The 488,256-nt window shown below is 51.2% G+C and overlaps 185 protein-coding genes and 2 non-coding genes across 187 annotated transcripts; 92 read left to right on the top strand and 95 right to left on the bottom strand.

The window, feature by feature from the left end:
- Window positions 1-884: 884 nt before the first annotated feature.
- BDV14DRAFT_170332 (uncharacterized protein) lies at window positions 885-2,248 on the top strand. Its single transcript, XM_073768185.1, has 2 exons — window positions 885-2,105; window positions 2,160-2,248. The coding sequence occupies exon 1, from the start codon at window positions 929-931 to the stop codon at window positions 2,039-2,041; it is 1,113 nt and encodes a 370-aa protein (XP_073630209.1). The 5' UTR covers window positions 885-928; the 3' UTR covers window positions 2,042-2,105; window positions 2,160-2,248.
- A 575-nt stretch (window positions 2,249-2,823) lies between these two features.
- Window positions 2,824-10,685, bottom strand: BDV14DRAFT_198347 (type I polyketide synthase; the record flags this gene model as incomplete). Its single annotated transcript, XM_073772917.1, has 8 exons — window positions 2,824-2,990; window positions 3,089-8,314; window positions 8,373-8,978; window positions 9,036-9,399; window positions 9,486-9,848; window positions 9,959-10,227; window positions 10,300-10,441; window positions 10,515-10,685. The coding sequence occupies 8 exons, from the start codon at window positions 10,683-10,685 to the stop codon at window positions 2,824-2,826; spliced, it is 7,308 nt and encodes a 2,435-aa protein (XP_073630208.1).
- A 1,084-nt stretch (window positions 10,686-11,769) lies between these two features.
- On the bottom strand, window positions 11,770-12,891 carry BDV14DRAFT_198346 (uncharacterized protein; the record flags this gene model as incomplete). The annotated part of the gene is made up of 2 exons (XM_073772916.1): window positions 11,770-11,902; window positions 12,032-12,891. The coding sequence occupies 2 exons, from the start codon at window positions 12,889-12,891 to the stop codon at window positions 11,770-11,772; spliced, it is 993 nt and encodes a 330-aa protein (XP_073630207.1).
- Window positions 12,892-13,531: 640 nt separating this feature from the next.
- On the bottom strand, window positions 13,532-14,918 carry BDV14DRAFT_198345 (uncharacterized protein; the record flags this gene model as incomplete). The annotated part of the gene is made up of 5 exons (XM_073772915.1): window positions 13,532-13,726; window positions 13,869-14,006; window positions 14,082-14,451; window positions 14,507-14,639; window positions 14,696-14,918. The coding sequence occupies 5 exons, from the start codon at window positions 14,916-14,918 to the stop codon at window positions 13,532-13,534; spliced, it is 1,059 nt and encodes a 352-aa protein (XP_073630206.1).
- Window positions 14,919-15,979: 1,061 nt separating this feature from the next.
- Window positions 15,980-38,527, top strand: BDV14DRAFT_198344 (uncharacterized protein; the record flags this gene model as incomplete). The annotated part of the gene is made up of 7 exons (XM_073772914.1): window positions 15,980-21,922; window positions 21,985-26,625; window positions 26,680-31,329; window positions 31,395-34,727; window positions 34,786-37,935; window positions 38,015-38,221; window positions 38,348-38,527. 7 exons carry the CDS (start codon window positions 15,980-15,982, stop codon window positions 38,525-38,527), a joined length of 22,104 nt encoding a protein of 7,367 aa, XP_073630205.1.
- Window positions 38,528-39,003: 476 nt separating this feature from the next.
- BDV14DRAFT_33027 (P-loop containing nucleoside triphosphate hydrolase protein) lies at window positions 39,004-44,493 on the bottom strand (the record flags this gene model as incomplete). Its single annotated transcript, XM_073776557.1, has 13 exons — window positions 39,004-39,544; window positions 39,641-40,099; window positions 40,198-40,822; window positions 40,883-40,947; window positions 41,024-41,074; window positions 41,131-41,202; window positions 41,270-41,393; window positions 41,462-41,827; window positions 41,879-42,041; window positions 42,098-42,831; window positions 42,886-43,119; window positions 43,179-43,458; window positions 43,511-44,493. Coding segments are annotated over 13 exons (4,382 nt in total), but the record flags the coding sequence as incomplete, so codon positions are not given.
- Window positions 44,494-45,262: 769 nt separating this feature from the next.
- On the bottom strand, window positions 45,263-46,252 carry BDV14DRAFT_198342 (uncharacterized protein; the record flags this gene model as incomplete). The annotated part of the gene is made up of 1 exon (XM_073772913.1): window positions 45,263-46,252. One exon carries the CDS (start codon window positions 46,250-46,252, stop codon window positions 45,263-45,265), a length of 990 nt encoding a protein of 329 aa, XP_073630203.1.
- Window positions 46,253-48,287: 2,035 nt separating this feature from the next.
- BDV14DRAFT_170258 (uncharacterized protein) lies at window positions 48,288-49,745 on the bottom strand. The gene is made up of 2 exons (XM_073768184.1): window positions 49,025-49,745; window positions 48,288-48,951 (listed from the first exon to the last, which is right to left on the bottom strand). Exons 1-2 carry the CDS (start codon window positions 49,335-49,337, stop codon window positions 48,521-48,523), a joined length of 744 nt encoding a protein of 247 aa, XP_073630202.1. The 5' UTR covers window positions 49,338-49,745; the 3' UTR covers window positions 48,288-48,520.
- A 667-nt stretch (window positions 49,746-50,412) lies between these two features.
- BDV14DRAFT_207686 (FAD-binding oxidoreductase) lies at window positions 50,413-52,202 on the bottom strand (the record flags this gene model as incomplete). The annotated part of the gene is made up of 4 exons (XM_073775193.1): window positions 50,413-50,717; window positions 50,817-51,353; window positions 51,412-51,564; window positions 51,632-52,202. 4 exons carry the CDS (start codon window positions 52,200-52,202, stop codon window positions 50,413-50,415), a joined length of 1,566 nt encoding a protein of 521 aa, XP_073630201.1.
- A 358-nt stretch (window positions 52,203-52,560) lies between these two features.
- Window positions 52,561-53,396, top strand: BDV14DRAFT_198339 (terpene cyclase spyD; the record flags this gene model as incomplete). The annotated part of the gene is made up of 2 exons (XM_073772912.1): window positions 52,561-53,114; window positions 53,177-53,396. The coding sequence occupies 2 exons, from the start codon at window positions 52,561-52,563 to the stop codon at window positions 53,394-53,396; spliced, it is 774 nt and encodes a 257-aa protein (XP_073630200.1).
- Window positions 53,397-53,548: 152 nt separating this feature from the next.
- On the bottom strand, window positions 53,549-54,458 carry BDV14DRAFT_198338 (cupin domain-containing protein; the record flags this gene model as incomplete). Its single annotated transcript, XM_073772911.1, has 2 exons — window positions 53,549-53,848; window positions 53,934-54,458. 2 exons carry the CDS (start codon window positions 54,456-54,458, stop codon window positions 53,549-53,551), a joined length of 825 nt encoding a protein of 274 aa, XP_073630199.1.
- Window positions 54,459-55,062: 604 nt separating this feature from the next.
- BDV14DRAFT_207684 (uncharacterized protein) lies at window positions 55,063-56,169 on the top strand. The gene is made up of 3 exons (XM_073775192.1): window positions 55,063-55,681; window positions 55,743-55,973; window positions 56,036-56,169. The coding sequence occupies exons 1-3, from the start codon at window positions 55,092-55,094 to the stop codon at window positions 56,145-56,147; spliced, it is 933 nt and encodes a 310-aa protein (XP_073630198.1). The 5' UTR covers window positions 55,063-55,091; the 3' UTR covers window positions 56,148-56,169.
- Window positions 56,170-56,331: 162 nt separating this feature from the next.
- BDV14DRAFT_198336 (wax synthase family protein) lies at window positions 56,332-57,458 on the bottom strand (the record flags this gene model as incomplete). Its single annotated transcript, XM_073772910.1, has 2 exons — window positions 56,332-56,527; window positions 56,599-57,458. The coding sequence occupies 2 exons, from the start codon at window positions 57,456-57,458 to the stop codon at window positions 56,332-56,334; spliced, it is 1,056 nt and encodes a 351-aa protein (XP_073630197.1).
- A 320-nt stretch (window positions 57,459-57,778) lies between these two features.
- BDV14DRAFT_207681 (cytochrome P450) lies at window positions 57,779-59,745 on the top strand (the record flags this gene model as incomplete). Its single annotated transcript, XM_073775191.1, has 8 exons — window positions 57,779-57,807; window positions 57,846-57,947; window positions 58,013-58,315; window positions 58,385-58,425; window positions 58,485-58,693; window positions 58,754-59,074; window positions 59,206-59,465; window positions 59,586-59,745. The coding sequence occupies 8 exons, from the start codon at window positions 57,779-57,781 to the stop codon at window positions 59,743-59,745; spliced, it is 1,425 nt and encodes a 474-aa protein (XP_073630196.1).
- A 117-nt stretch (window positions 59,746-59,862) lies between these two features.
- Window positions 59,863-61,877, bottom strand: BDV14DRAFT_170257 (cytochrome P450). Its single transcript, XM_073768183.1, has one exon. The coding sequence runs from the start codon at window positions 61,616-61,618 to the stop codon at window positions 60,311-60,313; it is 1,308 nt and encodes a 435-aa protein (XP_073630195.1). The 5' UTR covers window positions 61,619-61,877; the 3' UTR covers window positions 59,863-60,310.
- A 296-nt stretch (window positions 61,878-62,173) lies between these two features.
- BDV14DRAFT_170254 (amidohydrolase family protein) lies at window positions 62,174-63,694 on the bottom strand. The gene is made up of 2 exons (XM_073768182.1): window positions 63,418-63,694; window positions 62,174-63,340 (listed from the first exon to the last, which is right to left on the bottom strand). The coding sequence occupies exons 1-2, from the start codon at window positions 63,467-63,469 to the stop codon at window positions 62,883-62,885; spliced, it is 510 nt and encodes a 169-aa protein (XP_073630194.1). The 5' UTR covers window positions 63,470-63,694; the 3' UTR covers window positions 62,174-62,882.
- A 2,417-nt stretch (window positions 63,695-66,111) lies between these two features.
- On the bottom strand, window positions 66,112-68,120 carry BDV14DRAFT_207678 (GMC family oxidoreductase; the record flags this gene model as incomplete). The annotated part of the gene is made up of 2 exons (XM_073775190.1): window positions 66,112-67,667; window positions 67,730-68,120. The coding sequence occupies 2 exons, from the start codon at window positions 68,118-68,120 to the stop codon at window positions 66,112-66,114; spliced, it is 1,947 nt and encodes a 648-aa protein (XP_073630193.1).
- A 5,862-nt stretch (window positions 68,121-73,982) lies between these two features.
- Window positions 73,983-77,902, bottom strand: BDV14DRAFT_170250 (condensin subunit YCG1). The gene is made up of 2 exons (XM_073768181.1): window positions 75,501-77,902; window positions 73,983-75,450 (listed from the first exon to the last, which is right to left on the bottom strand). The coding sequence occupies exons 1-2, from the start codon at window positions 77,565-77,567 to the stop codon at window positions 74,170-74,172; spliced, it is 3,348 nt and encodes a 1,115-aa protein (XP_073630192.1). The 5' UTR covers window positions 77,568-77,902; the 3' UTR covers window positions 73,983-74,169.
- A 1-nt stretch (window position 77,903) lies between these two features.
- Window positions 77,904-79,464, top strand: BDV14DRAFT_170249 (cysteine synthase A). Its single transcript, XM_073768180.1, has 2 exons — window positions 77,904-78,239; window positions 78,299-79,464. Exons 1-2 carry the CDS (start codon window positions 78,125-78,127, stop codon window positions 79,294-79,296), a joined length of 1,113 nt encoding a protein of 370 aa, XP_073630191.1. The 5' UTR covers window positions 77,904-78,124; the 3' UTR covers window positions 79,297-79,464.
- BDV14DRAFT_198327 (putative sulfite oxidase) lies at window positions 79,374-80,713 on the bottom strand (the record flags this gene model as incomplete). The annotated part of the gene is made up of 4 exons (XM_073772909.1): window positions 79,374-79,976; window positions 80,049-80,511; window positions 80,587-80,651; window positions 80,702-80,713. The coding sequence occupies 4 exons, from the start codon at window positions 80,711-80,713 to the stop codon at window positions 79,374-79,376; spliced, it is 1,143 nt and encodes a 380-aa protein (XP_073630190.1).
- A 297-nt stretch (window positions 80,714-81,010) lies between these two features.
- BDV14DRAFT_207677 (general substrate transporter) lies at window positions 81,011-83,107 on the bottom strand (the record flags this gene model as incomplete). Its single annotated transcript, XM_073775189.1, has 8 exons — window positions 81,011-81,346; window positions 81,410-81,700; window positions 81,773-82,046; window positions 82,130-82,347; window positions 82,422-82,492; window positions 82,568-82,683; window positions 82,742-82,861; window positions 82,998-83,107. 8 exons carry the CDS (start codon window positions 83,105-83,107, stop codon window positions 81,011-81,013), a joined length of 1,536 nt encoding a protein of 511 aa, XP_073630189.1.
- Window positions 83,108-83,980: 873 nt separating this feature from the next.
- BDV14DRAFT_198325 (FAD dependent oxidoreductase-domain-containing protein) lies at window positions 83,981-85,881 on the top strand (the record flags this gene model as incomplete). Its single annotated transcript, XM_073772908.1, has 7 exons — window positions 83,981-84,095; window positions 84,154-84,407; window positions 84,467-84,493; window positions 84,603-84,856; window positions 84,889-85,174; window positions 85,228-85,612; window positions 85,679-85,881. The coding sequence occupies 7 exons, from the start codon at window positions 83,981-83,983 to the stop codon at window positions 85,879-85,881; spliced, it is 1,524 nt and encodes a 507-aa protein (XP_073630188.1).
- Window positions 85,882-86,367: 486 nt separating this feature from the next.
- Window positions 86,368-87,450, bottom strand: BDV14DRAFT_170245 (translocation channel protein TIM22). The gene is made up of 3 exons (XM_073768179.1): window positions 87,202-87,450; window positions 87,049-87,144; window positions 86,368-86,977 (listed from the first exon to the last, which is right to left on the bottom strand). The coding sequence occupies exons 1-3, from the start codon at window positions 87,310-87,312 to the stop codon at window positions 86,639-86,641; spliced, it is 546 nt and encodes a 181-aa protein (XP_073630187.1). The 5' UTR covers window positions 87,313-87,450; the 3' UTR covers window positions 86,368-86,638.
- Window positions 87,451-87,810: 360 nt separating this feature from the next.
- Window positions 87,811-90,331, bottom strand: BDV14DRAFT_170242 (DUF4048 domain-containing protein). The gene is made up of 2 exons (XM_073768178.1): window positions 88,600-90,331; window positions 87,811-88,515 (listed from the first exon to the last, which is right to left on the bottom strand). Exons 1-2 carry the CDS (start codon window positions 90,072-90,074, stop codon window positions 88,314-88,316), a joined length of 1,677 nt encoding a protein of 558 aa, XP_073630186.1. The 5' UTR covers window positions 90,075-90,331; the 3' UTR covers window positions 87,811-88,313.
- A 770-nt stretch (window positions 90,332-91,101) lies between these two features.
- BDV14DRAFT_207673 (uncharacterized protein) lies at window positions 91,102-95,631 on the bottom strand (the record flags this gene model as incomplete). Its single annotated transcript, XM_073775188.1, has 6 exons — window positions 93,759-95,631; window positions 93,149-93,236; window positions 93,000-93,067; window positions 92,768-92,935; window positions 91,427-92,667; window positions 91,102-91,369 (listed from the first exon to the last, which is right to left on the bottom strand). The coding sequence occupies exons 1-6, from the start codon at window positions 95,478-95,480 to the stop codon at window positions 91,102-91,104; spliced, it is 3,555 nt and encodes a 1,184-aa protein (XP_073630185.1). The 5' UTR covers window positions 95,481-95,631.
- Window positions 95,632-96,387: 756 nt separating this feature from the next.
- On the top strand, window positions 96,388-98,018 carry BDV14DRAFT_170234 (dTDP-4-dehydrorhamnose reductase family protein). Its single transcript, XM_073768177.1, has 5 exons — window positions 96,388-96,610; window positions 96,673-96,692; window positions 96,761-97,472; window positions 97,547-97,907; window positions 97,972-98,018. Exons 1-4 carry the CDS (start codon window positions 96,429-96,431, stop codon window positions 97,575-97,577), a joined length of 945 nt encoding a protein of 314 aa, XP_073630184.1. The 5' UTR covers window positions 96,388-96,428; the 3' UTR covers window positions 97,578-97,907; window positions 97,972-98,018.
- A 653-nt stretch (window positions 98,019-98,671) lies between these two features.
- BDV14DRAFT_32851 (uncharacterized protein) lies at window positions 98,672-101,483 on the top strand. Its single transcript, XM_073776556.1, has one exon. It carries the CDS (start codon window positions 98,830-98,832, stop codon window positions 101,377-101,379), a length of 2,550 nt encoding a protein of 849 aa, XP_073630183.1. The 5' UTR covers window positions 98,672-98,829; the 3' UTR covers window positions 101,380-101,483.
- A 305-nt stretch (window positions 101,484-101,788) lies between these two features.
- BDV14DRAFT_207671 (aromatic alcohol reductase) lies at window positions 101,789-103,010 on the bottom strand. The gene is made up of 2 exons (XM_073775187.1): window positions 102,892-103,010; window positions 101,789-102,823 (listed from the first exon to the last, which is right to left on the bottom strand). Exons 1-2 carry the CDS (start codon window positions 102,961-102,963, stop codon window positions 101,852-101,854), a joined length of 1,044 nt encoding a protein of 347 aa, XP_073630182.1. The 5' UTR covers window positions 102,964-103,010; the 3' UTR covers window positions 101,789-101,851.
- A 1,175-nt stretch (window positions 103,011-104,185) lies between these two features.
- BDV14DRAFT_170229 (potassium ion transporter) lies at window positions 104,186-107,780 on the bottom strand. The gene has a single exon (XM_073768176.1). It carries the CDS (start codon window positions 107,103-107,105, stop codon window positions 104,640-104,642), a length of 2,466 nt encoding a protein of 821 aa, XP_073630181.1. The 5' UTR covers window positions 107,106-107,780; the 3' UTR covers window positions 104,186-104,639.
- Window positions 107,781-108,657: 877 nt separating this feature from the next.
- BDV14DRAFT_170226 (alpha/beta fold hydrolase) lies at window positions 108,658-110,115 on the bottom strand. Its single transcript, XM_073768175.1, has 2 exons — window positions 109,915-110,115; window positions 108,658-109,853 (listed from the first exon to the last, which is right to left on the bottom strand). The coding sequence occupies exons 1-2, from the start codon at window positions 110,077-110,079 to the stop codon at window positions 109,017-109,019; spliced, it is 1,002 nt and encodes a 333-aa protein (XP_073630180.1). The 5' UTR covers window positions 110,080-110,115; the 3' UTR covers window positions 108,658-109,016.
- Window positions 110,116-110,182: 67 nt separating this feature from the next.
- On the top strand, window positions 110,183-111,733 carry BDV14DRAFT_32821 (glutathione S-transferase family protein). Its single transcript, XM_073776555.1, has 2 exons — window positions 110,183-110,677; window positions 110,736-111,733. Exons 1-2 carry the CDS (start codon window positions 110,573-110,575, stop codon window positions 111,663-111,665), a joined length of 1,035 nt encoding a protein of 344 aa, XP_073630179.1. The 5' UTR covers window positions 110,183-110,572; the 3' UTR covers window positions 111,666-111,733.
- A 286-nt stretch (window positions 111,734-112,019) lies between these two features.
- On the top strand, window positions 112,020-113,306 carry BDV14DRAFT_32801 (D-isomer specific 2-hydroxyacid dehydrogenase). The gene has a single exon (XM_073776554.1). It carries the CDS (start codon window positions 112,136-112,138, stop codon window positions 113,144-113,146), a length of 1,011 nt encoding a protein of 336 aa, XP_073630178.1. The 5' UTR covers window positions 112,020-112,135; the 3' UTR covers window positions 113,147-113,306.
- Window positions 113,307-113,625: 319 nt separating this feature from the next.
- On the bottom strand, window positions 113,626-116,189 carry BDV14DRAFT_170220 (Alpha/beta hydrolase family-domain-containing protein). Its single transcript, XM_073768174.1, has 3 exons — window positions 115,807-116,189; window positions 115,616-115,754; window positions 113,626-115,544 (listed from the first exon to the last, which is right to left on the bottom strand). Exons 1-3 carry the CDS (start codon window positions 116,053-116,055, stop codon window positions 113,962-113,964), a joined length of 1,971 nt encoding a protein of 656 aa, XP_073630177.1. The 5' UTR covers window positions 116,056-116,189; the 3' UTR covers window positions 113,626-113,961.
- BDV14DRAFT_170218 (carbon-nitrogen hydrolase family protein) lies at window positions 116,190-117,551 on the top strand. Its single transcript, XM_073768173.1, has 4 exons — window positions 116,190-116,239; window positions 116,289-116,377; window positions 116,429-116,862; window positions 116,915-117,551. Exons 1-4 carry the CDS (start codon window positions 116,195-116,197, stop codon window positions 117,253-117,255), a joined length of 909 nt encoding a protein of 302 aa, XP_073630176.1. The 5' UTR covers window positions 116,190-116,194; the 3' UTR covers window positions 117,256-117,551.
- Window positions 117,552-120,278: 2,727 nt separating this feature from the next.
- BDV14DRAFT_188539 (vacuolar ATP synthase catalytic subunit A) lies at window positions 120,279-125,606 on the bottom strand (the record flags this gene model as incomplete). The annotated part of the gene is made up of 12 exons (XM_073771082.1): window positions 120,279-120,447; window positions 120,496-120,580; window positions 120,631-120,898; window positions 120,947-121,588; window positions 121,637-122,378; window positions 122,455-122,549; window positions 122,640-122,709; window positions 123,280-123,332; window positions 123,383-124,279; window positions 124,333-125,000; window positions 125,071-125,155; window positions 125,244-125,606. 12 exons carry the CDS (start codon window positions 125,604-125,606, stop codon window positions 120,279-120,281), a joined length of 4,137 nt encoding a protein of 1,378 aa, XP_073630175.1.
- Window positions 125,607-126,425: 819 nt separating this feature from the next.
- BDV14DRAFT_198309 (oxygenase MpaB family protein) lies at window positions 126,426-127,952 on the top strand (the record flags this gene model as incomplete). The annotated part of the gene is made up of 4 exons (XM_073772907.1): window positions 126,426-126,782; window positions 126,830-126,858; window positions 126,908-127,634; window positions 127,686-127,952. The coding sequence occupies 4 exons, from the start codon at window positions 126,426-126,428 to the stop codon at window positions 127,950-127,952; spliced, it is 1,380 nt and encodes a 459-aa protein (XP_073630174.1).
- A 248-nt stretch (window positions 127,953-128,200) lies between these two features.
- On the top strand, window positions 128,201-130,033 carry BDV14DRAFT_170206 (Auxin Efflux Carrier superfamily). Its single transcript, XM_073768172.1, has 4 exons — window positions 128,201-128,570; window positions 128,631-129,522; window positions 129,600-129,780; window positions 129,856-130,033. The coding sequence occupies exons 1-4, from the start codon at window positions 128,342-128,344 to the stop codon at window positions 129,943-129,945; spliced, it is 1,392 nt and encodes a 463-aa protein (XP_073630173.1). The 5' UTR covers window positions 128,201-128,341; the 3' UTR covers window positions 129,946-130,033.
- A 2,546-nt stretch (window positions 130,034-132,579) lies between these two features.
- BDV14DRAFT_198307 (WD domain protein) lies at window positions 132,580-134,650 on the top strand (the record flags this gene model as incomplete). Its single annotated transcript, XM_073772906.1, has 6 exons — window positions 132,580-133,169; window positions 133,219-133,313; window positions 133,362-133,765; window positions 133,816-134,296; window positions 134,343-134,490; window positions 134,539-134,650. 6 exons carry the CDS (start codon window positions 132,580-132,582, stop codon window positions 134,648-134,650), a joined length of 1,830 nt encoding a protein of 609 aa, XP_073630172.1.
- Window positions 134,651-135,357: 707 nt separating this feature from the next.
- BDV14DRAFT_170200 (ATP-dependent RNA helicase eIF4A) lies at window positions 135,358-137,213 on the bottom strand. Its single transcript, XM_073768171.1, has 4 exons — window positions 137,125-137,213; window positions 136,818-137,072; window positions 135,875-136,768; window positions 135,358-135,815 (listed from the first exon to the last, which is right to left on the bottom strand). The coding sequence occupies exons 1-4, from the start codon at window positions 137,153-137,155 to the stop codon at window positions 135,796-135,798; spliced, it is 1,200 nt and encodes a 399-aa protein (XP_073630171.1). The 5' UTR covers window positions 137,156-137,213; the 3' UTR covers window positions 135,358-135,795.
- Window positions 137,214-137,335: 122 nt separating this feature from the next.
- BDV14DRAFT_170199 (SF3a splicing factor complex subunit PRP9) lies at window positions 137,336-139,316 on the top strand. The gene is made up of 3 exons (XM_073768170.1): window positions 137,336-137,454; window positions 137,514-138,910; window positions 138,964-139,316. The coding sequence occupies exons 1-3, from the start codon at window positions 137,365-137,367 to the stop codon at window positions 138,986-138,988; spliced, it is 1,512 nt and encodes a 503-aa protein (XP_073630170.1). The 5' UTR covers window positions 137,336-137,364; the 3' UTR covers window positions 138,989-139,316.
- Window positions 139,299-142,644, top strand: BDV14DRAFT_170197 (ATP dependent DNA ligase domain protein). The gene is made up of 2 exons (XM_073768169.1): window positions 139,299-140,563; window positions 140,612-142,644. Exons 1-2 carry the CDS (start codon window positions 139,413-139,415, stop codon window positions 142,503-142,505), a joined length of 3,045 nt encoding a protein of 1,014 aa, XP_073630169.1. The 5' UTR covers window positions 139,299-139,412; the 3' UTR covers window positions 142,506-142,644.
- A 7-nt stretch (window positions 142,645-142,651) lies between these two features.
- BDV14DRAFT_170194 (anaphase promoting complex subunit CDC23) lies at window positions 142,652-145,121 on the bottom strand. Its single transcript, XM_073768168.1, has 4 exons — window positions 144,933-145,121; window positions 144,162-144,876; window positions 143,929-144,112; window positions 142,652-143,880 (listed from the first exon to the last, which is right to left on the bottom strand). Exons 1-4 carry the CDS (start codon window positions 145,034-145,036, stop codon window positions 142,850-142,852), a joined length of 2,034 nt encoding a protein of 677 aa, XP_073630168.1. The 5' UTR covers window positions 145,037-145,121; the 3' UTR covers window positions 142,652-142,849.
- A 162-nt stretch (window positions 145,122-145,283) lies between these two features.
- erg20 (bifunctional (2E,6E)-farnesyl diphosphate synthase/dimethylallyltranstransferase) lies at window positions 145,284-146,857 on the top strand. Its single transcript, XM_073776551.1, has 2 exons — window positions 145,284-145,580; window positions 145,640-146,857. Exons 1-2 carry the CDS (start codon window positions 145,458-145,460, stop codon window positions 146,561-146,563), a joined length of 1,047 nt encoding a protein of 348 aa, XP_073630167.1. The 5' UTR covers window positions 145,284-145,457; the 3' UTR covers window positions 146,564-146,857.
- BDV14DRAFT_32640 (arylsulfotransferase family protein) lies at window positions 146,858-149,260 on the top strand. The gene is made up of 2 exons (XM_073776552.1): window positions 146,858-147,526; window positions 147,576-149,260. Exons 1-2 carry the CDS (start codon window positions 147,152-147,154, stop codon window positions 149,229-149,231), a joined length of 2,031 nt encoding a protein of 676 aa, XP_073630166.1. The 5' UTR covers window positions 146,858-147,151; the 3' UTR covers window positions 149,232-149,260.
- A 786-nt stretch (window positions 149,261-150,046) lies between these two features.
- Window positions 150,047-152,938, top strand: BDV14DRAFT_170189 (glycogen synthase). Its single transcript, XM_073768167.1, has 4 exons — window positions 150,047-150,830; window positions 150,876-152,238; window positions 152,288-152,483; window positions 152,535-152,938. Exons 1-4 carry the CDS (start codon window positions 150,375-150,377, stop codon window positions 152,659-152,661), a joined length of 2,142 nt encoding a protein of 713 aa, XP_073630165.1. The 5' UTR covers window positions 150,047-150,374; the 3' UTR covers window positions 152,662-152,938.
- A 684-nt stretch (window positions 152,939-153,622) lies between these two features.
- BDV14DRAFT_188528 (NMT1/THI5 family protein) lies at window positions 153,623-154,841 on the top strand (the record flags this gene model as incomplete). The annotated part of the gene is made up of 4 exons (XM_073771081.1): window positions 153,623-153,657; window positions 153,745-153,916; window positions 153,975-154,124; window positions 154,173-154,841. 4 exons carry the CDS (start codon window positions 153,623-153,625, stop codon window positions 154,839-154,841), a joined length of 1,026 nt encoding a protein of 341 aa, XP_073630164.1.
- A 1,356-nt stretch (window positions 154,842-156,197) lies between these two features.
- BDV14DRAFT_198298 (uncharacterized protein) lies at window positions 156,198-156,740 on the bottom strand (the record flags this gene model as incomplete). The annotated part of the gene is made up of 3 exons (XM_073772905.1): window positions 156,198-156,366; window positions 156,431-156,550; window positions 156,613-156,740. 3 exons carry the CDS (start codon window positions 156,738-156,740, stop codon window positions 156,198-156,200), a joined length of 417 nt encoding a protein of 138 aa, XP_073630163.1.
- Window positions 156,741-157,036: 296 nt separating this feature from the next.
- BDV14DRAFT_207661 (SDR family NAD(P)-dependent oxidoreductase) lies at window positions 157,037-158,325 on the top strand. Its single transcript, XM_073775186.1, has 4 exons — window positions 157,037-157,123; window positions 157,189-157,440; window positions 157,497-157,776; window positions 157,878-158,325. The coding sequence occupies exons 1-4, from the start codon at window positions 157,076-157,078 to the stop codon at window positions 158,135-158,137; spliced, it is 840 nt and encodes a 279-aa protein (XP_073630162.1). The 5' UTR covers window positions 157,037-157,075; the 3' UTR covers window positions 158,138-158,325.
- Window positions 158,326-158,759: 434 nt separating this feature from the next.
- Window positions 158,760-159,572, bottom strand: BDV14DRAFT_198296 (uncharacterized protein; the record flags this gene model as incomplete). Its single annotated transcript, XM_073772904.1, has 2 exons — window positions 158,760-158,886; window positions 159,076-159,572. 2 exons carry the CDS (start codon window positions 159,570-159,572, stop codon window positions 158,760-158,762), a joined length of 624 nt encoding a protein of 207 aa, XP_073630161.1.
- A 5,008-nt stretch (window positions 159,573-164,580) lies between these two features.
- On the top strand, window positions 164,581-168,925 carry BDV14DRAFT_170184 (uncharacterized protein). The gene has a single exon (XM_073768166.1). It carries the CDS (start codon window positions 164,662-164,664, stop codon window positions 168,535-168,537), a length of 3,876 nt encoding a protein of 1,291 aa, XP_073630160.1. The 5' UTR covers window positions 164,581-164,661; the 3' UTR covers window positions 168,538-168,925.
- Window positions 168,926-169,634: 709 nt separating this feature from the next.
- BDV14DRAFT_207657 (uncharacterized protein) lies at window positions 169,635-171,775 on the bottom strand. Its single transcript, XM_073775185.1, has 3 exons — window positions 171,384-171,775; window positions 171,147-171,331; window positions 169,635-171,080 (listed from the first exon to the last, which is right to left on the bottom strand). Exons 1-3 carry the CDS (start codon window positions 171,431-171,433, stop codon window positions 169,921-169,923), a joined length of 1,395 nt encoding a protein of 464 aa, XP_073630159.1. The 5' UTR covers window positions 171,434-171,775; the 3' UTR covers window positions 169,635-169,920.
- A 191-nt stretch (window positions 171,776-171,966) lies between these two features.
- BDV14DRAFT_198293 (general substrate transporter) lies at window positions 171,967-173,845 on the top strand (the record flags this gene model as incomplete). Its single annotated transcript, XM_073772903.1, has 6 exons — window positions 171,967-172,053; window positions 172,121-172,145; window positions 172,211-172,591; window positions 172,640-172,961; window positions 173,010-173,375; window positions 173,443-173,845. The coding sequence occupies 6 exons, from the start codon at window positions 171,967-171,969 to the stop codon at window positions 173,843-173,845; spliced, it is 1,584 nt and encodes a 527-aa protein (XP_073630158.1).
- A 201-nt stretch (window positions 173,846-174,046) lies between these two features.
- Window positions 174,047-175,330, bottom strand: BDV14DRAFT_198292 (fungal specific transcription factor domain-containing protein; the record flags this gene model as incomplete). Its single annotated transcript, XM_073772902.1, has 1 exon — window positions 174,047-175,330. One exon carries the CDS (start codon window positions 175,328-175,330, stop codon window positions 174,047-174,049), a length of 1,284 nt encoding a protein of 427 aa, XP_073630157.1.
- Window positions 175,299-175,585, top strand: BDV14DRAFT_170179 (uncharacterized protein). The gene has a single exon (XM_073768165.1). The coding sequence runs from the start codon at window positions 175,337-175,339 to the stop codon at window positions 175,529-175,531; it is 195 nt and encodes a 64-aa protein (XP_073630156.1). The 5' UTR covers window positions 175,299-175,336; the 3' UTR covers window positions 175,532-175,585.
- A 1,631-nt stretch (window positions 175,586-177,216) lies between these two features.
- On the top strand, window positions 177,217-178,230 carry BDV14DRAFT_198291 (uncharacterized protein; the record flags this gene model as incomplete). Its single annotated transcript, XM_073772901.1, has 1 exon — window positions 177,217-178,230. One exon carries the CDS (start codon window positions 177,217-177,219, stop codon window positions 178,228-178,230), a length of 1,014 nt encoding a protein of 337 aa, XP_073630155.1.
- Window positions 178,231-178,991: 761 nt separating this feature from the next.
- BDV14DRAFT_198290 (glycoside hydrolase family 27 protein) lies at window positions 178,992-180,197 on the top strand (the record flags this gene model as incomplete). Its single annotated transcript, XM_073772900.1, has 2 exons — window positions 178,992-179,490; window positions 179,563-180,197. 2 exons carry the CDS (start codon window positions 178,992-178,994, stop codon window positions 180,195-180,197), a joined length of 1,134 nt encoding a protein of 377 aa, XP_073630154.1.
- Window positions 180,198-180,416: 219 nt separating this feature from the next.
- BDV14DRAFT_198289 (uncharacterized protein) lies at window positions 180,417-181,263 on the bottom strand (the record flags this gene model as incomplete). Its single annotated transcript, XM_073772899.1, has 4 exons — window positions 180,417-180,542; window positions 180,598-180,696; window positions 180,761-180,860; window positions 180,944-181,263. 4 exons carry the CDS (start codon window positions 181,261-181,263, stop codon window positions 180,417-180,419), a joined length of 645 nt encoding a protein of 214 aa, XP_073630153.1.
- Window positions 181,264-181,553: 290 nt separating this feature from the next.
- Window positions 181,554-182,822, top strand: BDV14DRAFT_198288 (uncharacterized protein; the record flags this gene model as incomplete). The annotated part of the gene is made up of 2 exons (XM_073772898.1): window positions 181,554-181,562; window positions 181,620-182,822. The coding sequence occupies 2 exons, from the start codon at window positions 181,554-181,556 to the stop codon at window positions 182,820-182,822; spliced, it is 1,212 nt and encodes a 403-aa protein (XP_073630152.1).
- A 45-nt stretch (window positions 182,823-182,867) lies between these two features.
- BDV14DRAFT_170177 (glycoside hydrolase family 88 protein) lies at window positions 182,868-184,628 on the bottom strand. Its single transcript, XM_073768164.1, has one exon. It carries the CDS (start codon window positions 184,586-184,588, stop codon window positions 183,104-183,106), a length of 1,485 nt encoding a protein of 494 aa, XP_073630151.1. The 5' UTR covers window positions 184,589-184,628; the 3' UTR covers window positions 182,868-183,103.
- Window positions 184,629-184,844: 216 nt separating this feature from the next.
- BDV14DRAFT_198286 (putative MFS transporter) lies at window positions 184,845-186,901 on the top strand (the record flags this gene model as incomplete). The annotated part of the gene is made up of 11 exons (XM_073772897.1): window positions 184,845-185,042; window positions 185,089-185,191; window positions 185,247-185,337; window positions 185,390-185,417; window positions 185,465-185,520; window positions 185,568-185,665; window positions 185,713-185,732; window positions 185,798-186,282; window positions 186,347-186,566; window positions 186,618-186,824; window positions 186,890-186,901. 11 exons carry the CDS (start codon window positions 184,845-184,847, stop codon window positions 186,899-186,901), a joined length of 1,518 nt encoding a protein of 505 aa, XP_073630150.1.
- Window positions 186,902-187,092: 191 nt separating this feature from the next.
- On the bottom strand, window positions 187,093-189,621 carry BDV14DRAFT_207649 (putative C6 transcription factor; the record flags this gene model as incomplete). Its single annotated transcript, XM_073775184.1, has 4 exons — window positions 187,093-187,565; window positions 187,596-188,092; window positions 188,142-188,743; window positions 188,803-189,621. 4 exons carry the CDS (start codon window positions 189,619-189,621, stop codon window positions 187,093-187,095), a joined length of 2,391 nt encoding a protein of 796 aa, XP_073630149.1.
- Window positions 189,622-190,418: 797 nt separating this feature from the next.
- On the bottom strand, window positions 190,419-190,515 carry BDV14DRAFT_t51. Its single transcript has one exon. It is a non-coding gene; the product is annotated as a tRNA-Val (tRNA).
- A 956-nt stretch (window positions 190,516-191,471) lies between these two features.
- BDV14DRAFT_198284 (putative GPI anchored protein) lies at window positions 191,472-192,775 on the top strand (the record flags this gene model as incomplete). Its single annotated transcript, XM_073772896.1, has 3 exons — window positions 191,472-192,029; window positions 192,090-192,388; window positions 192,475-192,775. The coding sequence occupies 3 exons, from the start codon at window positions 191,472-191,474 to the stop codon at window positions 192,773-192,775; spliced, it is 1,158 nt and encodes a 385-aa protein (XP_073630148.1).
- A 229-nt stretch (window positions 192,776-193,004) lies between these two features.
- Window positions 193,005-193,754, bottom strand: BDV14DRAFT_198283 (GNAT family N-acetyltransferase; the record flags this gene model as incomplete). Its single annotated transcript, XM_073772895.1, has 1 exon — window positions 193,005-193,754. One exon carries the CDS (start codon window positions 193,752-193,754, stop codon window positions 193,005-193,007), a length of 750 nt encoding a protein of 249 aa, XP_073630147.1.
- A 4,416-nt stretch (window positions 193,755-198,170) lies between these two features.
- Window positions 198,171-199,756, top strand: BDV14DRAFT_170171 (arabinan endo-1,5-alpha-L-arabinosidase). Its single transcript, XM_073768163.1, has 3 exons — window positions 198,171-198,536; window positions 198,935-199,417; window positions 199,490-199,756. Exons 1-3 carry the CDS (start codon window positions 198,267-198,269, stop codon window positions 199,712-199,714), a joined length of 978 nt encoding a protein of 325 aa, XP_073630146.1. The 5' UTR covers window positions 198,171-198,266; the 3' UTR covers window positions 199,715-199,756.
- A 2,965-nt stretch (window positions 199,757-202,721) lies between these two features.
- Window positions 202,722-203,304, top strand: BDV14DRAFT_198281 (uncharacterized protein; the record flags this gene model as incomplete). The annotated part of the gene is made up of 2 exons (XM_073772894.1): window positions 202,722-202,917; window positions 202,991-203,304. The coding sequence occupies 2 exons, from the start codon at window positions 202,722-202,724 to the stop codon at window positions 203,302-203,304; spliced, it is 510 nt and encodes a 169-aa protein (XP_073630145.1).
- A 512-nt stretch (window positions 203,305-203,816) lies between these two features.
- On the bottom strand, window positions 203,817-206,125 carry BDV14DRAFT_170169 (putative cytochrome P450). Its single transcript, XM_073768162.1, has one exon. The coding sequence runs from the start codon at window positions 205,498-205,500 to the stop codon at window positions 204,100-204,102; it is 1,401 nt and encodes a 466-aa protein (XP_073630144.1). The 5' UTR covers window positions 205,501-206,125; the 3' UTR covers window positions 203,817-204,099.
- Window positions 206,126-206,190: 65 nt separating this feature from the next.
- On the bottom strand, window positions 206,191-207,751 carry BDV14DRAFT_188517 (uncharacterized protein; the record flags this gene model as incomplete). The annotated part of the gene is made up of 3 exons (XM_073771080.1): window positions 206,191-206,588; window positions 206,713-207,454; window positions 207,524-207,751. 3 exons carry the CDS (start codon window positions 207,749-207,751, stop codon window positions 206,191-206,193), a joined length of 1,368 nt encoding a protein of 455 aa, XP_073630143.1.
- Window positions 207,752-209,098: 1,347 nt separating this feature from the next.
- Window positions 209,099-212,026, bottom strand: BDV14DRAFT_170166 (anaphase promoting complex subunit CDC16). The gene is made up of 2 exons (XM_073768161.1): window positions 211,539-212,026; window positions 209,099-211,483 (listed from the first exon to the last, which is right to left on the bottom strand). The coding sequence occupies exons 1-2, from the start codon at window positions 211,633-211,635 to the stop codon at window positions 209,280-209,282; spliced, it is 2,301 nt and encodes a 766-aa protein (XP_073630142.1). The 5' UTR covers window positions 211,636-212,026; the 3' UTR covers window positions 209,099-209,279.
- A 132-nt stretch (window positions 212,027-212,158) lies between these two features.
- On the top strand, window positions 212,159-213,197 carry BDV14DRAFT_32477 (Saf4/Yju2 family protein). Its single transcript, XM_073776550.1, has 2 exons — window positions 212,159-212,239; window positions 212,312-213,197. The coding sequence occupies exons 1-2, from the start codon at window positions 212,220-212,222 to the stop codon at window positions 213,105-213,107; spliced, it is 816 nt and encodes a 271-aa protein (XP_073630141.1). The 5' UTR covers window positions 212,159-212,219; the 3' UTR covers window positions 213,108-213,197.
- Window positions 213,198-213,456: 259 nt separating this feature from the next.
- BDV14DRAFT_198276 (histone acetyltransferase TRA1) lies at window positions 213,457-225,324 on the bottom strand (the record flags this gene model as incomplete). The annotated part of the gene is made up of 5 exons (XM_073772893.1): window positions 213,457-214,143; window positions 214,192-217,022; window positions 217,086-224,943; window positions 225,025-225,182; window positions 225,273-225,324. The coding sequence occupies 5 exons, from the start codon at window positions 225,322-225,324 to the stop codon at window positions 213,457-213,459; spliced, it is 11,586 nt and encodes a 3,861-aa protein (XP_073630140.1).
- A 1,230-nt stretch (window positions 225,325-226,554) lies between these two features.
- On the bottom strand, window positions 226,555-228,885 carry BDV14DRAFT_198275 (protein phosphatase 2A regulatory subunit RTS1; the record flags this gene model as incomplete). The annotated part of the gene is made up of 8 exons (XM_073772892.1): window positions 226,555-226,906; window positions 226,954-227,081; window positions 227,137-227,307; window positions 227,358-227,711; window positions 227,761-228,360; window positions 228,446-228,507; window positions 228,571-228,778; window positions 228,862-228,885. The coding sequence occupies 8 exons, from the start codon at window positions 228,883-228,885 to the stop codon at window positions 226,555-226,557; spliced, it is 1,899 nt and encodes a 632-aa protein (XP_073630139.1).
- Window positions 228,886-231,231: 2,346 nt separating this feature from the next.
- Window positions 231,232-234,885, bottom strand: BDV14DRAFT_198274 (tryptophan dimethylallyltransferase-domain-containing protein; the record flags this gene model as incomplete). The annotated part of the gene is made up of 6 exons (XM_073772891.1): window positions 231,232-231,743; window positions 231,971-232,031; window positions 232,446-232,545; window positions 232,615-232,759; window positions 233,478-234,597; window positions 234,646-234,885. The coding sequence occupies 6 exons, from the start codon at window positions 234,883-234,885 to the stop codon at window positions 231,232-231,234; spliced, it is 2,178 nt and encodes a 725-aa protein (XP_073630138.1).
- Window positions 234,886-235,558: 673 nt separating this feature from the next.
- BDV14DRAFT_170149 (uncharacterized protein) lies at window positions 235,559-237,022 on the top strand. Its single transcript, XM_073768160.1, has 2 exons — window positions 235,559-236,141; window positions 236,203-237,022. The coding sequence occupies exons 1-2, from the start codon at window positions 235,859-235,861 to the stop codon at window positions 236,715-236,717; spliced, it is 798 nt and encodes a 265-aa protein (XP_073630137.1). The 5' UTR covers window positions 235,559-235,858; the 3' UTR covers window positions 236,718-237,022.
- BDV14DRAFT_207643 (GMC family oxidoreductase) lies at window positions 237,002-239,212 on the bottom strand (the record flags this gene model as incomplete). Its single annotated transcript, XM_073775183.1, has 6 exons — window positions 237,002-237,908; window positions 237,960-238,409; window positions 238,471-238,597; window positions 238,650-238,734; window positions 238,783-238,984; window positions 239,029-239,212. The coding sequence occupies 6 exons, from the start codon at window positions 239,210-239,212 to the stop codon at window positions 237,091-237,093; spliced, it is 1,866 nt and encodes a 621-aa protein (XP_073630136.1). The 3' UTR covers window positions 237,002-237,090.
- An 886-nt stretch (window positions 239,213-240,098) lies between these two features.
- On the top strand, window positions 240,099-242,392 carry BDV14DRAFT_32372 (transcription factor TFIIIC subunit TFC1). The gene is made up of 2 exons (XM_073776549.1): window positions 240,099-240,807; window positions 240,855-242,392. The coding sequence occupies exons 1-2, from the start codon at window positions 240,558-240,560 to the stop codon at window positions 242,297-242,299; spliced, it is 1,695 nt and encodes a 564-aa protein (XP_073630135.1). The 5' UTR covers window positions 240,099-240,557; the 3' UTR covers window positions 242,300-242,392.
- A 38-nt stretch (window positions 242,393-242,430) lies between these two features.
- On the bottom strand, window positions 242,431-244,386 carry BDV14DRAFT_170143 (uncharacterized protein). The gene is made up of 2 exons (XM_073768159.1): window positions 244,005-244,386; window positions 242,431-243,936 (listed from the first exon to the last, which is right to left on the bottom strand). Exons 1-2 carry the CDS (start codon window positions 244,117-244,119, stop codon window positions 242,915-242,917), a joined length of 1,137 nt encoding a protein of 378 aa, XP_073630134.1. The 5' UTR covers window positions 244,120-244,386; the 3' UTR covers window positions 242,431-242,914.
- Window positions 244,387-245,424: 1,038 nt separating this feature from the next.
- On the bottom strand, window positions 245,425-247,027 carry BDV14DRAFT_170140 (ribokinase). Its single transcript, XM_073768158.1, has one exon. The coding sequence runs from the start codon at window positions 246,942-246,944 to the stop codon at window positions 245,817-245,819; it is 1,128 nt and encodes a 375-aa protein (XP_073630133.1). The 5' UTR covers window positions 246,945-247,027; the 3' UTR covers window positions 245,425-245,816.
- A 224-nt stretch (window positions 247,028-247,251) lies between these two features.
- Window positions 247,252-249,878, bottom strand: BDV14DRAFT_32351 (MCM DNA helicase complex subunit MCM5). The gene is made up of 3 exons (XM_073776548.1): window positions 249,675-249,878; window positions 249,498-249,624; window positions 247,252-249,451 (listed from the first exon to the last, which is right to left on the bottom strand). The coding sequence occupies exons 1-3, from the start codon at window positions 249,809-249,811 to the stop codon at window positions 247,559-247,561; spliced, it is 2,157 nt and encodes a 718-aa protein (XP_073630132.1). The 5' UTR covers window positions 249,812-249,878; the 3' UTR covers window positions 247,252-247,558.
- A 194-nt stretch (window positions 249,879-250,072) lies between these two features.
- Window positions 250,073-253,749, top strand: BDV14DRAFT_170136 (vacuolar protein sorting-associated protein 54). Its single transcript, XM_073768157.1, has 3 exons — window positions 250,073-250,509; window positions 250,559-253,328; window positions 253,379-253,749. Exons 1-3 carry the CDS (start codon window positions 250,293-250,295, stop codon window positions 253,569-253,571), a joined length of 3,180 nt encoding a protein of 1,059 aa, XP_073630131.1. The 5' UTR covers window positions 250,073-250,292; the 3' UTR covers window positions 253,572-253,749.
- Window positions 253,750-253,762: 13 nt separating this feature from the next.
- BDV14DRAFT_170134 (uncharacterized protein) lies at window positions 253,763-254,389 on the bottom strand. Its single transcript, XM_073768156.1, has 2 exons — window positions 254,155-254,389; window positions 253,763-254,087 (listed from the first exon to the last, which is right to left on the bottom strand). Exons 1-2 carry the CDS (start codon window positions 254,245-254,247, stop codon window positions 253,917-253,919), a joined length of 264 nt encoding a protein of 87 aa, XP_073630130.1. The 5' UTR covers window positions 254,248-254,389; the 3' UTR covers window positions 253,763-253,916.
- A 437-nt stretch (window positions 254,390-254,826) lies between these two features.
- BDV14DRAFT_198265 (uncharacterized protein) lies at window positions 254,827-256,161 on the bottom strand (the record flags this gene model as incomplete). The annotated part of the gene is made up of 1 exon (XM_073772890.1): window positions 254,827-256,161. One exon carries the CDS (start codon window positions 256,159-256,161, stop codon window positions 254,827-254,829), a length of 1,335 nt encoding a protein of 444 aa, XP_073630129.1.
- A 1,602-nt stretch (window positions 256,162-257,763) lies between these two features.
- On the top strand, window positions 257,764-258,147 carry BDV14DRAFT_198264 (uncharacterized protein; the record flags this gene model as incomplete). Its single annotated transcript, XM_073772889.1, has 2 exons — window positions 257,764-257,966; window positions 258,135-258,147. 2 exons carry the CDS (start codon window positions 257,764-257,766, stop codon window positions 258,145-258,147), a joined length of 216 nt encoding a protein of 71 aa, XP_073630128.1.
- Window positions 258,148-260,737: 2,590 nt separating this feature from the next.
- On the top strand, window positions 260,738-261,551 carry BDV14DRAFT_32337 (uncharacterized protein). Its single transcript, XM_073776547.1, has 3 exons — window positions 260,738-260,961; window positions 261,023-261,267; window positions 261,332-261,551. Exons 1-3 carry the CDS (start codon window positions 260,803-260,805, stop codon window positions 261,348-261,350), a joined length of 423 nt encoding a protein of 140 aa, XP_073630127.1. The 5' UTR covers window positions 260,738-260,802; the 3' UTR covers window positions 261,351-261,551.
- Window positions 261,552-261,729: 178 nt separating this feature from the next.
- On the top strand, window positions 261,730-263,306 carry BDV14DRAFT_170128 (putative phosphatidylserine decarboxylase). Its single transcript, XM_073768155.1, has 5 exons — window positions 261,730-261,841; window positions 261,898-261,939; window positions 262,004-262,139; window positions 262,205-262,763; window positions 262,866-263,306. Exons 1-5 carry the CDS (start codon window positions 261,782-261,784, stop codon window positions 263,074-263,076), a joined length of 1,008 nt encoding a protein of 335 aa, XP_073630126.1. The 5' UTR covers window positions 261,730-261,781; the 3' UTR covers window positions 263,077-263,306.
- Window positions 263,307-263,492: 186 nt separating this feature from the next.
- On the top strand, window positions 263,493-264,276 carry BDV14DRAFT_198261 (peroxiredoxin-like family protein; the record flags this gene model as incomplete). Its single annotated transcript, XM_073772888.1, has 2 exons — window positions 263,493-263,700; window positions 263,789-264,276. 2 exons carry the CDS (start codon window positions 263,493-263,495, stop codon window positions 264,274-264,276), a joined length of 696 nt encoding a protein of 231 aa, XP_073630125.1.
- Window positions 264,277-264,508: 232 nt separating this feature from the next.
- BDV14DRAFT_198260 (uncharacterized protein) lies at window positions 264,509-265,166 on the bottom strand (the record flags this gene model as incomplete). The annotated part of the gene is made up of 3 exons (XM_073772887.1): window positions 264,509-264,687; window positions 264,765-264,927; window positions 265,005-265,166. 3 exons carry the CDS (start codon window positions 265,164-265,166, stop codon window positions 264,509-264,511), a joined length of 504 nt encoding a protein of 167 aa, XP_073630124.1.
- Window positions 265,167-266,080: 914 nt separating this feature from the next.
- BDV14DRAFT_198259 (uncharacterized protein) lies at window positions 266,081-266,829 on the bottom strand (the record flags this gene model as incomplete). Its single annotated transcript, XM_073772886.1, has 3 exons — window positions 266,081-266,173; window positions 266,243-266,611; window positions 266,671-266,829. 3 exons carry the CDS (start codon window positions 266,827-266,829, stop codon window positions 266,081-266,083), a joined length of 621 nt encoding a protein of 206 aa, XP_073630123.1.
- Window positions 266,830-267,364: 535 nt separating this feature from the next.
- BDV14DRAFT_207641 (FMN-dependent alpha-hydroxy acid dehydrogenase) lies at window positions 267,365-269,117 on the top strand. Its single transcript, XM_073775182.1, has 3 exons — window positions 267,365-267,640; window positions 267,695-268,837; window positions 268,890-269,117. The coding sequence occupies exons 1-3, from the start codon at window positions 267,439-267,441 to the stop codon at window positions 269,042-269,044; spliced, it is 1,500 nt and encodes a 499-aa protein (XP_073630122.1). The 5' UTR covers window positions 267,365-267,438; the 3' UTR covers window positions 269,045-269,117.
- Window positions 269,118-269,190: 73 nt separating this feature from the next.
- Window positions 269,191-269,898, bottom strand: BDV14DRAFT_188505 (P-loop containing nucleoside triphosphate hydrolase protein; the record flags this gene model as incomplete). Its single annotated transcript, XM_073771079.1, has 1 exon — window positions 269,191-269,898. The coding sequence occupies one exon, from the start codon at window positions 269,896-269,898 to the stop codon at window positions 269,191-269,193; it is 708 nt and encodes a 235-aa protein (XP_073630121.1).
- A 1,129-nt stretch (window positions 269,899-271,027) lies between these two features.
- On the top strand, window positions 271,028-272,110 carry BDV14DRAFT_198256 (uncharacterized protein; the record flags this gene model as incomplete). The annotated part of the gene is made up of 2 exons (XM_073772885.1): window positions 271,028-271,117; window positions 271,166-272,110. 2 exons carry the CDS (start codon window positions 271,028-271,030, stop codon window positions 272,108-272,110), a joined length of 1,035 nt encoding a protein of 344 aa, XP_073630120.1.
- A 145-nt stretch (window positions 272,111-272,255) lies between these two features.
- On the bottom strand, window positions 272,256-273,593 carry BDV14DRAFT_198255 (acyltransferase family protein; the record flags this gene model as incomplete). Its single annotated transcript, XM_073772884.1, has 1 exon — window positions 272,256-273,593. One exon carries the CDS (start codon window positions 273,591-273,593, stop codon window positions 272,256-272,258), a length of 1,338 nt encoding a protein of 445 aa, XP_073630119.1.
- A 535-nt stretch (window positions 273,594-274,128) lies between these two features.
- Window positions 274,129-276,409, top strand: BDV14DRAFT_198254 (glycosyl transferase family group 2-domain-containing protein; the record flags this gene model as incomplete). The annotated part of the gene is made up of 6 exons (XM_073772883.1): window positions 274,129-274,255; window positions 274,328-274,539; window positions 274,627-274,941; window positions 274,995-275,410; window positions 275,475-275,619; window positions 276,173-276,409. 6 exons carry the CDS (start codon window positions 274,129-274,131, stop codon window positions 276,407-276,409), a joined length of 1,452 nt encoding a protein of 483 aa, XP_073630118.1.
- A 1,283-nt stretch (window positions 276,410-277,692) lies between these two features.
- On the bottom strand, window positions 277,693-278,649 carry tpcM (methyltransferase tpcM; the record flags this gene model as incomplete). The annotated part of the gene is made up of 1 exon (XM_073772882.1): window positions 277,693-278,649. One exon carries the CDS (start codon window positions 278,647-278,649, stop codon window positions 277,693-277,695), a length of 957 nt encoding a protein of 318 aa, XP_073630117.1.
- Window positions 278,650-279,222: 573 nt separating this feature from the next.
- On the top strand, window positions 279,223-279,320 carry BDV14DRAFT_t52. Its single transcript has one exon. It is a non-coding gene; the product is annotated as a tRNA-Thr (tRNA).
- Window positions 279,321-279,637: 317 nt separating this feature from the next.
- On the bottom strand, window positions 279,638-280,670 carry BDV14DRAFT_170125 (methyltransferase family protein). The gene has a single exon (XM_073768154.1). It carries the CDS (start codon window positions 280,627-280,629, stop codon window positions 279,874-279,876), a length of 756 nt encoding a protein of 251 aa, XP_073630116.1. The 5' UTR covers window positions 280,630-280,670; the 3' UTR covers window positions 279,638-279,873.
- A 3,364-nt stretch (window positions 280,671-284,034) lies between these two features.
- Window positions 284,035-285,270, top strand: BDV14DRAFT_32308 (aldo/keto reductase family protein). The gene is made up of 2 exons (XM_073776546.1): window positions 284,035-284,422; window positions 284,479-285,270. Exons 1-2 carry the CDS (start codon window positions 284,132-284,134, stop codon window positions 285,193-285,195), a joined length of 1,008 nt encoding a protein of 335 aa, XP_073630115.1. The 5' UTR covers window positions 284,035-284,131; the 3' UTR covers window positions 285,196-285,270.
- Window positions 285,271-286,115: 845 nt separating this feature from the next.
- On the bottom strand, window positions 286,116-287,804 carry BDV14DRAFT_198249 (uncharacterized protein; the record flags this gene model as incomplete). The annotated part of the gene is made up of 3 exons (XM_073772881.1): window positions 286,116-287,073; window positions 287,134-287,440; window positions 287,498-287,804. The coding sequence occupies 3 exons, from the start codon at window positions 287,802-287,804 to the stop codon at window positions 286,116-286,118; spliced, it is 1,572 nt and encodes a 523-aa protein (XP_073630114.1).
- Window positions 287,805-290,070: 2,266 nt separating this feature from the next.
- Window positions 290,071-291,263, bottom strand: BDV14DRAFT_170121 (uncharacterized protein). The gene is made up of 2 exons (XM_073768153.1): window positions 290,657-291,263; window positions 290,071-290,603 (listed from the first exon to the last, which is right to left on the bottom strand). The coding sequence occupies exons 1-2, from the start codon at window positions 291,084-291,086 to the stop codon at window positions 290,377-290,379; spliced, it is 657 nt and encodes a 218-aa protein (XP_073630113.1). The 5' UTR covers window positions 291,087-291,263; the 3' UTR covers window positions 290,071-290,376.
- A 1,232-nt stretch (window positions 291,264-292,495) lies between these two features.
- On the top strand, window positions 292,496-293,482 carry BDV14DRAFT_198246 (uncharacterized protein; the record flags this gene model as incomplete). Its single annotated transcript, XM_073772880.1, has 3 exons — window positions 292,496-292,679; window positions 292,789-292,878; window positions 293,169-293,482. 3 exons carry the CDS (start codon window positions 292,496-292,498, stop codon window positions 293,480-293,482), a joined length of 588 nt encoding a protein of 195 aa, XP_073630112.1.
- A 1,481-nt stretch (window positions 293,483-294,963) lies between these two features.
- Window positions 294,964-296,571, top strand: BDV14DRAFT_198245 (uncharacterized protein; the record flags this gene model as incomplete). The annotated part of the gene is made up of 3 exons (XM_073772879.1): window positions 294,964-295,204; window positions 295,269-295,566; window positions 295,632-296,571. The coding sequence occupies 3 exons, from the start codon at window positions 294,964-294,966 to the stop codon at window positions 296,569-296,571; spliced, it is 1,479 nt and encodes a 492-aa protein (XP_073630111.1).
- Window positions 296,572-296,828: 257 nt separating this feature from the next.
- On the bottom strand, window positions 296,829-297,404 carry BDV14DRAFT_198244 (uncharacterized protein; the record flags this gene model as incomplete). The annotated part of the gene is made up of 1 exon (XM_073772878.1): window positions 296,829-297,404. One exon carries the CDS (start codon window positions 297,402-297,404, stop codon window positions 296,829-296,831), a length of 576 nt encoding a protein of 191 aa, XP_073630110.1.
- Window positions 297,405-297,541: 137 nt separating this feature from the next.
- On the bottom strand, window positions 297,542-298,674 carry BDV14DRAFT_32285 (OBAP family protein). The gene is made up of 2 exons (XM_073776545.1): window positions 297,841-298,674; window positions 297,542-297,774 (listed from the first exon to the last, which is right to left on the bottom strand). Exons 1-2 carry the CDS (start codon window positions 298,493-298,495, stop codon window positions 297,737-297,739), a joined length of 693 nt encoding a protein of 230 aa, XP_073630109.1. The 5' UTR covers window positions 298,496-298,674; the 3' UTR covers window positions 297,542-297,736.
- Window positions 298,675-298,833: 159 nt separating this feature from the next.
- Window positions 298,834-299,406, top strand: BDV14DRAFT_170116 (uncharacterized protein). Its single transcript, XM_073768152.1, has 3 exons — window positions 298,834-299,013; window positions 299,061-299,208; window positions 299,264-299,406. Exons 1-3 carry the CDS (start codon window positions 298,920-298,922, stop codon window positions 299,325-299,327), a joined length of 306 nt encoding a protein of 101 aa, XP_073630108.1. The 5' UTR covers window positions 298,834-298,919; the 3' UTR covers window positions 299,328-299,406.
- Window position 299,407: 1 nt separating this feature from the next.
- Window positions 299,408-300,180, bottom strand: BDV14DRAFT_170115 (uncharacterized protein). The gene has a single exon (XM_073768151.1). It carries the CDS (start codon window positions 300,097-300,099, stop codon window positions 299,527-299,529), a length of 573 nt encoding a protein of 190 aa, XP_073630107.1. The 5' UTR covers window positions 300,100-300,180; the 3' UTR covers window positions 299,408-299,526.
- A 1,128-nt stretch (window positions 300,181-301,308) lies between these two features.
- On the top strand, window positions 301,309-302,458 carry BDV14DRAFT_198240 (Deuterolysin metalloprotease family-domain-containing protein; the record flags this gene model as incomplete). The annotated part of the gene is made up of 3 exons (XM_073772877.1): window positions 301,309-301,534; window positions 301,585-302,388; window positions 302,439-302,458. The coding sequence occupies 3 exons, from the start codon at window positions 301,309-301,311 to the stop codon at window positions 302,456-302,458; spliced, it is 1,050 nt and encodes a 349-aa protein (XP_073630106.1).
- BDV14DRAFT_170114 (aminoglycoside phosphotransferase family protein) lies at window positions 302,361-303,711 on the bottom strand. Its single transcript, XM_073768150.1, has 2 exons — window positions 302,439-303,711; window positions 302,361-302,388 (listed from the first exon to the last, which is right to left on the bottom strand). The coding sequence occupies exon 1, from the start codon at window positions 303,651-303,653 to the stop codon at window positions 302,769-302,771; it is 885 nt and encodes a 294-aa protein (XP_073630105.1). The 5' UTR covers window positions 303,654-303,711; the 3' UTR covers window positions 302,361-302,388; window positions 302,439-302,768.
- A 715-nt stretch (window positions 303,712-304,426) lies between these two features.
- Window positions 304,427-304,984, top strand: BDV14DRAFT_198238 (uncharacterized protein; the record flags this gene model as incomplete). Its single annotated transcript, XM_073772876.1, has 1 exon — window positions 304,427-304,984. The coding sequence occupies one exon, from the start codon at window positions 304,427-304,429 to the stop codon at window positions 304,982-304,984; it is 558 nt and encodes a 185-aa protein (XP_073630104.1).
- Window positions 304,985-305,726: 742 nt separating this feature from the next.
- Window positions 305,727-307,594, top strand: BDV14DRAFT_198237 (GABA permease; the record flags this gene model as incomplete). Its single annotated transcript, XM_073772875.1, has 7 exons — window positions 305,727-305,879; window positions 305,939-306,123; window positions 306,179-306,258; window positions 306,317-306,327; window positions 306,379-306,745; window positions 306,807-307,198; window positions 307,235-307,594. The coding sequence occupies 7 exons, from the start codon at window positions 305,727-305,729 to the stop codon at window positions 307,592-307,594; spliced, it is 1,548 nt and encodes a 515-aa protein (XP_073630103.1).
- Window positions 307,595-307,624: 30 nt separating this feature from the next.
- Window positions 307,625-308,528, bottom strand: BDV14DRAFT_170111 (GNAT family N-acetyltransferase). Its single transcript, XM_073768149.1, has 4 exons — window positions 308,467-308,528; window positions 308,123-308,418; window positions 307,961-308,075; window positions 307,625-307,914 (listed from the first exon to the last, which is right to left on the bottom strand). The coding sequence occupies exons 1-4, from the start codon at window positions 308,495-308,497 to the stop codon at window positions 307,667-307,669; spliced, it is 690 nt and encodes a 229-aa protein (XP_073630102.1). The 5' UTR covers window positions 308,498-308,528; the 3' UTR covers window positions 307,625-307,666.
- Window positions 308,529-309,244: 716 nt separating this feature from the next.
- On the top strand, window positions 309,245-310,115 carry BDV14DRAFT_198235 (uncharacterized protein; the record flags this gene model as incomplete). The annotated part of the gene is made up of 2 exons (XM_073772874.1): window positions 309,245-309,713; window positions 309,796-310,115. The coding sequence occupies 2 exons, from the start codon at window positions 309,245-309,247 to the stop codon at window positions 310,113-310,115; spliced, it is 789 nt and encodes a 262-aa protein (XP_073630101.1).
- A 1,030-nt stretch (window positions 310,116-311,145) lies between these two features.
- Window positions 311,146-312,561, top strand: BDV14DRAFT_198234 (uncharacterized protein; the record flags this gene model as incomplete). The annotated part of the gene is made up of 2 exons (XM_073772873.1): window positions 311,146-311,641; window positions 311,708-312,561. 2 exons carry the CDS (start codon window positions 311,146-311,148, stop codon window positions 312,559-312,561), a joined length of 1,350 nt encoding a protein of 449 aa, XP_073630100.1.
- A 254-nt stretch (window positions 312,562-312,815) lies between these two features.
- Window positions 312,816-315,129, bottom strand: BDV14DRAFT_198233 (nucleobase cation symporter-1 family protein; the record flags this gene model as incomplete). Its single annotated transcript, XM_073772872.1, has 11 exons — window positions 312,816-313,102; window positions 313,172-313,326; window positions 313,416-313,493; window positions 313,559-313,674; window positions 313,755-314,139; window positions 314,203-314,386; window positions 314,445-314,546; window positions 314,595-314,712; window positions 314,764-314,861; window positions 314,911-315,014; window positions 315,086-315,129. 11 exons carry the CDS (start codon window positions 315,127-315,129, stop codon window positions 312,816-312,818), a joined length of 1,671 nt encoding a protein of 556 aa, XP_073630099.1.
- Window positions 315,130-315,648: 519 nt separating this feature from the next.
- BDV14DRAFT_198232 (NADP-dependent oxidoreductase domain-containing protein) lies at window positions 315,649-316,898 on the top strand (the record flags this gene model as incomplete). The annotated part of the gene is made up of 5 exons (XM_073772871.1): window positions 315,649-316,109; window positions 316,184-316,316; window positions 316,371-316,390; window positions 316,458-316,622; window positions 316,700-316,898. 5 exons carry the CDS (start codon window positions 315,649-315,651, stop codon window positions 316,896-316,898), a joined length of 978 nt encoding a protein of 325 aa, XP_073630098.1.
- Window positions 316,899-317,133: 235 nt separating this feature from the next.
- Window positions 317,134-318,353, bottom strand: BDV14DRAFT_170109 (isopenicillin N synthase family dioxygenase). The gene is made up of 2 exons (XM_073768148.1): window positions 318,068-318,353; window positions 317,134-318,009 (listed from the first exon to the last, which is right to left on the bottom strand). The coding sequence occupies exons 1-2, from the start codon at window positions 318,245-318,247 to the stop codon at window positions 317,170-317,172; spliced, it is 1,020 nt and encodes a 339-aa protein (XP_073630097.1). The 5' UTR covers window positions 318,248-318,353; the 3' UTR covers window positions 317,134-317,169.
- A 240-nt stretch (window positions 318,354-318,593) lies between these two features.
- On the top strand, window positions 318,594-321,648 carry BDV14DRAFT_207634 (uncharacterized protein; the record flags this gene model as incomplete). The annotated part of the gene is made up of 2 exons (XM_073775181.1): window positions 318,594-318,642; window positions 318,698-321,648. The coding sequence occupies 2 exons, from the start codon at window positions 318,594-318,596 to the stop codon at window positions 321,646-321,648; spliced, it is 3,000 nt and encodes a 999-aa protein (XP_073630096.1).
- A 115-nt stretch (window positions 321,649-321,763) lies between these two features.
- On the bottom strand, window positions 321,764-323,949 carry BDV14DRAFT_188497 (Zn(II)2Cys6 transcription factor; the record flags this gene model as incomplete). The annotated part of the gene is made up of 6 exons (XM_073771078.1): window positions 321,764-322,014; window positions 322,053-322,130; window positions 322,194-322,256; window positions 322,298-322,449; window positions 322,495-323,734; window positions 323,802-323,949. 6 exons carry the CDS (start codon window positions 323,947-323,949, stop codon window positions 321,764-321,766), a joined length of 1,932 nt encoding a protein of 643 aa, XP_073630095.1.
- A 1,610-nt stretch (window positions 323,950-325,559) lies between these two features.
- Window positions 325,560-329,983, top strand: BDV14DRAFT_188496 (putative wd40 protein; the record flags this gene model as incomplete). Its single annotated transcript, XM_073771077.1, has 5 exons — window positions 325,560-326,535; window positions 326,596-328,229; window positions 328,277-328,733; window positions 328,767-329,552; window positions 329,583-329,983. The coding sequence occupies 5 exons, from the start codon at window positions 325,560-325,562 to the stop codon at window positions 329,981-329,983; spliced, it is 4,254 nt and encodes a 1,417-aa protein (XP_073630094.1).
- A 2,820-nt stretch (window positions 329,984-332,803) lies between these two features.
- bgt2 (GPI-anchored beta-1,3-endoglucanase EglC) lies at window positions 332,804-334,731 on the top strand (the record flags this gene model as incomplete). The annotated part of the gene is made up of 2 exons (XM_073775179.1): window positions 332,804-333,403; window positions 333,454-334,731. Exons 1-2 carry the CDS (start codon window positions 333,206-333,208, stop codon window positions 334,729-334,731), a joined length of 1,476 nt encoding a protein of 491 aa, XP_073630093.1. The 5' UTR covers window positions 332,804-333,205.
- A 735-nt stretch (window positions 334,732-335,466) lies between these two features.
- BDV14DRAFT_32147 (polysaccharide lyase family 26 protein) lies at window positions 335,467-338,678 on the top strand. The gene has a single exon (XM_073776543.1). The coding sequence runs from the start codon at window positions 335,612-335,614 to the stop codon at window positions 338,444-338,446; it is 2,835 nt and encodes a 944-aa protein (XP_073630092.1). The 5' UTR covers window positions 335,467-335,611; the 3' UTR covers window positions 338,447-338,678.
- Window positions 338,679-338,699: 21 nt separating this feature from the next.
- Window positions 338,700-341,378, bottom strand: BDV14DRAFT_207627 (cytochrome P450; the record flags this gene model as incomplete). The annotated part of the gene is made up of 5 exons (XM_073775178.1): window positions 338,700-339,343; window positions 339,394-340,014; window positions 340,068-340,127; window positions 340,177-340,405; window positions 341,370-341,378. 5 exons carry the CDS (start codon window positions 341,376-341,378, stop codon window positions 338,700-338,702), a joined length of 1,563 nt encoding a protein of 520 aa, XP_073630091.1.
- Window positions 341,379-341,974: 596 nt separating this feature from the next.
- On the bottom strand, window positions 341,975-342,756 carry BDV14DRAFT_32135 (uncharacterized protein). The gene has a single exon (XM_073776542.1). The coding sequence runs from the start codon at window positions 342,497-342,499 to the stop codon at window positions 342,023-342,025; it is 477 nt and encodes a 158-aa protein (XP_073630090.1). The 5' UTR covers window positions 342,500-342,756; the 3' UTR covers window positions 341,975-342,022.
- BDV14DRAFT_32134 (uncharacterized protein) lies at window positions 342,757-344,077 on the bottom strand. Its single transcript, XM_073776541.1, has one exon. It carries the CDS (start codon window positions 343,954-343,956, stop codon window positions 343,015-343,017), a length of 942 nt encoding a protein of 313 aa, XP_073630089.1. The 5' UTR covers window positions 343,957-344,077; the 3' UTR covers window positions 342,757-343,014.
- On the bottom strand, window positions 344,078-346,576 carry BDV14DRAFT_32133 (hybrid sensor histidine kinase/response regulator). Its single transcript, XM_073776540.1, has one exon. It carries the CDS (start codon window positions 346,266-346,268, stop codon window positions 344,199-344,201), a length of 2,070 nt encoding a protein of 689 aa, XP_073630088.1. The 5' UTR covers window positions 346,269-346,576; the 3' UTR covers window positions 344,078-344,198.
- A 14-nt stretch (window positions 346,577-346,590) lies between these two features.
- BDV14DRAFT_170093 (uncharacterized protein) lies at window positions 346,591-347,530 on the bottom strand. The gene has a single exon (XM_073768147.1). It carries the CDS (start codon window positions 347,073-347,075, stop codon window positions 346,623-346,625), a length of 453 nt encoding a protein of 150 aa, XP_073630087.1. The 5' UTR covers window positions 347,076-347,530; the 3' UTR covers window positions 346,591-346,622.
- A 2,303-nt stretch (window positions 347,531-349,833) lies between these two features.
- On the top strand, window positions 349,834-350,420 carry BDV14DRAFT_198220 (uncharacterized protein; the record flags this gene model as incomplete). Its single annotated transcript, XM_073772870.1, has 3 exons — window positions 349,834-349,871; window positions 349,927-350,180; window positions 350,329-350,420. 3 exons carry the CDS (start codon window positions 349,834-349,836, stop codon window positions 350,418-350,420), a joined length of 384 nt encoding a protein of 127 aa, XP_073630086.1.
- A 930-nt stretch (window positions 350,421-351,350) lies between these two features.
- On the top strand, window positions 351,351-352,432 carry BDV14DRAFT_198219 (uncharacterized protein; the record flags this gene model as incomplete). Its single annotated transcript, XM_073772869.1, has 2 exons — window positions 351,351-351,506; window positions 351,596-352,432. 2 exons carry the CDS (start codon window positions 351,351-351,353, stop codon window positions 352,430-352,432), a joined length of 993 nt encoding a protein of 330 aa, XP_073630085.1.
- Window positions 352,433-353,950: 1,518 nt separating this feature from the next.
- On the top strand, window positions 353,951-355,470 carry BDV14DRAFT_188492 (Zn(II)2Cys6 transcription factor domain-containing protein; the record flags this gene model as incomplete). Its single annotated transcript, XM_073771076.1, has 2 exons — window positions 353,951-353,985; window positions 354,048-355,470. 2 exons carry the CDS (start codon window positions 353,951-353,953, stop codon window positions 355,468-355,470), a joined length of 1,458 nt encoding a protein of 485 aa, XP_073630084.1.
- Window positions 355,471-355,490: 20 nt separating this feature from the next.
- Window positions 355,491-356,427, bottom strand: BDV14DRAFT_170087 (uncharacterized protein). The gene has a single exon (XM_073768146.1). The coding sequence runs from the start codon at window positions 356,294-356,296 to the stop codon at window positions 355,736-355,738; it is 561 nt and encodes a 186-aa protein (XP_073630083.1). The 5' UTR covers window positions 356,297-356,427; the 3' UTR covers window positions 355,491-355,735.
- Window positions 356,428-357,123: 696 nt separating this feature from the next.
- On the bottom strand, window positions 357,124-358,687 carry BDV14DRAFT_170084 (Pyruvate/Phosphoenolpyruvate kinase-like domain-containing protein). The gene is made up of 3 exons (XM_073768145.1): window positions 358,227-358,687; window positions 358,029-358,179; window positions 357,124-357,981 (listed from the first exon to the last, which is right to left on the bottom strand). Exons 1-3 carry the CDS (start codon window positions 358,386-358,388, stop codon window positions 357,170-357,172), a joined length of 1,125 nt encoding a protein of 374 aa, XP_073630082.1. The 5' UTR covers window positions 358,389-358,687; the 3' UTR covers window positions 357,124-357,169.
- A 311-nt stretch (window positions 358,688-358,998) lies between these two features.
- BDV14DRAFT_170082 (T6SS phospholipase effector Tle1-like catalytic domain-containing protein) lies at window positions 358,999-360,520 on the top strand. Its single transcript, XM_073768144.1, has 3 exons — window positions 358,999-359,060; window positions 359,110-359,286; window positions 359,335-360,520. The coding sequence occupies exons 1-3, from the start codon at window positions 359,027-359,029 to the stop codon at window positions 360,342-360,344; spliced, it is 1,221 nt and encodes a 406-aa protein (XP_073630081.1). The 5' UTR covers window positions 358,999-359,026; the 3' UTR covers window positions 360,345-360,520.
- Window positions 360,521-361,401: 881 nt separating this feature from the next.
- Window positions 361,402-361,844, top strand: BDV14DRAFT_32082 (uncharacterized protein). Its single transcript, XM_073776539.1, has one exon. It carries the CDS (start codon window positions 361,470-361,472, stop codon window positions 361,695-361,697), a length of 228 nt encoding a protein of 75 aa, XP_073630080.1. The 5' UTR covers window positions 361,402-361,469; the 3' UTR covers window positions 361,698-361,844.
- BDV14DRAFT_170079 (DUF3759 domain-containing protein) lies at window positions 361,402-362,467 on the top strand. Its single transcript, XM_073768143.1, has 3 exons — window positions 361,402-361,930; window positions 361,997-362,149; window positions 362,237-362,467. Exons 1-3 carry the CDS (start codon window positions 361,918-361,920, stop codon window positions 362,401-362,403), a joined length of 333 nt encoding a protein of 110 aa, XP_073630079.1. The 5' UTR covers window positions 361,402-361,917; the 3' UTR covers window positions 362,404-362,467.
- Window positions 362,468-362,514: 47 nt separating this feature from the next.
- On the bottom strand, window positions 362,515-363,844 carry BDV14DRAFT_32080 (uncharacterized protein). Its single transcript, XM_073776538.1, has 2 exons — window positions 363,382-363,844; window positions 362,515-363,322 (listed from the first exon to the last, which is right to left on the bottom strand). The coding sequence occupies exons 1-2, from the start codon at window positions 363,659-363,661 to the stop codon at window positions 362,919-362,921; spliced, it is 684 nt and encodes a 227-aa protein (XP_073630078.1). The 5' UTR covers window positions 363,662-363,844; the 3' UTR covers window positions 362,515-362,918.
- A 760-nt stretch (window positions 363,845-364,604) lies between these two features.
- On the bottom strand, window positions 364,605-367,262 carry BDV14DRAFT_207621 (NADP-dependent oxidoreductase domain-containing protein; the record flags this gene model as incomplete). Its single annotated transcript, XM_073775177.1, has 2 exons — window positions 364,605-366,450; window positions 366,500-367,262. The coding sequence occupies 2 exons, from the start codon at window positions 367,260-367,262 to the stop codon at window positions 364,754-364,756; spliced, it is 2,460 nt and encodes an 819-aa protein (XP_073630077.1). The 3' UTR covers window positions 364,605-364,753.
- Window positions 367,263-367,497: 235 nt separating this feature from the next.
- Window positions 367,498-369,148, top strand: BDV14DRAFT_198211 (FMN-dependent dehydrogenase-domain-containing protein; the record flags this gene model as incomplete). The annotated part of the gene is made up of 4 exons (XM_073772868.1): window positions 367,498-367,639; window positions 367,699-368,668; window positions 368,722-368,930; window positions 368,991-369,148. 4 exons carry the CDS (start codon window positions 367,498-367,500, stop codon window positions 369,146-369,148), a joined length of 1,479 nt encoding a protein of 492 aa, XP_073630076.1.
- A 671-nt stretch (window positions 369,149-369,819) lies between these two features.
- On the top strand, window positions 369,820-371,130 carry BDV14DRAFT_207615 (uncharacterized protein). Its single transcript, XM_073775176.1, has one exon. The coding sequence runs from the start codon at window positions 369,859-369,861 to the stop codon at window positions 370,843-370,845; it is 987 nt and encodes a 328-aa protein (XP_073630075.1). The 5' UTR covers window positions 369,820-369,858; the 3' UTR covers window positions 370,846-371,130.
- On the bottom strand, window positions 370,459-372,860 carry BDV14DRAFT_207611 (uncharacterized protein; the record flags this gene model as incomplete). Its single annotated transcript, XM_073775175.1, has 2 exons — window positions 370,459-372,666; window positions 372,711-372,860. 2 exons carry the CDS (start codon window positions 372,858-372,860, stop codon window positions 370,852-370,854), a joined length of 1,965 nt encoding a protein of 654 aa, XP_073630074.1. The 3' UTR covers window positions 370,459-370,851.
- Window positions 372,861-373,098: 238 nt separating this feature from the next.
- Window positions 373,099-374,386, top strand: BDV14DRAFT_32054 (dihydrodipicolinate synthase family protein). The gene is made up of 2 exons (XM_073776536.1): window positions 373,099-373,739; window positions 373,788-374,386. The coding sequence occupies exons 1-2, from the start codon at window positions 373,281-373,283 to the stop codon at window positions 374,307-374,309; spliced, it is 981 nt and encodes a 326-aa protein (XP_073630073.1). The 5' UTR covers window positions 373,099-373,280; the 3' UTR covers window positions 374,310-374,386.
- A 264-nt stretch (window positions 374,387-374,650) lies between these two features.
- On the bottom strand, window positions 374,651-375,829 carry BDV14DRAFT_207609 (sialidase family protein; the record flags this gene model as incomplete). Its single annotated transcript, XM_073775174.1, has 1 exon — window positions 374,651-375,829. One exon carries the CDS (start codon window positions 375,827-375,829, stop codon window positions 374,651-374,653), a length of 1,179 nt encoding a protein of 392 aa, XP_073630072.1.
- Window positions 375,830-376,186: 357 nt separating this feature from the next.
- BDV14DRAFT_207608 (uncharacterized protein) lies at window positions 376,187-379,520 on the top strand (the record flags this gene model as incomplete). The annotated part of the gene is made up of 9 exons (XM_073775173.1): window positions 376,187-376,405; window positions 376,456-377,166; window positions 377,225-377,578; window positions 377,631-377,888; window positions 377,946-377,985; window positions 378,469-378,590; window positions 378,642-378,657; window positions 378,708-378,786; window positions 378,833-379,520. 9 exons carry the CDS (start codon window positions 376,187-376,189, stop codon window positions 379,518-379,520), a joined length of 2,487 nt encoding a protein of 828 aa, XP_073630071.1.
- A 45-nt stretch (window positions 379,521-379,565) lies between these two features.
- Window positions 379,566-381,616, bottom strand: BDV14DRAFT_207606 (cytochrome P450). The gene is made up of 4 exons (XM_073775172.1): window positions 381,057-381,616; window positions 380,464-381,002; window positions 379,811-380,415; window positions 379,566-379,764 (listed from the first exon to the last, which is right to left on the bottom strand). The coding sequence occupies exons 1-4, from the start codon at window positions 381,262-381,264 to the stop codon at window positions 379,596-379,598; spliced, it is 1,521 nt and encodes a 506-aa protein (XP_073630070.1). The 5' UTR covers window positions 381,265-381,616; the 3' UTR covers window positions 379,566-379,595.
- A 349-nt stretch (window positions 381,617-381,965) lies between these two features.
- BDV14DRAFT_170065 (class I SAM-dependent methyltransferase) lies at window positions 381,966-383,077 on the top strand. Its single transcript, XM_073768142.1, has 2 exons — window positions 381,966-382,750; window positions 382,804-383,077. The coding sequence occupies exons 1-2, from the start codon at window positions 382,014-382,016 to the stop codon at window positions 382,835-382,837; spliced, it is 771 nt and encodes a 256-aa protein (XP_073630069.1). The 5' UTR covers window positions 381,966-382,013; the 3' UTR covers window positions 382,838-383,077.
- A 504-nt stretch (window positions 383,078-383,581) lies between these two features.
- On the bottom strand, window positions 383,582-385,338 carry BDV14DRAFT_198202 (major facilitator superfamily domain-containing protein; the record flags this gene model as incomplete). Its single annotated transcript, XM_073772867.1, has 6 exons — window positions 383,582-384,010; window positions 384,064-384,396; window positions 384,442-384,567; window positions 384,616-384,953; window positions 384,999-385,096; window positions 385,142-385,338. 6 exons carry the CDS (start codon window positions 385,336-385,338, stop codon window positions 383,582-383,584), a joined length of 1,521 nt encoding a protein of 506 aa, XP_073630068.1.
- Window positions 385,339-385,631: 293 nt separating this feature from the next.
- BDV14DRAFT_188480 (D-mandelate dehydrogenase-like dehydrogenase) lies at window positions 385,632-386,746 on the bottom strand (the record flags this gene model as incomplete). The annotated part of the gene is made up of 2 exons (XM_073771075.1): window positions 385,632-386,553; window positions 386,601-386,746. The coding sequence occupies 2 exons, from the start codon at window positions 386,744-386,746 to the stop codon at window positions 385,632-385,634; spliced, it is 1,068 nt and encodes a 355-aa protein (XP_073630067.1).
- A 294-nt stretch (window positions 386,747-387,040) lies between these two features.
- On the top strand, window positions 387,041-388,677 carry BDV14DRAFT_170059 (RNA-binding protein). The gene is made up of 5 exons (XM_073768141.1): window positions 387,041-387,153; window positions 387,218-387,434; window positions 387,486-387,830; window positions 387,889-388,311; window positions 388,363-388,677. The coding sequence occupies exons 1-4, from the start codon at window positions 387,105-387,107 to the stop codon at window positions 388,097-388,099; spliced, it is 822 nt and encodes a 273-aa protein (XP_073630066.1). The 5' UTR covers window positions 387,041-387,104; the 3' UTR covers window positions 388,100-388,311; window positions 388,363-388,677.
- On the bottom strand, window positions 388,259-394,757 carry BDV14DRAFT_198199 (type I polyketide synthase; the record flags this gene model as incomplete). The annotated part of the gene is made up of 7 exons (XM_073772866.1): window positions 388,259-388,312; window positions 388,364-392,146; window positions 392,195-392,404; window positions 392,458-393,405; window positions 393,452-394,078; window positions 394,135-394,417; window positions 394,468-394,757. 7 exons carry the CDS (start codon window positions 394,755-394,757, stop codon window positions 388,259-388,261), a joined length of 6,195 nt encoding a protein of 2,064 aa, XP_073630065.1.
- A 1,607-nt stretch (window positions 394,758-396,364) lies between these two features.
- Window positions 396,365-400,524, bottom strand: BDV14DRAFT_207594 (ABC transporter ATP-binding protein; the record flags this gene model as incomplete). The annotated part of the gene is made up of 3 exons (XM_073775171.1): window positions 396,365-396,931; window positions 396,996-400,249; window positions 400,300-400,524. The coding sequence occupies 3 exons, from the start codon at window positions 400,522-400,524 to the stop codon at window positions 396,580-396,582; spliced, it is 3,831 nt and encodes a 1,276-aa protein (XP_073630064.1). The 3' UTR covers window positions 396,365-396,579.
- Window positions 400,525-401,311: 787 nt separating this feature from the next.
- Window positions 401,312-402,736, top strand: BDV14DRAFT_198197 (glycosyltransferase family 1 protein; the record flags this gene model as incomplete). Its single annotated transcript, XM_073772865.1, has 1 exon — window positions 401,312-402,736. The coding sequence occupies one exon, from the start codon at window positions 401,312-401,314 to the stop codon at window positions 402,734-402,736; it is 1,425 nt and encodes a 474-aa protein (XP_073630063.1).
- A 286-nt stretch (window positions 402,737-403,022) lies between these two features.
- On the bottom strand, window positions 403,023-403,771 carry BDV14DRAFT_198196 (uncharacterized protein; the record flags this gene model as incomplete). The annotated part of the gene is made up of 3 exons (XM_073772864.1): window positions 403,023-403,562; window positions 403,616-403,657; window positions 403,718-403,771. 3 exons carry the CDS (start codon window positions 403,769-403,771, stop codon window positions 403,023-403,025), a joined length of 636 nt encoding a protein of 211 aa, XP_073630062.1.
- Window positions 403,772-405,214: 1,443 nt separating this feature from the next.
- BDV14DRAFT_198195 (RTA1 domain-containing protein) lies at window positions 405,215-406,105 on the top strand (the record flags this gene model as incomplete). The annotated part of the gene is made up of 1 exon (XM_073772863.1): window positions 405,215-406,105. The coding sequence occupies one exon, from the start codon at window positions 405,215-405,217 to the stop codon at window positions 406,103-406,105; it is 891 nt and encodes a 296-aa protein (XP_073630061.1).
- Window positions 406,106-406,921: 816 nt separating this feature from the next.
- Window positions 406,922-414,217, top strand: BDV14DRAFT_198194 (type I polyketide synthase; the record flags this gene model as incomplete). Its single annotated transcript, XM_073772862.1, has 5 exons — window positions 406,922-407,045; window positions 407,108-407,937; window positions 407,984-408,094; window positions 408,141-411,011; window positions 411,065-414,217. The coding sequence occupies 5 exons, from the start codon at window positions 406,922-406,924 to the stop codon at window positions 414,215-414,217; spliced, it is 7,089 nt and encodes a 2,362-aa protein (XP_073630060.1).
- Window positions 414,218-414,485: 268 nt separating this feature from the next.
- On the top strand, window positions 414,486-416,108 carry BDV14DRAFT_31962 (MFS transporter). Its single transcript, XM_073776534.1, has 2 exons — window positions 414,486-414,784; window positions 414,833-416,108. Exons 1-2 carry the CDS (start codon window positions 414,512-414,514, stop codon window positions 416,075-416,077), a joined length of 1,518 nt encoding a protein of 505 aa, XP_073630059.1. The 5' UTR covers window positions 414,486-414,511; the 3' UTR covers window positions 416,078-416,108.
- Window positions 416,109-416,282: 174 nt separating this feature from the next.
- BDV14DRAFT_198192 (MFS general substrate transporter) lies at window positions 416,283-418,183 on the bottom strand (the record flags this gene model as incomplete). Its single annotated transcript, XM_073772861.1, has 7 exons — window positions 416,283-416,620; window positions 416,679-416,756; window positions 416,821-417,118; window positions 417,174-417,417; window positions 417,472-417,736; window positions 417,818-417,893; window positions 417,962-418,183. The coding sequence occupies 7 exons, from the start codon at window positions 418,181-418,183 to the stop codon at window positions 416,283-416,285; spliced, it is 1,521 nt and encodes a 506-aa protein (XP_073630058.1).
- Window positions 418,184-418,786: 603 nt separating this feature from the next.
- BDV14DRAFT_198191 (copper/iron-regulated glutamine amidotransferase) lies at window positions 418,787-419,591 on the top strand (the record flags this gene model as incomplete). The annotated part of the gene is made up of 2 exons (XM_073772860.1): window positions 418,787-419,146; window positions 419,235-419,591. 2 exons carry the CDS (start codon window positions 418,787-418,789, stop codon window positions 419,589-419,591), a joined length of 717 nt encoding a protein of 238 aa, XP_073630057.1.
- Window positions 419,592-419,786: 195 nt separating this feature from the next.
- Window positions 419,787-422,324, bottom strand: BDV14DRAFT_198190 (fungal specific transcription factor domain-containing protein; the record flags this gene model as incomplete). The annotated part of the gene is made up of 5 exons (XM_073772859.1): window positions 419,787-420,344; window positions 420,402-420,816; window positions 420,896-421,963; window positions 422,049-422,165; window positions 422,272-422,324. 5 exons carry the CDS (start codon window positions 422,322-422,324, stop codon window positions 419,787-419,789), a joined length of 2,211 nt encoding a protein of 736 aa, XP_073630056.1.
- Window positions 422,325-422,588: 264 nt separating this feature from the next.
- On the bottom strand, window positions 422,589-423,123 carry BDV14DRAFT_198189 (uncharacterized protein; the record flags this gene model as incomplete). The annotated part of the gene is made up of 3 exons (XM_073772858.1): window positions 422,589-422,627; window positions 422,679-422,902; window positions 422,964-423,123. The coding sequence occupies 3 exons, from the start codon at window positions 423,121-423,123 to the stop codon at window positions 422,589-422,591; spliced, it is 423 nt and encodes a 140-aa protein (XP_073630055.1).
- Window positions 423,124-423,675: 552 nt separating this feature from the next.
- Window positions 423,676-425,424, top strand: BDV14DRAFT_188474 (major facilitator superfamily domain-containing protein; the record flags this gene model as incomplete). Its single annotated transcript, XM_073771074.1, has 5 exons — window positions 423,676-423,908; window positions 423,960-424,216; window positions 424,272-424,392; window positions 424,443-424,746; window positions 424,810-425,424. 5 exons carry the CDS (start codon window positions 423,676-423,678, stop codon window positions 425,422-425,424), a joined length of 1,530 nt encoding a protein of 509 aa, XP_073630054.1.
- An 861-nt stretch (window positions 425,425-426,285) lies between these two features.
- BDV14DRAFT_207591 (alpha-hydroxy acid oxidase) lies at window positions 426,286-427,514 on the bottom strand (the record flags this gene model as incomplete). The annotated part of the gene is made up of 3 exons (XM_073775170.1): window positions 426,286-426,438; window positions 426,493-427,376; window positions 427,427-427,514. The coding sequence occupies 3 exons, from the start codon at window positions 427,512-427,514 to the stop codon at window positions 426,286-426,288; spliced, it is 1,125 nt and encodes a 374-aa protein (XP_073630053.1).
- A 425-nt stretch (window positions 427,515-427,939) lies between these two features.
- Window positions 427,940-429,232, top strand: BDV14DRAFT_198186 (MBL fold metallo-hydrolase; the record flags this gene model as incomplete). The annotated part of the gene is made up of 3 exons (XM_073772857.1): window positions 427,940-428,343; window positions 428,410-428,550; window positions 428,602-429,232. The coding sequence occupies 3 exons, from the start codon at window positions 427,940-427,942 to the stop codon at window positions 429,230-429,232; spliced, it is 1,176 nt and encodes a 391-aa protein (XP_073630052.1).
- A 718-nt stretch (window positions 429,233-429,950) lies between these two features.
- Window positions 429,951-431,340, top strand: BDV14DRAFT_188471 (alpha/beta hydrolase; the record flags this gene model as incomplete). The annotated part of the gene is made up of 8 exons (XM_073771073.1): window positions 429,951-430,254; window positions 430,307-430,400; window positions 430,450-430,507; window positions 430,557-430,634; window positions 430,682-430,862; window positions 430,922-431,002; window positions 431,057-431,129; window positions 431,181-431,340. 8 exons carry the CDS (start codon window positions 429,951-429,953, stop codon window positions 431,338-431,340), a joined length of 1,029 nt encoding a protein of 342 aa, XP_073630051.1.
- Window positions 431,180-432,452, bottom strand: BDV14DRAFT_31949 (uncharacterized protein). Its single transcript, XM_073776533.1, has 3 exons — window positions 432,100-432,452; window positions 431,746-432,050; window positions 431,180-431,696 (listed from the first exon to the last, which is right to left on the bottom strand). Exons 1-3 carry the CDS (start codon window positions 432,410-432,412, stop codon window positions 431,475-431,477), a joined length of 840 nt encoding a protein of 279 aa, XP_073630050.1. The 5' UTR covers window positions 432,413-432,452; the 3' UTR covers window positions 431,180-431,474.
- Window positions 432,453-432,833: 381 nt separating this feature from the next.
- Window positions 432,834-433,882, top strand: BDV14DRAFT_198183 (uncharacterized protein; the record flags this gene model as incomplete). The annotated part of the gene is made up of 2 exons (XM_073772856.1): window positions 432,834-433,475; window positions 433,529-433,882. The coding sequence occupies 2 exons, from the start codon at window positions 432,834-432,836 to the stop codon at window positions 433,880-433,882; spliced, it is 996 nt and encodes a 331-aa protein (XP_073630049.1).
- A 967-nt stretch (window positions 433,883-434,849) lies between these two features.
- On the bottom strand, window positions 434,850-435,728 carry BDV14DRAFT_198182 (Chloroperoxidase; the record flags this gene model as incomplete). Its single annotated transcript, XM_073772855.1, has 3 exons — window positions 434,850-434,956; window positions 435,022-435,567; window positions 435,617-435,728. The coding sequence occupies 3 exons, from the start codon at window positions 435,726-435,728 to the stop codon at window positions 434,850-434,852; spliced, it is 765 nt and encodes a 254-aa protein (XP_073630048.1).
- Window positions 435,729-436,177: 449 nt separating this feature from the next.
- On the bottom strand, window positions 436,178-437,332 carry BDV14DRAFT_198181 (Zn(II)2Cys6 transcription factor domain-containing protein; the record flags this gene model as incomplete). The annotated part of the gene is made up of 1 exon (XM_073772854.1): window positions 436,178-437,332. One exon carries the CDS (start codon window positions 437,330-437,332, stop codon window positions 436,178-436,180), a length of 1,155 nt encoding a protein of 384 aa, XP_073630047.1.
- Window positions 437,333-437,505: 173 nt separating this feature from the next.
- BDV14DRAFT_170044 (uncharacterized protein) lies at window positions 437,506-437,809 on the bottom strand. Its single transcript, XM_073768140.1, has one exon. The coding sequence runs from the start codon at window positions 437,741-437,743 to the stop codon at window positions 437,546-437,548; it is 198 nt and encodes a 65-aa protein (XP_073630046.1). The 5' UTR covers window positions 437,744-437,809; the 3' UTR covers window positions 437,506-437,545.
- Window positions 437,784-438,616, top strand: BDV14DRAFT_170043 (flavin reductase family protein; the record flags this gene model as incomplete). The annotated part of the gene is made up of 2 exons (XM_073768139.1): window positions 437,784-437,914; window positions 437,962-438,616. Coding segments are annotated over exons 1-2 (625 nt in total), but the record flags the coding sequence as incomplete, so codon positions are not given.
- Window positions 438,483-440,761, bottom strand: BDV14DRAFT_198179 (Zn(II)2Cys6 transcription factor; the record flags this gene model as incomplete). The annotated part of the gene is made up of 2 exons (XM_073772853.1): window positions 438,483-438,787; window positions 438,841-440,761. 2 exons carry the CDS (start codon window positions 440,759-440,761, stop codon window positions 438,483-438,485), a joined length of 2,226 nt encoding a protein of 741 aa, XP_073630044.1.
- Window positions 440,762-441,269: 508 nt separating this feature from the next.
- BDV14DRAFT_207589 (carbon-nitrogen hydrolase) lies at window positions 441,270-442,478 on the bottom strand (the record flags this gene model as incomplete). The annotated part of the gene is made up of 1 exon (XM_073775169.1): window positions 441,270-442,478. A coding segment is annotated over one exon (1,081 nt), but the record flags the coding sequence as incomplete, so codon positions are not given.
- A 106-nt stretch (window positions 442,479-442,584) lies between these two features.
- On the bottom strand, window positions 442,585-443,878 carry BDV14DRAFT_198177 (P-loop containing nucleoside triphosphate hydrolase protein; the record flags this gene model as incomplete). The annotated part of the gene is made up of 3 exons (XM_073772852.1): window positions 442,585-443,127; window positions 443,178-443,821; window positions 443,872-443,878. The coding sequence occupies 3 exons, from the start codon at window positions 443,876-443,878 to the stop codon at window positions 442,585-442,587; spliced, it is 1,194 nt and encodes a 397-aa protein (XP_073630042.1).
- A 1,084-nt stretch (window positions 443,879-444,962) lies between these two features.
- BDV14DRAFT_198176 (transcription factor domain-containing protein) lies at window positions 444,963-447,460 on the top strand (the record flags this gene model as incomplete). Its single annotated transcript, XM_073772851.1, has 8 exons — window positions 444,963-445,012; window positions 445,060-445,206; window positions 445,254-445,501; window positions 445,547-445,614; window positions 445,671-446,284; window positions 446,337-446,507; window positions 446,567-447,371; window positions 447,404-447,460. 8 exons carry the CDS (start codon window positions 444,963-444,965, stop codon window positions 447,458-447,460), a joined length of 2,160 nt encoding a protein of 719 aa, XP_073630041.1.
- A 100-nt stretch (window positions 447,461-447,560) lies between these two features.
- On the bottom strand, window positions 447,561-448,357 carry BDV14DRAFT_170037 (putative 2-haloalkanoic acid dehalogenase). The gene has a single exon (XM_073768138.1). The coding sequence runs from the start codon at window positions 448,291-448,293 to the stop codon at window positions 447,574-447,576; it is 720 nt and encodes a 239-aa protein (XP_073630040.1). The 5' UTR covers window positions 448,294-448,357; the 3' UTR covers window positions 447,561-447,573.
- Window positions 448,358-448,426: 69 nt separating this feature from the next.
- On the top strand, window positions 448,427-450,259 carry BDV14DRAFT_170036 (NAD(P)/FAD-dependent oxidoreductase). Its single transcript, XM_073768137.1, has 4 exons — window positions 448,427-448,889; window positions 448,939-449,228; window positions 449,281-449,863; window positions 449,912-450,259. The coding sequence occupies exons 1-4, from the start codon at window positions 448,643-448,645 to the stop codon at window positions 450,178-450,180; spliced, it is 1,389 nt and encodes a 462-aa protein (XP_073630039.1). The 5' UTR covers window positions 448,427-448,642; the 3' UTR covers window positions 450,181-450,259.
- A 317-nt stretch (window positions 450,260-450,576) lies between these two features.
- BDV14DRAFT_31904 (amino acid permease/ SLC12A domain-containing protein) lies at window positions 450,577-452,949 on the top strand. The gene is made up of 6 exons (XM_073776531.1): window positions 450,577-450,977; window positions 451,033-451,072; window positions 451,131-451,621; window positions 451,670-452,133; window positions 452,182-452,460; window positions 452,510-452,949. The coding sequence occupies exons 1-6, from the start codon at window positions 450,782-450,784 to the stop codon at window positions 452,672-452,674; spliced, it is 1,635 nt and encodes a 544-aa protein (XP_073630038.1). The 5' UTR covers window positions 450,577-450,781; the 3' UTR covers window positions 452,675-452,949.
- Window positions 452,950-455,278, top strand: BDV14DRAFT_31905 (major facilitator superfamily domain-containing protein). Its single transcript, XM_073776532.1, has 3 exons — window positions 452,950-453,683; window positions 453,739-454,489; window positions 454,536-455,278. Exons 1-3 carry the CDS (start codon window positions 453,224-453,226, stop codon window positions 454,705-454,707), a joined length of 1,383 nt encoding a protein of 460 aa, XP_073630037.1. The 5' UTR covers window positions 452,950-453,223; the 3' UTR covers window positions 454,708-455,278.
- A 530-nt stretch (window positions 455,279-455,808) lies between these two features.
- Window positions 455,809-457,703, top strand: BDV14DRAFT_207585 (siderophore iron transporter mirB; the record flags this gene model as incomplete). Its single annotated transcript, XM_073775168.1, has 4 exons — window positions 455,809-455,978; window positions 456,032-456,302; window positions 456,368-456,710; window positions 456,772-457,703. 4 exons carry the CDS (start codon window positions 455,809-455,811, stop codon window positions 457,701-457,703), a joined length of 1,716 nt encoding a protein of 571 aa, XP_073630036.1.
- A 65-nt stretch (window positions 457,704-457,768) lies between these two features.
- Window positions 457,769-460,133, bottom strand: BDV14DRAFT_207583 (amino acid permease-domain-containing protein; the record flags this gene model as incomplete). The annotated part of the gene is made up of 8 exons (XM_073775167.1): window positions 457,769-458,227; window positions 458,279-458,531; window positions 458,589-458,900; window positions 458,958-459,051; window positions 459,104-459,366; window positions 459,423-459,690; window positions 459,758-459,825; window positions 459,881-460,133. The coding sequence occupies 8 exons, from the start codon at window positions 460,131-460,133 to the stop codon at window positions 458,002-458,004; spliced, it is 1,737 nt and encodes a 578-aa protein (XP_073630035.1). The 3' UTR covers window positions 457,769-458,001.
- A 2,880-nt stretch (window positions 460,134-463,013) lies between these two features.
- On the top strand, window positions 463,014-465,291 carry BDV14DRAFT_198169 (uncharacterized protein; the record flags this gene model as incomplete). Its single annotated transcript, XM_073772850.1, has 5 exons — window positions 463,014-463,092; window positions 463,137-463,420; window positions 463,469-463,708; window positions 463,759-463,896; window positions 463,957-465,291. 5 exons carry the CDS (start codon window positions 463,014-463,016, stop codon window positions 465,289-465,291), a joined length of 2,076 nt encoding a protein of 691 aa, XP_073630034.1.
- A 376-nt stretch (window positions 465,292-465,667) lies between these two features.
- On the top strand, window positions 465,668-466,813 carry BDV14DRAFT_198168 (uncharacterized protein; the record flags this gene model as incomplete). The annotated part of the gene is made up of 3 exons (XM_073772849.1): window positions 465,668-466,095; window positions 466,155-466,268; window positions 466,336-466,813. The coding sequence occupies 3 exons, from the start codon at window positions 465,668-465,670 to the stop codon at window positions 466,811-466,813; spliced, it is 1,020 nt and encodes a 339-aa protein (XP_073630033.1).
- Window positions 466,814-467,390: 577 nt separating this feature from the next.
- BDV14DRAFT_207580 (Alpha/Beta hydrolase protein) lies at window positions 467,391-469,552 on the top strand. Its single transcript, XM_073775166.1, has 4 exons — window positions 467,391-467,687; window positions 467,746-468,876; window positions 468,938-469,019; window positions 469,108-469,552. Exons 1-4 carry the CDS (start codon window positions 467,411-467,413, stop codon window positions 469,319-469,321), a joined length of 1,704 nt encoding a protein of 567 aa, XP_073630032.1. The 5' UTR covers window positions 467,391-467,410; the 3' UTR covers window positions 469,322-469,552.
- Window positions 469,553-469,569: 17 nt separating this feature from the next.
- BDV14DRAFT_207576 (Zn(II)2Cys6 transcription factor) lies at window positions 469,570-472,140 on the top strand (the record flags this gene model as incomplete). The annotated part of the gene is made up of 6 exons (XM_073775165.1): window positions 469,570-469,616; window positions 469,675-470,039; window positions 470,089-470,630; window positions 470,690-470,960; window positions 471,017-471,192; window positions 471,243-472,140. The coding sequence occupies 6 exons, from the start codon at window positions 469,570-469,572 to the stop codon at window positions 471,909-471,911; spliced, it is 2,070 nt and encodes a 689-aa protein (XP_073630031.1). The 3' UTR covers window positions 471,912-472,140.
- Window positions 471,829-473,851, bottom strand: BDV14DRAFT_207574 (flavin-containing monooxygenase; the record flags this gene model as incomplete). The annotated part of the gene is made up of 3 exons (XM_073775164.1): window positions 471,829-473,072; window positions 473,125-473,489; window positions 473,545-473,851. The coding sequence occupies 3 exons, from the start codon at window positions 473,849-473,851 to the stop codon at window positions 471,930-471,932; spliced, it is 1,815 nt and encodes a 604-aa protein (XP_073630030.1). The 3' UTR covers window positions 471,829-471,929.
- A 384-nt stretch (window positions 473,852-474,235) lies between these two features.
- On the top strand, window positions 474,236-474,952 carry BDV14DRAFT_198165 (cupin domain-containing protein; the record flags this gene model as incomplete). Its single annotated transcript, XM_073772848.1, has 3 exons — window positions 474,236-474,577; window positions 474,640-474,705; window positions 474,758-474,952. 3 exons carry the CDS (start codon window positions 474,236-474,238, stop codon window positions 474,950-474,952), a joined length of 603 nt encoding a protein of 200 aa, XP_073630029.1.
- A 527-nt stretch (window positions 474,953-475,479) lies between these two features.
- Window positions 475,480-477,195, top strand: BDV14DRAFT_198164 (amino acid permease/ SLC12A domain-containing protein; the record flags this gene model as incomplete). Its single annotated transcript, XM_073772847.1, has 2 exons — window positions 475,480-475,970; window positions 476,019-477,195. The coding sequence occupies 2 exons, from the start codon at window positions 475,480-475,482 to the stop codon at window positions 477,193-477,195; spliced, it is 1,668 nt and encodes a 555-aa protein (XP_073630028.1).
- A 1,296-nt stretch (window positions 477,196-478,491) lies between these two features.
- Window positions 478,492-481,316, bottom strand: BDV14DRAFT_188458 (Aldehyde/histidinol dehydrogenase; the record flags this gene model as incomplete). The annotated part of the gene is made up of 3 exons (XM_073771072.1): window positions 478,492-479,282; window positions 479,623-481,213; window positions 481,275-481,316. 3 exons carry the CDS (start codon window positions 481,314-481,316, stop codon window positions 478,492-478,494), a joined length of 2,424 nt encoding a protein of 807 aa, XP_073630027.1.
- A 229-nt stretch (window positions 481,317-481,545) lies between these two features.
- On the bottom strand, window positions 481,546-484,384 carry BDV14DRAFT_188457 (FAD-linked oxidoreductase-like protein; the record flags this gene model as incomplete). The annotated part of the gene is made up of 5 exons (XM_073771071.1): window positions 481,546-481,710; window positions 481,765-481,838; window positions 481,890-483,028; window positions 483,094-483,220; window positions 484,249-484,384. 5 exons carry the CDS (start codon window positions 484,382-484,384, stop codon window positions 481,546-481,548), a joined length of 1,641 nt encoding a protein of 546 aa, XP_073630026.1.
- Window positions 484,385-486,096: 1,712 nt separating this feature from the next.
- Window positions 486,097-486,918, top strand: BDV14DRAFT_188456 (uncharacterized protein; the record flags this gene model as incomplete). The annotated part of the gene is made up of 2 exons (XM_073771070.1): window positions 486,097-486,306; window positions 486,364-486,918. 2 exons carry the CDS (start codon window positions 486,097-486,099, stop codon window positions 486,916-486,918), a joined length of 765 nt encoding a protein of 254 aa, XP_073630025.1.
- Window positions 486,919-488,256: the final 1,338 nt, after the last annotated feature.

The following is a 488,256-nucleotide window of genomic DNA, read 5'->3' as shown; positions in this document are numbered from 1 at the left end:
AAGCAGTTATTGTAAACCCAAGTGACTAACACGCGAGACTTACCTCTTCGTAGTCAGGGAGTTCAAGGTGTCCATTTCCCACCTCACGCAGGTACCACAAATACCACTTCTAAACACACTAATTAGCTTTCACAGATAGTGACTGCTTGAATATCGATTAATAAGTGATAATACTCACGTTCGAAGCTAGATTAGCCATGGTTGTTAAGTGGTATGGAGATGAAAGAGATGGGGCGCCTCGAAATATTCATTTGTGGGATTTGGAGTCGCGCGGCTGTCACCTGACCGCCAAGCCAATTACTAAGCGCTTTCGGGTCGCCGGACTAAAATAACGAGTCTATCCGAGCTGGATCCTCGGTAAGTGTTGACCGAGTATGTGGTGTACACAGGTCACGCCACCTTAATAACGTGGCTGCGTGACATATATCCCCTTCACATGACCGCCCAGACTATTAATCAGCAAGTATTTAATCTGTCGTTTTCTGAAATACAAGGTATAACCTACAAGATATAATACATTTTTAAGTCCTTTAGAGATATTTTTTACAAGGTACACTTGATATACATATAAACTCGTACTACATTCTAAGTACTTAATAACTACTTATTAAGTACTTAAGTTTTTTTGTGTATTGGTACTGAAATAGCTCCAGTGGCTTGAAAGGTCATACATAACAAAAAAGGTAAAGTGTCAATCACCTGATTGCCAAGGCCAGGAACGTGGAGCACGACCAAAAAAACGAGGCCCGGTCACCTGTAACCACGGGTAATCAATACCTAGTACAACTAGCCTCGGAAGCCGTAATAAAAGTCATGTGATTGACTAGCGCGGCGCCTCACCTCCAGAACGGTGCCACCGGACCTGTAACCTACCCTCGTCGCCCGCTCTGCTTTCTGTTACTCCCCTGTTCCTTCATCCACTGGCAATATGGCACGAACTACTCATATACTACTGCTACGCCCTGCCCCGGGCTGTCGTCCCGCCGATCTCTTTCACAAAATTTTGCAATTCCGAGCAAAGAAACCTGATCACCGGCATTTCCCTTTTGAAATCGGGAATTCTCGCATCTTAGTAGAGCAAGTCAATGAGAATATGGTAGTCCTTTTAACCAATGGGTTTAGTGAGGCATTGGACCTATATTCCGACCCTCCATTGGAGTGCTACACAGATGAGGACCACATGTCCAACAGCGACGCGGGGAACGACGAGGGCCGTGTGTGGAAAACGACTCGCGTGTATGAAGTCATTGGCAACCATACAAGGCTTGTCCAATTTCGTGGCCGGGATCCATGGACCGGGCTCCCCACCCTGGAGAAGCCAGCAGCGACGCTTGCGGGATTTCTTGAGGAGCATCGCGCTTCTATGTATATTGCTAGAGACAACACTGAGACGAGTGAAAGTGAGAACACACATGACAGTAAAAATAATCGACTCTACCTGAAACCCGCCTACCGCCCTCTAATCTTCCAATGGGCCCTGCAGCTTCTCTCCGGTCTAAGTTTCATCCACTCCAAGGACGTGATCCTCGGTGACCTGCATGTATACACCTGTTGGCTCTCGTCACCGGACTACTCCTCCATCTCGATTCTTGGCTTCCTGGACGCGGTGTATATGGAGCCCATGCATAGCACAAGATACACAAACGAATCCACCTGGGGAACCGAATACAATTTCCCTTTCCACCCGCGGCTAATCCCCGGGAGAGGGACGGGTCCGGGGAGTAGGTGGGATCGGGATGTGGCTACTAAGAAGACAGATTTGTTTCTCTGGGCGGCGCTTGTTTTTGAGCTTATGACTGGGTATTGGCCTGCTAGTGGCCGGGGTTTTGAAGATGTCAAGGATATATTAACGCGCAGGTTGTGGCCGAAGTTGGGTGAGGAGGGGTTAGACAGGATTGTGGAGAAGTGTTGGGATCATGGGTATGAAAATGCAGATGAAGTAAAGAGAGATCTTGTAATGTTTGTGGAGGGGGAAGGATGGGAGGTTAAGGGTGTGGAAGGGGATGAGATCAAGGGCTTGGATGTTGATACGAAAGTATGAGACCACGTGATCTCTAGCTGCCAAGCTACTCCAACCCCCTGAGGATTCGACCCCTCAATAGATATAAGATGCCTTGTTCAGCAGGGTTTTTTGGAGGCATTGGATTTGGGCCTTTTGTTTAAAGGCATCCGCTCCTTAGTAGGCTACGTGCGTGTAGTCGATACAGACGTCATTCTGCCCCTCTCCTTCCCCTGGGCCTGTACGATTCGTTACACTAGGAGCTATCTGTGGTTAGCAAGACGTTGAATAGTCGAGCTAGAGGGCTCATGACCTGTCAGGAACTTGGAGGTCAGCAATCGCCTTGAGAAGCCTCTAATTCTCTATCTAGAAGGCGATCGGTGGAAAGTCAGTGGTGTGGAGAGCACGTGACCGCCAGCTAATGCCTGAGGCTATCTCAACATGAAATAAGGGCGCTTGCACCCATCATACCATGATACTATGCAAATGAACAGATAAATATAAATAGGTACCCCGCGGACCCCCCACATCACACGACAGCAGCCGGTCGACCATGTCGTGCCTTGATAAAAGCCGGAATTCACCCTGTTCTGTTCTGTCGTGTCCTGTCCTGTCCACAGGCACCAGGACTAGCCCGATCTCAGCATATTGTCGTTGGCGTGTTCCAGCCCGGGAACATCTAGTCGGCTCCGCTAGCCCTAAGGTATGGATGAATGTCACGATAGAGAATCGATGGTGGAATTGAATTCCATGACGAATTGGACCTCACGGTTCGAAGACGGGGGCTATGGTTGGCTCCATGGGATGGGGACTGGACTTCCTACCTATACGTCGGCGCTCTTGACTGCAGCGATAAAAATAGCCGACTTGTCCAAGATGTGCGCGGCAAGTTTCGAGATGGGCATCGGGCTCAGCACGTCGAAGATGGATAGCTGGCTTTTGAACTCCTTTAGCACCCAGTTGCGGACGTCCGTGGCTTTTAGGGAGTCGACTGGAGGAGTGAGAAGAGTTTGTTAGTATCATAAGATTCCATAGACAGGCCGCGAGAGAGAGAGAAAGGACCATTGATGAAAGAAGCACTGGACTTACTGCCATAGGCTGTGATGGGCTTCTCGACGTCGATATTCTCTGCATCGGTGGAGATAGCAGCTGCGACGTTCATGCGTAGCGCGTCTTCGACTACGACCCTGGCATCCTCAGCGGAGGCCGCTGCAAGAAGGGCTCTTTCGTAGCTGACTTTTTGAGTGGCCTTGTCTTTGCCCGTTGCAGAGGCTCGGTGTCTACCGACGCAGTGTCTGAACTTGGGATCGAGTGACCATGTGCTGCTTCCTGGCATTTCACCGTCCTGCTGGATACGATCGGAAATACCGACGACGATCTGATGCGGTAGCACCGGGTGATGACCGTGATGGTGACCTGGACCGTCTTCCAGGGGCCCAGTTAATGCGTGACCCCTGAGAGCGGCGCCCAACGCGGCGTGCACCTCATTCATGTGGACTAGCACGGGAGCGAGATGCGGGAATCGTCGAACAAAGGCATCGCTTGATCCAACCGCCGCTGTGTCGGCGTCGGCGACGAGCCCCAGGTTCAGGCTCAGTGCTGGAAGGCCGATGCTCCGTCTGTGGGCGGCGAGAGCGTCCTCGAATGTATTTCCCGCACTGTAGTTCGACTGTCCAGTGTTCCCGATGATGCCAGAGATAGACGAGAGGAGGATAAAGAAGGCCACGTCCTGGCCGAGGATGCGATGGAGGTTCCAGGAGCCCTGGATTTTGGGTGCGGTGGCGGCGGTCCATTTCTCCATCGTCATGTTGTCTAATGGGGCGTCGGCCAGGACCATGGCGCTTTGTATAATACCGGCAATGGACCAACCGTTTTTACGCGCCTGTGATGCGACTTCGTGCACTGCGTCTGGGGACGTAATGTCGCAGCGAAGAACGTCGCAGCGGCAGCCTTTCTGCGCGAGGTCTTGGATGGCTGTTGCGGCGGATGAGGAGATTGTCCCGGACCGGGAAAGGAGGAGGACATGTCGTGCGCCATAATCATTGCATAGCCATGTCGCTATTCGGAGACCCAAAGCTCCGAGGCCGCCAGATATGAGGTATGTAGCGGTAGGATTGAGTTGGATGCGGGGTGGAATGGCGGGCTGGACTGGGATGAGGGACTCTGGTTCAAAAGACAGGGAAATATAGCTCCTGTCAGTCGGCCCAGATTGGATGATCTCATCGAGCTCAGAGACGGAGTATTGCGATGTGATAGATGGTGCTGGTAAAGGAGTAGGATTGCTCTCGAGCAGGTGAAGGATGGCCACCTGGGCACTCTGCATACTGACGCGGTCGACACTGCCTAAGCTAAATGATGAGATATGAACACCATACGGCCCACAGAGGCTATACAGTGCTTTTTCAGCGCGACCCTCGGCCCCAACAGTAATTATCTGCCCTTGGGGTGCTAGACTCGACACAATATGCGGCAAGCTTGTGGTTGCGACAAGGGAGGAGATTACCAGGTCGAGGCCGCCACGAGAGCAAGAGTTGCGCATTGAGTATGAAACAGTGCGCGAGACCCCTGTAAGCACTGTGCAGCGTGTATGCAGATGCACTGGAAGCTTTTCTCCGTGCGGAACAACCACGAAGGTTTCCAGGTCCAGCCACTGAGCGACTAGCAGCAGCGCTGTGCGTAGGGCTGCATCCTGAACATCAATCAGAATACTTTGTGATTCGCTATCCGATGTCATAGAGGGCGTCAGTGGCGACGAATATGCTTCTTTAGTCTCCTTGCACATGCCTCTAGGGAAAAGCTTGACCTCGCTACCCTGTTGCGGGCCCGGTATGGTCAACGCTGCCGACAGGTGTCCGAGAAGGTGATAGGCCACGGCCAGAGGTCCAACCCAGTATGCTGCCTGGCTAGTGGAAACACAGGATGGCAAACGTATGACGGTATTAGCATCCGCTCGGAACCGTGTTTGAAGTTGGCTTTCGCCGAGGCGCACGACAGTATCTCCCGGCTCATACCCGGCGACATAACGCCCGACGTCTGTAACCGTTCCGACAGTGCTGAGGACTTTCCATGTTCCATGCGAGGCGTGAAACGGTGAAGCGGTGCTATGGGCGTGAGGCATTCGGGCAAGGCATGCGTATCCCGTGGTGATTAACATGGTGTCCGCTTCGGCTTCCGTGTCACTGTCACTATCGATCGCATCGGACACTTGCACCCACTGTACGTTCCCCTTGGAATTAATCTGAGGAGATACTGGCTCATGGCAATTGCTCAGCTTGGTCGCGATAGTCACCGGAAGCCTCGAATCAAGGGCAATCTCCGCGTCCATGGACACGTCTGCCAATAACCGGGGTATCAAAAGTCTGCCGCCGTTTTCGATATACTCGGACTCTGGCTGTCCAGTGGCTGAGCTCAACATTGGAATAGTAATCCCCATCACATCAGATACAGCAACCACCGCTCGGCCCGTCTCGCTGCCGTCTGGAGAAAGATCGAGGTGAGTGAGCGCCAGCTGCGGGTACTCGACACGAACAGTTCGAAGGAGTCCTGTAGTCGCGGCATACTTGATTCCATCTGCTGTCGGCGACATTAACCCACCGCTAGTAACCCACAGAACATACTGGGCACTAGACACGAGTTGTCTGAATAGGACCAGATCCGCTGCCCCGACATCATATATCAGAGGCATATCATACTCAACCAGTGAAATCACCAACGCGTTCTGAAGAGAGGAACTGTAATGGTCGCCCCAAGACATGCGCTTCACTGTAAAACCAGCGCCTTCAAAATGTTCGCTTAAGGCGGCGCGCATCTGCGCTTGAGGTGCTGATTGCTGTGCTGCGCTACGCTCAAGCAGAATGACTCCTTCTAGCTTCCATTCACCCGGCGCGGAAAGTAAAGACGCTGACTTTGAGGGTGAAGCAATAGCATGGGAGAATGCCCCGTGCTCTGATGCTTGCAGTAGAGACATGCTGGGAGGCAAGAGCTCTTCGAGAGCCGGCATGTTCGGCGCGCTGGGGTCCCCGTTGCGCAGCATCACCAGGTTTCCTTCACCGGTTAGCAATGTTGGCGCAGAGGAGATCAGCCACTCTGCTGGAACCTGTCTGTCACAAGGAAGAATAACGAGACTGAAGGGGCCTGCGGAGTCCACCTGCTGCCGGAGAGCGGCATCAGACCCCAGAGGAAGGATTGTCAGTGAAGCACCTGTGCCCCTCAAAGAAGCCTCTGCGTCAAGACTAGGAACAAGGACTGTCCATCGTATAGCCCGCTGGCCGGATCTAATGTGTGGCTGTATACTGTCAAGCAAGTCATCGTAGCCTTCCGTCGCGACCAGCAGAATGTTGGCGTCCGCGTACTTGTGCAGGTAGCTATCAAGCCAAGCGACAAGCCACGAACGGCTGCTATCGGTCGAGCTTGAAGGCTTCATGAAATCGACGTCTTCCTTCCAGATGATATTGGCGGACCGCCGCAAACCAACAGAGCTGGTTCCTTCACTTGATGCCGTGCCCGTTTCAATATCACTCATCGCCAGGGATTCAATGACAATTTTAGCCTCGCTCAGGGTGCTGTCAGCGAAGAGCATGTCGGCTACAAGTAACTTGCCAGTGCGATGAACCGACGAGGATCCCTTGAATGAGGATCCAGTGCCGGTGGGCATTTCGAAGGAGACAAATATTCTTTTGGCGGAGACAGGCACGGCAGCTCGGGATAGCAGGCCATCGGCTTGCGCTGCGGCAAAGGCCAATTGGAAGGCTGAGTCCAAGGTAGCAGGGTGCAGGAGGTGGGGGTATTCGTACTGTGCTGGCATGGTGGACTTTGTGTCGGGGATCACCAGGTCACCGACGGCCGTAGCGTTACCGGGCGCAATGCATACCCCCTTGAGTCCTTGAAATGTGGATCCGTACCTCAGCCCGAGAGACTCTAAATAGGAGTAGAAGGATGTAGTGCCAACGGCGTTGGTCGCAAGAGTCTGATCGTGAAGCAATGTATGCCGTTGCCGTGCCCACTCCTCTTCTCGAGCCTTGAATTCAAAGGAATCCTCAAGGGGGCCCTTGTAGACGGCAGCTATTGTGCCCACGACATGTCGCCGGACAGAATCGCCGTCAGTCCCTGAGTAGACGGAAAAGTCAAAAGTGCCATGAATCAAGTCATTGGGTCGTAGAGACAAGAAAACCTCAGTCCCCCAACTATCTTCTGAGAGCACCAGGCCGGTCTCGAAAGTAACATTGGTAAGCTCAATGCCTGAAAGAGATTCCCTGTTCTCGGTAAGACTCAGGGCCGCCTCGAGTGCCATCACCAGATAGCCGGCCGCGGGGAAGAGACAGGCGCCTGCGATGTTATGGTCAGCTAGCCAAGGATTCTCTGTAAGACTTAAAATGTTCCTGAAGCGCGGCTCAAACGGGTTTTCGCTGTTCACGCGCACACCAAGAAGATCTGTTCTTGGCTGAGAGCGTAGGCGCACTGCTCGACTGCTGGCGGTCTCATGCCAGAAACTATTATCATGGTTCCAGGGGTATGACGGTAGACGGGGTAGCATGCTCATAGACAGCCCATCTAAAGGAGTGCGATTTACCCTTCCTAGATCGATTGGATGGCCGGTAGCCCAGAGGAAGCCTGCTGTCTGGAGCGCTGCGCGCCTGGCGTCCTGACCGGCAACAAGGACAGAGCGATACGGTATCTTCTCGGCCAATCGACCATCAATGCCCTTGAGGATTTGTTGAATGGGACCCTGAAGTGTCCGCGATGGCCCAATTTCGATGATGGCGCTGTACCCTGTGTCCGATGCAGTACTCGACCTGGAGGCTCTGACTAGGTTCCTCAATGCACCAGCAAAACGAACCGGCTGCAGCATGTTCTCCATCCAGTATGTCCGATTCAAACCGTCACCATCCACCAGCTCCTCAGTAACCGAGGAATACATGGGCGTTCGTGGACGGCCTGTGTGCTGGGGTAAGTTGCTAAGGGCCTTCTCAACGTCGGCGCCGATAACTGCCATTTGCGGAGAGTGATAGGCCACGCCGGTGCGCAGCATGCGTGCAAACTTGCCGTCTTTGACTAGTGTGTCGTGCAGGATAGTGATACCCTCCTTGGTCCCAGAGAAAGTCACACTGGACGGGCTATTGATGCATGCGATTGTGACTGTTTTTGCGCAGTCTAGGGACGCCAGATACGCCATGGCGTCGGACTCTGATAGACCGGCTGCAAGCATACAGCCCTCGACCCCGGACCGACTGCCAACCTGGCTAGACAGAGCTCCGCGATAGAAGGCAACATACATCGCGTCCTCGTGGGAAATTGCGCCGGCGGCATACGCAGCGGCTATGGGGTATAATCAGTATAGAATCCCAATGAACTTCCAGAGGTCCCTTCTACATACCGATCTCACCGGAGGAGTGCCCAACAACCGCCGCAGGCTCAATACCCCAACTAGCTAGTAGGTCCACCAAGGCAAGCTGCACCGCCGTGCAGACAGGCTGCGCATAATGGGGATTACCAATCGTCTCTGCCGTCGCGTACATGAGTATATGCCGTATATCGCAGCCTCCTCCGCAGGTATCCATGACCTTCTGGCTGCGCCAGATGCTAGCGTCAAAGACTGGATCAGCCAGAAGCTCTCGCGCCATGCCGGGCCTCTGCGCACCCTGTCCCGTGAAAACAAACGCGATCTTGTTCCGCTGGGATACACGCCGCCTGGGGAGGTCCTGATGGCGCTTGAGCGTCTCGACCAGGTCGCTCCACGTGTCGGCTACGACGTAGCTTCGGAAGTCCAGCTTTGAACGTCTAGTCGCTAGCACTGCCGCAAGAGATACCAGCGAGCTCGACTCGCCTTGATCTGGCTTTTGAGCTTGGCCGAGGGCATTGGCAAGGGATGACGCTACCCGCTCTAGACCAGCTTGGTCGTGAGCGGAAAAGACAAATACCTGGGGGTTGGAGTGCGCTTTGTCAAGGGAGGAGGGTAGCATGGCTGAATCCTCGGACAGCCCTGTGCAAGCAAGAGACAACGTCAGTAGACGGGGAAACGGCACTGTCTGGTGCGAACCTTGCAAGCGAAACGACACCAAATAGTGCAAGGCATCCTCAAGTATCGCATGAGCGTTTGCACCACCAAACCCGAAGGAATTGACACTCGCTCGTCTGGGACCGGTCTCGGGCCATGTCATATTCTCTCGCGGCAGGTCCAAGTTCCATTCGGAGAGGCGAAGCGCAGGGTTTACGTTCTTCAATCCCGTCACGGCTGGGATGACGCCTGTCTCCAAGCATAGTACCACCTTGATAAGCCCGGCAAGACCGGCAGCACCTTCCGTATGCCCGACGTTGGTTTTGACGCTGCCCACGTGCAGAGGGCCAAGGGGGCGTCGAGCGGCGCCGATCGTGCTCGCAATTGCTCGCATCTCAATTGGATCCTTGTTACGAGTTAGAATGGGAATCGGCTTGAGGAGACTAGTATGAGGGAGCGCTGGATTTAATATAGGCCGGGGAATCGACCTACTCCTTGTGGTGTGCCCGTGCCATGGGCCTCAAAGTAGCAGGTTTCGGCCATGGCAAGCTTGGCTCGTGCATATGTACTTCGAATGAGGGCAGCCTGGGCGTCTTCACTCGGGATTGTCATGCTGGTGGTCTTCCCATCGTGGTTGGCGCCGGTGCCCCGAACCACAGCGCGGATGACATCGCCGTCCCTGAGGGCATCGCTGAGTCGCTTGACGACCACAGCAGCAATCCCCTCCCCGCGTCCGTAGCCATTCGCCGATTCATCAAAGGTATGGCTGATGCCGTCTGCCCCTATCATTCGCATCGAAGAGTACTGGGCGACTAAATTGGGGTGTAGAATTAGGTTTGTGCCGGTAACCAGGGCCTGTATAGAATGCGTGCATCAGCATTGTCCGCTTTGACTGGCCGAGATACAGAAGATTGGAGGACAGCTTGACTATTCCCGAAAGTATAAGTGGAAGGAGTCATGGATACCTGATCACACTCCCTAGCCCTGATAGCCTGGCATGCAAGATGTAGCCCATACAGGCCGGACGAGCAAGCCGTGTCCAGTGTCAGGCTTGGACCCGTGAGGTCAAAAAACCACGATATCCGATTTGAGAGAATTGCCTTGTTCGTGCCAGTTGCCGCGTGGTCACCCAGCCGATACGGGTCCCCTTCCGCGATCTCCTGGTAATCGGCCGTCATGACGCCGCTGTAGACGCCGGTCTGACTGCGCATGAGCTTCTGCATCGATACCCCAGCTAGATGGGTTGGATTCTGACTGTTAGTCTTTGTGATTTAGGACTACCAGGCTCCAGGTATGTCACACGTACCATTCTCAAACGCCTCGTAAGCAACCTCCAGCCCCAACCGCTGCATCGGGTCCATGGCCGCCGCCTCCCGGGCCGTGACGGAGAAAAAGGGTGCATCAAACCGCGCTACGTCGTCAAGGAAGAAGCCTGATTTTGTCGCGATCTAACGATGGTTATCGCGGTGAGCTAGGTAGGTAAGGTAGGCAATCGCGCATGTGGGGAAGGCTAGGACGTACAGCGCCATGTCTCTCTCTCGAAGGATGATACCAGCTATCCGGGTTGAAGCTGCGATTTGGGATGCGCCCGTGACCCGTTCGTCCTTGTACGATCATCTCCCAGAGATCGTTGGGAGAGGATGCCCCCGCGAAGCGGCAGGCCATTCCGGTGATTGCAACGGCGTCAGTCATTGTGGATGGAGGTAGTAGGGTTGATGGTGAGCTTGGGCTTGGCTTAGCTGTTGGTTACAGTGGTGTAGGGAGGTAGCCAGATATAGCATGCAGTCGCACTTTGCTCTTTGAGGTGGTCTCTCGCTGCTTGGTTTATGATCCAGCTACATAAGGTATTGCAGTGTCGGCACGTATTACCTGGCAAGGGGTCATGAGTAGTACTTGACCCCTTATGGGAACAACATCTAAATCCGCTTCAGACAACAAAGGTACCTACACCCTGCAGATCAAAGTGTCCCCACTCGGCCCGTTAGGTAGCTAGATACCATACCCCAGGTGCCCGGTAGGGTATCCGGGCATCCAACAAATACGTCCCGCCGAACTCCGTCATCGGAACGGCATGGAAACCGGAGAGCCGTTGTCGACAGAGAGACGTTTTCAAGGTAGTCGTGGTAGGCAGGTACTTACCTATGTACCTACGATACCGTACACTACCTAGCCTTATCCCGTCCGGGGAACCGTCCGGAGAGCGAAGTGGACACACTGGGCCTCAACGCAGGGTTGGCCAAATATGCTGCAGGAAGGCGCCAGTGGAAGGAATATCCATAGAGCCGCTCAATCGTTTCATCCGCTAGATCCCACTCTCCGCGAGAAAGAGGGTAGGAGACGGCATTTGGCGGCTTTGCGTGGATTAGGGCTGATGCTTGGTATCTACCGGACAGCGGGCAGGCTCGGCTGGAGCACTCCCAGCCGCCTATAGGCTATAATAGCTATTGAAACATACCTATCACGTTTCTCATACGCGCAGAGTTGTGGTAGAGAATATAACGCTTGCTTACGTAGTTCTCTTCCAGCTGAATCCAATGCTCGCTCCCCGGAGACGTCTGTAGTGTGCACATATGCCGCCCTTTGGTAGATTGCAACCGCAGCGGCCCAGGTCTCGGGACAGCCAGGAAAGTCAAGCCAGAGGGTTATGTAGGCATTATGATTGAGTCGGGGATTGTGAATGTCATAAGTCATCTATTTGTAGTTTATGCAGTGGGAAGCACCACCAGGGCCATATGGCGAGCTCGAGACTGGTTAGCCAGTGCCAGTCAAGTGCTGGCTATACTTGTTGAAGAAGCTGTTCAGCGCGGCTAGATACATTATGCAGATTCCGGCCCAGGTCTCCCTGTAGTTGCTTGAGAACAGACAGCGAAACGCCCCCTCCTGGACGCCCCTGGGCTTCGACGGCGCCCCTGGATAACCGTTCAGTCAGTGGCGCCAAGTGGCGCAATTCGCCCAGCAGGACCTGCACGGATCCTATCAATCTGTTGCGGTCATGTCGCCCGATTGGCCCTGTGGCTGAAGCCACCGCGCTAGCATACCTATCAATCAGGTGGAACCAGATTAGGCTCACGACAACCAGGGTCTGGTAGTCTCCCGCCGCGGCACATGCACAGTCCAGGATCCCCGTGGTTTGATCTAGTATCCTCCGATTGGTGAAGATGACGTCCCCCATTGTCATCTCTGCGCCCTCCCCAAATGGCTCGGCAAGCGAACCGTGAACGCCCCTTGCAGAGCTAGCCCTGCTCGAATCCTGCATCCGCTGTCCGTCCATGCAGCTGGAGGTGTTCCCATTGCCGCAGCACCGGGCCTCGAGCAGGATCCGGGCCGCCTGCGCCAAACAGTTGTGGGACCCCCCGATCGATTCCTCCGCTTCGTTCGCCAGGCGGCGGATGAGCTGCGATGCCGGTGGCGTCGTGGATTGCGCGTGAGCCGAGGCGCCTCGTTCGTGCGTCTGGGATACCGGCTGAGTGTGGAGGGCGAGATCGTTCGGATTCCATACAGAATTCCCACCACCGCCAGCGGAGAAGAAGACCTGATACAACTGGTCCTCTGGAACGCCACCGACTATCGGTGCGCAGAGCGTATCTGGTTCGGGGAGCCAGTCGTTGAGGCCGGTGTCGAAGAACGAGGAGCTAGGGTCGTAGAAGCAGGGGTGGAAGGGGTGTTCGTTTGGCGGAGTGGGCAGGGCTTCGGTGGCATGGGCAGGGGCTTGTCTACCACCGGGGATAGGGCCAGCAGGCCGGCGGCCGTATCGGTTCGACAGTGCATAAGAACAGACGAGGCCCCGTTCCTGGCAGCGGGCGCATTCAGGCCTTGCGGTGCTACACTTGACCTTTGCAATCGCGCAGTGCGTGCAGCTGCTGCGGAATCGTTGTCGGGGAGTTGATTGTTCGGCCATTTCTGCGTCATATGGGACAAGCAGAGTGTTAAAAAGTCCTATCAAATCGCGGTATCTGAGATTATTTTGGTTTGGCCCTCTGCCCTGACGTACAGTCCTGAATGATCAGCGTGAGCGCCGATCGATATTTATGTCTCGGAGACACCCGAGGGCGAGAAGAACAAAGGAACAGCCTAACGCAAGTCGATAAGCATATATCAGGGTATATGAGGATCGCGCCACCTTCCGACGTAGGGACTCGAGGCACAGACGGGACGTGTGCACAAGCGCAGGGGCGCGGGCAATAATCTCAGACGGTGGCACCGACTACCTCAATTAAATCTTAATGACGTTGTATTGGAAAAATCGCCTGCCAGCGTAGACACCAAGCACACTAGATCCTCCAAGCCTTACCACGACGAGTCTTATCTTGCGCGCCTGCAGGCCCAGCGCACGCTCAGCCTCTTGTTTGTCCAGGCCAAGCCGCCATCCCGACGCCGTCTACAGCAGGGCGTCACCCCACTATGATCCTTATCTCCCCCTTGTGATGATTTCCCAAGTAGCAGCTCTCTCGATAAGAAGGTGGAGCTTGTATATTGATCTTGGATATCGAAGTTCAATTCGAAGTGGGATTCACAACAAAAAAAAACCGCGGTGGCATCTAAATAGCATCATTCAGATGCCCAGTAGGCATCAGCAAAGTCGCATAAACTGCAACGAAGAGCGCAGCGGTGGCGAGAAAAGGCAACCCAGCCCACGCGCCCCCTAGCTGCAACCCAACCCGATACACCAGCGGCCAGAGGTGCGCACCAACAAGGGACCCGACAGTATCCACAATGCCCATCACCGCGATCTTCTGCCGGCGTTGACAGTGTTAGAATCGACCGAAGCGATTGGCTGTAACCTCCACCAAGACCGTACAGCAAGATCCCTGTAGCGAGGAGCAAGGGTGATGGCGACAGGGCCATGCAGAGACATCCGATTGCGGAAAGCAATACGCTGCCCCTGGCGAGCGCAAAGGCCTTGGATATCTCTGCGGGGGACCTTCCACCGGAGACGAGAAAGCGGTCTACGGTTGGAAGCAGGACTAGAATGAGCAGATGGGTGGTGCTATCGAGGGACGCGAAATATCCGGACTACATACGCCGGTTAGAAACAATTTTTTTTTTTTTTTTTTTGATTGGATTTGAGTTGGGTGGAGTGGCACGCACCCTTGAAAATGGCCAGTCAAATACCTGGGAGGTGTAGATGGCCAGCAGCCTCATGACACTGACTCCAAGCGAACGAAGAAGCAATCCAAACAGGAGAAGTGCTAGTCGACCCCGCCTCTGGGAAAATAGCATCGCTGCGTGGAGAGTAGTGTCGGTTGACTTCGGCGACTCGTCGGCCTGAGCCGCCAGCTGTGCATCGGTGTTTCGTTGATCTGAGACATCCACAACAAGCCAGAGCGAGGCCGCGATGCAGTTCAGACCAATACTAATAGAACCCCATAGTGTCTTGTCCATCGTCGCAGAGCTGGCAAGATAGCCTAGCACACTCCCAGAGTACGCGGAAGCCTCAAGGAGGAAAAATTGAGACGGCCTGGTCGAGGTTAGGAACAGAAAGCCCAAGCCAGCCGGTCACTCTCTGGACAGACCGTCGTCGAGCAGGCGATGTATTGGCCACAAGAACAAAAAGCAACGATGCACCAACGCTGGGACCGCCTCCAATAAGATACCAAACTGGAGATGAATAGACTAGCTGAATGGGCCAGACCTTCCCGTACCAGCCTGGCCAGGCGTTAGTTCAATATAAATGCTAGGTGCAAGATGGATGGAAAACCTACAGACCAAATCGAACCATAGCTCGCCGAGGAAGATCCCGCAGATAGACAGCAGGAGGACTCGTCTGAGGCTCCATTGCTGCGCCAGCGCCGCGACCGACGTCCCGGCATTGATCAGAAAAAGTACAAGCACCACATGGCGGAATGTGCTTTTGTCACTCGCAGGATCTGGCTTACTCGATCGTCGCAGGAGATGCGTGGTTTGGGTTATTTGGGAATTCGCCATGGAGACATTGGTGCGTGGGCGGAGCGCGGACTGCCCGTGGAAAAATATATAATCATTCACCCCTACCAATACGTTCTCAATTAGCATGGACTCGGTGAACAACGTAAAGAATCCTCACTCCATACAATGATACCTTGTCTTACCGTTGATGAACACAGCAAATACGCATCGAAAGGATCACTATTGCTTTGCTTTTGCCAGGCCGTGAGCAATCATGAAGGGAAAAGATTTGCTGAAAGGCTCTAGTCCCTGAACGGGAGGTGCCCACAGATAAGAGAAAAGTCAGACAATCTGAGCAAGTCTAGCGGAAGGCTCCTGAAAAATACCCTAATTAATGCAAGTGGGTTGTGAGTTTCAAGGCCACTGTGTCCGGAGAGCGAACTCGAAGGATGCCGACCCGACCCGTCCGTCTAGTCGCTGAGATCTAGAGGGTTCGCGGTCTAGAGCCTTGCCCCATAGATACACTCAAACGAATCATCTTCCATGTACAGGCTGTCTCCAAGATAGTCACACCTATGAGCCGGTTTGGGAGAGATGCCAGTAGCAGAGAGACGCGATAGACGACTGCCTTGAGGTGATCTCCAGCTTGAACGAAACAAGACAGTGCTCGAGAATCCGGAGATTCTTGCTGCAGGGTCTGATCCACTTTGCACTCCGAGACAAGAGCAGTATCAATGGGTCCCGGCCGGAGTCGAGTGCTTACTACGATGTCGAAATTGAGCTGTGACAACAATGAACGTAAGGCCCCGTTGCCATCATTCCGACACTGAGGGTTTTGCAGCGGGATGAGACTTTCTCCGTACGGCGAGTAGAGAATTTTTGGGCGACCGGGAAGCGAACATGGAGATGGAGAGAATGGGATCTACTGTCCTGCTGGAGCTGGAGATGGGCTTTGCGGCAATGTCCCTCATGACTGTTGATACAACTGGAGAGTAGCAATTCATATTACAGAAACTGGCAGACACGACCTCTACCTGCGAAAACACTATATGATCTATTCTCAACGATTGCGAAGCTCCCATTCCCCCGATCTCAAGCATCTCGATCACACTATCACCTCAATGGCTCCATTTATCGACACTACACGTCCGAATGACATTGGACCTGACCAGCTCGGGAAGACGAGCATGGTCACCACCAATCACCTAAAGAACCAAGCAGCACCAGACCTAGCTCGCGATACCACCACCACCGAAATCAAACCCTTTCCACCTGACGCCATTCAAGGCCTCCTCGCCAAGTATCCTCGCCTCAATGTCAACGACATCGAGACCATTTACACTTGCACCCCAATGCAGGAGGCGATCTTGCTGAGCCAAGCTCAGGGGATCAATGACTACATTATTCGTGCGTCCATGGCAGTTCATCCACTGAACGGGCATCTTGTAGATGTGCACCGGCTCCAGTTGGCTTGGGCAAGAATCGTTCAGCAGTCTGCCATCTTGCGAACCGTCTTCGTTCCCTCGACAACCGGCAAGCGTCTGTTCCACCAGGTTGTCCTCCAGCATGTACCCACTGGAATCAGAATGGTGGAAATGGATACCCCAGAAGCCTTATTCGAAGAGGCTGCTGACTGGGAGAATGATCGAGTGGCTCTCCACCGGCTGACATTCTGCAAAACTCCCGGCAATCAGGATTACGTTAAGGTGGAGATGCACCATTCCGTGGCAGATGCCCATGCCAGCCTGAAGATATTCCATGAAATCATGCGCCTCTATGACAGTCCTGACGCTGAGCTACGGGGTCCTGCGTTCCGAGAGTTTGTGGAACATCTCCAGGCGACATCCGAGGATCAAAAGATCGGATACTGGAAGGAGTTCTTGGACGATGCGCAGCCGTCACTGTTCCCCCAGCTCCGGGTTGGCGCGCACCCTAGGAGCCCTACCACGAGGCGCAACCGCCAACTGAAACTGGACCGCAAGCGAATTCTGTCGCTGGTTTCCACCTCGAAAGTGAGCTTCTCCACGTTCTTCCACGCCGCTTGGGCTGTGGTACTGCGTGCATACCTCGGAAATGACGATGTTGTATTTGGGTATATATCCTCCGGACGACACAATGTGCCTCTCCCTCAGATCTCCGAGGCTCTGGGCCCGTACATCAGTATGATGATCAATCGGGCGAAGCTGGAAGACTCTACATCCCTCATTGACCTTGCTTCGGAGCTTCGAAAGAACGTCGCGAGTAACCTCGGATACGAACACTGCTCGATTTCGAGGATTCAGCAGGCCATGCAGTCCAAGACCGGTGTGTTCAACACCTTGCTTGATGTGCAACGCCGCCCCAAATTGAACAGAGCCTCTTCTAAACTGTACCTGGATTTGGTTCATGTCCATACTGTGTCTGATTATGATCTGGTCTTGAATATCGAGGACACTGGCACTGAGCTGCTTGCGAGGTTTGATTACATAGCTGGGATTTTGGGAGAAACGGACATCGACAATATAGCAGCCTGCTTCTCGACAGTCGTGGACCAGTTCCTGGAGAATCCTGGGCGACGGATCCACGAGATGGAACTGTCTAATGCCACCCACCGTGCCCGGCTGACGCAGTGGAAGACTAAACCTCTGAGTGTCATTAGAGCCTGCGCCCACAATCTCATCGGAGCTACGGCTGCTCGCCAGCCTGATGCAGAAGCCATCTGCTCCCTCGACATCTCACTCACGTACCAGCAAATGAGTAGCATCAGCGATGGTCTGGCGATGCATTTAATGTCACTAGGGGTTGGACCTGGCAAATTCATTCCAATGTGCATGGATAAATCGCCCTGGACAGTCATCACGATGCTCGCAATCATGAAATCGGGCGCTGCCTTTGTGCCGGTCGACCCAGAAGCTCCGGCCAGTCGAATGGACGATATCCTCGCAGACACGAAGGCGACCGTGATTGTCGCATCGCGCAATACATCACAGTCACTAGGAAATATTACAAGCAGCCAACGTGTCGTCGTTGTGGATGAGACCTTTCTGCACACATTTGAGTCCGCTCCTGATTGTTCCCACCTTCTTTCAGACGTCGATTGCAATGCTGCAGCTTATGTCCTATTTACATCCGGCTCAACGGGCAAGCCCAAGGGTGTGGTTGTTCCCCATGAGGCGCTATGCTGCAGTATGTATTCGCATGGACCCGCCATGGGAATCGAGTCAACCAGCCGTGCGCTCCAATTCTCATCATACACCTTTGATGCTGTCATCGCAGAAACATTGACTATACTCCTGCACGGCGGCGCCATCTGTGTACCATCAGACGAGGATCGTCTTGGTAATATCGCCCGCCCGATCAACGCTCTGCGCATCAATTGGGCAATGTTGACGCCGACATTCGCGCGCCTCCTCGACCCTGATACCATCCCGACGCTGCGTACGCTCGTTTTGATCGGCGAGGCAGTAGATCAAGAGAGTGTGAACAGCTGGATAGGAAAGGTGCGTCTGTACAACGGCTATGGGCCAACAGAGACGTGCGTCGTTTGTGTGGCTTCGTGCTTCTCAGATGATCTCAGCTTGTCGTCCGATATCATAGGCAAGCCTGTCGGCTGCAGAGGATGGGTGGTCGACCGGAATAATCACAACATCCTATGCCCACCCGGTGTGCTCGGCGAGCTCGTCATCGAAGGGCCAAATAATACAGCCGGCTATCTAGGCGACCCTGAAAGATCCGCCAAGTCTTTCATTGAGCCTCCAACCTGGGCTTTGGATTTGTCAAGGCAGTCCTCCCAGCCGCTGTTCAGGTTCTATAAAACGGGTGATCTTGTCCGGCAGCTCAGCGACGGCTCTCTCAGATTTGGCGGACGATGCGACAGCCAGGTGAAGGTAAGAGGACAGCGTATGGAGCCTGGAGAGACCGAACACCATGCCCTAAGCAGTGATCTGGTTGTTCAGATCCTGGTGGATGTACCAAAGTCCGGGAGCCTGAAGGGTCGCCTAGTCGCTGTGATTATGCTGAAGGGGCTTTTCGCGCCGAAAGAACCGATCCCTTTACAACTAATCCTCGAGGATCAATGGGGCGCTGCACTGGAATCACTGGGTCGACTACGCGACAAGCTGCAATCTGTTCTACCCAGCTACATGGTGCCCACCACCTGGATCCCGGTTCAGAATGTCCCGCTGCTCTCGTCTGGGAAGCTGGACAGACGAGGAATCCAGTCATGGTTGTTGAACTTGGACGGCACAACTGTACGAAAACTATGTGATCTGCAGAATATGCGCTCGATGACGACCTCTACGGTGGAAGACGAACTCAGCTCGAACGACACACTGCGACAGCTACGAGCAATATGGAGCGAGGCATTGAATGTCCCTGAGGCTACCATTGGTGGTCAGCGGCCGTTCCTTGCATTGGGCGGCGATTCTATCAGTGCAATGCGAGTGGTGTCGAAAGCGAGAGCCAAAGGGATTCGAATCGCCGTCAAAGATATCTTGCGATATGGAACTCTCGCTGCAATCGCACCGCATATTCAACTGCTTGATGCTTCGGGAGTGACCACCACCACCTGCAGGACGCGAGCGAACGAAGGATCTCGCTTTGCTTTGACGCCAATCCAGGCCCTACATTTGAACGCCGTCCCCAGCGGCACGAATTATTTTAACCAGAGCTTTCTCCTACAGGTAAAATCGCGGACGGAGGCGAACGATATCCGCCGCGCGATCAATTCCCTTGTACGCCAGCATTCGATGCTACGAGCTCGCTACGCTAGGGATTCCGATGGTACGTGGTGGCAGACGATTACAGAAGATGAGGACTGGCGTTTTAAGGTAACACGGTCTGTACCTTCTCTAGAAGCGGCTTTGCCTCTATTCACGGTGAGTCAGAGATCCCTTGATACTAACAAAGGTCCTGTTCTTTCCGTCGATCTGATCGATCTGGACGGCGGCACCCAATTCCTGTACATGGTGGCACACCACCTTGTGATTGACCTGGTGTCCTGGCGCACGTTGTTCGACGACCTAGAAGGTGCACTGCGACCACAAAGCTCCATGTTGCCTTCTCCTCCGTCGTTCCAGGAATGGGCGGTTATGCAGCGAGAACATGCGAGCGGTTTGGACGCCATGTGCTCTCTGCCGTACAGTGTTCCTGCACCTCAATTAGATTACTGGGGTATGGAGACGCAGCCGAATTTGTATGGGGATACAGTTGCCACTACGTTTTCTCTCAACGAGAAGACGACCTCGTATCTTCTTGAAGCAGCCAATCACTTACTGCGCACGGAGCCGGTGGAACTCATAATGGGAATCATTCTACATGCATTCCACTCGAAGTTCTCGGACCGTCCTATCCCGGCACTATTTACGGAGGGTCATGGTAGGCAGGGGTGGTCTGACGACGTCGACGCCTCTCGCACAGTCGGCTGGTTTACGGCGATATACCCCATATGCATTGATTCCGACAGCTGCACCAACGTGATGGAAACTGTCAGGCGAGTGAAGGACGCCAGGCGCAGCATCCCCAGTCAGGGCCTGGAATACTTTACCAGCCGGTATCTGAATGATGCAGGCAAGCAAGAATTTAAGAGCCATGAAGATATGGAGATCCTTTTCAACTACCAAGGGCTTTACCAGCAGCTAGAGCGGCCGGACTCACTTTTTCGAAACGTCTCTAGGAGGAGTCTCGACTTCCCGTCCGATGTCGCTGCAGACGTGCCGAGATTGTCTCTATTCGATATCTTCAGTGGCGTTGAGGAAGGATGCTTTTCGTTTACCTTCACTTGGTCTCCGCGCATGGCGCATCAGACTGGGATTTGTGAGTGGGTGCATGACTGCAAAATACTCCTGGAGCAATTTGGCCAGTCTGCTGCCAGTTCTCCCATGGCAACTCTCAGTGATTACCCTTTGCTGTCACTCACGTATGGCGAGCTTGATGCGACTTTGCGAAACTTCATGCAGCAGTCCAAGCTGGAAAATCTGGCCGATATTGAAGACGTGTACCCTTGTTCACCTAGCCAGGAGGGAATGATTGTCAGCCAGATGCGCCAGCCAGAGCGCAGCCTGTATAATTTTGAGACTACGTGGAAGGTCTCGTCGCTCGGAGAAGCAGCACCAGATCTTGACCGACTTGAGGCTGCTTGCGCTACAGTGATTATGCGACATCAGATTCTACGGACTGTCTTCTGCCAGACTGACCAAGAAGACACTCCGTTTGTACAGATCGTGGTTAAGGACCCTTCAACACTTGGCCTGCCACTGTCGCGCTCAATATCCTCCCCTCAGAACCTGATCATTACACCATCGGCTATCTTGGACAGCAGCCGTTTCCCCTACCATCTAGCCTTGGGAGAATGGGAAGACGGAGTATACTGTAAATTTGTCATCAACCACTGTTTACTCGACGGAAGTTGTCTGGGACTACTCATACAGGATATTTACTCCGCCTACGAGAACATCCAACTGCCCGATGCTCCCCTGTATAGCAGTTTTATTGATCACCTCCTGACCACCCCGTCGGAGTCCGCATATTCCTACTGGGAAACCCACCTCGCCGGGGTTAGTCGATGTCACTTCCCTGCCCTGAATGCGGCAAAGGATACAACACCAACATTCGACAGGGTCGATGTTATGTTCACTGGCGACCAAGTCGACGGCATCCGGATACTTTGTCGGGACCAGGGGGTTACTGTGTCCACGGTCATGAGCGCTGCCTGGGCTATGGTTTTGAAGGCCTATATGGGAAATGAAGCAGAGACTGTTTGCTTCGGGTACATGGCCTCTGGACGCGACGTTCCTGTTGATGGCGTGGATGAATTGTTGGGCCCCCTTCTCAATATGCTTGTTCAGAGGGTGGACCTACCCTCGTCCTTGACTATTGCCAATGTTCTCAGACAGGTGCACGAGAGTGTACTAGCCAGTCTGCCTCACCAGCACTGTTCCCTAGCGAAGATCCACAAATCACTAGGCATGAAAGGCGAGACATTGTTTAACACCTTGGTCAATGTGCAAAGACGAGAGTCAATAGGAGAGGCAAAGCCCGGTCAGCAAATACAGATGGCGATTACGGATTATAATGACCCGGCCGAGGTAGGTGTACTCCACTCCTTATGTCTCAGGTCTTGCCGACTCAGGAACTAATCTTGGTGTAGTTTGACATCATTCTTAATGTGAACGACACTACAGAGGATATCACTGCCAATATTCACTTTTGGACTTCTTGCATTGACCACGGCCATGCGGAAAACATCAGGGCGACACTACTCAGCATACTTGATTCCATGATCCGAGCAACGCGCACATTCATCAGAGATATTGAGTTGGTCGCTGAACACCACCACCAACAGATCATGAAATGGAATCCGGCTATTCCACATACTGTTACAGCATGCCTTCACCATCTCTTCGAAGCCCAGGTTGCTCGGCGTCCAGATGCACCTGCCGTCAGCACCACCGGGTCGGAAGGCAACTGGAGCTATGCTAGCCTAGACGACATGGTGACCAGGCTGGCTGCCCGCCTATCGAATCTAGGTGTTGGTCCGGAAATAGCAGTCCCATTCTGCTTTGATAAGTCTCCATGGGCCGTTGTAGCAATGCTGGCGATCCTCAAGGCCGGGGGTGCCTGCGTGAGCTTGGATCCCACGTATCCTGTTTCACGCCTACGAGATATCATTAGCATGACCAAGGCGACTGTCATCATCTGTCAGGACAGGCATATTGAAAAGTTTGAGGGGGATTTCAATCTGTCCATTGTATCCCTTACACCAAAGCTCTGGACGGCACTCGAATCGCGCACTATCGTCAGCACGCCAGTCAAACCGAACAATGCGGCCTTTGTCAACTTCACCTCCGGAAGTACTGGGGTACCCAAAGCGAGTATCCTCGAGCATAGATCGCTCTGCTCTGCCATGTGGCACCACCACCAGATTGATCAAATGGGGGACGCAACACGAGCGTTACACTTCTCGTCATACACCTTTGACATGAGCTTTGCTGAGATCCTATTCACCCTCTGCTCCGGCGGCTGCCTATGTGTCCCATCTGAAGACGAGCGCATGAACAACCTAGCAGCAACCATCCGCGCCCTCAACGTCAACTGGGCTTACCTCACGCCAACAGTTGCCGGACTTCTGGAGCCTGACGTCGTTCCCAGCCTCAAGACCATTTGTCTTGGTGGAGAACCGGTTCTAGACGGCCTGGTCGCCAAATTGTTGCGCCACGTCAGGCTGATCGCTACCTATGGCCCGTCGGAATGTTCTGTTGCTATATCGCGTTCAGAAGTCAAGGGTTTTGGGAACGGCCAGTTGGGCCCGGCGTCGGGTGCTCTTCTCTGGGTCGTGGACGCAGATAACCACAACAGACTCGTCCCCATTGGATCACCGGGTGAGCTTCTCATTGAGGGTCCGCTTGTTGGCCGTGGGTACATCCTCAAGGAGCATAACGACGCGGCTTTCGTTCAGGACCCGAGCTGGACAGAAACCTTGCGGGTGCCAGAGGATTCACCCTCTGGGTCCGGTCGACGTATGTACAAGACTGGCGATATCGTGCGGTTCCAGAATGACGGTTCCATGGTCATGGTAGGGAGGAAGGACACCCAGGCCAAAATCCACGGGCAAAGAGTGGACCTTGGAGAAGTCGAGCATCATTTGATTGAAGCCAGTGAGACAGTCCATCATGTGGCTTGCCTTGTCCCCAAGAAGGGTCACCTCGCCGGAAGACTGACTGCCATCCTCTCATCGATGGAGCTTGCGGATACGGCGATGGGGGCTGTGGCGAACGACATTCAAGTCCTCGGCGGCAAACATGTAAATGCCCAAGTCCAACGTCTCCGCGCCCACCTTGAAGACGCAGTCCCTGCGTTTATGATTCCTCGCGCCTGGGCCATGACCAAGACAGTTCCAGTTACCCTGAATGGCAAACTCAACCGGCGAGCATTGCTTCAATGGCTGGAGAACGTGGATGAGAGTATTTACGAAGCAATTCTCGCAGCCGAAACCACCAACAAACAATCCTATGAAATGAACGAAATGGAGAGGATACTGGCTTTGGCCTTCTCGCGAGTCCTCAATCTCCCCGAGACCCAGATCGGCCTGAATCAGTCATTTTTCAGCCTCGGTGGTGACTCAATCTCGGCTATCCAAGTGTCTTCTCGTCTTCGTGGCCAGGGTATCCGACTATCGATGCAGCATGTTATGCAGCACCGCACAATTGCTGATATTGCAAAGCATGCCGAGTATATCAAAGCTCTGGTGACTGAGATTCCAGCTGAGTCGCTGGAGACGACATTCCCGCTGACTCCCATCCAACGCTTTCACTTCGCCCACATGACACAAGAACGGAATCACTATAACCAGGGCTTCTTCTTGCGCATCAAAAAGAGTACGGACGGGGATACTCTGCTGCGGGCACTCCAAGCTGTACTCTCTTGGCACTCGATGCTGCGCGCTCGATTTTCGCAGGACGAACAGGGGCAATGGAGCCAATATATCCTCTCGGATGCCGATGCATCGTCTCTACAATTCCAGGTGACGTCGGGAATTGAGTCTCTGGAGGAAGCGCAGGACACACTACAAGCAGCACAAGAGGGTCTAGATTTCAGAAACGGTCCAGTCGTCGGGGCATCGCTACTTCTGCTCAACAACGGTAGCCAGTACCTCCATGTGACAGCGCACCATCTGATTGTTGATCTGGTCTCATGGCGCATTATCCTCGAAGATCTCGAGGAAGTCCTGTGCACTGGAAACATCAAAAGTCACCCAACCATGTCTTTTCAAGCTTGGTCGGGTCTTCAACTTGCATACTCCAGATCTGACAGCGGACATGCTGCTCTCGCGCCTCCCTCTGTACTGCCCTCTGAAACATGCCCTGCGGACTTTGATTACTGGGGAGTTTCTGACGCTCGGTCATACGGGACAACCATTTGGTCCTCCTTCGAGCTTGATCCCAGTGCGACAACAGCTCTTATCGCCAACGCAAATGACGCCCTGGGCACTAAGCCTGTCGATATATTCATGGCCGCGATTCTTACTGCCTTCATAACTACTTTCCCTGGGCGACGGATACCCTCCATCTATACCGAAGGGCATGGGCGCGAGCCCTGGGATGCAGAAATCGATATCTCCAGGACCGTCGGCTGGTTCACGACAATGTACCCCATCACGATACCCAAAGAGTCGAGCAGTTCGGACTTTCTTCACACGCTGCGTCTTGTTAAGGATATGTCCAGGGCCACACCGGCGAACGGCTGGCGATATTTCACATCCCGGTACTTGACAGCGGCCGGCCGCACTGCCTTCGCTGCACATGATAACATGGAAATCCTCTACAACCATCTAGGGCAGTACCAGCAGCTTGAGCGAGATGATGGATACTTCGAGAAAGCAACCCTTCCATACGATCTGCCAGAATTTGGCCCAAGCACTCCGCGGTCCGCCATATTTGAAATTGCGAGCGTCATCGAGAACAACCGCCTGGTATTTCGATTCGGTTACTCTTCCGAGTTAGGACGCCAAAGCAGCATTGCGAACTGGGCCCGTGAATGCCATAGCTGCCTTGCCGATGCTGCGGAGAAGCTGCCGAGTCTCCACGAGCGTCTGCCTACTTTCAGCGACTTCCCACTACTACGAAACCGGCTGTCGTATGGTGATTTGGAAAAGTTATTTCAGGGTCTCAACCTTCCAATATCCGATATCGAGGATATATACCCTTGTTCGCCGATGCAGGAGGGAATTCTGCTGAGCAGGGCCAGGCAAGAAGGCCTCTACGACACGGTGGATACTTGGAAACTCTATCCTCGAGCCAATATCTTACCAGTGGACGTGAAGCAGGTCGAATCCGCCATTTCGCTGGTGATAGTGCGGCACCAGGCTCTTAGAACCGTGTTTCTTCCGTGTGAGGGGGCAACCCCTTACGTCCAAGCGGTGCTGCGTCGAGTCACACCTCCCGTTATATACATCACGGCGAGAACCGCGGATGAGTTCCTCTACACTCGGCCAAGTCCATCTTCTTCGCCCGATGGAATTGACCTTGGATATCGATTCACGATCTGTGCGACAGATGTAGGGGAGGTCTGTTGTCGGTTGGAAATTAACCACGCACTTATCGATGGCCCCTCCATGGAGGTGCTAATGGGGGATCTTCTCAAAGCCTACGAGGGAGCTTTGGCGACTGCCTCACGGCCCCCTCTTTACAGTGACTTTATCTCATACCTGGAGAGTCACCCAGTTGATGCGGCACTCGAGTATTGGACAGAGCGCGTGAAAGACCTTGCTCCATGCAGATTGCCTTCCATTGATGCTGCCGAAGACGAGCCACCAGCATTCATGAGCACCCAGTGTAAACTGGATGTTAATCTTACCAATCGAATGCAGGAATTCTGCCGCCTGCACAGTACGACCACCGCGAGCATCATGAGTGTTGTCTGGAGCTTGGTTCTTCGAGCTTATACTGGAAATGAGACCGTGTGCTTCGGCTATCTATCATCCGGTCGAGCCGTTGCAGTACCGCAGGTGGAATCAGTTATTGGGCCGCTCATTACGATGATGATCTCGAGGGTTGATTTGGACGACAAAACGCCCGTTTTGGAGCTCCTTGGCAACGTTGGAAAGAACTTTGTGGACGGGCTCGCGCATCAGCATTGCCCGCTTTCTCGCATTCAGCATGCGGCAAGCGAAGAGGGACAAAAAGGCCCGTTGTTTAATACAGTTGTCAACGTGCAGAAGCGAGACTTTTCGAAGCAATCGTTGTCCACGAGCGTTGCCGTGGAGATACTTGATGTGCATGATCCTAGTGAAGTATGCTTGCCTACTTCCTTACATACGTACCATGGATACTAATCTTGCCTGCAGTACGACGTTACCCTGAACATTGAGCATAACGAACAGGAAATCAATATATCACTTGTTCATTGGTCAACCTGTCTCTCGACTGCGCATGCACAACTCATGCAAGAGACTATCATCCAGACACTCAGCTCCCTACTGGACAACCCATCAGGCACGGTCCGCGACGTGAACATGTTCAGCGAAGCTCATAAGGCTCGACTACTGGAATGGGCGCCAGTAATGCCACCGGCGACATTGTCATGCGTGCATGACATGGTGGATCGAGCAGTCAAGCTGCATCCCGAGAAAGAAGCACTCTGCACCTCGCACCTGTCAATGACATACCAAGAGCTCAACTGTCTATCCTCCCATCTTGCAGCCCATCTTGCCTTCCTTGGTGTTGGACCTGAAATCATGGTGCCCTTCTGCTTTGATAAGTCACCGTGGGCTGTCGTGACCATGTACGCCATTCTCAAAGCCGGTGGCGCCTGTGTTGTCTTATCCCCCGACTACCCCGATCTTCGACTCGCTAGCATCATTAATTCCACCAAGGCGTCGGTGGCGGTCAGTGATGAGAAATACGCGTCCAGGCTGGGGGGCCTTGTTAGGAAAGTCGTCGCCCTCGATGGTTCCAAGCAAACGGTTGCCAGTATGATTGACTACTTGCAAGCCCTGCCCGGTGCCCCTGTGACCAGTGCCAGCCCGGACAACGTTGCCTTTGTAGCATTCACGTCTGGATCTACCGGCACGCCAAAGGGGATTCTTCTGGAACATCGGTCTATTAGCACCAGTATTCGATCGCAGACTTTATCGCAGCTCATGTCTCGCGATCGCCGGGTCCTTCAATTCTCATCCTATACATTTGACGTTAGTATTGGAGAGATATTTACGACACTGACACACGGCGCCACAGTTTGCATTCCCTCCGAGTACGAAAGGATGAATGAACTTGGGGAATTCATGAGCGGCCAGCGCGTGGACTTTGCCTACCTGACACCGACAGTTGCTGGGCTTCTCAATCCTGACGCAGTCAAGCTAGATACACTGGTTCTTCTCGGCGAGCTGGTCCCGCAAAGCCAGATGCAGCGATGGACACCAGCGACAAAGGTTGTCCCCAGCTACGGACCAGCCGAGTGTTCGATTCTCTGCTCAGGCACCATAGTCGACAGCGCACATCCACCCGATGGGCTCATTGGCAAGCCTGCGGGCTCCCTGCTTTGGGTAGCGGATTCTAAAGACCCCAATAGGCTTGCACCGCTCGGGTGCTCTGGTGAACTTCTCATCGAAGGCCCATTGCTCGCTCGCGGCTATATCAATGCCAAGCAGACCGAGGAAGCGTTCATTGTCGATCCTGAATGGACACGGTCTGTGGGTGTACTCGGTGCTGGTGCAACACGCAGACTTTACCGAACGGGAGACATTGTCCGTTATGGTCTGGATGGATCGTTGGTATACCTTGGTCGGAATGACGCACAGGTCAAAATTCACGGACAGAGGCTTGACCTGGGAGAGATCGAACACCACATATCACGCCGGTGTATGACCAGTGCAGCAGCACTCGTGCCGAAGAAAGGGCACTGGAAAAACGCCTTGGTCGTTGCCTTTCCTCTGGAGAATGGCCATCATCAGTACAGCCAGGAGATGGAAGTAGTCGTCACTGACGCCGCATCGTCTCGCGTGAATCAGTTGCGAGGCGCATTGCAGAGCCATGTTCCAGAGTACATGGTGCCACGGGCTTGGATCCCCGTCACTGGCCTCCCAGTCACATCTAACGGCAAGATGAACCGGCGTGCTATCCAGACATTCATCGAGACCTTGAGCGTCGAGACCTGCGGACATTTGATAACGCTTGGCCGAGCGTCTGACCCCGCGCACCCTCTCAGTGACCTGGAAAAGCAATTTGTCTCTGTTTGGTCCAAGGTCCTGTCCATCTCAGAGGCCACGGTCGACATCACACAGCCATTCTTTCGCCTGGGTGGTGACTCGATTGCTGCAATGCATGCTGCCTCCCAGTTAAGGTCCCTAGGAATCCGCGTTGCAGTCCACGATATCCTCCGCTACCGCTCCATTGATGCACTAGCTGCGCTCGTGGCGCAGCGTCAGGACAGTGACGCGCCTGCTGTCCAGACTTCGCTGCGCTTGAGCGAATCCAACGGAGATGATTTCCCTCTTACCCCGATCCAGGCTTTCCACTTCCAGACCAACCCGGGAGGTGTCAACCACTTCAACCAAAGTTCCCTAGTGAGGCTAAGGCGTGCATTCGATGCGGATGCAGTCCGTGACGCGCTTGTAGCCCTCGTGGATCGCCACCCAATGTTGAGAACTCGATTTTCCATTGATTCGAGCGGGATTTGGAGTCAGGCTATTGTCGGAGAAGCATCCCAGTCCCTGCGGTTTTCAACTTGTACATTCGGCTCTATGGATGCGGCTCGCACGTCCTTTACTCTCGACCAGACCAGCTTGAACATCCAAGAAGGCCCGCTCATGGCTGCAAGTCTCGTTTCAATTGACGGCGGGGCTGGTACGGACCAGATCCTTTACATGGTGATCCATCACCTCGTTGTCGATCTCGTCTCGTGGCAGATCCTGCTACAAGATCTCGAAGAATCCCTCCTACACCGTCCACTTTCGCCTCAGCCTCTGTCCTTCCAGGCCTGGTCGATTGCTCAAGATGACTACGCGAGCCGGAATCTCTACCCAGCGAATGTCCTACATGGAGAACTTCCGCCACTCGTGAAAGACCCGGGATACTGGCAAATGGGCGACACCCCCAACATATACGCTCTTGCCAAGCGGTCTGCATTCACAGTCGACACGGAGACTACAGCAGTCCTATTAGGGCACGCCAATGACGCTCTCCAAACTGAGGGTATCGAGATCCTGACGGCAATCCTGATTTTATCCTTTGGTCAGATCTTCCAGGATCGCGAGTTGCCGGTTGTCTTCTGTGAAGGTCACGGCCGCGAGACCGCGCTCGACTGGGATCTCTCCCAGATTGTTGGGTGGTTTACTACAATATTCCCTCTTTGGGCGTCGAGCGTCGACCGGCATTGCCCTATAGAGCGACAAGTCGTGGAAATTCTGCGGTCGGTCAAGGACTGTCGTCGCAGGCTGCCCGGCAAGGGATGGTCGTACTTTGCCTCGCGTTATCTGCACGAGCAAGGACGATCGGAGTATCAAGGACATGGAAACATGGAAATACTGTTCAACTACCTAGGAAGCACGAGATTAAGCGCTACTCGTGATTCGCTCTTTGAGCCACTCGCTGTTGGTGATGTGTCTCACGTCGATATGCAAGCAACCAGGTCGGCGCTATTCGATATCACTGCCAGCCTGGAAGACGGGCAGTTGCGGTTCCAATTCGAGTACCCCGAGGGAACAGCGAGGGTGTCTCAAGTCGAAACATGGATAAATCAATGCCAGGATCTCGTCATCGCGGCGGCAGACGCTCTATGTCAGTTGCCGTCAACACCAACACTGGCGGACTATCCGCTGCTGGCCATCGATGACTATGTTGCTCTGGACGATCTGATACAGTACTGTGTCTCGCATCTGGGATTATCGAGTGCCAGTGAGATCCAGTCAATTTACCCTTGCGCGCCTATGCAGGAGGGTATCCTGCTCAGCAGATCTCGCTCGGCCGACGTATACAACGTTCAGGCTATTTGGAAGGCGAGCGATCTATCTCGGGCCCAGAGAATTGACGTCCAACATTTGCGAACAGCTTGTGCTCGCGTTATATCGCGTCATGATATGCTGCGCACACATATTGTCGAGTTTCACCACCAACAGTCCGGCTTCCTCCAAGTGGTGCTTGAGTCAGTCACGCCGCCGGTTCAAGTTGTCCAGTTGGCTTCACTCCGCGAACTCGAGAATCAATCGCCAGACAGGATACTTGTGGGCGGAAACCTCCCATATCTGATCACGCTGTGCCAAGTCCCGGAAGGTGATGTGTACCTTCGCCTGGATATCAATCATGCCCTGACGGACGGCACCTCGACTCGACTCCTGGTCCAAGACATTGTCCGAGCCTACCATGACGACCTGCCAGTTATCGGGCCCGGATACAGCGATTTTATATCTCACTTGAGTACAATTCGGAAGGAGGAGGCGCTCGCCTTCTGGACAGAGAGTCTTCAGAACGCTACCCCATGCAACTTCCCCCATCTCGTGCCACATGCATACGTGGAAAAATCCATCTTCAGCGCGATTGAAGTCGATCTGTCACCAAGTTCAAGCCAGGAACTACACGACTTCTGCAAAAAGCACAGCATTACACTGGCAAATTTCATGTCTGTGGTGTGGGGGTTGGTACTGTCGTGCTATGTAGGCACCGACTCTCCCAATGTTACGTTCGGTTACTTGTCCTCCGGCCGAGACGTCCCCATTGCCGATGTGAACAACATCTTCGGCCCTTTGATTACCATGATTGTTCGCAAAGCCGAGCTCCGGCCGGATGTGACGGTGCTGGAAATGCTAGATCGTATGCAGAACGACTTTACTGCGAGTTGGCCCTATCAGCACTGCTCGCTGAGCGATATCCACCACGCACTTGGCTTGAAGGGGAACCCTCTATTCAACACGATTATCAACGTGCAGAGGGTTGCCAGCTTGCACGAACCCGCGAAATATAATATTGCATTTGAGCCGCAAATGGGTCATGACCCTAGTGAGGTAAGAATTTCCCCTTCCCGTTAGGAGGACTGAAAGCCATCCTAATGCCCTTCGCTGCGCGACAGTATGATATTTCCTTCAACGTTGTTGACGGTAAGTCAATATCACTTTCTCTGGGATACTGGGATCGGTGCCTCTCAGAGGCCCAGGCTGCTGTTGTGTCTCGGACGGTACGCGCAGTGATATCTTCAGTCCTCGCGCATCCGGATCAGCCCGTGTCCAGCGTGTCTTTTGTCGAAGACAGAGACTTTGAGATAATGGCACGCTGGAATTCCGCGGTCCCAACCCCTGTCAACCAGTGTATCCAGGATAGCATCGAGACAAATGCTGGGCTTTACCCCGATGCCCCGGCTGTTTGCTCAACCGATCCCGAAGTCCGCCTCACCTATAAGCAATTTAACAACTTTGCGGACAAACTTGCAACTCAGTTGATACTACTGGGAATTGGACCTGAGTCTCTTGTTCCTTTCTGCTTTGACAAATCGCCCTGGACCTCGATCGCTATGGTTGCGATCCTGAAGGCCGGAGGGGCGTGCGTTGCTCTGGATCCAACTCAACCCAGCAAACGGTTGGAAGGTATAATAAGAGACTCCTGTGCGCGTGTCATTCTAGCAGCGCCACAGCACTCTTCTCGCTTCAACACCACCGTTCCTCATGTCTTGTCGGTGGACCAGCACACCCTACAAGAACTCCCGCCACTCGCCGATGAGGCACTAGCACGAGGAAGAGCAAACCCCAACCACCCAGCATTCGTCATCTTTACCTCGGGCAGTACGGGGACCCCCAAGGGTATCGTGGTAGAGCACGGTGCATTTTGCTCCAGCGCCCGGTCCCATGCCCCAATGCTTCGAATGCAGCGAGGCTCACGTGTTCTGCAGTTCGCCTCTCATACGTATGACCTGAGCATCGCTGAGACCTTCACGACGCTCATGGTCGGCGGATGCATCTGTGTGCCCTCAGAGTACGACCGGCTCAACCGCCTTGCCGCCGCGATCAACACAATGCAAGTAGACTGGATGTTCTTGACGCCGACAGTCGCTGCCCTTGTAACGCCAGAGAAGGTACCTACAGTGAGAACGCTTGTCCTCGGTGGCGAGCACGCGACCCAGAACAACTTTGCCTCCTGGGGTGGCCGGCCCGACGTCTGCCTCATAAACAGCTACGGTCCCGCGGAGTGCGCCATCTGGACGAACGCAAATATTGGCGTCGGGGTCGCCGCAGACACATCGAATATCGGGCCCAGAATTGGTTGCTCTTTATGGATTGTTGATGCTGGGGACCATGGCCGCTTGATGCCCGTCGGCGCTCGGGGGGAGCTGCTGATCGGAGGGCCAACGCTGGCACGCGGCTATCTGCACAATCCTACACAAACCGATGCTGCATTTATCCAGCCACCGGCATGGTCAGCCCGTTGGGAGGAGCTCGGTGATGGTCAGAGGTTCTACAAGTCTGGGGACCTAGCACGCTATAATCTGGACGGTACGCTATCCATACAAGGCCGGAAGGACACCCAAATCAAGATACACGGGCATAGAATCGAGCTGGGAGATATTGAAGGCAATCTTGTAGGAGTTTCAACTGTGGAGCACGCTGTTGTGCAATTTCCTAGATCTGGGATACTTGCCCGCCGGCTCGTTGCTGTCATTTCACTCAAAGGGCTGCCAGACCAGGTGGTCCAGCCCGCAGCACTCCAGCTTATTCAAGAGCCCGACCAGAGGCAGACGGCAGTACAGATGCTTGACACCATCCGCTCTGAGCTTGAACAACGGCTCCCCAAGCATATGATACCAACGCTTTGGATTGTCGTCGAACGCCTACCGCTCCTCTCGTCTGGAAAGCTAGACAAGAGAGCCACTCAAGCCTGGTTGAACAGCCTAGATGAAGAGACTTGTGCCCACGTGCAGGCGCTCTCGAACTCTGTCTCCAGGCCAGCCTCGTCGTCTCCGACAACTCCGATTGAATCTATCCTCCATCAGTTGTGGGCAGAGGTACTGAAGTGTCCACCGTCGGATATTCCCATGGATCTCTCCTTCCTGCGACTTGGAGGTGATTCCATATCTGCCATGCACGTTGTCTCGCGGGCAAGGGCAAGGAATATCAATATATTTGTCCAGGACATTCTCCGACTAGGTACAATTCGCAGCCTGGCCCAGCAGGCAAATGCGGCGGGACCGATCACGAAACCAAGCAATCACCAGGCTCGCTTCTCATTGCTTGGGTCGAAGGGCGACCAATTGGACGGTTTCATTGAGGATTGCGTGTCTCGTCTGGATCTACGCGCGTCGCATGATGTTGAAGATATCTTTCCCTGCTCTCCAATGCAGGAGGGTATCCTGATTAGCCAAGCGAGAGCCCATGACAACTACCGAGTTCGCGCGTTGTTCAAAGTCCTGGTCGACTCGAACCAGCCCGTTGATATGGATAGGCTGGCGCACGCATGGGCTCAGGTCGCTGCGCGACATCAAGCAATGCGCTCGGTGCTTCTTCAAGACACTACCGGGGATGCCAACTTCTTTCAGGTTGTGCTGAAGAGGTCCTTTGTGCCGGTGCGCATCGAGAAATGTGACACAGTCGCTCAGTTCCAACAGCTGCCCGACGTGAACGACTACGCAGACCAAGGGCCACCATACAGTGTTTCTCTGTTTAAAGTCACATCAGGCGAGGTATACTGCCAGCTTGTCATCAGTCACGCGCTTGACGACGGCTCTTCAATGCAGGTTTTGACTCGTGATGTTTGTCTCGCTTATGACGATCTGCTGCCTTCTGGACCACCGCCGCTATACAGCAATTTCATCTCATATCTACAGAACCAACCAGCCGAGGCTAACCTTGCCTTTTGGAAGACCTACCTTGACGGCGTTGTGTCAACCCACTTCCCAGTCCTGCGAACCACGCCAACTCCATCGCGCCAGACGCTCATGCTCGACGACAAGATCCAAGGACACGATGCGGACGCCGTGCACAAGCTATGCGAGACGCACGACATCACAGTCGCCGACATAATCAGGACAGTCTGGGCTCTCGTACTGGCGACATACACCGGCACGGAATCGGTGTGCTTTGGCTTCCTGGCCTCGGGCCGTGACGCCCCTGTCGAGGATGTGCACAACATCGTGGGACCACTGATCAACATGCTGGTCTTTCGTGCTGATATTGCACCGTCGATGAAGCTCGTTGACATTCTGCATGGGGCTCACGAGCGCTATGTGCAATCCTTGTCCCATCAACACTGCTCGCTCAAGGACATTTCCCACGGCATCGGTGCAGGACAGACGGCGTTGTTCAATACCCTTGTTAACGTACAGAGGGCCACCTCTGCCTTCTTCGCACATGAGAACGACTCATCCCAGCAGCCAACGATCATCTTGCGGAATGTTGATCTGCATGACCCTACAGAGGTAGTGTACCCACCGCTCCTTCCACTACTTATGGCTTCAGTGACTAAAATGATTATAGTATGACTTGAGTCTAGATGTGATGGAATCAAAAGCTGAGATACACATCATGCTTCATTACTGGACGGACATAATCGAAGCAGAACATGCTACGTCGATATTGAGTTTGATCACGTCCCTCATCAAGCAAATTGCGACAGAGCCCTTGCAATCCGTCCAAGAGCTGCAGCTGTTCGGCCAGACGGATTTGGAATTCATGGATCGATGCAGCCTCGCTACGTCGCCGATCGCCGATCGCTGCATCCACGAGGTGATCCAAGCACAGGTAGCCACAAAGCCAGTCGACTCAATCGCCATCGAGTCAGATGCTGGGTCCCTCACATACCGAGAGCTGGACGATCTGACCAATAATCTGGCGCATTTGCTAGTGGAGAGAGGAGCTGGCCCCGAGGTTATTGTCCCCTGTTGTTTCGAGAAGTCACCCTGGGCCATTGTAGCAATGCTCGCCGTGTTGAAATCCGGCGCTACCTGCGTCGCCATTGATCCGGACTACCCCTCTGAGCGCAAGCGGATGATCGTCGAAGACACTGGCGCTACTTTCGTCCTGACATCCCCGGCCCAGGCAACTTCAATAACAGACATCCAGGTGCCAGCTGTACTTATCAGCCCGGAGTACCTCCACGCCATGGTCTCTCTCGAGCGTCCGGGTCCAAGAACCACTGTCACTCCGAGCAATGCAGCCTTTATCGTCTATACGTCAGGGAGCACAGGCACGCCAAAGGGGGCGGTCCTCGAGCACCGGAATCTCTACGCCGCCTGTCGAGGACTCGAACGGCTGCTGATGACAAGTGAATCGCGGGTGTCCCATTTTGCGTCCTATGCCTTTGACGTTAGTATTGAGGAAACGGTGCTGGCATTGGCACGGGGCGCGTGCGTTTGCATTATCCCGGACAAGGACAGGTTAGGGGACCTTGCCGGGGCGCTGAACAGGCTCAAGGTGAACTGGCTGGATCTGACGCCGACTGTGCTTCGGATGCTTGATGCGGATGATCTGCCGCACTTGAAGACAATAGTCCTGGGTGGTGAGCTTCTACCGGATGACATCGCGGCGAAGTGGCACGACAGAGTGAATCTCTTCAATGCGTATGGCCCGTGTGAATGCACCATTAGTGCTACCGCGACAGACCCCCTCAAACCGGGCGACCGGGGTAGTGTCATCGGCCGGCCATTGGAGTCAAGGCTGTGGATAGTGGATGCGGACAATGATCGAGGTCGGCTGCTCCCCGTCGGTGCTGTGGGAGAATTATGCATCGAGGGCGCCCTCGTCAGTCGCGGATACCTCAACAACCCGGAGAAAACGGACGAATCGTTCATTGACGCGGCACTGTGGCCTGTGGGACAAGATGATGGTCGATCTCCGCGACGTGCCTACAAGACCGGGGACCTCGCACGGTGGAATGCAGACGGCACGATGAGTTACTTAGGGCGCAAGGACAGCCAGGTGAAAATCCATGGCCAACGACTGGAACTGGGCGAGGTTGAGCATCAGGTCCTCGCTTGCGCTGGCCCTCGAATGAAGTCTGCCATTGCAGCTGTACCAAAGCAAGGCTATCTCAGCCAGCGCCTGGTCCTGTTTTTTGTCCCTGACACTGCGCAACAGTCACCTGCAGCACCCTCGCGACAACCCCCGTTGATCCAGGACACAGCGCTCGTGTCAGGCGCTCTCAACGAAGCGGCGCAGACTAGAGACGACCTTAAAGCGCGACTTCCACGTCACATGATACCCAGTCTCTGGCTTCCTGTATTCGCAATCCCGACAATGCCATCGGGCAAGGCCAACCGTCGGCTTCTGCAACAGTGGTTGGAGACCGCCGACCAACAAACATACGCAGGGCTACTGTCCACCACCCACAAACTGACCACGGTCATCTCGCCCGCTACTGTGATGGAAGAGGACCTCCGTAATATATGGAGTGCATTGCTCAGTCAACCCGCCAACAGCATCAGCATGGATCAGAACTTCTTCGCTTCGGGTGGTGACTCCGTGCTCGCCATCAGATTCATCTCCCGCTGCAGGGCGCAGGGGATCGTTGCAAGCTTGCGCGACTTGTTTCATTATGGTACTATCTCTGCGCTCGCACCGCACTGTACGCGAGTCACCCAGGAACCACTGGATGCAACCATCAAGTCATCGCCGCCCAGCTCTCCTCGCGGCCTCGAGCAGACAGCGCAAGAAGCAGGCCTTCTCTCAATTGACCTGTCGACTGTCGAAGACATCTACCCCTGCTCCCCAATGCAGAATAGCATTCTCGCCATACAAAACAAGCAGAAGAACGCATGGTACGCCAGTTGGATCATGGAGTTGCGTGTCTCTGCGTCTCTTGCCCTGGAGGATGTCGCAAGATGCTGGCAGCAAGTGGTCGATCGCCACGCCATACTCCGGACGACATTCCAATTTTCGTCCATCAAACCAGATACGTTCTACCAGGTCGTCCTCAAGAGCTTCAGTGCCCCTGTGAGCTATGTCAGTCAAACAGCCTCCTTGGACCCCTTCAGCCCCTTTAACGCGTCACCGGACATGCCTGACAGCAATACGCCTCCGCACCGATTAGTTCTGGCCGGAGCCTCTTCAGGTGCAGTACTCCTCCAACTCCAATTGAGCCACACTCTATACGACGCTGTCTCCCTCTCCATCCTCTGGAACGACCTCGAGGCAGCCTGCGCAGGGTCTCTCCACGAAGTCCCCGCCGCTCCCAAATACCGCACCTTCATCGACTACCTCAGCGGCATAGACAAAGGAAAAACACTATCCTTCTGGAAGAAGCACCTGGCAAACACACGCCCCTGTCACCTGCGATTCCCCGCGCAGACCGCAACACCAACACCTTCAGCCGGCTCCTTTGTCAGCACCGTGGTCCCATTCACCAAGACGTCCCAAGCTCGCGCCTTCTGCCACGCACACGCAATTACATCTGCGAATCTATTCCAGGCCGCGTGGGCGCTTGCCCTTCGCCACCTCACTGGGTCAGACGACGTTTGCTTTGGGTTCATGCTCTCCGGGCGCGACGCGCCTATCTCCAACGTCGATGACATCTCAGGCCCCTGTGTCAATCTACTGCCGTACAGAGTGAGGCTTGCGCGGGGTGAGACCAGATTTTCATTGTCCACCCTGCTGCACGGTATACAGTCGGACCTAGCCATGGTTCTGATGGTAAGTTTGTCTGCCCCTTTTGTTTGCGGGAAAAGGAAGACACGCATAGACGGCTAACACCACACCTACCCCCGCGCAGAACCAAAACTGCTCGACAGGCGAGATCCAGGACGCGCTCGCGCCGCAAAACTCACACATTGAACATGCGCCCTATGCCCCCAGCCTTTTCAATACATTCCTCAATATGCAGCACGTCGCGAAACAGCCTCCGCACCCCCAGCCGGGAACCCAGCAAGCCCGCCCCGTCGTCAAGTTGACTGAACTCAGCGGATACATGACAGACGAGGTACGTACCATACCATACCGCTCTACCTATCCATCCCACCTTCATCCTCCAGCTCTCCATACTACGGTGCCCACCGCTCTGTTTTGGACGCCTTGACTGACTAACTAACCAACTCTTTGGCTATAGTACGCCGTATCAGTCTATGTCATCGACGACCAGGACGCCGGTGGCGAAATATCAGTCTCGTTCTGCTACTGGACGTCTCTTGTCCCCAATGACGCGGTGGATCTGGTATCTGGTGCGTTGGTACAGGCGCTGGATGCGCTGTTGCAGAGTGGATTGGATGATGACGTGCCGATGTATTAGGTTGATGACTCTTGTGGTTTTGTCTTTTGCCTTCTCTGTTCCGGTTGGGCGTATGCAAGTTAAATAGGCTTGGCTTAGGTGTTTTTAGGTTGCTGTTGATGTGAATGTACCTGGTTTTTAGGTCCGAATATAATGTTTCATTTGGCAATGCAAGATATAGCGATTCTTGGTGCGTTGGGGAACCTGCTGTCTATACCTACCTAGATAATATATATTCACTAGTACTTTCTGAGTGTGGAGTGGTTGTAGGTACGCGGATACTGCTGACCTAGGCCTCAGTACCTACCTACCTAAGTAGGAAACTATCATTATACGATGAGCGATGTATATGCGATCGGAGCTAGTATGTCCCGTCTACGATCGGACGCCGTTAGATCCTGGGGGTACGTACGCCACCTTTCATGAGCTAATGCCCTGAGGCTACTTGCTATCTGTACTTCAAGGAGGGGGAGGGGCGGTGCAAAACATGCCGTGGCCTTTAAATTGCCAGCCAACAGTCTATGGAGCGTCCCAACAATACACAATCGGTAGATCCCATAACCTAACAATAAACAAACTCCCCTTCGTAGATTCATTACACCGCGGCAGCCAAAATTGACTCTCGACATCTGTCCCCTCGATATTCCATCCAAGTTGGATTACAAACTACCTACCATACCTAGCATGACCACCCTACCTACCACATCCGTACCGTCCTATACCGGCAGCGCCTACCTACCTAAGCCCACCCGCTGCCCCAACCCCATCCTGACAAAAGCAGACAGGAAATTGATCTCCAGATCAGGGCATAGTTAACAGCCCTCCGCCGCAGAATGAGCGTAAAGCTTTTCAAACCGTGAGTCTCGACCTAGGAGGTCCGCTGCGGCATCAAACTCAACCAGCGCCCCGCCTTCAAGCACCGCAACGCGGTCATACCAGTGGATGTAGCGCAGGCGATGCAGGACCGAGATCACGGTGTGAGAGGAGAATTCGGTCTCCAGGACAGATTGCATGGTTTGTTCAGTGGTGGGATCGACGCTGTTGATGGGATTGGGAGAGGCTGTTAGCTCGCTGTGCTGGATAAAAGACACATATAGGTGGGTGAGGAAAGCAAGTGGAGGACAGCAAGCATACCTGCTAGTCGCCTCATCTAGAATCAAGACCTTCCCCGGGCGGATCATCGCGCGGGCAAGACAAAGCAGCTGCCGCTGGCCCATCGACCACGATGCGGCGTTCATTTCCATGTCAAGCCCGCCCTCGGCCTCGATGAGTTTCCACAGGCCCAGCCTTTGTAGCGCAGCGGTGACCTGCTCGTCTGGGGCGGTCTCGAAGGGGTCGATGTTAAAGCGGACGGAGCCGGGGACGAGGAATGGATCCTGCGTTACGACGTTGAGGCGGGTGCGGATTGCGAACGCAGGGTGCGACGATAGGTCTATGCTGTCGATTGTCATGGTGCCTTGGCTGAGTGGGATCATGCGTAGCAGGGAAAGTATCAAGCTCGTTTTGCCACTCCCTGAGGACCCGACTATGGCGACCTTGGAGCCTGGGGTGATTTCGAGCGTTATGTCTTTGAGGACGGGGGGTGAGTCCGGGCTGTCAATGCCACGGAGGCAGGGTTGTTAGGCTACTTTCTCCTTGCGCGGGAGATGCGTTGTTTAGGTAGAAACCATAGGCAAGGGAACGGTACTTACCTGTGCGAGGCCACGACGGCATTGAGTTGAATAGCTCCCCGTGCTGGCCATGACGGGGGTAAATCCGGAGATGAAGACGGGTCGTCCTTTTCTTCGGACTCCGTGGTCGCCACATAATTCTTCACGCGAGCCACTGCACCAATGGACGTCTCTGTCATGGTCCAGTACTTGATAAGCTGCATGAGGGTTGTATTAAAAGTCATGACCATAATCAAAGCAACACCCACGTCACCGGCCTCAAATTTATCCCGCAGGAAGACCACAGTCGCGACGACAATAACAGCCATCGAGGCGACAATGAGATCTAGTACAAAGCCGAGACAGTGCTGGATACAGGCGAGCATGTAGACAGGCCGTTGGGAGAAATTCAGCAGCGACGTGCAGGTATCTTTGAATGTAGAATGCCATCCAAAGGCACGAACGGTTGCTGATCCGCTGACTAGTTCTAGGAAATGGGTGTACAGCGGCGCCTTTGCCTCGATATCTAGCAGACGCATCTGACGCGAGGTGCGGAGGTAGAACTTCTGTGTGATGTAGAGAAGGCCTGCGATGAAAGGAATGGCAATTGCGAGGTATCGAGCAAAGACGGCGAGGATGATGACTTTTACAAGGCAGCTGCAGGCGGCTAGTTGGTATAAAGTTAGCATTACCAAGTATGATCATGACCAAGGTATAGCGAGTTTACCGGCAAGCGTGTTGAGACCTTCCAGTGGAAGCGTCATGTCAATGAGATCCATATCCTGGCTGAAGCTGCAGGTTTGGCCAAGATCTTAGTATCGTACAGCATCGCATACGTAAAAGCCCTCCGGCGATATAAAAGGCTTACCGGTTCGTTATGCTGCCAATATCAACCTTATGGAAAAATTGAAATGGTGCACTGTGGACAACACTCAGCAAAGACTATCATGTCTTGGGGTGAAGATTGCGACTGACCGCATCGTAGACTTGAGAAGGTCATCGTGAAGTCGCAGTGCAGACTTCGAGACGATACGGACGAAGACGAGCCTAAAGCATTTACTTCGGTCATCTTTGCAGTCCTTCAAGGACCCTGGAGGAATCAAGTCAAACATACCAGCAAGCAATTACCATGAGGACCATCCCAAACAACCCAAAGAATACGTAGACCCCAAGATACATCCCCGTCCTGGCATTAGGGCTTTTTTCATTCGCTTCTGTCCACCAGTCGATCCATATTGCTAGAAGAAAAAAGGAGAAAGATATATTAGCGTTGCGTTCCATGAAAAACCAAACCGTTGAAACCTACTCGAGAACTCGCGACAGAAGCACCAAAGCAGGGTCATAATAACCGAGAGAGTGGCGCTTGTGCGCCCAGATACAGAGGCGTAATAGCCATAGACCGATAAGTCACCACTCTGGCGGCTAGAGTCAGTCGATTTGCCCTGCTCAACCAAATTAACTGTGTCCGCCGGTTCATCGAGTTGAGTGGATATTGCGCTTTCCGCGTCGGTGTCGCTTGACGTGTTGCTGACAATCGAAGAAGTACTTGCAGGAGCAATTTTCAGACTCTGGATATAATCATTATTGCAGTGCAACGAGCTCAAGTCTCCGGTTGCATCAATTCGGCCATCCGTCATAACAATGACCTGGTCAGCGTACTGCAGAACAGAACCTGTAGCACATTAGGGAGGGTGGTAGCAGCACGAAGGGGAGTGTACCATACCAGAGTGTGTAGCAACGACAACCGTAGTCTGTAATCGGCGAAAGAGACCGTTCTCGCTGAACAGACTCTGTGTGATGGCATTGGTAGCGGCAGCATCAATGCCACTGAACACATCATCCAGCAGTACTACCTTGCATCGTGAATACAGGGCCCGCGCCAGCGCCTACTACTCGTCAGTATGTCTCTCGGTTATGCTGTCCAAAGCTTCTGGCCACGTACAATACGTTGTTTCTGGCCACCGCTCAACGATAGACCATTGCTGCCGACAGCAGTCCGATCACCCCTTGAGAGACAGGCCAGGTCACTCTCCAGTCCGCAGGCGCGTATTACAGTAGCGTACCAGGCTGGGTCGACTGATTGCCGCCCACCAAGGATATTCTGCCTAATGTCGGTACTCTGCAGCCATGGTGTTTGGGAACAGTAAGCAATAGAGTGAGAGTTATGGGTAGCGGACCCCTGTACAATGAGTGTCTCCCCGAGGATGGTCTCGAGCAGTGTGGATTTGCCGCTACCAATAGGACCCACCACCATGGTCACCAGATCATGTTGTATGGTGAGGTTCATATCGCGTAGGACCGGGGATGCATCTGCCTTCCACGCGACGGCAAGGTTGGAGAATGATATGAGGTCTTTAGGGACACTGCGCAGCTCAGATATTTCTCCGAGGCCAAACCCATCGCTGGTCTTTTCCATGGAACTGCGTGTCGACTTCCCATCCTCATCCACTGACTGCCAGTGCTTGCAGTATTCCTGGATCCTGTGAAAGCACCCTAGACACTGGACCACGGATGGTAATGTTTGAATGAACGTCAAGACAGGAGTCGTCACCAAAGAAACCAAGGATAGCGAGGTAAATGCCTGTGCAGCTAAGAGTGACTCATCGTGGCGCACGAGTCCAATGATGATGTACACCACAAAGGTAGCCATTGGGGCGAGATCAGCAGGGGAGTTTGCTATTCATGCGGATGCGTTAGCTGAATCATGCAGGCTGGCGATGGAAAACATACATAGCGCAATAGTCACTATTAGCAGTTTGCGAAACACAGTCGAGGTTGCAATCTCAACATATCTAAGATTTTTGATAATGCAGTACAGCCTCTCAGAAAGCCCTAGCATCTTCACAGCCTTGATATTCTCCAACGTATATGAGGTTAACCGAAGTCTCTCCTCAATGCGCTCAATCCAAAGCCGCTGGTATTTGTTGGTGGCTGCTGAAAGCTTGAAGGTGGCGGTTACAAAAACTGCATCTGTTAGCTCACTAGGTGGGATAATCAGGAGGGGCGCGTAGGCCAGCGCATACGAAGGACAATAACGGCAGGAGTAAGGCACGCGGCGCCAACCTGTCGCTCTAGGAGGTAGATAGCTATGACAATATCAATTAGAGACGCCCAGAGCTCATGGATAAACTTGAATCCATTAACAATTCGTTCCACATCCGTTCCCATGAGCGTAATTGCCGTTGTATCTCCGAGGTCCACGGCGCGGGTATTGACCGTTTGGTGGTGGATCAGTGATATCAAGCCCCCGCGTATGCGGATACTATATCGTGCGGTCTGATAGCCATATAAGCTAGTAAAAACCTTCAGGTCAAGTTAGTGTGTTCTTTGACGATGAGAACGGGGAAGTACTGACAGCCTGGCCAACATAAACCAGAGCGAAAGCCCCAATCAGGGCCTTCCCGGAGTGCATGGACGCTTCTGGGTTTCCAACCCACGTCACAGTTGCATTGATGAGGAATGGCTGGCAGAAGGTGAACCCGGACATGAAAAGTCGCGGGGCCACGGCCGCAAGCAGAGGATAGCTGTAGGCTTTCAGACAGGCGCAAAGCAGCCCATGCCTGGTCGATTGATTTGCGCGCGACCAGGCGTCATAGAGCTGTCGAGCCACGACTTGGCTGCCCAACTTAGGGTCGAGGTCTGGCAGGTCGTGCACAGATATAACCTTTGTATAGCCCTCTCGAAATGTTGCAGTGAGCCAGGCAAATGTGGCACGCTTCCAGAAACCACTAAATGGTTCTGGTGTATTGGGATTCTTGGTCGCGGGCTGGGGGACAAGGTCGGATTCCTTCCCCAGGGATTCAAGGACTGTCGACACCAAAGTCAAGATGAAGCCCAGGGTAAAGGGAATGGCTGGGCGTGTCGCAGTCGGGATGAGCCATTGTGTTCTAACTCTCGCAACGCTCAAGAGCGACCGAGCAGAAAGAAAACACACCAGCAAAGTCGACGGGCGAATTGAGCGAACATGGTGAATATAGGACAGGGCAATTGCGCAAGTCAAAGCGAGCAGCTCAACCACGTCCGACGGTATTGAAATCTCGCTCTGCAAGCCAGTGGTAGAGGAACCTAGCTGTCGGAGGATCACAAAGACTAACTGGCAGATTAGAAGCGCATTCAATACCACCAATTTACAACCCAGTAGGCGCGATCGCTGCACTCGCCGCAACTGGAGTCGTAATTGCCACAGCGCCGCGGGGAATAGGGCAACAAAGATAGCGGACGGCAAACAGGCAAGGAATGCATCTTCAAAGTAGACGGTGAAGTCAAAAGTGCGACAGGCGACGTCGACCCTGGGGCCGAAGACGACGTCGGCGGTTGCTGGACACGCAGTCATCATCTTCCAGGCTGGAAGAACACACGGCCAAGCGAGGGATTCATGAACTTATCTACTCCCAGATGCCGGCCGGACTCCGAAATCGTGCCCTAGATGGTTTGCAGTTAGTGCCAGTCTTATCCCCCGTCTCTAAGTGGCCACAGCAAAGAGTCAGGATGGCATTGAGGCTTCGCATGCAGCCGATGTAACCCCACCATAATGTGTCGGATGATGCCTGAAATCGAGTCGTCGTTGCCTGGACGCATGATGATGAAATTCGAGCCCTTGCTTTTGAAGCCTCAAGGAATATAGCGCAATTAAGAACATCCTGGTGGATTATGATGACGGGACCAGGTAGCGACCGAGTATAGGTAGGTCTCGATGTAATCGCTTCATTCATACCCTAAGAAGCGCTTGCGTGCAAAGCATTTCTTCTTGTTTACCCCCGTGTCCTGTCCAAAAGCGGTGTTTGGCATAGTCTTAGATCGCCTACTCGATACTACTAATTGCTTGGTGATTTCACACTATATGAGCTTTGTTTTTGATACTTTTAGCAGGGCTCGCTGTCCGCTCAGTTGCACTTGAACTGCGATTGCAAACATGATTTTGACTAAAGTAATGGTAGATACATGAGCTCTTTCCGCAAATCCTGATTTATTCAGCTAGATACATAGATGCAGATGCTTGTCAAGTAGATCTAGTCCCAGCCCATAGATACATGGTCCATCCCCGGAATCGCGACTCATCTCCCAGAGATAGGGAGAGAGAGAGAAGTCAAAGGAATGTTCGAGTCCTTTAGTCGATGTTCGCGGAGGCACTTCCACTGCCTGAAGCCGAAGCACTGCCGTTACCAGTAACGCTCGCAGAGCCATGTCCACTGGCCGAAGCAGAGGCGCTGCCATTGCCGTCAACGTTAGCAGAGCCCTCACCCTCCCCAGAAGCAGAAGCACTTCCGTCACCGTTGACATCCGCAGAGCCCTCACCGCTGCCCGAAGCATCAGCACTACCAGCACCATCAACGCTGGCGGAACCCTCGCCGCTACCAGAAGCAGAGGCGCTGCCATCGCCGTTGACGTCGGCAGAGCCCTCGCCACTGCCAGAGGCATCACCGTTACCACTGGCATCACCGCTTCCAGATCCAGACGCGCTGCCGGAACTAGAGTCCTCGTCAGGAGTAGTGGGAGAAACACCAGTGTCGTCGGCGGAGCTGGAGTCAGAACCGGCGTCTCCAGAGCCACCGGCGCCAGCAGAACCACCAGCAGAACCAGATCCTCCAATACCGGCAGAGCCAGATTCCCCGATACCAGCGGAACCGGATCCTCCGATGCTGCCTGAGCCAGATTCCTCGACATCCCCAGAGCCAGAGCCCCCTATACCAGCGGAGCTACCAGCAGAGCCAGAGCCACCAAGTCCAGCAAACCCAGACCCAGAACCGCCCCACCCAAGCCCACCACCAAGATGACCCCATCCACCAAGTCCAGCATGACCAGAGCCAGAGGCACTACCACTGCCTCCCAGACTACCCCATCCACTAAGCCCCCCATGGCCCGAAGCACTACCAGACCCACCAAGGCCCGCGCTGCCCGAGCTTGAGCCCTCGGCGCAGTCCTCGGCGCTGGCACCGGCACTGCCTGATAGTCCGGCGTGGCCAAACAAGCCGCCGTGGCCTGCGAGACCGAGGAGGCCGAAGGTGCGCTTGTCGACCGCCACGGCGTTGACGTTGTTAGGGGTTGGTGCGCTCAGGGCGGCGGCGACGAGGGCGAGGGTTACGGCGGGGATCTTCATTTTTATTGAAATGAGTTGAGTTGTCTTTAGTTGGGTTGAGAAGGGGAGTTGTTGTTTGCTAAGCACAGCTTAGATTTGTGATTTTGATAAGAACGAAGGAGGAAAGTTGATAGATTTGAGGCGATCGCGCAGTGAACGAAGTAAGTAGGCGATTGAGCTGAACAGCTGGAGTTGGAACTGGAACTGGAACTGGAGGAAGTGATCGGATCATGATGGACAGAAGGACCGGGGAAATGTTGCTGGCTTTTATAGACTTGGATTGTCGAGGCCAGGAGATGTCTCTTGCCTTGATGTTTCCTTTTCAGGGCATTGTATAGCAGACTAAGGGAGTTGGTTTCGTTCTGAGACAGTCTAGTTGAACTGGAAATAGATATCATGCATGACCTAGATCGTCAAGTACCTTGTCCCTAAAATCCCACATTTAGAACTGTCTCATTTACAAACAGCCACTATGGGCCCGTGGAGTGATACGAACGAGACATGATGATACGACGATCTCTAGTCGAGGGCAATATGGAGGTGATCTCTACGCTGTTGAGTCAATAAACCATCTCCATCAAAGCCAAAGTCAGGAAAAAACGTACTCCAGTGCTCGGGTCGAGGCACTTGATACCCTACCGGTCGATCTACATAGCTATTGCAATCTTGAGTACCGCTACTTCTGCAATCGAGCGGCGCACGTCGGAGCCGATTGTAGTAGGACGCTTGTGTAAATGGAAGAAAGGAACCTGGAGTCCCAGGGCGAAGGGTAGGACCTCAATAGCTCAGTCCTGGCAAACACTCCACTGTCGGCGATTAATTGAGTACATGGCCATGGCTTATGTGGAACAAACCCAACACCGAGTCAGTGCGTGCCGAGAGTCCGATGAATTGAGAGATCGAAGGTAGTTCATCTCAGATATACAGTCCCCTGACCAGCTCCAATGTCCTACAATTGCTGAATCGAAGCATCTATCTAATTCCTATCCATTAGACATAACAGGTCTGGATTTGTCTATGTAGGTGTTTTCTATGTCAAGTAGTATCTATCGACGCTGCATAACAGGAACATGGTGAGAGAGAATCTATTATTAGCACGAGCGCACCCCAGGCTAAAACAGGGGTTCTTAGGGGTGTTTGTTTCAGTTTGAGGGTTCCCTTTCCCTGGGGGAAGAGCACCTGGGCCATGCCCGGCTACTCCCAGTTCCTGGCCCCTTCTCACGTTCGTCTGTTCGGAACATGCAGAGGCTTCCAGATGTGGAGATCCCGAGTCAAAGTGCTTACTATGATGACTTTCCATCTATCCCCTTCTCTATCGTCTCAGATTGAGACACGACACCACATAGGTCCCTGTTTCCAGTGTCCGGAGGGGGCCCAAAGATGATTAGCTATCGTTTCTCCTACTACTGGCACATATCAAGTATCCTGGTTACAATTTTGCACCTTACTCACCTTCCCGGCAACAAAACCCCAGAAGGCTTGTCCAATGTATCGCGCGCGAGCGCCCTGTTGTAGACTCAAGTAATTACTATAGACAGAATTATTATAGTGTTTTGTAGTGGATGCCAGCAGGGGGGGCTCCCCACTTACAAAGGAAGAGGCTTTGTATTTAATACTACTAAGGACCTTATGCTTATAGTTAACAAGTGGCTGGATAGCCTCTTTTTACAAGGATACTGCCAGATAGGTTAGGTTATCTTATTAATAGTTAAATGGCCTTTCTTAAGGGGTAGACCGGCTTTAAGCAACGATACCATACTTTATCACCTAAGGCCGTCTACTCCGCTGCAACGAAAACCCTGCTCAATTTCCCGAATTGGATAAGTTCATATTAAGCCCGGAGAATATAAACCCGCTTTTGGGCTTTCCGGGGGGGGGGGGGGGGGGGGGGGGGGGGGCATGCGTCGGCTTGCGGGGCCGGTGATTGGGAGGACATTATTAGGGTTTAGTTGGAGATGATTGTGGATAGGTGCAGTGATTGGGATGTGATATGAAAATGGCTTATGCGAAGGTGCCGAAGATTGGACCCACGAGTTGTCTGGTTAGATTTCAGAAGGCTGCTTAGGTTGTGTGTTGTATGCTGACGAGTTGGCAGAGCTATTCCAACTTTTGGAACCACAGTGAACCATATTATGACCATAAGTAACATCTATAGGGTTATATCAGGTATCAAAACTCGCAATGCTAGGGTACATAGTGCATTAAGGAAAAGCAAGTAACAGACACACCACCCAACCGCCAACCGAACCATACCAATCCCAAACAGAAGAAATCCCCTAATAGGTAACCTCATCTACTCGAAATCGGAATCGCCATATCATTCCCAACATTACTTGTAACCTCAACATCCGTCCCGCCCAAACACCAACAAGTCCCCGGCGTCTGCTGCCCCGTCCCCGCAACATTAAAAGTACATCCTACATCCGAGCGATCCTGGAACCAGTTCATCGTATTACACAGCGCCAAACAATCATCAAAGGATGTAAGTACCGTCGACGCAAGCGTGAGTTTACCGTCTCCGCCGAAATCGGCGTCGCAGTGGATGCGGTACCGGATTGAACCGGTTTTTGCTTGTACGATTGTGTTGTTTGCGGAGGGGCAGTTTGAGACTGGGGATTCGGTGTTGTTATCGTTTGAGGAGGAGGTGGTGGATGTGGATGTTGCGTTGTTGGGGAGGTCCGAGTCGTCGAAGTCTGTGTTTGATGCCGCTGATGCTGAATCTGCAATCGAAATAAAACGAATGTTAGCCTCCCATCTTTATTTCCCTTTCAAGAGGCTGGGTAAGTAACATACCATCCCCCCTCGTCAAACCAACCCCCAACCCCGCCGCAAGTCCCACAACAACAACACCAAGCACAGAAACCAAAACCCAAAGCCAAACCATCTTCTTCTTACTCTTCCCCGCCGCGACCTCCGCACCCTGCGCAGCAATATAAGCCTTTTCCATCCTCGGCTCTATTTGAATCGGTGCCTGTGCGCCTCGTATACTCGATGCATACCCGCTTCCGGTGCCGTACGCTGGATAAACTGCTTCGAGGCCTGGTTGTGTGTTGACGGCTTCTTTGTAGGATTCCATCATTGTTATTGTTTGGGTTTGGGTTGTCATTTTGGTGGTTTGGTTCCTAGCGGCTTGAAATTGTGTGGAAGTGTAAGTTCATGCGCATACGCATGCGAGATCGAGATGTGATGTGAAATGTGGAGGAATTCGAGCAAAGGAGAGGAAACGCAGGGGAAAAGTCCGATTAATCTGGGCGATTACAGCAGACAGCGCTAGTTTTGTACGTGGGCGCTTGGAATCCATCGCGAGTCTAGTCCTTGAGGCTGGTATGCGTGATAGGCTACCCTGAGCTTGTGAAACAGGGTTCACTCCAATCTGCTGCCACTATGCCGTCCCCTGCATGGGTGGTGGTTATTGGCCGTAGTGCTCAAGAGATTAAGCGCTGGCCTTTTTTGCGGAACGGCGTCGGATTCAAGGTCAGGTTGAGGCTAGTTGGGGACCGGACCCTCAAGTCACAGCTCTAGGTATTTCTGAGCTAAGGTACTCAAAGAACAATCGCTGTGGAGTGTCGACTGGGTACTGTTCTCTAGTCAATTTCTAGCCAGTCTACTGCACACCAAGCCCTCCAAGCGCCAAACCAACGTCAAGCGCCGCATGTCGTTGGCTGAAATTCAGCAGGCTATTTTTGGCCAGAATTGTGCTTGGCGGCGCTTAGATTAAGGGGATCTTCTTGATCTTGAATTTGGATTTGGGCTGGCTTATTTATGTACTGTTTCTTGGTTTATGCACGTTGTTCTATGTACGTCGCTTGTCGCGAGATGGGTGCAGGTGCCAGTTTACATGTCCTTCCAGTTTAGGACGGCCTTGCCGACCGAGCCGTCGTCGAGTCCGGCCAACGCCTTTTTGAATTCATGCGCCTGGTGCTGTTAGTTCTCGATTCAAGTGCAGGCTAGGCTAGTCGAGTCAGACACACCTCAAAGTATGTTATTAGCTTGTCGATCGGGAATTCAGAACACGCTTCTCGTTAAAGGCTTATATAGATCCTTTCTAATATTCCCATGGTTCAAAAGTTAATGGATAGGTGGTACCCAGATTACGCTACTCAACACATATTTTCTCTGCATCACCCCAGAAAGGACCTTATAGTCCACCCCCGTCTAGGTTTATGCTAACCACCCGGCTCTTACAACGCCTTCGAAACAAAGTAAGCCTCATTTTGCAGCTTCTGCATCACGCCATCGGGATCATACTTCTTCGCGACCGCGTCAATGAAGCTCAGATTTTCTTCCCCAAAAGACTGCAGCGGCTCCTGGGCGGGTCCCGCGTCGTTCACAAAGATATATGGGAGTAGGATTTCCTGGGGTCCGGCGCTGGAGGCCAAATCGGCCAGAAGCGAGTCCACTATGCCTGTCACGAGTGGTAATGATCCAAACTCAGCAGACTGCTTGACTGATTGGTGGGACTGGAACTCGACGAAGATATTGGCCCCTGTCATGGGTGATTGGTGGCCGTCAGTGAAAGGTCCGGGCCCGCTGAAGTAGATATAGAAACGGATGAACGCAACGAGAACAAGCACGGGGTACGTACAGACTTGAGGCGTAGCCTCTAGACCCAAAAGATTACCTCCATTTTGGGACTCGGCCTTGGCCACTAAGTTGGGTATGATGCCCTGAGGCGCGTAGAAGAGGTCCGCGCCTGCGGGCATGGATGCAGCGGCCTCCAGATAGGCGGTATATGTGCTCTGGAGGAAGTCAGGACTGGTGACAGCGAAGGTGAATGTGCCGCTGTAGGAAATCCCTGGGGACGTCTGTCTTTCCGCGCCGAGGGTAAAGAGGACGTTGCTGAGCGAGCCGTTGGTGGGAGGGACAAGGGTCGATGCTACGGGGATATCGAGAAAGGGGTCAAAGGCCGTGGGTGTCGATGATACGTGGCCGAGATAGCTGTAGAAGACGAGAGTATAGTTGGAGTTGATTTGGATCTGGATGTTGCTGTTCACGTCGGCATCTAAGAGGTATGTTGCGTATGCGCTGAGCACGGAGGGAGTGTCGGCGATGGTGTAGGTCTTGATCTCGTAGTAGATATCAGTGGCCGTGTTGGTGGTGAGATCGTATTCTACCACGATACCTGGTCCAGTTAGTCGGTCAAGTGAGAGAGAAGGAGGGTTACGAGATATCAGACTGACCGAAATTGTTGAGACCTCCCTTCAGACCTTTGTACAGATCGGCATTCTCGGATTGAGTTGCGTCGACGATGCGTCCATCGGGGAGCACCACCTGGAATCGAGTGACGCTGTCAATGGCCAGACCGTGGGTGTTGTAGAAGATGCTAAGTCCACCTGGTGTCGTTAGTGAATGTCAAGTCAAGGTTCGTCTACTTCATCCAGAGCTCGTCTTCGCACGCACCACCCAAGAGAAAGCCGCCGACACCGACGACAATCTCACGGCCACCAAGGACGGTGACATGATATGGCTCGAGATACTCGTATACGGCCTGCCAGCGATTACCAGGGCCGACGGTGAGTGTTCGGTGGTCAGCACTAATCGACAAGGCGTTCAGTTTCTCTAGCGCAGTCAACACGCCGTCGCTGCCAACAGAACTGAAGCCTGGGTTGGTATTGTGTCCGCCCGAGCGAATGGCAAACTTGGTCTCCAGAATGCCCAGCACTTTCAGTACGAGTGAGACCTCCTCGGCCGGTTCGGGGGTCACAACGCACGACGCACTCAGGCGGCAGTTCTGCGACCAGACCTCATCGATTAGGGGGTCATAGTAGGGCGAATTCACTGTAAAGGTCGTGTTCTTGGACAAGGCGTAATTCAGGATCTCACAGGTATACCCCGGGTTTCCGATGAGCGGCTCGTCATTTGGAAGAGAAAGACCTAGCGAGGAAAGAGCAGCAGCAGCAGATTGAGACGTTGTTGGTGCAGCCGTTGTGATGGCCAGCAGGGTAGCCAGGATAAAGGTCACCCTGACCATGATGGAACTGATGGATATGATTCTACATATACTTATCATGTAGTTTCTTGCGGGCTGCACAAAACCATTGATCAGCCTCCACTCCAGTCCCGGGCGAACACCATCAATCGAAAAATGTACAACCCTTAGTCCACAGTTATAAAGGACCCATCAAGAAATACTAATAATAGTCATGCGCGAATGCCTGACTGCCGGACGGCCGATGAGGTTCGGCCGAGATGACAATATCGTTCGCTCGTGCTTAGCTGCATCAACCAAATAAGGCAAGTTTTGCGTTGCAATAAATCTCATCATTCTCTGTTGTTGTATCAATCCATTCATACATCCGTTGACTCTTACATTCATCCAATCAGCCACAATGACCATCCTCGCGCTCGAAGCATGGGCAGCCGCCAACCGCGACTACAACAACGACCCTGGGCCACAATGGCACACAAAGGCAATTCCAGATACATTCACAGCGGTATCCGGGCTCCTCTGGTCAATCTCGTACATCCTGATGGCACGGCAAGCCTTCAAAGATCGATCATACGCAATGCCTCTGCACTGCCTGTGTTTAAACATCACCTGGGAAGCCGTATACGGATTCATCTACGGGCCGGGGCTGATCAACCAGGTCGTTTTTGCGCAATGGATGATTGTGGACGTCGTCTTATTCTACGCCATTATTCGATCCGCCCCAGATGCGTGGAGCCAATCGCCCCTGGTGGCGCGTCACCTGCTCGGTATTATCGTCGCTGGATGCGCACTCTGTCTCTGGCTGCATCTGGCGGTCGCTGCGACCTTCATCCCTTTCATCGGTCGCCAGGTCGTGTTTATGACAGCGTGGCCGATGCAGCTTCTCATTAACGTGAGCTCCATCGCGCAGCTCCTGTCAAGGGGGAATACCCGCGGGCATTCGTGGGGGATTTGGTGAGTTGAGTCGGTATCCATGTATTCTCCTGGAAAATAGGCTGACTGGTGGTGATGAACAGGTGGACGAGGATGCTCGGCACCATCGCGGCCGCGTGCTGCTTCTTCTGGCGTGTGCATTACTGGCCCGAGCGGTTTGGATATGCCTGGACCCCTTATGGCCGGTTTCTGCTGCTGGGGAGCATCGCGTTTGACTTACTGTATGCGGTAGTCTATGTCTTTGTTCAGGGACAGGAAGGACGACTAGATTCTCCGGTTAATGACAAGAAAAAAAGTCACTGAGTTGGGGTGGTATCCGTGGTCTCACTCGAGATCGATATGGACGATCGTTGTTGGCAAATAGTTAGTAGATGGTATACAAAATCAAACTCTATAACATGAAATGTTTATTCTGTACCTGACCCTCCTAGCTCCAGCTCTAGCTCGAACTCCTTCTACTCCGACTTCCTCCCCTTCTTCTCGGTCTCCTCACCCCGTCCCGCAGCCAGCTGCCCCCGAAACTTATCTCTCGCTCGCTGCTGCGCCCCTCGATCCGCAAACCGACGCTGGGACCAGGTCTGCTCCATTTTATCACAGGCCGCATCCCAGTCGGTCGTCCACTCAGGGTAGAAGGGCGCGTAACCCAGCAGTCCCCCGATCCAGCGGCCCAGGACAACTCCGAGGAACAGGCCAACCCAGCAGCGAAAAGGCACCCACCATGGCGGCGACAGATATGTGCTTCCAGCATCAAACATCTACAATCATCAAGCAGAGGTTAATCAGTAGCTGTTGTTCTCTTATTTTCTGATTAGGGTAGGATAGGGTAAGGTAAGTACCCACAGCAAGCACCTGCAAAAAATCCAACCTCTCCCCTCGCTGAAAAACATCTTCTTGATATCCGTACCAATTCTCAAAGAACGCCTGGTCCATGACCACAGCCGCCCCTTTACCATTCCCATCCCCACCCGCTGCATCCGTACCAAGATCAGGATCCGTCGCACTAACAAGAAACTCCACCTCGTTCATCTCAGTCCCCGGCGTTCCGTATATAACATGATGCGTATAAGGCGGGACAGCCATCTCGCCATCCGCGGGCGTGCGGTGGGTGGGAACGCCATTGATATCAATGGTGAGATTGCCGCGAAGCACGCGGAAGAATTCCCACTGCGACGGGTGGAAGTGCGTGGGTGGTTTCTTGCCGGAGGCGACGAGCTTCGCGTATATGCCCCGGCTGGGCCGCATCACGCCGTGAAAGAGGAACTGGCGATTTGCGGGGCGTGGAAGCGTGCCGACTGAGATTGCGCCGGAGAATTTGGTCAGTGGGTCTTCGCCTGCTGTGAAAGTGCGGGGGGTACAAGGGGGCATTGTTGCTGTTGGAAATTATGGAGAAGATAGTGGATGTGGCAAAGGGAGAAATTGAAGTAAATTAGGAGGATGAGGAGGTAGGAAGGAGGGCAAGAGAAGAATTTCGACAATGCCTACAGTACTAGTACTATCACTACTCGCCTACGTGCTTTACATACGGTCTACACAATGACAAGGTATATAAGAATAGAATATGGGTATCTAGATAGCAAATCAAGTTGCCTGATAATGATTGGCTGCAGCCTAAGCCCTGGGCCGGGTCCCAGCTCTGATGAGGCGATGATGGCCTTTTAGGGCTGTTGTCGACCGAGGATTAACCTGACCTAACATTGGAAACCCCGTCCCGTTGCTGTCATTACGTGACAATTACAGATATATCTTTACTAGGGGACCAAGACCAAGGTTCCCCTCGTGGGATGTCGTCGGCCGAATGCTGAGTCAATATCCACGGCATTTGTAAGCTCAATGTCAGGTCTTGCCCAATAGGGTCATTCCATTGGACAAAGAAGGGACAAAGCAGCGCAAGTTGGTAGCCTACAGCTGTCTTCTGCTGGCGGATGCTAGTTGTCTTGTTGTTTTCCTCAATCACCAGCACCCTCGCAATATCCTATCCGAGCGCCAACAACCCCCATCATGGTCAACTTCATCCAGCCAAAAGTCGACCCTTTGCCCACAGGAATAGACCTAACGGGCAAAACGGCAGTCATAACGGGCGCGAGCGCAGGCATGGGCCTCGAAGTCGCCAAACAGCTACTACGCCTGCGGGCATCGACAGTAATTCTCGCAGTCCGCAACGTCAGCAAAGGCGAAACATGTGCGCAATCCCTCCGTCGAGACCGCGGGATCCGAATGCACAATCCGCAGGATGTAATCAAGGTCATGGAGGTGGACATGGACCGGTACGATAGCGTACAGCGGTTCGCAAAGAACATTCGCGACTCGGTCCCCGTTGTCGATCTCCTCATCCTCAATGCGGGAATTGGTCTGCTGAAGCTCGAGCGCAGCCCCAGCGATCATGACCGCACGACCCAGGTCAACTACTACTCCAACGTCCTCCTGATCGCCGAGCTCCTACCGCATCTCCAGGCCGGCGCGGAGAAGACCGGCTCGCCGGCGAGGATCAGCTGGATGGGCAGTCGCGCGCATGAGGCCACGACTCTTGAGAAAAAAGCGCCTGTCAAAGCCGACGAGGGCGTGCTGGAGCACATGGATAAGGAGGAAGCGTTTTTTTCCGTTTCAGCGGTACGGCGACTCGAAATTGCTCTGTGTGTTGTTTTTGTATAGCCTGGCGCCGCGTCTGGATCCCAGCAAGGTCGTGATCAATATGATGTGTCCGGGCATGGTGAATACGGCTATGAGCGATGTGCTCCCGTTGCATCTCAGGGTTATTGTCAACATTGTTAAGGCGATTCGCGCCCGGCCGGTGGAGGTTGGTGGATGGGTTATTCTACACAGTGCGCTCGTTGCCGGCCCGGAGAGTCATGGGAGGTTCTTGATTGATAAGGCCATTGCCGAGTAAGTTGTTCTCTGTCTAGCCTTGGAGATGTAAATCACTAACGTATATTGGCTGTCCGTAGCAAAACAGCGTACATCGTCTCGCCGGCGGGCCAGGAGGTCCAGGGAAAACTGTGGGAAGAGACCATTAAGGAAATGAACAAGCTGACAAGCCTTCCTGCTGAGTTTCAGTAGACTTTTTGTATTTGTTTTCCATCGTTATGTACCTTTGCAAGTCCAACTAAATGCAGACTATGAGTATCTACCAGAATGCATCATCTATAATCTTCAACTACACCGTATGACCCTCTTGTTCTGTTCCAGCCGGAGAACTACTCTCCCTACCATTCCCAGCAATCCTCAAACCCTCACGAACCTCTCACAGCAACATATCCCAAGCCATTGTAACAACATTCCCCGGCACCGCTTTGGCCGACAACCGAATGAACTCGACCGCAGCAAACAAGTCGCCCCTCTCATCACGAATCCCCGCCGCCAGCGCCACAGGCACAACCTTCCAATGCACCCTCGTCCAGGGACCAGAAACCCCAACAACCTGCGCAACCTCCCCACCCCTACAGTACCAGCATTCCCCTCAGCGGCTGGACTTGGAGCTCGCCGATCATCAATACCAAGAACCCAGCACACCAAATCCTCACCAACAATCGCAACACCCTGCAGCACAAAGTACCTGATCTCCCCCCCATCCGACAAGGGCCTCCCCAGCGCCCTTGTAACTTGCCACGAGCCCGCAGCATGCACAAGGCCCGAGATAAAGAAACTCATCAGTAGCAGGGTATACCGCCTGAATAGGCGGGCCCAGCGGCCCCTCGATGCCCTGAGATGGGTCCATCCGGGCAACACACCGAGCAGGTATGCACCCGGCGCGCCGAGCAGCCGCCGCAGCTGCTGGTGCCATGTAATTCCCCAGAAGCGCCGGATACTATATGCGTCGCGCAGGCGGCCGAAATTGGATGGCCAGGCTGTTGGGGAGCGCCATGAGGTTGGCCCGACTTGGAGGCCAACACAGAGGGCTGAAAGGGGGAGGATTAGGATCGCAAAGTGGCTGTAGATTTTCGTGGCGCAGCCGAAGACTATCACGATGTATAGGTGGAGGTTGTATGGGATGGGGAGAGAAGATGGCGCAGAAGGTGGACTCGGACCCGGGCTTGGGCTTGAGCTGGATAGGAGGATCATCCGGCAAGTGACCTCTATGACGTGAAGGGCTGCATACATGGCAACAAACTTGAGGAGCTGGGTAGTCACGAATCGTGAGCGGGATGTTGCGGGTAGGGGTTTGGGGAAGCTGGAGACGCGCCAGTTCCAGCCGATGCCGCGGGTGACGGTCAAGAGTTCGAGAGACCAGAGCAGACGTTGTGTAGGCGAGAGCTTGGTGGCATCCTCGCTCTCGGGTTTCTGAGGGTGGGCGGAGGTGATGCGGTGGAAGGAGTCTTCTGGAACGTTTGTATAAAGTCGGTCGAAGTAGCGGGCTAGCAGGTTGCCCATGAGCACGCCCGGTGCTGTCGAGGGGAAGGGGCAGGATGGCGAGAGAAACGGTGGGTGTTTTCAGTACAGAAGCAATATTCAGGCTCGACATGATTGTTGGATTGTTAGACCATACCAGAACTATGCCTAATGGATACAAATATGGCTTTTAAGTGGGCAATCTGGCTCGGTGCAGTGCAGTCGGTCGTTCCAAGTCGGACTGCATTGCTCATTTGGCATTCGGCCGATCGGAGGATCGCAGCAGTTAAATGCAGGTCGACTGGGGACCTCGTGTTCCATCGTAACCAGTTCAATTCTGCTCAATCAATTCATCAGCCACCATGGCTCTGTTGTCTGTGTTGACCGATTGGTCGTGGCAACCGCTCGTTGGCATCTTGCTCATTTGAGGGTCACCATTGCTGTCTACTCTTTTGTCCGTGCTGTCTACCTGATCTTCTACTGCCCGCTGGCCATCTTTCCAGGGTCACCATGGGCTGCCGTGGGTGAATAGTGCGTGCCATCCTCACCACTCGTCGTAGAAGGGCCCCTTTTGCTAACAATAATGCCCATCGCAGCTGGGAAGCGTACTGGAACATCGGAATACGGCCGGGCCACAAAGGGCAGACTCTGTTCAAGCTCGAGCAGATGCACAAGAGGCTGGGACCAGCGCTTCGCATGGGTCCCAATGAGGTGCATATCTACGACCCGGCCTTCTACCATGAACTGTACCGGACAGGGAGCCAGTATTACAAGGACCCGTCGATGCATAAAATCCTGGGAGCGCCGTCAAGCACGCTAGCAGAGAGTGACCCCATCCGACACAAGCAGCGCAAGGCGCCATTGGAGCCGCTCTTCTCCAAGAAAATCGTCCTCAGTCTGTAGCCGATGCTGATGGACCATGTTGAACATTGCTCTCGCCGGTTTGATGAGTTTTACGCCCAGGGCAGGCCCGTCTCGATGGAGTGGGCGTTGAAGTCTCTTGCAATGGGTACGCGTCTTTTCACTTCAGTTCCAACATGAACGATTCTCATTAAGCAAACGAGACAGATATGGTTTCACAATTCGCGTTTGGGCAGTCCCTGGACGCCCTCGCAGATCCCGAATTCAAATCCCTCCCCGTGCGCGTCTTCCTGCAATATCTGCCCAGTCTGCACGTTATCAAGGCCTTCCCCTTTGTGCGATTGCTCAGCTCGCTGCCTCTATTCATTGCCAAGCGGGTTTCACACTCGGTCGAGATGGGCCATGAGCTGGAACAGGTAAACCACCATCCATCCATCCAGACTATATTAAGTATTAACATCTGCATATCTGTATAGTTCGCATCCCGTCGCATAGACGAATACCTCGAAGCCGCAGCCCAAGGAAAAACTCCCTCCTTCCCAACAGTGATGGAACGGCTGCTCATCCCAATCCCAGAAAAGGGCTACGCAGTCCCTAACAAGCAGGGCCTGCGTGATGAAATCCTCACCCTCATTTCCGCTGGAGACGACACGACCGGCATCGCCAACAGCGTCACCCTCTTCAACATCATCCACAACCGCTCCATCCACGACCGTCTCCTCTCCGAGCTCAAGACCGTCATGCCCGAGCCGACCTCTCATGTTCCTTATTCCCAGCTCGAGCAGTTGCCGTATCTGGTTTGTCTTCTTTTCTGTTCTCTTCTCTCCTCTTGAGAACCCTCCCTCCCGAAATAACTGCATGCACACTACAATACATCTCATCATGTAGTATCGTATCATTGACTAACAACTACCCACACCCCCCTCAGACCGCCGTAATAAAAGAAGGCCTTCGCTATTCCTCCCCAGCAGCCTCACGCACCCCACGTCTCGTCCCACCAGGCGGGGTCCGGCTCCCCGATGGGCGATTCATCCCCGGCGGCACGCGCGTCGGCATGGCAATATACCACATCCACTATAACGAGGCGCTCTTCGAGAACCCGCGGCTCTTTGACCCGGACCGCTGGCTCCAGGGCGCCAAGTTCTTTGTGCCGTTTTCGAAAGGCAGTAGGGCTTGTTTAGGGATTAAGTATGTTTCTTCTTTCTTCTTTCTGTCTTATTCTGTTCTGTTTTGTTCTATCCGTATCCGTATCCGTATGCGGGTATCGTGTGTAATACCGTTACTGACAGCCAATCGTTATCTTTTTAGTCTGGCGTACATGGAAATGTACATGGCGATCGCGTACATTGTGCGCCGGTTCGAGCTGGAGTTGGCGGAGACAACGGTGGCGGATATGCAGTGGGATGACATGGTAGTGCCGCAGTTTCATGGCGAGTTCCGGGCCTTTACGAAGAGGCGGATGGAGTAGAGAAGACTGGTAGAGTGCTGTGCATGGCAAAGAATAGGGAACCTGAGGGCCGTGAGGTTGAGGTGTGTTTTCTGGCTAGAATACTGTCTTGAACGGAATATAAATTAGAGAACATTGGATAGATACCGTACCTATCTACCTACACACCTGTCTACCTATAAAGTTATCATACTAGTATACTCCTGCTAAAGGTATAAATAAGTATCACCAGAACAAAGCGTCGGCCATTGGAAACATAACATAATATAGCAGTGTTCAAAACGAACTTTCAACACCAAAATAATATACTACTTTCCACACATAATAATGCTTCAGACTGTTCTGTTGAATCCTCTCTTATAGACCATGTTGCACTGGGGCCGTGGTGTCTCAGTAAAACCTCACTCTGAAGCCAAAACCAACCATGCGCATGGATACGTCTGATATCTGCCCTGCACCTCAAGCAAACAAAGCTACAGAAAAGCCACAGACACAGACACCCCATGAGCCAAACAACACTCGATGGACCGCCGTCACCTGCATCACTATTACTAAGAATACTGCTGTAGGGTCTGAACCAACTACCCTACGGCACCGCAAACCCCTTGAAAACCTCCTCTTCAGCCCTCTCAAACTCGCGACGAATCGTCTCAGCATGAGCGGCAGATCTCGGAACGACAAGACACCGATAAGGCCTAGGGCAGACAAGGAACCCCTCGGTGTATCCGGTGGTAGGATCCGTGTCAATGGGAACAAGCCCCCCCTGCTCATCGCGCGCCTGCTCGAACCGGAATGCCCAGAGGAGCTTTGCGGCGCCAACGAACATGCTGCGCTCGGACAGGTGGATCCCTGGACAAATGCGCCGGCCTGCACCGTAGATGTAGTGGTCGCGCTGACTAGGGATTGGGGAGGCGGCGGAGTCAGAGGCTAGTTTGTGAGCGTGGTGGGCGGCTGCGAATCGCGAAGGATCGAAGCGTTCTGGGTTCGCGTGCGTGGTTTCGTCGTGGTGGAGGCCCCAGACGTTAAGGAAGACGGTCGTTCCCTTGGGCAGGAAGAAGGGGCCCTGCCCATCTCCATCTGCACCTGTATCCACCCAGTCGTCTCTTGTGAGAGCGTGCGGGAAGGCAAGCGGGGTGACGGGGCGCCAGCGCATGGTCTCTTTGACAACCATGTTGATGTAAGGGAGGCGTGGAAAATCAGACCAGGTTGGGGAGCGGTGCGTGCCGCAGACGGCATCTAGTTCGGCCTGTGCTTGCTCTTGAATATCTGGGTTGAGGGCCAGCGCTTGGATCATGACAAGGAGCATCGTCGAGCCCGTGTCAGAGCCGCCTTCCATCAGGACACCCCCGAGAAAGTCGACCTGGTTGTCTGTGAGGCCGAATTTCTCCTGGAGATCAAGAACGTGATCGAGAAATGTGCGGATCTCTGGTTGGGGTTGAGCCTGCGAGGCGTTGCTGTGACGACGACGTGCCTTGATAGCGCGTTGATGGAAGGAGCTATATAGCCGCTTCATGCCGCGGCCTACATCCAGCGAGCGATCAACCCAGTTGCCGAGCCAGCGCTGGGGAATCCACTTCAGCCAGGGGAAGATATCAACAGGGGGCATGGCGCCAGTCTCCATGATCTGGGACCACTTCTCCATGATATCGTACAGCTCCCACATGTGGGAAGTGTCGGACGACGTGGTACGGATGCCAAATAGCAAGCTCATGATAATGCTATTGATAGTGCGCTTGGTGTGCAGCATATGCTTCTCCGGATGCATCAGGAAGTCATGCATCATCTGCGTGTGCTCGGCCTCCACCAGGCGCATGTGGTTTTTTTCACACATGGAGGCCATGAAGTATTGGTTTATTGCCTTGCGGAAGAGACGCCACGTATCATTGTTGTCCATGACTAGGAGATGGTCGCCACGCGTGATCAAGTCTTGTCCGATATGTGAGTGTGGCCGGGAGCTGTATATGGCGCTTCGTTTGTCTAGCAGTTCCTTGACCAGAGTTCGATCCGTGATGACTGCGGCTGTGGCAGGGCCAATGCGGAGGGTATAGAGGCCGCCGTATATTTTTGCCCAATCCGTGAACCTGTTGAATCCAGTTGGCTAAGTAGGTGGGCAGGCAGGTATAGGGAACGAACTTGAGATGTACGCGGGCCTTGGGGATTTGGAAAACATTGCCGATGAAAGGAATGCCAGGGGGCCCTTTGATATCTCATCAGCTGTTTCTCCTTGCTCTTTTTCTTTCATTAGTGTTTAAGTAAAGGAACTAGACAAACCAGGAGGCAAATTGCGCTGTAAGCGCAAACCGTTCGAGGCAGCCCGAACAACCAGCCCTAGCAGCACCAGCAGCAGGAGAAGCCCCGATGCAGTTATATCAACAGACGCCATGATAGCGGGTCAATATCACAGCCTCAAGGAAAGGCTAAGAAGGCGAAAATCTTGAATGAATTACAAGCTAGAATAGACAAAACTCAGCCCAACTTAGTCAGAAGCAGGTCAGCAAATCGGCCGACCGGATGAGCAATCTCGTACGAATGATTAGGCGCCCACCATCAGCCACCACCGACTATTTGCTTTTTCTCCAATAATCATCACAGTCGAGCCCAGTAGTAGTAACAGTAGTAGTCCGTCAGGTCTCGCCCTCCATCCGAAAGCGCGGGAACAATGCTACGGCCGCGTCTCTAGCAATCTCCCTTTCCCTCTCCATCTCCATCTCGGTGCTATTTCCCCGTCCAAAAAAAGCCTCAAGCATTCCAACATACTTGTTGATAGTATTAACAGGCGCATAGGGAAAATCACTCCCGTATAGGACATGACCTTTCCTCGCGAACCCATCCCAATCACCATTCTTACCTATCAACAACGCCAGGTTACCTTCATTCCCCGAAAGAGCCAAATCAAAGTAAAAGCTCCTCGCCTGCTCTAGTATCGTCTCCGGAGGGATATTGCTAAGCTGCGCATCGTGCAGTAGATGAGCCGCGCGCGTCGCAAGAATAGGCAGTGTCCCACCCCCGTGGGAGAGAATGATCTTGACGCGCGGGTTCCTAGTGATGGTCCCTAAGACAATCAAGTCCAGTGCCGCTCTGCATGTCTCGTGCGGGTAATCTATGATTGGCTGTGGGAGGGAGGGGTTGACTAGATCTGGCTTCAAGGTTGGCTTGTCCTAACCTGGAGCATCAAAAACGGTATCGGTCGGGTGGACGAAGACGATTGCTTCTCGGCGATTCAGCTCCTCCCACAGTGGCGAGAAGGCTTCGTGGCCGAGATAGCCGGTCCCACTGTACCAGGTGTAGAGCGTGATGCCGTCTGCGTGGAGAATGTCCAGGGCGTAGGCGATCTCGTCGATTGCGGCGGCGATGTTGTCGCGGGTGAGATGGGGCAGGCTAGCAAAGAAGCCGAAGCGGGTTGGGTGTTGAGTGTGCAGGTTTGCTGCATAGAGGTTAACTTCTCGTGCGAGGGTGGCAGATCCTGTTGGGGAGTCGGATAGAATTGAGGTCCCTGGTGCAGTGAGGGAGAGTATGGCTGTGCGGGTGGAATGCGCGGCCATCAGAGAGAAAGTTGATTCTGGTGTCCACTGAGGAAGACACCAGCCGGATGGATCGCCAGTGGTTGCTCCGTAGGCTGTTTAGGATTATTAGGGTTCTTGGCCTGATTATATGTAGAGCTATATAGGAAGATTAATGGAGACCCAGACTCACCTTCAACATAGGCTGGGGTGATGAAGTGGTGATGCACATCGATACGGTTCATGGCGCAGAGTTTGCTTGCTGGTCTTAATGATCAATACCGGATGGGTGAAGAATGGACGAGGCGTCTGATTTATATCGCTTCTGGACCGAAGTGCATTTCAAGACCGAACTGCTCGGCCGGCAATCCGGATGAGGGCTGTCGGACTCTGTTACACAATGCTCCTTCAGTCGGACACAGTTGGCACATTCTGGCTGTTCGCGACCGCAACGAACCTTTTGACGGCGGCAGACGATGCAACTGAGCGATAACCGGGGCCTTTTAATCTGGCGGGGCTCAAGCGGAGGCATTAGGGAGATCACATCAACAAAGCAACCCGAGTTTTAGCAAACCTAAACAGAGTGGCACAATTCCGAGTCACATCCTCTTATATTGCTGCACGTTACTCTCATGTTACACGCTACACTGCACGAGAAGATGGCATAAGCGTTTCCATTTGGTCTAGTCGTGCAGCTTTGATCTCAGGCAGCCCGTCACCAGCTCCTTGCTCATTGATACTAACACGATTGATGAATCCAGCGCTTTTGCGTCGCCTACAATTCACTCAGCGGGCGTCAACCAGCAAGATATACCCTGTCTGTGACTGCAGCAATACGAGTTTATACGCTATTTTAGCAACTCAGCAAGTATGCAGTGGGTCCGGGCGCTAATGTGCAATCAGTAGGTAGGTGATATGTTTGCTGTCAGATCAGGAGAATCCACCAACTAGAATACGCACAGCCCCCTCGCGTACTCGATTGCATCAACAGCTCTTGAGCTCCCAGCAGAATGAGACGACATTGGCAGGCCCCGAGTGCCTGACCTCGACACGTATGAGCCTGCCAAGATCTAACAGGGGTTCTGAGTCCTGAGTCTATCCCGAATCAGGATTGAAGGGCAAACTAGGTGCCTAGCCTGAGGATCAAGACATAGGGAGGTTACTCCTTATAGTTTTTCAAATCCCAACTATCCAATCTTCTGTTGTTCGCCGAACCCCGAGCGCCCCTCCCACCCCCCCGGGATTCGTTGCGTGCGATTTCGGGGCCAATGACCCAATGTTAGGTACCGTTCTTGTGCCTCGATCTCATGGCGTGGGCGCAGCTCCGATAGCGTGCATGAACCTATGATTTCTAAATCTGGCGGTCCGTTCCTGGCTTAAATTACTGGCATCGCCGCCATATACACCATAGGTTCCAGGATGTGAATGATGCATGGGAAATCCAGGCATAGGGCAGACCGCAGCCAGCGCTTTTAACGAGGGTTGCGTTTTCACGTCTGTCTAAAGCGCGAGGCTGAAAGTGCGAGAATCGCGTGGACGCGTCAGCTTACATCTGAACGGAAGCCAAAGCAAACAATAGGTACCCTTAAGGCGGCCTTGTCTGGCAACTCGCCTGCCGCACTTACAAACAATGACATTAGGGGCGATATGCACCGTCTTCAAATATCTATTTGCATTGGAGAACAGTGGCAGTCCTGTTGGAAGTAACACTATAAGAAAAGTTGTTTGAGATTTTGGCACCATGGCTGGGTACAACTGCGGTTGCAAACACAGAAGGCGCCAGTGGCTGGACAGATGGCGGGATATCTGGTGGGGAGTAAAAAGCAACAGCAGGGGTCAATCGGGTAGTTCCTGAAGAGGCACTTGGTAATAATAACTGACCAGGTTGTTGCTGGATTTCAATAGCGCGGCATGACGGGGGCTTGGACAGGCAGATCACTGGATAATGCAGGAGACCCGTTGCTCGTTGCCGGCCCTAAGTCGATCCCGTACTGGTTTAGCCAAGCATTGACAGGGAGGCCGGGGGCGATAGATTCAAAAACGCTGATATGGATTGTAAATTGGGCGGTCGTTCGTTCTTGGGGTTGCGCAAAAGAAGATGCATCCGGACTCTTATCGGCATGGGTACCATGGACATTTAGCCAGCGCAGGTAGAACGGGCTAATTGAGGGGTTAACACGTGAAATGGTTTCTGTCAGATGAGCATAGTGTAGAAAAGGGAAAGGGTTTTGTTTATATATCATCTGGACCAGCAACCTTGACAAGCCTTGAGAGGGTCAAGAAATGTGAGGGCAACTTGCGATTTTTGTGAGCCCACTTAGAGACGGAGTCAAAATTCTGGAACCGTCAAAGCTGAGAGCGTGCCCATATAGCAAGGGTTGAGCAGATGGGGAAGAAATTTCGGAATTAACTAATGCATGAGTACTATTCTGTACACATGCATAGGGGCTTGCAAAACTATGGCTGTCTCATGGACACGATCTGAGGGTTCTAGCAGCTTGTTCAGGATCCTGCTTCGTGCTCGTCAGCAGCATTAATGTCAGCCCTCCTCATCCCACCATATGCCCCTCTTTATTAAACAGAAATAACCCTTTATCATGGACGAGTTGGTATGGTGTTGTAGTAGGAGAGGTCTCCTTATTTAACCTAGGTACCTTTGGCGTCGAAAGGAAAAATGAGCTAGAGGCACGGAGTACTATCTGTTTATATAGGCATTATCCATTTGTAGAATGCATTATCAATTAAGAATACACAGTAAGAAGTAAAGCCCCCTCAGAACAACGCCAAACACATCTATACAATTAAGATCAAGTCCAAAAGATCATTTCACCCCTATACAAACAACTCCATACTCTCTCACCCCTCAATCAACCAACAAGCCAACAAATCAGTTACTAGCAGCCTTAAGCTCACTCAAAATCTCATCCGCCGCCTTCTCAGCAACCATATAAGTCGACACAGCCGTGAAAGTCCCCGGAATCTTAGGATAAACCGACGCATCAACAACACGCAGACCCTTGACGCCCCTAACACGGAACTTTGAGTCCAGCACAGCCATGGGGTCATCATCGGCACCAATGGGACAAGTACAAGAAGCATGGTGTCCCCATGTGCCGTCCTTGACGTAGTCCTGGATATCTTCCTTGGAGGTTACGTCCGCGCCGGGAAGAACCTCCGTGACGTTGACGGGTTGCCTGTTCAATGCGTCACGCGCAAGTTCCACAGCTTCGTAGAGGGCTTCAAGGTCAGCCTCGTGGTCGCCGACGCCGGTATCGAAGTAGTTGAATGTGATGTTTGGCATGTCGAGCGGGTCAGACGACGAAAGCATGACTGTTCCAGCGCTGTTACGCGGGTGCGCCTTCAGAATAGCCCACGTGAACCAGTTATGCTCGTCCGTGGCATTGATGCTGTAGTCGGGGAAGTAGCCGCGGAAGTTCACAGGCCCACCGAAGCAGAAGATATCGAAGCTGTCGTCCGCGCTGACGGAGGACTTGTAGAACATTGTTGCTGCGAGGCCCGGGGAAGAGTAGATACCTCTGTCGCCGAGGATAGGGGACTCCCAGTCGTCGATGCAGGGGTCTTCCTGGTCGCGGATGGAAAAGGTGCATTTGTCTAAGCAGGAGAAGTCGTTTTCGATCTTGCCCTGCACGGAGATCTCGTAGTGGTCTTGCAGGTTTGTGCCTACACCGGGAAGGTCCTTGATGACTTTGATGTCGAACTGCTTGAGTTCTTCGGCCGGACCGATACCGCTGAGCTTGAGGATCTGGGGGGAGTTGTAGACTCCTCCGGCGACGATGACTTCGCGGGATGCGGTGGCGACACCGGGGGTTCCGGCTTCGGCGGTCTTGGAGAGAGGGCTGGCCTTGTACAGGTGCTTGCCGTCTAGGAACTCGACGCCTGTGGCAACGGGTGTATCCTGGGTCTCGTCGAAGGTTACTTTGGTAACGTGAGTGTTCATGCGGACGTCAAGGGGGTACTTCTTGGAGCCATCGGCGTTTTTGGCGTCCCGCACGGCGATGATGAACTCGCGGGCACCGTTGCGGTGGGCATCGTTGGTTGAGATGGGGATCTGGTAGTAGCCTGGGGATGCATCGCGGTCGTGGGAGTCGGCGTTGGCGTCACCGGCGAGGAGAGTGCCGATGTTCATGAGGTTGTCCGTCAAGTTTCCAAGGGCAAAGGCACCGCCTGTAAGCATGCTGAGCAGCTGGGGATCTTCCAGGACGATGCTGAGGGGGGCAGTCTCGGTCGTCAGCCAACCGTCGTAGCCGTGGCCTTCCTGGCCGGGGAGCAGGTAGTTGTTCTTCTCGAGCTTCTTGAAGTATCCACGCATGTTATCGGGGGACCATGAGTTGTCGCCGGTCAAGGTAGAGATGTATTCAAAGTCGGATTCGTGGGGGTAGACAGCAATTAGGGCGTTGTGGGCAGTGCATCCTCCGAGGGTACCTAAAGGAACGGAAATTAGACTTCTACAGCTTCTTGGGAAGCAATAAAAAAGTTTAACATACCTGTGCGAGGGTAGAGAGTTCCCATCAAACTCGACCCCTCAGGAGGGTCCAGACCAGTGTATAGTTCACCACTGGGAGTCTCATAGGTAGCCTTCCAATCGCGAGCTTGGCGCTCATCATCAGCATAGTGACGAACGAAGAAGTTCCACGAGAGTTTCTCGTCCTCCGAGGATCGAGCCGAGTAAGCAGGGATACTGTAGTTGTAGGTCTGACCCTGGTCATCACCAGCCTCAAGCAGCAGAGTCTTGTGGCCGGCCATAGCGAGGCGTGCAGCCAAGGGACCACCACCAGCACCAGAGCCGACAACAACATACTCGTAGCCGGTGATATTGACAGCCTTGGCAACGCCAGCAGTGGCGGCCAGTAGGCTGAACAGGCGAGGAAGCAACATATTCAAAGGAGTGAACGACTGCTAACGAGTGACGGGTCCATGGTGTCGGATGTCATCGAGGGCTTTATACCTTGGCATTTGCTTCACCGTTTCACCCCTGAAAGACTGAAGACTTGATCGAGGCCGAGGTCGAGCTTGCAAGGCCTGCATACTCTGTACAGACTCTCTCTCCACTCGCGCCACTCGCCACAGTTTTTGGGATCCATTGAAGGGATCCATTGAAGCTGGTATGCCGCGGCTTGGAAGACATACCTGTGGCCATGTGGAGGCGTTCGACCAAGACAGGGCCAATCTAGCCTGTTTGCAGCAGCAGTCACCGAATGATCGTCGATAGTTTAATTGGAAGTTTGCAGGGCCCGCCCGTCAGTGTCAGTGTCATCCCCTGCTGATCTCCCACAGGGCCACAACAGTCCACATCGTGTCTCGGTGATTCGCCCCTTCCGAACCGCTCGTTCGCTAATTAGTTACCAGAATCCCGTGTCTTTCTTGATTTTCATAGTATTGGACTACGCTAACCTTCTTGATTGTTAGTCCATCTTGGGTGTTGCCTGTTTAGGCGGTGCCCTACCTAAGTGGGTATCATAGCGGGAAGAGGACCCAGATTGACCTGAGCTAGTCCCCACGGCCAGGCAATTAATAATAACAGGGCTTCAATCGTGGATCTTTTTAAGGGGAGAGACTTGGCTTGATAATCTTGCGGTCATTTGCAGGTCAGTGAAGGACCGATTGGGTTATCGAACTCATGGCTGTGTGTGAGAACTAAAGAAGGCCCAATGGCCCCAATCCCGAAGGAACACGGAAGGATCAATTGGGCTATCAAGCTCAAAGCCGCGCGTAAGAACTAAACAAGACCCAATCCCAAAAACAGCATCCTAGCCCCAGTATTTCTTCCCAACTTGTCTTCGACCTCGTCCAGCTGCTTGATCAGTTCCGCATGCAGATACCTCAGGGCATCGCGTGCATACTCAAACGATCCTGTGTGTTCCATACCGGCTAAAATGGTCGTCTTAATCTCCGGCTGTAGGTGCGTTCTGCTTCCCAGAGGTCGCTTATAGATTGCTATCAAGAACCGATCCGGGTGCGCCGTGTGATTGAGGAGGTGGATTAGCGGCAAGGAAAGTTTGCCTTCGTCTACGTCTTTGCAGAAGCCCTTCTTGCTGGTATACTGTATTTAATTAGTTTTGTTTCAACAGGGCAAACAGAATAGCACCCTCGTTTTCCGAGGTCAGGTTCAAGTAGTCGTCGCGGGTCTGGTAGTACCGGCCAGTGAGGGTGAGCAATCGGGATAGCGAGATGCTCGATGGCGGGCTTGGGTCCGCCGTACCTGCCTATTTGATACAACGGTGCAACTTTGTTTTTTAGGAAGGAACGATGCATCGTGCCTGCCTCATAAAAGCATCACCAGATTGGAAGGCGCGATGGACGCCGATGCGGACGGGGAAGGAACGACCCATGGATGCTGACCTACCGATGCCTATTGAGCAGTTGGAGAAACAATGGATGGAGGCGCCAGTGCGCAAGACATACTTCAGGTGCCGAATTATCCGTCCTCAGCAATTGACAATTGCGGCACAGTCAAATCTACCTGGTCGATCCTGGGTCATGCCTAACCTTTACCAATTGGAGCGCCAGGGGCCAGTACGGACTGGGGTCCCGTTGCACAACCCATACACTCGATTCTCAACGCTCAACGCTCAGGGATCCCGTGATCTAATGGAGAAATAGGACGACACATAAACCCTGTTTCAATTCACATTACCGTGTTCTTTGACCTCATGCAAGGAATCAAGGAATCAATCAATCAACCAGGATTCCGGGGTTAATTTACCTAGCGATCGGGTCCCCGATGTCGCACATCTTATCTTTACTTATTCCCGGCACGTTGTATACCTCCCGAGCACGGTTTCTGGGCTAGGTAGCTTGGATGGGTTACTAGGAAGCCAGAGCAAGGCAAGCGGCAGTATATGGAAGATAGAACTTAACCAACTCCCGCTATCGCTTGGCCTTCTCTGTGCATTGGACTGTTTGAAATTACAGCAGATCGATTCTTTCCTGGGTCCAGGTTTTAGGGTTTACATCCAGGATTTGACTGTAGTGACTGTAAATAAGACCGTGCTGCAAATGATACAATTCAAGTTCAAGATATATGTACCAAGTAGCTTCGGAGGTAAAAGCAGCCATGTATCCAAAATCAACCTACCACTCACCACCTATGGCAAATCCTAGGATGAACCCAAACGAGGCGGGCAGGCACTGGGTAGCTGGGCTATACAGGGCGCCTCAACAATCTAAACCATGGAGACCAGCTTGGATTGCTATCTGGTCACCTCATCCAATTCAGCGACAGCCCTAACTAAGCAAAGCGAAGCGAAACGAGTTCCTTGTGCCTTTTCACCCGCGCCACCCGAGCATTGCTCTTCTAGAGCCATACCACTACATCCTCCCTCCAATAATTCCCATACAATACACCTGCACACACATGGACCCACCCAATCAAAACCCCAAACACCCATCTAATCACGTATCCCAGTCCGACATGCCTAAAGGTAGGTGGATAAGGCAAGGCAAGAAATGCCGATCTCCAATCTACCGGGCGACACCAAATCGAACCAAATCCATGCAGCTGGGATTGGTACTTCGTTAGATAATGTCGTGACTGGGCCATCTTCCAGGTGTCTCGTCTTTCAGGTAAGTTCTGTCGATTGGACTTCAAACTCCATGGTACATACCCACCTAACTAGGTTGCATATAGGTACCTATCTTCCCCGCGCCCCGCTCACCACCCCTTGCATCATGCATACTGACCGTCATCTTCTGAGTCTTCATAGCCCCTTGCATTGTGTTTAGAATCTAGGATCTGGGTGTCGTGAGGCACGTAGGACATTTGCATCGGTAAGTGCTTACCTGCCTGTCTACCTACGAGGACTACACGAGCCAAGCTAGATAAACATGGGTAGGCATGCTACCCCGGACTCCGACTTAAGACCGACACCGATACAATACAATACCCATTGGACCTAGATCAAGACATAGATATGGTAGGTGCGCATTTCAACCACCGTCCTCCGCGCACCTGTAACATGGACACCGGGGCGGCTTGTTGGCTTACCTGGTATCGCACCGCCGTTCAGACTTAGGGGTTTGTTCTCGTCTAGAATTGTCTGGGACTGGAAGGGCGTAGGCTGAGCCGAGCTGTCCGGGTATTAATGTAGCCAGGTGGCTAGCTGATTGGATTTGTTGATATAGGTAGGACTGTAGATTCTGTGCCCTACTATTATCTTCTTTATTTGATATAACTATTATGGCTCTTATTTATACTTGGTTGTACAATTTGTGGTATTCATTATCTAAGGAGTAGGAATCTCCGAAATGCCTGACTGATTATGAATAGTATTTAACAGCGAAGCAGATAGGCAGTCCTGTTTCAAGACCTTGTGGCTGTATGCATTTGCTTAGGCTTAGGAGAGGCATAAACATTTCCAATTCTCATTGTATACACGGTGACTACTATGTCGTAGATATCGAGGACCAGCATTATATACATATCTGCACCTAGTATAGGGCATCAAGTAGGCACTGGATGTCGCCTACACCAGTAAAACCTCCGCATGTCCTTTCCTATACGAAAGAAATCTACGCGCGGGATAGGAGGGTGTTCGTTTTTTCTAAATTTCTCGCCTTGCATTCGTTGCGTCTCAGCCTGATTCAACATCTTTTCAAAGGCACGCAAATCCATCTTTCTCTCATTAAATGCTGCTAGAACTAGCTTAACCGCGGCAACATTTCCAGTCCTCGCTGCTTTGGACAGAACTGTTTCTGTACCCGTAGTAGCCAGTGGATTTGCCCCCCTAAGCAAGAGTCGTCTCATGGCATCTTCGTCTTCATATTCCGCAGCCTGCAGCAGTGCAGTGGAATGATATCTTTGATTGTCGTCGATACTACATCCATTTTCCAGGAGGAAATCAAGCAGCGCGTCTGGATCCTTCTTGGCTTTTGCAGCGCTGTAGAGGAGTTGCCCCGCGTTATCACCCGCCTGAAGATCAAAGCCCATATCCACAAGCAGTTCCATAAGCGAAATACTCTCGTGTGTTGCCGCGAGATTAAGATATTCTCCTGCGGTTCTATCGTAGAATATTGTGGATGGAAATTCCACACCACGGTCGAGAAGCAGGCGCAGGACCTCCTCACCGCCCTGGAGGGCAAGGTAAAACAGCGGTCTCCGTTCTTGGTAGGAACTTGTCCCTGCCGGTATTGAATCAGTGAATAGCTCTGCGGCCTTGGGGTGGTCAAGGAGAATGCGGAGGGTGTCAACGTTTCCCGAGATAAGGACCTGAGCAAGGAGGCTGCTGTTGGCGAACTCGATAGTTGGATCTGCGTTATGCAAGTGGAGAAGAAAGGAGAAGATGGGCGGGTTGGTGACGGCAGCAAACAATGCTTGAGCGGGAGGATAATTTGGATTCGCCCCGTGGTCAATCAAGGCTTCGAGCGTTTCTTTGTGACCGTTAATAATAGCACGAACAACAAGCGAGTTTTCTTTCTCGATGGTGCTATGGGTGGCGGTGCTGGAAGTTTCCTCCGTTGATACTGACACGATGTTTGCCCCATGGGCAAGGAGGATATTGATTGCGTTGATTTGGTTGCGTTCTATCGCCCACGCCAGAGCATTTTTCGGTATATTCTGGAGATTACGATGAGGGAAGAATATCCGTAAATCGGTGACTTGCAAGTTGGGGTCGTAGTTGTGCTTGGTGAGAAGGTCTGTGAGAAAGGTAGTCTGCCCTGTTATCGCCGCGACGCAAAGGAGAATGGCCTGTTGGTAGGGCTCTGTGGAAGATCTTATATAATCAAAACGTGAGAGGAGAAGGTTAACAACGTCGCTGTGTCCTCTTTTTGCCGCACGGGACAGTTGGAAAAGCGGTTTCTGGCCGTCTGGATAGGATGGGTTGGGCGTTGCTCCATGGTCGAGTAGACAGCGCACGATCTCGATGTTGCCGGAAAAAGATGCCTGGCAGAGCGATGTACCATCATTTTCAACTTCAAGGTTCGGGTCTGCGCCACGAGACAGCAGGAATTGAACGACGTCCAGGTGGCCTTCTCGCGCCGCAAATGCAAGAGGCGTATAGCCGAGCCCGTCTTGCGCATTGATAGGGCTCCCCACGTCTGCTAGGAGACGGACAACTTCCAGATGACCCTTTTCGGCTGCGAGGTGAAGAGCTGTTCGTTTCTCATTGTCTCCTGTGGAGAGGCCCGGAGGCACACCATGTTCCAACAACAGGTTGACAACGGAGATATGTCCATTCTCTGCCGCCATAGAAAGTGGGTGCCCTTCTATCCAATCGTCAATATCCTCTTCATTAATCAGATGGTTCTTCCAGTCATTGTCAGTGGAGCATAGATCAATGCCATGTTCATGTAGCAGCTCTATTATGTGGCTGTTCCCGTGAATTGCGGCCAAAGCAAAAGGTTGCCAGTTCTCTTCTGCGCAGGCGTCTGGTGGCGCGCCTGCTTCCAAAATGAGTCTGCAGGTTGAGACTGACCCAGTAATGGCAGCCCATTCCAGTGTGTATCCGCCGTTTTGCTGAGTGACACTATGCTTGTAAAGAATTGGGTTCAGGCACTCATGCAATGTCTTTGACGTGCGGCACAACGCATTTATATCGTAGGCAAACTCGAATTGAGAAGTGACCAGAAGGATCAGTTCGACTGGGAGGGTGTCCAAGTCCACAGGCATCTTTGTGTTCGTGGAAGGAGGAAGGACTGAATTCGGCTGGAGAAAGAAGTGCAGGTGGGTGGTGACTCATCCGCTTATGGACAGGCCCAGAATTCAAGGTTTACGCCGGACCCATATACTTGAGAGATTACTCCAGAATCAAAATTAGTCGCATAAGGATATAAGAACATCTAAACGAAAACAAAACAATCATCTACAGTCGTAGCCAAGAATCAAATAGATACACTGCAACCCGAACCCTAAATAACCCACACGTCCATAAGCAGCCGAAGACCTTCCAACGCCAAACAAGACAAGCAGAATGTATTAACACGAAAATTACTCCTCCATTGCATCCTCTTCCTTAATAACCGTCATCCGGCTAGTCTCGGTCTCGTCCTCTTCCATGATACTAGGTTCTACCGAGACACCGCGTCGTGAAAACCCGGGCTCAACCGACGGGCGGACACTCCGTGAACGGACACTTGCCATGTCACTTTCGACGCTGCTTTCGCGGCCGCGTGCGCTAGCCGGGCGCATGGGAGCAGCGAGGAGTTTGAGGACGACGTTCTTAACTTTGACGAGGGCGTTGCGGCCTGAAGCGTCGGCCGCCACGCCTTCCTCAATAGTTTGGTCGAGCAGCTCCTTGACCTCTTGCGCGAGTGCAAGGTTCTCCGGGCTTATCTCGCCCGAGGAAGAGGCACCCTGGGAGCTTCGGGTGCTAGAGCGGAATGGATCATCGTTCTCTAGAGATTGTGATGCCGACCGTGATGGGGCTGTTGGAGGTGCAATGTATAGTTTGCTCATGAGCGAGAACAGAAGCTTCCGCTCTTCTTTGGAGCAACGGTTAGTGCCGGCACTAACACCGAGCACCCGCTCAAGGATGTCCTTGACCAGCTCCAAATGAATGAATCCGCAAGCATTGGAGCTTGCGGGCATTCCTGCAAGTACACTTTCACCACCCAGACCAATGACTCTGCGCTCGTCGGTCCACTCTGAGAGCATACCGAGGACACCGGTCATGAGCGCCTTGAGCTCCTTGTCGCCGACAGTCTCGTCAATCTCGCCATCACTGTCTTCTTCCGCTTCGAGCGAGTAGTATTCTTCGGCTGAGTTCAGAATAGTGCGAATGACGGGCACGGTAATTTTACGCATGTGCTGCGTGTTGTCCGGTCGAGAGTGGCAGTAAACGGGGAAAAAGTAGGCCAGAGATTGTCTCAACGCTGGGTTCTCACGAGTGCGAGGATGGAAGAAGGAAACAACAAGGGACTGGAGCAACGTCTCAATGGCGTTCTGGTTGTAATCCTGAATGGCTTGAGGAATATTGGCCGCGGATGGTGTGAAGACACCCGTGAGCATGAGCTTGGAGAGAGCTGTTGCGGCAGCTGTTTGTACTGTGGTGGGTGAGCTTGGCTTGAGTGCTCGAGCAAAGACCTTGAGCAATGGCTTCTGGAAGGCTGGAGGTGTCACGGTTTCCTTGTCTGGCTGGGTAACAGGCGCCAACAGCGCGGGGTGGCTAGTCAGCATATCACATAGGATATGGATGGCGGTGACTTGGAGAGGTTCGTGACCCTTGCTGAAGCAGTGGATAAACAGGGTCATGTTTTCTTCCGCGAGGGTCTAATAAAAGTGTTAGCAGCGCAACCAACCTTATGATACGTAGTACCCACCTTATCGAGCAAGCAGCAGAGACCAAGGCACTCAAGACCTCGCTCACGAATAGGAGCCTCGTGACTGCGAACAGCGGGCACGACCAAGTTGTTCAACATGGTCACCAGGTTGACGTTGGCCTGGAGGTTACCTTCGACGTTCTGCAGCATGCAAAGGGCAATGTGCAGACACTTCATGTTGACAACAATTTCCTTGAGGACCTTTGCCTTGGCCTCCTCCTTGTTGAATGGCTTCTCGTCCTCACTCATTGGTGTTTCAGATCGATGGCGGCTGCTAGCATCATCACTAATCTCGGACTTGGCGGACACAAAGCTGTCTTCCGTAATGATCGTGTCGTGAACTTCTGCAATGGCTTCGAGAACAACACTGCAGAATTCGCTTTCAGCAGCAGCATTTGGTCCACAGACACATCGGAGGGTCTCGACCGTGAGTTTTGTGGACTCTTGCGGTAGTTCGGGAACGGCGAGAGCTTCACGAAGCAAAGTAAACATCTTTCGTCGTCCAACTTCGTCACTGTAATCCAGCGTCATGGCGATGTGCAGCAGTTGCTCGACGATGAATTCAATCTCCACTGTTTCATCATCGTTCACATCAGTAGCGTCTTTGGCGAGCTTCTTGCGCTGCAGGAGCTCAGTCATGTACTTGTGGAGATACATTGCCAAAGCTGTAACGACAGGAATCTTCTCATCGGCAAGGCTGTCGTATTTGCCTTCATTTTCCACCCGGCAAAAGTCGTTGAACGATCGTAGGAGGAACGCCGACTCGGCGGTCATCCCCTCCCAGAAGGCTTCGTCGAATAGAACTGCTTCTCGATAGTCCGGTCGGCCTTCCCAAAAGCTGCGCATAGCTTCGTGTGCAATACCAGACTCCTCACCAGTGTTCACAATGTCGACTCGCTCCAACAGTTCCAGCAGAGCTGAAATGCTGGGCTCCGAGCGTTGTCCAACCCTTTCGGGGTCATCATTTGTTCCCGCACAATCTTCCACCCAGCGGTCGTAAAACAATTTCCCGGTAGCTTTCCTGACGCTTTCATCACGATCACGCAGACCCCATCGGAGCAGCTTTTCTCTCATAGACAAAGACAAGTGTCGGAAATCTCCAAGTGTCGGGAGTAGGCGGGAATACAAAGCTCGTCGAGTAGGCGCGTCGAGATCACGGGCGCGTTCGAGAAGGTAGGGTAGAGTGGATGGAATAAGTGGGAGGTTGAGAAGTAACGTCCGTCGAACTTCGGCACCAGTATCGTTTTGCATAATGTCAATCAATTTCTCCACAAGGGCGGCGTTGGTATCACCATTTTCATCGTCATCTTCTTCGTTACCAGCCAGTCGGGCTAGGCCCATAACGGCTTGCACTCGTACGGATGGCTCTTTGTCGCGAATGCGCTTGAGAAGGCCTTGTCGTAGGGTGTGGTATAATTCATCGTCCACTGTGTCGAGGGAGTTGACCACATGGGCAATGATCTGTGTAGTACGGAAGCGGACAATCTTGTCCTTGGCGGACAAAAGGGGAACTATGAGGGAAACAAGGCTGGTGGTCAGGTGTGCCGTAGGCCTCTCATGTGTGTTCTGGTCATCTTCTTCATCATCATCTGAGCCGAAAATTTCGGCATCCTTCTCCGAGGCATGGGTGAGGAAGTTGCCCAAAAAGCGTAGGATACGGTCACCAACGGGCTCCGTCTTCTTTATCGACAGAATGCGCAACACGCAGCGGCCGACCTCAGTGTTAAATTCTTTCTCGGGTATCGTCTCTTCTCCAGGAATCAATCGCTCTTCAGATGCTTCTCCGCCCTTGCCGTTCTTCTTTGACTGCTGAGGGATTCCACAGCAGGCTTCCTGAAGCTTTCTCAGTCGGACAACAAGTTTGCGATGGCCCGTCGTCGAGCGCTGAGCATCTGCGAAAATCGCGCAGACATCGCGGCGAAGATTGGGGAAGGCCTCCGGTAAAGCCGGTTCTTCCGGAATAGCAAATGAAGGTGTCGCGGAGCCAGCGCGACCGCTTGATGTTGTTTGCGCAGAACCTTTGCGCGTCTTGCTGGTCGATGAACGGGCGGAAACTCGACTCGGCATCTTGATCGAGGGGTAATCGGCGGTAAGGAGGCGTTGTCAGTTATCGATGGGCGAAATTGGATCAAATATCATCCTAGTACTGTTGCATTTGTATCGGCTCGTTATCAATGAGTCGCAGCGCCTGGCGTCAAATTCCGAAGGGAAAGTCGTTTGTCGTGAGTCGCTGGTCGCAATGGTCAAGGGTTGTTATGATCGTTGCTGAGAGTCACGGGGTAAGGATAAACAAACACCCCAAACCGGCATCCCGATAAGGGCTAGGGCTACACGTGATCATAATTTCCCCGGCCTTCTATCCATGTAATCAATCCTTCAGAGTCTATCCTGACGGCTTATATCCTCCAATTACACAATTATGTTACTTCACTGCTATGAGTCCTAGATTCTGGTATTGAAGGGCTGCTGACTCCCGCGCTCAAGCCAATATGACCCGGCTTGAGCTATCACGCCATCGCTCACGTGACGTATACTTACTAATGCCGAAACCGGTCTCCGCCTGGAGATTTGGAGAGAAGGACTGATCTTCCCTAACTCAAGACTCAGTCAAACAGCTTGCCAAAATGTTCAGGCAAAGTGTCCGGCGCTTCGCGACAACTGCCTTGCGCAGCGCGACCGAGAACTCCTACGGGGTCAAGGTCTCTCAAGCCCAAGGCTTCGTCAACGGACTGACGGAAGGTGAGCGGGGAGCAGTCTCATAGCCCAAGAAAGTGTCGCAACTAACACTTCATGCATAGCGATCGGCAACACGCCCCTCATCCGCCTTAAACGCCTCTCCGAACAAACAGGCTGCAACATCCTCGGTAAAGCCGAGTTCCAGAACCCCGGTGGTAGCGTCAAGGACCGCGCCGCTCTATACGTCGTTAAGGATGCGGAGGAGCGAGGCCTGCTGAAGCCCGGCGGCACCGTCGTCGAAGGAACAGCCGGAAACACAGGAATTGGACTCGCGCACGTCTGTCGGTCAAAGGGGTACAAGCTCGTCATTTACATGCCCAACACCCAATCGCAGGGCAAGATTGATCTGCTCCGCTTGCTCGGCGCGGAGGTCTACCCTGTCCCCGCTGTTGCGTTCGACAACCCGCAGAACTACAACCACCAAGCGCGGCGGCACGCCGAGTCGCTCGACAACGCGGTCTGGACGAACCAATTCGATAACGTTGCCAATCGTCAGGCTCACGTTGAGACTACGGGGCCTGAGATCTGGGCGCAGACGGGTGGCAAGATTGATGCGTTTACTTGCTCTACTGGTACGGGTGGTACTCTTGCTGGAACGACGTACTACCTTAAGCATATTAGCAATGGTCGTGTCAAGTCCTTCCTTGCGGATCCCCCGGGCAGTGTTCTTCACAGCTACATCCAGAGCGGCGGTAAGTTGACCGAGCGTTCCGGTAGCAGTATCACAGAGGGTATTGGCCAGGGTCGTATCACGGACAACCTCCAGCCTGATGTTGGTACTCTTGATGGATCATTGAACATCAGCGATGAGAAGTCTATTGAGATGCTCTACCGTTGCCTTGATGAGGAGGGCCTTTACCTTGGTGCTAGCTCTGCTCTGAACGTTGTTGCTGCCAAGGAGGTCGCTGAGAAGCTCGGCAAGGGCAGCACTGTTGTTACTGTTCTCTGTGACGGTGCCTACCGGTACGCCGACAGACTCTTCTCTCAAAAGTGGCTGGAGAGCAAGGGTCTGCGGGGCGCTATCCCCAAGCACTTGGAGAAATACGTTGTTCTTCCATGATTACGGCAACTACTGTATATATAACGCTGTTTTACTATAGATCAATGAGCAATGCTTGACATATTAAGACTCCGCCTTCACTTAACAGTCAAATTCCGTGCCCGCCCATACCCACTATACCCAACACCCCTCAAATTCCACTGCGTATGCTCACTTTGCTCATTCCCACCAGCATCAAAAGCCCGACTCACCACCTCCCTCTCACTCCCCCTCTCAACCTCAACCTCCGCCCTCCAAAGGACCCAACACCACCTCCTCGCTCTCCTCCCCTGCGGCCCACTCTCCCCAATCTGCGCATCAACCCACGTCCCCCCTCCATCCCCCGAAACCTGCACTTTGACAACAGGCCCTTCAGATCCCTGCGGCACCGCATACCCCTTAACAGTCACCTTCCCACGCCCATTAAGCTCAACGCTCTCACCATCCTCCGGCACAGCAACAACAGAGTTAATGGACACCTCGGACATAGCGGGCGTTCTATCCCAGTATTTCTCTGCGGACTCTTTGTCGACTGCGTCCTCGGGGAGAACCTTGTAGTCGCGCCGTTGGTAGTGGTTACTGGATTCTTGGTCTTGGATTGTTATTCTGTCGAGCCATTTTACCCAGCGCGCGCCGGCGATTCCGGGGATGACGACGCGGATGGGGAAGCCGTGGTTTGGCGTTAGGGGAGCGTCGTTCATCTGCTTTCCTTATTGATTTTGCTTCTGGAGATAATTTGAATTGGGATAAGAGTGGGAAGTGGAAGGGCTTACCTCCAACGCAAGAATAACATCCCCCTCCGCATCAACCGCCCTATCCAACTCAACACTGCCCCCAAACCACTTTTCCTCTTGGCACTCAACCTGGTACGAACTGAACGCAACATGCTGTCCCTCCCTCTTACCATCCCCATCAACATCACTCTCACTTACCCCCGCATGCTCAAGAACATCCCTAAGTCTCGGTCCTTTCCATTTACAATTCATAACAGCCGCATCGCCCCAATCGATCCCCTCCACCTCCTTAAGCATAGTGCGCATCGTATGCCTTCTATTCCCGGCGCATTCAAGCGCGCACCAGATTTCGTGTTGCGGGAAGTCATTTGCTAGTTGGGAGATGCTTAACTCGAGTGGGTTTGGGACGAGTCCGTCGATTTTTATGGTGTGTTTAGTGGCATCGAGGTGTGGGATTGGACCGTGGTTGCGGTCGTAGGATTTGTTGGCGGGGGTTTGGAATCTATCTTTGGTGTTAGAGGGGTGTAGCTGCTTGTAGGGTAGGTGATGGCGGGTTGGTGGGTAGGTAAGAGCTTACTGTGAGACGAGCTCCTTTACTGGAGGTTCCCTGTTTAAGGGCTTTTCTGTGGAATACTCTGTGTGCTGGTCATGTTAAAACTGATTCCTTGTATGATGAGCAGAAGATTACTTACTGGTTTGGTCATATTGCTGGTTGATGTGCTTGTAAACGGAGAGATGAATGTTTGAGGTTGGAAATATATCTGGGAGACCTGACGTCATGGCTCGACTATATCAACAACACTTAACACTTAATCAGGCACATCCACGTTACAATCTACATTGGACAAATTTTCTACCACTCAATGTCAAAGAATAATTAGAACAAAATCATTCGAAAGGGATGAAGTAAGAAGCTACGTCTAATCCAGCTCCATACCCTAACCCCAGACATCTGCCCACCGTGGCTTCTACATGTTGCCAATCCAGTGCCATAAGAGTACCTATACCTTAACATCCTCCAGCTCAACCCTGTCTCCCTTATCGCCATCCTCCTCACCAACTTTATCCCGAATCTTTGCAAGATTCCTACCATTCAACCCCGTACACTCATACCCCTTAAACCTCCAAGCCGGCAACCGCGCCTCAAAGAGCTCATCGATATCCTCCAAGCTACGCCCCTTAAGCTCAGGCATAAAGAACCAGACCCAAATTGCACCGACAAATGCACAGCCTCCCCAGATGTAGCCCAGCCGGGCACCGAGGTTTGCGCCAGGCGTGGAGAATAGATATGGTGTTGAATACACGACTGCGAAGCCGATGACGACGTTCCAGGCTGTCTGTTGCAGGCATATCTGTTAGCCGACTGGAATTTTCTAGGGGTAAGTGAATGAGAAACGTACTGATAAAGCCATCGTCTTCTCCCGCAACGTCGCCGTCCCGACTTCTGCCGCTGTGATGTATGCTGCTGGGCCGAGCGTTGCGTGCAAAATCGCAGCATATAAAATGAACGACGCGATCATGCCGTTTGTATCTGAGGTGGAACGGTTGCTCTTTGCCCCGAGGCCGCCAATCAAGCAGAGGAAGAGAGCCTGGCCCCAACATCCATGGAAGGTGAGGTCGCGACGGCCGAAGACGTCGAACAAGTACATTCCAACCAATGCAGTTACAACTGAGACTCCGTTGTTAATGGCCTGGTGAAAATGGTTAGCATTAACTCTGTTCTGCGATATGAGTCTCGAGTTATAGAAGCGAGAAGGACTAACAGCATAAGCAAAAGCTTTATCACCAAGCCCAACCTGCTTATAGAACGTCGGGCCATAGGAGCTGCTAAATGTCACACCCGTCAACTGCTGCAAGCTCATGATGACAAGTGCAATGGAAGTGCGGCGGCGATTAGAAGCGTTGAAAAGGGCCTTCCAGGGTGCTTTTTCCGATCTGTTGTCGGAGTTCTCGAGCGCAATAATTTCTAGCTCGCAGAGGCCTTCATCAACTGCTTTTTTGGGTCTGAATACTCTGAGAGACTTCAGGGCATCAGATCTCCGGTTCTTGGAGATTAGTCAGCGGGGAGAGTCTGCCAATGGGTTAGGGCTTGCTTGGCGTTTACGCTTGAGTGCATGCACTCACTAGGTGTGAAATATAGCCCGGCTAAAATAATAATTGCAGGAATCCCCTGGATGCCTGTTGCTACCATCCACCCAGCGTCGGTGTCCAACTTAGACAAACCCTCATTCACGACGCCAGCAATGAGCGACCCAAACGTGAGGAAGAGTTGTATTGAACCAACACAGAAACCACGGAGAGGCGCAGGGCAGATCTCGGACTCGTAAGTTGGGACGACCTGTGTATTCCCAAGTTAGGTATATAACATGATAGGCAGAGATGTGGCTAGGGTTGTAAACTTGCATTCTCCACCAGACCGACGGCGCCGTAGATGAGCATTCGTCCAACGATGAATTGCGCTGGTGTTTGACTTGTCACTTGGACTTATTTTCATAGCATGTTAGTTCAAATCTTATTCTTCTTCTGAGAATGGTGGAATTATGGCTTGTTGCACTTACTAACTGTTCCAACAACCTGAACGCAGCAAGTAACGGCCATGGACAGTCGATGACCCCATCTCTCAATCATCGGACCGACAATGGCCGCCCCAAGAAACTTTCCAATCAACGGCAGACTAGGTAAATTAGTATCAAGTGGATTGTAGCTCGGTCATATTCGGAGTGGGCTCCTACCTATTCATCATGGAGACCACATGTGTAGGAATCCCATAGTCGTCCTTCTCCTCATTCCAGGTCCCAAATTTCCTCAGAAATGGACCGAATGTCTGGACACCACCAAATGACGCACCATCGCTGTTGAATGGATCTTGTTAGGAATTGGATTGATATTTTGTTGTTCCGTATAGAAGGGGCTGGGTCGGACGTACTAGCCTCCGGAGAGAAGCCCGTTAGCACAAAACATCTCCCAGAATGCACTTGCAACGATTACTTACCAAAGAAGATACTATCCATAGAATAAAGAAGACAAATCAAAACCAACTGGAGAGTACAATCTGCCCATGACTCTTTTGGGGCATAGAGTTTTCCGCCTCCTGCCATCTTACCAGTAAAGCAGGAAATGTCGAGTCACAAAGAATAGAACAAGATGTGCAGAGTAGAGGGGAATGGAACAATTTTTGGAAAAGAGAGTGAAAGATTATTTAAGCGAGCTTCTCGGATGATCCTTTTGCTCCATGGTCACATAACTTACTCCAACATGCCCAGGCAGAGGAGTCTAGTGCCAGTGTCCCCACGGGGTCTTTCCGGGGTTGAACATGCGCTCCCCAGCTTAAGCGAGCCCATTCTCTTCGACTCCAGGGCTCAATGAGCGGATAAACGTTCAATTCATGAGCTATCTCATAATAGAGGTTTCACTGAGTGTTCTGTAGCTTGGACATTCGTTAAGCCCGGGACAAGCGAAGAAGCAGCGATGGTGTCCCCGGAGCCGTAATCTGGCCTGGAGAATAACTCTGCGTCCTCCCTGCACTCTGAAACTAAGACAACAAGCAAAAGCACCTAGAACGCAGCTGCCTTTGCCTTTGATTTTTCATTTATCCGATCGCTTACCAGTGCAAAGTGGCAATGGGCCCCATCTCCAGGGTTGGATAACTTTGGTGAGCAGTGGAGCCAGCCCTAAGGCCCCCGCGTTGGAGTAGCAAAACGTGGAGAAGCGTATTCCACGAAATCTCCTACCAACATCCTTCGAAATCCTTTCAAAACTCAGAAGCCATTTAATTGTATTCTTTGCCGACTTTTGTCGGAAATTGCTCTTCGATTCCCTTTTCCGCAGGGATAAGTCCTCTTCCCTTGTGCTACGGGTTTAGGGCTGCTACCACTAGGGGTTGCTTCGTTTACCCACGAATATCACCAGCCCTCCGTTTTGAACGTGAACATACCTACTCAGCAAGCTCAGGTATAACTCACGTATCAACAATGACCGAATACGAAATCGCGATATACGGCTCAACCTCTGGCGCCGTAGCGGCTGCTATCCAGTCCGCACGGCTTGGCCGAAAGACCATCTTGATTTCTCCGGATGAACATTTTGGTATGTGAATGCACCTCAGTCTGCTAACTTTATGCATCCTATACTGACCATATTACAGGCGGCATCCAAATTGAAGGGCTTGGTTCAACAGATATCGACAATCAAGTTGAGTTTCAGAATAGCCCGGCGGTTGGTGGACTGGCGCTGGAGCTGCATCGGCGGCTAAGCCAACATTATAGGAGAAGCGAGCAACTGGAAGAGGTCATTTCCAAAAGGCTCAAAGTGCCGGAAGTGTGGAAGTTTGAGCCTTCGGTTCTGGAACGGATTATTGCTCAGTGGTTGAGCGAGTTTCCGCAACTTGTGATTTTTAAGGTCTTTCTGATTCCTGCGCTGCGTCTTATATGAATGACTTGGCTGATATGATATGTTAGGCATCACTTGTTGAGGACGTGTCTGCTGTCAGTAGACAGGAAATGTGGTCAACTCACTGCGTTTGACTGACGGGCGGTCCATCAGCGCAGATGTAAGCCGTCTACTAACTCGACGATACTGATCTAACTTCTGCAGTACTTTTTTGAAGCAACCTATGAAGGCGATCTCCTAGCTGCCGCCGGAATATCGACAATAGTCGGCCGCGAACCTTCAAGTCAATACAATGAGAGCCTTGCCGGCGTCAGAGCCAATACGCAGTACACCCAATTCGACGTTCCCGTTGACCCTTACAAAGTAACCGGCGATCATTCCAGTGGCCTTCTCTACGGAATATCAACCGAGCCTTTTGGCGAGGACGGACAAGGGGACAAGCATCTCCAAGCCTATTCGTATCGTCCCCCCCCCCCACAGACGTCGAAAGCAACAAAGTGCCCATCCAGAAACCAGATGGCTACGACGAGTCCCACTATGAACTTCACCGGCGCTACATCCAAGCCGGCGGCACCCTGTATACACCGCGCCTGAAGGGCGTTCCAAACAGGAAGACAGACCTGATTGGATCCGAGGCCGTGCTTGCAACGGATCTACTAGGGATGAACGACGACTGGCCAACTGCAAGTCGCGCTAGGAGAGAGGAGATCCTAGCTGAGACAGCACGGTTTACCAAGGGTCTGATGTGGTTCTTTTCTAATGATGAAAGTGTTCCTGTAAGTCATGACCATCTTTTTCTGCATCTAATCTCGCTCTAATACTCCTCCAGCCCTCCATCCGAGCAGAGTGGTCCAAATTCGGCTACTGTCTCGACGAATTCCCCGACAACGACCACTTCCCCCGCCGATTATACGTGCGCGACGCCCGCCGGATGGTCTCTGACTACATCATCACACAACATACAGCCTCCGAAGACGGCGAAGGCGAAGACCAAGCTCCCTTCCCCGTAGCAATCGCATACTGGCCCACGGATACGCACTGCGCGCGGCGGGTCGTCCGCAACGGCTTAGCGCACAACGAGGGCTTCGTGTTCAAGGAGAAGCATCATCAGTGGAAGCCCTTTGGGATCTCGTATCGTGCGCTTGTGCCAAAGAGGGATGAAGCACGCAATGTGCTTTCTGTTACTTGCCCGAGTTCGAGTCATGTTGGGTATGGTATGTATACAACTCTTCCTTCTAAATCCTTTCTTCCACGGCTTTGCTAACAGTTTATGGTGGTAGGTGCCGTCCGCCTCGAGCACCAGTTCTGGGAACTTGGCCAGGCCTGCGCAAATGCTGTTGATATTGCGCTTGGTGCTGCGGATTCGAAGCCGATAGATGTGCAGGATGTCCCCTATGATGCTCTGAGGGAACGGTTACTGAGCCAGGGTGTGGTTCTTGATGCAGCCCTAGTTGGCAAGCCGGATTTCAGCCTGCTCAAGTAGAGCAGGATGAAGTTCCGCCCGTAAGCGTTTGCAACATGGGTACAGCAGTAAAAGCAGGTCACTTTACCATCAGTACTTCCCTATGTTTAGACAGTTTAGTTTTAGAGTGTATAAAGACTAGAAAGTACATACACGCCCGCTTGATATCCTCACTATTCGGTTCCATTACGAACCATCTGACCGTCCACCAAACACATAGATATCTATCTCTGTATGTGATCTCACTGGGGCCCTGCCAATCCAGATTCATCGATGTGCAGACGAGGTGAGGTAGGTGCCCGCATAGGCGCTCCTTCCTCATCCAGCTCAGCACTCCCCCTGGGTTGCACCTTCCTTTATTGACGTAAGGTTCTGGGGTACTAAACAGGAAGGTACGACCCGTACCCATGTATCCACCCAGAAAAGGAAGGAACGGTCCATCGCTCCCACCCCATGAGCAGGGAGTCCCAGCGGGCGGTTGCCGAAGATGTCTACGTGAAGCAGAAGTTCTTCAGAATTATGTCATCCATGGATATCCCCTTCTTCTATATGTATCAGATATTATACAGAGGAGCAGCGAGTCAATCCGCGGTCCACACCCAAAACTCGATCCCAAACGCCGTGCAAACATGCAGCAAGACAAGACAAGAAAAGACAAGACCCATGTCTATCCCAAACGCCTTTGCAAAGTACAATACATGATCAACCACATTGTAGCGCGCGTACAACCGCACTATCCCCCCTCAACATCCAATCCCCAATCCACCTAAAGCACCATCTAGTCATCACTCTCCGGCATCCTCATATAAGCATCAATAGCCGCACTAAACGCCGCAAACCCCGCGCATCCAAACGCAGCAGCTTGCGGCCCCGCCTTCGCACCAAGAATACCACCAGTGATACATCCCGCCGCCACTGAATTCGTAAGATCGTTCTTTGCCCGGAGCCCCTCAATGCAGCATTCTGTTCCTGAGTACAGCGCACCAACAATACCGAAGTTCTTGGCTGATGACCACGAGCGCGATCCCATGTCTTTGAAGCCCTGGCGGACTTGTTGGCGCCAGGGGAGATCCGCGATTGCTTTGCCTTGGGGTGTGAAGGAGGAGTCGTAGGACATCTATAACCACGAACATTAGGAAGGGTTTTCGGTTTTGTATGAGGAAAGATGAAAGGGAGAATTGCACGTACACTAGCCATGAACAAACCGAAAACACCACCCAGACCGAATCCCATTGTCCCCGAAATAACGGTCTTGATGGGGCATGATTCCATGCCATTTTGCATCTAGCACCATATTAGCGCCCACACCCTCTATCAAATGCTGGGTTCTATAAATCTCACCATCTTAACGGCAGCCTGCTCCTGCTCACTCAACCCCTGCGTACCGTTTCCGAACCCGCCAAATCCAAGAGGCGCGGCCTTAGAGCCGCCGCCTGTTCCGGGGAAGTTCATGGCGAATAAATCGAGGAGTCACCGAAGGAAAAGAGAATACCGCGCTGGGGTATAGAGTAGCGAATACGGAAGAAAACTCGCAATGAATGATATCAGCGCAAGGTCGTTAAATTGTTTAGTTGGTGCCCGTGGCGATCGCGAACCCCGGAGCTGATGCGGAGAGAATTTTTTACGGGGGGTGGGAAGTACCAAAAGGGCAGCCTGTCACGTGCGCCATCTCATAGATCGGGCCTTACGGACCATAGTATCGCCCTAGACCTACGAACTCTGGATTGACACTATGTCACTATGTTGGAGAAAAGACTGTGTAAGTAGTGAGGAGGCCTTGATTCTGGCCTTTTGCGTTTAGGGAGCTGCGAAACTTCCATGGAGCTTATCCTGGTTACTGTGAAAGAAATCCTCTGCAATTACACAGTTGATGTATAAGAGAGCTGTGAAACTAGGTGAAGAGTTAGAATTGATATAGATGACTAACATTGTACGAGATTCAAGAAAGTAGTTGTGGTCATTCCTATACTAAAATACACCAAGTTTAAAGAGTATAGATACACCAAAAGCTTCACCATTTCGGCGAGGGCGAGCTCCAAAAAAGTAAGAAGTCAGAGCTAAAGTGCTCCAAAGAAACGAAGGAAGAAAGAAGTGTAAAGGAATCAACTCGTAAAAGTCTCCCATGAGACAAATCGTAACCCTGCGTAAGCCATACATGTTCTTGTTCTTGTTCTTGGTTCTTGTCATACGCGAAACGAAAACAAACGCAACAGATCGGTTGAAGAGCAGGTATAGATGGAAAGCAAAAGGTATAGAGAGGTAGAGAAAGAGAAAGAGCAGGCCAGTAAGTCGTGCATATTCGTGTCCATATGTACAGCAGATAGGTTCGTATCAGGAGCGAAAGGGAGAAAGAAGGCTCCAGCACCGGACGAAGCGAAGTATAGTAAAAGAAGGCAAAATCGTTTTTTCAGTATTGAGCGTTAGACAGTCGTAGCTTTAGAAGGCTGGGGCGACTAGTCTGCTTTGTTCTCCTTGCCGAGTGCCGGCGAAGCGAGGGGACTCCGGTTTGGAGAGGGAGACAGGCTCCGTTCCCATTCTGCCATAAGATTTGAGGCTGTTCGGCTGAGCTTCGAGGGCGCCGCTTGTGTGAGAGCCGGCCAGGGGATGCCGTCTGTGATGCTGGGATCCGGAATGTCATAGTGCCAGTCGGCGAAGCTGAGAAAGATGTTAGCCTTGTACAAGCAAAGTAAACTAGAAAGAGGGAAAGAGAAAAAGATAACTTCAACCGCAAGCACCTACCTAGTGCTAGTACGAGGACTGCTGGTCTGAGTAACCGGAGACTGGTCCTGTCGTGACTCGATGGTCGACCGGCTCGAAGAAGGCGTGTGCGATTTCTTAGGCTGCGGCGTATCCCAGTCATCCCAGGTTTCGTCCACGTCGAGCTTGGTGGGATCGCCGGTTCTGAGGCTGTTCGGCCCGCTGGGGGTTGTTGGGGTTCTGTGAGCGGATGCGGGCTTCTGCGCCGAAGAATCAATGCCGAATTCACTCCAGAACAACGCGTCTATGTCCGCCGACTTGGATCTATTACCAGATGCTTTTGTTCCCGGACTCTTCCTCCCCGAGGATGAACGTGACGCTGACATCTTGCCCGTTTGCACTGATAGTCGGTCGCGGCTTCGCGAGGTTGAGCTGGAATCGCGAGTGCGAGGATGCATTGTTCGTGATTCCGTTGCATTGATTCCTTCGTCGCCGACGGTGGCTTGCCTGATGTCCTCTATGAACGTCCAGAGGCCTTCTCTCAAATCCGACGCCATCTGCTTCCCGGTGCGCATGAGAAGATCGCGCGAAGGAGGTGGCACTGGCATTGTCTTACGCCACTGGCTGACCATGTCCTCAGTCGGCGTCGCTGACATCCGGGTGGGAATTCGATCGACGGAAGGCATGGTGGCCGATCGTGGAGGCCGGCCTACACGATCACTATCCCCATCGCCAGATCCAGACTCAGAGCCCAGCTTGCTGCTTGCAGAAATTGTGGTGGGAGAAAGCAAGGACAAAGCCCTTGTATGAGACCCTTGGAAAACACGTCTTCCGTTCGCTGAGACCGATGCTCCATTTGCAGCTGCAGCTGCGAGCACGCTCTGGCGTCGTTCAAGCTCCCGGCTAAGTCGAACCTGAGGCGGAATCGCAGGACTGGCACCGCCGCTAAGACTTGGGTCTCTACTATGCGAGCTAGCTGCGCCTGATCCAGGAACACGATCCGGAGATCTAAGAGGCAGCATAGCTTCTGCATGGTGGTTGACCTCAGTGCGCTTCCGTGTCTTCTCCGATGAAGTCCATTGTTTCTTCAGCGAATCCAGCTCTGCTTCCGCCCGAGTCAGCTCCTCACGGAGCTCTAGCACTCTCCGCTCTTGCGATGCTATCGCTGTCAACAGACTCGTTCCATCATCTTGTCCATCGAACGGGGGTGTGGAGATGGTATGGACGGGGGATTGGCGCGCGGAGGAACGGGTCACGGGAGTCATAGCTCCGGACGGGGAGGCCGATGCGGTCTGGTCGAACGCTCCTTGCGGGATATTGATTGGGAAGTTCAGAGTTAGGCGCTTCGTATGACGGGCGGCAGCGTGAGGACGAGGAGGGAGGGAGGAGCGTTTGGAGGGCATCTGCCGGGGCGGTGGTAGCGAGCCATTATTCGAGTCGGTCGAGGCCACGGTTGTGGTTGTTTGGGAAGCTTCCGGTGTGGTTTCCGCCCGGTCCAGCTCCGGAGAGTTTTCCATCGCGGACCACGAGGCACCAGGCCTAGACAGCGAGATGATTGACGAGGAATTAGCGGAGCGATAGCAGCACGGTCATGACATTCGTCGATGGATACCACGGAGTCGAGACAGGTCGAAACGAGGGGCAATGCGAGGGAGATCGAAAGAAGTGAGGGACGACGATAAGAATAGCAGGACGAGAATAGTTGCAAGAAAAGAGCGTGGGCGTGTAGGCGAAGAGCGACAGAAGAAGAAACGAAGAAAGAAATGGAGAATCAGGAGTCGAGAGTCGAGAACAAGTCCAGAGAAGCGTTAAATTAGTGTTGATTAGTATTGGCAGCCACGCGTATCCTTTCCGTTTCAGCCACTTCAGGGGCCGATCGGCAGGGAAAGGCTGAGGCAGCGATATTAGCCTCGTTATTACCGACATTAACAAGGTTAATTAATGCTCAGAAATAGAAACAACGGGAAGTGTTGAGATGGGCTAAACATTTAGTGGTGGGCTTGTGGTAGAGCTGCGACAGCTTGAGCAAAGACCACCAAAACCATACATTGCCTCAACACTATCAAATACCTGTGGATGATCGTTCATTGTTCTGTTACTACCTAACTATATACGTCGCTCAACTCCATCTAAATGTACAAAAATTAAATCGCAGGTCCTATAAACACCACCCCCAAATGTATCTCACAATATAACCGGTAGTCCAAAATGAGCAACGAAGGAAAATGAGGTTGGCCCCTGTCTATCAGAAACAGCGGCTGCTAATCACAGGCTCAAGGTGGAAAAAATTCAGGAGAATAAAATCGCAAAAACCCACCAGAACCCAGTTCTGGGATAGGGGCAAATTAGCAGTACAGAGCATCAAAGTTGAGGTGGCAGGTTGTTGTTTGCCAGCTATTATCGCAGGAATATGCGTGCGATGAACTTCAATCGACGATGCCGGATAGCGAGGGTATTATGTCGTGTAAGCAACGAGCGTAGAAACGTGAAAAAACAATAGGTGGAACGCCGGAGACCGTTTTGTACAGCAAAGAAAATTATGGCCTATACGCCAGGCCATCGGTTGCGGAGGCCTTCAGACCACCGTGTATAGAGAACATCGGAGAGCTGTTTGATATGCTCCATACCGGGAACCGGCTGGCTGGGGAGGTTTGCCAGCTGTGGCTGCGGGTTTGGCTCGACTGCAGGAACTGCAGACTGACGGCGCTTGTGGCTCTTCAAATGTGGGTTGTTCTGCGCGAGAACGAGGCGCGGCCTTTGTGGGGATTCGGGTGGTGGAGCCTGTGGGACAAGTCCTGACAGCTTCGGATCGCTGACCCAAGATCCGTTAGCACATGAAAGACAGGGTAAAATTAAGGGTGCTTCTCACCTCGAGAGCTTGTCGTTCGTGGATCTGAGAATGTGGTATAGTCCCTCTGGGTCAACCATTTCCAAGTCACTAAAGGCCTCGGCAAGTCGTGAAATGGCTTCCCGCTTCTCCTGGTCTGCAGTCGTCCCCAAAACCTCCTGGCAAGCGTGTCCAACAGCCTTGCTGTATGCTCGACGGCCCAATTGAGCTTCTTTGCTGGAGGTTTCCGAGTAAATAGACTTGGGGCTCGCATTCTCGTCAACGATCTGGTATGAAGAAAACGAATCCTCAGCCTGCGCCTGTGCTTTGTCTGATACGCGTCGGAATTGTCGAACAGTCGAAGGGCTGTTGCCGAACGTCAAGTCTACTCCCAATGGCTGCTTGACGCCGCTGGACTGTCGCTTCGGTCGTCGCAAGGACGGGTTGCGGTCTGGTGCTGGGCTACGGCGAACAGCAGTGCCGCTTGCATTTCTCGATGTGATCGGTGGGCTGGAGATGCGCAAGTTCTCAATCATATCCGACTCGTCGTATAGAGGATCGTGGATTATCGAACCGCTGTCGGAGTTATCAGAGTCCTCTCGGATTATCATGGTCGGCGCCTTGACAGTATCGAAGACCCAACCGTCGTCCTCTATGGGTTTGGTAATCGTGCTCCTATGATAACGAAAGTCAGTGGCTGATGGTTCAAGTCGGAAGAGGACCGCATACAAAGACTCCGCATAGTACTTCACATTCCGTGACACCCCACGTCCACCATCCCAATCCTGCTTCCGGTGGATCAGTTCCTGCAAAGCCTCCGTCTTCCCGGCGTTGCGAATGAATTTGTGTCTGAGAAGCTCTTTCGCACTTGGCCGGCGCTCCGGGTCCTTGGTCAGACACTGCGCAATAAAGTCTCGGAAAGCGTTGCTGTAGCCATCACCCTGCAGCCGAGGCGCCGACTCTTTTGGAATCAAGAAAAGGACCTTCATCGGGTGGATGGCAGCATGCGGTGGCTCTCCATTGATCATCTCCATTGCCGTAATACCCAAGGACCAAATATCCGCCTTGTAGTCGTATCCAGCTTGTTGGATAACCTCGGGCGCCATCCAAAACGGGGTTCCGACGAATGTGTTTCGTTGCGATTTAATGTTCGTCAATTGTGCCGCAACTCCGAAATCACCGAGCTTGACCTTTCCGGTGTGCGAAAGCAGAACGTTTGCTGCCTTGACATCGCGATGAATCTTTCCTTCTTGGTGCAGGTAGTCGAGGCCTTGGAGAAGCTCCTTGCAGACGATCGCAACGTGCGCTTCGTTGAAAACGCCGGGTTTGAGCTGTCGAGACGTTAGCCAACCTTTTCCTAGTCCTTCCTCAGTCAATTGTTACCAGGTCCAAACATGATCCACCACCCAGATACTCCATCACAATCCACAGCTTATGCCCTCGAAGAAAGCTAGCGTAGTACTGCGTAACGTAGGGACTCGCGCAAGTCGCCAGGACGGAGATTTCCTGTTGAATCTCCTGGATATCATCCTCGCTCGTCTCGAGATCGATCTATCAGGAAAACAAAAGGTCAATTGAGTTCCCCAAAGCAACCGCATCAACAAGCAACACTCACATGTTTGATCGCAACAATCTCCCCCGTAGACTTATCAATCGCCTTGTACACCGTTCCAAAACTCCCACCTATGCGACAGACCAACAATCAGCAAATCAAATCAATTGACATATGAAATCACTTCAATTGAGATAGAACAGGTAACTCACTCCCCAACTCCTCCATCATCTGATACTGACTCGCCATATCGTCCGCCATCATCCGCGACATATTCCCAGGAACCAAAAAACCCCGAGTCTCAAAGGCAGCCGGAAATCTGCAGCGAGCTATCCGTAGCTCGGGTCGCTTTGTCGCCTAAGTCCGAAGAACCTCAGGGGTGCAGGAATGGAAGAATGGAGATCGAAGGCCAAAGAAGAAAAAAAAACAAGGGGCGACCCGCTCAGCTGCTACCTGATTCCTGCCCAGCATGGACCATAAGAGCCTGTCGCGACGGGAAGCGGAACAGGGCAATGGAACGGAATCAAGTAAACCAGCCTTGGGGATGGAAACAGGTCGGAACTGGAGCTGGAGCTGAGCTGAGTAGATAGCCGGAGTAAAGTAAACTAAACTAAAAAGCAAAGCGATCGGTTGGTTGCTTGAGGGGCGCCCAGTCGGTCGCATCCAATGGGTGAGCCTTGTGATCGGCGTTGGTTCGGAGGGACAACAGCGCCCGTCGTGCATGGCAACGGGCTGTGGCTAATTGTTTCATGTTGCCAGGTTTATTATGTCGTGCCTGAGGCAGGATTTGTATACTTCTAAATTTTATACTTCTAATTTTACTTGCGTTAGAGATTGTACAAAATTCATTGATGGGTATGTGCTGTTTTTATATATACTTGTACGGGTTGAGAATCCCGTTCTATACCTGTTAGTATTGACCATTACGTATACTTGCCGAGGACTTACCGGATCATACAAGCCCTTCAGCTGCTTCATCAGCTTCAGGTTAGTTTCGTTCTGACTGTATCCAATAAACTCCTTCTTCGCAACTCCAAGACCGTGCTCAGCACTGATACTGCCGCTGCGCTTCTGAATCCACTCGTACACCCAAGGCTCAATCGCCTTCTCGACGTCCTTGTTGTACTGGCGGACCGCAATGTTGAGGTGCAGGTTCGAGTCACCCATGTGGCCGTAACCCACAACCGCACGGACAGGGAACGAGTCGTCATCACCAACAAAACCCATCTTCGTCAGGCGTTCCCGGCAGTCATCGACTAGCTGGTACAGCTCGGGAAGAGGGATGGAGACATCGTACTTGTACGTACCGCCGAGGTGGCTGAGGGCCTCGGTAATACCTTCACGCCAGCGCCAGATGCTCTGGAACTGTGTCTCGTCTTGAGCAAGGACACCATCGGCAACAATGCCTTCGCCCATGATGCTCTCCAGGAACTGCTCGAGCTTCTCCATGTCGTGCTCGGAGTTTGATCCACTGGTCTCAACGAGACAGTAGAATGGGTACTCGCCTTCCAAAGGGTACTTGTTGCCGGTGCTGGTGTGCACAAGCTTCTGACTGCGGCCGTCCATGAGCTCGAATGCGGAGAGGATCTCGGAAAGCTGCTTCTTGGCCTCACCGAAGGCCTGGCGGACCTGGTCATAGCTCTCGAGACCGAAGTAGGCAACGTTGACAGCCTTGGGTCGGGGAGGGCAGATAATCGAGACACCAGTGATGATACCAATGGTACCCTCGGAGCCGATAAACAGCTGCTTCAGATCGTAACCAGTGTTGTTCTTGCGCAAAGTCGACAATCCATCCATGATCGTACCATCCGGCAGAACAGCCTCAACACCAAGAACAGTGCCGTGCAGACTACCAAACCGAAGCAAGCGCAAACCACCCGCATTCGTAGCAACATTACCACCAACATGGCAAGACCCCTTCGCACCAAGATCAAGCGGGAAGAGGTGGTTGCGCTCAGCCAGGTAGTTATCCGCCGCCTCGAGAATAACACCGGCATCAACAACAAGAACACCCGACGCCTCGTCAAACGAGCGAATCTTGTTCATTCGCGACGTGTTGATAACAATCTCATCGAACACCGGCACAGAGCCTCCAACCAAACCGGTGTTTCCACCCTGCGGCACAACAGCCAATTTCTTCCCATTGCAGTATTTCAAGATCTCGCTGACTTCCTCCTTCGATTGAGGCTTGAGAACAAGCTTCGTGTGCCCGCGGTACTTGCGCATCCAGTCGCCATTGAAGGGCTCGATATCGTCCGCCGCATCAGTCGTCACACCGTCAATAACAGCTGACTCGGAGCCAAGAAGCTCCTTGAAGAATTTCACATCGTCGGCGGTAATCTCAGCGAAGTTAGGGTCCCGCTTCAGGGAAGGGTAGGCGTCGCTCGTGTACTTGACTTCCTTGGTTGCTCGGAGCGCAGGTGCTTGCGAAAAGCAGCGAGAGGCCGGGACGGCGATCTGGGAGGCGAGAGAGCGCCCGAGGACTCGCGGTTTGGGCACGCGAGCGCGGCGGAGGGCGGCAGAGAAGTTCCTGGCCCCGGACATGGTGCGATTGCGATCGGTGACAATCGGATTGTGGACTCTCGTGCGGCGATACCGTCGGACCTTAAAAGATTCAAGGTTTCGGCGTCGGCTCGGGATACTCGCTTATTCAGCCTCTGGATGCCGCCCGGTATCGGCCTGTACGGGTATCGTACCACAGTATGCAGCATTAACGAATGAGACTGGATTGATTTCAAGCAGTTTTGTAATGGTATGTTTCTGCTTACAGTGAATATCCGCTCAGAGGCGGATATAGATGCTTTTGGAGTAAAACAATATATCTTCACATCCGCTAAATATGGCTTCAGAGATTCAATTCCATGGTAATGCAGCTTGCTTTAGCTGATTCCAAGGACCTGTTACCATAGTCATAGCTCATGACGGCTCTAAGAAGTTGGTCTCCGGCTCATTGGCATCTTTGATTTGATTGTTGTTGGTTTTCCCCGGCCCTTGTTATGATATATATTTGCACCACGGCACAGCAGGTCATTTCACCACGCTCAGAGATAAGCGCTGAAGCCTCCCGATTATTCGAAGGAATTGGTATTATAGCATCTGTATCCACGCTTCGGTTCTGCAGCTACTCCTTGCTTTGTCATCTTGCCAAATATGGACCACTGTAAAGAGTCCAGGGCTGTGATGGTATTGTACTCAGCATGAGCATGCTTAACCTCAAACCTTCCACCATGCGATATTTGCAGTCAGCCGAGCATGAAGAATCTGTGCTCAACGCGATTGAATCGCGATTCGAACTCTTAGTAATATGAAAGCTGAAGCAAGAATAGAAGCAATTCCACCGTGAAACATCATGGCGGACCTGCACCGAGGGGCCCGCGCCTTACGTCATGAGCCTGCCCCGCCGCTTAAGCTCAACAACTTCAGAAGCTTCCATTGAGCTCTAAAGTTTACACCTCTACAACTTTTCTTCAAACTTCCCAATCACAGCAAATAATGGCGACTACAGTGCTTGTAACAGGCGCAACCGGCCTTCTCGGCCGCCAGGTTTTCGAGCGCTTCAAGCGCTCCGGATGCTTGACTGTCGGCCAGGGCTTTTCCCGCGCGAACCCGCCGACAATCATCAAGTCTGATTTGGAAAGGGAGGAGGATATTAAGGGGTTGCTGGATGAGGCTAAGTATGTTGATGATTCTGTTTTTGAGGTTGGTGATTGAGTCATGCTAATGCGCGCTTCTTTAGGCCTCAGATTGTTATTCACTGTACGCTTCGCACTATTGATTGAAGATAGGCCATATCACTTTTGATACGGGATTGACAAATTATTTAGGTGCTGCCAACCGTTTCCCCGATCTGTGCGATAAGAACCCTGAGCAAGCGCGCCGAGTCAATGTCGATGCTACTCGTATACTCGCGGAATTAACAGCAGAACGCAATATCCTGCTTGTGTATATATCGACGGATTATGTCTTCCCTGGAGGCGAAGGAGAGGCGCCGTACGAAGCCGACGCAGAGACGAAGCCCCCGAACCTGTACGGTCAGCTAAAGCTGGACGGTGAGCAGGTTGTGCTGGAAGCTACCAAGAAGAGCGGAATGGGTCTTGTCCTTCGTGTACCAGTGCTCTACGGCACGGCGAACGAGAACTCTGAGAGTGCTGTCAACACTCTGGTTGACTCTGTTTGGAAGGCGCAGGACGAGAACGCAGGCGTGAAGATGGACGACTGGGCGCAGCGGTACCCTACCAACACGGAGGACGTCGCTCGCGTGCTCCGTGACATTGTAATCAAGTATCTCAAGGAGCGCGGCAATATCTTGAAGCTCCCTAAGATTCTTCAGTTCTCTTCAGAAGACAGGATGACCAAGTACGAGATCTGCGAGAAGTTCGCAGAGATTCTAGGCGTGCCTCTGAACGGGATGATCAGCAACAAAGAAGGCAACGACCCGAATGCTTCGGTCCAGCGACCGTACGATACTCATCTCTCGACGAAGGTGCTAAAGGATCTCGGAATCGATGTCCAGACCGTGGGATTCGTCGACTGGTGGTAAGTGCCCAATGCTCATATTAAGATCGACCACTGTGTCGCCGCAACATCGGCAAGGGCTAACGCGAAGACAGGCAAAAACACCTGGAGACGCAGAAGAAATGAGAATGAGGCGACGAGATATGAGCGATGCCTGAATCTGATGCATTAATTGATGGATAGAGAAAATGTAAAAAGCAATTTGCCAAGCATATAGTAGTAGTATTATCGGTGAACCGAGAGAGACAGAAGCACTGGAGAGGACTCTGGAAAAGAGAACCGAGATGAGCGTAGGGCGCACAGCGTATGAGAGGACAGAGATATGGATTTGTGGCCATTGTGTAGCGCCATGGCGACTAGGCAGTCTGGACGGGAATAATCCCAGTCAATACTAACCTGTATTTTTTCAATTCAGACTCAAGAATAAGAAGATACCCAGGTGGCTGGAAGAGTACTCTGTAAACAGTCAGTGCTGATCGGGCTTTACCGCCAGCGCAAATCACCCGACGATCGGACTAACATTAGAACAATCTCTCCTGATCGCCTGTGCGAGTCTGGAGTCTGCCAGATGCATATTCAAATATTGTCGCTGCAGGAACAGCTCACACGGCCTGGTTTCCGTTATTAATTGCATGTCCAAGGCCACGATAGCGCCAGCCTAGACCACCACTGGCCACTGACGAAAGGCCTTGGAAACCTGTTCTCCATTATTCCTGTAACAGGGACTGTCACAATGAGACTCTCACTCTCGAACAGCTGTTCCTACTTCTGGCTCCACGAGAAGCACTAATTTCCCCCTTGCGCAGACTTTCTCAAATCTGAACACAAGAGAGCAGGTGGTCCGCACTGCAGGTCTCAGGGCGCAATCCGATTCCCTCTTAATTCTCCGCTGCCTATACCAATCTACCCTTTTCCCGGGCGCCTCGCTGGGATTGAAATACCCTCCTCGTTCTTGTTTTCCTGTTCTTCCTGGATCCAGCGACTCTTCTTACCAACCTGACCTCTGTTCTGGCTGCAATCAGGCCACTGAGTATGAGAGTCGTTGGAACGCTTGTGAAACATCTCTGCAGGCTTTAGGGGCAAACATCTCCCTCTCACTCCCCATCTGAGGTCGAAGATCCGATTGCCCCTTCTCAATTCTCCCACTCAGGACTTACCGAACTGCGTTCGCATTTGCAGCTGCATAATTGCCGTTGTGTTCTGTTTTGTCCACTAGTGAGTCTCGGCTCTTCCTACGGTTCGCAGACGGACGGACTCCCAACCAACGCCGCATGCGACAGTCACGCGAACCGCTCCTTCGTCGAGTATTCCCTCTATAGCCCTCCCAACCCCCCCCCCGGCGACTTCCAAAAACCATCGTGACAGGATCACAAATACAATGGCCACTGAGACGCAGGACTACACTGGGGTCGCTGGGCAGGTTCCCGCCCCCGCCAAATTCTCGCGGTACCGATCCGTCAGGAAAGCGGCCTCTACCACCAATGCGCACGGCTTGGGGATGTCGCCCTTAAACACTTCGATTCCACCCGTACCTACTCGTCAAAGCGCTTCAGCGACGCAATCGCAAGATGGCGCCGATTGGTATAGCGGTTCCTCTACAACAATCAAGAAGAGCATGTCACGGTACCGTCGCCAAAAACCTCCGACGACGTCCAGCTCCGCCGATGCGCCTCCGCCTCCTCCCCTGCCCATACCCGCCGAACGAAATATCCCTCCAACACAACCTCCGACGGCTGTCTCGGATGAATACCCCCCGCGACGACCCTCAAAGGACACCCACAGGGTGGAGCCAACCCCACGGGGAAGGCTGATGGGTGCGATGCGATTAGATACACGTGCGAAAGGACTGTTTGGCGGAAATACTTCGAGCGACACAGATAACGAGGAACGCGAGAAGGATAGACAAGATGCTATGAATAGTTTGACGGGTGGTTGTACCGAGTCGCCGGCCACGCCAACCAGTCGCCAGAGGCCAGCCACCCGCGGCAGGGCCGCGACAGATCGCGAACTAGTTGATAAACGACGCCAGGTTGACGACGCCTCGAGACGCCATTCGCATAACGAGCCAGTGCGGAGATCATTCAAGGATGCTATGAAGTTTACGCGCACAAAGGACAAGATCAAGAAAGCGTCAGACACTGTGGAGGCTACTGCGCCCGCAATGATTGACGCGCCTGTGTCTGCTGTCAACGCCGGCGAGCGTCAAGTAGTGGTGCAGTACAAGAAACATTCTTTGAAGCTGAGCGTCAGTCCGTCTACGTCAGCTCATGATATACTCGTGTCCGCCTCGCGAAGTATATCCGAAATCAACCCGTCTCGCTTCATTCTCATAGAGTCATTCACCGCTCAAGGTCTGGAGCGACCGATCCGACAGTATGAATGTGTTAGAGATGTCATGAACTCGTGGGCTCATGATGGGGAGAATACGTTGCTCATTGTTCCAGCTCCGAGCGTCGATGCACTAGACTTTCTCTCCGCAAAGACTGTGCCGACTCTTCCGCCCATGGACGCAACATTCCACATATACTATTCTCAGAAACCACGGAAGTGGGACAAGAGATACTTGACAATACGTTCAGATGGTCAAGTGACCCTTTCAAAGAAGGATATGGCTAAAGAGCAGACGAACATCTGTCATCTCTCGGATTTTGATATCTATTCACCAACACCGAGCTTCCTGTCGAGCAGGGTCAAGCCCCCCAAGAAGATCTGCTATACCATCAAAAGCCAGCAGAAGGCGAGCATGTTCCTTACGACAGAAAACTTTATCCATTTTTTTGCTACCAACGACAAGTCAATCGCCGATGGCTGGTATAGAGCCGTCCAAGGCTGGCGCAGCTGGTACTTGATCAACAAGCTTGGGGCGGGTCAGATTGATACCAACGACGAGCGCGAGGTAATTCCACAGGAACAACCCCAGATTCAGCAATTCAAGCCTCTGGTAGCAACAATGGACACCCACTTCGAGCAAGACGAGCCTCTCGTTGCACGGGCGCGAACAAAGCATATGCCTTCGCGAAGGAGATCCCGCGAGCACGGCCCACCGCCATCATCTTTCCCAAAATCTCTCGCCAAAGAATCCGATACCAGCCCAACTCATTCATCCGATGAGTCGCCCTTTGCTGCTACCAGCCTGCTCGGCCGAACCTACACCCTCCGCCACAAAGCCATGAAAGAAAGAGAAGACCGCGAAAAACGCGAAAACGACGTCCTATTCAGCCAAGGACTCGTCGGCTCTGCCATCGCTGCACCCCGTCAACAGTCCGCATCGGGCCCAGAAAGTCGAACGAACAGTCTCACTTCCGCTCAACAGCCCGAACTAGACTCCCTGCTCAAGCGCTCTCAGTCCATCAAACAGGCCCAAGGGCCCAAACCCCTCGTCGACCTCACACCCGTCTACCAAGAACCACCGCAACACACCCGCAAAGGCCGCGGCGTAACAGTCGAAACAGGCGGCCCCCTCATCGACGCCGCAACAGGCATAGAATCACCCGGCGGAATCAACGTGCCCTCCTCAAAAACATGGCGCCGTCCACCAGTCCCATCGATACCAGCAGCTGGAGCAGCAACAGGCGCAACAAGCACACCACCACCCCCCGAACCATCAACATCAACATCTGAAATCCGCACCCGCAACCGCTCAAATACAGCCCGTAGCACTACAGGCCAAGGTCGGTACCGACAGCATAATGCTACGACAACAACACCCTCCTCCCCAACATCCTCGCCAGACTACGATTCCCCGCATGAAGAAGGCTTTGCCCCCAATAGTCTTCTCGCGCGCTCAGGAACAGTAAATCAGAATCCTGCCACTGGTGCACCGATTGGCCATGGTGTTGCGACGGGTGATCGCAATGCCACGAAGCCGATGTTGGATGTTACGCCGAAGAGTCCGTTTGCGGAGGGGAGTTTGTTGAGGGGTTTATAGGAGAAATAGATGGATGAATGGAAAGGTGGATGGGTGGATGGGGTTTACATACCTATTATGAATTTATGATACTTTGTTCTGCTTTTTATTTAGGATAGGTCGTTTGCTGTGATGCTATAGCGTCTGAAATACCATGTGGTTTTTGTTTGAATTCTTTGCTTTTGTCAATCTAGGACTCCTCCGTAAGCATGCTGTCTTTCTATTCCTTGGCTCGCCGTACTGATATATGATTCAAGGACAGGTAATAAATGGGAAGTATGTTCTGATTAATAGAATATAGAAGACGATTGGTTACTCTCGAATCTTGATTGTTGTGCTGGACCTACTGCAAACGAAGAGTCTACAACCTCTATCTCGAAACCATGCGAATCACCAACGAATATCAAATTATATTGAAAAATGAATATATCCTCCAAGCATCCCCAGTACCTAGAAGACGACCAAGCTAGATAAGATGCATAGCAAACGGGACCTAAACCCTGTTCCCAAAATAAGAGTACCCCCGTTCAAGCATCCCCCTCGCAACCCTCGTCCTCTCATCCAGATCCTCCACCAAAAGTCCCAAAACCTCATTCTGCAGTCCATTCCTCTCACCATAATTCCCATCGCCATTCTCAAAAAAGACCCGCGCGTACATCGCCATCGCTAATCCCTTGCGGTCACCACCCTTCAACAATTCACAACCACGAGCCCACCGTTCCTCCGACCCCTCATACTCCACCGTCCACTCACTGTCCTTATCACCAGTAACCCTCTTCCAACTCTCAAACATATCCCTCTGACTCACCGCAAAACTATCCATGTAAACCGGCTTGTTGCGCCACGCACTAACGCTCGGCGCCTGATCATCTTCATCCTCCGGCAACTCCTTGAGGCTCAACAAACCAGCAACAGCTCGCCCACATTGCTCCCAGGTAGAAACATTAATCGTCGTGTTGCCGTCATTATAAAATGTCACCTTCTTATTGGCAAAATCAAATCCGAACCACTCGACGCCATTAACGAGACTGAACTCGTACCAGAAGCCGCAGACTAGCGCGATCCAGGCCAGTCCCTGCCCTTGACCCTGCCCATCCTTAGATACACTCTCGCAAACCTCCTTAAATCCCCCGTGTCCTGGAATCGGAATGTCCCGCGCCATAGACTCATTTGTGACATCCCACCCGTACGCATTCGGCATGACGTAGGGAACCCCCGCGGCGGCTGCAGCGCGAATTAGTTTCCCTTCTGTGTCCGGTGGTGCGGTCACGGCGAGGGTGATTATGAGGAACTGTTGACCGCGCAGAGCGTTCACGAGCGACTGTTCACTGTCGTAGTCGACTTCGACGCTCTTTATGCCCTCGGGGAGCGGGTTGACGCTAGAGGACCGGGTTAGGGCTGTCACGGTGTGTAGTCCTGTTTTGAGAAGTTCTTGGGCGATGGGTTTGCCGATGGAGCCGCCGGCCTGTGGAGGATTTTATGTTAGCAACATGGTTTATGTTTAGAGGAGGGAGAAGTAGGGCTGAGACATACACCGACGATAGCAACGCGCTCAATGCGGTTCATGAAGCCGGCGGGCTGATCTTTGGCGTATTTCGGGGCCATTTTGTAGGGAAGTGGAAACGGATGGTGGTTGTAGTAGCAGGAAAAATATGATTGCTTGATGGCTTGCTTAATGCTTGAACAAACCCATTGACAACCTGAGATACCACCACCCTTATATACCCAATGTCACACCTGGTAATAGGTAAGGTAGTAGAGAAAGCACGACGGGGTATACAAGCCCCAAGCAAGCCAATGCCGGCCGCTATCTCCGACTCCCCACACCCTTACAATTCTACCTAATCGAGACTAAACAAGCTTGCGCACTCCACACCTTACGGTTTTCCCCAAACTGGCTCGCGGCGAGCTTGCATCATAGTAGCGCATTTGTCAGAATCGGTATATCGGTACCCTGAACCCTCGACGTGGTCTGGTTATTGTGGTGGAGCATAAGCCCTAACTTCCCCATCGCGGACTTTATCAAGAGGAGATAAGCGGAGTTAGTACCATTCCCCCAACCATGCCTGTTCATGTGGGACTTGGTCGGCTTCGGGGTTGGCAAGTCCGTGGTCATAGTAGGGAGATATGGACTTTACAGAGTAGATCCAATGGAAGATCTTACTCGGTATGCGTTGAAGGTGCTCGTCCACTTAAGGAGGTACCTACCTGTCTAGGTGTTAACTACCATCCCTAGGCCAGATCTGACAAGTAGAAGGAGTTACCTAGGTCACTATTCTACATGAGTTCTAGTTCGGATTATAACTTGGAAACTATATGGAAGAACCTTCTCAGGAAGCACCAAATAGGAGCCGTGATTATCCAACCCGACGAATATTGCTGGCCCGGCGCGAAGTTGTCATTATGATAAGAAACGCACTCGGACGGGAATTGTGGTCATTTGGAACTTCAATCAACGGGGTTACTCTTATAATGCATGGTTATTAAGCCTACGAGCTTGTCTAGGTTCTATATGGAAGCGGAGGAGCCCTAGGTAGGTGGCCTCGACTGGGGTTCTGAGTACTGCGGGCCTGGTGAGGGGGTGCCAACGTAGGCAGGTAAGTACCTACCTACAGCTGTTGCTCAGTATTTGGTTCAGAAAGAGATCTACTACCTATTAAAATATCATATTGATGTGTAAGCTGTAAGCTGTGGTCTTATTTATGCAAGGGCCTCGGTTAGGTACCATCGTACCTTACTCCCAGTCTCTGCATACCTAAAAACCAAGCACAGCCTTACGGCACCAGGGGGGCAGGGCAAAGGTCCTTGCCCCCCTGGTGCCGGGCAAGATCCATCTAAGACATTTCAAGGGGTAGATGCGGATCCGGAACTCGCCTGCGAGATGGGAATGTTGCAGTGTACCTGTAGGGCTAGGGCTAGGCACCAATATTCTAGAACCCAAGATGCAAGGGGTGAGGTCATGGGTTGATAGTTGTCAGGGGAGGTATGTTTAGGGTAGTATTTGGATTCATTGAATTCAGTGCATGATTGCGTGATTGATTGATTGATTCAATTCAATTCAGTATCTCAACGACAGACATAGACGTCGGGTATCAAGGCCAAAGAAGAGCGAGAGACAAGGTACAAGTGAAGACGAAGTAGAGTAAATGTCAAAATCACAATTAACAGATATCGATCGCTCGAACGCTATCTAAACTCTGAATGAAGCTGAAGTCTATAACAAGGCACCCAATGCAGACCGTATTCGGTAAGTAAAGTAAGAAGGTAAACAGGCGAGACAATCACCGCTGCTGAGACCTCTGCGACCTCAGCGTCGGCTGCCGCCGCATCGGCTCAGCGTTAACACCCGTGTTAAGCTCCGTATTGCGCTCTCTCGCGTCCAGCGCGGAGGTAGCGCCGACGCCTTGCTCAGAAAATGAATTCGACTGCTGTCGACCCAGCGAGCCTATTTGGCTGAGGTTCGATGCGCGACGACGCATCCGTTTCTCGGCATCGAGGACTTCCTTTTGGTGTAGGGATTCAGAGGGGAGGAGGATGGCTCGGTCGAGGGAGTTGGGGAGTCCACGGTGTCGACCGCGGATTTGCATGGCTATGATGACCAGTGTTGAAACGACCTTGAATTGACTGACGAAGGATGTATTCACGCCTGGGTAGCCTAGTGACAGACCGACTGTGCCGTAGGCGGAGACGACTTCGAAGAGAACGGACCAGATCTGGAAGGAGTACTGCGTTGTGTCTTCGAGGCGGCCGCCTTCGACGATCGTGATGATGAAGAGACCCAAGCAGACATACCACAAATCGAATCCCAGCTGACGACGCAAGTGAGTACCGATGTAGCTTGGGGCGGTCTGGGTGTCGTCGTCGACGTCTTCGTCGTTTTCAAAGACGCCAAGACTCTTCTCTTCGTAGACGTTTGTTCGGCGGAGGGAGATGGCGATGGGAAAGACGGAGATGTACATCATGATCATGTAGGAAACCTGCACGGCAGGATGAAGATCGGCGATATTGATCACGGCGAATCCTGCAGTTCGCGTGCAAGATGCTTGGAAAAGGCCGTCGAGGATCTTGATGCCTGTGGACAACGAGGTCACGGTGGGGTCGTTGAGATCCAGAATGATAAAGAAAATCAAATCAATTCCGTTCAACAGAACAAGAATGGCAAACAGCCACCAGGTCGCGTTCCGCGGGAAAAGAAGAGTGAAGCATCGCCGGGGATGATCCAAGAGAAACTTCAACTCCTCCCAAAGCGGTGATTCCTTTGAAACAATCATGGACAGCGTCCAGATAATAAACCTTAGCATGCAAGGAAACGCCGTGTTGCCGATGATGATGAGGAATGTCAGTAACAAAAGAGGAAAGATGGCGGTCTGGAACTGCACCATCGAGTCAGGGACAAGATTGAATCCGACATCGTTGAATGCAGACGCAGCAGTGAAGAACGCCCACCATGGACGTCCCTGGCCAGCTGCCTTGACAACCTCGCCCCAGCGGGTTTCCATGATCCAGGGCAATAGACAAACCACTCCGAGAGCATGGAACAAGACATAGTAGCAGATCAACACAACGGCCAGCGTCTTCAATGCGCGATACTCGATACCTCCAAGCTCATCACGTTGCTCCTCGGTCAGATCGATAAAGTTGGAGTTGCGGCCAACTGTAGCATCCCAACTGAGATACGGCAGGGTAGGACGGTCTCGTTCCACAGTAAGAGATCTGAAGATACCAGCGAAGGTTGGCCTTCTGTTCGACCGACCCAGCGGCGTAATATCGTCTTCGTCCTTGGTCTCACGAACCGTAGGACGCGTATCCAAGCGGGGAAATGTAGAGTTTCGTGTCCTAGACCGCGGTAAGTCCGGCTCGTTAATCGTAATGTGCGGTCCATCCATGTTAGGGGTGTTATCCCCAATATTTCGCGGACTCCGCGGCTCAGACATTCCAGAAGTAGTCTTGGCAAGTTTGTTATCTTCATTCTCCTCCTCTTCCAGAACCTCCGGTGCACCACCGCGGTCGTATTCTCTCGGACTCGGAATACGCAGGGCTCCCTTGTTCTTCCGTTGCTTCTCGAGGAACGCAATGTGGTGTTCCGGGTCAAGCTGCGCAGGAACTCGAAGGCTGCCGAAATCCCGATTGATGGTGTTGTTCAATGGTGTTTGCGTCCCCTCTTTGGCCATAGTGCTACCATTCGAAGTGGGCGAGACGGACTCGGTATCGCTTTCCTCGGGCGACTTGGGCGTACGCGATCCATCGTTGGGCGATTGATTCGCGAAATCGTTGCGCAGGACCACAATTGATCGACCGCCTACCCCCGCTTCTTCCCTATCAAGCGAATGTGAACTCTTTCCCTCACTGATTGTTCGGAGTCGGGATTTGGTACTTCGAAGAGCGCGGGCGTCTCGGACGACATGCTGGAATCGTTTCTCGAACCAGTACAAACGGATAAAGACGAGTGCGGTATTGATGAATATGGGAGTCGTGAGCATCGAGAGAAAGTATAGGATAACCTGCTGATAAGTGTAAAGCTTGTTGAAGTCGACGGTGTTCAAGCCGCTCTGCGTGGCGGCGCCGACGGAAAAGAACAGCGCATCGATATACTTCAACTCATTGCCCGGGTAGATAATGACAGACACAATCAGAGACAAAGCAATGATGTAGGTATAATGGATGAGAATGAAGTTCAAATGCAAGTCCTTCAACCACGGTATGCGGGCCTTGTGCTGCGCCAGCTGGCGCAGGAGAGTGGAAAACATTCCGGGGCGGGCGACGGTAGCACCGTCGTGGCACGAGGAATCGCGGAGGGACGAGGGTTATATATAATTGTATTTCGGTCGGAGAATTTGCGCAAGGAGAGGGGGACGAAACGATGTTCTGTAGCAATCCAGGAATGCTTGCTGATCGGCGCCCACGCGAGACGGACGGAGCTTGCTGGCTGCAATAATGACGGTCGCAGTGCCGATCTCTCAACCGATCGAATCGAAGGCGAGGCAAGGCTTGTGTTAGCCCCTGGTCATGATGGGGGAGCAGCAGCGGAGTATAAGTTCATTGCGGAGGGAGGGCATTGTGTGGGTGTCGAGGGAAGTGAAGAAGAGAGAAAGGAAAGGAGGTGGAAGAGGTAAGGAAGAATTAAAGAACGCAAAGGTGGAGCAGTGGAGAGTGTCAACGGGCCCCAGACTCAGGCAGAAAGAATAAAGATTCAATCGCCATTCAGATTTCAGGTCCGCTGCCAACAATAAATAAAGACTCTGATAAGCAAAAGTACGCGCTCAAATCTTTCAACAGCGCAAGTCAAAAAAAGAAATGCAGGTCGAACAAAAGGGAGACAGGGATGTTGCGCTAAGCAAGTTGTCGCATGCTGCGGCGCCTGCTGATTCGGTGGTTCTGCGATCAGCTCAACATCCATGCGGATCCTGTCAATACTTGACATGCTTATACGGCTTTGCATGCTTATAATGAGCATTATTATCATCCGCTTCCATCGTGAAGTGTCTCAAACTGCATGCGGTCTGGCCAGACTGCCAAGCACAATGCGGCTGTCCACTCTTTTCTTCCCGGATCCGGAGTGGCGGTGCAGGCCCACCTGAGTGGCTGACCTCTATACAGTGTACTCTTAATGTTCTGTAACAAAGACCATCCAGAAAAAGCAATTTCACAGCGTATCGCCTTTTTGCATAATCCCAATAGCCGGCCCCTGTCCCACGCCTCCGAAACAATCAACAAATAGCGGTCTCGCCTTGGCGTCATCCTGCATCGATCATCATCTCGATATGCACTTGCAAAACAAGCAATCAAAGGCCCTGATAAAGCTCGTGAGTGAATCGATTGGCTGCCGACTTCTATCACGGATAGCACATGAATTTGCCGCGGAGGCGCCCGGCTCCTCCGATATTGTTCGGGGGACTCGATGTTGTGAAACGCTCGCCTTGTATCGACTTTTTAGGCTGAGGCCGTTGCACGAAGGTTTGTATTTGGAAGTGATTTGCATTTGACCTGTGTTTGGCATTTGATTTTGATATCAACTCTGTCGTCAGCTTATCGTTCTTCACTTCATTGCTCATCTCAGCTTGGGCTGGTGTGCTTATCCTGGGCAGCCATACGTGGTTCCTGCCGATCGATCTATTGAGATCAAGGATCAAGACTTTATTCTCACCGCAACATCAAACTAAGTGCAGTGCTGATGTCTGCTCAAGGTTATCCAAGGAAGTCAAGGCAGGAGCTCAGACAAATTCCAGGGTCGCTCCTTCCTCAGTCGATACTGATAGACATGTTGATAAAGGGGAAGGCGCGATCCTCGGTTGCTCTTTCCTTGTTTGTTGTAGAAGTAGGGCGCCACAGATATGGCAAGTACGTTACGGTATACAGGATCGGCCCTTCCTTTTTTTGGAGAATGACTTTGAGCGACACATAGATCGAGAGGGCTGAGATAAGACTTGATTTTCAGCCGGGGACTGGACGCTGAGCTGAAGTTGAGTTTTCCATGCGTATGCGGGTTGCCCTATCCGGGAGCGAAATTTGGTGATACAGGGTGACACTCAAGTTACTGAGTTGGCCAGATATATCACCATCTCGACGTAACCATAAGCGATCAGAAAATTCAGCATTGATCCATCTATCCTACCTCGTCTTCGGGGTATACCGTCATCTATCTACAGTCACTACCTATTCTATTTACATCGCTGCACAAGCCCTTCCACAAGCTCATTGAATTCCTGCTCCTTCTCCCACGGCAACATATGCCCACTGCCCTCCCAAACCTTGAATAGGATCCCCTCGCCCAGCTCCTTGTTTAACAGCTGTCCATGATGATACGTCAACATTCGATCGACAGTACCATGCAGAACTGCAATCCTCTCACGTCCAACCGCGTCAGCTAACGCCTTCAACTGCTCAGGCGTCTTATGATGCCATCCACATGCAATAATCTGCATGATGAACCCCATTTTCGAGAACCCCTCGGGATCCTCAAGCTTCTTGAGCCGACCAGCAGCGAACCGGTCGCGTTTGGTCGGGAAGTTCTTCTCAGGATCGTCATATTCATTGTCAGGCTGCACGAGAAAGTCCGCTGGGAACAGGGACCGCGCAAGCCGCTCCAACTCAACATCCATCTTCCGCGGGATAAACATCTCTCCCCGCTCCCTCAAATTCTCCAGAAACGGCGCAGTCCGCTCAATTCTCGGCGCCGTACAGCAAAGCGTCAAGCTCGCCAGACGGTCGGGGATAAGCGAAGCCAGCTCCTGCGAGATCATTCCGCCCATACTGACGCCGATAACGTTGATGTCACGCGTTGGCGAAGCGGAAAGGTCAATCCAGTTTAGGTGTGTGAGAAGGTCGAGTGCGTCTTGTGCCATCTCGGACGTGGAATAGCGGGTTATAGGCTTGTCGGACTTGCCGACGCCACGGTTGTCGAAGACGAGGCAGGAGTACTCGGAGGCGCGGTCGTGACCGAAGAATTTGGTTTGGCGTTTCCAGTCGCCGTGAGCGGCCATTAGGCCCATGATGAACTGAACACGTTATTGTTAAAATGGGGTTGAAATGGGCGTTAGTGGTAGGGTAGGTACGTACGACCATCTTTATCGGCCCCGTGCCGTGAATCTCATAGTACAAGTTGACCGGCCCTCCGCGGCGGCCTTGAGCGACGGGACATGTGCCCGTTGTAGTTGGTGTAAGCTGCCATTCATGTTTGTATGCTGGGTGATTGACAAGCTCAGCGGCAGTGAGGGGAGCCATCTTGTCAATTGGTTGAATATGAAAAAAAGATGATGATGTCAAAGATAACGAAGAAAGATAGTCCAGGCACAGGACAGACGACCAGACCTCGACCGCTCGGCGCTTGCGACAAAGTCGGGATGGGCCGAGGCTGCTGTGGGGCAAATGACGATTGGCCACTCGAGATTAGTCATGCATGACGTAGTTCCTTTTTGTGCACGCCGCTGACTGCATTAGACTGCAGGAGTCGTGATAGCCTCATTCAAATCCTGTATCTGGAGACTACGGGTCTCAGCGCCGAATGTTTCTGAATCCAGCACTAGCGTACATTCGTACCACACAATTGATCGCAACAACATACGAAATGGTCTCTAAGAAAGCATACAGACGGGCCGAGGTGGTGCGCTTCACATGAGGGGAACCATGTGGAGTGGTTCTGATTTATGACCAGACCATGGCCACCATCATTTTTCTTTCCACAATCAACCTTTAGAATCTTCGATCGACAGAAAAAATGGCCTCAGACTCTCAAATCGTCTTCTTCCACTACCCCTTCTCGCCCTTCTCCGCGCGAGTCCTCTACTACCTCACTCTCCGCGGCATCCCTTACGACCAATGCGTGAGTACCCTGCAGCCAGCAACACATCCCAACACACCACCACTAACTAGAATTACAGATCCAACCCAAAATCCTCCCCCGTCCAGACCTCAACCGTCTTGGAATCAAATACCGCCGCATCCCACTCCTCTCTATCGGCCGTGATGTCTACCTCGACTCCGCCTTGATCCTCCGCACGCTCGAGAAAATCAAAGGCGCGAACCCGCCCTTCTCAAGCCAAACAACCCCCGCGCAGCACGGAATCGAGGGCCTCTTATCGAAATTCACCATGGAAACCGGCCTCTTCAGGAACATCGTGCAGATTCTTCTCCCCAGTACACCGCTCATGCACGACGAAGCATTCATGAAAGACCGGATGGACATGATGGGCGGTGGAAGTGGGGGATCAGCGTCTGATTTCGCGAAATTTGTTCTTGCCGGCCGATCTGATGCGATTGTTTCTGTTAAGAACGCGTTTCAGTTCCTGGAGAGTACGCTTTTGGCGGATGAACGCGATTGGCTTGCTGGTACGGAGAAGCCGGGATTAGCGGATATTGAAATGGTCTGGCCTATTCACTGGCTTGTTTCTGTTCCTGGGGCGCTGCCGGAGGAATATATTTCTGCTAGTTTATATCCCAGGGTCTTTTCTTGGGTTGAGAGGTTCCAGAAGGCTATTGAGGAGGCTAAAAAGTCGGCGCGTGAACCGGCGTCGCTTTCTGGGGAGGAGGTTGCGGAGATACTCAAAAAGGCTGTGGCTGATGGATCTGGTGATGTGGTTGATGAGGGGGATCCGCTTGTCAAAGAGAATGGGTGGAAGAAGGGTCAGATGGTACAGGTTTGGCCTAGTGATAGTGGCTCTAGGCATAAGACTGTGGGGAGACTGCTTGGGCTTACCGCGAAGGAGACTACCATTGAGACAGTTGAGGGGGATATCTCTGTTCGTGTGCATGCGCCGAGACAGGCTTTTCAGGTTGCTGAGGTATCGGCGGAGAAGGCGAATCTCAGTTAAGAGCGGACACTGTACATATAATGTTCTGAAAGTGTACTGATATCGATTGACGTTGCATATTGTCTTGCAGGTTCCTTGCTTGGAAGCTTGAATGTCCGTGCTGAAGCACGAAAGCTCTGCGACACTAGACAGGAAACTATAATTGAATTTCTAAGGAGAAGTCTTTTCCTGGACTCGGACCAATGAATAGTTCCTGGCAGCATAGATCATAGGTACAGAGTAGTATACACCTGCAGCTAGAGAACCGCCCTCTTGGCAGCGGGACCGGGGCCTTATCACCCCTACCGATAAGCACTGTCAGTGACGCAAGGACGCAGGGGAATCTCCAGCCTCCGTCAATAATTCTACTTTCCTCCCAACAAACACCACCACCAATACACCCCTCCCCATTTTCTCTCCAATCTCTCACCCTCACCCCCATCCTCACCCATTCCTCAACTCTCCTATATCCGAACCCACCAACCTCAACAATGGCAAGCAACGAAACAACCTCCCCCCCACCAAACCAACACCACATAGTCTGCCTCGAAGAAACCCACTGCCCGATCCCCTCCTCATTCACATTCCCCCACACGTACACCGGCTACACCAGCACAACGCGCTCAGAAACCGAAATAACCCACCGCCTCCGCGACGCCACAATCGCCATAACTACAATCGTCCCCATATCCCCCGCCGTCCTGTCTCAATGCCCAAAGTTGCAAGCCGTGATTATCATGGCGACGGGCGTCGAGTGGGTTGATGTCCCCGCGTATAGGGAAAGGGGTGTAAGGGTTATAAATTGCCCCGGGGCTAATGTGCAGAGTGTTTCTGAGCATGCGATAGCACTGTATTTTGCGTCGAGACGAAAGGTTGTTGAGTTGCATGTTGCTATGGCGAGTAGTGAGGAGTATGTGAAACATCGCACGCTGGCGCATAGGTTCAAGGGGGGTCCACCGCATACGACGTTGCAGGAGATCGTCGCTATAATCGGGTACGGGGCTGTTGGGAAAAAGATTGAGAGTGTTGTTCGGGCTTTGGGAATGCAAGTTCTTGTTGCGGAAAGGAAGGGTGTAATGGGGACTGATGTGCGCGAGGGACGGGTATCATTCGAAATCGCGATCCAGCATGCGACTGTTGTCATGGTCTGCGTGTCAAAGACACCAGATACAATTGGGCTTATTGGCGCGGATGAATTGAAATCTATGCGAAACGACGCACTGGTCATTAATGTCGCGCGCGGCGGGATAGTGCATGAAACTGCGCTCGTCAAAGCGCTGAGGGAGAACAAGATCGCAGGTGCCGCAACGGATGTCTTTGAAGTTGAACCGCCTGTTAAGGGTGACTCTGTGCTGTTGGAAGAGGGGATACCGAATCTCATTCTCTCGCCGCATATAGCGTGGTTTTCGGAATCGACGATACGCAATTTGCAGGATTTACTCGTTGAGGGGGTAGAGGGGTTCGTGGAGGGTGGGGAGGGGTTGGTTAATGTTGTTTGTTAGCCTAATTGATGGGGTTGAGTGTTCGTTTGCGTGGACTGGACTAGACTAAGGATAGAGCTCTAGAAGAGCCCAGCTTCATCAGTAAACGCTACGCAGCCGCTGACTGCATCTTTGCTATAATGCCTGGCTGGGGTTCTGATTTCTAGCTATAGATATGGACCAGGCTACCTACTTCTCTGCTTCCTTGTCATTATTGCTCTCTCTTCCTCGTTTCTTGAGAAGCGTTGCGCGGTCCATACAATATGGCCGGCACCTCTGTACTCCAGTCCATCTCCATGCCACTGGTGATCCAGCTGTGGTGGATCTGAGCCCAGTGTGCTTAGAACATTCCATTAGGTAGTGTGGGAGTCACTGTCGGTTTTGTATATATGTAGGTAGCTGAGATTCGTGGGAAGTGGACTCCATGAAGAGTCAAACGATGGGAAGTATGACATGGCGCCGCAGATTATTTACCATAACTAGCTGAACTTGTAATCAGTGCCTGCGCTCAATTGATGTATTGAATTGAATGTATGTATCCAGTTGCTTAGATATACAACATCTAATGACTTATCTACATCCTATATGTACCTCCCCTTACCGTCACACAATCAGGTCTCTAACATTGCTCAGATTTTTCGTCGAGTCCTCTGTGGTTTTGTACAAGCTCTTCTCGGCTAGCTCTGGACTACCCGTGCTTGTAGCTGCTGTTGCTGCTCTCTCCGAGGTAGACCCTATACTCCCCGTAGCCGAGCCTGAGTGTCTCATGCTTGTCGGGTCCAGGCTCGTAGCTGCTTCCACATTCAGCATTCACCAGGGTATATTCTGAGCTCTCCTCAACAAAATCTTAGCTCATCACGTCCATCCTTGGAACAAAACGTTGCCTTGTTGGATTGAGAGCTTGGCGTGGCTGATCCTGCATATCGGGTTTTTGTTGCTGGCTCCCACCCCGTGATGATTGCTTTCAAGCTATCTTGTACTTGTTCTGAAGACTTAGGGCTTGGATCGTCATCTTCCACGGGTGGCTGGGTGCTTTTCGCAGTGGATTGAGTGCTGGGATCTTCATATGTTGTTCTTGGGATCGTTTCCGTTTCTTCTGCTTCATAGCTTTCTGTGGTTTGTTCCGAGATCTTTGCTATAGGGTTTGGGCTGGTTTGGGCGGATTCCGGGCTGGCTGTGCTTGTGAATGATGCCGTAGTCACCAAGGTAGAGGACTCTGCGCTATCGCCGATTGATTGCGAGCTCTGCCTGCCTGGTTCTAATCCCTGAGTGTCAGTGGCTGGTGGCGAGCTCTGCATGGCTTGTTCCATAGGCGTTGTAATGGAAGGTTTGCTAATTACTGAGTTCGAGGCCTCTGTGTTTGAAACAGAGCGGTATATACCTGGCTCGGAACTGTGTTTGTCTGAACCTGAGCGCACAGCAGTCGGCCTCGAACTTGATGTTGGGCTTGACTTGGCAGTATTTTCTCGTTTTCTGGCTCTGATCGGTTTCCTCGGGGCTATGCCAGCCCCGAACAAAACTTCCTCAACATTTTTCATGGCCTCCTGCCACTGTTCATCAAGCTGAACCTGCTGTTGCTGGGGAACATCCTGCCAAACGGACTTGAAATGCGCCAACCGATCTTCCCGACTCACTACCCTGTGAGAGGTAAACTCTGCGCTCAAGTTTGCCGTCTCCTTAACCATGTCGAGCGGGGCCATATCTCTTGAAGGAAGGGAAGCAACCCTCGCATTCCTCCCCAAAGGCGAGCAATTTTGCCAGAGCATGCCATCTTCAGTCCCTTTTTTCTTGAAATGAGAGTAAAGTCTGTGTCCAAAGATGTGTAGAACGACCGGCGTGAAATATTTCATGCGATGGAAAATTTGCGCTGGCTCGTCGCGATAGAACGGCAAGGCTCCTAGAGGCTTAGAAACACTATAGTCATCTGGGTTTGTGTCATGCTCGAAATTTCCTCGATGTATGCCAGTACGGCGGTCAACGTAGTCGGGGCGCACGTGAAGAAACACTTCGTGCGCCTTTGTGGTGGTGAGAGTCACAGCACTCTCATTATAGTAGGAGGAAAGGGGATACAGTTGGGTTGGAAGATTGCGTAACCCATACTGAGACCATTTCTCAAGCACCCTCTCATCGAATGTTCGCCAAAACGGGTGGCTTTTGAATTCGCTTGCGGCTTCCTCACGGGTTCTCCAGAGGTCGCGTTGAGTTGTCGCGCGTGCTGCATGACGGAGTGTGGCTTGCGTCACGTCAAACATCGGATGAGCTAAGATCAGGCCACTGAATAATTGAGGGTGCGTGAGAGCGAGAAAAGCTACCTGCGACGCGCCCATGCCATGGCCAAACCCAATAATTGGTGAGCGGAATTGGCCAGAGAATTGGTTGACTAGGCTTAGCAGATCCCGGCTATGGTCGAACCAACTGGCTGTAACACAGTGAGATTGCACGTTCTTACTTGTCGAGCAGGAGACAGCAACTAAGAAACAAGAAGCTCACGATCATTGCCCAAGATCGACTCATTCAGTATACCACTTTGGCCCTGCGATGCGACATCTGCAATCCAGATAGACCTGATGTTAATGTTCCTGCTGGCCAGGCTCTCATACAGGTCGTCCCAGAAAGGCTCGTACAGCTCCTGGACGGTATTTAGCGCCTGAAGTCGCGATGTGTTAAACATGATATAATACCTTTGGCTTGCCATTTGCATGCGCGCCGATAAAGGTGACGTCGCTTTCTTTGGGATTTGGGTTGTTCTTGGGGATGTACTGCTTCACGGCGAGTCGAAGGTCATGTTCACGGCCTGGTTGGACGCAACCTAGACGCTCTCGAAAGGGCTGACATGGGACAGTGTGCTCGACGACGTTGTAATGGGAGAGGTGTCTTTTCGAGGCTGTATTGAGATAGCCCGACGATCTAAAGGGCGGTCTTCCCCGCATTGTAAGAAGTGGATAGGAAGAGGAACAGAAAAAGTGTTTACAAAGGAAGAAGTGGATCTGGCCTGTCAGTGTTCTTAGCCGACGCCCTTCCCCACGTTCTTGGCATCTCCCACTTCTTTCCTTTGTCACGTCACTCACCATGTCTCCTTCTCGTCGCGTTGCTGTTATCCAATGGGCGATCAAGGTACGCTATTTTGTCTAGGTCTTTGATTGTCACTGATTATCCCTTCTAGAACCTCGCCGTCGAACAAAACCACGCTACGGCATGCGACTACATCCGCTCAGCAGCCGCCCAAGGCGCCGAGCTAGCAGTCTTACCTGAGTAAGCCTATATATCGTGCTTAAAGCCCAGGCAATACTAATAAGTGCTTAGATATCACCTCTCCGGCTGGGCTCCTGAAGACCCTCTTTTCGCCGTCCAAGCCGAGCAGACAGCCAAATACCTCTCGGCCTACCAGGCCCTCGCCAAAGAGCTAAACCTCTGTCTTGTCCCGGGAACAATCGTTGAAAAGCATCCTCATCCTGATCTCAATTCAAAGGAGAGGGAAGGGGACAAAGATGCATATGTCCTCTATAATACAGCCTACTTCATCTCCAACACTGGCGTCATTCTTGGCCGCTACCGGAAGAAGAACATCTGGCACCCTGAGCGGGCGTACCTCACTTCTTCTGCGGCGGAACCGCATGAGGTCTTTGATACCCCGGTTGGAAAAGTGGGACTGCTGATATGTTGGGATGTTGCTTTTCCGGAAGCCTTCCGCGAGTTGATTGCTGGAGGTGCGGAGATTGTTGTTGTTCCTACTTATTGTATGCTTCCTTTTACCGTCAGTCAGCGTCGCCAGACTAACCAGAACAATAGGGGGCCGCTACGACGCTTCACCTGCAGCGCTCAAGCACAACCCGAACTCAGAGGCTCTCTTCCTCGACACCACACTAACAGCGCGCTGCTTTGAGAACACCTGCGCGGTCATCTTCGCCAACTATGCCGGCACTGACCAGTCTCTAGGCATGTCGCGGGTGGTACTACCCATTGTCGGACCAGTGGCGAAAATGGAAAATGAAGAAGGTGTTCTTGTTGCCGAGATGAACATGGAGCTTGTTCATCTTGCCGAAGAAAATTATAAGGTGCGAATGGATCTGGGGAGAGAGGGGTGGTACTACTCTTATCGCCATTCCACAGGTGCCACTGGAGGGCCGTAGATGAGACTCAAGTAATTGCGAGGCTGAAACTGTACAGTACCAAGAAAATTACATGATCATGATATAAATGAGAGCCACAAGCATCTCTACTATAAATCTATTCAAATAGATCACCCAAATAGAAAGGAGCAAAGTGACTGGGCTCAATTGCATCTTCCTTGTCAATGAGAATTTACGTGACAAAAGAGGAAAGACCATGGTTCATTGCACCGGCCAATCTGGGTATACATTGAGACCCTCGCATCAGGAAGGTACAATTGACTGCGTCACTTCCACCTCACTTGGTTCAACAAGGGCTATGAGTTTTAGGGGTGGTTTACATGCCTGGTATCTTCTTGAAGTAACCATACCATCAATAGACAACTGACCTCTACAAAGGTTTAGGTTTTGCTAATCTTACTTGAAAGTTCTCTACAACAATCATATGCTTTCAACAAGCAGTAGAATCATCTTATTTTCCTCTCACTGCATAATGCAGTATAATTTTCTGATCATTGATACAGCTCTACTATTAATTTACTAAAGAACAGCAAGTAGGCATAACTGTTGGATTCCCAAAGATAAGATAAGAAACTAACTACTGGGGAGTTTGGGATAGCCATGCTTGGGTAAGGTAAGTCCTCACTTGTAACCTTGTACAGCCCCATTCCTCAACACCCTACCCATCAGGCATACATGCCCTATCATCATGCTTCAGCAGTGGTCTCGCTCAGGATCCGCATGTTGTCACAATCACATCATTCCTTTATATCACATAAATCATTGAGCATATCATTATTTGCGTTTCCCATCTGTATGACCAGGTCCCTATTTTGGGTTAGACAATTAAATCAACTGACTATCACTTCCAACTCAAATTGTACTCACTTCTTAATGTCTACTCCCCTGCTTGCTTTGGGGACAGAAGTGGCAGCGGCTTCTGCTGCTCTTGCTTTGGGTCTTGCTTTTGCGCGTTTTCGGCTGGTTACCCTCTCTTGGGTCCTGGCGCGCGGCAGGTCATCTGGAGGAGTGATGAAAGTTAGTATTTAATATAGTAAAGTCAGTTGGGTGCTTGATCAGACTATTCTCACCTTCCTCTGAAATCAGAGGATCAAAGAGGCTATCGAAGGAAAAGTCTCTATCCACTGCCGGGCTTGTGTTTTGAACGACTGTCTGGAGCCGCTGCTGCAGCCCAGTCTCAAGGACAGATTCAGCCAGTAGGACTCTGCCCGGTCCGTATTCCACCTCCTCGTTCAATAAAAAGTCTTGGGAGGCTTTGACAACATCTTGGACAAGAACAAGATTATCTGCGTAAGGGGTAATGGGACTGGCTTGTCAGTTTGCATTCTTGTTTTATGGGGAGTGTTTGGCGTTGTTGCTCGGCTGCTATGGATTATGGTGGTGGTAGAAGCGGACTAGAGACTAAGGGCTGGAGAAAGGGAAGGAAAGAGCATACCAGAATGGACATTGTGTTACTATGTTGCAGATCGGAAGCCAGCTGTTTTATCAGAAGGAAGAGAGTGTGAGAGAGATTGAAGATGCAGTTGCCTTAATTCAGAGGGATGGATCTGGTTGTTCAAGGGAATGGTCTTGACAATAAGCTCAATGGATAGAGGAGGCTTGTCAAGAGAAGAGGAAAAGTAAATCAGTATAGGATCAGGAGGAGAGAGAAAAAGAAGTAAAAGAATTAGGGACAGGAACACATGTAAATCAGAAGAACTAAAGAATACCTATAGTGCCAGACCAAGAGGCTCTGCTCTTATAACCCTAACACAGAGCCCATTGTTCTGGATGGCTCTCAAGTCCCGCAAGTCCACAGCAATACCCATGGTGAACCACGATACTCAAGAACCTTCCTTATCCACGCCATACCCTATAGAACCCCCATCCCTATAACCAGAGACACCAGAAAACCCTTATTGTCTGCAGTCAACTAGGGGTGCGTAAGAAGTGCCCATGTCTCCCATCCTACCTTCTACAAAACACCAAGAACAAGAGGAACAGAATCCGGTCATGAGGAACATCTTAGGTCTCCAAAGTAAAAACCCTCTACCTTAAAGATCTCATCAAAAGCAAATCCCGCCCAGGTCAGACATTTTCTTCTCCTTTCCTGAACAACTTACAACACATCTCCTTCCTTTACCCAGACTTACTTCCAATTTCTGTCCAAATGCAGTCCACATGCACCGGTAAGTATATGGTACCACACCCATAAATAAATATACCTTTACACACCTGCAGGCCAATTGGCTGGCACTAGGTACTTGCTTAGAGAGGGTTATTTGGCCCATTGGCAGGATGGAAATGATGCATGCGAGTTTGTTTGGAATTGGTGGCTGTTCATGTGTGTTCCATGTGGGCCCATGGGGTGTCTTGGGGACTCTGGGGACTTGTGACATGGGTAGCTTGTCAAGTGAGGTCTTTCTGTCTTGGATTCTGGACAAAAGAAGCATGCCTAGGTAGGTACCTAGCTGCCGGTTCAGAGACAAGGATGTTGAAGGCATGATCGTCGCCAAGGCAGGGTCGTGAGCTGAAGCAGAACACAACAAACCAGTATCATTTACAAAAATAGTGATAATAGAGGTAAGATTACTATACATTCCACAAAAAGAAACTTAATACTAATTGTCTTATTCTAAAGTAGCGCAGCGCGAAAAGCATCATCATTACCTAGCGATACAAAAATTCCATCGGAAGATTCTCTCTCAGGCCGAATTATCAAATCTTGATCTTGAACTTCAAATGCGGCCGTAACCGTAACCCTTTGCTCATATAAAGACAGGAGAAAAGCACATATCAGAAAGCATGGGGAGCACCGACACCAGCACCGCACCCGCAAAGCAAACATAAAAAAGGCATATATCCCGTGATTTGCACTGAACAAAAGAAATTGAAGGATGTAGTTGCGAATCTTTCCCACCGAGCTGAACCGGACGGAACCAAACCAAGACGTAAACGAAGACGCGGACGCAAAAACGAGGATTGGGAATCAGAAGCACAACGAAATGGAGCAGAGGTCAATACGCAGTCTAAAGTGTTAGCGATTACTGAACCTGGCTGACAATTTCGCTGGCGCGGCCGAGGCTCTCGACCATTTGTTGGCACTCCTTTCGTCGACGGATGGTGTAGTCGGATTCCTTGAGAAGGTCGTCGAGTTCGGCGTTGCGGTACATGTTCTCGAGCAGCTCGCGCTGCATGCCCTCTTTCGAGAATCTGGGACTGTTAGCACGTACCATTTCTAGTAGAAAAAGGTACACTTACTGCACAAGGGTGTACATGATAGCCTTCGGGACCATGTCGATCATCGTGCGCTTGACAATGTTATAGTAGGATGTGATGAGGAGCTCTGTAAAGACATTAGCATTCAGGGATTACAAATTTGAGTAAGATACTTACTGATAACTTCAACCTCGGTGCTTTCCCGCTCAGACAAGGCAGCGGAAGCCTTGAGGTTGGGCGGAGGAGCCTCCATAGCAGCCATCTTCTTCTTGTTCTTGGAGGCCCAGAAACTGCCAAAGAAACCAGTGCTGCCAGTGTCGGCGGCAGCAGCAGCGGCGGGATCGACGGACGGGCTGTTGGCGCGAGGAGGGAGAGGCTTGCCCGTCTTGGGGTCGACCTGTGTGGGCTTTGAAGCGGCGTGACGCTCGTTGACAATAGCCATAGCCTGTTATGGTTAGTGACTGCTGCGAACAGTTGAGGTGGGTATACTTACGCGGTGGCCGTTGAGAAAGTCGGGATGGGCGGTGTTGATGTAGGTGGACTCCATGGCAATGAGATCACGAACAAGCTTGTTCGTGGGCTCCATGGCCTTCTTGAAGAAGGCAATGACAACAGCGTGGAACTTCTCCTTCAACATGGGGTAGCGGCGGAACAGCTGCTTGTTCAAGAGCTGTCCAAGGATACGGACCAGCTCGTCGTAAACCAATGAGATACACTTCAGACTGGGATCCTCGAGACGTGTAATTTGTTGCTTGACGATAAGTTCGAAAGCTGTTGTTCCGATGAAGAGAGCAGGTGAAGAACCGGACGAGTTGAACAGGATTGTTCGGATGTCGATATCCTTGACTTGGTCGAAGGGGTCGACCGCCTTGACACCGTTGGAATACAGCTCGTGGAACACGAAACTAATACGGGCACCACCAGACAGCTCGATGCTGGAAAGCTCCTGGTTGTTACCCTCGAGCACTGTCCGGTACTCGTTGCTGAACTCTGTGATAATGTTGAGGATGATGTTGGCGCTGTTGCCGAGCATAGAGTCTCCGAGCTGGGCCAATTCGGACGAGTATTTCTGGAGAGATGAGGAGATGCGGGACTTGATATCGGGGAGCGTCTGCTTGATGTGCATCATAAGGATCTAATGAGGTTAGCTTTGCGCTCGCAACGAAGGCAGCGGGTAGTTTACCAAGTTGAGCTTCCTGGCAAGGTAGGGCGTTCCGCAGTAGGAGGCCTTGTTCCGGTAAGCCTTGTGGTTCTCGAAGAAGTTCTTCTCGTTCTCCAAAGCGTAGGAGATAGGTCGCTTGTTTTCAATATCGCGCTGTCCACGGTTGACGACGGGGACGTAACCCAGGCGCAGAGGGATAATCCTGCCAGCAAGAATATCCACCACGTCTGTACCCTCGTCCATCAGATCGACCTTGGATAACACACCGATTGTGCGCTGACCCTCAGGGTCCACCTCCCGCGCAAGCTTCAACCCGTCGGAGTTGGCAAGATCCTGGTTGGCGGCCGTCACGGCGAGAACAATAGCGTTGGGCTTGCTGATGTACTTCAAGACCATGTCGCGAATCTGCTTCTCGATGTCTCGGGGCTGGTCACCCACCGGCACCTTGGTCAAACCGGGCAAATCCACCAGTGTGAGGGTAAGAACGTTCGGGGAGTAGATGCGGAGGTTGATGGGAGCGGCGGAAATACCGGCGTTGCGGCCAACCTTGGTCTCGGTCTCGCGGACGATCTCATCGCGGATCTTGTTGAAGTCGTAGAACTTCTGGCCCGGAATGTGCAGGAACTCGCCATACTCGTCTAGGTTTGCTTCCTTGTCTGTCGTCTCAAGCTTCTCGTCCTGAACACCGTTCGCTTGTGAGGGCTTGTTAATGAGCTGGAGGATAAGCGGTCGTCGAGTAACAATTCCGGAGCCACGGGGGAGGCTTGGTAGGGAGCTCGGTTAGCGACGCGCGGCCTGGAAGAGGTACGATAATTGCGAGCAACGGCGACAGCACTTACAAATCCCGGCCGACGATGTTCTCTAGAACAGAACTCTTTCCACTGGACTGCGAACCGACGACTGCGATCTGGGGCAAATCGATGGGGTTTTGGACCTGGCGGAGTCAACAAGCGGTGTCAGGAGGAGGGGTCGCGGTGACGGAGTTGAAGGGTAGGGATAAGGGATAGAGGCGAGGGGAACATACGCCGACTGTGGAGAAGACATCCTGAAGCTTGTTGACCAGCGAGATCAAGCTGGGGTCATTGACGTTTATCCTGTCGTCGCATCGCAATGGGTCAGCTAAGCTCGGGGTCAAGCACGAGGGGTGACGGTCACGCACGAGTAGCCAGATGTTGGGCTTGCCATGGCTGGCAACGGTAATGTAAGATGTTTCGCTTCAAGCGGATAATAGCAAAGAAGGTAAGGAGATCAAGAGGTGATGAGTAGAGAAAGCGACGGGGACTGTTGCGGTGGAGAGTGAAGAGTAGTAGTGTGGATGGCGAGCGGCCAAGTTTCCAGTCGGAGGTCGAGAACGCAGAAGGACGGAGAGGCAGCAACAAAGCTGTTTGGGCACAGGCGGTGGTGCGTGCTCTTTGGGTCCGGGCGGTGCGCCCAACTCCCGCCACCACGAGACCCAAACAATGAATACTGCTACCTACAATATTAGGTAGATGAAATAAACAAGTTATTACTAGGATATTACGCAGAAGAAGCTGGAATCGTCTAGTAGTATTGACAAACAAAATAACTACAGAAAGCTGCTATGCTACAAGCTCTCAACTGATATAGACTGAAATAACACGCATATTGTTCAAGGTATAATAGCAGTACGTTTCGTGATTTACTCATCCGACACCGAGGCAAACCGCTCCGACATGGTCTGCAGGATCTTCTCGTACTGTTTGGAGTTAGCATTTGGTCCTTGAAAACGCCAAAGACAGCTCTTACCTTGGCGGACACCTCTTCCTGGTTGTCGGGAACCTCGAACTTCATGTTCCGCAGAGCACTCTGAATGTCGGTGGTGGCGTCGCGGACCTTGGGCCAGCCCTGGCCTTGGGCGATCGCCTTCTGTGCCTCATCGTGGTATCCCATGAATGCCTTCATCATGTACTCCGTCTTCCAAAGAGGACAGAACTGGTCGTAGTCACTGTATCCGTTCTGCTGGAGGAAGTCATCCTTGACCATAGCAGCCACGTCCAGCGTAATCTTGTCAGAGTCACCAAGGGCAGCCTTTCCGACCAACTGCACGACCTGGTCAAGATCCTCAGACTTTGTCAGAAGCTCCTGAACCTGCGTACGCAGGCGAGGGAACTCGGGGTGGTGCTTCTCGTAGAAGGTGTCGAGAACCGTTGTGTACTTGCTGTATGAAATTCCTGTGTTGATCGAGGGGAAGTGCTTGCGTTGAGCCAATTTCTTGTCGAGACCCCAGAAGACCTGGACGATAGACATCGTACTGGTAGTGACAGGATCTGAGAAATCACCACCAGGGGGACTGACAGCAGCGACGATACTGACACTACCGTCTCGCTCGGGGCTTCCGAGAGCGGTACTTTTTCCGGCACGCTCGTAGAAGGAGGCAAGCTTGGAACCAAGGTAAGCAGGGAAACCTTGGTCAGCAGGCATCTCTCCGAGACGACCAGAAAGTTCACGAAGAGCCTCAGCCCATCGGGAACTGGAGTCGGCCATCATGGCAACGTTCTTGCCCTGGTCACGGAAGTACTCCGCAATAGTGATACCAGTGTAGATGGAAGCTTCACGAGCAGCGACAGGCATGTTGGAGGTGTTAGCGATCAAACAGGTACGCTTCATGATGGGTTCCTTGCGGCCGCCGATCTCGATTTCGAGCTAGAAGACCCATTAGACTGCGGCCATCACCTTTTGAAGATATTAGAGCATACCTCGGGGAAATCCATCAACACTTCAGCCATCTCGTTGCCACGCTCACCACAACCAACGTAGACAATGACATCACTGTTGGAGAATTTGGAAACACTTTGGGAGATGACAGTCTTACCGCATCCGAAAGCACCAGGAATACAGACGGTACCACCCAAGACACTAGGAAAAAGAGAGTCCAGCACACGCTGACCGACAATGAAGGGTGAATCCGCAGACTTCTTGTCGTTGACCGGTCGTGGCACACGGACAGGCCAGGTGTGCATCAATCCGTGTGTAGACTTGGTGCCGTTGAATTCAATCTCCAGCAGTTGTTCTTCGACCGTGTAGCTGCCAGCCTCCGCTATCCGGGTGATGGTACCCTTTGCGCGGGGAGGGAGAAGGATTTTGTGGTCGCTCAACAAGCTGTTCTCAAAAACAGTACCCCAGATGTCACCGCCTGTAATGTGGTCGCCGACCTTGTACTTGCCGGGCTTGAAGTCCCATTTCTTCTTGCGGTCAAGCGCGTTGACCTTGATACCACGGGGAATGTAGATACTTTCCGACGCGTCGGAGATGGCCCGGAGGGGACGCTGGATACCGTCGTAGATTGTTTCCATCAAACCGGGACCGAGTTCGACGGAGAGGGGCTTTCCAGTTCGCCAGACGGGGTCACCGACCGTCAATCCAGCTATAATACCACATATTAGACCATATATTCTTCACCGAAGCGAGCAGTCATGGAGAGCGATGGACGGTACCTGTTTCCTCGTAGACCTGAACGGTGGCCTTATCGGCTTCGATACGAATGACTTCTCCGACGAGCTGATCGTGACCGACTTGACACTAGAAGCAGGAGATGTCAGCAAAGATATCATTGACGATGATAATCTGCTCCAAACGACAGAGCTCGATGGCCAGGAAGCTCACTCACCAGCTCGTACATAGCACATCCGGTCATGTTCTCCGCCACGACGACGGGACCGGAGATGGAGAAAACAGCACCTTGCTGAGCATCGTCAGAGCTCGAGGAGCCCTTTTTAGAGGGAGCCATGGTGTCAGAGGGCGGAGGGGGGATAGTGGAAGTGGACGAGAAGAGGGGCTGCGGCGAGCTGGTGCTGTCGCTGGAGGAGGACGGAGTGGGCGAGACGGGGAGCGGTGGCAGGTCGGCCGGTCTGGGCGGTGATGACGGGCTGCTGTTCTGCGATTGGGAGGCACTCTCAGCAACACCACGGTTGGCTATCAAATCCAGCAGCGATGGACGGGATTTCAGTCGACGAACGCCCAATCCCAACATATGCTTCTCGAATTAGCCGTGCAGGACGAGACATCTAGGCAAAAGGAGAGTTCCCCGTGGTTTGGGACCGCTTAGCTAGTTAGCCTCAGGCGCTGAGTAAGGTCCGATCTGCTGGTTAGACTCGGCATTGCACATCACCGGACACTGCACAGGCCAGGTCCATTGTCAGCTTATATAGGTACAGATACAGACTCCGTCTTGGGTCCTTATGACAGATACAACTCGTGCGACTTCTGTGGATCACTGTGCTATTTACAGCTCCCGTCACCGGAAGCTTCTACCCGCCAAGCAAGATTCATTGCTTAAAGCAAGACTTACGGCTCGAATTTAACGCCAGATGAATATGCTGCCGGGATTTATATGCATTCAGTTCTATATCAGATTGGCTTTGGAAGTCGATGACTCGTGCTGCAAGCGTCATGCACCCTTCATGGTTTCCCCGCGATAACACCAATCAACAAAGCAAATCGGGATCCCCGCATTTTCATACATCTGCTTGACAATGGGTTCGAAAACTGCTCGGTTATATAGCAGCTCCTTCACATGCCTTGACTATATCCCACTATAGACTTCCTCGATCCGTGGATTGGCACCCGCTTCTCGGCTCTTTGCCCCTCTAGGGATGGGCTCCAACTTCCACAGGGGCCACGTTAGATATGATAGAATCAACCAATATCACGACCAAAACTAGCAGATGATCATATGCTTCATTGTATACTGCAAAATGGTATATTATACGCCCTTCTACCCTTGGGCATTCGACTGCTATTATACCCTTCGGCTCTCTTTGCCACCCACTGCAGCTACAGTCAAGCCAACATGACCCGTCGAGACATACACACTCACTGGGATATTTCTTTCGAATGGACGGAACACCATCGTACAGAGGAGCAACTACGCCCTTTGACTTTTACCTACGATAAGCTAGCCGATGAATGTATTGCTCGGCTCAACCAACTTTCACCTCCAGAGAAGTATCGTCCTAAAGCTGGAGAGCCTGCAACCAAAGCACCAAAGCGTGACCTGTTCGCGCTCCTTGAGAAGCACGCAAAGGATGATCCTAAGCTTAAAGAGCTATGGATGGAGATAAATACAGTCCCTGACTGGGTCGACTGGGGTCAGATCAAGAGAGGACAGGAGGTGTTCTTTCGATATGGAATGGCAATACTCAATGTGGTACGTACTCTCCGACTATTGTAGGCATCAAGGCTAACATGTCCTAGCTAAGCTTTCAAAGCTTATTAGGCGGGATGTAAGCGTTCTTTTACGTGATGTTGAATTGTTCTTGCTGACTTTTACAGGGGCGCCAACCGCATTGTTGAGACTTTGGCCAGGACTGGAGGCTTCTCTGCAGAAGTTGTCCGACGGAGACTTCTAGAGACTCTTCAGCATATCCTTCAAGTTTCACTGTCCTTGGACTCCATCAAGCCCGGAGGTGCGGGCCACCAGTCCTCAGTGAGAGTGAGACTCCTGCACTCCTCCGTCCGGTCCCGGATCCTTCAACTCGCCAAAGAGAAACCTGAATACTATGACGTTGAAACGTTCGGTATCCCGGTCAGCGATCTCGATTGCATCGGGACTATCAACACCTTTTCAACTAGCGTCGTCTGGATCGGGCTTCCTCGACAGGGTATCTATCTGAAGGAGAAGGAGATTGAAGACTACATCGCTCTTTGGAGACTTGTTGCATACTACATGGGCACACCACACGATATCTTTGCAGACTTGACAACCGCCAGAGCGTATATGGAGTCAATACTTGAGTTTGAAGTTGACCCCAAACCGATCGGACAGGTCCTTGCGAAGAACATTGTTATCGGTCTTGAGAATACGGCGCCAAGTTTCGCCTCGAAGGAGTTTATGGAGGCTATGGCCAGGCATCTCAATGGCGATAAGCTCTCCGATCGCCTAGATATTCCAAATCCAAGCCTTTACTACCAGACGCTCATCTACGGCTACTGCTATTTCGTCATGTTGATAGCATACTCGAATCGAGTCTTTCCGCTCCTCGATAAAGCATGGATTGCGGTTTGTCTCCTCATGCATGCGTTTGGTTGACATTGGGCTAATCAAATGCAGGTCCGCCGGAAGATGTACTACAAAATAATCATGGACAAGGAGCATGGCCTTGGAGGCGAAAGCAATTTCGACTTCAAATATGTTCCCTGGTTCACCCGCATGACAAGGTTGGGAACACGAAAGGAGAGGACGGTATCGAAGCCGGGAGTCGAGACACTGGCTCAATTGGGCGTCATCGCTTTTTTTACCTCAGCGGCGACCGTACTTTACGGGACTGTGGCAGGTGTTCGTCTGCTGGGTCAGCAGAAGCTGTTGCGTGCGTGGTAGCGTGCTGTACGGTTTTATTGTAGTCGGATCAAGGACGGTAATGAATTGCAAGCTCGATTTTCAATACAAGGCTCATTTTTGACAGCCGTTAGTAAATGCCAGGAACAAATTCACTTGGCTGAAGTCACTATCTACAGAGTAAGTCCTCCGATCCTGCTCCCGTCTGGCGTGGTGGATCTAGAACCCCGACTACTCCGAGCTACTACTTCCTGCCATCGCCATGATGACGACATCCCCATCAACACGGCCACCAGCATAAATCCTCTCGCGTGCCTCGTTTCCAAAATTAAATCCAATCACAAAACACCTTGAAAATAAATAAATAAAAACTCTAATAATTTTCCGGATCACCTACTTGCAGTGGAGGGATAGCTGGGGAACAGAACACCATGCCATCCAGCCTCCTAACATCCTTCCTCGGCGCCCTGCAAGCCTGCGTCTCCGTTCTTTTAACCCTATCATATGGTGCTGCGGCTCGCAAACTCGGTCTTATCCAGCGGCAGTCTATACATGATGTTTCGAGTTTGGGTGTTAAGGTCCTTCTTCCAGCGCTGATATTGGTACACCTGGGCGAGCAGTTGCAGTTGGGGAATGTGCTGAATTATGTTCCTGTTTTAGGTACCATCTCATCCCTACTTTCAAACTACCTATGGCAAGAATAACTGACGATGGGAACAGTCTGGTCAATCCTATACACACTCTCCTCAATTGGTCTTGCGAGACTTGCGTCCAAGGTGCTCAATTTGCCGGATTGGGTGACGCCGACGTGCGCATTCAACAACACTACTTCCCTGCCTTTGCTCCTCCTACAAAGTCTTGAGAGTGTCGGGAGTCTAAAGATGATCGTCAGAGATGGCGAGAGCGTATCCGAGGCCGTTGCACGCGCACAAAGCTACTTCTTGCTTTGTGGTGTTCTTTCAAAGACAATTGGGTATATCGTTGGACCGAAGATGTTGACTGGCGGCACTGGAAGTCAAGACCAAGAGGATGCAGATGAAGATCACGAGCAAGACCAAAACGGCCACGAACCCTTCTACACAATCGAAGAAGGCGGCGACGAAGAGTCTCCCCTTCTCAACCGCGGGAATCAGAAGAAGTCCAAACACGGCGGCAAAGATATTAGTTCTAAATTCGCGCATTTCGCAAAAACGCTACCGCGCCGTCTTAAAGAAACTATTCTTCCGCCGTACGATAATCCGACTGCGGATATGGCTATCCTGTGTACGCTTATTGGTGGTGTTCTGGGTCTCGTCCCGCCATTGCACAAGGCCTTCTTCAATTCTTATGAAGAGGGAGGGATATTCAATGCTTGGTTGACGACATCTATCAAGAACACAGGGAAATTGTTTACGACGTTGCAGGTTCTTGTTGTGGGTTGTGAGTTGGCAGTTAGTTTTGAGAAGATGCGAGATAACAAGGATGGCGGCAACGATAACGATGAGAATGGTGATGACGCCGATACGATTCGTGGAAGTGGAAGCTACGACAACGGCAGTGAAAGCGAATCGAGTAATCCTGGTGTCAAGGCGATCTTGACGGTGTTTTTGATTAGGCTTGTTGTTTGGCCTGCGTGAGTCCCCTATCATACCCTTTCTACCTCATCATGTGGACCATAAATGAACCCTGCTAACGACATTGCTGCAACAGTCTGAGTATCTCCATAATCTACGGTCTAGCCCGCAAAACATCCCTCCTCCGCTCCGACCCAGTCCTCTGGTTCTCCATGATGCTTATGCCTGCTGGGCCACCTGCTCTTGTGATCCAAGGGTTAGCGGAACTAGCGAAGGCGAGCGAGGCGACGAAGATGACGATTGCGAAGACTCTGACTGTATGTTTCCCGCACCCAATTTTGGAATATGCCTGCTGTTAGTTAGGAGAGGCGCTGACTTGAGTTTGATACTAGATTATGTACATCCTAAGCCCTTGCATATCGTTTACGATTACGGGGGCGTTGAAGGCTTGTCAGAGTATTTTGGATAGCAAGATGGCGTAGATACCCTACGACTGATATTATCAAAATACTTGAAAGTTATACAATTACATTTGGACGAATAGAAGGATTTGATAGAAGATTACTAAAACCCATTCGATTTCTCAACACCGTTCATTTATTATTCATTTCATCGGTCATCTCATCTCATCAAACTTCATCAACTACATCACATCCTAAAAATAACATTCAACAACACCCAGACAGAATAATCTGTACAGGGAATCGGATCATCATAGTACACGTCGTCGGTCTCGTCAACGGAGCATGCCATATCGAGTCGAGTAGACTAGCTTCAGGCTTGCTTCAAATTAGGAGGGGCGATTTACTTCTGCAGAACTATTAGCAACCCTCCCCATCCCATCAAGCAAGGCAAGAAAAGAAATCTAGGGAAGGGGTATACATACTCCACACTCCTTACATTGGCAGTTCTGACCGCAAGAGCAAGAGTTGGGACCAGAGCAGTTGCAGGTGTTTCCCGAGCCACAGCCACAGCCAGCCATGATTGCGTGATATGTGTTTTGAAAGACGGAAGATGTTTTTGTAAGTTGTTGTGGGTAAGATCGAGCTTTGTATCGTGGTTGATGTATAGATTTCCACGGATGGTAGGTAGGGAGGAAGATCTGATTAGAGAGCCCGGGACGGTTTATATGGGCGCGCGAAGGCGATGTGGAGAAAGAGGAGAGATCATTATGAGGTCAAGAGGGGGGGTTGTACCACGGTACGGTATGGGTTTTGTTTTGTGGGAGGTGGATGGGTGATTGGGTGATTGGATGAGCTTCGTTCAAGGTGTCATGCTGGAATTCTATTTGGCTGGGAAGTGGTACTCTGTAGAGACCTGATCTGGATCTTCCTGGAGTCTGGACTTGTCTGTAGGTGTGGTCGAAGGTTTTCGATGGTACTGGAGATAGGTGGTAGGTAGGTGGTTTACCTTACTTACCTCACCGGTTGGGATGCTGTGCCACAATGACGGTATTCGTGTAACTAAGGAATGCTTGTAATAGGCTGCGTTTTGGCCGGTTTGTACAATTCGAAGTCTGGGGTTTTCGTGTAAAAGTACTTTATTCTGTGATGCTTAGAGGCAGCTTTCAGGCTTCCGAGTCGGTTTGTAAGCACAGTAAGCAGCGAGATAGGCGTCTGGCTAAGCACAGTAGTAGATAAAAACTAGAACCTGTGACTGTAAATAAGTCCCCATGATGTGTCGGGCTGATGAATGATGATATTGTAGGGCCAATAGAATCAAAGAATCAAACGAGCGTGATGGCTGATTAGGTCAATGCCTAGTAGCTTGCAAGAACAGCCTCCATGGCGTCAAATGTCCTTGTCAAACATTAGTACCTGACTCGAATTACAGTAACATTAGCTAGCAGCGCTGATATGGCTTCTGCTGCGTTGTTCTAGGTCTGCTTTGTTGTCTGGCACGAGCTGGGAACACATAGTCACTTGGCAGGTCGGAATGAACTAGTCTGTTCAGGCCGGAATAAATACTCGGATTAAGATGTTTAAGTCCACGATAAGGCCGGTTTGAAGCTTGTATTTAGAAGGTAGCGGTGTTTGTCGGTAGAGTGCTGCATTGTTGAGCGACATATTTTGGTACAGGCGGAGAGCGATCTATACGGAGATGAGGTGGAAGGACAGTAGAAATATCGCAAGAGTAATCAGAACATTCATCAAGATAACATAGCAGCTAGTAGAATCCTGCAACATACATGGCTTAGTAGAGATCTGAACTCGTGCTTTCACAAGTTGAGAGAGCGGATGGGCGCCGGAGAAACAGTTCTGACCATCGCCGAATGCTTCAACCTCATCTGTCGGTCTACTTGCCTCATGCTTCCTCCCCTCTCACCTCGCCACTTTTTACTCCTGCTCAACCCGATCTTCTATCTCTCACACTTCATTCAAGGGAAAACCCCTTGATCTCAGCTCGTCGTCCTTTACCTCGCTCCTCCACCGTCTCCTCGTCGCCTTGTGGAGCTTGGCGCCTTCCCCAGTACCTTCGGGCCCGATAAGACCTCAACCACTCCACCCGATCTGAGCTCTCCCCTCCCGCTACTTCACCACGAACCTGTCACCATCCTCCCGGTTTTCCCATCTGCACAACTTCAGACTGCACGTCGAGGTAAGGGTTGAAGGGCTCCTGACCTGGATCGAGCTCAGGGATAGGGTACTGAGCTTCCAACAAGCATCAGGGACCCACCACTGATATACGTCTGCTCTCCTGGTTCTCCGACAGAGCCGGGCGGAAAGGGCAGATAGGAAGTATTCGATCTGGCAGACTTTCCTCCTCCTTACTCGCCCTCCTCCGCGGCCCCCGACCTCTCCGACCTTCCTCTTCTACCCGACCCTACCTTTCGACCGAGCGCCGACTCCTCCGCTAACAGCACCTCGGCTTCACCGCAGCAAGAAATCGTCAGCAACGGCCATCGTTCAGGTGCTTCCGAGCGCTTGACCTCTAACAACCGTCGCCGCCGCCGCAGTTCTTCAACTTCACCTGATTCTTTTACAAACGGACAAGGGGGCCCTGCAGGAGGTCACACGGCGACAAGCGAAGCAAACTATTCAGAACAGAACAATACACACTCCGGTACCCCATCAGAGGGCTATCCTCCTTCCTCCAAGCGCAGGCGCCTGGCAAACATGCGACCAGATGGAATTTCGAGCACAAATAACTTTTCCCAGCTGTCAAAGGGCGGGGCCGCCTCGCCCGCTCAAAAGGCGGCCCTTTCAAGAGCTCTGAACGGCCAGGTCTCATACTCTAGCTCGAATGGAGATGCAAGCATGGAGGGGGTCCAGAGGCCCTCACGAACGTCATCATATTTCAACCATGATCGTGAAGAGGTGACGAGGATACTCATCCAGAGCCTCTATGAGCTTGGTTACAGTGGATCGGCTCAATTACTGAGCAAGGAAAGCGGCTATCAGTTAGAGAGCCCGGCGGTGGCTATATTCAGAAACGCAATACTTGAAGGACGTTGGGACGAGGCGGAACGTATTATGATTCAATCGTTCCAACCACTTGAGCAGGGACACAACGAGGATGAATCAACGAGCACGGAGAAGCTGGCTTTAGTGGATAACGCTGATAAGAGTGAAATGCTCTTCTTCCTTCGACAACAAAAGTTCCTGGAATCATTAGATGCTAGGGATCTTGGGAGTGCGTTGAAGATTCTTCGTAAGGAACTGAGTCCCTTGGATTACGACACTGGACGCTTGCATGCCCTTTCAAGGTCAGAAACTGCACACTCCCCATTGTCGCCAGTATTAACCATCTCCTAGTCTTCTCATGTGCCCTCCGGAACACCTTCATGACCAGGCCGGGTGGGACGGTCCCATCAGATTCTCCAGAGAGCGGTTGCTTTCCGAATTGTCAAGTAGGTTCACCAAACCATCCTTTTCGTACCTGACTAACAATAGAACAGAATCGATCTCCCCTTCGGTAATGATCCCGGATAATCGTCTTGCCACATTACTAGACCACGTCAAGCAAAATCAGATCAACCAGTGTCTTTACCACAACACGGCTGTATCACCATCTCTGTACTCGGATCACATGTGCGACCGAAATGATTTCCCGTCTGGCACGAAACTAGAGCTCACTCAACATTCCGACGAGGTCTGGCACTGTCAATTTTCTCATGATGGCACGAAGCTAGTCACGGCGGGCCGAGACAGCATCGTGATCATCTATGACACGAGTACATTCGCGGTTCTCCACAAGCTGGGCGAGCACGAAGATGGTGTTGCTCATGCCGTTTGGAGCCCGGATGACTCCAAGTTGATCACTTGCTCACAAGACAGTACAGCTCGCATTTGGAGCATGGAGGTATGAGCTTTCCATTTAACTTGCTTTCGAGAGACTGACCACTATGACAGACTGGGAGGTGCCTTTTGACCATTAACCACCACACAGAACCAGTAACTGCGGCTGTCTGGGCCCCTGATGGTGAATCGTTTGTAACGGCGTCTCTTGACAAGAGTTCACAACTTTGCCAGTGGGACATTCGTGGCCGTAAGCTCCATTGGTGGCAGAGCAATTTCCGCGTTCAAGACTGCGCGATCACACCCGATGGGCGACGACTGATTGCCGTCGACGTGGAAAAGAAGATCAGAGTCTTCAACTTTCTCACTCGCGAGGAGGAATATACTCTACCGTTGAAGAGCAAGGCGACTTCCGTCGTTGTGAGCAACGACTCACGCCATATGCTTGTGAACCTAACAGAGTGCCAAATCCAGCTAATCGACATCGAAACGACAGAAGTCATACGCCGCTTTCAAGGCCAAAAACAAAGCAACTTCATCATCCGAAGTACATTTGGAGGAGCTGCGGAGAACTTCATAGTAAGCGGCAGTGAAGGTAAGCGCTCCGAGCCGTTTTGAACAATGTCTGCTAACTGCTCTAGACTCTCGCATCTACATATGGCATAAAGACAACGGGACCCTTGTTGAGACGCTTGAAGGACACTTGCAGGGCTGCGTCAATTCCATCTCGTGGAATCCTGCTGATCCCGGCATGTTTGCCTCTGCAGGTGACGACTGCCTGGTCAAGATGTGAGTTCTAGTACTATAATATGAGAAATTGGCACTAACATATTGTAGATGGACGAGAGAGCGCGATGTACATCCTAGCAGTACGCCTGGACAACGGCGTTCCGTGATCGGGAATGGCTACGCGCGAACAAGCGCCTTGCGATCAACATCAAGCTTCTAAACACCAATTGGTGTCCACACAAATTCATATTTATAACCTCTGCATATACAGCTCTTCTCATCCATCAACGACGCTCTATTCAGTACAAGTCGCAGGCGCCACAATTTTTGGTCTCACAGATTGTCATACCTATCTTTGCATTCGTTCTCGGGCGTTGACGTGGAACCTTCTCCTCTTCCTCCCCTTAGCATTTCCATCCTATGGGTGCTGCGTATCTATACATTTTTTTTTTTTTTTGCTTTATGACATCCATACACAGGATCCCTCTTCCCATCTATCTGTCTATCTATCCATCCCCTTGCTTTTGGTGATCCAGTCCCGGCGGTCCAGGAGTACGTTGGGTGTAGCTACTTATCCATTCTTTGAATGACCTGTTCTGCTTTTTGCTGCCTTGGTTGGGTTCGATTCATTCCGCCCACTCACACTGAACATGACTTTGTGGGTTCTTAGACTTGGTCTTCACGCTAGTTGTTTGTTGATAGGGACTGTTTTTGCGGCCCTGTGATATAACAAATGGATACACAACTATTATATACGCCTGATTCTAGAAGCCACATATCTATATGAGAGGAGTATTAAGAGGAAATACCCGAGCCTACCATATTAAGGATGGAATACTTCGTTCAGTCGAGGCCGAGACTACATATGCTCTGAAACCAGAACAAGGCGAGGAGAAAAAACAAGAGATATGAATTCAATTCAACATGACATCGAACTAACTAGTGTAAATAGCCTAAGACTCCGTGCTTCAAAAATCCGTGGTATGGTTTTTTTGTCCCCAATTCAGGTAAATAAATAGGTGCCCTTGTTTGAGTACATGGGGTGCGTGAGGTATTAACTTCAAGAGCGGAAAGGTCATCAGCTATCCATCATTTGGAGGAGTCTGATCCATTAAGATCCAGGCAACTTACCAGTCTGTTGATTTTCCCATTTCCTCCACTCTTTTTGAGCGCGCCTTGCTCGCCCTGTCTTGCCTGTCCCTAGGTGTGCCTATGTGGGTAAGGCGTGGCGGAGCTCAGCTTAAGCCTGCTGTGTTTACGTTGGAATAATAGAGCGAGGTGCGTTGGATGTTGCGATCGTTATAAGACATTTTCAACGTTGCGAAGAGGTATAGTATGTTTGAGATAAGGAGGTAGATAAGTAGATTAGGAAAGGAGATCGGCAACTGTGCGTTTGTTAGCTGGGTGCCTTGTTGACAGGATGGCATGAGATAGGGGATCTTACCATTCATAGGCATCTCATCAATCTGCGTAGAGTAGTACAGCTCAATATCGCGCAGGATGCGCACGTCATCGCTCGTGACAAAATTAATGGCCACACCCTTGCGGCCGAAACGACCACTTCGTCCGATACGGTGGATGTAGTTTTCACGGTTGGTGGGCAGGTCGTAGTTAATGACGAGGGACACTTGTTGAACATCGATACCACGGGCCCAAACATCGGTGGAGATAAGTACACGCGAGTTACCCTGGCGGAAATCTTGCATAATGCTATCACGTTCCTTTTGAGGCATCTCTCCGTGCATGCTTGATACTGTGAAGTTGGCCTCACGCATCTTGTCGGTGAGCCAGTCGACCTTTCGGCGGGTGTTGCAGAAGATGACGGCTTGTGTGATGGTGAGGGTATCGTAGAGGTCGCAGAGGGTATCGAACTTCCATTCTTCCTTTTCGACGGCGATGAAGTACTGCTTGATACCTTCCAGCGTCAATTCGTCACGCTTGACCAGGACGCGGACGGGGTCTGTCATGAATTTCGTGGTCATGTCGAGCACATCGTAGGGGAGTGTAGCGGAGACGACAACGACCTGCGTAGCCGGGGGAAGGTAGCGGTAGACGTCGTAGATCTGCTCACGGAATCCCCGGTTGAGGAGCTCGTCGGCTTCATCGAGAACCAGCATCTTGATGTGGCGGGTGCGCAAGTGGCGTCTCCGGATCATGTCCGCGACACGGCCAGGTGTTCCTGAGACGACGTGCTGACCATAGTCAAGCTTCCGGATGTCTTCACCGATGTTTGTTCCTCCGATACAAGCATGGCATTGAACGTTCATGTAGTCGCCGAGGGCCATGATGACCGATTGGATTTGGGTCGCAAGTTCGCGGGTGGGAGAGAGGACGAGAGCTAAAAGATTAGCACTAAATCAAGACCGTCGGAATTGCTTCCAGCATACCTTGGGTCTCGCGAACAACGGTATCAATGACTTGCAGAGCACTGATCGAGAACGTCGCTGTTTTACCGGTACCGGATTGCGCTTGAGCGATGGTGTCGCGGCCCTTGCAGATCTGGACGATGGCGCGCGACTGCACTGCTGAAGGCGATTCGTATCCGTAGGCATAGATACCGCGAAGAAGGCTTTCCTTCAAGTGCATATCCTCGAAGGTGGGAGCAACGGTGACCTCCCTGGAGGTGTTAAACTCCATCTTGTCTAGAATTGCTCGTCAGTAGTTGCGGCCTCATTTCGCAGGTAGGAACCATACCATCGGTGCGTCTGTCGATTCCGTCCGCCATCTTGAATTAAGAACAGAATGTATTGAATGGGTTAGGGTGAGAGTTGCGGTCCTAGAGGAGGAAACGTCGAGCCTGCACTGCGACTTTTCGCCGACTGCAGCGACCGCCTGCGTCACGTGCCAGAATCTCGCCGCATTCAAAGACGCGGCAACCTTCTCAAGCCGACATTATTAGTGGAAGGTCAAATTAGACATTATATCACAGACAGGATGGTGCTTGAAGATCAGCGGTTTATTCACGAGGACCTGGAGAGATTGGAGCAAGCTATTGCAGACCGAGTTGCTGAAGAGCCCCGGAACGTGAGTAGCTCTGGAGTTTTTCTTGCCCGTCCGTCACCAACAAATGCCCTTCTATACAGATACGCGAACGACTCGCTCGCGACCATGAGGTAGCCAATTTCCTTAGTCGCATCGACGAACAGTCGAAGAGATTACTCGAGATCTACCAAAACACCGAGGGCGAACGCGAGAAAGAGATTCAGGCCATCTCCACCGGCGACCAGTTCGATGAATTCTACAAACGTCTGGACGAGGTCAAAGACTTCCATAAGCGCTATCCCAATGAACCGGTCGAGAACCTTGAGAGGGCGTACAAGCGCCGACAGCCCGGCGAGGGCGAGCCCACAGGATTAGAGGTCGATACGATGTTCACTGGTGAGGAAGGATACGGACAGTTTCTCGATCTCACACGGCTTCACGATCAGTACCTGAACTTGCCCGGTATTAAACGGATATCATACATACAGTACCTTGATGTATTCGATGCGTTCACCCCACCGCAGATGACTATCAAGCGAAACAACAAGCTCTCAGACACATACTTCCAGTATGTCGGAGAGCTCGCCAACTATCTTGAGGAATTTATCAAGAAGGCCAGGCCTTTGCAGGATCTCAGCATGATCTTTGCGAGTTTCGACGATGACTTTGAGAAACAGTGGTCAGAAAACCAGGTCCCTGGATGGACAGAAGAGGACGCCAACGGTGGCACACAAGGCCCGAAGACGGAAGGATCTGGTGAAGGTACCTGGTGCGCCGATTGCGAGAAGGAGTTCAAGAACGAAAATGTGTACAAGAACCACTTGACGGGAAAGAAGCATATTCGAGCTGCCGAAGCTCGTAAAGCAGCGGGCGAGTCGGGCAAAGCATCGGCGCCGGCTGTGAGCAGTGGGGCAACAGGTACTCAGCGCTTAAAGGAACGAGCGGTTGCAGAGCGCGAACACCGCGTTCGCTCATTAGCCAGAGTACTCATCAACGAGCGTCAAGCAACAAAGATTAATGTCGAGCGGAGACAGGGTATGACAGAGCGCGAGCGTCAAATGGAGCTTGATGCGATGCTCGCGGAGTCCGAAGACGTTGGCGGTGACCGTGGGGCCGAGTCAGACGAGGAAGGGGAAGACAAGGTATACAACCCTCTCAAGCTCCCACTGGCTTGGGACGGCAAGCCCATTCCTTACTGGCTGTACAAGCTGCATGGTCTGGGTGTTGAGTACTCTTGTGAAATCTGCGGTAACTACGTGTACATGGGTCGCCGCGCCTTCGACAAGCATTTCTCTGAGGCGCTGCATATCTTCGGCTTGAAATGCCTCGGTATCACATCAAACACAAACCTCTTCCGCGAAATCACAAAGATCGACGACGCCATCCGGCTGTGGGAGAAATTGGAACAGGATCGCAGAAAGGACAGAGACCTTCATGACAACGTGGTGCAGATGGAGGATGCAGAGGGTAACGTCATGCCTGAGCGGATTTATCTTGAGTACGTCAACCAAAACTCTTCACTATCTTCGTTAATGCTAACAACTACTCTAGTCTCCAGAAGCAAGGTATCCTGTGAAGTGGTAGTGGAGTGGATATTGCCCTGTTTTTCTACACATCGTGACCGAACCCTGGCGTTGGCAGGTATCTTTTCATAGTTTATACCATGGGGTTGTTGAATCAATGGGAAAATTGAGTTTCGCGTACTGACACAGTCACCAGTGCGCCATGTATTCTACCACAGAGGAGGCCTTCAATAATCAGTAGTACTCACTTGCCCCGGGCCCAGACACCGTAGGCACCATCACGTGATATCGTGTTCCATGGACGCGTTTCCTATTTCTTCCGCATGCCCCTCTCGCGTCCTTTCCTCAACTTTCTTTGAACTCTTCGAGGGTTGCCGTGCCCATGTCCTGGCCTATTTATTCCCATGAGTTCCATAGGGAGTTGGAGAAGCATCGCGTTCTGTCTGAGTAAGACACCAGCGATCATTGACGCGATATATGGGGTTCAAATTCACCTTTCTATGTGATCTGCTCTCGTCGCTTGAGAACAATCGCGTCCTCAAAGCGGCAACTGACGCCCGGAAACAAAATCCAGATGTCAAGACTATTACACGATGGTTTGCCCGGCATGGCAAAAAGATTCGCGATCCCGATATAAACCAACTGGCTCTTTTATCATGCATGTTCCCAGAGAAGCGAACCGACCGAGTCTACGGGCTGCAAGATTCAGGTTTAGCTAGGGTCATCGGCCGGTGCCTACTCCTCGGATCGTCTCGTCGTGAGGAGCTGGATAAATGGCGTACAACCGGTGGCGCAGATCTCGGCCAATGCGTGGAGAATGTGATGCGACAAGCAGAGAACGACACCGCCGCTGGTCAAGAGGTCACCGTCGAGGAAATCGACTTCGCATTGACGCAAATCGCCTCGCGAGTTCGATTCTCTGGACCGAAGATTCGAAAGCAACCCTCGGCGATCGATGTAGACCAGACGCTTTCACCTCTGTACCGGCGCCTGAGTAGCAGGGATGCGAAATGGCTGACTCGAATGATACTCAAGACTCACTTTTCTCATACCATACCAGAAGTCCTGACGATGACAAGCTTCCACTTCTTGCTACCACATCTGTTGCTTTTCCAGAACTCCTTTGAAGCTGCGGTGTCTTTGCTGTGCTCCGAGCCCATTACTCATTTTCCGCCCAGGCCTGAGCCAGTATACGCCAAGGACCTGGGTAAGATTGCTTTACATCACATGAAACCGAAAGTCGGAATCAAGATTGGAAGGCCAGAGTACTACAAGGCTCGCAGCACCAAGCATTGCTGTAACATGGTCGAGCAACGAAGAATGAGCGTCGAAAAGAAATATGATGGCGAATATTGCCAGATTCATGTTGATCTTTCGAATCGTTTCAATTCCATCCAGATATTTTCCAAGAGCGGCAAAGACTCCACAACAGATAGGATTGGTGTGCATACAGCCATCGAAGATGCCTTGAGAATAGGTAGCAACGATTGCAAGTTCAAACGCCGCTGCGTTTTGGAGGGCGAGTTGCTAGTCTGGAGTGACAAACGCCAAAAGATCATGCCGTTCCACAAACTACGCAAGTTCGTTTCTCGGTCTGGTCTCCTGATTGGAACAGGAAATGATTCTCCGTTAGTCACTATTAATCGTAGGCTGCGTGGATATACTGACATCCGCAGACCGCAACCTTACGAACACTTGATGATAGTCTTTTTTGACATACTACTCCTTGACGATGATACTTGCTTGCGAAAGCCACATCGAGAGAGGCGACTCCTGCTCAAGGACACAATCCGAATGATTCCAGGCATTTCTGATATCGCCGAACAACGTGTGATTGATTTTTCTCGGACCGATGGTCAATCTAGGCTCGAGGCGCTTTTCTCCAAGGCCATTGCTGAACGCTGGGAAGGCCTGGTTCTGAAAGGAAGCGAGGATCCCTACTTTCCAATTTTGGTTAACTCCGGAGCTAGCTGCGAAGGTCGTTGGATCAAGTTGAAAAAAGATTACATCCCAGGACTGGGTGACACAGTTGACCTTGCAATAGTTGGGGCAGCATACAATGCGCGTGATGCGTCTGAGCTTGGACTCGCGAAGAAGGAAACATGGACGCACTTCTTTGTGGGTTGTCTTGAGAACAAGAACGCTATCCTGCAGTCCAGTGCCGAACCTAGATTTCGCGTCATCGACGTGATTGATCGCTACTGCATGAGCCAGTCAAACATGCAATTACTCAACACATTTGGCAAATTTGGTGCTCGTAGCTCCGATTCCAATGACGAATTCGACATTGAAGACATTCGATCTGGCTTACCAGGAATTGACGTTGTTTTCAAAGACCCGTTTGTCGTTGAGCTGATGGGAGCCGGATTTGAGAAGCCGTCAGGCGTCCGGTACTATACGCTTCGCTTCCCCAGAGTCCTGAAAATTCACTTCGACCGGTCGCTTGAAGATGTTGCTTCTTTCCTGGAGCTGCAGCTTCTAGCAGACTCGGCGGTATCAGTCCCATCCGAGGATATACTAGAAGAAGAAAAGGAATGGGCCAACCGTGTTAGGTCGAGTGCAGCAGTGACAGGCTACCTCCCGGACCAATCGCAAAGCTTCTCTAGCACCGGCAGCGCACCGCCATCTTTCAATGCTATTCCTATTCATGTCGACGATCGCCCGACCTCTTCCAGCTCGTCAGATGCGGCTCACGAAGCTGGTGGAAACATCTTAGCTAGCCTTGGCAATATCGCATCCCCGGCAAATGCTCGAAAACGCAAAGCACCCCCGCCAATGTGGCAACCTTGCATCAAGAGTCTTTCCGGCAGGCCAGAGAAAGGTGCTCGCTTAACGAAAGAGATTGTTGGTCCAGCATTGACGAGACTGGTCTCTGCACCATCTCTGATGGCGATGAGGAGTGGATCGGATAGTGGCCAGGCCAGTGCAGACAATCGTGAAGGTTTCGAGTCTACGCGCAATGGAATTGTTGAATCTGTCATATCGCCCCTTGCTAGCACCCCTGTCTTCATTCACTCGGGCCACGAGCGCCAGTCGCTCCCTGAAATCGATGGCTACGGCAACGTTGTTCGCGAACTTGAAGAATTTATTTCGATATTGAGGCCCCATGATGATAGCCTCGGTTCGAAATCTCTAAATAGCAGCCTGGGTATGGTATTCACAGATGTCACTCAGCGCCCTCTTAACTCAACGATCCTCCATCTCAGCCAGGCGATCTCTCAAACCCTCACAGGTGCCACGACTACCCACCACCCACAAGGCCGGATCTTCATTCTCGACTCCAAGTTCCTCTCCATATCAACAAACTGGAAGCATCCCAAATTCTGCCTCCGCAAGACCTGGGAGAAAATCAGCAAGCATTACTTTTGTGCATGCATAGCGTGGGACGCCGAGGTTGACACACGTTCTGGATCCGAGGAACCTGTGGAGGAAGATCCCAGTACTGAAGCTATTCAGGATCAGGTTAAGAATGAGGATCCCAAACTCAAGCTCAGGATATCATTTGATCGCAGGGAGATTTTGGTTTTAGGGCAGTTCAGCTCGCTTGAGCCTTTGGTTAGGGTTGGATAACTTACGTATCTTACGACTCATGAATCTACGAAGGAACAAAAGGAATCATGATCTTGGTTTAATGCAGAAGCACTTGTTAGACAGTCGTAGACAGTCAGAGTATCAAGGCAAACATGCTGTGAAGTGGTATCATGTTGACATTCGAACCTAAGCTGCGGGATATATAAAAACGAACTAAACTAAGCATCCGCAAAACCCATCAATGGATACACACCAACACCGCGCTAGCCCTGCCTGCAATTCAATGCAATGGAAGATCAGAACGTTGGAAATGCAGAGAAAGAGAGGAATAAGGAAAGCAAAGAGCAAGAAAGAGTGTAACAGATTAAGGGGAGGAAACTGGATCATTCGCCGGACTCTCTTCTCGCGCGTACATCCCTCATCAACGCCTTCGCTTCTTCAACCTCAACTCCATCCTGACAGAGTTCACTTGCAAGTTGGTCCGCTCGCTCGAGGTCACCGTGTCGTAGTGACCACCTTGCAAGCCATAATCTTGCCTTGGAAGTCGTGGCGGTCGGCCCAGTCCCATGCCAAGAATCGTCTTCCTCGCCGTCCGTCTGCCGTCTTCGTGCGCGTCGACGATTCCCGCCTGAGGCTGAAGCATCGTCGTCATTATCGCTATCCGAAATATCAGACTCCTCGTCACCATTCGGTGCTCCGCCGGTTTCTTGTTGCAGTGTGAGTTCCATGTATGCCGCTGCCTCTTCCTCATCGCCTAGGCGCTCGTAGAGACTCGCGATCTGATGCAGTGTTTCGGGGTCGAGGATTTTACGGGATTGAGAGGTTCCGTGTTGAGAGGGGTCCTCGGCGTAGTATGAGCCTGCAACGAGGGCGCGCTTGAGCGCTTTGATGCTCTGCTCGATGCGGCCCATCTTCGCGTAGCAGGAGCCGACAGCTTGCCACATCTTAGGGTCGTAGGGGCGAAGAGCCGCGGCACGTTGGTAGTAGAAGAGAGCGTAGAAGGACATGTCGAGGACTTCATACGCCTGACCGAGACCGTACCAGGCGCGGTAGTCCTTGCGGTTGACGTCGACGGCGCGACGATAGGATTCAATAGCAGCGTGGGTGTTTTTCATCTCGATGTATTCGTGGCCCATTAGTGTCCAGGCGGAGAGGAAGTTGCGGTCTAGGGTTAGGGCGCGGCGGAAGTACATGACTGCTTTTTCGTGCTCGGATTTCAGAGAGTAGTAGTTTCCCACTACGCAGCATGTTTCGGGGCGGAATTTGTCGGTGGCGGTTGCGACCTGGGCGACGAAGGCCAGTTGTGGCCGCGCGCCCATCACGTAGAGAATGTTGGAGTAATGGTCGAGACTGTCGAGGCGATGGGGTGATGTTATTAGGATATCTGTAAAGATGTGGGATGCTTCTTCAAAGTCTGTCCGGGATTAGTAGCGCATAGGAAGACGATTGCGACAGGGCATACCTTTAGAGTGATAGTAGAGTAGGGCTCTTTGGGTCTTGAGGAAGGCGCTCGCAGGAAAGATGGTTTCAAGTTCTGACAAAGCTTGGTAGGTATCCTCAGTAGCTTGATACAGCTCTTGACTGCAATGAACGTGGAATATGAGAGTCATGATATTTTGCGGAAGGTGCTCGACGACTTGTTTCAACTGCACACAGTTAGCGACCCGCAAGGAAAGGAAGGTAGAGGAAACGCACATCTTCAGTACTTGCAAGAAGATCATTCAGCTCTTGCCATGCGCCCCAATGGAATGGATTCAGATGAACGCTCCTTATCAGCCATTTTCTCGCTTCCTCCTCGTTTCTCCCTTTGATGAGGATAACTCCATATAGGTACTCAAGCCAGCCGTGGTTTTGATCCTCGACACCCTTCTCTTGACGTTCCGTGAACCAAGCTTCTAGTCCGCGGGCAAGGTCTGGAAGCTCCCGGTTGACAGTCGCACCTCCGTCAGCCGGGCCAAGCACCATCTCTGTCTCTTCATTCTTTCGTTTTTCGCCAGCAAGATACTTGGCATATAGCGCAAGGAATAATGACTTTTGACTGAGTCGTGGATACGGATTTCTCGTTGCACCGGTCTCTTTGCCCCCTGCATATGAAGATGCCTTCGACTTGCCTTTCTGCGGAGTCAATGAAAGCTTGGGTTTTGGGTTTGGCGACGATGTAGATAAAGAGACCGGAGGTATTGTCGGGGGAAGGAATACCGAAGCGCATCGGTCATATTCACGAGTGTCGAAATAAGCTTTCGCTAGTAGGTATTTGTGAGATTCTTGGGCTTCGAGGGCAGCTTCGGCTGGATCTTGAGTTCGGAGGTAGGGATTCTGCGGCGGAGGTGGATCGGTAATGTCCATCGGCGAGTCGGGATCGGTGTCATAGTTGTCGAGGGGGATAATTGAGTCGAGAATTTCGGCCGCCCTATAGTTACAGTAGGTAAGCGATTGGTGCAGATACCACTGAGGTAGTTTGTTTACCATTTTGCGGACTGGTATAGACACCGCTCGGAGCACTTTATTGCCGCGTCTTCAAGTTGATATTTCAGCTCCTTGATGTTTTCTTCTGTGAGATTGGCGGCCATGATTAAGCGTGGGAGTAGGTCTGATGCCTGTACAGGTCCCCAACGTGTAAGATCGACGAAATAATGCGCAGGTTGCAACAACCTTGCTGTGTTGCAGAGAGGTGCAGCGCGGAGAGACTTGATTTCCTGTTTGGGCGACGCGACAAACAAACAGTGCAAACCGCGGGGCAACGTGCTGGGTGCTGGTCCCGCCCGTACGGCGTAGCGCCCATACTATCTTGGGCCTGCTGTGCTCCTTTTTCCAGTTACTCCGACTCCGCACTCGACGAGACCGCCCCTTTGTTGTTCTGCCTGTGATTTATTCATTGACCATTCCCCCAGTGTTTTCTGCATTGTCTGACTTTTGCTAAATTCCGGGTTACCTCAATTGCCCTGTTTGCGTCTGCTATACCTCGTCTTTTTCTCCGTCGCATACCCCACAATGTCCTCCAAGGCCGAAAGCCGTGCTGCTTTCGAGGCGGTCTTTCCCTCCCTGCGCCAGGCTATGCTTGACCATGCAAAGAAGTACAACCTTCCCGAGAATGCTCTGGAATGGTTCAGCAAGGTACTGTGACACAATTGGCTCTCCGCGACCAGGAAGTACTGACTTTTTCTTTGTGGTAGGCCATTGACACAAACGTTCCTGGCGGCAAGCTCAACCGCGGTCTTTCCGTCCCTGATACTGGTGTTGCTCTTCTGCAGAAGCCATTGACCGATGAACAATACAAGGACTTGGCCACACTTGGGTGGTTGACCGAGTTGCTGCAGGCTTTCTTCCTGGTCAGCGATGACCTTATGGACGGCTCCATCACCCGTCGTGGCCAGCCTTGCTGGTACCGTCACCAGGGTGTTGGGCTCATTGCCATCAACGACGCTTTCCTCCTCGAGTCCGGTATCTATGTCATCCTCAAGAAGCAGTTCCGTTCCCACCCCGCCTACGTCGACCTGATCGAGCTTTTCCATGAGACTACCTGGCAGACTGAGTTGGGCCAGCTGTGCGATTTGATCACGGCGCCCGAGGACAAGGTCGACCTCGACAACTTCTCCATGGAGAAGTACATGTTCATCGTTACCTACAAGACCGCCTACTACAGCTTCTACCTCCCCGTTGCTCTGGCCCTCCACTACCTCCAGCTCGCCACCGACGAGAACCTCAAGCAGGCTCACGACATCCTTATCCCTCTTGGCCAGTACTTCCAGGTCCAGGACGACTACCTGGATGCCTACGGTGACCCCGAGTTTATCGGAAAGATTGGTACCGATATTCAGGACAATAAGTGCTCATGGTTGGTCAACCAGGCCCTTCAGCGCGTTACCCCTGAGCAGCGCGAACTGCTCAACAACGCATATGGCCGCAAAGACAACGAGCAAGAAGCCAAGGTTAAGCAGCTCTACCGCGAGCTGGACCTCGAGACTGTGTACAAGAAGTACGAGGAGAAGATTGTTGGTGAGCTCAAGACGAAGATTGCAGCTGTTAACGAGTCCGAGGGACTGAAGAAGGAGGTCTTCGAAGCCTTCCTCGGCAAGATTTACAAGCGCAGCAAATAGACGGCATGCATTGTGCGACAGAGGATTAGTCGAAACACCGCATAGTATAGATTAGAACGATTGGATGACATGTTTATAATAATTTACAACTACCAAAAAGCATTGACCAACAGCCTCCATTCAGCCAAAAAAGTTCGAGTCAGGTACACAGAGTAGCACAAGACGCTGCACCACGAGTCATTGTGCTCTAGGGTCGGAGTAAAACAGCGATAGGGAACTGTTTCTGAAACCCGAACAACGGTTTACTTTATTCCAAACCGTCAGGTTCGGGGTTCCTATCGTCCAACCGGCGAGAAGCTTAAAGCCCTGACGGCTGGATAGTTGATGGGTCCAGACTTGGTGTAAGGGTCCAGGAGTGGTTTCAAGTTTTAACCCTGTCGATCACATCTCTGCCGGCGTGTCAGCAACGGCCGCTCTAACTAGAAATATCGGCTGTTACGTATACTCCCGTAACAAATATATGAGACTTTGCATCCCGTCCCTCTCCCTTCCTTCCTGTTTCAACTGCACTCCCGAACTCGTTTTATTTCCTCTTCTCGGTCATGGTCAATCCTTGCCTTTCTTCTCATCCAATGCAGCACCTTCATTATGTGGCATCACGTCTTCTTAGCAATTGCTATATTGCTTAACATTACTCATGCGTCGAGGGAGACTGAGCCCGTGGGTGAATGGCCCACCGAGCTCTACAGATCAAGCTCGGTCTTTGGTACGGCCGTCTATGTCGCGAGGAAAAGCATAGTTTGCAAGGATGGCTACACTTTCTTGTCACCGCGCGGAGATGGAGTCGCTGCCCGCGGCCCAACAATCATTGACCAAGATGGCGAACTCATCTGGGCGAGCGAAGACGAGAGATATGGAGCGGCATATAACCTGGACGTTCAGACATACAAGGGCGAGAATTACCTTACCTTCTGGGAGGGGTATGATAAGGCCAGCGGGCACGGCGAAGGCGTACTTCACATGGTATGGTAGTTCTCTCAGCATCAGTATTTCGTGTTACTGACCCGTCCAGCTCGATGAGCAATACATAGAGCGATATGCGATCCAAGGCCCGAACGGCGAGTCCGCAGACCTCCACGAGTTTCGAATCACCAGCGACGATACGGCGCTTTTTACCATATACGATGTTCAGCAGGCTGATCTGCGGCCGGTCCGTGGGCCGGAGAGGGGCTGGATCTGGGACAGTCGGTTTGTGGAAGTCGATATTGAGACGAATGAGGTGCTTTTTGAGTGGCGTGCGTCGGACCACTTCAACATTACGGATGTGACTGTCGACAACCCCGAGAGCTCAGGGTGGACATACGGTCATCCCAAGGACTTCTTCCATATTACCAGTGTCGACAAAGACAAGTTCGGCAACTACCTTATATCGGCCCTTCACAATGACCATCTCACCTACCTCAACGGTCGCACTGGTAGCATCATGTGGAAACTCGGTGGTAACCATACGGATTTCGAAGATCTCTCCAACGGGAGAGCCTCAACATTCGCATGGCCCCATGATGCGCGGTTTACCGAGGACGATGCAATCACATTGTTCGACAATACGACTCCAGACGACAAGGTGAATCGCGGCCTTGTACTCGACGTTGACCAGGACAATATGACTGTTAAACTTCGCCGTGAATATCGCGCGTACGGCCATGATGGAGTCACGCCAGAATCACAACCTCAATCTGATGGCTCTGTCCAGATGTTGGAGAATGGAAACGTCCTTGTCTCTTACGGCCGCAACGGCGCAGCGTGGACCGAGTTTAGCGAGATGGGAGTTGCCATGTGCCACACACAGTTCGGCTCCCTGTCTAGTTTTGGCTCAGGCACTCCAGCCTCCTACCGGGTGAAGAAGCATTCATGGCACGGAGATCCTGACACGACGCCAGCCTTTGAAATTGATGGTCTTGAAGCCTATGTTAGTTGGAATGGTGCAACCGAAGTTGGCAAATGGGTTCTCGAAGGGGCGCAGGTTGCTCTTCCCAACGCCGACCCGCATCTCGATCCAAATGTCCCTGGCCACGAGAGTGCGACTTCAGAAGAAGCGAAATCTGACACATATTTCTCGGCAATAACAACGGTCAAGAAACAAGGGTTTGAAACAAAGATCAGCATTCCGTCTGATATTGAACACCCCTACCTCCGTGTCCGCGCCCTGGACAAGAAGGGGCTGATAATGCGCACTTCGGCAATTCTCCCTTTCCATCCGACCACCGAGGAACCAGAAAGCCCCCCTCCGCCCCCTGAAACAGAGTCTCAAACATCACCAGGCCTCTTCTTTGCAGGTGCCTTTGCGGCATTAGCAATCATTGCCTGTATTTTCTTCGTGCGCCGCTATTGTTGGTCATCCTTTGTCCGAAGCTGTCGACGAATCCGTTTCGGCCGGCGCAGGTTCCTGCCTTTGAATCTTCGGGACGCAGAAAGTAACTGGGAGGAGTATTATGCGAGCGAAGAACAGGAGGTTGGACTACACACAGTAAGCGACACTGAAAGCGATGACAGCGACGACGTCGAGATTTCACAACTGGATAACCCCCGGCTGTCGCCAGCTCTATTGTCACCGAATCCGAATAAATATCCCAGATCACCGAGCTTCCAGAGTGATAATGGGTTGCCGATGTTGATCAGGACACCGAGCACGCGAAGCACTGCGAGTTCAAGAGCAAAGCAGCAATAGAATACACTGGCTCGCTCTGATGATTGACTGAAGGCAGTTGACTGGACAGCGGAATATTTATAAAACTTGATACTGTATATTATTAGACAGATAGCAATAGCAATTACTATATTTATCTGCAGAATATTGGCGGTTGAAGGGAGTTTCCAATCGGCCGTTCTCAATTATCGGAGGAGATAGGCCTGCATATTTGATGAGAGCATTTAACTCCACAGGACAATCATGCCATGACGGACTTTTCTACCCCAAATCTGTAGCCTTGCCATGGCATCTCCGGACTCCAGCAGCTCGTGATCGCCGTCACCGGAAGGAGCGTGATTGGCGAAGACTGACAGGTGGGCCTGGAGAAGTGACGTCATGGGCCCTGGAGCTTTCCCCAGACCGATCGCAGTTGATCCAGAGCGTCATGACCAATGCGTGCCAAACTCAATGGAACGTGAAGAAAACTCTATTAAATACATGATACACTTGAACTACGTTGGATGCAGAAGAAAAGACTTCTGTAGAGAGCTTCATCGGCTGTTATCTTGCTAGCAGGATCACATCCCAACGGCCGACAAGACAGTTGTAGACAACTAGTAACGCCTCCACGAAAAGCGATTAATGTAGGTCGATGATCAACCGGTCGGGTGATCTTACAATTGGACCGTTTGAACAGATCCGAGGAGGGGTCGTCATGCTATTCCTTGGAGGGTATCGTCACTATTGAGCTGGGGCCATACCGTTTGCCAGGGTGCATCAAGCAACCAAGTCCGTGCAACCGCCCTCTCGCCGGATAAGGCCTGCTTCCTCTTTTCTTCTTCTCACTCTCCTCTTTTGCTTCATACTTCTGTTGCTTGTGAATTTGAGGAGGAAAAGGGCAAGCAATAAACATATTTCTCTATCGTCGTTGTCTCACCTCGCCCCTGACCAGGCTTACGGTAGGTTGGTCCCGTCTAGAACCAGCTTGGACTCCCCGCCACCCGGTTTCGACCTTCCCCCACACTCCTGTCCAAGGCACGCCCCAAGCGCTGAGCACCACGGGCCTCCGGACAAAGCGGGTGTCGGTCTTTGCTTCTGACTCCTTTTCTGACTCTTCGCCAGACTTCTGCACTTCATTCCCTCTCATTGCCTCTTATCTCGTCAACTCCCAGCACAACCACCATGGCCGACGAGCAAGACCCCCCCAGGCGCGATGTCCGCAACCACATGCTCTTCGAAATCGCAACGGAAGTCGCCAATCGCGTCGGAGGCATCTACTCCGTACTGAAATCCAAGGCACCCGTCACGACAGCAGAGTATGGCGAGCGGTATACCCTCATCGGGCCGCTCAATCGCAATTCGGCCGCCGTGGAGGTCGAAGAGCTTACTCCATCTAGTCCCGCTATGACAAAGACTATGCAGTCTATGAAGGAGCGCGGGATTGAGATGGTTTACGGTCGCTGGCTTATTGAGGGTGCGCCGCGAGTGCTCCTCATTGATACCGGGACGGGATACAAATACCTGGATGAGTGGAAGGGAGACCTGTGGAATACGGCGGGGATTCCGTCGCCTGCTTCTGATCATGAGACGAATGAGGCTATTGTGTTTGGGTATTTGGTTGCGTGGTTCTTGGGCGAGGTACGTGCGCTCCGGAGCTGGGTTGACCGGTGCTAATTCTGGCAGTACATTGCTCATGAGCGTCGTCGTGCCGTTGTTGCACAATTCCACGAGTGGCTTGCTGGTGTTGCTCTCCCGTTAACAAAGAAACGGCATATGGATTTGACGACTATCTTCACTACCCATGCGACGCTGCTCGGTCGGTACCTCTGTGCTGGATCAGTTGACTTTTACAATAACCTGCAGCACTTTGATGTCGATGCGGAGGCTGGCAAGCGTGGGATTTACCACCGATACTGCATTGAGCGAGCTGCTGCACACTCTGCAGACGTCTTTACTACTGTTTCACACATCACGGCCTTTGAGAGCGAGCACCTTCTCAAGCGGAAACCGGACGGCGTCTTGCCAAACGGGCTGAATGTCAAGAAGTTCTCTGCTGTTCACGAGTTCCAAAACCTGCACTCCCAGTCGAAAGAGAAGATCAATGAGTTTGTCCGAGGTCACTTTTATGGACATAACGACTTTGACTTGGACAATACCCTCTACGTCTTTACATCTGGCCGATACGAATTTCGCAATAAGGGTGTTGACATGTTCATCGAAGGAATGGCTCGTCTGAACCACCGGCTCAAGTCTAGCGGGTCAAAGACGACAATCGTGGCTTTCATTATCATGCCCGCACAAACCTCGTCGCTCACCGTTGAATCGCTCAAGGGTCAAGCAGTCGTCAAGTCGCTCCGCGACACTATTGAAAATATCGAGCAAGGCATTGGAAAGCGCATGTACGAGCGTTGTCTTTCCTGGAAGGAGGGCGACAACATGCCCGACGAGAAGGACTTGATCACCAGTCAAGACCGCGTCCTTCTCCGACGTAGGTTGTTCGCCATGAAACGCCATGGTCTGCCTCCGATCGTCACACATAACATGGCAAGTGATCACGAGGACCCCATCCTCAACCAGATTCGCCGCGTCCAGCTCTTCAACCAGTCCTCAGACCGCGTCAAGATCATATTCCACCCGGAGTTCCTGAACTCGTCGAACCCTGTGCTTCCTTTGGACTACGATGACTTTGTTCGTGGAACTCACCTTGGTGTCTTCCCGTCTTACTATGAGCCCTGGGGATATACACCTGCTGAATGTACTGTCATGGGCGTTCCTAGTATTACGACGAATCTTTCCGGATTCGGATGCTACATGGAGGAGCTTATTGAGAACTCGTCAGACTACGGCATTTACATCGTCGACCGTCGAATGAAGGGCGTCGACGATTCAGTTAACCAGCTGACTGATTTTATGTTCAATTTTGCTTCCAAGAGTCGACGACAGCGCATCAACCAGCGTAACCGCACCGAGCGACTCAGCGACCTGCTGGACTGGAAGCGTATGGGATTGGAATATGTCAAGGCAAGACAATTGGCTCTCCGAAGAGGTATGCAATCTTTTACGACTGGATGACTCACCTGTACTGACCTCTGAAGCCTATCCCTCTTCATTCGAGAACCAGGACGATTACTTCGACATCGGCGGAACGGATCAGAAGATTTCGCGACCGTTGTCAGTGCCTGGTTCTCCGCGCGATCGCTCCGGCATGATGACTCCCGGCGACTTTGCCTCGCTCCAGGAAGTCAAGGAAGGTCTCTCGACAGAAGACTACGTTGCATGGAGACTGCCATCGTACGTTCCATCCAGAAGTTCAGTGACGATCAGTAACTAATCTGCCAATAGAACAACCGAGGAAGACGATCACGATGACCACCTCTTCCCGCTTACCCTGCGAACGAAGAAATCGGACCGAGCGTCTTCACCTCTGGACCGGATAGCCATCAACGGTGGACAGCAGTTGTCGTCGTAGCATACATAAGACCAGCCCTTGCTTTCCTTCCTTCTTACTTGTCTATGTACTTTTGTCAGCATATTGTGTATGGTTTCTCTGTTGATGTTGGTTTGAGTAGCTGGGCTCTAGCCTACACCTTCGTCCCCGTACAGTTGTTTAGTCTCGATTGAGATATACCATTCAATTGCGCTTCCTTCAACCTTTCTTGAGTAGCTATGGTCCGCTCTCGTATTTTCAAAGCTCGTGCGCTTGATCGGCTTCTATTCAGTCGAATAAATTAGTCACGGATTCTGGCACCGGAAGGCCCGCGAAGATCGGACCAGCTCTGGAGCCCTGGACCCGGATTGCACTCGTCCGGCGGGTCTTCTCGCATCGAGGGCCAATGCACCCTGTTGGCAGTCCGAGCTCCATCCCAATCAGATCTCGACTTCAGCCCTGTGTGGTCCCTAAGGTTGAACCCGGTGAGAAGGAGAAAAGATGAAGTCAACAGTGGGGTTGGAAACTCGTGACCGCGGGGTAGCTATTTATTTCTGCCCCTCGTCTTCTCGTTTCTTCTTTCCTACCTATACTTCTCAACTACTCAATTGCTTCAATTGCTCCTACTTTACTTCAATCACCAATCGAACTATCGATCGGTACGGCCATCACGATGTAGCGGTGTCTTCGCTGGAGTTCAAACGAACAAGTCGGTCGGGTCAAGGTATCGTACAGAATCAACAGTCATCGCAGTGCATGACAGGTGTTCGGCGGGCTACTGCTTTTCTCCTTCTGGGGCCAAGTAGCAGCCCGTTCGTTCTGAGATTATACTGTCATAACTTGATCTAGACAATACTAGCGAAAGGACATGCGTTGCATTGACTGCCCCCCTTTACTTTACAAGAAGACAAGGGACGGCTTTCATAGGGAAGCCGTCTCCTATGCTGACTTTCCTCAACAGAGAAATCTTGTCTTTGACTTGACTACGTTTTGAACTGCCAAGATGTCTACTGATAAGATTACTTTCTTGACTAACTGGTACGTTAATCCACATTTGACAAATCGATTCTCCTTGGGAACGATCTGGTCTTGTTTGGTGGTGAGCTCTGTGCTAAGGTGTTGCAGGCACGCGACCCCGTACCACGCCCCCCTTTACCTCGCCCAGGCCAAGGGATACTTCAAGGATGAAGGTCTCAAGGTTGCCTTGCTCGAGCCCAATGACCCCTCCGATGTCACTGAGATCATCGGTAGCGGTAAGGTCGATATGGGCTTTAAGGCTATGATTCATACTCTTGCTGTATGTCAACCACCTTTACTAGTCATCTAGACGCAATAGCAACTAACAAGCTGGAAAGGCCAAAGCTCGCAACTTCCCTGTGACTTCTATTGGCTCCCTCCTTGACGAACCCTTCACTGGTGTCGTCTACCTCAAGGACAGTGGAATCACCGAGGACTTCCGATCCCTCAAGGGCAAGAAGATCGGCTACGTTGGAGAGTTTGGAAAGGTACGCTTCCCCCAATGCTTTATTCAAAGCTAGTATTGACTGGTGCAGATCCAAATCGACGAACTCACCAAATACTACGGCATGACAGCCGACGACTACACCGCCGTCCGCTGCGGCATGAACGTCACAAAGGCCATCATCAACGGCGATATCCACGCCGGAATCGGCCTCGAGAACGTCCAGATGGTCGAGCTCGCCGAATGGCTGGCTTCTCAGAACCGTCCCCGCGACGACGTCCAAATGCTGCGCATCGACCAGCTCGCCGAGCTCGGCTGCTGCTGCTTCTGCTCCATTCTGTACATCGCCAATGACGCCTTCATGGCCGCGAACCCCGATAAGATCAAGAAATTCATGAACGCCGTGAAACGAGCGACTGAGTTCGTTCTTGCTTCCCCCGAAAAGGCGTACGAGGAGTACGTCGATATCAAACCGATCATGGGCACCCCTGTCAACAGGAAGGTCTTCGAGCGGTCGTTCGCTTACTTCTCTCGCGATCTGAAGAATGTTCAGCGCGACTGGAACAAGGTTACCAACTATGGCAAGCGTCTGGGTATCCTTGACGCTGACTTCGCACCTAACTATACCAACAAGTACCTCTCTTGGACTCTTGACGCGGACTCGGCCGATCCTACCGGCGACCAGAAGCGCATGGTTAAGTTGCAGGAGCAGGTTGCTGCGCAGGGTGGATTCCACCGTCTGGAGGTTGCTTCTGCTTAGATGCGGAAGGACCTACATTAGCCGAAGAGATCATATCCTGATCCAAGGCCCAGAATGTGATGTCGATAGCTTATGCTGGTCACTCTTTGCAATGGAACAGACGACAGTGATATTTTTGCTCTCTCTTGCCGTAGATCTATAATCGAGTACCAGTAGAGTATTAGTAGACTTGGACCCGCCTTGAAACTTCGCTTTTGCACAGCCATAAAGTTACTGCCTGGCGACCTTGTCGCTCTCGTTTTTGGATTCTTATGGGTATTTTTCAGCCCCAGGCTCCAGCCAAAACGGACGTTCAGCATCACCTAACACTGATTATCATCCACTGCAATTTGAAAAAGTGGAGAGGCATCAGTCTTTAAAGCATTGATAGACAATAAAAGCTGCAGTACCTTAGAATACCTTTTCCATCACCCTGTGGTTAATGGGAATACTGCTATACAGAGGACCTGGGAATTAACAACGCTACAACAACTACCCAAGAATGGAACTAACATCACCTCCTCGCGCATGCCTACGAGATTTTTGATCAAGAATAATCCTGCTCTTCATGCTCTAGTAGATGCTGCGCAAGCTAGGCTAGTGCCTGAACCTGCGGCTGCTGTCAAGCCTGTCAAAGTGTTTGTTAATGATGATAAAGAAAAAGAAGAAGAAATCATTAATGGTAGGATGGAAAGAATGCTGCAGGAGCTTGCGCAGGACCCCCAGGAGAATCACGAGTGTGAACATCATTAATGGAGATTTATCCTAGGCTCTCACACCTGCAAGGAATACTACTATTATCTGCTCCAATATATCTTCAAGTATTGCCAATGTAGACTTCGTGCTTGCTGGTGGTGCAGAAGGAACAGACTATAAGGCAACCAGAGGCAAGGATTAAATATGGAAATCGAGTTTACTGCTATTAAGTTGAATTATGCTTTTTATTAACAATGTTGGAGTGAAGTTAATTGTCCAGCTAGATAAGATATTACTATTGGTGGGCTTTGGAAAATTAGATTAATATTATTTGCTAGATAGCAAATGCAGCTTGTTCAAGAGTTCTAACTATCCTGGCTCAAGATACACCTCTTTTTTACTAAACCATGGTTACACATAGTATGGAAAAAAACCGCCCTAATAACCTTTTTAACAAGTTTCAATCCTGCTAACATCCTATCTTTAAGCACTATATTAACTACCAGGCCAGAGCTGAGCAAACCCCGCAGTCACACCCAACAAGGCTTCTTTAGCTAATGCATACTATATAAACATAAGACAATGCTAATGCTGGACTACTCTCGCACTCTTCCTCCTTATTGCCTGATAAACCAAGACCTTGTAGGCAATTTGGCAAAACTTAATATTTGCCAGACCATCTTAAATAACTCCTGTCCCCATCCGAAAGCTCGCTTTAAGTAACTTGCAATAAAGAGCTCCCGAGTGTCTTTTTGTATTGTGCGAGGCACCGACGTGGAGGTTAAGGCTTTCCTCGTACCGGCCCATGTCTTCGAGGACGTTACCCATGCCGTAGAGGATCTTGCCGGTTCTATGTCTGGTGATCAGTATGGAGCCGTCAGGGGGTAAAGACTGCAGTTGGGAAATTCGCTCACTTGAAAGACCTGGTGTCATCCACACCCCACGCCGCGGCGTGGATATCCAGAATCTCAACAAGGGTATGCTCAGCCTCCTCAAATCTCCCCTGCATCCAATAAATAAACCCAGGTTTGGCTCTGGCCATCCGAGTATCGTGTCCTCGTAGTCATCAAGTCCCTGGAAAATCTCAATGGAGCACAGAAATGCCCCCGCTGCCTCGTCAAGCATGTTCCTGTTCCCATAGGCAACGCCAATTTCGTTGTACGCGTAGCCGAGCTCGTAGTCCTCGATTCGCTTGCCCTCAGACGACCGGCGCTCGAGCAGCATGTCTAACCATTCTTGCTTGTGATATAGGCTCAAATCGTGTTGGTTTTTATCAACCATAGCAATGCCGAGGAAAGAGTGGCTTTGTCGGATCTGGCGGACAACTTTCTCATCAGCTGTATCCCCGAACCCTTTTCCAATTGTCTTTGTTCAGACCAACAGCGTTGCAAACTCTTATCTTATTGAGGCCAGCGCACCTTGACCAATCCGGACAGGGCAACTTGTGGATGCGGGGTGTATAACAGACTGCCATTTTCTGCCCTATAGATTGGGCCCAGTCCACTAACGATTCCCTTCTTCATACCTCCTCCGATTTCATTCTTTACACTTCTATCACGATGACTATCGCAGGATCCCGACTAGATGGTGTTGCCCTCGTCGTTGGTGTAGCTCTCTCCCTCTCCCTGCCTTCTCCCGGTCCTTGCTAAAGCGCTCAACTAACCACATCCAGTTCGGTCGCGGAATAGGCCAACAAGCCGCCTTCTCGATCGCGGAGGCCGGCGCCCGAGCCATCGTGTTTGCGGACATGAATGAGGAGACCGCCCATGCCTCCGCAGAAGAAAGCAAGCAATATGCCACGAACAAGCAGTTCGAATCCGACGTCTTCGTTGTCAACGTCAAGGACGAGGATAAGGTTGGCGAGATGGTTGATTTCGTCGTGAGCAAGTTTGGCAGGATTGACTATGCCGTCAATGCGGCTGGGGTAAGTCAACTCACTGCGTCTCACTCTACTGCAATAGGTACTAACATGTGAAATAGATAGACAACGGAGTTCACACCCCGATCGCTGAAACAGATTTGGACAACTTTGACAACATCATGAAGATCAATACCCGCGGTATGCTTCTCTGCTGCCGCGCTCAGGCAGCCGCGATGCGCAAGCAGGAGCCCAAGACTTTCACCAGCCGCAACGGGTCTCGCGATATTGGCCGTGGGGCCATTATCAACGTTGCGTCGGCGAACTCCTTTGCCGGGTTACCTGGGAAGGGATCATACACTATTTCTAAGCATGCCTGTATGGGTGTGACGAAGATGACTGGTTCTTCCCCCGAACCCCCTGGTCCTTTTATGTGATTTTGCATTGTATTGCAACGACTTTATACAATCATTTCAGAGCTGACATCCCATCTCCACTAACAGGTCTCGACCACGCCCCCGAGGGCATCCGCTGTAATGCTGTTTGTCCGGTATGGGTACGCACTCCGCTACTCGATGTCGAGCTCCAGAGGAATCCGGAGGTTGGGGCGATGATCTCGGCAATGGTTCCTATTAAGCGTGCGGCGGAGAGTGAAGAGGTTGCTGATACCATTACCTATTTGCTTAGCCCGTCGGCGAGTTATATCAATGGAACCAGCATTATGTTGGACGCTGCGCTTACGACTACGGTACGGCTTTTTTAAGGATGGCGATTTTGTACCGGTTGGATACAATCGCAGCTCGGAAGCATGTAATTAAATCATGCGATATTTTCTAAGGAGGAGACCTGATACGCATTATTTAGTTTAATCGGGCAATCTCTTTGACGACCATGTGCGATGGCTGCTCTGTCGTAGCGAAGATATGAAACCTACAGAGTGGTCACTGTGTGCAAATTCCAGTCTGATGTCTTGGTATCCAGATTGAAGTATAATACCCCTTGTCACTATAGCTCAACCACAAACAGACAAAGTACTTTCCTTTCCTCAATGTGTCTATATCTACGTCTGACACCGACTAATACTCTCGATACTATTGTGATATTCCCCGGCGCCATCATCTTAAGCACATCCACTCTCACACTGTGATTATCACAAGAATACACGTAGATGATCGCAATCAGACAACCATCAACCCTATGGAACGGGCCACAATTTAAGCACCAACCGATGTCACAAATGTTCTGGTAAGCTTCCCATATGTCATTGCCGCTGATACTGCAGTTATCGCCTTCCCAGCAGTTGCCGTTAAAGCAAGTGCCGCTGGACGGAGCAGGTGACGTCAATAAGACCATTATTGTAAGAAACGGAAGGAAAGTAATAATACTTACCCCCCCGTATAGAAGGGGTCATCGTTTCGGTAGAGCGTGTTAACGATGTGGTCGCACCAAGCCAGTAGACCTGGTGTCGTGCACATGCCTGAGATCTTGTAGTCATACGCCCCAGCGACCGCCCTAAACACGTTAATGAGGTGATTTCACCCTGCGCCTAGATATCAATTTTCTGGTGTCGATTGTCGATGTTCCAATGGGTAATGTCCATTTATAGGTATAGCCTGTAACATTGAGGTAATAAGCTTGACGGGCGTCCAAGACCAGGGAGGCGCTGTTGAACCTTCGGGGACCGTTCTGCTGCATCCATACAGTGTACTGCCCTCGACGTTGTAATGAGCGCAGACGCAATCGTCAATCTTGGGATTGACGCTCCGGCCGGTATTTGTGTCAAACTCGCAGTCTGCCGAGTCCCAGATGTAGACGCGGAAGAAGGCGTAGGGAACCAGAATGCCTCCGGTAAAGATGGTCGAATTGGCGCCCGGAGATGCCTTGTAGTCACTGATAGTGCTTCCATCAGGCAAGAACATTGTGCTGACGGTGACTGTATTAGAGGGCGAGCCCAGATTCCCACTACCCACGGCTGCTATTACATGGAGAGAGTAGATGGTTCCAGACTTGAAGCCGCCCATAGTGGAGGTTATCATTGAGCTTGGAACACTTGCAATGACGCATTTCCTCGAGAAGATGTTGTACCCCAGCGCATTTGAGACGGAGTTCCACGATAGCTTAGGAGAGCTGTGCTCCGAGGACAAAACTGAGAGCCGCGAGACGGCACCGGCACTAGCATCGGTTTTCAACGTTTTCATCACTGGGCGAAGTATCATACGGGTTGGACAATACATTATTGGTGATCTGGAGAAACCCAGCGCCGCCTTCGCTAGCCAACTCAACAAACTCACCAACAGCAAATTCTGGCACGTCGTATACAAGGCGCCAAAGCTTTTGCGGGTCCTTCGGAGTCCAACTGTGAGGCGTGTGTGAATTGATGTAGGCGTTGTAGGAAAGCTCGAAGGTTAACAGGGTGTCCAACAACTGCGGCCCTCCCGGGACGGTACCGGTCCCGACACATCTTACCAGATTAGTAGCACTGACCTTTGCCCACTATCATTGCCGGAGAGCTGGAGCCAGTCGTAGCTGACTTAGTGAAGAAAGCCTTGTTTAATCCGGCTATATGGCTCGTTGGGCACCCTGCCACTCCTGTTTGTCCCATCGGGACCTCCACGCCGCCGCCTGATGCCGACGAGCTGGAGAAGCAGTTGGTAGACGCTTCAGATGGTAGAGGTCAGCCTGACCACGTTCGCGCAAAATGTCCTCCAAGATTGACTTGATTTTTCCTTTTGTACGGAGCTGGGTTCCCTCATCTAGACTATTTCTTGCTTTTAGGAGGACAGACGGCACGGAGCACTCAGCCAGCAAGGTCTAGGTCCTTGAGTTCGCCCTGGATCGCCTTTACTCATTCGCCACTTGGTAACCAACCGTTGAGTTTGCGGGTCGGTTACTAGCCCGCTCGACGTCGCCGGCGGAATTGGCCACACCTCAATCGATGCTTTGATAAGGGCGAGGAGAGATCTCCAAAACCATATTGGCCTTGGCCCCGAGCCTGGCGATCCAACCTACCCTGACCCGCCGGAAGTTTTGCGCGTTTTCTTCGTCGAGGTAGCTCCATATTCCTACAGGGGACCGAAATGCAAGTTATCTACTTGTGGGCAGCGCAGCCAACCAGGCAGTTTGCGTTTCGCAGTGAGCCCAGGGATGGGACAGAACAAGTGGTCCGCCGCGGGTATGTTTGCCAGAATATCATAGTACTTGTTAAGCTGAAAGATTTGTTGCCTAGATTTCTATCATATCCGGTGTTCCGAAGCAATCGCAGATTTTTCCCAGCTCGAGTTTATCCGTCGGGTCGAGTCTTGGACCCGAAATACCTGGAGGTTTCGGGGGTTGGCAGCCAGCAGCATTTTTGATGCCAATTACCTTGATTCAGCAGGAGTTGAGCGATTGATCCTGGAATGGAAGGTCCGGCATGGAGAACAGATGAATAAAAAGGACAGATCTGGTGGTGAAACTAATAAGGAACTAGATCCGGATTTTTCTGCTTTGCTCCAAAGAGCAGGTTCGGCGACATGCAAAGCAAAGATGCCCAAAAACAAGGATAGATCTGAATACCACAACTTAATATCCACTCTCGCTCCCTTTGAGAGTGATGGCTCCGGTGACACAAATGAGTGGAATATATTTGATAAGTATCTTAGGGTCACATCAGAAAGCCTGGCGGATCCGCACAATCTCAGTGCAATGATCGAACACTGGGAAACCGATGTGGTAATGTGCCTCTCCCCTTTCATCATCTCTTCACTAACATCAGCTCTATAAACTTGCTTTGGATGGAGATCCGAGTATGGACCTAAAAGCAACGAGGGCACTCAGACGCCTATCGGGCATTCTGATGCCAGTAACTTCTTCTACGGGTCCTTGGGTCCCTAGGGCCTAACAAGTCCCTCTATAGTATAGCAAAGAAGTCCTCCTCGTCAACAACCAATTCACAGAGGAAATTATTATCCCCCTTGCCATGCTGTTGAAAAAGCCTGGCCGCCATGGCCATCATCCATTGATCACCGCGACGGAAGAGGAAAGCCTCGATGAGTCGGGTGGAGGAACACCTTGACCGGATGGGAAATATTCAAGGCATCAAGAGGGGGTTAGTTCCAAAGTGCGTTTCCCGTGAAAGGGTTTAGGACTGAGATACTAGTTTGAGAGGATGGCGCCGAGGAAGTACATGTGCGTTTCTAGAGTTTGAGCAAGTCTATTTTTGAGATAACGGTTAAGATCTTATGCCATGATTTTTTTCCCGCTTTTTCTTTATTTTATTAATTATCCATAGCCATTCATCCCGGAAGTTGGGAATGAAGAGAAATTCCTGCCCTGTTATAAACAATGCTAAGCCTCTTTGCGATAATACCCTCAGGATCAAACTGAGAGTCAGATCTGCAAGTGTGAGGCGGTGCTATTATTCTCTGGAGTAATTCGAGTGGTACGACGGCTAAGTAATCTCCAGAGTTCGTTCGCGAGGGTCGACCGACACTCATCAGCGTTACTGCGGTAGAGAGACTTCAGAACGGATTTGGGGTCGCGAAGCCAAACCGGGTTGCAACCTAGAAGACCATCGAGGAGGCGCTCCACTTCGGATACTTAGGCAAACGTCGACACTAGGGGCAGAGCTTGTCAGCCCCAACGACAGACTGAATGAGGGATCTGGACAAACCCAGCCTGCGTCCGGTCAACGACATTGTCCAAAATAGCGCGTCTAGAAGCTCAACTCTACATTGTATTTCTAGAGTTCTTAGGCAGTCGGTGCATTTCTTCTATGGCGTGCGGTTGATACATTGTAAAAAGTACTCGACCATCAAACTAGAACAGGAAAATACCATGGATAATTGATGGTTTAGAATCTATTATAGCACGAACCGGGCATAGCGTTGACTCGTCATTATCCCATTCAAAACGCCGGATCAGGCTGACGCCAGCGACTGCGCACCCGATGCTCATCAATCGCGTGGCGCTGAAATGCCATTTTATGCAACAAGGTCACTTCGCACCAGTTACACTTGAGCAGCTCTTCCTTTAGATAAATAGCATTAAAGTGGCGCGTGACACAGCCAGCGTCATAAAACATACAACAGCAAACCTTATTAGGTAGCTTCTTATTTGCAAAGTATTAAAAGCAGGCCTCCGGCTGTTGCGAATTTTTCAAGTATTCCTTGGTAGCACGCGACAGCTTCCCCTGTATGGTAAGGGGTCCAACTTCGCATGTGCTGATGCTGTCTTAGACTTGGGATGCATCTTGGGGTTGAGCAATAGGTTTATCCAATGCGGTGGAGGTTGTGGTTTCTTGCCTGGGCTGGCCTTTTAAAGGCCTCCTTCAAGAATATTATAATATTGCATTACCGCATCCGAAGCTGCATCGCGCCAATTCTATTCATCCTCCAACAAGTTGGAGATTAGGTAGGACATTAATTAGTGCAAAAGATGTAGCTGGCGAGGAGGCATCACATCCCTAAAAGGTTCATCCTCTTCCTTCTTAACTGTGGTGCCAGAGAGCTGTGCCTTAATATCCAGGAATGCCTGCTCTTTATTAAAGTTCTCTTGGATCTAATGTTATAAAGCCCTTGACAATTATTTTCGTGTATTTATTACCTTCTTCTTTTATCTCTTGACCCAAGGGAGCAGGCCTGGTTACTAGGTCTTATTATACCAGGCATAAATCTTGTTTAATGTTGAGATAGCCTCAGGCATCAGCTGGCGGTCACGTGCTCTCCGCACCACTGACTTTCCACCGATCGCCTTCTAGATAGAGAATCCAAGGGCTTCTCAGGGCGATCGCTCACCTCCGAGTTCCCGACATTTAACTTCCAGCAGGCTTCTTCTAACTTAGGATGGTCCTCCACCTGCTTCCTCTATTGCTTTATTAAATATCTTGGGTGTTGTAGGTCATGCCAACAATTCTAGCGCGTGACAGCCTGCATCAATTCTACATCCAGGTTAAGGCCACAGATAATCTAAATCATATTTGTGTTAATCTTTAAAGGATGGTAATAGTTAAGGAAAGTCTAGGAGCTAGCGTGCTTTATAATCATGTTGCTCCTTGCTAACCTATTCTAAGGTTAAATGTCAGCAGCTTAAAGGACCCAGAAAGTGGTGGTATGGAAAGAGTTGCTTACCACTCTTGTTAATTACTTTGCTACCCCCGTACTGGAACTGATGAGCATGGAATGCCCCAGGCCACCTGTAGATCTCCCTAAACATGACTAGTAGGCTGGACATGGCGGACTTCAACATGGGTTATGTCCAATAAATAGTTGGGATACCTTTGACCAATTCTGTTTTGCAGAAGACATGCCAATCCGCCTTCTTCTAGTTCAAGGGCACCAGGAGCTGTTGGCAGCCTTTGCTAACAAAACGCTTCTGCAAATGGGCCCTTGATGTCAAGTTATTGTAGAATGCCTTGGCATAGAATAAGACTCCAAATAGTAGCGTATAGGGACATATCACCAAAGAGGGGCCATAGACCACTTCCAGGAGTGTAAATGTAGTCCTGTTGTTAATTAGCCCACATTTCTCAGTTTAGACAGCTCTCCTGGGGGAGGGAGGCCAATGGTTTCCAAAATAGACTCGTGTTAAACAGATCCAGTAGGACTTGGAGATCATGGAATATGGGATAGGGGGAAATAAAAGCAGCGTCCTTACAATTTTGTTAGCCCAATAAACTTTTTACATCCATCTGGCATTAGTTCAACCAAAGGGATTAGAGGCCTGCTACAAGGATCCTTCTGCAGCAAGATTCGTAGGTCCTTGAACTAGTGACTTAATGGTTATGGGAAGTCTTTCGTGACTAGGATACCAGAGGATACAAGCGGCTTTGAGATGGAGGCGTATAAAGAGTGGGTGAGGTATTATGTTCAGGTATGCTTTGTGTATGCCAGCTACTGCAGGGAGCTTGACTGATTGAAAGTAGGCATTATACGACAGGGCACCCAGTTACAAAGACGTTATTGAAGCTGGGAAGGATATTGAGTATTTTTGGTTTGCGCTGCGAGACTGGCGAGGGGGTAATTCAGAGGAGTTCTTTGGTGGTCTTGGAGAGTGGGCTGAAAGAGAATTGCATGAACTATCAAAGATAAAGCAATATTAAGACCATGAATATGAAAGCACCAATAAAGAAGATTGTAGCTGTGTCGGGCACCCGAAGGGGTTAGTAGAGTCAGCGTTGTTTGAGCCGCAGTCCAGTGACTCTTTGAGCCGCCGTGACTCAGACGGGCAGAAACAACAATAAATACTCCTGTTCTTCTTCCTTTTCGCATATTCTCCTCATGCTCATCCATTACTCGACTAGCCGCCATCATGGAGCAGGTTAGGAAGGCTTTCTTCAATCCGCTCGCAACGAGCAAGTCTCAGATTAGAGACATCTTACAAGACCTCCCAGTCGGCTCTGCACACCCATACAGCCCCGAGCGATTACTCCTCTGTCGAACGGCAAACGGTATTACCGAAATCGACATCTCTTCATATCCAGATGACTACTTCTTCAATGCCGTCGATCTCGGGGAGATGGGCGAGACCCTTCTCCGGCGAATGGCTGGCTTCAAGTCGCATCTCGGTGTATTCGACGACTTCCAGATAATGCAAGCACCGGCTTCCACGTTCAAGATCCCCATAGTCTCCGGTCAAATCACGATTTTTGCGGTGTCTGAGAGAACACCCACTTACTACGATCTCTGCTTTGCGGACGCGTCATACAACACATGCTGTTTCAACGCGACATATACCTTCAAGGGAATCAACCATAGTGGCGATATCACCACTGGACAGGACTTTCTGGCTCACGTCACGCTCGACCAAGAGAAGCTAACAGACAAGAAGATATGCGTCTTTATATCCGGCTATGAATATACCCGTATCACGAGGTTCCTTGGAACGCATCCGGCTCTGCTTGTTGCCGACCATGTTGATAAGGTGCTGTATACCATCCCGGTACCCCTGGACGCGGCGACCATTGGAGACTCCACCATCTGTTGCCCGATGGTAATCAAGAAAGATGGAGATTCGTTGATCTGTTCAATACTGCCGACAGCGACCACGGACGTGGATAGGATGTGCTCTGGTCAGACCTTGAAGAGCCCTTCGTTTCCGGAAGCAATTCAGCGCGCCGACTTCACCATCTCTGCGCCTCCGCGCCAGAGTGAAACGCAAGGACTCTTAGGTGCTGATGCGTCTGATTCAATTCAGGAAGCAAGTGCGAGCCTAGGAAGCATGAACAACCCTACCAAGGAGCACGCTGTGATTGCCACCCACTCAGCCAACCTTCCACCTTTCCTCATTGCGGAAAACTCACAAATCATTCGTTTTGGGACTGGCATTGAGTTTCACGAAGATCCCAGCTCGAAAGCTTCCTCATCCACTGTTGTTCTGCCTTGTATATTCGGTTCCCAACTTCAAGGCCCAATCCTGCTGGCAACAGGAACCGTCCCTACCAAAGTACCCTTTGCTGACGAAATCGCCCTCTGCAACTACTACAGCCAACTCAAAAGTGCCGTGGTGATCGTCGACGAGAAAATGACAGACAATGCCCGGAATATCGCAACCGCGTACAGAATCAACGCGCTGTTTATCGTACAACTGAAACCAACGGCTCCGCCTACGAAGACCGAAGAGGTTGTGTCATTGTTGAATGCGGCGAATATCAATGCAGTAACGGCATTGGCAGGACCACAGTCATTGGTTCTGGTTCAGATCGGTGATAATTATTACTTCTACCGAGGCCTCGCGAACCAGGCATACCTCAACACGAATGGTCCGGAGTTCGGTGCGGATGTGACGGCCGTGGTCGAGTCGGTTGGTGTAGAATCCATCCTAGACCCAAGAATCGAGCGGATCGTCACCCTCGGCGAAACGAATTCAGTCCTCCTGCCATCTTCCGGCCAACGAATCCAAATCCAAGATCTTGAGAGGCTGTTTGAAGATCTTTCGGTGGATCAGCTTCGTTGCCTAGAAAAGGATATTTCAGCAGCAGTCCCTCAGCTCCAAGCCCTGATGAACCAGAAGGACTTGCAAGCACTATCCAAGACCCTTGTATCTAAACTGTCACTGAAGATTGACAACGAGGTGGCTCCATTGAGAATTTGCTACATCAATTATCTCAAAGAATACAACAGGACAGACCCGGAATCAGTGAGAAAGAAGGGAAATATGCTTGGGGAACTGAGAAGAACCACCAAGGAGATACAGACTGCTCTGGAGCCGTTGATTTCGAGCCTTTCGAACATAATATCTTCCCAAACAACTTCCAAGCGAACACACGATCTCAAGCGTCTTGTTCGCCAAGCCCAAATTCAGAGTAATGTCGATGCAGTCAAGTCGATGACGTTCGAGACTCTCGCCGGATACCTAGAGAACTATGCGGCAGATATGGGCGTCATGCTATTGAATATCCAGACAGATCCCTATTGCCAGCTTCTGGGAAATTTGAAAGCCAATTCACTCGATGTCAGTCAAGCCTGCAGCCTTGATTCCAGAGTTCTCCATCTTGAAGGATTCGATGCAGGGATCATCATCGAGCAATCGCAGGGCAACCACGAAGGCCCACTCGTCAGCCAGTCTGGACCCTCACACCCAACACTAGCACTTCCGTACTTGAGCCAAGAATCAGGAACCGGGTCGATGCTAGCCTGGGTCTGCTGGGACGAGTTCGTCAACCTCAAGAATCCTTACAGCGTACGATGGATGGAGAAATGTAATGAAGCCCACATTGCTGCGCTACGGATCATGATGCGATCAACACTCAGCCAAGCAGTTTCATCTCGAGAATACAACATGCAACCCGGCAATACCGAAACAGGCCGTCTCATGAGCGCCCTGCTAATGTCAGCCATGTCCAAGCTTGCCGCGATGAGGACATCAACACCAGTTGAGTGCAAGGAGGCGGAAGATACCGTGACGAAACTCATGCGCGGCCTCTTCGGCAATCTGCTTACAATAGCAGGCTCCGGAGTTCGTCCCCTCAGCATGGTCTGGCAGCTCTTCGGCATAAACTCCCAGAACGACCTTCCCAAGACCGACGCTGACTGGATCTGGTACGAGACCGTCGTCGCGCTATACCCGTATACCGGCTGGCCGCGCAAGCAATTCTACGCAAACTTGGAGAAACTGCTCGACAAAGCCATCATCCGCGTCGTAACGACCAACGAAGACATTGCTACGGTGAAATTAAACCGGATACAGGAAATGATCAAGTACTGCAAGCTCCGCAACATCCAGCTTCACCATTCCCGTTCCATCATTACTGTAATCATGCGAATGCTTACCGCTGCCGATAACGATGCCAGCTTGGACATCGCGGCCGTCGCTGCCCGTCTACTCACGCATCTTCCGCGCAAAATCGAGAACCCGAGCTCGGGCTACACAAAAATGTTCAAGTATCTCAAAAGTCTGCAAGCAGGAGGCCAGCGACGTCCTGCGGCTGACCTTGTTTTCGCGAACACGTATACCGCGCGCTCGGCTGTCTTTAGCGAGCTGAAGACCCGGGTGGCCGAAGCGTGTAAGAGCCGTGACTGGGATAAGGTGAAGAGCGCCTGTCGGGCAATCATTGACAAACACGCCCAGCTGGCTTCTTTATGGCGCGTCGGTCCTGGAGCGCTGACCCTTCAAAATCAACAGGTCTACAAAGACCTTTTGACTGCAGACCTGGGCCACGACTCTAACGCTACTAAAGAGCTCTGCAACAAAGTCTTCGCCGACGCAGAGATTAAGCGCGTCCCCTGGCAAGTCGGGAAAGAGGGCGAATTCGACGACGACAGCATCGAGCCTCTTGACGATTACTTCGTCCACGAGATGTTGACGGGTGAAAAGACGATGGGAAAGCCTCTAGTTCAACAGCCCACTGCCAATATCTGGATCGACATGACTCAACCAGTCGAAAAAGCAACATCCGCAGAAGCCTTCGCGCCCTTCAAATCCGTCCTGAGATCAAACTTCGTCACAACAATGCAGAAGGAGCACCTATCCGCCGAGGAAGTCTGTCGGCTTCTGAGCATTGCACCGTCAGCAATGCGTGTTTTCGTCAAGGCTCTCAATCCGGACTTTGTTTGGACGGATCTAGGCGAGAAATTTAGGGACGTGATCCTGGACTTGTTGAATGACCGAGCAAATCGAATGGAGAGTTGCCCGACTGCTAGTTTGTTGGGATTGGGCGATTATAACGACGTGAACATGTTGGAGTGAAGATCGAAGGCGCGACCTTCTATTTTTTTTATGATTACCAAGGCGTCCTGGCGTATGGCTACTGTTTGACGGTAGAGACCGAGCCACTTGATGAATACTTAGAATACCTAAGAGATTGGACACCCGATTGTGGAGAGGCCAACTGGAATCGCCCCGTTGTTCATACTTTACTCGGCAATTATGTATCTGAAAGAAAATACACGCACTAGGGTTGGTCGGTGCCTTTTCCATTCTTGCCTCTTGTATAACTGCAATTACAACAAGGCGAAAGCAAAACAATAAAGTAATTGCCGGTTACAACCTAGGCCTTGACTTTTAGTCCAATGAGTTATGTAAGGTGGCAAGATGGGAGAGTTCTATCTATACATTCAATCGAGAAAAAGATAACCATGATACAGGAAGGTCACAAAGACACTACCTCAGCATTATTATGTGTTGAGATAGCCTCAGGCATCAGCTGGCGGTCACGTGCTCTCCGCACCACTGACTTTCCACCGATCGCCTTCTAGATAGAGAATCCAAGGGCTTCTCACGGCGATCGCTCACCTCCGAGTTCCCGACATTATGCATGATGCAGCAACCAACAGGGAGGTCACTAATCCAAACACACCCGACCTGACATAGCATAAGATCTCCAATAAAAAACACCGAAACCCACACGCAAAAACATATTATACTTACCTACTATCTTACCACATCTGACTAACCACGATTAAAGTAATTTAGTATTAATGGTGAAGATTAATCAAAGTAAGGATTATTACCGTAGGTCACGACAAAACCAGACTGTTTAATTTGCCCCGTATCCCAGTTTGCTGAGGACTTTGTATCTGGCATGAAACACATCACCGAGTTTGACTGGAAATAGAGCCCTCTGCTATACGCAGGCATTCGCTCTTCCTCGATTCTAGTTGCAGGATCAAGAACGGGGAAGTTGAAGGTACTGAGTGTTCTTTGGGGAGACGGTGGCCGTCAAAGAAACCGGCTGAGCCGAAGGAACGGGCTCATTTCAGTGACCTAGCCCTGGACAGCGAGAAGAGTTGAGTATATCCTCTGATCGCTCGAGGACGAACAGAGAATGAGAGATTGGCTGTGCAGTTGTGCAAGAAGTGAGAATAGCCACGTGATCATGTATTGCTCAGCCTCATGAGTTGCGCACTGATTCGAATCACAGTTTAGGATATCGGGATTGTATAAAATAATTTTGTGGAGTTATGGTTAAGTTGTCTTTTGGCCTCAGAGGCGGCTTTACCGAAGGTTGGAAAACGGACCCGGAGAGGATCCCATGGACCCTTGGATTGCTTCAAAAACTTGATTAGACTGGGTGATAACTTTGAACGTACTTAAGTAAAATAGAACTTTAACACTCTGATCATCGCCAGTCTAAGCCAGTCCCAACCTCTCATTCGCCAACCTCCTGACCTCCCTCTGCCCTTCTGTAATCCCTTCCTCGTCGACATCGAACGCCATGAACCCCATAGCTTTCATCCCCTCGTCACTAAGAATATTCTCTTTCTTCGCTCCGTGATCCTCATGGTCTTGCTCCGTCTCGGCAGTAGGTAACATCGTGTTAAAGTCTCGCGGCCTCATGACCTTCTCAAATGCATCGCGCAAATCAACCAATGAATCCAGGTTATACGGTGTCAAGGGGTTACAAGCGTTATAAACGACGCTTGAATCTGTAGTACCGGGGTGGAACCGATCAACTTCGTGCACGAGATCGCAGTGCCAGAAGACGTAGTCGCCTGGTTGCACGGGTGGAATGCCGACGATGCTTCGATCTAGTGCGAGGTGTGGGTGGAGGTCGACTGTGGGCTTGAGCTGGGCGTGCCCGGGTGTTGCGCCGGGGAATGTGGGCTCAGTGTCGTCGTATTCTCCGTCTTCGCTGGTGCCGCCCATGAAGAGCGGGCGGAGCATGATGTATGCGAGGGTGGCTTTCAGGCTGGGCAGGAGACGCAGCGTGCCCTCGCCTGTCCCTGTATGAGAGAGCGATAGCCATCCTTGTAGACTGCGCCAGCAGCTCGCTGTTGAGCCGCCCAAGTTGTATAAATCGCTCTTGGCGTCTAGGCGGTGGTCTGCAACCCAGGCGTCCCAGTCCTCCCATCTGCCTTCGAAGATGGCGGAAAAGTTCTTTCTGTTCTCCTCATCTTCCCACCTCTCCGTTGCACCGCTGTCCAAGTGAGCTGGAAGAGTATACTCCGCCTCTTTGCTGGGATGGCGGATACGGAATCGGTCTGCATAGGTGACTTGACTGGACAGGTCGATAGGAACGGATGGATCGTTGACGCGCCATAATTTAGACACGCAGTTCATTGCTTCAAGAACGGCTGGGTGACTGCGAATCTGGACTTGGGGAGGTGTCCACCACAGACTCCAATTTTGAGGGTTATCTTTAGGGAAGCCGCCGACACTACGGTGGCGGCAAGTGTAGTCTTTTAATTCGGATTCCCAGGCTTCGGCTTGTGACTTTTCGACGACACCGCGGAGGATAACGCACCCGCGCTCGCGGACAAGAGAGGCAAAGGAAGGAGGGAGTTCGCCGCCTGTCACAGTAGAACTGAGGTCAGAAACTCCTCACGAGTCAGGCAGAGCTTTGGCGAGGTGCATACCATTCTTGCGGACATCGTTGAAATCAATTTCGGGGATCATAGCATGTCCATTCTTCTCAATAAACGCAACTTCATTCTCAAGGACTTTTAGGAGCTTCGAGTAGGATTCAATGACCTTGCTCTTGTTCTCAGGCTTGACCAGGCGCTTCTTGATCTCTTTGAAACGGGCATCAAGCAACGGGGCTCTTCAAGGTTATCTAGTCAGCTTGATACCATTTGGGTTATAGACCTACTTACTTGGCCCTAGGCTGCTCGACGAGGATCTGCTGTTGGACGGTCGCAATCATTTTGCGCGTTGATGGCTTTCGAATCGGCTCGCAATGGAATCATGGAGATGACAATGCCTTTATATCGTTTTCCCCAACGTTAATGGTAATGGCACCATCTGGCCTCTGAATAACTTTTTTCGGCAGAACACAAATAATCCGAACTGCGTTCCCCGCGCGAAATTGTCTGGTCAGCCATTCAGGGTTTTTCATGCCGGGGATATGAGACCTTCGCCGCGGGTCAAGTTAGTTGGCCGCGGGCTAATAGAGTAGGGCCGCTACTCCAATTATCCATATTTACGCTTATCATCCAAACAGTGGAGACATGGCTCTCCACATCTTGTCAGATATGCTGGGAATAATGATAGAACATACTTTAGATAATAGGGACCCAGTCCCAGTAGGTTAGATGTTCGTGTCCAACCCCTAGTGTTGCTGATAAGAGTCCAATCCTCCAGATTGTGATATAATCAGAGTCGGTCCGTGGCCATTGGGAGGGTTTCAGGAGGCATTTTTTGGTTTTCTTGTGTCGAGCGGCGCAAGTCGTGGTCATTATGAAGTCGGCATTCGAGAAGGCGCGCAGCCTGGATATTGTCCGGGAGATGACAGTGCCTCTATTCTCGATCAGTCTATATGCATCTGTAAGCGATAGACCTTTCCGAGCCACGATTGTACAGCCGACCTGCAATGCTAACCATGAAATACCAGCTCGGCGGTTTATCATTTGGAATCGGTAGGTGCACTCACGACTCATATCGTAGAGCCACATCCAAACATTCTGACAGAACCCCATTCTAGACAATAACTATTGGTCCGGCCTCCTCGGTATGACCACTTTCAAGAACGACTTTGGCGTTTACGATCCGTCCACAAGCGAGTATATCATCCCGACGAGCTGGCAATCGGCTGGAACTGGCCCGCCCATGGCCGGTATGGCGTTCGGCGCACTGCTCTCTGGATTCGTCGGAAGCCATCTTGGTCGGGTGCCTTGCTTTCAGGCTGCCTCGATTATAGCTTCAGTTGGTATTATCATTCAAGCAACAGCAAAGCACTCGTACTGGCAGATTGTCGCGGGGAGAATCGTGGCGTGTTTGGCGCTGGGATTGCTGGCAAATGTTGTTCCGGCTTATCAGGCTGAATGTGCGCCGCGGAGAATCCGGGGAGGACTCGTCAACTGCTGTGGGTATGATCTCGAACATGTCGATTGGGGGTAGCTAACAGGAACAGATCAATTCAGCCTTCTAACTGGCGCGGTACTGATCAACACGGCAAATTGGGGAGTTTATGAAAGAACTAATCAGTGGGCTTATCGCCTTGCTATTTTGCTGCAGCTTGTAGCACCATTGATATTAGGCATCGGCTCATTCTTCATGCCTGAATCCCCAAGATGGCTCATTGGCCGTGGTCGAGATGCGGAAGCGCTGGAAATTCTGAAACTTCTGAGGCGCGGGACTCCTATGGAGTCGATCGAAGAAGAGACGACGTTGCTTGTTGCGGCGGAAGAGGAAAGCAGAGCTTCTTTGCATAACTCCTGGATTGAGTGTTTCAAGTAAGCATTACATCTCTTCGTGAAAACGTCAAAGACTCATGAGTCCAGAGGAACAAACCTTCGACGAACTCTCATTATCATCGGCGTACAATGCTGGCAACAAGCCCAAGGCAACTCATTTATCCAATCGTACGGCGTTATCTTTCTACAGCAGATTGGTATCCAAGACACATATAAGACGCAGATTCTGCTGAGTCTGAGCCAGGCGCTTGCGTGTGGTTTTGGTTTCTATCTTCCTGATCGATTTGGAAGGCGCCCGGTGATGATTTGCGCAGCTATCATCATGGCAGCGTGCATGTATACCGTGGGTGGTATTACCGGGTATGACCTCGCCGATAATCAAAATGCAATGAAAGGTGCCTTGGCCGCGTTGTTCATATGGCAGGTCTTCCTATCGGTTGGATGGTCCAGTTGGTACGTCAGCCGCTTCAACGACCCTCGTAATAGCACGTTCAGAACTAACCTTTATGATTTTGTTCAGCGTCTGGATTGTCACAGCCGAGGCAGCCACCCTGCTTCTTCGCGAGAAAACCATCATGATTGGAACTTTCGTCGGTTTCTGCGTGTCGATTCTCGTCAGTTTTGTGAATCCGTACATGCAGAATGTCGGGTATGGCGGGCTCGAGGGTCGGATTGGTTTCGTATACGGCTCTTTTAGCGTGGCTACGGCGATCTGGAGTTTCTTTCTCTTACCAGAGACAGGGAAACGCTCTCTCGAGGAGTTGGATGAATTGTTTGAGAGGCGCGTCTCGACGCGTGGTTTTTCGGTTTATCGGACGCAAGATGTCGACAAAGATGTAGTGCATGGTGAGGAGGTAACATTGGAGGGAGGGCAGAGAAAAGTGCCTGCAACATTGGTAAAGAAAGACTCAATTGGAGGGTAGATGGTGCAAGGAGGTTGGAGGAAGAGAGTTGAAACACCGCAAGTGTTCTTTCGGGGCACGTGAGGTAATACAGCAGCCGTAGGAAGTCATGGCACCAAACTTCTCTTTCTCTCTATCTCGAATATACCCATCATCGAATGGAATTTGAATTACTGTCCTGATCCTCGATTAGTTTAAAGCTTTTTCAATCCAAATAGTTGTCTATTCTTCAACCCTCCATCTAGGAAACTCCAGGCAATCCTCGCTCAGCCTCCCCAGAGACCCAACATCTGCCCCGAACAATTCCTCCAGGATCAGGTGCAACCGGCGCAAAGGCAACTCTACAAATTCATGCTTCCCAACTAGCGCCTCCAATCTGTCTCGAAATGTCATGAGAAGGTCCCGACGTGAGACAAAGTCATCGTCAGTTATGGATGCAAGAAGCATCGCGATCAAGCATCCTCCAATCAATGTCAGGCTTCCCTTGTTGTAGCTGAGCCAGAGGCCTGTAACGGGCGTGGTTTCCAAGGCTTCAAGAAGAGGCATCAGATCGCTTTGCACATGATTGGCGATACTGTCGGCTAGGTCACTCTCTAACTCAGGATCGAGGTGCTCTGATCGACGAGCGGCAAAAATGGCGCGATGGATAGATGTTATCAGTCCAAGCATTGCTAACTGGACTGTTATAGTGTACGATGTTTCCGATGTTGATATAAGCGCGTGATACTGTCGTTTCCACGACTCAATCCGCTGGAGCAACGGTCTAGCTCGTTCAATAGCTTCATCTACCAGCATTCGGTCAAAATTCGAGCAAATGCTGTAAAAATTGTCTAGGACGTCGGAAAGGATCACAGAGAGCGCAGTCAAGGCTATGAAGGCATTTGCCCAAGCGAAAGATTCGACAGACAGTCTTCCATCGGGGTCCGAAAAATCGTCTAGTTGAAGCAGCGCCACGTTCCAGCTTTGAGATGTGATATGTGAGGGTCGTCCGAGCCAGTGGGAGATAAATTTGTCGTGAGTGAATATTGCCCACCAGAGGACACGGCGAAGTCTGCGCTCCGAGGGACATAATGTCCATGACAACGGATCAAGATTGAGACCGATGTCCTGCGCGATGCCAACAAGCATGCAACTGAGAGCCCATGTTCCCGGGTGGTTCGGCGCGCGAACCCACCGGGGGCGGATGTGGAGGAAGAGAAGAATCGCCTGGACCACAGCAATATTTGGAGTATGGCTTTCGTGTGTCAGTCGATTGAATATGTCGTCCAGATTCTTCAGTGACGGACGTGGTTCTGTCTGCGATAATGGAGATTTATGAGAAAAGTACGATCCGTGAAGATATACCAGGGCAAGCAGAGATGCGGGAAGACACTTTGCTGCGCGCTTGGCCATAAAAATATCTATAGGATCCAGTATCGGATAAGACGGATGGGTATAGGTATAGTACAAGCGGATAAGCTCCTCTTGATGGTGGAACGAGGAGTCTATTTCCTCTGTCGAGTACATGGTGGCATGGACATCCAAGTGATCATTTGGATATGTGGTAAAGTACGTCGGGGCATTCGAATCAGTGCCGGTACCCATTCTCCAAACGGCCCAACGTGGATTTCCAAAGCGCGAGGACTCATCATAAACAAGATGCCGGAGCAGGTGCGGGTCCTGATCGCTGCTCGAGCCGGAGTAAAGGAACGTTCGATCTGTCGATAATGTTGTGCCAACGAGAATGTCTGAAATAGTTCGTGAGCTTGATTGCTTTGTTGGATCCTGCGCTACCTGTCGCTCTTCAGAAGATGGCTTCGAGGATTTCGGAGTCTCCGTTGGAGTAGACACGACTGCATTGCGCGCGGGCCTACTCCGGGGCGTGGGTTCGCTCAGGAAAGTACACTGTAAGCCGCGATGGCTACAGAGCATGCAAGGTCCATCGCTGCGGATACAAGCGGTTCGCCTGCGGCGACAAGCATCGCAACTATCAGAGTTAGTGTCTGTTAGGTCACACTCGCATTTCAAACTCACGGCTTCTGCGTTCTTGATCGGTATGGTCTCCCCGCTGAAGTCATGCTTCGTGCTATCTAGCCTGCGAACTGTACTTCTTGTGCCAGGTCTCGTTGACTATATTGCTGTCGCAATATCTCGAGCTGCCTGACAGAAGAGCAGCAGATAGACTATGTGATTGAATCGCAATTTGGAGTAGGAGGCTACAAGGAGATAACCAAGTGCTTAGTCAAGCATAAACTCTGATGCCTGGATCCTCAGGCCACTAACAATAGGGCTATTCCCGGTGTTCTCTGAATAGTTTTACTTCGGTGGCTCGCATGCATCATTACGATTGACCTTTGTGGATGAGATTAATTCCATTCACATCAGTCTTCTTCTACCTAAGCGTGTGATCATCAGGATACAAGTACCAGTCCAGGTGTTTGATAAGGCATTGACACACAGTCTAGACACGCTCGCATACAAAAACTGGTTAGCATTTTTAGGGCCATTTCGAAGGTCGTAATAGTGCTCCCTGCCTTAACGCGTCGCATCCTTGATTCTTGATTTCGTCTTTCTAGAAATACAAAAGGTTGGGTATGGCGTTCACGCCGCTCTTTAGATACTTCGCCCTGGCATTGTTGTCGCTTCGTTCCGGAACAATGGTTAATGAGTTTGTATCCTCGATACACCCCGTCTCAGAGCATTGAAAAATGTCCCTGTCTAAGAGTCTCCATTCCATGAGCCGTACAAGAGTGAATATTTTAAGCTTTCACGGTCTTGTCTCGTACCCCACAACACACCCCCGGTACTGGCCCAGACTTATTTCATTGTTCTTTGCGTCATGTAGATATACTCTTTGAACGCTCAGAAGCCGCAATTACTGTATTGATTATGTCTATGGTGGGAGAACAATAGATACCTTGGCTTGGGCTTTCTTTATTACACTTGGGTGAAAAAGGCTTCCTCTCTTGTTGCAAAATAAGCTAGCTATATTTCTTTCAATACATTCCATTCAGTCCCGAGTATATTCATTATTTCCTCTATCGAATAAGCTCTAACAATCCCTTCCAACGTCCTAGGTCTAGATCTCCCTATCAGGAACTTTAGGAAGAGCTGCCTTTGAACGAACAAGGCCTATTGTCTCGTTACAAAGTAGAAACCCTACAGCATTCTCTTTGTAAACTTCACCCTCAAAGCAAAGCTACGAAACCCGTTACTGGGCCTCTATGATACATCGGGACGGTGCAGTATCAGAGAAGCATAAATAGACTCCAGATGTCTCGCCAATTACAACTTCTTCAAACAGAAACAGACAGTCTAACAACTTCTCTGACAAAGTCTACAACACACTCAACAAACCAACATCGACACCGACACCAAACTAAGTTTTACAACTTCTTTTCCACGCTACCAAAATGTCTGGACGTCAAAACTCTTCTTCTCCCAACTCCGGCTCCGGCCAAGAGTCTCGCTCGCAACAGCGAGCCCCACGGCCTCCCCAGCGTCTATACAATGAGGGATTCCTATACTCCTCCAGCTCACGCCCCGGCCGCGGCCACACTCGCCAGGCGAGCAGCAGCTCAGACGACATGCCCGGGCTGCGCTATGAGCGTCCACCCCCGTCAGCAGTCCCACGGACAGACGAGGAGATTCGCGCGGATTTATTCCGCTTAAATGGAATCCCTATCGGCCGGCACTATGCGGCTGAGTCACACCGGACGCCGTCTTTCCAGGCTGCCGGGGCGCGAGGCCAGACTGAGCAAGGCCCGTCTCGGTCCCAGGGGAGGTCCTCGTCTTCACGCTCTTCCTCGAGTACGAGTAGTGGACGGTCTGGATCTAGATCTGGAGGGCCGCAAGCAGAGCATGCTACGCCGTCTAGGAGCGTTCCCTCCGCATCAAGTATCTCCGTGCAGGGCCCCAGTTCGCGGGAGAGGAGTGGTGGTCTTGTGCGCGGAATTGTGAGCCAGAGCCAGCCTCAACGTCGATTTCCTGCCCATGCAAATGGTCTTTTTCCCCGCGAAAGGGGGAGTACAAGTGCTCGTGGCAGCCAGGACCAGGGCCAATTGCAGTCGCAGTCCCAGGCTCAATCTCGTGGTTCAACCCATGCCCAGGATACAGGCCGTCAGAGCAGGGCTGTTTGTGAAGGCTCCCTCAGCGAGACGCGGCGCTCTGACCCTCACGCCCGTCGACAGAGTCGGACTGTTCTTGAAGATGCGCTGAATGACCCGAACCGCCGACGTGTGACGCGCTCGCAATCCCGTCGGGCGCGGCAGGGTCGTGATGACTTGATTCGCAAATTGCAGCAGAGCAGTGGGACTGACCGTAGCAGCCAGTCTGGGTCTGGGGCGAGCCGGGGAAGGGGCAATGATTCTGGGTCAGGCAACAGCGGGTCGGCTTCTGGGCGGGGAGGGATTGGGAGGAGGAGGTAGATAACTACCTTTTAATACCTTATGGTAGTTGAGTGATGAGTTAGTGTGGATGTTGAGAGGTGGATTGGATTGGATGGGACCTAGCATACCAACGCGGGTGTTAACTAACCATAGTCACTCATTTGTCTACTTAGTTGCGCGATAGATTGTTGTGGCTTCTAGTGTCCTACAAATGAATTTGATTATTTTGGTTCTGAACCCTTTCTTTTGACTGTGGTACCTTCAAGTACCGTAAAGTGAGGTTGGCTGAGGGCAAGCAAGGACCCTCACTAAATAGCCAGATCTCCTAGCTCGCATTTTCCGTAACGTAAATCAGCCCAAACTGGCAGCAGCCCTCTTTCCCGTCACCACAGGACGTCACGATTGGAACTCAGTATTTTCAATGGGCATTCAGGCTACTACAGCTTGAGTGCAGCTTGAAATTGAACCCATCTCGAATGCGAGCAGCAGTACGTTCCCAGTAAGACCCTAGGCAGATATCGAAGAGGTCCAAAGGTAGCCGGACCCGGCGTAAGTAGCGGCGATGGCCCCGTAGCTACAGATGATCATCATAGAATTCTATGGTAACCGGTATATCTAGCCTCTCGCAGAAGGTGCGAGATCTTGTAGTACGAACCTGTTCGGTCTCTTCCTCTCACGGGATATCCATGATGGTAATATTACGTTTAGGTCTGCCCCTGGTAGCATTTCCGCTCCAGGCCTTGGGCACCACCACCCCTACAAACACAAATAAAACTACGCGCCTAGCCCAAACACCCCAAATGGGCTGGAGCACCTGGAACGCTTTAAAAGACTCATATAACGAGTCCACAATCCACACCATTGCCGAGCGCCTGAATACCCTGGGCCTAAAAGACGCCGGATATCAGTACCTCCTCCTCGACGAAGGCTGGTCCGACTACAACCGCACAGACGACGGTTTCCTGCAAGCGAACAGGAGTACATTCCCCTCTGGGATATCAGCATTGTCTTCCTACGTCCACAGTAAGGGTCTAAAACTAGGTCTCTACGGCGATAGTGGGGTTCTCACGTGTGGGTTTCGGCCGGGGAGTTTAGGATTCGAAGAGCGAGATGCACTTACCCTTGCAGGTTGGGGAGTCGATTACTGGAAGTATGACAATTGCGGCGGGTACGCGGGGATGACGAGGGCGCCGCAGGAACGATTCGGAGTTATGAAATATGTCCTTGAGAGAGCAGGAAGGGAGATCTTCTATGCGGTTTGCGAGTGGGGTTTCCAGTTTCCTTGGTTATGGGGTGGGAGTATGTGCTACCTTTCTCATTCTCTCCCACCCACTTTTATTGGTTCTTACCGTATGTTGACAAAATGGTAAGGTATCGGCCACTCCTACCGCATGTCAGGCGACATCACAGCAACATTCACAAACGAAACAACCTGCCCATGCAAAACAGCCTACTGCCTGAACACCGGGTACGCGGGGTGTTCCGTGCTCACAATCCTACGCAAAATGCGCGAGATAAGCTCCTTCCAAGAGCCAGGACACTGGCTCGACATGGACATGCTCGAGATTGGCGTCGCAAATATGACGCTGCACATGCAACAGACGCACATGGCGTTTTGGGCGGCGCTGAAGTCGCCGCTGGTTATTGGGGCTGATTTGGGGAGTCTTGGTAAGGAGAGTTTGGGGGTTTTGATGAATAGTGATATTATTGCGGTTAATCAGGATTCTCTTGGGAAGGCTGTGAGGTATGTTGAGGGCGATGGCGGGAGTGTTGAGGTGGAGGTGCAGGTTTGGGTTGGGGAGGTGGAGGGGGGGTATGTGGTTTTGGTTTTTAATGAGAGGAGTTATCCTCGGGATGTTAGTGTTGAGTTCTTGAAGTTGGGGATCGAGATTGGTGATGGCGTGGTGTCTGTCAGGGAGCTGTGGTCTGGGGAGAATTGGGGGAGGAGGGACTCTGTCGAGGTCAACCTTCAGGCTTACCAGACGATTGTTCTTAAATTGACCTGAGGAATATAATGCCTGCCCAGATCAAGCTTAAGGAAACCCTGGTGGTGGAATTTCAAGTGCTGATACAAATAATATCAAACTGTCAAGGCCTTCTACCCTAGTCCAGTGTTCATTAATAGAGCATTACAAAAATATAATACTTTCAAGATTGAGGTGTATCCATTATCAGAATCACTCACTACCTTGCAAATTAGAGTACATACAACCTGCCCAGGTACTTTAACAATACCCCAACTCCGGCTTCGAACAACTACCAGCAATAAACCCCTGCTCAATCCACGGCAAATCTGCCTCATGAACCTGTGCCGCTGGTTCCAAGATGCGGTCTATTATATGAACTACGCCCTATCAACCATTAATATTAGCATTGCTCGGTCTCAATTTGAATTCCGCGACATACCCTCGTAACAGGGATATCACCCTCCACAACGCGCGCCACCTGGTTCAGAACGAGGTCGTCGTCCTGCATTTGTGCGCTGACGAAGAGGTACGTTGCCGTCTGAGAGCATACATGAGCGCCAAAGTTATGTGTAAACTGTGAGTTCAATAAATAAAGAACTTACCTGAAACCGCTGATGTGTACCATTGAATGCGGACATCTTTAACACCGAATTCGGCACGTAGTGGTGGAGGAGAGTATTTCCTAGCCACCATTGACCCTTTCTGCATAATTGGTGAATCATATCAGCGCCAAATTACATACTCCAATAATACACTCGTAATTTTTTAGAAAGTAGCACACGTACGGTGTTTTCTCAAACGTCTCAAAATACTCCCCCGTCGCTTCAAACGCCTCGTTACTCGGCGCAAAGAATGTAAAGTCCCATGTTGGATTCGTGTCAAATGCCTCTTTAAACCCTGCGGGTCCGTCGAGGGCTTCGTGGAGACGACTGAGATCTGGTCTGGAGGCTATGAAGTCGTAGAGGGTCGTGGTGTTTGCTAGTTTTGGTGGTGTATACGTTGCTTCTTCGGGGACGGAGCGGTAGGCGAGGGGGTCTTGAAAAGATGCCGCTGCTGCTGTTGCTGCTAGAGCGAGAATAGTGTTGTGAAGGATACTAGAATTCATAATCTGGAATAGGATCCTGGTTTTTCTCTGCGTTTGATGTTTTGCCTGTTCCTGTGCGGGCTAAGTGGGTACATGTTGTACCTAGGCTAACGGAGCACCTCCGGCATACAGTCCGTCGCGATTAGCTCCAGGAACAAGGAACGTTCTACGGAGCTTGAATAAATACGTAATTGGAGAAGGGAAGAAAATTAGATCCCGGCTTAAATATTGACATAAGAGTTAAGTGGTTTGTTATTGATCAGACAACCATCATCCAGATCAAGGGGCCCGGCAGATTGACTGCAGGCATGATGTCCTTCGTAAGTCTCCAAGCTACCTACAATATCGAGTATTTCCCTTTCTAACTCCAAATCCAGAAGATGTTCCTGAGATCCACCCTCCTGCCCCTCCTCGCCATCCCAGCAATAGCAACAGTATCTGACGTCCCGTCCATAAACCCGCCCATCCCACGCGTAATGGACATGGCTGCAGTAAACACATCAGCGTACTTCAAGCGCCAACCCTCCGACTTTGAACACCCAGGCCTCTGGCACACCCACGATGACCTGGAAACCGCACGCCAGGGTGTCCTATCCGGCACCGAACCATGGGCATCAACATTCACCCGCTTCTCCTTAGACAAATACTCCCAGTCGAACTACACCATGCAAGGTCCACACTCCGTGATATCCCGCGGCTCAATCTCAAACTACACCTCCTTCGCCAACGACGCAAGGGCGGCATGGCAAAATGCCTGGATGTGGTACATCACCAAGAACCACTCCCACTGGGAACGCAGCGCATCCATCCTCGACGCATGGGGCTCAAACCTCACATCCATCCTCGGCACAGACCGGAGCCTCCTAATAGGCTTAGACGGGGATCTCTTCGCCAACGCCGCCGAAATAATGCGGTGGGAGGGAAACTGGACTGAAGCCGGCTCCTCATGGCGCGGCGGCAGCGGATTAAGCATTCAGCTGTACTGGCTTTTTGCAAAACAGAGTGTTCCGCTGGGACAGGCGAACTATGGGATGGTTAGTATCAAGGCGCTGATGAGCTTCGCGGTTTATCTTGATGATGTGCAGTTGTGGAATTATGCCGTTGATGCGTACATTCAGGATAACTGTGCGGGTGTTTTTGGGACGTATCAGAGTGACACGGGACAGTCGATTGAGTCGGGACGGGATCAGGGTCATGCTATGAGTGGATTGGGGTGGGCGGCACTTGCGGGGAGGGTTGGCTCGAGTCAGGGTGTTGATCTTTATGGATTGGGTGATGATCTTCTTCTGAAGGGGGCGGAGTATACGGCGCAATATAACCTGAATCAGAGTGTTGAGTTTGATCCTAGTTGGTTTCGGTGTGAGGCTGTGCTTGTTGGTGGGCCTTGGGGTGCGATTTCGGAGGAGAAGAGGGGGGTAACCAGTGAGAATCCGATGTGGGATATTTTGTATTATGAGTTTGTGAAAAGGAGGGGGGTGGATGCGCCGTGGACGAGTAGGGCGAAAAGGGAGGTTGGTGTTGAGGGGGCTGTTGCTGGGAACGATCAGCCTAGTTGGGGGGACTTGATTTGGGCTTATTGATCGTTTCGAGCGGAAAGGGACTCTTGATCTACTAGCCGAAAGTTGGTTCGCATTGAGAAGATGCTATAATTCTGTATTAGTTGCTCGCTATATAGCTGAATGGCGAGAAGCTGTTGATAGCAATAGTAAACACACCCATGGCTGTGATATTTCTTGTAAGGACAGGTTGTTCTCGGATAATTCCATCCAAAATCAAGGACCTTATCACGGTCTATATTTATTCTGTATATGTTCAATTGTAACCATAGCCTATTGACGGCACAGGCCTGGTTTACACCCAATCAGGCCCTCACTATACCCATCTCCAGCAACATGTTACCAAGCAAAAGAAAGTAATAGTCCGCATAAACCAGCCCATGATCTGCCCACCGTCTCGTTGCAAACTCATAGTTGCACACAGTAGCTGCCTCAAGAATAGTCTCGGGAATCTCCAGACTATCGTGCTGCTTAACTTCACCATTGCTGGTCGAGTTCAGGGAGACTGTCAGCCGTCCAGGCTGGGTCTGTCGTTCAGTCTCGGGGTAGACAGCAAACGCTGTTTCCGTACTGTCGACAGAAAATGTCGCCGTCGATGGCGTCATGAATCTCGAAACTGTTCCTTCCAATATTCTAAGCGCGCTGTCTAGGTAATGTTGAGCTGCCGTTCGATCCGTGTACCTGAGAGCTTTGTATAGCAGGACCAAACCGCAGCAAGCGACCATTCCTGCAGATGTATCTCTCGGACACGATTCGTTCACCGGTGCATCAAAGTCCCAGTACGGAACATAATCCTCTGGTAAGTGTTTCATAAAATAGTCTGCCAGGTCCTTTGCCGTTGCAAGGAACTCAGCCTCCCGCGTCCACTCGTACGTCTGCATGAATCCCAGGATGCCCCATGCCTGTCCACGACTCCAACAGCTCTCATCACTGTGACCTTGATGTGTGAATGTCTTCTTCGGCTCTCCTGTAGCAGGGTCGTAGTTCACAACGTGGAGAGTGCTTTTATCCGCTCGAACATGATGTTTTTGGCTGGTACGCGCATGGGCAATGGCAATATCGTAGAGCGACCTATCCCCCGTCTCGTGAGCGACCCAGAACAGGAGATCCAGGTTGAGCATATTATCGATGATAACAAGGAAGTCAGTCTCTCGGTCTGAAGGTGCGAAAGAGTATCGTATTGTGTAGCATTCGTCCCAAGATCGAATGGACTGCACGCGTGCGTCGAACCGCCGTGCAAGTGAATGCGCCGCAAGGACAAGACTGTTGTATGCCTGCGGATCCCTATAGAGTTCCCAGGCTTTGATTGCCCACGGAGCGATCATAAAGCCTAGGTCATGCGTGTCTTGCCGACCGGCATTTTGATGCAGACTGGCGCTCCACCATTGGCATAGGTGGTGGAGGTGAAGACGGTGCGGGAGAGTCGAAGTAGCATTCCCGGTTTGCCCGTAGAATCTTGGGTGCTTGATTTGACGCTCGTGAACCAGGTACAATGAACCTGGGAAGAATCCGGAGGTCCAAAAGTCGAGGTTCCGGTAGACGTAGCGTTTATCAGTCCCTGTATACTCGGGATACAGAACGGGGGGAGTGGCACCACCGAGGGCTTTGCGGGCAACATTCCAGATCTTGATAACGGTGGACTCGCCATACAGTGTGTTGACAAGTGTGTCGGAGATTACCTGCCTGATATCGGTGTCTGTGTATTGTTCGCCATGAGTCCCTAAGGGCTTTGAAAACAAAGGGCCCCTGGCCGCTACGGGCTCCAGCTCTCGTTCAGCGCTCGGTGGCATGATCGGAATAGCAAAATAGATTGACGAATAAAAAATGGACTGCTTGTAACGGCCCTGAATAATTGATCATATGGTGAAGGGCAATTTTGATATGGAGTCGCCGGGCTAATTACCGGAGCACACGCCGGCGGAATGGCGAGACGACCGGCGGATCTCCAGACATTCTCCCGACTTCTCTAATCGAGTGCGATCAAAAGTCCCCTTAAAACCACAATCTTACTCGGAATAACTGCCAAGAGCGTTTATCAGCAGCAAAATGGCTGATACCACAAACGTCAACAAGGCCGATATGCCCGTGCACCAGGAGCACATCCCCGAAAAGGGTCTGCAGAATGCGGCCGCAGACGACGAGACAGCAGCGTATGCTGTCGGTGATCCAATAACTATTGACAAAGCGACGAACCGAAGACTCTTTCGGAAAATCAACCGTCGAGTTCTTGTGTGCATGCTTGGAGTGAGTCGCTCCTTCCTCGTGACAGACCCGTTGCTAATTCTGGCAGACATATTTCTGCCAGTCTCTTGACAAAGGGACTCTTGGCTTTAGTTCCATTATGGGGATTCAAGAGGATGCCGGTCTTGACGGGGACAAGTACAACTGGCTTGGTGAGCATCTCCGTTGGTGCGTTTGACATGCCTTTCTGGGAGTTAACAGCCCTAGGAACCATTATCTACATCGGCATCCTGGTCGGCGAGTACCCGACGAACTTTCTTCTTCAGAAGTTGCCCATTGCAAAGTACTTGGCTGGAAAGTGTGTATTTCCCTCCTTTCACTAGAACATTGCTGACTGACTGCTGCTACAGTGTCTTCCTTTGGGGCGTCGTTATCATGGTATGTCGGCTCCCAGTATAGTCAACAACAACTTATACCCTTTCTAGTGCACCGCGGCTTCCAAAAATTTTCCAGGATTGATGGTGGTGCGCTTTCTTCTGGGGTATGCCTACCTTATTCTTGACCCAAGATTCCCTCTAACTATTACAGTATTTTTGAGTCCTGCGTACAGCCGACGTTCATCATCATGACTTCGATGTGGTTTACGAGGGAAGAGCAAACACTCCTGACTAGTCTCTGGTACTGCAGTACGTATAATCAAAACTCCCAGTTTGCAACGCAGCTAACAATCCAGTGACTGGTGTCCAGTTGATGGTAATCCCTAACCTAAATACCCTTACCTAATCTCATTGTCGCGATCAATCTAACTGCCGTATTAGATCGGCGGTATCCTCGCCTGGGGAACTAGCCAATACATCGGCCACAATATGAAATCCTGGCAACTGCTTTTCCTGTGCCTCGGTGCCGCGACCTGCGTCTGGGGTGTAGTACTGGGCTGGTTCCTCCCTGATAACCCGATGTCTGCGAAATGCTACACCGAAGCTGATAAGCGACTAATGGTCGAGCGAGTCCGAGCCAACGACACTGGAATTCAAAATAAGGAGTTCAAGAAGAGCCAGTTTATAGAAGCACTCACCGACCCCATGAGTTGGTTGTATGTCCTGCTGCAGCTGACCAGCACGCTTGTCATTGGAGGACTTGGAGTGTTCTCGAATATCATCATTCAGAGCTTCGGGTTTACTACACTGCAGACGCAGTTGCTGAATATTGCACAGGGTGGCGTCACCATAATTGTCATGGTCGGCGGTGCGTGGCTGGCGACGTGGTCGAAGCAGACCATTGCTGTGATGCATTTGTGGACATTGTATGTTTTCTTTCTTTTATCTCTATTCTTTGATAATAAGACGGCTAATGTGCAATTCAAACAGTCCAGCAATAGCAGGAACGGCCGTGATCTATGCCATCCCACCCACACCCTCAACGCGCATCGGCCTCTTGATCGCTTTCTACGCAACGCAATTTGTCCTTGCAGAGGGGAACCTCCTCTTTTCGTTAATCTCACGTAACATTGCAGGACAGACAAAGAAGTCGACAGTACTTGCTATAACATTTATTGCATGGGCAGCTGGAAATGCCACTGCTCCTCAGGTAGGTTGCCCCTGCCATTGTTCTTAGAAAGACAACACTAAGTTTTATCAGATTCTCCAATCCACCGACGCCCCAAGATACACAAAAGGTTTCACAGCGCACTTTTGTCTCTACGCATTATTTAATGCTTTGCTTGTCGCCTTGCGGGTTCTTCTTATTTGGAGAAACAAGCAGAGCGCCAGGGAGAGAGGTGGCGAGGAACGAGACCATGCCAATGCATTCTTGGATTTGACCGATCGGGAGAACGTGGATTTTCAGGTTCGTTTCCATACTTGCTCCCTGTCTATACATTTACTTGTATCTGGTGCTGACATCGATTGTAGTACGTCTACTAAAAGTGCCTTTCGGTGGTGATCATTTGAAATGGATCAGGTTTCCTCGAACTGGCTGCACGAGAGAGAGAACGAAGGAAGAACATGACATAGTGTACTTATCTACTGAGATTGTCATCAATTATTTACAGTGCTTTTGTCGAATTCCAGCTGCCCTATTGTGTTTGTGAGGTTACCTGTGCCACCAAGCCAGGCTATACAGTTCCCGAAGATGCATGCGCCGACCCCGGCGACGCCTGACTCCCATTATTGTGATTGCCAGCCGTACGCAAATATGCCATACTATCCCACCCGCTCACCCATCCAGACGCCGAAGGCAGCCCAATACCAATACCAATACCAACACCATCACTCCCAAGACAAGCATCAAAAGCATTAACGTCAAGACCAAACGGACTAGAAACCTGCTGAAAAGAAGGCGGCAGAGGCGGAAACCCAAATGTCAAAGAGGGGTCCAGCGGCTGGTCTTGAAAGTCTACAAAAGAAGCCTGTTCTGTCTGTGGATTCCCTGCTCCAATGAACGGTTCAGGCGGCACGGTAGTCGGAATGTTAAAATGTGACGAGGCCTGCACTGTTTGAGACGTAGCCCCAGATGTATCTGCATTGTCCCCAGCCGTTTCGGAATAGACCGTCTGCCGAATATCAAGGCTGCATCCAGGATGCTTCCCTGCTGCCGTAGAATTAGAAGAGCAATGACTATCCCTCGCCTGCACAAGCCTCTTCAGAAAAACCGAAGCCAAACTCTCCTCTTTCTTCCTCTCCGACACCCGATCACAATTCCCATCACGCGGCCCAGCCCACCTCCTCGAAATCTCACTCAAGCTCCGAATCAAGGTATCCAACTCACTCGGAATCGCAACCCCATAAAACCTCGAATGCGTAAGCAGCATCCGCCCCGCAATAAACAGACAGAACGAAAACTGCGGATTCGTGAGCATACTCGAGAACGCAAGGAATTGCTGGCCTATGCTCGCTATTTCCGACGCAGCCTGGAGACAGCTTTCCGCTGATGAGGACGAGGGCAGTTTTACGGGGGAGGTGCGCCAGTGGCCTGGTGGGTAGGCGATTGCTTGGTGCAGGAGGATTATGGCGGTGTTGTGTGTTATGTGTGCCAATGTGAGATTCGAGTCCATTATTCCGTCAGCGTTGACGGCTGAGGCTTCGCGCCATTTGGTGGGGAGGAAGAGTTTCCACCTGTGAATATGAGTTAGGGCTACTTACTAAGAGGATGGGGGGAGCATACTGAACCAGCCGTAGATCGAGTTCCTTGAACCGCATCAACCACAGCTGAGCCTCATCTGAATTCCGTACATCAAGCGGCTGATGAACGAAGAAATTGGAGACCAGCGCCAACGACTCCGTAGCCTCAATACAATACGCAAACCCACCAATGGAGCTCCTCTCAGCAGAATCAGTCCCAGCCCCAGTCCCAATCGGACTCCCTGCCAGAATAGCAGAAGCAGGAGGTCGATTCGATCCCGCAAGCGCAGAATCAGAAATCCCAAAATACGGCGCCCGAACCTCCTCCTCCCTCTGCCACAACGTCCCCTCGCAAGGTAAGCGCCTCTTAACATCCGCACTAGTAAGACTAACATTCCACCCCGTCGAAACGCTACAAAATCGGTCCATCAGGAAGACGGTCCAGAAGACGCGCCGCCGCTCTTCGGCTTCTTGCCAGCATGTTGAGGGGTTTATGAATGTGATTCGTCGGATGAGGCGTTCGCCGGCTTGGGTTTGGGTGCGGTCTTGTAGGTTGTCTTCTTCGACGCTTAGTTGAAGGTGTTCGACTGTGCGGGTTGTGCTGCCTACGACGGACCAGGAGGGGGGGCCGCGGCCTCGAGCGATCTGGTGTAGTCAGTATCTGGAGATGGTAGGTGAAGAGTATGGGAGATTGGGATACGAACAGTATCAAATGCGATAATAACAAGCGCCTGCAGGTTCTGAACAGAGAACGACTCCATACTATGCAGTACGACTTCGCGTCGGCATTTCTCAGCCACAGCGGATTTCTTCTCCTCGTCGGCAAGAATAGGGTGAGAGATGAATCGTGTGCATGCTGCGATTATGGCGTAAAGAACATAAACTGCTCTTTTCCTCCCCTCACGAGACCGTATCTGCTGTCTGAATCGATGGATATGCAGAATCGGTATCCAGTGGTGGATATTGTCAAAGTAGAATTCGATTAGGCGGGTCATGAGTTCGGACTCAATTATCTCTGTCGGTGTTGGCGGTTCTTTGTCGTTGCTTGAGAGTTCAGTTGAGGTCATCCGTCTCTTCGTCGGTCGTGCGCTATCCCCCGTTCCTCCCTGCTCATCCATACGTCCCGTCCCCGAGCCGGAGTGCTCTGCGACCTGCAAAAGCGAGCGCTTGATACTCTCCTTCTGCCTCTGGATCCCTTCCCCATTGTCATTCCCACTATCACCCCCATTGACCCCATTCTCCTTATCAACCCCAGGAAACATCCTACCCGGATACACCCCCTCCCACATCTCCCTCCACAACACCCCCTGCCCCAAAAACATATTCTCGAGCGTCTCGATCCTTCTTGAAAGGGCGTCCACCGCGCCCGCGCGCAAACCAGGCTTCAATTTCCGATCATCGTAGATACAATCTGTGTTGAAGCGCACGCATTGACTGCATGGTTGCTCGCGACTACAGCGCGCCTTTTTGCGGCGGCACGATTGGCATGCTGGGATGTCGTCGTCGGATTGGTGGGCGGGCATTGCATTCCTTCCAATGGATTGGGATACAGATGGATAGGATTAAGTGGGGAGAGAAGGTAAACTGCATTGAATGTCTAAAGTTTATAGACTACGTATCACTTCGATTTTGACAGCCCGCATAACTCCAACTTCAATTCCAACTCCAACCCCGCCCCCAGGTTTCGGACTTCCCCGCAGGGCGCAGGGTCTACGCAAGCATGGCAGGATCATAAGGTAAGGTGTTTTTTCCGCGTGGGATGATAACCGTACTCATCAGGCAAGCTTCAGGATCATGTTCGTCAGCCTTCAAAGCATCCCTGTCCGGGCACCGGGGGAATCAGCGGGCATTTTCCCGGGCTGGCTAGCCCTCTTCACGTTAGAGGATTAGTTTGACGGGCTTGACTCCGGGAATTATCCCGGCAATCAGAGATAAGGACGTGGATTGGTTTAGGACGGTTTGAGGAATATATGTAGAGCGGGAAAACCTTCTGCAGAAATTGTCGGGGATTTTGAGGTAGATTTTGATAGGAGGCGGCACGTTGTTGGCTGTGTACACACCCACTGATGACCTGAAAGGCTGAGCCTGAGACTGACGAGGATGACACCTGAGGCAGAATTGCCATGCGGCACATAGGCTGCGCTAAGCGGAGGATAGACTAGCTTCCCGCAACCTTTTTAGTGCAGCCAATCGTAAATCTTTCTCGTGGTCTTGGCACTTTTGCCCCACTCAATATCCAAAGTCGAAATTTGCATCCCGCCTCTCCTCAAAATGCTCCGCCAGCCAAAAAAACGAGCCACCCAAGAACTTCAAAAAGTCATGACCAATACCGGTGTCGAACCGGTGACCTCCGCGGTACAAAGATTCAATCAGAATCGTTTGTTAACACGGCGTTATAACCGCTAAACCAATCGGCCAATTCTTGATAAAGAGATTTTGCTCAAGAAACTTATAAGGGAAAGATTTAGATTGCACGCGGCTTATAGGGGCTTAGGAAGGATCTAAGGTGCAGTGCGATGCGGAGGTGGGTATTTAGCCGGTTGCAGGTGCAGAAAACCAAAAATATGTACCGTTTGTTGAGTTTTGGCGGTTCAGTTCGATGCTAAGCTGCGGTACCAGCATAGCATCGTTTTGTGGTAGTGGTATGTTGATGCGTTCGATTCCAATGGAGTGACGAGTTTTTCCTGTACTACCTCTTTGTATGGTTGCTTCCCTGTAATTCGCAGACTGGACGAATGCATCTACTTTAGCCTTTTAAATCAGGGGGAAGAGTCATCAGGGGAAAAGTGTACAGACAAATTGGATCTATCTTGATATCGCTGAAAAGGGAAAGAAGTTAACTGTACCTTCTCTGTAAAGAACACATTCTTGCGAACTGTTTCACCTGCCTACATCTACTAATCGCCAGAAACGAGTCCCTAACTCCTTCGCTTAAAACATCGTCGGAGCTCACAGCCTCACCGTCGGCAGTTGTGATAGATTAGAACATGATCGACATCGTTCGGTTTTATATAGAGGGTAGTTCGGTTCCACTCAATATATATCCACGTAAGACACCCCGTCTACTCTGTACAACACCGCTTACCCTTGCTCCCTATCCCTGAGGAAGCGGAACAGATCTCGGCCACCGGATAAATGCTTGATTGACTGTGTTAGGAAGGAGTTAAGCTGACCGTTCGTGTGTCAGAAGAACTTTTCCAAACGTCCGCTACATACCCCGTGGGGCGATCATCAGGGATCGAACAGAGGCCGTATTCTATTTTCATGTAATGTGATGGCCTGGTCAGCATGGCAGCAATACATAAAGGAGACGATGCGCCGCTTATCAGATCAGCTTGACAGTTCCTCAGAGTAGACTTCAACGTAGGTAACGATGAAGTCTTCTTTCCTTATTTCCCACGCTGCACTTGCAGCCGCAGCAATCACCCACCCCGGCCTCCTGCACACAGACGCCGACTTCGCGCGCATCGCCTCCTCCATCGACACCCAAACCGAGCCCCAATACACAGGGTGGAACAAGCTCGCCGCGCACGCAGACAGCACCTATACCCCCTCCGCAACAGAAACAGTCTGCCGCGGTACAGGCTGCGACCCACAGAACTACCCCTCGCTCTACAGAGATATCGCATCCGCCTACGCCAATGCAGTCTACTGGAAAGTCACAGGGGAGACTGCGAACGCGGATGCTGCTACGTCTATTCTCGACGCGTGGAGTTCCACGCTTACAACCGTCACGGGGAGCTCGGATAAGTTCCTCGCTAATGGACTTTACGGGTACCAGATGGCAAATGCGGCAGAGATATTGAGGGGTTATGAATCTTGGGATGGATTGCAGGATATGATTGATATGATGCAGGCTGTGTTTTTGCCGATGAATGTGGATTTTTTGGTTAGGCATAATGATGCGGAGGATGATCATTATTGGGCTAATGTATGCTTTTACTTTGACCTCTCCATTGGACTTGAACAGTGCTTACTGATTGAGATACAGTGGGACCTCTGCAACCTCGCCTCCCTCCACGCTATCGGCGTCCTATCCGAGAACCAAACCGCCATCGACCAAGCCCTAGACTACTTCCAGAACGGCGTCGGAATGGGCGCGCTAGACAATATGATTTGGACGATTCACGAGGAGGAAGATAGCGGCAAGGCACTGGGTCAGGGCCAAGAGGCGGGTCGCGACCAGGGACATAGTCTCCTTGACTTCGGACTCCTAGGAGTTCTTGCGCAGCAGGCTTATAACCAGGGGGAAGATTTGTTTGCGTGGGGTGATAGTAAGATTCTTGCTGGGTAAGTTAACCACAACACCTAACATGAGCAGCCTGCCTCTTTTCTATCTTGGAAGGAATCTGTAACTGACCAATGGACATCAACAGCGCCGAATACGTCTTCAAATACAACACGAACAACTCAGTCCCCTTCTCCACGTACACGAATGTGCAAGGTACGTCGACGGAAATCAGCGAGTCTGGACGAGGCACAATTCGGCCCATTGCTGAGCTGCTCTATGCGCACTATAATGGTGTCAAGGGGCTTAATGCTTCTTGGACTGGAGCTTACAGGGATTTGGTTACTGAGGATGGAGATTATGCGGAGGGTGGTGGTGGTGATTACGGAACTACCAGCGGCGGATACGATTCTTTGGGATTTGGAACTGCGTTGTTCCGGTTGGATTAGATCGTGAGACGTTGAGAGGGCTCCTCAGAGGGTTGATTGAAAGTTCTTATTTTGGTGTTGTGTCTACTTTGTTATCTTTTGTTCAAGTGGAAGAAATGACCTTGAGGGTTCAAGAATGATTCGTTAAGGATACAACGTTCCTAGCGTATTTTCCCATAGCCATACGTATCAGTTTTTGACCTTGATATCTATCCATTTCTTGGAATAAAAAGCCTGATGACATATCTATTTATACCGGCCTCCCCGTCCGCATAAAAACATTACTCGGCCTACTCCTCCCCCTAAACTCCTCATCAACCTCATAAACAATCTCACCCCCATCCTGATTAAACCCCATTCTCCCATAAACTAGCCTCCCCATACTCGACCCCTCAAGAACAGCCTCCAACCCCCCACGACCTCTCGCCTCATCAAGCCCCCACTGAACAAGCGCATTCGCAACGCCCCGTCTCTGGAAAGCCGGATCCACAGCGCAAAGATCAAGTACCATAACAGCAGGCGAGGAAGTAGAAGCCGCTTCCTGAATAACTTCAACGCGCCGTTTGTGCAGGCAGCGATCTACCTGACGCACATATCGTTGCTCAGCTAGATCGCCGGGGTAAAGAGCATTGAGATCCATAGCTTCACCCAGGTCTGTGGCAGGTTTATCGCCGTATCCATCAAGCATAGAAGCCTGGACCCAGATCGCTGCTCCGGCAATGACTTCTTTGCCGTCGTTGTTATCGACGGTAGCCTTGAGGAAGATTGTATTCGGCTTGCCGTTTCGATCTGTTGTTGTTGATTCCCACCGGTCGACGAATCGAGTAATGCCGGCTTTTCGGCCTTCGTCCGTGTCCCATCCGGGATTCATTGTCATCCAGAAACCATCTGCTACTTGTGTGCCGAATGCTGAGGCTGTGATGTCGAAGAACCGCGCCAGGTCGAAGGGGTCTGTGATTGGTGAGACGCGAACTTGGGTTTTTGAAGCGATGGTTGCCATTTTGTAGGTTTGCTATGGATATAAATTTGATGAAGATGGGATATCTGGATGTGACCGGAGGTTAAGGTAGAGGTATGATGTGGCCACTTCATGATCCGGGTTCAAAGAGCGGGTCCAGAATTAGGCGACTGGGCATGTGGCTTTCTCCGGAATTACTCCAATGCGGGGGATTTTTATCAGTGGGGTTTACTAATATTTTGCCCTCAAGATCCTAGTACGCCTTGTAAATCTATATTAGTCCCTGCAATGATGCACCGAGCCCCTTGATTAGCGGTATGTTTGGTTCGGACAAGACGGTAGCTAGATGCACAATATGTTCTACCTGTCTCCCGAGATTATTTTCTCAGTTTCTCATGGATCATGTCTGTGCCATGTGTGAGTAGACAAAGTAGGATAGAAAGCGGGGGAAGGGTCCGTTTTCTTCTAACCAAATATGCAGCACAGTATATAAGCGACTGGATGATCAAGCAATATCCCGCGGGGCTCTTGATTTGGAGATGCGGTAGTTAACCTAACTTCTTCTGGGTCTCCCGTTGCCGGTTAATTCCTCTGAAGCTGTTCATGAAGGATCGCATTCTCTATAGAACTTATTGCTCAGCCAGATATCTGTAAACATTAGGTACTTCGTACCTTTCTTGAATTCAGCTGCAGATACCAGTCGTCAGACCCAGTTCTGCACCCGAGATTTCGTGCTTTTACCATATCCGTGTCTTCAGCGCTCTCTAATCCTCCTCCCAAAGCAAGCGCACGCTCAGGGAGCAAATTGTAGGTTGAATAGGTGGGGTATGACTATCTCCAGGAACGGTCATGGGAACTGGTGCGCGACAAGCTGTGAGAAAACAATTTCACCGTGGACACCTGCAAACCTTCAATATCACGGAGGAAAGAACGACCGGCAACGAAGAAGTGTATCTTCCTCCTAGGAAACCCGGACCGCTGTCTCCCGGCTGAGGTCTGGGCAGGTGCGATGGGCCAGCACTATGATCATATGCACAGGAAGGAGCAACCGTGACCATTCCTTCCTTCGCTTGTTTTTCCCTGCGAGACCCGAGAGGAAACGGATCGGGAGGAGACCTACAGCGACAGCCACCCGGTTGCTTGCTCCAGAATGAACAGTAACAAAGCTACGGACAGAGTCGTTGTATTTCGTGTCCAACATGATTGACTTGATATCATAAAGCCACCTGTTATACCCTTCTTGCAAATCCCATTTCATGAACCCCCCACTACTCCGTACAATTCATGCATCTCAGCCTCAGCCTCAACTTCAATCCCAACAGCCCTACCAAGTCAGGACCTCAACTGTCCAATCGAGCCGGTGCACGTCAACCCCCCTCTACCCTTCGCATCCTTCAGCCTGGCGATCGCCACCTCCGTCCCGCCTCAGCCTCCATATCCTTGATCGCCAAATATAAGCATGCCACCGACAATCGGGCGCTTGGAGAAGGGTACAAATGCAGCTAAAGCTGCAAAGGAGGGAAATCCAACAGCGATGTCCTGCTCAGCGAGCTCACTAGTATCTGGACGCATTGGCGCATGCCGCCTCAATACCCAGACTCTCGGGGGCGGGAGGGCAGTGCTTGTCCCTGCCCTATGCCAAGAGATGGTGCACCTAGGTATGTTAACATCTCATCTCTTATTTTGGAGCGATGGGCAAGATTCCATATGCTTAGAATTTGGATGGACGGGTCGGCAGTGTCCCTATGTGTCGTGTCCAACTGTTTGTGATTGTTCACACAGGCTACAAAAATAAAGCATAAGCGGGCTTCAGTATAGGGCGGGAGATGCGGGATGTGCTAGACGGGACGGACGGAATGGCGGCATGCTGACTCTATAGAAGCCCCTGTTATACCATGCGGCTACTCATGTTCCACTTCTGCCTAGCCCTCGTCGACTTCATTTACTCTGCATCCCCAGCTGCAAGAATACCATTGCGTGCTAACTATCTCCTATGTCCTAATTTCGCAAGCGACGACTACTGTATGTACCAACAGGGTCAATATCTAGCTACAGATATAGTTTTCTAGGCGCGAGCTAAGCGTGGCAGTGCCGCGATCGGGAACGCTGATGGGCAGCGGGGGGTTATCGGGTATGCGGTGCGCTGTAAGTGTTGATCTCCAAGGCTGAGCGAGCCAAGAGACCAAGGATCGGAAGGAGACTTGGTACTTGGTATTTTGATCTCGACGGGGTTGTTAATTTTAGACTGCGACCGGGCCATATCAACAATTCCTTTTAGTTCAGACTAGATGAGATGGAGAAGAGCGTTGGTGTGGAGTAGTACGGTACAACGGTAAGATGTCTCTACTCTCGAGTCATTTAGTTGATTAATCGATCGGACGAGTCTAGCTATTTAGCCTCCTTCTACATACAGTAAAAGGTAAATCTATATCTTTCACCGTATATATCACGCGGTATATACCTCCACTTTACAACGGTACTGTGCCGAAACATAGTATAGTGTACTTTATAGATCACGACCTTCAGAATAGTAAATGACTGACTCACAACAAGGACCAAATACGGGACCCAAGAAACCCAACAACAACCACCTACCCCATGCAGGCAACGACGCGAGAATCCCCGATCGCAACCCCTCGCATGAGCATCTTATAGGCCATGAAGACTGACCTAACCGAGCCGACTAGTACTGAATTCCACATGCAGATTTCCACCATGTGGATGACCTCACTGCTTACTTCGTCCAACCCTACAGAGTAGTTACAGCAACTAACTTAGTAAATACTGCATGGCATCACAAGCGCAGAAATGCAGTCAGGTAGGCTAGTCTAGACCTCCCAAACCAAGAGTGTGGGGTAAGCAGCAAGCCTAATGAGCCACCGCCACGAGACTGGCCTTAGATCGCTTAGAGTTGGTTGTGTTGGAGACGCGGCGAATAAGAGTCTGAGGGGCTTGAAGGATGTAGCCTCGTGGGAAGGGAAGGGACTTGGGCGAGGGTCTTGTTCTTGGGAGGTGAGGTGGGTGGCGGGCTTATTTCTCACTGCATGTGTTTGTTTGTTTGTATGTACAGAGTTGACATGGGAGTAAGCAGGTAGAGTTGTCATGTGGTCTGTGCATGGTGAGGAGAGAGGAGAGGAGAGGAGAAAACGAAAGAGAGGACTGCATGATACTTTCCTCTGTAAAGTGTAGATTCTTCAGTATCCCGCGTCTGCCCGAGGCCATATGCCATAGTGTAGGTATAGTGATGGTGTGCTCTCCGCTAACAATTCGCGATGGCTGCGACCGGTTATTGAAGGAAACAACTTCACTAACACAAAAACAGCTAGCAGTGATCTGCGCTAAACAGCAGAATGGAGCCCATTAATCTAATAATCAACGTTTAATCTATCTCATCTGATGTCGGAGATATTAGTATTACGACAGACTTACAGTAGCTCAGTTGCTCACCCCGCCATGCACTCTACACTCGGAGTACTTCTTCTCCGATCGATCAGCTGCCTTGTTGACGCCTTCTCCTTGCAGACACACTTACGGTCCTTCTTGACGAGAAACAGCGAATTCCGACCGGTAAACCCGACAGCCCTGGGCCAGCCTGGACAAGACAAGACGGGAGGGACGGGCGCAACGTGGCCCCAGCAATGGGCCTTCTTTATCCATGCCTGTCCTGGGCACAGCTGTCACTGTTTTAGTCTTGGTGTCAGTGTCAGACAGTCAACCAGGTAACCAGACCCAGAGCTTAAAGACAGGCGGTGCATGGCAGTGCCTGATCCTTTCCTCCGCGATTCGGGCACTCGGTGCCTTGGCTCGCCTATCACCAAGCAGATGGCAAAAGATCAGGATGCATTCTGCGCGACCCCGTATGACAGGTTGAGTGCTGAGTCGAGGTGCCTGCGCCTGCGGTGTGACGTCGGAGAGTCAGGCACTGCAGGAGCACTACAGAGGCAGGGCTGGCAGGACTGGCAGGCCAGGAGCCAATGCGATGAATGAAGGAAAAGAGGATCAATCCCCCCTGGTAAACAAAGACATCATAGGCGATCCAGCAGCCTATCCCTGCCTTGACACAAAGAACTCCAAGACAGCCGCAGCCGATCGCGCCAATAATTAGTTGATCCTCATACTTGCTATACTCAAGACCTTGTAGAGCGCCATTCGTCGAGGCCCGTGACACGTCACTTGCGTCCTTGCATTGCGCGATATTACCTTTACAGAGTAGTCTTGCAAGACTGCCGAGTTCTGGAAGCTTTGCTAGTTGGGCGCTGCTATACAATCCCTTGCGTGACATCAACACGCGACTGGAATCCGGACTGGAGGGCTTTGCACCCTAGTCTTTAGTCTCTTAGTCTAGTCTATCCTGGTCATTCTGGTGCTATACTATGTAAGTGGGCTTGTGCTTGGACTGGAGTCAAGTACCCTATAAGTACCCCATTCCGCATTCCATTCACCTTCATTCTCCAGTCAGATTCCCCTTCAAATTAATTTTACTTCTGCCTTATAACCTTGTCTGTCCTACTCATTTGGTCCTCATCCGACTCTGAGTATTGACTTGCTACCGCCATGAACCTCCGATCCCTTCTCGCCCTCACGCTGTCCCTCACGGGGACAGCCCTCTCCCAATACTCCAACCCAGGCGAATGTACCGGCGACTGCTGGGGCCACGATCCAGGCTTCCAACAGCGCGTCTCAGACGGGCGGTACTTTCGCTTCTCAACGGGAGGTGGCATCCACATCCATGCCTCGAATGACTTGACGGGCCCATGGGAAGCCGTGGGAGAAGTGCTCCCTGGCGGATCAATCGTTGATCACCCCGGCAGCACAAACCTCTGGGTGAGTTTTGAGTTCTGAGTTCCCTGTCTAATCATCCCTGTTCTTCTTGGCCGTTTCCTTCGTCCGAATTCAAATCAGACAATGCAAGCGGCCAATCTTGGTCCATTGCGGCTGGGGCTAGCCCAAGCCCTAAGAGTCTTATCTTCCGACCAACCGACTCCGGGCTCAGCTCTCCCCGCACGATCAGCGTACAAGTCTGGTCACGATTGTCATACCCCGATCTGTTCCCTATGATGTCTTTGTCTTGTGATTATGTCACATGCCTGCTTTCCTTTCCTTTCCTACTGCATGCATGAATGAAGTGGTTTGCTGCGTGCTTGCCTCTCCCCACACTCTCCGCATTCCAACCAAACAACCAAACAACCACATCCCCAAACCAATCAACTAACATACCCCAGGCCCCAGACGTGCACTACCAAGCAAACACAAACCTCTACTACCTTTACTACAGCATCTCAACCCTCGGCTCCCGCGCCTCCGTAATCGGCGTTGCCTCATCCCCAAACCTCCAACCAGGCAGCTGGACAGACCACGGCGGCCTCTTCCGCACAGAAGAAGGCGGCCCCTACAACGCCATCGACGCAAACTGGGCTTCTATCGGCGGCAGTCCGATCCTTACGTTCGGCTCTTACTGGAATGGCATTCACCAGGTTCCGCTGGCTGGACCATTAGCTTTGGCTGATGGTGCAACTGCGACGCAGATCGCGTATAATAGTAGTGGGAACCATGCTATCGAGGCGGGCTATATCTTTTATCGACGCGGGTGGTATTATTTGACGTTTTCGTCGGGGCAGGCGAATAATTATGATGTGAACTATCCGGATCAGGGGGATGAGTACCGCATCAACGTGTGCAGAAGTCAGAGCGGGACTGGTGGATTCGTATGTTCTTTTCCAAATTCCCACTCTCCCCTCCCTCAACCAAGCTTTAAGCCCCGTGCTAACAAGTGACAGGTCGACCGCGACGGCGTCTCCTGCCTAAACGGCAACGGCGGCACGACGCTGCTCGCATCCCACGGCAATGTCTTTGGGCCCGGCGGCCAGGGTGTCTTTGAGGATAGTACCCGTGGCTGGACGCTGTATTATCACTATGCGAACCCGACGATTGGGATTGCGGTTAGTGATTACCAGTTTGGGTTTAATGTTTTGCAGTGGGCGGATGGGTGGCCTACTGTGTGAATTTGAGCTGGGGATGACTTTGCTGGGAGTTGGGGGTGGGGTGAGGTTTAGGGTGGGTGAGGAGTGAGGACGGTCGTTCACGCGTGCTATGACTATCTCCGCGATTATTATTTTTTGGATTGAGTGGATTTAAGGCTATACAGGTAAGGTATACCCATAGCCAGGACAGGACGTACACGACACATGAATGGACTTGATCGACTTAGTTGGGGGAATGGCTTTGTCTATGATACCCATACTATCGTTTATAACATACTTATATACTTTGCTCGTCGAGTCGAGTCGACTCGCTTGACGTCGGCGCTGTTGATAATGATTATTGCATAATTGCATACTTGCATCACACTTACACTTTTGGTTCCACCTGTACTCTGTAAATCAATCTCATAGACTAACATACTACATACCCCCCGGCTGGTCTTGTGACTGTATAATGCGCCTGAAATCTAGGTGTTGATCCTACTTTACTTTCCTAAGCGCAGGCTGAATGCCTGACTACATTGCGGAGACTCAATACAAATCCATGACGGATTCCGGTGGTCACCCAGTAAATGGAGGGCCAGGAAATGAAGCGCATCAACATTCCGTCCCTTCCGCCAACCTGCTATAGCCACTATGAACATTGTTCTAAATCAAATCTGTGATGCCCCCTGGTCAGAAAGCAACAAAGCCTTGTACATTATCCTAGATCGGTCTCGATTAGTCCAGAAATTCTCTCATTGAGCCCTTTAAAGGGCTAGGTAGAGTCCGAAGAACCGGATTTGGTTAATGCGCGACATTCAGGTCTACTTGTAGTGTAGATCAGGGTCTAGTTTTTGAGACCCCTGGTACCTGCAGAGCGCGGAGAGACTTACAAAGAAAAAGACAAAGACTCTGAATAGATGGTTACAGTAGGCGCCTGGCCAACCTGTCCGCGGCTCTAGCGTGGGCAGGTTCAAAGAGCACCTCCTTCAATGAACTGGCGGGGGTAGTAAGGATAGCCGGAAGAAGCTAGATTCAACCGACTAGAAGGACGCATCGAGCCAGAGCGCGTCTCGCCGGTGTGGTATCGAGAGAAAGCAAAGAAGATGAACTTCGACGAAGGTCAGATACCAGGTACTTGGCCGCCGGGCCTAATGGAGCCTGGAGATGGTTAGAACTTTCCGTTCCTAGACCGACGATGTTTGAGTAGTCTTGCGCTTTGATGAGCGAGAGTGGCCAGATATGTCTATTAGTTTCATCTGATCTCTAGGTCTTGAAGTGTTTTTGGATGTTCTGAGGTGCATCATTAAGCTCATAAGGAAAGATGGTTGCGATTCCATTCACCCATCAAGCACGCTTGAGTTTCAGATATATAGATCGGCGACAAGGTTTATGAAGCCAAGTCCGACCGCAAGAACTTAATCTGGAGGTCGCATTCACTGTCGCCATTACCTTCTCAGATTCGTAATATTTGGAAACTACTGGTTGTATAGATAGGAGTAGCACACGCTAGCACGAGAGTCATAAGGCAGCCCTCGAGCGAGCCCTGATCAACGCTATGGCTCGGTTGTAGGTAAGATATGTATGAAAGCTTAACGCAGCCTACTGTAGGTAAGAACGCCCTAGACCATTGCAAGGCTGCCTTCTAGATATTCACCCATGCTGTAAAAGGCGGCGTAACATTCCTCAGACATATGCGCTCCATGATATGCCTGACTATCAAAAGCTTAAAGCTGGTCTAGAACATTCCACATTCTCATGCCATACAACTCGTAGATAAAGTTCTGAGCTGTCATGTGCTCTCCGACAGAGCAATCTGCTCCTGCCGAAGCTTCAGGCTTATGGAAGGTACTTAAAATGTAGGGGTCATCAGGATTCTCCTCGTTCGCAGGGGCTACCGAGCCTCGGTGTTAGCAGTCCTTTTCTAAGACATGGCAACCTTTGGGACATTTCCTGCATTTGCACGGTTGTTCAACTTTAGACGTATTCTCTTACACAGATGCTACGTCGTCTTGATTGAATGCAACAAAGGATGTCCCTGCACAATGATGCGAGACAGCGAGGCTGCCATCAACATCCATATATACTCTTGCATTCAGCTGATGTGGCTGAGTCGGCGAGGCTCACCCAGCCTCGTCTGTCAGTGCCGCCAGAGAAAACCACCGTGATGCGAGGGGATCAGCTCACACTGTATCATCTACTTCCTTTGACAAGCATACTAACTTGCAAGGCGACACGTTCAGAAAGTACCACTCATCCCGGCCGCATCCAGAAGTCCTAATAACGAATGGCGAACAGCCGGACGAACACCGGGACTTGGATGACCATGGCCGTCAACACTTGCAAACAAGTGATGAGTCCGATACGTCCCCGTCTACTCCAGTGCTTGGGAAGGTAGAAGAGGCAAAAGCACAGATTGTGCGGAGAGGCTCGCCTGTATACTGGGACTCGACTATGCCTGCTTTTCCGCCGGATGGTAATATCCATGGATTTGGCTCTACAAACTATGAAGCCGTTCGCAAACAATGGCGGGACCTTCACATGAATGGTGAAATTGGGCCAGGAAGGGAGCTCTCGCCTTTTGATATTGAGAAACCAACATGCTCCATCAATCTCCTCTGTCACAGGAACGGAGAATTCCTGAAACACCAAATCCACGTAATCTGTCCACATAGATGCAAAGGACAGCAGGAGTTTCGGTACTTAGTAGAACGCAATAACGAACTCATCCAGTCCGATGTGCAAACCTTAACGACAATCAGGCATATCTACGAGCAAGAAATATATGGCGTTTGGAGAAGGATATTTTCTTTCAAGTCTTTGAGGCGCATCAGGCTTGTATCAGTGAGTTTGCTTTCTATTCAATTTGACTGTCAGTAATTCTTCCTATTATTTGGTTGGAGACTGACATCAGATGGTAGTTCACCCCATACGATTACCATCCCGTATCAGCATTTCTTCCCGAGTACGTCGAGCAGAACATACTCTTCGTCTATAGATATCCCGAAGAACTAGAAAGGAAACGAGACGAAAGCGAGTGGATCGAATGGTCTATAAGCTCCGCCAACCAACTCGGCGCTTCGCATTAGAATTCGTGGAAGCCTGGAGTGCCCTCAAAATCCTGATTGCCGCGTCAGCAGTGCTGGCTATCTCAGCCGCAATAGGGATCGTCTCGGCCATTAGCTTGAATGATGCACAGATAGCATTTACGATAGCCTCCTTCATTCTCTGCGGCGGCTCTTGTACGTGATTTCTCACTTTACTTTATTCCCTTGTACGACTAACGCTGCTACTGCAAAAATGTAGTCCTTTTAGCCGTCCTAGCTATTGTCAGCAGTGTCGAGGCTTCGTCAAGTGATGGAGATAGCCAAAGACAGCTACTGCTGCACAATATGAGCATCAACCATCTCTCGCCAGGAAATGAGCGCACTGTCCTTGCTCAGGAGAGAGACGCAAAGCCGGATCAGGAGCAGGAAGGTGCGGACGAAGTGCAAGAGCATGGCCAAGCAATGCAGTCCATGCTGCTGGAGCAACTGAATAAACGAAAGGGGATTGAGGCCCAGAGGAAGGAACAAGAGCGCGGTACTCAGGGAGAATTCGAACAACGTCCTAAGTCTGCACTCTTTTAGGCCCCTTATGCCATAGGGGGTCTAAATGTGGCCGGAGCAAAGAGTCAGACAAGGGAGCTTGCTGGCACTGGATCAATACAACCACTCGCTCAGTAGCTATGCGCGGAGGGGAAAAAATCTAATGATGGTCCTCATACGTCTCCAGCGGATCGTCATTGACCGAAAGAGAGGGCAGCAAGATAACTAAACTACAAAAGCACCCCTAGAATGACTGTCATGGTTCCTGCCTATGGTTTTGCCTTAGCCTTCTCCGCGCGTTAACAATGCCTTTAATGCATTTCCAATGCTTACTAGAGCGATCTCATCAAATCCGTAAAGGTCTTACTACGTACTATATCTATGTACATTCATAGTTTCTGGTATTCTGCGCTTACTATAGAAACTTACATCTATGATATGATCTGAGACTACCTCTTCGAGAACTGAAAGGGAGTAATCCTTTTCCACCCGGCCCACCCACATCTACATCTACATCTCGGCAGTCTGGTTCGTAGCCGGGAGTATCTTGGGTTCATGGTTGAACTATTATCATTAACCTAACTTAATTGTCTCGTCTGCAGATAATCATCAGATAAAACGCTAACTACTCAGTCGTAACTCAAATCCACCTCAATTCCTCCGTCCATACACCTGCATTGCATGCATATAGTTAATCTCCTTTCAACAGTTCCAGTCAGTCCAAGCCAGTCACTAAGAAACCAACCTCAACGAACTCCCCCCCAAATCACCCAATTCCAATTTCCCAATCCCACCTTCACCATTCCCACTTCCATCAATACCCTTCAGACCATGCAGTCACTTCTGCCTCGGACTAGCACTCAAAAAGAAACCAAGCGGCCTCGTCGAGAAAGCCCCATTATAATTAACCCCGTCATTACTCACAATATACTTCTTATCCGCAAGCTCAAAGTCCACGTCCTTGATAATACTCGCCAGCACGAGAAGAGACCACTCCCACGCATACTGCGTGCCAAAACACTGTCTCTTCCCATTTCCAAAGCCCTTCTTCACGCCCGAGGGGAGAGCATCGTATTTAGCGCCGACCATGCGAGACGGCTTGAACGCCTCTGGGTCTTCAAAGACAGCCGGGTCGCGGTTTACGTGTGTAAGGAGGGCGATGAGAGGTTGCGTGCGGGGGACTTCGTATTCGCCGCCTGCGAGGAGGACAGGCTCGTTCCCGTCTGAGGGGATCGGCTCAATGTTGAAGCCTGGTGCTGTTGCGGAGAGCCGGAGTGTTTCGCGGAGGACGGCTTCCGTGTACGGGATTTGCTTGAGGTGGTGGTGTTCCCAGGGTCCGGCGCCGACGACGGCGTCGAGTTCCTCGCGGGCTTGGGCGATGACGCTGGGGTTGTTTGCGAGATAATACAGGCCGAAAGCGAGGAGGTTGGGCGCTGTCGCGGACCCGATGAAGATGTTGATGATTTCGTCGAGGATTTGAGATTCGGACAGCTTCTTGCCCGTTTCGGGGTCCACGCCGTAGAGGAGTGCGTGGAGCATGTCCTTGGGCCCCGAGCCATCGGGGTACTCCTCGCGACGCTTGCGGACGATTTCAGCGCCGTAGTCGCGGCAGATTTTGATTTCTGCGTCCCAGCGCTTCTGGTGGCCCATTAGCCAGGTGAGGAACTTGGGGCGGGTGTTGCGTTTCATGGATTCGAAAGTGAGGTTTGTGTTTGCTGCGATGACGGCTGGTTCGTTGCCGTTCATGATGGATAGGCGCTGGTGGAAGAAGGCGAGCATGTTTGCTTCGTGGTTGTTGCGGTCGAGGTCGTTGGTGACGTTTACGCGCTGCTTGGACGAGGCGGTCCATTTCTTGATCAGGTCGTCGGTTGTGTCGCGGATGTCGGCGAAGATGCCGGCGACGGCTTCGGGCGAGACGAGCGGCTTCATGATGCGGTGGGCGATGCCCCAGATTTCATTCTCGCTGTGGTAGGCTGTGAAGAGGGAGTCGTTCACCAGGCCGCGGATCTCCACGATTGGGCCGGTGACGCATTTTCTGAAGCGCTTCTCGTCGCAGATTTCTTCAAGCAGGGCGGCAGAGGTCACGAAGACAATGTCGTGGCCGAGAATGCTAATCTTGAAGATCGGTCGGTGCGCGGTCGCAAGTTTGTTAAACGATCCCCAAGGGTTCTTGCCGTCGAGCTGGAAAAGGTTCCCAAGGATGGGGAGGCCCTTGGGCTGGGGAATCGGAGTGGGCATGTTAAGCTAACAAACAATAACAAACAAATGGGTATAATCGTAAAGTGATCAAAATCAAGTCGTGAAAACCGGGGAAAGCTCAAGCTCAGCCAGCGAGCAGCGACGCAGACAGGTTTTAAACCTTCCAGCAATGAGCACAGCGAGCAGCAGAGTCAGACCGAGACGGGCAGACGGCCCAGCTATGACCGCAGCAGTGCACAGTGACAGCATCTTCGCAGCTGAGAAAAGCAAATCCCTTCGCACTGACCAGCAAGCTCAGAAATGCGACGGGTGTGATTCGCCCGGCCTCCCTCGCGCAAGCTCGATGATATCTTCAGACATGTTGAAGCTGAAAGTTATTGGACGGCCAAGGAGATCGTCGCACAGATCATGGGTTCGTCCGCGTCCTGGGCCAGATGAGCAGCGCAGATTGGCGAGTAATGGATGACATCGTGGGGCGTGGCTGCAGAATCTGCGCTGGGGACTGAGATTGGCAGCTCTGGCTGGCTGAGATGGAGTCAATAGTTGCTCTGTGAGGATTGGAGGTGCATTAGCGGTGATCGATCGGTGAGACGAAGGAAGAGTGGAGAGGGAGAGAGTGGAAGAAGCGGCTGGGAGATGGAGCTGAGATGGAGGTTGAACCGACCCTGTGGATGACCATTGGGATGTCAACATTACTAATTCATCACTTCATTAATTACTCTAGGTATTCTATAGTCTATCAAACTCAACCATATCCTGACTCCCCTGCAAAATAAACACTTCATATCTTAACCCTCTCTTCCCTTCTATCCCAGAACTATTCCAAACACCAGCATATCCATCCCACAACGCCCGCCAATAACAAGCCTCGGCCGCAGGCGTCAAATACCGCTCCCGAAACGTCTTCACGCTATTATCAGCAATCCTCTCCGCGCGTTCCGGATCATCCAACAATGACTTTAATTGAGATTCCAAGTCGCTGAAATCACGCGCCACCTCGACGTAATTCTGATATGGCCCCTCGGCGATCAGCAGGTAGTGATGGTGCTGGATGTACTGCAGCTGGTGCGCGACTATGACGGAGCGGCATGCTTGTCGGTATTTGAGCGATGCTGAGTAGGACCGGCCTGCGTCATAGAAGTTAGCGGTCTGTTCCATGAATATGGAGATGCTGATCATGCTGTGCTGTCACTGTTACACGGAATGTGATGTGATCTGTAAGGGGGAAACTGAAAAGTGGGAAAGACATACCCTCAACATGCGCAATAAACATATACCGACAATGCTCCTCCATCTTCAACAGATTCGTCTTGCGCTTCCAATCAACAGGCTGCACATCAGCCCACTCCTTCTCCCTCGTCGCATCCATAAGTGCCCTCCTGAGTTTCGGCGCAAAACTGGGCTTCCCTCGCCAGACGAGCTTTTGCTCCTTTTCATTCCAGGGGACAGCATCGTATTCCGCCGCTGCCTCAACAACTTCATCGAACGGCCCGATCTCAGTATGTTTGTGGCTCCAGGCCCAGAATCCAAAGTCGGGCATTAGCCATGCTGCTTCTTCGTCTGCTGTTCGCGCCAATGTCCAGATGGGATGTTCGGAGTTGAGACCTGCGACGTCGGAGAGTTTATCTTCGACTGAGAAGACGAATTCAATGTCTTGTTGGGACGCTGCGCTTCGCGCTGGATCAGCGACTAAAGCGCGGTGCATGGCGCTCAGCGCAGCGAGGATTTTCCTCCGGTGATCTTCTGTCCCGGCGCGTGTGGAGAGAACGTATAATTCACCCTTTGAGATTCTTGCCCGCGCCATGCCCGGGTTCAGTGTGATGCTGTCGAGTTCCTCTATCGATATTCCCCCTTGTTGCTGGTCCTGCCAGTATCCGGCCGCGCGACTGATATCCTCAAACAACCCCGGGAGCGAAGCGGCGCATTGGCTTCTGTCCAATCCTGCATTTTGGCCATCGCGCGCGTACTCAAATTCCCATATCTTCGTCTCTGACTCGGGTTCGGATTCGGATTCGATGTCGGTCTCTGAATCGCTGCTGGATTTATTTGTCGCCGGCGAGACCGCAAGCGTGAGGTCTTGATGCGAACATGTCAAGCATGTACTGCACTCGAATACAGCGGCTGTTTCGCAGGCGCAGTGGCCGGCTGGTATTACTTGCGTGAGGAATGGATGGAGGTAGCCGCGATCTGAATTTATCGTGTACCAGAGCAGCACGCCCGCGAAGAAGGAGAAAAATGTGAGGAGGCTGAATATGCTCAGCAAGCCACCCCGGAGCCAACGCGAGGGCATTGTGTCTTCTGGTCTGGAACCAGGAGCGGTTCTGGTGGGAGTGAGTACGGGAGTTAGGGCGTAGGTGAGGGTGAGGGTGGAATTTGGACATCAACGTGAGAATGGAGGTCTAAGCGGTAGGTAAATAAGGTAAGTTTTGTAGGAGTAAGGATGTTTATAACTGATCGTCCAAAAGTGAAGGTAGGTCAAAGTCAATGAATATAATGGAAATAGGAATAGGAGTGTGATCACAGTGAATACAGACAAGACAGTCCAAGCTCAACCTGAAGCAATCAATTCAAAATCAAGCAGTATAGCATTCACCAATAACAAAAATGAATATGCACGGCGCAAACAATGGGACCCTCCTCATTATGAACCTGAATCCATCTAGACCCGTGAATCCCCTCTGATCCACATCCTGTTGCCTGTCAAAGCTCTACCAGTAGCCCCGAACTGCCACCATCATACCCACCAGGGCACTCTCCCTCCCCCTCAACATAGGTTGGATAGGGGATTAGAAAAAAAAACATGAAAATCACGACGATCAAGTGGACCGCGTGAAAGAGCCAAATGCCAAATGTCAAATACTGAAATTGGCAACTTGCCCAGCTGTTAAGATAAAAAGTCCCTGTCCCTGATCTTCTTCCCCTTTATTAGACTACGAATACGGGGCGGTTGCCGTTTGGCGTTGGTTTCGGTTTCATGTTTGCATAGTACAGACAAAGTAGTACCTTCTCCTTCCCAGATACTAAGAGTAACTTGCAAACAATGAGGTGTTCTCTATTGCTCTCTCGTAAATTTTTGGACCCTGCATGATGAAGGCGCAGCGCCAGCATCTAACCAAGTGAGGCTGAGTCTGCCCCGTTCTCATCCCCAAACAACGTAATTATGTCGGTCGTCCTCCGCTTAGAATCTCTCTGCCTACAGCATAGTACGCACTCGCCATCCCACTTTCAGATGTTGTTTGGTACTACTAATTGGTAGGTACAACCTATATGGTACTCTGTAGGCTACACAATAAGTACCAAACCAAAAGCCACGCGGCTCAACCCTCTCCGCCAAAAATAATCAATCAAGATCGCCGCCTGAAACACCAATTAAAGAAGGAGAATGCGCAGCCTCTTCGCGTCCACAAATTACGAGTCTACGACGCTCAGCTTTACGAAATTGTGGAGATTAGGGAGCGAAAAGGGTCTTACTGTGCGCTTTGACGAGACTACTCCGTAGACTAGTGCTGCGATTAGGCGGCGCCGTGGCGGGCGTCAGCACGTTAAATGGTTAGGAGATTGATTCCTGATATTTGGGCAGGGGGATGGTTATTTCTAGTTTACTTCTTACATCTATGTCTAGGCAGAAAGGTACAGACTCTCTTTGTATCACGTCTATTGTTATTGCTATCGCTACTGTATTGATTTCATTTCAGGTTCGCTCCTATGTACGCCATCCATGCCATGCAGGTCCAAGGCCAACACCAACAAACGCCGGTCGCGCCAATGCTGTATACAGACCGCCACCAAGACTCCATAAACCAAGTAAGAATATCATCTCATGATCGCGCCTGCCGCGTCCCCCGACTACGTGGGCGAGGCTGTGCCTCCAACTCTGGACTGCTGCCTGGATTGAGCGCTGCAGCAACCCTATGACGCTCACCACGCTGCCCGCGAACACGGTCCACTGAATCGCGGAGGAGCCGCTCAGCATCTTGATCAAGTTCCATCTCGATTGTTTCGTCGGCTAGTACCGCGGTCGTTGAGCCTGGGAAGCTGTTGAGCCCTGTTTGGACCCCACCCTGCGCCACTTCGTCTGTCCACTCTTCTGTGTAGGACTCGTCGGCTGTTGTCTGTCGTCGGACGCGGCCTTTGCCCTGGTCTCGCGATGATCTTGTTGAATTGCGTGACACAGCTGTGCGGGTACCATCTTCTGACATCACGGCTTCGGTCCCGTGGGATTCGAGCGCCCAGATTTCGAGTGCCCGGGAGAGGAGAGTCCCTGCGACGCCTGCCCCACCGGCTGCATCGCCTCCTCCGCTTGCTCCGAGTACTCGCACTGCCTCGTGTAGGGCTGTGACTGCGTCTAGTGTGCGGTTGAGTTCCAACAGAACAAGCCCTCGGGCAGTATAGAGAGAGCCAATCAGACCCCGCTCTTCATAGCCGTTCACTCCAGATGATGCAACTCCAGATGCGTTGCCTCCACTTCCACCGAGGAACGGACTGTAGCCGAGACTTGCACCGCCCGAACCAATACGCAAACACTCGTCAAACTCTTCCAGAGCCTCGGGGTACCTGCCTAGACGACGCAGGGCATGGCCGAGGTTTGACCGCGTCGCTACCCAAGCGCCAGGCTCACATTGAAGAGATGCTGCTAGCACAAGCGACTGCCGGAAAAGATCGACGGCTTCCTCAAGATGGTTCTGATGGTAGAGGACAACACCTAGCTCGTTTATTACCAGAGGATCACCGCCTAAAGGAGACACTTCAGATGATGGCATCGAGGGTATAGAAGGGACAGTGCCGGCTGCCGTGCCAGTGGACATGGAGTAAGCGGCCGAAAGGTATTCCTGCGCGAGAGACATGTTGTTCAATGCTAGATGTTGCATTCCGAGGAATAGCTGGGGCAGATGGCTCCCTTGGAATAGTCGGGCAGCCGTACTATACGCGGCAATTGCCTGGTCATGCTCCCCTTCCGCTGCGAATGTATGTGCAAAACCAATCCAGGCAGGCGCCGAATGAGGATCCAGTAAAGAAGCTTTCGAGAAGAAACGCCGGGCTTCCGCGATCCTTGCCACCGACAGGTAGTATACTCCAATAGCCAGGTAGGTATATGATTCTTCAGGGGAGTGATCGGCGAGCGTATGCGAGAGGAGGAAGAGAGCATTGGTAGCACCTGTTTCGTATAGACAGGCCAGATGGAGCGGATATACGGCAGGCGAGTGCCCAAGGTGACTTTGACCGGCGGAACTTGTCTGCGCTGAGATCGACGATCGCGATGTGGAAAGTATCGAAGAAGTCAACTCCAGCGCTTCCGCAAACCGGCATTGCGTATATAGTGCCTCTGCCCGCGAAAGAAGTATATCCGGATTCTCCGCCAACTTGTAATGTGTGGACAGCGTCTCTGTTGCATCGGTAAGCACCGCCGGCGACGAGTATTTCGACAAGCGGGTGATGTATAGCATTTTCGTAAAGTCCGCCGCTTCCTGTGAAGTAGGCGCATCGACACCTGTAATCGACTCAAAGTCCAGCGACTCTAGAAATTCGAGCTCCTCCGCTGGCGACATGAGCGAGTTCTTCATGAGCTGGTCAAATGCCTCGAAGCACTGCACGTCAATTCGCACAGCGTCCTTGTAGCAATCTCGCGCTCTATCAAAAGCATTCTGTTTTGCGAAGCACAGTCCCCGAAGGTAGCACATCCCCGCCTCATAGCGAATATTCCCTGCATCCTCGCGGTCTCGTTCTTCTGTTCGGTCGATGCGCGATGCGGCTGACCTGCCATTGCGAAGTGTGATGCGACCTTGACCGTTTAAGAGTTTGCGGCGACTATTGCTGCTCCGGAAGAGGTGTGTTGGGTTCTGGTCGCCGAGGACTGAGAGGGCCTGCTCGTACTGGCCTTGTTTGATGTAGCAGTGCGCAGCGAGATATCGGCAGGCGGTACTCCGTGAAACGAGGTCTTGACGGGAGAGGAGGGCGAGGGCACGGGTGAAGTTGTTATTCGAGAAATGTACTTCGGCTAGCCAAAGGGCATCTTCGTCACTGTCTGAGGCAGCGCGTTAGTTCATGACCCTCACCGCAGGCCAACACGAGTAGCTCACTAGTCAACGCAAGGACTTTGTCTCCGATGAATATGGCCGCATCGTACTGCCCGCGAACTTTCGCCTGTTGTCGCCAGACTCGTAGGAAATTCTCCATAGCAGTCGTATGAGAGGAAGGGTCGGTTGCGCGAATTGGCGATGTTACTTCACGGCATGAGCGCGTGTAAACAAATACCGGTGGAGCTGGTTGATAGTGACAGTCCCGGCTTGTGGGCGTGGAATGACGAAAGAAAGGCGGGCGGAGCTATGCCATAGACTCGCCCAGCAGAGAGAGAGGGAGTCAAGATGAAGCTGCTGAGGCACTCCGGACGTCACTCGGTTTTATCGGCATCGGTGTTGATTCCCCGCGTCCTTGTCGCTGCCTTTTTCTGGATAGCTGCACGTGACTAAGCTCTCTTCAACAGCGACTGAACAACATCCTGAGACAAGGTCATATTCAGTCAGTTCCTGTGGGGAAAGTTTAGTTCTGTTTAACTCTGCGCTTCTCCTTTTTTAACAGACTTTTAGTTCTCGTCGAGATCACTTCTAGATCTTCTGAAAGCCACTCTGCCGTTGCCACCACGTGACCTCGAGATATCGATAATCGCATCGCATCCGCATCTCTTTATCTTCCTCGCAGTCTCCAGCAACAAGCCAAAGTCACAACTGCTCTCCCCCAGTTAACCCCTCAACACCACAACCATGTCTGAACGAAAGGTCTTGTATGTGCTTAACCCCCTCTTCAAATCCGCATCCAACGCAGCACAGCAAAACTAACCTTATAATCTCAACAGGACGAAATACTACCCACCCGACTTCGACCCGTCGGCCATAACCCGCACCCCAAAGCACCTCCGCTCCACCGGCCCAAAAGTAATAACCGTGCGTCTAATGGCGCCCTTTTCCATGAAATGCACCTCCTGCGGCGAATACATCTACCGCGGACGGAAATTCAACGCGCGCAAAGAAACAACAGAGGAGAAATACTTCTCGATCCCGATTTACCGCTTCTACATCCGGTGTACGCGATGCAGTGGGGAAATAACATTCGTCACGGACCCGAAGAACATGGATTATCGGGCGGAAAAGGGCGCGAAGAGGAACTTTGAGCCTTGGCGCGATAGCGCGAATGATAATGCCAATGAGACGGAGCAGGAGGTTCTTGATCGGCTTGAGAAGGAGGAGGGGGAAAATGCGGAGGCTGAAGAGAGAGATAAGATGGCGGAGTTGGAGGAGAAGATGCTTGATTCTAAGCGGGAGATGGCGATTGCGGATGCGCTTGATGAGATTCGGACGAGGAATGCGAGGATTGAGAGGGGGGAGAAGTTGGGGGAGGAGGTTGCGTTGGCGACTGTGCAGGAGCAGGTTGATGAGGCTGCTTTGCAGGCTCAGAGAGAGGATGAGGAGGCTGCGAGGAAGGCTTTTACGACGGAGAGTGGGGAGAAGGTTAAGAGGTTGGTTGAGGATGAGTCGACGCCTGAGTTGTCTGCTGCGCCGATGCCGCCGCCTTCGTTTGCGAGGGTTAAGAAAAAGAAGCCTGTGGCTAACAGCCTCGGTATCAAGAAGAAGGCGAAGCCTTCTTTGGTTTGAATTTTCTACGAATTTTTGATTTAATCACTGGCGTTACGGGCATGGAACGGTCTACGGCACTTACGATTAGAGCAGCATATTTGAGCAGTTGTAATTACAATTCAATTTAAGCATACCACATATATTTGCGCCCAGACTAAAACAGGGTAAATAAAACATGAACGAAGTCATAGAAAATAACATCAAAAGGTAATCAATCCTTTGCATACCCCAAGCGCCTCGCTAGAAAGCCAAATTGGCCTTTGAAAGACCTTCCCAATGGAAACAACACCAGCAACAAGAAGCACAAAATCCACAATCACATTCTCGTCATACCGAAGAACAGACGCTAACTCAAGAAGAACAAGAACTAGAGATACGGCATCCACAAAGCATCACCAGTGGCCAAGTGCCGCGGGTCGACTGCCTTGGAGATAAGGTCAATGGTAGTCTGGTTCGCGGGCAGGTTCCCCTCGGGCGGACTAGCAAGGCTAACGGCACGGTTGACAATAATATCGCTGTTATTGTAGACCAGGTCACGCAGCTGCTGCGGGGGAAGAACACGGTCCCGATGGTGGGTAGTCGCCCAGAACATCATCTCATCACGAACAAAGATGCTAAGCTGTTGCTCTAGCTCGTGACGCGGTTCGGTCAAGCATCGGGCAATGGCCATGATTGCACAGGCGAACAGACCCTCGGTCGCAATAGGGCCCATCAACGTTTGAATATTGGGAGTAAGGCGGAAGGGCACCTGCTCGGGGTTGAAGAAGAAGGCCTTGTTCGGGTTGATGATGGGAATGAGCTCCGTGCCCCAGATGTCGCCGGTTGCGCGAGAGATCATGATCTTGTTCGGGTACCGGTTGCCCATGTGCATCATGTAAGTCATGAATGCGATGGCCGCGTACTGGTAAGCGAACTGGCGGCGGAATAGCCAGAAGTCTGCGAAGTTGGGGTACGTCTTTTGGAAGTAGTCCAGGACCATTGTCGGGGGAACCCATTTCTCTTGGATAGCCGTGAGCATCTCCGTTCGGAGAACCTGCTGTTGCTCAGGAGTGCGCTGGGAATCGTTAGCCTCAGTCGAGTTTGGAGGTCTCGATGTGCTTACATTCTGTTTCGTCTCAGCCAAAGCCCTCATCTTCTCCATGGTAAACAAGACAGGGTCATCCTTGTTGAACCCAACCCGTCGGCAGTAATCCTCATAGATACCTTGCATAGAGATATACGACGGATCATCACGGACCAACCGGATATGAGGAGCCAGAGGAACCATAAGAGGCAGGTGGAAGTTGAGATTGCGACGGCGGCTCTCCTTGCGCTTGCCCAACACTCCATTGAAGATCCGGAAGAGCTGCAGAATGCGCTCTTCGCGTCTGCAGTGACGAGCAGCAGGGTGCTGGACAGCAAACGGATGAACACTTCCGTCGTGGCCACGAACCTTGAGCCTCCGGTGGCAAACACCAATACCGCGCACCAGGTCAATGTCAGGCAAAAACCGATCGATGCGAATAAAGTCCTGGTTCTTGTCCTTGTGCTGGAGATACTGTCCTGGAATCTCGACCTCGTCGAACTTGAGGAAGCGGAATTCACTGAGGTGGGGCGAGTAGGTCTCAAGGAACTGGACCTGAGGTCGTCGATCGAGCTTCTCCTCAAACTTGTCGCGCCAGCGGCGGAGCTTCTGAATGTACTCGTACATGGTTGGCTTCTTGACGACAAAGTCGGCTTCAAAGGACTTGCGGATGTGAGCAGGCAGGATTGTCTCAGCAAAGCGGGTAATGTTCGCTTCTGTCGGCGCAGGGAGCTTGAAGTCTTGGGCGTAGGAGCCAGGCATGCGACCGACATAAGCCAGACCATCGTTGAGCAGCGCGACGATGAGACGGTAAGCATCCTCATCAGGCGGGCACTTGAAGTTCTTGTGGATCTGGTCAACCATAGTCTCCATCGACAGAGCAAGCAGAGGGAAGGCGGTCTTAAGACCAGACATAATCTCATCGGAGTATTCCCATGGCTTCTTTTGAGCCTCCTTCTCGGCCTCTGGACCAGGAGCCTGGGGCGGCTGTGCTGGCTGGTTCTGTTGTCCAGGGACTTGAAGGTTCTGCCCCTGTTGGCCCTGTTGCTGCCCTTGTTGTTGTGCTTGGGGCTGCTGCTGTGGCTGCTGTGCTTGTCCTTGAACAGGGGTGGGTGGCTGGGCAGGTTTCTGCGCGGGACTCTGACCATTGACCTGAGGTTGACCCTGTTGTCCTTGTTGTCCTTGTTGAGGTTGACTCTGTCCTTGGGCCTGTCCTTGAGGAGTGTTTTGGTTCTGGTTCTGAGCCTGGTTAGGGGTACCCTGCTGACCAGGAGGCCGATTAGGCGACGGCTGAGCAGGCGTAGTCGGCGTACGATTCGCGGCCGGCGCGCCATTCGTAACCGGCGTGGGCTTGTTCTGCGGCGAAGCTTGTTGTCTGGCACGATTGATCTTCTCCTGCTTCTGGTCATGCTGTTTCTTGATATTGAGCATGTCCTCGCGGTTGGTACGGAGGAGGAAAAAGAGAGCCTGCGGGTACAGCTTGGCGATCTTGACCAGGATAGCTTTGCAAAGACGAGCTTCGCGGTGAGACAAGCTGGTGAGTAATTGCGGGATGAAGGTGATCCAGTACCAAACTGGTGTATCGCCCTTGAAGCTCTCAAAGGCAGTTGCCACAGCGCCCTCATCATTATCAAGACTGAGCAGCCAGAGGATCCGACTGAGGAGCTTCCGAGACTTGGAGTTCTTGTACAGACCGGCGGCTTCCAGGTAACAGCTGACAGCATTGCTAGCCAGTTCGTAGTCATTGGGGTCGCCCTTGAACCGCTGGTCGCTGTACTGACCCCATTCAGACCACGCCTTGGCCAATCTCAGGTCGTAGTAGAGAGCAACACCATATGCCTCATTGGCCTCATTGACTTGGTCGAGTTTGGCCAGGAACATACCCTTGAGCGTATAGAACTCAGCCTTCTGCTGCGCACCAAAGTAGTTCAGGTTTGTGTTGTTGATCACGTCCAGGCCGCTGGTGAGCTCCTTCGGGTTCTGGTAGTGACACTTGGCTTGTTCGCGCAGCTTCAAGAACGCTTCTTGGATTTCGATGTTCGGCAAAGTATAGATGCGGCTGAGCTGGTTGATACAGACATCAGGCATCTGATGCTTCCTGGAGACATGCGCGAAGCGGTTGATAATCCAGGCCGTCTCGTGATATCCGCGGTAAGCGTAGGAGTTGCTAGCGACGTTGTTGGTCTGGGGAGGCAAAAGACCAAGGTAGGTGGCGTTGATAAGCTGGAAGATATGCTGTCTCCAAGTAACAAGATCCTGCCAGGCATTGATGTCATCCCAGAGGTTAGGAAGACGGTCTCGCCAGGTTCCAAGCAGAAGCTTCAGCTCGGCAGACTTGGTGTCCAAATTGCGTTCATTGGTCTGAGACAAGCTGGAGCAGATATGGCTCGCGTCATGGAGCTCCACTAAAAGCTGGAAGTGCTCCAAGATCGGAAGGTGAGCGTTGGTAATGCTCTTGGGCAGCTGGAGCCACTTGCGAATAGAAAGCTGAATCGACTCGTCACAGACACCATTGAACTCTTGGATGTTCTCCTTCTTGTTGTGGAACTGCAAAAGCGCCATGAACGCCTGGAAGAAGGTACGCCTGGGCGTTGGGGCATCGGAAACAGACTTGACCAGAGACTCGAGCTGTTCTCTGTTGTTTTCGCTCTGCCAGTTTTCAATGTTTCTCCAAGCAGCTTCCAAAAGCAGATCATTCAGATTCTCATGCTTGGCGAAGTCGCTAAGAATTTCCCACTGCTGCAGCTTCTGCGCGCAGATGAGCCAGTGGTCTTCCCAGAGGAAATACTCGCCCTGTGAGAACGGCATAGCTCCCGAACGAGCCTTGATCTGGGCGCTCTCGTAAAGCAGCTGTGACTTATCCCACATGCCTTGTTGCTCGTATGAGAGCGCAGCATTGGTTTCCACGAACTTGCATCTTCTCCGCCACGTACCGTAGAAGAAATCATCTTCCTGCAGACCGGCATAGATCTCGACCAGCGCATCAAGGTTGCTCTCACGCACGACGGGAGTGTCGATGATTGGGTTAATGCTTGACTCCTCTAGATACGTGGCTGCAGTGTACCACGCATCATATGTACGACTGAGGTACTTCAACACATGTGGCGGGATCTTGAAGCGAGGCGTTGCACGGACGACACCTTCAAGGAGGGCCTGAACGACATTCGGTCTCTTGTCAACCTGTCTCTGGTGGAACTCGCGAGTGATCAAGCTGACCATGCCCTTCTCCAAGTCGATACGGTCTTCGCGCGACAAAATGGACCAGAAGATTGGGAACAGGGCAGCCCACAAGTTGGAGGCTGTAGTGGGGTCGGTGTGCTGAAGCTGGGTGAGAGGCTCCATAAGATCACGGGCCTTGACCTCAGAGATTTCACTAAGGAACCGCTTGCGGTCGGCAATGAAAGACTCAAGCGAATTGTCAACAATGATCTCCGCGCGTCGAGGGTCCTTCTCGGCACTGCCAAAGAGGAAGGATAGAGGATACATTGTAAAGTCGTCTTGGTGAAGACGAGCTGGAGCAGTCATGTCCACACAACCTAAAATGAGATGAGAAGCTTGCGCAACCCAGAAGGAGTCTGCGAGCGTATCCCAATTCTGGCAAGTCAGAACGTAGCTTAATCGGGAACTTGCCAAGCGGGTCAAACTTCGGTCGAAGATGGTCATGAAGCGGTTGCGCATATCCACATCCTTCGCTCTGGTACCGATTAAGAAAGCATGCTCGAGTCTGACAGTCAATTCAGTTCGGGTAATCTTGGAGTCTTCGTAAATACGAATCACAAGTTCCAAGAACTTATGCAGCATGTCAGGGCTCTGTCGGGACTCGAAGAGCAGCATCTTGTGAAGAACGGCAGTCTTCTCCTTCAGTGTCGGCCACGACTCGGTGGAGTGGAAGATCCAGGTCTCAACCATATCCAGAACCTTGGTGCACAGACCTTCATTCTGCGATCGCTCGACAAGCTGAGCAAGAACACTCAAGAACGGTCGGCGCTGTTCACCCAAATGAGCCATGCGCACCGATATAAGCTCAATGGACTTGAAGATGAGGTCAACGCCAATCTCATATTCCTGAGGATCGGGAACTCCCTCTGCAGGCTTAGGTGCATTCGGCGCCCCGTTGGTAGGAGCACCTGCAACATGGTCTTTCGCCAGTTTTTGCGAGAACACTTTCATAACCTGGGGAATGTGAGACTCCAACTCGGCAGGCTTGCTCTTGGAAAGTGACCAGAGGATGTTCAGGCTAGAGATGTAGTTGGTGGCAGATAGTGTCTCGTTAGCGATGGCAGAGAGGTACGCAACGAACTCGGATGGTGAGTGCTCAACATCCATCGCGTCTTCGTCCTCCGGCTGGTTGTCGGGTACAGCGCTGAGGACTCGCAGGACAGGAGGCGGAAGCTTGGGCTCAATGTCCATGTCCGTCTCGACACCGTGCAGAGAATCTTGAACCTCCGGGTTGTCCGAGCGGAGCGGCTTGTCGAACAGCTTTTGGATAGTGGTAAGGCGAGCAGCGACCCACTCATCAGGCTTCGAGGCAAGAAGAATGCGTATAACTTGCAAGGAGTTGACGATGCCAGTAACGTACTTCTCAATCGGCTTGTCTCCACGGTCCGATGTGAGGATGGGCTCGATCACCTTCTGGTAGAGCTCGATATTCAGATCACCCCAGTAGGCCGGCGACATGAGGTTCCGCAGCAGTCCAACGGCCTTCTTCTGCATGTCACTGGTGTGCACCGGGTTCTGCGGCTTCGAAGACTGAAGTTCGCGGAACCGAGCGGCCGGCACCTGGAATCTGTCTGTGGATGTGGTGATGAAAGTGATGAGGTACTTGGTCAAAGCCGCCCTGAGGTCAGGAGGAACCATGTACTCCGTGCGCTCACGAGAGCTAGGGGGACCAAGAGCCGGTGAAGGAGACGAAGTACTCTGGGCCTCATCAAGCTTGCGCTTCTTCGAGTTCGGTGACTCCTGTACGCCGTTTTGTGTTGGCGCCGAGGTGGCCTTGACTCTCTTCTCTTCCCAAATCCAAATCAAATTGATCAGGTTGAGAGCCAGTCTCTTGCTATCTTGCGACGGGTTGCTCTGGGGAGAAGCAATCTTGATTAGAGAAGGAACAATGAGAGGTACGAAGTGCTCCCTTGACTCGTAGAAGAGGTCTGGCTGGCGAACGAGAAACTGGAAGATGCTCATGACTTGTTGAAGGTTGGCAGTCTCCTCGGCGAGGATACGGCGCGGCCACTTAGCCCAGAGCGGGTACCGCTGGTCTTGAGTCTGAGGATTGGCTCCTGCGGCTAGAATACGCGTTGGAAGAACCGGGGCGAGAACGTCCAGAGCCTGGGTGACAAGTGCCTTGCCCTCGTTCTGATGGGCGCGAAGAAGAGCCACATATACCTGTACAACGATCTTGAATGGCGTCTCGTAGTGCGCGATGAAGTAGCTGATGAGGACGTAGGCACCATACTTGTTGATGATGTCTTCCAGGCGGATGTAGTTCCAAGCAAACTTGATGATGTCTTTGCGAGAATCCTGCACCGTGGCATGGTGGTATTTAATGAGCAGGGCAGAAAGCTGCAAGAGCTCCATGCGAGAGTGATCGACGCCGGCTTGGTTTGACTCTTCGCTCAAATCTGCCACCTGCGGTTTCCAAAGACGGTTTTGAATGAACTCAGTCATGCTTTTATCCATCAACTTAGGGCCATCAGCGGGTTTATCCCACGTGAGCTGGACATCCATAGCAAAGATGGGGTTGACCAAGTGACGGAAAGCGTAGGTCTTCATCTTCTGCGAGCATGAACGCTGACCATACAGATCGAGACAGCGCATAATGACTGAACGACGGTAGTCGATAGACTCGTTGGTGATGATGTGACGGTAGATGAATCTGGGGAAAGAGAGGCTACGCTTGAGATCACCCGTAGACAAGCCATCGATAACCTCGAACAGGAAATCGAGGTCCTGCATCGATTCCGACAGGTAGATGGTGGCTATAGTCATGATCTGATCTTCGGCCTGCTCGACTCGCAAGCGCTCGCTAGGCTGAAGCTTGTCATTGCGCAGCTTCCGCTGGAGATCCCGGGCAGAGGCAAGAACCTTGGTGCGTAAGTCTGCATGGTTGACGAGCCAGTTCTTGGTGGATGGGTAGGATGAGATGGCATGGACAGTGTAGATACCGTTAATAGCAGCAGTATCCTTGCCCTCGGCTTGCTCCTGTGAGAAGGCGGCAATCATAAAGTTCTCAGTGTCTGCAACGAGCGCAGTGCGGAGGGCCTCGCTTTCCGGGTCCGCAAGCACTTGCCCGAAGAAACGACCGAAACGCTCATCCTTGAACCGCGCATAGAAGAATGCTAGACTTTCTTTGGGGTATCTGTTGAGGTATTTGACCATAGGCTTCCGGAAGGGACTGCTCGAGGTTCTGCGAAGCTTGTCTTCCAGATCAAGGACCTTGTTCACCAGAAGCTCCATGAAAGACGTAGCGGCGGGAGGAAGGAGGTGAAAGATGTTGAAGATGGCAGCCACGATCTTCATAGGAGGGCTCTGCTCGACAAGGCTGAATGAGACCTTCTGCAAAATCGCATCGTCCGCAATAACCTTCATGTGGTCGAGCAAACGAGCACCAATCTCAACCTTGAAGTAATTCGTGAGCAGAGTCAGAAGGCGCGCCAAACCGTCAAGACCAGCAACACTCAAGCGCTTCGGATCCTGCAGGTTCATGAGGATCGGGCGGAGACCATTCTGAAGCAGATCCTTCGGCAACTTGTTCGTTTGCGTCAGCACATCCCGCAAGCCAGCATTCGCTGCGTCGATAACGTCAGTGGACTTGACGTAAAGTGACTTGAAGAACACGGAGATAATACGAGCACGACTTGAGCTCTGAGGGGCGTTTCCAAAGTCGGGGAAACTCATGGCCATCGACAAGAGTCGGAGGCAAGCAACTCGCAGGTTAACGATCATCTCGGCGTTCTTGAACTCGTTAGGTTTGCTAGCGAGGTTGTCGTCTTCGGCGTCGGCCAAGGCGAGAGACTCAAGCATGAGGCGGTTGAGGGGCTCATTGAAGGTAACAATGTCATTGCGGAGGCTCAAGCAGAAAGTGATCGCTTCGATAAAACCGATCTGTGTTGGGAACGGCAGCGCACGAAGGGGCTTGTTGAAGATCGACTGCAGCAGGCGGTCCTTGACGGGGAAGATGAGCTCGTGGATTTCGCACCCCAAAACTTCAGCGATGGTTGAGAAGCTACGGCGGGAGGCCTCACGGACGTGCTTGTTCATGTGGGAGAGCTCATAAACGAAGAAGCCACAAAGTGAGTAAAGACGACTCTTCTCGTTCTTGAGGTCATCTTTGGTCATGTTCTTACAGCATCTTCGCAGGATTATGTCCAAGGTATCTTGGGCTCGAACCCGCGTACTAGCCGGTAGGTCAGGTGGCGTATCCTTAATGACATACGTCAATGCTCGGGCGAACTCTGCTTGCTTTTCGAAGAGCCAGGCGTCACCAAGATCCAGCTCGGTGGCGTACAAATGAATACCAAAGCTACCACCGGCCTTGGTAAACCACTCCTCGCTATGGCAGCTATGGCAGAACACACGACCAAGGTGTTGGAAGAAAGGCAGCTTCGTCACTCGCTCGGGCGATCCAAAGATGGTTGCAGCAGCATCCTTCAAGACTTGTAACGCGACTTTAGCAGCATCACGGACCTCAGCGTTGTCAGAGGATAATGACTCAACAACAGCCTCAGCCAAAATTCGTGAGTCAAGGTACACAGAACCTTCTCCACAGGAGACATCGAAAGCCTTCCGGGTGTGGCGAGCTTGAGCAAGAGAGCGCCCAACTTCGATCATGGCAAAGTGTTTGCAGACATCAGCAACAAATGCAGTAGCACTCTGCGCAAGACCAGGGAGAGTAGAGGCAAAGATGGAGGCCTTCAGAAGCTTCTTTAATGTTCCCTCCTGAGCCATCTTCTTGGGGATCGAGCTAGAGCGCTCTGTTTTTTCGAGGATGTCGGCCATTGCGTTAGTCTTGCTCTCGGATAGGTCGTTGGCGTGTAAGCGGAGAAGAGATGCGAAATCATCGGGAATACTCTCGTACCCAATGTAGAGCTTCAATTGTGACGAGATCAGGTGGAAGGCCTGCTGCTTGTAGTATGCATCTGACGAATGCTTGGACACCTCCATCAGCTTGGCAACCGCAAGGTCAATACCAATGCCAATAGGGAAAGGTCGCTTCTCGCTTGGGCCGATCAATTTGATGTCAACGCTAGGAGCATCGTCCGCATATTGCTCGAAGGTGAGGTCGGGGGGGTGGCTCAAGAACTTCCTGTTTCGGCCTCCGAGCTTACCCAAGATCCGCATGGTGGTGTGGGCATGGAAGTGGTTGTATGGGTGGGGTCGGAGATGGTCGAAGAGCGCAGTCATCAGTTCGTCCATGATAGGAGCCATGATCGGATCTAGGTAATCAGCCGTGAGGTTGTCAACGCAAAGTTCCAGCGTTCGCAGTCCCTGTCCTACAAGGTCGGACTCCGCACGGAGTGCCACCACAATGGGTCGCATGAGGTAGCTCAAATGCGGGAGAAGATGGCTTAGACGAGCAGGAACCGTAAGTGTGAGCTCCACGTAGAGATCCCGTTCTTGAGGTTTTCTCGCGGCAAGCAGTAGATTGTTGAAGGTCTCAAGAAGCATCTCGAGAAGTGGCAGGATCTCCTTGTACAACAGCTCGAAGCGGCCTCCACCAATGCTCCGGAACAGAGAACGCAGAAGAAGGAAGTAGTTCATCGGCTCGTCCGCTGTTACCGAAAGCTCGAGACATTTGGTGACAATCTTGGAGACATGAGGATGTAGCACCTGCTCGTTCTGCTGCGAGAAGAGTGTAACTGCCATAAAAGACAGCTTGAACATCCGGAGGAGGATGCGGGCTTTGGCCATATCGGGTGTGCCAACTTCGTGGATCCTATCCATGAGATATTGCAACACCATTCCTGAGAACGCAGGCGATGTAGCTTCACTTGCGAAGAAGAACTGAGGGAGATGCAACAAAGCACCATGTTCAAGCATGAGGTCGAATAGGTAGGGTATCTCGGTGTAGAAGACTTCATGGAACGTGGCTGTGTCGATGCAGTGAAAGACCGTGCCAAAGCTCTCGAGAAGCTCCTTCTCCTCACGGTCCATAGGAGCCGTGTATTGACTAGTGAGGAAATCGAAGGGAGAAGAGAACTTGACTTCCGGCTCAGGCTGCTTCACGCCGTAGTATCTGAACACCCGGGCACCTTCATGGAACAGCTTCTTGATAACTCGTACTTCCTCTGCATTGTAGCCATATGACACCTCGGACCAGTTGATGGGAACATTTGCCGGGTCGATCTGGACATTATCAGGGTTGCAGTTCTTGAGCTGGTGAAAGATACTCTTCAACCCGTTGATCAAATTCTTGAAGAGGAAAATATTCTCTGCCACTGGGTCGGCTCCACGGTCTCGGGGATTTGTCGTCTTGAGCGGAGATGCTGAAAAGATATCGATCTCATCCCAATCCGGAGGTTGATCCTTGTCGGCCAAGTACTTCTCTGGTGATGGTTCTTCCTTCTTGAGAGCTTGGAATGTCTTGTTCAGCTTGACAATGTTAGGGAACTGGTAATTCATGGCCGCCAACTTGTCACCGATTGCATCAAGAATCATGAGCAGGAAGTAGCGCGCCTCTCGCTTATCCTCCAGTTTGGCTATCCTTTCCGCCATGTTCAGCAGGAGTTTAGCGCTCATCGTCTGGAAACTGGTTCCCGGCAAGTCATCGTGCAGATTCTTTGTGTACACCTCGATAGTCCGCTTAATCTGGTCGCGACTCAGATGCTCACGGACATGGTGGATGAGGTCGGCTAGCATGCTGTACGCCAAAGGTCGCATAGTCTCGTACACAGTTAGGCCATCACCAATCAAAGTACGCTCATCCAGGAGCTGATCAATCTTGTCCAAGAAAATGTTGCGGTATGTGCAGTTGATGATGTGTCGTATGGCGACAAGAAGTTCCTTCCTTGCGCTGGACTTCTCCCTCGGACAGTCTTGCAGAAGACGGACCACAACCGTTGGCAAAGTAGGAAGGAAGTCCTGCAGCTGCTGCGGTTGAAGGCGAAGCAGATACGCCAGAAAACTCATTGTCTTGACCTGAAGCGTGATAAACTCCCCAAATGCAGCACGATTCTTAATCTCCTTGCACACACCAGTAAAAATCGTTTTCTGAGCTGCGGCGTCCGCATGTGCCTTCTCTTGCGGCTTCGCTTGCAAAAGCAAGATACTCTTGATCAGCGGCACAAAGAGCTTGACATTCGATTGTGCAGACATCCGGTGAGTCTGGAATATAGACACGACGATAATCGGACACTCGGCAAGGACCTTGAACGAGTGCATTCCCTTCAGTAACACATTATTCGACGTCTGTTGATCGGGACCAAGGTCGGCAACGGAAGCAGCGGGCGAGCTCGGTCGTGGGGATTGGAAGTTTGCGGCGGATGCGCCAGGCGTTGAGGGCATTCCCGACGGTGTAGCTTGGCTGGGTGTATCGAATGTGTCGCGGACGACCTGCTCCATCGTCTGAAACATCTCTTGAATGAGCTCGAGGAACGGCTGTACTCGTAAAGCGGTCGCCTTCGCTTGATTCCGCTCCAGATCCATAATTGTCTTCATACACAAAACCGCATTCTCCTCGTTCTCGATTCGTACCAGGTCCATTAACAGATCGACCATGTCGGCGGCGTAGGGTTCGACGTCGGGGGACATCATCGGGAGCCGGTGGAGGGTTTCGAGTACACAATTTCGTAGTTTCTGTCACATACCATGCCCGTCAGCCTTGCCCTGGGATAGCAGCCTCCAAACAGCTCTCAGCTGAGCCTCGTCGCAACTCACCTGCTCCAAGGACAGATTTGTGAACACCGGTTCGCCGCTGAGGATAGTCTTGAACACCGGCCATAACTTCGAGAGGAAGATCGGGTAGCTCGCACCGGAGCAGAGGGGTTCGATATTATCGCGGAGTTCGACAGCGACGTTGGCACGGATTTTGATGTCTATAGTCATTGATGTCAGCGCTGCAAGACATAGAACATTGCGGGCGCCATCTATCCGCTACCGGCAGCAAGCTCAAGTTGTCAACATACCAAGCTTCTCATCCCCCAGCTTGCTGGCATAGATATCAATATTCCGCTCCATGGCGACTGCGGCCCTCAACGGAGGGGTTCACAGCTGTGAAACAAGACGATAGAAGCTGCCAGGCCCTTTGGCCGGCGTAATTCAGTAGCCAGCACTCGAATCCGTAAGCGTGGTAGGCATAGGCGGAAGGGCAGGTTCGGAGCTCAGTCTTCGCACGGTATTGGCAAGTGTCGCATGTGAATTGCGCAAAGTCGAGGCAGGGATATCGTCAGGTCATTAATAATTAAAGTGAGTAAGGCGGAAGAGAGCGGAGACGTAGAAAAGGGTATCAAGGCAAATGAGCGTGGAAGAAGAGGGGTGGAGTGAGGAGAGGGAAGCTCAAATGCAAAGTCAAGGATCGCGAATTCCGCGCCAGGTCGAGCCGGAACTGAAAGCACTGAGAACAGCCAGAGAACGCGGGCACGGCCAGAGACCCCGAGGTAAACGCTAGTCCAGATTAGGCAACTTTCGGAACGGCATTACTACCACCCACCAGGCGCGCGCTTATTCCTTTTTTCGCGTCTATCCATCCAATGGGAAACTAGTATGCGATGAGGGTACGTGCCAGGCACCCTACGTACAATACAGACATCTGCAAAATGAAGCGACGCAAATGAAATCAATACAGGCTATGCCTTTAGTATTCCATGTTATAAACATCAAAAGAGGTCATCGACAACATTGCCGATCAGTGGAAACGCCATTAGCACCCGTTTTCCAGACCCGAACACAGTTCTAATAGTCCAACTAGAAGGTCCGCTGACTCACGGTCTGACCCATGCGGAAGAAGAATAACAAAGCCATGTACACAAAAGAAGGATTCAAAGTTAAGGGAATGGTGTGAAAAATGAAGCGGTGGATGCGGGCAAGGCTATGGGGCAACGCGAACATTGGAAGCAGGGGGCACCGAGGGGGGAACGCATATAATTAGGGTCGAAAAGACTAGTATCCAACTAGCAAATCATTTCGTTGAGTTGCTTCGCGCCAAACCTGTGACCGCCGCAGACCCAACTGCTCGACGCCGAGCGCGAATCTCGGTGCCACTGCCACTGTTGCTTCGTCGCCTTCCACCGCCTTCAAGGGAACCACGGCGCCGTCTCTGGAATAGAGAACGTTCCAACGTTAGAAATCAGGCATTCTGTACATGTAATGGCAAGCGCTTAGCGGAGAATAACAAAATGGCGGGATTTGAAGTTCTCCATTAGAGGGATGCAGATCTCATCGACAACACTAGCCAGCGATCAAACATGCTCAGGGACTTACCGTGGTGATGGAGCCCTCTCGAGGCCTTCTTTCCTTCGCTGGGCCGGGCTCATCAATTTTCAGATTGCCAAGACGCTTCTGACTGTCTTGTGTAAGCGCATCGATATCGTCAAGCTGCAAAGGAACTTCGGCTGTCGAGGATTGAATTGGTGGCAAGGGAGCGCCGTTCTGTCTCTGCACGGCCCTCTCGGCGACCTTTTCCCACCGGGTTTGACGAGCCTTTTCGCGGAGGTCGGAGCTGTTCTGACGTTCGTTGTACTCGTGTGAACACTCGTCGAAGAGCTGAGGGTTGATCTCCATGAACATCTTCATCGCGTTATATACCATGCTGTGGATGGTTCTACAGATAATTAGTAACCTAATGTGATTGAAAGGGGGAATACAAACCGGTTCCAGTGGCCCTTGGAGTTCTCGAACAACGGGGGGAACATGATGGGCAGGATAACTTCGACGTTATCGCTGACCAAAGTGCAGAAGTACTCATTGTTCCAGAAGTAAAGAGCACGCTCGGCAACCTAGAACATGATTAGTCTTGTGGATACGATGCTTAGAAGAAACCAAAGCACTAACCTGGAAATGAGGGCTCGCCACGGATTTAGCCAGCTGCTGGAAGAGCGGTTCTTGAACCTTCGCGAATTCCGCAGGATCCATGACCTCAAAGATATCCTCGACCTCGTTGAGGTACATAACCTCCTTGGTACTGTTAGTTTTGGGCCAATAACGCAACAAACCAATGACCACCTGAAAACAGTTAGCTAAGACCAAGTCAAATTTATCATTCGACGACTCACGTCTTCCGTTAATGTCGAGTCCTTTTCTAAGAACTGGACAATACAGTAGGCCAGCTGTGGGTGGTACATGCTGAGGCTCTTGACTTTGTGCAGAGGAAGTAGAACCCGGGTCAAGAAAAGCTTATGCTCCTCCTTGAGTGGCAGAGCGAAACCGTTGATAATCGATCCCAAAATTTCGAGCAGTTCCGCAATTCCGTTGAATCGCTCGGTCTCGTAGGTGAATTGGAAAAAGACGTTGTTGATAGATCGTCGAATATATGAGCGTAAATTTAAGAACTTTCCGTAAATGCGATGTAGGGTCGTCTTCAAGAAATCGCGCTCCCGCGGGTCTTCAGAATCAAACAGCTCTAGTAACTAGACTGAGTTAGCGAAGGTCAATTGCAATCAGGGAGGAGGATAGTACCTGAAGCACAAAGTGATGGTCGATGTAGGCTTTTGCGATGTTCGTGTTGAAGTCCTGACTTTCAATGAATCGCAAGAAGAACTCGTAGACGACCTGGATGTGAGGCCAGGCGACTTCCAAGACTGGCTCGTCTTCCTCGGGATCAAAGGCCTCGCCCTGGGGTGTAATCGGGGGCGGAATAGGTCGAAACAGGTTTTTAGCGAACATCTCGACCACGCGAGGATACATCGGTTCCGTGATGACCGATCGGTTGTTGGCAATATAATCTAGGAGTTCGTGGAGAGCCAGTCTCTTGATCTCCTTGGACTTCATATCGGCCGTAGGATCGTTGAAATCGAATATGATGTTACATTGATCGATCTTTTGCATGAAGAGCTCTTGCCGACGGTTGGGCGGGACTTCGTGGAAGCCGGGGAGTTTCTCCAGCTCTCTCTGGCGCTGGTCGGAGATGTCGAATCGCGAGGAATGTTGACGCTTAGGAGTCCGGATTCCCTCGGACATATCTTTGGGGGTGGTTTGAAGACGATCGAAGACGTGGGACTTCCTCGGAGGGGCCAGGTCGCCTGGCATCGTTTCGGCGGCACCAGGGGGGGGAGCATGCTACAGTAGAGAAGCCCATCAGTAAGGAGGAATTAGAAGCGATTTCGTGGGCAGGTAAGCCATTGGGGCTCAATCGGGCACTTACCGGTGCGCTGGGACTAATCACCACACTCGGGGCCATGGGCTGACCCTGTTTGGTGGGAGTACCTAGACTTCCGTTAGACAACGAGATTGTTGATGGCGCCATCGCGACGAGACACAAAAACTAACCAGGAAGATGTCCTGCCTGCGCAGCATCCTCGGGAGCCTTCCCTCGGGTATCATTCACGGATGTGGTCGACGACGTCGGGGTCACCTGGTTGGGGGAAGCGGACTGTTGGCCATGATGGATACCGAGGTTGGCGTTATTCTGTGAGGAAGCATTGTTCGCATCTTTCTTCTTGGACGGCTTATCTTTCGCTCTCGACAACTGCTCGTGCTGTAAAGGTCAGCTAAACCCAACAGCGACCCAGCGGGGTGATTGATCCCCCAGCTAAGCCAGAGCTGCGCGGCCAAACTCACCACTCTCTGTCTGAAACCCTTCATTGTAACCACTAATCGGACTCCCACATGTACTCGGGCCTGGTTCTCGATGCCAGTGCAGCAGGATGCCACACGCTAGCAGGAGGGGGGAGGGGCGGGATGCGGTTGGGCGGAGCGGACAACTCTTAGTGAACTGTTTCTGTCGGCCTGGAAGTGAACACATGAGCATCTGCTAGCAAGACATTGGCATGCTAGGCAGGCGGTGAATTATCGACGAGCGAACGCAGAGTGGGAGAGATGAAGTAGAGCAGCTGAAACATTGCTTGCAGCCACAGCAGGACGGGGTTAGGTGGGCGAGGAGGTCAAGCCCAAGGAGGTAACAGGGGGGGCAAACACGGACGCCGCCCGGACACGCGAGAGGAACAGGAAAGTATATAGATTGAGGGGAGCTTACCTCTCGAGACGGTCGGACAGACGATTGGCAGAAGCAGGGCTGGGAATCGGAGAGACGCTTGTTCGGTAGCGGGCGCGTTCGCAGCGGTATAGGAGGAGCTCGCAAGTAGTCGGTCAGGTCTGGAGACGATCGACTGCCGTGTCGCTTATGAGAGAAGGCGGGGTGCAAGAGCCCCGGCGCTGAATTGGAACTCGCGAAGCACCGGTCGCAGGCCACGGACAAACGCAGAGAAACAACTATGCTGGTAGAATGGAGATGCGCAGGGCGGACCAAAGCATTGATGAGCTGGAGGACGAAAGTGGCCAGGCTATCACGAGAGGAGGTGGTGGTGACGGGCTGTGGCTGGAGGCGCTCGGACTCAGTGGGATTAGCGGTCCTGTGGATTCGTGGAACTGCTCAAGACACTGCTGGGGAAGGCTTCGAGGCTCTCTTAACCACTACTTCAGTTCTTGAAAGTCTTAATGTATATGGTCTCACAAAATCTGACAGATCTGGTTCAAATACAACAACTCCTTCTTCCAGGTGCTGACCAGCCTTATCAAATGTGCGGCTATAACTCGGACCCGTTGTTTATCAGAGTTCCGCAAGGGGCTTCATACCTTCTTCACTACCCGCCAAACACTGTCAAGATATTGAGTTCGATCTGATTTTGTCGATATTATGGTTTGTCTACATCATAATGTCATAAAACCAGCCTACGGGGGTTTTTTTTCATCCAACCGGGGCCCATGGTTGGCAATGTTTATTGTCATTGTTTTGGTGGCCTCGTCAGGTGACCCGTGACCCGGATCCTCGTTCCTTGACTTTGGAAGGTCCGAAACACGCAACAGACGGACTGGGTAGATGTTGGTTATGAATTTAATTTGGCATGAATTCCATGCTTTTACGGAGTAGGCTTCGGTTTAATCAGATTTCTCACTGTTCTAATTGGGACACGATAAAAAGCACCTTCAAAATCATAACGCCTCTTGTACAAGATGAAGATATATTTTTTGCACCAGTACATACTGTTCCGGCGATGTCCTCCGAGAGATAAAGGGAAACATCAAACTCCGCAATTTCAAAACCAAAACACCTCTTTAAGCAATGGATATGATCAAGTATTCCATTAATTCTTCTCTCTATATCCGTCATCATTCTCGAACTAGGCAACAAAGCTCATTGCCCATTGCCCACTGCCTACCGACATTCACGTGACTTGACACCAGCAGCCCATCACGTCAGCAGACACCCGAAGGAGTTTATGTCGGAGCATACTGCCACCCGTTACCGCCTGCCCCTAGGGTCGACCTTGCTTAGTCATACATTAGTCAGGTGGAGTTATCTTAGCTAGGCGGCCATACCAGCCACCCAATGGAAGATCATCCATCGCTTCCCACAGTTTAGGCATCGCACGGGCAGGAACCACCCGTTCGACTCTCCTGCGTCGGATCTCAGTCCCAGCCTCCCAACCTCCCACCCGTCCAGCCTCCAGCCGTTCAACCGCGAAGTGACGGCTCGCTGCTCGTACCCAGAACAACCGTGCTTAAATCTCAGAGGGAATGTGACCCGCCACAAGTCTGTGCTCGACGCTCGTATAACTAGGTTGAGAAGAGAAGGGACAATCGAAAGTCTAGTCGCGTCGACGTGCTAAACAAGTGCTTGCTACTATACTCGTCCACTGTATACTGTATACCTAGCTACATAGGTAGGTAGATGACGGCCTCCTGCTCTCCGAAGCCCCTTTCTATTCTGGTTCCATATACGGAGTACTCCGTATTCAATTCGAAGCCCCAGAACCCGTCTCCAAGTCTATAAGTAGATAACTTTCAAGATCCATCCCCGAAATACCTCCCCACCAAATCCCTCGCACAACGAACAACAACCTCCACATGCTCAACGCGATTTCAAACCAGACGTAAAATACGTCCTGTTCACCCCTTGCAATCCATTAAAACGCTCATACATTCCACCTCTCAAACCCGCAGAATCGAATGCGCGAAGTATGTGGGGTATTGCCTTAAAGCGCGGATATCAGAATCAGAGAGCGTGATAGGTTCTGGCTCCGAGGAACTGTTCGTCCTAAGGGTAAGGCGGGATAATGTTTCTTGTAAGATCTGTCTGACGTCTCCAGTGGATTGGGTAGACGAAGCAAGTGAATAAGATGTGCTTATATCTGAGTCGGCGTAGAAGCCGTGCATGAAGACAGGTTCGCCGGTAATGTCAGGCGAGGTATTGGGGGACTCTGTCGAGACAACGAATGTTGATTGTCTCGGGACATTGTTTAGCTGTACTGCGGCGGAGAAGTAATTTGTTGTTCTGACGGATGAGAAGACGGACTCCTCTGCAGGGGAGAGGGTTAACCCGGCGTCTTGGAGGGACTGGATCGTTGGCGAGAAGGCGAGGATTAGATCTGAACAGCTGACAACCTGCCGGGACGACAAGGCTTGAAGGGTATAGTGGATCGTCACATTGTCGTCGTTTCGATCTAACGAGGTCAAGGTCAATATTGTTTTCGTAGAAACAAAATCATGCTCAGGGTCGGAAATGCGAGGCTACGTACCGACCCTGCCAACGGTACTACCCAGATGAATTGTAGTGCTGGCGAGCTGCCTGGACCATTGGGAAAACAACTTCATGAAAGTCTACCGTAGGTAGCATCGCTCCCATTAGCCCGGGCTCTCCCCTATCGTCTCAGGAAGGGCATAAACGAACCAACAACATTCGAAATTCCTCCAGCAATCGAAGCAGGACTGAAGATGGCAAGCGTATAAAACTGCATTGGCACCATCAGAAACCAGAACCTCAAGCTGATCAGTCTGACCTTGATGGGAGTTGACACACAATCGGAACATCCTCAACACCTCCATACTCCCATGAATTGACTTTGCAGTCTAGGAAAGTCCTGGCTCGCAAACCATTCGGCTGTACTTATCGTAAGTTCCTCAGGTATATCGCTCTGCAAGATTGCAACATCAGCAACGACTCACCGATTTCTGTCGAGAAGGTTAAGAGCATACCGTAAACGTATCACCCCAAACCTCCCCCCATAAACATCCTCCCAATAAACTGTATACCGACCCAATTCCTCAAGATACCTCTCCTGCGCTTCCCCCACCAAACCGGGGTCATCGGACACCAAACTCGTCTCACCACTCGTCGCATTAAATATATAATTTGACAAACTTACGAAGGGCTCAGCATCAACTCCCACATAAGAAATAGTCTTACTAATTTCCGGATGCGAGGCATTTGAGACGAGGAGGGGGCCTAGCGGGTAGAACTGACCTCTGAACAGGTATTATTAAGACAGAATGTGAGGTTTTATAGAGAGGGAGTAGGAAGAAATACTAACGTACCCCTCATAATAATTCTGTGCTCGTCCACCGACAGTATCTTGTTTTTCAAAAATCATCACGCCTCGTCCGAGAGATTCTAGGGCGTGTGCGGCGGAAAGACCGGAGGGGCCAGCGCCCAGGATGCATACTGGGAGGGTGTTGGGGGCTGAAGAGGAGAGAGAGAGAGAGAGAGAGAGAGAGAGAGAGAGAGAGAGAGAGAGAGAGGAGTATGGAGAGGGATAGTAAGAGGAGTATGTTTTGGGGGTTGGTGGGCGTGTTGGTGGTGAGCATGTTTGGGCGAGATATCGGTCGTAGATTGTGTACGTTGACTGCGTAGTGTCTTACTTAACGGTAAGGGCTAGGTATTTTGATGGGAGGATCATAAAACAATTTGGCTATTAGAATGACATGCAACTACTAGTTATACGAAGCTGAGAGTATCTACGCAGCCGGATATGAAAGCCGGTTTCTACTCTTGTACTTGTAAAAGAGCTACTATAAATCGAGACATGGAGGGCTCGCGGTACCAAGACGGAGATGTACTTTCAATCTTCCACAGCTATGTGATAGTGATTAATGCGTGGCGGGGCTCCGAGGTACCCCGGACCCGCAGATCTAACGTCTACCAGAGGTATCTAACATGGTAGACCAACCGTTGCAGAGGGTTCGATCAGCTCCCTTCGTAAGCGGACAATCAGATACTCCGATGCGCCCACAAGCAGTCGAGACAAGATCTCAAGAGTGAGGACTTAGTTTCTTCTGCTCAGCAACGAAGGGGTAACCCTGCAAGAGTGTCCCGCCTGTCCTCACTTATCTCCATCTGCATGGTGCTTGCTACCATCGCCCATCCCCCCTCCTCCTGGTCGACCGCCGATTTGTCAAACGAGCGGAGTGAAAAGCCTGAGGGTTGAAGTAAGATGTCAAGTCGAGACTTCCATCACTCTTGAACTGGCAGCTGACGAAACTCTGCAGGCCGCCACCGTCATCTAGTCGTCTATAGTCCGCGATAGCTTCAAGGGCCCTTAGGAATGCAGGTCCGTACTGCCCGCGTCCACGGGACTCAAGCCACTTGCTCAAATTATTGATCGCGGCGAGGTCGTGTTTGCAGTGATTGCGAACGGGGAAGTAGAGCTTGATCGCCGGGAGGGCCTTGCCTGGGGCGATGTCGAAGAAGTATACGCACCCCTTGAGCATGTCCGGCATCTCATCGAAGTTGGTGACAATGGTGTCGCTATTGGAGGAGGCAAAGGGGAACTCAGAATCCTCGGTAAACTCGGCGGGTTGCTCGGCTAGTGTCTTGAGGAGGTCGAAAAGCTCGAGGAATTGCTTTTCTCTTGTTTCGGTATTGGCAATGCGGCCGCCCAGTGTCATGATCTCGCGGATGGCTTTGAAGCTGGTGTGAGGGCTATTAAAGTACCATTTAAGACGTGCACTGGCAGGATCGCAGTTGTCGACGCTGAGACAAAATGGTTTCAGAAGCTTACCCTCTGCGTTAGTGTTCATAAACTCGTGCAGGGCTAGTCGTGAGGGCGCGTCCGGGTGGAGTTTCTGGAACGACGCTTCCCAGCGAGGAATATCGAGGAAGCCGTGCTGATTGAGCATGCGCGGCTGGAAGTAAGTCTTGATCCCGGTAGACTCGCGCAGGAACTCGAGGGAGAAGATCAAGCTGGTGCCGATCATTGCACCCTTGGCGGCCTCTGCGGTGTACTTTGCATAGTCATGGTCGAATAGAGTTGCCAGAAAGTGATGTGTCCAAGTTAAATCCGCATCAGGCACGGCGGAAGAGAGCTTGTGAAGGACCTCGCGGGTGGCCGAGTGGTTCAGAGGATCTAGTGGCGTTCCTGCCATAGGGCCTATGGGCTCAAGGCCAATGCGAACGTCCGGCTCGCCATTGGGAGTGTTCCATTTCCACGAGAACTCAAATGGTGTACCATCGAGTTGGAGCATCGACTTCCATTGCGTGGGGGAAGCACCTTCTTTCGGTGCCGGACCTAGATTTGGCGCCTAGCCCTAGTTAGTGGATGAAGAGGTTCAACAGGCCACTAAACTGACCGCATAGTGATAATGGAACAATAGACACTCATACTGCTTTTCGATCGGATACGCAGCAGCTTCAAGCAAGACTGCCAAGTGCCTCCCCGTAAGCTGCCACCAAGCATCGGCATCGGGGCCGCGAGAAGGCAGCGTCTGAGACAGCACCTTCCAAGCCGCCGTAGATACATCACAATCCGACAACGATCGTTTATGGAACGTCGAAGGGGAAGTCATTCCGTTTGCATTCGTCGCAGTCATGGTATCAAGCTTGCAATTGCTGTTGGAAACCTCTCAGGGGCAAAGGTCTTCTTCGTCCATCCCAAGTCTCGATACAAAGGACCGGGATTTGTACACCTTAAGCACCAGAAAAAGCAATGATTGCCATGCACAGCACGGAATCCGATGCCACGCCTGCGACCGCTAACTGGCGGTTGACGTCTAAGCGAGCGCATGCTGCTACTGTAACTCTAATGACGGAGCATTTGCAATTGGAACGGTTGTTATTGCTTTCGAGGCTGGCGACGAGGAAGCGCATGGTTGCATTGATTGTTTGTTGATCACCGAGCCCCGACTCGCGGAGCAGCGACGCTGTTTAACATGAGACGCATCGCACGGTTGTTGTATGCTGTAGTTTGTACCTGGTCTTTGCAGCCGTTTTGACTTTATTGAACCTACATTGACCCTTGACGCGAAAGTTGGCAGCTATCGGGGCTCGGGGATGTAGCAGTAGCCGAGGTCAGTACCCAGCACACGACAATGAAACATCATGAGTTGCAATAGTATGCAGGTTGGAATCATGAAAGAAGCTGGGAGTTGTAAAAGTGACTGGAGGAAGTCACAGACAGAAAGCAATCAACCAAGGTCACGGGGACGGGGTTATCGCGCTTAACGCCGTGGCTTGCTCTTCTTTGTTGCAGCTTCGCTCTTCGCTTCCTCCTCGCCCTCGGTGCCTCATCCCTGCTATCTCCGCTGAACTTCACCATGATCAAACGTCTGAAACAGAATCTTCATCTTCATTCACGGCTTCCCCACCAACGGACCTTGTTTTGCGATATCTCCGCTGCATGAATGATCGTGGTGACATCAACGGCTGGATCTGAGGTTGCGAGAGAATCTTGGAAGCGTTTACTATAAAAGCGACTCAAACCACAATTGGGAAGAGCAAAAAGTCTAACAGATATTGCAAACTTACCTTGTTTCACCTCAGAAAGTACACAAACACCTCGTCAACATGTCTCGCTACGTTGTTTTAATAACCGGCGGCAACAACGGCATCGGCTACGCAGCCTCAAAGGCCTTCTTTGAGTCGCCGAAACCATACCACATTCTCATGGGCTCGCGCTCGGTCGAGAGAGCCGAAGCAGCCGTGAAGAAGCTCAATGAGGAAGTGCCCAACAGCACCAATACCGTTGAGATTGTCCAGCTGGAGCTTACGAGCGACGAGTCAATTGAGAAGGCCTACGAGCAAGTCTCGAAGGGCACAGGGAAACTCGATGCTCTTGTTGCAAATGCTGGTAGGTACCCCGAATAATACGGGAGAGAGACTGGTAGGCAGAATGCTGACAACCCTAACAGGAGCAACATTCGACTTCGACTACAACGCCGGCAAGGTCTCCCTCCGCGAATGCTTTACCAAGGCGTACAACGTCAACGTCGCTGGCAATGCCGTGCTAGTCAACACCTTCGGGCCCATGCTGATCAAGTCCGCCGACCCGCGCCTTATCTTCGTAGCAGGCCTCTCGCACATGACCGTCGCAATGGAGAACTTCTTCCCTACTCCCCCACTCCCCGCTGGGTTCCCCAAGAAGGTCGACTTCGAGACAGTCGGGTACCGCTGCTCCAAGACAGCATTGAACATGCTCATGCTCGACTGGAACCACAAGTTCAAGGCGGACGGTGTGAAAGTCTGGGGTGTTGGTCCGGGGATGCTTGAGAGCGATCTCGGTGGGCAGAGGGAGTTGGCGAAGAAGATGGGGTTGAAGCCTGCTTCTGTCGGTGGTGAGTTCATCAGGGAGGTTATTGAGGGAGCTAGGGATACGGATACTGGAAAGATCATCCAGAAGGATGGGGATGGGTTTGTTCCTCTCTAAATGTTGGGACGTAAGCCTTCTTCGTGTGATTAGATATTTTGTTGGATTTCGTGCGAATCAATATTTGATGAAGTTTTTGAACTAATTCTGGCCTTCTGATCGTCTGATATTATTCCGCGCATTCAAAGGCAGCGCGCGGCTAACTGGTTGCAAACTATTAGTGTAATAACGGAGCCAACATTTACACACTCATGTTACACCTATCACCTCTATCTCAGTCCAGGTATGGGAAGCAGCAACCTCGAACTCTGAGTTACTTCGATCCAAGTCTAAGTACAAAGTGTAAAGATACACACAAAGCCCATCTATTATTTCATCTAGATAGCAATTAAGTTAACTTGCAACTCGAGCCAAATACGGTATATCTAGCCATCTATTGAACCCACCCATACTCTCCCTTGATATCATCCGCAATCTTCTCACCAGTAGCATAAATCGTCGCCATCGGTGGCCCCGCAAGCTCCTTGGGCCAATGACTAATATCAATAACCCTTAGCCCGGTCGTACCATAAACTTTCATCTCGTAGTCTACGACTCCGCCAAGATCAAGGGGCATCATGGGTGCAGAGCAGCACTGGTGACCATTTGAGGGGATAAGAATCTGACGCATAGCAGAGAGAACCTGTTCATCTGTTTGGACTTCTGGACCTGGTATAATTTCGATGGGGCCCAAGGAGGCTAGAGAGGGGGCCCCAAAGAGCTCGCGCTCTTTGCGGAGGAGCGCGATATGGAGCGCGAAGTCTGCTGGGTCGCTTGCGGTGCGGAAGTCGATTACCGGGTTGGCGAGCGGGTCTGTGCTGTTTATATTGACGTGTCCACGGCTGAAGGGCTTGACGTTGAACATGGACACGTTTTGATCAAAGTCCCAGACTACGCCGCCGACTGCGACTGAGGGGTCGCGGAATTCCTCGAACATTAGTTGGCGTTGGGCGGCGTAGCCTGCTACCACGGAGGGGTGAGTGCCTGGGGGTAGGGAGTCTGCTGGGTCGCGTGCCTCGGCGTCGGCGAGGGTGTTGGCATATGTGCTGTCTATGGTGGCTTCTTCGTATGAGAAGAATATGAATGTGGGACCCAGGGCTCTAGTGACGGTCCATGCGCTTGGGAGGCCTTGGTCGTATAATACTCGCTGTTCTTCCGCGAAGGTCTGGTTGATGATAAATGTTGTGGTGTTGGGTGTTACGCTCTGTTGCCCTGCGGTAATATGTCAGTCCATAGTCTTTAGAGGTTGGAAAGAGGACGAACAGCTGTATTGCGCTGGTAATGTTGTTTGATCCTGCAAATTGGACCCAACCCCAGGTAGATCCGACACAACCGGAATATCGAGTAAGCTTAGCAGGTCTGCCGAACCAACTCCAGAGAGCTGAAGGATTTGCGGTGTATGGAGAGCGCCAGCCGCAAGTAGTACCTCCTTCGAAGCGTACGCCGTTGTGATCTCTCCCCCCGCACTTGGAAGATACTCAACGCCGATGGCTCGCGTTCCGTCGAAAAGTACCCGTGCCACAGTAGTATCTGCGAGCAGATGATAGTTGGGACGGCCAACGGCTATATCGTGATGATTGCGCTTGGCAGAGCTCCTGGTCCAGGTAGTCGCGTCGACTGCGAACGGCTGGACGGAGAAGCCCGTGTTCGCGCCTGCATTTGGGTCGAGTCTTTGTTCGATACCGATAGCCAGTGCGGCCTCGTGGAGAAGACCTAGTGAAATTAGTTCATCTGTATGCGAGCTTGCATGACCAGGGCAAGCAGGCGAACTAACTCATGGCAGGGTAAACGTAATTCGGGTATGTATATTGAACGGGTCCATCACGGCCACGCGCAGTATCATCCCAAGTGATGCTACCTTCGCTAGCAAGTTCAGCGGTTGGTTCAGTGAAGTTTTCGCTCTACAATAGAACGTTAGAAGATATCACCACTGTTTTGAATACCCGTGTTTACCTTTATGAAGTATGGCAGAAGGTCTTCCCATCCCCAGCCGTCATTCCCCAGTGACTCCCAGCCATCATAATCCAAGGCAGCACCCCTGAGCTTGTCAGAACTCTGAACTCTGCCATATCCTCACATAGCATACCTTAGATAATTCATTGCATTGACCACACTAGCACCCCCGACAACTTTTGCAACAACCGAGTCAAATACGCGGTTGTTCAATTGCGCAGATGGTTCGTTCGTCAGCCCTGGCCAACTGTACGGTGCGAAATCGTATGCTCCAGGGATATAAACAAAGTCATCATCGTGATCAATTGGCCCTGCTTCGATGACGAGAACGTTGACTGCAACGGTTAGCTTTCACCACTTGGCGAGTTTGGCTGCGTACCATCTGGAATTTCCGTCAGGCGGTCGGCGACAGTCAAACCTGCAACGCCGCCTCCTGCAATAATAAAATCATACTCTGTCGGCTGAAGCTGTCGTTCAGACACCAGCGTTGCGTGCCGCGGAACTGTGAGGGCGTCGCAGAGCAGGAGGCCCCCGAGAAGCAGGAAAGCAGACTGTCTGGCCATTTTGGCGCTGTGGAGGGGAAATTTGAGACCAATTGACTGATCCTAGGTTTTCAGATTGCGACGCGATCAGCAATATAAAGGATTTGATCTTGCATACATGTCGTCAGCAATGATAGGGCCGACACGAGAACAAAGAACGCGGAGCTGCATATTGGCATGCCCTTCGGTTGACCGGTCGTGGCCTTATTGTCTCGGAACCCACCCAAAAGCATAGTCAAGCAAGTAATTGTTAGATTGATGAGACCGGTAATTTGTGTATCCGGATGTCCCGTCATGGTGGTCTGGATGCGCAAAGATCGCGTTGCTCATGTTCGGTTCCTGACTGCCGAGAAGCAAACATTGATAATCGGCACTTGACGGCGCAGGAGGCCGTGCAGTATCACATCTTGGTATGGTGCATGAGTCACAATGGTGGAAACTGACGACTTTGGTATAGAAAACAGGTCTTCCCAACAGGCTGGATGGTGCGACACAGTATGATCTACTACTGAGCAACAGCGTCTCCCTCAGCCTCTGTCAAAGGTCACCAGGTACCTCAGAATAACCACATATCGGCTTCTCCAGGGCCGCCACTCGATACGAGCAGCTGGTTGTGGGGTGAGTCTGGTACAAGCAAGGATCATGGCATCGGGAATCAAGTTATCGGTCACCGATACACCCGTGGCAGAGCAAACACAATCATTGGAGATGCAGGGGGCAAGTGTCTCAGAATACGAGTCTCCCTGCGTGTGAGGTAGTACATGGCACACTGCATGAGGATGGTCTGGCCAAGAAGAGCAGTGGCCGAAAAGGGAAAGACCGGGGGATCGCCTGTCTTTCTGCCAGTGCCCTCCGCTTCCCAGTCTTTGTGTTTGCCGTGTTTGCTTCTGTCATTCTTCACCAGTGCATGCGACAGCTTCGAGAGGCAGCAACGATTCTGGACGGTAATGGGGATTGATGATTGAATGCAAAGCCTCGATGTTGAGCATTTGAATTCTTGATTAGTTTTTGACCTAAGGAGCTCGAATAATTTGTGCAGAGTAATTCTTTCAATATCGCCTGCCTAGGCGGACAACCACTTCACAAAGCAGGAACAGTGCGTGACTGTATCCCAAAACCATGGCAGAGAATAGTTCCCGGACGGCGCCTTTTTACGATATACCTAACCGTCCTATGGTCTGCATCGAACATCCGGCCATAATCAAGAATGTCGACAAAGCCATTGACACCCTTCAAGGAAGCGCGGGTATTATCAAGGTTCGTCTTGGCCTGACATTGATATGGTCTGGCCCTCTGACAATGATAGACCCTCAACCCGCCCAAGGCGGACACTTCAGCAAACTTGGTACTCCGGCCAGAGGACGCAATGGCAAGGCCATTACAGTCAACTAGCTCACCATCACACAATATCTTGCTTCAAGTGACGGTTCCCAAGCGGACGGGTCGCAAGAGGAAGAGGGGATCAAATGATCCCTTCTCCCATGATCCAGCTGCGCAAGTACAGGATGGGCCTCCTCGGCCTACTGCTCGTCAGTTACTGGAGACTCTGCGCGACAATGTTGGGAAGTATGAGGTCGAGCCTGTTGGGCTGGTTGAGCGGACGCATGTGTTTAGAGGTAAGTACTTTATTGTTTGGCACGAGATACAGTATTAACGCCAGCAGGAATCCCCGACTTTGTCTTCTCAACAACAAACAGCCCATTTGTATCTCGATTCCGAGAGCAAATCCTTCCCTTTGACTACCAGAAAATGAAGACCTGGGACCTCGACATGAGCAAAGGCGCCATCTCGAACGTCGACATCATCCCCCCACCCTCCTTCAGCCACGGCGACATTCCCTTCAACTACTTCTACCGCCAAAACCCAACCGTCAAGCAAACCCTCGACCAAGCCGGTAACCCAACAACAATCAACACGCAACAAGCTGCCAAAGTCCTCACTCACCTTGTCCCCTACGACATCCCCGTCATCCCCAACGCGCCGCGCGCAAACTGCCCACCCATTGAACTAATAACAGACCCTATCCTCCGCGAAACAATAGATATAGTCCTCAACCTCTTCAAAACCCGCCCCGCCTGGTCCCGCCGCGCCCTAAGAAACCAACTCACATCCATCGAACAGCGCTACGCCCTCCGCCACGCAATCCCCTACGCAGGATACATCTTCCGCAGCGGCCCCTGGCGCGACGCAATCATCGCCTTCGGCCAAGACCCCCGAACAGACCCCTCCTGGCGCATCTACCAAACAGCCATGTTCCGCATTCTCCCCGGGACCTCCGAAACAGCACGCGACAAGCACGATCGCGATACCGCCGGCGGAAGAAGACATACACTCCTCCCCCGACCCAACGAACTCAACTTCGGCGTCCCGAATAACCCCGAGGCTGCGGTATCTACAACATCGCATCTCTTCTCTGGTCAACCTCCGCTCCCACTTGACGGAAGGATGTGGATGTTCTGCGACATTACGGACCCGCTACTCCTTTCTATCCTCCACCCTCCAAACCCGTCACCAACATTCAGCCGCGAAAAATGCGACATCGCCGTAGACGGGTGGCTCGGAAACGGCACAGCCGCCAAGTTAAAATCCATAATGCGCCATAAGATCCTAGCTATGTACGAAGGGCGCCCTGTCCCCAGTGACGAAGAGTACGCGCCCATCCTAGGAATGCCGGACCATGCGGACCCCGAACACGGTCTTGCGGATTTCTTCTTGGATCCCGGGGCAGAGGAAGTAAGTGGGTGGATCCTTGCCCTTGCGACGGAGTTAAGGAGCGTTATTAAGGGGTCGCCTGGGTGGAGGGAGGGGAAGGCTAAGGTCGCGAAGGGGAAGGGGGGTGGGAAGGGGAAGAATGCAGCCTCAGCGGAGGCTGAAGAAGAGGATGAGCAGGGCATTGAGAGTGAAGGTGAAGGTGAAGAGGAGGCCATCGAGCAGCAGGAGATGCTTGAGGCTGCTACTGAGGCTGTAGATGCTGCTGCTGCGAACACTGCGGGTGGCGCAGCCAGGAAGTCGAAGCAGTCGAGACGTTCAAACCTTTCGAAGAATATGGACGGGAATGGAGATGGGGATGAGGACGAAGAGGATGATGATGGGGATGATATAGACTAAGGTAGATCTTATGTCACCCGCCACCTTCATTTTATTCTCGACGTGTAAACTACGAGTACGACGAGAATCACAATCGAAGTGCTTATCCACTGCGTTTAGTTTACTGTTTAAGCTCAAGAAAAAAGCAGTAATAGTAATAGTAAGTAATGAAATTACCTCAAAGAATAAATACATCGTGACGGCATCAAACGTGACATCCGAGCTCATTAGGTGAGATGTACATGCTGGCATGACATCCATGCAGGTGGTAGGATAGAAAAAGGTAGGTAATAAGAGAGGATAAGATAACAATGAAAGGAAAGAGACAGCAACGCAGACAGTTAAAAGTAAAGGAACGCAATGCGATGCGAGGCGATGCGATGCAGTACGAGCGATGCAAGGCTAAAGGACACAAGGAAATACGCAGGACAAAACAAGGACACTGGCACTGACAGTAGCGACGACAATAAGGAAAAGAGTCAGACAGACACAGACAGGTAGGCAGAGCAATCGAGTAGGGTATCCAGAACAGAAGGCATAGTAAGGGACATAAAACGCCGCGAGTATCCAACGCCAGCAAGTCAATCAGACAGAATCAAACAGTAAGACAGGAAGTGAACTTTTCTTTTGAAAGCTTCAGGCAGAGGCAGCTTCGGCCTCCTCGCCTGCGCTCTCGCTCTCCCAGATTTCAATCTCGGAAGCCTTGGTCTCTGGTTCAGCTTGAACCGAGGAAGCAACGTCTTCGAGCACCGAATCAATCGACGACATGCTAGAGAGCTTGCTCCGGCTGTGAAGCGTCGGACGGACGAATTCAAAGGTCGACGCAGGGACCTTGGTCTTCTCAGGCACATCATCCTCCTCGTCATAGATAACCTCATACGAGAATGCATGGCAGTCTTCACCATAGTAATCGGCAGCATTGAGTTCACCCAATGGCGAGCGAGGCTCATCCTTCATATCAGACTCAAGAGTAGCCTTGCGGGCAGCGGCAGAGGCAGTGGTGCTGCGAGTGGCACGAGGAAGAACAACGCCAGCATCAGCAGGAGGGATATTCTCCTTCCCGCGGTGGTCAGAGACAGTCTCGACTTTGCCCTCGTCATCACTGATGTCAAGAACGCAAGTAGAGTGCTGCATGAGGTTCGTCATCTCTTCTTGTTCTGAGTCGACGTAGATCTCAAAGGACCAGGAGGCTGGCATGGGCATCTTAGGTGTGGAGGCTGGAGCAGCTGGCTTGGACTTGGACTTGCCATTGGAAAGGGCGGCAGCGAGAGAGAAAGGGCGGGAGACTCCCTTGCGTGCGGATTCAGGGCGGTTCTTGGAGACTGTGGAGCGGCGAGCAAAGGGCTTGGAAGCCTTCATCTGAGGAGAGCGTCCTGCAGGCTTGAGAGGAGCAGACTTGGGTGTAGATGCATGGTGAGACTTGGTAGGTGTGCTTGGTGTAACGGGGGCTGAATCCTCGAGGATGCTAAATGCCATGCGGGAGCTCTTCATGGGCTTAAGCGGGCTGAGGTTGATGCTCTTGAGGGGTGCCTTGTCATTCTCGGTGTCGTCTTCGTCATCGAGGGAGCGCTTTCGCTTGGTGGACTTGTATGCTGTTGGATCAATGTTCTCGGAGTCGGAGTCTGCAAGGGGCTGGCGTTTGGCTAAAGAGACGAGGCCTGAAAAGTAATTAGTATTGACGCGTCGGGTGGATTGTATGGATGATTGTATAGGGTGGGTATCGTACCATTCTGCTTGTTTTGGAGGTTCATCTTTGAGCGCATGAGGGATCGTATGCGGGTGGCGTCCAGAGGCGCAAACGGCTGTCGCACGGCCGGAGAAGTCATTGTGATGGCGGCCATGCTGAGAGAAGATGGTGATGGTGAACGAGAGATGGATGAAGGTGGTAAGAGAGGAGGAAGTGATTGTTTTGGTCGCGGGAAGTAAAGCGGCAGACAGCGGGAGGTCCTGGTGGGGTCTGATTGGCGGTCTGTTTACTATACGATTGACACAGAAAGACGTTAACTCGTGAGTAAAGACAAAGAAGTAAGTAGGTAGGACAAAGAGATAGATAGTTATTATAGACAGACAAGACAGGAGGAGGCAAGGGCACACGTTATGGAGAATGCCTGCACGGTGAGATTACCTCGAGTCGAAATATCCAAGAGGAGAGCAGGAATGGAATGGAATGGGTATGTATAGTAGCCCCCTCCACCACGGCACCAATTCCAAGACGAGCGCGTCCCGTTCGTGTCTCTACTTTAAGAGAGTCTATGGAGTACTACTAGCTATCTTCATGATCCTGCATGCAAGGCATCGTCCAGTTCCATCCAATAATTGCCCATCTTCCCCTCACTTGAGCAGCTAAGGCGCGTCGGGATTACATACGGGTACCGTAATATACTCCACGTTCACGCTCTTTGCCATACTCAAAGTCCGGTATTTACGGCGCGTGACATTCCAGCACGACACCATCAGCTTCGTTCTATACAATTCCTCCTTGTCCTTGACTCCTTCAACGCGTCCCTTGATGGATGGAGGTCGTGGATGTCAGCCAGCCCGTCCTGTCGCGTTTCTTGATTCCGGCTTACTTCTCCTCGTCGAACCACGTATTCAGCCTCGCGTCAAGCAGGTTTCAACTGAACTTGATGCGAACGAACTCATGAACCCTTACCAGTCTTTCAGTTCTTAACTGCTGCCACTACTGCTCCTCGTAATCTCAATCTTAAGACATGACAATCCCCCACCTGCTCAACTGTGCCACTGCTCGTGAATCACTCATGATCGCCACCCCCTCGCTAGATAATCTCACCCGGCTCATTCTAATTTCTAACCTAGATTTCGTGCCCGTGCACGGCGCGTTCTCAGTCCGGCGCCTCTAGCCCGTGTTTCATGCTTCGCGCCGAGCTGAAACATGGCTGCCGAATCATGCGCTGTGCTGTGCTGCTATGCTATGCTATGCTATGCTATGTCCACGCTATGTCATGTCATGCTAAATAAAGTAATTGATGGCGGTTGCTGGGGAATGTGGGTTACTTGCTCTGGTTTATGTGCTGCTTACTTCTCAATGGCTTGTGCTTTGATTAGGGCGAGGTAAGTAGTGAGTATTTATAGATTGAGCGCGTAGAGTATCCAATTTTCAGTCCCAGTACTGTATGGGCTAGAAATCGGAAACTGATAAGCAAGTCGCAGTTGCACTTGTGCTGCGAACGCTGGTCTGGGTTTGCTTTGCCAATTGCCACGGGGCAGGTATGTCTGCCCGAGGACTGAAGGATCGCATATGCTTTGCGTATACCTTCACTGCAAGTCTTCGAAGTGCTTAAGCGCCTGCTTCAAGACAAAATCAATGCTATTCTTGATATTGTCTGCATTAGATGAAACAGAACCCCAGCCAGCTAGAAGCGCAGTGAAAGACATCAGCGTGGTAGTAACTCTATTTCTATCTCTTCTATATCTTTTAGGGCGCCAGATATGACCCGTATCATACAACGCATTAGCCCCGCGCATACTTTACTAGCACTATGTATTCTGCACCAGGCTCGTTCAGTTCTTGGACAGCTCAGATCTCGTCCTCCCACGGGATACTATCCATAGCACCCTGCCTCTCGACACAGCGCGCGGAAGCCCTCGTCGCAATGTCCATCGCCTCATCCATAACGCTTCCGTACCGGGTCTTCTTCTCATCATCCGTTAAATTGCTCGCGGCAAGTCCATCTCCCCGCCTTGCCTCCCGCCACCGCGCAATTTTTACCGCATACGCACCCACAAATGTATCCCCCGCCGCCGTGGTATCAAGCACCCGACTGACTTTCGACGCAGGGATCTCGTTTGTGACGCGGTTGGTTAGGCTTGATCCAGAGCCGGGGTCTGCAGCGCTATACCAAATACCCTTTGCGCCGAGCGTAACGAGGATATAACTGACCCCCAGAGAATGGAAGTATCTTGCGACTTTCTCCTTCCCATCTTGACCCTTCTCAATACCAGGCACTGACAGCAAGGTCTCCTCATCAGGAGTCATAAGCTCCGCCTCCGTCTCATTCATAACCAAGTGATCAACACCCTTATACACATCACCCGGCAATCCGCCCGGCGGGGCAGGCGCAGGATTAAAAATCACATCTGGTCCTGCCTCAATCCCCCTCTTCCCACTCTTCCTCTGACCCTCCTTATATTCGGCAATCGTCCGGAGTATCCCAACCGTCGTCTCAGTCGGAATCTCACCCTGCATAACAATGATATCCGGCACTGGCTCCGCGAGCGCCATATCCAGCACGGATTTCTCACTCTTCATCCCCGAGTAATTCGCACCGGGCGAGAAACAGATCCGATTCTCACCCCCCGCCGAACTATCAACAATAATAACAGCAACACCCGTATAAGCATCCTCAACAACCTTAACGCGGTCCGTCGCAACACCCGATCTCGATAGTGTGGGTTGTAACAGCGCGGAGAAGTGCCCGTCTAACCCGCCAACAGCACCAACCATCTCAACTTGTACATCGGAGGATGAGGAATCCGATTGGGGGCGTGAGAGGCGCCCGCATGCAACGGCTTGATTCGCGCCCTTCCCGCCGGCGGATGTAAAGTATGCGGAGGAGGTGATTGTTTCGCCTGCATCTGGGAAGCGCGGGGTCACGGAGACCATGTCGGCGTTTAGGGAGCCGATTATGCGGATTGAGGGCGCCATTGTCGGGTGGTGGAATTGAGAGGGAGAGGTTGAGGTAATCTGGAAGATACCTAACGAAGGCAGGTAGGTAGATAAGTTAGAGGGTTACGTCGATGCGGGGAGGTAAAGCACTGGTGGGGTTCAATCTTCTCGCGCCCGGTCTCGCCTATCGGCGGTTATGGTACCGATGGAATGAACCGCGCCTGGGACAGGCACAACAGACTTAGTAGCCTTCGAGATAGATTTTATGCTTCTCAATTGTGCCCTGTGCCATTTAGTGTCTTTCTCGCTTATGGGACTGAGGGTAAAAGGTCAATGGCTGATAACGGATTCAGGATGCTGTCGCCAGATAGTTATGTCAGCCGGTTATAGTCACGATATATAATATATCGTGACGACTGAAGGAAGCAGATACTATCAAGAGCAGGTGGGTAACATTTGGCAGGTAAGATAATTAAACCAAAAATATAGGTGCTACATGGACAGTCCAGTTGCACAATATCATGCTATCGTTCAATTATCATCATTTAAAGTATCTAGTAGAACCATAAACAACCAACGCCGACTCAACCCGCTACATAACCCAACAAGGTATCAGATATGCTTCCAGTTTACCATAAATCCACGAAAACCAACTATACACCCTGCCGATAAACCTGCGACCCTCCACTCCGAATTTGAATCGTCCCTCTGCGCTGGAGTACAATGACCGCCCGATTGAGAGCTTGCTCAGTGTAACCCCGTCCATCGACAAACTCCCTTCTAAGCGTTGCAAGACTCGTGCTCCAGCCAATTGGTAGACGGCGCTTAAGTTCGTCTTCGATCTTCGAGACTTCCTCCATCATCTCTCGGCTTCCTTGACCCTCACCCTGTGTGATAGCGTCCATTGTAGAAGCAAGGAAGATGCGGATGGCTTCGTCGACGTGCGCTTCTGTGGCGATGGGCTGAAGCTGGAGTTTTGCCAGTGACTCTGTGATACGGACGATGGCTTCGAGTTGACGGACGGTGATAGGGATGGAGGAGCGGGCGTTCGCGTCGAGTTCGGCGCGGTGCACTTGTTTGCGGATGGAGACGAAGTGAGACGAGAGTTTCTCAGCGGCCTCTGGGGATAGACGCGGGGCACAGCGGCTGCGGCAGTAGCTGATATACCGCTTCATCTTTTCGAGTGGGATCTCAGCCTCGACTTGTTCTTCGATACCGCGGCCGCCCATGTGCACACCCATGACGTGGCGAGCAATGGACTCATCGCGGGATCGCTCGTGATCGTCACGGACGACGAAGATCATATCGAAACGGGACAAGATAGTCGTTTGGAAATCGATGTTCTCGCCGGGTGTCTTGAGATCGTCGTAGCGGCCGAAGATGGGGTTAGCGGCTGCGAGGACGGAAGTACGGGAGTTGAGGATGGTCGTGATTCCTGCCTTGGCGATGGAAATGGTTTGCTGCTCCATTGCTTCGTGGATTGCAACACGGTCTTCGTCGCGCATTTTGTCAAACTCATCGATGCAGACTACACCGCCGTCGGCGAGGACCATAGCACCACCTTCAAGATAGAATTCGCGGGTTGCGGGGTCGCGCTGAACGGAGGCTGTCAGACCGGCGGCGGATGAACCCTTACCGGATGTGTAGATGGCGATTGGCGAGACTTTCTCGGTGAACTTCAAAAGCTGGGATTTGGCGGTACCGGGGTCTCCAAGAAGGAGGACGTTGATGTCTCCACGAAGCTTCATGCCGTCGGGAAGAATCTTCTTTGAGCCACCCATAAGAAGACAGACAATAGACTTCTTGATATCAAGGTTTCCATAAATTGAAGGAGCGATACTCCTAGCGAGAGCGTCGTAGAGGTCTGGGCGGCGGCTGAGTTCCAAGAACTCCTGCTCCTCCTCTTCTGTGAAGATGTAACTGCCCTTGGCTGTGTGGTCGAGGTCTGTGGTGATACCGACAGCCCGGAGGTAGGGGTTGCGAATGGCCACAGCGCCGTCCTTCTTTCCTCCTTTCTGGTAGATAGAGAAAATACCCATCACTGTGCAGCGAGAACCGGGAACGACTCTGTTGGCGAGATACCGATCGGCGGAGATGAGAACGTGTCGCGGGAGTTCACCAACCGGAACCTGGTCGGGAGCCTCTTGAAGCTTAAGCACTTGCTGATCGACGAATTGAGATCGCTCGTGCGCGACCACATAAGGGTCGAGCGGACATTGCTGGTCGGGCTGGTCGCCGGGTTGCTTCTCACGGCCGCACCGTCTGGGGAGGGTGAGACCCGAGAAACCACCGTCGACTCGGATGTTCTCAGCGTGGTCGCAGGACTTGCAGCGAATGTGGACGGATGTGGCTTTCGAGGAGATTGTGGAGGCACCGATTACGATACCTGGGATGCGGACAAGGTGGGAGATGTTTGTGGCGTTTAGGTCGCGAATGGAGATGTGGGTGGCTGAAGAGTGGAGGAGGAGTTGGTGGGTAGGGAGAACTATATCGCGCTGCTGGGGAAATACGACGCGTTGTGTGCATTGCTGCAGAGCTGCCTCGAACTAGGGACTGTTAGCTGGGGCAGGCAATTTTGATGAAAATACTGACCAGAGGGATGATGTCTGCAGGCTCGGTGGTGAGTTTGTGGGCCAACTCTTCGTTGTAGGAAATTAGGTGGGCGATGTCGATATCGCAGTAGTACTGCTTAACGAGGACATTTTGCCGTAATTGATCGCTGGAAATTCTAAGCTTTGCTTATATCGAGATTGCGAGGTTCTTTCATACCGGTAGATGAAGGCATTGTCCAGCTGGAACTCGAGGACAAACTCCCTGAGCTTGGCCTGGACTTGTGTGCGAGACTCTTCAGCACCGTCAGTGCTGGGTCCGAGGACGCTCAATGTGTATGGTGTTCGTCTATCCATGGTGAGAGAGAGAGTGTGGTGGTGTTGAAGATTGTGGAGGTGAAGCTAGCAAGGAGGCAGCAAAATGAATCTTCGGTAGGAACACGAACAGACGCGTCGCGTAGAAACACGCGTTAAGTTGTTTCGCCTGAGATCCGAGGCAGAAACCAGGTACCGGCGTCCGGAACATCACATGATCCGGACTATCCAAAAATAGACTAGCGCAGTGCGGGCGGCCAGCAGGCTTACCCGATTGGGCTGAGCTACGCAGCACAGCAGTCGGCCCGGGCTATCGTCTATCGCTTTGTTGTCCGTGAGCTGTCTGATTCTCGAGGTCACATTCGGTCGCCAGTTCCTCGCTCACTTGGACGTTCTTTGTTTGTCCCTTGACTTCCTGAGCTCGCGGTGGGCTGCTCCGACATACTACGCTACGTGCCACTTGTCATGCTGAGGTGAGGTGATAGAGCTAGGTGCTGCCAGAGTCGCAGCTTGACTCGGCGAGATGTCTGCGAGCCCGCGGAAGTCGATTGACAGCCTGGCCTCCGGTGCCTCGACACCGTCGTTATCTCAGTACTCATTCAACCAAGTCGAGTCTCCCCGCGTTTCGACCCAGAGATACCCCCTGAGGAGAGGTTCAACGGCCAGCTCGATCGTGAGCATTGGCGGAGTCCTCGACCCTTCAAGTCGACATGGAGCGATAGCGGAATCAGGGCAGAATGGTGCGTTGACTCGTTCGCAGTGCAGTTGTTCTTCCGACTAATTGTATAGCCATCTCTACTCTCCTCCAGCCTCCGATTGTCCGCACTGGTCTCGTGCCCCATTCCTCCGCTGCGTCTGGCGGATACAAACCTCCGAGTACCCGCGATATCCCTCCCGTGACGTTAACGAACATTCCTCATGTCGACCGTAAAGTATTCGAGCCGTACCTGACACAAGTGGGGTCATTGTATGAGGTCTTTCAGGAGGCCAAGGAGGGTAACGAGCAGGAATCACAACTCGCGCGGGGAGGACAACTCTCGCCGAGGGAGGAGAATGGGCCGCTGACCCCGGGACGTATGGAGCGCCGACTTTCTGCCATATCAACCACTTCTCGTTCCAGTTCTCCTTATGCCGGAGGCCGCAAGAGGTCAACGAACCGTGGACGAACACCCGCTATTACCCCGTTATCGACGATTCCGCCGGTCTACTTTGAGGATGACTTTCATCTCGAAAACCCGCGAACATTCGATGTCGTATCTGAGAGGTCAGAGGTCGTGACACCCCCGAAAGCGCCTAGCAAAGATAACAACAAGGTGGAGGTTGTTGAGCCTGCCCCAATCGGGAGAAAGGCCCTGGCGACAAACGCGATTCTTCAGGAAAAGCTTTCTTGGTACATGGATACTGTTGAAATACACCTTATTTCGTCTATATCGACTGCCTCAAAATCCTTCTTTACTGCCCTCGGTTCGCTGCGCGAATTGCATGCCGAAGCTGCAGACTCGGTGAAACGGATACAGGTACTGCGCAAGGACCTCCAGAAAATCGATAAGGAAATGGCTTTGGGAGGATTAAAGATCGTCAATCTACGACGCCGAAGAGAAAATGTTCGCATGCTTTCTGATGCAGTCTCTCAGCTACGCGATGTCGTCCAGTCTGTCACCCAATGCGAGGAGCTAGCCGAGGTGGGAAATATCGAAGAAGCGGCGGATGGCCTCGAGAAGGTCGAGAACTTGATGGCCGGAAACTATACTCCAGAGCAATCAGAGGGCGAAGCGCGGCGGACCGTCGATCTGCGCAGACTGAAAGCGCTGGAGGGCGCATCAAACGAGCTTGTCCGGTTGAGATACCAGATTGGCACTGGCTACGAGAACCGTTTCTTGAATGAGCTTCTTGGTGATTTGCGACGTCATGTTGAAAGTGCCCCTGTCGCTGCAACAGTGCAAAGATGGGGATACTCATTCTCTCGACAACGTGGTGGTCAACGGTCTAGCATGACCGAACCGCCTTCATACATGTCCATTGATGATAAATTGCGAACAGAACTGCGATCGCACCTCACCGGTCTTGCACGCGTACACCATACCACACCGGCTGCCACCACCTTCAAGACTGCAGTGTTACGAGAGATGAAGAGCTTGATTCGCAGGCATATGCCGAGCAGTAACGATGATGATAACGAGTCTATGGTTTCTGTCTCTACCCATAAATCTCACCAGCTTAGCGCGCAGGAGAAGTCATCTATACTTGCCCGTAACCTCCGGGCCATGGACGCCGAAGATGCCTACAGCATGCTTACGCAGATCTATAGCGGCGTCAGTGAGTCGTTGCGCCGGCTGAGTGTTCAGGTTAAGGTTCTCTTGGATATAGCCAGTGGACTAGGCGGCCTTCAGAGTCCAAAGTCCCCTAGCACACCTGCGCCTGTGTCGCATGCCGCCCAGGACGAGATTCTGCAGGTTTTGGATATGTCGAGTCTGCTCGGCCAGGCAGTCGACATTGCCCAATCTCAGGCGACCAAGGTGCTCAAGGTCCGATCGGAACAGACGGCTAACCTAACGAAAGAGGACTTCGTCAAGTACTTTACACTTAACCGACTTTTTGCGGATGAGTGCGAGGCCATTTCTGGCCGCGGTGGAGCTGCTTTCAAGACTGTCGTTGGCAACCAGATCAAAGACTTCATTAACCGATTTGGAAACGAGCAACGGCATAAAACGGTACAGGTCATGGACGCAGATCGATGGGACGCAAAGGATTTCGGAGCCCCAGAAGAAGCTATACTTGGACGTATCCTAGGTGCAAGCACCAGAGACATTGATGTATGGGTTGATGCTTCTAAGATATGGGTGCAAAATGGCCAATCTGCACCAGAGTCCGCTGTCAATGGATCAGGCACAGAGAATGGAACCGTGCGAAATGCCGTGATCGATGAGCAGAAATACATCCTGTCAGACTCCGCCATGGCCATGATGCGAAGCATCGAGGAGTATCAATTCCTGATGGCCAACATTCCCAACATGATCCCCGACATTTCAGCCGGTCTGCTAGAATCCCTGAAGTTATTCAACTCCCGATCTTCGCAGTTGATTCTTGGCGCTGGTGCTACGAAGAGTGCCGGGCTGAAGAACATCACAACCAAGCACCTTGCTCTTTCCTCACAAGCCTTGAGCTTCATTATTGCTTTAGTTCCTTACATTCGCGAGTTTGTCCGCCGACACTCGCCGCCTAGCTCCCTCATGGCCGACTTTGACAAAGTCAAGCGGCTATATCAAGAACACCAATCGGGTATTCACGAGAAGCTGGTCGAAATCATGGGAGGTCGATCCTCAGTACATGCCAATGCCATGCGTAAGATCGACTGGGACTCTGGTCCTAGCTCTTCCGGGCCCAGCCCGTATATGGAGACCCTCACGAAGGAAACTGGAACTCTGCACCGTGTTCTGAGCAGACACCTCCCGGAGATGACAGTCATGATGATCATGGACCCTGTCTTCCAGAGCTACCGCGACCAGTGGACCCGAGCGTTTGACGAAGCTCAAGTTAAGACGGAAAGCGGCAAGCAGAAGTACGCTTCCTCCCTACTTTACCTCAACCAAAATATACTAACAATCGCAGACTCCAACGCGATGCAGAATATTTCCAAACCAAACTCAGCAAGATCGACGGCTTCGGCGACCTAGGCGAACGTCTCCTCGAATTGGTTAACCTGAAGAGAATCGAAACTGGCGGAAGTAAGGAACCGGCTGAGAACGGCAACAACCAGGGGAAGAGCTCTCCTAAGCCTGAAGGGGAGAACAAACAATCATAAGACCAACCCACAACCAACCGAGTTGGAATACTAATACTGTATCTATAACCATATCCTCACCAACCATCATCCTCGACAACTGTACAGCATTGAGCGACTATATACTGCTTTTCTTATTTTGTTTCTTTTCATGTGCATAGACTTACTATTACTACTTCTTCATCTACTCAATCAAACCACAAATATTGGATCATCGGATCATCTTTAATTCATTCGTATCATGATAGAATACAATCCAGGCACCAGGCCCATTCAAAAGCTTGCAATGCAACAAATAATGCAAATCAATCACTCCTCAGTAGTCCCGTATAGAGATGAAGTGACTGATGATGTTTGCAGTTCAAATTAAACACCCTGAGCACCAACCCCCTTCTCCTCACCAAGCGTGTTTGGCTCGTGTCCGCCCTTTCCACTACCATTGGGGTTCTTGTATTGTCCCTGGCCTGTGTAAGGCTCAGAGTTGCCGGTTACTTCGGGCATGGCGGCCACGCGGTCGGTGCGGTTGAGGTGATCGTGCTGCGGACACGCATACAAGTTAGCATCATGAGTGATAACAAAGGCAGGGTGTTTGGGTAAGACTCACGTCAGGGTTTGTGCCGTGCACCTTGGTAGGGCCGTTCTCGATCGGGTTATCGGAGGCCTGGTTGTCGGAGGCGAATTCTGTTCCGCGGGGCATCTTGAAATTGTGATTTGTGGTGTTGGGAAGAAAAGAGGTTTGTTCTTGTGGTAGAGAGTAGTAAAGTTGTTTGATCTGATTGAAAAGAAATGGCAGAGTCGTGGTGAGGGTTATATAGAGGTCTGGGTAGGGCTGTGGGGCGTGACGGAAGTATGAAGTCATCGTTGTGGTTGGAAATATGACTTCACCATGGTCCCTTTCTCCTTGGTTGATCTGTCCACAAGTACTTTCTAGAAGTTATGACGATTAGGTTGGAGCTACAGGAGCTTCCAGGGAGAGGCTCACTTGCGTGTTACTGTAGGGGATTACTTCATTAGTGGCTTTTGGTGGTGATCAGGCACGCGGTCAGTATACAGTTTACACTTAACAGCACAGGGAACAGAATTTGCTAAGCGTCAGGTATAATGCTTTTGAATAGAAAAAAATTAGATTAGAATAAACATAAGAAACTCTATGTATAAATGATTGGGACACTTTGCAAGTATCGCCCAACTTGTTACTCTCACATCCCGACGAGAGGGGTTCGCTTTTGATGAAATGGATTGAGCCTGCAAAGATACCTACGCAGTAGATGATATTTTACTGGCTTTCTGTAGCATCCCTCACTCTCACCGGCAACCTCGACTTCGACATTGACTTCCTCCTTCGACCCTGTGCTGCCCTCCCCGCCTCGAGAACAGCCTCTCTCGGACTGGAGCCACTAGCCTCTGGTGCTGGAGTCTCCAGCGCTCGCGGCTGACGCTCAATCCTGCGCTCACGAGTACGGCTATGCCGCCGACTACGCCTAGCCGGTTCCAGTGACAACCCTGAAGAAAGATCGGGAGAGATCAGCAGTGAAGGTTGCTTGCGCTCATTACCCACTTGAATCTCAGAAACTTCCATGGGGTGCTCTGTTTGGAATAGCACGCCGTCTTTTCGAGGTACGATCCTGGGTGTTGGGCCGCGGTGGTAGATGACGAAGCGGCCTTGGGGGGTCGAGTCTTGTCCCTGTTGTCGTCCAGTATGTCTGCTTGAACCCGAGCGGGTGCCTTGACTTAGCCACCGGGCTGAAGGGGATGGTGCAGGGAGTGAGCCTGGCCCGGCATCAGTAGTGACAGGCGTACTAGCAGCACTAGCGCTCTGTGGACAGATCGAAAGAGGCGCTGGTACCATACTGTCGGATGAGCCTTCTGAGTTCGTATCCGATGGTAGGATTGGCTTCTTGTTCTTGGGGACCGCTGCGGAAGAAGATGGTTGAGCGTTTCGGTGCCCTGGTACAGCCTGCATCAGCAAGCCCAGCATATCCGACCAGCTTGTCGAACGAGGAAAGTGGCTCAAAAGGTCCGACGAGGAATGAGACTTCAGATTCTGCTCTTCTGCTGGAAACGGCGACGGAGCCCTTGGGAAGCTTACCCTGCGTGGATTCTTAGGTCGTTTGGATGGCCCATCTAAGCGTGCGTTAGGCGCAACAGGCTTTCTTGCGGTGACACCCTCGGGGACTAAAACACGTAGAATCCCAGACGACCGCACCAAATCCGACGATGAAGGGCCAGAGGAAGACGGACCAGATGGACCAGATGCAGGATCCGGATTCATAGCATGTAACTGAACATGCGAGTCGCGCTGCCCAAATGCAAAGTATGGGCCTTTTCGCGAGACCTCGGGTGATCCATTCGGATCTACAACAGGACGCCTGACAGTACCGGAGGTTCTTCTGAGAACTGGTCGTATTTTCTCGTGATCCTCGACAGGTGACGGGAGGTACGTTGAGGGAGTCGAAGGGTGACCTTCAGAAAGGTGGTAACTAGGTTCTTGCTCTGGGCCTAGACAGCAGAGTCGTCTCGCCCATCGCCATCTGAACCTTTCGAATCGCAGTCTTTGATGTGCCAGCGGGTCAAGTTTGAGAACCCTGCGCATTTTATGAATGGCTTTCATCTTTGACTAGCAGGTCAAATATTTTTGTACGTTGAGCCTTATCGAAGATTACGGCGACGCGGGTATTTATGCTTCCTGGTAAGGGTCAACCAAAGATGCGATAGCTAGTGAATTCATTGTGTGGAAGCTCTTTGATGAAAAGGTGCTGAAAGACCTTGTAGTGCCCTTTCCAAACACTTTCCTTTGACAGTAGGATGAGGTGGAATACACTGGTGTGATGGGCTTTCATAGACATGACAATGAGACTCGGGGAGTAAGCCAATAGTGAAAGAGATGCGAACAGCCCGGTTGAACCCAGAGGCATGACCCGACTCTGCAGGATCGCATGGATACGCATGCTGGGAGGTTTTCTGAATAAAAGCGCCAGTAATCAAGGGCAGTTTTTGAAACAGCTGCAAACAATCGCCACCAGCAGCAGTATTGATGGCTTGCTAGGCGAGGACACAGTAACACCTTCTGCCTCCCCCAAAAGACGAACGGCAATACGTACAAAGAAGGTGCGAGGCACTACTAGGTACCGAGGGAAGGGGCGATGGGAGTCATGTATACAGGGAAGGAACGACTCTCAGATGTCTCAAGTCCGTGCCGTGGTATGGGGCTATGGATCGTATACCTACTTACCAACTGTCGGTACCTGACCCTTTCTTACCGTCCTGGCTATGACAGCTGGTCATGAATATAAATATTTAATCACCTTCTTCGTGGTGGTGCAAACCTCCACGCAAGAATCTTCTAGTTGTCTAATTTTTGGTACGATTACCTTACCACCACGGACTGCAGATGGACTGTGGAGAGACCTGCTTAACGTGAAGCGAGGAGCCACCCCCAACCTCCCGTCATTCCCTACCTACCATAGGTGCCGCCGTGCTTCAATCTGTGATTGGGAGAAAGGAGCAATGGGATCTCGCTAGAATTTGGAAGGAACGACCCGAGCACTCATCGTGCCTTCCCTGTTTGTGTGGACAAGTATTCAACTGGGGGAAGGCGCGATGGGCATAACCCCTGAGAAATTGGGAAGGAACGACATTGGCATATGCATCTGTGGATTGTAGCTAGCAAACCAGTTATACTCTATGGTTCTGGTGGGAGCAGCTAAGGGGATGTAGCTGTCCTGGTATATTGGGGACTACTTAAGCATCCACTGTCTGGTAAGATCCGGCATCTATACCTACTTCTTTAGTATCTGGTACGCAGGCCATACTCAATTGAAATAAATCATGTTATACGTTGAGAAATGTAGCATTGTCTAACAACTTACACAGCATGCCGAGAATGAAGCTCCAAGCATGAGTGAAAGAAGCCAAGTTACGAGCGAAAGTAATAAAGCGAGAGACCTCTAACGAATCCAATTTGGTCAAGGTGGGCACTGCTGTCCTCATTAAAGCAGAAGGATATGCATTGCCTAATACCTTTCCGCCTTGCCGTCCTAACTCTCCGTCCATTCTAAATACCCCTCATTGCCTCCAGTCACACATAAGCCCTAAGCTCCCAGACCGCCACCGCCCCCCTCCCAAAAGTACGCATGCTCAAAAAAAAGCTCTCCCTATAGAAAGCCTGTGGTCAACCAATCTAGTTACACGGCTCGCAATATCTCACACCCCCATGGCGATCAGTGCAACAGAAGCCCGCACAGCAGCGAATGGCCGCACCGTCACAATAGTCGCGGTCACCCTGGCAGCGCTTCTCGAGCTGGAAGAGGTCGCGCGGGTCCGCAGAGTCGGCGGGTGCTGCGGCGACGAGGGTGCCGGTGGCGAAGAGGAGGGAGAGAATTGGTGCGATGGTGAGCTTCCTGGATGGAGGAGGAGGTGAGTATGTATGTATGCATAATTGGGAAGAATTGAAAAGGAAGAGGAAGAGGAAGAAGAAGAAAAAGAAAAACGAAAAGGGAATTGTAAGACCTACATTTTGCTGTAGATGGATTGGGGCTGTTTCAAGAAAGAGGAGGTTCGAGTGAAGTCTGATTATTCGTTTAGAATGTTGAGCTGAGTTGAGTTGAGTTGATGTATTCTCATGGGAAGTACTGAGGGGGGTTTATATAGATTTAGAGAAGAGTCATCTCTGTTCATTAACCACACCCCCCGGCTTCTACTGCGTAAATAGCCCCCAAGGCTCAGACACCCCCAAAAGCGCTGACTTTGACTCAGTGTGTGGAAGATCTACATCTTACTGCAGGTGGAACACTCGCCAAGGCGAGGCCGAGAACGTATTCATCCAGTCAGACGGCTTGATACGACAGATCGATCGAAGCTCGCAAGGACAATGCCTATCAGGGCCATGTAGATCAGGCCTTCGGCTATGCTATCACCTCGCAAGCTTTGAGGTCAACCGGCGGTGCTTTTCCCCTTAATCCTATAAGATCTACAACCTCCAGGGCGTTGCAGAATCATGCGAAGATGCAATGCAGCCACTCAGAGGAGCAAAGACGGCAACCAGCATGTTTCTTGAGCCTACAATTCCAGGGAATATGTTCTCAAGGACCTAAAATAGTATTTATGAAGACCATTAGTCTATTTTCTACCACTTCTTGCTGCAATGTATCAAACCACTTGCTTATGCACAGACGTCAGCGACCTCAGCATGATACACGTAGAGATCGAAGAGCCCACTACCTCATAATGCTCCAAGATCTGCAGTTTCAAGGCCCCAAGGAGTGCCGCAGCCGAGAGTACTTCCTGCCCAGTTAGTGCTTCTCAACTATGCAGGCTGCCTTGGCGTCCATTGGAGCTTCGCAGACTCCGAAGATCGATAGGGAGTACAGTCAAGGGCGTCTATACACCTTCTGGTTCGTTTAACGCAAGGCTCCTTTCCAACTCAAAGGAGATAATTAGAGGCCATGGGTCATTGGAATGAATTCCTGATTCGACTGTTGGACCAGAAAACGCCAACGATGGAGGATATCCAGGGATACCCACCTCAGCAGCACACTACCTGCCTGTCATGTACGATCGTCAATATAGGGAACTGCGTACGTAATATAAAAGTAGGGCACCGAGCTGTGTACGTTAGGGCAAGATCTTCAAATGCCAACTCTAGCTGACGCAGCCGCGGTGCGCCTTACCTAGATCTTCAGTGCGGCGTAGGGCACAAAGTACGAAATCCAGCCCCATGAGGCTACCATGTCGTCCTGGCGTTATGTTAATGATGGGTTAAGAATTTGAGAGGTATGAACGTTTTGCATTGCGACGAGTCGATGGCTCCTCTCTGTATAGTCGGAGCGTTAAGGGTATCATTTGGCCACTGTCGGCACTCGCTTGATCTTCGTCTGCTTCTTCTTCTTGGCCTCCTATTGGAGTACGGGGCGGCTTCAGGGTTAGGTAGATGGCTTGCGGGTAGTGGTTCAGTATCTTGGTGGTTAGCTCTATATCAAATTTCAATTTGAACAAATAAGCACATACGACCACAGGGTGTGGAGAACAGGGCTTCCCGTCCGCTCAGCCGTACTTAAGCCACACGCCGGTAGGTTAGTAGTATGGTGGGTGACCACATGCGAATCCCTACTGTTGTATGTTCCATTTTTTGCGAGCGGAGCCTTTTTTGTTTTGTATGAATGGAAGTGGGAGTTGCTCTACCTGCATATATCACGCTCCGCGTCAGCTGGATGCCTGACGAGGAAGGGGGACATTTTTTCTCAACCAGGACTTACAGCATATCATGTAAAATAGCTTAAGATGAAAGACTTGTTGAACTTACGTCGTTGTTTTGTTATACTTCTGCAGGAAGGTTCGCCTACCCGCCGTGATATTGCGCCATCAGTTCTAAGTAAGAGCCTCTTCGCGACATGTGCTATCTAAGCATCACAGCGGCAAACCTTATGAGGGAGAGATTCATTCTTATTTAGAAAGGTTGAAATTTAGTTTCAGCCTTGTCGCAATACAGGCATTGGATGCAAGATCTAGGACGTCCACTATGTAGACCTAAAACCCGGCGCGAAGCACTTAGCCACGCTTCATTTGAAGGATGTCTACACCACGACGTTCGTTTATGCACAGAGGAGGTAGATATTGTACTGCCGTCGAGGAACATAAGGAAGGAACAAGCTGGTGGATGCACCTGTTTTGAATATTCAAGGACAGGCAGGGGGCATATTGAAGGAAGGTGCGATAGAGCCTACACCTGCCTACTTAGGTATATAAAGGGAACAACTGCGCCTAAATCAAGTTTAGAACAACATCCGGCGAGCAATAGTTCCTTGAGGAGACTATTTTCACGATCCGCATTCTTACAAAGTGTAGTTCATTCTAAAGTCAACTCGGCCTTATTTGCTAGCCCTGTGTTGCAACCGACGAATGTCGCCGCGGTACGAGTCCCGCTAGCTAGACTATTTGTGATGAATCGACGCCCACCTCAATGCGCCGCATTAATGACAATGCTTTAAATCGATCGCAACCAAAATTTAGAACCACGAAATAACTGACGCGATTAGAACGGATAATTTGTACTCCGATGACAGAGGACTGACCCCATGGATGGGCGCGTCTAGCCTCAATGTGGGAGGTGGCGATTGACCGTATGATGACTTCATCGGAGACACGATGTATATAGGGTCCAACATCTAGTTGTCAACCGCCAATTTACCATTGACTGTCAAATTGAACATTTTATCTTGACGACTTTACATTTAAGTCATCGAATATAATCGAAATGTCTCACCTTCAAGGCAAAGGCGCTACCCCCTCCGGTAACCAACCCACCTCGTCTACTCGCGGCGGCGCAAGCGCCTATCCCACGCCCGCAAACAACACCGGCGGCGGTGCCGGCTGGGGCGATAGTGGTATCTTGAAAGGTGGACTTGAAGGCGCTGTGCGTGACATCTGCACCTGCTTCCTTTTTAGAATGAAATCAAACTAACAAATTCAATCAGAGCAACCGCCTCTCCTCTTCCTCCGGCGAATCTCACCCCTCCAAGCTGTCCAGTATGTCCGGTGAACTCTCATCACTATCAGAACAGAAGCACGCCGGAGAGCAGAGATATCAACAGGATGTCGATGAGGCCGGTGGTGTCCCGGCTCCGGCACCTGGTGATGGCGATGCAGACTTTATGAAGACGAAGCCCGGTGGCTCGGATACGTTACCTGGTTGGGAGGGAATGAAGAAGGGAGTTAATAGGTATGCCAATCAGTTACCGTTATTTGATACTGCTTAAGAGCGATGTGCTGACGGTTGTTCTTAGCATGATGGGTAATGAGTAAATGACTTCGGTTTTATTTTGGGAAAGGACAAGAATATGATGTCGTTTTAGGAGTTTATGATAAACCACTGTATATAGCATATCATTCGAGATCTTGATCATTTCAGTCTATAAATAGTGTACGAGTACCTTTATTCTATTCTGTACGAATAAAGCTGTCTTGATCACCAAGAACGTACCAACTGGGACGATAGAAGTATCGGTCAATGGACAAATTACCAGCGAGACAAACTGGCCAAAGACTATGACTTTGTCTACCTACAGATTATGTCAATTCTGATAAGTCTTCTGCTGAGTCCTTTGTACTCTGCAGCTATCCGCAGCAGATGTAAAGATGACGTCACACACTTGACCTGGAGCTATCCATAATTTACCCATGCGGTAAAACGTACGAACTCCGTTCTTTTCTTTCAAAGAAAGATAACAATCACCATGGGTATAATCGGTCTTTTACACGCAGGCGTGGACTGGCTCCTGAAATGGGCCAAGTTGGTGCGTAGCTCTGGTTTATGGTGCCATTGGAGAGGAAACGACTTACGCGCGCGCAGGTCCAAAATCGTGAGATCGGATGGCTTACGATCAATCGCAAGGTAACCCCCACTGGAACCCAACACAGTAGGGTGAAGAAATTCATGGTACTGATTTTGCGTTTAGACGGGCGAGTACATGCGCGAGCAGCAGCCATTCTGGAAGAAGCTCAAGCTCCTACTGCTGTTTAATCCGTTGACAACATGGCTTGACACGACGCACGCCATGAGGCTTTATATGCATAATAGCGCGGTGAAAGAGGGTATCCTATCTCCATGCTCCTCTTCGGAATTATTCAACCGGATCTGACATTATGGGATTTCACAGGTAAACGAGAAGCAACCCCCGCTTCCGCAAAACGCATCCGCGACTTCATCTCCTTCTTCAACATCGACATGTCCCAATTCACGCCCTCAGATCCGTCCCAATTCCACACTTTCGAAGACTTCTTCATCCGCCACCACGCCCCCGGCACGAGACCAATCCACTCGGAAACCGACCCTTCCTCCGCCGTAGTCGTCGCAGACTCCCGACTCGTAGTCTACGAACACGTCGCAGAAAGCAAAAAAATCTGGATAAAGGGCGAAGACTTTAGCCTTACAAACCTGGTCATGGACAAAAAGCTAGGCCCGCAATTCGGCGACGGCCCCGTCGCGAGCTTTAGACTGAGTCCGCAGGATTATCATCGGTATCACAGTCCTGTTTCCGGGAAGATTAAGGTTTACAGAAGTATGCCGGGGGATTATTACGAGGTTGATCCGCTGGCGTTAAGGAGCAGTGTGGATATTTTAACGCGGAATGCGAGGGATTATGTGGTTATTGAGACGGAGGAGTTTGGTGAGGTGCTGTTTGTTGCGGTTGGGGCGAGTCAGGTTGGGACTGTGGAGTATGTCACCTACCTACCTTACCTACTTTACTGGACCTACCTTATACCTACCTCATGTGGAGCTTGTCTTCTATGCGGAGGCGGTGCTAACCGAGTACTTAGGATCCATGAAAAGTGGCAAGAGCCTGGTGCGGAGATTAAGAAGGGGGATGAGCTTGGTCTCTTCCAGTTTGGTGGATCGAGTATAATTGTTGCGTTTCAAAAGGGTCGGATCGAGTTTGATGAGGACTTGGTCGAACCGAGTAAGCATGCCGTTGCGGTTGATGTCGAGGTCGGTATGAGTCTGGGACGTGCAACCAAGAAGAATCAGTGATTGCCACCTGCATCACCGTCTAGATGTCCCGATGCAGTATATTCGTGCCTTTTAGTCATTTAGCCAATGTCGAGAATCAGCCGGAGTCTGGCGTATAGTCTTGTTATTTAAGGCTAGTCTCGATCTCGTGCCATGGGGAATAGTACAATTCCAATCTCAACCCCCGCTTATTGCACGCTCTAGACCCTTGACAGAGCAAGAAGCTTATAACTGCTTAATCTACATTTGCCCCTTGACATCACAATCTAGTCGAAGCTCAACCACGGAACCATGCCTACCCAGGCAACAAGGGTGGCGGACCGGCTAGCCCCCGCGAATTTATAATGTAGAGTGACAGCAAGTAACTCATAGCGCGAAGAAAATAAGAGGTCCTGCCGTCGAAATACAAGACCGGCTGTCAATCCACCCCCACTGTCATGTCGCGCAAGTCAGAAACCTCCCTAATACCACAATCACCAACATCCACGATGCCCGGCTCCATCACCCGCTCCCCGGACATTCTCCCCAGCGCCACCCAGCTGCGCGACGCATACAATATCGAGCTCCATTCTGCAGACGGCCACCCCGTGAACTTTGGCGAGCTGGTACTAGAGAAGGGCGAGATCACGACGATAGTTGTGTTTAGTATGCTCTCCCCCGTCCCCTGCACAATCCGCTTCATCGAAATCTCCATTCTATATCAGGGTGCTAATAAGGTGTTTAATAATTGTAGTCCGCCACTTCTTCTGCATCTATGACCAATCCTACGTCCGCTCCGTAAGCGGGCACATAACAGACTCCGTCCTCGAAACGCTATCTCACACACAAACCCGCGGCCCGATCCAATTAATCATAATCGGGTGCGGCGACCCCTCCCTAATAGTCCCGTACGTCTCCGAAACAGCCGCCGTAATGCCCGTGTACACAGACCCCAGCGGGAAACTCTATGAAAAGCTACACATGCGCCGGACCGTCAAGGGGATAATGAGCCAGCCTGTTTACTCGGGTGTGGGGTTTTGGAGGAGTTTGGGGATTACGCTGAAACAGATGTTTTGGAAGGGGCGCAGGGGGATTTTGGGCGGGCGGTGGGATCAGCAGGGGGGCGAGTGGATTTTCAAGAACGGAAAGGTTGAGTATGTTCATCGCATGCGGGATGCGAGTGATCATTTGACGGCGGAGGAGTTGTTGGGGATTTTGGAGAGTCGGGGGAAGGGGGGGTAGTTTTTTTTCTTTTCTTTTTCTTTTGGTTTCTGGATAAAGAATTGCTTTGAGAACTATGGAAGGGAAGGAACGAAGGTCATTATTAGAGTCATCAAGATTTATATATAGAATTTCTTCGAGCTCGCTAGAGGTGTTAGTTTCTATATCAGGTCTATACATACGCCTTTTCCTTCACTGTATCTATGTAGAAGACACCAACGCATCAAAGCATAAACAGCGTGAAAAAGATACTTTAAAGAAGCAAAGCAGCCGCAAACCCAACATAAGCCCCCGCAACCCCCCAGATGGCCGCCGTCTCATCAGACATCGCCCAGAACTTATTACTGATCCTGTGCGCCAGCGTATCAACATAATCCTGACAGTTTCTTGTAATCAGATTATAATGCGTTGACTGCGCCATGAGTGCTTGAGCTTTGTGAAATGGTCAGTATCAAATTACCTAGCACAAAGCTCGGCAAAGTCAGACTGGTAGGTACGTTGGTACATACCCTTCTCAAGAATCTCACCCGCCGATAACTTCGTATGACCCCAGTTCCGGACCCGTTCGGGATGGAACGCACTTCCATCAAAGTAGGCCTCGCGGTTGATTTGGGCTAGACCGAAGTAATCCCATGTGTTGGGGTCGGAGAGGTCGCCGCCGTTGGGTGTTTTCTGTACCACGTGATTAGGGTTCGTCTTTGGCTTCTTCTGTCTGGAGCGCAGAGTGGATGGGTGAGATGAGTGCTCACCTCAACGCGAACAGCCCAGTGATGGTGCCATGATGGGTCTGCTTTCTTTGGGATCTTGATGTCGGCGGGGAAGTACCCGTTGCTGAAGGCTAGTCGGCGGCTGACGACTTGGATTCGACGTAGATTCGGGTCGTTATTTTTGCTGCTTCTGAAGAGGGGCATGGCTGTTGTTGTCTTTAAGAATAGATAGTCTATAACGCTGGAAGATGAACTGTCTGTTGACCTGCTATTCGAGACAGACATTCTGCTGCCTCAGTTTCGATATTATATACACCCTTTCCCGAGGCAGAGTCTCTAGGCTACCACATTCAAGACCTTGATAAGTTTGTTCTATCATCATCTACTATCATAGTTTAAGAAACAATGTCTCACTACGGTCCATCCAAGCATCTTGGATCTCTTCCAGCTGTCTAGCGCCATGGCGGCGGCGGTGCCTGTCTGCAGGCGAGAGTAAGCTGGGGGCCAAGGATGCTTGGCAAGGCTGAGTCTGACTAGACAACGAGGTAGCGGCAGGCTAAACGAAGATATTATGTGGCGAGTGGCCTTCTTGATGGCATCATTAGCTCGTTTAAGTTGTAATCCGTTTGGTTGACGATTGCGATGTAGATGCTGAGCCGGTGTGGCGCCGTGCTCATGAAACGCGGAGTTGAGTCAAGAATGCATGACATCAGGACAACTCGGCTGAGGAAAAGTCTCATTCTGGAAGACCTTCGGGGAGTGCGTGGCTTGTACTATACTGACAAGGCACGGTGCGTCTACAGTCCGATTCAATCTGATTTTTAATTCAGGTATACCTGGGACTGAATGACACAGCAGAGGTGGAGGGTACATTTCCTTGCATATAGTCGCTATCTGCTTTGTGAGGCCTCTCTTAAATACGAGTTATTTGAACTTGGTCTTTGTCCACTAAGAAAAGAGTTATTGATGGATGTATTATGAACGCAATGTGATCTTTAATTTGCAAGCTATCTAGCATGGCACACGAGAACAACAGGACACCATTAGTATGCGGGACTTGAGGATCCATTCGCAAGGAAGATCAAGCAGCAGAAAAAAGCCACCTAATCCTTCTACCATTACAGACTATTAACCAACCGCTGCAATAGAACCAGCGCCGTAACAAAGAAGCTGCAATTTACGGCCAGCAATATCCCAAACAAGAGCGCGATCTATCAAGTATTAGCACTTTCTATAGAGCCTATGTCTGGATAATTTGGATATGAGATTGATCAACATACCTTCGCATCATCAGAAGGATACCCCCCACCAGCCTTCGAAACAGGATAAATAACGTACACCACCAATCCCAAAAGATAACTCGCAATCCCATACGTCAAAGTTTGGATCGGCGCTTGCAGGACAAATATCGCCGTCAAGCTAGGAACTTTCGCACCAGCCTTAACCTGTAGAAGCGCCTCGCCGAGCTCATGACCATTGCAGACCTTGGCAAGCACAACGCCCAGCGACGAAGCCTGGTGGAATGCCATCACGGCGGACAGAATAGAGAGGATTGTGGCGTTGTACCAGAACCCACTGACGATCCAGTGCGTCTCTGACATACCGGGCCAGGAGAGGCTTGTTGCTACGACGGAGGCGAGGAGTGTTCCCTATGAACTCAGCATTAACTCACGTTGCCCGTGCAATTATATGGATGGTGCTGATGCACAATCGTAGCGGTAAAATTCAGCTCGCTTCGTTTATACTCGAGCCATGACTTTGCCTCGTCGGTGCTGAAGCCGTCTTTTGCGAGTTCGGAAATGGTGTTGCGGGATGTTGCCCAGGTGAAGCCTAAGCTGGAGGAGAGGAGTGTGGTTGGTGATTTCATGGTGAAGTTTGATGGATCTCTCAGCTTAGCTTTTTGCGAAAGTGAATAGGCCACTATAGTCTGGAGATACTTATATAGAACATCGCGGGCTATTCAGCCCCTTTGCCCAAATCCTATGCTGCATGGACTACCTTGGAGAAGTGCCATGCTCTACCCAGGCACCACCGTTGCTGCGCCCCAGCAACAAGCCCAAGACTAACCAGAATATTCGCGAACTTCAAGGCGCCAAGAGCCCAGTATCCAACGGCAAATCCCAAGTTCAAACCACTTAACAGAGCCATTGCTCGCCAGGGTATACTTGCCAGGCCCAGCCCAGCGTCGATCCCAGCTGAAGAGCCACCAACCTTAACGAAACCCCATTGGCCAGCGCGTAAGCAATGCAGCACCCAAGCACCAACGCCTGTAAGGGCTTAGCCTTACGCATATACGTGGGGCTGTACGTAGCTTGGCAGACCTATCCCGTCTCGGCGATTTATCATGATGGTGCAATAGCCGAGGATATTGTACGATCTCGTTGGAGTTGGAGTAGGATGAACAAAGACAACACTCCCGGATCTCGCGAAAAGAAGATCATGTTGGAAAGGCCGGCACCGCCACAGGCCAACCAAGATGCACACTCTCAAGGATGTTGCCGCCCATAATTCTCGTGCCTCGTGCTGGGTTGTCATTCGGGGTCAGGTGTATGACCTTACGAACTTTCTGGATGAGCATCCTGGTGGCGCAGCGGTGGTTTTGGAGTATGGTGGTAAGGATGCGACGGGTGTGTTTGAGGCGATTCATCCGAGGGGGACTATTGATCAACTTCCCAGAAGTCGGTAATTCTTCTTAAGTTTGGCGTTAGAGGTAGTAAGCTAATGGCAGATAGAAAGGCACCTCTGTGCGATTGAAGTACCCAGCGACAAGAATGCCTCTGACTCAATAACAGCTATCACTCAGACGAATACATTGACCAGAATAATCCCGCCATTGAGCTCGATTCAAAACCTGGAAGAATTCGAGTCCATCGCGAAGACAGCATTGTCTGAACGAGCATGGACATACTACAGCTCCGCCGCAGACGGACTACACTCGCACCACAGCAACCTAACAGACTGGGCGAAGATATCATTCCGTCCGCGAGTGCTGCGAAATGTCTCCAGGGTATCTCTCCGGCGCAGCGTAATGGGTCACGAAAGTAGTCTCCCGGTCTTCATCGCGCCAACCGCGCACGCAAAGCTAGGCCATGACGACGGGGAATCGGGTCTTGCGCGTGCAGCGAGCAGGCATAATATCGTTTATACTGTGTCTTCTGCGTCATCTACGCCGCATGACCAGGTTGCCCGAGCCTTCAGGTTTGAGGAAGAGACAACGTCAGGGCCTGGGTTGAGATTTGGAAAAGGGATGTTGGCATTCCAATTATACTTGCCACCGGTGAATACAGAAAACGTCGGACGAGAGAGAATCAACCGAGCGAAGAAACTAGGATACGGCGCATTAGTCGTAACAGTCGACACACCCGTCCTCGGCAAACGAGAAGAAGACGAACGATTCCGTGCCTCACTCGACGATAGAACTATCCAGAGGCAGGGTATTGTTGCTGTTCAGCGAGCAACGGAGCCCGGTGATGACAAGGATGTACTCCGTGGATACCATGCTAGCTCGCTTACTTGGGATGATCTCGTCTGGATCAGAGATGCCTGGGGCTCTGGCCCGATTATCGTCAAGGGCATACAGAGCGCTGAGGATGCGCTTAGGGCTACTCAGGCTGGTGCACAGGGGATTTATCTTAGTAACCATGGTGGACGGCAGCTTGATCATGCGCCGAGTTCTATTGCGACGTTGTTTGATATTAATATCTTTTGTCCTGAAATGCTGGGTAAAGTGGATATTTATCTTGATGGAGGAGTAAGGCGCGGTACCGACGTGGTTAAGGCACTCTGTCTTGGTGCCACGGGGGTAGGTCTGGGACGACCGTTTCTGTATGCGCTGGGTGGGTACGGGACTGACGGCGTGGTAAGAGCCATTCAGCGTGAGTTTATTCGGCCTCGCCTTTTACTTTGGACACATACTAACATTTGTAGTCCTGAGCGATGAGATCGAGACCACTATGCGGCTTCTCGGCGCCTCTGGTATCTCCGACCTGAGCCCAGCATTCCTCAATACAGCAGCCCTTGAGAGGGACTCTGTCTTGACCAGTAGTCTAGGCACTCGGCTGAATGTCAGGGGAAAGCTTTAAATGGGTATTTATTCGCCAGCGCTAAGGAGGGAGACGAGCTTCGTGAATATATCTTAGATAAATCATGTCATACAGTATATAGCCGAATCTCTCGTCCCTCGTCCCCTGGTTCCTTATTTATGAACAACCCCAAGTCTGGAAATATCCTAAGGCTCATCAACACTCCAAACAACAACCTGCGGCTCAACCAAATGCCGTCTTATATCCTCCCCATTTATTATATCATTGCTCTCAGCACGTTTCAGCGCCGCGTCCATCGTCATCTCAATTCCGCTATCCAAATGCCTCTGCGCCAGTCGTCGTCTCGCAACATGCCCATCAACCTCCACAAACCAGCTCTCATCAACATACTGCCCAATCTCACTCCATGGCGATACATTATAAGCAAGATAATTCCCCTCGACTATAACAAGCGATATCTCGGGTGAAACGACAATCCCGCCCTGCACAGGATCGCCAACGGCGTGATCAAATTGCGGCGCTGTAATAATCTCCCTTTCTCGACCGCTTGTTGGACTTAGTGCAAGTGCTTTGATTAATGTGAGCACGCCCTTCGCGTCAAATGTCCAGTGTGCGCCGCGTCGGGCATACGCTTCTTCTGGGTCATCCAAGCCGTCGAGGTATTTCTTCGGATAGTGGAATCCGTCCATTGGTAGGGCTATAGCGAATGGCCGCGTAGCGAGAGCATTTAATCGTGATATTATTGTTGCTGCGATTGTTGATTTTCCGGAGCCCGGAGGGCCGCTTAGGGCTATTATGACGCGTTTGGAGGGGGCATCTGGTGGGGTTTGCGCTGTGCAGTTGTTGCAGAGGGCGAGAGCGCGTGCTGTGAGTGTTTGATAGACGGGTTCCATGATTGTTGTAGAATGAAGACATGTATGCTTATTTGATTTTGACGTAGTTTGGACTGGAGCTTTTGTAGGCAGAGCTGTCGGTCGACTGTCCCCCGGCTCGGTCCCGCCCCGCCCCGCCTCCATCGGGGCCCCCGGACTGCCTAGTTTGGTATCCCGCTGCACTTCCGGAGAGCATATAAAATTTCATGTGGCAGCAATGGACTGAGCCTGGTAATTAACCTGATAGGTATCCAGCATCAGCTGGGGATGTACTCTCCAAACTTAGCTGTGCAAACAGTGACGGGGACAGGTCGTTCCTTCCGGAGATGAAGCAATTTTAAGTTATCGCTCTCTCCTAAGTTGTAGAAAGAAGCACCATCGCACCTTCCTTCTTTGATAGACTTGATATCTTTATCTGAGGAAGGTGCGATGAAGTGGACGTGGTGTGCACCATCAAGGAAGGTACGACTGTTAACGTGGGATGCAGAGACATAATTAGGTAGTAACGGCCTACGTAGGAGCATCTATGATCATATCTCAGCTCTGGACAGACTAGTGCCCATATTAACACCTCGCACCCAAAAATTGCTTTCATCATCGGGACGGCTACTTCACCGGGACGGTTACTTGATGTGCTCTTCATGGAAATGGGATGGGTATTCTCAGCATCGTCCCCAAGCGAAGTTCTCCAGAAATGTTTTCACCCATACCTTTTCACACATGCTCATCTTGAGGAGTGAGAATGGTCTCGGGTAAGACCTCATCCCGGGAGCCTTGGACGGGGCTCTATCTGACTGAGACAGTGTTATGGCGTTTATTGTTGATGCCCGTCCCTCATTCCTCGGTTATCTTGAACATCTAATGAATGGTCAGTGTCATACACATTGAGAGGACAGATCCTTTAGCGAACATTGCTTGAGATGGCAATACTCAGGGCGAAGAAGGGTGTTGTTGTGTCTTCCGTTCGATTCACTGTTGACACACCACAACCAATGAGAGCACCCTGGACATCCAATGCTGACTCCACAGCTTTGTGTTAAACCTACGTTTGCACAGAGATGTCTACATGTAACGAATGTGGCTCTCATTCCCTCCATCTCCCTCATTTCCCTCATCTCTGTCATTCTGAATGTGCAACCCAAAGCCCACCATGTCCGACGAACGCCCTGGACCCGACGCATGGAAGGACTTTGTCTCCAAAGAACCGCTTTTAATAGAGCTTCAGGCTCTTAAGCAGAAGGTAAATCTCGTCTGTCTCCGATCTCTGTAAGTTGGCTAACTTCGAAAGGGCTGGTCAAACCCAGCAGGGGATACGTTCTTCGCAGACCGCCGCCAGCAAGCCGCACGCCCAAGCTATAAGCAGAAAAGACTGCTCTACGATATGACGAAGTCCATTGGAGAGAACCTTGTTAGGGCAACGGATATTCTCGATACGAAAAACCAGACAAGTGACGACACTTTTCGTGCCCTTGACCTATGCATGGCCCCCGGCGGCTTCAGCGCCACTGTCAAGAACAATATCCCGAACGCTCACATCGACGGCATAACCCTCCCTCCTAAACTCGGCGGCTACGAGGTGCTCGCAGATCGCGCTTTTCGAGAGATAAAGCACGCAGACATTACAATGTACGTCTCCGAGATGGATGTTGACGCAAACACCTATATACCACCCAGCCACCCGGACCGGGAAATTTTCATTCACGACCGCCCGTTCCTCGTGCAACAATACAATCTGATTTTCTGCGGTGGTGGCGTGGTCAGGGTACATGACAGGGAGGACTACCGCAAGGGCTGCGAGGGGGCTCGGCTTACGCTGTCGCAGCTTGTGTTCGCCCTCAACAGACTAAAGTCAGGCGGCTCATTCGTGCTCCTCATGCACCGAGTCGAGGCCCGGGAGTCGGCGTCTCTGATGTATATGATCAGTCGCTTTGCGGAAATACAAGCTTTCAAATCACCCAAAGCGCATGGGATGACCTCGTCATTCTACCTTGTCGCGAAACATGTCGACACCCAGTCTGATGCGGCGGTACAGGCGTTGGACTATTGGAAGGCGCAGTGGAGTTACCTCACGTTCAGGGAATTTGCGGCTATCGATGAGCCAGTTTCTGGCTTGAAGCTTAGTGCTGAACAGCTAGTCGCTGAATTTGGAACTGAGTTTCTGGGTATCGCGAGGCCGATATGGAAGATACAAAGGGATAATCTGCAGAGAGCACCTTTCACGCAGTCGGGCTAGGGATGTGGGATTGTTACTGTGTCTTGATTTCGGTGCTACTGTATCTAGACCCATTCTTCTATGGTGACGCCCTGGGAAAGGTTGGCTAGGTTCTCAATCTGTGGTGTACTAATGCAAAAGCTTTTTGAATGTCATGGTACCGCATTTATTCTGCAGACCCTGTTACATATCCTGCAATCCTCAATTCAACTTTCTTCGCTCCCCCTCCACCAGAAACAAGCATCCTCCTTTCAACCCCATCAATAACCCCGTATCCCCATTTCACAATCCCATCAAAAACCTCCGCAAACACCAAAATAACACACCCAAGCACAACCCCAGACCCAACCCACGTAAGCAACCTCACAGAAAGCGCATAGCCCAGCGCCACATCACCATGCGCGTACCACGTCCCCGTCATATACCACCACGCATTCCCCCACAATGGTCCCTTTAGTGTAAACAGAACTAGCTGATGGACAAGATAGATTGAAAAATGCAGTCTGCCGAGGTATTGAAGTGGCGCGGTAGTGAAGGGCCGTTGGAGAGTTGGGCTGTTCCCGATCCCGAAAACGGTCAATGCTGAGCCAATTGCGTGCCATGTGTGTTGAATATCGTCGAAGGCGTTATATTTTGTCCAGTGCGGGCTTTCGAATATCTGTAGAAATGTGTATTCGGGTGGGTATCTGTTGTTGACACCGTTCATGCAGAGGATGAATACACCTACTGTAAAGGAGGACAGTGTCAGGTATTTGTGGATGGTCGCAGTTCGAGATGCTGAAGCGACTGTGCCTGTGGTCGATCCGATCTCTGCAAGTAGCACACCGAGAAGAAAGCTCAGTATATCCCAATTGCCGTAGTACGCAAAGTATCCGGCCATAGAAGTTAAGATCCCGAGACGAGCGTTGCGCCGATGAGAGGATAGTCCTAGGATTGTGAGGTAGACTGTGTACGACCCACGAAGCTCAAATGGCATGCTCCAGATATGTTCGCTCAGTCCTTTGTTCCATTGTAGCTGGACGATGTTCATACTGTCGCTCACAAATTGAAGCATGCTGTTCATATGTGCCCATGGGTCCGTCCACGGCTGGATATGGCGGAGGTCATATTGAGCTTCAGGTGAGAGATACGTGTATAAATCCAGGAAGTATGCGATTTGCGACACGGCTGATATCAGCAACACCGGGAAAAAGAGACGAACAGGACGTCGCCAGACTCCATTTCGCAGTCGGAGAAAGAAGTCCAATGTCCTGCCCCTGTCCCTGAATTTGAATAAGCTTAGTGCAATCGAGTAGCCGGAGAGAACCATGAAGAGAGGGACCATGGCTACGGTCGAGAAGAGAAGCCGTAACGGAGGGAGCTGGAAAAGGCGGCGGTTATCTTCTGGCGGGCTGTCCCAGAATGATCTCTCTGTCACATCTAGCTCGCATTTGAAGTAATGGCCGAAAACAACAAGAAATACTGCAAGACCCTTGAGGCCATCCAGCCACTTGATTCGCGCCATTGCGGCTCAGATTGGGGGTAGAAGCGGAGGCTAGAACTGGGGGGCGTCCTTAGCCGGGATGCGCCTATATAAGCTGCCTTTGCCATCGCTGCGAAAACTACGAACCAAAGGGCTGAAGATCGGAGCTATCCGAAGCTGAAGGCCGATCTCTGAACTATTGGGAAATCAGACCCATTTATGACCTATCATGCAGAAACCTGTTTCTTGCATCCACTTCCAGGGCTCTGGGACTGTCGATCCTGTCGCTCGACCGAACAGGCCCGTCGGTATGCCGATCTTTGTCTAATAGACTAGACCTGCACAGATAAATCATCATCGGATGTCAGATCCTACGCCAGGCCTGGAAATACATCGGGCTTTATCGCTGCTGCGGTGTGGAGTGTTTTGTGAAGATCTCGATGACTGTCTGGCGATGCAAGGCCCACTGTGCTTTGGCCGATCACTCGTGCTGGCGTCACTCACAGGATAAGTAGGACGCAACTCCCACTCCCTAGCGGCGTCCACTTCTTAATGTTTCTCGTCTTCTGTCCGCAAAATGACTGCAGAAGCAAAGCCTACCGCAGCCAAACCGGGGTCTCCGTTCTACCCGACAGGCAAGTTCTACGATGTCGTACAGTACAACTATATAATCTTCCCAGTTACCCAGCTGCTAGTCTTTCAAGGTACGTCAAATTTTCAGAAGTGGGTTAGAAGTGGAAAATGCTCAAGGTGTCATGTGAGCTAATGGAGAGCAGCGCTCTACAAGCTTGTGGAGAAGACAGGCCACTATGTAGTCATTTCTGAAGATAATAGCTGGGACTGGACAACCCTGGTACATTTTGCGTTGAATTTTGTCTTCCTGCTCGCTCAGTTCCCACCGTACGCCGCTCTCTTGGGACTGTGTCTACCAATGCGGCCTCGAGCCAACAAGGAAAAACCGAAATGGAGGCCCTTCAAGACACTGCAAGTTTGTCTCGTCACAAAAGGGACTAATTTTCAGGCAAGTTCTTGGTTCCCGACAATGCCAATTATAATTAATACTAACTATTTGCAGACGGTGTTGAATACAGCCAGCCACTGGGACAGCATGAAACATCCAAATGTTCAATTTTATGTCGTTGCGGATGGTGGTAACGGCCACAAGTTCGAAGGCGCTCTTCCTGACTATGTCACGATTGTCGACGTCCCGAATGACTTCAAATGCACTAATGCGAAATACAAGGCCCGCGCGCTGGAATTCTTCCGTCGCAGCCAGAATCTCACAAAGGAAGACTGGGTCATTCATCTGGATGAGGAGTCAGAACTCGATGATTATGGTATCCAGACGTGCCTGGACTTTATAGAGCAAGGCGTCGGTGAGATCGGAATGGTATGTTCTCAATAATAATGGTATACTTTTTAAAAGACGCTAATGAGGTCTAGGGGTCAATTCACTACAACGGCGCCAGCCACTGGACTAACAACCTCATGTCCGCTGGAGAGGCAATGCGTATTACAGAGGATTTCGGTCGTTTCCAGCTTCCTGTACAGCTGACCCAGAAACCGCAGTTGGGCTGGATGCACGGCTCGTGGATCCTCATCAATGGCGAGGTCGAGAACAGGGTCACCTGGGACACTGCCTGTGTCGCGGAGGACTTTTGGTTTGCCTATAACGCAAAAGCGATGGGTTATAAATTCGGCTGGGTGCATGCCATTGTCCGCGAGCAGCCCCCCTGCACAGTCGCCGACTTCTTCAAGCAGCGCCGACGCTGGTATACCGGGATTCTATCAATAGATAGTCTGATCGTCCAGTTCATGCTCTCTGCTGGTCTGATCGGCACTGCCTGCTGGTACCTACTGTATGTTCATTGTTCCGTCCATCAACCTCTCAGATTCGAAACTCACGCCTGCATTCTTCAACAGCCCCCTGCTTAGCCTCTTGCTTCGTTACCGTATTCTCATTCCCCCGTGGTATCTTTCCTTCCTTGTCTGGAACGACGCGGTGATTATCCACTCCCAGCTCGTCGCGTCGCTCATGCAGGATCTGCTCATGCGGGATATCTCCTGGGTAGATATGGGGGGTAACGCAGCTAAAACGGTGCTTCTCTCGCCCGTCATACATCTTATGCAGGCTGCTGCATTGGTCTCTGCGTTCTTTCAGCCCTCGACTGGGTTTAATGTCATCGAGAAGATATAGACGAGTTTTGTCTAGAGTCATGAATAGAATCTACATCTCAATATCCTTGTTGAGCTAATTCATGACTTTTTGCCCCTATTAATAATTCAGGTCAGAAGTTAGCGATCCCTAAAGTCTTCTGTCAGCCAGTTGACAGAATTCAAGCTAGATCAGAGCTGAACCCCAGAGCTGCAATACAACTTGCCCCGCCTATGCTCTGCATGCGAGATTTGCCAGTTTACCTAGTGCCTGGACATCTGCGGTCATCGCGATTCATACAGCTTGGGCTCATCGTCGCTTTCTCTTCTCTTTCCTTTAGAACTGGGAGGGAGGATGGCGGGTGTAGCCTAGGGTAGGATACAGTGCAGTACCTACGCACCGGTGCTTAGATTAGATTAATGACGATGTGTCAGATTATGCTGGTACCTAGACTCTCATTCCCCAGATCGAATGTCCCGTGCTGCAGGGATCATCGTGTGAGCGGGATTTGACGGATGATGAGGAGTTCGCGGAGATGAAGGTCATTGAGTGTCTGGAGGTCTTGGAGAACGAGGGATATGCGGAGTCCGATGATATTATTGTAAGGGGGTCGGCGAGGGCGGCATTGGAGGATGGTGACAAGGGGGGAATTGTGACTACGGCTTTTAAGAAGGTGATTGGGCTTCTGGATGAGGTTGCTTAGGGGTATGGTGGATGGGATGCGAAGCCAATAATGTGCATACTGAAGTGCTCTCCAATGGGAACAGAGTCCAAGCCTTACTGACTAACACTGGCTCGAAGGCAAGGTCTACATAGAGCGCTAGACTCGGCCTTTACTTCCCAGCCACTACTTGTCGCCTAATTCTCTCACTCAACTAGATTGGCCTAAATAGTTGCATGCATATAGTTGCACATAAACCAGCATGATCGTTAGTAAATGCATGAGGAATTGGAAACGCCGACGAAACTTGAGCTGGATTTGAACATATCTAGACCAGTCGGTTCATATACCAACGCAAGGCAATGCCTGCTTGTTCCCGGCTCAGCCAGCCACAGCCCTAAATAATGATGCTCCGAGCACTCCGAGCATCAGACGATGAACAAAGGTTCTATATCGGCGGCCTCTCAAGGGGCTTCCCGAGTATCCGAACCCCGCGCTTTCTGACATGCATGATCAGCTGTTCGTTATGCTACCTTAGTTACTCCTCGTGGCTGAAATGTCCGACTTTGATACGCCGGTCGTGGGTCGACAGGGGTTCGTATACAGCCAGCCCCGTTGACCTGAGGATAAACAGAGAAAATCTCGCGCTGTGGCTGACTGAGATTGGTGTAATGAGGAGTCATGGAGCTATAGAGGTCTTTGGAACACTGGGATATGAAAGAATCAATATTTTCCGCTCTGGAATGAGTATTCCATAAACCTCTTATCTATTCACTGCAAGACCAAGAAACAGCTTTTTTTACTTTTCCGAACGAACTCCACATTTATTCACCATGAAGCTCTCAACTATTCTGACCGCTCTATCCTGTGTAGTTCTTACAGTTGGTATGCCAGGTATCTTCAATCTTGCATACCTCGCTTTATGAGTCTCTCAACAAAGTTCTTGGCTAACAGGAATTCCGCAGCTGCCCAGGATGTCTTAGTCAGGCGCGTCATAACCCAATGCTCCCGCAGAGGGAACTACGTTCAGTTCCGAAACTGCATTCTTGATCGTAAGTAGCCTTTGCTTGGCTAGCAATGGACCTCATCCTGTTCGCTATCGCTCATTCGCTGACACATATACTATAGACCGACTTGCTATTCTGGCAGATGCAGATGAGCAGGGGGAGTTGGATCTTTGAGAACTTGGCAAGTGGCTTGTCTGGATATTGAAAGCAGCAGGATTCCATTCGTCATCGAGACCAGATAGTGAAGTTATATTGAACATCCTTTTCACATAGGTGAGTCCGAGCAAGTGCTTTCCACAATTGCAAGCAACACTATGGTTATATCCTTGTAGCAAGGATCTGAACACTCGGCCATTCCACAGTAGCCCTCCCATCCCTCCCCCCAATTGCCCTTTCCATCTCCTTCCACCTCTCCAAATCCTCTTCAACCTTCCGCCCAGGCACAAAGCTCGCAAAGGCGCCCTGCAACCACTCAAGATCGCACCCCTTACTTATCCACTCTTTGTCCCTCTCAACAAACACCCTCTCATCATCAGGCGCAAACCTATCCTCCTCCTCACCCAGCCCAATCGAAATCCCAAGTCTTCTCCTCTCACCAGCCGTATTCGTAAACGTCCTCTCCACACCGGATCTCCAGTCCCTCTCAGGAAAAGCCACATTGTCAAGTCCCGTCGCTACACTCCGTGCAGCACGGAAGTATACTTCCTTCTTTGACTCGTCCCAATCATCTGTTGTCTTCAGGACGTCCATGAACAGGCCCGCCAAGACTTTTTCTGCCTCGTCATTGTCCGGGAACTGAATCCTTCCGTACTGGATTATGCACAGTGTACCACCACTCTTCAGTTGTCTTGCAAATTCGTTGATTGAGGACGGGATGTCTGTCCAGTGGATTGCTTCGCTGATCACTATCATGTCGACGCTTTCTGAGTCGACGCTAGAGGTCTCTGCGCGTTCGGGGAGGTATGTAAACTTCCTCTCTGCTATATTTGATAGACGCCCCTTCGTGATCTCCAGGTACTCCTTATTTGGCTCGGAGACAATAACGTGCTTGAACTGCTTTGCGAGGTTCTCAGGGACTGTTCCCACGCCGGCGCCGACGTCATGTGCTGTGTCAAAGGCATTGGAGGGGAGTCTTGAGTGGTACTCGTAGATCCGTCGGTATATGTTCTCGGAATACTGGGGTCTGTGTATGATATAGCTATCCCAGTCAAAGCCACTTCCCTGGAATCCCAGGTTCTGCTGGGATGGATCAGTGTTTGTGCTTTGTTCCCCCATGGTATTGATGGAATCGCGATATCAAGGTCAAGTTAGCAGTTGTTCTTGAAGAAGTATGTTAAGCAGTTAGACCAAGCTCGAGAGCAACGCTGCCTACTAGCGGGAGATTGAATTTCGTGAAGGTCGCACAACCCTACCCCGCGCTGAGTACCCCTGTGCTACGCTTGACGTCAGGTCACATCCATTATGTAGACCATCGCTCGAATATAGCAGCAAATTACCCGAGCCCGAAGTACAGCTTTTGATCTGACGTTATTGATAGATATAGATTGGGAAGTGAGTAGTAGGCATCAATGTTTCACGGCCTTGTCACTACTACACCTCAAATTTATGGTATCAAGGTTCCCTGTTCTGGGGGCGAAACAATAGTAATAAAGATTACAGGTGCAGGTGTTGTAAACTAGCCGGTGAGAGGGTCTCTGAATCTTATTCGATCTAATCTCATTTTATTTTATTTATAGAGCGCACCGCTACCCGAATGATGACACTTGCGATACCCTCAGCAGCACAAAAACCATAGTAATTCAGTTCCTTGGCTTATGAACGCAGGATTTGGCCAATTCGCCACTTCTTGCCCTTATAGCTCAGTCGTAGAGCGCTGCACTCGTATTAGTAATCTAGCCTAGTACTAAGCAATGCAGAGGTCCATAGTTCAATCCTGTGTGGGGGCAGTGAGTTTCTTCTTTTTTGCCTAATTTCTATTTAAGCTGAAAATAATACTCAGCTGAATCGGATTCTTGTTTCTTGATCGAGTGCCCTTTGCTCAGCTTCTTATTTGTTGTTTGCTGAGGTGTTGGTTGGATGTTGGTTATGAAAGCTGGAAAGAGCTGGATTATTGGTTGGTTGGAAATTATATATTCTGTGCGATGGGGACAGCTATTGTTTTCGATGTCCGATGACAACTGACCTCAGATTAATGAATGCGTCATAGGCTCTTGGATTTCATTGTTTATGTTTGCTTAGTTTTTATGATCGGTTCTCTTTACTCCCCTGTTCTTGCGTGGCTTGTTGAGGTGTTGGTTGTATTGCTGATTGGCTATCTCCTGCATTGTAGGAGAACAATTACTTCTAAATGTTTGATTACAACGGATCTCGTGATTACAGAATAGAACCTAGTTTCTTGCGTTTCATAATCTAGGTTTGCCTAACTTTCGTCATTCATTCTCGAGACAATGTAATGCTAAAAACCAACACCTGCAAAAGACCCCAACAACCGCCCACCCCCTAAAAAACCCCCGGAATAAACCTCTTCGTCCTCTTACAATACCCCTCCCACTCAGCCCCAAAAGTCCTAGCCAAGAACTCCTCCTCCTGCTTAACCCTAAGCCAGAACAAAACAGGGTTGATGACAAGAGCCCAAACGAGCGTGGCCACGTCAACACTCCTAGCAAACATTTCGGGGAACCAGCACCCCATCAACCCGCGCTCTCGGAAAAGGAGCATCACCATAGCGAACCCGACAAATAACACCGCCGTGTATGATGGGTGCCTGACGTACCCGTGGACCCCTGTTGTTTTGAGTCCGGAGGAGGGCTTCGTGATGTAGAATGTGAATGATCTGCCTAGGTTACTGTAGGCTGCTAGTCTGAGCACACCTGCAGAAACGAGGACAGCAAGAATAGAAGTTGTGTACGGCGTCCAGGTGAATAGGTTCGTGTCGACGGAACTATCCATGTATGCTGGACAGAGGGCAGGCCGTTGTGGAGCTGGGAGACTTGAGACGAAAGCGTGGTAAATTCCCGTCGCCGTAAGGAAATTGAGATGCCGGCGCATAGTGAGTTCGTTGCCGGCTGTCATGAGGAAGTCCTTTTTCTTGAGGGCTGGACTTGTGACTGCTTTCTCATCTTGGGTCTGTGGTGGTGGGACGGGGTTGGGGTCGCTGTTCGTGCGGCGGACGAGGTAGACGCTTGTGAGGATTGCGCAGGTGTATGTCACGCGGGAGAGGAGGTCAAGTGTTGAAGTTGAATTAAGAAAGTCCATCTTGTCTATGATGTAGAGCAGAGTGTTGGAGATGTAGTAAGTCGATGAGTGATATGAGTAGGTCAGAGGCGGACGAGGAGGGCCTTTATATAGTTGAGGAAGAGGCCATGATACGTATTCATTAGGAAGGACCCCCCTAGGCAACAATAACGCAGACCAGACACCTCAGAAGCAAACAAGGACATTCACAAACTCCGGCAGGTCAAACATGAACGTCCCAGTCGTCACAATTCCATTGTGACAGTCTTTCACCGCCACCTAGATCCATGACCGAGCCCATTTTACGAGTCAGGACGATTGTTTCCAGCCTGTTACGACTGCCAATTTGCCGGAGAATACTTGCGTATCACAGTACGACCCACCGATCGTTCGTCCTATAGTTCCTCTCAACAACATAGCTGATAAACCTGCAGAACCCGGGTTGTCTCGTACAAGGCCAGCTGAAGAGTGCATGACTCTTTAGGTGCAGTTCGCATCGCGAAAAGGCCAGCTGATTTTATCGCGCTGTGCCAGGGTGTCGACTGTCGATGCATATGCACGCGCACCTAATCCCAAACAAAGTTGACGATTGCGAAACCGTGGTCCTGGTACTTTTTAACGGCCCACTTCACGATCGAGGTGTCAAGGCTTACTTCTTGAGCTATCAACATGCGAGATCAAAAAGTCCTAAAAGCCTCACTTTTACCTCTCTAGTAGATCAAAGATCCGCTGGGAGTCATAACATCATCAGTAAGGTTCACAGATCAGTCTCAGCTCTTCCGATTTCCTGGTTCTGCCTCTAAGCGCCGTGATGGGGCGGAACTAAAGGCAATTCGTGATGGTGGAGGCGTTTGGCAATCGCGATGGAATGTGATGTATCTACTCCCACCAACCCAATCGGGTCCCTTTTGTGGGGGCTGCAAGATTTTCTTCAGCATCACGATGGTACTTTCCTGACTTTTGAACAAACCAAGCAATTGGAGTTCACGTATCACTTGTCTTCGAGATTCATTCGTACTACTTGATCCCCGATCCGGGAACCACCCCGATGGTACTGCTTATTCAATGTGTAAACAGGAAACTAGAAATAAACACAATTGAAGAATGTGATGAGTCGGGACGAGAGGGCAATCAAACCCATTGGACTGGTTCAGCCCACGTTATTCAGGGATAAACCGGGATATCCTGGTCTTGCCCTGGTTCGTGACTTGCATGATTTGGAAACGCCACTGTGACTGGAGAATCCAGGAGTCTGGAGTCTGGATCCGACGGACTCAGCCTGCAGAACTTGGAACCCCCTGGCCTGGTAAAGTGATATTTGCCTCGGCTATACACTGTGGATGTATCTTTCCAATGGTGTTTCAATCAAAAGTACCAAAATTGACCCAACAAACTTCGTGTTTCTTGTAAATGCAAATGCCAAGGAATTCGGAAGATCGATCGAACGTGTCGGGTCCGGCATTTGGGGCTCTGGAAAATTACTTTGCATGAATGAGTGATGCCTTAGCGTTGAGGTTGATAAAAGTTCAAACAAATTGACGTGAGTACTTGTTTTTTCTTGTTTCCCATGTGACTTACCCAGTACGCAGGCGAGGCCTGTCCAAGCGTCAGCTGATCAGGGAACTGCGTGAATCGTCAACCAAGAACCTGCCTTTTGATTTTGCCGATATCAAAAAACGGGAGAACGCACAGACGATGTTGTGAGCAACGACGTGCTTGCATAAGACGGAATGTTGTGCTGTCTATGCAAGGGTTCCGAGCTCTCTGCCAAGTTATCACCCACACATGCTAGAACGTCTGGATGAAGGATCGGAAATCCGAAAGACCTAAATTTGTTTCGGATCTTTTCCAAGCCTGATCGATGCCTGAAGACCAAGAATCTCAACTGAGACCGCTGTATTAAGCCTTTCACGACTATGAGGTCTCCAAGTATGGTAAGTGATAAGATTATCCAAAAACATTACTCAGCTTGCTATAGACATGTAGTTTTAAATTATGATAGAAGGAGACCAAGATTCCCTTTCCTCAAAGTCAAGTAATATAAGCAAGGGCGAGAAAAGTAAAGGAGACGCGGGCGCCCAAGCACCCAGAACAGATGATTCATGGAGCAAATAGCCGATTGGAATGTTAGGCAGCTTGCCCAGAACAATTACCTGGTTATCATGAAGTGGCTTCGAATGCGGATCGAGAAAGACCTTGTGTGGACAGTTCGGCAATAATTTAAGCCACGAAGAAGTGCGGGCCACGTAGGCAGAAATTTCGACAGTCTCAAACTGAGATTATCTGGAGAGGAAGAACTGAAAAAGGATGAAGAAATCTCTAGAAAGGATGGTGACCGGCCAGCACCTATTGCTCTTTCCGTTAGGCGTAGCTACCCCATGGGTGCTTGTGCGTGACGTTGGAAGGAGCAAGGGCTTTGCACCAGAGTTGCGGACAATTGTGGATACCTTAGACACCTAGGTAGGATAACATGAGTATTGAATTGTATTAAGCTTAGAAATCTACAGCGAGTTGCTATTGCTATCGGTGAAAACATTTGCTGAGCAGTAAGGGAGCACGGGTTCCCTGTTGGCCTGAGCGAGATTGATAAGCCCTATTGTTTGTCGACGAAAAAAGAAAGATGTTCCACTCAAGGGCGAGATTAGATAGAGATGAGTAGAAGGTAAATAGATTGTCTCGAGTAAAGCTGTCTACCAAGACACCAGCAGTAGCGATTATTATCGTCGAAGCGATAAGGCCTCTATACCTCTTAATTCCGCCTAATCACCGTGTCATCGAAACCCGACGAGACATTACTCAGCAGTTCCCCAGGACAGCGCGGGGTACCACTCCCCGCGAAACGTTGCCCACATAGAGACCTCACTTACACTACTAGTCTGCTGACGAACCTAAAAGGGAATACGGTCCTACAACCTTACCAACAATGCCTTTGGTTGTCTCGGGATCAGTGGGATTCTGAACCCAAAACGGAAGCGGGGCCGCGGTGCTCGGAAACCCTAACTCCCGCCCCACCAGGTCCCGGAGGAGCACCTTGCGACAGGGCTTGCGAGGTGCTAGTTCTTTCGACACCCGAAAAGGATTGAAAGAGTGGTAGGAGAGCGGAGAGTTCTAGTCGCGTAGAAGGTCGGAGATGTGCTTGATCAGCGCCAATCCCCGGGACCGCACGTCATTTGCGCAGGGTGCGGCGCGGCTTGCATTCTTACTGGTCGCTGGGCACGTTTTCAACGCCAAGCTGGTGGATTAGATATCAACGCCTGGTAGGGTTTTCGATTTAGATTTTTCTAGCAGCTCCTGAATATATCGGAAATACGGTATGGGTGGAACTATTTCTAAGCAGTTTGGCATGGGGAAGAGTCGGCCTTAAGATCTCTGGTGGAGGTATGGATGTCACTCGGGTATAAGTATTGGAGTGAGGCTGCTGGCTGAGGTCTACTAAACACAGAACAGCTTTGTCAAAGCCTCACACTCAGACTCATACCTTTTCTCTAACCGCCTCTACTGATTCCGGTATAAAAAGACCACAATGTCTACACCCGTCGAACTCGTCTTTGGAAGCGGCACCTTCCAGTCCGAAGAGGACTTTGAAGGCCACGAAGCCAGGATCGAGGGTCTCTCCGTCCTTCAAGCCGAAGGCGTCAAGTACATCGATACTGCCTTGATCTACGGCATCAGCGAGGAGATCCTAGGCCGGCTAGGCGCCGCGAATAACTTTGTTATCGACACCAAATACCCCGGCGGCTTTGGGCCTGTTTCCACCACCGAGGGCATCATTGCTGCCGCGAATGATAGTCTCAAGAAGTTGCAGACAGACCAGGTACGTACGCCATTCAAATACAGAGCCTAGCACTAACTGCTATGTTTCTAACACAGGTCGACGTCTACTACCTGCACTCCCCCGACCGGCGCGTCCCCCTCGAAGTCCCCGCAGAAGCCATAAACACGCTCTACGAACAAGGCAAGATCAAGCGTTTCGGAATTTCAAACTTCCTCGCCAGCGAAGTCGACGAGCTCGTGCGCATCGCTAAGGAAAAGAACTGGATTGCGCCCTCCGTCTACCAAGGAAATTACTCGGCCGTTGCCCGCCGCGCAGAAACCGAACTCTTCCCTACACTCCGCAAACACGGGATCCAGTTCTACGCTTACTCGCCTATCGCCGGCGGTTTTTTGACCAAGGACGTTGAGACTCTATTTAAGAATGCGCAGGGGAGATGGGACCCAACTAATATGATTGGTGCGCTTTATCATGAGCTTTACAATAGGCCGACAATGCTTGAGGGGTTGAAGGTTTGGGAGGCTATCTCGAAGGAGACGGGGATTCCGAAGGTTGAGCTTGCTTATCGGTGGGTTGTTCATAATTCGATTTTGAGCGGGGAGTATGGCGATCGGGTTATTTTTGGGGCGAGGAATTTGGTGCAGCTCAAGGAAACGCTGGGTCTTGCGAAGACGGGGCCGCTTGATGCTGAGATTGTGGCTAAGATTCAGAAGGTTTGGGAGCTTGTTGAGGCTGATGCGCCGCTAGATAACTATAATGATGGGTTGTTGAAGATGCAGGAGAAGGGCAATGAGCTTGTGAAGCTTCCTGAATGATGAGTAGAGAGGGAAGGTCGGCACTTATGTAATGTTTGTTTGTCATTATCTTTGAGTATCTACTAAGAAGGCAGCAGACGCCTCCAGTTTGCTTTGACTCGCTGCAGTCCCAAAGCAGTCTTCACGGCCAGCCCATGGAGCAAGTTTGTCCAATCTACATACTTTGTTCCAGTTCTCTGTAGCCCGCGGCCTGAGTGTTCTATTATACCCGCATTAGCCCTGCTGTCTGTCCCGGCGATTGCGGAAATACGAACCCTGTAAGCCCTGGCGGACGGGCCGGGCCCCGCGGTGCCCTTTCCCCCTTTAGGCTTCGGAGGAATCATGGGCTAACCACCCTGCGCGCCAACAAACCATAGAGTTGCTTTGAAGTTTATCCCTATGTGGACTGTGCGAATTGTGGGAAGGAGTATGATGTCACGATGAACTCGGCCTCTAGTTGCAAATATCACCCAGGTGAGTGCAGTCGCTACCTACCTAGCTCCCTCCTCCCCCGCGTGGGGAACACGGAGTGTTGGCGGGTACGCAGAGCTTACCCCAGCGGCTTACAATACACCAGAGAAAGCAGAAGCTGTGGACGAGGAGTTGTTCGTGGACAACGACTTCTATGACCCTAATGACATGTCGCAGTTTGAAGAAGGATTACCTCACTGCTTTGAGTTCCCCTGTTGCGGGGATACGCTGGAGAGTAATTCAGATGAATGTGTGGTTGATTGGCATGCGGAGTGGGATTCTCAGCGGCGGACTAAGAAGGTGAAGGTGTGGGTGTTGCTGAGTGGGCGATTTCTCCCCTTCGAATTTGGTCCGGATGATTGGGTTGAGCTTGGACATGATGGTGGGTTTTATAAAAGTGTACATATATATTAAGTTGGATATCTAATTATTTAGGGTTTACTAAGGTGTTTCAAATTGGAGGCCATGTATCACCGAATCTCCAACGTCTCAACATGCGGAACATGATCCTTCCCTCCCAAATTACAAGGCATGCGAAATCGGAAATCAAACAGACAATAAAACTGCTCTGGTTCAGAGCGCATAAGTACTCGATCCCACCCGACAAAGCTCAACTCAGGATGATAAGGCCCGTTATCCAGCGGCCCCGGTAAGAAGAGCCTGCGCTTCTTGTGATGCTTGTACTTCGGTGGGAGTGTAATCTCGTGCTCTTCGCCTCGTCGGAGCCAGTTGGTAGGTATTGGGGGTGAGTCACGGGGGAACGTTTCACAGTATGTTGGAGGATCTGGGTGTTTTGTAATTTCTCGGACACGGGGAAGGGCGCGGCGCTGCTCGATGCTCACTGCGAGGTTACGGTAGGGGTGGATAGAGACTCTGTTGATCGGTCCGGGGGATCTGCCTAGTGGTAACCATTCCCGACTGACACTGCGAAAAATACCGTCTTCTGCATTCTGTGCGAACTTCTCGATCTTGACGTTCCAGTGGCTGTTCTGGATGTGACTGACTATTGCAAAGTGGCCTGGCCTCTGTGGATGGGGGATGATGTGCTGCTCGTCGCCCCAAATGCGCGTCTGGATGAACTGTAACATCCGTCCGTCTGATCCGTTTATGATCTGAATGCCGTTGACGGAGTATACATTTACATTTGGAAGTAAAGATGCGATGTGGAAGGCAACGAGAACTTCGCTACCATCAGCCCGCTGGATCGCGACGGGTGTCATGTTCATGGGTATATTGATGCCGAGGGGGATTTCGTAAAGCTCTCCACCGGACTTGATATCTCGCGCCGTGAGAAACCGGTTGTTGTTTCCTGACCCCGCGATATAGCAGTAGTATATCCGTTCCTTGCCCATCGCGAAGAACCTTGTATCGGGTACAGCCCGTTTGCTCCATAGGCGGGTTCCGGTCGGTAGGTGGACGACGTGGTGTCTGTAATGCCGATACTAATTAGCTGTATACTCCGGAAAAATTCAGGGTATTGTAGTATACCTATAAACCTCTTCCTCCCAAGGCGCGAGTTTCTGATGGCAGATCTGATAGTATACGTATCCCTCCTCGTTAACCTCCAGATACTCAAGATTATCCGCCGCCACGCGAACCCTCAATTTGTGGATCGGATGGAGCGAACCATCAGGCTTGAATGCTAGGTTCTGCCAGTATATCCGATGCTTTTCATGCCAAACGACGAAATCCCCGTTCGTGCTGAAGAGTCGCCGATCAGGTACGGTATTCTGGTATCGTCGCGCGCAGGACGCTTTGCCCGCGCTGAACTTTGTGTGCGCTGAATGGTCGATTACTGAGCTCAATTAGCATAGGTATTTCAAATACGTAGGATAAATGCTGAAGTACTTACTAGATTGCTTAACGGTCTGGACCTTGTCCTCGAATCCCTCCACACCCTGTACATCCGCCTGCCACTTATCAGGCACACATCGTCGACCCTGGTAAATCAGCCAGTGATCCAGCAGGCTCTTCCAGCCAGGGTGGACTTGCCCGATGCGCAGGAGGTCCCGATGTGACAATAAGGTAAGGATATTGGTAGCGACTTCCCAAGGTAGAGCCTCGAAGGGGTTTCCGGGGTTCTTGCGGGTTAGATCAGCCGACATCCTTCTTCGCTTGCGGCGGGCGGCTTCGTAGGTTAGGAGCTTGCGTTTTGGCATAGTGAATATTCTCCTAGTAGTTGCACTTGAATGCTTGCTTAGTGTTGATTGTGGTTAGAACCTGCAGTCTGAGAAGGTAAGTTGAGTAAAGATATTCATGGTCGTACATGCCGGCTTCTTGGGATGTAAAGAGGTAGACTTGCCAAACAATAAGATCATCGTTCATTGTCTGTGAAACGATCATGATACTTGAGACCTAGACACAAAGACTGCCTATTATTCGGGTCTGACAGGCATAAAGCCGTGGTATAAATAGAATAAGAGTTCTGGTTTGAGCCGATAAAGAGGGCTCCTTGTCTACGCCCATTGACCGGGACTTTGTGTTAGAATGAATAGAGCGGCTCTTGCTGGACGGCATTGAAGACAGAGCCAACGCATTGATAACGCGAAGCCTTCCTTACGAACTGGAGTAAGATGACATTACGATATGGAAATAAATCCTGACTAGATGTAGTACAATTAAACCTATAGTGAGAAATATGAATTATTGGAACGATCTAAGTCGGAAACCAGCCAACGCCATGCATAAAATCCCATGAGCCCATCATCAAATGGAACACCCTAAACAAGCCCATCAGGCCGATACGCAAAATCAAAAACCGAATGCTCCCACTTCTTCGCCATCCCCTCCATAAACCCCCCCGAAAAAAACCCCTGCGCCTTCACCCGCGGCGAAACAGACTCAACAACAAGTCTACTCGCAGCAACCAAATGGACCCAATGCCGAATATTCTTCTTCATCCCCAAATTCGGCGAGATTCACTCCGGGTTAACGCCCTATTCGTTCTTCGACGGAAGCCCCAATCCGCGCCGGTGACATTCATGTGCTGGTTCCCCCTGCGGACTCCCGCCTGTACGCCCGTCTATCTGGGCTATCTCGACGCATCGGCTCCCGCATCCAACGACGATGTTCTTGTGGGGGTCTTTTGCTGTTCCGAGGTCTCGGAAAGCGTAACTTCGGCTGTAGACGCTTATCCGGTCGAATGTGGCGAAGAAGCCGTTTTTGTCGGGGGCGACCCATTCGATTGAGCAGGGACTGGGGAGGAAGCTGGATTGGCGGGTTATGACGGCCAGTTCGTCTTCCGATCTCTCTGAGGGGACGAGGTAGGCGATGTCGTTCCCGTGGATGTCGATGTTTTGCATTCCCTTGCCGGTCTCGCCGTCGAAGATGAGGAGGGAGGCGGATGCGGGGAATAAGCCGTACTCGTGTTGTGTATAGCTGATACGGCGAGACCGACGAGGACCTCGCGACCTTCGATTTTAAGTAGGATGGTGGAGTTACGCGATAGGTGTCGTTGCGAGTCCTTGGGATGGAGGCGCCTATCCGATTCATGCCAATGACCGTAATCGCGCGGGTTATGCTGGACTCGGTATAGCTCTTTACCTGTAATGAGATCTAACGCAATGAGATCCCAGGTTTCGTGTGCGGCGGTAACGATGTACGCTGTGTCTATGCCCAGGAGCAGGGCTCGTGTCAGTGGGCTCATAGATTCCGCTAGCCGGACGTCTACATCGATGTCGTTCTGCCAGAGCTTCTTCCCGGTATCTAGGTTGAATAGATGGTCCCTGGGTGGGTATCCGCTAGCATCAGAAGAAAAGACAGCCTGGAGAGGAATGGCAGTAGTACGTACCTATACCACAACTTGTATGACTTTGTGCGAACAAGCAGATACCCGTCGTCATTCAGAAGCATGTTGACAACCGGGTACTTTAGGTCAAAGTCCAGGGTCTGGATATACTCGAACGACCCATCAGGTTAGTACCTCAGGTTGTTCCAGTAAATAGCATCACTCTCTTTCCAAGCAACATACTCGCCCGAGGTAACGAAAAAGTGCTCGTCAACGACGAACTTCCGGATGCCTGTTGACATCCCCGAGAAGAGATTTAATTTTTGCAACGCTACGACTCTTGAAAGTCGTTACTGCCTTGCTGAAGATTTGTGTTGTTTCCTGACTGCATAACTCTGGAAAGTGTAAACGCAGACCACCGAGGAATATCCAGGAGTCAACGACCTCTCTCCAGCCGCGACTGACTTTCCCGCAGTGCAGGATTTTCTGGATATAGAGGTGGTCGAGGATCATTCGGGCGCAGTCGAAGAGGAGGTGTTTGAACGGATCTCGTCGCTTTGCGAGGTGACATAAGAAAGCGTCTGGTGGAAAAATAGTTTCCGCTGGGTTGGTCTTCCGGCGCTTTCGTAGGGGTTGTTTGCGCTCTGTGTCTGGGCCGATCATGGCGCCGGTGGTGGCCTTTCTCTTTCCTGGCATTCTGACGACGTGGTTATGTGTAAGTTGACTTTACGTATAGGCTTGGGGTAAGTCTGAAGAGTTCAAGGTTTCTAGGATGCGTGATATATTGTCTGTCCATCCGGGAGGTTTTGAACTAATGATAGTGTTGACAATGAGTTCTAATTCATTGTTTCGGCATGTTTCTGAAACTCCTCTAAAGAGCTGTACTTTGAGGCTGCGACAATATGTGACAAAGGGAGTATGAAGGAGTGATTGACTGAGTCCCACTTCACCTTTGCAATTACCAATTAAGCCATGGGCTCATGAACCGAGCATTCATTTAGTCCCTAAAAGCTCGGCTGATAATCCCAAGTCCGAACACGCTTCACCTTCCGCTCAGGAGCCCCCTCCCTATGCCAATCGACCTCGCATCCCTCTGGGTTACTAGCCAGAGTCTCTCCGCAGCATGAAAACTCCCAACAATGTTCGCGACCATTCACCCACATCGGCGAGTCATCGACGCCAAACTCGTTGTCTACCCATATGTCGGAGCCCGTTGGCTCGGGCTCATCGTCTGAATGATAATGGTTTAGTAGGCGCTTAATGCTGAGCCAAGAGACGGCATACCAGGGTGATATCTGCAACTCGTGCTCTTATTTTCCGTAACATCGAATTCATCCTTGCAGTTCGTACAGAATGCGTAGCGCGGGACGCGGATTTTTGGTCGTGCTGGGTCTGACTGGGCTGGGGGTTGAGGTTCCATATTTCGCTGTTCGCCGGAATCATCAGGCTCATCAGAGTTATCGGTCTCATCTGAGCTATCCGATACTACAGACGGAGATACCTCAGATTCCTCTGTGTCAACGTCTGACTGTCCAACTTCTCGCTTCTTCGTCGCGTCGACAAGTAAACTCCAGCCAGCGCGTTCCCGCGCCTCGGGGATATTCAAACAGATGGATTTCAGGACATATCGAAGGGTGGACTCGGATGCGCTGTCAATTGCTGTTTGGAGAACTGCGAGGTCGTTGTCGATCGTAGGCTGCAGTTCGGAGACCATGTTGAACCTGTTACTGGGGATGAGATTTCGCGACGACCCGCGCGTTGTTGTTTAGGAGATTTGGCGCTTAGTAAACCTCGTTATAACGGAATCACGCTTTATTTCGTTAAAATACCCGGGTAAGCTGCGTTTCTTCGTTCTTTACTTAAGTATTTGCCAACGATAGCAGCTACTGTTTTAGTGGGCGATTGGGGGGCGTTCCCCCCTTTCCCCCCCATTCTTTAGGAGCCTAAGGCCAGGATCATCCTAAAGAGGTATAGTATGTGGGTCACGTTACTGTAACTGTTTTAAACCAATCAGAGTGCGAAAATCGCAGTCTAGGCATTTTTGAAAGTTGATACGAAAGTATGAGACCACGTGATCTCTAGCTGCCAAGCTACTCCAACCCCCTGAGGATTCGACCCCTCAATAGATATAGAAGACATCGTCAACAAGAGTCTATCGAAGCAATAGAATTGAGCCCTATCGTTAAAGGCATCCGCTCCTTAGTAGGCTACGTGCGTGTAGTCGATACAGACGTCATTCTGCCCCCCTTTCCTTCCCCTGGGCCTGTACGATTCGTTACAAAAGTCCTTATGTCGAATCTTACCCGGGTTTTCATTTAATATTGCTTCGCCATCGCTCCGCAAATAGCCAGGTTTACTGTGGAAAAGGCCCCATTCCATGCGATATGATAGTTCTTGCTAAGCATACGCCCCGTGCATTTATGCTTTCAACAGATAGAGTCTCACCGTCTCGAGAAATAGGATACAGCCTAGTACTTAGGGTTTGGCACGGAAGATGCGGACCGCACCATATCACCTCTGTCCAGACAGAGTCGAATAATGATGCATTGATGGCAGTAACTGTCTTCCATAGATAATCGCTCGCCTGCGCATTACGTCTATAAATCTCTTTCCATGAGTGATGACTTGCTAAGAAAATCTGTGTCGGATCGCACCTTCTGGTAGCGGACAGAGCCCATTCCCAACAATTGAAGACCCCTGGCCTTCAGCTATTTTAATTTTTATTTCCTACTTTCCGCGAAGTTTCATGGTTAATTAGTCCCCTCTTTTTCTCCTTCTCAGAAAATTCATAATCCCAGTCTTAATCTAGCCCTCTCCGAGGCCGAATTGTTTGCCTAGTCTTTTGAGTCCCACGAAAGCGCAATTACTTCAACTCACCAACCCAATCCAAATAAGAAACACCTGGATATGCGTTTTTTTGATACAGGAGCTCATCTTGGGGGAATTTTCTATATAACGCCCTTTCACTAGGTGAACAAGCCGTCTCCGATTCAGCCACGCGAAACATTTCGTGGGGATAAGGCTGCAAGCCATCACATCCTGGTGTCTTTTACGAATTGAACCACATAGAAATATATCCAAATGAGGCTCGCGCAAGATTCAGGGTCCAGCCAGCCCACGGCAATGTCCTTGGACTGTAAATCAAGTCTTACAGACCCCTTGGGTGCTTTGTCATGGGATTGCATGTGTGTTGTCATCGAGTGCCTTGACCTCCAAGACCTTGCTAGATGTGAGCAAGTCAGCACAGCCCGGAAGAAGTTTGTACAGGAATGGATGGCTCTCATGCTTCCGGAGATGTGGAGGTCAGGTATTGAAGTGGATGGGACTTTTGAGGAAAAGCTGGCCAAGGTCAAAAAGCGCGGCAGGTACCTCCAGTCCAAGGAGGTAGTGTACTTTAGTAATACTAATCATCTCAGTCATTACATACGTCCAGGAAAAGAAGATACAATCGGGCCGCGTGTCTGCTCTCACCGAGGTCTACGACGCCGTCCATTTTGATATAGCTGGTGATATAGCCGCATGGATAGTCCGCAAGAATGTATATGTGAAGTGCTTTGGTTTCAGGGCGGACGGGTCAACGTATCCCTCCCAATGCATCAACTTTCAAAATGCGATGGGCACCACGTTCTGGCCATCTCATACAACCCTGCACGTAAGTCCAGGAGTATATGTCATGGTTCGGCTTCGTGGAAGTCGTAGAATCAGGCATGCCAATGATCATAATTCTTTCCCATGGTTATTTACGGACCGCATTATATAGGTAATTACACCCTCAGGGCTAACACAGGGAAAGCAGTCTGGACGCGAGATCTTGACTACCGAGAACATGAACCTGATAGCCTGAATGGAATCCTGTCACTTGGGGATAATTACGTGAACGAGGTCGTGGCAATTGGGAAATCCAAGGTCTACACCATGCAAGCACAAGATGATTTCGACTGTTTCTTCACAATCCAGACACATGATTTGGAGACTGGATCTCTTCTTCATGAGTTCACGGTTGGCGACTATGCGCTAGTCAAGATTGCACCCGAAAACGTTTGTCTGCGAGGGTCCAATGGACGAGAAGTGCTTGTGACCTTGAGTTATCAGCCATCCTCGTTCCCTTAATTCCCGGACTGGCAGCGCATACGCTCTCAGAATGCGGAACGCATGGGCGGCTTGTTAGTGATCGATCCAGCGACTGGGGATATATTGCAGCATGTCAGAATTCCATGTTGGAGGTATCTAGCTAACGTATGTGATAGCGAACACATCCTCGACCCCCCAACAGGAAGGGAACTAAAAAGCCGAACAGAACACCTCTACCGCCGACCCTGGCGAGACGCAAATAAGCATCTTCTTCCCATCGCATGTCACGGGCATCGACTATTCATAAAGCTACACAGCGACTCAGAACTTAAGAGCGTATTCGGAATTTATCAAAATGAAGATAAAGGGGACGACATTCAATTTCTACGCATAACAGACGTCGCGACGGGTTAAGTGATTCAAGAGCTCAGAACGCAGACGTGGGGAAAGCCAGACTTACTTCTTAACCCGATGAATACTCAAGCATGTGAATTTGCGATCAAGAGTACGCGCGAGGATAAAGATGGTTTGACGTACTGGCGCTTTCAGCGGTTTGCGATAAATGAGAGTGGGTGGTTCGCTGAGAAAAAAGAGCTTGAAGTTTGAGATCACCATTCGACGAAGTAAAGGGCTGCCATGATCTGCGCGTTAATCCCTGGCGGAATATCGTCTGTGGTATTAGAGGTGAAGGCGAACATGCGAAGCCCGTCGTCGCTGTGTTCGAATGACGAACCCCGCAAAAGCAAGACATCGCAATCCTCCAAGACGATCCTCACCCCTAGAATACAAGATTCCTATCCATGGGCCCCCTCCGTGAAGTAGAAGTCTATTCACCAGAAGGATTCCATGCACCCTGTCCCGACATCCATCGAGCGACGGAATCAAAGGGGTTCTTCCTTGGACGGGATAAGTACCTCATTTGGTGCCGTGCCGGTATCGGGGCTGGGGAGGGCTGGATATCGGTTCTTGATTTATTTTGGGTATTGGTCTGGGAATACGGAGGATCCGTGGTATAGGAGGGATGATCTGGTGGGGTGGGGGATTAGCGGCGAGGATATGGTTCTTGAGTGAGGAGCTGTTAGGTATAGAGGAATAAATGAAGTCTTTAAATGTATAGGAGATCTCCACAACTTCTCAGGTATTATCCTATACGTACGAGGATAAGAGCTAAAGCCATCCGTGGGTTCATATGACCGCTTACTCTCCCACGATGTGGTCTTTACGATGGGGACATTAAGAAAGAGAACATGTCGAATTCATAGCACGTTCTTTTGCATCAGAGGCAGGTCTTTCATATCAGGAATGGGAAATTGGGAACGCAAAGCTGTTCTATGTCTCGATAATCGCACAATCGCTTTCTATGAACAAAGGCATTGTATCCTTTATTCCCATCCCAGACCATTTCAGGTAGGCAAGTAGATAAATCCAGTAACGATAGCACGTCCTATTAGTATTTTCCGAACTATACAAATCTAACTTCTCATCATCGACAACACCGAAACACACACCTCCCTCTCAATATGAACCCTCCACGCACCGACCCCCTCACAGCCCTAGGCCACGACTGCTTCAGACTAACCTGGGAACACCTAAGCATCTACGACGTCGTCAAATGCGAGCGGGTGAGTAAAGAGTGGAAACAGGCGGTCCTATGCTGGATTACATCGCGAGGGCTGCGGAAGCACTTTCCTGATATATGGGAGATAGCTGTATGTCGAAAGAGAGGTGATGACGAGAAGCGGAGGATGTTTATGAGCGAGGGTAAGTACTATGTTTCCCCCCTTAATTTGAGTCCGGTGTGATTTCTCTCTAACTTCTTTAACAGCACTCGAACAATACTGCAGAGACACCCTAATCGAAGGAAACGTCACAGATGCAAGCATGTACGAAACAAAGCACATGCTCTACCCAGGCGAGAATTTCATTGTCTGGACTGAGAACATTAACGGAACAGCGGGCCTATTTGCGCAGAAATTCGGTCTGCAGGAGAATGGGCAGCCGTACCCGGGCCGCTTCATACCTACAACCGCAGACCTGCATAATTTCCAAGACGTGGATATGAACGAGAATGGGCTTTTGTTGATTATTGCGCCGGATTTGAGGCAGCGGGGTTTGAATGGGACGTAAGTATCTAAACCCTAGAACTGAAATGGAGCTGAACGAGGGCTGATGAAGAGGACACGAACAGGCAGAGAAATCTATACATGATATCCTTAGAGGAAGGGAGACAGCTCTGGACTCGCGAAGACGACGTGGATAACACGCTGCCCTACCCAATCGGCGCACCATTTGCTTTTGCGCAGGAAGGATTCTATCAGTTTGGGAAGGACGGGGTCACAATTAAGCGGCTTGATCCTCAAACCGGCGACCTGCTCAATGAACCACGGCTAACTGAGATTGAACCCCCTTGCTATATCTCCTGGGTTCCAATCGCAAACTATAAACTTGGCCTGGCGCTTGACCGCATGACTGGACCTGCTCACGTCAGTATCATTGACCCCGGATTGGGAAGCGTCATGCAGAGGGTTCCAGTTACCTTATGGGAGCACCCAAAGATCGATACGCTCCAGACAGATGGGTATGCCAGGGACCCTCAATTTGCAGTCGTCAGCTCCTTTGCGCACGGTGACTTTCTAATGGTGAAGATCGAGAAATTTGTCTCTGATATGCAAGGAGAATTCCACCATTCCGCCACCGAGATCCTAGGAAACGGCCCTGACGTCGTCTTCCCACTGCTCGACATCGACCCATTCAGCAGGATCGTAACCGGGATCTTCTACCAGTCCGGCACGCCCGGTATAGCAGAGATAGTAGAAGGCGATGACGGGCAGGACGACGAATTCTGGAAGACACTAGTACAGAGGGATCCCTCTTTGCAGAATGCAACAAGGCTGCGGCTCGCTACGCCTCAGCAGATCAAGGCGCCTGTGCACACGCCGACGGGAATTACTCGTGTGCCGCTTGAAGAGAGCCCGCCGTTTCTGGATAAGAATATTAAGGATGTTGAGTTGGCGGGGAAGAATCGGATTCTTGTTACCACTGAGCCGGCTTATGACCCTGAGCCGCCGGTGCCTGATTATCGGAATCATCCTGTTTATTTGTTGGATTTTGGGGTCCGGCAGTCTTAGCTTTGGTGGAAGAGGGAACCCTACACTGTTCCATTTTTGTCTGACTAACTTACCCTGACGGGGGAGGGACAACTTCCTAAGACATTTTATAGATGATAATTATGAAGGGAAAAGTAGGGATACTCGATAGGAATCATGATCATTATAAGCATTTAACATTTCAGAAGGAATGAATTCAAACTCCTACGCAGGAAATAAAAAGAATAGGTAGAAAGCAATCATGTTCCAGGCTTCCCAGTTCCGAATACCTGAAAGTTTTAAACAGGTTCCAACATCCTGCTAACCATCCCAACCTTCTCCCTCGCCACAATCCCCCTCCCGCTCAACCCCTCCAAAACTCTGACAACCCACCCCTGACAATTCTCCCTAACAGACGCCCGATCCTTCGCCTTGGGAGGATCTTCACCCCGCGCAACCTCCCTCACAATCCCCACCTGATCCTGCGCAATTTCCGCCAGATGATAAATATTCGCGAACGCCTCAGAAAGCGTCAAGTTAATCGGACTCTCGGAAAAGGAATAGTGCATGCATTCTGCGTCCCCTGTTACGGCGAAAATATCGCCGGGGGAGTTTTCGTGCGATAGGAAGAGGGACCAATGCTTTGGGGAACCGGGGTCTTGGTGTTCGAGAATTAGAGAGAGGTAGAGTGGGCTTTGTTGCCCGGCGGTTCTATCTTCAGGAGTGGTGGTAGTAGACGCAATGCTTGTGTGTTCAGGTGTGTATTCAGTCCATTTCTCTGTGCCGCGGAGGCGCTTGAAGTGGTGGCCGTCAACGGTGCAGATTTCGCGGAGGCCAATTGTTTTTATGGGTGTTTCGGGGATTGGGTAGACCATTTTTAGATGTTAATAAGATCAACGTGCTCGGGTTTGTATATCTCAGGAATCCTGTAGGTTTCAGCGCGGCTCTGGGACTTATGCTAGGATTTGGAGAGTAGTAAGAAAATAGTATTAACTACTGTGGTTGTCTGTGGCTAACATACTGTAAATCCCGGGCGGTAGGTGTGTCCCGGGCAGAAGGTAGTTTTTGCAAGATATTACATAAGTAGAACAACGCATCGTATAGCCAGCCAATCGGACAGAGAGGTAAGCACCATTAATCAGAATGTTATTCCATGGGAACAATGAGGCATATGGACACTGGAAGTGTGATGCTTCAACCAATCAAATTACTTCTTCTCATGAATCTCCCACATCGCATCCGCATCTAAAAACCGTCAGTCAACTATATAATACCTAGCGCCCACGAGACAAGAAAAGGGAAAGGACCTACCAGGATGCTTCTCAACCTCCTCGATATCCTTCCTTTTCTCAGCCTTACTCCCCGTATCAACCCCAAACTCCTGATCCCTCTTCTCCACCAACTCACTCATCCCCCCCGGGACCGCCAATTTCACCTTACTCTCATCCGTAAAACTCAACATGAGCTTCGGCTCCCCCATAGGAACTTTATCGCCCCGATCAACCTGCCAAAAATGATACGTCTTGCCATAGAGCGGTAAGACATCACGCATCTCCGACGTCTCGGCAACTTCCCACGCTGCATTTGGTATACCCCTCGGAGTCGGCATAATCAGCATCCCCGATTTAACCTCGTATTGGTGGGAGTGCCACAATTTCCGCTCTTCAGAGGGGAGCGTTTCGAATATTTTGGGGGTGACCATGTACTCTATCCCGATTAACCGCGCGTTCTTAGCGGGGGAGTCGTAGATGAGGCATTGTCGGAGGTCTTCGGTTATATGGGAGCAGTAGTGGTTCGCTTCGACGCAGCGCGTTGGGTGGTCGGCGTAGACGTGGAAGGCGTGGAGGTGTGCGCAGATTTGTGAGGGGGGCGTAAAGTCTTGCGTTGCGGAGGCGGCGGTTTCGAGGAATTGGGATTTTGCGGTTAGTGGGGAGCCAGGGACTTTTTTGTCGTTGCAATGGGACATTCTGGCGATTCCTTGGTTCCTCTGTTGTAGATTCGTGAGTCGTGAGGACTTTGGTGGTGGTGATCGTCGTAGGGCTAATGTTACGACTCAGTCTCAGGCATCAGCGATGTTTTTAGCCATCACCCCGTCGCGTGCAATTTTGACGTAAAGGGACAAACAGACCCTGAAAATTCTCCACATGAACCGGTCGTTTCTAGAACAATTACTCTCTATGATGTTTGCCGTTGTATATACCTGGTGCTGAGGGTGGACACTGACGTCATCACATATTACATCGCGATGATTTCATTCAACCAGAAAGACTCTATAAAAAGGTCTCTCTTTGCATCTCAGGAACAGACAGAATCAACTCAAGCTAAAGACACTACCTTTACCCATCCACGAACCTTTTTACGACTTATTAAAGACCACAAATTACTTCATCATGTCTTACGATCCTCGCCGCGTTGCTGCCCAGGCTGAGCAGGACCTTAACTCCTACCAAGCTAAGCAGGGTCTTGGTCCTAAGAGCGATACTGGTGAGTCCAATTAATATCGTATGCTTCAAAAAGACTAATAAGTGCAGCCGCTGAGTCCGGTGTGAACGCTATGGCTGAGCGCAAGTTCGGTGACGCTGCTGGCGGTGTTGCCTACGGCCGTGACGGTCTCTCGACAGGATCCGACCGAAAGCCTATCCCCGAAGAAGAGGGTGGCGTCCGTGATGACCGAGGCCGGTGAGTGCAGTGGTTCCTAGGAATGGATTAGATGGAGTACTAATATCTTGGATAGACTTGCGCAGGCGCAACATTACGAAGGCCGTGGAGGTCCCGAGGATAAGTTCGATCGCGAATAGATTATGACCATTTTTTGGACTATGTATTATATCATGAAGTCATTTGATGCATAATGGATGAACAATTTCAAATGTAATGACATGCACTTGGTGTGTTGCACAGCATAAGCTTGTATTCGGAAAATATATTCTATCACATGAAGACCAGAACCATCTGACACCAGCGACACATCAGAAGGCCCAGAGCATCATCTGCTGACTATTTCAAGTCGCTTGAAGTATCTTCAAAACTGATGGGGACAACATTGGATAGGAAGTCCCCTCGTTCAGCCCCCGTCAATTTTGCAAGGTCGTCACCTGGGACTTCTTCAAGGACCTTGTTCCAAATAGCTTGCCACCGCCCCTTTGCTTGAATGGTATACCGTTTCCCCTCCGCAAGGGGGACGAGAGGAACCTTGATTTCAGTATCGATTGTTTTGCCAGCGGGGATCTGAACAAAGTCCTCCAAAGGTGGGGGTAGTTGTCGCGCAAACTTGATCGAGTCCAGTGTCACGACCTCGTCGGTGTCTGCGTTACGAATCTCAAATACACCGAGGATACCAGCTTTGGGGTCAAGAATCGATCCCCAGTGTAGGAGAGTAACAGGGGCGTCTGCGTTGTTGGCGACCGTCACTTGAACAGACAAAGGAATGGGCGGGGTGAAGGAGGCAGGGATGGTGGGAGACTTGACTTGCACCTCCAGGGCAGGGACCGAAGTAGACTCAGTAGCCATTGTAGACAAAAGATAGAAAAGGACTCCTGCGAAGAGGATAGAAAGGACTCGCAAAAGCATTCCTTATCTTGGGAAGATGAGTTGTCGAGGAAAGTGCGATGCTGCTGACTCGAGACTTGCAGGCAGTGCAGTGCAGTTAATGAACCCCGCCGGACCCTCAGCCTTGTTAATTGTTTAATTTAATCTACTAAGTAAGCTACGTGATCCATCGGCACCCTCCGACAGACTAGTCCAATCACCGTACCTATTGGCTGATAACTCCTACCAGCTTTAGGTCTAGACCCCCCTCTGTATGGATTCTGCCCCTTTCCGTGCAGATCTGCAGCGCGGCCACTGCCGCTGGGAGTTGGACTCGAATCTCAGGGTTTGCCAATCACACGATCACTGCGGGGGATGCACTGCCGCTAGTCTTGATTGAAGAGTCTTGGGTTGCATCTCTATACTCGCCCAGGCGCTACTGATACTCCGTGATTAATCTGAGGGCGGAGCGCGAAGCACCAGCAAGCATTGTGGCTGCTCACGCATGGCTTCTGCAACTGCAGTCCATTCTCTGACGACCATGTCTATCATTCTGACATACATATTCTAGGTGACCGTTGGATGTACCTTGTGTCACAGCAGCAGTTCATGCTTGGGAATAAAGTTCCAATTGTCTGTGCAGCGTCCACAAGGTAACACTGATAAGCCATGTCCTCCTGCGCCAACGCACTACCCCTCTGCACAGAGTGTTCTAGCGCTCGCCAAGTCTGCTACCCCCACGGCGGAGGATATCGTCAGGCACACTGGCCCTATCGGATGGGCACGCTGGTGTTTCCGGCCTCGACAACGTTTTCGAGAACACTCCGAAGGCTGTCTCGCGCAGGGCTCATGCAGGGATATGTTGATAACAAGAAGATTGTGGCTTGAAGGGGTTGCATGGTGCCAGCGGTTGGACGCGGACAAGTCCCCTTATCAAGAGGTGGCGTTACAGGCAAGGATCGCTACTGGGTAGACCCTGGAATAGCTTCATATATTCCCAGAACGACAATTCACTTGGCGCTGCGAGACGGCTGCAAAATACTACCTTCTGCTTTGGTCGTTGTCCCCGAGGCATCATGTAGACTGCTTATGGAGGTATCTATACAGTCCTAATGGGGAAGAGAACAGGACTTTGTTGCGCTGGCAAAACTATAAAGGCCTTGTGCAACCCCGTCGAAGTCTTGATATTCTCATCATCATCCAGCATCATCTTCCCACATCATTACTTCCAGCCTTCTGCCAATCTTCATCATGAAGTTCATCACTCCCGTTGCTCTCCTGGCTATGCTCCAGGCTGCCGCTGCCTCCCCTGTCGAGAAGACCAGCACCTCTGGCCTCCAGGTCACTCTGTCCCAGGTTGACAACACCAAGGTCAAGGCCGTTGTCCAGAACACTGGCAGCGAGGAGGTCACCTTTGTCCACCTGAACTTCTTCAAGGATGCTTCTCCCGTCAAGAAGGTCTCCCTTTTCCGCGAGAGTATGAATGTCACCTTCTCACATATCAGTAAGATATACTAACAAAGACAGACAACGAGCTTGAGTTCCAAGGCATCAAGTACCGCGTCAAGACCACTGATCTCTCCGACGATGCCTTGACCTCGCTCGCCCCCGGCGCCACCCTCGAGGACGTCTTCGACATTGCCTCCACCAGCGACCTCTCCGAAGGAGGCTCCATCACCCTTCGCTCCGAGGGTGTCGTCCCCCTCGTCACCGAGAACAACGTCACCGGCTCGCTCCCCTTCACCTCCAACGAGCTAACCATCACCGTCGATGGCGCCGAAGCCGCTAAAGTCGCCAACGTCGCTGTCCTCGACAAGCGCACCCGCATCGCCAGCTGCTCCGGCTCCCGCAGCACAGCCCTGCAGACGGCCCTCCGCAACACCGTCTCGCTCGCCAACGCCGCCGCCTCCGCCGCTCGCAGCGGTGGTTCCCGGTTCACGACTTTCTTCAAGAGTGATAGCACTTCAACCCGCAACACCGTCGCCGCGCGCTTCAGCGCCGTTGCCTCCGAGGCCTCGTCCACCTCCTCCGGCTCAACCACCTACTACTGCACCGATGCCTACGGGTACTGCAGCTCCAACGTCCTTGCTTGGACTCTTCCCGCCTACAACATCATTGCCAACTGCGAGCTCTACTACTCTTACCTTCCGGCCCTGACGAGCTCCTGTTACGCCCAGGACCAGGCCACCACCACCCTGCACGAGTTTACTCACGCCCCTGGTGTCTACAGCCCTGGTACCGATGACTATGCTTACGGGTACTCTGCTTCCGTTGCGCTCTCTGCTAGCCAGGCTCTGCTTAACGCGGACTCCTATGCTCTTTTCGCCAACGGTATGTATCTTTCTTGACTCCCGTTGAGGATATTTGCTAATATGTTACAGCTGTCAACCTTGGCTGCTAAGCGGGATTTTGAAGATGTCAATAACAGGGTTGATGTGGAGGTGATGGGATATTTTGAATGAGAGGAGGAGAAGGATGGTGTTATGTATGAACATAAATATCGACGAGACTGATCTGTGCCTCTCTCCGGTGTACATAGCATATAGGGTAGAATGGAATGGCTTATATAAGTATCCTTACAGCTAAAGTCCCCTAGTCAGGAAATCCACATTACCATCACGCTGGCTTGTCACAACTCCCTTGATGAAACACCGAACAAAACCAGAAGCCATAAAAATGGAAGGAAAAAACTATACGCTATCAAACAATAACTAAAACAACACTCTCCTCGCAGCATTAATCCCACTAAGATCCCACTTTCTAGGAGCTGTCTTCTCCATCCATTTCGGCCAATCTCCTCTCAGACTCGGTCTTAAGATCTGTGCATACTCCCAATAGTCCGGATACCAGCCCGCAGCTTCCCAGTCAACGATTCCTGTAACCTTTCCAGCGTCATCAACCATGATGTTTCTCGGTGCAATATCAGCGTGCGTGAAGACCATTTGCGACGAGCGGGGAAGCATATCAGGGAGTTCATGCTCATAGCGCCGACCCGCGAAATGGAGATACCGTTCGTAAATCCGGTCGCGGACGTCTTGATCTGTTTTTAGAGGTCTTGGTGGGTCTTGTAGGTCTTCGAAGAACACGTCTAATGTGGGGGACCCGTCGACTGTAGATTGGGCGAGACCCTTGAACTCCGGGGGGCAGGGTATAGCACGGAGCTGATTAACAAAATCCCACGTTTGGCGACAGACGGACTCCTTTGTTTCATCGTCTAGAGAATCCCACTTTAGCTCTAGTCGCTCCCCAGAGACCAAACCCATCTCGATATGGCCGTGATCAGGCCAAAACCTTGCGTAATACATTTCGGGCGCCAGAGACGGACAGTGTTTGAAGGCGATCTTCATAGCGTCGGCCTCTGTGGATTTGACTGATATGCCGAATTTCGAGACAAAGGACATGTCGTTCTCGACTACCACGCGACCCATTTGTCTGCCGAGAACGCGAATAAACTCCTGGCCTGGTGCTAGCTTGAGAACATCTTCAGGCCCGGAGATGTGTGGGGCGGGGTAAAGGGTGTTGCCAATCTTGACATATTTGGCCCCGTCATGGAGGTGTTTTGTCGCAAAGGGGATTCCTTCCGAAAGATCCCCCATCTTTGCAGTAGTTGTCTGGATGAAGATGCTTGGGTGACGGAGAGGGTGAGTTGAAAGACCGTAGGAGAGTAGAGGTCGTCATCGGCTTTGTCCGCCAGTCCGGCTTTGTTGGCCCGTGCCCGTGTCTGCCTTAGCGCCTGCCAAGCCTCAAGCGGCTCTCAGAAGCGCCGCCTGTCACGCAGTGATCCATATCCAAGTACCTAGGCTGCTTTCTAGGCGCCGGTATGGTCCTCGTGATCCGCCAGTGGAGGCTCTCCTGGCTATGGAAGCGCTGGTCTACGTCTATCTTTAAGCCTCTGCCAGTCAATCCTTCTCTAACAAGCCGGCAGTGATGCCTACCTAAGACTCATTGGATTGCATTCACTGAACTGACTCGCTGCACCTGAGAAGATGAATATCACCTACGTCAGGCGGCTAAGTATTCTGCGAATGAGTACACCGGAAGCCATGTTATAGACTCGATCACGGCCTTTGGCGCGTGTTGTGCGGCTGCGAGCATCCGACAAGGCAACATCGTCATTGAACTCAGGCGTGCCTGCCTATCAGGTATCAGCTCGGGGATCTCTAACATAAATAGCCCCTCGCTGTCCGTGATTCGATTAAAATAGTCATTAACCAGAAGCCCATCACAAAAAAATCTCATCTTATTCAACAGCTCGTGTCTCCTTTCTTTCACTTAGGCTACGCAAACCAAATCAGAAGTGAGCAACTCTCATTTGACCTCTACAGTACAGTGGCGCTGACCTTATCTTCCATCGCAGTTATACACCGAGATGGCGGATTACCCAACTGCAAGTACGCCCATACAGGTCAGGGGATTGAGAGAAGTGTGCGAAGTTAACGGTCGTCGTTTCTCTAGGTTGAGAGGCACTCAGCAATGGATTGAGGCGGCTCCGCGTACTGGGTCGCCGCCATCCGCCCCGTCTACCCCATCTGCCGGTCTCTACCTTTCACTTGTCCATCAGCAACAGGGAGAAGGGGAACCGTATCACTGGTCCCTTTTTGTTGCGGAGGAGGGCGAGCCTGGTTGGATTTATCAGGTCAAGGGAGACGCCGAGTTCATGCGACATGAGCATTCACCACGTCAAATCAATATTATCAACTCGGCGTCCTTCCTAAATATCTACAACTTAACAACAATCACCGAGCAGCAGGCCACAGTTGTCAGGGAGATTGCAACAAGCGAAGCACCACCCCGCGCCCCCAATCGACAATCCGTTACTGAAAATTGCCAAGGCTGGACTGTCCGGGTCATTGGCAAGTTAGTGGCTAGAGGCATCGTACCAGCTGGAAAGCTTGACATGGCAAAAACCATGATGCAACCAGTCTGAGGAATGCAAAATCACGCCTTTGTCACTCCGCTCTCTTCGCTATTCGACACCAAATACCACACGTCAGTGCCAGGGATGTCCCAGAGTCAGAGGCATGGAAGGCTGTCACGATGTTGTTCATTTTGTTTCCCGCGAATCCCGTGTCCAGTTTTGTTCCTCAATCCTCAATTTTTACATTCGTACTTATTGTTGTTATTCCTGCATCCTCCCTGTGTAGTTAGTCTAGTTTTTAGAAGCTAGTTATAAGTTACCTTTCGTCGGCTTTACTATACACATAAATCCGAATATCGCTAAGCACCTTGCCAACGAATCGCAACTTGGCCAGGCGTTCAATAAAGATCAAATATTGCTATGAGGCATGGGAGGCTGACACTACCGCTTCAACGTCGAAAGCATGTCTCGTTTTACCTAGGTCTACAGAATGGCGGATATCCGATATATATGTTTCCTTGTACTTATATGTCTAAAACCCCACTCAAGGCCATCTAAGCACTCTATTTGGCCATGGATGATTCCTCATACAGAAAAAGCACATACTTGTTTCCTTGCTCATGGAGAAATAATCCGGAGCCATCCTGGCTCACGACTGGAGTGAAATAATCCGGATGGCGCGTATAATAACATATAGAACCCAGCGTCGGGTACTTTTATCCACAGTCTGGACCTACTACTGCACCTCTATTATTCACATCAACACTCTTCTGTCTTCACCAAGGTACGGCAGAGGTTTTGTATAGGAGATATGGACGGCCGTGGGCAGAGGATAGAAGTTCAGAGAACTAGCTCGAGCTCCAGCTACTCTGTTGATGGCCACGATGCCGGCCAGGAGCGAGAACGCAACCTGAACCTGCCAGGAGATCCAGAATTAGGGTCCCGGGAGAAGCAGAGACTAGACGTACGTACTCAGAGTCCTTCTAAATTCTAAGGAAGTATGAGAACCCTGACCGGACCCAGAGATATCTCGGCTTCATCGCCTCTCTCGCATTCTCAGCAACATTGCTCGCGTCATGGGAAGCTACTGGCGGGGGTCTACTAGCCGGACTTTATAACGGTGGACCGTCAGCGATCGTATATGGGCTTGTTGTCAGCATCGTCGGCAACTTGACGATTGCGTTGTCCTTGGCAGAGCTCGCTTCTGTGTATGAATCTGGACCGCAACAACTCGCAGAATACCCAAACTGATCGTTGCTCCAGGCATCCGACGGCAGGTGCTCAGTATCACTGGACATTTGTCCTTGCACCACGCTGGCCTCGCTTCTTTAGTTTTTTTCAAGGTGAGTGCCCTCCAAAATACGAGTACCAGTGGTGTCGCTGATTTTGTATCCGCTGTAGGATGGATCACTGTCAGCACCCTTCCCAAGCTCCTTCTCCATGCGCGCTAATCGAAGAAACAGGTCTTCTCCTGGTCCGCCCTAGTCTGCATAGCCCCCTTCTTCATTGGAACGCAAATAGAGGGAATGCTCAAGCTCGCCGACCCCTCATACAAAGTCCACGGATGGCGAAGTACGTTGCTGATGTGGGCTGTCTCTATCATCCCGATTATAGTGAATGTCTTCGCGAGGCGGGTCCTAGGCGTCATTGAGATCGTTGCGGGCGTGCTTCATATTGTCCTCCTGCCAATTATCATTGGCATTGTCAGTAATGCACCGAGGAATAACGATGTTTTCGTGTGGGATAATTTCGTCAAGGGGTTTAGTGGTTGGGAGAATCCAGGCGTCGTATTTTCGATCGGGCTTTTGGGTGTTATTACGCCCTTGGTCGGTGCGTACAGTATCCTCCCCCCTACTACTCAACCACAGAACCACCAAAACTAACCTGTCAGGCATCGACGGCATAATCCACATGTCCGAAGAAATCAAAAACGCCAAAACCTCCGTCCCGCGCGCCATGATCTGGGGCACAATCATAAACGGTCTCATGGCCCTCGGATACGCAATCGCAATCCTCTACTTCATGGGCAGCTACGCCGAAGCCCTAATGACACCAACCGGATACCCGATCATTGAAATAGCGTACCATGCAACAGGGTCCAAGGCAATGACGTACATGCTTATGGCAGGTGGAATCGTACCCGGGTGGATAGCATTCTTCAATGGTCTTGCGTCGGTAACGAGGCTTACGTGGGCGTTTGCGAGGGATAACGGGTTGCCGTTCTCAGATTTCTTTGTGAAGGTTGATGAGAGGCTCAGGGTTCCAGTTCGGGCGTTGGGATTGGTAAGTTCTTGGATTTTTATACTGTCGTTTATGCAGACAGGGTCGACGGCGGCGTTTAATGCGATCTTGTCGTTGAGTACGTTAGGTCTATACATTTCGTATTTGTTACCATTGCTGTTTCTGGTTCTTGCGAGGGTTACCAAGAGCGGGAGGGGTGTTCCTAGGGGTGCGTTTAGTATGGGGAGGTTGGGGCTTCCGGTCAATCTTGTTGCCATCTTGTTTGCGACATACTTTACGATTTTCCTCCCTTTCCCGCCAACATTACCTGTGACCGACGAGAATATGAACTTCTCAGGACCGGTGTTGGGATTCATCATGCTCGTTTCCATTATCGATTGGGTCTTTCGGGGCCGCCATAAGTGGACCGGACCTACGACGCGATACCCTCGGGAATGAGAGCGATTGATAATTATGTATATCGATAAGCTGGCAAATTTTAACAATAGACACAGACTTGCATTTATTTTCTCAGACAATTAAGTCACGCTTTGTTGATGGCCACCATACCATCGCCCATAGTGTCACTCCTGCCCCTTCGTGGTACATCGTCCCGTCCGTAGCAGCTTTGCCCTCGCCGATTGTGATCTCTTCAGCCTGCTCAAATCCCAACGATAGATAGAGGTCTCTGGATCGCGCAGTTGTCGCCTCCAACCATATCGGTCGTTCGTTCGCCCAGGCTATTTCCTTGTAAGACTCCATAAGAGCACTCGCTAAACCTGTAGCAACTCAGTAGTGGATCTCCAGTGGTGATAAGAGCACTACCTTTCCCTTGATGTTCAGCCTCAGTCCCAATCGCAAAGACGTAGTAGTGTTCCTGATCCCCTAACACCCTCTTTTTCGCTGCGTGAATCGGCCGGCTGTAATCGCCAAGCATGCGCTACCAGAGTCAGGCTCACACTCCACATCGGAGGAGGAAGGACGAACAATACACCCCGAAATCCCAATCCGCCAAAGCGTCCCTAGGAACCCTATTGCAGAAGGTATAATCGTCCATGGACTATCGACCGATCTCCCCGGGGGCAATATAACAGCGACCGACTTCCACCCGTCCGCTTCCGAGATTACGCCCCCATTAAGAAGCGCCGCTCGAAGCAAACCGCGCCAGTATGGTTGGAGGTACCGTAGGAAATCTTCGTCGTTTAGGTTGCATAACATGTATCGAAGGATTGGATCTTCATCGAAGACGCGACCGAGGAGGTTCGAGGCTGGGTCAAGGCGTTCTGTAACCGTCAGCATAAAAGCGGGAAAGAGGGAGTAGGGGTACGTACCCCAGTAGCCGACTGTGATAGTCGGAGGCATGGAGATGGAGATGGGGATGCATAGGATGAGAGTACTGAGAAGTTGTCGCGGTGATCTGGGAATTTTATCGTAGACTTTTGTTCAGGTGGCGTGGTTGAAGGTTGATGGCAGAAGTCACGTTGCCGGGGTTCCAGGCCGGGGGTAGCCCTACCTTCCGTCTCAGGACTCTTCAATATTCACTTTCAGGGAAAGTGCGACCCAGGTTACGGCTCGAGGGAGCTTTGAGACTTAGAAGGTTCTTTGGGTACAGCTTTCAGTCTTCGACATTCATTCTTAGCTACATCAGTTTATCACCTTTCGTGTATATGGGATACTGCGAGGCTCGACTGAAGAACAGAACCACTCCAAATGTTCGCTAAACCGATCAATGATACTAGCATTTGGAACCAATAAATTAAGCTCTTTATCGTTTCATAATCGGCTACATCAGAGAGCAAATATGGCTTCACTGCCTCAGTGAGGATGGAAAGGAATCGCCTCTTGGTGAATTGACCTCAGGGCAGACTCGCTCTTAATGTGCCTATTGTTAGTTGGCTCTTATGAATAGCTGACCCCCCAATCAAGGGTTAAGATGCTCATTGTTAGAGGTCTACATGAAAAGTGAGTTGACAAAAAGGGCCATATCCTCTCGTTGACATGTTCTGTTTGCATGTTTCACCTCTGAGGTGTATGTCCTTATATAATTGTCGTTGGTTTCTACTTCTCTTCTGACCTTCCTCATGTATCACCATTATCTCTATCAACATCATGGATAGCAATCAACCACGACAGCTAACCCTCCTTCCAGTGGAGAGGATAAGGCACATACTTGACAGTCTTAGGCCAGACACTGCCTCGCTGTCTAGGATATCTCGTACCTGCCATTTTCTCTACGATGTCGCCCTGCCCCTTCTCCATCGCGACATTGCCATCGGCAACCATCAGGAGTCCACATACCAGCGGATACTGGAGGCAGACCCAGAGCTGGAGACATACGTCAAGTCTTTCAATATTCATTATCGCCTCACGGCAACGATATCTCTATATACACATGGTTCCTTCCCATGTTTTGTGGACCTTGTCCCAACGATCGCAAAATTTGACAGTCTCGAAATGCTTACCATCAAAGGCTGCGGCTACCACTGCTCCCCGAAGCAGTATACGGTTTACCAGCAGACTTTCCACAGCCTCTTCGCGAACGCAGGAAATGAAGACATCCTCAGCAACCTGCAGACCCGTAAGTTCTGGTCAACAATAACTATCCGTGTACTTGACTGACTCGTATGTTTACTCTAGTGGAACTCAACCTCGGGCATCAGGAGCCAGAATCCACAGTTTCAAGGTCCACGACGAACTCATCTGGAGCTTCCCATTGCAAAACCTCAAGCTTTACAGCTGCGATCGTTCATCTAGCGCATTGATCAATATGCTTGCCATTCCTCAGGCTCTCAAAAGTCTCACGTTCAAAGGAATGCCGCTGGGTTCGCGACTACCGCTGTACCTCGAGGTCGTACGCCAGCCGTACGTTCATGGAATAGAGCAGCAGGCAGAGTCATTGCATACGCTAGACATCGACTTCTGGAGCACATCGAGCTACCGCGGTGACCCCATCAGCCTGTTCAAGTTGACCGCCCTTTAAAACACTCACCATCAGGAATGAAGCTCTGTACGGCGGCAAGAGCTACTCCCTCCCATTGTCGGAGCTGAACCTCCCTCCCAACCTGCAAGACATTACCCTCTGGTGGGCAGAGCGGTCGGTCACAGCACGAACCAAGTATAACTGTATCGAGGATCTCATGGCCTGGATTTGCAGAGGATATCTCAAAAGCCTAAAGACTGTCACCTGGTTAACCCCGAAGAATCTTGACTTGCCCGAGGACTGGTTCGTTGCGGATGGGGTTGCTGTTACTTGGAGGCATTATGAAGGTGAGCCGAGGTTTCCTTCGCGATGCTGTTGTTGTAGGTTTCGGCTTTCGCCTTTTATTATGTCCTTTATGGAGGGGATTTAGATGGATACTGCATGTTCGGTTGTTCTGGCCACGACTCACAACCCATGTCCAACAAGTCTCTCGCTTGACAATGCGATATTCTGCAGTCATATCAGTCTGGTATTGATCGAAATTTACTGTCAAAATAATTTACAGCCACTCTCTTTATGTGTCTAAATTGGCCATCTGTTTTTGGTCCTGTAGAAGGTTCGGTTGTCGCCTCCAAGCTGTGTTAGTGCAGGCCTGACTCAATATCCGTTCGCATCTTGCAGCCCTCAAGCTCTTATAATGAAGGTCTCCATGGGAGACATGGGAGCTGGATGAGTAAGAGCCCCCAAGGCAGCCTTAACCCCTTATTCCAATATCCATATCAAGCTAACGTACGGAAAGGGCCCCCGTTACTCTCATGCTGGACAGAGCAAAGTGTTATGAATTCACTTCACCAGCCAACGGGCAACACTTACATGCAAACAAAATTTCTTTCACTTCATTCACGTTATAATCAATACACAATGGTCAAATTCAGCTTTTGGTATCTTCATAACACAAGGCAAACCAATCTCTTTCCCTCCTACTTTCCTTTTTCAGTCAGCTATTACCCACCACCTTCCTTCCCTCTCCTCCCACCAGAACCGAATCTTTCAGTAACACCTCTGCTCAGTCGCAAATTATTTTCTCGCAATGGCCCAAACAAGAGCCAGCACCCGGAATAAAGCTCGCGATCTCATTCTAGCAAATCTGCCTCGCGCCTTCCCCGTCCGCACCCTGCTCTCGCTCCCCGCTGCTATCCAAATCAAAATCATTCTCTATCTCGACCAATACAGTCTCACTCAATTCCTCCGCACCTGCTGGTACCTTCAAAACCTCGGCACGCCACTGCTATACAGATATGTGACATTCAAACCATCCAGAGGCCTAGATTTTGTGCGTTCGCTTGGCGGGAATCGGACCTTGCACCAGTTCATTGAGGCACTGACTGTTCATGATCACCACACTGCCGATACGCGCTATTCGCAGATTCTGGCGACAACGGCCATGCACCTGCGGAACCTAAAGCATCTCAAGATAAAATGTTGTTTTACAACGATGGAATGGGTGAGTCCTCAGGATGTAGCGGCGCAAAACAGGCTTTATGTTGAGACACTGAGGGCACCGTTTCTGGATAGGTTGATGAGTTGTATGTTTCTGTTCCCCTTCCCCGTCTCTTACATATGTCAGTAGCTAAATGTTCGTCTCTATGTAGTGGAAATCGGCCTCTCTCAAACAGACCCCTGGGATATGGCAGCCCGCGAATGCATTTTTCGGCATCCAACCCTTCGAAAGCTCTGCGTGGTCGGCTGTTCAATGCGCGACTTCCACTCCTTCACGCCCGTAATGCACCACCAGACTCCGCTTCAATATCTCCGTTTTCTCTGCTGCGACATTGGGCCCGCTACACTCGCAAAGATCGTCTCTGTTCCTCACGCGCTACAAAAGTTCATCATGATGGGTTCAAGGCAAGATGGGGAGGTTCAATTCGCAGACGCAAATGCAGCTTTGTACATCGAGGCGCTCAAGCCACAGGGTCATTCGCTTACGCACATCTATATCGGGTTCTGGTTCCTCAATCCGTTGAAGTCCAGCACATTGGATTTTTCGCACTTTGGCAAGTTGGAAGAGATTATCTTTACGCCATACGTCCTTGCTCACCAACGTGCTGGAAGCCCAGCTCATGTTAACCTCCTTCCGCTCATCGCGCCCAATACCCCGTTTCCGGCATCTTTAAAGGTTCTGGGGCTATATCACTTGAATCCAAAGACCCTCTCAGCGACAGAAACAATCCTTAAGGCGACGCTGTCGAGACTTGTTCATTCCCGTGCCCTACCGAATTTGACCACCGTTGCGCTGTTTACGCCGTACTTTATGGAGGTGCCCTCTGCGACGGCTGCGGAGAGTAGTCTAGACTTTTTGCAAAACTATGCTTTGCCAACTCCGTGGGATCCGGCTATACTTGGGCACGTTGCGGTGAAGCGGGTTAGGATCACCGTTATGAAAGGCTTCCCGCTTGATTGTGAGTGTTCGGATTATCATATGGGGAGAGTTGTTTTGAAGTCATGACCGGTTCAATTGGATGTGCTTGGGTATGATTTTGCTGCATTGGGCGTTTTGGTATTTGGAGTTGGGCACTTTCGATTACGTTTTCTTGGGATACATAGACGCATGGAGGGATGTTACTTTTGTATACTCCCCTGCGTTGAACCGAATGCACGATACTTTTATCATCAATATTGTCCAACCGTAAAGCCGAGCCCTATCTCGAAACGATACTTTTAACCAAGCAACGCACTTCCCGCATAACCAATACACATCTCTCAAACAACAGAAACATCCATCCCCTTCGTATCCTTCTGACCCTGCACAGATCTCCCCTCACTACTACCAACATCCCCATCATCCCCCTTCGGAACCCCATGGATAACCCCCTCCTCCTCAACAAACGGCCCTTCATCACGTACACCTTCAACAGGGAAGAAGTAATTCAACACCCAGAAGATAAGGAAACTCATCGCCAACCCAACGAGAAATGTCAGATTGTAGAGTCTCGTCCAACCCGTCCATTTGGGATCGTCCCATGCGTTTACTGTTGCCGCGAGACCAGCTGCACACACAATCCATCCCGTCAGTATGTATTCCTTCAAGAATTGAGAAAGGATAATAGGGGGCATACGTAGTAAAGGCCACATCCCCCCCGTAAAAGCCGCAAAAGCGCGCCAATTCACCCCATCGCGGAACCAGTAGATGCTTGTGCTGTCGCCGCGGTAGAGGTGGGACAGGTTCAACTTGTGTCGGCGGACGAGGTGGTAGTCTGCTAGCATGAGACCGCTGCATAGCCAAGGAGGAGAGGTTAGTTTGGCTATGAATGTGGTTTGAGGGAGGGAGGGAGGGACGTTTGGGTGGTGTGGAGGACGTACGTTGCAGGCGCCATGAAGACGCCGAACCCGCTGAGCACAGAGAGGAATTTGTCGGCTGTTGAGATGAGTTGCCATGGTCTGTACAGAAGAAGTCGTTAATCTCATAGGGGTTAAGGAGAGTAAAGAGAGAGTGTGAAGCATACTGCGTTGCAATCCCAATAATAGCCATGATATACCCCCCGCGAACGATATTGATGTACTTCGGCCATAATCCGGCGAGATCCATGCCGCAGCTGACGCTATTAAGCACGACGCTGATCTATATACCGTTAGTATGAATCCCAATCTATACAAATTCTCCAAGAGAATGCAAAGACCAAGGAAGTAAAAGGAGCATACCGAAAACTGACTCGCAACCATCCCCAAACTCGCAAAAAACACCCCCGCCCTCACCCCCGAACTATCCCCATAAAAGCTCTGCATGCTCGCCAATAAATAAATCGGATTCCACTGCAACTCGCCGCCCATAATCTTATTACTCGCGGACGTAACCACGATTCCAATTGTGGCTGTTACTGCAATTGTAACGGGGCAAGCGACGAGCTGTGAGAGCGTTGGTGCGTATCGACGCTTCGAGTATCGCACCCAGTCGGATTGGCCTAGAGTTCCGGAACCCCAGGAGCCGAGAATGGCGGTTATGCCGAACATGAATGCCCAGCCAGTGTTTGGGGCGGTGCCGGGTTCGTGGAAGAGGTTCCCTGGGCCGTGGGCTTGGGAGACGGCCCTGCAGATAACATGTTAGAAGAGGCGGGATCTTGGTAGATGGATGAGGAGGGAGGGAGCATACCAAATCAATATCCCAAAACAAGACCCACAGAACAGCACAAAACACACGAAGAACGGAACCTGCAGTTTCTCGGGCTTGATAAGGACTGCCGGGACGAAGCCGAACATCCAGATTACGAGGCCAATGAAGTCGTTTGTTTGTAGGTGCGAGCTTTCGGCGAAGTAGTTTTTCATGTGGGCGAAGCCTAGTTGCTATCAGGAATATTGACCAAATCAGTAGAGAGGTAGAGACGAAGGGCATACCTGGGATAATTGCCCCAATCATGACCCGCGTAGCTTGTCCTCCCCAGAAAGCTTGCATGCCAAACCACATGCAGGAGACAAATGTTCGAAGGATGACTGGGACTGGTCCTTGTCAGTTACAGTCTTGAATATCTGGCGTGATAGACGTACAGTATGACCCCCTCATCCCCCAGGAGAACCGACTCGAGACCGTAAAACCGATATGATGGACTTCACCCATCCACCCGCAGACTACGGCAAGAAGGCCGGAGATGAATCCACCCAGTATCTACCTTATCATCAGTCCCTCCTCTCGGCCTGTTGTAGGATGATAACTTACAACAACCCCAATAGCCTGCTGCGGACTCAACCCGAACGAAAGAAGTGTGCTCCCCGTTGACCATGCTGAAATGCAAGATCCGGAGACAGTCCAGTAGCCTTCCCTGTCAGCACCTTCTCATACAAGCGGTGAAAGGTAGAGACGAACCAAAGTACGACCAAACCCCATACGTCCTCCGCTCAGGTGGAATGGGGATCAAATCCCGATTACACCATGTTGTATTCTTGTATCCTGCGTCTTCGTCGACGGGGCTGATGAAGATGGGTTAGTCGGTGTGTCCTGCATCCAATGTGGCAAAAGGGTAAGGGTAGGTAGAACGTACCATTGAAGCCGCCGCTTGATATCTGGCCAGGACCACGAGGGCATATTGATGATTGTCTCTGCCTACTTTCCCTAGGTTATGCAAATGAAATGCGCATTCAATGCAACTCCGGGTTCAGAAACGTGGTTGTCTCCGCTCCTTTGGTCTAGAGGTTCGGGGTATACACCGCGAAGCTGGAGTATTTAGAAGACCCCGCTTATCGTGTAACCAGCTTCTGCAGAAGGCTATTGGGTGGTTTCTTGTTCAGATCATGATGCCTGAGTCGTTATCATCCGTTGAAACTAGAATGGGGTGTTTCCTAGTCTTGAGCTATCAAGTTGGCCGATCAACTCCTGCAGTTGGAGTCATCCCTAGATAACCAATCCTATATTGGCATAGTGCCGCAAGGGGCAGTGATAAAGAATTTTGAGTTGGAGAGCCGAGGCCTTGTTCTTATCATGATCGGTAAACTGGAGATTAGTTGGCCGACATCAATTTTTGGAGTTGGAGTCGAGTTGGAGATATTGATGCCGTTCATGAAACGCGAATAGGGAGTATCTATTATAGAGACGCCTATATGCATCATGTTGCCGAGCCTAACCAACCCTCTCTCCGTCAAGCCATCTAAGCTAGCAGATACCATGCCAACCAACCTAACTCAAAGAACATACTCCCTCCCCCACGGCACAGGCACAATTCCAGCCATCGGCCTCGGAACATGGCAATCCAACGACCCTAATACAACCCGCACAGCCGTATCCCACGCCTTGAAGTCTGGGTACAGACACATCGACACGGCGCTCAACTACGGAAACGAAGCCGCGGTCGGTGCTGGAATACGGGACTCTGGCGTCCCCAGAGAGGAGATATGGGTTACCACCAAGCTGGATAATCATTGGCATCATCGTGCTCGGGAGGGATTGGAGTCTTCACTCAGAAGCTTGGGGATGGATTATGTCGATTTGTTCCTGGTTCATTTTCCTTGTTCGACTGATCCTGAGGATCGATCAAAGTGTTTGGAGGGGTGGGATTTTGTGAAAACTTGGTATGTACCATCCTTTCCAGCTTCGTTTCCTGGAATGAGGGTGGTATAGGGAGTGCTAATGAGGTGTTGTTCAGGCAAGATATGCAAAAACTCCTCGGCACAGGCAAAGCGCGGAACATCGGCGTTTCCAATTTTCAGATTACACATTTGGAAAGACTACTCAGCGACCCCTCCTGCAAAGTCATTCCTGCTGTGAATCAGATTGAGGTACGTCCCTAACATTCAATTTCACGTCGTCTAGCACTGACAAAGTCCCTCTAGCTGCACCCTTACAACCCCTCGTGTGCATCTCCTCTACCTAAACCCCCAAATATTTTCACGCAGCATCTCTGACAATTCTGGATACAGCCCAAAACTCCTCTCCTACTGCACCTCAAAAGGAATCCACGTCACCGCATACTCCTGTCTAGGCGGGCACATCGACTCGCCCATAAACAGGACTACGAATCTCCTCGACGACTCAACGATCACGCGTACAGCGGAGGGAAAGAACAAAACGCCTGCTCAAATTGTGTACGGCCCTCCATTTCCGTCCCTCCGCCCTTTACTCTTAGGAAAATATCATTTACTGATACTTGGGATGGTTGCAGGCTCATGTGGAACATCCAGCGCGGCGTCAGTGTGATACCGAAGAGCGTTACGCCTGGCAGGATTGAGAATAATTTTGACCTTGATGGGTGGGAACTGAGCGACGATGAGATGGACCAGATTAATTCGATTAAGACGAGGGCGAAGGTTGTTGGTGATGCTTGGATGCCGATAAGGGTTTTTGATGGGAGTGATGAGTAGACGTGAACTATTAGATTTAGGTTTCTGGGCAATCTTGGTAATTACGTGCCTGCTATGGAAGTAGAACGTTATGACCTAAAGCCGATCCCCTACTTCCCAAAAGGGTCACTTTAGATGTTAGATACTTCTCTCGGTATCTCAGATTGCACTTTCAAATCAGTCTATGGGATGAAACTCGGATCCATGATGATTGTAGCAAAAAAGAGAAAAGTAAAAAGTCTGGGGATTCTAAGCAGGGCAGTAAATCATCATTCCATTGGTAAATACAGAATCAGTACGTAGCATTCATCCTCATAGCAATATACTCCCTTGGCGTAATAGACTCATACATCTTTGGCCTCCCCTCCCCTTGACAAGTAGGCAAGCACTCAATAACCCGATCCCGATCGGGACTCACAAAGTACGGTATCGAATACCTGGGCCTGGTCATCTTTCCCTTTTTCTCTCCCCCGGCATCGACCTCAACCAGCGGCGGCGCCCGAACACGATGCATGGTTGACTTGAGCTCATGGTTACTCCACCGCATCAACAAGTCCCCGATATTCACGACTGCCGTGCCTGGGATATAAGGCGCCGGATTGAACTTGTTCTTCTCGTGGATTTCCTCGACTTCGAGCCCGCCGACTTCATCTTGGAAGAGGATGGTCATTGTTCCGAAGTCTGTATGTGCTGCGATGCGCTCCGCTTGTCCGGTTGTCAAGAGTTCTTCTTCGACGGGTGGATAGTGTAGCAGGCGGCACTGGTTCGTGCGGTCTTGATGGTAGTCGAGGAAGAAGCTCTCCTTTAGCCCCATACCAAGCGCAATAAGTCTAAGCAGCAACGTTTCGAGACTAGAGCAAGTGCTGAAAAACGATGCGAAAAATCCCCTGAACCCAGGGAGTGATTCCTCAGGAATCCAGATATTGCGCATATACTCGTCGTTCTCGTTGCCTATCTCGAAGGACTCTTTGATGTCTGGTGTTTTGCGGCGCTCAGCGATCCCGTCGCTGTCAAAGACCATCTGCACAACTTTCTCGCGACCGATCCCGCTGTAGCCCCGGTGGTACCAGCCCTCTGGGGGGTGGGGGGCTTTGTTCTTTTCTGTGGAGGGGAGGGCGAAGAATTTCGAGCTCTATACACCATTTATATTAGCGGAATGCGGGAAATCAGGGTGATCAAGTCGGTAATACCCAGCTGAAGGCCTCGTCGACAAGGTCCTGCGGTACGCCATGGTTCTTTATGTATGCGAAGCCGACATGCTTGAATGCTTGATAGACTTCATGCGCGACTTTGCTGAGCTCCTCCTGTCCGCCGGTGCGCGCGGGCTCCAGGTCGATGATGGGGATACTTGGCGATGTGATGCCGACCATGTTTGATATCTGTCCTTACATCAACTAGTCGATTAGACGACGTTGGTTATCTTCTAGGTCTTTATCTCGACGCGAGGCACGTTTGTCGATATCGCATGCTCTGTCTTAGTTGGAGACAGCCGTTGATATGCGCTGGGAATGCTATTGGCCTGGTATGGTGCGATATGGAGTAATGAGGGGACACAGAAGCGCAGGTCGCGCAGTTGGCCGATCTGATCGGGGAACTTTGACGGCGAAATCAACCCCGCCTGATAAGCAATGTCTCCAACTACTCCGTAGGTGGTATATGACACTCAGCATAGAGAGTGCACCGACAGCAACCGCAAAGCAAGGAGCCAAGGACAAGATGGGCAGTCTATCAGAGCATGCGTATCGCATTGGCGTCGATGTCGGAGGTAAGCTTTCATTCGATCGAGCTGCGTTTCGACCGCTAATTGATCTTGAACGCAGGCACAAACACCGACGCCGTGCTCATCGAGCTCAAATCAATGAGCATTGTCGCGTCGCACAAGTCGCCTACCACCGCCGATGTCACGACCGGTATCACAAAGGCTGTTAGGACGGTGATCGACGCAGCCAATATTTCCCTGTCGGCAATCGGATGCGTCATTGTCGGCACCACGCACTTTGTCAACGCCGTTGTGCAGCGCTCGCCAGCTCTTCGTCGCGTCGCTGTGATTAGGCTCTGCGGCGGGCCAGACGACGGATTCGGTCGCAATATCCCCCCGTTCACTGACTTTCCCCTTGATCTCCGGGTACGGCTCGAGTCGCGGCAATACTTCTGTCATGGGGGTTATCAGATCTCCGGCGATGAGATCAGCTCCGTCGGTGAAGATGAGATTCGCCATGTGGCGGAGGATCTCGTGAAAGAGGGTATTGAGAATGTTGTGATTGCGGGCATGTACGCGCCGCTCAATCATGCTCAGGAAGTGGCTGTACGAGATATCATCCTCCAAGCCATGCAGTCCGCCGAAAAGCAGCTGAAACCACGAGTCACCCTTTCCCATGAAGTATCAGGACTCGGTTTTCTCTCCCGCGAGAACGCCGCCGTCTTAAACGCGACCCTCCGACCGCTCGCGGAGAGAACTATCTACGGCTTTAAGAAAGCAATGCGAGATATTTTTCAGGGTAGTCCGTATACACTATACCTAACACAAAACGACGGAAGTGTACTTAGCGCCGAGGAAGCCATCGACAAACCCATTCGTACATTCAACTCGGGCCCGACAAACTCAATTCGGGGTGGGGAGTTCCTCTGGCGGGCTGCTGGGCAGATCAGCGGCGAGGTACAAGAGACAAGGAAAGACCCGCTTGTTGTTATTGATATTGGAGGGACGACGTCGGATAGCGGGTTGCTGTTGCCGAATGGACTTCCGCAGATGAGCTCGATCACGGGTCTAGTCGGTGGTGTCCGTACAAACTTTGCTCTTCCGGCTGTTGAAAGTATTGGCTTGGGTGGTGGTAGTATCATTCGAGACACAAATGGAGGACTAACGGTCGGGCCTGATAGTGTTGCCTTGGAGCTACTCCAGAAAGCAAGGTTGTTTGGAGGCGAGTATCTGACGGCGACGGACATCGTGGCTGCGGCAGGAGTTCAATCACCAAGCGAGCCAAATCCTTTTCGTGGCATGGGGGACGCATCGCGATTGGCAGACATTGGCCCCGAAATGGTGCCTCGAGCACGCGATGTCATGCGAGAAATGGTCGCGGCGTTAGTTGACCGGACCAAGACACAGAAAGGGGATGTTGATGTTTTGATTGTCGGTGGTGGCGCGCCACTTATCAAAACAGATGCCCCACTGGCAGGCGTTCGTAGTCTAAGGACTGTTCAGGGCGCTGAAGTTGCGAATGCCGTCGGAGCTGCTATCTCACGAGTATCAAGCGTTATAGATACCGTCGTCGATACCTCGAACCAAACAGTCAAGCAGGCCCAGGAAGCCGTCTCGCAGCTGGCAGTGGAGAAGGTGGCAACTAACGGGGCTAAGCCGGATACAATCCAGATTGCCGAAGTGACGATGCTACCGATTCAGTATGTAGATGCAAAGGCTCGGATTATTGTTCGAGCGGTAGGGGAGTTAGCAGTCGTCTCCCAGGGAGCGATGGATTCGTTGGATTCGTTGGATTCGTTCGGTGACGAGCCCGTACACAGCGAGGACGACATTGCGAAGCCACAACCCACCATCAGAAGCAACGAGAAAGCCGTTGACATTCAGACATATCGCCCAACGATCGAGAATCATCAATGGATCATCTCACCCACAGATCTCAACTTCATCGCCCAAGGCTGCAAGGTCTTGGGATGTGGAGGCGGTGGCGACCCATATCAGGAGTACCTCAAAGTCAGTGCATTTGTTCGCAATAATCCGGGGCTCGTCAAGGTGGTCTCGCCCGACTTCCTCCCAGATGATGCACTAGTGGGGTGGACTGGATGTATGGGAAGTCCAGAAGTAAGCATGGAGCGTCTTGAGAACGATGAATGCCTAAAAGCGCACCAGGAGCTCATCCGAGCAACTGCTTCCCCAGAGGTATCGGGCTTTGTGGCTCTAGAGATTGGCGGGGGAAACGGCGTGGTGAACTTAGGAGTCGCGGGGAGACTTGGTGCTCTTTGTGTTGACGCCGACTACATGGGCCGCGCGTATCCCACGGCCTGGCAGGTTACGCCGAATGTTTATGGTACGCCACGAGGGGAGTCCCTGGTCCCGATGACCATTGCCAGCGGTGACGGCTCTGTCGTGACAATGACCAGTTCTCGGACAGACAAGCTTGTCGACAAAATCTTGCGAGCCTCCTGTGTGGAGATGGGATGCCGCGCTGGCAGTGCTGGGCCGCCAAAAACCGCTAAGGTCGTCCGTGAGCAAGCCATAACAAACACAGTTTCTCTCGCATGGTGGATAGGGCGCGCAATTGCTCTGGAAAGGAACATAGCAGATCGTGCGAAGCGTATCATTGATGAAGTTGGTGGTGCCGAGAGTGCAACAATTCTAGGCCAGGGAAAGATCACGAGTGTCGAGCGGGTGCTCAAGACAGGTCATACCTATGGTGTGCTAGAAGTAGACGGCAGTCTGGAAGATGGAACAAAGGCTGTTCTTAAGGTCCCGTTCAAGAACGAAAACGCATTTGTTGAGGCGCTTTTGCCGAATGGCGAGAAGAGGATACTCGCGTCGGTGCCTGATCTCATTGCCGTCCTTGATGCAGAGACAGGAGCCGGGCTGGGTACACCCGAGTACAAGTACGGCTTGAGGGTTATGATAATCGCTATTGCAGCGTCGCCCCGGTGGACTGATACGGAACGAGGTATGGCGGTAGGGGGTCCGGGATCTATGGGATTTGAGGACGTCAAATACGTTCCAATTGGGAAGTACAGCAATCCACGAAGCGTTATTGACGTCTTTTCTGGCTAGCTAGACGATTAGGCATGCGTCCAAGTTAAGTGCGAGAAAGCTGATGATGGTTACTAGTAATCCCAATATTACTGCATTATTCAACTAAGCCGGCTTAGTTCAGAAGTTAGGCGACTCATGTTCCGATCATTCCGTTCCTCATTATTCGCGCTGCGTGAAGAAAGAAGGAATCAATGCGAAGAGCGACGGGTCGTAGAAGAGCAAGCGAAGCATCGTCATCCGCCCATTCGCGTAGCCGTTGTAGGGAGCTGTGGAAGCTGCTGAGCGGTCCAAATGCGGAATGTACTTGCTCTGGGCCTGGAGCTAACAAAAACAAATATATCAAAAAGTTCCCGCAGAGGGTGAGTTGCGATCGGGCATCTAAACCTGTTAGCAGAGTTGGGCAATGGTTGGATGAATCGTACGGCCGCCCCAGAAAGCATACAGACACTCTTGAGTGATCCGTTCCATGAATAGAGTAAAGTTCCGAAATTCATTAACCGCTTCATCGAAATATCAGCAGAGAGAGGAGGTTGGGTCAGTTTTGGCAGTCATCCGGGCAGGACTCATAAGCGCGCGGAATAGAAGAGCCTGAACGGCAAAGTAGGCCAGATTCAGTGGAGCTATAACTGTAAGCGTTGGCATTGATTTCGATAACATGGTAAAGTACCATTGTTGCGGAAGACAGAATTCCCGATGTAAGACATGGTGACACAGTTTGGGGCCATAGACGACCAAGATTCAAGATCGCGACGAATACTGAGAAGCCTAGCCTCTCTGTGCTGCGGGGCAGTGACGGTTCGCTGGTAGCTGGAATCTAGACTATTCGGGTTAATAGAGGCTATACAATATGGTGGTGAGACGTACAAGTAGCCATCGATCAGTTCGTGCAAAATCTGACTAAGTTTAACCATCTCCAAAAAGCGGGCGCTGGTAGATATGTCAAGCTTCCGGTTCGAGGCATCTACCATGATATGGAGCGTAGCGGGCACATCTTCGTCGAAAGCGAGATCATTAATGTCTGGTAATGGCGTGGTGAAAGAGGTCGGGTATATCATCGGCGGGTTTCCATGGCAAATGGAAGACCAAATGTCGGTCATGTAAGTTGCCCACCACAATTTGTTCCTTAATTTCTTCTCTTCCTGGACTAGATGCCACGTTGAACAATCACGGTGAAGTCCAATCATCTGCGCGCAAGCGACAATGCGAGAAGAGAAGATCCAGGTCCGTGGTGTCTCAATTGTTGCGTTATCTGCTGGTCGCTCGTGAAGCAACAGCAGGCAGGCTTGTATTGCCCAAAGATTTGGTGCATGGAGTTCGCGCTGCAAGGACGATTGAGCCGATTCGAACAGTTTATGCAGGTCGAAAGCCAAGGCGCCATCCACTTCAGCATCATGCTGCCAGAAACTCGAGGCAAGACCGTATATAGCGCCGCGTAAGGACGCTGGTATTTTGAGCTTATCTTGTGCATATGCTTTGAGGAAGCGCACCTTGGAAACAACACAGTAAACGGGATGCACGTGTTTGAAGAACAATTTGACCAGTGTATCCGCGTGAGGAGCAGCCATCTCTTCAATCCTATCCGAGATTCTTGATTTACTGAGATCGTCCGCAGGTTGAAATTCATCCATCAGGAGGTTAAAGTGAACAGGAAACGCGGTCGCCTCCAATTCCCCAGGCGTAGCTTGAACGACATCGGCACTGATGCCGTCTCTCTCGTTTGTGATGACAGACCGAAAGAAAGCCAGCAAATCGGTGTCCTGTTCTCCAGCGAGGCCTATTGAATGCGCCGTTCGGTTATAATTGTCTTCCAGTGTATTAACCGTCGGGCCATCGCTGAGGGGCGAAGTCAGAACGTATGCAGGTGAAGACTGCGAGACTGGTTCGGGCTGGTTGCTAGGTGTAGATACAGGCAGAGTCACCGTATCATGTTCAGTCCCAAGTTCTGGTGAGAGAAGCGACGGGCTTGTACCGCCTGCGTCAAGGGCAGTGCTGTCCGTCGGGTCGTCTGATTCGGCAAGATCTCGCGATCGAGGACGATAGCGCGGCTCATTGGCATCGGCGTTAGTGTATTTGCATGCCTGGCCTTTGGATTGACAGAATCGACCTACGTATATGTTGAAACATTAGCATTAGCGTGATCAACAATCTTTCACAGAACGAAGCTCACGTACAAGGAGGGACGGTCTCAATGATACAGGCGGTCTTTCGCCGGCGGCACGCGTCACATGGTGGGTTTTTCCTGCTTCTCCACTGACGAGCGGCGCCAAACCTGGTCCTGATCTTGAAGCTTCGCCTTCTTTGTGGGCTTGAGTGCTCCATGGCCAGGCATTGGGTCTAGTAGCAGCATTGTGTGGAGCAGAGTCCAGAGGCGCAGAGGGAGAGGAGTTCATGTCCAGCTCCATCTGGGATCCCTTATCTCTCATCTCCTATCTCTTATCTCTTACACCTGCACCCAACGATACATTGCCGCAAACCATCCTGTCATTCAAGACGTCGACAACCTTTTCCTCGAACGCCGATACTCTACAAATCATGGGTGTGAAGGGTATTTGGCCTTGATTTTCAACGTCCACGTAGGATTGCTTCTTTTGACCCGAAGGACTACCGAGAAGATCCCGGTTTGTCACGGCCACCTCGTCAAGCACTTGAAGCTCAAAGAGGTTCGTATGGCTCTCTACCGTCATGGTAATGGACCGTCAGCGAGTGCACCTCTTCCGCAAGCCGGGGATCCCGCGTAAAATTTGTGATGAACGGCTTCGCTTTTACCTCTTCGATGAGCGGTGCGCGGTATATCTCTGGAGAGAATACCCCGTACAATCGCCGGCTCACCTATCAGAGCTGGAATCTAGACTCGTAGTCTACATGCGAGGTTATCTGGATCAGGAGCTCTATGGGGAGTTGGTCTAGCTTCGCATTGCTGCTGGTAGCGGTGCTGCACTTTTGGCCCATTGTGGACGGTTTGGTCTTGTTCTTCCGGCATAGATGTTGAGGTAAAGCGGTTCACAGACTTGATCCGGTCTGAGAAAGTTCAAGGTGGTTATTTCCAATCTGTCACTTGTTCTAGACAATGATTTCTTGAAGACATATCAGCTTTTTTGATGGAGGCTATCAGCGTTCTTATAGCCGCACCACCCATCCCGGCCTCGGTATTGAACCATGTGCGCTCGGGCAATACACGGGACGACACGCCATTGCCAACGCAAATCCCCAATAACAGTCATCTCAATTCCCAACTTCAAATTCTTTGTCAGCTCTTCCAAGCGGAAATTCCAAAGTCTCCGTGACTGACTCGCAGGGAGTGTGCTTCAGGTCTCGAGTTGTTTAGATTTATCACGTGGATTCATGTATAAGACAGTGTCAGCCAAGGCGAACCCATTTTTGGGATTATTCAGCCAAGCCAATATCACAGCGCCTCGTTCTTTCAACTTTGCATACACTATTGATGGAGGATACGATGGAGGATACGATACTACCTTTTCGGGATCTAATGAGGCCTCTAGCCAGATATTTAAAGCTCTATACAGACTGTAGTTAGAAGAGCAAGACCTTCATTCATTTCAATTCATACCGATTAGTCATCCGATTCAATCCACCAATCATAGCCATCTCTGTCGCTCATAGACAGCAATGTGCTTGATGACGCATGTTTTATGTACATTGAGACGATGAAAAGTTATGCTTCCAAAATTGCATAACGAGGGGATTGCATAATGCAAACAAGCCAATGATAGGCATTGCGCCCAACAGCCTCACTCCTCTCTTACCCCTCTTTCCAGCAGCTTCCAGGCGAAGTGTTTTCATACTGTATCCACCGTTCCATGTCGACATTTTTTTGCATTTAGAGCCTCGGTTCCGACCAAAGTGAAATTTGTACGAACCATTTGGCTTGATATCAACCTTTTGGGCCCCGCTATCACCAGCTGCCCAGGATGTCAGACCCAGATCAGTACACTGTTGGTTGGATATGTGCTTTGGAAACGGAATACGTCGCTGCCCGAGCTTTACTTGAGAAGCAACATAGCCGCCCAGAGACGCTTTCGCCAAACGATAACAATCACTACACGCTGGGAGAAATCGGGGGCCATCAGGTTGTTATCGCCGTTTTGCCAGATGGAGACTACGGGACATCATCAGCCGCTGGAGTCGCCAGGGACATGCTCCACAGCTTTCCAAACATTCGATTTGGGCTTATGGTGGGGATTGGTGGTGGGGTACCCACAAAACGTGACATCCGTCTTGGCGACATTGTCGTGAGCTCATCTCGAAAAGGCCAAGGCGGCCTGCTTCAATATGACCTTGGCAAGGAGTTACAAGGGCAGGATTTCCACCAAACAGGGTTTTTGAACCAGCCGCCATCAATTCTGCGCACAGCCATCGCTGGGCTCCAAGCAAAATATGAGTTGGAGGGCCATCAGTTAAAGGAGAGCATTCAAGCCGTGCTTGAAGGCAATAAACGACTAAAGCGAAAATACGCGCAACCTCCTTTGGAGACTGATAGGCTTTTTGAAAGTTACTTTGCTCATCCAAATTCCGAGGCAAGCTGTGGTGAATTTTGTGACAGTTCGAAGTTGATACGGCGACCAACACGAACCGACGAGGAAGATAACCCTGCTGTTCACTATGGCTTAATAGCATCTGGGAACAGGGTAATCAAGGATGCAACCTTCCGCGACAAGCTAGCGGCAGAGCAGGATGTTCTGTGCTTTGAGATGGAAGCTGCTGGATTGATGAACCATTTCCCTTGCTTGGTTATCCGTGGTGTTTGTGACTATGCTGATTCGCACAAAAGCAAGGAATGGCAAGGTTGGGCTGCAATGACGGCAGCCGCATATGCAAGGGATCTCTTGTATCAAATCATCCCTCAGCGGGTAAAGGCTGAGCCAAAAGCCAGTGAAGTTTTGGATGGTTAGTTCTCGCTACCTGACGTATTTAAGTCATCATGCTTAATACTTGTAACCTTGCTAGGGATCAAAAGCCAGCTGGCCAATGTATCCAAGGACATCTATAAGCTTCGTTCGATCACTAGCGGATCAGCGCAAGAAATTAATGCTCTTGCTCAGAGTATTGACCTGAAAGAGTTACCAATTGCTGCAGGAGCTGAATTCGGAACATATATGGACCAACATGAAGAAGAATGTCTCCTGGGGACCCGAAAAGAGCTTCTCCTTGATATTCAAAATTGGGCTATCTCAGCGGAAGGAAAATGCATTTTCTGGCTAAATGGTTTGGCCGGAACTGGCAAGTCCACAATATCACGAACCATGGCAATGGCCCTTCAAAAGCAAGGGTTGCTAGGGGCGAGTTTCTTCTTCAAGAGAGGTGAAGGAGACCGTGGCAACGCAACTCGCTTCTTTTCCACTATAGTTCAACAGCTATTTACCAGAATCCCGGAACTTCGGGCTGTTATCCTACGGGTGATTCGGGATAATCCGAGAATTTCAGCCAAACCACTTAAGGAGCAATTTGATGAGCTCATTCACAAACCACTCCACAGTTTAACCCAATCCAAGCACCAGAGTTCGCGTCTTGTGGTTGTGGTTGATGCACTAGATGAATGCGACAATGACAATGATATTCAAGTCATCCTCCGGCTCTTACCACGAGTTCTGGAGGTCAACTCTCTATGCTTGCGATTTTTTATTACCAGCCGACCTGAGCTGCCTATCAGATTAGGCTTTAGGACAATTGGTCATCGCGACCTAATCCTCCATGAGGTACCCAAGCCTATTATAAAACGTGATATCTCCATGTTCTTGGAGGACAGACTGGTGTCGATAAGGCACAAGCGATCCCTATCTTCAGACTGGCCCGGCTCTGTGAATTTTCAAACCCTCGTTACAATGTCAGTCCCATTGTTCATCTTTGCTGCTACCATATGTCGTCTGCTTGAGGATCACAACCTGGACCCTGAGCAATGCCTGACTGAAGTCCTCAAATATCAGAATCAGGAGTCAAAGTTGGATGGAACATATCTTCCAGTGCTGGACCGCCTGATTTCCAAATACAGTAGGGCAAGACAGAGCCACTTGGTCCGGGAGGTTCAAGAAGTTGTTAGCATAATTATTCTTCTTGAGAGCCCATTGTCTGTCACGTCCCTCTCGAAGCTCATGGGAATCTCCACAATTTCGATTAATGCCAGGCTGAGTTCGCTGCACTCGGTTCTGAATATACCAAACGATGAGACGGCGCCAGTAAGGCTCTTTCATCTATCATTTCGAGACTTTCTTCTTGACTCTAGCACTCGTGAAGAAACCCCGTTCTGGGTTGACGAGAAGGAAACAAACCAGATTTTATTTATCAGGTGTCTTTCTGTTATGCGCAAGAACCTCAAGAAGAACATGTGTCATCTCAAAAGCTATGGAACAGAGCGCAGCGATATTGATCCTAAGTCTATTGTCCACTGTTTACCACCAGAACTGCAGTATTCCTGTCGCTATTGGATCCGCCATTTCGCGCAAAGCGAAGATTCAACGGGTCAGACTGATAATATCTTAGCATTTCTTGAACATCACCTCCTTCACTGGGTGGAGGCAATGTGCATCCTCGGCAACATGCCTGAAGTTGTGGAAGGCATTACTACCTTACAGTCAGCAGTACAAGTAGGTCTTATTAGAGCCTAGTAGATTACTATTGCTAAAAGTTCTAGGACCAACCTGATTCTGAGGTATCTCGATTTTTACATGATGCGAAGCGGTATATTCTGAGGAATGCTCAAATAATTGATATTGCACCACTCCAGCTCTATGCTTCAGGATTGATTTTTGCACCAAAGATGGCCATAACGAAAAGAAACTTTGAGAGTGATCTGCCTGATTGGTTGTTTGGAGTTCCAAGTGTGAAAGAAAATTGGTCTCCGGAATTTCAAACCTTGGAGGGTCATTCAAATTCGGTTTTTTCGGTTATTTTCTCACCAGATACCCGGCTTCTGGCGTCTGGCTCTGGTGATCAAACCATCAAACTCTGGGACCCTAGAACTGGCGCCCTTAAACATACTCTAGAGGGCCACTCAGATCAGGTTTGGTCAGTTGCCTTCTCATTAGATGGCTGCCTGTTAGCATCTGGCTCCGTTGATCGAACAATCAAGATCTGGAATTCAGCCACTGGTACGCTTAAGCGTACTCTACAAGGCCATTCAGATAGGATTTGGTCAGTTTCTTTCTCACCAGACGGTCAACTACTTGCGTCTGGCTCTAGTGATAACACTATAAAGCTCTGGGATCCCGCGAATGGCACCCAGTTGCAGAGTCTGAAGGGCCATTTTGAATCTGTTTTGTCTGTTGTCTTCTCACCAGACAGTCGGCTTCTGGCGTCTAGCTCTGCTGATCAAAGTATCAAGCTGTGGAATCCTGCTACAGGTGCAGTTCACCATACCCTGGGGGGTAATTCAGGTTTAATCCTGTCAATTACTTTTTCACCAGATTGCCGACTGCTGGCATCTGCCTCTGGTCGACTCTTGACATCTTATCCCATTGATCAGACCATCAAGCTATGGGATCCGACTACTGGTGCCCTGTTATATACTCTCGATGGTCATTCAGATCGAATTCAGTCAGTTGCCTTCTCACCAGATGGTCAGCTACTTGTTTCTGGCTCTAGTGATCAAACCATCAAGCTCTGGGATCTCACTACTGGTGCCCTTCAACATACTTTGGTTGGTCATTCAGCTCTAGTTATGTCAGTAAGCTTCTCGTCAGATGGCCAGATGTTAGCATCCGGCTCTACTGATCAAACCATCAAGCTCTGGGACCTTGCAGCCACCACCGCCACAAACAAGCAAACTATAGAAAGCCATTCTGGTTTGGTTCAATCCCTTGCCTTCTCACCGGACAAACTGCTACTAGCATCTGGCTCTATTGATAGAACCATCAAGCTCTGGGATCCCGCTACTGGAGCCCTGAAGCAAACTCTGAAGGGCCACTTAGGTTTGGTTCTATCAATTGCCTTCTCACCAGACAGCCGGCTACTGGCATCTAGCTCTAGTGATCAAACCATTAAACTCTGGAACCCCACTACTGGCAGCCTAAAACATACAATAAGCCTTGAAGAAGTTGTGGACTCTGTGGAGTTTTCGAATGAGCTTCCTCATCTTATTACCAGCTTGGGAAACATTGATATGCGACGTTGGTATGAAATTTCTTCACGTACTCTCCCGGAAGTAAAGATTGAGGTTTCTTTACAGGCAGGTAGGTGGATTGTTCTTCACGGCCAAAGAGAGCTATGGCTGCCACCCGACTATCGACCTTCCTCTTCAGTCATTAGAGATGGTACCGTAGCACTTGGGTGCAGAAATGGCGAAATTTGTGTTATTTCATTTTCAGAAAGCAAGCGTATTTGTTCCGAAATAAGCCCTTAACTTTTATTACATCTGAATTATTCTTTCACGAGCCTGGGAAAGCCTGGGACGGCTTACACAATACCCTGGTTTGTCTCCAGTAGTCAGAAAGAATACCACGAAACTTTGCTGCCTGTGATTGTAGTTTGGAGAGATTTTAGTGTTTGTGCTTGAAGAGCTCTAGAAATTGTGCTGACTTGCCTTTGTCATGTAAAATTGGTGTTTGAGAGTGCAAAAGAACGTCATAATACCCAGGCTAATTAAGTAAGTGTTAGGTTTAGAAGTACTGTACCACAGGTGTTATTAACGAAACCGCTACCAAATATTGGTTCTGTTATGGGAACTCTGCCTCAGGCATTATTGCCAAGATTCGAGCCTCAGGCATTAAGGATCACATGATTATTCCTGCTGACCATCTTGGAACCCAACAACCCCACATTCGAGTTCTTCAGCTATTCCATCGTGTATCTAGTACGCAACTAGCTCGTTCCGGGCCTTGCCCATAATAGGTTCAATGTATAATTCAATGTGCTTCCTCTGTCTATACTATTCATGGCCGTTCTTCACCGTAGTGGAGCTCTAGGAGATTGAACATTGTAAATAGCATGTGCTCAGAGGGAAGTTTGCAACTTTTTGACTCCTTTGCCGCCAATGCCCTAGACGGCACCTGAATATTTGTGAAGCTTAAATGAGATATTGCCATATGAGATTTTTTTCCACCAGAGTATCAGAATAGTCGCAGTCGCTGTGCTAGATCACTGTAGATATCGTTTTAAAATGTCATGGAGGCCCAGAGGATTAAGCAATACACAAATCCCTGTTGCGCCAAACTCGGCCAGGTTACAGATCTGTGTACTCTATTTCGCTGTTGGATCTCGCTCTTGTCAGATAAGGTCAGGGTCGTCCTGCTAAGCGTCGAAGCGGACCTTAGGTATTCTGATATCAAGAGAGAGAAGAGCAAAGTAGAAGATGCAATAGTAACTTGGTCCGTACTGGCGATCTGACTATGTTACTGTAAACTGAAGATAAGGCACGAGAGGCAGAAAGTAATTACAGGTGGGTAGTGAGCGTCCTTTTATACCTCGCCTGGATATTTCATCCTCGGGTGAAATATCTCTCCATCATACCCATCATAGCGATCTGGGATGACCGCTTGGCTGGTCATCATACTCGTCAAAGCGTTGGAGTATGACTGCTTTGTCGGTCATATCAGTAACGAGATACTGATATGATGCTAGTCCCATTCTGTCCTTAGCGTATCCTGCCGGTCCGTCTTTCTTCCTCGTCGCACCTCCGCCTGCGGCGTAGTGTGACCATTGGCTGTCGATGGCCGCTTGCCTCTGACAGCTCTGAGCAATAAATCGATTTCCGAAGAAAACTAAGCGTGAGGAATCTAGCTACCATGTGTGGGCGCGGGAGATATATCCGTGGCCGCGCTAAGGAGTCACGTGCCAGGGCTAGGGCCTATCCCGTGACCTGGGCCGTGACATTCGCCCCTTCGATCAGGGGACGTCAACAGTTAGTAGGCAGGACAGGGCCCCGTACCACCAATTTTCGTGTACCGTATTCATGTGACTTTTATTTACCATACAAAACGCGTCCACATTGTCGCATAAAAAGTGTATAATCCATATACAGGCTAGCGCAGCTTGGCATTAGGGTTCGGAAACAACACGGATGCTATTAGCAGCGAAACTGATTTCGAAAAATTCTGTAACTGTCGAGGTTTGTCCTCTGCAGCATTTATCGTCTGTCTGTCTCGAGGTCTTCAGCGTAACCGTTGTAGATAGCCCTAGAATGAGCTATAATCTCTATCTAACTTGGGAGTCATATTCCTACTACCTGAGACCTGCCTGATATACATGCAATATGTTTTAGAGAAAGAAATCTCAGAACGCGGTCATGGACTTCTTCATTGGTTGGTTTTTCGATGGTGAAAATTGCTGAGGGTGCTACTCAATTGTCAAAATATATATCTTCCGTCGTCAAGATCACGGTCATTCATGACAGCAGGGCAATACTCAACTCAAGTCTCAAAACTCAACCCAAGTATTGAATGCAAAATCCAAGGCATGGGATTTAGTGCATTTACAAATTGCACTTGGTCTAGCAATGTCTTTGTTGTCCTGATATCGTTGGATCAGATCTGACCCTGGACAGTGATGCATAAGTCACATGATCAGACTTGCACAAAGAGCTAATGCCAAGCGTTACGTAAGAGCGAGGACTGTGCCGGCGCCCGTCGCACCTTCCCCATCCGGACGGGAGCGAGTTGGCTGCATCTGGATTCTGGAGGCAAGAACGATGGGTCCACGAATCCAGGGCAGTGGAAGGTGCGACTCAGCCAACACCTCACATTACCACGTCAGAGCCTGGAGTACCCTGAATGTTAGTCCTACTTACTATTCATGCCACACTTCACTATCCTGTACTGTTGACACTTGACAGTAGACTTCCAGACTAGTCTTCCTCAGGCTGAGTCTGGACCAGTGCCTGGACTAGCCTTGGGCCGAGAGCAGTGGCCTCCACCGCCTCACGGAAATTGAATAGGAGAGTCATGTGACTGGTCATGACCAGATCGGGAATGGATCAGGAGGTGACATCAGCCAAGAGCGCCTTACAGCGGGAAAAAGGGGAAGTGGCGAATCCACAGTGTGGCTGAATTTAGAAGCAGGTAAGACAGCAATAATATCGTGATTATTAGGGGGAAATGAGTTGGCTGAGTTGGCGTCGCTGGTGAGTTGTGGCTGCTGCCCAATGCAGGCTGATCTGTTCCTGCGTCTCTGCATTGGCAGCGGTGTATAGGTTGCCACGGGATTGTAACAGTAAGCTGTAGTAATTGGATCACAACGGTACAGCGGGAGGCTGCTGCATCCGTCGTCAACCAAACTCTTTGTTGTTAGCCACTGGAGAAGCGAAGGAAATGTACCACGGTTGGCAGATCTGGCTAAGCACGCACTAGGAAGGGCCGTGGGCAGCCTTGGAAATCGTTGATCTATCTTTAGGGCCTCGCCAGTCGGGACAACGCGGCCTCTCCACTACAGTCTAGACCTTGTTCTACATCCTGGTCACTACTGGCTGCCCACAATCTGCTCACCTTTGGTTCTCTCCATCTTCTCTCTCTCTCTTTATCCTTCAAAAGCATCTGTCTCTCCTTCTCTTTCTTTTGCTCCTCATTCTCCCACTAACACATTCTTTAACCTATACTCTCTTTTAATACTGCCCACCACTACAGTCGCTACAATGTTCTCCAAGTCTCAGATCCTCGCTCTCGCTCTCTCTATCGCCTCTGCTGAGGCTGCCTCCAAGGGCTTCAACTATGGCGCTGCTAAGCCTGATGGCAGCGTCAAGGTCCAGGCTGACTTCCAGGCCGAGTTCCAGACGGCCAAGAACCTCGAGGGCACTTCTGGCTTCAACAGTGCCCGTCTCTACACCATGATCGTATGATCTCACCTCTATAGATGTACGAATGCAATACTGATAATAAACAGCAAGGCACAGGCAGCACCCCCATCTCCGCCATCCCCGCCGCCATCGCCGAGGACACCACCCTCCTCCTCGGTCTCTGGGCCTCTGGAGGCAACATGGACAACGAAATCGCCGCCCTCAAGGCCGCCATCGAGCAGTACGGCGAGGAGTTCGCCAAGCTCGTCGTCGGTATCTCCGTCGGCAGCGAGGACCTCTACCGCAACTCTGAGATCGGTGTCCAGGCCAACGCCGGCATCGGTGTCGAGCCCGAGGAGCTCGTCAGCTACGTCAAGCGCGTCCGCGAGACCATCGCCGGCACTGCCCTGAGCGGCGCCTCCATCGGCCACGTCGACACCTGGAACTCCTGGACCAACGGCTCCAACGCGGCTGTCATCGAGGCCGTTGACTGGCTCGGTTTCGACGGATACCCTTTCTTCCAGAACACCATGGACAACTCCATCGAGGACGCCAAGGCTCTCTTCGACGAGTCCGTCCAGAAGACCAAGTCTGCTGCCCAGGGTAAGGAGGTCTGGATCACCGAGGCCGGTTGGCCCGTCTCTGGCGACTCGCAGAACCTTGCTGTCGCTTCTATCGAGAACGCTAAGACCTTCTGGGATGAGGTCGGTTGCCCCCTCTTCGACAACGTCAACACCTGGTGGTACATCCTCCAGGACGCCTCGGGCGCTTCCACCCCCAACCCCAGCTTCGGTATCGTCGGCAACGAGCTCACCACCAAGCCCCTCTTCGACCTGACTTGCTCGGCCAAGAACAAGACCGAGGAGTCCACCGGCTCTAACAAGGGTACCTCCTCTGACTCTGCCTCTGGCTCTTCTTCCTCCGGTTCTGCTTCCGGCTCCTCCTCCTCTGGCTCCTCTTCCTCTTCCGGCTCTGGCGCTGCTGCCTCTGGCTCCGGTGCCTCTTCGACCCTCTCCGCCATCGTTAGCCCCTCCGCCAGCTCCGGCTCCGGCCTCGGCAACGGCGGCTCCCTCGGCTCCTCCGGCTCCTTCGGCAGCGGCCACTACGCCGGCTCAGCCAGCAGTATGATCATTTCCTCCTCTGCCATTCCCTCCGCTACCCCCTCCGCTGGTGCTTCCGGCTCTGGATCTAGCTCCGGCTCTGGTGTCGGTGCTACCGGCTCTGGCGCTGGTGCTTCCTCTGGCTCTGGCTCGACCGGTACCTCCGGCGACGCCTCCACCAGCACCACAGCCGACTCTCCTGACTTCACTGGCGCTGGATCCCGTCTGTCGGGCTCTATCTTCGGAGCTGCGGTCCTCGTCGCTGCTCTTGCTGTTGCTCTGTAAATTATAGATTAACGCGGCGCTAGGTGCTACAGGGTAATGTAATGGATTGCGTGCAATGGAAGGAATAGAAGGAATTTAATGGGAAAATAGCGCGAGTGTATTTTAGACCAGTGATATTTCACATCTGACTTTCGTTTCCTGCCTCACAAAACTTTTTTTCTATTGTATCGTATTCTATTGTTGGCATTGTGGTCAGTCGACCAACTCTCATGAAGACGGGTAGATCCCCCTCCTATCTTACCTAGTCTTGTCCCTGTGGCTGTGCCCTAGCCTAGTTCCCTTAATTCCCCTTCCCCGCCGGAAATTTCCCCGATTCACTCCACCAATAATGACACCACTGATCACTCCTCTTGCTCAATACTCGGCTTAATTGCTGCATATGTGGTTAATCTCGCGACAATACACACCGACGAATAGCCGACTGCGCACCTGCATTGGTGCGTTCTTGGTACTGCACTTGGAATTGGAGATGCAGTTGCAGGGGAGGGGAGTATGATGTGCTTCGGAGATTGTTGCGCGAGGGGGTGTAGCTTGGCTGGTAGGTGCAGAGCTAATGCGCAGGTGCGGGGGAGGAGCAGGGTTTGTGTCATTTCTGAAGACTTTGACGGGGTGATGGACGAGGTAGGTCGGGGTTCGGAAGATTGATGTGATTAGGGTCAATTTTATTTGATTGATTTCTTGGTTTTGGGGGGGATTGCGAGGGATGACATGATTGGTTGACTTGATTAACTTGATGTGATCGGATGGCCGTTGAATGACTTAAATGTCGGTCCTCCCAGGCACTGAGTAGACTTGACTTGGGCTCAGTTACTCAGTGGTCTACAGACCCTATTACTGTCTTTTCTCCAACCATTCTTGGTCACTTGGTGACATTCTCAGGATGGTACACCTGCCATCTCTTAAGCTCCTCGGAGCTCTTTCGCTCCTTCCAACTGCCCTGTCTTTACCTGGTACTTCTTCTACCTCATCTACCAATTCCTCAGCTACTTCTGTTCCAGTCTCCTGGCTGGGAAGCACACCCTCCTACACAAGCGGGACGACATTCGGTCTCCCCTGGCCCAAGGGAAAGTACACCTTCAATGATACATCCTTCTCTATCGCGGGTGTCCCGCTTCAGTCCTGGGTAAATGGGTACTGGGCGGATGGGAGTATCAAATGGTCAGGCCATGCCGTCCCTTCACTCGGCGAAGAGGACATCCAAGATGGATTTACCGTTGATATTGCCACCGGATCGGGCGTGGGAGGGAAGACCAGGAGGGCAACGAGGGCAAGCACGAACAGTACAGGTTCTGGAAGCCTAACAGTCTCCCGAAGCGGCGGAAAGGTCGAAGTCAACACGGGGAAAATCACCGTTCTATTCCCCAGAAGTGGGAGTAGCCTCGTTGAATCCATCACCACGGCCTCTGGCCAGATCGTCGGCCAGAATGGGAAATTGGTGCTGCATAGCCAGGACTCTGTTGCGGAGGATGTTGCGTCGCGGCCAAACAGCTCAGTGACGTACTCGAATTTCGAAAGCAAGATTGGCAATGTCACTGTTTCGAAACAGGGGGATGTTCGTGCGTTGGTTACAGTTACGGGGACGCATGCTCCTATCGGGGAAACGGAGCACGAAGCCTGGTTGCAGTTTGTTGTGCGGTTTTATCTCTATGCGGACTCGGATGCGATTCGGATCGTGCATAGTTTTGTGTTTGATGGTGATGCGTCGAGTAATTTTGTTTCTGGGCTGGGGATACGGTTCGATGTTCCGCTTGAGGGGGAGGAGCTGTATAATAGGCATGTGAGAGTCCCCGGCGAAGAAGGTGGATTCCTGCATGAGGCTGTCAAGGGGATTACGGGACTTCGCAGAGATCCAGGCGAGGAAGTTCGCACTGCGCAGGTTGCTGGGCAGGTTTTGCCTGCTGAGGATACATGGGATACGCGCGTTACTACACGTCTGCACTGGATTCCGAACTGGAATGATTATAAACTTTCTCAACTCTCTCCTGATGGATTCACCATTGCGAAGAGAACAAAGGCTGGACAAGGGTGGATCCATATCCCCGGTGGAACGAGATCTCACGGCCTGACATACCTCGGCGGCGCAACGAAGGGTGGACTTGCCCTTGGCCTGCGCGACTTCTGGAAGAGATTCCCTACCGGCGTTGAGATCTCAAATGCAGCAGGCGATACAGGCTCTCTAACCCTCTGGCTCTACAGCCCCGATGCCGCGCCACTGGACCTCCGCCCCTTCCATAACGGCCTGGGCGAGGACACATACGAAGAGCAACTCGACGCGCTGGAAATTACATACGAAGACTACGAGCCAGGCTTCAACACTCCCTACGGCATCGCCCGGACTTCCGAACTCTATCTGTACGCCTTCGACTCAACACCTGAGTCTTCTTACCTCGCAACCCTAAGCAACAACACCAACAACCCGCCCGTCCTCCTTCCCTCCGCCAGTTACATCCACGAAACAAAAGCCTTAGGATCCTACTGGAACCTCCCCTCAACCTCATCCACAGGCTCGAAATCCGAAACACTAGAATCGAACCTCGATTTCCTAATACAGTTCTACATCGACCAAGTCGCCGATAGAAAATGGTACGGCTTCCTCGACTACGGCGATTACATGCATACGTATGACGAAGATAGACATATCTGGCGGTACGACGTTGGCGGGTACGCGTGGGATAACTCGGAATTATCACCTGATTTATTCCTCTGGCAACAATTCCTCCGCACGGGGAGCGAAAACGTCTACCGTCTTGCAGAAGCACTTACGCGCCACACAGGCGAAGTAGACGTCTACCACATCGGCGACTGGAAGGGTCTCGGGACAAGACACGGCGTCCAGCACTACGCCGACTCAGCGAAACAAGTCCGCATCACGCAGCCGCAGTACAGGAAGTACTTCTTCTACCTATCTGGCGGGGACGAGCGCGTCGGTGAAATTCTCGAGGAAGCGCTCGACACAGATAAAACGTACGAAGTCCTCGATCCGAATCGCAAGGTCCGAACGGACGGATGGACGCCTACACCGGGTCAACCTGCCACCATTAGTCTCGGAACCGACTGGGCCGGCCTAGCAGCAGGCTGGCTGATTGAATGGGAACGCCGCGGAAGTCGGTGGATCGAAGCGCGGGATAAACTCACAAACACCGCCAAAGGAATCGCGAATCTCACGAATGGTTTCGTCACGGGATCAGGGTTATACTCCGTTCAAGACGGGACACTGACGCCCCCGCCAGCCGACACAAACAATACAGGCCTGGTCTCAGTCTCGCACCTGAATTCGGTATTTGGGTTACCGGAGGTATTGGATGAACTATTCACGTACTGGGGCGAATCCGGTACCCCCGCGGGTTTCAAGGAGGCTTGGCTGGATTATACATACTACTACTCCGCTTCTTCAGCTGAACAAGAATCCCGCTACGGCGAATCATTCGGCAGTCTTAATCTCATCCAGGGCCATTCCCGACTTACGGCATACTACGCATCTCAAACGGATAATTCAACTGTTGGACTGCGGGCGTGGGACGAGTTCTATAATAATAACGACGGGATACTGGCTGATGAGAGCTGGGCGAGTGAGATTGTGGATGGGGATGATGTGCTTATACCGGTGCATGAGGCGGACTTTGTGAGTACGAATGCGTTTGCGCAGTATGGGTTGGCGGCCATTCAGAACTTGGCGCTTGTGGGGGGTGTTTTGGAGGACTCGCCGTATCCTTGAGTATGATAGGGGAGATGAGGGTGAAGGTGAGGTAGGGTACTTGTATATATCCGGTGGAAGGTGTATTATGTTATCCTGGAGGTGGAAGGCTTGTCTATAGTGTTCGATCGTTCATATTTGTTTTCATATGTGCCATTAATCATATACATGCGTATAGTCAATCTACCTCCCACGCTAGAAACAAACAATATCTATACACCAAACTCGAATTCGAATCGCCCAATAATAGTCCCCACAGTTGATTTCCCAGGAATTACACCCTAGGTCTAAACTTCAAAAGCGGACCCCTCTTCTGCCCAACAATATGATCATAAACCTGAAACTCCTTGGAATCCGTCCTCCCAAACCTCCCACTCTCATGTCCACCCCCAATCCCATCCGCCAGAACAAAATCATATTTCCAAATAGTCGTCACCAGCGCCAGCGCCGCCTCAAGAGAAGCAAGGTGCTGCCCCGAGCACGACCTCGAACCAAGCGAGAAGGGCGTGTACGGCTCTTGCTCACTTGAGTTGGTGGAAGGATTGATCATGGCCCCGGACTCGTCGAGCCACCGCTCTGGTGCGAAAACGTTGGGCTCGGCGTAGTATGTTTCGGAGTGATGGATGCTGTAGATCCCGGTGCCGACGGTTACACCTACAGGGATGTGGTGGCCGTCTATCATTGAGTCTTCTGGGCCGACGGCTCGATACAGGCAGCCTGAGACGGCGGGGGAGATGCGGAGGGCTTCTTTGATGCATGCGTGGATGTAGTGGCATTCTGCGAGCGTTGGGCCGGCGCGGATGTCTTCGAAGGAAGGGAACGTGGATCGTACGATGTGGGCGAGGGTGTTATATGCAGAGGAGTTCTGGGCTAGATACCAGAGAACGGCGCATATTGTTGTTGAGGTTGTGTCGGAGCCTATACACGATTAATTGGATGGTTGAGACTTATAAGCGGAATAATCGTACCAGCAATAAATGTGAGAGCAAGCTCGGACTTGATCTGTGGCTCTGTGATAGCTCCCTTGTCCATTGCATCCAAAAGTCGAGCCAGCATTGTCGAGTCTCCTTGGGATCCAGCCTCGCGCGCATCACTGATCATCTTCTTGACAAACCGCCAGTACCGTCTGCTCCCCTCAATCTCCGAGCCATAGAGCCACTTGTCGAGGGGACTGAGCGCCAAATACGGGGCATACATCAGGAAGCCAGAATGCTTGAACATTCCCTCGATGTCGCGGAGGATGTGGCGATGTTGACCATCTTCTAACAGGTTACAGCTCTGTCCGAGGACGAGATCCATGATCACATCAAATGTCAGATAGTTGGCCCAGTCCGAGAGTAGAATCGGGGCTCCCCATCCCTCGGTATCGACGCTGTCTTCGTTGTAAAGCGACCTGTTGAATATGTGGATATGGTCCTGCAGTCTCGGTTCAAAGGCTCGGATGGCAGAACTCGTCAAGGCAGGATAGACAATGCGTGAGCGTCTCGCGTGGTCTTTGCGATCGGACATGGTGAGCAAGGTTTTGGCGCCGATTTGCAGGATGTCGTTGTGTCCATCTTTGTAGGTATTTTTGTCTCGAAGATAGATATCTGCATGGCTTGATTAGTAGATGTTCTTCCTAGGAGTATCAAGGGTCAAGTACCTCGTAATGCATTTGACGTGTTGAATAGTATTATATTTGGTCCGTAGCGAACAATAGGTCCTGGACAGTCAGAATCCAAGCGTTGGCAGAAGAATGGGAATGAGGCTACCATATTTTTGATGACACCGTTCAATGTCTAAATGACCATCCCCTCTATACGCGCAAATCGCCGACCGCAGCTCTGTAAACCTCGATAGAAACGGACCGGGATATTTGGCCAGAGGGTGGAAGAAGTTTTGATAGACGGCGTAGGCGAGGACAGCAACGAGAAAGAGCGAAAACCATACTGTCGTCATTCGCAGGACTTTATATGGTAGACTTGTGATGTCAAGATTGTGCTGGAGATGCAGGGGAAACCCCGGCATGTGTGGTAGGGATTTGACGTCCATGGTTGTGAGATCTGTGTGTAATGTGGATTCCGCAAGATCTTGCAGGGACTATCACTATAAGTATCTCTGGAGTGCAGCAAGGGAAAGCTGTCGGAATGTGACCGCTGCTTAGACATCTTGACGTGATGTGTATCAGACTTTCCTTGCTGCGTGGCGCGCTGACGATGTATGAGATAGCGAACGGCGATCTTGGTGGGCTGTTTCTTGCAATTCACTGCTTGGGTAGAGCAAACAGGCCCCGCGAGGCTGGATCTGGGATTCTTGGAGGCTCAACTGCCCAATCGCAGCGTCGGCACTGGAGGAAATGGTCCATTTGAGATCTGCAAGCTGTGGGCCGGTGGATCGGGGTCGCTCGCGAGATCGGGCTGTCAGTGTCGAGGGATGAAAACAGGCTGCGTTTGCCCAAGACAATGGCTTTTGTGTTTTGATTCAATAGACCGAACAGTAGAAAGACACAGAAGGTGATGGCATAGGTAGGGACTTATTAACCCTAGTATCAATGTGTAGTTAGTGTACGAAAATACGCGATTCTTGCAGATATGCTGTCCGCCGATCGGGCTGAGGACCGGCGATGATGGGTTCGTTGGCCCTCGATCTCGCAGATGCAAGGCAATGATCTTCACATTCCCACATTTCTGGAAAGTGGACAGCTGGAAGCTGATAATCGCATTATGTTTGTTTGGCTTCTCGACGCCAGACACGTCATCGCGCACCATCGCAGCTGGCATTTGGCAATCGAGCATTCTCGCCCGTCTCAACCCACTTGCCTCAAGAAGAATATTTTACGAACAGTCTAATCCTTGTGCGGGCTATCGTTTGACTTCGAAGCACGTTGCAATTTGCATGACTCTGTTCTCACGGTTTATCCGCTGGTCTCTCAATGCGTTCGTCGGTAAAGGATAGAAGCAGTTACATCATGCATGACTCGACAAAATCTCACACACGGACCCTGGTGTAGCGGACGCTGGCAGACAAATAATCGCAGCCAAGTTGGTTATTGGAGTAGCAGATAGATATATCGTGTGATAAACATGAGCCATGTTGTCATGCCAAGTTGACTGAACAGCAATGCTGATAGTGATCGGCACCTCGCAAGCGGTACTCAGCTGCACGGGATATATACCTATATTACCGACGTGAAGAGAGGAAAATACCCGTCAAACCCATGGCGCATTAACGACATCTGCATCTGCACGTCGCGGAATTTCCCCGCTGGCCACTCTCCACGTGGGTCCAGGAACCCAAATGAGTTGATTGACACTTTTAAATATTTTCCGGACGCGCAAAGTCGAGGTAGCCGTGTTGAAAGATTGAAGTCGGGACACCCCATCGTCGACAACAGAGAATCGAGAGCACAGTTTGATAACCACTTATTACAAGACATACGAGAAATGGACTGTACGTGAAATGGCAGGTGCGCGCCCGGTCTGGTATCAATTTCTAAAACGGCAGGAACGACCCAGGGCAAGGAAGTCACCTGACAATAACCGAGACAAGAACTATAAGAGGACTTGGTACAAGCTGAAGAGTAGGTAAGTGTGGTATTATATGGTAGTAAACAGATCTCTATAAACACATGTAGAATGTAAAAGTCGATATCCGAAAAATATTGCTCCATCTAGACTGAGAGATTGCGGCGCATCCGAAAAACAGCATATAAAACCATACCCCCCATTTGACGCGAGAAACCCTTTCACCGTGGGAACTAAGCCTGCGATATCCGATTGAGGATGGAGCCGCATCATCATCTCCGATCGTGGTAGTGTGTGGAACGTGAAACTCGTTGCAGTGACCGCGTACTATACGCGGGGTATCATACCGAAAGCCGTGTCTCACAATGACTTGGGGTGACAGAGAGGAGGATAGTCGAGATATCTGATGCGGAGACGGTGATGAAACCGGCTTCCTGCTCACTAGCCTTTCGAATAACATCTCGAGGGAAAGAAAGGGAAAAGCTGAAGAGGGAACTCTTGTCGGATAATGCTGCGTAATCAACGAGGGAATAGTCGTGTTAAATGTCGAAATTTCCTCGAGCCAATTCATCGCGACCGTACTAATACAAGGAGAATTGAAAGCCGAGAATCCCAGATAAATCCAGGAACTGCACTGAGTCGAGAGCACCGATCCTCCCCCAAAGCCGCCCCAACTCAAAGAAAGAACCCTCTGAAACCAACACAAAGCCAACTAGGATCACACTCCCATCACAAACGCGGCGCTTAATTCCGGACGCCGGCTCAACGTGCCGAGAAAAGGAATCGATATCGACCAATGACATCCAAGGGGCGAAAAATAGAGTTCCAGCCTAGCAAGCGCCAGCAGGGATCAGAAAAGGAACAAAGAAGGTTCATCAAAGCCACCTTAGCGCGATCCGGCCGGTCGGAAATTTAGGGCTTGGCGTTGGTCGGAGGTGTTGGTGGTCAAAGAGACAGGGGTAATTGATTACTGATTAAGGTGACTGAGAAGGGTCATGGGGAATTGAGTATCGAAGAGTTGATGGACATGATGTTCCGGTATCGTAGTATCGTACAGTAGATTTCGAAAGTAATAGTGCTCGTAGATCAAGGAGTCGTCTGACTGGTGCTGGCCTGCAAAATCTCCTGCGCCCGCTTGCATTTCTTGAAGTGCTTTAGGAATTCCCCTCTCGAGTAGAGCCTATCATGAAGCATAAACAGCTCCTCCGTAGACATGACATCTTCATCCTCAATAGCGGCGCGACACCCCGCACACGCAACCCCATGCTCAGCGATACCAGTCGCCTTCTCAACAAACGGCATCGCAGTAGTCGCCATGTACGAGACCAGCGGCGCCTCTTTGTACATGTGGATGTCCCCAGCTGGTTGCTTCTTCAGCGCGTCGGACGTCTGCTGAAGCGACAAGAGCTGGACGCTCCGCTTGCGTAGTGCTTCACTGCGCGAGTACATCCCCGGAAGTGACTTGAGGACCGGAACAAGCTTGGAGACTTGTCTGAAAGATTGCTTGAAGAAGCGTTTGAGATCTGGCGAGGTGATGATGCGGAATTCGAGGGCTGATTCGGCGCAGGAGAAGCAGCACCGGGTTAGACTTGGGAGAAAGACGAATCCGCCAAAAGACCCGCATATCGAACAGCTCTTCAAGTAGAGTATTCTTTGTAGATCTGAGAATGTGAAATAGGGCGCGATCTTGGTGCGCAGGACGACGCAAAGTGTGTCGAGGGCGTGCTCTACTACCACTCGATAAGACGGGATGGTGGCAACGATGTGAGCTGCGCGTTTGTTGACATGGCGGATGTTGAGAAGAGATAAAATATCCAGGTGTTGAAAGATCTCCCATAAAATTTCCAGTGGTAGTGTTGAGAGATCCCCAAGGCTGGCTGTGACTATAGGGGACGGGCGTAGTAGGGAGTTGCGGACAGTCTCGTCGGCGGGATTGACTCTGGCAACCGCAAGATCAAAGTCCCGCCGATGATACGAGGCTATTCGCAGGATATTGTCCTGCTCTGTATTCAGTGTTTTCGAGTCCATCAAGGAGAGTGTGATGAGGATAAAAAGTGTCCAGGGGCTGAGATGAAAGGTAACAAAGGCCGTGCACGTGATAAATCACATCTGCGACCCGAGTCACTGTGTCGGAGCATGGGTTCTTCCCCTGTCCTTGGGTGCCCGGTCTGCACAGTCTTAGTCAGCATCATAAGTATTTAGCCTAGCTCGGAGGTGCATCCGCCCCTCCTAATACCAGACTCCTTCCCATTTCCCACACACTGGGCCGGTCAGGTGACCTGCTTATCGTGCTTATCGTGCTCCTGTGCCGCATCCACGGGATTGTAGCCTGAGGCACCAGATGACCCCGTGGAAGAGCCTGAGGCAATCATGCGGTTGATCTTGACGCACAGCTCTTGCATCTTGTACGGTTTGTGCACGATTCCGTCCATTCCGGCGTTTAGCATATCTGCCTGCTGGTCTTGTCGAACATTGGCAGTCACCCCGAGGATCGGTATCCTTGATCCATCTTTCTCCAACGCGCGAATCTCCCTTGTCGCAGTATTGCCGTCCATCACTGGCATCTCCTGGTCCATCAGAATACAGTCGAAATTACCATCTCCCCACATATACAACGCTTCTTGACCATTATTCGCAGTCGTAACTTCAAATCCAGACATCTGCAGCTTGCGAGAAACAACCCGCTGGTTAATAACGTTGTCTTCCACGAACAGGACACGGGGGCCTTTGACAAGCTTCGACATGTTAGCAATCGTCTGTGGTGTCTGCGGTGGTGAGAACTCGTCTCGGTTGGTGTCTCGGTTCTGTACCTCCTCAGGGGATGGGCCATTGCCCTGCTCAACCTCTTCCGCCAAGTTTTGCGAATGAATCTTTCGTCCATCACTGGTTGTGCTGGGGGCCACCTCATTAACTCGCCTGACCGGAGGGTTGAGGGAGAATTCAGCCATGGAGGTATCCCGTTTGACGTCGGGGATCTTGGCGTCGAGCTCCTGCATCTGGTAGCATAGTTCGTCAACTGGCGACTCGCGGTCGGAATCTTTGCCCTTGCCGGTTCCTTCGTGGGCCCGTCGGACTGTGAAGAAGAAGCCAAAGGTGCTTCCCTCGCCTTCTTTTGAACTGACCCCAATCTCACCCCCGTGCATATGGCACAGCCTTCGACTGATGTTCAACCCAAGCCCGTATCCACCATATATTCTGTCCGTCCGCGGCGTCGCCTGCTTGAACCGCTCAAACAGCAGCTTCTGGTGTTGATCACTAATTCCGATGCCCGTATCTTTGACCGCAACCATAATATAAGCCGTGTCGCTATCTCCCCACTCAGGACCGTTTGTGGAATCCAATTTCAGCGCAGCCTCATTGGGTTCGAAAAACACGACATTCGGCGGATAGCTCGGTGGTCGATTTGACGACGCGCCCATCGATACCCTGATCCACCGCTTATTCTCGGCCTGCGCCGTAAACTTGATGGCGTTCGAGACGAGATTGATAAGCACCTGGCCCATCTTATCTAGGTCCGCAAGAACCCAATCCAATCGACAATCCGCATAGGACTGATCAAGCTGGTAATGAAATTCGATTCGTTGTTTGCGTAGTTCAGGCTTGAACATCGTTAAGAGTGTGGCGAGATGCGAACGGGGTTGAACTTGTTGGGGGGCTAACTCGAGCATCGACGCATCAAGTTTACTGTAGATCAGCACATCATCGATAATCTTCTTCTGATGCGCAACACAAAGATTTATCGTCTCAGCGGCCTCCGCAATCCTCGCCATCTGCTCCTTCGCATCCTCCGGCGCATCATCCGCAACAACATCCATTATATCCTCCGCGCAGTGCAGAATCGCAGATAGCGGATTCCGCACCTCATGGCTAATCATATCAATGAACCGCTCCTGCTGCTGTTTCCGTTCCTGCGCATCATCCGCAATTTTCCTTTGCAATAATTCCGCCTTCTTCTCCGGCGTAATATCAGAGATCATACATATCGACCCGCCCTCCCTTAACTCAAACTGATTCAGATCTTTCTCGTCGAGCGGCGTAAGACTCAGCGCGCGCCAAAGATCAACTTGTCCTGCCGTGCGATACTCGCGCCTTGTCTCTGTTTGTGTTCGAAGTGCGTAACGGTATGCGTCCGCGACATTTGCGTAATCCTCGTCGTATATCGAGCGCGAGAGACAGTGGAGGCCTTGCGAGACGTAGGGTGTTATAGTTAGTGTCTTTGTGAGGTCTGCGAAGCGCCGGTTTGAGAATACGATTTCGTCGCGCGAGTTCACGATTGCGATGCCGACCGGTAGTGTGTCGGCCAGCTGCTGGGCGCAGTAGTTGCCATGGTGGGCAGACATTATTTGGGCGCGATAATGTCTGTAGGGAGGGAGGATGGTAGGGGGAGAGGTAGAGATTGGGTCTAACAGATTAGACGAACATACCTTCGCGGTGGCGTCGCGGGGAGAGATCGGTGGCGGCGATAAAATCTACGGCAGTTACATTTACCAGATCCTCTGACTAACACGTTTACCTCACGCCCGCCCGGTCCAGACTTTGGTTTGTGTTTTCTGGTACAGGTTGCCTATGACGTAACCTGGTTGGGCTGCGTTGCATTGCCAGTGATGTCATCGTCCACTTACCACCTTACAGTTATTCTACATAGCCCTAATACAACAATATGGAAGAAGGAAGATGTTCTATTGAGTTCTATATCAGGCCAAGTACATAGACAGCATCGACGTATCGGCAACACACATCCGCACAAGCCGGCTCTCCGCATCCAGCGGCTTCACCACGGAGCTCACTTGCTTAGCATACAGCTTCGATGTCCCTTTCAACACAACCCCCTTCTTTTCTAATCTCGCAAGCACAGCAACAACATACAGCTGACTAGTCGATGGCTCAATCTTGGCAGCAGCCTTGTTCAACACCTTCTCGTCCACAGCAGCAACAGTGCAGATCATCCTCTCGGACTCGAAATCCAGTGACTCGAAGATTTGGTTGTCCAGTCGGACGTGGTTGAACGTAGGGACCGTATGGCATCCGGTGGATTTGTCTCTGGTGGTGTATACCGTGCAGTGGGAGCAGTTGGCGTCCTTGAGCACGAGAGCCCATTCGCCGCTCGCGGTGGATCCGATGTAGAAGTCGGATTCGGTGGAAGGCATTTTGTATGAGAGAGAAGAAGAATTCAAGTGGTCTGACAATGTCGAAGATGAGGCTTGTTTGATACTAGACTGGTTGCTGTTGTGATCGTGTCGAGTTCGTGTCGAGGAGGATTATTTCTCTGGATCTGGACCGGACAGCAGCGATATTTTATCTCAACCCGTCTTTGCTCTCGTGTAGTTTCAACGCTGAATGCTGTTGTTTCTATCTATTGTACCTGCCTCGGAGAAAGCAGCGTTGTATGATTCAGGCTTGCAGAGGATTTTTCGAGGACTGAATGTCGCTGTGTCTCGCGTTTGTTTTGCGGTTCCAAAACGTGGGAATAAGGTGGGAACGTGGAAAAGGGGGGGTTCTTTGTTTGATCGAGAAGCTGGTCATTATGTAAGACGGAACGCGACGGGACTCTATAGCTGCTGTCTTTAAGCGTAGGGTTGCTCGAGGTGGACAAAGAGAGGTGTAAACAAGGGTTTGGATGGTCAAAGCTCTTGCAGGTCTAGACGGGGTCCAAGAAGAGTAGAATTACCTTGTTGTAAGAGAACGGAGATTTGTGTAAAGGCTACAGAGAATACAATGGCAGGGAGTATAGAGATAGAGGAGGGATGGTGGAATGTTGTGGATAGCGACGAAATGGCAGGAACGACCCAGGGTAGGGTTTCCATGCCTCAGCACCAGAGCTCGACAACGTCCACCTTCTTCCCACCGCGACATCAATTGTTACCTACACCTAGGTATATTGAAATATATTATTATCCGTCTGATCAATCCGTGGAATCATGCAACAAGCACAGCAGGAGCTTGAAGCCCTCGCCGACCTATCCGTGGAGGACGCGGGCGAAACCGCCTTCACCGCAGCAGAAAACGCTACTGATCGTGCGCAGACTCTTTTGCGCAAGCCACACCTTGTGATACCAGGATTCACGAAACTTCCAATGCTAGTTTTAAGAGTGCTCGCTATGGCGCATGCAGCCGCTGGGAGTCTAGCGCAAGCTGCGGGCTTCGCTAATGATATGCAACAGCTCATCAACGAAATGGCAGACGGCGAAATTGACATTCGATTTAAGCAGCGTGACTGGTCAATACATTGTCAGAAATGTGCATTTTCTTCAGTCTTCAGACGGCCTGACGATGACGGTTTATATCCGAACTTTCGGCACATGGCGACACTGCTCGCCCAATCTCGCAATATCGAAAGGCGCATTATCGCCTTTGCTACTATGGGAGCAATAGAAGGCTTCACTGGTCATCAGGACCGCAGCGAATGGTGGCTTGAGGATGCGCGACAATTGATCGACGCCGATAAAAGTTGGTTGAATCTAGTCTCAGAAATACGGCTAAAATCACTTGTCGAGGCAAGCTCCATGGGCAGAGCGATGGGTGTGTCTGATAACGATTCCGAAGAATCTGTTACCGCCCTCAGTCTACTCGACAAGCTAATAGTTTCTGACAAACAAAGTGCGCTGGATACTGAAATTTGTCGAGCTGTGGCATTGTTCTGCCATAGCTACCGATTTTTGCTGCACTACAAGCAATCAAATCACACTCTAGGGGACCCAGACTTTGCTGAACAGTCGTCCGCCTCGGCGATGCAGTATCTTGAGCATGCAGGCTTATTTCCAAATTCTCGGACATACAAACAGTGTCTCTGGGGATTGAGTCGAACTCAGCACTACAACAGCGAAACAAAGGAGGGCGAACAGGCTGTGGCAATTTTAGATTTGGCGTCTCACGGCTATCAAGAGGCCGAAGCCGCACCGGATGACTATGGTAATCTTTACCCTTTTGCTAACGACATCCTGAGAACAATCGACGCCACAACCTATCCCATGGCACGATTTACGGATTCCGGCCTCTTTTTTGATGCCATCCAATGCTGCTGGAGAAGCATAACCAGGAGTGAATTTGCTTCCCCTGATCTCTGTCACCGTTTTGAGCACCTAGCCTGGGCCCTCATTCAATGGTACAAGACAGCCAGTATAAACAAATCGATCGTTCGATCCGACTTGAGAAAGGAAATACAGGATATACCACTACATGTTGGTCATCACCTTGAGGATCATCCAGAACAGTGTAGGGTACCGGCACGGGAAGAATATCTGATGCGTTCTCTACAAATGGTGCATGGCCGCTTTCGGGGACCTGACTGGGAAAGAGAGCTCGCTGCCGTCCGCGGACGTCTTGCGCCGTCTCCCCTTCTAAATGGCGTACGGCAGCTTCGTCAGCTTTCAGATTCCATGGACTCAACGCTATGGCAGACAGTGGATATCGTGAATGGAAGGAAGCTAGTGGTTCTAATCGACTGGGTTATACATGGTTCCACTATTTTTCATCTTCTTCAGAGCACCTCAGACAACCTACTGCCAGGAGCTACGGATTAGGGTAGATCAGGTTGCAGCATGGGCGTTTGAAGTAGGAGGGTTGATTTAGTGTAGCTTAGAATAGGTCTATGATGTAGATAACTTAAATAGTATAATCACAGTTTGTGCTCTACCTCTGATACTATTGATTCCAGTCACAGTGTAATCTTAGACACCGATTGATCCACAAAGCACGAAGGTCAGCATCCTACACCTCAGAATATGGAACAGTCTACATATCGCACCCTTCAACCTCCCAAGTCTCTCTGGGGCGCTTCAAGCGACGCCTCCCGCTCCCCAAAGACGGCGGGGCGAAAACAAAATGGCTCACCCTAGTGCTGGAAATGCAAGCAAAGATTTCCTATCTACCATTTCTTATTCTTCTCACCCTTGAATGCCAGCGAGCATGGCGTGGAAACCGGACGTCGGCATTGCCAGAGCACAGTGCGTGCATTTCGCAGCATGTAACCTCTCAAACTGTCCACTATCACCACGATAGGAAATGGTACCGCGAACTGCAGAAACAGCACTTTGCAGAGACGCTTGCCCCAGTGATATGGTATATGGACCGGCTCCGCGTGCTGCAGATCAAGGGTTCAAATTTCGACAATCGCTTCACGCGCGCTGCAAATATTGATTGGTATGGCGAACGCTTCTTTGAACGGGAGGACCGGCAACAAGCCAAAAGCGCCAAGTTCCATGACATGTTTTTGAGGACTGCCTCCTCACCGATTTTGGCGAATCTGCGAGTTTGTGAGTTTATTGGAGCAATGGCAAGGGCTGAGCTGGGGCTGAGCGGGTATATATGGTTTCTTCTTTTTTTCTTTCGCCGTACCACCTCTAGCACCAATGTGCTTACCTCTTTTTTCCACTAAACCTGACCTGTATATTTACTGAATAGGTGAATTGTCTTTCAACGGCAAGAGCAGCAACAAGTGTTGGGAGATCTCCAAGCGCGACTCGATCTTCCTGCACCGCACCTCGAACGACTGATGATAACCAGTGGCACAATGAAACAGTTTTGCTGCTTTGACGAGAGCCTGCGTTGCAGCACGGCTCTAAGAGACCTGACCTTGAGAGCATGCGACATTAGCCCGGAAACCCTACGCAAGGTGCTCGCTATCCCCGGGGCCCTGCAGCGGTTTGCGTCGACTGTCTAGTCGATGGCGCCAATGACCGCTGTCCGGTTCACCTGATATCTAAAGACGCCCGCAGGCGCCTTTCTCCCTTGGATACGACGTGTATGCCTTTGGCATTGTACTGACGGAGCTTGCCATTGGGAAGCCTATCCGAGTTATAATCAACCACGAGTCTTGCTTCGATCTTGGTGGGGTTGAACAAATGTCAAAACGAGCTGTGTCATGAAATTTGCCGCAGGATGGGGCAAGATTATGCGAACATGGTGTCGCAGTGCCTCTCTCGTAACTTCATTCAATCAGTCTCAGATGATATTCCAACCCCATTTAAAAGGAACATCGTCGATATACTGCAAAAGCAGACTGAGGAGAAGGCCTGAAATTGGTGCTGCTTTTCTAGCAGAGCACGCTCATTGGAATACCTGTTTGTTTGTTTGTTTTTTTTGTTTTTGATTGTTATGTTTACTCACAATATGATTCTCATGTTGCACTTCTCGTTCGAAGTTCTAGTCTTCTTTATGCTAGTTACTGTAAGATATCAACTGTAGCAACGATCCTCTATACCCACTTACCACACCAAGGACAAACATGTGGAGACAGACCCGCGCTGCTTGGTAATCTAACTGATTGGCTTACAGCTTATACTTGGCCCTTTTGTAGTAAGGAGTAGTGATCGCCGTCAGTGAGCGGGGTACGAGCCGGTGGGTTGGATGGGGAGTATAAAGACAGCCGAGGTCTCTTGCCTACCCTGTATTTCTCGATTATCACGACCACAATTACAATAATCATGGCAGCAACACACCCTAAACATGCGGGCTTCGATATAATCCCGACGACATTCAAGCATGTCGGCGAGCATGATATCCGGGTTGATGTTCTTGTCCCGCAGAAGGCGGCTCCCGGGAAACGCCCTGTTATAGTCCGGTTTCATGGCGGGGGGTTGGTACGTTACCTTTTGCATCTACATCTACATCTCGGACCTAGATACTACTGTTACGACAAACATACTGACTACTCTACTCCATACTGTAGTTAATGGGCGACTCCCTCTACGCAGACTTCTGGCCCCACTGGCTCTCGGACCTCGCACTCCAACACAACGCAATCGTCATCTCCCCCAACTACCGCTTCATGCCACAAGCAACAGGCCTTGAGATTTGGAGCGACGTAGAGGATTTCTGGACCTGGTTGCGCTCTGGTGCCGTGGAGTCTCTCCTGGAATCACACAGCACGCCCACCGAGCCAGATCTCGATCGGGTCCTGCTAGCCGGTGAATCCGCGGGCGGGTTGCTCAGTGTAAACGCTGGCCTCGCATACCCTGACGACGTCCGCGCTATAACGGCCCTCTATCCAGCCCTTAACCCCGCCGATAAAGATTTCGCGGAGCCACGGACGGAAGTGTTCCCGTTTAATACGCGCACGCCGGAGAGTACGATTCGCAAAGTCCTGTCTTCTGCGCCCTCCGGGCCTATCTCGTCCGCTGTTGAACCGCAGTATCTGCCCCTTATGCTGGCGGCGATTGAGCACGGAAAGATCGGGCCGTGGTACGTGCGGGGTTCGGTTGGGGAGGAGGCAAAGGAGCGGCTCGATGACTTATTCCCCGGGCGACGATTGGAAACGCCTGGTGTGAAGATTCCGAAGGGTGGTATCATGATTATTCAGGGGGCGCAGGATAGTGTTGTGCCGCCGGGTCATTCGGAGCCGTTTGTGAAGAGGGCGAAGGAGGTGTTCCGAGGGCAGGAGGGCGGTGATAAGATCAGTTTGGTGTTGAGGGATGGTGAGCATGGGTTTGATGGGGATTTGAGGTACCATGAGGAGGAATGGTTGAGGGAGGCGTTGAAGACGGCGGTTGAGGCGTGGTTGGAGTGAGATGGAATAGATTAGAGAGTATGATGTGGTAAAAGATGAGTTTCTGCCTCAGGTATCAACAGATAGAGCCGGGGAAGCGGCGGAAGGATTCGGGATTAAACTTTATGAGCACAATCAACGATATACTTTGTACTCGAGCATATATGCTATCTGCCCTCAGTCCTTGATCTGACGCTGCCATAACCTACCCATCCGGATCCTGGCTAAAGCACTTAATTGATGTATATGCCCCAGGCCTCTACTAGATAATAGTCTCCTTGTGCCTCTCTGAAGAGCGCGATATATACCGCCTCGCTTCTGGGATAGGGCTTCCTGTAGTAGAATTCACACTCTATACTCGAACGAATTTTGAAGGTCTGAATAAGGTGTCAAAAAAGAGACAAAGGAGACAAGGTACGGCCGTTCCCGCTTCATTGTCAGGGTATCTTTATACCCACCTGATCCGTACTACCTCCTACAAGAAACCTCACTGACAACCCTCGAGACCCTCGACGCATGCTTTTGATATCAAGGACCGCAGGCACATTGTTTAACATAGTATGCTGGAAGCATGTAACTGAAGGCTTCCGAGCAACCCAATCTTATCAGAGACACCGACTGCCGAGGTACAGGACCCTTTGTCATCGGTGTGCCCCATAAAGTCCCGGGGATTGCGCGTAAGGTTATAACTATTAAGAACAAGGCTGAATATGACGCTGGCTTTACTGGGCATTGCATAATGTACGCCTCCAGTGTCTCATCGCAGACGGCCAGTGGTTTGGAAGCCTTGTTCAAAGGATCGGCCATTCGTGGGGGAGGGGTACGAAAGAGGGTTGCCCGACTCAAAGAAAGCAGCCCCCTTTGAGGATACTAAAATTGAACAGGGTGTTTTGCATTATCTGGACGGCTGCAACTGCCCATTCATCCTCGTGCGCAGCGGTTGCGAGTTCGGCGATCAAGGGGATCCACCTAGAGCAGGTCTAAAGTCATCCAGTCGACAGCGCGCTAGGGCATGAAGTACCCATTGGAAAGACGGAGTCGCAACACTAACTTCATGTTGAATGGGATGGTTCTGTGAGAATTTCAAAGTATAGATAAGTTGGAGCATTCTCAAGGTGTCAAGAAACGCTGGCCATGCAGACATTCTGGCGCCGACAATCAATCCCACGAAATAACAAGAAAGTCAGCCAGGCAGTATCATTCGAAATCAACAGCTCAAAACGCTATGATCGTAACTTACAGAAACCAATGCCAGGACTAAGCACGCTGAGCCTCAGGAGATCAGCCCTAAACCCCAGATGGTTTGTTGGAGACTGGAGAACGGAGGATTTTCCCAAACAGGAAATGCTCCGAGGGCTCAAATAATTATAGTCAAAAGGCCCCCAAATGGCTTACGGGGATTTCCGCTGCTCGATTTCGCTGCCGCCTGGGCATCTGAACATATCATCTGCTGATCCACGGACCAGAGACACTGTACCTGACTCGGGGTACCCGACGAGTATACGAGCAATGACCCCCGCGAAGACTACCAGGAAGAGCATGCCCAAGGTGCGGACGGGCTGTTTGACTTGCAAGTATGTTTCTGGTGTCCGTGCGTTTCTACTTTTATTGACCAAGGACTATACTGATTTTCCAGACAACGCCGAGTAAAATGCGATGAAGGAAGGCCAAGTTGTTGGAACTGCTCACGTACTGGTCGGCGCTGCGAAGGATATCCCACCTCCCAATCACCAACTGGTAACAACGGCCAACTGCAAACAAGGCAGGCGCGACCGATCCGAGTATACAATCTGCCGTTCAAAGTCCCTGGTTCCCAGGCCGATCGCCAACTGCTGCACTTCTACTGCTGTGAAACCGCCGGTGGTCTCACCAGCTACTCGGACCCGACGCTGTGGTCGAGACTAATTCTGCAACGGTCGCATCACCAGCCCGTTATTCGAAGTTCATTGGTTACTGTCGCAGCCTTGTATCGCGACTATGTACAGAATGGCAATGTCGTCGCCAAATCTGCTCGAGACGCAGCTATGCAGCGCATCGCCCGGTGTCACCGCCAGCTTCGCTTGCATCTTCGCTCCCCTGAGGCATCTCCAGATACGGCGCTGATCTGCACTATTTTCTTTTTCGCGTTCGAGACCATGATTGGCGATTGTGTCTCTGCGACGAGACATCTCGATAATGGGTTAACCCTGTTAAAGCAGTGTCAGGCTGCGCAGAGCGAAGACGACGAGCTCTTTCCTCACCTTGCTAACATTTTCTCACGGCTCGATATCCACGCCAGCACGTTCGATGACGAGCGGATACCCATTATGACACTAATAAAAGAAGAAGAGATGCTCGGTTCTGTCCACGCTGTCCCGATCACCCTATCATCTCTTGACGAAGCCGAGAACGTTCTTACGAAAATACAGAACTGGTTGATGCACCACATAATAGAACACGTTCGATATAAGCATAAGCCATTAGACGAGTTTCCGCAAGATCTGCTTCGGCAGCGCTTTGTACTATACCAGCAATTCGAGCGCTTCTTCTTCGCCTTTGATATTCTCCTTGGCTCACTGCCTGGAGATCTCTCGCACCGTGCTCTCCTTCTCCGCGTCCAGGCGCGGATGTACTATGCGATTTTAGCTGAAAACATTCCCGGATCCCCCTTTGGACCATCAGCGCCGAATGACGGACTACGCGATACACTCGCAGACCTCCAGACTTTTCTCTCGCTTGACGTCTCCGACGCCACCACCCAAAAGTTCACCCTCTCATCTCAGCTCGTCGCAATCCTCTACTTTCTTTGCCTAAAAACTCCAGACCCTGAAAGTAAGAAGATGGCCTTTGAGCTCCTACAAAATCCCCGCCTTCCAGCAAAAGACGGTCTCTGGGAGGCTAGGAAGGCCCGATACATAATCCAGACGCTCATGGACCAAACAGTGTCTCACAATGCAATGGGATCCTTGGAGGAGATTGGTAGCGATGTCTTTAGTCCCGAGGATGGTGGTCTCGAGCATGTCTTTCGTGATTCAAGTACTAAACACAATGGGGCTGACCCGCCCAATACGTCGTTTTGACTATATGGCAGTGTTGTTGACCCTGCGAGGGCGCAGATACCCAAAGACGTCAAATTCTATTTTCAGTGCCATCTTGATGCGCCAATTTATGATCCTACTTGAACGAGAGAGGACTCAGAAAGCGAGGTTATTAGTGCTAGCAATACTATGTACCAACCGGTGCGACCAACACATCAAGAGCCGACCAATAAACAAATACAAACAAAGATCCCAAGCCTCCTCCATTAACGAGTCGCCGATTGAGCCTACCGAACCAATGACTAAATCAACAGTTATATGTCATCCGCAAACCTGCTGCAGCACTCTGCACAAAACCAACGCTCGTCTTGGCCGCATATCCCTTCGAGATACTCAACCGATAAACCATGTTCGGCGCACAAGCAAAGCTATTGATAACTCTGTTTGTCGTCCCCGATGAGCTAGACTCGAACTTCACACTTCCGACAAGACTAATCGGCGCGGGGCAATAGTCCCAACTTATATCAATACCGCGAGGACTCCGACTAAGCGGGCCAGCGACGGAGAATACCTCGACGGGCGCAAGACCAGTAGTCTGGATGGGATAACTGGCGGGGAAGGAGTATGAGAGCGTGCAACCCCAGACTCCTGATGGTACTTTGAACTCGGCGAACATGTCTTGCTTCTTGCCTCCGTTGGCCTCTTGGCTTATTTTGAAGCCAGGGAGGTATGAGGCGACAGGTTGGGCGGCGTCCACGCGCGCGATAGAGGGTGTTATCGTTGTGCAGGCTGATGGGGCTGGGACGGCAGCGACCAGAGCTGCGAGGGCTGTGAGGAGGAGCAGCGTTGTACTCTTGAGGAAATGCATCTTCGTGTTCTTCGTGGATGGGATTTGTATAGAGATGGTGGTAGAAATAGACGTCGATAGACGGAGCGGTCTTGAATAAAGATGGAGATGGAGATAGAAGAGAACAAACTGATCCTTGTGATGATCTTGACAATAAACAACAAAATGCCCGGATTCCATCTCTCTCTTATACTACTCCATGTCTTCCCAAAGGGCCCCTCGGTTTTCCTTCCCCCGCCTCGCCATCTCCTTCCTCCCTATGGTACCTACTCCCGCGCCCCTTCCAACCCCTAGAAACCACCATCCAACCAACCAACCAACCAATCAACCAACCCATCCCAAAAAAGGCACGAGACAACTTTCAAGTTACCGAGAAATGAGACATCCCACCCGTCACGATCTCATCCCCCTTAGGAAGAAATATCCCCATCGCACCTTTTATCCCGTTTCCACTGCATGGCGTCAAGAGGAACGATCAACCGGGTGATCAGGTCGCATGCCATGTTTTACATCTCACCCTAGCAATCGGCTTGATTTTCCGGTCCTGCGTTTGTGTCTCAGCCTCAATATTGTCCCAATGGCATCATATTTTGGGAGAGGGAGGCTCGCTGTGCGGGTGCTGTGAGTGGGTGGTTTTCTAGGGAGGGGCTTGGCTTCGTATTCGGTATTTGTTTGTGGTCTCATATGATCTATTATGATGTTGATTTTGGGACTGGTTTGGGCGATTGGATCCATTTTATGTTGGACGATGAGTGTCTCACAGTTTGGTATGTTCTTAGATTGTGGTTATCGCGCAGAGGGCTTATCGATGTCTCGGCATGTTACGTACGCATGATCGGAATGGATGGTTGTGAAGAAGATCTAATTTGGTATCCTGCTAGCTAAACTAACTATTTATGGTATATCTCTCCAATGGACATGTTTACCGCGACCGCCACGACTGCGATCACCATGGCCACCATTACCCCTACGACTAGAGCCAGACGGGCCAGCTTCAGACTCGCCAAAGCCAGGCGGACCAGAGGCCCAGGCGCCTCTTGCGTGCGCTTCGGGGGATGCAGCAGCCCGGGGACTAGGTACAGGCGTTCTTTCAAGTTGCTCCTCCGCAGCCCTCTCGGCCTCTGGTTTCGTTTTGTCCCAGTGATAGAAGCCGAAAAGTCTGTACAAGTTTCCCGTCTCAAACCTGGTTCCTCGAGACTGTTTTTGGTTTACGTAGAGCTCCAGCAAGTCGCGGCCTAGCCAGTTGACTATAGTTCCAATCGAAGCATCGGGCCACAGGATGAGGGCAACTTGTTCCAAGGCTGCGCGCCCAAGGCGATGATGGCTATTCGGAGTGCTGGTGGACTTGGCAACTGCGAATTTTGAATTTTTGACGCGCAGTGCAAAATCGTTGGGACTTATCTTGTTGGCGACTCCTGTTAGCCAGATGATATCTGCGCCCAATGCCTCCGCGTCCTTGAGTCGCTTGATAGATCCGTCTATGCCGAGCGCGCCATGACCAGACGAACGAGCTATAATCAGAATATCGTCTTGGCTGTCTCTTGCCTTGTGAGCAGCGCTGACTCGGGCCAAAAAATCCTTGTCCGGCATGACCATGTCGTGGCCGGCTGGATCTTTACCTTTGGCTGGAGCGCGGTCCGAGATCACCAACGCAGCGACACCAGCCTTGATGAACCGTTTCGTCATGCGCTCGACCGCAATGGCGTCTGTCTCATCAGCGGGATGTTCAGGTGTGCATATCAGGATAGCGTACCTCCCATGCCAGTTTCTGGGTCGGCAATGATCATGGTGCCGACTTTCCAAGCTAATTCTGTGATATTGTCCACCGCGTCCAGGAATTCGGTCTGGGCGCCACTATCTGCGTCTGCTTGAGCCATGCGGGAAGCGCATGCTGTGATTCCGCCCTGCGCCTTTGAGTTTATGCTGTGGAAAGCGTGTGGTTTGAACTCACTACGTAAAATCCTTCCCAGGCTTCTTCAAGGGCAATCCGGGCGGTTATCCCATCGAAAACCCCACAACATTCCAAGGGCTCGTTTTTCTCCATGCGCATAAGAAGCTTTTTGGCGGCGGTAACATAGGGGTTTTGTGTGCTTCCAGGGGGTTCTTCCGCCATGGTGGGTTATTGTTAAATGTTATTGTATAGTTTTTTGTAAATGAATGTGGGTGTCGAACTCGATTTCCCTTGAGGATAGAGAATTGTCGTGAGTGAGCCATTGCCGGACTGTGGCCAGAACCAGGGCACAACTCCGTGGGAAGTGCAACCGATCGAACAACCAAGGAAAGTGCGTTCATACCGCACATACTGAGCCTTCTAGAGAGAAGCCGGAGATACTCTAAGTCCTCCTGCTAAATTCCGCCTCAATCTGAGGTTTCGCTAGCAGCTCGGCGCCTAGAATTACGCTACCCTCGCAAAAGCAATAAAATGCAATTCAAAAAGTCCCACAAACTTCTTGGCCCTGCATCAGTTCCAACTCTCACTGACTCCACGATGCAGCCAAGGCATGGCATCCTGGACGCTTTGTTCGCAGCCAATACGGCCCTCGGCTTGGCTTGCCCTCTGCAGTCCGCGGGGGTGATCTCGTGTCGAAATGGCTGGCGATCTGTGGCTGCCTGCGCTTAACCCTGCCCAAACTGCATTATGTTCAGCTGCTATGTGCGGAGTCGATGCGACATAAGAATGCCTGATGTTCAGACGCGACCGCGCCGAATCTCTTTTTTGTGACACTCGACGTGATATGTAACTTTGGGATCATGACGACGAAGCGCTTAATTGTTTGTTGCGACGGTATTATATGTCCGGACCACTGATTAGCTTGTCTAAATTTGAAATACAGGAACGTGGCAAGATGCTACAGCTGACACCAGCGAGCCTCCGTCCAACGTGACGCGCATTTCTCGGGCCCTAAGTCGCATTGCCATCGTGGAGGACAACGGATCGCGGCGAGAGATTCCCCAAATTATGTACTACCAGAAGGGCGTTGGAACAGGGCTCGGAGATAAATATTTTGGAGGTACAATTTTCACTTTCTCTGAGGCTGAATTTGGCTAACTGTTGGCAGGAGTCACTGGGGTCGGTCTAAGCGCCAACGTCCGCGCCGCATACGGCTTTCTCGCAGATAATTACGCCGACGGCGATAAAATCTACTTCTTTGGGTTCTCGCGTGGTGCTTACACGGCGCGTGCTGTTGCTGGCTTAGTTTGCCAATGGGGATTGCTCACGCCCAGAGGAATGGACAATTTCGCGACCGTCTATGATGACTTTTATGGCAAGAAAATCGAAGGATACAGTGACGAAAAGCGGCGTCAACTCGGCTTTCGCGATCCTCTTCCGAGATTCACTGTTGAAGTCATTGGAGTCTGGGACACTGTTGGTTTCCATAAGCCCTGGCTGGGGAAGTGGTTCGGCGAGCAGCTAGAGTTTCGCAATACATTTCTCTCAAGGGAGGTTAGACATGCGTATCATGCGCTTGCACTCGATGAAGAGAGGACGGCGTACCAGCCTACACTATGGCACAAGCCTGACGATTCAGATGGTACCGAGCTTCTTCAGGTGTGGTTTTCTGGAGCGCATACCGATGTCGGTGGTGGAGGCACTGAACCGCGATTGTCGAACATTGCCCTTGGGTGGATGATCGCGCAATGCTCAAAGTACAATCAGCTTGCATTCGATGCCGAGGAGTATCTGTTCGATCATCCTCCGCGTCCGGCTGAGGCTGAGATGGTCCCATGGGCAACGGCACTGGGAGAAGTACCTCACGGCGGGCTTACTCGAACGCTCGAGGGTGTCCTGGCTGGAAAGTCGTCGCGTACTCCTCTTGCTTACAAGCAACCAGGTTCGATGTCTCGTCCGACAAATGAGTTCATTCATGTCTCGATCAAGGATCGCCTCATCAATAAAGATAAGGTTGCTGGTGCAGTGCGATGGATATCGTCTGTTGTTGAAGGGCGCCATGACAATCGGACCTGGCAGCTTGATAACGGGTATAAGCTTGTTGAAGATACACCTGAGCAGCTGGAATATTCTTTGAAGGGCAGGATCCGGACTGTGCATGTTGACGAGGAGGATTAATGATTTGGCGTAGAATTTTTATTAGCTATGTAAAGTTTTTGGGAGACTTGGGATATGACTTCCTTTCCTGATCTAAACAATATAAGCAACATATATTGTGATTATTTAGTTTTGACGATGTTCCTACAGCATCGTATTCTTTTCAAGGGGTGCTTTCAATGGACTCTGCCAGCCCAATATATATTTTCCCGTCGGGCCCAGTTACCATAAGAAACGACTAGCTGAAAGCTTCTGCAGCAGGGAATCTATTGTCGAACGCTAACGACGCAGCCCAATGCTTTCCACTTAGTCTATAACAAACGAAATGACGAAATGGATGATGCACCTTGGTGGTTACGGGAGGCTCCGTAGCTACGCTATCTTTAAGACCCCTTGTGAAGTCGCCGAGTCCCTTCACCCCTCACTTGAGCCATACACATCCACTGCATTCTAATCTACATGTAGAAAAACGACCAGACCCTCGTGCACCCAAGTTACGCACGTAGGATGTTCTACATGATTGTTCACTATCTCCAAGTTAACCTTCGTCGGTGACGCTCAATCAGCCGAAGGCAAGACACCGCGAGCTTCATCGACCTCCAACTCCGCTCGGAGTACAAAGTAGTGGCGGTCAAGCAAGCTGGCATTCCCGAGGCTGATCCAGGGCGCAAGAGGGGGGTAATAATCGCCGTACTAGTGGAGCGGAGGTGGAGAGCTCGGAGGGTCAATTGGCAAAGGGACACGTAGGGCTGTTACAGCTTGACTAGCTACGTACAGCTTGAAATGGCGGGGGCATTGCATTATGCAATCAATTCTGGCTTTTCGAGGTTTAGCTTGAGCTCCATCGCAGGCTGCAGAGCTCCAGTGATGAGATCATGGACGTTGAATACGAGACGAGGCGCAGCCACCTCTCTCCGTCTCCAGTTCCATCCTCAGAATTCCCATGTAATATCGTGCCTGATCCGAAAAATCCCGCGTGGCGCACCCAACAACCCACCGCATCCCAAAACAGTGAGACACAGCTGTGGCGTAGCCATCGGACCACTGGTGTTATGTCGGCGAGTCGGCGACAGCAAATGAAACAGAAAGCTGCTGCCTAGTCTCGCACGTCTGGATCGACTGGATCGAAAATTGGGCGGATCGGCCATGCTAAGACCACTTGGCTGTGTCTTAGCTTGCTTAGCGGTCCTATTGCCCAATTATGGTGGGAAATTGGATGGGGAGGGTCCATGGGGGGTCTGTAAAGCTTGGTTGGGTAATCGGCCTGCCCTGTGGAAGTGGAATGGAGTGTCTATTTTCAGCTTCAGCTTCAGCCACGCCCTGTCCATGTCCACTGCCCTGACTCTGAGACGTGAGCGGTGGGAGGTCCAGTGATGACAACATTGGCTTTGTCGTCAGCTGTGCTCGTTGTCCTGATAGGGCTTGTTGTTACCCCGCCCCTCCATCTGTCCCCTCGAAGGTGGTATAAGTACCCCTGACTACCCCTCTGTTGTCTTGTTGCTTCTCAGACTTCACTGCTGGTTCAGTACAACACTACCTTTACCACTACCACTTTTACTTTTACCTCCTTTCAACTTAACATCAATCAGACATCATGGGTTGGTTCGGTAAGTCTCGACTCTTTCCAATTCCAACTCCATACCATTCAATCTAACCTTTTACTTCTCTTCTAGACGGCGACACCCACCAGGCCCGCTCCTACGAGGAGTTCAACAACCTCGACCACACCAACGAAGAGCACCGCGCCAAGTTCTCCCACGAGCTTATTGCCGGCGCTGCCTCGTTCGAAGCCATGAAGGCTTACGAGCAGCACTGCGAGCGCAACGGTACGACCACTCCTCCCTGCCAAACGAACCCAAAATATGAAACGTATACTGGAGGTAGTTGAGGCTAATGTTATTTTTGTGCTGCAGGCAAGCCCGAATCCCACGAAACCGCCAAGGAGCTCCTCGCTGGTTTCGCTGGAGCTTTCATCGACCGTGAGGTTGAGACCAAGGGGTTGGACTTTGTTGACCGTGAAAAGGCCAAGAGACATGCCCGTGAGCAGGTTGAGGAGGCTTCGCGCCAGGATTACTACTAGGAATTTTCTACTATTGAATAGGATACCTAGATAGAATTGAATGAACGATGAATGAATGAGACTCAAAACTAATATGCTAAGGCCAACTTGTACATGGTAGATTGGGAAGAGTTGTAGGAGAGGTGTAGAGCTTTCTGACTGGTATGTCTGGACATGGTGCCCCGGCTGGTATTATAGATGACTATCCTTCGGTGATGGTGACTGTGAATGTCCTGTTTGGTTAGGAGGTCAATCTATATATCTGAATTAAGCTGGCAAGGTACAAGTATCGGGTATCAAGCTACGTAGAGATTAGAGATCTGTCTCTTGCGGTGTCTGGTCGACCCGAGGCGGTTATATATGGAATGATAATAACTCGCGGCGTAGCATAGTTTAATGTGGCAGAAGCACAAGTCAATAAACAATCTGGAGTTAAATCAACAAACAGCATTTGGTTCAAGTGAAGCACAGAAGGACACTGGAATAAATTCCTCGATCAAACTGCACCGATCCGTGGCCCTTGATGTATGTGTGCCCTACTCGCTGTCTGGATGGAGGGATTTCAGCACTGGGAACCGCTCCTCCAGCTTACGCATGTAAGCGAACTTCTTCTTCACCTTTGCATCATTAACAAAAGTCCCAACAAAGCCCGTCGCCCATCCTGCCATGAACACTGCACCTCCAACGGCTGACATGGGAGGAAAACAGGCAATACCTCCTGCCACTGCTGTGCACCATCCACCCAACCCAAACCAGCATCTGATTTCAAACCAGCCGACCTCCTTGTTATATGCTCGAACGAGCGAATACATAAGATTCCGAAGGAAAGTGACCGCATCTTTAGACGGCGTGATTACTAGATGCGTGAGACGAATTGCAAGGTCGTGGCAATTCCAAAACACAGGCATATACTGCCAGTCTTGTCGAAGTTCGCGATAGACTGTTTCCTCTTGTCAGCAAGAAGTATGATAGCCCTTGACTCTGTCAAAAGGTACTCACCTGCAGAGATCTCTCTATCAGACATGTTGGTTTGACCGATGACCTGTCCACTGTCTATAGTCTCGATACAGTCATATTCCCATGGCACCCCGTCATTTTTGACAGGTGGGTTGGCCCTCTTGCTGCCAATGACGCTACTCTGAGATGGTGCAAGAAAGTTTGATTCCCCCGGATGATCCCAGAATCTCCCTTGGGCGAATTTGTCCTTGAGCTTCAGCGACGAGTCGTCCCAGACGTTGCTGTCAATGACGCAAACTGCATAGTGCGTCGTGAACTTCATCCTCGATTCGAGATCAGGGAAAGCGCTGGTATCATGGCTATCCCAGTCAACGGTAGGGATTTTTGGGGGGTTGTATCCGACCGCTGCCCTGATACTATGGAAAGAGTTGCCGAGTGGCGCAGTTACAAGAAGGACGACGCGGTCGCCTATGCCAGTATCAGCGCTGTATATCGGAGGAAGATAAGCAGTAGGGAGAGAGACTCACCATCAAAGCCAAATGGGCCGTTTTTCGTTTCTGAATCGTGTGATGTTGGCACATGTTCCTTTGGAATTTGGGCGCCATCATCAACATCAGGTCTCTTCTCTTGGTCCTCCATCGCATCAACCGCTGAATGTGCCCAGTCTTTTCGAAAGTGATGTCAAGCAGCCTTCGCCTTGAGTAATCTGAGAGTAACAAACAAAGTCCCTCGAGAAAGACATTTTCTTTGCCGGGTGGAGGAATATATACCATAGGAGTAGAGAGGCACGGCCGTAGAGCTGGAGGTAAGCGCCAGCCTCGGCGGCCAACGACAACATTGCTGCCCACCAACACTATGCTGGTATATGAGTGGTTGCTTTTCTTCGAACCTTTGGAGTGTTTTGCTTCTTCCAACTTTGCCGTGGGGCTTCCGTAGCCTATGGATTTGCTGTGGCTGTGCGCATCTGCCTCGTCGAGCGGCACTGTTAGTTGTGAATACAACCTCTGCGATTTTGACGATTGAGTGCCACTCGATGAAGACCGTTTGGCAGGATTGGACACACTTTTGGAAATTTAAAGGGAATGAACATTGATGTTCTTTCTTTCGCGAAGGTTGTTTCATGCCTAGCCAGTGGAACACGGCGGCACAGTCAGAGGGCTGCGGAGACTGCCTACCACCCGATTTGCAACGCAGCTGCGCGACGAGGAAGCTGCAATGGAGGAGAGACGCGGTCTCAAGCGCTCAATGCAGCCTGAGCTGTTTATGGAACCATCTTCTAGTACTGATACTATTGACCAGGCGTGCGATGTGAGAGGATCACTCGATGGGGATTGCGGCCATCTACAGGTCCTTCAAGCATGTACATTTGCAGTTCGGCCAACGCGGGCTTTAGCTTCTATTACAATGCCTAATCTTATATAGCTTGAACCTCCAAAGCCTTGTACGGCCCTTCCAAGGATTTGACCTCATTGTCAGAAAGCTCAATCCCAAACGCCTCGCTTGCAGCCTCAATCCTCTCCACGCTATTTAGTCCAACAATCGGACAAGCGCCCTTACTCAACAACCATCCCATTGCAACAGCACTCATTGAGCATTTCTTCCGCTCAGCGACCTGGTGCACTCGATTGATGATAGTCTCATTCTGATCACCCGTGAACCACTTTGCAGTCTTTGCATCCTTCTTTGAGCGCTCAGTTTGTACAGTCGCTGGTCGAGCTAGAAGACCTCTTGCTAATGGACTCCATGGGATAAGGCCTATTCCTTCGACATCGCAAAAGGGATTCACGTCGCGCTCGTCCTCGCGATAAAGCAGGTTGTAAAGGTTCTGCATGCTGGTGAAGCCTGTCCATCCGTTTGCCTTGGCGGTGTAATGCAGACGTGCGAGTTTCCAGCAGTGCATGCTTGAGGCGCCGAGATAGTGGACTTTGCCTGACTGTACCAGGTCATGGAGGGCTTTCATTACTTCTTCGGGGTTGGTGATGACTGTTTCGTCTACGCGGTGTAGTTGTAGGACATCGATGTAGGTTGTACCTAGGCGAGCCAGGGAGGCGTCGACGGCTGCGAAGATGTGCTTGCGGCTCAGGCCCATTTGGTTGACCAGCTCACCGTCGTTGACAGCTGGGTTGGGGCGTGCGTTGGAGGTTATGTCCATGACGGGGTAATATAGCTTTGATAGAATGACAACTTTCTCGCGTGGAATAAAGTAGTGCTTCAATGCTTTGCCAACAATGACCTCGGACCTTCCATTTGAGTATGTGTTTGCGGTGTCCCAGGTGTTGATACCGCAGTCGTATGCTTTCTTTAGCAGTGGGAGTGCTTCTTCCTCTGGGAGCACCCACGGACTTCCTTCCCATGCGGGGTTGCCAAATGTCATGCAGCCGAGGATGACGCGGGATACCTTCAACGAGCTCCTTCCTAATCGCTGATACTCCATCCTCGGCTTTGACTCTTTCGCCCATGAAGTGACGAGATCACGAAGGGTGTTTGCCTCGCCCACATTCCCAGGGAATACGACGTAGGGGATGCCTGAAAACTTTGACGTCGGCTCGTGGCATTGCCATAGCGGTACGCCCGACGCTGCCTGTCCGAGAATCTGAGCCCTGCGCATTCGCAACCCCTTGCATGCGGCGTCCGAAGAAGTGATGCCACCTTTAGCTATAACATATCGAGGCTCTGGAATAAGAAGCCGGAGGAAGGAAACGAGGACGGCGGCAACGGTACTACCGATTTTCAAACTCGACAGGCCGTCGTTGCCGGTAATCAGGTCTCGACTTGTCATAACAAGCACATCGTGTCCGTTAAGGATCAGGTGTCCAGCTTTGTCTGCTGCGTCCAACGCTGCCTGATCTGCGGCTTCGGGACTCTTGAGGAGGTCTTCAACTTTGAGAACGATCGTTTGCAGATCTGAACCGCGGCCTTCGATGAGGGAATGTAACTGTTCTGTCGTTTTCGGTACGTAGGAACCTGCGATGATCAGACCACCGGGTCCAGATCGTTTCGTGCTTAGGCCAAGTCCTTTTGGTGTCAGTGGTGCAATCTGCGGAATCCCCAGCCTTGTCGAAACAAATGCAGCACCGGTGCGGTAGAGATACTTCCGGCCCTGGGAATTGGCTGCACAAGTTAGCATTCAGTCATACGGCAATCCGGAAATGAGTCGTACCTGCCAGTAACCCCAGTACAAAAACTTCCATATCTGTATCGACAATTGCATTGACTACGACAACACTGCCCTTCTCAAAGCTCAGCAGTTTCTCTTTGATGGCCTTCGCTCCTCCAACGCGAATATCCTCCAACGAGACAGAGTGAACGCGATCCTCTGTAATCGAGCCGTTGGCCTTCTCAACAATATACTTCCTCAGGTTAGAGTTCTTGTATCCAAACGTCGCATCCCTTGCGAACGGAGTCTGGGCAGCCGGCACAAGCTTCCCCGCTGGATCCTTGACATAGTGAACGTCGTCAATAGTCAACCGTCCACCCTGTCGAAAGAACGGCGCAAGAATCCAGCCGTCAACCTGTCCAATGACCTCTTGCGCAACTTCAGGCTCATCAGGAAAATGTCCTCGCAGTGTTGAGTCGCCGCGGAGGACAATCTCGAACTCTTTCCCTGCTTTATCCGCGGCATTCTTGACGGCCGTGCAGATGCCCCTGATCAGGTCGCGTGCTTCGGGCGGGGGTAGAGCGCGCGAGTTAGTGAGGATGAAGAAACCGCCATTGCATTGCTGGAGTTCTTCTGTGAGTATGGCTTCATCCCAGACCGTGAGAACGTTTATGCCGTGGCAGGTTTGGGTTCCGGTGGGGTCGTCATCCAGAACCACGAGAATGGGGAGATCATTGCGCTGAGCGATTTGCGCGAAGAGGTCAGTGCTGTCTACCGCTGGAGGAAGACGCCTTGTCACCTCTTCAATATCAAGAACTTGCTCCATCTCTGACATCTTGGTGTTGCTTGGAGTCAGTATCAGGCACGCAGTCCCCATACATATTCGCTGCGTCGGAGTTCCGCCGGTCGACCCCGAATTGGGGTATCGGGGAAGTCTCCGCCGCTACCCCGGACTATGCGGAGGAAAGCTGTAGCTCAGCGATGGCCTCGACTTTTAGAACTTTTTTTTTGAGCTTCAAAGTCCTGGTGCTTCTGCCATTGGAAATATTCGTCAAATCAAAATGGAAGACGCAACGAACGGCCCCTTGATTGCGCAAGCTGAACTTGAGCGACACGCGACAGCTGAAGATTGCTGGATTGTCGTCCACTCGCGCGTCTACGATATCACAGCGTTTCTAGATGAGCATCCAGGTGGTGCGGCGAGTGAGTTACATTCCTGTACTTTGTCGAAAGTTCAGAAGACGGCCAGCTGACGAGTATAGTCATCCTAAAGTACGCCGGCAACGATGCCTCAAAAGCCTACGATGAAGTCCACGCCCCGTCCATGATCGCAAAGACATTACAAGGCGAACAATGCAAAGGGACGATTGACCCAACCGCGGAGTTGACTCCAATTGATTCGATCTCCGACAGTGGCAGCACCATCGTGGAGGATGAGGACGAGAACACAATTCCACCCCTCGAAACATTAATATCAGTCCACGATTTCGAGTCTGTCGCGCAAAAGAAGTACACCCAGAAAACATTCGCATTCTATTCCTCCGCTGCAACAGATCTCGTTTCTCACCAGGCGAATTTGAAAAGCTATAGCCAGATCATGTTGCGTCCCAGAGTCCTGAGGAATGTAAAGGAAGTGGATACGAAGAGGAGTATACTGGGCTGTTCATCTTCGGCCCCGTTCTTCGTCAGTCCGGCTGCCATGGCGAAACTCGCACATCCTGATGGAGAGTTGGCGCTCGCGAGAGGGTGTGCGGAGGAGGACATAGTCCAGATCATATCGAATAACGCCTCCTTTCCCCTCGCCGAGATTGTGGCCGCTGGAAAACCGGGACAGTCCTTCTTTTTCCAGCTCTATGTCAATTCTGAGCGACAGAAGACGGAGGAGCTACTCCGTGAAGCGGCCTCCCTCGGCATCAAGGCAATCTTTGTGACAGTTGATGCGCCCATTCCCGGAAAGCGCGAAGCCGATGAACGTATCTCAGCAGGGAACCTCGTTTCGGCAGTGAGTGGCGCGGTCGCGAAGAACGATAAGAAGGGTGGTGGGCTTGGAAGAGTCATGGCAAAGTATATCGATTCGACACTGAATTGGGAAGATCTCGCCTGGATTAAGCGGGTTTCGGGGTTGCCGATTGTGCTTAAGGGAGTGCAGACGGGGGGTGATGCAAAGTTGGCGATGAAGTATGGAGTTGATGCCATAATGTTGAGTAACCATGGTGGACGCTCTCTGGATACGTATGTTCCTTTCTATCATTTGTTGTGTCTTTGAACAGGGCTAACGTACGCAGTGTACAACCGGCCATAATCACCCTCCTGGAACTCCACAAGACATGCCCCGAGGTCTTTGGCAAGATGGAAATCTATATCGACGGCGGTGTCCGACGTGGAACAGACATTCTCAAGGCCCTTGCTCTCGGTGCCACAGCTGTTGGAGTTGGCCGCCCATACTTGTACTCCTTGACATACGGACAGGAAGGCGTTGAACATCTCACGCAGAGTAAGCTTTCCGCAACCCGTCACTCTTCCCCGAAATCATCTGGCTAACCTGAATCTACAGTCCTCAAAGACGAACTCGTCTCTGCCATGAAACTAGCCGGGATCACGCATATCGACCAGGCGCACCCGGGCATGGTCAACACGGCGCATGTGGAGCATTTGATTCGGGCGCAGGACTGTCATCCTTGGATTACGTGGACCCCGAGAGCGAGGCTATAGATACCTAGATACCTAGCTCCTTTGGACTTTTAGCTACCGACAGTGTTTAAAGGTTTCCTGGTTGTTTAACGCGCGGCTTCTTTCTCTTCTCACTGTTAATGTAATCCTTCATTGAAACAGCCAACACTGCTTCGACTAGGTAAGGGTTCCGTGGGGGGACGCCATTGTCACATCAACGTAGGACCACAACCAGTACAGTGCAGAAGCAGGAGAAGCCCCCCCAAAACGACCCGCGACGCATTCCACATCCCCTCATCACACAATCACCAAGTACAGAGCAAGTCGGTCGGCCCCTTCACCTAGCAAGACCCCCAGCGCCGGTTAAGAACCCGAGAATCGGATTGCTCGAGATGATCTGCGGGGTTCTCTCCGTTGCTTGGGGTAGGTAGTGGATTTTGGACACGTGTAGTATGGTATGGTAGATTTACCTCCATACTAGGTGTCCATCTACCTAGGTAGGCTGAATTGGTCGCAATAACTCCGATCAGGGCGAGGGGTTCCCATATGCAGGCGGGTTGATCGGATCGGGTGGAAGTCCCTGATTCTATGGTGTCTTGTTTTGGGCCCCGGGATGTCTATGTATCTTCCATATTTTTATGTTAATAAGAGAGAGCTTTAGTTTCCTACTATTTTTCTTGCTGGGTCCCTTTTGATTTTGTGATTTTCCTATCTTCCCTTCGAGCCCGAATTCAATCCAATCCTCACACAACATGAGCATACTCATTACCGGCGCCGGCGGCTTCATCGGCCAAGCCCTCGCCAACTCTCTAATTTCAACGCCCGGCGTCAGATCGCTCGTCCTTACGGACGTTATTGAGCCTCGTTCGCCAGCTCAGAATGATGATGTCCAAGTCACGACTCTCACAGCGGACCTTACGTCCTCCGATACTTGCCGCTCCCTCCTCTCGACCGAGTTTACGCATATCTATCTGTTGCACGGGATCATGTCGGGTGCTAGTGAGGCGAATCTCTCATTGGGTCTAGCTGTCAATGTTGACTCGATGCGAAATATCCTTGAGGTGTTGAAGGGGCGGTATGAGGCTACAACAGACAATTACAAGCCCGTTCGCATCGTATACCCGTCTAGTCTGGCTGTTTTTGGTGGACCGGATGTCCTAAGCTCACCGGTGACCGAATCAACAATGACCCTTCCTCAGTCGTCGTACGGCGCGCAAAAGCATATCTGTGAAGTGCTGTTCAATGACTTCTCACGCCGGAAGATTATCGACGCGATCATTGTGCGATTACCGACTATCATTGTTCGACCCGGAGCACCATCCGGTGCCGCATCGAGTTTCTGTTCGGGGATCGTGAGAGAGCCGCTTAAGGGCGAGGAAAGCCTGTTGCCTGTTGGACGGGATTTGAAGTTGTGGGTTTGCTCGACTAGGACGATTATTTGCAACCTTGTGCGCGCGAGGGATGTCACGTTTGGGAAGGAGACTTATTCGCGGATTGTGAATCTTCCGGGGATGACGGTTACTGTGCAGGAGATACTCGACGGGTTGAAGAACGTTGGTGGTGACGAGGCGTTGCAGCGCGTGGTTGAGATGCCGGACCCTGCTGTGCAGAAGATTGTGGGATCGTGGCCGGCCATCTTTGATATTGAGAAGGCCATTTCTCTGGGATTTTACCCTGATGTTGATCTCACGGAGACCATCAGGGCGTATATAGAGGACTACGGTCAGGCAGCCTCGTAGATGGAATCAGGTCATGAAATTAGAGGTCAAGTCTGGAAAGTTGAATTCTCCAAAGTCCGTAAACAGTAGTTCGTCTAGGGGCTGAGTCGGCTGAGCCTGTACAGGGGGATAGTATAATGCGTCCTGTTGCCCTGGAATCACTGGCTGGATATTCAGGCCGATGGGTTCAGTTGCAGACGACACGGCTGCGCCGATGCTCGCAGCGCAGTCTTGCAACTTCCGATTTAGACCAGGCGTCATTCGCCATATGGGATGTTGTGGTATGCACTGGGTATTACGGAAAAGATTGAGGGCGCCGTTGATAAGTTGAAAGTCTTCGTGGACTTTGATGCCCAGTTGTTCGTAGTAGTTCTGGCAGATTTCGAGAAGCAGATGGCCGGCAAAGGCAATCATGACGTGAAAGTAGTGTGGCATTCCGACGAGACCCTCTTGTAACTCTGGCTCGCCTAGTATCATCTCAAATATGGCAGCGGCAGTATCATGGGCCATTGTAGCAGCAGTGAGGAAATGGGGTGGAATTGGTCGACCATGCAGGCCCTTGAAGACTTGATGGCCTAGGTAGAGCTTGCCGAACTGGTAGTGTAGCTGCAGACCTCGCTTTGGAAACTCGCCGATAAAAGCATTGGTAACAAAAAGACCGGAAAATTTGGTGTACCATTTGTCGAGCTGTCGAGAATAATTCAGAATCTGGCTGGCCAGTGCCGGAGGCAGCGGTGTCTGGTTGTCTGAGCCAAGCACATCGCGCACCTGGCCCATTATAAGCAGCAGCGACACCTGCGATAGGATGCGAACATCCGACTCTGTTGTTTCTGCGCGGTGTAGATATGACTCCCAGCCGACCGCAATTCCTTTTTCGCTGCGCAGGAGCGAATCTCGGTTGTGGAGGATCGACAAGTGTTGGTCGCAAACGAAGAGGAGGTACCATAGGCGCACGCGATCGGTGGCAGCAGCCAAGTTCAATGATGATGGTGAGGGTACAGAAGGGTGTGGAGGATGCCCTAAGGCAGTGCGATCCTCGAACAAGGCATCAAAGCTCCGGTGCAGACGCATGTCGGCGGCGCGTCGAATAGCATCGCTGCAGAAAATGCGAGAGGCATCCGCTAGCCAGAAGGAACTAATACATAGCGCACGAATGTAGTCGACATCGCGCTTCTCAAAGGTTGATTTGGCTACCAGCGATCGGAATTCTCGATTGCAGGTTTCGTAGACAGCGCGGTCTTGAGGGTCATGCAGGGCGGACACGGTGCAGATGGCCGCGAGAAGGATGGGCGCATTCGCTCGCAGCTGCTCGAGGCCTTGATATTCTCCACCGATGCCATACAGATAGTGATCGAGTCGCGAGAAGTAGTGGTGGACGAGACGTTCAGCAACGGTCGCGCCGATGATGCCTTTGCTGATTAGGTCTGACCTGGTGCCCGACCGACTGGTGCGCGCACTGGGAGGTGACTCGATGGAATACGGGCTTCGTATCTTGGTGATGTCGAGGAATGTGTCGATCGGTGCTTGAACAGCAGAGGGCGATTCAGGGGGAGACACTTCGCAGCCTTCGTCGTCTTGCTGGGCTTGTCCCTGGTCTTCGGCTGAAGGGAAGGAGACATCGCGAACATTCCCGGCGGAGGCAAGTGCCTTGGGACTTTCCAGTCCTAGGTGCTGGCAGACAGCCTCTAACGTATTATGAAGGCGCGAAATGTCGGTCTGCAGGACTTGCACATTCTTTGTGTCTTCGATCAGGGACTGCAGGCTGCGGTTCAGGACGCACGAGAGTCCGCGGCGACGACATCGAATACAGGGAGGGCCATCGTCGGGCATATCGCATCGTATCTATCAGGGTTAGATCATTCCTAAGACTTCCGAGACTTGCGCACCTTGTTCTTGCGACAAGCAGCACACGCAGTGATTTTGCGCGTTATGCCCGGCAAAACCTCGGTCAACTCCTGCCCTCCCTTTGGGCCCTGGTCAGAAGATGATTCATGGTGGCCATTAGTGGCCGCCGAGTCTCTCTTGCGTTTCGGCATTGCGAGGGATCAGCCAGCTTCATGAGAGTGGTCTGATAGCACTTGGTGTTTGACAGCGAAAGAAAGCGACAATCGTTCCCCTCCCCCACGGGGACAGCCTTGGCCTGTCCGAGTGTCTGCTAGTAGCTGAGTGGCCCCATCATCGCATAGCTCCAATTCCCAAAAGTACAATGGCTGCGCATGACTCGTGCAATCATCTTCTGACCCTTCTCCATCTTTTCTCCTCCCTGTTGGGCCAATAGCAGGCCATATAAGTGAGCAACCGGACTGGTGTCCGCCGTTTGCCGCCGCTCGGTCATCCTCCGAGGTGCTGCATTGGGGGGGGTAGACACTGCGACAAATACATTAAAACACTCGTTGAGCCGATAGGACAGATTGTTGACTGCAGGACTAAACCTTTGCATCACATTGAACTTCGAAATGACGTCGACACTCGTTCAAAAGGCTAAGCCTTTGCCTGCAGGCATCTACTGCCCCGTGCTCTCTCTATACAAGTCCACCCCACGACAAGAAATCGACTATGACGCTTCATACAAATACTTTGCATACCTGATCCGCGGGGGTGTCGACGGCCTCGTGATGGCCGGGACAACGGCAGAAGCTGTTCTGCTCTCTGCGACAGAACGACAAGAGCTTGTTCAAGTTGCGCGCAAGGCCGCGACAGACCTTGGACTTCCCGACTTTCCAGTCGTCGCTGGTATCAGCGGGCAATCTACAAATGAGTCTATTCGACTTGCCCAGGAGGCGCACGAGGCCGGTGGTGACTTTGGTCTTTTGCTTCCGCCGTCATACTGGGTCAAAGCCGTGACCAAGGACGTGATTGTAGACTTTTACCGCGAGGTTGCTGATAACAGTCCGATTCCCATTGTCATCTACAGCGTACGTTCCCCTACACGCGTCGCATAGGGCGAGACTAATCAGGTGCAGTTCCCCGCAATGTGCAACGGCGTCGACCTCAACTCAGACGTGATGTCCGAACTGGCGCAACATCCCAACATCGTCGGCACAAAGCTCACCTGCGGAAACGCTGGAAAGGTTACCCGTCTGACAAACGAGTATAAACACGAACAATTCAGTGTATACGCTGGGTCCTCAGACTGGCTTCTCCCATGCCTCATCGGCGGCGGCTCAGGTTGCGTTACAGGTATCGGAAACGTTTTTCCTAAGTCCGTCTCTAAGCTCTACGCGCTATGGAAGGAGGGCAAGGTACAAGAAGCGCAGAAGCTACAAGGTCTTGTGGCGCAGGCAGAGAAGGCATGCAAGGAGGGTATTGCCCCGACGAAGTTTGCAGCTGGTTACTTTGCTGGACCGGGTGCTGGGATTTCAGATGAAAAGGCTTTCTGGCCACGGAAACCGTATAAACCTTCTCCGAAGGAGAAACAGGATTGGGTTGTTAAGGTTATGCAGCATTTGGTGGAGATCGAGCAGTCTGTTCCCGATCGTGTATAGAGGGTCCAGTGTGTAGGTGTCAGATTTCAAATATAGATGCTGTACATCAATGATTTTCAAACAACGGAAACAGTAACACCGACTACTTGTTATTCATAGAATCAAAACCTAGAAAGAAATCGGTTAGAAATATCTCAAGACGTTCTGTATGATATCTTGTTACTCTGATACCGTGCTAGGGTGGCTACTTCCTTTCACTAGCTAAAGAAGGCCTCCAGGTATCAGGATATTATCCCTCTATGAAACAGAATGATTTGGAGCACAAGTCTAGTATCCATGTTCCAATTTCAATAATAAAAGGCTTCATCATCATCCCAAGCATTCTATATCCATCCTATCGTCTAGTTGAAGAAATCCTCCCCAATACTAACATACTTGATAGTCTGTCTCCAGAATGTATACGCAATATGCAAGCTCTTCCCATCTTCATCAACAAGCATACTCGGGTAACTCAATTCCCGATTCACCTTGTTTTCACTATTGTTGCTCAAGCAGAACCCATCTCCCTCTTCCAAAACTCTATGCTTGAAAGTAACACCATCGTCGTCACTCCATGCAACAGCCAATGGAGCGCGCGGGGCGCCCCAAAAGGCTTCCTTTCCATCTGTTCGAGCTTTCTGGTTCGGGCGCGCGTCAGATCCAGGCTCAGCAATCTCGTCGTAGAGACCTTCGCGCCGACCAAGGGCGTTTAGGCGCGAGGAGTGGTTGTAGACGACGACCACTCGTCCAGAGGGAAGGACATCGAAGCAAATTCCTGCGTTGGGATTAGGCAGTGAAGTTGGCTTCGGTTCACTCCACTCCAACCCATCAGGCGACGTCGAAGAATGGATAAAGTCCGCCCAGCGACTGCGGTAAAGAGCAAGATAACTTCCATTCTTGAGATGCTGAATCTCCATATGCACGCATCCCGTACTTCCCGAGATAGGCGTATCAAACCACGTTTTGCCCAGGTCAGTCGACGTGCGAATAGCAGATATATCGTCGTTGCCTATCCACTTTGCGCCGGGTTCAACGCGGCATTTAAATGTTGGAATCACCAATGTGCCGTTTTCAAGGATCTTGACGGGTTGCCGGATGAATGTGCCTGGGTCGTTGAGGAGGATTTCGGCGTCATCCCATGTTTTGCCGCTGTCGGATGATACGATTCGCTTCACGATTGCAGAGTCTTGGTTCCCGCCTTCTTGGGAGGTGTAGAGGAGCCAGAGTGCGCCGTAGGGGTGTTGGAAGAGAACGGGGTTTTGCTCGCTGCGGGTGTTGTCGTGGGTTACTTTGACGGCTTCACTCCAGTTCTGGCTTCCTGAGGGCAGACGGGAAAGGTAGATGCTGATATCGGGCTTTCCTTCCATGTTCCCGCCGAACCAGGTGCAGAGGAGATCGCCATTTGATAGGCGGAGTAAGTTGGAGGCGTGGCATTGCACTGTTGCCGGTCGCAGGTAGGCCTCTTGTCGAGCGTATGGTGTTGAGGCTGCACGCACAGTGCCGTCTAGAAGGCTTGGTAGAGTTTCTTGGGTGACTGCCATGGCTGCTGGTCTGATACAGTTGTGGTTAGACCATGGAGGGCTTGTGTATGCATCTCTTTCTTAAAAACTGACGTTGTTGCGGGGGGCAACCCGAGCTTCGGTCCTTGTCCGAATGCAATCCACTGAGTAATTGCTCGTCCATGGCTCATCGGACGACTGTCCGATGGACCAGAGATCAGCAGTGTGAACCCCATGGGGTACTGCGCTAGAGCGGGGGTATTCTCTCCTTGGCTTTGTTGATCTGTGTCGCTTAAGTAGGAACCTTCGTTCGCAGTGATATGCTGATTCTCTACTCCGGGGGTATCGCTGTCACTCCATTCCACTTTGTTTCTGAAGTCAACATCTTCATCTCTCACAATGGCTGGCGGATCGAGTCTTTGGGCCAGCAAGGATGCCAAAACGGATCCTAAGGAGATTTTCAATCTTCGGCTCTTGTATCTCATGATCACTCTGGCCTGGGCAGGTTGCTTTTATGGATTTGATACTGGTAACATTGGTGGCATTTTGACTCTCGAGTCTTTCCAGAACGCCTTTGGTTTGAATGACATTCCCCAAAACGAGATTGATAATCGAAAGGTGAGTTTTCTTTGGGATCGGCTTGCCTGTATCCTCTAACATGAAGCTAGGGTACCATCGCTGCCATGGTCGCCGCTGGAGGAGCAGCAGGATCCCTCCTTGCTGCTGGTACATCCGACTACCTAGGCCGCAAATGGTCCGTCTTCCTATGGGGTCTCGTCTTCATGCTCGGGGCTGCCCTGCAGATGGTCCCTCACTACAACACCTTTCTCTCAGGACGCTTCATCGGTGGCCTGGGTGTCGGCGCCAGTTCCATGCTGAGCCCTCAGTTCCTTGCTGAGAACTCGCCCAAGTCTGTACGTGGAAGTATGACAGCGACTTACAATCTCATGATTGTGGTGTCCCTGATGCTTGCCTTCTGGATCAACTATGCCGTTGCGCTCTGGGACAGGCCCGGTATTGACACGGATAATCACCAGTGGCAGACTGCCATGAGCATTCAGCTTATTCCTGGTGGATTGCTGGTTCTCATGATCCCTTGGATCCCTGAGACGCCCAGGTACTTGATTAACCATGGCAAGACTGAGCAGGGGTTGAAGAACCTCTGTCGTCTACGGAAACTGCCTGTCGACCACCCCTATATTCAGCAGGAGTTTCGGGAGATTCAGGCTCAGGTGCAGTTTGAGCAGGAGACGGCTCAAGGACACAACTACTGGGTTGTTGTCAAGGATATCTTTGGCAATAAAAGCAACCTGCAGCGCTTTATCCTTGCTGTGCTACTGTTCCTCTTTCACAAACTGACGGGAACGGACTCGTTGAACGTATGTCTACAACCACCTGACTCTGTCTCATTTGGCCCGAACTGACTTTGATTCTTAGTACTACGCCCCCCAAATCTTCGAGCTCATCGGCGTCAAAGACGACAGCTCGCTCCTAACCACAGGCGTCTACGGGGCCGTCAAAGTCGTAGCAACACTCTTCTACGTCGGATACCTCGTCGATCGCGTCGGCCGGCGTCTCCCCCTCCTCATCGGCGCCACGATCCAAGCGACTGCCATGCTTTATCTAGCACTCTACCTGCGCTTCGCTGGTGTCGACACCGATGAATTGGGCGGTACGCCTGCCGGTGGTATTGTTGGTATTGTCTGGATCTACCTCTACGCTTTTGGATGGTCGTTTGGGCACAGCGTTGCGTGTTATATTGTTGCGTCGGAGATTTTCCCGACGAGAATTGTATGGCTACTATTCCCTTTTATTGCGGCCTTGACTAATAATTATGATATAGCGATCCCTATGCATGGGCTTCTGCTTCTTCACAAACTGGATCGTCAACTACGGCATTACACGCGCAACACCAAATATGATCACCAACATGGGCTACGGCGTGTTCCTATTCTATGCGCTGCTGACTTACCTCGGTGTCGTATTTATTTTCTTCTGTCTTCCTGAGTTGAAGGGTCGTTCTATCGAGAGTATGGATGACCTCTTTCAAAGGCCGCTGTGGACTATGTGGAAGCATGCGTACCCGACAAAGGAGGAGACGGTGCGTCAGAGTGTTCGCGAGGACAAGGATCTTGTTGCTGCTGAAGGGGAGAATCAGGATGGTGAGCCGGAGCAGGAGGTAAGGAAGAGTGGGAGTGGTGCGTCGCATGTTGAGAGGACTGTATAGGTGAATTTGCCACGGGATGGATCTGGGCACAGAGTACGGAGTACATCCGGGTGGGCTTGGATGGGACGGGACTGGAATTGGGATGGAACAAATTGCATGCATGCGCGACTTAGGAACGAATGTATCACGATGAAATGATAGCACGAATGGATATTTCCATAGGTACCCCACCAGGCCCAGACCCAAGCTTCGTATGTCTTTCCCCAACCGCCCGTAATGGTTATTTTCCCCCGGACCAATCCAGATGTAATTCCGCGGATGCTGCTCGACTTCGGTCTTCTCGCCGTTGCTGGAGATGTAGATTGTTACGTGGACCTCGGATGATTACTGTTGGAGTAGTAGATCGAGGTACTTATACTATGCGATTTTCTGAGTCCAGTGAGGGGTAGTTACCTAGTGTCTTGTATCACCATACTCAGTCGTGGAAGCAATCAATCAATCAAAATGGCAACAGAATATTTCACTCTCAACACAGGCGCAAAGATTCCCGCTGTGGGCTTTGGCACTTGGAAGGCTGGGCCTGGTGAGGCTGCTAAGGCTGTTGAGGCGGCGCTTGAGGCGGGGTATCGCCATTTTGTATGTTTCTTCTCCTTCTATACTTACTTTCAAGTATTAACGACTCGCTAGGACTGTGCTCCTCTTTGTAAGTTCTATCCAGAGTCGATGTAGAATCAATAGGATTAACAAAAGCAGACGGTAATGAAGCAGAAATAGGCCAAGTCTTTGCAGACACCAAAGTACCAAGGGAAGAGTACTTCGTCACGACAAAACTGTAAGTCTCTCTGATCTTATTCATTTTCCAGTACTAAGATCAATAGCTGGTCCTCCGACCACCGCCGCGTCCAAGCAGCCCTGGACAAATCCCTCACGGACCTCCAACTCTCCTACGTGGATCTATATCTCATGCACTGGCCCATAACACTGGACCCATCACCCAACGACGAGAATTACGGGAAAGAAGACCGCACTGTCCATGCCCAGGGCTGGGACTTTAGAGATACATGGCGCGAGATGGAGAAACTCCTATCTACCGGCAAGGTGAAGGCTATTGGGGTCGCTAACTTTTCAACGATCAACCTGGAGACACTGTTGAAGACAGCAAAGATCGTTCCGGCCGTGAATCAGACGGAGATCCAGCCTCTCTTGCCACAGAATAAATTGAACTCTTTCTGTAAGGAGAAGGGAATCCATCAGACTGCCTTCGGGCCGTTGGGTGGGAGTGGGAGTACGCTTCACTCGAACCCTGTAATTACGGGTATTGCGCAGAAACGGGGTGTTGAGAGCGGGAATGTTATGCTTTCTTGGGGGATACAGAAGGGGTGGAGTGTTATTCCGAAGAGCACGAACCCGAAACGCATTGCGGGAAATTTGAAGAACAACTTTGTGCTGAGCAAGGAGGAACTCGAGGCTATGGATGGGCTTGCGGTGCCGGTGGGGAAGAGGTTTAATGTGCCTAATTGGGGGACGACGGTGTTTCATGATGATGCGGATGTTAAGCTTAAGTAGATAAATCGGTAGATAGGTACAGCTTGTCATTATCATAAAGTGATTGTCATTGTCAGTCTACACAGACTCGTATGTTCATTTGCGTCGTCGTGGGAATACACGGATTCCTTTTGAGTCGAGGCGTGGAAAGGGGAGGAAGAAGTCGTGGGCTAGTTCGACATCCGTGGCGTCGGTTTGGTAGAGCTCAAAGTCGAAGAAGCGGAAGAGGGAGGCAAAGACTAGGTAGAGCTCGCACCATGCCAGGCTGATAGGATTAGGATCTACTTGATAGTGAAGGCATGAAAACATACTTAAGTCCAAGGCAAGACCTAGTCCCCTTTCCAAATCCAACAAAGTACCGCTCAAGCGGAGACCCGTTCTTTGTCTTTGGTGAGTTCAGCCATCGCTCAGGAACGAAAGACCTCGAGTCAGTGAAGATCTCCTCGTCGTGGTTAAGGAACGGAATAGTCATCGACACAGGCGTCTTTGCAGGAATGACCCAGTCGTTGAAGGTAATCGGTTTCGGTAGAAGACGGACATTGCGCGATGTAGTCGAGTACGATAAACGCACTGCTTCTTTTATTACTGCAGTCAGATAAGGGAGTCTCTCTAGCTCGGTCCATTCGAGGCCCGCGGTAGGGTTAGTTGGTTCGTAGGATGGTATGGCGATGTCGAGCTCTTCGCGGAGTTGGGACAGAACTTCAGGGTTGTCGAGGAGGAAAAAGGTTCCAACGCTCAGTGTCCATGCTGTCGTGGTCAAACCGGCGCCGATGAGGAGCTGTGCCTCGTCTCGAATGCGTCGATCGGCCTTCTGTGACGCTGGTAGGTCGCTTTCGATTAAATCTGATAAGACAGTTGCCTTCGCTTTTGCATCAGGTCCAGCGGCTTTGATGTCCTCGATTTGTTTGCCAAAGTCCTGTTGCAGTCAGTACTATACTCTATTCAAGTCAATAGCCGGGCATACATTCTGCATCCGAAAGATCAACGCATAATGCGGATCCAACTTCTCAATCCAAGAATGAGGCAACGCATTCATGATCTTCGGTATAATAGGAAATTGCAACGCCGTATTTCCCGAAACCATGACGCCGAAGAACGGATCATGAAGAAGAGGAGTCCAGTCCTTCTTGCGTAAGGCATCATAGTCATGTCCGAAGCAGTAACTCATGATGACATCTTCACTGAACGCCGCGAAACCTCGACTCAATGGCATCGGCAAGGTGTCCTCGCGGTAATCTTCGACTTTCTTGATGAGAACATCAAGCTTCTGTCGGATGGCATCTTGCAGACCGACGATACGCTGCCGGGAGAAGAATGGGTTCAGGGCATTGCGCCGAATGCGATGGAGGCTATCCGATGCAGTACTTAGAACAGAGTCCCCGTTCCCAAACCGAACTGTTAGCCAGTCGTATTTGTCGACGCGGCCTGCTTTGGTATAGATGGTATCCCACAGATTAGCGTCACGTATATGCAGCTCGTCCGGTGTAATGCGGATAATAGGTCCTGCATGCATGCATTAGACGCGGATTTGTCTTCCAGGACCATAAACAAACACACCATATCGCTTATGCTGCTCTTCTATCCACCACATGAACTTCCCCTGAAGCCAACAGTCGTGATAGTACTCATGCCAGCGACTGAGAGCAGCGTACTTTGGCCCGGGGAATTTCCTCAGTGGGTGGAAGAACAGCCGGTAGAGCCCTAAACCCGCAACATAGAGGAAATACGCCAAAGCAATGAGAACAGCAGGAGTAAGAAAACTCATGTTGGATGTGATTTGGTCGGTCAATGGAGCAATGACACAATGCCACGCGGACGGTCGGACAATATTTATGGGGTTGGCTTGGTGCCTGGTCTTAATCGCAGGTATTAAGCAGCCCCCACTCGCCACGATACAATCATAATCGGGTTGTGACAGTGTGTCGGGACAGGGGGCTATATGAGACCAGGAGGCTCCTACTGAAAGAGGAAAACTGCGAATTAGTGTCGGGATCGACTGTCAACGGTGCATCCTTCGCGTGCTGCCTAGACTCAACGGAGGAAAAGCCGTCGAGCCAGAGCGCTGGGCCTTGATAAGTCAGGGAACCACACCACGCGAGACCGTCTGCTTTAGGCTCAAATCGCCGCGGTTGTTACCGTCTCTCCGCTGCGAGCGGTGGGGACAGGCCAGATTTAAACTCGCGTATGAAGATGGAGTGATTGATGTGACTGTGCTGGTTACACGTTGTGGGCGCTTATTCTTATCCGACTTCCCCCCAGTGGCTTCCATGTATCTCAAGCAAGTTCTCTGCAGGATACATTGACATCGCAATGGCTGCCCCTGCATCCGCCTTTATTGAGCCCGAATCGGCCGATTCAGATTCGTCCTTCTTCGATTCAGCTTCAACAGCCTATACCGAGAGTTTGCGCTCAAGTCTCCTCCAAAGCGTTCGCGAGAATGGCCGTGGCTACCACAAGTACGCGGCAGGCCAGTATTACATCCCCGAAGATGAGCAGGAGCAGGAACGACTCGACATGCAGCACGAGATTTGCCTAATCACCATGGACCGCAAACTGTACTTGGCACCCCTGCCATCAACTGTGCATAATGTGCTGGACATTGGCACAGGCACCGGAATCTGGGCGATAGACTTTGCAGACCAGCACCCAGCAGCCAGCGTGGTCGGCATGGATCTCAGTCCCATCCAGCCCTCGTGGATCCCACCCAATCTCAAGTTCGAGATCGACGATTATGAGCAGGCCTGGACGTACTCGCACAAGTTTGACTTTATTCACGGGCGCATGTTGTCGGGGTCAATTGCCGATGAACGCAGGTTGTTCAAGCAGGCTTATGATAACCTCCAACCGGGCGGGTGGTTCGAACTCATGGATTTTAGCTTCCCTGTTCGCGCAGACGATGGGACAATGCGCGGTACAGCCTTTGAGACATTGAATAACAAGCTGATTGACGGGCTGGACGCGATTGGACGCGATGGGGCACTGGCCGATCAGTACAAGACACTGATGGACGAGACCGGGTTTCAGAACGTGACGGAGGTCAAGTACAAGTGGCCGCAAAATCACTGGCCCAAGGATAAGCGCCTGAAAGATATTGGGCAGTGGAATATGGTCAATACCCTGGACGGGCTGCACGGGTTCTCAGCCAAGCTGTGTATCCAGGTCTTGGGGATGATGCCGGAAGACCACGCACAACTGCTGGTGGCTTCTCGGAAAGATGTCATGAATCCGCGCATCCATGCATATTGGTCTATGTAAGACCCCTGTCGGAGATTTGAAGTCGAGCGATCATGCTGACAGGGACCAGTGTTGTGGCGTACGGCCAAAAGCCACTCGCGTAGCCTTTTCGCCCGATCTCGACCTCTGGGTAGATACCCTTCTGCTCGGGGGATTGTAGACCGGGTAGTTCTAATCATGGCCTGCACAATTTTCTATTGCCCATGTTTTTGGTATAGCAATGTTGTTCTTTAGCTCTTATCTCGGATCTTGCTGGTGTTGAGTATTGGAGTTAGAAGGCGCCGTCTTGTTTGTCTCGGCGCTTGCGGAAGCCACCTTCACCGTCATGGAATATGCCATCTCCCTCCATTTCTGATTTCTACTTGTTATAAATGATAATATATCTCATTTCTTTATAATGAGTTGTATCTTTCATGACTACCGGGCGGTACTGTAAAACTCAATCGGTTAGTTTTGGCGGGATGTCCACTGCAAAACTTAGAGTTTGAACGGGGATGTATATTTAGGGCTCGGGAACCCCCAAACTATCATGTAGCAACCTTAAATCACGTCTAATCTTACAATGTCGCATGTAAAAGGCATCCATAACATTCAAGACACTTTGATCGAGTCTTAAAGATGTCCAGTGAGACTTTCTGGCGTGATCAATGCCTTCAACAGGCTCGACGCGTCTGCCAAAGGCGCGTTTGTTATGACATGACGTCACCTATTTTACAGGCTTGTGCAGTATAAAAGCCATTACTAAGCATGTTACTTAGGACAGATACATAAATATTGCACAAATGGCACGCGTTTCTGAACAAACAAGACCCACGTCTTGACATTGCAGCCTCATAGCTCTGCCATATCTAATGCACATATCTGAACGAAATAACCTGCTCCTCACCAAGCCTTCGACTAACCCCAGTACCCGCCCCAACAGCCTCCTCCTCGTTCCGTCCTTCAAGTTCCTCCTCATCCATCCTCTTGTTCTCCCTCTTGAGAGACCACTTGATTACCAGCGCCATAATCGCACACAACGCACAAGCCCCGCTCATGATACCTCCACCGGCGTAGTATCTCGGCTTCTGTGAGTCCGGGAACATATATGAGGTGTAGAAATGTGCTACGCCCGCGCCCATGAGGTTCATTATTGCGAGGGCTGCGGCGCGTTTGGCGCGCGGGCGTGGCAGTGTTGAGGAGAGCCAGCTTACGCAGAGGTTGTAGGGGGAGTAGGAGCCTGCTGTCATTAGGAACATGCTGAAGTAGCGGCCGCCTGTTGTTGGGATGAACATTGCCTGGTGAAGGTTAGCCTGGAGCTACACTGAAGTAAAGAACGGGAGGGATATACGAGGAGGTTGCCCAACAAGGAAAATGTAAGTGGGATGGCAATGTGGAGGCCACGCTCTTGTTTATGGGCTGCATGGAACGAGATACACAGAGAGCAGATGAAGGCGGCAAAGTACGGGGGCGCGGTGAGGAGCAGCGTGATCGTCTCGTCGTATCCGAGGGTTCCGACGATAGAGGGGAAGAAATTGTTGAATGATTGCGCTGTGATGAGCGACATTTGGAGAATGATGAACATGTACAGCTTGGGGTCGCGGATGGCTTGCTTGACGCCCCAGGTGAGGGACTTGGGGTCTTTGTCCTCGATACCCGCGTTTTCATTCTGTAGTCGCCAGTCCTAAGATGGGTTAGCAAGGCCACGTGAAGCATTGAGCAGACTTACTGTGAGGAGCTGTTGCTCTCGGCTGAGCCACCATCGCTTGGTGGTACCTGGAAAGTCGGGGATGAAAGGAATGACAAGCGAAGCAATGGCAACGGTCATGGATCCCTCGATGATGAACAGCCATTGCTAAAGCCTGATTAGTGATGATCTTCAGACTTGAACAGGACATCTCACCCATGCAGGTCGACCTAATTTATTCTGCATCCGACTGATGATGCCAGCTGCAATAAGTCCACCAAACGCACTGGCCAGCATATTCGCTCCATAGAGAATGGCAATTCGCGGTGGAAGCTCAGAGCGCTTGTACCAGCACGACAGCAGCAAGAAGACACCAGGGAGGAAAGGTCCCTCAACTAGTCCTAGGATAAAGCGGCACATGAAGAGCCCTGCGAAGTTGGTGGTAAAGGCCTGGCACAAAGACACAATGCCCCAGGCAGCGGTAACACCTCCAATGTACAGCGAAGGCTTGACCTTTAGAATTAGGATGTTGGAAGGCACCTGGGTCAGGACATCTGTTGTTGTTAGCGGATGTTATCAGAAAGTCTGGGCAGACATACAGCCGACGTAGAAGATCATCAGACAAGTGTTGTATTCGGTATTGGAGATGCCGAGGGAGTCAGGGAGGCCGGAGATTTTGGCATTCGCAATGTTGTTCCTGAATCTATAAGCTTTGTTGAAGCAACGGGAGAATTATATTTACCTATCAAGAATGTTCATTAGGAAGAGCAGAACGACTGCTGGCATGAGATGAAAGTCCAGATGCTTGACCAGCTTCTTCTCCATGTGTTGTAGCTCCTCGGGAGTAAGTCTCTCCAGCTCAACGGGGAGCGGCAGCTCCCTAAGAGGAGGGATGCCGACCTTGTCAACGGTCTCAACCTGCTGCTTGGCTTGCTCCATGTCGAGATATATGCGAGAGAAAGTGATGTTCAACCGGATTAGCCTGGGAATACCTCGTATTTGACATTCTGCAGCAATGGTATGATTCGGACTGGTCTCCGAGCTATCAAGGGAACGAGTGCGGGGGCCCCGGATTTTCCTGACGGGGACAATGCAGAGTTGGAGACGGCGAGCCAGTGGACCCTGGAGAGAAACCCGTCGCTGCAAATGGGCTAGTTTTGATAGGATGCAAAAGCAGGATTAGAAAGGTGGAGAAAGCTTAGTGATTCTTATTTTCGAGTGGCTAGAGATACCTAAGGGTGCGTGCTAAGGTACTCTAAGACATGCTTCGCGTTCACGGGGGTGGACGGCTGGCCAATGAACTCGCCATTCGAGCCGACAGTTGCCAGGATGTTCTTCATGGCGTTGAGCTCGAAGTTGATACGTGTATTTAGGGCACCCCCGGCGATGTGAGTTGTCAAGGTGACATTCTCCATAGCCGCTAGCCGAGGGGATACTTGCGGTTCGTGGTAGTGGACGTCAAGGCCAGCAGCGGATAACGAGCCACTAACAAGTGCCTCGATCAACGCGTCCTCATCGACGACTTCGCCGCGGGCGGTGTTGACCAATCTTGCCCCTGGCTTCATGAGCTTCAGAGTTTGCGCATTGATCATGTGCCTTGTGTGCTGGTTCAGTGGAGTGTGTAAGGAAACACAATCGGCGACCTTTAACAGGCTCTCCAGGGTGTCGTGGTACGTGACATTCAGGCTCTGTTCTACTTCCGGAGTTTGGCGGAAAACATCGTAATAATGAACCAGCATTCCCAGCGCTTGTGCCTTCCGGGCCACCTTCTTGCTGATGTTCCCGAGTCCTACAATCCCGAGAATATGCCCCTGCGGATTTTGCGAGATTGTCGCAATGAGCTTGTGGGTCGCGGTGAAGATTTCGGGGTCAGCTGTCCTGGCTGCGAGCTGGGCACGCGTGAAGTTTCTGAAGACTGAAAGAATCATGTAGAGCGCTGTATCGGAAACTGCTTCGTCGGATGCTCCTGCGCCATTCGCATACCAGATTCCGCGGCGTCCGAGAGCTTCAACATCCGCCCAATTGAACCCTGCGCCGGCAGAGGCGAAGATGCGAATAGAATCCGGCAACAGGCCGATGAGTTCGTCATCCCACTGACCCATCTCACCTCCGGACTGGAAATGCGGTCGGTAGATGGCAACGAAATCACCATACCTGCACCGAGTCAGTCGTGAATTCTAACGCGCAGTGGTGCTACAAACCGTCTCTCCTTTAGAGCCTGAATAAAGGAAGATCGGTCCAAGGCATCGTTCCGAACAACATCGAATCGAGCAAGGAATTCACTGTTGTAGAACTCGTGGTTGTACTTGATGGGCTCGCCAATGTGCAAGACGACGGGTTTAGTCATGGCGGCGGTAGATTGAGATCAGGAGTTTCTCTATGACGATTTGGAGACAACATAATGCTGGAAAAGCGCCTGTATTAAACTCGGCTGGTCGGATAGACTCCGGGCATACGATTGAGGTTGGAGTGTTGACGGTGGGGAAGAGACAAGACGACGGAGACCTCCCCGACTGGTGCATAACTTACCATGCATAGCTGATGTAAACACAAACAAGCTCTGCATAATGATCGTACTATCACGTGCAAGAGTCCTCCAATGAGCTCCACCAGTTCCTTGCAGCTCCCCAGAGCTTCTCCAGCTGTCGGTCAATCATCCAGGTTGCATTGGAGATCTGATACACTTGTACGCTTTGACTTGCAAGATGGCAGACGCAAGTCGGTTCTCAATTAGCCAGTCCTGGCGACAGAGAGGCAAGTAATTGCAAGGACAATACCATTCGCATACGTCAAGCACTAACCAAGAGCTTCTAAACAGACGAACGACCATCCGGACGTGCCTCAGAATCACTCAATTGGCGATCCCCACCTTCCTCCCAGAGCGAATCGTCGAACCAACCATTCAAGAACAGCCCAGTATCGCCGAGCGCTTCCACAGAACTAGAAGAGGGCAGAAGGATCTACGTCGGGAATATGCCATACACCGCAAAGGAACAGCACGTGAGGGGGTTCTTCGAGGCGGAAGGATATATTATGTGCGCACGGTAGCCATCGTCGTGCTGGTCGAAAAGCACTGACAAATATAGTGCGAAGCTGGACATTTCGATAGATCCCTTCAGCGGAAGGAATCCTTCCTATTGCTTCGTGGAGTTCGATACGAAAGAAGAAGCCGATCGAGCGATGACCGAGCTCAACGGTCGAGACTTCATGCGACGCCCTCTCAAGATCAAACCCTGTACACCGAAGAAACCGGACAATAGGCGCAATGGACCCGGCTTTGTGTTTGACCGCTGGGAAAGAAACGACGCGTGGCAGCATTTCAGGGGATATTCTCGACAGGGAAGACGCTTGAAGGTGACGGGGTTACCGAAGCCGAGCAATCAGGAATTTATGAACGAGCGATTGGCGGAGTTCTTCCGAGGGTTTGCAGTGTATGTTTAGTCTGTTGGCAGAATCGAATTTAACGCTGACTACATTTCAACCCAATAGTGAGGCTATAAGCAAAACGATGTGCCCCCACTACGAGGGTAAACGAGCGCCTGAGAACCCTCACTACGCCTATGTCGATTTTGCTAGTGCCTCGGACGCCCAAGCTGCGAAAGAAACATTGGATGGTAAGGTCGGTCCTTGGGAAACAATACTGACGTTGGAAAATGCTGCGAGAGACTGGAAAGAGAAGAGGAATGACTTCGCATTTTGATACTCCAGCATCTCGTCATGATTATGATTACAATCTTGAGCCAGGCAAAATCAAGCTAAGACGAATATAACGAAACAATATGTCCAACAACTCACAACCCAGGGTATCAATCCACTAGCGTCCATCTGGTCTCTGCCCCTGGATTTGGCCATAGATCGGTTATCCACTGGTTTCCCCCACTGCTTCCTGTAACAACTTTCCAAGATCATTTGCCTAGTGTCCTATGTTAGCTCATGAATGTTCATAGTGTCGGAAATGGCTTACGGCTGGAGGTGTCACCATGGAGAAGTGATCTGCCTTGATTGTGCGACATTCAACAGGGCCCAACAGCTTATCCCACCCGTTGGGCCCGAAGCTGTCTCGTTTCGAGTAGAACCACGAGCCGAGACCAGTGTCATCTTCCATCGGATTTCCATCGACGTCTTCTTTCAGTCCCATCATGCTTGCGACCTCCTTGGACTCCGAGTCGCCAATGATCTCCGCCAGCCCGAGTTCTGCCCAGATGAGATACGACTTCTCGGGTCGCAAGGCAGGATCCATGGCTTGTGCTGAGTACACCATTAACGATTTGATCGTGCTCGCGAGGTGTTGCTTGAGTCGGTCGGACATTCCAGCTAGCGCTGGGCCAGCGCGATTGATACCTGTGCTCAATCCGACCTTGTCGACGAAGTCTAGCGTGACCTCGAGCCCCTCTGGCATTGGCTTTGGAATCTTCATGTCAATGATGATGAGCCGCTGAATTTTCTCACCGGCTTCGAGCAGCTGACGACTGACTTCAAACGCGTGAGCACCGCCTGCCGACCAACCACCGATCTGATACGGCCCTTGAGGCTGAGTCTTCTTGATAGCAGCAATGTATATCTTTGCTGTTTCCTCGACAGTCATGTTGTACTCAAGAGGACATTTGACGAATGGTGACTCAACAGCGTACAGCGGCCGTCCCTCGGGAAACCGGGGAAGGTGAAGGTAAGCGGTCGCAGAACCGGCACCGTCAGTGATAAGGAAGAGGGGAGTCTTATTGGACTTCTTGCGACCGTGGATCAGGATCACATTCGACTTGTACTCGGTCGTAGACAGCACTGGGGGAATGATCTCAACTACTTCTGGCTCGAAAACCACCTCAACGGTTGGGACCAACGGCGCATCGGTCGTGACTGGTACGACTGTTTCTAGGACCTTATCGGGAATTACCAGAATCTCCTCAATATCAGACTCTGGTGGTGAGATTGGCGTCCAGCTGCCACTCTGTGCGCCAGTTTCACTAGGCGTGTCGGCCTGTTCGTTCTCAGAGCTGGACTCGGAATCGTCGCCGCCGAGAGCCTTCCGCGCATCTGCGACTGTCAGATTGGCCTGGAAGAAACTTGCCTCTAGCTGAACGCCGAACTCTTTCTGGACGCGATCAATGATGGTGATGCTCATCAATGAGTCGACACCCATCGAAGCAAAGTCAGCACTCGGCTCCATGTCGGCCAAGTCGACGCCAGTCTCGGCTGCCACGATGGATATTAGCTGGTCGGCAAGTTCTTGGTCTTGCGAGACTTTTGTTTCTCCAGCCAAAGCAGTTGCATGCAAATCCTGGTTGATCGCTGGCCTGTCGGTTTTCTGCGCAACTGCGGGTGCCGGCGCTGAGGTCTTTGCTGTCGCAGTAGACCCATTCCTGTGCAGCAGCCGATGCAGGACTACCCGCGGCATTCTGTGAAAGACTAAGCTGCAGAAACCAATGAGTCCAGTATTGTCGAAGACGTATACGTCGCTCAGTGACATTCCATGTTCGTCAGCAGGATGCGTCCTGACATAGGAAATGTACTGCTTCTCAGCAGAGAGCTCGCCAACCAGCTGCATTCTTTTAACACCGCTTGATAGCCAGACATTGTCTCCAGAGCTGGCTAGGTCGACGTTTAACACGAAGCCAGCTAAATGCACCAAAGGATCAGTCCAATATGGGATGCATCGGAACTCTCCGCTGCCATTGTACGGCTTCAGCGTAATGTTCGCCACAGCGTCGTTCGATGTTTCGTCCCAGTATAGCCGATCGATGGCTTGGTACTTCTCATCGTAATCCACCAGATTGGCGAACAACTTGTAGACGACGGAGCGACGCAGGTGCTCACCCCGACCGGCCTTGACAGAGTCGACGAGGGAGTCCATCCGAGACTTGACAAAGAATGCCGCGTTTGACCACTCAGTTGTCCAGTCAGCTGGCTTATAGGTATGTACCTCACAATCACCAATCTCATGGATAGAAGTACCATCCTGAAGATTGAAAGAGACAGTGATCTTGGTGTCACCTAGCGCCGAGCGGACGGCGGTGACCTGCAACCTCTGCCCGGCCTCGGCGGAAGCTACGACAACTGGATGATTGAGTGACATGTTGCTGATCACCAGGTTCTTACTGTCTTGGCCCAACTTCGAGTAAACATACTGGGACGCTGTAAGGGCAATGTCACAGAAGATACCGCTAGGGCACAGGGGTAAGCCGTCAACCAGATGCCCTCGGATAGCCTCGTGCAGATTTGGGTCTGAGAGCGAGGTCTCAAAGGACACGGACGCCTGGTCTTTGCCAATAGATTCCTTTGTCACGTAGTGAAGCGAACTTGAAATCGGCTTGATAGGAACGGACTTTGCAGTGACCTCAACTTGCGCGATGGGATCCTCTTTGTAAATGCGCCAGAAGTTTTTGGTATCAAATTTGTACTTGGGCAGATCTAACAGCCTGACCGAGTCCACGTATTCTCGATGGAAGTCTGGCCAGCTGACATTGCAACGGGCCGTGTACAGCGCTGCCGCAGTGGATGAGATTGTCTTCCAATTGGCTTCCCGCGATTTGATTGAGGAATGGATGCTGGTCGCGCTCAGTGTGGCCTTGACCATTGATCCACAAACCGAGTCTGGTCCAAGCTCAAGCCAGAATGTATCTTTATCTGCAATACCCTCAGATCGACAAGCAGCAAGTGCCCTGAAGAACTGAACGGGCTCTCGGGCTTGCTGTGCGAGGTACTGAGAAGTTATTGAGCCGGCATCGCGGACAATGCTCGCTGTGACGGTCGAGACAAATGGGACCTTGGGGGCCTGATAGCGCACAGACCGAGCAAGTCTCTCGAACCCATCCAAGATAGGATCCATTTGAGGAGAGTGGAACCCGTATGGCACTCGAATCAGAGTACAGACGGTTCCTGCCGAGCGCAAAGAAGCCTCCAAAGCTTGGAGATCTGTCAAAGGACCGCTGACAACAGTTGCAAATGGAGAATTGTAGCATGAGATGCAGCAAGACTGATATTTTGGCAGACGGATGTACTCTTCGACAGCCTGCGTTGGAGCCGCAGTGGCGAGCATTGCGTACGCGTTTACGATGCATCTTTTCTCAGTCAGGAGTGCCCGTTGACCAACGATGTATATGGTATCGTTAAGGGACAAGACACCAGACACGCAGAGTGCGGCATATTCTCCCAGGCTATGGCCAATGACTACGTCGGGGTGCACACCCCAGGAACGCCATAGATCGGCCAAGGCAATCTCCAAAGCGACAACAGCGAGCTGGACCTGCGTTGTAGTCTTTTGGCTTGGGTCGACGCCTTTGTCGGAGATCAGGTCAACGAACTGAGGCAAGCCCTGGACGTCGGCAATTCTCTGCATGGAGCAGACATTTTCTCTGAACGTTGCGTTTGTATGGAACAGCTCGGATCCCATTCCAGAGTAATGCGACCCTTGTCCGCTGAAGACCCACGCTATTCTCTTCGGAGCTGGAGAGCTATTGATGGCACTCGTCCGTGCAAGGTCGCTGCGAAGCTGTTCACGAATGATGTCGATACTGTCTCCGGAATATGCAACGCGCAGCTCCTCATGGATGCGACGGGCCGTGGTGGTGTAAGCGAGGTCGCCTAGCTTGACGTCGCGGTTGGCAGTGAGGTAGTCAAGCAGTGCTTCCTTATTCTGCTTGAGAGAGTGTGTTGTACGGGCGGAAACAGCGACCGTGTGGTGGCTGCGTAGATCTTGCGTCTTGCTGGTCTGCTGCGGCGCCTCCTCGAGGATAAAGCACGAATTGCCTCCCTAAGTGGTATTAGCCATGGCAACAATAGCAAGAGAGGAGCAACTCACCGCGGCGTCGAAATTGTTGACCATAACCTTCCTCTTACCATTACCACTTGCGGGTGCACGGAAATCAATCTTGTCATCCGCGATTCGCACATTCAGATCTGCTAGAGATGGATAGTTGTGGTTGACCTTGAATGGAACACCTGGCTGCGGTGGAATCACCCTCGACTGCAACGCCAGAATTCCCTTGATCATGGACACGGCACCAGCAGCCTACGCAACTGTTAGTTGATGGCACGAAGTAGACCTAGTCAGAAAAGACGTACAGCTTCTGTGTGGCCGACATTGGCCTTCACCGCGCCCACAACGAGAGGATTTGTCTTTGTGCGACTTTTACCAAAGACATCGAGCACTGAAGACATCTCAACGGCATCTCCAGCCTGTGTGCCTGTGCCATGCATTTCGACAAAGCCAATTTCATTTGGCAGCACTCCTGCCTTCTGCAGTACGTCATGGTACAACCTCACTTGCGTCTCTGCATGTGGATGCGTGATGGACGAGGCATATGCAGAATGATTTCTTCCATGCCCTTTGATAATGGCGAGTACATTGTCATTATCATGAAGGGCATCTTCCAGTCGCTTGAGGACAACAACGCCGACCGCCTCTCCTCGGCAATAGCCATCAGCAGCATCTTGGAACGTCTTGCACCCACCGGTGGGCGACAAAAAGCTACCCTTGGACAAGCCAGAGTAAACCTCCGGGGAAGTGACACTGTTGACACCACCAGCGAGCGCGGTATCGCACTCCCGCGACACGAGGGCAGAGCATGCAAGACCAATCGCAGACGCGCTAGAAGCGCACGCAGAGTCGACCGAGTACGATGCGCCTTCCCATTTAAAATGATAGTTCAGCCTTCCCGGAGTGAATCCTCGCTGGAGACCTGGGACATAATAAAGATCGATACCAGCGACGCGAGTACCGTCTTTCCACTCGTCTGCGGCTTGACCAAAGTATGTCGCTATGCGCTGGCTCTGGGTTGCTAGTGACCCATTGGAAGAGTAACCCGCCATCTGCAGAGCCTCGTAACTTGACATCAAGAGAAGACGTTGCAGCGGACTCATCTGCTCAGCCTCGCGCGGCGAGACATTGAACAATCGATGGTCGAAGTGGCCAGGATTGCGCAGAAAACAACCGTATCGAGTCGAGAACGAGTTCTTGGAACGACCAGTCGCATCGAAGTATGTATCAAGGTCAAACCGGTCGCTCGGAATCTGAGAATCATCAGTTGGGTCAATGATAATGGCTAGGGAAACGAACCTCTTCGTGTGTGTCGATGCCATCGAGGAGGGATTGCCAGAATTGCTCCAAATCATCACTGCCAGGAAAGCGACCGGCCATACCGACGATTGCAATCGAATCAGAGCCGCCTCTGATATCTGCAGATTGCTGTCCTTTTGTTACAGATCCTTCGTCAATCGTGACCTTTAGCTTATGTTCATCCAGAACCCGTTTGACAATGGGGGTGGCGTTGGTCAATCCGACTACCGTCAACTGGACTGGAATCGTGGCTTGAAGGCGTCCAGCAGCAGACTTGAGCACATCATTCATCTTCAGCTTTCTCTGGACGATCTCCTGACATACCGCGATATAAAGCTCGTTGAGTGAGGATGCATGGTAAGGCTCGCCTGTACTTGTGCACAGGATTTGAACCTTCGAGGGGATGTCCCGGTTTAGCACCGACGAGGACCCAACCACGGCATCAACGTCTGGTACCGGCAAATGAGGAGAGTGTACTGCGCCATAAGCCGCAAGCTTCAACTTCGGGGCATTCTCAACCTTCGCGGAGTACGAGAACAGCTGAGCCAACTCCGGAGGTGGTCCGAACAGAGTTACCCAGCTTTCCTCTTCTACGCCAATGAAGACATGGCGGTGGTCGGGGATGTTCTGCGTAAGGTTAGCTCCTGCGCTACAACAACATCGATTTCACACGAGATACGGACCTTAGCTGTATGGAAGTCATCAAGAATGGAGTTTACTTCCTTGACCGGAATGCCCAGTACAGTGTATGCCCAGTGTCCTGCAGCTTCTTCGATTCGCCTTGTACGTCGATATAGTTCGAGCGCAAGACGGAAGCAGATAGCTATGGTCTCGATGCTTATTGATAAGAGGTCTGTGATATTTCTTGAACCCGCGAGGGCAGCAGCGGGGAGAAGACCGGTGCAAAGACCCAATGCCGTGACACTCGATGACGAGCCCAGGAATGAGGAGTCATTCTCCACCAGTCTGTTTGTGTCAGCAATCGCCGGAGGCAAAGCTTTGTACTGAAGACTTACGATATCAGTTCCGCAAGTCGACAAGCACATATCACTACCGTATGTGTAACGCCTATCGTGTCTTCGGCGTCGGAGTATTTCTGGAGGACAGCTTCAAAGCTATCAAAGTGCCCGATTTTATGCCTCTCGTCAGACCCCAATGCAGCAGTCTGTGTCTGGATTACATCCAATGCACTCTGCAGGAACCGGCGAACGGTGGGGTGAGATTGTGAGAGGTTAAGAAGCCGTTCCAAGGAAGGCACCAGCTCAACCGTCTGGTCTCCGAAGAGGAGAAAGTGCTGGTTTGCCATAGTGAAACCCTAGCACGGGAAAAGGATGAGTTCATAGAAGGGAATGGGTTATAGGACGCGCAATCCAAAGAAGGTCTTGACTTGGTCACTGGCTCTAAATATACGGGGGCATTGTGGGAGTCCAATTGATGCTCGCATGAGCTCGTCCCTGACAGTTCACAAGGCGCTCTCAGCTCAGGGATTTCCTCCTGAACCTCCACCAGGAATAGCCGCAGCCTCACCCTCCACAAGACATCCCTTGGAAACGAATTGGCCAAAACTGCTCCCATGCGGTACGTTGTTGGCCATGTCTCGAGCAGAGGATTGACGTATGAGACCCTAGTATCGTGTATTACGGCGTGCGATGGCAGTACCGCGCTAGGAAATTTGCAAAACGCAAGTCCAGATACGGTGAATACAGCATTCTTCGACGTCCAAGCGCACGGCCGCGCGATCGGATGCAATTCGTCAGGTTGTCAATCTGGTGGATCAGCCAGCTGTCACTGCCGTATCAGCCCGCCTGTCATCTGCGACAAGCTAGCAATCAAGCTCGAGCTAGACTCATCCGCGATGATCTCAGTCCGTCAGGCCGCCAAGCTAACAAGTGGGTGCGAAGCGACATCGTGGTTGACTAAAATACCAACAGCGTTCTTGCTCAGCCCACGAGATAACGTAAATCAACCGATTTGGCCCCCAATCCACGGCATTTGAGATACACTAGTATGCGACTGCGGGATCTGTCATCGGGGGAGGCTTGCATCTATAGTCCGGTGTCTTAAGGGCTGTTGCCTTTGTTAGGAATGTTTGGGGGCCACAGAGACCATCCCACTCCCCCTTGGCACAATATGTCATCGCAAATGGAATGCCTAACATGGACAAGATCCACTTGGCTATACCAACTTTGGCTTCCCGGCGAGCCTCGTAGCAGGGGCCTCTTATTCGATAGCAAAACCCGGCCAACCGTCACCCCGGTCACTCAGCCCTAGACCTGCACGCAGCAAACAGGCAACATTTGGCGAGCCGTGATCTTGTCCCTGGTAATGGCGTTCATCATAGCGTTCTTCACCCTGGCACTTTGATCAGCCGGGTCGAATAAGCGAATCTAGCGATACGAGTGAAAGAGCCTAGAAGCTGATAGCTTCCTGCAGAGATGGTCTTGGCCCACGACAGAGATAAAGTACATTGCCCACGGGGTTGCAGTGCCCTATCGCTATCGCCATGTTGACCCTGCATTCGAGCTACAGGAACTGTGATACTGACTCACCTCATCCCTGTGGCTTTATCAGCGTATTCCCACACTTCTTCAGAGTTGATAGGCCTGGAACAGGCAGCTTCTAGCGTATACGACCTTGGCCCCGGAAAGGATGATCTACGAACGCCACGGCGGTCTCTATCAGCCATTACGCTATCGACATCGCCGTTCCCGATGGAGTGAACACCTTATTGCGGCACTTCTCTGTCCATACTCCCCCTCTCCACCTAGTTCGCTTCTACGGGTGTAACCAGTTCATTCGAACATCCCGGTTCCCTATCTTTCATATGACGCATCCTATGCCATGTATGTCAGACAGTCTGACCCTGCAGCTGCGAGTATCCCCATGTCGATTGTGCCATAATCTCACAGAGCACTCGAGATCACAGGGTTGTAGAAACCATCTTGCAACGGCGATGGCCATCATTCGGCGATTGAGCCAACGTCTGTATACGATCTTGGCAATTTACAACGGCATCTGGACCACGCTCTACAACAATTCGATCTGGTATCTCGACAGCTACGCGCAAGAATCGCTTAGAGGAAACTGGTATTACCCTTGTCAACAGTCTAGAACGAACCTAGAGAAAATCAAATTTCCAAATCCTGCAACCTTGCAAGCTCCGAATAGATACCGGGCCGCCTAATCAGTTCCTCGTGCGTTCCCCTCTCGACAACAGACCCTTCATGCAGGACGTAAATCTGGTCGGCGTTCTGGATGGTGCTCAGTTGATGCGCGACGCTGATACACGTTCGGCCTTTGCACAGTCGGTCGAGAGCCTGCTGGACTAGCGTTGCCGACTCGGAGTCCAGGGCTGAAGTTGCTTCGTCGAGGAGCAGGATTCGCGGGTCCCGGATCAGGATCCTTGCGATGGCGATACGCTGCTTCTGCCCTCCTGATAGCAGGGCGCCTTTGCTTCCGACGAGGGTTGACATTCCATCTCTGCGCATGAGTTGTTAGTCTTCTCTTCTTGTTTTAATTCGGGGATTAGCAATCGGCGACTCACGGAAGAGACTCGATGAAGTCGTAGATGTTTGCATCCTTGCATGCGATTACGATCTTCTCTTCCTCAATGGCACCATCCAGACCCAGCAGCAAGTTCTCCCTGATAGTACCACGGAGCATCGTGGGCTCCTGGCTGACCAGGCCAAATGCGGCCCGATACTGCACCATGTCATACCCCCTGATATTCTCGCCGTCCAGCGTTATCATACCCTTGTCGGTGTGGTAGAACCGTTCGAGCAGGGATATGACTGTGCTTTTCCCTGAACCGCTCGAACCGACCAGCGCGATGTGTTGGCCTGGTTCGATGCTGATGTTCACGCTGCGAAGAGCGTATCTCCCTTGGCGTGTCGGATACCGGAATGAGACGTTCTCCAACATGATCTTGCCCTTGACCTCTTTCGAGTCTAGGCATTTTCCGTTGGTGCTTTCAATCTCCTGCTCATACAGGGCCTTCAGGCTCGCTGCCGCCTCCTTCGCCCGCGCCATATCTGGAGCAAACGAGAATATTGTTCCAACGGATTGGGTAGCAAACATGATCTCGATGAAGCAGACGAAGAGCTGGAATAGTGTATACTCCCCATCGGCAATGAGGTGCCCTCCGTACCAGAAGCTGAGCGCTGTGCAGCCGAAGAACAGTGACTGAGAACAAGCATACAGGATGCTCGTTACCAGTACAGAAGGGAGACTGCTGGATACTATCCCCTGGACCTGCTGGCTGTATTCACTGCAGATCTCTCGCTCCCGTGTCAGGGCAGCGACGGTCCGGACATCTGTAACAGCTTCACACGCGTAGCCGGCTGATTCCTCGTAAAGGCTCTTTGATCTGGACTCATATCGCGCCAGTAGCCAGAACCGGAGAAATCCGCAGGCAAGTAGGATCGGAGCCATGGCAACGCAGACAAGACCGAGCTTCCAGCCGAAGACAATGGACACACTGATGGCTGCGATCAGAGTCGTTGCCCCTGTCAAGATGGTGCCCAGCGTCGAGCCACTCAGACCAACTAAATTGGTCGTCTGCATGGAGAGGAACGATATCAGCGATCCGGTAGAATTCTCCTTGCGATCAAAGAACTGCATCTTTTGGTTGATGAACGACTCAAATGCCGTAAATCTGGCACGACGAAGAAGTCGCTCCGAGGTAAATCCTAGGGCAAATCCTTGAGTCCCCTGGAAGATCAACATCCCGAGCCCCAGTGCGACATACAGCACTGACCAGAAGTTCACGTCGTCTCGTAGCTCGCCATATAGGGCTGGTGGCTTCGCTAGGGCTTCGACGTTCTTGGCTAGGAAGACAACGTGCGTTGGGGTGCCTCCTCCTGCTAGGATACAGCAAAGTAACCCAAGTAGCATGAGCCTAGCTTCAGGTCGATGAAGCTTTGCTACCATTTTGACGAGGGACCATAGCGTTGCGGGTGCTGGTGGCTGAGTATCAACCTGGGTAGGCGTCTCGGTGAATTTCTCATCAAAATGAAGTGGCAAAAGACGAACATCTGAGAGACTCCCCAGCCGTACTTGCGACACAGACGGGTCATCAGTCATAAACGAGACCGGAGACATGGGGCGATGTCCATCCGCAATATCCTGGCGGATTGTCTGGGCTTCGAAGAGACGGTAGTACGTCCCTTGTCGCTCAATGAGCTCTTCATGATTGCCTTTCTCCACGATATGGCCTTTGTCAAGAACGACAATGCGATCTGCACGACGGACCGTGGATAGTCGATGGGCGACCATAATTGTGGTACGACCCTCTGCCGCGCGATCAAGAGCTTCTTGTACCAACCGCTCGGAGTTACTATCCAGTGCTGATGTGGCTTCGTCGAGAAGGAGGATCTTTGGCTTTCGAATCACCGCTCGAGCAATAGATATTCGCTGTTTCTGGCCTCCTGATAGCTGGGACCCGCGCTCTCCGACCCAGGTATTGTATCCGTCTGGCAGAGACTTGATGAAGTAGTGAGCATTCGCGACCTCAGCTGCCTCTTTGACCAATTTCTCCTTAGCTTCGCGAGAAGCATTCTCATGTTCAGTTCCGATGAGGCCGTGCGCAATGTTGTCGAAGATTGTGGTGCTGAAGAGCGTTGGCTGTTGGCTGACAAGGGCCATCTGTTGGCGGAGCCATGTGAGATCCAGGTTTGTGATATTATGCCCATCTACCAAAATGTCACCGGCGATAGGAGTGTAGAACCGTTGGAGGATATTGATAAAGGTACTCTTGCCTGACCCCGAAGCACCAACAAGTGCTATTGTTTGGCTTGCTCGGATATTCAACGAGACATCCTTCAATGCGACAGTGTCTGGGCGAGAAGGATACACGTGGGTGATATTGTTAAAGTTGATCTCTCCTTCTATCGATTCAAGAGTCTGTCCGCCTTCTTTGAGAGGATCGATTGGTGATTCTCGATCAATCGTCCCCATGATCTTCGCGGCAGCTGCTATACCCGCGGTGATGTGCTGCATATTCGGCGCGACATATCCCAGCGAGAAAGCACCGATGACAATTGCGAGCGTTATGGTAAGGATATCACCTTCTGAGATCTGATTCTTGACTAGCAGTCTAGAGCCTTCCCAGAAATCGAGACCAATGTTCAGCATGATGATGCAAATTAACCCTCCAATGGACACCCCGAGCAAGACCTTGACCTTTCGTCCCCATTTTTCTGACTCTGCAAGGTGCGACTCGAATCGAGCACCCACTTGACTGCGCGCGTTGAGAGATGATACGACTCGTATAGATCCAAGTGCCTCTTCTGCCAGACTTATCGCTCGATCAAAGGCATCTTGTGCGCGCTTGTTAAAGACCACGATGAAGCGACTGACAGTTCCCATCAACAATACAATTGCCGCAACTGATGAGCATGAAATCAGGGCCAGTCGCCACGAGTAACCCAGGGAGATGGCTAAAGCAGTAACAAAGGTCCCGATGGAAGTCAACGCGGTTCCAACTTTCTCAGACACGGCATTCTGCAACAAATGCGTATCGGCAGTGATTCGGTTCGCGACCTCGCCAGGCCCCAACTGGTCGAAGAACCCAATGTTCTGACGCACAATGGCCTGCATGTACTGCTCTCGCGTCTTGCTGGTTACGCGCTCCCCAACGTACACGAAGCCCGCTGTGCCGATGAACACGGTTACAAAGGAGCCTATGCCAACGTAGACAAAGTACAGCGCGTAGTCGGAGACATCACTGCGGAATTGGTCTGCCGTCTCTGCGCCGGAAACAAAGTCTTTGATCTTTGATGTCAGACCACCGAGGACGATCTATTGATCTGTTAGAACTAGTCAATCCACGATACGGCGGTTGCACTTACTGTCATCCCAGGCACCGCGCCTCCAGCGATCACACAGCATATCACGCTTAACGCCAATGTCAATCTATCTGACAGGGTCGCGTAACGGTAGAGACCGAAGAAGCCAACTTCGACATTCTGGGTGTCTACTTGTCGCGATAGAATTTCGGAGTCGTTTGGGCTTGCATTGACTGTTGCTGGAGCCTTCTCAGAGGCTACTGCTGCGTTGCTATTTTCTGGCTCCATTTCGCTTGTCGTGAGTACTGCAGATGTGCAGCGTAGGTAGGTTTCAACTGCCAGCCTTCAGTGCCCACCACCTATACCACCAGAACCACAGGAAGGCACCGGAAGCCCTGTGAGGCTGTACCGGCCCAAATCGGCGAATGTTTAGCCCGACTACCGGTGGAGCCATACAGTGCAGACGGTCTCGGCCCCAAAGCCCAGCTCCTTGGTCACTGTCCCTCTGCTATCAATGTGACTGTTTCTACGGCTCACAATCATGCAAGATGTCCAGAATTCCCAGGACGAGTACAGGATGCGTCTAGCATGGGGGGCCTGGCAGGAAGGTTGATATCGGAATTAGCACTCATGCAAGCGCGGGCTGTACATTACTTACACTATGCGGTAAAACCACTAGTAAGTACCAGTCTTACCACTAGGATTGTCAATCGTTACCACTAGTGTATCTGCTAAAAATAATCCATGTCGGGCTACATGGTATACTTCGTATATACGATCAATCAACAAGAGACAAAGATGGGTCGTCTACGCGATCGCCACTTTCTGGAGAAATTCAGGACTGGACGAAATGACTATTCTCTCAGACGAGCGGGCCCCGCCTAGAAAAATTCTGGCTGTGGTGACTGTTGGGCGATATACCTGTGCTGGTACTGTGCCTTCCTCTACTCGGAACTCCAGGCATGGCTAACAATGGCTTTCTTATGCAGCTCCCATACTCGAAATTTGTCGCATTCTCCATGCCCGCGGTCATACTATTGAGTTCGCCTGTCTCGATGGTCATCAGGGCCTTGCAATGCCTCATGCCTTCGTCTCCAAGATCCATGTTGTCGGCCGGAACATGACCGTTGAAGAGGACAAAGATTTATATCGTCTTTTCGATGACTCGGATGCCTCGACCGCAGCTGGCCGCAAGGGTACTTTCAAGGCCCTGATGGTCTTCCATAGCTGGTGGCCAGAGACGTATCGAAATTTGAGGGCTCTTGTCTCGAACCCGACAGACCGACCAGACTTCATCATTGCTGACCTTCTCGCCGACGCTTGTATTGATGTCATGAACGAGTTCAATATACCAATCGCTGTCCACTACCCTCAAATGCCTATCCAGATGGCACCGCAGAAGTACATACCTGGTATGCCTGGAACGCAGCTTAAGCATCTGAGCAGTGAGCATGCTAGCCTTTGGGACCGGATAAAGGAGGAATACCATGTGGTGCAACTGCTGTTTGCCATGAAAGACTATATTCTATTTCAGCGAAGAATGAGGCGAGCGGAGGGATTGGGTCCTCGCCCACCACCAAGAAAGCCTGACTACCTCGTCTTAGTCAACTCTTTCTTTGGCCTTGAGGTACCGAAGGACCTTCCACCGTTAATGATCCCAATCGGGCCAGTTCTTGCCGATTCGTTTCCCAGTCTGGACTCATCTCCAAACATCCGGCAGTTTCTTGATAGTCATTCTCGAGTGATATATGTTGCCTTTGGCTCTCACGTCGAGCTTCCTCTGTGGCGTGTCCAGCGACTCATCCGAGGACTACATCAGGCACTAGAGTCGGGACATATTGACGGTGTAATGTGGGCTTGGAAAGATCGCAGCCCCGCCCTTAGAGAACTAGGGAACGAAACATTGGTTGAACCTGGCTTCCAAAAATTGGATGTCGGTGTTGCATTGAACAACCAAGACCCGCGATTTCATATCGCGGGATGGGTACCACAGCGCGCTATCCTCTCTCACCCCAACGTTCGCCTGTACTTATCTCACTGCGGGGCGTCGTCTACCATGGAGGCCGTATACCATGGCGTTCCAGTCGTTGCGATGCCCGTCTATGGCGACCAGCTGGCAAACGGAAAACGACTTGACGCAGCCGGAGTGGGGATAAATATGGATCGCCACAAGTTCACGGCTGAAGAGCTTACCTCGAACATTGAGACATTGGTGGCAGATCGAAATGGCTCGTTTGCAAGGAATGTTCTGCGTATGCAACGCATTGCGACAGCAAACAGTCGAAGGAAGCACGTAGCGGCCGATCGAATTGAGGAGGTCCTGTACGATGCAGAATTGCGCTTCGAGAATGGCACTGCCTCTCGGCCTATGCATTTGCAGACCCCCGACGCGAGAATGTCTTTCATCAGGGCGAACAACTGGGATCTGTACGTCGCATGTTTGGCAATGGTGGCGATTCCAGTTGGCATCGTCGCGTGGACTGGTACTTGGTTGTTCTGATTTGGGCACTGTCCCTATGCTATCTTAATGTATATCCCATGCAGATGATGACTCCGTTCTTCCCTACCTCGAAAGTACCAGTCGCGCCTTCCTTGAATAGAGCCTCCAATATTTATACCGATCGAAGGCAGGAGCGACTGCAAACATCGACGTTGCCAGGTAACGAGGGCTCCTGCCAGATTTGCCTGCATAGAACGTTCCTTCCTCCCTTGTGATGGCTACCAGGATTGCTCTTTTTTCTGAGGTAGTTTTAGGTATAATGCAGCGAGCAGGTTTATTATGGAGTCTAGGAAGAGTAATTATACACCAACTTCCCCCTCTCAACAGCTTCACCCTTTTTTACAATAGAGCGTCTAGTATGATATTTCTTCCCGTCAAGTTCTTCAAAACCCCAGACCTGCTCCATGGTCCATCCAGCCTCGCTATTCGTGATGATACAGTGCAGATGTTGGCTCTCAGTATCCTCAGCCCAGCTACTTGGGGCGCCGTTCTTAAAGGTTTCTGCATTGAGAAACTTAATGTCCTCCTCACTATGCGACTCCGATCTCTGCAGTGGCGAGGTATAGAGGCGAGAGCGTGCTGAGCTTATTGGTGAGCTGTCCCACAGCAGCATGAGATACGGCTCAAACTCACTCTCAGTCTTCCCAAACAAGGGATTCTTCCCCTCGACAGGCTCCCAGTTCAAGACACGTTTCTCAGTAACACCGCTGCCAACTCCACTAACAGTGATACTGACGACCGCCGTACCATCCTCAGTGGCCTGCGATAAGACAAACTTGGGGCTGGCCAGGGAGATACCCTTGCGAAGTAGCCAAGGGACTCCTTGCTATGTCGCAATCAGTCAAATCGGATAAAGTCGGTTGGCGAGATTTGGCATACCAGTGCAAGCGAGCTGTCTGCATCGTCTGATAGAGCTTTGTTCTGGATGAGGTTAGCCAGAGCGAGGGCTGAAGATTAGATTAGATGCTCTCGCAGGCTTACTGGCACGAATTGACCTGACAGGGTTGCTATGGTCATTTCTGCTGGGACGGCCATGGTGTGATGTTTAGTGAGCTTGGAAGAGTTCTCGGAAGGATGATTGAAGATTATGCGATTGCGAAGCAGGTTTGGAGGAGACTTCTATATCGCTGTTGGCTTTGACTTACAATCTATAGACATCGATGTATATTGTTGCGCTGCAGTCATCGCCAATTGCGGTATACCAAGCCGCCAACCAATGAACAGTACAACAACGTGACAAATGCTCTAGACTCTAGCTACAGAGACTCGTTATGTGTTGGACGTGATGGAGATCAATACTTCAGACCTTTTGGCCCCAGTGGAGTAGGGCTCATCAGATCTGTTTCATCGGTACGGAGACACTATACGATACATGTACCAATACAATTTGCAAAACAACCGAAACATCACCAGATACAGAATCCTTCAGCAAAATAACGACAAGGGCTGAGTGTTTGCTAAGCGCATGCCCAGTCCTCGGAAATGCAAGATATCTCACTATCAATCTCACCGTTATCGTCTCACCTTCCCCAAGAGTTTTTATGCAGCTGAAAGACTGAAAGCAACGATCCCAACGGCAGTCTCTTGCGAGGGTCTGATCGCAGTCAAGCCTCTACACTAAGGATAATGCCGATAAGGCGCGTGGGCCGGTGGATATTATGGGTCCAGATGTCTCCCGCCTACGTGGAGGATTCGATCCCCTGTCGTTCTGGTGGTCTGGGTGGTCTTATTACGTATGCATGATCGCGCATTCTTGGGCTTGCTGCTGAGCTGAACTGCCAGTAAGATTAGGGATTTGGCAACGAGGTTGAGGGTTTGTTTGGATAGGGCCACGTTGAGAAGACAAGCCATGCCCCTGTCCTGCCTTACCTATCCTGCCCTGCCCTACCCCTGGATGGCGACACGGGAAGGGCAAGATGGATGAAGGAGGCTTGTCGAAGGATTGCATCAATTTCTTTCTTTGTCTGCGGACCGTTTTTTCTTTGTCTCGCGTCCGTCGGCGAAACTCTGGATGTCGACATGCAATCGCTACTGGTGCACTGAGCATTTTCCGTTTGTAAAAGCCACTCCCCTGGGAAAGATACATCTCGCAAGCGCCAGCGAGCCCCCACTACCTTCTTCAAAGCCTCAATAACGGGGTCAATTGAACCCACCAATGTCAGCGCATCGGGGTTCCAGCCCTTGAAGATGGGCCGGATTATGGCCGTCAGTCGGCCGGCTTAGGTGCTGGGCTCTACTATTGCAGCCTCTTCCTGAAATACGCCCCCTGCTAGCGCTGTCAGAATGGGCGATCCATGCTCCCTCAAGCCTGGCGAATGGCGTCCAGCGATTGGCGAAATGACAACTCCAATCTCTGCCTTTAGCTTTTGTAGGCGTTCAGCCCCAATTCGGTTCTGATATCGAAGTTCTTTCTGGCATACCATACCGCACACTCTGACTTTGCGTTGCAATCGATCCCATCAGCGATCACCTCCAGCCATGTCATCAACCCCCAGTCTCGACGACCTGCAAGACGGCTGCCAGGCCTGGGTAGACGGTGTCGAAAACATCTACGGCTATGTGCCCTCCCTCGCGGCAGGCGCGGTCTTCACAGCGCTCTTCTTCCTCTCTGCGGCGGGCCATGTGGCGCGCTTCGTGGTAGTCAGACTGACGCCTTCTATCCTCCTTGCCATCGGTGCAATCATTGAGCTCGTTGGTTGGGCGGCTCGTATCTGGTCAGCCAAATGTCCCTACAATGAGGCCGGATTCAAGACCCAGGTTACCCTGCTTGTTGTTGGGCCGGTCTTCTTTACGGCTGCGATTTACCTCTTTCTCACGCAGCTGATTCAGCATTATGGGGCGCAGTATTCCCTGCTCAAGCCGAAATTGTACCTTTGGATTTTCATTAGTATTGATGTGCTCTCGCTTATCATTCAGGCTGCTGGGGCTGGAATCGCAAGTTCGCAGCTTGGCAAACCTGACGGGAATCCGAAGCGTGGAAGCAATGTTGTTGCAGGGGGTATGATCTTCCAGATTGTTGCAATGACTGTGTTTGTCGTCTTCTTCGCTGTCTTCCTGAAGAGATTGTACGGTGCGCTGCCGAGAACTGCAGTGCGCAAACGCGACAACAATCTCATTCTCGCAATCATTTCCAGCTTGGTCGTCATCTATATTCGGAACATCTTTCGCGCTGTGCAGCTTATCCAGGGGTTCACGAGTTACCTGTTTACCACTGAGCGGTTCTTTATTGCGTTGGATGGCGCAATGATGTTTGTTGCTGTTGCGGTCTTTAATCTTGTGGATGTGCTTCCTGGGCAGGACAGGTTGGAGCAGTTGCCTTCGGCGACGGACACTCAGCCTCTTGAGCTGCAGGAGTCTGGCCGCAAGTGAGGGATTTTGGAAGGCCATGTGTCGAGGCTCTTGGGGGTGTGGATCGGAGGTTTGAACGGGTGAATGGAAGGGGTAGGAGAGTTGGGGGCTGCATGATGGAATGGATTGCTGTAGTATGTACCTAATTAGGGCTGCATATGGTGTAGGAATGAGGGAAACAGATTAGGCACGTACGGAGTACAGTATACTGATTAGGATAATGAATATCTCGCCGCCGGGATGTATACCTTGTACCCCGTAGCTTACTTGCAAAATACTAGTTGTCATACGAAACAGATCACGGTGGGCCTGGTAATTACAATGAGGCTGTCCTGTGGGTCGCATACACGAGCTGTCATGTAAGATTTGACAGGAGCTCGGGATGAGACATTGCTGTCCAAGGCTCGCTCATACTCCCTCTATGAAGTCTGGCCCCAGGGCTGAGCGTTTGCAATCTGTCAAGATAGTGAATGGGAATGATGATATTGGTTCAGCTCGAACAGCGCACTAAATTAGTCCTTTGGACGGGGATAGAGCTGGTGGAGGAGGGTAGAGGTGGTATGGGGGCATTGAGGAAGCAGGGTCAACGAGCTGCCCCTCGAACGAGTTCAGCCTTGGGTAGAGAAAAATCAAGTTGTCCTTGCGATTGAGAGTGACCTGTAAATAGAGGCTCATTTCCGTGTTGATCACAGAGGCCACGAGGCAGAGGTCGCTGATCATCTCATACCATACCCACTTTTCTCTCTTTGCTCTGAGATATATCACCTCAGCACCATTGATCGTTGCACTCATATCTAATCACTTAATCATTAATACCCTTGTCTTTCATTGTTCACCATGCCGCTCATGATCAGCCCTGAACCTGCCGGCGATGACATTGCAGTCATTGGCCTGGCTTGTCGTTTCCCCGGGGAGGCGTCTAGTCCTCAGCAGTTCTGGGATCTGCTCTCTAAAGGACGATGTCAGTATACCCAACCTTCCTCTTCTCATAACAAAGATGGAACTAATGTTTGTTGTTGACAGCCGCATACACCTCCGCTTCCAAACGCTGGAACGTCGACGCCTTCCACCACTCCAAGCGCGGCCGTCTAGGCACAAGCGTCGCATCAGGAGGCCACTTCCTCGAACAAGACCTCGCAGCCTTCGACGCAGCCTTCTTCAACATCAGCCAGAATGAGGCTTCCTCAATGGATCCGCAGCAGCGCCTCTCACTCGAAGTCTCATACGAGGCCTTTGAAAATGCAGGCGTCCCCATCGATAAGCTCTCGAATAGCCAGACAGGGTGCTATATGGGTGGATTCACGAGTGATTGGCGGGAAGCCATGACGCGTGATGCTGAAGCGGCGCCTATGTATACTGGTACTGGTGTTGGTTCGGAGTTCATTTCCAATCGCGTCAGCTGGTTCTTTAATATGAAGGGGCCCAGCTTTACGCTTAATACGGCTTGCTCGTCGAGTCTTGTTGCTTTTCATCTGGCTTGTCAAAGTTTGAGAACGAGGGAGTCGACTATGGCTATTGCGGGGGGTGTTAGTGTACATCTGAACCCTGACTTCTTTATGTATCTCTCGAACCAAGGGTTTCTTGGGCAGGAAGGGCGGTCAAAGACGTTTGATGCCAGTGGAGATGGATATGGCCGTGGTGAAGGTTGTGGAGTTGTTGTCCTCAAGCGAGTTGAAGATGCAATTCGTGACGGTGATTCCATCAGGGCTATTGTCCGTGGCACTGGTGTGAATCAGGACGGAAAGACAAAAGGTATCACTCTACCAAATGCAATCGCCCAGGCCGAACTGATCCGGTCCACGTACGCCTCGGCTGGAATTGACTTGAGCGAAACACAATATTTTGAAGCACATGTAAGTTCTCTGCTAACTTCCCACGGTCAACGCTAACGTCAAGCAGGGCACAGGAACACAAGCCGGCGATCCAACAGAGCTGGAGGCCGTGTCTCTAACCATCGGGTCAGCACTCCCAGCAGATAAGAAGATCCTCGTTGGATCTGTCAAGCCAAATGTCCGCACCCTTCTCTGAAGATATTGAAAGATACTGACAATCGCAGATTGGCCACACTGAAGCAGCAGCCGGTATCGCAGGAGTAATAAAAGGCGTCCTTGCCCTAGAGAACGGTCTTATCCCGCCAAACATCCTCTTCAACAACCCCAATCCCAAGATCCAGTTCCAGAAATGGAAAGTTGATGTTCCGACAGGCCTCACACCATGGCCCAGTGACGGTGTTCGACGAATGAGCGTCAACTCGTTTGGTGCTGGTGGTACGAATGCTCATGCGGTACTGGAAGGCGCCGAATATTACCTGCGTGAGAGGGGATACCAGGTTGTTCGCGCTCAGGAGAATAAGACTATGCCAAGCAAGTTTATCAATGCTCCTCGCTTGTTTGTGATTAGTTCACATGATCAAGAGGGTCTGACGCGCCAGAGAGAGACGCTGGCCAAGTTCGTCGAGTCGCAGTCTGCCAGTATCCCCGGTCCAAAGCAGGATGTTTACCTTGATCGTCTGGCTTATACCCTGAGTGAGCGCCGCTCTGCGCTCTCTTGGAAATCATATGTTATTGCGTCAGACCTCGAGGAACTCGGAGAGCAGCTCAAGTCTTCTGCTCAACCATCCGGTCGTTCGCAGGATGCACCTAGACTAGGCTTCATCTTTACGGGTCAAGGCGCCCAATGGGCACGTATGGGAATTGAACTGCGCCAGTATGATGTATTCCAATCTTCACTCGAGGCAGCAGAAACATTCTTCAAGACCGACCTGAAATGCCCTTGGTCGGTGATTGAGGAGATGGAGCGTGCGGACAAGGAATCGCAGATCAACCTACCCGAGTTCAGTCAGGCTTTGTGCACTGTGCTTCAGGTTGGTCTTGTGGACTTGCTTGCTTCTTGGGGTGTCTCTCCTGTTGCAGTGGCCGGTCACTCCAGTGGTGAGATTGGCGCGGCGTACTGTCTTGGCGCCTTGACTCGCGAGGACGCCTGGACAGCTGCTTACTGGAGAGGTGTCCTGTCCTCCAAGATCCCTACCCTGAACCCGAGCCTCAAGGGTTCTATGATTGCTGTTGGGTTGGGCGAGCAGGATGCTGAGGAGTACATCGCCCGGGTCTCCGAGGGTGCGATTGCAGTTGCCTGCGTCAACTCTCCTTCGAGCGTCACGGTGTCCGGCGACACAGCTGGCATCGATGAGTTGGAGGACCTGCTGAAGGCAGACGAGGTCTTTGCCCGTAAGCTCAAGGTCGGCGTTGCGTACCACTCCAGCCACATGCAGACGATCGCTGGGCTCTATCTCGAAGCACTCGACGCTCTTGAGACAACGGACGAAACTTCTGGTCGCAAGATGCATTCCAGCGTATCGGGCGAGTACCTGGAGCCTGATGAGCTGGGACCTATGTACTGGGTTCGCAACTTGACTAACCCTGTTCGGTTCTCCGATGCTCTGGCAGACCTAGTCCTTCCCATCAACGACTTTGGTGAGCGTGAGAAGAAGCCTGCGGTGGATATTCTGGTTGAGATCGGTCCACACTCTGCTCTTGGAGGACCGATAAAACAAATCCTCAAGGAAATCGGAGTCAAGAATGTTCAGTACCAGTCTGTTCTCTCTCGTGGCAAACCAGCTATCCAGACTACGTTGCAGTGCATTGGCAGTCTCTCTGTTCAGGGAGTCAATGTCGAATTGAAGGAGGTGAACCGCTACCATGCTGCGCCTGTTGCTCTGGCTCCGCTGAACAATCTCCCATCTTATGCTTGGAACCACACTCGTACGTTCTGGGCTGAGCCGAGGGTCAACAAGGAGTATCGGTTCAGAGAACACCCTCGTTATAGCCTAATTGGAGCACCAATTCCCAGGATGAGCGAAAACGAGCGAGACTGGAAAGGTCTCATCCGCCCATCAGAGGAGCCCTGGGTCCGGGACCATAAAATCCAGAATCTTGTCCTGTACCCTGCGGCTGGATACATCGCCATGGCCATTGAGGGTGCCCGTCAGCTTGCCGACAAGTCTCGTGCGGTGTCTGGCTTCAAGCTCCGGGACATTCAAATCGGTGCGGCGGCGACAGTGACAGATGATGCGGACCTCGAAGTCATGCTGCATATGCGACCGCACGCTCATGGTACGCGGGACAAGGCGTTCTCGTGGTGGGAGTTTTCAGTCAGTACATGCGCGACCGGGCAGGAGCTCCGTCAAAACTGCGCGGGTTTGATACTTGTTGAGTATCGCTCCAGCGAGGGTTCCTCGACCAGTATCGAGAACGAGGTCGCAGCTATCGCAGCAGCGGAGAAGTACAAAGATGTTCAGACTTCGTGTGTCGCCCAGGAAGAGCCCGCCAAATTCTACGAGGATCTTGCTTCTCTTGGTTTGAACTACGGACCTACCTTTAGCCTGATGACAGAAATCCGGCTCGGAAAGGGAATGTCTTGCTGCTCGGTGCAAGTAGCTGCTCACGGCTCGACTGTCACTCCCCCGGCATCCGTGACGCGCCCATACATTATTCACCCTACCACGTTGGACGCCATGTTCCACGCTGTGTTTGCAGCCTTGAAAGGCCCCGGTGGTGTCCTTAAAGGTGCTATGGTCCCAAAGTCCATCGACGAAGTGACGATCGCCGCCGACATGGACGTTGCAGAGAAGTCTGTCTTCCATGGCTTTGCCACTGCGTCCAAGCATGGGTTCAAGGAGATCATGTCGGATGTGCATATGTTTGACAGCTCACTTGGCAAGCAAACTGTTTCCATTACTGGCTTCTGCTGCGCGGACGTTGCTGGGGCTGTTGATATGGCTGATGCTGGTGCTGAAGCTGCTACCCTATGCACATCGAACATTTGGCTACCTGCTGTTGACTTGCTGTCGTCGGAGCAGTTGAAGGGTGTTGTTGAGGATCTGGCTGTAATTAATGGTGAAATCGACCAAACCATCATCAAGGTGCACGAAGTAAGTTTCCAGAATCCAGAGCACATTGAGATCAAAGCTAATCCCTATGCCAGCTTGTCAAACTCCTTATTCAGACAAACCCCGAGACGGCCATCGTAGAGCTCCGTGAAACAAAGACCCCGATCCTTTCCAGCGTGTCGGCAGATGTCGGTCCCCTAATTGACTACACTGTGACAAGTTCCAATGGCGCCTTGTTGAAGGAGGCTGAGGAGGCTTTCAAGTCGTCGAACATACAGCCAAAGTTTGTTGCGCTGGCCGATACGCCCAGCGCTGTGTTTGATATTTCTATTGCCTCTCTGGCATCCGACGGCATGGATGCCGATGCCACCCTCAAGCATCTCACGAGCATAGCGAAGCCAGGCGCCAAGGTCCTTCTGGTTCAAAGTGAAGATGGCGCAGTAGACCTCGCAGCTGCTCTGTTTAAGCACGGTCTTCAACTTGAGTTTACTTCTGCAGGAGAGAAAACTAGTCTTATCGCCGCGACGCTTCCAAAGCCATACACCAACGGGGTTACTGCAGAGGAGATCATTCTCCTCGAGACCTCCAACCCATCAGAGACCGCGCAGGCCGTGGCCGCGGAAGTTACAGCGAAACTTGAAGCCGCTTATATTCCCTCAAAGCGACTATCCTTTGACTCATCCGTGGGAGAACTTAAAGGCAAGCGCTGCCTCTCGTTGCTCGAGGTTGACTCATCTCTACTTGAGGACCTCGCAGAGTCCGATTTCCAGAAGGTCAAGCAGATCATCCTAAGCACCTCAAGTCTACTGTGGTTTGTTGGTGCCGAAGGTCCCGCTGCATCCCTGATAGCTGGTCTTGCGCGTACTGTGCGAAATGAGATTGCTGGTCTGCAGTTGACTACCTTATTGGCACCGCCCTCATCCTTCGCATCTGGAGATGAGCTCGTTTCGGCAATTGTCAAGGTCGCTACATCACCTATCCCTGACAACGAGCTGCGGGTGAACAAGGGAGTACTGGAAGCTAGTCGTCTTGTGGAAGATGACGGCCTGAGCAACGCTATAGCCGGTCTGCAACGGGGCGAGAAAGTCCTTACCCCCCTGTCGCAAGCAGCGCGTCCTCAGAAGCTTGTAATACAGAACCCCGGTTTGCTAGACTCGATGTGCTTCGAGCTAGACGAGAGTCTAGAATGTGAGATTGGCGACAAGGAGGTTGAGATTGATGTCCGAGCAAGTGGTGTCAATTTCCGCGATGTCATGACCGCTATGGGTCAGATCCCTGATGAGACTGTTGGACTCGAAGCAAGTGGTGTTGTTCGCGCGATTGGCAGCAATGTGACCAGATTCAAGGTCGGTGATAGGGTGTGCTGCTTGGCCCATGCTGCTCATAAGCCCTTGATTCGGGTTCCATTCGTGCAGTGCAAGAAGATACCCGAGCATTTGTCTTTCGAGGATGCTGCTACTCTGCCCATGGTTCACTATACTGCGTACCATGCGCTGGTTAACCTGGGACGCATCCGAAAGGGACAGAGTATTCTCATTCATGCCGCCGCTGGAGGTGTCGGGCAGGCTGCCATCCAGGTAGCTCAACATTATGGACTCGAGATCTTTGCTACGGTCGGATCGGACTCAAAGAGAGAGTTGATAAAAAATGTCTACGGCCTTCAGGACGACCACATCTTCAACTCGAGAGATCTCAGCTTCGTCAAGGGTCTCCTGCGTATGACCAAGGGGCGCGGCGTTGACTGCGTTCTGAACTCTCTGTCTGGTGAAATGTTGAGACAGACATGGTACTGCCTTGCGCCATTCGGTGTCTTCGTCGAGATCGGTATGAAGGATATTCTGAGCAATACAGGACTCGACATGCTGCCGTTTAAGAAGCACGCGACATTCTGTTTCTTCAACCTCGAGAACATCGCGACCATCAACCCGCAGCTGATCGATGAGATTGGTGAGGGCGTCTTCAAACTACTCGACGAAGGCTCTCTGAGACCTGTCTTCCCTGTGACAGTCTACCCAGTCTCACAGATGGAGAGCGCTTTCCGGTTGATGCAAGCAGGTCGCCATCAGGGTAAGCTGGTACTCTCATACAGTCCCGAGGAAACCGTTCCAATGCTTCGCCGTGCGGACGATGCACTCAGACTGGATCCCTACGCAACGTATGTTCTGGTCGGTGGATTCGGAGGTCTTGGACGCAGCCTGGCACGCATGTTTGCTGCCAGTGGTGCGCGCCATTTGGCCATCTTCTCTCGGTCTGGTGCTGCGTCGTCTGCGGCTCAGGAATGTGTTGCCGAAATTGAGCAGCTTGGTACGCAGGTTCAGGTCTATAAGTGCGATGTCGCAAGTGATGTTGCTGTCAAAAAGGCCGTTGAGGACATTCAGGCTCATCTTCCCCCCATCAAGGGTGTTATTCAGGGCGCGATGGTATTGCGAGACGTCCTCTTCGAGCAGATGACTTACCAGCAGTGGACTGAGTCGACACGCCCTAAGGTCCAAGGGTCATGGAACCTGCACCAGTTCCTTCCCAAGGATCTCGACTTCTTCATTACCTTGAGTTCGTTCGCCGGTGTCTTTGGTAACCAGGGACAAGGCAACTACGCTGCTGCTGGTGCATATGAAGATGCCCTGGCGTACCACCGTCGCAGTCAAGGCCTGAAAGCAGTCACTATCGATCTAGGTGTGATGCGCGACTCTGGTGTTCTCGCCGAACAAGGCACAACTGCCAATCTGAAAGACTTTGAGCCCTTTGCGATTAGTGACGCCACTTTCCACGCGATGATCAAGAAGGTGATTGTCGACGAACTGTCTGGATCCAAGACGCAGCCGCAGATCATCACTGGCATGCCGACCGGCAAAACCACGCAGGCTGCTGGGATCGACCGACCATACTTCTTCGATGACGCCCGTTTTGCGATCCTTAGCCAGACTGGCGGTCAAGGGGATGAAGGAGCTGGCGGTGAATTGTCGCTTGAAACGCAGATATCACGAGTCGGATCGCGCGATGAGGCTGTCCCTCTGGTGCAGGAAGCCCTAGTCAACCGCGTGGCCAAATTCCTGCAGACGTCGCCGTCGGAGATTGACGCCAGCAAGCCGTTGTATCACTATGGGGTGGACTCACTGGCCGCCGTAGAGATGCGCAACTGGGTGTTTAGGGAGATCAAGTCGGAGATTTCGCTGCTGGAGGTCATGTCGGCCAGTCCAATCAGCCAGTTGGCGCAAGAGATTGCGAATCGCAGCAAGCTGATTTCATAGGATAGACTAGATTCTAGACAATATAATGCACAGACTTATTACTTATCAAGTGGAGGCAGAACGGAATGGAGCACACTAAACCGACGTCTTAGGGCATCATTGGCTGGCAGTCGGATATCCACGGTTATTGAGTCTTAGCTATGTCCTGACCCAGTTTATTCCTGCTGAATCCGCCATTCAGAGCTTTCATAACATCATCCTGCGGATAAACGTGCCGACTGTCTCCATTTTCTCTGCTGCTTTTTCCTCTCGTAGTTGAACCCTGTCACTGCTAGATGTCCAACAACAACCCCCATGGCATCAGCCCTCCCAGCAATCGAACAAGCTGAGAAAATCGAGAAAACCGATGAAGGAGGCGTCCTCGATGTAACAGCGACAAACACCACTGAAAATGCACCTTACTCGGTCTTCACCAAGGCCCAGAAGCGGTATATCGTCTTCTCGGCATCATGGGCTGGCTTCTTCTCGCCCGTGTCGTCGCAGATCTACTTTCCGGCGTTGAACAGTATTGCCGATGATCTTGGCGTCACGAGTGCTTTGATTAATTTGACATTGACGAGTTATATGGTAACTCACCATTCTCAGGTATATTGTAACCTCTGCTAACAAGTATAGATCTTCCAAGGCCTTGCACCCATGTTCGTCGGCGATTTTGCTGATAGGGCTGGTCGCCGACCGGCATATCTCGTTTGTTTCTTGATCTACATTGCTGCCAATATTGGTCTCGCTCTGCAGGACAGTTTTGCTGCGCTGTTTGTGCTGCGATGCTTGCAGAGTGCTGGTATTAGCACGACAATCGCCCTGTCAGCGGGAGTTGTATCTGATATCGCCATTGCTGCCGAGCGAGGATCGTACATGGGCTTCGTGACTGCTGGATCCTTGCTTGGTCCTGCTATGGGTCCTGTTGTTGGTGGTCTACTCTCGCAGTATCTGGGCTGGCGCTCGGTTTTTTGGTTCCTGGCTATCTTTGCTGGTGCTTTTGTGGTTCCCTTTATCCTCTTCTGCCCAGAGACAGCGCGCGCGATCGTGGGAAATGGATCGATTCGTCCTCCGAAATGGAACATGGCCTTCTTCGAGTGGTTCAAGTCGCGAAAGGAATCACCACCGGAGCATTTCGATCGACCGAGGCTGCGCTTTCCGAACCCAGTCAGAACACTGTCTATTGTCTTTCAGAAGGACATCGGTATTATTCTGATCGCAAACGCTATTCTCTTCGCTGGGTTCTACGATGTGAGTGCGTCGATACCGAATATCTATAATGACCTATATGGTTTGGACGATCTTGAGATTGGATTGTGCTATCTCCCCTTCGGACTGGGTGCTACAGTCGCTTCAGTCGCCACTGGGAAACTCCTTGATTTCAACTATCGTCGTATAGCAAAGATTCTGAATGTTCCCCTAAGTGAGACGCGCGCCCGAAACCTGACTCACTTTCCCATTGAAAAAGCGCGACTGCAGGTAGCCCTCCCCCTGCTAGCCCTGGGCACATTCACAATCATCGCATTTGGCTGGTGCTTGCACTTTGGGGCACACCTCGCAGCACCCACGACGATTCTATTCTTCATGGGGTTATTTCTGACCGGGTCATTCAATACAGTTGCTACGCTGTTGGTAGATTTCTATCCTTCGAATGCTGCGGCCGCAACGGCGTCAAATAACCTCGTGCGATGCTTGCTTGGAGCTGGTGCCACTGCCCTTATTGATCCCATGCTTGAAGCGATGGGGCGAGGATGGTGCTTTACGTTTGTTGCTCTTGTCATGTTGGCCACAGCGCCTTTGCTTTGTGTGGTGATCTGGAAGGGGCCGCGATGGAGGAAGGAGAGGCAGGCGAAGATTGATAGACCTGTGAATAATAGCTAGATATATTTTCGGTGATGATAATATATAATGGTATTGTAGCTAAAGTCCATCATACATGTTTCTTCGTTGACTCGAAGGGTGCATACAAGACGTCCAAAAATATATTTTTGCCCCACTAAACCTTGAGCAAGGCCAAATGGACACTTGAAATCAAACAACCAGGATTGACAATAGTACATTGATTTCACATCATTGCCGAATAAATCTAGAACACATATCGAAACCCAGGCTTCTCTTTATCTGTCACATCATCCAACATCTCCTGCGCAGACAACTCAGCAGTCGGCTCTGCAGCCGCCGCTTCCTTCGCGTCTCGACTCCTGTTTTCCAAGTAGCATCCCAACGCATACAGGCCCATGCAGCATATTGCCCCAATCTCACACCCTAGTATTCCGTTATAGCCCGTCGTGTAGTGAGGGGCCTGAGATGCCCTGAACAGCTGGGGGGCAATGATATTGGCGACGCAGTAGCTGGTAAAGGTCATGGCGTTGACGGTGAGCTTCTTGCTGTGTCCAGAGGTATTTGCTAGCGGGAGGGAGATGACTGCAGGATATTAGATTTTGATCGTTACTTATTCCTGGTAAAACGGAGGAAAACTAACTCGTGGGGTACGCGGCCCAGAAGAAATAAAAGAAGTAGTAAGCAATCAAAAGACCGGTCTTGTTCTCTTCAGGAAGCCCTGTTGTTAAGTAGGTTATATTAGTTGGCTAGCTCGACCTGATAGAACCTAGAGGAAAACTCACTTCTGATAATAATTGAGCATGCCATTGGAACCAGGCAGAATATGGCGCCGAATAGGGTTCGCTTGTTTCTCGTAAAACTACACAGCCCCGAGACCATGAATGCAGATACGGTTTGGATGACACCCGTGGGCATACCCAGCAGTGTAGTCTGCAGTTTTCCATAGCCCATTCCAGAGACAATCTGTGCGGCAAACGTTACGAGGCCACCGTTGGGGACATTCATGAAAATGGAAATGGCAACGATGAGCCATGACTTCCAGTCTAGGAAAGCTTCCCTGACCTGGTACCATTTGAACTCCTGCACACATGTCAGATCACGGACTTTTGGGTAAATACGGCTGAATAAAACTAACCTTGTTGTCGAGACCGGTCATGTTCTCCTTCAGTCTGTCGACAGCGATGAATCTCTCGCGCTCATCTAGGAATTTGGTTGTCATTGGAGAGCCTGGGAGGAAGATGAACAGGACAATGCCCCAGATGAGAGTGAAGGAACCAAGCGTAATGAATAGAAGTCTCCAAGAGGCGACGCCAGTCCCTGCGTGGCCCAGACCCCATGATATAATTCCAGTAACCACAGAGGAAAGAGATGTGAACCACCTACAGTGTGTGAGTATACAAAACGGCAACAGGGTCGGAGTAGAGGATACTTACACAGTCACTCGAACCGGTTGCTCAGTATTCTTATACCACATGACGGTCATGACGCTCAGCATAGGGTACAGCGGCGCTTCAAAGAAGCCCATGAGGAAGCGAAGGGTCATCATGCCTGCCGAGTTGTTCGTTGCACCCATCAACAAGGTGAGAGCGCCCCAGGCGCAGACGGTACCGGAGAGGAGCTTCGCGACCGGTAGATGTTGAATGACGGGCCCAAATGGCCATTCTCCTGCAAGGAAGCCAAAATAGAAAATTGATCCCACTGAAGGCGTAGATATTAGTCAATGCTGGCCAGAAGGTGGGTGGTAGGGTGTTGGCCTATGGATAGAAAGGCGCGACCTACCCCAGCTGTACGATTGCCCTTCTAGCTTCAAATCCTCGGTCATTCCATACAGAGCGGCGTTGGAGATGATGATCTTCTGTGCAAGTCCGGTATGTTAGTGTATCCATGCTGGGCACGCTTGAGAAGATATCAACTTGCGTCAACAGCTGAGAGGTTGGTTGTAATCCACATCAAGGGCAATAACCTCCAGTCAATCTTGCGTAAAACGGCCTTTGCCTCCCTGAGTGAGTAAGTCCCATAGCGTTCCTGGTGGAGGCGAAGGTATTCCGCAGCATCGGCAATTTTTACTGTAGGTTTCGCGATGGAGCTTCCGTTCTCGGTGGACATGGCCTTAGCTACATCATCTGAAGTGGCTTTGGTGGCCATGCCGTCGGGTTTGCCACTGGTCTGGGTGATGATTCAAGGAGCACTTGAGGGAAGTAAGTCACCGCAATCACTGTATTGTTCGGGCAGTTAATCCTCCAGGCCCTGTGCACAGTGTACAATTTATATTGTGGATTCAAGTGTTTTTCACACGCAGATTATCCCCTACATAGACAATTCTGGCCAAAGTGACCCAATCTCATCGTTATCACAGTTAATAGAACTTGGCTACCAACAGACGACCACTGATAGATAAGGAATCACGGACTCTAGGTCAACCGCGCGTCCCAATTAGGGGTCAAGATATATCGGACTTTCGCATAAATTGTCCGATGATAGGTGCCTAGCTGATAGCTCGACAGCCCCTTAGGAAACCCAAGTCCGACTTTCGGAAGCCTGCGAGAAGTCCATCCAAGGAAATCCATCGAGTTTCTGCAGTTGCCATGGGAAGATGGTGAAAGCGCAAAGTGTTCCCTTTAAAGCCATGTCAAGCCTAACCACTCATTATCGACAGCTTCCATAAAGCTAGACCTTCGTCCTCTCGTCACTGCAAGGGGGTCAGCGTCTATATCTGCTCTTTCCACCATATCGTTTCCACGTCGCATCATGCCTCACGTAAAGGGATTCAACGTCGCCATCCTCGTCAACGAGGGCTCAAAGGGCAATATACCTATGAAAGTAGCGTTCGAAATAATCTTCAAGACCATCTCTCCGGAGTCCCAACTTAATTTCTACGACCCCGTCCACGCCCAGTCCTATCCTGATGTCTCAAAATATGATCTGATTGTGCTGAGCGGTGGAAGTGTCTTTGTCATGGAAGAAATTCCCTGGGTAATGAAAATGCGGTCGTTCATCAGGTCCACCATTGCAGAACACCCGCAAAAAAAGATCCTGGGTATCTGCTGGGGGCACCAAATTATCAATGTCGCGCTGGGAGGTAGGGTTCAGGAAATGGGATCCGCTAAGGTATGCTCTCTCTCTCTGTTTCTTCTTTCTTCTCCCCACTGCTTGCTGCTTTGGGCTCAACTAATAATGAATGATGAATGGTGGATAGATTGGTGTACAAACCGTGCCTCTGACCAAAGCGGGCTCAGTTTTTCTAGGCGATGCGCTTCTCCAGCCGGGACAGATCAACATCCAGAAATTTCACAAAAGAGATGTTGCCGAACCTGTGGTCGGCTTCACGGCCCTAGCCGACAACAACGAGGCGTTTGTCAATTTGGACAACACAATTCTCACTTTTCAGGGACATCCGGAGATGAACGTGGAATGGGGTTCCGAGGCTGCGGCGGGATTCCCGGCCTACGTGACTCTCACTGGGTATTCCATGGAAGAGATCCAAGAGCACATTAGACGCCCTACGGATGGTGAGGCAATCTGGAGGCGCGTGTTGCGGTGGGTTGAAGAATGAGAATGAGAATTAAGAAGACAAGATGGTTAGTTTGAGTGTTTCAACTAAGCCTCCATGTGAGCCCGATGAAGGTCTGCAGTGGCATGCATTCTAATACAACAAAATCATGTAGCAAGGTGTTCGTCTCTTGCTACTGGCTACAGGAATCTGCAATGTCAACAACTGAATGGAAAGAAAAATTAAAATTCCATTTACCTATGAGTAAATGTGGTTCATGGGGTCCGTCCAAAGGTCACCAAGTCCAAGGTGCCCAGGATCGTAGAGGTCGGGGGTAGTAGAGGCCTGCAAGTGTTCGTTATCCCAGCCATGAAGACCAGGATAGTCGAAACCTTGAACTTGCGCAGAGTCTTGTGCGAGAGGCGGTAAATGCATGGGTTGCTGAGCCAGTCGGCGGCTTGGGCGCTGTGCGCGCAGGATTTCCTCAACCATCTCAACAGCTCGAAAGTGTGCCCCGAGATGCTTCACCTCTTGTGTGAGTCTCTCGAGGTCGGCTAGATTTGCCGTTGAGAGACGCCTGTTGGTTAACATCGGGTGTTCATCGTGCGACAATGATACTGCCTTGGAAAGAATGTCAAACGCGTCGCGATATACTTCGCCTTCCGCCCATCGCTCGGCTAATAGCACGAGGTTATTGGAACATATTCGCACTCCCCTTGATGCATATGACAGTTCAAACTCTTCGGTTCTCATTGCCGGTGGCGTCGTCCAGAAGCAGTATAGGATCGTGACACCGGCTTGGAATTGGGAAACCAGCTATACGTGCTCAGCATCTTTGTTTCTTATAAGGCCTGCAGGGGAATGTTTACTTACAGCAAGCCACGACGGGGCGACCTGGCGGCTGCGCGAAATCTGCTGGTAGGTGATGCAGGCATTGCAACAGGCTACGACTGTCCTGCCCACTGCGCCCACGGCCTGTCTACCATTACTGAGGGTACTGTTGTAACCGGAAACAAGCCCAAGGAGGCTGTAGTATGCGATCATACGAAACCAGTTTCGACCACCATAGCCTGGCTTGTCTTCTGTCATGGGCATCACCGTGGCTTGCCACTCCTCCAGCTCTTGACAGAACTGAGAGCGCATTCTATCCAAGGCCTGGTCCGTTGATCGCTTAGACGTTGACGTGTAAAAGGTGGTAATTATCCTGGACTGTATCTTCCGCCCAGCTGTGAGGTGAAGTGCGCACGAAACATCATCGTCCTCTCCATTCAGCAAGGTGGTCTGCTCGCTGGGGCCACGGTGAGAATCTGCATCCAGTCCTGCTTTGTATATATTAGTAAACATCTGCTTTTGGTCAGCCTCCATACTCTTGCTTGACCTTTTGAAAGTGACGTGCCTCAACTGTAATGAAATCGTCCGAAATAGAGATTGGGTGGCCAAAAGCCAGTGCCACTCCTCGATCAAGCCCGTAACAGCACCACCATAACCTTCTTCGCATCTGTTCGGTTCGCGGGTCAGCACTAGATGCCGCGTCTGACTGCGACGGATGGCGATGTAGGCCTGCAGTAATGGCTGTCCGAACTGCTGCCGAAGCATGCTGTATTATGGTATTTGATGAAGAACAATGCAAGTCGCGCATGGCGAGAAGCAAAAGGATTGTAGTCTGACCCATTAGATCCGGTTTCGAGAAGATCTCCGGCAGATAATGTTCCTCAGCATATGAATGGAGGACTTCGGATTGCGAAGGGCGCTGGCGTGTATTGCCATCGAAGATCAGTGCACCGATGCTGAAGACGAGAAAGATAATGCATCTCTCCAATGTGGTCATCTCCCCAGGTACTGCAGCAGATGTGCCTTGCGTCCACGGGCGACATAGCGTGTTGAGCTCCGCCTTATTCAAGAACGGATATTGAGGGTGAACGTAGCTGAGATACGTGTCGTGATAGGAGCGTGCGTGGGTCGTGCTCAGAGCATCGACGGGCGAAGAATTCTCATCCCTATGACCATTGTATTTTCTGACAGGCACACAGGAGCTCCCGTGTCTTGATTGATCCCGAGGAAATGCGGTCAAGGGGATTAGTGCATGATCTTGCATATCCGGCGTTGTATTGGGCATCGCCCTGGAGAGAGATGGCGGACCTATTGCGGGAGGGATGAGACTGGTAGGCGAATTGCCTGCAGCCGAGGACAGGCTCTGCGGTTGAATCCACTGTGAAGACGTTGATGGGGTTAAGGGTGCATCGACGTGACGAGTCTGGTTGTCCATATCGTTTTGTGGGGGAGGCTGGAACGCGGTGTCTTCCCTTCCCTTCGACATTGATACTGTTTGATTAGTATCCACACTCGCCTCATCGTCAACTACACTGCCTTCCACATTCACTTGTAGCTTTATCTCAAGGAACGCTATTCTCCGAAGCAGTGCTTCGTTATCAATGCTAACGTACAGTTAGTTCTTGACATTCGAATCATAGCATGTATTTGACATGACAAACTTTGACTGCTGCCCCGACCTGTGCCTACTCTGAGGCACGCAATCTGCCATTAACCGTTAGTCGACTGAGCTGAACAAAGATATTAGTTGTGCATGCCTTGATTTGCACGAAAGCAGTGCCCGCATCTTGGGCGTGCATTGTCGCACTGTCAATTCAATCAGCTGCCACCACTTAATTTAAACGGGTGTTTTAAAACCTTGGTCTTGCGATCCCGACATCTCTGGCAGGAAAGCAGGCGTTTTCTGACATACGGCATGAAACGTCGCTGCGATTGCTGTTGTTCGGTGTGGGCTTCAAGATCCATTGACGGAGTGACCAGCCGCGGATATGCAAATAGACTAGAGTACAAGTTTATTGAGATAAACCAAAACAAAAGGAACTCCAATATTACAAATCGACCCAGCAAGTCGGAGGCCCAGCCGGCGTTCCTACCCGCAAATCTTCCCCCACGGCATCTTATCTGGAGCGGACGAAGGGCGTTCTTGTTATTCATTGGTTTATTCTTCTACAACAGCCCACCAGCATCATGTTGATAAAATGAGATAAGATAAGGCTTGGAAAGCAGGTTCTAGCTAGACAACATCTCGGCTGACGGGGGTGTAGGATCCTGTATGCTTCATCAATCCAGTTCTGTGATCACTAACGGAATAGTACTCACGGAAATGACAGTATATCTATTGATGAGCACACCGTCGCCGTCCTTTACGAACTGCAAACGCCCCGACCAGATGAGTTGTTTCTTGCTGCCATCCCTCAAGGTCATGTTGGTAGACCCGTGCAGCATGACTTCGTTCTGTCCGTCCTCGAAAGGGAATACCCTGTGCACGATGTGCTCCCGCGACTCAACGGTCGCCCACGAGGAAGTGATCCATGCTTGTAGGCCTGTTGACCAGGGTATTAGTGGAGACATCTCATGAAGCATATCTTCACAGGAAGAGCTTACTTTCTCGGCCCTTGACCTCATCCGGGCTCTTTTTGGCAATGCCGTCTTGAGTAAAATGCTTGGCCCAATCGCCTGCCGTGTGCTCACCATCTGCGGCTTTGTAGAAGGAGAGAATGTGGGCTTTTACAAGTGAATTTAATGTTGAAGGGCACTCGAACATGATGGCTGCAGGCGTAATACGGAAGTTGGTTCAATTCGATGGAAAGTTCTTTATCATGCAAGACAAGAGACCATGATACCCGCACTGCGATAGCCCAGCTAAATATGCTACTAGAAATACCTTCGTCTTGAGCTGGGAGATCAGAGATAGCGTATCGGGACTTGGCCAAGCGAGTTGCTTTCGAAGCACTCAGAGTCCGGAGTAGAAAAAGTGCACGATCAAGCTGAAGGCAAGCGCGTCATTGACAGGGCGGACTTTTTGTCCGATCGGGAGTGGACAATATTCTTATCTACTAGCTGCACACTACTCCAACAGATAGCACCAAGAAATTCCTCTTGATTAGGACTGGCTGAATTATCGTTAATCAAGTATAGTGGCGATTGCGGCACCGATAGGACACCAGTCGGCCTCATCTCCATGATACCTAGGTACAGCCCTTGACAGTCGCTCAGAGCAATACTTTACAAAGACCATGACCACCATCTACAGAAATGAAGGGTTTGGTCGCATCGCCCCATAGAATAGACGCGAGTCCAACGAGGTTTCAAGATCATGGACAAGTTCAAGCATTCGCCCTCACTGGCGCCCAAAACTCCACACACGGAACAGAGCAAAAAGGCCCTTGATGTCGCGGCAGTTTTTCTGGAGAGCACCGAATATACTGCCTACACCCAGAAAGAAGAGAAAGCTTTGCGATGGAGGCTCGACAAGCGCCTGATCCCGCTGCTCTTCTTCAATGTCACACTTGGCGCTGTCGATAAATCCACCATCAGCACCGGCGCACTGTAAGCATGTGGAATACCTCGATGTACCTTACATTGACTCATGACTCTCAGATATGGGCTGCGAGCAGACTGCGAAATGACTACTGGTAATCGCTATGCCTGGGCTGGCAGTGCGTTCTACTTTGGTTATCTGCTCTGGTGCTTCCCGTCCAGCGGACTGTTACAGAAATTTCCTATAGCAAAGACAATGATGGTCTTCCAGATTATGTGGGGGGTTTTACTTATTGGTACCGGATTTGCCAATAACTTTGAAACATTCGTGGTATTACGCTTTCTGTTGGGCGCCATCGAAGCCCCTATCATCCCTGGTGAGTCAGACGCGAATCCTCCACGTTTATTCGATTCCCGTCGTGTTGACTCCAGGTCTTATTCCAGGGAACTTTCTCGTGATGGGAATGTGGTACACGAGACAAGAGCAACCACTCCGGACTGGTCTGTTCTACACCGGACTGAGCTCCCTTATTACGGGACCCCTTGGCTACGTGTAAGCATCCCAAGTCCTATTTGGCTTCGAGTGCTAAATATATGTTTCAGAGTTGGGTTCATCAGTGGCCAGTGGTACCTGCCATGGAGAGCACTATTCTGGATCGTAGGATCAATCACAATTGGTTACGCACTGGTTATCGGCTTTTTCCTACCCGACAGCCCAGTAGCAGCAAAATTCGTCAACGATAAGGAAAAGTACGTTGCCATCAACAGACTGAGAGCCGACCAGGTCGGCATTGAGAATAAGGTCTGGAAGCGGGAGCAATTCATAGACGCCTTCGCAGACGTGAAGACATGGATCATGGTCCTACTCAATATCTTTATCAATATTCCAAACGGTGCCCTTGGTAATGTAAGTCTTCTGCTATTTAGCTAGAGCGCATCACGACCAGCAAATCCTAACCCATACTCGCAGTTTACGCCACTCATCATCTCTGGGCTGGGGTACAATGCCCGCATCGCAAGCCTGATGTTCATACTCGTTGGTGTCACGTCAACCGCCTCGTGTTACATGTGCAATGGCGGAGTCTTCTTAGTAAACAAGCACAAACCGGACCTCCAGGTCCGAGGGGCCTTCATGGCATTCGGCCTCCTTGTTGGCATGATCTCAACTGTCTTTCTCTACACCCTGCCCCTTACAGCCATCCACAGCCGTCTCACGGCACTCCTCATGGCATACTTCTACCTGGGCCCTTATGTTGTCTCTGTTGGAATGGTCGCCGCCAACACAGCAGGATATACCAAGAAAATCACCGTCAACGCCCTGATATTCATGGCCTACTGTGTGTCGAATATCATTGGGCCGTTCTTCTTCAAGACTGAGCAGGCTCCGCTCTACTCGCTGGGAATGGCGGCCATGCTGTTCTCGTATGGCGCCAGCTTTGTACTCGTTGCCGTATATATGGCGTACTGTTGGAATGAGAACCGACAGAGGGATGCGCTGGCTGCGGCGAACCCGGTGCCGAGCGAGGAGACTGAGTTTAGAGATCTAACCGACAAGCAGAACCCTAATTTCCGCTATGTTTGGTGAGAGAACAAAGTGATAATCATATCAATGAGCTTTAATTACACATGGAAAAAAATGTGAAATACTTAGAAAAGCAGTTGAGAGCAGAAAGGCTGATTTTACCCAGGTGGTGTAGGGTAGAGCGCCGCCGGATAGGGCCAAAGTGGCACCAGCACAAAATGTGTTCCTGGGGCTTGTGCCAACTGCCATTTCTGCCTCCGTATTGGCTGAACTGTTCTTCAAGGTATCATTACACTACCTCCCTGAGTCCATGGAGTCCGAATGAGGTGGACCCCTCCCGGACTTTCTGTCCGAATATGCGAAGGCCACAATTGAACAGGTTGTATCTTGACGAGCCTACAGGTTTCATTCTGCTATGGAATTTGTGCATTGCATCCCGTCTCTCCATCAGTGTCCTGTGATAGAGGCTTGGCAAAGATACATGTTCGTGCCTGTTGATATCATGAGTAATGGATCAAAAAGGCATCAAGTCAAGCCACACCCGCCGGCATGGGCTTCGTGCAATATGTCTCATACACGGCAGTCACAGCCTGAAGGTCATCTGGATTGAGCAGGAAAATGTTGACTTTGGTCAGAGCAGAATACAATGTTGCCAACCACGGTTGCCTGGGGACAACATGTGAAGACATGCTAAAATGGCTGGCGAGACGTCGAAGCAGAGTCAATAAGATTGTAGTGACGGCAGAGCTCCACACAGATTTATATGCAATATTTACGGAACCAATTCAGGAGACCCGGTTCAAACTACTGAGTTGTCATTAAGCCCGCTCATATTCTCTGATCAAATCTCTCTAGAAGTACGGCATGGTTGCAACTACAGTCAACTTTTTACGCCTCATCGCAGAGCTCCAGAGACCCCGGATTTCATAGTCTAGCTAGCGGTCCATCCGAACGAACTACACCGAGGGATGCGGTGGTCATTTCGGAAACATCCTTGCATCCGGCCAGCTGCATGCATCTTTTGAACTCATCGTATAGAATGTTCAACACTTTATCAGCACCCTTTTCACCGTCAAGCTAGAATCAATTAGCAAGACAACGGAAGAATATGTGGATGGAGGCTGCACCTACCGCAAGTCCCCAGATCATGGGCCGGCCAATCCAGCAGCATTCAGCCCCAAGCGCAATGGCCTTGAAGATATCTGCGCCGGTCCTGATGCCCCCGTCGACGTGGACGGGTATTTTACCCTCGGCAGCCTTGACGCATTCCGGAAGCGCGTCAATGGTAGCTGGCGTTCCATCAAGCTGTCTTCCACCGTGATTGCTCACAATGACACCGTCGCACCCATACTGGCGTGCAAGCATGACATCCTCCGCAGTCAGGACGCCCTTGATCCAGATTTGCATCTTGGTCCGGCTCCGAAGCCAGGGGATGTCATGGGCCCAAGAATGAGCGTCGGAGTTGAATGCCGTAAAACCATCGTCGTGCGTCTGAGCTTGTATCGACTCGCTCGTCTTCTCCTGTATCGGAAATGACAATCCAGCTGGTGTGCGAAAGTCGTCGCGCCACTCGTTGTTCCGGACACCAAGCACCGGACTATCTGCCGTGAGGAAGATGGCTACACATCCAGCGGCTTCGGCTCGTTTAATCATGCGCTCTTGAAGCACCCGGTCCTTCATTGTGTACAACTGCATGACATGCGCGATTGAGCCCACTTTCTGGCTTGCCTGCGTGATATCTTCCACAGAGTAATTGGCAAAGGATGAGACGCCCATGTGAATGCCTCTTCTGGCGCAGGCACGGCTCGTCGCAAGCTCGCCATCAGGGTGGGCCATCGCTTGAAGCCCAGCTGGGGAGACGCAGAGGGGAAAAGCAATCCTGCTACCAAGGACATTGACACTAGTGTCTGTCTTGGATACATCTCTCAATACACGTGGGCGGATACGGTACTTTGCAAAGGCCGTTCTATTCTCGCGCAGAGTGACTTGATCCGTAGAACCATCATTGAAGAAGTCTAAAAATCATTCTTAGTGGCTGTCATGGATTGGTAACAGGAGCTCGTACTCGACACAACTGTGTCCAACTTCTTGTTTGCCTCCTTCTGCACGTCATCGACGTTTAACACCATGGGTGACTTCGAATTGGTAGCCATCTTTCCTTTCCAAGTCTTCACAAACTTCCCTCTTCTCCGCCGTCGCATGAAAAGATTCGATCTATTGGGTGAGATTTCGTACGACGACGAGTCGGTTATGGCCTGATCTTGATAGTCGAGACGACGGAGTGGACGTCCGACTGGGACACTATCAGCAGCCCTACCCCGCCATAGACCCTTCCTGCAGGACTCCAACAGGCCAATGTCCGATGTCCGAGATCCGAAAGGCCGATAGTCCAGACAGCGATAAGACGATTGGATACACACGAGACGACCAATAGTTCTCGTCGTTGCTTATTGATGCTCGGCTACGTGCGGTGTTATCGCAACGAGGTGAAAAGCCAACATTCCAAGGCCAAATGTATCCAGCCGGGCCTTTCAAATAAGGGATACGCGGTACAACACGTCCCCTTCTCGTAGCACCCATGTTCGTGCACCGAATCGGCGACTTTTTGATACCTCCGAGACGAGGAGTACTGAATATGCCGTCCAAACTAAGCACGAATGGTATCCCAGCTGGTTCTTCTTCCAAGGTGTCTATAATCGACAATACATTCCTGTACAATATTCCTGTGGACAACTACATCCAGCCAATTGTTCCCGGGTATGAGAAATTCTCCCTGCCCTCGTACGCCTTTCTCATTGAGAACTCGGCAGGACGAAAGGTCCTCTTCGACTTTTCCCTGCGTAAGGACTGGGAGAACCTGACCCCAGAGGCCTTGCATGAGATTCATGCCGATGGCATCAAGATCGAGATCGAGCGTGATGTTGTCGATATTCTTCGCGAAGGTGGAATCGATGGGGAAGAAATTGAGGCTGTCGTGTTCAGGTGAGTTTGCTCGGCAAGGCATCCATGCTCTTACCCACTGCACAATAAGCTGGACTGACCAGCTAGCCATCATCATTGGGATCACATTGGCGACATGTCTAGACTTCCTCCAAGTACAGATATCGTTGTGGGTCCTGGCTTCAAGGAAGCATTCCTCCCGGGCTACCCAGCGAACCCAGATTCCCCCATTTTGCAAACGGACTACGAGTGCGGGCATCCTCTTCCCAACACATAGATCGCGTATGCTGACCTGTGTAGAAACCATAATGTGCAAGAGATTGACTTCTCCGATCCCATCCTCTCAATCGTAGATATAGGCCCTTTCAAAGGGCACGACTACTTTGGAGACGGGTCACTGTACCTTCTGAACGCCCCCGGCCACAGTATTGGACATTTTTGCGCCCTTGCTCGAACAACCTCGAGCCCGGACACATTTGTCTTTATGGGCGCCGATGCAGCCCACCACCTGGGTGAGATTCGTCCATCCATCTACAAGCCTCTCCCGAAGTCCATCGTTCCGCATCCAATCCTACCCAGCTCAGTCTACCCATGTCCTGGCGAGTCGTGGGCAAAGTATCTCCAGAGTCGGGGGCGATCAGTGAATATGCCCTTCTTCGAAATCCCTGACACATCGGCAGGGGCTGCCTATACGCACGACGTGCAGGTCTCGAAGGAGACGATTGCAAATGTTCAAGACATCGATTCTGGGGAGGAAATGTTGGTCATTCTTGCTCATGATGAGAGTATCAAGGGTATCGTGGAATTTTTCCCACATGCCATTAATGACTGGAAAGAAAGAGGTTGGGGCAAATCCCATGCCTGGGGTTTCTTGAAGGACTTTCAAAAGGTCTATTATGACTGCGAAACCAGAGAAAGTACGAATAAGTGACCGTGAAGATGGTGAGCGCTCCAATTATATGATTCGAAATTCCACCACAATTCAACTCTTTGAGTGCATCTACACAACATAGAAAGTCTAGAACTGATGGCAGTGGGAGTACTGTAGTTGAATGTTAGTCATTCCATATAGTATATGAAATAACCTGTACACAGATCGCAATGACTGTAACCCCCTTTTCTTCAATAGCACCTTATAGAACATGAATTCCTAATTGATTCATATTCAGTCCTGCGTATGGTGTCAACGTTGTCCTCTAATGTTGCTAGGAATATGTATTGTTGTCCCAGCAGACCGAGCCAAGACATGATCGACCCCAGAGATTAAAGATTACAAAACGAAACAAGTAGAGTTAACCATGCCTAGTTTGATTGCAAATTCGTGATTCCTGGCAGGAATACGCGATACGCAATACGCATTCCCCAGACACTCCACACCCCACTCAACCTCAATCTTGGCTGGGGCGACCGCAATATAATTGGCTAGGCTATCGGATTGGCATTAAAAAGGATTCGAACCCATATCAATCCATGGGGATACGATGGGATACGAATATGATACCTTGAATTGTAGTTCCGGCATGATGCCACCCAGGTTCGACCGCGAAGAGCCCCCGCTTACATCATGGCATTGTCTTGCTATAAGTGAGAACTCGCCATCTTCTTATTCTTTTTATGTCTCTTGAGACCCATCTTGAGCACGCGACATAATGACTGGCATCGACGAGTCAACCCTTCGCTATGCCCACTATGCCACCCCCGACCCCGAGTGGGATAAATACAAAGATTATCAGAATCCCTTCGCAGAACTTGAGAGCCCATCGGTCCCGAAAATGCGCGAGATCATATCCGAGATGCCCATTTCGTTTCCATACGAGCGACACGAGGTGGCTGGTGTTGAAATCAGCCACGAGCAGATCGAAGCGCGTGATGGAGCTGAGCTGCAGCTGAGAATTTACAAACACCAAGACACGAAGGACGATGCGGTCTTGTTTTTCGTTACTCATGGCGGAGGTATGCCTTCCTTCAATCTTGAACCCGACTGGTGGACTGATATTGGAAATAGGGTGGGCGATGGGAGACCACGACGCGGAGGAAGCAATGAATCGACTCGTTGCGAAAAGGACAAACTCGGTTGTAGTGAGTGTCAACTATCGCTTGTGATTCTCCCATCTATCTTGGGACCTTTCTCATACTGACATAAAACAGAGCTCCTGAATTCACATTTCCATACGCCGTCAATGACTCTTTTGACGCGTTGCAATGGGTCAGTCGCTACTTACTAGACTCTTGCTCTAATGCTGATGACCGAACAGTGCAGAGAGAACGCAAGCTTCCTCGGGATCGATCCAAATAAAGTCATCGTTGGTGGAGGCAGCTCTGGCGGGAATATTGTTAGTGGTCGCCACCGATACCCTATATCCCCTGCTAACTTTTCCAGGCCGCTACTCTGGCACTAAAAGACAGAGACGAAGGCATCGGCGCAGTATTCGGGCAGGTCCTCAATCTTCCAGACACCTGCCATCCTGCCCATTTCCCCAGGGACAAGTACGAGTACTACAGTCCCGAACAGAACAAAGACGCGCCGGTCATTACGACGGAGGCCGCTCACTGGTTATGGAGTAGGTCCAGCGACATTGAACAATGCCCTTCGTTCTGAGATTGCTAACCTGAGATACAGATCTTTATTGCCCTACAAGTGGTGCGGATCCCTATGCCAGCCCGCTGCTGGCCGAAACCCACAAGGGGCTGGCACCGGCTTGTAAGCTTACTCTTACCATTTGCAAGTGCGTGTCCAATTGCTGACCACATGAAGTAATTCAAGTAGCAGGATGCGACCCAGGGCGTGACGAAGCGCTTGCCTACAGTGAGGTTCTAAAGAGGGCAGGGTAAGTAAGCTATCGCTCCAACGGAATAAGCTTCACTGACATGGTGGTTAGAGTTGCGGTCAAAACGAAGATATACCCCGGGTTGCCTCATGCGTTCCATCTCTTTCCGGACCTCCAATCTACCATGACCTTTCATAATACTGTTGTTGATTGGATTAATTTTCTGGACAAGGATATGGCAAAGATCAACAAGTTTGATAAGCGTCGTTGATAGGGTAGCAAGGAACACTAAGAGGCCAAATTGATAATATAACATTGAAACAAAGTGAGAAGAGAAGGAAACATCATGACGCTAAGCTCAGGTTAAAGTACAACAACGCCACAAACTCCAAGATATGCATCGTCTCATCGTCGAAACTCATCCAATAGCTCCACACTGCATATGCGCGGGTCATAAGGCGACTTGACGGTGATACTTATGTCCCTGTTGATCTTCATAATAAGATTGAATAGGAGGCGTTCGATGAACCCGTCTAATCCGAGGGATTGGGGGCCACCTCTCCAAGTAACCATCTCACTGGCGGCATTGATGTGGAATTCCAAGCTGGCGTTATCATGAGTCCAGAGCTGCTGATTATTAATGACGATGGTCTGACGAGTAGTGCAGGAGTCATACCTCGTCATAAGCCATCATGACTGCTTTAAGGATTGTAGTGTCGGTAAAGTGGGGTGTTTCGACTGATATTGCTTCTCTCAGGGACTGTGTGATGCCAGCTTTGTATCGGTATGCCGATTCCAAGTAAGACTCGTGCAGCTGCTGGCGCTTGTAGGATTCGACCAAGTGCCGACAGGCCACGAGAAGCATGACGTCGAGCATGCTTTCTGTAGCAAAGGCGAAGGGGATCCACGCTTGCATCATGCGTCGGAAGAAGTCTGCATCAAAGCTATTGCAGCGCATCAAGGGTACAACGCTGATCACATCTATTGCACGAGTCAGAAAGTACCAAGAAAATGATAAGACTGAACGTACAGTGGTCGAACAAAACTTCTTCATTGGGTTCCAATCTCCTGGCGCAGCTCATGAAGGGGTCTCGCCTGTGATAGGAGAGCGGATGAATAGGGTCGCCACCGATTGGGCGAGACGATGTGATATATTTTGATAGCTCGAGCTCTTTACGTCCCTCACGAGCCTTTTTGGACTGGTACTCTATAATGCGTTGGCGTCTAACCTTGGCGTGTGCAGAGCGAGCAGCATGGGACCGAGCCTTCCGCGACTCAGCGGGCCCGGAAGTGTTTGTCGACGATGCCGAGGAGACAATGAACTGGATGCTTTTGGGAGCCATGGCAGCAGATAGTAGTATGCAGTAACCTGGTTTCGGGGAGAAGGAAAATTCTTGTCGAGGAGTAGACAAAAGCAAGAGTCAAAGGTGGCAGTGACCCCCCCTGATAACGGTCTAGCCTGAAGTGGTTAGCGTATGTCTATGCCAAGACTTACGCCTTCCTAGAATGGAAAAGCGCGTCATCATGAATCGAAGAGAGTGGAACGCTGCCCTGTGAAGATCGAGAGTTCTATACAGAAGAACAGATCCTATTAGAACTTCAAGATACTGGTTCGCCAAGCACTGCATCTACTCCATCCAGCAGACCTTGTACAACCTCTTGTCTTGATTTCAAATCGCAAATGACAAACAACTTCACGTATAAAAGCAGTGAGAACATGTCTAATCCAGAGTTATCAAATTCCAAATTACCATTTCCTTCAACATGGCCGGCACTATCATTATCACCGGAGCGAACGGCTCTCTGGGCCTCGGCTTTGTCGAAGCCTTCCTCATCCGATATCCCGAGCATACCCTGATAGCCACCGTGCGCAATCCATCACCAGAAAAAGACCAGAACACTGCCAAGCTAGTCCAGCTCGCTTCCAGATATCCCCAGGCAAAGGTTCACATCGAAGTACTTGACCTTGGAAATCTGTCAGCAGTACGTTCATTTGCGGACGACGTCGCAGCCCGGGTATCCTCCAAGAAAATACCGTCTATCTCGGCCATTGTCTGCAATGCGTTCACCTGGTCGCTTGAGGCCGGGCAGAAATATACCTCCGATGGCTACGACGCGACGTTCCAAGTCAGCCATCTGTCTCACTACCTTCTCATTCTGAAGCTACTTGGCAGCATGGATTCAAACATAGGACGAATTGTCATGCTGGGGTCGACTGCGCACTATCCCGAGAGACCCAATCCTCTCTCTTCATTGACTCCGGTAATACCAGACAACATCGAGGAGCTTGTCAAACCAACACCTGATCCTAAGGATCTCATTCACGACCGAGGGTTCCAGAGATATGGAACCGCCAAGCTTGCAAATGTTGTTTTCGCTGAAGACCTTAATAACCGTCTTCAGAAGGTGATTCCACCTTTTACCATGCTGAGTTGCAGTATTAATATCTATTTATCCAGAACCCCAAGCTATCGAATATCACAGTCACCGCCATGGACCCTGGTGGTCTCGTCCAGTCGAGAGCGCAGGTGGAGCAAAAGGGCTCTGTTCAGAGAATAATGGCGGTCGTTGGTTTCCTCATGCCTGTGCTAAGGCACTTCACCTCAGCTTTACGCACCAACAAGGATTCAGGCCGAGACCTTGTGGCTGTGAGTCTCGATCCAGCCTTTGCTGGTAAGCGACGATACTATGTCGGCCAGAAGGAGGACGCGCCGGCCCAGGTCAGCCACGACACTGAAGTTCAGAATCGTCTCTGGGACGCCTGCTGGAGATGGGCTAGCCTGACGGCTGACGAAACTGTCCTCAGCTCTTGAACTCTTCTACTATACTCATTTTGGGTTTGTCTTCTACTTGATTAATATTTTAATGAACATGTCGAGATTGGGGTCAAGCGCTCATCCAACCACGGAACCAACAAAATTATATCTTCTAGTGGTAATGAAAGTCCCAACATTGATTTGAGACTCGAGTAGCCAGGCAATATGGATAGCTTTGAACCAAGACGACGCAATGTTCCCTCTACCCGTGGCGGTCCGGAGGGTGATGGTACGATTATGATTGATTGATGAAAAGATCTATGTCCACAGCCGTAGATCGCTAGTACGGAGAGCAAAGCCAGCGCAACGTGATGGTTCCGATCACTCTTAACCCAGTGTTCTCTCTTTGAAAAGTGCCATATAGACGGCCCGCATGTTCTAAAATTCCAATGCATATCGCATAAGGTGCTCTCCTTCCAGTAAGTGGCCTATCCGGTCCTATTCCTTTTACACTGTGTATCTTGCAGTTCAACTAAACATTGCCATTTGATCATCGCAACAGGTTCCGCGAGCATGAAGATTCCGACCGTCAACGACATTCTCACGCTCCTTTGTGCGAACGGGGCTTTCGCAGGTCTAGCAGGCTATGGCTCCTGCCAAACCGGATGTGTGCAGGTAGTCATGGCTTGCTACTCTGCGGCTGGGTTTACCTTTGGAACTGTCGAGGCTGCTGCTGCGCCTCCGGCTATATTCAAATGTAACGCTGCATACGGCTCCTGCCAGGCTTCATGCGCTACGGTTGCCTTTGCTCCAGCACCTTGAAAATGTTTCACGACGCTCATGCTGTCTTTGATTGTGATTGCAGTGGTCTTATGCGAACTGGGATGACAGTGAGGAGGAAACGAAAACAATTGATTTATGATGGAAAAGCATCCAAATGATAGCAATCAGAATGGCTAGCAATAATGTAGAGCAGGATTAAACATAACGTTAAAACAAACTATAGCCCGACGTAACAGACCCTCTATACCTTAACAGCCAAAACTCTCAGATTCATATTCAAAATATCGGTCATGTTCCTTGGCTTGACGGGTGGCTTGTATCCCTCGATATAAGGAATACGCTCGTCCTCTGCTCTCATTAGCACACATCCTCTCTCTCACATGTAAACCATTGAAGGTATAAGAGCAACTCACCGAAGAAAGACTTGACCCAACTCTTCGGCGCTGCATCCGCCTCATCATCCCACAACGTCGTTAGGTAAAGCGCCGTAGTCCCGGGACTCCCCTGCATTTCATTTACCGAAGCATTGAACATTGGATTCGCCCGCTTCGCGTCTTCAACTCGTGCAGCACGAGCGCGAGCCGCAGATTCAACGGTGACGTATGTCTCGTTTCCACATTCGCCGGTATCATAGAGGTTCAGTCGCTCCGCAACACTTCCCCAGATAGCCAGATTAAAATGCAGATTATCACCAAAGTATGCGTCGTTCCGCGAGAGAGAGCCATCAAATTCAACGGCGTCGTGCCAGCGCAGGTCGGAGAGGTGGAATGTAGAGCTATCTCCGGATGTCGAGAGGTTAAAGTCGAGCGCTTGCTGGAAGGCATCGTCGAAGGAGGTGCGTTCGTAGTTGTAGGCGCCTGAGACGGCGGTGCGGAGAGTTGCCAGGTCGATGTCTTTGCCGGAGCGCGGGAGCCAGCCGTGGTTTGCTAGCACATTCAGGCCCGGACAGGGGGAGCGGCCTGTTCTCTATTAGTTTGTTATACCGAAAGATGAATAGGGCTGGTTTACGGTCTTCTGGTCGTGGCTTCTGCCATTTGTGCCCTTGGTCGTGGGCGAAGGGGCAGCTTGAAGCGGCGGCGAGGCCGAAGAGGACTGTTTCGAGGAGGAATGAGAGCTTCATGTTTTCTAGTTTGGTTTAATTGATTTAATGCTTCACCCACTGCAATGACATGTCTTATATACTGTGTTTTTTTGAGGCCGACCCACTTGATCGTATACAACTTAGCCCCAAGCGTATGCGTATTCGGTCCCTGAGCATGAAGAACTGCACACATCCACTTTGGAGCCCGATTCACTTGGATGCTTTTGATAGATCTCGCCGCTAATATGATCATATTACTATTTGCTTTCTCATGATTTGTCAGTTTTAGAGCCTCGGCCTCAGATGGTCAGGGGCAGCATTGAGGCTGAGGCGTGGTTGTATACGCATACGCTGGCTGGAGATTTAGACGCACCTTGGCATCGTTGGGATGAGCCTTTATTGCTTGATATTCTGCAGTCATGGCCTCGTGTTTGCTGAACGAAGTATGACATTGGTTTTATCGGTGTGGTCTATTTGGAATACTAAAGTCATCGCACTTGCACCGCCCCATCCCGCAGGTTCAACATCTGCAGCGGCCAGGAGACAGCCTCTCTATACTCTGCAGGCAAAATTGCTACAATAACCGAACCCAGTCGCACTCCCCAGTTAGCACACCACCACTGTGAACTGCTTTGTCCAAGGACGACCGCGTAGTAAGCTAGAATGACTATCGCTGTTGGGTTCCGCTGTCGGAGTAGATCGAGGTAGTTGCTTTCGACCTCGGTCGGCCATGCCAGCGCTCTCACATTGCGATGAAGATGAGACTCTAGTCCTCTGATGAAGGCGCGAACAGCTTCGGTGTTGATGGCCTTGACAGATAGACTGTCGCTGGAGCCTTCGATCCACGGTTGCAACTGGCGGAGGGCTAGAGTGAGGTCCGAATCGAATTGGGCATCCGTTTGGTCGCCGCGAAAGTCTCCCTCTTGTACCCAGTGGTCGTCTTGCAGAGCGATGAATGGGTTGGTGGTGTCTTTGACGAGTCGGTGGCCTTTGATTAGGACCATGATGCCAATTATTTCGTCAAGAATTGCCGCTTCGCTTTTGACTTCGCGGTCTAGTTGGCCTAATGCTAGAGCGTATATGGTCAAGAAGAATGGGAAGGCCTGGATAGCGTGACAGTTGCGGTCGCTGGGGTTTTCTGCTTCTTGTCGAAAGCGCGTGGTCGCGTCTGAGCATCCTTGCAAAATGAATGCTCGATGGGTTTCGGTAAATGATGGGTGTTTTGTCAAAGCCATATGGAGGGCAGATAGAACGAGAATCATATGAAGAAACCATTCATGGTTGAGTGCTTCCTTGACAGCGCGGTCTCGCCAGGCATTGTGGAAGCCAGGGCTAACTTCGAATGATTCAGAAACTTGGATAGTCCAATTATGTAACAGTTCAAACTCCCAAATCGTCAAGCTTGACCGTCGTGGTGAGTGTGTTTGAGCAGGCGATGCGATGCGGCTGGACTCTGCGCTGGTGCCTGGAGCTGGGGCTGAAGATGAAGGACGCGAAGATGAAGTTTTCGGGACCTTTGGGATACAGGGCACATTGTACCTGACGCAGGCACTGCAGGCAGGACGAGCCTCGTCACATTTGATGTGCTTTTCTTTGCATCGCTGGCACCCGGAGCGAGACTTCGTATGAGGACGACGAGGCATGATAAGGCAAAACAAGACGATCAACAGAGAAAATACGAAATACGGCACTACAAATCGAACAACTGCCGAGAATAGTTCACTGCTGAGTAATTACTGCATAATTAAGTGGATAAGTGGACACTTTTATGCTATCAGTGACGCAACGGCCAATTCGCCGTTATGCCGACGGGGAAGAGGACAACAAACATTTACATCTTTCTCTCGGGACAATTTTTACAAGTAACGATGTCTCAAAACCAAGTTGAGGCCGACGACCGCGAAGCCGCCATCAAGCGCAATCCCCACGCCGACTTTGCTGCCGTCGAGGGCTCCAGGCCTGATTTCCAGCACGAACAGCTGAAATTCACAAAGACACCAAAGCCAGACTGGCACCCTGGGGACGGAGCGACCAATGACGACTGGAAGAAGCATAAATTTACTACCATTGACCCGGGCGAAGAAGGGCGCGGGCAGTGGATGAACTATAAGCTTCTCGTCTCTGCCACGGTTCCGCGGCCCATTGCCCTGGCCAGTACCGTTTCTGCTGATGGAAAGACGGCGAATTTGGCTCCGTTTTCGTTCTGGCAGTGTGCTGCTGTTGATGTATGTCTGATACTATTGATTATTGAATGTTGTCTAAATATTTACAGCCTCCGATGTATTCCATCTCCTTTACCAGCAGGACGGCCAACGACACTCTCACCAACCTCCTTGCGACCAAGGAAATGTGCATTTCCATGACTAGTGAGTGGCTGATTGAAGCTGCCAATTTTGCCTCTGTCAACACTCCCCGGAATGTCTCGGAGTGGCCGATGACTGGTCTTACCCAGAAGCCCAGCGACCTCGTCAAGCCTGCTCATGTCGCTGAGTCGCCGTACTCGGTGGAGTGTAAACTTCATTCGGTGCAGGATTTCTTCAGCAAAAGAGATCCTTCAGTACGGACGTCGACCTTAGTCATTGTGGAGGTGGTTCGCTTCCACATCTGGAGTGATGCGATCGCTGAAGATCGAGCGACAGCCGATGTGACCAAGCTGCATCCAGTCTTCAGGGCTGGCGGGATCATGTATGGCACTTGTCCCAGTATGTTTGAGTTACCGCGACCAGTGGCATTCAGGGAGCTCAAATATGACGATAAGATCAAGCCTTTAATCTAGAGCAATAGAAGAATTCGCTATGTGACGGGTGTTGGTGATCTTCCAGTCTTCTCTTCTTCTTTCCACTCATTCATAAGAGCGTCGAGACGTAGGAGGGCAAGGTTAGTGAGGCCCTTGCGACCACCAGCACCGCGGCTCGCTAGAATCAGGTGTCGCCGCCACTTGGGCATGAGCGCTTGCAGCTTCTCAAACTGGCTGGTAAGGGAGAAGGTTCCTGACTGGTTGGATGAGGGTGTACTCATTGGCCACGCTTGGAAGCGCGAGGTGAGGAGGTAAAGGTGCAAGAGGAGTGTCGAGATCGCAGCAAAGTTATGTCGAGACCCTATTCCCAAGATGAGTATCTGTCATTGATTTATTGGGATGTTAACGACTTACAGCCCGGCCAGAATGAATCCCACTCGGCAGTCGTGATTCGCGTCAGCGATGAAACAAGGGACCTGGTGTTGGATATCGCGCCCTCTACCACAGCTTCAGCGGCGTCCAAGTCGATATCCAAGGTGATAGAGCTGGAATTTGTCTGACATTGCAATGCAACCAGAGATATTGGGCGGATCAGCGCCCGGTAGATGGCCAGCTGAGTGGTCATATAGGCCAGGTTCAATGAGAAACTGCTGTCAGGCTCCGAATCGTCGGCTTCATCCGTATCCATCAGAGCTCGTCGATCATGAGGTCGCAATTGATCTGGTAAGCTGTCGAGCCACGTCTTCAAGCGGAGTCGGAGGTTTTTGGCCAGGTCAAGGCACACCGAGAGGGAGCTGGAGGTGCGTTCCGACGCGGCAAGGGTGAAAAAGGATCGAGTGACGTCGTCGAGAATGAAGGTGAGCTTGTTCAGGCATATGAAGGGCGATGGAACAGAAGACCCTCCATTCAGCGCATGTACATCTGCTTCCTCCAGAGGCGTGATGTTATACTCATCGCGGTGATATTGACTTGGTCGACCGTCGCTAAAGGCCATCCACTTTTCAGTCACCCACGACACCCACCAAAGGCATTTGCGAAGTTTCCGTTGGTCCGGTGAAAGCGTGTCCCAGTTGCCTGGATCTCGATGTAAGCCTAGTCCATACGTTGATGAGACGAGAAGGCCGCGAATGTTGGAGTCCATGGAGCCCTCCAAAGGAGGTTCGTCGGGTAAGTGCCGCTGGAGGAGTAAGATCAGGGTCTGGACGGTCGATAGTCGTGGAGAGGCCAGGTCCTCTTGCAGTAACTGCCAGCTGAGTTGATAGAGTCTTCGGGCAGAGAGAGGAGGTGATTTCAGACACAGAACATCATCGTAGTCGACAAAGTGGCTTGATGTAGCGGCAATTGCAGCTAGGAGAGCAGGGGAGTCGAATAGAGCCGAACTGTCAGATAGGAGGGTCCCCCTGCTGATAATCGGCAAATAGGGATGGACAAATTGAGCGAACAGTGCAGCAAGTCTGGCGACGGTGTCGGCAGTGAGCAGCTCGTCAATCTCTTGCTGTGCATCTTGAACCAGATTGGGATCAACGATTTCATGTCCTCTTGATAGCGACGGGTCCCGACTCATTGCCAGCATCGGCGGCGCCCGTGATGCTGCAAGCGCTCTATCCAAGTCTTGAAGGCGCTGGTACGTGACATTGGTATGTCGAGACACTGAAAGATTTTGGTTATCGTAGTGCCGATGTGCAAGAAGGTGGGTGTCAAGGTCCCCTGAGGAGCCAACGAAGCGCATCAATGGTGACAGCGATCGACGTCTTGAGCTGCCAGAGCATGCTGGGGATGTCACTGTTTGTCCACGGCGAGATCGAGTTGATGTTGACCTAGGAGTTGTGTCTCGCTGAGCAGGTGCTGATGCGACAGCTGTGGGACTTGGGTGAATAGCGTCCAGCGGGCTGTATGCATTGTGATCAGAAAGTTGCTGTGGGGGCGACTGTAGCTCAGCTGCAAGTGCAGAAGACGGTGGAGCGAGATCAAATGCACCGAAATCGGTCTTGAAGTCGTGTTCGATATGCAGTTCATCGACATGTTGGCCTGTCAGATCGGGGCCAAACATGGGAAGATCGGCCATTGCTTGTCTTTCGCCGCCAGCAGGCTCTAAATTGCTGGCTGGCGCAGGAGAGACAGACGTACGGACCCGTCGACGCTTGCGAGGAGCCTCTTCGAAGGTACAGTCATGGTGCTTTGCCACGCAGAGTTCACAGGGCAGACCTGGAGTGCTTATCTTGCAGGCCACTTTGCGATACCGGCAAAAGTCGCACGGGCGGTTGCGACGCGACCGCGGCGACCTGGCCGATGGAGCAGGCTGGACGGTCTCTACAGCAGTATAACTGGTAGCCATGATTGCAAGTAAGCTTCAGAGCGACAGTTGGAGAGATGACTCCAAGATTGGACTCCAGAGCGGCGGTCAAAGAGTCTGGGGGTCCACGCTTATCTATTACTCCAACACCCACAAGCCACACCATTGCCCTCCAAGCGGGGTGCATCGATCTTATTCAATCTAGAATCTATTACTTCACTATCATCTGAAGGGTTCAACTTGTTTACAAATGCGAACAGTCATTTGTGTCGTATGCTAGTGCTGGTTGTCCCTCTAATCTGTATTGGGTACGTCCCAAATATATATCACGGGGCAGGTGAGCCCTACTTTAGCCAAAGCCTGTAGAGACTTCTATCTTGAATTCTCAATGTAAACACTCTGTACATGATGACGATGCGACTTCTTGTCATAGTTACATTATATACAAGCAATTCAACATCTCTGCCCATCTCTGCCCGTCTCTGCACTCTGCACAGCATTGCTTCTCTCCCCGGGGTAGGATCCGGGTCTGCTGTGCGAGTCGCTGACTCGTGCATTCCAGCGACCCACTCAACAACCAGACGACCAAACAAAAGGGTCAAGACTGTTCTTGGCACGGAAAAGTATCCGTGGAGAGTCCAGATTCCAGACTGAAGGAAAGTTGTTGGGATGATGGGATCAAGACAACAAAGGCGGTTCCTCCACGCCTGCGCGCTCCAGCAACAGCCCATACGCGTCCAGCCTCCGATGCCGCCCCAGATCAAACGTCTTGGTCTTGCCAGCCCGACACTTCCTCAGGTCTAATGTCGCTGATACAATCTCATCTCCTTTTGTTTCGGCCTCCGCAACCACGTACCCCTTGGGATCAACAATGCAAGTGCCCGCAATAAGGGGGTGGCCGTCTTCCTCCCCGGCCTTGGCCACATTCACGCTGAAGCAAGCGTTCATGTAGCTGTTCCCTGTGAGACTAAGTTTGTTGTGGAAGAGGACTTCTTGTTCGGCTTCTTCGCGACTTAGTGGTTTCGATTCGTACAGGTCGCTGCCGAGCAGTTGGGGGGCGTAGGCGGTTGTATTGTAGCCGCAAAGAATCACTTCGGCGCCTTGCAGACCGTATGCGCGCCATCCCTCTGGCCAGCGGCGGTCGTTGCAGATGAGCATTCCAAAGATCGGGTCGCCGCGACCGTCGGTTTCGCCGGTGGACGCGCCTGATGTGGATTTGAGAGCATCGTCGACTAGTCCAGGAACTCGGAAGGCGTCAAAGTGGCTTCCATTCTTAAAGTATCGCTTTTCAAGCTGCTGCGTTGCGCCAGGTTCAGGGAAGGGCTCGAATACGCCTGGGAGGTGCACTTTGCGGTACTTTGCGAGGACCTTGCCTAGACGACCAGAGTAGTAGACGGCTGAATTGTAGTATTCTGTTTTATTGTCCTCTTTCCATGCCTCTGCATATCCCACGTATACATCGACGCCGAGTTTCTTGACGTGGTCGAAAAAGGGTTTCACGTTGGAAGATTGGTCGACTGGGTGTTCAGGCGACTCGTGTTCGAAGTAGCTCTCGAGTTCTTCGTGATCGGGGATAAAATGGCGAGGGAAAAAAGTTGTAAAAGCCAATTCGGGGAAGACAACTACTTGCGCTGGGGGATTCTGGGAGACGGCCTGGTCGAGTAGAGCGATCATGCGCGAGAGTATAGATTGTCGCGAGTCGCCGCGCTGGTTGGGGCCCAGCTGGGCTGCAGCAAAGGTGACTTGACGAGAAGACATGATTACAGGAAAATGAACAGAGACAGAATGTATACGCGGGGAAAGGTACTTTATTCAGTCTTGACGGGCTTAACGGGCCGCTGGAGTTGGCCGTGATATCTTATCTTCTACGCAACAATGCGATAGTATCGAGTTGCACGGTCATACTCCAACACAACCTCTGCTTCCATATCGCCAATATTGATTACTAGTTGCTTCCAGAGATGCACCTCATAGACATCTGCAGTAGCTCCTGGTAGTACCATGGCACAACGACAGTTGCCATCTTCCCCGGAAGACAAAATTACTGCCAAATTCCGAGCGGGGGAATGCTTCAAGATATCCCACGGCGCATTCCACCGGGCGGCCATTCCAGGACGAAGTCGTTCTTTGAAAGGCAGCTTTGCTCTCTCATTGTCGGGCTCGACACTGGTCCGACTGTTACTGTTCTTCACGGCGTCGTCAATATCCGGCTTCCGCTCGGGATTGCTCTTTCGTCGCGATTTGACATGTAGTGCCCAGAGCTTCGCATGAAATGCTCTTGCTTGCTCTTCAGTCACATCTGGGGAAAGAAGACAGCGCCTGACAAATTCATCGACCGGAAGACGCAGTAGCTCTTCGCCCGTCTCGGTGGGAGCGAGATCGTAAGCAGTGACGGGCAAGTACCCCGACTGCATTGCAATAGTTAGTGACGGATATGGCGTAGTCGGGATTGACTTACCTGCAGCTTGATATAGTTCTTGACATTCTTGTTGCTCCAGGTTGAGGGCACCGCTGGGTCATAATCACCAGCCTTGGGATTTGGGCCCCGCAACATCTCTGCGTATCGAAGAGTGCTTTTGGCAGCGTCCACATTTAGGAAGCTTGGGTTGACACATGCCAGAAAGACTGTTTTGCAGTTGGTGTTGCTACCAGGTTCGAACAAGTGCTTGACTACTTTGGTCAACGCACTCTGACGGAAAGGAACATGAGGCTGCTTCCCCTTGCCACCTGCAGTAGCATCAGGGTTCACCTGAGCCATTGCTCGCATACAATCTTTGAGAGTGGATAAACTGAGACCAGTCTCGCGATTTTCTTTGACACGATCAGTCGCAGTGTCTGCAGCGTCCCATTCGGCCTCCGAGCATGCAAGACTGACCATATACAGTGATCCGCCTGGCCCAGCCCCGGAGTTGTCTTTGATTCGGATGCGATAGACGATATGAGAATTTGATGGACCATTGCTTTTTATAGCTCTGGAGGCCTTTGACATGGAGTGGGAGAATGCGTTAGGGTCTAAGACTTGGTCTTCCACTACCCCCTCTGGCTGGAATTGCCCAGAAGCATCCTCGATGATTTGGAGCAGTGCACGGTTGTTCAGGAGGTCTGATTATTAAAGGTTAGCGCATTGACACAGAGATATCAGCAAGGTATACTTGCCATAGGCAGAGTTGCCAGTAAGTTCAACAACGGAGATGTGGACTTGCTGCATTGATTGGACAGCCTCAAACAGCGAGCCTGCGATCAACTTTTCCAGCCCACGAGTGGTATAGTTCCTACCAGAGCCAGTGTGCCCGGAGACAAAGAGTGTTCCTACTCGGCCCCCGAGTGCAAAGGGGATCAGGGACTTCACGATGTCATTGTAGATTATTTCAGTCGATTGATGGGGATGGAAGGTTTGATCGGATCTGAAACAGAACGACTATTGTACAACTTGTTAGGTAGTCTTCCAGACATTGGTTGATTCGCGTCTCACACTCATTGTAGGTAGGCCTTGCACTACCTTTCGCATTTCATGGACATCGATGACCCCATCTTGGCCTGGACGAGGAAAAATGCCTGGAGCCTGGCCTGACTGCGTTTCCGACTCCAACAGCGGGCGAATACGCGTCGCTACGAGTAGATTGGGGTTTGTTGATAGCTGCCTGCGTGGGTCATTGGTACCTGAAGGCTTGAATCGCCTGACGAGCGTTTGATACCGCTGAACGTTGTCAAGAAGATATTGATCCATAATTTGGGGAAGGTAGTCCTTGGTTGAGAGGCGACTCGAAGGGACGTTTTAGGGAGATTATATCATGGCGAGGCTGAACGAACAAAGCCAGGCAGCAGCTGCCCCTTGTTTAGGTTCCAGCATCGATTGTGTTTGCGGAACAGTCAGTGTGCTGCAGTGTGTAACTCTATTGCAGATGAGACTCATCGTGATTCGCATGCCGTACGCGCTCTTCCCAGCTCATCAGGCGCGTGCGCTGCGGCAGCGCGGGGGAAATCCTTTCTGGTCTGGAGACAGGGTCTCTGTCTTTGTCCATCATGTTGAGAGGAGGGGATCCTTGAGTCTCGAGCTGTCCATAGATTAGACTTCGCGCAGTAGTTTATCAAATTAGATAGCTGAGGTCCTTATCAGGCCCTATATTAGCGCGAGATATAGGCACTGGACGTGGCAATACTTGGCTGTCCCCGCTCTTGTTGTCCTTATTCAAATGCATCCTGATCGTCCTTTCCGCTCTGTATACATGATACTGAAATAAAAATGGAGAAGCGGCGAAGAACTCGAGAGGATAGGAGGCGAACAGCTCGTGCGTATGTAGTTGTCCTACAACTCTGGCGATAAGCAACTGATGAAGCAGGTGTGATCGATGCCGGAGACTGAAGGAGCGATGTGAAGGTGGCTTCCCCTGCTTGAGGTGTATTCATCTTGGTCGCCATTGCGAGTTCAAGCGTCTGCCGCAGTTTCCTCAGGATGAACAGAGCGACTGCCTTCCTCCCATCGCCGAGTGAGTATCAACTCCTCCTCCACCAACTACTGACTGACAACCGATAGATCTCCATCCATTCCAATTCCAGAGGTAAACATCCCAGAGCTGCTGGAGCGTGTTTCGTATATGGAAAATATCTTGAAGCACAAGTTTGAAGGCATAGCTCTTGACGTGGACAGTCTGCGACGGATGTCCAGGGCCCTAGACCAACATGATCAAAACAGCGACCATCCTGCAACCCCCTTACCTGCTGAAGAAGACCCAATTGAGGATGAAGTCTGTACTATTGACCCAGTAGAAGACACGACGACACGTATGTATACCCTATCAATTCGTTGTCTGATGCTAAAGCAAGAAGACTACTCGGGCGAGTTTTCCTACTGGAACTTCTCGATGCGCGTAAAACGACATATCGAGGACCGCATGGTAAGAGCCACATATGCGTTCCATACAGCATAAAAGCTAACTAATTGTCCGTCCAGCACCCGCAAAGCACGCTGAAAGTTTCCAACTACGCGCGAGCTGAGCAGTTGCAATACGGAGTCAACAGGATTGCGGCAGCCATCTCCTGCTGCCCGCCACGCCATGTTGCTGACTTTCTGGTCAACGTCTTCTTCAAACATGCACAGACATACTACTTCTATGTTGATCGGGGATGGCTCACAGAGAAGCTACATATCCTATATGACGACCCAGGGAAATTCAGCAAAAAGAGCGTCGCAGTGGTCAGCATAATTCTCACGGTGTTTGCCATTGCAACACAGTACGCCTATCTTGAGGCCTTGAGTCAGAGATCCTGGAGTACCAATACTGAGAGTTCTGAAGATGCGCTGGGAACTATGTTTTACCAGCAAGCGATTCAGTTTCTTCCAGAGATCATTGAAGCCTCGTCTTTGGAGAGCGTCCAGACCTGTCTTTTATTCGCTGTCTATGCGCTCTCAGTAGATGCTTCAGGACTTGGGTATATCTACATTACACTCACCAATCGTCTGGGCATGCAGAATGGAATGCATCGGAAGTATACAGGCACAGGCCTGAGTGCTGCTATGATCGAGACAAGAAATCGGATATGGTGGACGGCATATACGCTCGAGAGGTGCGAAGCCCTGCTGGACTAAGCCTTTACATTTGACTGATGCTTGAAGTAGAAAAGTATCGATATTCCACGGTCGGCCACTCTCAACGCACAGTTCGGACGTTGATGCGCATCTTCCTACTCACAACGAAGCCACCCAAGGCCCAAACACCCAGTCCACCCTTCCTTACACGCTTGCATCTGTCCTTCTGACGAAGCGGCTGGAGGAGATTTCTCACGACCTGTAAGTTGGACTGTTCTTTGAAAAAAGAAATCGATAACAGTACTAAAGTTATAGCTCAGTTTTCTATATCGAACTTGCGGCAAAGGCGAGCGCCTGTCCGTACTATCGCGGTTGATTGCTAGGAAGAAAGACCTTGACTCCTGGTGGCAGACATTACCAGAGAGGGTGCACAGCGATATTCCACATGACGATTGTGATTATAGAGCGCTGGCGCAACTTCGTCTTGAGTACTGCCTAGTCAAGATGTTTATCGGTCGGCCACTACTTCTCAACAGAGCTTCATCCCGCTCACCAGCATCCCCTGGGGCGAGTGAGACGCGCAGCCCTGGAAGCACATCAATTACGACCTCTGAGAATGGTTCTAGTAATTATACCATCTACCGTCAAGAGCTTGTTGAGTACTGCATTGGGGCTGCCCAAGAAGCACTCAGCCTGTGTCGTGACGTGCGAGACAACGGGCCTGGGTTAGCACGGTCTTCCTATATCGAGTATAGCTCATGCCGCGCGTCGCTCCTAGTCCTGATTGCCCAATCCATAGAGAAGCAGTCGGCTCTGTTCCGTACTCAGCTGCGCGATGGACTTGACATGATCAAGGAGATGGCTGCAGCTGGAGACTCTGCTCGATCTGAAGTGGCTCTTCTAGAGTCTCTCGAGCGCGCTTTAGCTCGTCTGCTTCACACGACGGATAAGCATGAGGGTAGAAGCACTGGTTCAGATTATGAAAACTTCAAGAACTGGGAGTCGGCATGGAAATCAAGCACCATGCCCCCCTTGCCGGAGCAGATGGTTACGCCCTCTACCCGTACCTTAGACGACTTGATGAACTCAAACGATATCCCATCGACCGATATGCCCGACTATGGGGTACAACCTTCTTCAAATACTTTGAGCTATAGCAATGGGACCATATCAATTCGATCAGCCACCGCCGATGGTGCGCTATCATTCGATAATACTCACCCCGAGCTACGAATACTACAAGAGTTTCTGGGGATTCCGGGGTACGGATTTGATGCAGGGTTTGATACATCTAATTTTTCATTTCAATAATATGTACATATTAGGCCTATGACGCTTTGACAACCTTCTCTGCCATCTCCACCAAGCTGTCTGCAATGACATCCATTTTCGCATCAAAAATCTCTAGACAAGGATCCTGCTCATATACAGTGCAGTATGCTCCTCGGAATCCGACCTTGACAGCGGCCGAGACATCCCACATGTGTGCAGCGGCAAACCACTTGTCGTCTCCAGCTGCGAATTGTTCAAATACTGGCCGGTAAGCACCCAATGCTGGTTTTGCAACGCCCTTGCTGTCACAGCTGATGATGTTTTCCAAGGGCATGTCAACGTTCCCTTGCTCAAAGTATCCACGGACTCGAGCCATGTCCCCAGTCGTCAAACACCAAACGGTAAATCCATTTTCTCGTAGCTTGGAAAAGCACTCTTTGACATCTGGCCGAATTGCCAAATGCCAGTAACCTTGGATGCACTGATCGCGCTCTTCGTCCGTTGCCAGCGCCCGGGGATTTCGAATGCCAGCCATCCATAGTGTTCGGTAAAAGACTGCTTCAAGAATTTGCTTGTATGGTCTATGCCTCTCGGATATTGAAAGAAATGTGAATTCAAGTTCCGCGGCTGTCATCCAGCTGTATCCGAAGAATTGAGGGGTGATGTTGTTGGCGCGCAGACGGTCCCCAATTGCTTGGTCGATGGCGTTGAAGTAGGCATCGAAGGAGACGCATGTTCCAACGACGTCAAAGACGACGTGTTTGTTTCCAGTCATTGTGATAATTAGTCAAGATAAGAGAGTAGACTGAGAATGTAGACGCTGTGGTATGATATCAGGATATATGAAGACAGACCGGATGCTGCCAGTTGTCTCCAGTTGGAGTCATTATGGAGTAATTGCTACTGCCACGCACCGGAGCACAAGAGATAAGACCGGCCAATGCACCGGAAACTGACTTAAGCTCCGGTCGATTAATGATAACGAGTGATTCTCCAACCGACTGATTGATTGTCTCCAACCGAGTGGGGTGATTGCTATACTCTCCTATCTTATCTTATAAGATCTATACCAGTCACATACCACTGCGCGTCTAGGCATTCTCTGGTCAACCACCTACTTCACAATGACATTCAAACCTTTCCCGGTCGCAAACAGCATCACGCCCTTCTGGCGCACCGAGCCCGATGTCCTGGACAGCCATCGGTCGACAAAGGACCTCCCCGAGACAACCGACATTGTCATTATCGGTGCTGGGTACGCGGGCGCATCAACAGCCTACCACATTCTTGACCAGGCCGATCCCTCATCGCGACCTTCAATCACCATTCTAGAGGCGCGACAAGTTTGTTCGGGCGCGACCGGGCGGAATGGTACGTGGCATCAGCTCTCACATCGTGATCTTTGTTGACAAAGTGACAGGTGGCCACTTAAAGCCCGACGTGTATAACTTTGTCGGCACTGTCGCCGAGAAGTACGGAGTTGAAGCTGCAGCAGAACTCGCGGCATTTGAGTGCGCGCACATTCCAGCCATCGAGGCGGTCGTACAGCGCGAGAAAATCGCATGCGATTTGCATGTATCTCAAGCGCATGATGTACAGTTGGACGAGGCGCATACTACAAAGCTCGAGAATGGATACAGGAGCATGATGGAGCAGGGGTCGGAGCCTACAAAGTACGCTGCGTACAAGACTGGCAAGGAGGCTGAGATGGTATGGCATTTTCCCGAGTAAATCGCCTAAGAAGTCGCTGATGATCAGTTAGATTTCCGGTGTCAAGGGGGCAGTTGGATGTTTCAGCTATCGCGCTGGCCGTCTATGGCCGTACAAGCTCATCGTCGGACTTTTGAAGAAAGCGATCGCGAAAGGGGCCAATCTACAGACGAACACCCCTGTCTTGAGTATATCCGAGTCTCCTGATTCGGAAGGGAAGTGGACAGTCCAGACCGAGCGAGGATCGATCCAGGCGAAGCAGGTTGTCTTTGCCTCTAACGCTTATACGGCCGGCATTGCTTCGGAGTATCATGGCAAGATCGTCCCTGTCAGAGGCATCTGCAGTCGCGTTGTGACACCAGTCAAGCCAGACCCCATGAGTCCAACTCTAGATTCGTCATATACGGTTCGCATCAAGGAGGGAATCTACGAGTATTTGGTCCCCCGTCCAGACGGAAGTATCATTGTTGGAGGCGCCAGATCGGTCTACGTCCAGGATTTGAGTAACTGGTATAATGTCACCGACGACGCCAACCTTATTCAATCCGCAGCACACCACTTTGATGGTTATATGCAAAAGTACTTTTACGGCTGGGAAAATACTGGTGCCTATACGGATCGCGTCTGGACCGGCAGTAAGTCTTCCAGAATATCATCACAAACAGAAAACTGACGTGCTATAGTTATGGGATACACGACTGACTCGCTTCCTCATGTCGGAAGTGTCCCCAGCAAGCCTGGTCAATTCATCGTCGCCGGTTTTAACGGACATGGCATGCCGCAGATCTTCTTGTCGGCAAAGGGAATCGCGCGGATGATCGTCAATGGTGCAGAGTTTGAGGAGACTGGCGTTCCCAAAATTTTCAAGACCACTCAAGCTCGACTGGACGACAAGGGGAACGACATCTTGTCCGCGTCGCATCTTAAGAAAGGCATTGAGGACCAGGTGTAAACATTGTTAGGAACACATTCAGTATAGGATCCACGTACATTTAGCGTCAGGCGAGAATCAATTAATTTCAAGCTTTCAATCAAATTCCAGTCCCAAATTTACCTCTACGTGCATCCAATCACGGATTTTCGATTGTGAAGACTAGAGACTTGCTAGCGCATAATTGCTTTTTCAACATAGACAGTAATAGTATGATTCGCGGCCCACCTACAGAAACTGTCTGCCCAAGTTACATATCCACGCACAATGATAGGCCATGATCACAAAAAAATGGAGTATTGGAGAGTACCTTGGGGGAATCTAGACAGAAATTAGCCCGCAAAGTTTGACACATCCCCCTCCATTCAAGTGGTTATCTCCATGTCATTTCATCTTTTCCTCTATCGCATCTGGGCATATCTATCCCGGTTAAGCTCCGGTCCGTTACTATAACGGCCTCTCCGCACGAGATCTACGCTATCATTGATAGTTCGGAGATACGGGAGACAATGGCTTGGTCTTTCCATCTCTGAGATAAAGGTTGGCATTACGAGGCCATAAATGTCACTGATTCGGCCGCCTCTTTGTTCTTGCTCAAAAGTTGCTTTCTGAGCAAGTCACAATGTCCGACAAGAAAGATATGCCCAGTGTGGCTTCACAGACGAGCAACGATGTCGAGGTTGGCCAGGTAGACACGACTGGCTATGACGAGCAAGGATGGAACCGTGGTCTATCCCCTAGGGCTGTCATCATGTTGTCGCTTGGTGGTGGGATCGGTCTAGGTCTTTGGATTGGAACGGGAACTGCATTGTCCAGTGGTGGGTGTCCGCTTGATAAAAGGCGTGCTGTGGTGGAGTACTGACGCGAGAGCAGCTGGTCCTGCTGGGTGTGCTATTGCCTATGCATTGGTTGCGTGAGTGTTGATACCTTTCCCTTTCGAGAGTCCTTTACTGACGGTATGCTTTCTCTAGATTGGCGATTTACATCGAGTTCCTGTCAATCGGAGAGATGACCTCTTACAAGCCCATCAACGGAGGCTATATCCGGCAGATCATGGAGTACGTCGACAAGGGAGCCGCATTCGCAGTGGGCATGAATCTATGGTTCTCGTGGACGATGACAGTTCCAGCCGAGATCATTGCGTGCATCAACGTGTTGCAATACTGGGAGGCGCCGAGGAATTTCCCCATGGCGGCGTACATCAGCATCTTCGCGGTTGCGTCGGCGATACCGAATCTATTTGCCGTCAAGAAATACGGGCACGTTGAAGTTGTCATGAGTGCGTTAAAGGTGGTTTCGATCTTGTCGTCGATGTGTTTTCTCTTCATCATGGCCTCTGGGGGCTTGCCTGCATCGACTGGACCGCTTGTATTCCACTACTGGAAGACCCCCGGCGCGTTCAACAACGGAATGAAGGGAATCTGCAAAGCCATACTCCAAGCAGCATTTAGCTGTCCATCTGGTACGTCACTGAATAATACCGAAAAGTTCTCCCACTAACAAGAGGCAGCTGGCTGGGTGGCCATCACGGCTGGTGAAATGCAGGAGCCGCGAAGAACAGTCAAGCGATCGGTCAATCCTCTCTTTTGGCGCATGTTCCTCTTTTATGTTGTCAACATCTGGCTGGTCGGAATGTGCGTTCCCTACGACCACCCAGACCTCGCTGCATCCAGTACACTAGCCAGTCCGTTCATCGTTGCCATCCGCGATGGAGGTTCTCCCACGTTTGCCAACATCATCAACGGGTTGGTGTTTATCACTGTCTTGTCATGTGCGATTACCTCGTACTATGTCGCCAGTCGCTGCTTGACGCACCTGGCAGATCTGGAGATTATCCATAAAGCGTTTGGAGCCAAGGATAAAGCTGGACGCCCCTGGTTGTCTTTCATACTCAGTGGGCTTCTAGGAGGAGGATTGACATACTTGAACCTCAACAACACCTCGGTGCAGGTATATAACTGGTTCTCGAACCTGGTAAGTCAATCATATTCTATATCTAAACCCTAAATCTAATGAGTATAGGTCGGAGTTTCATCCTTCTGCAACTGGTTCCTGATCTACGTCTCGCATATCCGATTCCGCCAAGGGTTGAAGGCACAGGGCATCGACTACAAAACACTGGCCTTTCGTGACCGTTTTGCGCCGTACTCGCAATGGCTGGGAGTAGTGTTGATTACTCTCTTCCTTGTGGCCCAGCTGTATTTTGCCATCTTTCCTTTTACTGGCAACCCAAGCGCAGAGAACTTTTTTGCGACGTACATTACAGTGCCTTTGTTCCTGATTGATTGGGTCCTGTACAAGGTTGGGAACCCGTCCCGCGGAAAAATATATATCTGCTAACATCGAGTAGTACTGGTTTAAGACGAAGTTTGTGGCACCCAAGGACATGGACTTTACAGCAGCCAAATACTTTGATAAGATTGAACAAGATGAGAAGGAGGCCGAACTGAAGAATCCCACACCCAAACAAACTCTGCTGCAACGCGTTTGGGCCTGGAGGACTGCAATTGTGTAGCCTGAGGCAGGAATGAAGCCTCAGGCACCAATATCGACTAGCCCCACGTGACTGCAGAGATTTCTTGCCACACAAGATTCCATCAGTGTCTACGCAATATACACGCATTCAAGAGTTATCTTAGGATTTATGCCTAATGTCACGAAATATTGTCTGATTCTAAGATGCCAAGCTCCCCACACCCCAAATATGAGACCAGGCAGAACGTGGGATTCCGCTGATCTTTCTGCTCAAAGCTGACATGTCGAATTCCTGCCATCTCCAACTCAGGTGCACATTGCTTACTCGACACTACAACATACCTGCAATTATCTGCAATTTTGCAAAATGTAGTCTTTTCTTTAATAATAACAGTTTTACATGACTCTTGTCCATTCAAGAAGGCAAGGCTCACAGACAGCGGCAATCACGCAATAGCAGCAGACCCACTTTGTATCATTTTTTCTGTGCCGCCGATTTCGCCTCTTCTGTCGCCCTTTTGTAGTCTCCCTTTCCTCCCAATTTATTCGCCACGTGGAAGGAGAACATTCCTAGATATCACTCACAATAATGGCTCCTCCAGAGGCTTCAGAGTCCGTGGCTGTCCGGGCGCCGACAAACCGCTTTCTGTCGGTATACCGGTCCATCCCCTTCCAGATTGCCATTGCCAGTGGTGTCTCGTTCACGGCCCCTGGTATGTGGGATGCCTTGAACAACCTGGGTGCTGGTGGTGCTGCTGAGCCCTATGCGGTTTCTGCAGCCAACGCTCTTCTGTACGGTCTGTTTGCGGTCGTTTGCATTGCAGCTGGTGCCATCAACAACCGCATTGGTCTTCGTTATGGCTTGGCTATTGGTGCTATCGGATACCCCATCTATGGAGCTGGTCTGTATACCAACAACTACTCCCCCACAACCTGGTTTATGTTGTTCGGTAGTGCTCTGTGTGGTATCTCTGCTGGTTTCTTCTGGGCTGCCGAAGCTGCTATCATTATCGGTTACCCCAGCCCCAAGGACCGCGCCTTTTACTTGGGTATGTTCTCACCTCTCTCTTACCTCAAGCTCAACAACACTGACATCACTGATAGCTATCTGGCAAACTGCAAAGGCTGCCGGTCCCATCGTCGGTGGTGCCATCAACTTGGGCCTCAACGCTCAGGACTCGGGCCAGGGATCGGTCAGTGCTAGCACGTACATCGTCTTCATAGTCATCATGTGCTTGGGTCTCCCCATTGCTCTGGGTCTCAGCCCCGCCAACAAGGTGCGCCGCAAGGACCGCACCCTCGTCGTCGTGCATACCGAGGCCACCTGGCTCGCCGAGTTCAAGGCTGTCTTCTCGCTCCTCGCCTCGCGCCGCATTCTCATGCTGCTGCCCTCTTTCTTCATCAGCTACTTTTACAATGGCTTCCAGAGTACCTGGCTGACGAGCTACTTCACCGTCCGATCTCGCGCATTCTCATCCTTCTTCACCAACTTTGCTGGAATCATTTCTTCCTTCATGATCGCCAGTCTCCTCGACAAGCAGTCCATCCACATCAAGACCCGCGCACGAGTTGCCTTTTCGGCCATTGTCATTGTCCTTTGCGGTACCTGGATCTGGGCCAGTATCTTGCAGAACCAGTTTTACTACGAATATCCCGAGTCGCCCGTCTTTGACTGGTTCAAGGGAGGTTTCGGAAAGTCCTACGCTCTGGTCTTCTTCTGGACTTTTGGTGGTCAAGCATTCCAGCAGTTCCTCTACTGGCTTGTTGGCCAATATACTACCGATCTGTCCTCTCTTTCCCACCACTGCGGTATTCTGCGTGGGTTCGAGGCTCTTGGCCAGACCGTTGCTTGGGCGTAAGTTACTCTCATACTATCAAAGGGGCTTTGCTAACCTTTACAGCATGCAATCCGAAGGCAATGCCAACCACTTTGTCAGTATTGGTCTGAACTTTGGTATTACTCTTCTCAGTGTCGTCCCCACGTGGATTGTCATTTCGGAGCTCGAGCATAGCCACGAGGTCCAAGTCGTCGCCGAGGACACCAAGACCGTAGACAACGACACCACGGTCTAAAGACCGGTTTTTTATTTCTACTTCAACACTATTATGACTATATTTAATCATTCACGGCGGGACTGCATGGTACGGAGTATATTCAGCTTTGATTCAACACTCAAGCGAAATTAGCGGGTTGCATTTGCACTTTGGGCGATGTTTGTACGTTAGAGAGATAGCATCAATGGTATTGCTGGACCGCAGGCTCGGTCCAGCTCAATTGGAACCATTTTACTTGCAGTGCTTGATCCACTCTTATTCCGAGTAGCTTCCAAACATCACTTGATTGAGTGGGCATCCCTATGAATAACGAATCAGACGAAAGCATACGGACAACTTTCGTCCAGGTGAGAACAGGTGGACGCCATCATAAGATAATTGAGGCTAGAACCAAGCTTTCGCCCATGCAATCTGAGACATACTATACATAAACCATCGCAGTCCGCGGATCCCGAGGACCAAACCATCGTTCAAAGTCCTGCAGGAGTGGATACCTCCTCTCACTGCCTCAAGTCTGTCTGAGGATCCCACGCTGGTCCCTTAATAGTGACTCAGCATTGGTCGCCTTGGTTGGCAGCCTATGTTACAGGGGTCTGTGAAGGCGTATAGGCGTTATAGCCGAAGAGACGCATCCCAGGCCTCAAACAGGCGCCTTGGGTCATTTGTGCCTCGGACGAATATTGTTGTCCAACTGTTGCCCCGAGACAGCCCGGTGCCTATAATGGCTCAATGATGCCAGACCCGACATTCTCCCGGGTCCCCCAAAGCTGTTGCCTAACCGCTACTCCAATTACAGCATGGCAGCCAACGGGGAACAACCAAGCAGGTGGTGGGCATGGGGGGAACGGATACAGTGGGTACAAGACAGGCAGGTCCACAAGCTTAGCCGTACGTAATATCTTATCTGATGGGATGTTCGCCAATGCAAGGGCAAGGTGAGCCAGTCATGACATTAGGACTCTCTCCACTCTGGGTGCTTTATGGGTGGAAGAGGGAGAATTTTGAGAAATCGCTCTACGCGAGCGGAATCGGGCAAAGATTGACGTATAATGGCAGGGGGTCCTCGCTGAAAGGATCGGACATGAGATAGAATACCAGCACGGACGTACCTTCACCAAGATGGCTTCCATTAAGGCACCCCCAGCAACGGTCGCTGAAGACCCGATTCCTTTAGATCAGCCGTCGTTCCCCCGCGCACCGGAAGGCTCTGATCAGCAGGATGCCATTCGTGTTGCGGACGCAATCACCACTACCTGGTCCAAGAAGTCCCTGATCATCACATATGCCTCGTGAGTTCTAAGTCAAGGCTATACGATGGGTGACCCAGGACTAAACTCGACAGGATGTGGATGTTGTACTTTGTTAATGGTCTGAATAACAACTTGACATCGAATCTCTCGGCCTATATCACCAGTGACTTCTCCGCCCACTCGCTTCTCACGGTCATCAGCGTCGTCGTCAATGTTATGAGCGCCGCCTGGTTGATGCCGATTGCCAAAGTCCTTAATCTTTGGGACCGCACTGTAGGTGTTTGCATCATGATCTTGATTGCGATCATGGGCCTGATTATGATGGCCTGCTGCAACAACATAGCCACATATTGTGCTGCCCAAGTATGTTTCTCGTCTACTCAGCTCTTTAATAACACTGGATCATATCTAATTGCCGATCGGCTTAGGCTTTCTACACCGTTGGGTTCACCGGAGTGATCTTCTGCGTCGATGTCCTGACCGCCGATACCTCGTCCCTGCGCAACCGAGGAATCGCGTACGGATTCACCTCCTCTCCATACATTATTACAGCCTTTGCGGGCTCGCCACTCTCAAATCAATTCCACGAATCTAACTGGCGATGGGCATATGGAACAATTTGCATTATCTTGCCGATTGTTGCTCTCCCACTGATCGTCACCTGGGAGTTGGCCAAACGAAAGGCGAAAAGGGTGAATGAGATAGAGACCGTACCAAAGCGGGAACGATCGATCCAAGAGGCTGTTTGGTACTATGTTGTTGAATTTGATAGTAAGCCATGAACCCCCTCTGCGACACGTCTAGGGCACCAGCTAACATCGTCATTTGGCAGTCATTGGCATCTTTCTCATGATCGGCGGCTTGATCCTCTTCCTCACATCCTTCAACATCGCTGGGAATGCCACGGGCGAGTGGGGGTCACCGAAAATCATCGCGATGATGGTGGTTGGGTTCTTTGTTCTCGTTGGGTTTATACTGTATGAGAGATGGGGCGCACCCAAGCCCTTCATCCCATACTACCTGTTGACAAACCGGACCGTCATCGGAGCTTGCCTGTTGGACATCACCTACCAGGTCTCGTATTATTGCTGGGCTAGCTACTTCACCTCGTTTCTGCAGGTCGTGTACAATACTAGCCTCACGCAAGCTGGGTACATCAGTGCCATTTTTGACTTGATGGACCCAGTGTGGCTTATTGGATGTGGCTATCTCATTCGCATCACCGGGCGATTCAAATGGCTGTTGTACTGTGCTGTCCCCCTTTATCTTCTGGCCAGTGGCTTGATGATCTACTTTAGGACCCCTAGGCACAGCGTTGGATACATGTGCATGTGCCAGATTTTCCTAGCTGTCGGTGGAGGAACCATGATCTTGATCGAGCAGGTTGCGGTCCTCGCTGCATCAGACCATGAGGATTATGCTGCCATGTTGGCCCTGCTCAGTACGTTCGGTAACATTGGCAGTGCTGTCGGCAGCAGTGTGTCAGGAGCCATCTGGACGAACACACTACCGGAGAAACTTCGCGAGTACTTGCCTGCTGAAACGAAGAGTCAATGGTCCGATATCTATGACTCGCTGGACGTTCAGCTGAGTTATCCTGTTGGCTCTGCCACTCGGACTGCCATCCAAAATGCCTATGCAACAAGCCAACGTTATATGATGATTGCCGGAACGGCCATTATGGGGTTGTCGCTTGTCTGGGTCTTTATAATGAAGAATATCATTGTCAAGGACAGCAAGGATGTTTCAAAGGTCTTGTTCTGAGCTGTACCGTCCTTGAAAAGTTTACGAGGCGAATATGCTCGTTGCGTTAACAGTATCTGTTCTGGGATTATTGGAGAGACATATCTCAACTCAATCTCTCTATGTTTGCATCCACAGACAACCACCCGGTGCATTCTAGTACACTCCCAACTTTACTCAATATTATAATCATCCTTTGAGGCTTCGCTCCCCCCCTCCCTTGCAAAAGCCTATCTTCCATATCCTGTACCCACCCCCTCTCACATACAATTTCCAACCTTACCCCAGCCTCCTTCAGAACGTTGGCTGGCTTTTCGACTCATTCCTTTCCCTTGACTTGCATTTCAGTAGTAGATACCTCGATAGACCTACCGGCTGCATCGTGCGTGGCATCCCAATCGGCAACGTCCGAGGTCGCAACCTTCACCAATCGGTTGCTTTGGGCACCATCGTCAAGATGCACCAGCTCCTGGCGCAGTTCATAGCCCCTCCATCTTGGGAGGAAGTTTGCCCAGAACGCGTAATAAATAGCACAGGCAACGAGACTGTACCAAATCAGTTTTCGTATCGAAGAGACTCAGAAGTATTTCCCATACATTGCTATTCCCGTGACGGCGTATGTCGCGTACCAAAAACTGACATCGCCTGCATATTGGCCTCCTTCGGGTGGATACCATGGCATAACGAGGAGGTAGGTCTGCACCAAAATGTTGAAGATAATTGCGACGTGCCAGGCTTTGAATTCGGGCTCTGGAAGGTTTGCCTTACTCCGACGCCAACGTGTAATGTACAGGCCGACAGCCATTGCTAGATTAAATGCAGCGGTAGGAATCGTGGACAAATCATTGACTGTTCCAAGATCAGCATTAGCAGGCCAGTGGGCAATTTTAACACAGAATGACCCACCAAAGGTAAAAGCATCTCCTGCAGGCACGGCCAGGATCATAAGTACAGTAAGACCCCAGATGACTGCATATGGTCCAAGGGGTGTTCCGAATGGCTTTGTAGAGACCCAAAAGGTCGTCCAAGGCAGTACTCCCTGTCGCCCACATTCTCTAAGACGCCGCGACAGACCAATAATGACTGCTATAATGTTACCGAACGAGGCCAGAGCGATGAGGAAATTCAATCCCCGAACAGCACCACTATCACCGAAGACCTTGTAAAAGAAGAGACTCGCGGTGGTCAAGCTTGAGTTCTCCAGCTCGTCGAGTGGAACTATCACAAACAACATTTAGCATTATGCTGACAGGCCTCTTCGGTTGGGACACTGACCTGCGGCGAAGAATGCGGCGTTCGCAAACATGTACAATATGTAAACTGCTGTTAGAGCGATTGTGGCATATACCTTTAGTGACTTGACTGGATTCTAAGAACACTTTGTTAGTTCCGACCTACTCGCTGCTTTGCCAAAACCTCACCTTGACCTCGTTGGCCACATTGAAAGCATTGTTATAGCCGCCATAAGAGAAAATGATCCGGTACAGTGCTGTCGTAAATCCATATGCAGTTGCAGTAGAGCTACCAGACCATGCGCCCTGGAAGTTGGCCAACGGTCTTTCAACCCTGGTATTGCCTCCCAGTACCACAAAACCCGTGAGAATGATGAACAGGAGAGTGCATATCTTGACCAGTCCAACTCCGTTTGAAAACCAATAAGCGTACTTGGTATTGAAGACGAGACCTACAAGATGTTAGACTGGCAGAGACACAGAATCCAGAGTGTAGGCAGTGACCTACTCAAGGTAGCAAGGGTATAGCAGGCAAGAGCTGTGCCTTTGACCTGCCAATCGGTGCCTTGATGCCCTGAGATGGCAATGAGATAGTTGGCCATTACAGTGGCGTTGGCGCTTCCAAAGGAGAGAATCACGCTCTGTACCGCAAACGTAGTTGGAAAAAGCCATCGTGGACGAGGAAAGGCCTGCTCAAGGAAAACAACTTCAGATCCTGACCGACTAGGAAAATATGCCGTAAACTCGAGGTAAACCGCGCCCGACGTGAGGCAGAGCTGGGACGGTAAAGGGAGAGTCAGCAACTATTGCGATGTTTGTCTATTTCGGTATTTGACTCCATACCAGGTATCCCAAAGTCCACCAAATAAAGCTGACACCGACAGAGCCAGTGCCCAACAGAATTGATGATGCTAGACTAAATTTAGAAGGCTTCTCCACGATCAGAATACGTGGTAAAATACTTACGCGTGGAATATATTCCAGCGCCGATCATCATTGTAATATTTAGCAGTGTAATGGTGACAGGGCCTACGGAGTATCCCAACGGCGAGACACTCTCGATTGGGGCTCCAGAGGCGTGTTGATACGTTGCTGGCGCATCATTCCCCCCCTTCTCGCCGACGTATTGGACGGCAACGTTCGGGGCATCCTGCTCGTGAGCTATATGCGTCGTGCTCGAAAAGTTGGCATTCTTGGCAGATATCCTGACCCTAGACATTGCGCATGGAGATCAGTATTCCTCAATAGGCAAAGGAATGAATTCAATGTTCGGGGGGTTGGCAGGAAGAGATGGGAGAGGGTGAGGGAGGTATGCAAGGGGCGAGATATGTGGTCCATTATAAACAGAGTATGACCGACAGCCTTATGTCTCGAGCAGCTAGACACTAAAAAGCTCCGAGACATTGAGCTTACCCGAGTACAACGAGGGTGGGACGATTTCAACATTAAGGCGATAAATGATACAATTATAGATACTTACTCCAACCCCCATCTGGTGGCAATGGTTCTGATATCAATTCAACTACAGAGGAGCCTAAAAAAACAGCGGACCCAGTCAAGAGACCTTGATGCAATCCACCAAGCCTAGCCTTTGTATGGTCCAAAACCAGTCATTGTCAGGACCAGGCCCAGATTTTGCAGCACGTCATAAGGTTGCTATCGCAGCTAAGCACTAACTGACATATCATCACTTAAGACTCTATGGCGTGCAAAATATTGTATCTAATCTCTGAACTACTTACGTACACCCGGTGGAGATACAGCAGGCCCTGGGTGAGTACTATGGCACCTCCTACTGCGCGGGAATTGGGAACCTACTTTGCCTGACGCATTGCCGCATCTTCTCCAAAAGAGCCAGAGACTTGCAGGCAGCGCCAGGTTGTAAAGCATCGTAGTTGAAATTGATTATTATTCTCCAAACTGCTGCCGAGGCATCCAGCACGCCATAGCCAACAGAATCGTCGTGATACAGCAGACAAGGCCACCTTGTGGTTTGGAATGTCGCTTAGAATTCCGAGAACATAAAGACAAGAGCATAGAATTGGCTGTAGGAACAGAATCCAAGACTAGCACGGGTTGTCGCGGCAGTATAACAAGGCCCTAGACCGGCGAAAAGGGAGGTATCATAGGCACCCATTTCCCAGCATTGGGCCATCAGAGGCTCGCACACAAAACCAACAAGAAAATGCGTTAGGTACCTGAGGAAGTCTACGTTAATTAGCTTGTACCATCCCGATACTTGGGCAGTAATCGGCTAGCTTCAGGGTTATTGGTGATCCAGTGTCGCCTGAGGGGATATTTTCAGACATTGTATGATTCCAATCTCCCACTATCCACTTGTATCTGGAATGCAGACGGACCCAATCCTTTGCAACCTCGGTTTAAATCCCAAAATAAAAATACAAAAATAGGAAAGGTTCCCCGAAGCTATCTTTTCCGTCACGGTGTCATGTTTGCAAGGGACTTTACCGGCATGTCAGGAATCGGATGCCTCTAAAGCACCCTGACTGTCCTTGCTGCTCCTAGATGGCGTCTGAAAACATGCCTGAAATTTCTACAATCTGATCCTCAGTCTCCCGGTTAAAGCTACCGAGAATCGGCACCTCATAGTAGACCATGTGGATTCCATGAAAGATATCAGGCGCCCTGTTGTCGACGGTTGAACCTCGCTGGAGCTGTTTCGCGAGTGCACCAGCGGTGATACAGGACTTACTCCCCAGTTCAAGAGTAGACCTCCCCTTCGCACGGTGGTTGGAGTTCATGGAATGATCAACAACATAGAGCACTTCCAGGTCATTCTGCAGACAAGAAGCCAGGCATGCTACTTCTTGACTTAAGACATCGCCCCTGTCGTCAGGACTAGGAAGCAAATCTGTGACGTCTAGCGCAATACGCCTGGCGCTCAGAATACTTGTGGCAAACTCGGCACTCCAGGGATAGATGAGAAGGCCCGATAAGCCACTTGCGAAGATACACGGAGGACGCTGGTCATTGTATCAATCTGCATAGCCAGCTGATGACATTGGGTCTTGAGCTGGACTTTCACTTTGGTATCTGAATCTCAAGATGAGAACATCCTGGACGTTATTGTAGGATATGTGTTGGTTCTGCAGTGGAAGATATACGACATTGGTAACGCTGGGATCAGGAAAGTGGAGGACGGAAAAGGCTTCGAAGCAGCTTGATCGGAGACACCATCTCGTCTGATAAGCAGACGGGTCTCTGACAGAAGCGTACTGGACCTGGATAAGACGTTGTCGGGTGCATGTTCTTTCTTCTCCTTTGTCATGACTTTGTCGAAGAACAGTGTACTGTGGTACTTGCGGAAGCGCATTGCATGGGGACTGGAATTGGCATCATTGTGAGATTCTTGTGGGATGCGCACTACTTGCGAAGAAAAAGGGGTACAGATTTCAAAGACATGTGCTCCTGGCGCCGGGCATGCTTCGTTCCAAATTTGTCGTCGCAACTCTGCTGGTAGACGGGAGAAGCTAGGAAAGGACACCATCTTAGCGGTACAGCAATGACCAGGGGCAAGGGAAGGAACCAAGCAGCTTCGCTCCAGTAATGAGCCTGATAAGGGCATGGCCTTGGCCATCGTATGTATTTGTATCCTGTGGATGTGGCCCTGTTGTCGGGGTATCCGGCGGACATGCCAAAGTTCTCCCTTAACCGCAAGGAACCTTGCTCACAATAAGGGCCTACACAATGATTGGAATATTCGCAACCTATTCTGTGCAGAGGCCAAGGCCTGAGGGCAAGGGTCGGTCCTATGCAAATGGGAGGAATAAAGCTGACTTGGCCGCCGAAAGTGGCTGGCTGAAAGACCATCCATCCATATCTATTTGGCATATGAAGAGTTTCAGGCCTCCCACGATAAGCTCGGTGGCTCAGCAGCTTAACTTGTAATCAAGTCTGCGACTCCGTGGCGGTATTTGGTTGGACCAAGGAGCTCGTAACCAGCCCTGGCGCCGATTCAGCCATTCAGCTAAGAATCAATATTCAGCTTGACAATTTACCTACGCTGCACGAATCAATACAAAAGGTACCTCCTCCGAGTGCTCCGGAGCTTGAATCTGTGGTTCGAGCACGCGCCATCATGCCAGTGCCCACGCCAGAGAGTGACTTGTCCCTACCAAGGCGTGTCTTGCGCAGGGGGACTCGTAGCTGTGCAGAATGTATGCTTGAGTCCGAGACTCTTGAGATCTGCTGACCATTTTAGGCAAGAGACGAAAGACGCGATGCTTCTTCAGGCTATCTACGGATGCAGCTTGCGTTGCCTGCCAGCGCAGAGGCATATCTGGCGTTGGGCAAGAGCTCATGGACGTGCCGCTGCCCAATCTCAATGAAGTCGAAAACATTGTGGAGAGGCTAAAGCGGGCAGAGCTTATGCTCGAGACAATTACCAAGGGCTCCTTGCACGAACCGACCGGCAGTCAAAACAGAGCTCAGGCGAGCTCTAGCACCAGTCCAATCCCGGAGGGTAACCAGACGTTGCAGCCTGATGTGAGAAAGTAAAACTTGATATGTATTATTGTAACTGACTTGTCATAGGCTGAGCAAGACATTGACCCGGGCCAGCCGTTGGACTATGTCTACCCCCAGTATGCCGAACTATGCCATGTTCTACACTCGCACCTGCCCACACATGATGACGCTATTACTCTCTGTGCAGCTGGTCGTGCGGTAGTGTTTGTGCAGGCAATCTGTAATCATTATGGCCAACTGTTCGGCAACGGGGACTGGCGACCCATAGCAGGCATGGCAGATCTTCCCGCCGTCACCCAACATCCGGTGATAATCGCAAAAAGCTAGTATGACCGACAGCCTTATGTCTCGAGCAGCTAGACACTAAAAAGCTCCGAGAGATGGCCCTCTGTATACAGCAATTGGACCCCTCCTTTGACGCAGCTGCTCTACATTTGGGCGGCGACACTCCAACGGTGGCGATGGACACGTACTTCAATGTTGCTACTAGCATGGTAACCTGCCATGAAGACCTCCTTAATTCAGTTGAGTGACTCGAATGTCTCATATACGAGGCAGTGTTCCTGGTCAACTCGGGAAACCTCCGGCGCGCTCTTGTCTGTCTCCGTCGCGCCTCCACGATAGCCCAATCCATGGGCCTACATCGTGCAAGACCGCACCTGTCATTGAAACAGCACGACCCACACACCGGAGTCTCCGGTACAGTGACCTGGGCGCACATTGCCTACCTGGAGCGCTACATTTGTCTTATCCTCGGCATGCCGACTGCCATATCGCGCGTTCGTTTTGGGTCGGACAAGCCAGAAGACGGCGACACGAGTGCAGACTGGTTCGAAAAGAACCAGATCGACATTTTCGAGCGGATCATCAACAGAAACCAGGATGGCAACTTTTACTCCGATCTGAATACCACACAGGTGATCGATCTAGACCTCAATGCAGCGGCCAGCAGCCTTCCCGCCAAATCGTGGGCGCCGATGGATCTCACCCAGGCCCTGACCACTAAAGACATGATGGAGAAAATGATCAGCGCTCAGATACAGATTGTGCACTATAACATGCTGTCTGTATTGCATTTACCCTATCTCCTTCGCGACCCTAATGGCAACCCAGGGGACTGGGAATATAGCAACACGACCTGCATATACGCGAGCAGAGAAGTCCTTAATCGGTTCATCACTTTCCGGTCCATAGTGAAGCTGGTTACATGTTGTCGTCCGGTCGACTTCCGTGCATTCACAGCGGCGTTGACTCTTCTACTCAGCTATTTGAAAGATCACAAGCGTGCTTCTGCAGGACGGATGCTTCCTCATCAACGCGTAGGTGATCGCGCGCTTATAGAAACGGCAATGGAAACTATGGACGAGTTGAATCGTTTGAACAAGGACGAACTATCTCGACGTACCGCCCATCTAGTAAGGCTTCTTTTGAAGATCGAGGAAGATTGTGCATGTGGAGGTCAGACGTATAACAGCACAGTGGAAGACAGCAATCGTCATGATGAAACCGCTGCTGGAGACGAGGAACAACCCTCATTTACCCTTAAAATACCGTATTTCGGTATCGTGAAGCTTGCAAGGGACACCTGTACCCCACTATCTGATCAGCACCAGGGAGCAATTACCAGCGGCCACCGAGTCCACCCGGCGCAGAATCCTGGTTATCTCCATAGCTCAGACCTAGGCATGAATAACACATCTATGCTAGGCTCTAGCCATCACACGGGTGATGTCCAATGTGATATCGACATGCCAGATCTTATCGCCAGCGCCGAAGATTGGGCGTTCCAGGGAGTTGATACGGCGTTCTTCGATGCAGTGTACATGGGCAATCAGGCAAACATGGACAGTCAGGATGAAGTCTGGGGCGGCTATATGCTCTCAATCTAGGGGTATATAGGCGAATTCAGTGGCAAATAGTATCAAAGAAATTGCAAATCTAGTTAGTCTCAATACTCTGGCCAAATTGCTGAACTACTTTCAACGCGTCTACTGTCTTACCTATGAAGCTCCTCCGCCGCCGTTGGAAGACTTTCAGGTGCATTGGTTCTAGGACTGCTTAAGTCCTACAATCGCCGTTCAACTGTTTCCGCCGGGATTCCGGTTGTAGATTGTCATCAGGGAACGCGGTGTACTGAATGTCGGCTCATTCTATTCCTTAAATACCCTTTGGGCGTCTGCCTATACTCCGTCCGTAACAGCACCAAGAACCTTGGTCTTTCTATCTGACTTTCCAGGCTATCCAGACCAACCGTCCACAGCCACGATGGAGTATATTGGTGTCTTTTTTCTTTTGGCTGCAGTCCTGATGATACCGACGGTTGAAGCTTCCAGGCGTCCAGGCCCACGCCCATTATTGCGCCCGTCCGCTACTACAATCTGCGACTTTTACACTCGGGAGATCTGGGGAAACAATACGGCAAGGAATCAAAAACTGCTGATGACGGTTCTTGTTAATACGTTTGTCACCGGGAACTACACGACACCAAATACTGGCGTTACGGTTGCAGGCATTGCCACCCCTGCTGTGTACAATGGAACCACCGTGGATTTGCTCCCATACTTTACTGGTGCCTTGAATTCGACAAATCTGGGCGGAGACCACGGCGCATCCAAGCCTTTTCTCGATAATGGCGCTGCAGCGCCGTTAGCAGCAAACATGCCGAGTAACGGAGACGTGAACTCGGCACAGTAGTCTGTATCCCAATGCTGTCCCTCGATACAATCATAACTAATAAATAAAACAACGGCAGCAAGCTACTCACACACATCTACCAATATTTTAGAACGTTGACTGGCTGCTCATTGCAAGGGGGTTCATCGTTCCCTCGATACTCGGGGAGAGCCAGCATGTATGAAGTACACCGGTATGTCCCTAGCAGGGCCTTGTTGTCTGTTCCATGAAGGTGGCTAAGAAAGCTTGTCTGCGTCTAGCTTCATGGACTTGGATATCTTTCAAATGTCCTTCTTCATCCGACAAGTTCATGACTCGGCCCTTTCCCTGGGTCTTTCCTCTGCCGACGCTGCCTGGCTTGCCAACACATTAGACACTTTGTTCAACCGACACTGTGCACCTGCCACCCGCATTGAAGGCATATCTGCACCACCGGAATTTCAGGCTGTCTGCATCGCCGAGAACTGCCTCAATTATTCCCCTGCAACTTGTGGCTTATATCCCCGTGATGGTGTCGCTTTAGTTCCGGTCAATGCCACACATTCGAACGACCCTTCGAGTGAAAGTAGTACTCAAGGCGGGCGTCCTCCTTCCAGTTCCACCTCCGTCTCGGCCACATCGAACGCGCCTAACAGTACTTTTACTGGTGGTGCAATGCCGATGGTTTCCTCCGGCCACGGTGGCTTGATGGGATGGTTTATTGCAGGAACTTTGATTATTATGGCCACTCTGGCTTAGGTTCCGATCAGTGTTTCAATTATCCAGGCGAGGTAGCATTGAAACGTGAGAGGTTATGAGTTTGTGAGGTGATAGGACGATGGTAAATCTTCCGAGAGCCACTCCAAGTACAACATAGTGAGATTCATTCTGCTATTGTATATAATGATTTAAGTATGCAGCTCGCGTATGGCTTTGGAAAAGCTCACAGTGGCAGTGTGGAGAAGCAGGATACGGGTCCAGCAACATGTAAGCGGGGCCCAGGCCACTTGCTAAGCCACGAGTTATCCAGTATTCCAAACTTCATTAGCTAGAGTAGTCCATCCTGATGTGCCGTGCCATACTTGTCGAAAGAGCTGCCGCTGACTGGGCAGGTCACATAAAGGAGGTGGAGAATATATAGGCAGCTACATACCATCACTGCGCTAGTACAAGATACAATGCATCACAACTACAGTTTGACCGTCTCTCCGTGAATTATGATGCTCGCAGTTTTAGGCTTCCATATTTCTAGGACACACCCTGATCCATATAGGCCTACAAAAATCATACATAAGCCAACTGCATTGCACACCTAGATGGGCCATCCGATTTTATTCATCGCTTCAATATTCCACCATGGCAGTCTGGACCTTCGTCAAGGCCGTCTGCGCTGCAGCAATTATCATTTCTTCCGGCGCGAACGCCAGCGCCAATATTACAGTCACCGACTGGAGTGCTCTTCCTTCCTCTCCCATTCTCCGCTGGATCCCATGCTTCGAGAACTACTGGTGCGCTAGACTAGAAGTGCCCCTTGACCATGGAGACCCCGCCCGTGGAACAGTGGCCATTGCCTTTTTGAAACTATCTGCTACCAATGTAACATCAGAGACGCGCAGTCTTATCGTCAACCCAGGTGCGTACTCGGCCTGATTCATGTCCTCTACGCCGCCCCGCTAACTGAACACTAATAGGCGGACCCGGGGGCTCTGGAATCGACGTCGTTCTTGAACAGGGCCCAAACCTAGCAGACCTCGTTGCCGGCGGCCAGCACAATATTGTGGGATTTGACCCTCGTGGTGTTGGGCGTAGTGGCCCCGATGTAAACTGTTGGCCTGGAGACGCAGCGGGACGCGCCCAATTTGAAGCCCTTTACTATCCTGTGTCCTCCAACTCATCCTCCACCGCGCTGGGGCAGCAATTTGCAGCGGCAGGAATCTTTGGCGATTCCTGTACTCCAACAGTGGGCGGGGTTAATGGCTCCGCGGCGTTTGTGAGTACGCCTGCTGTTGCACGCGATATGCTCTCGTTCATCGAGGCAGAGCAGAAGACAAAGCCCCTGAATCAAACCGTGCATCATCTGGCTAAGCCGAAGCTATGGTACTACGGCCTAAGCTATGGGACGGTTTTGGGCGCCACATTTGCGCACCTCTTTCCCGAACGCGTTGGCCGAATGATACTGGACGGCGTTGTAGACGCTGAGGACTACTACAGCCTGGGATGGAAGTCAAACCTCTACGACGCTGATAGGGCCCTGGATGCCTTCTTCGAATCGTGCTTTGAAGCAGGTGACACCACGAACACATCGTCAGGATGCGCATTCTGGGCCCCCTCTATACAAAACATCCACTCGCGCCTCAATACCCTCCTCACCAACCTGAAATATAATCCCATACCTATACCACCTGGCCCAGACTCCACCTGCCCACTGCCCATGCTCGCCACATACTCCGACCTCAAACAGCTTGTGTTGCAAGTAATCTACACCCCGGTCACCGGATTTCCAGAGCTCGCAGAGGTACTGGCGGGCCTAGAGAAAGGGAATATTACTGCGTACACGGCGGCCGTCGTTGGTGGAATCCCAACGAGTCCGTGCAATTATGCACCAGAGTCAAGCACATTGAAAACGGATGTCAATACGGTCATCAGATGTGTAGATGGGCTAGCCCACGGCCCCAGATTACAGACTGTCAGCCAGTTCAAGGATTATGTGGATGTCCTTACACAGCAGAGCGAGTTCTTTGGCGAGGTTTGGCCTAATAATGCCAACGTCGCCACATGCAGGACTCTTCAGGTGACATTGCCGCCGACGGGCATGCTTCAAGGTAAGTCCTACAACTCATTACCATGTATAGACTGATATCCCGATGTTAAGAACACCATCAGAGTCCATCCTGTCGCATCGCCACACGGCCTCTCCCATACTATTCCTGACAAACACGATCGACCCCGTGTCTCCACAGCGAGGGTGTGTATTTTCTATTTCTTTCCTTTGCTCTCTAGTTACAGTCTCCTGCCATTTGGTCACAACCTTCTAACGCTGTTTATTTCTACAGCGCCCATAAAATGTCCGCTGTCTTTCGGGGCTCCGTTGTCCTGTCGCAGCACTCTGTCGGGCATACCGCAATCCTGAGTGCGTCGCGCTGCCTCTTCGCTTACATTCAGCAGTACCTGCTGGAGGGGCGGCTGCCACCGACAAATACTATATGCCAAACGGACATCAAGCCCTTTCAATCAGAGGCGGAATCTGGATTGATCACTTGGAATTAGAGTCAGGGCGGGCGATTTGCAGTTGGATCCGAAAGTCCGTGACGTAAGATTGGTAACAGGGAGTAGATGATACTATATCCATAGATGCGTAGGAGAACAGGAGATGTATTGCCAGGAGATATCAATCTCGGAAAGGGATCCGAACGAGATAAGACAATGACTAATACTGCTAATATGCGGGGTTTGGCTTATCAGTCTTTACTACTACTCCAACAAATTCACTGATCTTGCACTGTAACATCACCGTCATGGGAAGCTCGTCTAAGGCTGCAGAGAAGCGAAGAGTTGTTAGCGCGTCAGTCCACTCCTCTTAATACGTCCCAGATCACTGCAAGCTGACCCGAATCCAACAGGTGCACCCGATGCCGCCAGCACAAGATCAAGTGCTCTGGGGACTGCCCCTGTGGCAACTGCCTGCAACGGAGCGTGCAATGCAAATTCGAGGGGGAGGAGGCCAAAGTGCACATTACCAAGAAGCATTTTTCCGAGTTGAAACGACGAAACCTGGAACTCGAGGAGGAGAATCGTGTACTGCAGCAGCAACTGTCCAGCCAGAAGGAGACGAGCCTCAACTATCAAGGCTTCCCAAGCGGAATCATGACGCCCGTCACAAACCCCATTGCACCTGGAAATGTCGAGGATGAGGAGAGTCCTAGCATGACGAACCCCTTGTCCTGCGGGCCTCCGAAGTATATCACCGATGGTGCTGGACGCCCGCGTGAGTACCCAGGTGGTCACCATCCAAGCCAAGCTAATAACTCGTAAAGACTACCTGGGACACACCTCGAACTGGTCCTTGGCTGTTCGGCTCTTACACCTGACTCACCTGGCCCTATACAAGTGTCCGTTCCCGAGCGCCGCCCACCATATCGACACCATGACATACAACCTCGATTGGAACGGATTGCGCAGTCCTGTAATCCCAGATACTCGCCGTCTTCCTTCACTGGATCATGCCCTGTTCCTTCTCAATGCCACTAAATTCCATACGGGTCAAATATTTCATCTGCTTGAGGAGGAAATCTTCATGACCCATCTCCACCGTTTCTACGAGACTTCCGCCCAAGGGAAGATTCCAGAGGGTCTGTGGTTTATCCACTTCCTGGTCATTATGGCACTCGGGAAAGCTTTTGTGGGCGGAAAGACTAACGGAGCAAGCCCACCTGGCGCAGAGTACTTCACAACGGCATTTATGATGCTACCAGACTATAGTTTCTTCTGGAAAGACCCATGTGGCGCAGCCGAGTTACTATGCTCAATGGCACTGTATTTGCAGTCCATTGACTGGAGAACATCGGCGCATAATCTGGTAAGGGGCGCCTGTGTGACGCGATTGTGGCTCAGCAACTGATGCTCATCGGTCCTTAGATCGGCCAGGCTCTGCGGATGCTACAAGTGCACGGCTACCATACCAATATCTCTGGTGTGACAAACAGTAAGGAATTGTTACGATGTCAGAATGTCTGGTGGACAGTGTACGTCCTTGAGCGTCAAATGTCAGTGCTGATGGGAGCTCCACCTGGAATCAGCGACAGTGATGTCTCTGCCTCGCTTCCTCGATACCCCAATTCGATGACTAGGACAGTGACCCTAGCAATCCATGTCCAGCTCTCCCAGGCGTTTGGCCAGGTTGTTGATAGTATGTACCTCGACTCGGACAACCTCGAAGATGAATATGCTCATACAAGTCTGTAGCCCTCTATAGAGACCACGGCCACCTAAACTCGACGTTCGTCAAGGCGACCCAAGAGGTCCTTCAACGCGTTGCGAACGTGGCATCGGACCTTCGCCAGCATTTTCCTGTGCCGGAGCAGGAATCCCTGAGTGGGATATCGAGAGTGTCGGGATACCTCAACCTGCTCTATCACCAGGTTTGTTGGTCATGCTTTCCTCAGCGTGCGACACTAACAGACATGTTTAGTGTATAATGCTGGCTACTCGACCATTTATGTTTAGCCTTGTGGAAACAAGAGTCGCTTCAGAGAATGTGACTGTGACCGTGCCCACGCCAATTCAGCTCCTTCTTCAGATCTGCCTAGAATCGTCCAAGAAGACCGTGACCATATTGGCTGCGTTACAAGATCAGTCCTTGCTGGAATGGTTTCTCCCATTTGATCTTGAAAGTGTCATGTCTGCTGGCCTTGTCATTACCATGGCGTCGCTGGTGTGTCCTGACTTGATTGACGATCACACCCGCTTACTCCACACTCTGTCCGGTCTTCTGGATGAAATGATTATGAAAGGAAATTTGATTGCCGAGGACCAAAAGAGGGAGCTAAATGAGCTGGAAGGGCTCTGTTCCAGGCTCAATGTGTTTCCGGACAAGGGTAACATCCCGGACAAGACGGCAGTAGAGACATCAGGGTTGATCATGACTGGACAAAATGAGCATGTAGAGGAGTCGGAACTGGGGCCGCAAGAGGCCTGGTCTATCCAGCCCGAGGCGTCTGCCTGGGTGCGAGACATGACACCATCACAGCTACTGGAGGTGGTGGACATGCTGAATGAAGACAACTTGTTGGATTGGGTTGATTTCCCTGCAACTACCTTGGACTCAGAAGGAACGCTTGATAATGCTACTTCGCTATAGTCATTCTCAGAGGTACTATTACGGCGCTATATCGTCCACGAACTCGGTGTAATCCAGATAATCAGTCATGGCCACACCATCCACTTGTTCCTGCCTCTCAGCCATTGTCCAACCATTGCCTAACCAACCCATCTCATTGCCGTCGTAGGTGTGCAGGTTATAATCCTCCCATCTTACCCTTTCCAGTGCCTTCAGGCAATGCAAACTGCTTCCTGGCCACAACGTCGTCACTTGCCCCGTCTCTCTTTCCTCAAGCGAGGCTCCGGGCGGCGAGGTTTTATACCAGCTTGCACATTTCTCACTGTAAACCGTACGCTTGAAGTAGGCCTCGCAGAACCGAGTAAAGCCTTCGACCTGTGCGGGCTTGGGTTCCACCAGCCCAATGTTGTCGTACGCCATTCGGGAGAGGATCTGGGCCACGTATGAATGAATTTGTTCCATCGTGATCAGGAGATTTCCCGCGCCCTGAAATGAATTCGGACCTAGTGACTGAAAGAAGTTGGGGAATCCATCCGTAGCCAGGCCTAGGTAAGTTTGCGGTCGCTCATTGTATTTCTCCCGAAGGTTAACTCCTCGCCGGCCGAGTATAGGAAACCCTCCTCCTATCTGGAAGCCTGTAGCACAGACTATGGCATCAACAGGGCGATGTTTCCCACATGCTGTGACCACTCCAGTAGTGTCAATGGCGACGATGGGTGACGTGATGACCTCGATCTTGGGGGACGTCAGGGCCTCCAGATACCCAGGACCGGGGGTAAGGCGCTTGCAAAGAGGCGGAAAGTCGGGCAGCAGCTCCTTCAACAGATCCGGTCGTTCGTTCAAGCGCTGTTCCATGTCTGCTCTATACTGAGCTCGGGCAACCCGCTGGAGGTCACTGCCTCTCTGCGACTTCGCGTACAGAGTTTGCATCTCAATCTCGAGTTCCTTGCGGTATTGGATATAGGCAGCAGGGTCCGCGCGCCAGGTCTGCTTCTCGTCCTCCGTATAGGCAAAGTTTCCTCCTTCTCCGTTTGTGCGTCTTGCCAGGCGCTCGCCACCATGCTGGTTGGATATCCAAGTCTTCCCACGCACATAATGGTCCATTCTTTTGACCTTGTCGACAAGCGCCGGCACAATCTGGATTCCGCTGCTACCTGCACCGATGACTGCGATTTCCTTGCCCTTTTGACACATTCTCAGCAATGGAAATCGCCAACAGGGAGGGTCATCATACCTCTACATCATATTCCGAATCCCAGCTTGCGCTATGCAGCAATTTTCCCTTAAAGTCATGCAGCCCAGGAATTGATGGCCACTTCCACTCATTCAGCAGGCCAGTTCCGGTCATTAAAACATCCGCCGAGTCCTCAGAGACGCGTGGACTCGAGCCGGACTCGTCCAAGATCTGTACGAACCATTTCCCCGTAGTATCGTTCCAGCGAGCGCCCAGACATCGGCTCTGGAATCTGATATGCTTTCGAACATCGTACTTTTGTGCAATCCGCTTCCAGTACTCCAGAATCTCATCTGCTCCGGAAAAAAACTTACTCCAACCTGTCCATGATTCAAAACTCAACTGATAGCCGTGAGATGGAACATCTATGGAGGTCAATCCTTGCGACGGCACAGTTGCTTTGGATAACTCGCTGCTCACCACAGGCGCACCCAGGATACTTATTCTCGTACCAAGTGCCTCCCAACTCTGGGTTTTTCTCGTATATAGTGAGGTCAATGTTCGGCACAGCCTCGCGAAACTTGATCGCCGCCAGAATTCCGGAAATCCCGGCACCAATATAGATGACCTTGAGCGGGCGAGGTTGCTTGACGGCTCGCTCGGAGATGATTGGTGAGAAATACTTGTATTGCTCTTCCATCTTGCTGGGCTCGGAGATTGTTGCCGGCGGCGGAACATCTATACTCTCGTCCTCGGAGGCAGTAATATCGCAAACGCTGACATTCATAGTGACTTTTGACGGGTCACTTGCGGGTAGCGGCATCGAAGGGGATCCAGTGAGGGTAGCCATGTCGGTTAGAGACATTTGATGAAGATCTCTGTAAGCTCGAGGAAGCACAATTATACGTGGCATTTTCATATCTCATCGCCATCATTTGGTAGTGTCCTTGTTTTCGGACTGGTATCCAGCGCGGGCCCTGCGTGGCCGGCCCGGATCTATGCCATGGGACTCAATCCGATAATCAGACGTCTGTAATTCGGAAGCAGTGGAAGGTCGGACGCCTTTCCGATATCTCCATCTCGGATCTCAATATCTCCGATTGCATTATATTTAGCGTCCACGTGTTTGGAGGCTAGGTCCATGATCTAAGCGGCGGACTCGTCTTTCATAATGGCAGTCAACATGGTTGAACCAGAGCAATACGTCCTTTCCCCTACCCCTCACGTCCCGAATAGCAGACTCCCAGTGCTAGTATACCGCAACGCGTTGACGGACACAACTACACGAAACATCCTGAATACAATCGAACCCAATGGATGGATCAAAGGGGGGCAGTGGAAGGCCTACACTGTCCCCCACTTCCATACACAGTGCCACGAGTGCTACGGAATCATAAAGGGAGGGTCGACCTACGTCCTGGGTGTGAGTCCCAGCGATCCAGAAGTTGACGACCAGGGGCGTCCTTATGGGATGAAATTAAAGGTGGAGCAAGGCGACGTTTTCGTCCTGCCGGTGCGTAGCCCCCACCTCAATCGCGAGACAACAGTACTTATTGACTATCAATTGAATCTTAGGCTGGCGTATGTCATTTCTCCGTTGATTCCTGGGGTGACTACGAGTTTATTGGCTTATATCCCAACGTAAATCCCCAACGTGGCACCCTTCACTCTACATGATGTTGACACTGGTCAGGGAATCTTGAACTCAACCAGCCATCGCTTTGACATGAACTATGGGTTCAAACCCACGGGGGAAACCGCTGCACTCATTACTCAGAGTGAGGCTGTCGGTGTTCCTCCCTTGGATCCCTTGTATGGCTTGAATGGCCCTTTGCCACGGCTGTGGATAGAAGCGGCTCGAGGGTCCTCCATCCGTGCTCGCATCTAGGCAGGCGCAGAGACAATGTTTTTACATACAGATTGGAATAGACAGAAATTATTATCACTTTATTTTTTTGACCCAGTAGAGAATACAGTAGGCCAAATCTAATGCGTCACGCTCCAACGTGGACAACCCGTTAGTGCTCGAGAGCTACCAAGTCATGGTCAGAGCAATCGCCCAGTCATCGATCTCTCTGAATCATTATTGCTCGTGGTAGCTACTTCGGGTATAAAGTAGGTACATCGTTCCCTCCCTAGCTATGTCGGAGGTGCCGCGCATGGTATGGCATCTCGGACCCCTACCCGTGGCCAGTTCCCGGGGACAATGTCCGAGATAAGGCGCTGCAAGGACCCCTTGACATCCATGTTGCCTTTCCCCGCATTTGAGATAACCTGGTACTGGTGGAGAACGGGCAGCTGCTCGTGAACTAGCCAGTTATTAGCCAGCTGGCCGGTCCCCGGCATGTCTACAATGTATATCCAATAACACAACTCATACACATGCTTGTCTTTGACGACCATTCATTGCCCGGTATGGAGGCTCATAAGGAAACCGAGAAAGTCCATCACGACACAGCAACAACAATGGGCGGCGATATCGGTGATGTTTACGAGACTTCTGGCAATGCAGACCACCTTCAACGGCGCTTGGGTAACCGGCATATTCAGCTTATCGCAATTGGAGGCTCTATCGGAACAGGATTGTTTATCAACATTGGCACTGGTCTGGCAAAAGGCGGGCCAGCTAGTCTTCTCATCGGGCTGGTCATTCACTGCTGCTTTATGGCGTTGGTCAACAGTTGTATCGCTGAAATGGCCGTCCTGCTTCCAATCAGTGGAGGCTTTATTCGCCTGGCAGATAAATGGGTCGACTCTGCTCTGGGATGCATGGCCGGATGGAATTTCTTCCTCTATGAGGCTATCTTGATTCCATTCGAGATCACGGCTCTGAGCATCGTTCTGTCGTACTGGCGAGACGATATCCCCTCCGCAGCTGTGACAGGAATAACCATTGTTCTATATGCGTAAGTCTGTCGATGCTTTGGTGTTTCACGGTCTAACGAGGTAGCAAGATTGTTCAATATGCTCCCTGTCCGAATCTATGGAGAGACCGAGTTTTGGCTTTCTTCCGGAAAAGTGCTTTTAGTCTTCATCCTCTTCGGCTTCACCTTCTTCACCATGGTCGGGGCCAACCCTGCCGGAGACGCCTATGGGTTTCGGTATTGGTCGACACCAGGGGCTATGGCGGAGTGGCATACAACTGGCAGTCTGGGTAGGTTTGAAGGCTTGGTCAACGTCATCTGGGTAGCAACCTTTATTGTTGTTGGCCCCGAATATTTGTCAATGGCTGCTGCTGAAACCCGACTCCCCCGGACCTATGTGAAGTCTGCGTACAAGACCGTCTATTTCCGGTTCGGGCTTTTCTTTATAGGTAGCGCCCTTGCTGCCGGGATTGTGCTTCCCTATGACGATCCGACCCTTCAAGCCCTTGTCTCTGGTGAGCAGGAGGGTGGATCAGCTGCCGCGTCTCCCTATGTGATTGCTATGAAGCATCTGGGCATCACTATTCTCCCTGATGTCGTCAACGCTCTTATCTTTACCAGCATATTCTCGGCTGGTAACACTTACACCTTTTGCGCTATGCGAAGTCTGTACAGCATGGCGCTCGAGGGTAGAGCGCCAAAGTTCCTGACCAAGTGCACCAAGACGGGGATACCGTTATACTGTCTAGCAGTTACCACGGCCTTCTCCTGTCTTGCTTTCCTGCAGGAATCGAGCAGTAGTCTGGTCGTGTTGCAGTGGTTCGTTAACCTGGTCACGGCAGGGTGCATCATCAGCTTCATTGTTATCTGTATTACCTACGTGCATTTCTTCCGCGCCTGCAAAGCTCAAGGTATTGACAGAAAGTCCTTCCCATACTACGGGTACTTTCAGCCTTATGCTGCCTGGGTCGCGCTCGTCTATGTTGTCCTGGTCGTTCTAGGGTACGGGTACTCCAGCTTCACTCCCTGGAATGTTGGCACATTTTTCTCCTATTATGGCATGGCAATCTTTGCCGTTGCTGTCTACGCTGCTGCAAAGCTTATCATGCGCTCGTCGATCGTACCCCCTGGAAAGGTTGATCTCGTGTGGGAAAGACCTACCATTGACGCTTACGAGGCAGTGAGTGAGGAGACGGCCGTCGGCTTCTGGCGAGAGATTTGGATGATGATGCGGATGCACAAAGAAGTTAAAACCACGGGAGCATAGGAGACGCCTTGATGGAATGCCTGCATTCTTCATCTGTATGGACAACTTGTCGGCTGTCTGTAGCTAGCACAGCAGACTACCTACCGTCTATATACACTCAACGCAAACCATTAGTTTTTAGTTCAACCTTTGTGAAACAGAACGACAACATAAGTTCATGATAGATTATTGCATTGCTTTATTTCCTTATCTGGCCTTTTCATAATCTGTCGCCCTCGCTATGGCCACCGACGCCGCCGACTGAAGCACCTCGGGCAAGCCCCTTTCGAGCCGGGAGATTGCTTGCTCCGTTATACTCCCTGGGCTAGACAATTGATCCTGCAGTTGCTCCACCTCTGTATTAGACAGAAGCATGCTGGCTGTACCTCGTACGCACTGAGCCACTATACCAAGAACGTCCTCCCTCGCCGCGCCGTTTGCTACGGCCATCTGCACAATGTGCTTGATAGCTACAGTAGTGAGGGCGTTTGCGAGAGCACTCACGCCAGTAGCTGCGTCCATGTACTCCTCTCTTACCCAGAATACACGACCTAGAGAGCCAAACATCCACGAAGCCAGCTCTACGGTCTCCTTTGCTGCGGGTGTTTGGGCATCGGTCAATAGAGTTGCAGACTCATGAATAGCTGCCCCAATCGTCGGCATCGCGCGGACAAGCTTCAGCTCCATTGTACCCGGGGGCCCAGTTTTATCAATCCTCAGTACATCCTCAATTTCGCGGCGCGGGGTTCGAGCGAGGAGGCTAATGACATGTTTTTGCTGTAAAGCCTGCTTCACCCCAGTTGCATCCAGTACGTCGTGGAATTTAGTAGGTGGAAAGGCGAGCACAACGGCGTCAGCAGCTTGCACGGCTTCGAGGTTCTGGCGCAGCAAAAAGGTTACTGGAGATATAGGGTCGCGGAACTCGGACTGTAGCCGGGCGTGCGAGTCCGTGTTGTTGACTGCGACGGTAATCTTCGAGATTAAACTACCAGATTAGGTGATTGCAGGGAGCATCGCTCCCAGCAATGCTCTTCCTATATGGCCTTGGGAATACTCAGTGGAAGTGCATTGCAAAGTGTTGGGATGGGGACCTACCGCAGCCTAGGAAAGCGAGATGGACAGGCCTCTGAGCAATCGCCATATTACGAGGGGGGAATTCGGGTCCTCTACATGCAAAGGGAAGATCTATGGCCGACTACACTTCTTATTCACCGGAAACTGGAGGAAAAGGGCATGTCGATTCAATGGCGAACAATCAAGACTCGGAGGGCTATCCAACACACTCGGAGGGCTATCCGAACACACTCGGATGCGATTCTAAGAAGACGACATACTCTTGGACTTCTCCGCAGCAGCCAAGATAGCACTAGTGAATGCTGCACGAGCACCCAGCTTTTCCAGCTCCAGAAGAGCCCGGATCGAGCATCCGCCGGGGGATGCAATCTTCTCGCGCAGAACGCCTGGGTGGTCTCCGGCGGGCACAAGCTTCATCATCCCAATTGCGCTGTTGACCACCAAATTCTGGACCTCTGGTCTTCTTACTCCCTCTGCCACTGCCGCATCCAAGAGTCCGTCGATGGCCACAAGCAAAAGAGAACCGGCGCAACCGACCAAAACAGCGCAGATATCGAAAGATGCTTCGGGAATGCGATGGGCCTCACCCACTTGACTGAATACCCATGACGCAATTTGCAGGTTCGCCTCTGTTGTCTCGGCACTTCCAGTGTACAGCGTCACGGCTTCTCGAATTCTTGCGGCCATGTTGGGCATTGATCGCACAGCCTGGAACGTTGGGGGTTTTTCCGACGGGCCATGGTCGCCGAATGTGAGGCGCTTCAGTTCGTTTGTTGTAATGCCGGCCATTATACTCAGAACCAGCTTGCCACTGATAGCCTCTCTGAATCCAGGTGCTGAGAACACGCTGGCTCGCTTGAAGGGCTTCACGGCGAGAATGACCACGTCAGCTTCTTCCACAGCACGGGTGTTGTTGTCTTGTGTGTACACGGTGAGTTGAGAACCATGTGCTAAAAGAGCATCCTGTATGCGAGACTTGGAAGACTCAGTGCCGACGGTGGCAATCAGATGCTTGACCCTGGTCGTGGTCTGGTCTCTGGGGTTGAGGATGCCGGCTGCAATGGCGGTGCCCAGGGTACCTACGCAATCAGCACGACTTCGTTTTTTGTACATTTATCTACTTACCACAGCCGATCACGGCAAATGTGAGCTGTTTGGGGGCTTCCATGTGGGATCTTCTTTGGAGTGTTGATGACAAGAGCATGAAGATTTATCTGCCGTATTCATGGATGTACGAAGATATATATACTACAGCAACTTGATTGTGACCGGACCGAGATCGAGGCCACACCTCATTTCTCGGCCCGATAAACATAAGTCCATAGATAATAAACTATTCCGGAGCATTACAGGGCCCAAGGGTTGTGCTCGCACTGAGATAGGAATCCTTGACGCAGCGAAGGCTCGAAAACCGCAGCAGCACATTGACCGAGTTTGCCTTATCATTCGTCCCACTAGACCGACTCCCCCCGAACGGATGAGCACCGATAATCGCCCCAGTACTCTTATCATTAATGCAGAACATGCCCACCGAGTCCCGCAGGATCCTGTCTGCAACTCGGATGGCCCCCCGATCGCGCGCAAAGACAGACCCCGCCAGCGCATACTCGGAGGTACGGTCGATCAGGGTGCATACATCTTCAAAGCTAGTAGCGTCTGTATCATCATATGTTTGCACTGCGAGGAGTGGGCCAAACAGCTCCTGCGTCAGCAGAGCAGACTCGGCTTCACTGCCACTGTTGTTCACCTCGAAGATTGTAGGCTGCACAAGGTATCCACCAGACTCGGACACGTCGCCGCCATAGATGAGCTTATGGTTGTCTTCTTTGGCTCGCTGCACGAATCGCTGAAACCGAGTAAAGGAGGTCTCTGATATAAGGGGCCCCAGTGGGTGATGCAGCTGCTTGACATCGTCCCCGTGGATCATCTTGGCTGCTTCGCGCAAGAGTGCGTTTCGCAAGTTGGTCTGCTCCCACATGGACTTTGGGACGTATAGACGCGACAAAGCGCTGCATTTCTGTCCCTGGAACTCGAATGCCGAGCGGACTGCTGCAGAGGCGATCCAGTCACAGTCATGTTTGCACGAGTTGTGAACGAGATGGAAGTTCTTGCCTCCACTCTCGCCCACGATGCGGGGGAAGTTTTTGTAGATGGCTGTATTGATGCCTATTTTGGTCGAGAGGGATCGTAGGACGCTGGAAGAACCGGTATAATGCAGGCCAGCGAAAGAGGAGTTGGCGAGGGCGGGCTCAACGACGATCGCTGGATCTGCCACAGGCGCGAACTGAATAACGCCCTTGGGCATCCCAGCTTCTTCCATGATTTCGTACAGGATGTAGTTCGACAGAACGGCCATGGGTGACGGTTTCCAAATCACAACGTTTCCCAGAAGCGCCGGGGTAAATGCAATATGTGCTCCGAGTGCTGTAAAATTGAAGGGCGAAATGGCAAGCACAAACCCCTCCAGAGGCCGATAGTCGAGCCTGCTGGTGGAGGAGTCAAACTGCTTCACCGGCTGCTGCTGATAGAGCTGGGCACAAAAGTAGACATGAAAATTCAGGGTGTCGATGACTTCTGTGATGCAGTCGCCCTCTGCCTGGCCGCAGGTTTTGCCCTGACCGATCATTGTGGCGGCCATGAGTCTCCAGCGGTACTTGGGGGACTCGACCAGCTTTGCTGCACGTTTATAGATCGCGGCACGGTCTTTGAATGCCATTGTTGCCCAGCGCTTTCGAGCCTCCAAGGCACCAGGGATTGCTGCCGTCCTGATAGTTTCGGCGTCCAGCTCGTGGTACTCAGCCAGTGGACTTCCCTCGCCCTTCCAGGGGTTCACCTGCTGGCTTTTACGGCCAGTGTACATGCGCTCGCCATTGATCACGCTTGGAACCTCCGAAACAGTGGCCTCCATTTCCTCCAGCGCGGTTCTGAGCAGTCGTCGCTCATCCGAGTCGGGCTCATACGATACCTGAAGAAGGAAGGGGGTTAGAACTGTGTTTACACGTGTGTATGTATAGCTTGATACGTACCCCGTCGGCATTGACTGGTTCTGGATAGTGGGCGAGAGACATGATGAGTATACGACTTGATTAGGCTCTGCAATATGGTCAAGACTATAGAAAGAGAACAAGTTGTTGTGTATAGCATAAACATCCTCATATAAATATTTCTGTGTATGAACTCAGTCTCGGCCCGGTCTCCTATCACTCGTCGGCCTCCAGTCCCGAGGGCCTCTGTATCCACATCACTCGGACCGATACTTCCAACATCCAACGCCACGGTTAACTTCAAGCAAGCTAATCAAGCCGACCTTGGTCCAAAAGGCAGAAGCCGTCTCCGGATCTCCCGGCCCAGACGCACCCTTTCGGCCAGCGCGCCACCACGCCCCTCCAGCACGGCCTTGTTCTCTGTTGCCCGTCGCGCGAGAAAGGGAAGACACTCTTTCAACTCGCCATAGCTCATGGACTGGCACAGAGCGTTAGTGTGGTCTCGATCTCAGATAGCCTACGTCCTTCGTACCTTGACTACAAGGGGAAACCCCCCCGGTGCGGCAACTGAGCTAGTGATTGCGTTTGTCAAATCGTCCTTCATACCTGTAAATGCATGGGTAAGCAGAGTTCAAAAGGTGAGCAGGTTGACTGTACCGTATAACTGTGCAAATGCAATGCTACCTGCTGCCTGTCCACATAGAACTAGCCTGTCATCGCTATCACGTTTGGCCAACCCGTGCTTCTCTAACAACTCAATGGCCAGGTCAACACTGCGCGAATTGTGGGTCGCAAATACAGCACTGATCCGCGACTGTCCGTCAATTTGAATTTGCTTCGCGACGACGTCCAGAGTCCTGTTGATGCCGTAGTTGTAGCTCTTGTCCGTCTCCTCCTTGGTGGCCCACACGGGCCCCGGTCCCTCCAACCCTTCCTTCTCCCACCTTGCCGCTTCAGTAACCATATATGCCCCTCTAACCTGCTTGAAGAGCAGTGTATACCCTTTCTCCTCGGCACGCTTGAGCTGCTGCTCCAGCAATTGCGGATATCGGCGCAAATATGCCTGGAACGAGGCAATGCAGGTTGCAGGCCCCCCGTCAAGGGTGTTGAATTTTTGCATCAGCTCATCGGTCAAACTATCAATCACGGGCTGGTACCACGATTGCTCCGCATCGATCACAATGCGCACGTTGTACTGCCGTGCCTTTTCTGCGATCTTCTCCAGTGTCAAGCGAAGCGTTATCAGCTCGCGACGGTCAGCATCTGTTACGCCCTTTCCGTGCAATGCCGCCTCCCAGTCACCGTCGTGGGGTAGTCCAGGGTAAGGGACGTCGAGGTCGAAGCCTTTTGTCTTTCGCGCATCGAGTATAGCGTTGGAGCCGTGGTAAAGAGCACTCGGATTCGGTAGCAGGCCGGTCACTTTAATGCGCACCCAACATCGGTTATCGCCGCCTGTTGCAGACACATCTGGACAGAACTTGCGAGCTAGCTCGCCTTGTGTCTCAATGGAGGTCATGACGTGTTCTGTTTGAGTTTGGATGAGGCTTATGTCCTTGCTCGAGCCATCCAGCTCAGCCTCAATATTGTAACCGAGTAACGTGCCAACCTGCTCTCTGCGTAGAGCCTTTATCTTGGGGATGCACTCCTGGGTGGATTCGCCGCCGAGGAACTGCTTGAAAAAGGTGCGCATGACGATGGTATTGGTGACGGAAGATAGGATGGGGATCTTCGAGAGGACATTGTAAAGGGATTCGCTTATTCCGACCCACGTTGGGGAGGAGCAAAAGGCAAAGGCGCTGTGAGGACAGGCGGATGTGTCAGAGACCAAGAGAAGACCGTAAAGCAAGATCAGGGGACTCACATCCAGCCAGACACCAGCTTACTGAATGGCACTTTTGATAGAGACTTGAGGTCGCGCGGGTCGTCTGAAACCTCGTAGCTGCTCGGTCTACCCCAGAGGAAACCGGTGAGCACTGCTCCAGTGGTACCTGCCGCGATGAGGACCTTGCCTCTGTTCCCCTGGTAATGGAATTTTGGTGGAGGTCGTATGTTCTGTATCGCCGTTGAGACCCGGAACATGCGAGCACTGCTACGCAGAGTTGCAAGGTGCGGCGTTGGCCGAGCTGTAAGAAGTGAACGTGTTAGAGCTGACAATAAGGGCGCCATTTTGGAGGCCTTTTCGAACAGTGTAAACGGAAAACCAAGTACCAAATGTGCGGTGAGCTTGCAAATATTATTTTTGTCTCCTCGGGCCGAAAACTGGCAGCTGTTCGCCAGGGGCAGAAACCGGGCCGAGATGCAGCTCTCAACGCTCGATGCCATTAAATCTGGCCAATCTACTGGCTCTTTTGTTGCTGCTTTGTGAACAAAACCATTACACAAAATCTGGAATGACCGGAACCGGTTTTCTATTGCTGGCGCGACATATAAAAGCTTAGCAGTGTATGCTCAATTTATGGAGCAAGCAAACAAGTGCAGGTTCAACGTTAATCATTAGCTACACGATCACCTGCAACTGGAAGATCCCATAAGAGATCACCATCGAGAAGCTGCTCATGCAGATGATGCCCTGAGTCCACCTCATGCACAGGCACCCCATTAGCCATTACGCCGGCGGCTTGAACTGTAAGACCGTCGGTATCCACGGCCCCAACCCTTGGTTGCCCCGATAGAGCGTTGAGACATTGCCGGGCCCAATAAGGCTCACGCTGACTGCAATTGGCCACTCCAGAACGGCCAAGCAACTGCATCAGGGAGTCAAGGTATATAGAGTGGAGAGCGACGGTATCCTGTGGTGACTGGACGCAACTTGCTACGTGCTGGGCTATGTCATGGATAAGCGCCACCGCTCTTCTCTGAAATGCTGGTCCAAGCAAATGACTTTCACCTCCCGGTAGGCAGAGAAGCAAACACAGGACGAGTGCGGCGGTGGGAACCACCAGGAGAACGGCATCGGGAGCTCGTCTTAGATCATGGGAATGCAAGCGTAGTATCTCGCTCAGTGTACCAAACGCACCTTCAATACTACTTCTGATGCCCACGAGCTGCCGGGGAGATATATGCTGGAGACCTGCGACATCGAACATCAGATAGGGATCTGCCTGAGTGTGACGGCTGTTGCCATCGGATGTTGCGTGGCCGAGAGCCGCCATGATAGATTGGCGAAGTATGGCGAATGCGACTCTTAGTCTTGTGCTATGCTCCCAGAGTGCCAGAGAGACTCCGAGGTGCTGCCGACTAGGATCCAAGCTCGGAGAACTGATAGTCCCTTGCTCGTCGAGTTCACTCGAGATGTATCGGGCCCATTTCGACTTCCATACTCGGAGCTCGCCGTCTAGCATATCCTCGACACATCGTATGAGGATATCTGAGCTTCCATCAACCAATTTGAACAATCTTTGCTCAATCCGCCGCAAGTCAGTACTACAACACACCACGAGATCTAGTGGCGTTGACCCCGGCATCTTAGAACAGACCTCCGGGTCACTAAGCGAAGGATCTTCCATCATTTCCAGTGAATTGTTTGGTCCGAAAAGCGCCGACCAAATCCTTCTTTTCCTCGTCATATCACGGAGACCAACGTCGTCGCAGGGAACATCCATGTTTCGAAGGATATGGTAGGCATAACCAGTGTGTAGAAATGAAGTTTCATCGTCTGCATCTTTCCAACAGACCAGTAGGTATAGGGCTTGGATTGTCTCAACAGACCTATCACCGACGGCCAGAGCTTTGATGACAAGATTTCGGGCCAGACTGCAGAGTCGTCCTTGGAGGAAAGGATCGGATCCAGGGTCAAGGCTGTTCCCCCTGACATTCAGAAACTTGGAGGAGCACAAGAGGACTGTGACGAACAAAAGCGGGCTTCGGGTCCGCACACTATCGTGTGTATCTTCTGTAGGATGCAGTATAAACACCCACTTCGCATTCATATTGAGCATGAAAAAGCGATAGAATGTTTTTGAGACCTCCGAGTTAAGTATTCCGCCCTCTATCGGGTCCGTTATAGTATGGCCCAGTGTCATGGATAAAGAATAACTGGGCATCTTTATGCGGCCAGCAACAGGTGAGACACTAGATGGCTGCCCAAGAGGATGTAGAAGAGACGAAAGTCTCAAGGACTCTGGCGCCTGAGCCACTCCTGACTCGATACTACCTGGGGTGGCGAACATAAACGCGGCCCCTCTTCTTGCTCGGAGCGATGCCAGGGCATCGATAATATCAGCACGAACGGCAGCGGTGATGACAGGGGCTTGCGGCGTGCTGGCAGCACCGGATGGCATAGAGTGTACAGGGTCTTCAGTGACTGGGGCGGGAGTGGGAATACAATTGCCTTCGCTGGACATGTACTGTTTGTTGGCCTGACTGTGCGAGGCTGTGCCATGAGTGGGATGAGCATACGGCTGGCCTCTGTCGCGCGCGCGCTTCGGTTGAGCAAAGACACATCGATTATCATTGGCAAGACAACGATTGCATCGATCAAGTCGCTGAGATACCAGACATCGAACCTTGGCCTTTCGGCATTGTAGGCAGGCACTGAGAGTGTTAGTCCGCCAGTGGTGGTAACTGCTGGGTCCACGTACACTGATGCCCGATGCAAGTCGGTCGGCGTAGCAGTTGACGGCGCCATTCACACAGAGATACAGATCCACGGTCCGAGAGGTAGAAGAGTTTGAAAGTGGGCGATTGACGGCGGGGCGTGTGTGAAGGATGGCATTCCTCGGATAGCCATCCGACCTTGCAGCTCGGGCCGATACCACGACATGATAATATAACTACATTGTTTTGATCAGCAGTGTCTCTAGCTACAGCTCATTCTCTGTTTGTCTCATCTGCCTCTTGACTAAAACCAACTATCTATTACACAATGCCGGGCCGCCTTGAAGGAAAAGTTGCCCTAATTTCCGGATCCAGCCAAGGGTTCGGCCGTGGGATTCTCGATACCTTCCTTCGCGAAGGTGCTTTTGTCCTGGGAATTGATCTACAGGCTACTGATGGTCCTGTCGATGGCTATCCTGAGGATAGAGCGTTCCAAATTACCGGAAACGTTGCCGAAGAAGAGAGCTGGCAGAGAGCCGTGAGTCAAGATCCCAACAGCCCCATGCAATTGCACTTACTCACAGCTTCTTGACAGCTCGAGACCTGTGTTGCCAAGTTTGGGAAACCGCCATCGATCGTTGTCCACAACGCCGGATGGTCCTATCCAAACAAGTCTGGCCTTGATGTCACCGTCGACGAGTTTGACCGACTCTTCAACGTCAATGTGAGAAGCGTTTATCTGGCCTCCAAAGTCCTCATTCCCGAGATGAAGAAAAACGGCCCCGGCTCTACGGTCGTCATCTCCAGCGAAAACGCCATTCGACCGGGCCCAACCCAGACCTGGTACAACGCTACCAAGGCCGGAGTCTCCTCTGCCACCAAGTCGATGGCTCTAGAGTTTGCTCGAGATCAGCTTCGCTTTAACACAATCTGTCCTACATCGGGAAACACTCCATTGCTCAACAAGTTTGCTGGAATTTCTGACGGCCCTGTGCCTGCCGAAATCCTCAAAGCCAAGTGTGAAGCCATTCCAATCGGCCGTCTTGTCGAGCCTTCTGATGTGGCCAATGTGGCCCTTTTCCTGGCGGAGCCCGCGAGTTCTATCATCAGGGGTGTTGAGATTTTAGTCGATGGTGCGCGTTGTGTCTAGGCTGCATATGAAATGTTATTCTCTTCCTGTTTTGGACAAAGTACATATTTGGTAGGCTACATTGGTAACGCCTAGACTGCGGCATATCCGCGGATATCAGATAGCAAATGCTATCCATATCGTATCCATGCGGATACCAGATACCTGAGTTCCTATCTTTATCCACATCCAAATCCATGCGGATACGATATGGATATCTTATTACTATCCACACTAGCATAATTCCTGCTAGATTAACCTAATCTAGCCTGACACATGATGCATAATTTGCTAATTAAGATTAGTAACATATACCTGTTCTGGCTGTGACAAGCTTGTTAGTACCACATAGTGTTCCTGCATGATACTATCCTTGAACAGAGATAAAATATATATTTGTACCAGACCTTGTTATATAAGCATACTACAGTTACTATATCTTACTAGTTATACTAGCTTTATTAGTGCTAAACTTGGAACCCTCTATAGATTAGTTAGTTTTGCCTTCTTAATCTATATTGCCTTATCTATACTTTAAATCCTGCTTGTATATCTAGACTTAGGCTGCGGCATAACCGCAACCGCGGCTATAGGATTGATAACCATCACCGCAGATGTGGTCATGGTCATGAGATTTAATAACCATGACCATCACCGCAAATTTAAGGTTAACCGTGGTTAAACTGTGGTTAACCTCGCTATGGCCGCACTAGCATAACTCTCGCTTAATTATTAGTTTTAAGCCTCCTGCATAATATTTATGAACCTTACATAAGCTAATTACTCTCTATTTTAAACACGTGTTTAGGTTTTTCTAATATAGACCTCTTATTTTATAATAACTATAGTATAAATTAGGGAAATTAGATTATAAATGCTAAATAGACTCTTTATTTAGCTAGGTTAACCTCTTTTTTATATTATATTGTGTTGTTTATAATTATATTTTTAAAATTCTAGATAATTTACAAGTTAAATTATAAAGATATATATTTTACCAAGGTGTTAGGCCTTGTAGTGCCCTTATTATTCCTACATAGTTATAGTACTACTATGTTATTAAACCCCCATGGTTCCCCGCGAGTCCTCTTGATCGCCCGCGGTCCCCTGTGGTCCCCTGTGTTGGCTTTTCAAGGTCCGCGATTTCCTATATTATAAGAATGTTAGTATTAACCAGTAGAGAAAATCTGTTATGGGCCCCTCGTACGAGGTGCCCTAAGAGACAGAACTCGGTCGCTACGCGACCTCGTACGATGACCCACCCTCGCTTACTGCCCTCCATTTCTTATTCCGCACACAGCGCCTGTACCTCTTCTTCTTCAACAGACCCTTCGTGTATATAGGCATGGTATAGTTTAG

Source organism: Aspergillus stella-maris (assembly GCF_047715825.1).
Source record: "Aspergillus stella-maris strain CBS 113639 unplaced genomic scaffold BDV14scaffold_15, whole genome shotgun sequence".
Lineage (NCBI taxonomy): Eukaryota > Fungi > Ascomycota > Eurotiomycetes > Eurotiales > Aspergillaceae > Aspergillus > Aspergillus stella-maris.
Note: the sequence above shows the minus strand (reverse complement) of the source record. Positions and strands in the feature narration are given on the sequence as shown.

Bases quoted from the DNA above. Each gene is read 5' to 3' on its own strand.
- BDV14DRAFT_170332 (XM_073768185.1), top strand. From the start codon at position 929: ATGGCACGAACTACTCATATACTACTGCTACGCCCTGCCCCGGGCTGT.
- BDV14DRAFT_170258 (XM_073768184.1), bottom strand. From the start codon at position 49,337: ATGACAACCCAAACCCAAACAATAACAATGATGGAATCCTACAAAGAA. The intron at 48,952-49,024 runs GTATGTTACTTA...TTTCGATTGCAG, and splicing joins TGGTTTGACGAGGGGGGATG to ATTCAGCATCAGCGGCATCA.
- BDV14DRAFT_207684 (XM_073775192.1), top strand. From the start codon at position 55,092: ATGGTCAACTTCATCCAGCCAAAAGTCGACCCTTTGCCCACAGGAATA. The intron at 55,682-55,742 runs GTTTTTTTCCGT...GTTTTTGTATAG, and splicing joins CACATGGATAAGGAGGAAGC to CCTGGCGCCGCGTCTGGATC. The intron at 55,974-56,035 runs GTAAGTTGTTCT...GGCTGTCCGTAG, and splicing joins ATTGATAAGGCCATTGCCGA to CAAAACAGCGTACATCGTCT.
- BDV14DRAFT_170257 (XM_073768183.1), bottom strand. From the start codon at position 61,618: ATGGACAACAATGATACGTGGCGTCTCTTCCGCAAGGCAATAAACCAA.
- BDV14DRAFT_170254 (XM_073768182.1), bottom strand. From the start codon at position 63,469: ATGAACCGTATCGATGTGCATCACCACTTCATCACCCCAGCCTATGTT. The intron at 63,341-63,417 runs GTGAGTCTGGGT...AATCCTAAACAG, and splicing joins CACCCCAGCCTATGTTGAAG to CCTACGGAGCAACCACTGGC.
- BDV14DRAFT_170250 (XM_073768181.1), bottom strand. From the start codon at position 77,567: ATGCCGAGTCGAGTTTCCGCCCGTTCATCGACCAGCAAGACGCGCAAA. The intron at 75,451-75,500 runs GTGGGTACTACG...CACTTTTATTAG, and splicing joins TCTGCTGCTTGCTCGATAAG to ACCCTCGCGGAAGAAAACAT.
- BDV14DRAFT_170249 (XM_073768180.1), top strand. From the start codon at position 78,125: ATGTTCAGGCAAAGTGTCCGGCGCTTCGCGACAACTGCCTTGCGCAGC. The intron at 78,240-78,298 runs GTGAGCGGGGAG...CTTCATGCATAG, and splicing joins CGTCAACGGACTGACGGAAG to CGATCGGCAACACGCCCCTC.
- BDV14DRAFT_170245 (XM_073768179.1), bottom strand. From the start codon at position 87,312: ATGAACTTCCCCGGAACAGGCGGCGGCTCTAAGGCCGCGCCTCTTGGA. The intron at 87,145-87,201 runs GTGAGATTTATA...ATATGGTGCTAG, and splicing joins AGCAGGCTGCCGTTAAGATG to ATGCAAAATGGCATGGAATC. The intron at 86,978-87,048 runs GTACGTGCAATT...TCGTGGTTATAG, and splicing joins TCGGTTTGTTCATGGCTAGT to ATGTCCTACGACTCCTCCTT.
- BDV14DRAFT_170242 (XM_073768178.1), bottom strand. From the start codon at position 90,074: ATGGAAAACTCTCCGGAGCTGGACCGGGCGGAAACCACACCGGAAGCT. The intron at 88,516-88,599 runs GTAGGTGCTTGC...CATCTTTCTCAG, and splicing joins AGTCCTCGTACTAGCACTAG to CTTCGCCGACTGGCACTATG.
- BDV14DRAFT_170234 (XM_073768177.1), top strand. From the start codon at position 96,429: ATGGCGACTACAGTGCTTGTAACAGGCGCAACCGGCCTTCTCGGCCGC. The intron at 96,611-96,672 runs GTATGTTGATGA...GCGCTTCTTTAG, and splicing joins GGGTTGCTGGATGAGGCTAA to GCCTCAGATTGTTATTCACT. The intron at 96,693-96,760 runs GTACGCTTCGCA...CAAATTATTTAG, and splicing joins GCCTCAGATTGTTATTCACT to GTGCTGCCAACCGTTTCCCC.
- BDV14DRAFT_32851 (XM_073776556.1), top strand. From the start codon at position 98,830: ATGGCCACTGAGACGCAGGACTACACTGGGGTCGCTGGGCAGGTTCCC.
- BDV14DRAFT_207671 (XM_073775187.1), bottom strand. From the start codon at position 102,963: ATGGCCCCGAAATACGCCAAAGATCAGCCCGCCGGCTTCATGAACCGC. The intron at 102,824-102,891 runs GTATGTCTCAGC...AATCCTCCACAG, and splicing joins AGCGCGTTGCTATCGTCGGT to GCCGGCGGCTCCATCGGCAA.
- BDV14DRAFT_170229 (XM_073768176.1), bottom strand. From the start codon at position 107,105: ATGTTTTCCACTCTCCTGCGCCAGCTGGCGCAGCACAAGGCCCGCATA.
- BDV14DRAFT_170226 (XM_073768175.1), bottom strand. From the start codon at position 110,079: ATGGCTCCCCTCACTGCCGCTGAGCTTGTCAATCACCCAGCATACAAA. The intron at 109,854-109,914 runs GTACGTACCTAC...TAACGTGTTCAG, and splicing joins CGGGGCCGATAAAGATGGTC to TTCATCATGGGCCTAATGGC.
- BDV14DRAFT_32821 (XM_073776555.1), top strand. From the start codon at position 110,573: ATGGCCTCAGACTCTCAAATCGTCTTCTTCCACTACCCCTTCTCGCCC. The intron at 110,678-110,735 runs GTGAGTACCCTG...CTAGAATTACAG, and splicing joins GCATCCCTTACGACCAATGC to ATCCAACCCAAAATCCTCCC.
- BDV14DRAFT_32801 (XM_073776554.1), top strand. From the start codon at position 112,136: ATGGCAAGCAACGAAACAACCTCCCCCCCACCAAACCAACACCACATA.
- BDV14DRAFT_170220 (XM_073768174.1), bottom strand. From the start codon at position 116,055: ATGCGGGGAAGACCGCCCTTTAGATCGTCGGGCTATCTCAATACAGCC. The intron at 115,755-115,806 runs GTATTATATCAT...AATACCGTCCAG, and splicing joins ATGCAAATGGCAAGCCAAAG to GAGCTGTACGAGCCTTTCTG. The intron at 115,545-115,615 runs GTGAGCTTCTTG...ACTGTGTTACAG, and splicing joins GTCGATCTTGGGCAATGATC to CCAGTTGGTTCGACCATAGC.
- BDV14DRAFT_170218 (XM_073768173.1), top strand. From the start codon at position 116,195: ATGTCTCCTTCTCGTCGCGTTGCTGTTATCCAATGGGCGATCAAG. The intron at 116,240-116,288 runs GTACGCTATTTT...TATCCCTTCTAG, and splicing joins TTATCCAATGGGCGATCAAG to AACCTCGCCGTCGAACAAAA. The intron at 116,863-116,914 runs GTATGCTTCCTT...CCAGAACAATAG, and splicing joins TGTTGTTGTTCCTACTTATT to GGGGCCGCTACGACGCTTCA.
- BDV14DRAFT_170206 (XM_073768172.1), top strand. From the start codon at position 128,342: ATGCCATCCAGCCTCCTAACATCCTTCCTCGGCGCCCTGCAAGCCTGC. The intron at 128,571-128,630 runs GTACCATCTCAT...CGATGGGAACAG, and splicing joins GAATTATGTTCCTGTTTTAG to TCTGGTCAATCCTATACACA. The intron at 129,523-129,599 runs GTGAGTCCCCTA...TTGCTGCAACAG, and splicing joins AGGCTTGTTGTTTGGCCTGC to TCTGAGTATCTCCATAATCT.
- BDV14DRAFT_170200 (XM_073768171.1), bottom strand. From the start codon at position 137,155: ATGGCGGACGGAATCGACAGACGCACCGATG. The intron at 137,073-137,124 runs GTATGGTTCCTA...GAGCAATTCTAG, and splicing joins AATCGACAGACGCACCGATG to ACAAGATGGAGTTTAACACC. The intron at 135,816-135,874 runs GTAAGATCCCCT...ACAAACGCACAG, and splicing joins TGATGAGATGCCTATGAATG to TTGCCGATCTCCTTTCCTAA.
- BDV14DRAFT_170199 (XM_073768170.1), top strand. From the start codon at position 137,365: ATGGTGCTTGAAGATCAGCGGTTTATTCACGAGGACCTGGAGAGATTG. The intron at 137,455-137,513 runs GTGAGTAGCTCT...CCTTCTATACAG, and splicing joins TTGCTGAAGAGCCCCGGAAC to ATACGCGAACGACTCGCTCG. The intron at 138,911-138,963 runs GTACGTCAACCA...CAACTACTCTAG, and splicing joins CCTGAGCGGATTTATCTTGA to TCTCCAGAAGCAAGGTATCC.
- BDV14DRAFT_170197 (XM_073768169.1), top strand. From the start codon at position 139,413: ATGGGGTTCAAATTCACCTTTCTATGTGATCTGCTCTCGTCGCTTGAG. The intron at 140,564-140,611 runs GTTAGTCACTAT...TGACATCCGCAG, and splicing joins GGAACAGGAAATGATTCTCC to ACCGCAACCTTACGAACACT.
- BDV14DRAFT_170194 (XM_073768168.1), bottom strand. From the start codon at position 145,036: ATGGCCGCCAATCTCACAGAAGAAAACATCAAGGAGCTGAAATATCAA. The intron at 144,113-144,161 runs GTGCGTTTCCTC...AACTGTGTGCAG, and splicing joins TTCTTGCAAGTACTGAAGAT to TTGAAACAAGTCGTCGAGCA. The intron at 143,881-143,928 runs GTATGCCCTGTC...AATCCCGGACAG, and splicing joins ACTCTACTATCACTCTAAAG to ACTTTGAAGAAGCATCCCAC.
- erg20 (XM_073776551.1), top strand. From the start codon at position 145,458: ATGTCCTCCAAGGCCGAAAGCCGTGCTGCTTTCGAGGCGGTCTTTCCC. The intron at 145,581-145,639 runs GTACTGTGACAC...TCTTTGTGGTAG, and splicing joins CTCTGGAATGGTTCAGCAAG to GCCATTGACACAAACGTTCC.
- BDV14DRAFT_32640 (XM_073776552.1), top strand. From the start codon at position 147,152: ATGTGGCATCACGTCTTCTTAGCAATTGCTATATTGCTTAACATTACT. The intron at 147,527-147,575 runs GTATGGTAGTTC...TGACCCGTCCAG, and splicing joins GCGAAGGCGTACTTCACATG to CTCGATGAGCAATACATAGA.
- BDV14DRAFT_170189 (XM_073768167.1), top strand. From the start codon at position 150,375: ATGGCCGACGAGCAAGACCCCCCCAGGCGCGATGTCCGCAACCACATG. The intron at 152,239-152,287 runs GTATGCAATCTT...TGACCTCTGAAG, and splicing joins ACAATTGGCTCTCCGAAGAG to CCTATCCCTCTTCATTCGAG. The intron at 152,484-152,534 runs GTACGTTCCATC...ATCTGCCAATAG, and splicing joins GTTGCATGGAGACTGCCATC to AACAACCGAGGAAGACGATC.
- BDV14DRAFT_207661 (XM_073775186.1), top strand. From the start codon at position 157,076: ATGACTATCGCAGGATCCCGACTAGATGGTGTTGCCCTCGTCGTTGGT. The intron at 157,124-157,188 runs GTAGCTCTCTCC...AACCACATCCAG, and splicing joins GTGTTGCCCTCGTCGTTGGT to TTCGGTCGCGGAATAGGCCA. The intron at 157,441-157,496 runs GTAAGTCAACTC...CATGTGAAATAG, and splicing joins ATGCCGTCAATGCGGCTGGG to ATAGACAACGGAGTTCACAC.
- BDV14DRAFT_170184 (XM_073768166.1), top strand. From the start codon at position 164,662: ATGGAGCAGGTTAGGAAGGCTTTCTTCAATCCGCTCGCAACGAGCAAG.
- BDV14DRAFT_207657 (XM_073775185.1), bottom strand. From the start codon at position 171,433: ATGATTGCGACCGTCCAACAGCAGATCCTCGTCGAGCAGCCTAGGGCC. The intron at 171,332-171,383 runs GTAAGTAGGTCT...ATAACCTTGAAG, and splicing joins GTCGAGCAGCCTAGGGCCAA to AGCCCCGTTGCTTGATGCCC. The intron at 171,081-171,146 runs GTATGCACCTCG...CTACTGTGACAG, and splicing joins CAACGATGTCCGCAAGAATG to GCGGCGAACTCCCTCCTTCC.
- BDV14DRAFT_170179 (XM_073768165.1), top strand. From the start codon at position 175,337: ATGGACATCCAAGTGATCATTTGGATATGTGGTAAAGTACGTCGGGGC.
- BDV14DRAFT_170177 (XM_073768164.1), bottom strand. From the start codon at position 184,588: ATGCCACCGAGCGCTGAACGAGAGCTGGAGCCCGTAGCGGCCAGGGGC.
- BDV14DRAFT_170171 (XM_073768163.1), top strand. From the start codon at position 198,267: ATGAACCTCCGATCCCTTCTCGCCCTCACGCTGTCCCTCACGGGGACA. The intron at 198,537-198,934 runs GTGAGTTTTGAG...AACATACCCCAG, and splicing joins CCGGCAGCACAAACCTCTGG to GCCCCAGACGTGCACTACCA. The intron at 199,418-199,489 runs GTATGTTCTTTT...AACAAGTGACAG, and splicing joins AGAGCGGGACTGGTGGATTC to GTCGACCGCGACGGCGTCTC.
- BDV14DRAFT_170169 (XM_073768162.1), bottom strand. From the start codon at position 205,500: ATGCCCACTCCGATTCCCCAGCCCAAGGGCCTCCCCATCCTTGGGAAC.
- BDV14DRAFT_170166 (XM_073768161.1), bottom strand. From the start codon at position 211,635: ATGGAGAATTTCCTACGAGTCTGGCGACAACAGGCGAAAGTTCGCGGG. The intron at 211,484-211,538 runs GTGAGCTACTCG...GCGCTGCCTCAG, and splicing joins CAAAGTCCTTGCGTTGACTA to ACAGTGACGAAGATGCCCTT.
- BDV14DRAFT_32477 (XM_073776550.1), top strand. From the start codon at position 212,220: ATGTCTGAACGAAAGGTCTT. The intron at 212,240-212,311 runs GTATGTGCTTAA...TAATCTCAACAG, and splicing joins ATGTCTGAACGAAAGGTCTT to GACGAAATACTACCCACCCG.
- BDV14DRAFT_170149 (XM_073768160.1), top strand. From the start codon at position 235,859: ATGTCTCGCTACGTTGTTTTAATAACCGGCGGCAACAACGGCATCGGC. The intron at 236,142-236,202 runs GTAGGTACCCCG...CAACCCTAACAG, and splicing joins TGCTCTTGTTGCAAATGCTG to GAGCAACATTCGACTTCGAC.
- BDV14DRAFT_32372 (XM_073776549.1), top strand. From the start codon at position 240,558: ATGGCAAGGCCATTACAGTCAACTAGCTCACCATCACACAATATCTTG. The intron at 240,808-240,854 runs GTAAGTACTTTA...TAACGCCAGCAG, and splicing joins GCGGACGCATGTGTTTAGAG to GAATCCCCGACTTTGTCTTC.
- BDV14DRAFT_170143 (XM_073768159.1), bottom strand. From the start codon at position 244,119: ATGGCCGCCATCACAATGACTTCTCCGGCCGTGCGACAGCCGTTTGCG. The intron at 243,937-244,004 runs GTACGATACCCA...ATTACTTTTCAG, and splicing joins CCTCCAAAACAAGCAGAATG to GCCTCGTCTCTTTAGCCAAA.
- BDV14DRAFT_170140 (XM_073768158.1), bottom strand. From the start codon at position 246,944: ATGGCGCCCTCAATCCGCATAATCGGCTCCCTAAACGCCGACATGGTC.
- BDV14DRAFT_32351 (XM_073776548.1), bottom strand. From the start codon at position 249,811: ATGGATAGACGAACACCATACACATTGAGCGTCCTCGGACCCAGCACT. The intron at 249,625-249,674 runs GTATGAAAGAAC...TAGAATTTCCAG, and splicing joins GACAATGCCTTCATCTACCG to CGATCAATTACGGCAAAATG. The intron at 249,452-249,497 runs GTCAGTATTTTC...AACAGTCCCTAG, and splicing joins CTGCAGACATCATCCCTCTG to TTCGAGGCAGCTCTGCAGCA.
- BDV14DRAFT_170136 (XM_073768157.1), top strand. From the start codon at position 250,293: ATGTCTGCGAGCCCGCGGAAGTCGATTGACAGCCTGGCCTCCGGTGCC. The intron at 250,510-250,558 runs GTGCGTTGACTC...CTAATTGTATAG, and splicing joins AGCGGAATCAGGGCAGAATG to CCATCTCTACTCTCCTCCAG. The intron at 253,329-253,378 runs GTACGCTTCCTC...TAACAATCGCAG, and splicing joins ACGGAAAGCGGCAAGCAGAA to ACTCCAACGCGATGCAGAAT.
- BDV14DRAFT_170134 (XM_073768156.1), bottom strand. From the start codon at position 254,247: ATGCCCCGCGGAACAGAATTCGCCTCCGACAACCAGGCCTCCGATAAC. The intron at 254,088-254,154 runs GTGAGTCTTACC...GCGTGTCCGCAG, and splicing joins TGCACGGCACAAACCCTGAC to CACGATCACCTCAACCGCAC.
- BDV14DRAFT_32337 (XM_073776547.1), top strand. From the start codon at position 260,803: ATGTCTCACCTTCAAGGCAAAGGCGCTACCCCCTCCGGTAACCAACCC. The intron at 260,962-261,022 runs GTGCGTGACATC...AAATTCAATCAG, and splicing joins AAGGTGGACTTGAAGGCGCT to AGCAACCGCCTCTCCTCTTC.
- BDV14DRAFT_170128 (XM_073768155.1), top strand. From the start codon at position 261,782: ATGGGTATAATCGGTCTTTTACACGCAGGCGTGGACTGGCTCCTGAAA. The intron at 262,140-262,204 runs GTATCCTATCTC...GGGATTTCACAG, and splicing joins TAATAGCGCGGTGAAAGAGG to GTAAACGAGAAGCAACCCCC. The intron at 262,764-262,865 runs GTATGTCACCTA...CCGAGTACTTAG, and splicing joins AGTCAGGTTGGGACTGTGGA to GATCCATGAAAAGTGGCAAG.
- BDV14DRAFT_207641 (XM_073775182.1), top strand. From the start codon at position 267,439: ATGCACACTCTCAAGGATGTTGCCGCCCATAATTCTCGTGCCTCGTGC. The intron at 267,641-267,694 runs GTCGGTAATTCT...AATGGCAGATAG, and splicing joins TATTGATCAACTTCCCAGAA to AAAGGCACCTCTGTGCGATT. The intron at 268,838-268,889 runs GTGAGTTTATTC...TAACATTTGTAG, and splicing joins CGTGGTAAGAGCCATTCAGC to TCCTGAGCGATGAGATCGAG.
- BDV14DRAFT_170125 (XM_073768154.1), bottom strand. From the start codon at position 280,629: ATGGACTTTCTTAATTCAACTTCAACACTTGACCTCCTCTCCCGCGTG.
- BDV14DRAFT_32308 (XM_073776546.1), top strand. From the start codon at position 284,132: ATGTCTACACCCGTCGAACTCGTCTTTGGAAGCGGCACCTTCCAGTCC. The intron at 284,423-284,478 runs GTACGTACGCCA...TTTCTAACACAG, and splicing joins AGAAGTTGCAGACAGACCAG to GTCGACGTCTACTACCTGCA.
- BDV14DRAFT_170121 (XM_073768153.1), bottom strand. From the start codon at position 291,086: ATGGTCTCCGAACTGCAGCCTACGATCGACAACGACCTCGCAGTTCTC. The intron at 290,604-290,656 runs GTATGCCGTCTC...ATTATCATTCAG, and splicing joins GAGTTGCAGATATCACCCTG to ACGATGAGCCCGAGCCAACG.
- BDV14DRAFT_32285 (XM_073776545.1), bottom strand. From the start codon at position 298,495: ATGTCCCATTGCAACGACAAAAAAGTCCCTGGCTCCCCACTAACCGCA. The intron at 297,775-297,840 runs GTAGGTCCTTTC...GACGGTTTTTAG, and splicing joins GGAGGTTGAGAAGCATCCTG to ATGCGGATGCGATGTGGGAG.
- BDV14DRAFT_170116 (XM_073768152.1), top strand. From the start codon at position 298,920: ATGTCTTACGATCCTCGCCGCGTTGCTGCCCAGGCTGAGCAGGACCTT. The intron at 299,014-299,060 runs GTGAGTCCAATT...TAATAAGTGCAG, and splicing joins TGGTCCTAAGAGCGATACTG to CCGCTGAGTCCGGTGTGAAC. The intron at 299,209-299,263 runs GTGAGTGCAGTG...TATCTTGGATAG, and splicing joins GTCCGTGATGACCGAGGCCG to ACTTGCGCAGGCGCAACATT.
- BDV14DRAFT_170115 (XM_073768151.1), bottom strand. From the start codon at position 300,099: ATGCTTTTGCGAGTCCTTTCTATCCTCTTCGCAGGAGTCCTTTTCTAT.
- BDV14DRAFT_170114 (XM_073768150.1), bottom strand. From the start codon at position 303,653: ATGGGGGATCTTTCGGAAGGAATCCCCTTTGCGACAAAACACCTCCAT.
- BDV14DRAFT_170111 (XM_073768149.1), bottom strand. From the start codon at position 308,497: ATGCCTCCGACTATCACAGTCGGCTACTGGG. The intron at 308,419-308,466 runs GTACGTACCCCT...TGACGGTTACAG, and splicing joins TATCACAGTCGGCTACTGGG to AACGCCTTGACCCAGCCTCG. The intron at 308,076-308,122 runs GTTCGTCCTTCC...TGACTCTGGTAG, and splicing joins TTGGGATTTCGGGGTGTATT to CGCATGCTTGGCGATTACAG.
- BDV14DRAFT_170109 (XM_073768148.1), bottom strand. From the start codon at position 318,247: ATGGTCGGCATCACATCGCCAAGTATCCCCATCATCGACCTGGAGCCC. The intron at 318,010-318,067 runs GTATTACCGACT...AATGGTGTATAG, and splicing joins TCGACGAGGCCTTCAGCTGG to AGCTCGAAATTCTTCGCCCT.
- BDV14DRAFT_32147 (XM_073776543.1), top strand. From the start codon at position 335,612: ATGGTACACCTGCCATCTCTTAAGCTCCTCGGAGCTCTTTCGCTCCTT.
- BDV14DRAFT_32135 (XM_073776542.1), bottom strand. From the start codon at position 342,499: ATGAATTGGCTCGAGGAAATTTCGACATTTAACACGACTATTCCCTCG.
- BDV14DRAFT_32134 (XM_073776541.1), bottom strand. From the start codon at position 343,956: ATGGACTCGAAAACACTGAATACAGAGCAGGACAATATCCTGCGAATA.
- BDV14DRAFT_32133 (XM_073776540.1), bottom strand. From the start codon at position 346,268: ATGTCTGCCCACCATGGCAACTACTGCGCCCAGCAGCTGGCCGACACA.
- BDV14DRAFT_170093 (XM_073768147.1), bottom strand. From the start codon at position 347,075: ATGCCTTCCACCGAATCCGACTTCTACATCGGATCCACCGCGAGCGGC.
- BDV14DRAFT_170087 (XM_073768146.1), bottom strand. From the start codon at position 356,296: ATGCATTTCCTCAAGAGTACAACGCTGCTCCTCCTCACAGCCCTCGCA.
- BDV14DRAFT_170084 (XM_073768145.1), bottom strand. From the start codon at position 358,388: ATGGCGGAAGAACCCCCTGGAAGCACACAAAACCCCTATGTTACCGCC. The intron at 358,180-358,226 runs GTGAGTTCAAAC...TCAAAGGCGCAG, and splicing joins CCTGGGAAGGATTTTACGTA to GGCGGAATCACAGCATGCGC. The intron at 357,982-358,028 runs GTACGCTATCCT...CTGATGAGACAG, and splicing joins CCCAGAAACTGGCATGGGAG to ACGCCATTGCGGTCGAGCGC.
- BDV14DRAFT_170082 (XM_073768144.1), top strand. From the start codon at position 359,027: ATGACGACGAAGCGCTTAATTGTTTGTTGCGACG. The intron at 359,061-359,109 runs GTATTATATGTC...TTTGAAATACAG, and splicing joins CTTAATTGTTTGTTGCGACG to GAACGTGGCAAGATGCTACA. The intron at 359,287-359,334 runs GTACAATTTTCA...AACTGTTGGCAG, and splicing joins CGGAGATAAATATTTTGGAG to GAGTCACTGGGGTCGGTCTA.
- BDV14DRAFT_32082 (XM_073776539.1), top strand. From the start codon at position 361,470: ATGCTAAGACCACTTGGCTGTGTCTTAGCTTGCTTAGCGGTCCTATTG.
- BDV14DRAFT_170079 (XM_073768143.1), top strand. The intron at 362,150-362,236 runs GTACGACCACTC...TTTGTGCTGCAG, and splicing joins GCAGCACTGCGAGCGCAACG to GCAAGCCCGAATCCCACGAA.
- BDV14DRAFT_32080 (XM_073776538.1), bottom strand. From the start codon at position 363,661: ATGAAGTTCACGACGCACTATGCAGTTTGCGTCATTGACAGCAACGTC. The intron at 363,323-363,381 runs GTGAGTACCTTT...AAGAGGAAACAG, and splicing joins TGATAGAGAGATCTCTGCAG to TCTATCGCGAACTTCGACAA.
- BDV14DRAFT_207615 (XM_073775176.1), top strand. From the start codon at position 369,859: ATGAGCATACTCATTACCGGCGCCGGCGGCTTCATCGGCCAAGCCCTC.
- BDV14DRAFT_32054 (XM_073776536.1), top strand. From the start codon at position 373,281: ATGACGTCGACACTCGTTCAAAAGGCTAAGCCTTTGCCTGCAGGCATC. The intron at 373,740-373,787 runs GTACGTTCCCCT...AATCAGGTGCAG, and splicing joins TTCCCATTGTCATCTACAGC to TTCCCCGCAATGTGCAACGG.
- BDV14DRAFT_207606 (XM_073775172.1), bottom strand. From the start codon at position 381,264: ATGAGTTTTCTTACTCCTGCTGTTCTCATTGCTTTGGCGTATTTCCTC. The intron at 381,003-381,056 runs GTGTGTTTGTTT...GCATGCATGCAG, and splicing joins AGAGCAGCATAAGCGATATG to GACCTATTATCCGCATTACA. The intron at 380,416-380,463 runs GTATGCCCGGCT...TGACTGCAACAG, and splicing joins TGATCTTTCGGATGCAGAAT to GACTTTGGCAAACAAATCGA.
- BDV14DRAFT_170065 (XM_073768142.1), top strand. From the start codon at position 382,014: ATGCAGCACGAGATTTGCCTAATCACCATGGACCGCAAACTGTACTTG. The intron at 382,751-382,803 runs GTAAGACCCCTG...GACAGGGACCAG, and splicing joins ATCCATGCATATTGGTCTAT to TGTTGTGGCGTACGGCCAAA.
- BDV14DRAFT_170059 (XM_073768141.1), top strand. From the start codon at position 387,105: ATGGCAGACGCAAGTCGGTTCTCAATTAGCCAGTCCTGGCGACAGAGA. The intron at 387,154-387,217 runs GCAAGTAATTGC...GCTTCTAAACAG, and splicing joins CCAGTCCTGGCGACAGAGAG to ACGAACGACCATCCGGACGT. The intron at 387,831-387,888 runs GTATGTTTAGTC...TCAACCCAATAG, and splicing joins TTCTTCCGAGGGTTTGCAGT to TGAGGCTATAAGCAAAACGA.
- BDV14DRAFT_31962 (XM_073776534.1), top strand. From the start codon at position 414,512: ATGGCATCAGCCCTCCCAGCAATCGAACAAGCTGAGAAAATCGAGAAA. The intron at 414,785-414,832 runs GTAACTCACCAT...TAACAAGTATAG, and splicing joins TGACATTGACGAGTTATATG to ATCTTCCAAGGCCTTGCACC.
- BDV14DRAFT_31949 (XM_073776533.1), bottom strand. From the start codon at position 432,412: ATGGCTCCCAAAAGCATCCAGTTCATTGTCTCCTCGGCATCGTCGACA. The intron at 432,051-432,099 runs GTACGTTCAGTC...CTCGTGCAATAG, and splicing joins AGAAGTTTTGTTCGACCACT to ATGTGATCAGCGTTGTACCC. The intron at 431,697-431,745 runs GTATGACTCCTG...AATAATCAGCAG, and splicing joins TCATGATGGCTTATGACGAG to CTCTGGACTCATGATAACGC.
- BDV14DRAFT_170044 (XM_073768140.1), bottom strand. From the start codon at position 437,743: ATGCTTCTTCCAGTCGTCATTGGTCGCTCCGTCCCCAGGGTGCCAGTC.
- BDV14DRAFT_170037 (XM_073768138.1), bottom strand. From the start codon at position 448,293: ATGACTGGAAACAAACACGTCGTCTTTGACGTCGTTGGAACATGCGTC.
- BDV14DRAFT_170036 (XM_073768137.1), top strand. From the start codon at position 448,643: ATGACATTCAAACCTTTCCCGGTCGCAAACAGCATCACGCCCTTCTGG. The intron at 448,890-448,938 runs GTACGTGGCATC...ACAAAGTGACAG, and splicing joins GGGCGCGACCGGGCGGAATG to GTGGCCACTTAAAGCCCGAC. The intron at 449,229-449,280 runs GTATGGCATTTT...ATGATCAGTTAG, and splicing joins CTGGCAAGGAGGCTGAGATG to ATTTCCGGTGTCAAGGGGGC.
- BDV14DRAFT_31904 (XM_073776531.1), top strand. From the start codon at position 450,782: ATGTCCGACAAGAAAGATATGCCCAGTGTGGCTTCACAGACGAGCAAC. The intron at 450,978-451,032 runs GTGGGTGTCCGC...ACGCGAGAGCAG, and splicing joins GGGAACTGCATTGTCCAGTG to CTGGTCCTGCTGGGTGTGCT. The intron at 452,134-452,181 runs GTAAGTCAATCA...TAATGAGTATAG, and splicing joins ATAACTGGTTCTCGAACCTG to GTCGGAGTTTCATCCTTCTG.
- BDV14DRAFT_31905 (XM_073776532.1), top strand. From the start codon at position 453,224: ATGGCTCCTCCAGAGGCTTCAGAGTCCGTGGCTGTCCGGGCGCCGACA. The intron at 453,684-453,738 runs GTATGTTCTCAC...CATCACTGATAG, and splicing joins GGACCGCGCCTTTTACTTGG to CTATCTGGCAAACTGCAAAG. The intron at 454,490-454,535 runs GTAAGTTACTCT...TAACCTTTACAG, and splicing joins GGCCAGACCGTTGCTTGGGC to CATGCAATCCGAAGGCAATG.
- BDV14DRAFT_207580 (XM_073775166.1), top strand. From the start codon at position 467,411: ATGGCAGTCTGGACCTTCGTCAAGGCCGTCTGCGCTGCAGCAATTATC. The intron at 467,688-467,745 runs GTGCGTACTCGG...GAACACTAATAG, and splicing joins CAGTCTTATCGTCAACCCAG to GCGGACCCGGGGGCTCTGGA. The intron at 469,020-469,107 runs GTGTGTATTTTC...TTATTTCTACAG, and splicing joins CCCGTGTCTCCACAGCGAGG to CGCCCATAAAATGTCCGCTG.